Source organism: Melospiza melodia, chromosome 1 (genome assembly GCF_035770615.1).
Source record: "Melospiza melodia melodia isolate bMelMel2 chromosome 1, bMelMel2.pri, whole genome shotgun sequence".
NCBI lineage: Eukaryota > Metazoa > Chordata > Aves > Passeriformes > Passerellidae > Melospiza > Melospiza melodia.
This window is the reverse complement of record NC_086194.1, coordinates 160,331,028-160,907,743: the sequence shown is the minus strand read 5'-3', so window position 1 is coordinate 160,907,743 and position 576,716 is coordinate 160,331,028. Positions and strand designations below refer to the sequence as shown.

Genomic DNA, 576,716 nt, shown 5'->3' with positions numbered 1-576,716 from the left:
GCCCAAACCCCATCAGCACACACTGAAGGTTTAGTTCTGTATAGTTAGGTTTGTATCGTAACCACACCTAACCAAGAATTCAGCTTTCCATTAAATCAGGTGTTAGAAGCCCAAACAGGAGTTGGAAACCTGAATGCTTTTCTGGATCTGAGCCAAGAACCTTCCAGTATTAACATTAAATAACACGATTAACATCTGTCCTCCAGAGAAGGCAGCAGCACACAGCACTTTTCTGAATGTTGGCCTGAAATAGCAGCAACTGTCAGAGATTTCTTTTCATCAGGTTTCCATTGGTGGTAGCCAGTTTATTTTTAAGGTGAAAGGATATAAACCCATTTCTTCTACGCTACCACATGGAAGAAGCAGAATGATAGAGAGAGCAGCAAAAACTATTGGATTTTATGATCTTTAGGGTCTTTTCAGATCTAGATGATCCTGTTCGAGAAAGAAGGATCAAAGACACCAAACATTTTTGATAGAATGAGCGGCTGTAGACTTAAGGAATCCTAAATCTTGGAAAACTTACTAAAAAGTGTTGTGACAGAAGACTGAAAAATCAATTATAATTAGAATGGAAAAGGTGAATAGGAAATAAGGAATTACATACCACTGTTCCTCCCAATAGAAGATTGAGAAGGAGGGCATATGCTGCTAATAATAGGTCATAAATTCAAAATAAACAAAGGAGCAGGTACTAGGTTGTTTTTTGGGAGTTTTTTTCACAGCCAGCTGTTAAACTGTGAAGCCTCTTGCCACAGGAGAGGGACTGTGGTATATACAAGGTCAAAACACAGCTGGACATCTGCCTGGAAGAATTGGAAAGATGTTGGTGGCCCAGGCAGCTTTGCTGTTGCCAGCCCCTGGAAATGGGACCCTGTGCCAGGAAGGTATCACTGCATTCCTGCTCTGTTTGGACACTCTTCCAAAAATGACCACTACTGGCAGTGTTGGAGGCAGAATGTTTAGGTACATGGACAATTTTGCTGTTTGATGTGGTACAGCTAGTATTCTTTTTCCTAATATGCATGTCTGAAAATCACCAGAAATGTTGATGGAAACTTCCTAATCTCATCAAAAGATTTTATCTGGCATATTTGTAGCCTCTTTTTTCTTTCCCTAAGTGTCTGCTCAAAGCCATCATTTATTTCTCCAACAGACTTTACAAGTGTCTCAATGTTTTAATATCTCTTTGTGCAAAACTTTTGCCCTTTTCTTTATGAATAGGTCATTAATGTTTACAAAAAGCTGGAAAAGGCTTCTTTTCGAGGGCCAGATCTGCCCACTTTTCATTTCTGAGGTGCAAAGCTGTGACTGGTCTATTGTGGAAAACAGCTTGCAAAGGCTTTGAAAATGCAAATGAAATAGAGTAAATCTGTGCCTTTTTTGTTGATAAGGGCAGAGGAATAATATAAATTTGCAATTTTAAAAATTAAAAGGATTATTTGATAATTTTTATGGCCAGGGCAGCTTCCAGGGGGAAACGGAGCCAAAGGAGAAATTTTAAAACATAATATAACTAAATCAAGGAAACAAAAAAGTTCCTTTTCAGTTACACAGAAGCCTTGTTGAAAGAGAAATACTTGTGGGACATGAGGAATGAAAAAAGTCAGCATGCAACTGCCCAGGCTTGCCCAATTTGTAGCTCCCACCTCATGGCAATTGCTAAGAGTGTTGTAAAAGAGCTTCTTTGTCTCTGGAGAAAGTATTGCTTTCAAAGACAAGAAAAATCCACAAGCAACCTCTCACTTTGACACACAGGTCATGACATTAAAAGAATAATGTGAAGAATCACAAACCACCGGTTTCAGTTAGGAAAGCAAACGGCTTGGTAGGAGGGAGGGAGAGATGTTTATGTTATGATCTGCTAACTTTCTGTTTATATGTGGTTCTGTGTATATCTAGTTCCTTCCTAAAATAAAAACATCCCCAAAACAGGCACCTAGAAAAGTCCTTCAGAATGACCCAAAAGAGGTAAAAGTCTTTAACTTTGTGAACAGTGTCATCAGTTTGCAAAGGGACAATTATTGCTGAGACAATATAACTTCTAAAAAGACGTGGGGTTATTTTGCCATCTCGTTGCAACACTTTGGTGCAGAAGGGAGATGCCAGCAGGACAAGTCAGTGCTGCACAGCCCAGACTGGAATGAGCAATTTCCTGGCAGGCGCTCACTCAGGGAAGCTGGGGATGTGCACAGAGCCTGCCAGGGGAAGGGGCAGAGGCAGGAGGGCACCGTGCCAGCAGGGCTGCCACACGGTCCCACCTCTGACACGGGCACAGCTGACAGCTTTATGGATTTCATCGTTTTGCCAGAATCAACTTTAGCAACTGGTTTTGCTTGAAATGCTGAGAAAATTGTGGTTCTGGCAAGACAAAAGAGTGCAGGATTTCATTGTAGCAGAGCAAAGAGGTGGCAAACTTACCATGATGGGCAGAGCCTTTAAGAAAACTTTCTGAGCTACATCCCTTCCCTCTGCTGACCCTGGAGATGGCAGCAATAACACCAGGGTTGTTTCCTCTATTCCCAGTTTACTACACTGCAATCAGAGAACACTGCTGAAAGTGATGATCAGCAGCAACTTCACTCTGAAAGAAGCTGGAGGAAGCAGAAGTGAGGCCCTTCAACCAGTAACACCCTCTATGCAAACCAGAAGTGGTTTTTGTTTTTAAGGAAAGGGGGAATCTGGCTTTTTCAAAGTCCTTGAATATGTGAATGTCTCAGTTTGGCTTGTGAGCTGTGTCTGAGACTCACACTCATGAGTAAATGCACAGGTGTGGATATACAGTTATGACTAAAATGCACCCTTGGGGGCACTTCTCTCTGGAACTCCCCTATTACATGGGAACCCTGGCTCCAAATGACTGTACCATAAAAAAGACATGAAGATATCTTTGGAGTGATGAGCAACTGGGTATTTCCAGAGCAGAAACCCCAAATGCATCCAGCTTGCAAAAGTTTGGTAAACTCTCAAGTTCTTCAGGAAAAGCAAAAGGGGTGATGCTGACTAAAGAGGACCAGAGGAAACAGTTGAAAAGCAGTTGTTCTGAGATATTTTGGGAGCAGCAGTAGCATATGACATTGACATAATGCAAAGATTTTCTTGTTGTTGTTGTTGCTGTTACTATTATGATTTGTAGGAATTAAATTCACCTCCTGGCAGGTAATCTGTAAAAAAAGGCTGTGAAACCACTTTGTCCTAGTCCTGACCCCTTTGAAAGACACAATCAGAGAGCTCCATCCTGCAGATGAAATTCACCATATGCAGCCAGAGCTCCAATAGCTGGCTCCAGCCAACAGATATTTCTCAGTCAGAGCTGATTTTCCCAGCTGTGAATCTGAAGCATGAGAAGAAAAAGAAGTGCCATTGTTCTTGCTACCCACTGTAAAATTAATTTAAAATGCCAACAAAGACTGTCACATTCTCCAGGCAATCAGCAGAAGACCTCTGGACATTTCAAATTTAATGTCAGGGGAAATTATTTGATTTATCACCTATTAAATGGCTACCTAATTTATATGGCTGTCTGGAATAGAAATTAAGTTCTTTGTTTCAGAAAATGATACAATAAAAGTTTGATAAGTAGATATATTTGAGGATTATGGAATCTTCAGATCAATGTGAAATCCAGATTTGATGCCAAACCAGATATCTGTGCATTCCTGGAAGTGTTGTAGGACAGGAAGTGAGGTGCAGTCAGGAAGCCATAGATTACTGAATCTGATCTTTGCAGCAGGAAAGATCTTTCTGAAGTTAATAAAAAATGATATCCCAAAAGATCTGGAAAATTTTTGGGGTATTTTTTTTTGGTTGGTTTGGGGGATTTTGTCTTTATTTTAAAGAAGAAAAAGAGTAAGTGGAAAAGAAAAAAAGGAACTTGGTTACCATGGATTCAGAAAAGGGAATGGCTGAGAAATTTGGTGTGATTTTTTGAGTGACAAGAAAGGACTCAAAAGGGAAATTTTAAAATATTGGAATCCTAAAAATAATTCAAACCTTCCAGTAGAGTTGCCCGAGAGTTCCAGCAGAAAAGAAAGTATGTAGTAAACACAATGTTATCTAAGTATACTGTAAAACCCAGAGAGCAGAGAGAGATTTCCAGCCTTCAGTCAAGGAGACCAAACCTTGCTCACTGTAGCTGGAATCTATGAGGTATCTTAGCCAGTACACAGGGTCTCTCATGCTGTGACAAGCAGGCAAAAGTAAAATATAAAACATTGCCATAAATTTCCATTGAATAAAAAAAGAAGCAGTCCCAGATTTCTTGCTAACCCATAGTAAAGGCCATCTCCCTTTCATAGTGACAGGCGAGCCAGATGGTATCATTCAACTGTTTCCCACTTTTTCCTCATAGTAACTTAATAAATAGAAATACAATAATGATTTTAGAGAATTAAAGTGACTTCCAGTTGGAAACTCCAGTTAGAAGCTGATTTGTTTGTTAGTTTTATGAGTACATCAGTATGGCCTGGCCATAGCATCAAGACCTGCTTTCTCTCCATGTTCATCTTTATGTTTGCTAATCACTGCCATTTTTCAGCATTTCTGGTTTCCCATATGTATTGCAGTGTTGGATGATTACTCCCCAAATCAATCTGAAAACTACAGGTGACAAACAGGATTCAGCTTCCCCAGGGATGTGGTAAAATGCTCACCCCTTGAGTTTTTCAAGTTAGGGGTGTGCAGGCTGCTACATAACCTCCTCCAGGCTCCCTTTCACACAACAGCTTGGACCAGACTGTACTCCAAAGTCCCTTCCAACCTGGGCTGTTGTATGATTCTATGATAATAACCACTGGAAACTGAAAGTAGTATCTAGCAGAAAAGGCCTAAAAGGAGAATTTAAAACAATGTTTATTCTTTCTGTCGTGTAAGGAAAAATATCCAGTTTTGTTATGTTATCTCTGGTAGCTCGTGTATTTCATCCATTTGTCTTCATCCAATATTGCTGCACATTATTTATTGTTACCTGCTGGGAGTGTGTCTCCATCACAGTTGTAGTCAGGGTTATAGGTGCCTTCAAAGCAAATTACCCAATAGTTCCCATTTTCTGTGCTTTGGTTCACAGAGGAGCAGTCTGGATGACCTGAACCCCTTTTGGATGAAACTGAATCCTATTCATCCTGTAAATGGGGTGCAACTGAACCATATAAATCAGTGCAAAAGAAGGAAATCAAAGGGAGGGTGACACACCAGGCTGTGAGGCACAGAGTTAACTGCTGCTGCTTAGCCAAAGGGGCCGGCAACATCTGGCAAAGTGATGGGGCAGTAACCCTGACTCATAACATCCAAAATCACTCCAGCACAATTCCCACAGTTTTCCTGTCAGCACCCATAATTCCCTTGTTCTTTGTAAATCAAAATAAATGATCAATGTCAAACATAAACAGAATATTGGAGTCTTTCAGCTGGCTGAAGAAGTTACGTTTGCTGGGGGGAGAGAGTCAGCATGATTTATCCTGCTCTTCGTATGTTCTCTTTAAAGTTGCACCACTGTATTAAATCCTGTTTTCTGAAAATGGAAAACAATGAGAAGAGACTTGCAAGAACACCACCAGCTTCCATCTGTGAACAATTTGATACTTGCTTTCAGCAAATTTCTAAGCATTCCAGTTTTAAATAGACTTTGCACCAGTATTCCCTTTTGCCTGCTTGTCACTGCAATGCTGCAGTGTTGAAATATTCACAGAACTGAGTACAAAATATCACAAATACACTTGGACTGAGAAGTGGGGTTTTATGTGTGATTTTTATATGTGGTTATGCCCACTGTTCTCCTGCTTATAAGAAGGTTGTTGGAAATACAAAACTCTAACAAAAAAATCTGGCAAAACCAGGTGGTTTATTGCTTTGAAAACTCAAACTCAGTAGTCAGAAAAGCTTTTCTTCATCTAAGTACTCAAGAAAACATCAGTTGTTCTCATCTGCAGTGGGGGCTGACTCCAATGGGTCAGGATTCAGTCAATCATGATAGAAATAACATTAAAAATACTGTCTTCACTTGCTTCTTACTTTCTCATATATAAAGTTTATTACAATTTTATATATGATGCAAAGGTCCTTCTAATAGGCCAGTGAGTCCAGTATGGATTTTGATATCAAAGCTTTGGAAATTTTTCTTTACAATGATAAAAGAAGACACAAATTTCTCTACAGTTTTAAACAAAAATCAAAGGTGAGCAGTAACTCAGAGCAGGAGCTAGAAGCTATTGAGTATTCTTAGATAAAGCATGTCCTTCAACCCTCTGTAACATATTTTCCTAGCTTGGACACGTCAAGCTCTTTCTGTCTTGTTTCATGAAAGATAAAAAGAAGTTAAATGTATTGCAACAGCCAAATAATCAACTATTTCCAGAGCAGATATGGATTTTATCCAAAGGGAATACATTTCAGAAGCAAGGCTACACCAGCTGATGATATTTAAACAACAATGAAGCAGCTAAGTCTGCCTCCAACTTGCTAACAAGGCTGTTCTGAGTTATGCTCTGTGCCTTAGCAACTGTCAGATAAATAATCTTGCTCCTTTGTAAGAAAATGAACAGGCTGGTTAACTTTAATCCCCTGCCATCCAAATATATTTAAACAGTAAAGTGATTAGGATAAGAATACACTGCAATATGAGTTGGAAAAGTGCTAAGGCTTCGGAAGCATGCACTATAAATCAAGCATTTAATGATTTAAATCAAAAACTTCAAGCAGCTGTCCCTGGGAAACATCGGGAGAACAGACTGTGCAATGAAGCCTGATGAAAATTAATTTAGTAGGCAAACATTTTTTATATCACAGTCTTTATGGACATTATAAAAATAAGGTGCTGAATTGTATAATGTATTTTTATGTTCTTATGCTAAGAATGCTTTTTACAAGCCCTACTTTTATTTAATAAGTAGTGTGCAAACCCTGTTATCTTAGGCAACAGTTAATTTGGGATTTTTTTTCTAAGTTGGGTGATTAAGTTATGCCTTTCTGTCATTGCCATAGGTCTGTGGAAAAGGTCCTGACACCTGCAGGAGCCACGAGCCTATGCAGCCCCCAGGGCTGCTCTGCAGAACAATCAGCCTCAGTTTTAGGAAAGGAAGCAGCACTCCAGTCCAGCTGAGGAACTGTCCCCTCAAAATTCTTCTTGAGCACCACAGAAGCACAAGCAGTGTAAACCCATGGAGGCAGACACTGCCATCCAGATCCTCTCCTGCCATCCTGCAGCTCCCTCCATGTCCCAGCACAAACACTGAGCTAGCTACATGAGGAAGATCAGAGCAATAATCCCTGTTATAAACTCACCAGTTATCTGCCAGTTTAGTGTTAATGGGCCAGCTTCCTGTAGGGTTGGGGCAGGAACAGGACAAGGCAATTGGGGCTGGTAGAGCAGCATGGCTGAGTTATAGTGAATTAAATGCTCATGACACTACAGCCTTAGTCTGGAAAGTGGAATGACTCAACAAAACATTTTAAACTGATTTCTAGATCTCTGCATGTAGAGTGGTATTATGCACACATTACCCCCCAAAACCTAGAAAAAAGCAGCAAACAGTGAGTAAGCACATACTTCCCCACCAGATGTTGGAAGGTTGGGAGTGGTAAAAGGAATCACTTGTCAGCCTGAGCTCATACAGGGCAGTGATCTGCCCTACATGAAATGGATCTCAGATCATAGTGTGGCCTGGACAGGGCAGGGGTTGCACCCCAAAATCCATCCTGAAGCTAAAGTTAGCTTCTCTGGGCCTCTCCACTAGGATTAATAAACCAGCTAAAACTCCTTAAAACATACCATATTGAGGAAAACAAAACCCCCAAAACCCACACATTAGAAAGCAGGTACGTTATATGTGTCTATGTTTACTGCACATCAGACATTGTCAAACCCACAACAGTTTCACCAGACAAGAATTATCTGATAATGCACTTTATTTTACTTGGAGAATTAGGATTTAGAAGTGGGTTAATTTAATCACTAAAAGATATATGATGATAAAGTTCCCAATACTTTGTGGTTTAACAGCAAAGAAGTTTACTTTTCTGTAAGTGTTCTCATAATGGCAGATATTCTGCAGCTTACACTTGTTTTTGTGATCAGTATAAGTGTTGTCTTGCATCCATTAAAAAGAGAGGAAAGAAAATAGAAAAGAAGTGATTGGTTGAAAAGTATGTGGTTGTGCACATCTAGGAGGGAGGGAGGGAGGAAGGAACTTTAAGAAGAGACAAATAGCCCAGTCTGCACATGGGTAGGATATTAGTATAGCTATTTTTACTCTGCCTTTACCAAGAGCTTCCTACATAACAAAATGTTGTTGTATTTGAAACATGTAGAGGTGTTATTCTGTTATACCTGTGTGCATACTCAGAATGGGAGAAATAAGACCTGGGTTCATCCACCTGCAACCCTCACTGACTCCTGGAGCTCACAGGTGTAGGTAAATGCTGACTTCCACACTGAGAAAATAAGTGCTGTAGGCAGTGATTGAGACTGTAGTTAGAAAACTCCTGTCTTAATTGAAAATAGTCCTGCACGACTTTAAATAAATTTCCTAAGCACTGTGTGTAAATTCATCAATTCATCCTTGGGTGATTGTATCCTCCTACCAACATATTTGTATATATATATATATATAGTAATTTTCTTTTCATTAGTAGATTTTAAGTGTTCCATTCAAAAATATTTGCTGTGGATGCTAAAAGCTTTGTAGTTTTGCAAGCAAGAACCATCAAGAATGAGAGAAAGTGATAAAAGATCCAAAGCCAAGAGAAAACAAAACCTACAACTTACAAACCTTTGTTCCAATTGAGCCTTTTTGTTTTCCCTCCAAAGCTGTAGAGAAACATAAAGATTATAGCTTTCATAATTTATGTAATAAAACTGTTATATCCTAAATGTTATAGAACAATAGCAGAATCTAATTTATGTTAAAAATATTTTAGAGGTCAAATTACAGCCAGCAAAGCTCCCTAAGATGTCTGTAACACCAACAGAAAATATTTTACTGACTCTTTATTCACAAAAGCATGTATTCTACATTTGTGTGACTCATAGTCATGCTATCAGAGATTCAAGGCCAAAGTTCTAAAACAAAAGTGCATTTTGCTGTTTTTTTGTTTATCTGATATGAACATTTCAAGAATATTTAAAGGAAAAGCAGAAGGTGAAAGGAATTACTGAACTGCAGAGTCTACTATCCCTGCATTTGCCTGGATACACATTGTCAAAGAGCAACATAAATCAAGCAGAAGTAATGGCAGCTTTGTTAACATTGCCTTACAAGATTCTACATTTTCATTATGACACTGTCAAGCTTAAACTCTTAGTTAATTTAAATTTTCTATGACACTAATCCAGTGAAGCCCAGGCTGAGCAGTTTTAGAAAAATTTCAGCCAAGAAAAGTGGGGTTTTTTCCTGAGCTGGAGGCTGAGGATACAGATACACAGTCTGCTGTCTTTAGATGAGTTTCTGTGCATCAGCTGCAGCTTCATGGCTGGGCGAAGCCAAAGCATTTCACTTCTCCTTTTGGGGCTTAAGCAATCCAGCACACTTAAACACCACTGCTTTGTAAACACATGATATTGCTGAACACAGCAAATTGTGGCAACTCAGGCAGGACCTCTTCCATTAACAAGAATTTTGTGGTAACTGTGATATTTTGCAATATAGGTGTCTGTGAAAAGGGAGGAATTTTCCTTCATGCCTGCTGGGGATAGATTCAAAGTTGTGGACTAAAATAATGCAATGGAAGTTTGGGTTAGATGCTAGAAAAATATTTTCAATAGTAGGGATGGTGAGGCCTGGAGCAGGTTGTTTTGGAAGCCATGGAATCTCATTTACTGGAGGATTGTAGGAAGGGATTACACAAACATTTCCCATGAGTGATTCAGGACTGGCTGCATCTGCCTGGAGGAGGGTTATGAACTACAAGATCAACCAAAGTCTGTTCAGTCCTGCTTTCCAATTCCATATCAATCTTGATAGAAGTTTCTGCCGAATTTGGTAAAAGTACTTCAATCTCTCTCCTGAGACTGAAACTGACTTTTTGATAGAACCTTGTGCTTCTTGACACCATTGAAATAGCTACTGGGCACCTTTTCCCCTCTTGGTAATATTTCAATTACCCAGGTTTCTTAAACCTTGAACAGTGAACCCCTGACAGAGCTTAAGGTGATAAAAAAAGAACACTCACAAAAATCTCATTAGAAAAGTCATACAAGCCAAGGACATATTTAGCCATTTAGTCATAAGTGGTTCTCCTGAAAGAATACTGGCTTCTTCAAAGATTTCATAGGTTTGATTTTTTTGGTGATGATATAATTTTAATTGCTCAGATTCTCAATGTGTTAGTTGGGATAAATTGGTTGCATATACCAGGTAGATGGACACCTTCTAAAGCCCTTTGCCTTACACAGGGGCATGATGCAGACTGACCCAAAGGTATAGTTTCAAAACAATTTTTCTCCGTTAAATTGGAAGCGCAAAGATACTGAACGGCCTGCTCTGCCTTGGAACTTGTTTGGTAAGAATTTGTGCTTCAGAGCATGGAACAAGATGTTCTCCCTAGATATTCTGCTGCAAATATTGAGGTGATTGCTGCTAACAGGAGCAAGTGAGGTCTCACAAGGGTAAAAAGAGTGCCAGAGTTGCCAGCCAGTCTAAAAGAAAAATCCACTGTACTAGGAACCCACACAGGAAAAAAATAATCTCTAAGGGAAAAAATGTTTCAGATCTTGAGGACTAAGAATTGTTCGCATTATAGCCAGCTCACATCAAACCCTTTAAAAACGGGGTAATTTTAAGAAACACCCAGACATTTAGGGCAAATGCTCAGAATTTAGAACATTTATAGAATCGCACAAAGTTTCATACAAGTGAAGCCTTTAGCCTCCGCTTCTTGAGCAGTTCAGGAATTGGCTTCCTTTCCTCTCCCAGGATCTACACGAGCACTTTTAGTTCCCTTCTAGGTATCAATAATCCTATTTTAATGATGGAAGGCTAGAGGACAGGAAGAGGAAGAGATCATAACCACATTTCATGGGGCAAATCTGTGGCACACCAAGGAACAGATGTAGAGTAGGCTTAAAGTGACAAGATTTTTCAAGAATAAAATCACTTAAATAACTTTCTTAATTATTTTCTCTGTTTGTTTTTTTTTTTTTTTCTTTAAATGTTCAGTTCTTTCCAAACTGCTATGCTTCATTTCCAGTTACAATTATTGATTAAAACTATCAGCAATTAGCAACAGCACTCATTGCCTGGATTTTATTTCACCTGAAGGGACAGTCATGTGAGATGCAGTACATGAACCTACAGGGAGAGCTAATTCCTGAGAATTCTCCTGTGAGAACTTGAATGTCTAATTACACAGAAATGATGAAAGATTAATCATCTTGAGCAGGGTCCCACAGATAATCTGCAGCAGAGTGAGGAATCCATTAAAGACCCACTGGATCCCCACCCAGTGCTCTCATCAAGAGCACATTTCTCCCTCCATGTTTACCTTCTGCTAAGCAGAGCCAAGGATCACATGGACTGCTAAGAAATTTTTGACTGCTTCAGATATTGCAATACAGTTCAAATATATGCTATGCAATCTTACCTGGAAGTATTGAGAGTCAGTCTTCATTTTTCAGCAATCTCCACAGGAGGCTTGAAAAAGAAGCAAAGTCTCTGTATGATCTGTGCAGGTTCAAAACAGCCTGGCACAATTTGGACAAAAACTTTTGCCTTTAGGGCATAAAAGAAAAAAAAGGAGAGAGGGCAATAAGTTTTACTGAACAAATCTGTCTACAAAATCTGTCTGGCCACCCAAATTTGGTGGCTTGAAGGGCTGAAAGGCAGATCTAAAACCATCATCATGCAGAAGGAAAAGCACATTGATATACTGTCAATGAAACTGGAGGGAAGAATTGCATTGCACCCACTTGTGAAGCTCCTCTAAGAGCTCTGCAAGGTGGTGTGAGGAATAAAGCTAAACTGCCACATGAATACAAGCAAAGGGAATTTAGGTGGAGTAGCGATGATTCACATTGCTACAAAAACTGTCAGTGTGAGACAGATTTTTCTTATTCTGCAGATTGCAAGATTTTGGGACAAAGACTGTTAAAAATATAACAGCTTGCAAATCTCAATACCTGTGGTGTAAAGCTTATTTATTAAGAAATCTGAAATAGAGGGAAATTTGTGAAACTGACTTTCTGCAATCAGTGACTGTTGAGGTAAGACTGGGCCTGTTTCTGTTTTTAGTGTTTTCATGAAATCTCATTGAAGGGAAAAAGGAAAAAATACCTCAAGAATGAGTTCCAAAACTCTAGCCAGTTCTGATTCAGTCCTTTCCTTTCATTTTTTGGCCTGGATATATCCCCAAGCACAAGTGTTATGATATGAACAGAAATGCTACAGTTCTTGAACACAGCATTTTCAATAGATTAACAAAAAAAAAAAAAAAAAAAAAAAAAAAAAAACCAAACAAAAAGCCAAAACAAAGAGTTTTTTCTGAAGAGTCAAGTTATCTGTCACCATCATAATTATTTCTGGAAAAATTCCCTTGCCCAGGACTCTTCTCCTGGGAAGCTGAGAAGCCTCAGAGAAAAAGGAGAACAATATTATCTCATTTGCTTCTCCTGTGTTTTGCTGCTCTGGCATGTGTTTGGAGGTTGTTTATCCAACAGGTGATTGTTTCATTGGTTTCTGGTGTGAATTGTTTTCACTCATCGGCCAATCAGGGCCAAGCTGTGTTGGGGCTCTGGAAAAAGTCATGAGTTTTCATTAGTATCTTTCTAGCCTTCTGTCTGTATTCTTTCTATATTCTTTAGTATAGTTTAGTTTAGTATTCTTTAATATAGTCTAGTATCATAAAATAATAAATTAGCCTTCTGAGAACATGGAGTCAGATTCATCATTTCCTTCCTTTGTCTGGGAGCCCGTGAATACAAGAGTTATCCTTAATAGTCAACACAGAAAACAAAACAGAAATTTAGCTCTGTGAAACTGATAATACTGACTTTTGCTCCATCACAGTCAGGAATGCCATGCTCAGAAATGAAACTCTGCCTCTCCCAGCGCACAGCTCAGGAAGGGCACAGATGTGCTCCACTTGCCCTGTGTGGCAACAACAGGGTGCTGCTGCTGCTGCTGCTGAGGGGAGCAGGGAGGGCTCAGCCAGGGCTTCTCACTTGGGCTATCTCCCAGTGCTTTCTGTGCACCCATCAAAATAACTCTGGGACACATGCAGCTCTGTGCACTCTTTATTGACCTTGTATCATCCACACAGAAAATATTCAGTTCCTGATTCACACCAGCTCTCCATCAATATTTTTGGCCTCATGTGAATTTCTTTCAGTGACAAAAACGGCTTAGTCAGCTCTGTTTCCTCCTGCTCCTTCATCCCGTTGCCAAAGCCTGACTGCTCATCCTTCTTCTATGGCTCCCTTAGCAGAGCCCATTCAGTCATTTATTTGGCCACTCAGGGAACAAGGTCAGGGAGCTGATCAGGGTTAAAAACCAAAAAAAACCCACAAAACCTGCTGGCTTGTTTCTTACCCAGATCAATTGCCCAGTGAGTTCACAGTGCAGCACACAATACCAGAACATCTGTGCTGGATCAGAGCACTGGTCCATTTGGTCTGGTGTCCTGCCCCAGCAGCAGAGCAGACACAGCAGATGTTACCAGGGCCAGCATCCAGGAATGCTCTCCCAGCCTCCTGTGACTTGTGACTCAGGGATGTCTTGAGTGAAAGTCTATGGTTTTGTATTTCATATTCATTGATGCATTTTTATTTCATGTATATTTCTGGCTGTTTTAGATTTTTTTTAAATCACAGGAAATGTATGCAACCCATATTGACTATGGAACATAGTAGAACTGCATTCCATGCAGTCATTGAAGTGAGTCTTGTTGTTTGCCCTGGGAGTAGTACCCAGTAATTTAATTTTGTGCTCTTTGATTTTTATACTGGAAGAAGCAAAGAACAGCTGTATGCCCTGTTCACCTTTCTTGTTCCACTACCTCTTTTATATATTAATGTTGTAGCTATCTCATTCAGCTCTTTCCCAGCTTCCAGAGGTCTTAAAATACCCTGAAGGGTGTTGCTTCATATCAATAGACAGCAGAGACAGTAATGTAATGCAGGTATAGATGTGCACAGCCAGGGATCCTGGTAGCTTAAACTGGGGACAGAAATGGACATGTAAAAAGCCTTTCATTAATAAGAAATGTGCATCTGGATAGACATAGATAGACTAGATAGACAGTCTTGTCTGGTGAACATAATTTCTGCTTCCTCTACCACTGCCTGCCAAGGTCAACCAATGCCTTCAGCAGCTTTCCAGTTTTGTAAGTAAATAAAGACTTCAAATGAATGATTTAATACATTTCCTTTCATTCTCCCATTGCTCAGTCCTCAATTTCCTTCTCTTTAATCTTCCCTCATTTGCAAAATGCAAATATTTTTTGATGACTCTATTGTGGCTGGTTAAAATGTTTACTAAAATTCAATGTTCAGTGTTGCTTTTTGTTGCTCTGAATATAAAATCTCCTCCACCTTCCTTTGTCTTGTTTTCTGTAGATCTCCCAGTACTTCTTGCTTCCCATTTGTTTATATTTCCTAAAAGCCTCAAAGCTGCTCTGTATGATCTAACATGCCCTTTGTCACTCTGTGCCTCTGCTTACAATAGGATTTAGCCTGCAGGCTCTTGCCAAATGTGTTTCTTAGACAAATTTTCCCATGTCAGGGAGTCAGAGGCAACATTATGCTACTCATTACCTGCTCTCTTAAATACATGTCCTCCAATACTTGTATTTTCTTGAGTCCTTCAGCTGACAAACTCCAAAATCCACAAGAAAGCAAACATTTCTTGCTGCCCTGCCTGCCCCACGCTCACCTGTGTGTGGGCTGAGCTGAGCCCTGCTTGCCTTCAGCCCCAGCCCTGCCCAGAGGAGCAGGAGCAGCTCGTAGTGCTGGGCTGGCCAGCAGTGCCTCCACAGACCACCCTCATGGTCTGCTGTCTCTTTAGGCTCAGTCATTTCCAGGGATCCAGGCAGAATTCAGGCATTCAAGGATTGTCTCATTTCGAGTCTCATCAGGCTGGTATTTACCTGTGCATCAGTCTGGAGATGCCAAACACAGGTTGTGTGCCAGGAACAAGCGCAGTTATACAAGATTCTGCAGCTTCTCAGAGCACTTTTGAGGCAGGGAAAGCAGTGCTGTCCCCCAGGGAAAATGCTTCCAGTAGGGCTTTCCTGGTGCACAGCATCACCAAAGGGTCAGGACTGACATGGATTGATTTGAAATGCATCTTCTCTTCCCTGAGTGGAGAAGAAACATAGAAGGTGCTTCTTAAAATGGCCTTTCCTGCACTCTTTAGGGGATCCTTGTCTTATTCAAACTGTTAGTGGGAGAAAGAAGGATGAGAATTTCTAAACAATTCTCTGAACAAGCTGATTTCTATTTTGTTCCATTGTGTCAGATGCAAGCAGTATGCAAGCCTGGATCACTTATGGAGTATGGCACAGAAATAGTTTCCAGCTTCTTGCAGCTGTCTCTGTTCCTAACAGAGTACACCAGATGGTAGAGGAATACACAGAGAGAAATTTTCAATGTGGAAAAAAAAAAAAAAAGAAGAAGGTTTTTTAATTAGAATTTTTTATGACAATTACTCTCTTTTTTTTGTTTTTTTCAAGCTCCATTTTGGAATGATTTGTGGAACCAGTCACACGTTGGTGTGCAAATTAAGGTTTTATCACAGTGCATTGGGACAGAGAGCATACAAGCAGAGCATGCAGCCTAGCCTCTCTCAGCTTTGGAAGGTTGTGAATGCAGCTTGCCTTTGAGATGTTTTCTTTTGCAGGATGGCTTTTTCCATCTTCCTTGGATTATGTGCTGTGATCACATCACATCATCAGTTTAAATTATGACACATTGTGACTCCAAAGGAGGGCCAGAAGAGCCCTGAACCAGGCCTCACTGGAAGGGAAGCTTCAGTGGCATCTCACTCCATCCCCTTCCCCCACCACCTTGAGCCCATCTTCTTTCTTTATTTATTGTGAAAAGGGGGAAGAGTGCTCTTTTTCTGCATGAAAATAGGGGATCTAAATGCATTTTACCACACATGCATGGCTACTTCCAATAGGTGGGACAAATACATCCTGTCTTCATTTCTCCAAGAGTCTGTGTAAACATCTCACAGTCACCTGAGCCACCCACATTCCTTTTGTTGCCCTTAGCTTCTATTAAATGGCCTTTACTGTAGCAGGCAAAATATTTACACTATTTCTTTCTGCAGGCTCAATTGCTGCCTTTCTCCTGCTCTGTCCCCAGGACCGGAGCCTTGCATGACAGCGCTGCCTTCTGCTTCCCTTACTTTGAGCACTACCAGCTGAGCTTCAAAAGTGGGCAATTCAAATTATCAGTCAGACAAAACAGGCTCCTTTTAGTTCTTTTAAAAGCTTTTTAGCTCTTGTCTCGGAGCTTTTCTTGCTTTTCCTTCACATTGCCTTTAAAAGCAAGACTGACAGAAAAGATTAAGTTGCTTCTGGCTGCACAGGATAGCAGCAGATTAACGCAGCTGGATCCAACCCTGGGAAGCCCAGCCTGGGTATGTATGTTAGCACAACCCCAGCAATGTATAAGCAAGAGTCGTTTGTGTTGATCTTTTTCAGGATGATGAGTTTGTGATTAACTCTTTTGTGTGGAGCTTGCCTGTGTAGGAAGCTGGTACACAGCAGAATGCTGATGGAAAATCTCCCGAGGTGTCAGCCCTCCCTCTCAGCATGCACAGCTCTGCAGACACTCTGCTGGCTACAGCAGGGATTTTATTTGCCCTCCATCACCTTTGAGATATTTTTTTTTCTGGGAGCAGGATGGCTGGGGAAGAAAGGAAATCTTCCATCTGAGCAAAGTTTAGTGCAGCCTTCTTAGCTGATGCTAAGGAGTAGGTCCAATCCTGCATGGTGGATGTGCTCATCCAAGCTGCAGGAAAGTAATTAAACTCCACAACAAATGCAAAAGGGGTGTTTTACTGGGCAAATGGTAGGCTGTTTTCTTGTTCATTTATTTGTCTTTAGGGCTGAAAATTTGTGTTTTCAGCATGGGTTTAATAATCTAAAATTATTGAATAAATAGCTAAATATCGAATAAAAATGCATCTTTTTTGGGGGACAGCTATGAATTACAATGTTCAAGAGGAATCTGGGAGACTCAAAGTTCAGCAAACTATCTTAGTCAAGCTGGTATCATCTTTCATGCTTTAATAAAGAAAAGCACAGTGGATCCTGCAGTGTGCCCATTCTCCCTTGCAAGGGAATGGCTGCAGGAGCTGCAGCAAAGGGCAGGAGAGGGCAGCAGATGCATCAGTTCCACGTGTGCTACGTGTGCTCCCTGCCTGTGTTCCCGTTCAAGATTCCCGAGGGTGGGAGGACTGACCCTCCAACCCTTCCGTGCCCCCAGTCTGCCATTAGCTGACTTGCGATAACATTATTTGCCAGCCTCAAAGTGTGGTGAGGATAAAAGCCCTTGAAGGGGCTCGACCCTGCGCTGCTGAGAGCAGTGAGAAGTTTCCTTCCTGCTTAGAATGGGGCACTCAGAGCAAACCTTTGCTAACGAGGTGTATCTGCTGGATGAGCTCCAAGGCAGAGAGAAATAACATCAACAGAGCTATTCCAGGGTTCACATCTGAATCCCAACCAATATATTAAGATGCCCTTTTTTTTTTTTTTTTCCTTTTACATGGCATTAATCCAGGACATATTTACACATAACAGTTTTGAAATCACACACACCCCTAGGCTGCATGAAATATTTCTATACAGCATAATTTTTCAGAGACAGTAAATCAGACCATCTCAGATATATACCTATAAATTTTAATGAATGCACAATATCCCTGTCACTTCTGCCTCCCTTGTCTAATGACACTCTTTCTCTATTTCCATCACATCTAGTTCCATGTCAAGGTGAAGGAATGAAGCTGAACACTGTTGGCTTAACAGTAAATTGAGCAGGAAAGAGTCCACACTGGACTGGGGAAAACAATTATTCATTTTGCAGGCTTGGTGCCAACAGCACTACCTTGCAGCTCCAATTATCTGGTATTTTAGTGATTGCACTCAGTTAAGCAGGGATAATTGAAGCAATTTTCAGCATCTTCACCAGACAAGCCAGAGGCATGACCTTATCTTAGATAACAGAAAATGAGATTCAAATGAGCTTTTTTTTCCTTTCCCCCAACAGTGAGCAGGCTTAATTACAGGAGAAAATTAGCGAAGGCAGTGGTGTCTCTTCCAACCTTCAGATGGTGCCTGCTGACTGACTGGGGGACAGATCTTAGCTAAGCACAAATTTAGGAACTTCATACAATTGTCTTGGACCTCAGTGATCATATCATTATATGATTTTGAATGAGGGAATTCTGGAACTTAAGGAAGACTGAATATCTGATTATAATTGTTAGTTTTTTAACTTTTGCTGACTAGAGAATGTTCTACTCGGTATCATCATCATGATGAACTGAATGTCCATACAAATGCTGAGGCTGATTCCATCAGACCACCTGCAGGGGAATGGGGGAACCCATGGGGTTTATCTGCCTGAACCTGAGATGCCCCAGGGTGAGATGCTGGCACCATCAGCTGTTCAAGGGCAACTGAGTGCTCTGTAGCTCTGAAAAACAGAGTGTTTCATATGACCCCAGAGATCTACACTCTGTCAGCCAAATCAGGGCTCTGCATGGTGCTCAGAGAAACTCATGCCTTCCTGGCTCAGAGGACAGGCAGGAAAATATCAGTGGAGTTCCTCATTTGCAATGGACACTGTCTTATTTCTGCTCAGCACAGGAGCTGTGAGGAGATCACTCCAGGACTGCTCACAAGTGTGGCTGTTGCCACAATAATCACACTTAGGAAATAAGCTACTCTGTGAGTTCACCCCCTACCTCTGGCAAATCAGCAACTTACACTGTTAGTTATATTTTGTATTGCTTTGACCATTTGGCTATAGCTCCCACACAGCAGTTATTTGGTCTGGGCTTTTCCCCTTAAGCCCATAATATCAAAAACAAAGCCACTAGGATGGAAAAGATGTTTTGTTTTGTTTTGTTTTGTTTTGAGGGGCTTTTAGGTGATTTTGTTGTTGGGGCTTTTTTTGGGGGGGGGGTTTGTTTTGTTGGGTTTTTTTTTTTTTTTTTGTGGTTTTGTGGGTTTTTGTTGTTGTTCTGTGAGAACATTCCCTAGGAAAATGAACAATTTCTAGAAACACTATTTTTACTTGTGTTACACATTCCTACGCATGCAGGAAAAAAGATCTGTTAGTTGATTCCTCTTAGACTAATGCATCAATTTTTTATTTTCAGTGTGAAGCAGAGCACAGGAGTTCATAAAATATATCCAAGAACATACATGTGTTAATTTAGAAGTAGTATACATGTATTAATTTAGAAGTAGTTCAGGTTTTGGCCTTGAGAGGTTTAGTTTTCTGCGACCAGATGAAAAAAATATTAGTTGCTTACATCTATTTTCTCACTTTAAATGAAACCTTCAGCATTTTACTGTCAGCATTTGAAAACACTATTGTTTTGGTCGACATGTCACATATCTAATCGTTCTATGGGGAGAAGCAATAGACTGCTTTAGTTAAAAATATGCATGAAATAAAATTACTTCCAGCCCAAAAGAATGCAGTGTTGGGCATAGAGTGTCAGATTGGTCTGTGTGGGTAGGATAGCCTGGCTGTTTATTTCCTGACAGTTCACAAATCTGTTCCCACACACAGAGGCTGCAAAGGCAGCTCAGCACATGGGAGGCAGTGGGTGCACAGCCCAGCCCAGTGCCAGTGGGAAAAGGGGCAAGGGAAGAGGATTTCCTCAACAGACAGGGAAACAAACCCAGATGAGGCCATAGTTATCCCTGGCAGAAGTCAGGAGATTGGTGCCATGTCCATAAATCCAAGAAGAAATGTTCCCACAGCTACAATTCAAGAACTCCTGTGCCAGATCCTTGTGGCTTCATCTTCCCTTTATTTAGACTCAAGGTGTTCAAATCAGTGGGAGGGATTTGGATGACAGAGGCCTTGTAGGCCTCCGTCTCTCTAACCACCAAACATGAAACCTCCGTGGCCATGTGTCCCCACAGAAGCAAAGCAATTTTTTCAAGGGTAAAGCTGAAGGGACTAAATGTAAAATATCTTAGGTCATGTAGAGAAACTGGGAGAGCCCAAGCACGTGCAGGGAGTACATGTGAGAGCAGAGTGCCTCTAGTGCTTGCTGTAATGCCTGTGGGCTGGTTTCCAGCTCTGATATATTGCATCACTCAGCATGAGGGCCTGTCTGGCTTTCCCCGTAGATCCAGATTCACACATGTCTCCTTCTGTAAACAAGGGGTGATCCCCATATTGTTTGGTATGGGCAACATGAGAATGTGGTCCTTAAGACTCCTCATCATGCAGAGTTAATGAAATAACCTGTGTCCCATAGGTTTTAAATGCCAGCTATTTTAAATGTGGCAACCTTTTCATTTCTGCTGACTTCTGCTTATCAACATCTTTCCGACCTCTTCCCACTGTACTGAACTGGAGGAGACAAAACATCCTTTTGGACCCATCCCAACTACAGACCTCATTTAAAGTTCAAGTCTAGCCACAGCTGAAGGTGTTTCAGGAAAATACCACAGGTCACTAATCTTAGTGTGGAAACCTTTCCAGATTTTCTTTCTCTGAAATCCCAAAAGGATTCCCGATTTACCTAAATTAACCTTCCCTATAAATTTCCCAAAATAGAACATCTCAAATACTCTTTGTCACTTGTTTCCACATAGAGATCAAAGTGTAAACTAGCAAAGACTGAGACAAAGATATTTTTCATGGTCAGCATACAGTGAGACTCTCACAGAAAAAGATATTTGCTCATTTCCAAGACTTTTTAATGGCATTTATTTAGAAGCTCTTATTTATTGAGAAGCTTTGAGGCCTTATTTAATTTATAGATATTGCACAGGACAATGGCAGTGGCTCAGGCTGTGAAATGCCACTTTGTTGCTTTTTCCCGCTGCTGCCCAGAGCACGAATGCTCCTGATGGTGCCTGTTTGGCTTGAGCGTGTCAGACACGGAGCAGACAGGATGCTGAAGAAAGAAACTGGTGTCCTTCATTTTCAAGGCCTGGCTCATTACACAGGGTGATGAATTGGCCCTGTTATAAATTCTGCAGCTACCACTCACAGCCATACCTGACATGAGCTTGAGGGGATGTGAGCACAGCTAAAGTGATCTTCCAGGCAGTTGATGTTTCAGGAAAAACATTGCACAGAAAACTTAGAAGCCCAGATTATGCATACAAGTAAATGGCACAAGTGCAAACAACATCCTGCTTGTTAAGCTCTTTTACACACTGGAGCCACTTGGACCAGTTAAAATATCAGGCAAAGGCTGTGCCAAGGGAGGAGCAGGTCAGATGTGAGTATTGATCTCTGTCTGAGGCAGCACATTCCCCAGTGTGGCACTGTGCAGCCTCTGTGATGGGCTCCAGTGCACTGCATGCACTGATTTCTGCCAGAGCAGCTTCTCTGAAAGCCTCATCTGCAGCTGGTGGGAGGCAGAGATGTGGTACAAGAAGGAGCAGCCCAGATATTCACAGGTAAAACTGGAAACACTTCTGCCAATTAGGCACTTCATTATTTGCACATCTGTAAACACCTCTGTTGGAAATGAATCACTGCCTCACCTGCTCTCATAATTGACCACTTAGAGGTCACTAAAGCAAGATTACCTTCAAAAAGGCAGTTCTCTTTCCAGGGCTCTATGCCTGAAATGGCTGAAAGCTGGCTAGGACCAAGACACATATCAGAATGTTGACACTAGTGACCACTGTGATGGCTGGCCCTCTGCAGAGAGCAGTGAGGGTCTTCAGAGCTAACAGAAATAAGGCACAACTCACTGGTACTCACAATACCTGGATTATGAATCAAGCATGACTGAATATTCATATCAGAGAACTAGCCTGGTGAAAGCCAAGAAAAGCCAGGTTGCTCATTAGCAGGGTTTACTCCCTCATGAGAAAGCATTTACATGCAGCTAGGGCAGCTTTGCCTTCCTAGGTTTTGCCAAATGCCAGAGACAGCTGCCTGTGCTGGCCCCATAGCATCCCATGGTGCTGCATCTGGAGCCATTCAGGGCTCCCAGGCAAACACCACCCTTGGGTTCAGCTCCAGTGCAGCACCAGATCCACCTTTCCCTCCCCAGGAAGGTGCATGGCTCCCTCCCTCCCTGCTCCCTCCTCCCCCCACAGCCACAGGAAGCATTTGTGCTTTGCACACCCTGAGGGAACATAACAAGGATTGCTTAGGAAATGCTGGCCACTGTGCTCTCTGTCCTCATACCTTCATCAGCTGGCATGCCATGGCTAAACCTTTGGGTCTGGACAAGCTGAACCCTTCACCTTTGAACTCCTGTGATGTTCAGGTTGTGGGCCCAGATTCACTCCTGCTGTGAACTACAATAATCTCATTTCCCTTACCTAATGGCGTGCTCCATGCCATTAGGAAACAAGCTCCACCTGCACCTTCCCTGACCCTGGTCTGTGTGTGCTGCTGAGGAGTGGGACACAGACTCTGGATCATCAGTCTGAGTCTCCTCCATCCCAGTGATCCTCCTGCAGAGCAGGTCCTGGCTCTCTTGTGAGATCAGATTCTGCAGAATATAAGGGCTGGATATCCCATGTGAACTATCCTGTTTTCCATTTCTGCTGCCTTTTTGCACTGATACACTTTGCAGCTATCCTGCAGAGTTTGAATAGACTACCCTTCAAAAGAATTACTATTGCTATTAAAGAAAGAGCATCTGAGGGAATACAGGTCAAGGTTTAAACCACAGACAGACACAGCCTGTGGATTTCCCCAGTACTCAGGTGGAGGCCCAAAACTGGAATGGATTATACATTTATCCAGACAGCAGCAGCTCTTACTCAGTTGGTCTCTGGTTTTTGGCACTACAGAGCTCAGCTGAATTCAGCTGTGCTTTTCTCCCTCTGAGATGTACTGCCTGTTTTAAACACAACCCTGCAGATATTTTATTTCCTTCCCTTGCACCTCACAAATGAAGTGTTTTTCTTTCAGTTGGTGGAGAGAAAATTCTGCTGTGTGAAGGCACATGGGACCCTTGTGTCTGCTCTGGACATGGTGGCCAAATGCCATTTACATTATTTTACATAACTTTTTAAGGAGTTTTCCAGAAGGTAAATAAAACAGGATATTTTGTGTGGCTATCTATTGTCCTGTAATATTAGGGGGTTTTCTCAGGGTTCCTGATCTGCTGTCTGCATTGGTCCACTCTCATGCATTGAAGATAGAGTTTGAGTACAAATTCCCTTTTCCATAGAAAAGTCTGTTCCTCACCTTAGGGTGTGTCTCTAATGGTTTGCCTCTCTCCTAGCCTGGAATATCATAGAATATCATACTGGTAATGCCATTTCTGTTGCCATTAGTAGTTTATCTTTCTGCTCCTCTTGGCCTTCAAAGTGACCCAGCCTTCTGAAGGTAGGAGGCAGATTCCAGTCTCAGGATCTCTATTCCCTTGTGAAAGAGACACCTAGAAATGTAATCAGCTCTATAGGAAGGCATAGCAAGCTTCTCTCAGAAGAGACAACTTCTCACTGACAGGAATGGACTCTACTGCAGACAGCCAGCATCCTCATCATCATCATCATCAGGGGCTGTGTCTGTGCCTGCCAGAGTCAGCACAAACACTGAGCACCACTTTACAATAAATCACAAAGATGGTTGAGCCCATAGACTGCACATGCACACACTTCATCTTCCCCTGGCTGAGGGTCACTCACATGAGGAGCTGCTGGATGTTCCATGGGAGTCTGGGACCACATCCTCTGTGCTGAAGATCTGACATCCAACGGCAGACTTCATCAAACCAAATTTTCCTGCAGCTTTTGCAATTAGGTTTTCCAGATGAAGAAGCCTCACAGGCATCATAGTTTGGAGATAAGGAAAGAAGAGTGGGAGGCTGAGCTGCCATCACAGGAAATGCTTCCAACTGGGCTCAAACAATTCATCTAGGCCACTCTTCTGCGCAAATGTAACTTCAAAGATGCACTTTCTCACATATATTCCTCCTCTCTGGTAGTGATCCCCTCCTGTTTTCCCTAAATTATCCTCACTGCTAGAAAACCACTCCTGCTGTCAAGTTGAATGTTTGGTTTCATAGCTTCCTATCAGCTCACATGTTTCTGGAAAAAAGACAATTTCTTTAGTTCATCTCTTTAGTAGGTACACTGCCATTATGTCTGTACCAGGAACATCACTCAACATGGTTATTCATAATTCACATGAACAGTGCAAGTTGCTGCATATTATTATATAGCAAAATAACTGATAAGCACATTATATTGACTGTCTATGACATTTTTTATTGTTCTGATAAAAATTAATTGATTTTGCAATTCAGGCTTTCTCTGTCGTTTTTTGTTATTGAATAGAGGTTTTATTATAATTAAATCATCACTTGTACCAACTCTACTAGTTCTTCACCTGGGAACTAATAGTTTAATGGAAAAACACATTTCAGGGACTGTCTGGGAGAACCCCAACTATGGGGGAAACCTTCCTTTGATTCTACCTTCATTTCTCATAAGCTCTGAAAAGTCATAACAGGAAATAAATGTAAAGGCATTTCAGGAAGCCCTTTAATCCATCCTTCTGCTTCAGGGCTGAATTTAAACTGAGAATTTATAAGAAATAATGGAAGGCAGCATAGGGAATTACTTTCTTCCTGAGTCACCTAAATTTCCATTTTCTAAAGTATTCCAGTACTTTGGTCCAGTTTACCTTACAAAAGCCATTTTTCTGTCTAGAAACACTAAAATTGTGTTCTTCCTTCTGTTGAAGGAGTTCTTTGTTACTGCAAACCTCATTGTACAACTAATATTCTGTCAAGATAATTAAAACATTCAGGTCATACATAGCAACATCCTAAACTGTGAGTGACACCACCATGCTGTTAGGAGAGCAGAGATCTTCAGAAAATTTCATGTAAGGGGTCTCCAGCTCATGTTGATGAATTTACACATCAACCACTTCTGTCCAATACAACTGATAGGAGTATTATACACTTTGCCTGAATCAATGTATTGACCCAAAAAAAAAAAAAAAAAAAAAAAAAAAAAAAAAAAGAAGAGGGGAGCTAGGCAGACGTAAGAATGCCTTTTGAAGTAAGATAATAATAAAAGTCACTGAAACCCAGTATCCAGGAGTAACCTGGAAAAATGGAAAAGATTAAGTGAGGTCAAGAAACTTGATTAAGGATGTGATTTGACCCTGTGTGAGGAAAAGTGATGTGCAGTAAAAAGCCTGACCTGTGAAGGAGATGATTTAGGGTGTCAGCCTTCATAGCCACAGTGAAGCATCTTCTTTAGGGTGTGTCAGGTAACTCTACATCTCCTGATTACACTGACTGGCTGTACTGGGGCTGAGTGTGGTTCTGTGAGGTGCAGGTGTTCAAACTGTAGTCACAGGAAACTCAGTTATGTTCACATACAGAACTGTACCTATCAACAATAGGTTTCCTTAGGTTCCATTTCTTCAAAATGGCCATGTGAAATAGAGAGAGAAACAAATCCCCTACAACAGATTTTGCAACCTAGGAGAGATTGCTGATTGCCAGGAGGCTCAGAGCACCTCTCATCATAAACAGGGAAAAAGTTCCTCCTGTTTCCAGCCCTTGTCCACAGATCATCCAAGGCTGATTTCCTTAGGCCCCTCTGTGGCTCACAGGGTCCCTGTCCCCAGCCACTTTCCACCAAACCTCTCACATGCAGGGCAGAGGAAACACACCCAATTCTGGGATGCAGACAGGGTCCTACAAGGACTTCAGTCCTTTTCCTGATCATTTCATGTCCCTGCTTGAGATTTTAGAGGGAACAAACAAAAGATTCTGTGCTTCCAGAAGAAGGGAAAAGGACAAGATATGGTACAAAGGTGTGAGACAGAAAACTTCTCTGTTGTTTGCAAGTGTACCAGTTAATCTGGTAAAAAAATGTTTCTCCTTACTAACCTTATCTCTCATCACAAATAATTGACCTGTCATTATTACCCTACTGTAATTTATAACACCCTTTAAATTTTTTTTAATCCATCTGTTCCTGTAGGGATTATAAGGCAAGCAAACTGATTATCACCTTGCCAACACTTATCATCAGGTGGCTGTGACTGTTTAGATTGCTGTCCAAAGACAACAAGAAGTACATTAAGAGAGAACAAAAGGTACTGTTTTAAAAAACAACAGTTACCATTAAGCCCTCATGATATAGATCAGATAAACTCGCTGATAATGTAGAGATCATGACCTCTGGGTTTCCCACCAGGCTCACTGCAATTTTATCTTATCATCACTGTATAACCTAATAAATCAGTGTGTGCACAAAAACACACCAGTCAGCATTGCCTTTCCAAAGGCTGCTTTGCAGTGTTGATTGTTTTAACTGCACATTCCCTAATTGGTTTTGATTGGTTTAATTGGACATTCAGAGGCTGGGATTTTAAAGAACCCTGGGATGAAGTGGGTTCCTGCATATGAGTTTCACCAGCTGTGTTAACAAACAGGAGGCAAAACAGATGGGTGGCAAAAACATCGAGGGCTCAAAGCACTGCAGGCTATCAATTAACACCTCAAAACTTATGAATGCTTAAATGAAGTGAACTTTAACATCTCCCTAAGAGCAGAAGGAGATCATGACCATCGTGACACACCAAGCTGTACAAGAGAAAATCTGTATTGCAGGGCATAGATTTGTGTGTCCAATCTCTGTGGGTTTTGCAGGATATTCTGCCTGCATGGCTATGGCCCCCAAACTCAGGAATTTGATGTGGATTTGCCAGACACTGATCTTTGTTGGTTGTAGTGAAAGGATTTCAGTCGGAGTTATTGACAGCATCCACTGAGGAGGCAACTAAAGAGACACAGGGAAAGCTTTCTAACTGGAGCTAAACAAAGCTAAGATCAGACAGCTTTACAGGGCTTTTTGGGAATATTTTTATCCTCTCCTAGCATTTCAAGTAATTTAGAGATGGTGCTTATCTTGTTTTTTGGTCAGTGGAAAATTTTGGTGATGAAATATCAAGGAGTACATTTGGGGTTATCTGATCTTGCTGTAAGCAGTAGCAAAGTAGAAACTACAATATTAAATTTAGGCATAAGGCTGTCAGAGACTAAACTTGAAGAGACCATGGAAGAGGTAAGGAACAGGTTAACAAATCTGTCTACTGCAATTTGAGTCCTCCACTCTACTTCATTCCTGGAATTAACAACCCATTCCTGTGACAGAAAGGTATATTCAAATAAATAAAACAATTTTCACTGAAATGGCTGAGGCCTGAGAAGACACTGTTTTTCCAGCTTTGCTTTGTTCATTAATGTTCATTTGCATTTGTTCATTTGTTCTTAGTGGAGGAGCAGTAGTAACAGAGAACCATAACACCTTAAACCATTTCCCTTGAACACATCTTCGGTGCCCTTCAGTACAGAGACACTTCAGCAGAGTGAGGTTCTGTATATCTATATGTCTATCTATATGTATTGAGTATGAAACACTCTGCAAAATGCAGGATTGGGTTCTCAACCCTTTCTAGAAATCAAGGCTGTCCTCTGAACCAGCTCAGGTGGTTCTTTCACCAAGTCTGAAGGGTTGTGACAAGGAAATTTCCACCCTTGGCATTATATCTACCTTTTGTATCACAGTTGTGTCAATGGGCCACTGACACATTAAGTAGTTTAGGTTGAAGGGACTCAGATTCATGGCTGTGCCTATAAGAAAGTACCCAAACCATCTGGCCAGGTCAGGTTTCCTATGCTTTTCAGTGGGATCTGTGGCCTGATGCAAACACAAACACAGAATTTGGAGGCCTACAAAGAGTGGAAGTTCTTTCCCAGAGTATTTGGGATTAAATATTCCACATTCAAACCAAACAGGGAAGTCTTAGTGTTGCCATGCATTAAGTGACCACTGAAATGTACATTCTTAGACTTGGCTTTTTAGAACTTTCTAAGATCTAATCATTCTGACCTTTTTGCTTTCCCCAAAATTATCAAGAAGACTGGGGTTTCTTACTGTAATTAAGTCATCAACAAATATTTATTTTATTTGCTTAAATCAAATTCCTGAAATCTACAGTGTGGGCAGAATATCAGGAAGAAACTTAGACTAAATAAATGTGAAGGCAATGAATATCAGGGTTATTAAGAGAAGCAGATGGATAGGAATTGAATTGATTTGAATTACTTATCTAAAAATAATTTTTAAAAAAGAAATAGAAATCTCTAGAGGACTGGGATTTTTAGGGAGTTTTGACATCCCATGTTCCCAGTCAGACAACTGGCAGCCCAGCTGGTGCTTTTCTCACAATGTCCTGGATTGTCTTCTTCTGTCTGGCTGGGAAAACCAATACTTGTGGATCCTACAGAGAGGATGTTGATGCTTTTGCAGATCCTCTGGCTGCACTATGTTCAGACTAATTTGGTTCAATCAGATTATATGAGGGGATGGTTAGCTATGTTTATCAGTGCATTTGGTCCCTCAGTTATCATGTTAACACATCCACCCAGTGCTCACTCCCACCAGTCAGATCAGAAAACAGCTGTGTGCTGTGTCTGAAGACTCACAATCTGAATTCTCCTGTATCAGACATTTTTATTACCCCCCTCTTTCTAGGCTTGATGAAAAGTCTCACCTACTTCTGCATGTTACTGTGCCCAATAATGTGTCATCTTTGCTGTTTTCTTGCATTTAACACAAGAGAAGACCTGACTTCTGGATAAATGAGGGCGAATTAGTGCTGTGAACAGGGGAAAAGGGAGTAGAATAATGGGAGAATGTTGGAATTGGATCCAAAGAAAAGTTGCAGCCCTAGACTTAGAATAGTCAGCTTATTTTTGCTTCCTTCTTAGCACAATGACTTTCTTTGGATTTCTTTTGAATTCAAGGTCTAGATAAATTCATTTAGTGAACAGACGATGTAGCTCAAGATATTATTCCACTCTCCCCCAGAGCTCATTCAACCCTGAGAGCTCAGTTTGAACTTCTGCAGGAGGTGGTTTGGAGCCAAGCCATCAGATGCTCTGCTGAAGCAGCTGAGGACTCTCCTCAAGGCAGCAGCATCTGGCAGGAGAGCAGAGCTGAACAAAAAGGAGCTGCAATACCCTGACCCACCACCACAGTTAATGGAAGCTAATGGAAAATTTGTGTCCAAGTATGTTCTCTTACAATTCTTTTCTACTTGATTGTTTGTAGGTAAGGAGACCTCTATTATTAGTGAAAAGTGCCTGCAGAAATACACCTGGCCCTAATTTAGTGCATTTGCCTATGTCAAGAGGCACTAAGAGCCCAGTGTGGATAAGCCCAGCTATAAATAGCCACTCACACATCCAGTTTAAATTTAGATATTTACTTGTAGAACATCCCAGAATCTGATAAAATTCAGCTCAGTTGCACCCAAGCTGGAAGCATTCTGAAGACAGGGCAGAACTCAGGAGTATTCCCAGACACTGGTGCATCAACAGGAATGTGAGGACTGTATTTTAAAAGAGTAACACAAACAGAAGCATTTGCAGATATTATTCATGTACTTAACAGGTATAAGCAAAAAGTAGATGAAACCTACTAATATTGCTGAGTTTGGGAATTTCCCTTCATAGATGGTGGATACAGCCATCGCTGATGGATTAAGTTGAGTCCTGAACCAGAAATGCTGAGGCTGGAGGCATTCCTTCTGGGCACTGTGGAAGGGGCTGGCCCTGCTGTTTGCAAAGGTTGGACACACATCCCTCCTGTTGCAGAGACAGGAGCACAAGGCAGGAGGGATTCCCTCACCTGGCTGCAGGGACAGCAGCAGCTCTGCAGGTGCTGCACTCAGAGGCACTGCAGGACTCTTCAGAGCCAGGTGATGCAATGAGAGATTTTGGCATCAGTTTCGTTAAAGTTCCTCCTTTACACATCAAAACAAGCTTGCCAGATACAGTACTGCATATCTGAGTGACTAAAAATGCAGATGTATGATTTACAGTGCTTTCATTACAGTCTTGTAAGTCAATTCATGCTCATGATTAGCCTTCCTACAGATGGTTAAAGACTGGCTACTAGTCAGGGGACAAAAGCAAGGTCAGCATCCCTGAGAGCAGTTTCCCTTGTACAATCAGTGTGTTTTATCTCTGCACAGGAGGTACCAGTTCATCACCAGCCCCTCTGTGGGGGCTGCCCACACAGAGGCTAATCAGTCCCAAATCCTGTGGCTTCCTGGAGCAGACACACGACACTGAGGCTCAGACCACCAGCTCTCTTCTCACAAGCCACAGAATGTGCATCAGAGGGGTATGATGTTCTGTTCATAAGACAGAGGTGAATGGCTCCATATCCTATTAGACATCCCCTGGGCCAGCCAGTCTCCTTGTTTACATTTTTTTCAGGAAAAAATCAAGGATGTTTTTACATTTGTGAATGGAAAGGCAGCAACAGGAGTGCATGTGAAGTGGTATTTCTTAGTCCCATCTGACTCAGTGCTGGCTAGCAGCCAAGGAAGGAAGGCAATTGCCAACTCTCCAGCTGTGAGAACGGGGACATGCTAAACCAGGGATTTCTCTGGCACCCGACAGAAACAATGAGGAATCTCTGTGTTCCTGAAGCCACCTTCTAAGCTGCTGCTGCTCCTGGTGACTGTGCAGGTCTAGGCTACCACACACAGATCCAGGAGCATGTGCCTCCTGGTGGCTTCAATAAAGAGCATGTCTGTGGGCTCTGCAGCCTTGGGCTCTGCAAAGGGGTCCAGGTTTGGAGAACTGGACTCATCAAATTCCCTCCAAGGCATTTGGAAATACGCTTGTTTTTCACACTGTGGTGTGGGATCACATCCTGAGGTGCAAAAAGAGGCCCAGACTCCTATTGCTACTGAAGTTACAAATACTTAAAATAACCTGTGAAGGATTCTTCTCAGAGTAATCAATATGAGTAACTCACAGAGAAACAGCATTATTCTATAATGCTGAGTTAAACACACAAACAGTGTTCACAGTCTCAGTGATCCCCCCCATCTGTGCTGTTCAGTCAGTAGACTAGTTTCTGGCAAGATTTTGACCTAATTAGCTTTTTCCAAGATGAGAAACAATCAGAGGAACTAGCACATGTCTGGGAGCACTGCTGACCAAGTCTGGGTGCAGATTTGTCTTTGCTTTGGGAGTCAGGAGAATCTCTTTGTCTGTCTTTGACAAGCTCATCTGTAGGTTTGGAAGATAGAAAAGTACAAGGGCAAGTCATTGCACACCAGCTGGCCTCAATGCCCAAGGACAGTCCCAGGTGTGTGTGGCTCAATGGGACAGTCACAACCTAAAAGTCTGACCTCAAAGACGAGTGCAGTGCTGTGGTATTTGCTGCTGCTGCAGGAAGTGTCACAGCAGCATGCAGAGAACCATGTCTCCTCTCATATGGTCAGAGATCATCTATTCCACACACTGCGTGCAGGTGCTCTTTCTTACAGAATTTTGGGCCCTCAGCTCCACTCTTCTCTCACCTCTTTGTATGAGAAGCCAACATTTTGGTACAGGACATGATGGACCATGTGTCACAGGCTGTGGTGTCCTAAGGAAAGAGACCCTCAGACACTGTCCTATAGATTGCACTTTTCTGTTCAATTGCTTCATGGTTCAACCCCAGTCCCTCAGTGAGAGTTATGAAGGAAAGAGTTCCTTGGGAGCAAGCCAGAGGTGGGATGAACTGTTCTGGCAGGCCTGATTTGAACCTAAATACAATGTAAGGTCTTTTATGCCTATTGTCTGTCTGAAGACTTTTAACCCTCTCAGTTCACCCATCACACCACAGTCATTTCCTTGAAGGAACCAATTTAAAATACACTCCCTTCTTTGATCTGAAAACCAACTCCACTTATTTCAGTTCCACTCTCAATTTTCCACACCCCTGCCTCTTCTCACAGCTGTCCTGTTGCCTCTGCTCCATGCTCTGCCTCCTCCCTTTCTTTAGCTCTTTTGCCTCTTCATCCTCATTGCTGTCACTTGTCTTCCACCACCCTACAGAAATCCTCTCCAGCTCATTCCTCTCCATGTCTCAATAGCCAAAGTATTTTTCTGCTTTGTTGTTGTAACTGCCTGTGGGCAGATCACAGCACAAAGACTTCACTCTGCTGAAGCATGCAGGAGTTTTGCCACTGACTGCTGACCCTCCCAGCAGAGCCAGATTTCTCCTGAAGTTTTGATCATTTCTTTACTTTTCTGCAAGGACAAAAGACATGCATGTAAACCAGCTCCTCCATTGGATTAATCAAAAGCCAGCAGGAGCTGATAAGTGAAATGTAATTAAGATGTGATTATAGAATGAAACTTACAATTTAGTCCATTTCCTCTAAATCTTTCTGAGTTCTCCAGTTAACTTTGTTCATGTGTAAGTAGTTTGATGTGGATCCCAGACCACCTCAGCTGTTGCAGTTAGCTCATGTGCAGTTCTAGAAAAGGAGGCTGCAATCTGCTGCTTTGGCCCAAACATAATCTGCACCAGATTGCCCAAGATTCTGAACTTCACAGTATCATAAATCTGTGCAATTATAAATGTAGAGGCAAGAAGTATGTAGGTTCAATGAAAACATTTGAATTTACGTCATGTAATGATAAATAAATTCCCATAAATCTACAAGAAATCTCCAGAGAATAGCTCTTAAACAATGACCTGAAAAAAATGTACCCCATACACTAAAAGTTTTCTATGCTGTATCAGGATGTTTCTCCCTTTTAAGTTATATACATTGGATTATGACTGTGAGATCTTTGGAAAATTGTGAGTGGAACTGTTTAATGCAAAGTGTCCAAAGTCCACCTGAGAACAAATGTAGCCCTGAGACTCCTAAAAATGAGGACTGTAAGGTCTCTTTCTCTATATTGGCACTGGAAGACATAGTCAAATCAACTAGAAAAAAGCTGAGCTATTAAAATATCCTTTTGCTTATAGAAAACATTCATCTCCCTGGCTCTTTAGCCACTGCTAGGTAAAGAACTTCATCTGCTCCAGTTTAAGTGGATGGCTAGGTCCTGATTGACTTAAATGGGGAAATGGCTGGGCCACAAATACAGAACAGGAGGAAGCTGATTGAAAATGGCTTCATATTTCTCTCAGAGCAAAGGAAAATATCTGTAAACAATTTCCTTCTAAGGCCTTTCAGAACTAAAGTCATTAATGGAAAGCAACTGGCAGAAAAGCAACAACCAACCCACTGACTGGAGAAAAATAAACAGAACATTTACACAACCATCTTCCAGGGCAGCCAGTGTCTTTCTCACACCTATATTTACTTTTTATTATAACTAAATCTGAATACATTGAACAAATGTAATTTTTTGGCTTATTTTTATGCCATCACCTTTTCTACCTTCTTTTCCAGCATCACTAAGGCTGCACAACATATAATGAGGCACTTAGTAAGCTTTGGCTGTTTTGACAATTTTTTAATCTTTTATCGTTCTCTTGTGTCTATTAAAGAATTGAGGCACAATGAGTGTGTAAATATAAATATTAATTGCAAACACATTCTGTTTTTCCTGCAATGTGTAAATGAATGAAGAAAAGATAGTGCTTAAAAGGAAAGCAGTCCTTTCTTCTGTAAAAAAAAAAAGTCCTAATGTTCTTATCTTTCCTGTTCTTATCTGGTACAGAGCACTTTCAATCCATCAAGACAGTACTCTTCTTGTCTAATCGAACTGCTGAGAGATAAGAGGTTTTAGGGCTTCCTGACCATTGTTTGAACCTTTTTCTTCCTTGCTCAAAGAGGAAAGTCTTGAAAGTCTCTAAAGCTCCAACTGTAACTAATTAGGGAATCTGAGGAATATTCAGTTCAATGCAGAGGTTAACTGAAAAGGAAAACTTCAAACCATACAGAGATGACCTTAATGGGAGATTCAGATTTGAATTAAAGCTATAGTAAGCTAGTCACTAGAGATTCAAGCTTCCTTTCTTCTTACTTGGAAAAGTTCAAAAGCCCATTCTTAAGCATGTAAAGAAAGAAACCTCCAAACCTTAAAAGGGTTGCCCATTTGTTATCTATTTTTATCTAAGTATTGAGCCATTTTAATGGAGATGAGCAAATGGCTGGGCAATTAGCTGAGTTAGTTGTGTAGACTTATAACTTGGACCAAAATGGGGGAAGAGTCTGAGTGCAAAGGAAAAATTAATTCTGTTTTTTAAATAACTGTAACTCGCTCTTAGATTTTAAATTAAATGCCTCTTATGGCATGATATGACATTCCAGAAAGAGAACATTACATTTGCTGACTTTATTCCTTTCTGTTATAATATTATTTGGTTATGTGAGAAGTAATTTTAAGCAAAAGCATGCTTGGCAAAGACCAAAAGACAGTGAAAAACAGATTCCAGAGAGTTGCATGGTATTGTTTTATCCCTGACTGGCTCTCAGTTCCTTGTAGTATTGACTCAATAGACTAGCATTTAATTAGGGAACCTTTTAAAATTATCACTTCTCCCTGGATTTAATGGAAAATTAAAGAGGGAACGCTTCTCAGAATTTAGTTTCCTGCTTTTAAAATGAAATTTTTTCTCGTCCTGTAGAATTTTAAAATGTCATCAGGCTTTTACTGTCTGCAATTTGTTATGAATCACATAAAACTCATTAAATAGGGCATTTTTCATCATGTCATGTATATTAGTGAAATCATTACAAATGTGTTTCAATAAATCACCAGATCAACTGCCATAGAAAAGCCAACAGGAAAGTTAAAAATAACCTTTCTTTCATGGTTTCCCACAGTAATGCGACTGTCTCAAACTCTAGGCAATTTATTTATAGTCCTTTTTTAATAGTAGCTACTTAGTTGAATTTCCGCCTTCATATTTGGGTTGTTTCATCTAGACATGAGTATCAGTCCCAGCCTGATTGTTTGGACTCAACTCTAATTTCTCCCAGATTGTCCAAGGAGAGTGCACATTACAGAACTTTGCAGCTAAAAAGAAACACTCACCAAAAACTGCAGCCCAATAACCTGCATTGAGGCAGGATCAAACACACTAAATCCTCCTCAGCAGAGGGTCATCTGCCTGTTCTTGAAAACATTCAGTGAAAGGTTTTTCACACATAACTTTCAGTGTTTCAGAGCCCTTATATAAGTAAAATTGTTTTTTTTTTTTTCTTTTCCAATATAAAGCCTTTGATTATGAACAGACTTATTCTCTCCCCTAGTGAACATGGGACACAATGGTTTCCTGTCCTCCCTGTGGCAATATTAACATAAAAGAAGCATGCCATGTTCTCCTCAATCTTCTTTTTTTAGGTACCCAGTTCCTTCAGACTTTCCATATATGCGCTTTTCATCCCTTATCACTGAGGCACCAGGCCTGACCTTCACCAGCTTAGCTGCACTATCTGAGCCTTGCTCTGACACTCCCAACAGTCCTGAAATACATCCCTGATGAAGAAATGCTGAGGGATGTGGGTTGCTCAGCCAGGAGAAGAGCGGGCTCTGGGGAGACCTCATTGCAAACTTTCAATTTATAAAGGGGAAGATTTAAATGCAGAGAGAAGTATTTACCAAGGCCTGTTGTGACATGGCAAAGGGTAAAGGTTTTAAAATGAAAGGGGGTAGGTTTAGGTTAGACATGAAGAAATGCTTTGCTGTGAGGTTGGTGAGGCACTGAAAGAGGTTGTTCAGGGAACTTGTAGATGCCCTGTCCTTGGAAGTGCTGTAGACCAGGCTGCATGGGGCTCTGAGCAACCTGGTCTAGTGTAAGATGTCCCTGCCCATGGCAGGGTGGGGATACACTAGATGACCTTTAGCAGTCTCTTCCAACTCAAAACATCCTGAGAAATATCTAGAAAATAGTGGTGTTGGTTCACAAGCAAATGACATTTTATATTTTTATTTTATTTTAGCTCTGTCATAATCTCCAAATTCACTTTGCTGTACTGCTTTCACTGCCGGATACTCCAGCCCTGCATTTGTGGGTTTGATCTTCACTTCAAATGGTTCCCATTACACTTGTTCTTGGAGAATTTCCACCCATCTCTTTTGAGTCATCTACCCAATTTGACAGACTTTATATCCCCACAAAGGGGTCCACTCATGCTGACAAACCATGGTTCAAAGTCACTGGTGCATCCCACTGGGACTGCAGGAGTTCAGCTTGTTGCAGTATTGGTCACTTATTTGTGTGCTGCTCCCTTTCACCTGTACCAGGAGGAGTATTCTTTCTTCTACAGCACGGGAAACACTCCATAGCCTCAATTTTGCTGATCCAGCATAACACATACAAGCTGATGCTGCATATTTTAAGGATCAGGAAATGAAGACCTTATTACATTAAGTGTACAAGGCTTCTAGACCTTTAGAAAATATTTAGAAAAACATTTTGACTGCAGAAGCTGGTTATAGGCACTAAAGGACTTTAGCTGGAAAAAGATTGAAACATAAAAGGAAAGAGACTTGGTTTTACTAAGTGCATTTAAACTGTCCTTTTAATAATAAAAAACAGTTGTCTTCAAGATGGGATAACTTTTAAATATAAAAAAATAACACACCACAGGGAGCTGAAAGGAAAAACAAATTTAATTATGTATTCAAGACCATCCAAACCACCCACCCACATAATAAGTGTTTGCTGGCTACACAGACACTCTCGTTGCCATGGCTTAGCCAATGGTCTTTGTTTGAAAAGTAAACACCTTTGTTTAAAAATAAAAATATTACTTGAAGTGAATAATCAAACTTTGGCAACATCCTGCTCCCTCTGAAATCAGCGGGCTACTTTCAGCAGGATGGGTGTTAAATTTTTGCCTGTCTGATGAACAAAAGCTGGGGTGGCTGCAGGGAGGGTGTGGGAGCTGGGCTGAGCCGGCGCTGGTGAGGAGCAGCCAGGGCTGAGGAAGGGGCTGGGGCAGGAACAGGAGAGGTGAAGCCAGAGGGGCAGGACCCTCTGACAGGGGTGGGCTGTCAGAGCCACTGTATTCCTCTTGGTGAATTAAATTAAATGAATTTAGTTTTAAAGACTGTCAGCCTCAATGCCTGGGAGTTTTTGCTGTCATTCCTTGGTTTTTTAACATAGATGCAGCTCTTAAGGGCCAATTGTCATTGTCATTGTCATAAGCCATTTTATCAATGGGCTTAAAAGCAAACTGCCTCCAGTGCAGTGTGGCAGATGCACATGGCAAAGCAGCCATAAATCACTGTGGCCTGAGCAAAATGCTGATTAATATTCAGTCTGTATGTCATCATACGTGGCTGAGCCTGCTGGTACTTCAAAATTACAGACACTGAGAGGCTTAAGGTTTCAATGAGCAGAAAAATGAATCTAACAGGGCTGTGCATAAAAAGCCTTTCCAAATACCCCAAAGTGAGGGTTCTCACCCTTCTGCAGAAAGAAAAGTTTGAGAATGATAAGGGAGAGCTTCGTTAAATGGGAAAGGACAGGTCAATGCTGCAAGAGAGAGGAAATATTGCCTTTTTATGTACATATGATTTATCTATTAAGGTATATATTTTTAGTAGCATGTTTTTAATAACTGAAAACTAGAGCTGATGGCAACTGATACTAGTTTGATTCTCAAAAAGTCGGGTGTTTTGTTATGGTACACGCAGACTAAAGCTTGTGGAGCAGGCAGTCAAAGGGACCAATGCCAAGGGCCAATATCTGCAACAATTCCTGAGAGAATGCTGATTTCAATTTGTCATAGCCATTCCTTGGTCGTTGAAATATTCCTGTAGACAAGAAAATATCAAAAGTGACAAAAACCATTTTGGAAACTGCCATTTATAGAGTCATGATTTGCAAAAGCAAGAAACACAAGAGTGTTGGGATTTGGGGAGTGTGAGATTTTGGAGGTTTGTGAGGATGCTGCACAGGATGAAAGGCAAAAGTAGTAACAACAACAACAACAACAACAACAAAAATCTTGCAATGGCAGGCATTCAAAAGCCCTCATGCTGAGAGAAAGAGACATCAAGTCCATCTGAAAACTAGTGAAGGGTGATGGGTGCCAGCAAAAATAATTACTTTGCAGAGATAGAGACAAATTTCTGGAAACAAACTGACAGGCTACTGGAGGTATCATCCATTTTAACTTGCCATGGCAACAGAGTCCAAAATAAATGTCAATGCAAACAAAATGAATAAATTAAAAATAAAAAGCTCTTTACAAATCTAATTGCTTGAGAGGAGCCAGGGCAAGGGAAAGCACGTACTAGAAACAGCACCCTTGCAGCCCTGCATTCCTAAAGGTGCAGGGGGCAAACTCCAGATCAACACAGCAGTGCCATTCTGAAAATGCATGGTAATTCATTAGGGTGTAGGGATTTCAGTGAGAAAGAAACATTGAGAAATGTGGAATGGAGTGAAGTTCACTAAGGTGAATTGGTAGCTCTATATGCCTGTCTCGGGAAATCATTCAAATGGCCACTTCAGAAGAACCTAGAAGAATTAAGAGTGTTGAAAAACATATTGAAATAAGTGAAAGCCATTAGGCACTGCAGCACAGCTTTTCAAATGACACAATGCCATGCTGATATAGCAATGACTGAGCTAAGAGAAATATTGGAGAATAAATGTGTCCAGGACGGTCAAATGTGTTCCAGAAGCCTAAGCCAAGTCAAATGGAGGGATATACCTTCTTTTCTTTCTCTTTTCCATTCAGGCACATGTGCTCTGTTTTCAGCAGTTTTAAGTTTCCATGTTGCCATAGCTCCTGATAGAAGTGAGGAGCTGAAGAGTGAGGAGCACTTTCAGGGAAAGACCTTTTTGCCTTTGCCTGAATGAATTTAAAGAGGTCTTGGGAGCACTGCTCAAGCCCTCTCCTACAGGAAGCCCCTGTTCCACTGACCTCCAGAGAGCTCAGTTTACATTACCAAGGGATTTTCTTCAATTCAGTTGCTTGTTTGAAAGATTTCAATTACTTGCCAAAATCCTTCAGAGGTTTATGCATGGTTTGTTTTACCAGGAAACCAGGGTTTAATCTACAGCCCTAAAATCAGAGATTTACTTGTTTGAGAGAAAGAGGGACATTTCATATGAGAGATCTGAACAAATATCTTAAGAGCCTGCTGTCATGGTCCATACACAATTAGACAAAGATTCCCGGAGGGATCAGGGAACATCAGTCTGACCCTGTTAAACTCAACTTTTGCATTCATTCAGTATATGCAATGAAGATGTGAGTATCTTGGTCAAAAGTGAATTAAAGTGCTTTGAAAGCTGGGCTCATCTGGTACTTTACCAGGCATTCAACCTTGTATAGAAACAGGAGAGTAATGCTAAATTTTTTGTAGGTTATTTTTTAAGTCCTTGTAAATACTGTTTTACAATTATCTCAGAAAACAAATTCAACACAAACAAAAGCTCATACAACAGACTACAATAAAGATTTCTGGTTTTCTATTTAGGTATTAAAATAAATTGATATTAATATCAATTGCAAACATACCTCCTGGATATTTCCTAAAATCTTTGTGAACCTGGAGAGAAATTTTTATGCCTTGATAGCATAATATCCTTTTATTTTTTTTCTTGTAATTCATAAGTGAGTCTGAGCAGGAAAAAATGCCATCTCACGGCACAGCACTGGAGAACTGATCAGATTGTTTAATCCACAGACTATTTTTGCAGTAATTTTCCATATGATGTTTCCTTCTGGGAACATCTGATAGTAACTGTATGCTTTTCATACCGGGAAACCCTAAATGAAGAAGGCATTTGGCCAGACTGTTATGTATTATGATAAGTAATAGTCAGAATGTGCCTTGCATTCATATGAACACGGTGTATCAGGGATGTTGACACAAAACATCAGATTTGCCCTCTGTGTATCTGAAATGGACCCTCACAAATGAATGCAGAACCATAAGGTTTTGAAGACAAAAAGACTTCTCAAACATTCTAATTTCTCTCCATGCCAATACAGGATTGCTTTTCCATATACACTCACATGTGGGTCGTTGGTTTCTCCCTGCCTCCTTTTATCTTACTTCACATGTATGTTAAATATTTAATTAGCAGCAAGAAGCCCGTGTAACACAGCACTGTGGTACTGGAATGCAGCAGAAGCAACTCCAAATTTCCTGACTGTGCTGAAAGGAGCCCAGCTGGTCAGTCCCTCCTGTCCCCTTCCTCCCCCTTCTCAAATCCAACCAGAAGATTCAGTCTTCATGCGCCAAGATTTCTGTCTGTGAGCACACGCAGGTTTCCAAGGAAAGCAGTGCCAAGCAGAGACCGCTGCAATTAATACAATTAACAGAAATCCAGCAGAATGCTGACTCCCAGCCTGACTCAAAGCCAATCTGTCCTTTCAGGAAAGGTCACCCCAGCTGCAGATGCAGCCGAGCAGTCTGCGTGCTCCTGGGGTTTGCCCTGCACAGACAGCGAGGTTCACATTTCTGGGTGCTGAGTGTCATGAGCAGGCTCAAGCTGGGAAATTGCACAGAGCAATCCATATCCTCCAGGCCCCTGAGCACAGCTCTTCTGGCAGCTCCGGTGGCAGTGGCAATGATCCTGTGTGTGAATGGGGAGTTTGGTCTTGCCGGGAAGCAGGAACCACCATGGGAATTGCAAGGAGGGGCAGCATATCTCAACAGGAAAGTCATCCAGGAAGTCTCATTTCCAAGAACCAGCTGGTAAACAGTTTAGAGCACCCTGTTCACATCTGTAACACTCAGCAATTAATGAGGCACTCATGTACCTATAAAATAACCAATTCAGTCCCGCTTATTTATATCACTGATTGAGCCCTTTGTCACTGGTTTTGAAGAGGGAAAACTAGACTGAGCCCCAGATACGCAACTGGGAAGTGTTGGCACTGTAAAGTGGCCTATCTCCCCTTTTTTAACAAGGAGTGGTTATGGTTTTAATTTAATGTCAAAGGTGTTGGGAGTGGCCATTAACAGGTAATTAATAGCCTGAAATACCCTAATCTTTAGGACTGCTCAGGATTATCCTGTAAAGCTAGTCTAGAGCTGCCAAAATATTTGTCAGATAAGCAATACAGAACCTCAGAAACCTTCCCCAGCAGCTCTCCCGGGCACAGAGGTGAGCGCAGCTCCCACCCAAAGCACAGCCCTGCACTGGGAAACCCTGATCAGACTTGACTTCACTTCAGACAGAAATGAAGTTTGCTTTTCCGCGCTGACCCGAAACTCTCGCAGGGTAGCGACAGGCAACCTTCGGCGGGGTCCACGTAAGAAGAATACAGCTGCTCTTTTCTAACGGGAGGAAGAAGGAGGCTTTTATGGCTGTCCCTGAAGAGAGCCCTCTCACAATGCTTCGCAGTGTCTAAACAGACCTACGTGCTCTGATCCCACTTGGCAATAATGAAGGACTTGTATTCCTCCGGCTCCGGGGACCAGCTCGCCCGCCGGGCTGCAGATGCCGGCTCCGGTTACAGCGGCGGCGCGTTACAAACCTGTGACATTTAAGCGAGGATGAAAATTAAAATTGTCTTTAGCCATTGTCCGTATATTTACCCTTTGCTTTGCTCCGTTTCTATGGCAATGAAGAAAAAAGGATCACATGCGTTCCTCTCGGAGGGGGCGGGCGGGGGAGGGACGAGCTCCGTTCTGCGGGCAACCGCGCCCCGCCGTGGCTCCGCACAGAGCGCGGCCCCGCACACCGCACCCTGCACCCTCCGTTCCCCCATCCCCGCACACCGCACCCTGCACCCTCCGTTCCCCATCCCCGCACACCGCACCCTGCGCCCTCCGTTCCCCATCCCCGCACACCGCACCCTGCGCCCTCCGTTCCCCCATCCCCGCACACCGCCCCCTGCACCCTCCGTTCCCCATCCCCGCACACCGCACCCTGCACCCTCCGTTCCCCATCCCCGCACACCGCCCCCTGCACCCTCCGTTCCCCATCCCCGCACACCGCACCCTGCACCCTCCGTTCCCCATCCCCGCACACCGCACCCTGCACCCTCCGTTCCCCATCCCCGCACACCGCACCCTGCACTCCCCGTTCCTCCCTCCCCGCGCCCCGCACCCTGCACCCCCATTCCGCCATCCTCGCACACCGCTCCCTGTGTTCCGAGAGCGGCCCCGCGCCCCGCACACGGCACCCGCCGTTCCCCCATCCCCGCACACCGCACCTCCCGTTCCCCCATCCCCGCACACCGCACCCCCCGTTCCCCCATCCCCGCAATCCCCTGTTCTCCAATCCCGACACTCCGCTCCCTCCTCTCCCTCCGCATTCCCGCACTCCTCAGCCGGGCCCCGGGAGCGGCCCCGCGCCGTGCCCGGCACAGACGATTCATCCTGAGCAAAGGGGTCAAAGGAATTTGCTCCGAGTACTGCCAGACAGCTAGGGGGTTTGTGTTGCACCATCACATCAGAGAATCGTGGAATGGTTTGGGTTGAAAGGCACCTTCAAAGGTCATCCAGTTCCAATCTCCCCTGCCACAGGCAATGACATATTCCACTAGACCAGGCTGCTCATATCTCTGTCCCACCTGACCATGAACACTTCCACGGATGGGACACCCACAACTTCTCTGGCAACCTGTTGCACTGTATCATCACCCTCTGAGTCAAGAATTTCTTCATATTATCTAATCTAAACTTATCTTCATTCTATTTAAAGTAATTAGCTTTTGTCCTATTACCACATGTGCTTGGTACTTGGTATTTGGTCCCTATGATCTCCCTGGAGACGTGTTCCAACCATCTGACCATATTTGTAGCCCTCCTCTGCACTCCCTCCAACAGGTCCTTGCAGTCCTTATGCTGGGAGCCCCAGAGCTGGGTGTGGTACCCCAGCTGGGTCTCACAAGGGAGAGCAGAGGGGTGGAAATCCCCTCTCAGCCTGCTGGCCACAAGGCTTTTGATGCAGCCCAGGACACAGTTGGCTTTCTGGGCTTCCAAGAGCACATTGCCAGGTCATGTTGAGCTTCACCCACCAGCACCCCCAAGTCCTTCTCCTCAGGGCTGCTCTCAATCCATTTTCTGCCCAGCCTGTATCTGCACTTGGGATTGCCCTGACCCAGGGACAGCACTTTGCACTTGGCCTTTATAACTTCATGGGGTTCCCACAGGCCCACCTCTCAAGGGTTTCTCTTTTCCCCTGGGGGGTTTCTGTGAGATTTAGCAGTTTTATACCTAGTGATCATTTACTGTTATTTTTCGTCTCTTGCTGTTTCGCTTGTTAGTAAACAGGGTATTTTTTCACTTACATGCACCCATATTTAATTTCTCCTTGTTGGTGGAAAAGGGTTGGTTATAACTATAAGAAGAGGTAGCTCATTTCATAGTGTCTGCCTCTTGAATTGTTTTAAATATAGATACTCCAGTGGGCCAAATGAAAGAAAAACTCTTTCCTGACTGTTAGATCTGTCATCAGTCTTTGCCCTGAATATTTGATGAACTCCAGGGAATTTCCACCTGTCTGAGGACAAACACAGCAGCTACTCAAGACCAACAGAGCATGGCAGCTGCTCCCCCATTATCTGTCTACATCCTATCAGGTGTTTTATTGTAGCATCATAAAGGAAAATATGTGGTTCCTATGACTTAGAAGTTAAACTTAGTAGAGATGTTAGAAAAAGGACTGTGAAACAAAGAAAAAACCTCCCCTCAAAGTAGGAATTGCAATTTTCAGAACTTTTGAAATTACTAATTAAGCTAATTTTACAACTTTGTTATTATAAATTCTTCACAAAATTTAGTTGGAAGAGACCTCAGGAGATCATGTAGGCCGGTACCCTCTCCAAGGCAGAGCTAACTTCCAGGCTCTGTCACATTGTCCAGGACATGTTATCCAGCTCACATCTGCAAACTCCAAGGGTGGGACTCCCAGGGCACCTGCTCCAGTGGTGAACCAGGCCCTTGTTGAGGGCCTTGTTGGGTAGAGAGTAATCTAGGTTTGGAGCATGTTCAAGAAATATTTTGTTTTAGAAGATACTCTTTGCTACAAAATAAAAGTACTCTTCTAGAGCATTGTTCTCTGGTTTCAGATGCATTTCATCTGAACATCTTGTCAGCACGTGTTTTAGTGGAGGAAAACAGTGTAAGGGTATGAGGAACAGGGTATTTTTCACTATTATTTTTCAAGTGGGGATCCAATAGAGGTATATTTGATAGTTGTGGATAGATTCAGAGCCCTTTATTAGCCAGAAGTCTTGCACAACTTAGAAGTGCCAGCAGTCATTTATTATGTGTATATTTAAGCCATTTTAAATCATAAGAGATTCAAATTGCATAAAAAGCCTTTGACCTTCCTTTAAATAAATAAGTTTTCTTTTTTCCTCAAACAGCAAGAAATTTTGCTGCAGAACATGTTAGAGGAGGGAGTAAAGTTTATTGAAGCTAAAAATAAGTTTTATTAGTTGATCCAGTGTCTCTTTCTAAGCATTGAGAAAAAAAAGCACATGGCATTCATAGCTCTGTGATTTAGATGGTCACACGTGAATGTTGACATCCTGAGGACCACACAAACTTTTGCCAAATTATGATCCCATTTTGCTTCTGCAGTCATATCTGATGCATGTGCTGGTATCTCACATCAAGCTTATTGACTTGCTGCGCATGTCCTTTCAGGGAAATTGTTCTGGTGACAGTATTTGAGATCTATATATAGGTCTTCTCTACAGAGATGAGGGAAAACTCTTGAATTTCATAAAACACCAACCCTACATCCAGAGCTCAAAGAGAGATTGATGGAAAAAGCAACACAACTTCAGAAAAAACCAATGCAGGACCAGGGCAGGGATTGTCCCCCTGTGCTGAGCACTGGTGAGGCCACACCTTGAATCCCATCGTCCAGTTCTGGGTCCCTCACTAGAAGAAGGATATTGAGGGGCTTTGGCAAGTCCAGAGAATAGAAACAAAACTGGTGAAGGGTCTGGAGCACAAGTCCTACAAAGAGTGACTGAGGGAGCTGGGAGTGTTTGTCCTGGAGAAAGGGAGGCTCAAGGGAGACCTTATCACTCTCTACAGCTCCCTGAAAGGAGGCTGCAGCCAGGTGGGAGTCGGTCTCTTCTGCCAGGTACCAAGTGACAGGACAAGAGAAAATGTTTTCAAGTTGTGCCAGGGCAGGTTTAGATTAGATATTGGGAATAATGTCTTCACTGATGGCCAGGCACTGGGACAGGCTGCCCGAGGCAGTGGCAGAATCAACATCCCTGGAGCTGTTTGAAAAACATGTAGATGTGGCACTAGTGGACATGATTTAGTGGTGGACTTGGCGGTGCTGGGTTAGGAGTTGGAATGATCTTTAAGGTCTTTTGAACCCTAAGCAATGCTATAATTCTATATTTTGAAGATGGTCAGTAAGTCTTAGTTTTGGGACAGGGTAACCTCCACTATTGTCATGCATACCCTGTGAAAATTTACATTGGGAGGAAAAGACAGAAATAGTCAGACACACCAGGGTAGTCCAAAAAGTCTTTCGGATCTCATGTTCAGAAGAAGGGAGAAGAACCTCAGCATTTCCTGCCACTTTTCCAGTCAGGAAATATCTAGTCAAGTTATTTCTGATCCATGCAAGACTGCACTCCCCATGACAGGGGCTAAACATACCTCTGTTTAGACACTGCTGGCAATCACAGGCAAGGGCACTGTGAGAACAGGCTGCCAGGAGTATTTCAGGGTAGAATTCCCTAGAGAAAAGGTGTTTCCTCAATGAACAAAGCAGAAAGAAAGCAAGACAAATAAGCCAGACAGCACATCCAGCACTGTGGCCCACGTGAGCAACTGGCCAGACATGCAGCTGGATGCACTTTGATAATGTGGCCTGTCTGTCTGTCTGTGTGCCTCCAGACCAGAGCACCCGTTCCTGAATAGGGCTTCAAGTTTTTTATTTTTTTGACATTTTTGTTCCTTAGGTCTCCTGCCATTTGTCTGAGGCTGAAAGGCTCCTCTGCCTTGTCTGTGTATGGGATGGAAACAGATGAGTCCCAAGGGAGAGCAGAGTGACCTTTGCACTTCAGCAGCTTGGCTGAAGAGCAGCAGAGCCCTTCAGATCCTCATCCAGAGTCTGGAGGAACCCTAGGATGTTGACAAGGTTCACAGGGGTTTCCTTTCCAATTCTGCTTTCTGCAAAAAGGAAGTGCTGGTGATCAAATAAAAAAAAAAAATTAATAATTACACTCCCCATTCACTGGCAACATGCAATAGACAAATTAATAACTCACTGGCTCATTTTTCCTTCTTTATTTTTTTCCTTTCTGCTTATTCCTCAAACTTTGACACAATAGTAGAATGGAAGGGAGATGAAAAAATTATCTGACTGTATTTCATTACAAATAACATGTTAAAAAGCAAGATGTTTCTTGAAAAATCCCAAAGATGATGCAGAAGTCCACAGCTGGTTAGGAAATTGGAGGGAAGTTGCAGTAAATTCACTATAGTTTTATTCCACATGGGGTTCTTTTCCTCTTGGGTATCAAATATATATATATATATATATATATATACGCTTCTGAAAAACTCCTGTTTCTTTAAGCTTGTGGTCATTCCTGAAAATTTAGGGCCATGTTTTTAAAACTGAAGACCAAAATTTCAGAAATACATCAGTAGAGTTAACAAAAGTTACCCCAAAAGCTCACTGTTCACATCCTATCTATTTTGTCATGAAGCATAATAAATGCACTAACTTATACATGGAATAATTTTGGAAGTTGTGAGGGACTTGATTCAATGGACATAGTAATGATTTTCATGGAGAGTTGATCACATCTCTTCCTCAAATGTTTAATGAAAAAAACCAAAGCAGAGGGTTTAGGAGAGTTCAGGGCTATCAGGAGGTGGTCAATGTAACAAAAATGTTGAAGTGGAGATAGAACAGAGCTCAGATTATTCCTTAGTTGGAAGAAGTCATGGCTGAACCCAAGATGCTCCTGTATAGCTCCTCAAGTATTTGTGGGAACTGAAAGAAGTCAGTCATACAAATAGGAGAATGTGTTTAATCATCTTTGACTCTCTTGGAGTTAAGGTCTCCTAAAACAGATTCTCCAATCCTGATCCTCACAGTAGAGACCCCTATGACAAGAAGCCTTGAAATAACATATAAAGCTGAACTTCATGGCCATTCATTGGTGAACTACCAGCAGAGGGATGAATGGTGATGGAGAAAGTTCTCACATTAGTGGTAATGCAGGTCAGGATTATCTTCTGTATTTGCAGCCTCTCTCTAATCCTTGTGCGAACCAACAGGATATTTATCCAATACATTAAAGTGTGGCTACTGTATCATGCACTGATAAGCATTTCCAGTTTTTCCTCCTCTTGGTCTTCTGCACTAGACGGGGAGGGGAAGGAGACAGGCTCTGAGTGAATATGAGCAAAGTCTTTGGCAGGTAAGAATCCAAGAGCACAGGAGGAGACAACACAGGAGTAGCAGCTGCAATGAAGAATTACCATGCGAAGCCTCAATCTGTACTGATTCTAGCTGGCATCCAGGCCACACAGACACAGACAGCTCAGAGAAGCCCTTCAGCTCCCCCAGAAATTGCAGTGGGCAGATCTTGTCAACAGCTTCATAGGAAATCCTGCCTGGAGTGGAAATTCACTTTGCATTTGTTGGGAAGTCTGACAGAGCAGAGATAAGATGTTTTTACCACGGGGCAGTAGCTAGGACAAGGCTAGACAAAAGAAATGTTCCTGTTTCTGCAACAAAGAGATCTTTAGGACACTTTGGAGGACACTTCCTCTGATATCAATGAAAGTCAATACAACTTTCCTTATTTAAAAACCAGACATCTCCATTGAGCTTTAGGAAGCCCAAAGTAGCTGTAACAGCCAGGGTCACAAAAAGAAGGTTCTTTTTCCAGTTGCTAAGCAGTTATGGGCTTTGTCTCAGCATCACCCATCTCTTGGTCCTGCTCCACCTGAATTCATGCCAAAAAAAAGAATCAAAAATAACTATCTGATGAGAACTTACTGTACAGAAAAGAGGTCAAAGGGACTTGGATTTCTGCATTTCTAATCCAATTTCTGCTAAGCCACACAATGGAGCTGCCCTTCAGTTGCAGCCAAGTGATGACAGATGCTGTACAAATGGAACGAAAAGGACAATCCCTAACCAGTGCCACCACTACCCTTCCCAAAGTAAAACTGAATAAAGGGCAAGAGAGACACCTGGGTACAGGCAAATGGCAATGAAAGCAAGACCTTCACACGACTCTGCTGAATGTGACACAGCCACCTTCTCCTATCTGTGCACCTACATTCAGGATTTAGGGAGTTTGCTGGTTTGGGTTTGCAGAAGGGCTGCCTGACTTCAAGAGATGAGATTGAGACCAAGCTGTCTGCAATTTATAAATTCAAGCTAAACAAACATAGTATGGGATTTTTTTTGGAAACAGGAGCAGTATTAAGTAATTTTAGAAACTTAGACTTCAACAGCTTTGCTGGCAATTCTTGTCACCTTATTTTGGAGAAAAGGCACAAAATTATGAGAGAGAGAAAATTATAACCTTAGAGGTGGGCAGTGAAAGATCTTTGTTTTCACTTATGCAATGAATAAATAGAAATAAAAATGTCCTGTGAGAGGAGAGATGAAGTGATGTGCTAGGAAGCCTAGGCTCTCTTTTGTCTAGTCCTGGGTGGTAGAAAAGTGATTTGCAAAGGCACAAACCATTGGTTTATTCTGGACAATTGGTTTATTCTATGTTTATTTTAGCTGTCTAGATAGGCAGCTGGTTTACTCTCAAGGAACAGCTGTTCCCTATAAAATGTTATGAATTATGTCCTCTGGAAAAGGTCGGCAACCTTTGGAAAAGGCAGACAAGTGGCATGGAGAGACCTCTGAGGTTGTGGCAGAGAGCTACTGGGGTACCACATGGAACAAAAGAGGGTAGATAGTGAAGGGAAGGGAAATGAGAGAGTGTGGGGAACACAGAGACATGAACCCTAATTTTGATGAACCAAACACAGTAATAAATAATCCCACTGACAGGAGCTGGGACCTTTAGTCTGTGCTTCTGGGAGTGTTTGGAAATTTCTCACAGTGTTTCAGAACACAACAGATATCAGATCACAAAACTGTATATAACAGATTCAGTTGAAGCTTGAGGGAAAAGAAACAGACTCTTCAGAAAAATAAGAAGAAAATCTAAACCATTACAGTAGTTTGAAAGTATTTGGAACAAATGAACCATTGGACCAGAGCTGAGGTATTAAAAAGTGCATGGTAAATACATTCAAAAGACACTATGCTGGTGCTGCCTTGTATCAAACATATCTAATATCTGGCATATATTTAAGACACTACACAGCTATGACAGAGAATTGCTCGGATGAGCAGCTGAAAAACTGAGAACTCCAACATGGGGTGCTGTTACAGCAACATAGCAGAGAGATCTGGTGTAACTTAACACTGGCCTTTTTTTACACCTTCTTACTTTGAAGAATCCAACATAAAATACCACAAAATGTCAAAAGATTGTTTGGCAAGTTGGCTTCAAGATGAAGAAAACAGCTTGGTTTGACTGAAGCTTGTCAAATATTTCAGCAGTCCTTTTCAGAGAAGGCGGAGACAGTGTTTTCTGTGCAGTTTATCAGTCGTCAGTGCATAACAACATACGGAGAGTTAAGCCAAGATCAGTTTTGACACACTAATTCCTGCTTTTAAGATGATATTATTGGCCATTGGTGGTGGTTTGGAGAGAAACAACAAAGCAGCACTGAGGCAATACCCCTAATTTTCCTACTAGGAGAAAAACGACTGGACCACATGACTCAGTTTCTTTCTCTTTTAAACCCCCATTTGTCTCACAAACAGAAAGGAATTTTTCATGGTTATAACATGGTCCCTACTGGCCATGTGTCTGCATTACATAATCAGCAAGGAGTTCAACATGTGAACTTTGTTACCTGAGGACAGCTCTTCACCTCCGGAGGCTGTGAGAGATTCCCAGTGAAGCCAATGGGTCCAGATTTCATCTCAACACATATCTGCCTATCTCCAGCCATTGGAGAGACACAGATGAGTCTGACTGCTCTGAAAATGTGCCACTGCCTGCTCTTAGTGCTACTTCTTTCTCTCAGGACAAGTGACTCTCCTGGAAGTATTTATTTACTGACTATAGAATGAACAATGATTACCTTGGATTAGAAGCCTAACTTTTAAACAGAATTGAAACAGGTGATGTAGTTTCTAAGACTCATTAAATCTTCGGGTGTGAAATGGCCTGGAGACCTCTTGTGACAAGCTTGAGTGAAAATTGCCTTTCTTTTGACCACAGACACTTGAAACTGGTAGAATGGACCTATTGCACAGACAAACAGCAACTAGACCAAACATTATTGGGAGATTCCATGTTGTATTGCATAAAGTGCTCCCTCCACTTGGCTTTGTTGCTAATGGCTGGGTGCAGATATCTTGAATGGTCCTGGCTCAGGATAGCTGATCCCATGCAGGAAGAAGGATGAGTGCGTAGCATACTGAGATGCCATTTTAGTCCAGTCTTCCAAGACAACAAGTCCTGTTTGATCATATTCTGTGTGTATCTGTCCCCACAGCTAATTTTTGAATGACTGGCCAATTTAAGAAAACATGGCAGAGGAGTACTAGTTCAAAGAAAATAGACAGGTTGGTAGGGTAATTCTAGGTGCAGAAAGGCCTCAGCAGCACTTCAGCCCTCATTAGCGATCAGCAGATCCAGAGAGAAAGCACTCATTTTGTAGCATACATGAACAGCTCAACTGTGAGAAAACTGTAAAATATTTTCACTTCACTGGAGGAATGGAATAAACCAGGCATGAAACCTGTTACATGTATATGGACTAACTGGACAGGAATATAGGGCTCACTATGAAAATATTCATGCCTTGAAGCTTGAAGGCACAGATAGCTCTTTACTGCATTGACAGTTATGGTGGGAGTACCAAAGACAAGGCCTTCATTGGACTTGTGCAGAGGAAGCTGTTAAGGTTGATAGCTGCCAAATGCTTGCTGGTCAGGCAGAGCCTGCAGCACACATCCTACATGATGCACACACATGCTTGCCTGCATAGAGTGGCTTCTCACAACTCCACTGCAGAACCAACAAGGGAATGGTGTGAGTGGTTATTCGAGATAAAGCACTCCTACCACCAGGCCTGAAAATTGCACTGGGGTTTGGAAGTCCGAGTGTATACTCGCACTATCCCAGGTTCCTGCTGTTGTACCACTTCCAGCAATGAAAAATAAAAGAGGGTTGGAGACAATTTCTAACTTCTGCAAGTCTTGCTTTGCTTACTTGTGTTTTGATCCGATCCCAAGAAAATTTCAGTCCTTGCAGGGGGCCAAGTCAGAAAAGTATTTGGCCTTGCACCTACAGCTCACTTAACAGTTATTTGAACAACAAATGTGCCAAACCCACAATTTTCTTTTCTATAGTGTTATAAAGAGAGCTCTGAGGACTTCACTCATGAGTACTGATTTCATGAGCAGAGCTGAGGAAATGCACATGCAGAGGAATACACATTTTACTTGGAAGGGTAACATTTCAAACCACATTTTCCTTTAAACTCAATTGTGTCCACAAAGACCTTCAAGAATCTGCAGAAAGCAAGGCTGAACAGGAAAACTACAGTTTTCCCTACTTTACAGTAACAAAAGGAAATGTCATTATTAACTTTGCCTTATTTCTTATTTTGTACTAAAGACTAACTGTTCATCTTGGCCAACACTCAGAAAATTACAAATTATCCAGGAGTGAATTTTCTGTTGTAAACTCTTCAGTGTAGAAATCACCTATAATTTATTTTTGTCTAAGCTTTCAATAGAAGTAAGAACAACAACAAAATAAAAATCTCAGGTTTTACTTCAGTCTCTCTTACATCATAACATTCCTTCAGAGACACCTTTAGCATTCTAGGTCAATTGAACAGGGGAGCATGAAGAAATGAGAGAGGTAAATCAAGGTCTGTTGCTTCAGACAAATTCAGTATCTGGTTTGACTGAGGCCCTGGGGACAAATCCAGCTGAAGATGTTTAAGTTAGGTCCCACATTTAAGGTACTTTAAAAAAAAAATAATATTGATAATGATGATTATGATAATGTGTAGAAGCAAAAATCCACTTTTCCAACAGCACCTTCTTTTTTTTTTTTTTTCTTTTAAAGAAGGATGGAACCTACTGCTGCTTTGTTGCTTGTTACTTTGTTGGTTTGTTTGGGGTATTTTTTTGTTGTTGCTGTTTTACAAGTCAATGCCATAAACCCAACATCTGTTTCAGTTTCTCCAGGCCAGCAATCTACACCAGTCCACGTGTGCTGATGGTTCCAGACATTCATCAGGCTGCCTGGGACTGACTCAGGCTTTCTGTGGGTTGGAGAGGACTGGGCTGAGGTGCAGCTCACCTGAACCTCCCCACAGCCTTGCTCTGACTTTTCAACTCCTTTGATGAGCACACAATGTCAAAATGGTCTTACAAGAAAAAAATGGCCAGCACATCACAGGCTGGAGGCTGCTGCTTTATATGAAAGTTGACCTGATTATCTAGTTTTAACTTCTCCAATAAGGGATTTTGTTGTATACAAATTCTCTCTCTATATTCTTTCACTTTGCCTATCATGTTTACAGAAATCAAATAGATACAGAAGCTGTCTATGAAAACACACAGGCTTCAACATTGAAAGTAACTCCTTTGGTGGCATTTCAGTTTGGAGTCTTAACCAGAATATGACATATTTTCATTCAAGCATTCCCTCAGATTTTTTTCTATAACTTCATCATTGTTAAACATTTTTACAAGGGACCAAGACAGTATTTTGCAGAAATACTATGGCAATTTTTGGACAGGTTTTCTGAGTTGATCTGAGATATTTTTTATTATATCAGATTAATTGTCTCTAGATTCAGCTCTTCGATATTTAAATATTTCAATTCTAATGAGTTTGTCAGCCATGAAGGTCATAAAATAAAAGCAAAATCAGGAAAACCACAGGCATTTCTACCAATATTGTCAGAAAAATTGTTTCTAATACTGTGGTTCTAGCTATCTACTTCAAGATAACTGTTCTCTCCACAGTCCTTTTTCTTCTGTGGAAAATTATTTTAAAATGGAATTCACTGTTTTTGCTGTCCTTTACATACTGACATTTAACAGGTGACACAGATTACCAGAACCTTTTACCTTTGGTGGAATGTTAGCTGGTATATACACAAATTTTCATTTGAAGGCAAGTTTTGCAACATGTTCCCAGCATTACTAAGTATTTAGTGAGACCTGCAACAAAGGGTGTGATTCCTTCCTAAAACATCACCTTCCCAAAACAGGAGATTAAACAGGAATTCCAGCATTCATTTACAAAAGAAATAAAAATCTATTTACATATCTAGATACTACAGTCACAGAAGAAAGCTGAAAATCTTGGCTGAAGGCAAGAAGCCAGACAAGCACAACACTTGCTAATTAGTTCTTTTGTGTTGGCAATGCATTGGAGAGCAAACTCATAATTTTTAAGTAGCTGGGGCTGACAATACCAATTTTGGGATACAGTATAAATACAGCAAGTGTAAGAGCTGCCTGCACCATCATGTTCTGGTTATGCTCATAGCAGGATAGGCAAAGGAAGGGGAAAGTATTTCAGTGTTGAGAGTTTTTGCATCATAGACTGAAACACATTTGGGTGTGAATGATTGCAGTTGGAGGCACGAGCAGCCAGGGTAACAACCCAGAGCCCTGCTGGGTTAAACCAGGGACATGCACAAACCATCTGCTGTGCAGATGGGAGCAAGGATGGGCCCATGCCCTGATCTTCCACAAATGTAAGACTATCCCTGGTCATTGAAAAACAGATGAAAGGATGTGCCTGTAGGTCTGAAACCCACTCTGCTCATAACCCACAATAAATCTTATATATAAAGCACAGGTAAGTTATGCTTCTCAAAGACACCTGTCTCCAAAAAGTGTAGAAGGGAGAGAGAGCAATCCAGCACAAGGTCATATGCCCATTAGCCTGAAGACCTGCACTTCTAGCTCTACTTTACACCAGCAGAGAAACCAAGATGCCATTCCAAAGCCTTCTGTACGTACTCTGGAGCAAGCAGCAAATTTCTCCGACTCTGCAGACCTGAGTTTCCTGATGCAAAATGAAGACTGTGATAGTGATATAACTTTTTGAGCCTCATCAGAGGTGAAAGGTGCTAAACACATACATAAGACAATCTAAATAACAGGGAAAACGCTGATGAGAGAGCATGGCTGAAAGCAAGGCAGAAAAGTTACAACTGAGGATAATGCAGTAGGGAAGTCTACTGCTGTGAGGGGGAGGGGGGTGTGTGAAGAGAAGATAGCTTTTATTTGAAACACATGTGTGCTGCTTAATCATGGCTGGAACCTGGGATGGGGTGTGACTCTGCAGCAGAGAGAGGGTGGCAGACACAGGGAAATTATTTTTTATTTCAAACAGATGTATTAACAATGGCCTTATGCTGATGAAACTCAATAAAGAGGAGATTTAAAATGGGGTATACCGTGATGGGAATTTGTAGCTGGGAGGCAGAGGAGGAAATGATCATTTGCAATGGACATGTGTCATCACCGTGTGCTCTCGGTGCGGGAGCAGCATGGAGCTGCAGCTGCCACAGCAAGCGAAAGGAAAAGCCTGACTGCAGAAAATGGCACGGAGGGATAGGCTGCTCCAGCAGGAAGGGAGGAGGAAACATGTACTACAGGAGGTACATATGTATTTACAAGTGATTCCTCACAAGGCTAAAATTCTTACTTTAATTTGCCACGGTAAAGAAATGTTCTGCTCACTCCTGTAACTGTTTTCTTTCTAATTGTGGGGTGTCTTATGCCTTAGCATTTTTGTATGAAGATTATTCTTGTGTTTTCATAAATTCAGGATCTTTGTCACTCATCATCAAGTTAGAATTTAGCTTCCTCTTCACATTATTTTTATTTGCTTCCTTTTTTTTTTGTTTTTTAACACTGTGTTAGAAACTTATGCTCCTAATTTGGTTAAAGGTGAATGCTGTTATCAATTTTGCCTCCCTGGAGAATCTTCAATCAAAAAGCAGCAAGAGATTTTACTTAAAAACATAAACACATATTACCATGAGCAAATGAAATTCAAGTTCAGTACAGGCAAGGCCTGAATGATACGCCCATGACTGCAGCAGAAATTGGTAAAAAACAGAGTTATATGGGTAACACATTGGAAACTAAATAAATAATAATATGGGTAACACATCAGAAACTAAATAAACAGCTAATTTAAATTTTAACTTTGAGAATGCCAGCAGACAAAACAAAGCTGAAAATATCTTCCCCAAGTTCAGAGAGCACCCAGAAGTGTCCAGATGAGTGCGAGGAGTCTCAGCCTTCATGGCCATCAGCGCAGGTCTCCTCAGCAATGTCGCTGCAGATTAGGGTGGGATGCCAGGCCATCAGTAGGGGTTTAGGTTAGGGTGAAATGAATCCCACTACGTGCCCTTCACCACATTAACTTTAGCTTTCTCACAAAGCTGTATTTTGTAGGGTAGGAAGTCACACAACACTGGCAGCCAAGGTCTCAGTACACGGTCAAGTTTCAATAACAAAGATCACATGCTCAGCTACTGTGGCTTGAGGTATATGATGACTTTTTAGACCTAGAAAAGTCATTGCATCCCCAACCCTGTCATAAAAATAGCTGAATTTTCAAAAAACCTCCAGATAGGCCTTAGAGCTGCACAAAAATAAACCTGTGGTCCAATTAATGCTGCTTTATTCTCATCCAGGGGTGAAAAGTGCATTTTTCCTAGGACTCGCCACTGACTCAGTAAACAGAAGGAGCTGGAGGTGCATGATGCTGGGCTGCCCTGGAGCAGGAAATAGCTGCTCTGGCCCTCTAGGGTGCAGACTCCCACTTTGGGGGCCCTTTTGCTCCATGCTCTAAAGAAAGATCTCTGAAAGCTTTTTTTTTGCCATGCTTTTGGATATCAGAGAGAAAATACAGCTTACAAAAAGAAATTAGTATTTAAAGGAGATTTCTAATTTGATTGTTTCCCTGTCTTAAATAGTGCTGCCAGCTCACAGCAGAAGGCAAAGTAGAAAGCCACGGGAAAGCAAACCAAAATTATATTTAAGAAAAGACTGTTTGCTATCAGCTTCTGCTGGTTTCAATCCACTGCAGGACTAGAACAAGGCCATTTTATGCTCTAGGTTTTCCTTTCAAAATCCTGACACAAGGGAAGTGCTTGTCAAAAATTATTAACATCTTAAACAGGATTTACTATAGACAAAGACATTAAGATACATTTGAAAATGCCCATATATGTTACCAAAGTTGGTGAAATGTGATTTTCCCAGTGTTCTTTTAGGACAGAAATGAGAAGTGTGTATTGCATGTTTCTCTTGGGACAGATTCACCAGCAGTGATTTGAACCAAAAGAAATCTCCTTCACTTCTGCAATCTATAATGAGGGAAAACTGAGCTGTTAGTTAAAGATGAAGGTAAAAGCCTGACCCCAATGAAATTAATGGGAATTCTGCCATTGATTTCAAAGTGGCCAGTGTTTCAACCAAGATATAAACTTTGTTTTGTTCTGCCTCATTCTGGGAATTACTCAGGAGCAGTGCTATGTAGGAAATAAATGATTTTTTTTTTTCTTGATGCTCTGCCCAAACTGAAAAAAATCAAAAGAAAATAATCTTCAGTCAACCAAAACCCATTGTTTATTTTGCTAAACCAACAGAAACTCAGAATACATTTTTTGTCAGCAGAGGTATTTCTTTAAACACAAAATGTATTGTTTGTGCAACTCAAATCTCTCAGTCTTCTATCTTCATTTATTATCAAAAACAGTTTTTCAAGCAAAACCAAATAAATGCCTTTGTTTAAAGATGTCAAAACAAATTGTTCAGGATTTTCTAAATCTTTTATCACCCAATGCTTTTGTCCAAAACCACTTACTAATATCAAAAGAGACTCCTTTGAGTTCTTCAGGAACATCACATTTTTTGAATAAACCCCTTTTCTGGGAACAAACCAAAATAAAACAAAACAAAAAAAAAAAATCTCTTCAGGATTACGACATGGTCAGGTCTGCAAAGAGAATTTAAATCAGCTTTGAAAGAATGACCATATTAAAACTACTTACCTGATAATTAATTGCAAATAATATTTTCAATGTCAAAATTAACATTTATTTTTCATGTGAGTCCCAAATAAGACTCCCATTTTATTCAGTTATGGACTTGAAGGACCAATGTCCCAGTAGCAGATGGACATGCACAGGGTCACAGACTCACTACATAACCCAACTGCAGATATGTGAACTGGCATGGGTTCAGGGTTTGGGACTGACAGGGATTTTTGACCTTCTTTTTTTTTTTTTTTTTTTTTTTTTTGTTATTATGTCAGTATAATGTAAGTTTGAGCAGTTCAGACTTTACACAGCTCTAGTAGAAATGGAAAGTCCTAACCACAGATTAAATCATCTGTATTGTATTATGAACAGTCAGCTCTGTTGAGAAAGGACATTTGACTTTGCAATGTGGTAGATATTAGCAAACACTTAAGAGAAACCACAAAACTTCATGTATTTGCCTGGAGTAAGCCTGCAACATCTGCTTGAACCCTTCTGGGTCTACACTGCTAAGAACATAAGTCAGCTTGTTGGTCATTCCTCTGAACTTGAAGCCAGATGAGCAAATCCAAGCCATTTCATGGTACAATCACTAATCATTTCAGCATGGTAACCAGGGTTTTCTGCACAGGACATGAGCTTCACAAAAATATTAGGCAGCATTTGCAACACTTCCCTCCCTTACAAAGATTAAGTTGTGTGATTTGCAGAGCTCTGAGAAAAAAGCCCTTCTTATCTGTCTGTCTGGTTTATGATTGGTTTATTAGGTCACATTCCCAGGCCTCACAGTTCAGTTTCATGTATTTAGCACCACTGACCTTCTCCTTCATGACCTGAAATTGCCCATTTTGCATTTTCACTCGAAGGACTTGCTATTATACGTACATATGAATTACAATTTATAAGGATACTTTCTTATAGTATATTTCCATAGCTGCTCTGGGTCTACAAACATCTCTGCAGGGTGGAACTGGATTTGTCCAGCTGGCAAGGTGAATGAGAAAAGTTTTCCTCAGCTGTTGGTGTTTGTTGGATGCTGTTTCTAAAGTCACAAGGTATTCACAGAAGCCAGAGACCACCACCCATCACAACTGTGAATGCAGAGGCAGCCATGATCACATGGCCATATTTGTACAGAATTACTGATATCCATGTCAGCCTGCAGAAATTTAAAGACAGGCTCCAGTCCTACACACCTCGCAATCCAAAAGGGACCCAGAGTGGGAAGGGATGATCATAGCCAATGATGTATGGCATGAATGAGAGAGATTTACAGGAGATAAAAACTGGATTTGTTTTATATGGTTTCAGCTGTCTTTTTAGCTATTGTTCAAATCTTCCCTTTTATTCTGCTTTGTTTTGGAACATTTATGTTTCTTCCTCACACAAGTATAAATTAATGGTAATTTGTTGTCCACTAAAGACAAAAAAAGAAATTCTCTGAGTGAAGAATGATAAATTTTTCCAGTTCTGTGTCATTTTGGAAACAATATTTTCCATGTGTCTGCACACAACTTTCTGGTTTGAAGTAAGGTAGGCAAAGTGATGCTATGTTTCTTGAAACCTGAGTATTGATGAATTAAAGGTATATTCTTGGGAGAAATTTTAAAATCTGATCCAGACACTTTATACGGGAATTTAGTCAAGGTTTTCACAGATGCTGAGGTCAAATTAAAATTTGGTTTGTCAAGAAAAATCTTTCTGTATGAAGTAAAAATTCCTAATCCTCCTTAAGTTTTCTTCTAGTATAGAAAAATAAAGAAAATTGAAAAAAATTAAAAATATCTTTATTTCTTCCAAAAAGGAAAAATTGTGTGAGGAAAAGGAGGGAAAAAAACCCCTGGAAACTACAATATGTTTTAAATATTCTCTTATAACTAAAAGAATTAATTTATGTTTCAAGAAATACTTTTCCTCATAATGACCACTTTTAGAGCTCTGCAAGCAAGTGGGTGTCTCATACAAACAAGAGCAATGACTGGATATGAATGAAGTTGAATAAAAATTGTCTCTTCAATGTTCATCAAAATCAAAAGGAGTTCTTAAAAAGAGTTGGATACCTTTCAGTAAAGTAAGAAATATTTTCCAATTGTCCTTTGTCAAAAGGAGGCAGCTAGGACCATTTCTTTTCCATTTCTTTTCTTTTCATTTATTTTTTTTTCCAGAAAAAAATAGTTTGGGCCCAAGTCTAAACAAAGGGATTTTGCTGAAAAGAAATTCAGAGAAGCTGTGGTTAAATGAATATAAATTTGAGTTAAAAAAAAGAGATCTGGCAAACAATTAGAGACAAAAGTTGAAAATCTCAACAAGTGCAAACTAATTATCAGTATGATGAAAAGGGAAGGTACAGAAAGACAGCAAAGTTCCAAATGCTGGCAGTGTTTGCTTGTGCTGTAAAGAAACAGCAGCAGAACCATGTGCTGAACCCGTGGAGTTGAGTGACACCCTGCCAAGCACAAACCTTCAAGAGAACTTGCACATTTTGGAGATTAAAATGGAGGGCTGGGTGCCTTCTGTGCTGCAGCTGCCCTGGGCATGCCCAAGAGAAGCCCTGAGGAGGTGAGGGTGCAGTCTGTCCTTCTGTCCTTCCGCACCATCGCTGGGGAGCGACAGCCAGGCTGTGCCAGAGACGGGACAGGTCACCTCCTCCCCTGGGCTTTCATGAAATGGCAGGAATGGAGAGAACTCGGACTTAATCTGTCAATCCTGTTGGTTTTACAAGAGTCTTGCATGATTTTCCCAGAGGAACATCTGAAGAACTGAACACAAACATACACACACATTCTGGTTGATTTTGAGTTCGGTTGGATGTTTCATTTTTTCACATCTCATGCCCCATTTCTGCCAACTGAAGGAGCAAATTCCAGGTATTACAATTGTTCCTTGACCCTTCACAACTGCAGGAGGAGAAGAGGAGGCCATTTGATCCCCACATCATTCCCTGCAGAAGGTAATTCACCTGGAACATGCAGAAAAGTCTATTCCAGATCCTTTTGATAGTTTGGGAGACCTACACTGTTAACTTGTTTTTCTTCTGCACAGGAAAAAGATACAAAAATGTAAGTACAGTGAATCAAATGAGCAGCTGTTTACTGTCCAGTTCTGAAGGCACCTCCCTGTTTATTGCTCATCGTTTCTGGACCATTTTATCTGTTCTTATCACCCCTTCACCACCACAAGGGATTCATTGCAGACAGCATCCACAGCCCGTACTCTCCATATTCCTCTCACAGCTCCAAATAAAGCCAATTCCTCACAGCTTATAAAGAAACCTTATAAAGAAACATCTTCCTCTGGTGAAATGTTGCTAAATGCAGGTATTAGAGCTGAAGGTCTAAAACAGAAAGAAATGAAAACTGTCCTCAGGAGGCAATGCAGAACCAATGCTTGATGATAAAGCAGGGTGCATTAGCAGTCTCAGGATTAGTGATTGGATCTGCTCATTGATTTCAGATAGCTACAATATGATGTGATGCTGTGCTTGAGTGAGCAGCCCAGAGCACAGCAGGTTATGAGGGAACATTGTGCACGCGTGTTTCATGGTGCAGGAGTGAGTTACAGGCCATCTAAGCATCACACAATTGCTCTGAAATTAATGGCCCTCCTGGTCTCCTAGGGGCTCCTTCACTTTGGTTGCCAGCCACCACCTCACTCAAGAGCAGTTCCTTTAGCTGCAGGAGGGGTTTAAAGGGTACAGTCCCCTTGCAGTTCAACGTGATTATCTCAGCAGGTCTCAGTTTAATTTGGCAGATCTGCTCTTTTTCAAAGAAAATAAGAAAGTTAACCACCAATGAACTGCTTTTCACAAAGCAGGCTATTCACTTAGAAAAAGTACTGGAAACAGACCTTCCATGCATGAGGATCAGGCACCACCTTCAGCACAGGTCTCTCTCAAATATAGGACAAAATTCTGTAAGTGCTCAGAGTCAATATAAGAAATTAATTGCATGTTCAGTTAATGCATTTTCAGTTCTTCTTTTTGTTATTTTTCATTTTAAAAAAGAGTCAATAAAAATCAATAATTCAAACAACCAAACAAAAACCTAAACAAAAACAAAACCACAATTTTGTTCTTCTTCCCCTCCTTCAGAATGAAGTTTGCAATGCCTGGTTACCAGTGCCCTGAGGATTCCTACCTATGAGGCCAGGAATACAAATCCCCACTTAAGGTTTTTCCCATTGACATATTATCCTGCAAATGCTCTTTTGTAGAGTTGGAATTGCCTGTTACAGGAAATATAGACAGAACATGTTTTATCCCATGGATATTTCTATATACTTTTCCTTGTTTTCAGAACAAAATATAATTGGGAAGTCATAAAGACATTGCCTGAAAGGTTTCAAGGTCTATTGCTGTAAATTAACCAGAAATCTGCTTCTCTCAGATATTTGAAAGATAAGTCTGAAGTGAATGCCTGTGTGACCTTCTTAGCCAGTGCCCAGAGGGAGGACAAATGCCAAACTTTGGACAGATGCCAAACTCATAGATTAAGGCCAGATCCCACCCTAGATTTTCAGCTTGATTTTGGCCCAGCCCAGAGAGTTCATACATTTTCCTAAAAGTGTATGTATTTCCTACAATTATAATCAGAATTTATCCCTCTTTTTGCTTCATGACCCATGTATTTTACCTTGCTGTAAAAGACCATTAATGGATGCATCAGCTTCCATTTAAACAGCATTAAAAGCCACCAGATTCTCAAAAAACGTAATGAACTTAAGCTTTAAAAGAAAAGGAAAAAACTTGTCTGAGGGACACCGAGAAATTGTAACCACTGAAAGTCTCGGTAACTTCATCCCTAAATTTACATGTCTTACAGAAAAGAATCAGAGTCTTGTTAATAGTCCAGTTCTATGAATAATTCATGATAAGAAACTTGTCTGAACCCAAACTACTGTTTTGAACACACCCTAACTTTGGCTGATTTTGCAGTCTAGCTGATCTCAATATCTTTTGTCCTAATTCCAGTGGAATAAATCCAAATTTCCTTTTCCAAAAGGTTCTAGGTTACATTCTGAGGTTTGGGCTGCCTTTTACTTCTAATGCCTATGGTAGACTGAAAAATTCCAGAGTACAAATCAGATTTCTTTATGGGCAGACACGATGTAACCCAACGTTTAAAGAAATTGTTACATGAGCCCGCAGCCTGGGTTTCACTTAGACATTGCAGTTTGCTTCCAAACATAAAAGAAATTTAGGAAAAGGTCTGAAGTGGGATTAGAATGTCTAAAGCAGAAGCCAGGTAGACATTTTAGGTGCAAAAGGCCAAACTGTTTACAAATGCCCTTCCCAGCTGGTTCTGTGGTAGCTGCTGCCTTTGGCTGGCCTGAGAGCATCAGCTCTGGGCTGCTCTGCTCCTCCTCATTCTCTGGGTCCTCTCTGAGGGCTGCCCCCAGGCTGGGGAGGCAGAGGGAAAGCACCTAAAAACCAGATTCCTCCAAACCAACCATCATACAGGTTTGGTCTCTCTCCAAGTGAGAGGCAGAAAAAGCAGAAGATAGCAATTTCTGCAATCGAGGCAGTATTCTGCATTTGGCCGGGAAAAGAGGGAATTCTCTCTCCTGCAATGTAGTGCAGTGAGCAGGCAAAGCATTTCAACCCTTTACATGCGCCCTGATCATAAGCACTGTCTGTAAGTGCTGGTGCTGGCCAGGGCTGAGACTCAGCTTTTGAGATACCATTCATCTCCCAAATACAAAAGTCTCCAACCATTATTGGTAAGTCCTTTGCCAGCAATTGAATTGGAGACACCTCTGTGCCCTGGGAGCTGCAGCCAAAGGGGCAGCCAGGCCAGGCCTTTGCACCTGAAAAGAGTTTCATTAGGAATTGAATTACTCTTGGACACATTTACTTGCTTTGACTAAACAGTCATGTTGTGCAATTTCTCATTCCAAATGCAATTTCCATGCCCAGCCTGTTATCAGAGAAGTGCTGACACAATTTCTGTTATCACAGAGTCAGAGGAGGATTCAGTGTTGCAGATGCATAAAAGCAGTGAGCAAATTTCCAACTGGATTGGTTGGACTTTCATGTAACAGTTAATATTTAAAAAGTGGTTCTCTTCACCCAGTCACTGTAAATATCATAAGGGTCTTCCTGATGAGTTTCATTATTTTAGATAGCCCTTTTCAGAAAGTAATTGCGTTACAAGCCCTGGGAGTATGGCAAGTACTTGGCATGTGTTCATTTAAAGGTTTTATGCTTGCTTTAGAAGAACCAAGAGAATGTCCACACATGAACCTCCTTGAGAAAGTTACTTTTTTCCCCTCAGGCTAATGAAAATCTACAAATGTTCTGACATGTTTTTTGTGCAAGAGATTATTTGTTGAGATCCAGGCAAAGATAAAATATTTATGTATTGGGTCCAGTACCTCCAGTTTTGATAACCATAATGATCATTACAAGGCTTAACAAATTTTCTGCTTTAGGGCTTAAATTGAGTGGCTCAGTGAAACCATCTTGTAATTCATTGAAAATATTTCCAGTAGCTTCAGGTGGAGTTGTTTAAGTTCCAAGACTGGCAAAGACTTTCCTCCCAAACTAAATGATTGCTGAGAGAGCAGCTTTACCACAAGATAATGCTTCTTCATTTACAATTACCACTGCAGATTACTTGGTAAGTGTCACAGGATGAGACAATGGCTTTATTCAATGAAATATGTTTTCTAAATCAGAATAAAAAGATTTTATCTAAGGTAAGCTATGAAAATATGTCATGAAATAAAGCCATTTTCTATTTCATGGCTTAACTTTTTTTGGTAAAATATTTGTTTCCCATATATTCAGAAGAAATAATAAGTAAACAAGAAAATTGCAACAAATTTTGAATAATTTCTAGGGAAATCCAAAATTATAACCTTGCAAAAAAATTGACTACATTTTTTCACAGTATTTGGACAATATCATTGGAATAATAAATAATAGTATTTACTGGTCAAATGAAATCAAATAATTTCATTAGTGGTCTGTATTTTTTCCAACTACACTCTTAGCTCTGTTAATAGCAATGGACCATAGAAAGATGCCAAGAGTGTTGTTCATGAGAATCCAGGAGTTGCTGTGGATAAACTGTGAGGTTACAGAAGAAATAAAAGCTCTTCAACACAGAGTTGGGTTCTGGCAGTGTAAGTGTCTGGCTTATCTCTGTTTCAAGCTGATGTAAAATTTCTGTGATTGTAGCACATGTTAATAATCCAAGCACTGCTGATGTGTTTCCTGCCAAAACAGGAAAATGCTGCCTCTGCCAGGCGTCAGAAGACCAGATCCTACCAGAACACAGGAGGCAGGACCCAGGCCACCAGCCCCAGGCAACTCATGCTTCTACATAGCTCTGTAATACTAAAACTAACCTTTGGAAGACATTAAAAAGGGTTTTTTCCCCCTGGTTTTGCGTCTACATTCAATACAGCAATTTTTTTTGTCTTTGCCAGATTAGAATCTGAATTCTTGATTAGCTTAAATAGACATTTAATTTCCTTACAGGCCACAGTATGTTATTTAAAAAAAAAAAAAAAATAAAACAAAACAAAAAAAACCCAAAGGAAATGGAAAACAAAAGTTGCAGATGAAACTTTTCACATTAATTAAGATTCATGTTCAATTGCCCTGTAAAAATAAGTTAATCATCATGGAATCTTAGATTTGTCAAAGTTGGAAGAGACCTACAAGACCATCCAATCCAGCCATTCACTCAGCACTACCTCTGTAACCCCTAAACCTCTAAAGCATCACCCAGCACCAGATCCAGACACCTTTTAAACCCCTCCAGGGATGGCACCTCAACCACCTCCCTGGGCAACCTATTCTAATGCCTGATCATGTTACTTTTTCCACAGAATGACAGAGTGTGCTGCAGGGGCTGTACAGTCCTCCTGATAGAGGAGTTTGTCATTGATACTTGACCAACTTTTTTTTTCTGGATTCTTTTAAGCAGAATATAAGATGAAATGAGTAGCATAAACTACAGGAAGCAATTTATGTTTTAAAGTTTTTCTCCATAACTTAAGCCAGAGTAGCAAAAGAAATTCAGGATTTCCCATGACAGTGTTTGCAGGAGCATCAGAAGCCAAAATAATCTGGGTGAATCTGTGCACATATACAACTGATAATCCAGAATGACTTCTGAAATTACAGTTTTTATAATCCCACAGTTTCCACCACAATGGTATGTGAGCACCTCCTAAAGTAGTTGTACATCCAGAGAGGTGAAAAAAGACAATCTTCATTCCCTGTGGGGAAACTGCAGAACAAACAGCTACTTTCTGAAAGATTCACCAAGCTGAAGCCGCTTTTTAAAATTTACATAATTTTAGGGCAATCACCTGAATATTTCCAAGAATACAGTGTGTGATATGGACCAGGAACCATATGTTTTAATTCTTGACCCTTTCCCTAGAAATTATCTTTATGAGGTGAGTCAAACCATGCTCTATTAACATCTCCTAACTGTTACATGAAGTTACTGATTCAACAAGATGTCTTTAGACTGTAAAATTATTAATTACATTTATGATCCCAGATGATGGTATTTCCAGCCCAAACAAGTATGATTTCTATCAGCACTTATACCTTAAGAAGTCCATGCCTGAACAAGATGAGCAGGAAACAGGCATGTTCTCAGGAGTTGCTGTTCCAAACAACCTTCCCCAACACAGACCCTGCTGCCTCTGGCTTCTTCTCCCTCCAGCCAGAAGGACACTTATAATGAATTCTGAGGTCCTAAATATAAAGAATATAACATTATTAAGAATTTCATTACTATAGAAATTACTGACACCTTAAATATTAAGTATAATTCATAGGAAATCTTCAATATCAAAATTGAAGTAAATTCAATGATGCTGATGCACTGGGGACATTGGTCTCTGCATTTGAGTGCCCCAGACAGTTTGAGAAGAAACATCTCCAAATAGGTACATGAACATATTTCAGTGCCTGACAGAGATTTGTGGTGCTGCTGCCCAGGGTCAGACCCAGAGCAAAGCATTCACAGAACCTGAATTTGGTCCCAAAACTCTCTCAAGCCCACTTAAAAAAATTGTGCAGCAGTTTACTAAAACACAATCAACAAAAAAAAAAAAAAAAAAAAAAAAAAAAAAAAAAAAAAAACAGAAAACCACAACTCTCAACCCTGTAACTAATCAAATCAAATAGAAATTCAAGAAGATTAATTACTTGCAGATTTAAAGAAAATGCAGGCAGACAAAAATCCAGACTCTCTAGCCTGAAGACAGGGGGTTATTCATCCTCTGCATTTAATGATAATTTCAATGAAAACCTAAGGAAATTATTGGTTTTTTCATTGGTACTTCTATAGTACTTTGCAAAATGAGTATAGGTTTTAGAAATCTTTTAATAAAAATCCTGCCTGCCACAGTAACAGCCACTTTAATAGACTCACAGTAAGCCTGGTTACTGTCAATTTAACCACTTGGAAAAACAGTCATCTAATATTAACTATGAATCACCCTCAAATCTTTGTGGTGTGAAACACACTTATAGTCTGTACTTGCTAATATCTGATTTTATGTACAGAGAAAAAAGAGTCAAGAGAGTTCACCTTGTCCCTGCTCTCAAAAAAGGGAATAAACTGCACCACAACAGGACAATTATGTGATATTTTTTTCACTTTTAATTGAACTGTGACATTTACCTGGATAGAGTCTGTGGAGATATTTTTGCAAAGAAAATGTCTCACCTGGTGAGAGTTTTCAAGAGGGAAATCTCCTGTGTTGTTCTGCTTCTGGTGCACTTGTCTGTGCTAAAATTCTAATTTTGTTTCAATTTTATACCATGGTGTAAACCCTCATCAGTTTCCTGCATGAGTAGAATACCCAGTCATTTGGGGTTTTACAGAAATAATTATCCACAGAGAGGATTGCCCAGACATTCTAAGGGTCACACCCTGAAAATTTTTTTGAGAAAAACTTTTCCTTTTACATCTATGCTATTCCAGTTTCCAAGCTGTGGTGTTGCAACCTGTGGCTGATACCATGGGAAAGAAAATTACATATTTTGTCAGAGCAGATGGAAGTGATATTTGTCTGATTTAATATAATGTGGACTCTCTCCATCACCTTAAAATAACTAGATAATAATTTCCTGCCACAGAAAATATCTCTCAGTTGACCTTTTCCCTTCTCCTTCCAGGCTGCCTATTAAAACCCCATTATTTGGAGTAATTAAGGTGTGTTTTCATCCCCCTTGGCCACCAGCATATATTCCTACCCATTTTGGGTGCTAAGAAGATCTTGGAACACCACTGTAAAGAAGTGGAGATGATGGAGATGACAACATGGGGAGCTCCTCAGGTCACTGAAGAGGAAATCTTGACATACCAAAGTGTGTAGAGAAAGTGCAGTGCAGGGGACCTTCAGAGATACCAAATACAAGTATTAAAACCTTGATTTTAACTGCTCTAACTGCTTAAGAACCACAGTTTCCTCTAGCAGGCACAGCCAACTTGAGCTCAGGTGTTTCAGCATTGCAGTTTGGATTGTGCCATGTAGATACAGCCAAGAAAAGGCTTGGAGATGGATTTTGAACCAGGGCCAAAGCAAATGTAAGTCTTAATTTCATGATTCACAGTAAAACTTCTGCATGAATTTGTCCAAAATTGCTGCTGGACTTGGGGAAATGGACACCACCTAACTTGTAGCACGAGTCAGCTGCTCTGTAGGCACTGGCTGTTGCTCCTCCTGGTTGCAGCTGTAACTTAGGGAGCCTTTACAAGGCCCAAGACATTCCCATGCTTGATTGCATTCAGAACAGAAATACCTTCACCCAGCTGCACTGTGGGAACTGTCCTGCAGTTCAGGGAAACCCTTTTCACTGCTTTTTGAAGGTTTTGAGCAATCCAATAATAGTCATCACTATGTATTTTCTTTTTCAAGCAAGATGCAACTCCTCTGCTCCAGTTTTTTTTCAGCTTTGATCATCCCTCCCACTATTCAGTCCTTTTTCCACAGGTTCAGCTAGTGAATTACATTAGACATAAAACTTTTTACTCTTCTCTCAGCAGATCATTTCAGGGTTTTGTCCTTTCCTGTATCCTCAGTCACAGAAGCAGTAAAAGTCTTATTTTTGAGGCACATTAACACAAAAAAACCCCAAAAGGTGCCTTAAAACCATCATGGTTCTGAGAATTGCAGAAAAAGCAGAAAGTAGGCAATTGACATAATAATAATGAAGCAGAACATGTTAAATCTTGCTTGTTTTACACAAGTATTGGTATTGAACAGCTGAGTATCTGTAAGAAACCTTCCCAGACATGCTGAGGCAGCTGAACACTGAGAGCATTGCACAATGCTCTTTACTTGTCAGTAAACCCAACAAATGTGTAACATTCAATATGGAAAGGCAGGTCTCATCTTAACCAGCTGGCAAGCCAAAGCAGAAAAAGTCTGTTATTGCCCCAGGACACAAGCTCAGCTTTCCCCCAAAACCATGCTGAAGTCAGGGAAGCATTTGAGAAACCCCCTACACCCACCCACAGTCAGTGTACTGCGATCTCTGCAGTCCATGACACAGCTGAGATCTCTTTTAACCACCCTGTTGTGTAGAAGCCATGGACTTTCATTCCAACAGAGAGAAAATACAGTCATCACAGCATTAAGCTCACATGAAATTTCCATTTCCTTACAGGAAAGGCTGTATGGGATCTGAACACTGTCCAAACCATGCAGCCGTTCTGGAGTCACACTTGAACATTTGAGCTCAGACCTTTCTGTCCTTGTTGAATATTTTATGTTGACACAAACCACATATGTTATGTATCTGCCTCCTTTTTCCCTTTCAAATTGGTTTCTCTGATCAGTGGAACAAAGATACAAAAGGAAATTAATCTGCTGCACATGAATGTCCTTCATGGTATTTAAAGTCTTTCCCAGATCTTACTCTGAAAGGGCATGGAGATAAGCCCAACATGAATTGCAGCATACAGATTTGAGAGGATAAATTTTGAAAAAAGGAAAACATTAATTTTTTTCCTTATTTGCTGAAAATGAAAGTCATGATCTCAGTTTCTGTTTCTTAGGACATATTCTTCACAATATCAATTATAGTCACAAATCTCAAATTAGAGGTAACATTTATTTTGTTGAGAAATAAAAAATTCTGAACTGCCTTTTATTTACAGTAACTTAGTTCGGTTAATATTGCTTTACTCATTTCATATTTGTTAGGCTTTGAAACTTTTTTGCTTAAGGTCTATTTTCACAATAATTTTCAATTCCAAATCCAGAATGAAAAATAAATTCTGTTTTTCCCCAGGTATTTGTGAAACTGAGGGTCAAAATAATTATTTAAAAAATTGAATTATTAAACAGAAATTACTAAAAATACCAGAAATTTAAAATAATCCATTTTTAAAGCATAGTTTAGGAATGACAGATGAAGAACTGAAGCTGATATTGAAGAGTTTCAAGAACTGTTTTGATGATTCTTTTCTTAGAGCAAACATGGAGTTAAACACAGGAATGTGCATACATGATACACACATGAACACTGGTTTGAGCAATTATTGAAGGATTTGTTAAAATGTCTGCAGGTAACACCTAAAATGCTTAGAGGTTGTTGAAATTTAGATGGAAGTGTTGCAGAGAACTTATAAATATGTGGAGTCATTAAATAAGCCAAAGCAATGTTCCATTATTACAGATACACATCAGTGACTGGAAAGAAGGGCTTTTCCTGTAGTTTCTGAAGCAATAATTTATTTGGAGACATTTCTCTTGTGGCAGTCTGCAACTGCTTTGCTGCTAATTCATCTTTCCTATTTGTGAAAAGTGAAGGATAAAATCAGATAATAAAGGTAGAAAAGCATCACGTGTGTGATGAAATACCTGTTCTGTAATTTTCCACTGTTGTGGGAAAAAGCAAAGCTCCAGTCTTTGGCAAGGGAGCTACAAATCACAGCACATAACTTTTATTCTAATGTATTAATTGTAGAATCAGAGAATCATTATCTTTAAAAACAACCTCCAAGATCAGCATGTCCAGCCCTTGAGCACCACCATGCCAACCAAACCCAAGTGCATGTCCAGTCATTTCTAAGCACTTCCAGGGATGGTGGCTCCACCACCTTCCTGGACAGCTGTTTGAATGCTTCATAACCCTTCCAGTGGAGAAATTCTTCCTGATCTCCAATCTGAACGTCCCCTGTCACAGCTCTGAGACCATTTCTTCTTGACCTGTTGCTAGTTGCCTGGGAGAGGAGGTTATTTGCCTAGGAGAAGGCATGGAGAACGCAGGGGGTACTTTGATTCATTTATTTATTATACACAGGATGATGCTCATTGCACCCTGCAATTTCCCCCTGTAGACAATAATTCAGTACCTGCACATAGATCTCTAGCTCCTGACTATCACGAGTGGATTTATGGAGATCCTGCAACTTTGGTCAAGTTACAGAAACAGGTTTTCAGGTAAACCACAAGCCTGGAAAATGTCTTCCAGCTTCTGATTTGTGACCACTAGATAATGAATACTGCAGCCCTTGCTGAAACATTGTGGCTCTTTTTGACCAAGATGGGGCAAACCAGGTCAAAATGTCCAGAAAATGGAAGTGATGGCGGTTGCTAACACATTATCTGAAATGTCTTCAGAAAGTGATATTGAATATTCTAAAGAAAGCATAAAGGCTGTTCCAAAGCTGACTTCATGGGCCATGAAATAATGAGTAAAGGGTATTAGAAGAATATAAATAGGCATATAAAGACCCCTCTGAGGTGAAAATGACAAGTATAGAGGCCTCAAAAATGTGGACTGATAACTAGACCTGTAAATGTAACCATTCTCTGTGGTTGGTTTTCTTGGCACATCTTCTAGAATCTGTGTTTTTCACATTTATTACTTAACACATTGCAGATAATTCATCAGCATCAGCTATTTTTCCCCTTCAGAGGCCCTACTAAATGAACATGTTTGAAGTCAATAAAAAGCAATCTCTCTAGAACACGGAAAAATCAGTTTCTTGGTTATGAGGAACAAAACTATTTTTTACATTCCAAGTAGTCTGGTAGTCTGTTTGCCATTTTCAAATTGGCATGCATGAATCTGAAATCGTATTTACATTAGTTATGTTCAACTGCAGGAGTTTGGAGGTATTTTGTCAGGGAAAAGAAGACCAAAGCCAATAAAAAAATTATCAAACAGACATTTTCCTTGTCTACAACAGTTAAATTTGAGACAAGTGTGAAATAAATATCTGATTTGTAAATGAGCTCATAGTCATATAGTGGGTTAAAAACCCACATGATAGCTCAGGCTATGAGCTTTGCTCTTTTCAGCTTTTCTTATTCTTGCCTTACAAGCTCTACTCACCTTTGTGAGTAGAAAAAAAAAGTGTCTGTATTAAAACTTAAGCAAGGAGTAGCCCTGCAAAAAATAACTTGGCATCACTTCTTAAAGGAAGGGTTTTTACAGTTTTACACTAAGAATGGTGAACTCACTGTGGCTAGATCACTGGGTGCATAGAGTTATTTATATTGGAAAACATCTGTAAGATCATCCAGTCTGATCTTGAGCCCATCACTGCCAAATCCAGCACTAAACCTTGTCCCTAAGTGCCACATCTACATGTCTTTTGACCATTTGAAGGACTCTTCCATTTCCTCGGGTGGCCTGTTCCAGTGCCTGACCACCCTAACAATGAAGTAATTTTCCCTAATACTGAAACTAAACCATCCTGGCACAACTGGAGGCCATTTCCTCTTGTCCCAGTAGGCTTTACCTGGGAGAAGAGACCAACCCCATCTTGGCCTCAGCCTCCTTTTGGGGAGTTGTGGAGTGCAAGAGGGTCCCTCTGAGCCTCCTTTTCTCCAGGCTAAACATCCCAGTTCCCTGAGCTGCTCCTCACCTGAGTTGTGCTCCAGATTCTTCACCAGCCCCACTGCCTTTCTCTGGATTCACTCCAGCACCTACCTTTCAGTGAGGGGCCCAGAACTGAACTCAGGATTTGAGGTGTGGCCTCATCAGTGCAGAGTACAGGGGGGGATCCCTGTCCTGGTCCTGCTGGCCACGCTATTGCTGGTACAGGCCAGGATGGCATTGGCCTTCTTGGCCATCTGGGCACACAAACAGCTTGTTCTCAGGTCCTTTTCTGACAGGAACTTTCCTGGGAAACTGTGCATTTCTAGATGCTGCATAGCTGAGTAAATTTGCATGTTGTATAGGCAAATAGTGACAGGACAAGGGGCAATGGTTTTAAACTGAAAGAGAGCAGGTTTAGATTAAGTGTTAGAAAGAAATTCTTTACTCCAAGGGTGATGAAGTCCTGGAACAAGCTCCCTGGGGAGGTTGTGAATGCCCCATCCCTGGAAGTGTTCAAGGCCAGGTTGGATGGGGCTCTGAATAACCTGATATAGTGGAAGGGGCTCCTGCCCATGGCAGGGGTGTTGAAAATAGATGAACTTTAAGGTCCCTTTCAAACCAAACCATTCTATGACTCAATGGGGTTATTGTGACCCAATTGCAGGACTGGAATTAGCCCCATAAAATTGACCTCAGCCCATTAATCCAGACTGTCCAGATTCCTCCATGGAGCCTTTCTACCCTCCAGCTGCTTAGCTTGGTGCTGGCTGCAAATTCACTGAGGGTGTCCTTCATCTCCTCATGCAGATTGTTGATAAAGACATTATTTAAAACTGTCCCCAATACTGAGACCTGGGAGACACCACTTGTGACCAGTTGCCAACTGGATTTAACTCCTCTCACCACCATTCTCTGGGCTGGGCCATCCAGACAGGTTTTTACCCAGAAAACAGTGCGCCCATCCAAGCTGTGAGCCGCCAGTTTCTCCTGGAAAATGCTATGGGAAACAATGAAACACTACCAAGCAACATAAGCAGCTAAAACAACCTCTGCAGATCTTGGGTTAGATGAATATCATATCCTTTATCTGATTATTTGTAAACAGCAATTAATTTTCTTATTAGTCTTCCAACATATTCATGTTCTCTTTGACATTTACAATCTTTTGTGTGTCCAGGAAATGCCCATAAAGTGTGCATTTATAGAAACTGGATAGATGAGTATATTTCCATGCTATGCAGCTTTCCCTGCAATATGAACAATTGCCATCAAGTAAAAGAACAATTGTTAAACATTAACAGTGGGATTTGTCTGGCCAAAAATTGATGGATTACATTTGCATTACTCTAGCAGATTGATTTTATTTGATACCAATAATATCCAACCCTAAGTAAGGGATAGTGGTTTTAAAGACAGTCAATTAAGGCTAGATATAGGGAAGAATTTTTTACTGTGAGAATGGTGAAACACTGCAACAGATTTCCCAGAGAGGTGGTAGATGTCCCACCCCTGGAAACATTCATGGGACAGGGCTCTGAGCAATCTAATCTTGCTGAGGATTTTCCTGCCCTTGCAAGATTTCCTTTGCAGAGTGTTGGACTAGATGAACTTTAAGGTTCTTTTGAACTCAAACTCTTACTGGAGTCCATAATTCTACAGCAGACACTACAGTAGGTCAGAAGAAGTGTTCCCTAGGAGAGTGTTGTCCCTATATGGACAGCACAGATCCCACCAGTGACAAGCCAAATGTGGAAAGGTGCTTTGTGGGTAACAAAAGTGAAGTGAGATTAATTCTGTACTGATGAAAGTTGTGCATCTCAAGTCAAGATTTGCATTAACAGAACTGTAAAATAAAAGTTTTGGACAATTATAGGTGCCAGAAAATCCAGTCTGTGTCCTTCTGAGAAATCTAGCCAGTGTTACTAGACACTCTTTAACTTATCAAGGGTTCAATACAGCCAGTTCCTCCTATAAAGACCACAATGGGTTCTTAATCTCTTGTGCACACAAAAAAAAAAAAAGACAGTAATCTTTGTTAAACCTGAACATGTTCTTAGCTCAAGGTCTTTCAGGAAGTGATCCAGAGGACAACTCAAAATGTGGCAATATGACAATTACCTGTTCCCTACCAGTATCCATGTCCAGAAATTCACAGTGGCACCAGACTTATGTGCTGGTAAAGATCAGCATGAAGGACTGAGATGGAATTAAAAACTGTGTGAATATGGTTGAGACTGCAAAATAAGATAAATGCTTATTTACATATTTAGAAGTAGATCTTTTGCAGTTTACAGTTCTGATAGAAGAGAAAAATCAGGAATTGTGGCAGTGATACAATTTTCCTGGAGCAGAGGGGTCAAAGACAAGAGAACTTTGGTCTCAGCAGGGAAAAGGACTTTCCACAACTACATTCTCCATTATCCATTTTTAACTCATATCAATGGACAGAAGTTGGCCCTTAGGTCAACTGAAAAATTGTCATGAGCACAGGCAAAATTAATGCATGTTCTTTTAAGGAAGAGACCCCAGAGGTGACTGATCCTGCCCCAGGAAAGGGACCACAGCACAGGGGAGTCCCAAGGGGGACAGCTTGCCCCTCTGGGGAGGGTGAAGACAACAACTGTACTTCATGGCGATGTCCCCTTCCACTGCAAAATCCAGATATAAAGACAAAATGAGCTAAAAACACAGCAGACTGACACAGCTTTACTGATGCATTTTTGTGCCGCATGGTTTTGTCCTGCCCCACTGAACTTGCCAGCTCATGTTCCTTCAGTTTAAAACACTTCACGGTTATTTTATACGGTACTTTTCATCAAAGTATCATGAGTTACTTTGCAAACACTAATTATGCCTTTCAACCTTAATGAAAAATAATCCTAGTCCAAAGTCATGAATTAGTCAATAAGAGAGAGAGAGAAATGTTGCCTTGGTTCCCAGCTTAATGCATTAGACACTATTTAAGATCATAATTTTGCATATTCATCATTTAGATCTGAAGGAGGTGATAAGAAAAAGTATTCTCGAACACAGCAAAGACTAATCAAGGCTGACACTAGATAATAGGAAAATATTTTTCAAAAGAACAAAAGCTGACTTATTAAAAGTCAAAATAATACCCTATTGCAACATGTCCAATAAAGACAAATGAAACAAAGAAATGCATCTTAGTGGTTTTGTTATTGTAGCCATAGATACATTACATATCAGAAGCTGAAAAGAACAAGTATGATTTGTAAAAGTAGATTAAAGATTAGGGATTTTGCTAATGTGCCACAGGAATAATTGGTACTATCAATATAGAACTCAATGCATGTCAAGTATCTACCCTGTTTTGGCAATAAAAATTATGTCTAAATTAATGTATTTTAAACATATTCGTATTACTATTAAAGATTTTTATTCTAAAAAGAATTATGAGCATGCATACTTGGTGTGATTTATATAATTTCTGCTTTTCTAGAAGAAAAAATCTGTTACATATTGCCTTGAGTGGAAGTCATTTTTCCCTTAAAAGAATTAGAGGAAAGTAGGCCATCACTAGAAAATGTAAAGATTTCCATCTGAACCCCAGCAGACTTTTCATTCCTCAACTTCTGCTCTATAAATGAATCAAGCGTAATGTGTACCATGTCTCTAATCCCTCAATTTTAGCTTCTTAAATTCACAGGGCAGTCATTCCCCTTCAGCTTACAACAGAAAAACTTTTCATCACCACCAGGACTGCCTCTTGCAAGAAGTGGAATGGAGTTATTCATAAAACTAAAACTGAATTTTGCCCACCTTTCTATCAAAAATATCCCTTCCTTATCACATGCCACACAATGAGCCCAATCTTTTGGGCAAGCAGCTCCCACGCTGCCCAAACTCTGTCAAAATTTGCAGTCATGATGCCAGTAGGGCAGATTCCAGCTGTGTGTGCCTCATGGCCAGATGTGGACTTTTGTATGTCCCCTTTTGCATGCCCATGATTATCTGAGAATGCGTCCTCTGAATGCCCTTGGAACACAGCTGAGGTGAGACAACTGATGAAGCAGCATGTTTGTGTTTTCCCACTATGTTGCTAAGGAATGTCAGAACTAGGACTGTTATCTAAGCACTCACTATATTTACAAGGAGAAGAACAAAATGATTGAGGTCTTTCTTCCAGGTATCCTAAAAAGACACGATAAGAAATAACAATGCCATTGTTTGCTTTCAGTACATTAATCTCTGTAACATTACATAGACATTAAAAAGTTTATCTTTGCTGAAATTTACCATTTCAGTTCCAACATTATGGACTTGGTGAAAATTCAGTAATGAAATTGCCATTTTCTTTCAGTTACAGATACTAATTTAAAGCAAATTAAAGTCTGCAACACATCTTTTTCAAATGCAGATACTTCAAAAAGATATATTGATTTTCAACCTGAAACATGATGGTCTGACGTCAGTATTCAGGCACTTTGCATTCCAAAGCACTCCCTTTTGTGTTTGGAGACCTCATGATGTTATCCCAGGCCACAGACTAAAGACCCAATTTGAGATTTAAAAAATAATAACACATCAATTAATTTGGCAATTTTAACATATAAATCTACACATACAATCTGTAGTCCATAATGGAACAATAATCTTGTGATCTTTTGGCCTAATTCCTAAAGGCAAAGGTTTTAGTTACAAATGAGAACAATAGAGGACACAGTTCAGAAGGATTAATGAATTTATTGTTTTGTACAGATGTGAAATCTATGAAAATCTTCGTTACATGCCAAAATATCAATTAGTGACTTTCCTTTTCACCGTCTCCTCTTTTCCTTCCCTTCATTGTACATAATGCTTTCCCATGTTCTCGCTAAGTTTTTGTCCTGGCAGAGCTAGAGAGGGGGTGGAGCACCCTGTGCAAGGAAACATCCAAACTGCAGTACTGTGTGTGCAGCTCACTAACCAGCTGGTAGCACAGAAACATTTGAGGTCACATCCAGTCCGTGCATACACAACCCCAGAGCATTATCCAAAGCCTTCTCACTGACCCCAGGGCACTGCCTGGTGAACTAAAGCATGAAACATAAACTTTTGCCACCCACCCTTTGGCAGATTTGACTCCTCGAGGCATATTCTCTCACCCAAAAGTCTGGAAGCCAAGTGAAGAAACGATGTAATTAAACTCACATCACACAAAGCTGATTCAGGTAATTTTCACTTGGATTTTCAGGAGGGAAAAATCAAGAGTTGTATTTGCTAACTACCTTGCTCTGTGTACTTTACAAACAAAACCTCAACCAAACGGGTCATTTCGTAGAACAATAGATAACACTGGCCAACAGGGCTCCTCTCTTGAGAAAAGAAGCACTGCCTAGATCAATCTTTTCTTACACTGGAGACACAGGGTAGAGAGGGAACACGTGAGATCTTTAACCTTCCCTCCTGGACAACCACTGAAAAAAGGCACCAGGGACCTCAATTTATAATAAACAACTGCATCTTACATTGCATCTAACAATACACCACACACACACTGCTGCTGCTGCTCTGAAATGTCATTATTGGTTGCAAACCCAAATCCCTCTGTGGGACCTGGCCATCTGTTACAGAGAGCAGGACACAGTTTGGGGCACAGTGTTACCTGCAGACAGGAAACCAAGACCAGAAACAGCAGGAGGAGGTGCTGCATTAACCATGCAGTGCCTACAAAGCAGGGATCTGCCACCTTCTTTCATTTCATCACCTTTTAACTGCAAAGGGGAGATTCTTGCCCATATCCTCAAAAGGAGCCTGTGACATCTTCCAACATTTGCACCCAAGCAATGTCAGATATCCATATGTCCAAGTTTTTCACTTTCCCAGCAGTTTTCCAAATCTTTTGATGTACAGCTGGTATTTTGAGAGGGCACATCCTTTTCCAGAGCTACCATAAAACATGAAGCCAAGCGAGGTAGAAGAACACCTACACAAGTTTCAGGCAAAATTCATAACTATTTCCTTTGGATCTTTGGGGAGGATGGAAAGGAGGCAATGGTACAGCGAAGCTTGTTGAGTTACTGAGTTGTTTTCTATAGCTTAAATTGTGAATTTTAGAAGTGACTTTTTAACAGGCATCTGTAACAATCTGGCAGCTTTTGAAGACAAATAGGTAATATTAGAATAATGTTAGGATAATTTACAAGATAATTGCTGTCTTGGAAGAAGAAATATTGACTTGCAAAGCCAAGATAACGGGATGTGGAATTGCACCCAAATTTTGTCATGATCATGACATAGTAAATGTCAAATATGATGAAGTTTTGCCATCACTAATTTGTGTCACACAACATGAAAATAAAATATACAGCTGATTCATGTGGAACAAAGAAAGAGCATTTACCCCTCATTTTTATTTCATCAGGTTTAAAATAATTCTGCTTTGTTCTTGGTTCATAACTGGGCTGAACTCTGTTTTCAGCTGATTTGGGTTTTTAAATTCATTATTTTAATTGGACATTAACATGTTAGTGTTCATTTCTCACCTAGATATGTATGTAAAAGCCATCACAGACTCTTTGATGAGGTATTTCTGAATAGACCTTCCCTAAGCAGGCTGCAAATGTTTATCAGCCCTCCAAAGGCTATCTACTAGAAAACAAAATTCATTGGCCTGCTTTAGACATGCTGTGCATGGGTTTTGAAATATCTTTACTTCCTCTGTTTCAAATTTGCCCTTTATAACCTTGCCCTTTCCTATAGTAAATGGCAGAAATGTTGAGGGTCCCTGCTCGCCAGGGAACCTCCCCTGGCTTCCGCCACCGCTGCGGGGCTCCAGCCTGTCACCTGCCCCAGGAAACACTTGTGGGGTTAAAAACACAATCCACATCCCCCTGGCCACGCCACAGGACTCATTCACAGTCTGGCAGGGAAAGGGGGGTGGGGTTGAGCTGATAGAAACAGCAAAGTATTGCTCACAGCACGTGTGCACTTTATTCATACAGGCTGTCACAGAAGGGAAAGAATCCTTGCTTGATCGCAGTTCTGCTCACCTTACTTTTTTTTTCTTTATTCTGTTTCTTTCTTCATATCCACTCAATCAAATCATTAAAATATAAAATTGCAGACAAATCAGGCAACAGTGCTGGGTGAATGCTTTCCTTCCAACATGATGTATTCAATTCAAATAGCAGACATCAGAGGGGAATGACAAGTTTATTATCATTGCATTACCTCGCTGAGCACTTCAGAGTCTCCAAATTTATTTAGTCATCTGATGTCTGTCACCTGTGTGATATCCACCTTTTATTCAAGTAGGTTAGTTCTTATCAATCTTCATTTTTAATTCATAGAATCACAGAATCATAGAATCACTTATATTGGAAAAGGCTTCTAAGATCACCAAGTCCAAACATAAACCTAGCACTGCTCCACTAAACCATGTCCCTAAGTGCCACATCTATATATGTTTTAAATGCTTTCAGGGCTGGTGGCTCCATCACTTTCCTGGGCAGCCTATTCTAATGCCTGACCACCCATTCAGCGAAGAATTTTTTCCTAATATCCAACTTAAATTTCCCCTGGTGCAACTTGAGGGAATTTCATCTGGTCCTGTTGCATGTTACTTGGAGGAAGGGTTTTAAAACGAGGTCAAGATCAAAATAAACTGTTTATATATTAATGGCAGAAAGCAGCAATCATTTGAGAGAAATATCGATTAAGACTCAAGAGAGAAATCACAGCCCTGCACGGCTCACCGCGGCTGTTAACAACCTGCACACTGCTAACCATGAGCAAGCAATCGATGGCACAAACACACACACACCCACCTTTGCACACACACCCACCTTTGCACACACACCCACCCCTGCACACACACCCACCCCTGCTCACACACTAACCCCTGCACACACACCCACCTCTGAAAACACACCCATCCCTGCTCACACACTCACCCCTGCACACACACCCACCCCTGCACACACACCCACCCCTGCACACACACCCACCTTTGCACACACACCCACCTTTGCACAAACACCCACCCCTGCACACACACCCACCCCGGCACACACACCAACCCCTGCACACACACCCACCCCTGCACACACACCAACCCCTGCACACACACTAACCCCTGCACACACACCCACCCCTGCAAACACACCCACCCCTGCTCACACACTGACCCCGGCACACACACCCACCCCTGCACACACACCAACCCCTGCACACACACCCACCCCTGCTCACACACTAACCCCTGCACACACACCCACCCCTGCACACACACCCACCCCTGCACACACACCCACCCCTGCACACCCACTAACCCCTGCACACACACCCACTAACCCCTGCACACCCACCAACCCCTGCACACACACACCCACCCCTGCACACACACCCATCCCTGCTCACACACCCACCTTTGCACACACACCCACCTTTGCACACACACTAACCCCTGCACACACACTAACCCCTGCTCACACACCCACCCCTGCACACACACCCACCCCTGCACACACACCCACCCCTGCACACACACCAACCCCTGCACACACACCCACCTTTGCACACACACCCACCCCTGCACACACACCCACCCCTGCTCACACACTAACCCCTGCACACACACCCACCTCTGAAAACACACCCATCCCTGCTCACACACTCACCCCTGCACACACACCCACCCCTGCACACACACCCACCCCTGCACACACACCCACCTTTGCACACACACCCACCTTTGCACAAACACCCACCCCTGCACACACACCCACCCCGGCACACACACCAACCCCTGCACACACACCCACCCCTGCACACACACCAACCCCTGCACACACACTAACCCCTGCACACACACCCACCCCTGCAAACACACCCACCCCTGCTCACACACTGACCCCGGCACACACACCCACCCCTGCACACACACCCACCCCTGCACACACACCCACCCCTGCACACCCACTAACCCCTGCACACACACCCACTAACCCCTGCACACACACACCCACCCCTGCACACACACCCATCCCTGCTCACACACCCACCTTTGCACACACACCCACCTTTGCACACACACTAACCCCTGCACACACACCCACCCCTGCACACACACCAACCCCTGCACACACACCCACCCCTGCACACACACCCACCCCTGCACACACACCCACCTTTGCACACACACCCACCCCTGCACACACCCACCCCTGCACACACACCCACCCCTGCTCACACACCCACCCCTGCACACACACCCACCCCTGCACACACACCCATCCCTGCTCACACACCCACCCCTGCACACACACTAACCCCTGCACACACACCCACCCCTGCACACACACCCACCCCTGCACACACACCCACCTTTGCACACACACCCACCCCTGCACACACACCCACCCCTGCACACACACCCACCCCTGCACACACACCCACCCCTGCACACACACCCACTAACCCCTGCACACACACCCACCCCTGCACACACACTCACCCCTGCACACACACCCACTAACCCCTGCACACCCACTAACCCCTGCACACACACCCACCCCTGCTCACACACCCACCTTTGCACACACACCCATCCCTGCTCACACACTAACCCCTGCACACACACCCACCCCTGCACACACACCCACCTTTGCACACACACTAACCCCTGCACACACACCCACCTTTGCACACACACCCACCTTTGCACACACACTAACCCCTGCACACACACCCACCCCTGCACACACACTCACCCCTGCACACACACCCACCCCTGCACACACACCCACCTTTGCACACACACTAACCCCTGCACACACACCCACCTTTGCACACACACCCACCTTTCCACACACACCAACCCCTGCAAACACACCCACCTTTGCACACACACCCACCCCTGCACACACACCCACCTTTGCACACACACTAACCCCTGCACACACACCCACCTTTGCACACACACCCACCTTTCCACACACACTAACCCCTGCACACACACCAACCCCTGCACACAGCCCCTGTGGCCGTGGGGCAGCAGGAGGAGTGAGTGCTCCTGCTCTGTGTGCCCACACCGACCCCACAACCCGGCAGGACAGCCCCACGAGGTCATGCAGGCGGGTCCCCCTGTGCAGCCCCGTGCCACCATCCCGTCAGCTGGGTGCACAGACCCCTGGCAGGGTCTCACAGGAGGGTGCTGTGTCTGGGCGGGGCAGCACCGTGACACTGGTACCCCACAGCAGCATCAAACCAGCTGCTGCTGCTGTTTCCTTTACGAGGACATTCTCCATACAAAAAAAAAAATCATCCTTATTTATTTTTTTAAAAAAACTCAAAATCTAAAAAGTCTTTTTGTACTTTTCTGGCTAATATTTTGTTCACCAGACAATCAGCTTCCTCTTGAGCATTATTGGGATTGCAAGTTAAGGTTTTGGTGACAGGAGGCTACAGGGGAGGCTTACATGAGGAGCTGCTAGAAGCTTCACGTGTCCCATAGAGCACATGCCAGCAGGCTCCAAGATGGATCTGCCACTGGCCAAGGCCAAGTGCATCAGCAGCAGTGGTAGCACCTCTGGGAAAAGATGTTTAAGAAGGGGGGAAAAAATCCCTGTACAATTGCAGCCAAAGAGTGGAGGACATGTGAGAGAAACAATTCTGCAGACACCAAGGTCAGTGAGGAGGAAGCAGGAGGTGCTCCAGGTGCCAGAGCAGAGATTCCCCTGCAGCCCATGGGGAGGCAGCTGTGCCCCTGCAGCCCATGGAGGATCACAGGGATGCAGAGACCCACCTGCAGCTCATGGAGAACCCACAGTGCAGGGGGATGCCCAAAGGAGGCTCTGATCCACTGGAAACCTGTCCTGGATCGGGCTCCTGGCAGGAGCTGTGATGCTGTGGAAAGTGGAGTCATGTTGGAGCAGGTTTGCTGGCAGGACTTGTGACCCTGTGGGGGTACCCATGCTGGAGCAGTTTGTGGAGAGCTGCTGCCCATGGAAAGGACTCGCACTGGAGAAGTTTGTGGAGAGCTGTCTCCCATGGGGGAAACTCCAAATTGGAGTTTGGAATAAGGAAAGAAATTATAAGTCCTTACACTGAGGAGGAAGGAGCTGCAGAGACAACATGTGATAAATTGACCATTGTTCCCATTGCCCATCCCTCTGCAGCACTGGAAAGAAGGTAGAGAAAATCATGAGCAAAGTGGATCCTGGGAAGATGTGAGGTGGGGAGAAAGGATTTTTAAGATTTGACTTTATTTTCTCAATACCCTACTCTGATTTGCTTGGCAAAAATTCAGTTAAATTCCCCAAGTCTGTTTTGCCCATGATGGTAATTGCTGAGTGATCTGTCCTTGCCTTTATGTCAACTCGTGAGCCCTTTGTTACATTTCCTGTCCCCTGTGCAGTGGAGGACAGGGGAGATAGAGGAGCTTCAGTGGGCACTGGGTCAATCCACCACATCAGCTTGGACAGTTGTGGGTGTCCCATTCACCTGTCACATCTCCAAGCCCTTCTGCCTTGACAGACACTGTTATCGAGGCTATTTTGCCAGTGGCAGACCATAAAGCCATCCCTACCAGAATACCTAAATTCAGGAGGAGTATATTGTATTAAACATGCTCTTCCCAGAGCACTGCTCAGGGTAAGAGCAGTGCTGTCATCCTCTAAAACAGTCAGAAAGCATTTTCTGTCACTTGGTCTCCAGCATAAGCTCAGCTAGTGGGAACAAAAGACAATTACCATGAGATTTAATGCAACAGATGCAGTTTCTGAAGTATAGGAATATTTTTAACAAGAATAACCATTGGAACAGCTTACAAACTGGTTGTGCATTATCCATCTGCTCATATTAAGACAAGCTGCTATTCTTAGAAGACACACTGTAGGTCAAACTGAAATTATAACGTAGGAAACTGAATTTTGTTGATCTTTGTTGCAGAAGCCAAATTAAAGGAGACTAAATACAATTATCATATGTTTACACTTTCCAAATATGTGCTATTTTCCACCTGTGATTTAAGTTAAATCATATTTGTAATGAAAGGATCTGTGCCTTTTTTCTACATTGCTGCACATGCAGAAGACTGATAACTTGAGCATGTAACATAAACCCAAAAGACCCCATTGAAGTCTGACTACACAGCCCCAGGTCAGCAATACTTTTTTTATACAGCCCTTCCCAGATGTGTCATGTTCACAAGTGCTGTAGAATGCATATTTCTGCCCAGGAAATCCCAGCTCAAGTTATGGGAATGCTGATCATAACAGCTATTTCCATGCTTGGGTAACTGAGATTTTTAAATTCAGTCCTAGCCTTTGAAGAGAAACTTCTCTGAGACTTCAGAAAGTGCTGTCAGCCATAGGTGAGGGACTAAAAAGCAGTACTTTGTGAACTAAATAGAAATTTTGAGGACAGCATGATGTCATTTATATAAGCATAAACCTGAGAGGTAAGATAGCACTCAACAGTTAAAAAAAACCCCCACAAATGGAGTCACATTCCTTTCCAGCCCCTTGCCCAGCAGACTACATTTCTCTTAATCTGCTTATTGGTGAATCTTTAACCTGGTTCCATTTCCTCCCAGCTGGTCCCGGTCAGGAGAGCGCAGAGCTCAGAGGAATAGGTGAGGGTACCCACACAGCTCTGCTTCTCCACAATAAGCAGACATGGCTGCCTGAGTGGGACTTCTTGTTTGCTTTTTTGTGGGTCTTATTTATGCTTTCAAGTTCTTCATTCCAGATGTGCCTGAAAGTGGAGGGGACAGTTTAGTCCCATTTAAGCCAAGTTCATGTGTGGTATCCGCTCCTACTTTCTCTTCTCAAAATGGGAAGACAGCCAAGGGACATCCAATCAGTAGGAAAATGATCTTCAGGGATGCTTAACTGAGGACCCATCAAAGCAGAGAGCCAACACAGCTGGAAAAAATAGGAGACAGCAAGACCTCACTGAAAGCCAGATGTTCAGTGCACATTTTCCTTTCTAATTTTTTTAATCAGAAGTTTTTAACAACAACAGAAATACATCCTACTTTTTCTTAAAATACAGTCAGGAAAGGAGACTGCTTATGAGTTTAAGTTCATATGTTTTATTGCTCTAATTCCTTTGAAAAAAAGTTTAGACATAAAATTAATTGGAGAAGAAACATATGCTTCTTGGCTCGGCAATGCTCAGTGCAGTCAGTGTTGGATTTTTTTCTTTCTGTGTACTTTCACAAGATGTCTGTTGGTTTTGAATTAGTTACATTGTAGAGTTAAATTTATATGATGGGATTTAGCAGACAAAACAAAGACCCTTTACAAAAAAATGTTTTCAGGGAGATTTTGATGGAAGAAGAGATATAAAATAATGGGAAAGAGTGTAACTGAAGAATAAGAAGTCTGTAGGGAATGTTTCCCTGCACAGCTTAAAAGCTTGGTAAATCCAGCACTGAACTAGTTTACAGGGGACTATGACTGAAGCAATGCCAAGAGAAAGAAGAAGGGAGGATCAAATGTCAAAAATCCCCAAGTCCTGTTGAAGAAGTCAGTTTAGGGGTAGAGTGGTAAAAGAGCTTGGAATCAGAGATGCCTCGTTTGGGCCAGATGTCTCAGTGTCTCTGTACAGGTGTGACTAATATTCCCCCTGATGCACAACAAACTTGAGAAGAGAGACCACTCGGCAGGGATTTGAGAGTTCAGCTCTTGGCTTTGTTGTTAACCTTTTCTGTGTGTACATCAAGTCCTGATCCTCCCTCTTTGCGTGAGCTCTCCTGGAAAGAGGCTGTGTCCTGTCGAGTTTTCAGGTACTCAGGCATTGTGTTGATAAGAAATGTTTTCAGGAACATGGCTAAACAGTTGTATTCAGAAATAAAATTAAAAATTTCACAGTTTTTCAGTCAAGATGCAGACACGTGCTGGCACAAAACTGGACATTTCTCATCTACATGGATGCCAGTAAAATGCTTTTAATGAGAAATTACTAGTGGTCGTAGTAACTGGGGATTGTAGAGGAAAGAGCTGAGGGAAAGTAAGAGACAGATTTAAAAGCTGGGAAACATAATCTGAAATAGGCATGTTTTGAATTCAGCTACAAGTTTGCTTAATCTCAGAATGAATTAATATTTTTAAAAAATGCCAATTAGGAAATTTTTATAAAATCTGCTGGTGCAACTGCAAAATTTTATATAAACGGTCATAACAAAGATCACACAAAAAAGCTGGTTGAGAGTAAGTATTACAGATAAGGACTGAAATCAAATTAGGCAGCACAAACTGCATCATTTAGAAAGAGTTAAAGATGAGGAAATATGTACAATTTTTTATCAGTGGATGACAGTGAGGTGGTGGGCCACTGCTGTGGAAAGGAGATGCAGCCCTAGAACAAATGGAGGAACTATTTTAGTCACACATAAGGGAATATGAACAAAACTAAACTGCTGGAGACGTCACCATTAGGATACTAGAGGTATGGAATCATTGAGGTTGGAAGAGACCTTTGAGGCCATCCAGTCCAGCCATCAGCCCAGCACCACCACTAAAGCCCCTAATTACTAAACCACATCACCCAGAACCAGATCCAGATTCCTCTTAAACACCTCCAGGGATGGTAACTCCACCATGCCCCTGGGCAGCCAATTCCAGTGCCTGACCACCCTAAAAATGAGCATTTCTTTTATAACATCTAATCTGAATTTCCTCTCTCTTGCCTTAAGGCCATTTCCTCTGCTCCTCTCACTGCAGGCACGGCAGAAGTGACCAGCTCCCATCTCACTGCAATCTCCTTTCAGGTGGTTGTAGGGAGTGATGAGGTTCCTCCCAAGCCTCCTCTTCTCAAGACTGCTCAAGCCCAGCTCCCTCAGCCCTAAGACTTATTTTCTAAACCTCCCACAAGCCTTGTTACCCTTTCCTGGACATGCTGGGATAGTTTCCTAAACTATCATCCACCTGTTTAGAGAGAGATTCAGGCAAAAACAAAAGGAAGCAGGAAATTTAGGGGTATAAGGAATATACAGCTTGGACACCAAATGGCAGCTAAAGAGTTTAAGAAATTTGCCCTTGTAAATGAAAAGCCCAATTAACCAAATAGCCCAATTAACACACACCACACACACAGAGTAGCTGTAAAGACCTACTGTATTAAAAGCAGTGTCATTTTAGGAACATAAATACTGGTGGAGAACTGGCAGCCAGAAATTAGAAATCAGAAGAAATAAAAGTTAGAAGGTTCCCAACTGTTAGGAAAAGGAATTTCTAGCAAGCAATTAGGTCATGGTAAAAATAAAAATTAAAAAGTTCTGATACATCTGCTTTTAAGATAGAATTCATTGCATTTATCAAATGGAATTAAGATGTCAGGGCCCAGAGAAAAGAACCCAGGGGGCCCCACCCCAGACTGTGTTTCAGCTTCCCTCCACAGCTTCTTTTGTCTTTGAGGAAATGTTCCACTATCTTTTTATCTTCAAATCATATCCAGCTCTTAAATTATCATTGGCTTCCTTTCAGTATTTTATAGTCCTTTCCTCAAGCTGTACAATTACCATTCCAGTTTGTCCACCTTGAGTTCCTCGTAGTTCTACTCTGGCTGAACATTTCCAGCTTCAACCCCACCACCTTTAACCCCTTCACCAACAAGAATGAGCCTCTCAGCCCTTCCCCTGAGATCTGTGTCCTGGCTGAGGCTTTTCCCCTCTCAGCAACACTCAGACTAAGCTCAGATTTCCCTGAAGAGTCACTCACCCATTCAACAATTCCAATCTGTCTCAGGTGATCTAGCTCCTATAAAAGGTTGGGGTTTTTTTCTGTAAGGACTTTTTAAAGGCTTGAAGTCCTGAAGGTTTCTTCTACTTCTAAAACCTATCTTTTCTTCAGGAATAAATTCTTCTTTTCCAAGACTGCATTTTTTTTTCTCCAAAGACACTCCCAAAATAAGAAGTTTTGGATTTTCATGTTTCCTTCCATAACACAGGGAATGGGAATCATTGGTGTGGGACTCCTCCACTAACTTCAGAGAATCAGTATCTTTTTATGATACATTAACTAGGTCATTTTATGTGAATGCTTGATTTAATGTTTACTGAACAACATTTTTTTTTGTTTCAGCCTCTGAAAATGAAAATTTGAGGTATATTTGATACAGAATCACAAAAAATATTTTATCCCTCATCTCTTGATAAACATTCCTGGCAGATTATAAGTGGCTATCCTGCCAGAAAGAGTGATGTGGTTGTCCTGCTAGAAAGAGTAATATGGTTATCCTTAGAGTTTGGATTGTAATTATTTTGATTAAGTTATTTGTAGTAACTCTAGTTCTGTTTTCTAGGGTAACACAGGTTTACAGAGCTTCTTATATATATGTACTAAGCTGTGTACAGTGTTACAAGAATTCTGAGATCATTCTGAACCAAGTGGTCCATTTTACCTCCCAAAAAGCATTGTACATGGTGGGTACTGTGAGATTCCAGGCAACAAAAAAAAAAAAAAAAAAGAAGAAGAAAAGACATGAAAAAATAAAAATTATGGTGGAAAAAAATCTGAGTAAGAGCAATGGTTCTGCTGTGTCCTGCCTTGAGAAATAACCAGACTGTCCAAGGACTGATTGCAGATCCAACAGCAATGGAGAAAGTTTGCACAGATCATGGTTTTACATGCTCTGTACCACACGTATTTTTGTAGATATTTGTCAGAAGTCTTCAGCATCTCCTTTCTAGCTCAGCCCTCTAGACAGACATTTTATGATATGAAAAGAATTGCCATCTTTACAAAGACTGATTTTGGTCTCAGAATCAATGTTTCCAGCCAATTTCTCCAAACCTAATTTTTTGAAAACCTCCCAATCTTAGTGCTCCTGCCTTTTCATTACACTTGGGTCACTAGAGCTGTGATTTTATGTAGTGCTGTTATTTCTTTGTGCTGTTTTTAAACTTTGTGTTTTAGTGAAAAGCATGTGCCTCACTCACTGAAAAGCTAAGCGTTCATTCCCTGGAATAAGAGAAAGGATGGAAAAGAAGGAACAAGATAAAGCATCAGGTCCACAGCAGTAAGCAGGGTCTGGGACAGGGACCCTTTGTGCCATCCCAGGTAGGCTGGAACTTTGGGAAAGCCACCTCATCTCTCTGGAGATCAGTGTTTCTAGGCCAGAAAACAAACATAATGTTACTCATAATGAAACTACATTTTCATGACCCATTAGAGGAAGTGTTGTATAAGAGATTATGATGTACAGGTGTAAAAACTGAAAAAAATTTCATATTTTATTGGTATAACCAATGTAAAACCAACCATCCTTACACTACTCTGTAAAATATGGGACACAAAGGACTTTATCAAGGACTTTATCTCTTGCTTATGTAGCAGGTATAAGGACTAGACTTGCTGTTTTAAGGAGAAAATAAATCTTCCCCTCAAGGGGATAGGATAAAAAGGGGGATGAGGAGGGAAGGGAATCAGTGGAGCCTTTAGCAAATATAACAGCTTTTCTAGAGATAAGTAGATTATGCAGGTGAAAGAGAGATAAACAAACCATCTGTTCCACCGAGCATAAGTGTTTTCTAGAGTGTCTGCCATTTTTCCTCACTGGAATATATGAAAAATGATAAATCTCTGCTGATAAATCCCTCTTGTGCCGAGTGGGTTCCAACCCTTGCAGCATTTGAAATTTCAGGGTTGTGTAATTCAAGCACTTTACCAGACATAGTCTCAACTATATAGCTCATGTAAATTATTGTCAAATATAAGGCCCCATGGAAGATATCAATAATTCTGTGCAATAAATGCACACACCTGACTTTCCTGTGTAATATCATTTTTCATGACCAGGGCAGTCCTAGCACCTCCTACTATCCTGTGTAACTCTGAAAGCTCAGAATGGCTTTTCCTACACCTCAGTTGGCTTCTAAACCTCTTTTCCTTTTTCCTTTTCTTTCTTAATTAAAAAACAAGCAAGCAAACAAACTAAAAAATGAAAAAACAACTAAACTAAAAAAAAAAGCACCAAAACCAAAAACAACAAAAAAAAAAAAAAAAAAAAGAAGAAAAAAAAGAGAAAAAAACCAAAAAGCCCCAAAACCAAAGCAAACAAACAGATTTTTTATGTTTTCACAAATCCCAATGCTCTGTGATGACTAATTCCCACATTAGCAGGTCTAGTGTTGCTGTCTTGGCTGTTTTTATGACCTGGAAAGGCTCGGGGTGGCCTTGGGCAGCCCGTGCTCCAAAGGATGAGAAGAGTCTTCAGGTTTTTTCTCGGTCTTCAGTGTTTATTAGTTTTTATCTACAAGATTTTCTCTCGGCCCGACAGAGGTCTGCACAGCAAGCCAGCCATGAGCACACTGAGAGCCCCCGGGGCGGTCACTTATCTTTATACCCAAAACTACGTATACAATATTTACCTATTTCCCCCAATACCTTTCACCCTTATTGACCAGTGCACTTTTAGTAAGGACCAATCCCAAAGTGCCACCACCACCACAGAAGATGGAGGCCAAGAAGAAGAAGAAGGACAGGACACGCCCCAATTCCTCCATCTTACTTCTCCAGACCCCCCTGTACAGAAATCCTAAACTCTGTGTTTCACACCCTAATTAACCTATCCCTTCACCCTTTACCCCAGTGAAATCCTCCCATCCTCATACAGGTGTTGTCTCCCGTGCAGGATCAAAGTCCAGCCACCAGACACTTCTGGCAACATTCCAGGACCTCCGAGCCCCCCAAGGGTTATCTCGGTGACTCGGCACATCAGTCCTGAGGTGCTGAGATCCCACAGTCTAGCACTGAACCATTTCTTCAATAATCCAATATACTCATACACCAGCATCCTAATAATCAGGCCAGCTGGGCACTAAGGGATCACAAGATAGCTCCAAATAGATTCCAAATGGTTTAGAGATTTTTTACTGTGGAGAATATTTCAGTGGTGTCCTTTCAATGATAAAATATTTTAGTGTTGAAAAGATAAATGTTTTCATCCTTCTAAAGCTACATGTAGTGCAATGCAGCATATGTGGGTATTGCAGTGTTTCCAAAGTGCAAAATCCTGAGTCACTGCATGAAGCACATCCCCATGGATTGGCTCACTCCTCCTGATATAAAAGTCTCCCTTCCAGCGCTGAAAGTTGTCACTTACCATACAGATTTGGCTCTCTTCAGTGTGATCACACAAATGTCATCTGAGTCATCACTTGATTGCCTGGAATCTCTGGCAAGAACTGCTGGTGATTCCCTTAGAAACCTCTCCTTGGATGGATGGGTGAGTGCCCAAAATGGTGAAAGAGAGGGCAAAGACAGCTTTTCCTTTCAGCAGCAGTGCTTCCTGGCACATGTTTGAACATGATAACTTACTGTAAGCAGAGACTGCACTGCTCTGCTGGAGCTGGGGCTTTAAAGAATGGGAAGAAATTGCTCAGGCAAACACCATGCTTAGTACTTGAATATCAGTTTCTTCCATACCCTGAGTTCAGCAAACCTGTACAAGACCCAAGGTGCTTTGCTGCCCAGGATGGAGCGGAAGCACAACTGAACTGCAAGGACCATTTCACAGAACTCCTGCCCAACAGCTAGAACCTTAACCCTTCCCTGGAAAACTTTATTGTGCTGAAATTATACTGTGGCACATTCCCAAAGATGCCATTATCTTGGTGAAGAGACCACGAGACCCCCAAATCCCTGTATTTTTCAGACTTTGCATCCTGCCCACCAGGGTGTTCATCTGTGCACACAAGAGGTGTCAGGAAATCCTGCACAATGTTTTACCACATTGCCACATGGATCTGTGTTCCTATTCTCGCAAGACAGCCGCAGTTCTTTCACCATAAGAGTGTAAAAATCAACAATTATTGTCTGCAAGTGCCCATGCTGCCAAGCAATGACTAATTAGCTTTAACTGCCAGCAGCAGCCCAGCTGAGGCTGGGGGTGTCACCAAAATTTACATTAAGAGTTAATCATTGTAGCTGAGTTTTGCCCTCTGCTACACTGGAGAAGCCAAGGTCTTCCAGTAATTATAGTTGACCTGAGCTGTTTTTTAATTTAAACATGCAGATGTGGGGAAAATTGTATGAAGATACATGAGCCAAAAGAGGGTAACACTTTCAAAATCTGGAAAGAAAACTTGTGCCTTTGGTGCAGGACTGTAAAGTCCATTGCCAAAGCAACCGTGATGTAGCAGTGCTGAGGTTGTCATGCGCAAATCCCTTTATGAATCTGGATTTTTGTGCCTAAGAATTGTCCATAAACAGAAAATTCCTCTGTAAACGCTAGAGAAGTCTGAGATTTCACCTTATTCTATGCAAATTATGCTCTGGTCCTCATAAAAAGGGTAACTCCTTCAGGCAGTCTGGTGTCAATGACCAAAATGTTTCATCATCCAAAGAAGAAAACCATATGTGGATCATAATTAGGTAAAAATAGTAATTTACTGAATTAGATCAATTCAGAGGTTACCACTTATAATTTTAAACTACAATTATCAATATATAATGGAAAGTGAAGTATGTCTAAGTTACCACATGAGAGTATCTCTTTCACAGAGGACCCATTTTTATAATTATTTTAATGTGCAATAATGAAACATGACTGTAAAGTAAAAGATTCACATAATAGAATATATATGCACAGAACTTTACAAATGGCATTTTAACTCCATAATTTTCCTTGTTCTTCTTGATGTTCATTGTATCATATGCCGGGGACAATTTTGAATAAAATTGTTAATGAGGAAATAAAGATGCAGTGGGAGTTATTTTTGGCTAATATTTGAACAGAGCCATAAGGATATGTTTGCCCTTATTTCCTAAGGAAAGTTTTAGTGGGTCATAATAATGAGGTTCATTACTACAGGATTCATTTGTGCACAGGGGGTCTTACATGCCCCAAATCTAGCTGAGATCCTAATTGGACTACGTGCATATATCAAGTTTCAGAAATCTCCACAAAAAAGGGAATTTTCTTTACCCTTGAATTTTCTTTCCTCTACAGCCTGCTCAGACTTCCAGTCCTCCAGGCTCCTTGACTTTTGGCCTGGACTCACTTAACTCCCTGCCTGCCTCTGTTTCCAAATTTAAAAGCTGTAGGTATGATTTTCAGCTACTGCCTGTGTTGAATGTCACTACCCTTTCCCCCACCCCTTGTCTGTAAAAGATTCTATATTTTCTGGGTTTGACCTCTACATTTTCTCTCAGGAGAGTTTCTATCCCAGCAGGAGTGCTGGTGCAGAAATAACCTAACTTTGCTAACACTGGTGTTTAGCTCTGTATTTGACTAAACAACTCTGTGATGATTATTTCTGTCAGCATGAAATCACTTTGGAAAAGCCCATTAATACTAGTAAACACTTTCTGTAGATTCAGCAGCCCATGATATAATTACTGCAATTAAAGGGCATGAAATCTCTTATTCAGACTTAAAGCTAAACTAGAAACCAGGAAATTTTCTAAATAATAACTTATTCTCCCTCAAATCTGATGGGGACAGGGGAGATTTATCAAGTATTCATTGTTAGATATTTTTCCTGTGTTTGGAGTCTAACTGCAAGTTCTCTTCTATTTTTTTCTATGGAATACTGTGCAATTAACTAGTCTTGACATAGAATGAAGCAGTGAATTGCACTGTGCTATGAAACATGCCAGTGATAATTGCACTCCATGTTGTGTTTTCAATGAAATTCACCCTTTCAAATGCTTTTCTGAAAAAAACCAAAACAAAACAAAACAACCAAAAACGCAATAAATACTCATTTGGAAAAGGGATGCAAACAACTGTGGTCACTTAAGTTTCTTTATTATCCCAAGCTAATTCCCCTGTGGCATTTTCACAAAACAGTCAACAGACAGAATTCATGAATGTGCAACCACAGAACCTCAACTGTATCAGAACTTTGAGAGCATCAATCTCTCTGAGTCAGGACCAAGCAGGCCTGGAGGAGCACCAAGAACACAACCTTTATTCATGACCAGAGATCACTTTTCTCCTCTTTCCTTGATTTTTCTTCTTTCAATGGAAAAAGCTGTAAAAACTCCATGCTTAAGCAGAATTTTGAGAAAAGCTGCTTTTACCTTTTTTTAAATTATTGTTTCTGTGCTTATTTTTCCACTATTAAAGGTAAAACAAATACATAAATCAGTTAAAAAATAATTGTAAACCAGTCTTACGAACTTGGAAATCTTTTGCCCTTCAAAACATAACTCTCTCCATCAAGCAGAAATGCTGATTAGCTATTTATACATATCTAGGCTGAAAAAGAGGTAACAGTAGTTACTTTTCCCATTATTTTGCAACATATACAGAAAATTATGTCATATTTGCCACTTCCCAAACAATTATGTTTTCTGCTTTTTGTAAATAATTCTATTATTATTTCTGGTTTTCTAAGATTTTATGTTTAGCCAATGCTCTCAGAAACAGGCAGCTAATATAACTTGCAATATTGTTTCTCCCCATGAAGCAGATGACCTCAGAGGGCATCAGTAATTCCTATTACAGAACACATAATATTATGATGTATCTTTAGGAAGCATCTGGTAATTAAACTTGAGTAATTTTTTTTAATGCTATGTCTTTAAAAAGTCAGTCAACTTTTGTCACACATCATGATAGGGCAAGTTTGTGTCATGGTTACAAGGCCAATAAATAACAATAGTATACAATACATGCCATGGATATATGTGCTTAAAAAAACTGTAGGTTCCAGTTTAGGGACTCTCTTCCTGCTTGTTACTGCTTTTCTTTCTGAATGTTTGTAGGGATCATTAGTAACACTTCAAATGGCTGATGGATCAACTGCTGCACTGAACTTCCCTATTTTATATTCTGTAGCTCTCCTGAGCACCTTTGTTGGGTTTGGATGCATATTACTAAGATTAATTTGGCTCAGATAATTTGGATCCTCTCCTCTGTGCTGTTGTGTTAAAGAACTATCTCAAAAGCATGTAATGTGTGTGGTTAAACTCATATATAGAATATACAAGGAAATGTTGAAATTTGTGCACTTTCTGAGAAATGTACTTTTGTCAACCAGCCAACACCCAAATAATGGAAGAATAAAGTTTAATAGAATTGAATGTGTATATACAGTAGTTTAAACACATTGTTAGGTTTTGTCCTTCTGAAATGATTAACCAAGAGCCAGTTCATTAAATGCAATTTAGTGCTAGTCATAATTTTGGTTAGCCATAACATCTGAAATATTTTCCTCTCAATACTTTGAAACAAACACATCAAATTCCCTGCTCTTACCTTATTAAAACAATTTTTGTCTGGAAAACTGAGGAGGCAAGTAAATAATGAACACACAGACCAAATGGTTGCAGCATGCTGAGTTATCATGGGGCACCTTGGGTTATTATCACAGCCAAAGGAGAATCTACCTGCTGAAGAACATGAAGTATGTTGTAAAGAGGATCTGGGCACCAACGCCTACAAGCATAATGAACAAAGGCCTCACTTATAGGTAATTCAAAAAGGAAAATGCATCTGAAATTTTGCCTCAAAAATTATGGAGATTGCAGTGGGTTTCCTGTATCGTCTCTGTGCTCACAATGCTCAGTGCAAATACTTTGGAAAAACTCCCCATGACACACACTGATGTTTGTGGATCTTGTCAGAAGGGATTTTACCCAGATAGCTTCATTTCTATGAATTAATCTTTGATATGTTTTCCTGTCTGCCAGAGGAACTTCCAAATACATGTGATCCCGTAGGCAGCCTGCAAAGCCAGGCCAGGCACAGAGGACACCGTGTGTCTCAGGGCCACAGGCACCTATTTGTGGAACAGTATAGACAAAAGAGAGGGGAAGGATTCTTTGAGGAGGTTCTGCCATGAAAGGTAGTAACTGAAGAAATAGGACAGAGAACAAACCTGTCCCAGACAGTGCTAAAGAACAATAATGCCTAAATTATCATTAACTCAATCTGGTCTTCTTGACATGAAAACTGGTCTGAAACAAGAGACAATAAAATTCTGCATACTGTCATCACAATTATATCATTTCACAAAGCATGATTAGCAAATTCTGCTTTTATATGCAATCTACACTTTGCTCTGACTGAAAAAAATGCTACCTTGGGATTTTAAGTTGCCCCACCTAAGAGACATTGACCTCACAACTAATCAACAAGCAGTTTAGATTGCAGCCAAAGAAGCAAAGCTTAGCCAAAAGGACATTGCATTTCCAGCATGAAGGTGGGAGAAACAGTGCTTCAGGCCATTGTTAATTTGAGTTGGTAATAAATAGAGGCTGAATAAGGAGGAGGAAATAAATTCTGATTCTGAAGAGATGTGCAACCATGATACTTAAAGTAAAGCATGATTCCAAGGTGACATCATCTTCTAAAAAAGCAAAGATGAAGGAGTTAGCTGAGAGGTAACTCCATGTATAGAAAGCTAAATAGAATCCTAATGCTTTTCAGCTGCAATTTCTAAGGTACTCGAGGTGTTAGGGTGGGTAGGATACATAGTTTTCTCTTCATTCACTTTCACTCCTCCCAAGACGTTCACAACAATGTCATTTCTATTTCAATTTGTAAATACTTTCCTTATTTTATTTTACTCCATGTTGCCTTGGGTTAAGGGTGCTTTTATAGTAATAGGGAAGTTGGGATAATGGAAATTCCTCACAACTAGTCAGGAAAAAATCCCCTTAGGCAGTATGTGAAGAAAAAAAGCTGTTAAAAAGAAAGGGGCAAAACATGAAATAGAAATGGCAAGGTGGGTCTGATAAGATCTAAGGGAGAATTAGGATTTCTGGAATTAAATAGACAAATTCAGTGAATCTCATTCTAGCAGTCAATTAGGCAAAAGGAAATAAGGACAGTAGGAACGTTAAATGCAATTAGAGAATTAATTAAAAATTAATGACTATAATAATTATCAGTAATTATCAGGATACAGTCAGCTAGATATTCACCCATCTATACTCTGGTTCTTTTTCTCATGAGCAACTCTTTTTTCTTGCACATATACTTTTCCCACTAGTGTATTTCTGTAATTTTGACTGAAAAGCCTTTGGGACAGAAGCCATCTTCCTCCACATTTTGACTGAAAACCCTGGGCTATGTTAGAGTAACATATTGAATAATCTCACCAAATTAAATATGAAAACCCCATTCCATCCTAGAAACAATATTTAAAAAGGCATTAAAATTATAAAAGGGAAGAAATTATTTTATTCTGATTCCTTAGCTGTCAAGACAAAAAGTACCTTGCCTTTCTAAAACCAGAAATTCACTTCATTTACCTGAGAAGTAACTAGCTCTGGATCCACACCTTTTCATAAAGTAATACAACTGGGAAGCCTAGAAATTAGGTCACAAATCTCCTGTGTTTGTTTTCAGCAGACAGAAGGGCTGGATGAGGTTGCAGAGACCCCTCAGGGTATCCTTGCAGAAATGTGGAAGGTGCTGGGGCAAGGGGCTGCGATCACTGAGCAGAGACATCGGAGTCTGGCATCTGCCCTGCTTCCAGGCTCCCAAATCAGCGTGAACTGCCAGGAAGTTTCACAAGGGAGGGAATAGAAGTAGGATAATTTGGCCAACATAACTGTGATCTTTCTGTATTCATGTTCTAAATTACATTTTTAAGTGCGTGAAAAGACAGAAAGGAATTACTGCTCCAGCAGTAAAAGTAACCTAGCTGGGTAACTTTTTTGTAACCCAGTCTTTTCCATCCAAGATTTTACAAAAGTTGCTCCAAAATTTTGGAATAAAAATGAGAAGTCAAAGTCCTAATGAATTGAAGAACAGTAAAGACTAAAATATTAAAAGTAATAATCCCCTAGCATAACCTCCTCCACCAGCTCACTTCTGATTTGCTGGCAGTCACCAATGCAGTAGAGACTGGTTGCAGAATGGTGATTTTCCAGCTACCTGAACAAGTTCCATTTGACATTACAGTCAGTTGTGAGCCATGAACACATCCAAAAAATCAGGATAATTTTTCTTCATGACTAAATTGGTCATGATTTTTTCCTTGTTCTCAATACTCAGACAGTTTCCAGATCTATAAAACAAAAGGACATCATCAGTGAATTTCCCAGTTTAGCTGATTGTGGAAGAGATCCCAACAGACCATTTTGCTCATTCCTCACTGGAATAAATGCATCAGTTGTCTCTTTGACTTTCCTGACACATCTGTCTGAGAATACTTAAAATCCTTGCATGATGGAAACTCCACTATCTCTTTTGGCAAGTAATCTCAATGTGTATCTCAGGAGTTGGAACTTTCCTTTCCTTGCTCCTCCTTAATCCTTTTTTCTTCATGCTTAATAGCATTTCCCCCGTTCCTCTCATAAATTATATTGTTTAGAACATTAATATCTCTGAACTTACTAAAGTGAGGAGCTTCAAACTGAGCGCAACATTCCAGCTGAGTTTTACCAGTGCTGAGTACAGCAGAAGGATTACTTCATGAGTCCACAGGCTGTTCATGCTCTTTTTACAGCCCAAGGTAGTGTTTAATGTGCTTGGCAATAGCATGAAATTTTTTGATTGTAGAAGGTATGTGACCTTCTATAGCTTCAGATCCTTTTCCTAAGAGCCACCAGCTAATGGGTTATTGCCATCAGCTTTTTATATGCAATAGACCATTTCAACAGAAATATACCACATGGAAATTGCCCCTCAGTTTTTCATTATTTGGAGTTTTTTTGATCATTGAAGTATCATGTCTTCTGCAGATTTATTAAGTTTATTCTTTGTTTTGTCACCTCTTTCATGAATGAAAATATTGAATTGAAATAGATACAGAACAGACTCCTGCAGGTACCATTTCATAGCAGCCTTGTATCCTAAAAGTGAACAATTTGCAATATTTTCTATTTTATAACCAGTTTGCCATGCACTCTGTAGCTGTTTCACAAAGAACATTTTTTTAATGTGGCTTTTGAAATAGTCAAAACTTTATTGAAGTCAACTAGGCCTGTCTGCTGAGGAAACAAAAGTGAAATATTGTATCTAAAATCTCTAGTTCCCACTGAATTTGTGTAGTTGTCAATCATTCTTATTTAATATTTCTAAGTTTTTACAAATTATTGAATCATTTTCCTCCAGAATTTTTCTAGGACATCAAGTTCAGTTGAATGGGCCATCATTTCTTGGTCTATTTTCTTTTCTGTTTTAAAGACAAGTCCTATATTTGGCTACATGGTTTGGGTTTGGGATTTTCTCTGTGTTTTCCTTACCACTGTGATACAACTTCCAATCTTCTCCAGGCCTAGAATTTTCTCTCCTCCTCCTGCTTTGCTATAGGCTACAACATTTGCTATTATTTGCTGTTCTCTGTTTCAGCTCTCCTCTCAGTGGTGACCATGTTTATACCTCCCACTGCAGGATAGAGGAATTACCCTTGCTTTTCTTTCCTCTGCTCCCAAAGGGCAGGTGGAATGATTCTTCATGCCTCTTGCTAGTTAAATCTCAGTTTTGTGCCTTTCTGGTTCTGTCCCTCCTTTCCCTTTTATGTTTTGTTTTGTATCTTTTGCCTGATAAAGTTTTTAGGTTTTATATGCTTTTGTTTTGTAACTGACATCAACAAAGCACTCAAGAGTGAGCAAAACTGGTCACATAAGATGATTTTGGTCCTCCCTTCAATTTGGAATGGTTTCTGTTTATGTCCTTTGCTTGAGGGATTACTGTCAATAATTGGAAAAGATTAAAAGTCTCTTGCTTCTATTTAAATTTCATGTTTGATGCAGTTTGTCTTACAAATGCAGCCTCTCCTCCTGATCCTTCATTATGGCAGATCCAGTTAGTTTTATTCTTCTAATGTATCCCTTTCCATACATGTATTTCTGTAAGGGTTGGTTAACTAGGCAACTGTCAGCCTGTTGATTTCCCCTCTCCCATTTATCCTTTAATTTCTTGAGGAACTATTTCCATTGTCCCTTTTTTAATTAGGCAGTTAAATACCCAGTGTTCCTTCTCCCTCTGAAAAGTTGGTTTCGAGACACAGAAATGCATCCTGCTGGTGTCTGGTGTTGTCTTTGAACACTCAGCAAGGCAGGCACAAACCACAGTAATATTTTTAGATGTCCACAGGGTGTGACTCTGGTTCACTGTGACAGACTTGCTAATAATTTGGTTTCCCATGATCCAAGGGCAGCAGAAGGTGCAGTCACCCACAGCCTGCCAGGTGGCACATGCAGTGGAAGAACTACACCATAGCTATTTATTGGCTGGAACCACCCAAAATCAGTCTCACCCTCTTCCACACAGGGCCTGAACTTCTCAGGAACAGAACATTGTCCTGCTTTGCTGAGGGATGGACATGGAGCCTCCTTCCTGTGACAAGCTGAGCACTGAAATGGGCACAGATCTGGGTGCAAGGCCAAGAACCTAGAAAGTATGGAAAAAAACCATCTAGAAGACATGAGGTTATAAAATTAGCATATTCTGTGAGACACAAACACACTGTTTTTAAAAGAGAAAACTTACAGGGCTCATGAATTAGTAGGTGTATTTCTAGCTGCAGATTAAAAACAGCTTTTACTAAAACTGTAAGCATAGAAATAAATACAACAATCTCGATATTTTTGTTTTTAGGATAAAAACAGTGGAACTGACATTTGGACAGTACATTTCATTTGGATTTGAGAACAGCGTTGGACCCTTATGTCCCTAGGAAAGACACCAAGCCCATAAAATGTCCAGTCATCTTCTCCTTTCTTTGCTTCCACAGATTTTAAAGAGTGACCAATTCCCACAGTCTTGAACTGCCTGTGTCAGGACTCTCCCACAAAAATTCTTATTGGTATAGTCATAACAAATGAGCTCATTGATTGCAGTTATACATTGGTCAGTCCAGCAGAGACTTTAGGGGGAGTTTTCAGTATTTCAACATCTTCTCACAAAGAATTTCTGTAAAACGAATTATTACAGGAATATACTTTTAAAACTGTTGAGGGAGCTCTGCTAATCCTATCTAAACATCCAGTTCTTAAAACCCCTACCTTTGTGTTGCTAAAATTGTTGCCAGCTTTATTACAAGCAATGTCATAGAACTGTCTTTCCTGGAAAAGATAACATTTTCTGGTCAGGTATTTTTAGAGTGCCTCTTACTTTATTTAAGTATTACTTACATGGCAAGCTGTGAAACCATAGAATTTGTGAGTTAGGTTTCCATTGCCATCTTCTGCATTTGTGTCTTAATCAATGCACAGCCTGCTCATATTTGCCCAATAATACTCTGTATATTGAACATATAAAAGACTCTTGCTATGTCCACATTGAGTACAATATGAAATTTGACATTCTTCCTTGTATTTTCATGAGTTAAACTACTCCCATACTGCCCTTTAAAAGCAATAGCTAAAATGGTGAATTTTCACTTTCCTTTTCCCCGAGCAGTTAACCAAAAGACATTTCCCAGCAAGTGAGAGTGCAGTATTTGCAAAGTTAAACTGCAGCTGTTTCTCATATGGGTGAGCTCCAGAGATGTTATGAGGGATTCAAACCCTGGGAGGAGTCAGGCACAGAAGGAGAAAGCTCTATCTCAAGTAATTTCCTGCCTTCCTAATTATTATAAAATCATATGAAAAACTATAAAAAAATTCTTCAAGATTTCTTTGCGTTTTTTGTCTGTGCTCTCATATTTTTCAATTGAAGAATTTTAAATACATGTTATTTTTTGGATTTTAAAAAAGGAAAGAAAATGTCACAGAAATATGTTAGCATATAATTTTGTTTACCATATAAATGATATGTACTTCATAAAATAAAAGACTTTTCAAATAATATGCAGCAATTGCCATCTGTTTGCAACATAACAAGCACTAGGAAGAAAACAAATTAGATTACTTCTTTCTTGTTCTGCTGTTTATGTTTTTCTAAGAGCAGTTTCCTGAGAGAGAAAGGCTGATATTATAGTACTCCTCATCTCTCTCCTTGATTTTGAACCCATTGCCAACTTCAAATAAATTTAATAGAAACAAGAGAAGTTTCAAATGTATCCAAGTTCCTCCAGGTTGAACTGAAGACTACAGTGAAAGAAACCATGAAATGTGTATAAAAATTGTGATAAGCTTTGCCACTGCCCTAGATTCCACTTTTCCTTGTATTGAACACAGTGAGGAAAGTTGCAAATCTGGACTCAGAGGAGTGAAAAATAGCCAGAAGTTGGAGTGTCAAGGGCCCTTATTCCTTGGGTTACAGGGAGGAAGGAAAAGGTTTCCAGGCAGGGAGATGGGGTGGGAGTTGTCTCTTTTGGCTTATGCCTCATTTCCAGCATGGAAAGGAAACATCCCTGGGTGGCACATCCAGCTTTCATCCTATAGCAATGAAACATTGGTTGAATTCTAACACAAAGCCGTCAAGAACAGGACAGAGAGATCACCCCTTTGAGAGAGCATCACTTGGAATGGCTGGTTTTGTGAATTTTTATTGTAAAATATTTGTCATCATACAAAGCCATGATGGAAAAAAAGGTCTTTTCCACCTTCTCCCTCTCCCATGACAGAAAGTAGAATTCTTTAATGAACACTTTACACACTTTGTAACAGGACCAAAAATGTGATCTCCCTGAAGTACCAGTGACACCACTCACCCCTACTGAAGCAAATGTTGCACTGTTTTCACCCTTCTTCCCTTATTTATCCCCATGTATGTATGACAAATGTCTCCTTTCCCATAACTTCAATACACCCCAAGGAATTAATTTGAGGAAAATAGTGTGGAATAAGTGCTAATGACCTCAGAATCAGATTTTTTTAAAAAAATATTTATTTAATATAGAACATAATTTATGCATGGAAGACTCATAGGTGACTGTCAGAACCTGGAGGTTACTGATCTGTGAGACATCCCAGCAGAGCCCTGTTGAGGTCTGTTATTCTCTCAGTACTTGCTGACCTATGAGGTTATGCTCTGTTGTTGCTACAACCTACTTGGCATATCTCATATGTAAGCCCAAAGAACATCAGAAGAATATTAATTTTTTCACCAGCTTTAGAGTGGAGACAAATCAGATCCATGATCTATGTATTCAGCAGTTCATGCCCTTATCCCGAATATAGGAGTCAGGAAAGCAAAAATATGTGCTCTGATGAAAAAAAAAAAATTATGTAAATGGCTGTAGGAACTTCATGTAGGACTTTTCTCTGCCCAGGCTATTCCACTTGAATGGTTATTTGCTGGGGACTAAATATGCATCTAAGAGTAAGCTCATAGAGTGTTGCATTTGGCCTATTTACCAAGTGCTGTGGAAACAGTTTAGTCCCTGCTCCAGTGACTGGGTATGATATTGCAAAATTTGTGCATGAACAGTCACCTTCCAGATGACTTCATGGATGATTCAGGAAAAAATAAGCAGAATTTTTAGGAAAAATGCAAAATCACAAAACCTCACCTTCTGGTTTCCAAAATAGCTAATACAATCCATATAAGGCTGGAACAACTTTACCAGGATTATATGGGTGTCTGTAATCTCATATTTATTGAGTATTTCAGAAAGATAGGAGTAAGTTGGTTGGACAAAAGAAGGAGGAGGGAGACATTTCTACATCTAATAATTATTTAAGAAACCTGATCCTCTTCCCAGTTGTCTGAATGCTTACAGAAGCAGAGATTACCTTAATAAGTCAGGTGGTCCACTTCCAGACATGAGGGGACATCAGTGTTTTCCTTCCTGTAAGAAAGGATTGTTTGAGCTGATGGTTTGTGGCAGGATTTGGCTGCTCATTCTTTACTCCCTGTAAGGAAGAGGCCCCAGTGCTGGACTGAGGAGGCAGTAGAGAGCAAGCAAGGTGGAATTGTGTCAATGAGCTCAATGTGTTACATGCTAGCCATTCTAGCATTCTTCCAAAATCAATTAGGCTTCTGTACTCTCAGTTTTGGTCTTGGAATTTTTCTGATGCATATGTAGAAATCCCTGACATTGCTTTTACTGCGTGTTGCTCACTTTAAATATATTGGGATACCTAAAATTAAATGCTGTTGAGTTGCAATGCTTAAATCCTCTTTAGAGTCCAGCTCTATCTCTTTGAAACTTCTGCTCCCAAATAATGAAGGCACAAAACTGCACCTCTCAAGGCAGACTGGTACTCCATCAATTTTTCAGCCTTTTGCCAGCATGAAAAGCCCACAGGGAGAAGGTTTTTTATCAACTATTGCAGAAGCCTGAACAAAAAGCAACATATAACAGCAAAAAGTTTAAAAAAAGAAAAAAAAAACCAGAAACCAAGCCAAAATATCTATGTAATTTAGATATTATCTAAGACAAGGAGCGATTAAGTAGAAGAAAACAGATATTATGAGGGAAGAGAATAATACATGATGGGACCAAAGAGACAAAGGAGGGTGTCTTTGGGAGGGCAGAATTTTCCAGGATGCAAAGTTGAACGACATTGGATTACTGGGTAACCACTGTCATTCCTGCCAACAGCATAAAGCATCCTTGGGAGAGAAAAATAAAATGGGAGCACTAACAGACAACAGGATTGAGAAGATTCCATTATCAATGAATTTGTAACCCATTTTCATAAAGTTTGCCACTGCCACACTCTCCTGGAGAGAGTTTGTACCTCTGAGCTCATGGCAGCACATGGAGGGGACACAGCAGAATCCCCCACAGCAGAATTGCCTCCCAGCCAGCACTGCAGCTGTTTGCTGCTTAACAGCTGTCTGTGCAGCAATATGGTTGTTATTATTAATTAACTACAAACTCAGTAGATGGCTCCCAAACAGAGTACAATAGTCTAAGAAAATCCTGAATAGTCCCAGATCCACAACAGACAAAAGTCTGGAGCCTCACTGATGCACATTGACAGCAAGCTGTTGCCAATAATTTTCTCAGCACAGATTTTTATCTAAAAACATACTATGGTTTTGCCCAGATTAAATTTCTGCAGCTTGCTTGGCAGTATAAAATACAGGGGAGCTGTCTTTAAAAAACAAAATGCTTAATATTCATTTCTTGTTTTTTTCCCATCAAGCCTGATATCAAAGCAATCTTAATTCATGTGGAACAGTTTGACAAATCCATATGGAAAGAAAGTATCTCTTCCCTTCTTCTTTCAGATAAGCACTGTGTTTCAGACAGCTTGAAACAGATGTGTACTCAGAATTATTTGTGCTATCAATCACTGCTGAAAATGCTCTGGTTTAGGTCCTGGTGGGGCTGTTTTGTGATGAGTGCCTTATACTCACCTTCACCTTGACAATGGCTTAGCATTTTGAGCCAAGGAAGGTTTCAGAAAAAAGTCACCTTTGTACTTGAGATAAATTTTTTAACCTAGACAATGAATAAAACGGATGACAAATTGACAAATTTCCCAGTAAATTAGAGCCCAGAGAGCTTCAGTGCAGAAGTGCAGGATAAAACTAACAAAATAATTATTCCTTCATCTTTGGAGTACTTGCTTTGTGCAGATCAAAAGAGGAAGTGCTCTCATAAGGTTGCCACATTTGAAAGGGCTCTGCCAGGGACACTTTAGGCATCTTCACTCTGAGGCTACATAGAAGAAGCTACATGGAAGAGGCCCCTTAGACAGGAACAAATATAAATAAGTACTGGGAGATGTCAGTCAGTTTATGCCCCCAGCTGTCCTGTGCAGGCATATGTGTCTTACAGGGAGTAGAAGGTCCCAGTGTAAAATTAAACCAGTACCACTTGCATTGAACCAGGTGGATAAAGAAAGAGAAAAGAGCCCAGCTGGCTGATTTCTTAAATGCTTTGGGATCATTTGGTCAATTTTCAGTTTCAAAGGTGTTTACATTCAACTTGACATTTTTTTCAAGTATCCCTTTATGGCTATGTGAATACACCTTCAGGTCAAAAATAAATGCAAGTAGTTTAGAGGAAACTTCAAAATTTAAAGATCCATCTAGCAAACCCATCTATTTCTTCCATTGGGTGATACTGCCCCTGTAATTCTGACCTTTGAAAGTTGCATTTCTTGTCTGGCTGGGATGCCATTAGCCGTGCACATACAATAGAGAGCATTGTACGGCCTAAGTTATCTTTGAAATTGTGCTCCTGAGACCTGCAGGGAATATAGAAGATATGATATTTATCTGTGCCTGGGAAGAGAGAAAGAATCAATAAGATTTTGCCATGTCTCATCATTTTGCCATGTCACCATTTTGCACTTCCTTGCAGCTGCAATCTGGAGCAGCCCCCTCTTCCTTGCGTAGTGTCAGCTTCTGCTGCATCCTCTGGAAGAAAAAGTGTTATTGGTAGAGAAATACAGTCCAAATCAGGGAGGCAGAGACACCATAACTTCTGTTGTGATTTAATTCATGATGAGTTACTACTTCACGTTACAAAACAGATTATTTGGCAGGAGCTTTGTAAGGGAGCAGGTGGGAGGATGTACAGGGTCAAATGTGATCATCATAATTCTCTGTCCGAAAAGGAAAAAAAAAATAGAGAAAGAAAAAGGGAAGAAGAAAATTAACAGGAAATAGAAAAATTCCTCTTCTTAAGGTAGTTTAATTTGCTTCTTCTAAAAGAAGAGGGGGAACAAAAAGAAAAGAGCCCAGAGCAAATAGCCTACCATAGACTTGAAATGACAGCAAATGACCTCCATGCAGATACAGTATCACATAATGGCTGGGGCAACAATTAACGATTCTTTATGCAATACTTAAAACCTCTTTTTAATTAAAACCATTTTTTTTTTGTGCAAGTTATTTTGCTTTTCCCTTTCAAATGATTTGGCTTCTCTGTGGCTCTTAGTGAGAGACGTGAATCCAATTTGTCTTTATCTGGTAACAAAGAGGAGCTGAAAAAAAGAAATACTTTCTTCTGTGAGGGGATAGGAAGGTTGCTCCTGGATAAGTGCTGACACAGAGAAGTAAACCAAATGCTTTAAAAATCTCAAAATACAGCAAAGATTACCATTTATTCCAACGGGGTTTAGTTCAGGATCCCAATGCTGTTGAAGCGTGCTAACCTGGGGTTTGGAGCTCCTACCCAAACCCCAACGAGGGCTCCATTCACATGGTCTGTGAATGCTGTGAATGCGAATTCCTGTCACTGCTCTCTCCCATCTGTGCCGTGCTCCTGCCTCCTGGGGGCACACCAGCCTGCCTCCAGGAGCTGCAGCAGGTTCATTGGTAATCAGAGACATCCCCCAGCACCACTTACAAAGCCCTCCAAGACCTAAACTCCTATGATACAGGGAGATCTCCATGCTGGGAAAAGTGTGTTAGAGAGGTCCAGAAGGATGTATGTCATCCCATACAGGCTAGATTGTGCTCTGACCTGCTCAAGAGCATCATTATATTCACGGGTGAAATGGGCATGAAGTGAGTGAAACTGCTTGCAGCTGGTCAGAACAGTGTCTGTATGGGAATATGGGGGTTTCAGCATCAGAAGGCACAGTGTCCTGGTCATGAACAGCACTGTGCAGTCCTCCCATTTGGGTAGGGATGAATCCACAGTTTGTGATTCCAAAAGTGCCAGTTACAGAAGGAAGAGAAAAAACAGTACATCCAGGTGACCCAAACACTGCAGCACTGGGACACATTACAGAGGAACCTGCAGATGGCTGCTTACCTGGGTACCTGTGGTCTCAAATCTGAAGAGCCAAAATCTTCCTGCTTTTGAAAATCTCCTGCCCTTTCCAAGGTGTAGAGAAAGACAGTGATTATACTCGTTATTGTGAAAAGACTTCAATAAATAGAAAAATGTCTTAGCTCATCCTTACATTGTTTTTCCTTGATTGTCCTATATTAATTTCAGTGGTAAAAAGCATGGCATGGTGAGCAGTTAGAGCCTTGCAAGCACCAGCAAACCACCAATGGCTTTGTCAAGGACTATATGAGAACAACTGGAACAGCCTGCCAGCTGCTCTGAATTGCATTTAGGCACAAATATCCCTAGGAAAAAAAAAGGAGTAATTTCTTTTGCTGACCTTAGAGAGGTGTTAAAGATGGAAAAGAATACGGCTTTTAATTCTTAGCATAACTTAATAGTATATAGGATATGAACAAGCACAAAATCAAGGTGATACTACCCTGAAATACATTGCTTAGACATTTCAGCTGTTTTCGTGGTGTATGATCAGCAGGCCAAGCCAGTTTTCATTTAAACTGTGTTGGAATGCAGCTTTGTGGACAAGGACCCTGGGTCCTGGTGGATAGTAAGGTGTCCATGAGCTAGCATTGTGCTCAAGAAGGCCAAGAAGGTCAGTGGTGTCCTGGGGTGCATCAGGAAAAACACTGCCAGCAGATCGAGGCTGCCCCTCTACTCTGCCCTGGTGAGGCCACACCTGGAGTGCAGCATCCACTGGTGGGCTCTTCAGCACAAGAGAAACATGGAGCTCCTGGAGCAGGTCCAGCAGAGGCTGTGGAGATTATTAAAGGGCAGGACCATCTCTTTTACAGGGGTAGGCTGAGAGAGGTGGGCCTGTTCAGCCTTGAGAAGAGACAACCAAAAGAGGACCTTATCAATGTCTGTCAGTATCTGAAGGGAGGGTATGAAGAGGACAGAGCCAGGTTCTGCTTGGTTGTGTCAGACAAGAGGAACAGGCAAAAACTGATGCAGAGAAAGTTCCAGCTGAATACATGGAAGAATTCTCCTTTGTGCAAGTCACCACACACTGGAGCAGATTGCCCAGAGAGGTCACAGTCTCTCTCTCACGGGAGATATTCAAGAGTTGCGACCATAACTGAAGTGTGGCTATTGATGGCTGCAGGCTGTTCAGGAAAAACCAAAGAGGAAGTGGGGGGAGGGAACACCTACATCAAGACGTGGATTAATTGTGGAGAGTTGTCTCTGAAGAACAGCCAAAGGTCAAAAGCCTGTGGGTAAGAATCAGAAACCAAAGCAGTAAAGGGAATCTAGTGGTTGGTGTCTGCTGCATGCCGCCTGGTCAAGAGGAGCCGACTGACAAATGCTTCTTGCTCCATCTGCAGGGCTGCAGTGATCTTGCATTTGTGGGGTTTGCATCCTGAGGGATGTGGTGCAGGTAAGGAGTAAAGTTAACCACTTAACCTTAGGAAAGGAAACTTCCAGCTCTTCAAGGACATAGTCGATGGGATCCCCTGGGACACTGCCCTCAGGGACAAGGGAGTGGAACAGAGCTGGGAGATCTTTAAGAAAGGCTTCCATCACAAGAGCTGGCAATCCCCTGGAGCAAGAAATCAGGCAAGAAAGGCAAGAGATGGAATGTCTGAATAGGGAACTGCTGGTCAGACTAAAGGGAAAGAAGCAAAGGCACAGGCAGTAACAACGTGGACAGGTAACCTGGGAAGCGTACAGGGATGAAATTCCATTGTGTAGGGATACAGTCAGGAAGGTGAAGGCAAAGCTCGAACTGAACTTGGCAAGGGATGCTGAAGAAGGCCTTATACAGGCATGTTAACCAGAAAAGGAAGGTTAAAGAAGGTGTATCCCCCTCTGACAAAAAATGCTGGAAAACTGGGAGCAACCCATGAGGAGAAGGCTGAGGTTCTCAAAAACCTTTTGGCCTCGGTCTTCAATGGCTACCTCTCTTTCCACCTCTCAAGTGGATGGACAACAGGATGGACACTAGAGGAGAAAAGAGCTTCCCACTGTAAGAAAAGATCAGTTTTGTCACCACCTGAGGAACCTGAATGTACATAAGTCTATGGGACGCAACAAGATGCATGCCAGAGTCCTGAGGGAATTAGCTGATGTAGCTGCCAAGCCACTCTCTGAGATATCCAAAAAGTCATGGCAGTCAGGTAAAGTCCCATATGGCTGGAAAAGGGGGAATATTGTTACACCTTTTAAAATGGTGGAAAGGAGGAGCCTGGGAGCTACCAACCTGTCAGTCTCACCTCTGTTCCTGGGAATATCATGGAGCAGATCTTTCTACAAGCTGTGCTAAAGCATGTGGAGAACAGGGAGATGATTCAGGACAGGCAGAACAGCTTCACCAAGGACAAGTCCTGCCTGACCAACCCAGTAGCCAGAAGGTAGAGGGAGGTGATTCTGCCCCTCTACTTCATTCTGATGGGACCACATCTGAAGCCCTGTGTCCAACTCTGGGGTCTCCAGCACAAAAGGACATGGCTCTGTTGGAGTGAATCCAGAGGAGGACACCAAGTTGATTGGAGGGATGGAGTACCTCTCCTATGAGTAAAGGTTGAGAGAATTGGGATTGTTCTGTCTGGAAAAAAGAAAGCACTGGGATGACCTAATTGTGGCTTTCCAGCACCCTTTACAAGGGTTTGTAGTGACTGGACAAGGGGGTATGGGTTTAACCTGAAAAAGAGTGAGTTTAATTAGATATTAGGAAGAAAACCTTTACTATGAGGGTGGTGAGGCACAGGAACAGGCTGCCCAGAGAGGTTGTGGTTGTTCCTTCCCTGGAAGCCTTCAAGGCTTGGTTGGATGGGGCTCTGAGCAACCTAATCTAGGGGAAGGTGTCCTTGCCTATGGCCTAGGTATTGGAACTAGGTGGTCTTTAAGGTCCCTTCCAACCCAAAACAGTCCATGATTATCCACTGTGGTCCCTTCCAACTTTACCCAATCTGTGATTGTGTATTTTAATCCCTTTGGATTCTGTATCATTGTGTCCCAAATACATTTTTCTCCAATTTGGGAAAAGCACAGCATTTTCCACCAGAGGTAAGAGGATTTCTGGTACTCTTCCATGGACTCTAGAGTCTTTGAAAGTATAAAAAAGACAGACATCATAGTGAAAAATGAGTGGAAAGATACAACACTGAATATCCACAAGGTTAGGGTAATTAAAGCAAGACTTTTAAATCATGCCAGGTGTTCAGTCACACCTGTGTATTCAGAGCTTTGAGGGAGAGCAATAGGGAGTTAAGCACAAGACATATAAATGGAATCCCTTATGTGGACATACTCCAGGTTTAGATATTTTGGAAGCATAAAGAAGAGAATTGAGATTAAAGAGTATATGCAGAAGAGTCACATTGAAACTCAGCAGCCTCCTTATAAATTTTACATCAGAAATACAAACTTGTGTTGAGAGAAATGTTTGTCTGAGGTGTTGTTTGGACAGGATCTGAATAATCACAGGCTGTGATGTATGAACAAAGAAACAGATTACAGAGTCACAACACTAATTGCCAAAGCCTCCGGTTACCATTCCCCATGTTTTGATGTATTCTGTAGATTTATAATGGCCAAGGGCCTGATTCCCATTTGCATCACCTGACAGTATAAAGTGAAATAACAACGGAATAAAAGGATGTGAACGCAAGCAAGAATCTGGCCAAATACCTATATCTTTTGAAGTTTTGGCTGGCACCCAGAAATAATCTGGAGACTGAATCTTCCTGGTTATTATCCAGTTGTTGCAACCCAGATGTGCTCAAAGAAGGGCACAAGTCTCCAGCTGGGGAAGGACAGCCTTCAGAGGGGTGACAAATCTGGCAGGAATGTGTTGATTATGCTGGTGCTCAGCTGGTGAGATGGGGAGATCAGAAACAGCATGGTGCTCTGCACCGTGGGTGGGTCTGCATCTCCCTCACAAAAATCAGAGGTGAGTAGAAAAACTGATCACCACATTTCCCCCGAGGATGACTGGCCTTCTGAAAGTACTGGAATCAAGCTGTATCACATAACAAATTTATCAAAATCACAAAAGCCAGTCTACAGAGTAAAGTTAAGCTTTCTCCGCATCTGTGAAATGCTTCCAAGCCAAATTGCTGCATACTATCCTATGCAACAGTCTTTACAATAATTGCCTGTCCAAAAGTTGCTTTTTTTCCCCGTCCCTCCTGATGAATTCAAAGATTGAATCTTCCAATCTCAAATAGTAGCTGCATATTCATAGTCCTGACTGCTTATCTCAGGAAAGCAGAATATTTTCTTCAAGGAAAAGTTTTCTGGGCTAAATACAAGTCTGAGCTCATAGCTCTAATTGATAAGGTTCACATTACTCTTCTGCATGACCAGACAAATGCAGAAGACTTATATGCTCTACCTGGCTTGTGTTTTATATCTGAAGAATGGCCCACATATATAAAAAAGTATTTTTGAGTTATGTCCAATGTGGTGATAAAAGATCCTAGCTTTTTGTGTAAACTTTAATTTGAATTCTTAGATCACCACAGCAAAGTGGGGATTGAGGGCACTCTCAGTAAACTCTGGCTAATAAAGCATTTTTTCCTCTTCTTGCATCCTCTCCTGCGAGTGTTTACTGCTGTTATCATTTGCCATGGTGACACATGCTATAATGTGAAGCACTTCTTGTTGAGAACTGTGTTTCCAATTTGTCTATTTACTCATTTCCCAACTTTGGGCCCAGATGACCCTACTAATGATGAATTAATCTCAGCAGTCCCTGTAGGGAAGCAAGTATATAAATGTCTATGGACTGTATCAATCCTAATTGAATAAAAAAAGTGTCAGAACCTTCATACAGTGCCAGTGACTATAAAATTCTTTAATCTCATGTGGAAGGAGAGCATATGGTGGCCACAATGCTTAGCTTTGTTTTAAGTAAGGGAAAAAAATAATATGTGTTTATGGGAGATAATAAGACATTGATAGGAATTCTCAGCACAAGTGGTAGTGACTCCTAATGCTGAGAAAAACTAAGTCATAGCTTTTGATCAGCAAAAGGCAGCTGCAGTCCCTTAAACTGGTGAGTTTCGGAGACACTTTCCATAGGCTGCACTGAAAAAACACTGTCTTGAAGGGAATGCTGCCAAATTTTTAGGAAACTAGCCTGACACTCAGCAGACCTAACATAATGGAAGACCTGGAAAGAAATCCTCTTATAGTTCAGCAGGAGAAGGTATTGGGGGTAGTATTTTGTGATTGCTGTTAGAGCATGACACATAATGCCAAACGCTTGCCCACACTCTACAGTAGGATGGCTGTGATTTCAAGTGTCCTACACTGCAGAGAGGGAACTGCTGGGATCCTACAGGCCATGTTACACTTGCTCCAGAGGAGAAGAAACGCATTCTGTTATTGCTGCACTTGTCCTAGTTAAAATTTATAAAGGGAAAGCAGATAACAATTGTATTGTCAGTTCAACAGCACAACTAAACAAACATTAATAAGGTAAATATGCATAGATGGTATTTTTAAAAACTCTCTATTCATTTACATTAAAAATTATTCTTGGTCTGGAAACACATGGAGTATATGAAACAGGATTTCTGTTTTGAAAATCCTGAGGATCTGAATGAAAGCCTTCTTTAGTCTGTGACAATCTCCTGACTGACAGCTTTTTTTACTCTAATAGATTTTATTTTGGGGGTTATTTTTGCATGAATTTCTGGTTTGACCAGCTATACCTTATAAAAGATGATGAATTGATTGAATACCATTGGGGTGGTAGACGAGTTAGTGTATACTCATATTTTTATGAGTCAGGGACCTTTTGCAAAATTCAAACATTCATAAATAAAAGAGAAGTTCAGATCTTGGGTTTTGACCAGAGCCCAAGTGTTATTTACATGGAGCTATCACATGCAGAGAGCTGGACTCTGATCTCATGATCAGAGGGGATAAAGAGCAGGACTCATTTTTGCTCTAAGGTAGGATCCATATTCCCAACAAGAGTTGCAGCTTAGCCTTGGCAGGAGGTGGGGCACCTTGAGTTCTATGTCCAGTTCTGGGCCCCTCCATTGAGGAAGGATGTTGAGATTTGGAATGTGTCCAGAGAAGGGCAAAAAGGCTGGTGAAGGGTCTGGAGCATATGTCCTATGAGGAGCAGTGGCGGGAACTGGAGTTGTTTAGCCTGGAGAGAAGGAGACTCAGGGGAAATCTTATCACTCTCTATGATTCCCAGAAAGGAGGCTGCAGCCACTTGAGGATTGGTCTCTTTTCCCAGGCAACAGTCACAGGACAAGAAGACACAGTCTTAAGCTACACCAGGGGGGATTTAGGTTGGACATCAGGAAGTTTTTCACAGAAAGGATGATTGGGTGTTGGATTGGGCTGCCCACGGGAGTGGCGGAGTCATTGTCTCTGGAGGTGTTTAAGAAAGGCTGGATGTGGCACTCAGTGCCATGATCGGGTTGACAAGGTGGTTGATGTTGGGTCATAGGTTGGGCTCGATGACCTCACAGGTCTTTTCCAACCTGGCTGATTCTGTGATTCTGTGAACACCAGTCAGTTGCTGGCACTGAAGAAAGGTCTCCCCTGTCACAGCTGAATCCCAGCCACTGAACATCAGCACACTTATCACCACACTTTTTTTTGTCCTTTATTAAAAGTGAGGTCCCCTCATCTATCAATAAGTAGATTTGAACAAAAAAATGTGGGCTAGGATGTACAGATAGGGAGAGGCATGAGCTATTCAGGATGCTTCAAATCCAGCAAAGAAGGAGGAATTGGATCCTTGTCCTTGTCCTTTGTCTCCCTGTAAACATCAGGTCTTTGTATGGGCTGCACCATGTTTTGTGGGTCACACTTAGAGGCCCCACACATACACACTGTATCCAGACATAGCTCCAGATTTTCCCATTGCAACTAGATGCTTAAAATTTGGTGTAATCAAACTCAGAGAAGAAGTATGTTCACAACACAACAACAAAAAAATGCTTTCAGCCTGGAGGTCAGCATTTCACATTTTCTTTTCGACTTCTCTGGTTCCCTCTGTTTCTGTCTTGAAATAAACTTTTACTTATGGTTAACCTGGCTCTCCGTTCTGCTGCACCATCCATCTCATTTTTTCTCCATAACAGAAAGTAAAATCATGTTCAGTGTTCTCTCAGTGTTTATTAGCAGACCTCCCAGTGCTGTCTTTGACTCACATTCCCTGATAGAAAAGCTTTTCCTAGCAGCCTTGCCCTGCACACATAGCGCTATTTTATTATTCCTGATGGGTTTGCTCTTTTCTTTCTCCTTGTAAATGTCATAACATCCCTGTGCTCATTTCTTTCATGTGTGGACTGGGGCCAAGGCTGGCTCAGGTGCAGCTCTCTCACAGGGCTTGCCCTTCCTCCTCCTCCAGCCTGATTCATTCAGATGTCACAATCCAATGTTTGTGAAACATTGCCATGGCAGTGAGTCAAACGTCACTGACACTGCATCATGGAGTGAATCAGGCAGAAGGATATAAAAAGGGAGAGCTGCTATTTATACACAGGCATTATAGGAATCAGCAAAGATGAGAACACACATGAAAGTGCTCACTAGACGTCTTTTGCATCACCTTTGGGTATTCTCCAGTGGGTACTGAGAGCAGCAGGAGAGCTCCCCTCCTGCTCACCAGACTCCCCCCACACCCCTTTTTAGGGAGTTTTTGAAAGAGTGAAAGAACAACTGATTCAAATAAACACAAAAGCCACCAAGAATGACTGAGTCCAGGGAGCAGCTCAGATGGAGGCAGGGTGTGGGAGCAAGAGGGAAGAGTCCCACTGGACTCGTGGCTGTCTTCTCTCAAGGTATCTGGCTCTGAGAGGTTTGTTTCAATGTGGAGTGCTCACTGGTTGTGACAGAGGGACTTTCCTCTCTTTTGTCATCAACATTGATGGTTAAAACATGTAAGTCTGTGGAGGAAGAGGGAAACAGACATCCCTTTCAGAATTTGCTTTTCTCACTTTAACTGGTGTCATACTGGAGCAATGACACCTGACTCCAGGAAATCATTGCTGAATTATACCAGGACAAGCCAGAACCAGGACAGCTGCCCGTAAAAAGTGTTGTTTCAAATTTCACCCTTCATCTGTGATACAAAATATGTTTCTCTCAGTGTTTGTATGGACAGGATTTGACAACCCAGAGGTCCACCCTAGTTCCAGGTTCCCACGCTTGTTACCAGGATTATTGATAAAGGAAAGGAGAAATTAAAGAGAAGAAACAACAGTCAACATCCCATGTAGCCAGTCTCATGTGCTCCTTTTGGGAACATCTTTAAGCTCAGAACAGTCTCTCCTTCAAAGCAACTTTGAAAGGGGTGATAAGTCATGCTTATCAAAGAAGAGTTGCCACTAATAAAAATATCAGTTAAATAGATAAAAGTTAACATTTGTAAAAAATTTAAATAGATGGAGACTTAGACAGCTTTTTTTTGGATGATTTTTCCTGATACAGACACTAAAGGAACCGGATTAAAATGAAGGTTTGACTTTATAATATCTTAAATCAGAAAAGAATACACTATGTAATTGTTCTTTGATTTAAAATATAAACCACACATAACCACGAAAAAGCAAGAATAGTTTAGAGCTTGAAAGCAAATAATATTTTGACTCTTACATGTGCCAGTGAGGATAGGAGTGGTCTGTTCTAAATTCAAATCTTGTATTTATTTAAACAAAATCTTTTTGGATAAGTAATGCAACATTCATGTGTTCAGGCAAACAACCTTTGTACTGAATTCCAGGCAGAAGACTTCATTGAGATACAGCACAAGCTAGGATTTTCTTGAATAGAGTTTTCTTTGTTTAGAATAGGAGTATAATGTCTGCCCCCTCAAATTATATTAAATTATTTTAGGAAAAATAAGTCTGTTGGAATACAAAGTCCTTCCTCATCAAAGATGATAGAATTAGGCCTGCTATCTTTAATGTCATTGGTTTCCCCCCTGCCCAGCCCCAACTGTAATAAACGTGCATTAGTCATCCCAAAGAGGTACAGCAGGACAGATGCCAAATGGAAAGAAATCTGCCAGCAGGCAATCAAGTGCAAATGAAAGTGCCACAGATAGCTCCAAACCCCCAGCTACACCTCCTGCTGTGAGCAGAGCAGGAGCAAAGCCATGCTGGTTACCTTTGAAAGCGCAGCACTAAAAAGCCACAAGGCACAGGCCAGCCCTGGCCCCTCTGCAGAGGATGTGGGACATTCCCACCTGCACTCCCCAAGCACCCCAGACTGCACAGCCAGCAACACTCTGGGGAGGGATCCTGAGGAGCCAAACAGTGCCTGCCCATGGGCAGGGTCTGGACTTTCACCTTCACAGCCACCCAGCGGAGCTGCCGAGGATCCTGCCAAGGTGTGCTCTGCCAGAGGGCAGGAACTGCATGAAAGCAGGCATCATGCTGCTTTTCATTCTATTCCTGACTCATGTAAGGCAGAGTGATGCTTCTATGAGCAGGTTGAGGATATATCCAATGGAGGTTTGCTCTGTAGGTGAGTATGAGCCCTGACATGGAAGCCATGGGCACAGCACTAAGCCAGGCCAGCCCTACACACACGTGAGCTGGGGAGCATCACGGCTCTGCTGCTGTTGGTAAAGCTGCCACAGCATGCCAGGGCATGGGAACTCCCACTGTGCTGTTGGTGGGACTGGTTTTTGTCTCAGTTCTTTAGGTTTTTTCCCCCTAACAGAAGACAGGGATGTGCAGAACAAGTGGACAGGCAGCCAGAGAGACTGAACCTGAGTCCATCCAGATATGGTTGAACATGCCCTTACAGTGAGTCCTTTTACCACCAGTATGCATCAGCCAGGTCTCCAGCCCAGAAAGGGACATCAGTGGAATTCATGTCCCCCTTCTGCCACTGCAGCCTGTGGGTGTTTCCATGCACACACAAGAGCTTTCCTGTTTGCTGAGCAGCACAAGGAATGCATCTGGAGAGACATCCTTCCTGGGAACACTTCAGTGAAGGACATCCTACTTGAGAACAGAGGCTTGCAAACACTGCAGAGATCTTGATCTTGAAGGAGGACTTGCAAGGTCAGCTCCAGAGAAGGAAATGAACTAACTCTCAAGCACTCAGGAGATAAGGGACTTCAGAGTACTTAAAGAAAAGTGAAAAGTGCACTCCAAAATAAGTAGATAAGGATATTTAGATGTGTACGGTTCTTGTTCAGTGCTTGCCTTAATAAGGAAATTCCTACTGATATCAAACAACCAGAGACAAGAAATTTTATCAGTAAAAATAAATCTATTTTAAAATATTTACAAAGGAGTTTCAACTTTTTACAATAAAACATCAAATGTTTCAGTAGGAAATTAATCCCTCTCAGAAGCCAACAACAAAGTGTAAAAGTTTTTCTCAACTTCTGAGACTTGGTCACAGCTGCAGAATATCTTCTGCAGCACCTCTGTCTTTCCACAAATTATCTTGCTCCACAAACAGAAACCCAGTCTGTCATTTAGATCTCTGAAGGAAGATAACAATGAAGATTTTACTCAGAGTTATACTACTATTTTACCTGGGTGCTTTTCTACAGTGTTGATTTCTATTTTTCAGGCTTTTTTCTGCACCCCATTCTAGGATTTTATACATTGTTCAGTTTCATCAGTTCAGAGACTGTTCAGGTACATCAGTTGAATCATCAGCACTTCCTTTGGTACTGGCTTTCCACTTTTCAGCATCCAGACAGAGGGAAGCTACTGTTTTTCACTATGTGTTTGTATTTCAGGAGATCAGTTTCAAGACTCACTTGATCTTCTCTAGCTGTCCTACCCCTGATTCTAGAGTGAATCCTCCGAGTTACCAGAAGGTCTTACTTCTTCTACACCTGTTTCAAACCTAAGCTTTTTGGTTTTGGGGCTTTTTATAATGTGCTTTACATATAATTTTATGTCATCTTCCTTTTATTAACCTGGAATAGTTTTTCTCAGATGTTGAAGAGAGATGCAACTCTGAACCATTTATGCTAATTGTATAGGTTTTTCCCTTTCTTTCTCGTGTAATAAAAACTGTGATGGTTTCAATGAGAAACCATTAAAGCATTCATCACCAAGTTAGTCAATAAGTTATTATAATACAAAGACAGTGAATATTTTGCCTTACTCAATTTCTCACTAAAATTCAGAATTTTTAAGGACTTTTATGAGAACCAGAGTCATTATCCCTTTTCTAAGCTGAAGATTTCATCTGCTTCCTATTTCAATTCTCCCAGTGTGGAAAACAGTCTGCACATCTGAATGTCTGTTGCTACTTTTCTTAGTACCTTTTCAACATCTATGTCTTTCCTGGGGACAGAATAATTACAACCATTCTCTAAATCCCAAATTCCGATCTATTTTAGACTTTCAAACAATTTCAGGTATTTTTCCCATCAATGCTTTTGTCTTAAATGCTTTTGAAGCCTATTTGTCTTTAAAATTACTTATGCTTTCAGAAAATGATCAACATTCTCTTTTTAAGTTCTTTGCCAAGCAATATTTGATGATCTCATGTTTGAATATCAGTGGTGTTTTTCTAAATGTGGCTTACTTTGTTTTGACATTTCCTCTGCTTGCAGACAATTATAATTGTAAGATTATTCTGCATCTTTTGACGCTTTGCTTTGACTGTCCAAACCCACTTCCTAAAGTGTTTGTGTAATCATAAAACTGAAAATTGGTGCAATGATCGCCATGCTACTTGAGATAAGAAGGTCTCAGAATTCACAGAGAATGAGCACAACTGAGACATAAAAATCATCTAAAAGCCAAGCCATCAGCTTAAATTGCTGCATAATAGATATTATTTAAATCTATTTTGCTATACCTGATGTTTCTTAATTTGTTTATTTTATATAGTTGCTCTTCCTTTCTCTTTCATATAATTACTTTTGACTGCTTTTTGTTCCATTAAATGCTTAACAGGTGTTATGTTATTATGAATATTACTTTCTATTAAAGATTAAATTGTAACTGTTCCACTGAAATAGTAGTGTATACAAGCAATTGAAAGGAAGAAGGAAGTTTACATTTAAGGAAACAAAACAAAAGTATTATATTCTCCTCATATGTAGCAGGTCAGAACTGTACCCAGACAGCCCAATGTTTCAGTCAGAAGATGTTTATGCATATGGAGCATTGTATTCTCCTGAGAGTATTTTCACATAAACATGGTTCAGTGGATATCCACTGCCAAATTGCACACAGTATGTAAAATATTGTCCCCATAATTTGGTGATCAGATAGACTCAGAATTTCTCAGAATTTCTCCTACAGAGAAGCTCAGAAAAGCAACGGCTGCAACAGCAAAAACCATCTCGGTCTGTCATAAAGCACCAGAGATTCTCTTGAAATTTGTCCTTTTGCATGTTTTTCTCATTCTAAGGAACATATGTAACAAGCAAACTATGGACATCTTCTCTCCATGTCTGATGAAGGTGACCTTTGTCTCCCTGCATTGTAACTTCAGTTTAGTCCAGTGATAAAGAATTTCTGAGAACTGCAGGTTCAGAGTCAATTGGTGAAGCTGATATAGTCTGTTGTGCTTAATTTCTGCAAGATTGGAGACATTTCCCAGACTACCAACCTTTTCTTTACTTGTTCACTGAGCCATCACTCCCTTCAGTGCTGAAGGATTCAGAAAAAGCTGAATCTTTTTTCTGTGCAAATCTGCACACAAATTGTATCCCTACAGGATCGGGGTGGGGAATATCCAGCACACAGAGTGTGCTTCACAATGAACATGGACTGGCATGCACTTTTCTTGAACCCCACTTGGAGAAAGGAAGAATTTCAAAGCTCAGTTAACAACTCAGAGGAGGTGATGTAATTTGTTTTGGTGATATTTCTCAGTTACCACCTATTTAAGGCTGGCAGTTTTAGATGATTTGTGGTGAACAAATGGGCTTTAATCAAACTTCCTTTTTAAAAAATAACAGAATCAGGTACAGCAATTTGACAGGGAAAATATATAAGTTTAATTCTCTGTGTATAATGCTGGCTGGAACACTAATTTACTTCTAAGCAAAAAACTATCATTTGTGCACAATGGTTCAGCACATAGAAAAGCTGCCAGAAAAAGCACATTTGAAAACATTCATTATGGGGAAAAAACGACACAAATGTCCAAATCATTCAGCATTTACAAAACATAACTGATTTTTTTTTGAAAGTTCAGAACCCACAAGGAACACCAGCTGGTGGACTCAGAGCCCCAGCTGTGCCATCTCCATATTTTAGTCAACTGTGAGTAAGACAAGCTTATGAAAAACTGGTTGATGAAGTCAACACCATTCCTGAACCAGTTGCTGAAAATCAGGGTGGTGGTCTGGAGCTCTCTGCCGTCTCCCCAGGGAGCTGCAGTGCTGGGTTCAGCTCAAAGGAAAGCTCCCTGCACACTTCCTCACCTGCCCCCGCCTTGCTCCCTGTTGGCCATTGCTCTCCATGCTTGCCTGGGGTCAGGTCATTGTGGAACCCCACCACTGCCTTGTCCCCACACTGTCCCTTGCCACCTTCCATCCTGGGCCCTCCTTGGAATGCTTCTCAGTCTTTTGGCAGGACACATCTGACCACAGAAGAGGAACACTTCTAACTGAAGAACTCATGACCTCCTCACGACTTTTCAAGTCTCTGAAGAGGTGTATTCACCTCACAAAAGGACCTCTGTATTCTTTTATTTAAGACACAGTTGTGCAACATTTAGATCTTCAGCCTCCCGCTTTCCTTCCTCAACATCTCCTCAATTCTGGAATTGCCTAAAATTTCAGATGATTCTCCCAGTAAAATTCCCCAGATACTAAACTATCTCTTGCCAGTCACACCCAGAATTGCTTAATTCTTGACAGTGCTGAGAAGCCAGGCACTGAATTCAAGCCTGAATTTTCTCAGAATTTATAATCTAAGCTTATCCCCCATGTGTAGCTGCAGAGCACTGCATTTTCTGGGTGCACACTGCCAGACAGGGCCTAACACAACACAGAAAGGTAGGAAGGCTCTCCATCCCTTCCTTGCCTGGCCCCAGCAGTCAGGTCACTCAGCTAAGACATGGGAAGGTTTCTCAGCAGACTAAAGGAGCTGTGATTTCTCCTACTCCGCACAAAAATCCCCAGAGCTGCAGCACCACCCAGCCCAGCACAACAGCTGCTGTGAGAGGTGAGGCTGCCAGGGCCGGGCAGCCACCCCAGCCACGCAGGCCGTGTCTGACTCAGGGCTGCAACGGGAACCCTCAACCCCAGAGAAGTCACAAACTTCCCAAGTAACTGCACTGGGAATTCTCCCACTGCCTTTCACTCTTTCCCACTCAGCCTTTCCTGCCCAGACGCTCCTAGCACAGCTCCCTGCCCTCATGCCTGATGGCCACAAGGTTCTGGACTACTTGTCACACTTGTGCTGTTCTTCTCTCTCAATACATATTTCATGGTTTTCTCTAAAATTAAAACTGTGCAGTTATAAGACAGTACTCTGACTTTAGCAGGGCAAGAGGTGCCTGGGAGCTGGGTTCTCCAAAGTCTGTCCCCTTTCATGGATCTAGGCCTCCATTCCAGTGCATTTGTGTGTTTTGAAAAGGATGTTCCTGTCTACACAGCTGCAGTTTAGAATTGGGAAATGGGGCTTAATCTCCTTAGTTCTTTTTGGACAGCTGATTAAGCAGTCATTTGGACTTTTTTCTTTGCATTTTCACTCAGATTCTTTCAGGATGTGGCTAAGGGGCGTTTTTGAACATGTTATCCATGCAAATTTTTCATCCTATGGACCAATTCTCAAGCATGGTGTGACAATAAAAAGGTGCTCTTGTCTACCTAAGCGACTTAAAGTGCATAAAGATTGCACTGGCTGGCTTTAGCAAGAAACCTCTGCTTTCTGACACCATTATCTTACCAAGAAAGATATCCCACAGACATCTTGCTGTTTCCTGCCTGTTTCAGAGAGATGTAAGGTTTCAACTTTGAGCCTCAAAAGCAGTAAGTCTTCCATTCTGTTATGCAGATTTATGTGAAGACAGATTCATTAAATGCCAAATTAACACACAGAATTTTATACGAAGGTGTGAAAATGGAGGTGTTCAATTTTCACATCCAGGGCTGCTGTGCGAGCTAACATGTGGAGCTTCACAAGAGAAACATTTCCTGCAATGATACTGATGTTCTTGATTAACTGATTTATTGGAATGTAAATTCTTCCTCTGCCTTGTGTTTTACCTTCTTTAATCTGGGTTTCTCAAGATTTCTCATCAGTGTCCAGAGGGTACATTTGTTTGCAGTATGAATGAAATTCCAGTGTTAGATTTATCTGTCTCTGTACTGCTGTGTATTTGGTCTGATTGTTTCTGAGTTTTAATATGTTTTTAGTTTGGTTTTATTATCCAGCGTTTTATTATCCAGTGTTATGATATCTGTAGTCATCACATAATCATAGGAGTGTTGTTTAGAAGAAATGTCTGAAGTTCATGGTTTGAGTTTCCACTTGCAGCAGGAGTATCACCAATCTGATGAGATTGTAGCTTTGCCTAACACAGCATTGAAGCACTCCTAGCACAGACTTCACAACCTCCTGGGTACCCTGTTCCACCTCTGCTCTACCCACACAGCAGAAGAGGACAGTAGCCCCCCTTGATCTGCTAACCAAGATCCTCATGTTGTATCTCAATATGAAATTTGCTCTGTCTGCAATCACAGTGCAGCCATGGCTCATGTTCAACCTGGCATCTGCCTCCTCAATCTGTCATTGAGCCAGAGCTACAGCTGAGCAGGGGTTATTCCTCTGTGCTGAGCCTCACAGGGGCTTTGCTGGTGCAGCCACCTCTACTGAGGTGCCTGGGCTGAGGGGCTGTGTCCATCATCCCCTCAGCTGAGCGCCAGCGCAGGTTTGCTGTGGGTGCGCTGCTCTCCAGGCTGTTGGGGACGGTCTCCATCATCCCCTCAGCTGAGTGCCAGCGCAGGTTTGCTGTGGGTGTGCTGCTGTGCAGGCTGCTGGGGACACTGAACAGCCATGAGCCTCAGCAGCACCCCTGGCGTGCTGTCCCCTTTCTGACACAAGATCTGCTGTGAGACTTCACCACAGTAACCCAATGAATGATCCAAAGCCGAGCGAAGTAAGAGGGAATATTTTCAATGGTTCTGCCAATTTTCCAGCATTTGGGATCCCCAGATATAATTAAGCTTTGTCTTGTAGTTCCAAGCTTCCTGAGCACAAGCAGAAGCAGTTTCAAACTATTATTCTCATGACTGAGCCACAGACAACAATGAATAACATGTTGGGCCAGAAATTTTACTTCTCTGGGCTAAGGGCCAGGTATTTAGTGGCTAGAGGCACCTTGTGCCAAAACACATCTCCACCTATTATGCAAGGTGATAGAATGAATGTTACACTAGAGCTTTGCTATTCCTGACTGAAGTGTGGAATACTGAAAGATTACATTTTGTTCATTACCAGATGAAGTTACAATCACCAGCATGCATAAGAGTTTTTTCTACTCAATTAAAAGAGAGAGCAAGATAACATCATAAATGAATAAAGCAACAGTTTTGCTGTTGCTATTATATTTTAAACTGTCCTACTTTATTTTTTCTGACAAGTTCATTTAGATTCTTCATATGTATAGATAAATCTGAACTAGCATATTTTGCTTGAAGTGATAAAATTTTGCTATGAGGACTTCATTTAGACATTCCTTTAACTTTTCCTAAAAAGAAAATGTTTTCATGTTGTGAATAACTTCATGCAGTAGGAGCAGCTCCATGCTATGCTAGAGATTATGAGTTAGTTGTTACTCTTCAATATTCCCTACACTTAAGCTCATATGCTTTGACAAGATGTCCAAGTTTAAAAGAACAGGGATCTGCCATCCTATACATGAAATAAATATTTTTCTGTTACTCATTTGCCATTAAACAGAGCATGAGGTAGAGTGCAGCAACTCAGCACAAAATTGTACCTGCCTGCTTGCATTGTGAACCCCATTTTCTGTGGCAATTGCTTGATCTCAGTAAAAACAACTTTTCCTGTTCCCCTACAGGGGGAAAGAGGGGCACAGCTGATAGTGGATTCACAACATGAGTCCTATCAGGGCCACCTTGAAACCAGGCTGGTTCTGAGGGCAGTGATTTGTTGGGATGGGTCCATCTGGTGGCTGAAATTCAGCTGTTTGAAAGTTCTGGAAAAAGATCAGCAAAACAGAGTTAAATTCAACAAGGGAATCTGCCTGATAAAGGAGAGCAACCAGGCCACATGCCAGAGGACCAACCTGGAGGAAGAAAAAAGAGAAGCAAACCTGCCAAGCCTCGGGTGCTCTCCAACGAAAGACTCAGAGGAAGAATGAGGTCAGAATTGGAGCAGGGAGTGCAGAGTCTAGGAAAGGGGTCTGCAACTTTTCTAGCCCTTTAAAAAATATTAATGACAGTGAATGTGTTTCAGTAACTACCTGGTAGTATTGTCTGCCTCATACATCTGGCACACAACCCCTGCTGATCAAGAACCAGGAGATAAGGAACAAATCCCTGGCCTTAGAGTTTTAGAGTCACATTCCAAAAACACCTTAGAAACCTGGACTAAGCAGAACTGACCTGGCTTTTCCCAGGCTCACTTGGCTTACAAGTGCATGGGATTCAGCAATGATTCAGAGCTAATATTCATCCAGAGCCAAGCTGCAACTTCTGCACATCATGTTCCTTGGATGGACACACGATCTGCTCCAGTCAGTTAACAAACTGAAAGCATCATTCAGCTCATTGTAACACCACAGCAAAGCTGGGTGAGGCTGCATGGACCCATGCCCGGTCACAGCCAATGCATTCTGGCCCCTCTACGTTCACAAGGGTGGAAAACTTTATTCTATTGCTTCAAATCAGCTAAATGTTTATTATTGTCTTATTAGAAGTACTAATTACTGTGAACATGGGACTGAAGCTAAAAAATCTTTAAAATGTAACTAAACCAGAATATTTCAAACTGATACATCAGAATCACAGACAAGATTGTATGCAAAGGGGAAGAAAAATATTTTCTTCAAGTTAAATATTATTTTCTTTTCTTTTCAGATACTTAATTTCTCTTTGTTTTTGTCAGAAAAGAACTGTTAATGTCTTTGCAAGATCCTATACAGGCCATTTAGAGCTTACCAGAGATTTGCAGTGGTGAAACCAAGCAGAGCAGCACCAATTTTAACATGCAGTTGCTCAGGGTCTGACACCTCTCTGGCCCATTGTTGCAACCTGGCAGGAGGTCCAGGAATCCCTGAAAGCCCCAAGCCCCAGGTGATGGGAGCAGGGCCAGAAATTCAGGCACTGATGAGACCAGAAAAGCAGCTGGCAGAAATCAGACCCTTAGGGGAACCTCAATTTGTTCTTCACATACCATGTTATGGGTTTGACAAACCCAAAAACCTCCAGGGAGAAAAAATGGGTTTATTTTCCTAGACTTATTACAATTGAACAGCGCTTTAAACTATGGCAAAGACACTTCTGCCACAAACAGAGAGAAGCAAAGAGAAGTCTGCTGCCTCTCTTCTGCTGCATTTTTGTGCTATGATTTTCAGCTTTCGGGGTTTTTATTACTAGGAGGTTTTCCCCACCCTGGTGGGAATGTATAATACTTATCCCAAAAGACTGAATGCAAATAAAACAGAAGATTACATTCATCAGTGATGTTCAAAACAAATTGAAGATTCATGTCTGATACTTATAGCTTGACAATATTTTTCAGTGAATCCTCAGAATAATTTAAAAAGAGGAGACTCCTGACAAGGTTTTCTTGCTGAATGGATTCAACAGCAATGCCAACTTAAGGAATTTCATTTTGCCTCTTACAAAGTTTCTCCCAAATCTTCTGATTTCAAAATAGTTTTGGAAGACATGGAAATGTCAGAAATAGATTTCATTGCTAATTGTACCCCAAATACCTTTTAAAAGTGATGAATTTATATCACTTATATATCCAGCCATATGCAGTGCTGGATACTATTCCATTATATATTCATGAATGAAGCCAGTTTCATTTTGGAAAACTATTTTTCTCACAGTACTAACTGGTCAGTCAGCCACAGGGCTTGGGTAAGGAGCTCTTTAATGTCTTTAAACATGTAAATAAAATTAAATGTAGACTAACTCAATTTAAAACAGAAAAGAGAAGAAAGAAGAATAGGGATTTGCCACCAATGCCTGAAAGCTTTTGTTTTGTGCAACCTCGTTGAAGTTATTGTTACTCTGTTTTCATCAAGTTGCCTGACAGGGCTCTCTGCAGTGTGGAGCTGGCTTTTAAACAGGCTGTGTGACACAGTTTGACAGAATTCTAAATGCCATGGCTATCATTAGTGCAATTGTGGGTGGGTGAGGTGGTGGTTATGAACTCACAGCCCTTCCACACTCTTGCAACTTTATACCTATCTGAGCAGACAGAAGTGAGCTCTTTCTTTTAGCTTTTTAGTGCTGTTATACTGGCCAAAACATAAGGTATCTTTTTGTTTTTAAAATAGAATGAAAAAAATGGACAGAATATATAGAAAATAAAATAAACTTTGCATGACAGTACTCAGACTGCTTCCATCCCCTCATAATTCCTGAACCACACTGACTTCTTCCAGTCCAAACGCTCACACCCAAAAATCTGCAGAGCTCAGTGAGGCTTGAGGCAGGTGTGGTTGTGACGTCTCCAACTGCTCCAGGAGAGCCCAAGATGACTCCAACCATGGAAGATCATGACAAAGTTAACCTATGCCTTGGAATTAAAAGCAAATTTGTAGTTTCCATTGGTTTTGGGGTTTGTTTTTGGTTTGTGGTGGGGTGTTTTTGGGTTTTTTGGTTTTTTTAGGATTTAGGGTCTACAGAAAAAAAAACCCTGCATTTAGGAATGTATGGGAGGTTATTACATGGCTGTTTCCTACTGAGAACTTAATCTGATTGAAAAAGTGAAGCAATAAAAAAATAGCATGCATCTATGGAAAAATTACAGAATCATGGAATTCATTACTTTTCTGCTCATCTGGTTGTGGCCACTGAAAGGCAGTGGTACAAAAATGTCTTACTAGAAAAACATGGCTATGACCACAGTGTTCCTATAGAACATGGAATCATTTAAGTTGGAAAAGACCCTGAATCTCATCAAGCAGAACTGTTAACCCAGCACTGCCAAATCCACCACTAAACCACGTCCACAAGCGCCACATCTGCACGGTTCTTAATCACCTCCAGGGATGTGATTCCACTATTCGACTGAGCAGCCTGTTCCAGTCCTTGACAATGTTCCAGTGAAGACATTTTCCCTAATATCCAAACTAAACCTCCTCTGGTGCAACCTGAGGACATTTCCTCTCATCCTGTCGCATGTTCTTGGGAGAAGACCAACCCCGCCTGGCTGCAGCCTCCTTTCAGGGAGCTGTAGGGAGTGACGAGGTCTCCCCTGAGCCTCCTTTTCTCCAGGCTAAACCAGTACCCTCAGCTCTCCTCATCAGACTTGTGCTCCAGCCCCTTCCCCAGCTCCATTGTCCTCCTCTGGGCACACTCCAACCTCTCAAAACAGCTGAGGCAGCCAAGTCAGCTGGGCAGGTCCCCTCAGGCACAACAGTTTCCTCCCATAGAGCCTTTGCACCTTTGCTTGTAGAGGTTCAAATATATTTCAAATTTTAACATGAGATCCTAAAATTTGATGTGTTGTGACTTATGAGCACCAGAAAAAAATACAAAAAAGTTACATTTTAAGGGAATTAAAAAAAAAACACTTTATGTAACAGGAAGAAAGAACTACCAGAAGATCTGTACAAAGGAAGTTTGTATTCTCTAGTCCTGAGAACTCTGGGGAAATGTCAGAAACTGTGAGCACATTTATGGGCTCTTTTCTTGCATAATTTGGTTACATCTCCCCTCTGCTTGCAAAGTCTTGACTCCCTCTGTCCCCCACACTGTGCTCTCACCCCTCCTGCAGCACCCACGTGCTGATGGGCCCTTTCTACCCTGGGGTCTGCACTGAGCACTGAGCAGAGCTGTGCTGTCTCACACTGCCATGCACAGTCACCCTCAGAGCAGCCTGCTCCCTGCTCCTGAGTCAGCTCCATGCACAGAAAATGGTGAGTCAAGTAGGCAGAATGGTTCTCACAGCTGCTCCAGGGTCAACATCTGTGCAGGAGATGGTTGACTGCCATAACATTGTGCTCCACAAGCACAGGAGAAAATATTGGTGAAGCTCTCTAGCATGATATTGCTTATACATATAGGAGGAGACAGAGTCACAAGCATCTTCTCACTTTTCAATGGGCATCTGAGAGCCTTTTGGGTTAAATTTGCAGTAATTTCATGTTCTTAGTGGACTTCCCACAGCTGTAAAAATGTTTATCTAAGGTTATATAAAAACTTCCATCTGCATGAACTTGATGCTCAGTATCTTTCACTGGCGGGATACACTTTGGAATTTCAAGGTGTGATTTATGCTCTGCAAAAGTTGTAGGGGTATTCACTAGTCAACAACAATTTATTGTACTCCCATATGGAAAAATAAAATTTGGAAAGAGAAAAGAGAAGGATGATCTCAGAATGGAGGCTATTAGAAGATAAGGATCATGATTTGCCATCATCCTCCTGAGAGATTTCATTTAGACCTGCATTTTGTACATAAGTCACAGAATAATCATGAAATTAGGGCCAGTCCCATTGAGGAGAGGAAGAGGGAATTGGAGTTATATCCTTGGAGTAAAATTCAGTCACTCTGGGTTTATATAGCTACACTGTACACAGCAGTCCCAGCCATCATTGATCCCAGCAGGAAGGGGAGGATGAGTATTTCAGAGCAAAAGGGGAAAGAAATCAAATCCAGATAGAACAAGATCACACATTTCAATTTGCATCTGTATCATCTTTGAAGTTGTGGTTGCAATTATTGAACGGAGATGACTGGAAATGTCTTTCATACCAAAATGTCTTGGTTGCACTGGTTTTCTCTTTTAGCATGTCAAATCAATTAGCTGGTGTTTGGACAATGCTTTGAAAAGAGGAAGTGAGATATTACATACACACATATGCACATGTGTAGCCCCACAACCTTCTGTGCAATTAGTATTTGTAAGAAATGGAAATTGATATTTTAACTAGAAAAAGAAAGATGCAAAACAGATATTTAAATCTTAAGTTACTTTGCAGATCTTATTAAACTTAACATAACAAAGAAATCTTGTCACTTGAGGAAAAAAAAACCACAACAAAAGGAATGAGAGCAATATTCTGAAAAGTAAAGGATTTTAGAAGTTTTCATTTTAAGCCAAATTTAAGATTGAATAGATACCAAACTAAATCTGCAGCTCACTACAGCATTACAGGCACTGGAAAATAATGTTTCCATTAATGTAAGTAATCTTATTTCATCACTCCATTGTGTTCTACCAATTTCCTAGTCTGGTAGTTCTAAGGCAAAGGCAGCATTTTCCTTCAATTACCATATCATAATAAAAAAGTTAATGGCGATGTGAATAGCTATTAATCAATATGCCAGCAGAAGTCAAATAACAAAATAAGACCTATGTAACAGTTCTTGATGACACCTATGTAGTACCTCCTTTTTTCCCTTTCTGTTCTCCCCAGTTTCATTCCCATTCATGGCTGGCTATGTAAGAATCAGAAGTGAGCTAGGTGAAAGCTATGGTGAAAATTTAAGATAATTAGATGTTGTATTTCCAGATTGCTACAAAATAACCTATGATTCAAGAAGACTAGGCAAATCTTTGAAATCTGTTGCATTCAAGGTGTTCTTGGTTGGCACACTTTAATGCCTTCTACTGTAGGTTTAAACTAAACCTCTGACCCAAGTGTTGTTCTATCAGTTTTCCATAATTCACTGGACTCTACGAAGCTAACCCCTGTCAGTGGGGTGTACAGAAGGAAATAATTTGTCTCTTCTGACAAATCTCTCCAGACTGATAAACATAAATTTATAATTTATGTTTATAATCATCTTAATCAAAAAAACATATTACCTTGTAGTAATATTTATACATTTTGATCATTTGATGTGATAATGAAAAAAGTGTGCTAAAGATACTCTGAAAATGAGGGTGTGCCTACACACACATTTTGATGATGCACTTTGGTTTAGCTCAGGGGGACACATCTGATGTTAACATACCAATGCTCCCCCAGCACCACTTGTGTTTCACCTCACAGAGCACTCTCAGAGCACACGCTGTGTTCCCTCAATGAAACAAAACCAGACTGGGAGCCCCAGCTGCTAATGAGCATCCAGAGAGTGGGGCCAGGCTAGAGATATCTGGGACTGGCCCCCAGCTGATAGATACTTCATGCAGCAGATCCACAGCACCAATTCTCTGCTTATCAGCTCCTGCTAGGCATCACTAACAGTTAATGTGGAAAGCCCCAGGGTATTGCCTTAATTCCTCTCCCTTCCTCATCCTTCTGCATAAGAATTTATTTCCTAATTCATATTTTATTAATTTGTATTTTCTAAGAGCCTGGGATCCCCAGTGGACTCCAGTGCATAACTGCATTGACTGCCAACAGAGAAACAAGAGCTTCTCCCTGGAGAGCTCCTAATAAACTAAATACAGGACATGGGATTAGATGGAGATGGATAGACCAGTGACTGTGAAGTGACATTGCAAGAACATGAGTCAAACTGGTCTGATCAGAGAAAGAAGACACCTTCTCAGCACTGAAAATCAGATGAGTGATGGAGATTAGGCCAAGAAAAACTCTGAGAACAAAGAAAAAATTGCATTTGATGTGACAGGCAAGTTGCAGCAGAGAGGACAGAAAGAGGGGTCAAAGCTGTGCTTTAGAAAAATGTGTTTCACAGCACTAGTCCACATGGATATAAATGGTCCAAAGCTAAAAAAATTCCAACACTATACCCAAAATGCTATCCAAGTCCTGCATGAACCGAACTAAGACACCAACCTTCAGCACGTGATAACAATTCTTTCTTCTATCCAGAATCACTTCAGAGATGGAAACATCCCCTTTAACACTTCCATTACCACATATATTCCATTTTAACAGCGGAAACATAGTCTTAAAATAAAAATAGAAATTTCCCTTTTCACTTGAAATACTTGGACAGTGGTGCTTTCAGCTGGAGAACTCTTGTGACAAAAAGGGACCTGTGAGTACTAAAACAAAAAGACTATGTAGCAGACAAGTGAAAGGGGATATTGATAGTGCTGTTATCACCACAGTGAAGTGATTTAGAAGGCATGAATTTAAAGTACCAGCTGTTCCATTTACTCTTCCTGCTTTCAACACAGCACACATTAGTGAGGACACTGGGGAGCTGTCTTCTCCTGCCCAGAACAGGAACATGTCCTGATCTATGGGCAAAGGAAAACAGAACTCCGAAGACACTGAGCTAACTTGGGCTTCTTGTGGTGACTGAGCCTCCTTTTAGCTCGCAGCTATTCAGCCAAGGAGATCTCCAGCAGAATGAGCACTTGCTTCAAGTGCTCAGTATACTTCGAGACTCACACAAAAGAGCTTTAGTACAAACAAGAATCAGGACTGTAAGTATATAGCACTTCACTTTGTGGAGTATTCCTTATTTTCAGTGCACATCAACGAAGAACCATATTATACTATGCACATTCAGCACAAGAAACATTTTTCAGCTGGCCAGACAGCTGCCAAAAGGAAGTCACATCATTCCCCATTTTGTATCCAGACAATATATATGGTCTATTTTTTCACATCTGCAGAAAAAGATCATCAGGTTTATCAAATTGGGTTTATTGCTTTGGTTTTTGATTAGCACTTTGTGGCAAGAACTATGGAATTTAATTTATGAGTTAAGGATGAAATTCAAGTTTGTCCTGTAGTGACAGTTGTGCTGCAGCTGTTGTCAGGATGCACACTTTAGCATTAGTTCCCTGGATGGTCACAGAACTTGTTTCTGCAGAGGTGACATAAGGGACTGAACTGAGACACAAAGATTGATCTCTCTGCCAGACTTGAAGCAAAGCCTTTGCCTGATTTCTGCAGGACGTGTCCAGGTGGAAATTTTGGACACTCACAGAGATTTCAGCAGACAGTCCCTGCTGTTTTTAGACCATTTGATGTGTACTACTCATGTGCTGCAATGTTTTAGCATCCAGGATGGAGGATCTCATCAGGCTGAATGACTTCTCCAGGCAAATCCTGCTGCAGAATTAAGAAAAGCATACACAGATATTTTTAAATAGTCAATAGAAACCATTTCTGTAGATGCAGAAAGACTCCTCAGGGAAGTGATCACAGCACCAAGCCTGACAGAGTTCAAGATAAGTTTGGGCAATGCTCTCAGACACGTGGTGGGATTCTTGGGGCTGTCCTCTGCAGGGCTGGGATTTGGGCTGCAATTATCCTTGTCAGGATATCCAACTGAGGATATTCCATGTTCCTCTGTAGCCCAGCATGGTTACATGAGCAGAGCAAAAGAGGAGCAGAGAATCTCACTCTCTAGCTGAAGAGACCCTTCCAAGGACCCTCCCAGCAGAGACTTTCATCATCATCTTGGCAGGGACTGGCCTCCCTGTTCAACAGATCTGACTTTTTGGGTGAATGTTACCCTGTGCAAAGATCCCAGTAAACTAATTTAGCAAATGCTTTGCCCATGGGTGCCTGTGGAGCAACTTAGTCTCTCTGGCTGTGCCCCCTCTCATCCTGGCAGCTCCAGTGATCCACAGGAAGGGCTGCTTTCCCTGGCCTTCAACTTTACACAGACAGGCTCTACAAGACATCTCTGGAACATGGCAAAAAAGCAGATATCTTTCTTTTGATATCCGGATGCACAGACGAATTTTTAATTCTTTTGTATGTACACAAAGTGTGCTACCTGATCAACTTGCTGACCCTAAATTCACATTGATAACCACAGAAAGACATACATAGCCTGCAACTGAACTTTTTGCTCTAGTTTTGTGTTTTGGACACAGATTGCTCTTACTGATATTTGATGAAGGTGTTTATCTACTTGAGGTTGTCATGCTGAATGAACAGGTACAGGACTACTAAGCAAGTTTCACCCAGTTCTATCACACAAATTCAATGAAAAATCCAGTAGAAAATTTCTTGATCAAAGTCTAATTAACATTATGCTGGTTTACACCACTGTATTATTATAACTGACAAAAGGATAATGGATCAAGTTTAAAAATTAATGAGTAATCCTGACTTTCTTTGGCAGCTTTACCCGGAACATACCAAAGGTGTTTGTTGTAAACATTAGAATCATTACGGATTGTTACTCAGGTTAGGTACAGAGTAATTCATTGACTCTATTTTACAGGATATGATTGTCCAAAGCAGCATTTTAGCTAAACTTATGCAGTAAGAGCCAGTTTGCCTGTGGGGTTTGCTGTAAAGCAATAGGGTAAAAGGAATTATTTTGTGAAATTCTATGGGACGATTATATTCACTGCTCCCATCTCTGCCACAAAGTAAAGGCTCCCTGTACAAAAATCTATCCCTTTCCAAAGCTCCTACCAGCCCTCAGAGTCTGAAGAACATGAAGCTTTCCCAGAAATGTCTTTTTGCTGCCACCCTTGTTAATTCCAGCAGCAGTATCACAGTAGCAGTTCCACAGTTCATAGCTGTGTGTCCATTGTCCTGGCAGCTCTCACCAGCAGAAGAGGTTCTGATTTCATGTTACACTGTCCAGCATGAGAAATCACCAATTTCAAATGCCAGTGTCATTAAAAACAAAACAAAACAAAAAAACAATTCACAAGTTTCTCTAATATTAAGTCTTAAAGCACAAGTATTTAAAAACACAGTATGCAAACATGATACAAGAAGCACAGAAATTCTACACCAATGGCTGAATTCCTTCTGAAATGAGTTTCACAAAACTTTTATTTACCATCTGATATAAAATTTACAGACTTGATTTTTCTTTTGGAAGACATCTAATTTGCTACTCTGTTATTTTACATTTTAGAGGGCATTCACACAAAAAAACTGTCAATTAATAAGATGTAACATAAGCTTTTCCTGATATCTCTATACAGCATATGTAACTCATCATTCTGAGCACTGTGCATTTATTATAGGAGGTGAAAATCCATATGTCTGCAGAAGATCCATTCCTATGTCAGTGTAAAGTTGCAATCTATTCCAAAAGGAAAGTAGAAAGAATGGGGATCTGGTACAAAAACAGGGACCAAAGCAGACCTTAAGCTCTGTCCTGTGAAAAAGGCAGGATTGATATCAGCACAACTGCCACCACCACCCACGTACTAAGGGAGTGTTCATACTTTTGTAACAATGCCACTAATCTCTGGAACAGCCAGTTGACCAACAATACTGTAATTAATAACAGATGATCACACAAAACAGCTATCACAAACAAACAAAAACTCCAGGGTGCTTGATACATGCAGCTTTAAAAAAAAAAAGCTTTAGAATAACTACTAACATGTCACAGTTTGTTTACCATTGAATGTTTAACCCTTCAGAGACACCAAGCAAAATAAAATCTAGGAGCCATCTGATTTTTCTTATTACATTTCTGTAAGAAGTAATTTTAAAACTTTGGAAAACTAGTGAATTTTTTAATAAAAATGTATGCCATTCTGCAATGTGATAAAACTAGGATATTTTACAGTGATTAATGAGAACATAAATATCTGCCTAAATAGCAGGTTACAAAGGAATTCACATTGGATTTAAATTAGCAACAAATTCAAAACATGAACTTTCTTCAATTTCTCATAATTTCCCCAAGGGTCCTATCTTCACTGGACCATGTTCTGTCCTATTGTCCTCATGTTACAGTCATCTCTGGTTTGGACCAGAAATTTCATCCTGAAAACAAGCACCTTTTCTCCCAAAATCACATCTACATATTGGTCTATTCCCACACACAGCGGGCCAAAAAAGGGAAAAAGTATTGACTTTATTGATTTCACATTGCAAAGCAATTTCCTCAGAAAAATCTGACTAGTTCCTAGAATTAGTTCACAGCAGGTGATAAAATAGCGTCATCATCATTAACTCAGGGTCTTCCTCTGGGCTTAGCAAGCAGTCTGGCAGAAGTACACCCTTTTATAACTAAGCTATAAATCATCAAGGCAGGCAGCTTAGTAATTGTTTACAGCTGGTCATAGAAACTAGCTGTTGCTCTGAAGAAATAGTATTTTGCATTACTAGAGAAACAAGGAAAATGGATTTTTTTGTACATGTAAGACACATGGCGTGATCCTCTGTGACTTTATAACAGTTTCATATTGGCCTGTTTATGTCAGCCAGCTGACAGTGGTATAAAACTGGTGCGCTCAGACAAGGAATGGCTTGATGGAAAGGTCAACACCAAATATGGGAGAAATTATATTTCTGATAATATAAATCAGCAATATAAACAGTGGCATATGATAGGTAAGGGAGCTGATGTGGGCTTTACCTTCACTCTATAACTAATTTCCAACCAGAAATCACATGATTATTTACTACAGTCAGATTTTATTATGGATACAGAGGGAGAAGGAGGGAAATGAGGACCTCCTTCACTTTGTACACCAGGGTACAATGTGTTCTTGTCCCTGATGGTCACATCCAGACTAGAGAGTTGGTGCTGTCATTCTGTCCATTGTAGCAGAGGGTGGCAGCACAGTGATGAGCTTGAAGCACAGCAATGGTGCAACTCCAATCCTCACTCAGGCCCTAATGGCCAGGTGCCCCTGCATGGTCCTCATCTTCCTGTTTCTCCAGGCCAGAGGTCTGCATCTCCTCCTTAAAGGTGCTTTCCATACCTTTGTGCTCCACCACTGTTCTTTGTAAGTGAAGGTTCTGAAGTGTCTGTCTGGGAAGTGCTCAGATGCGCCTGAGTGTGGATCCTTGGAGTCCATTTCTCAGCTATCACATTCCTTCACCACGTGGGAAGCATAAAACAAACAGCTCTCAGGAGCCAAAAAAAAAATTAAGAGCTCATCAGCCACTCCACCAAATCTTATCTTCTTTCCAATACAGGCCAAGGTGACAAAAGTTGTGTTTGTTTGCAGTGCAATCTCATTTAAGTAAGAGGGAATGCAGGGATATCTACACTATGAATGTATGTTGCTGAAGAAAATGTGTTAGATTAACTCACTGAAGATTCAAACATTCCCAGTCTCCAATTGCTAGTACAAAGAAAATTTAAATTGGTAAGGCTCAGAAGTTCTAGATAATTTGTCAAATAAAGAATGTGAAAGACAATCTTTCTTGCTCATCATGTCCCTGCATGGTAGAACTTTTACTCATCTTTGCTCTGCACCCCATCATTTTTGCTGTTATTTTAGCTTGGATAAGAGTCACATAATCCTCTTTGTGTCCCTAAGAAAATTTCCTCCTCACAATCCATTTGCCTCAGAAGGTTCTGGGCCCTTTTCCTGAAGGGTTTCCACCGCTCTAGGCAATCTAAGCAAACAGGTAAAGGAAAACCCCACCAATACATCTTTATTAGAGCATCCAGAACAGGGTACCTGCACAGCAGGCTGCAAAACAACACATAAAACAGCTACAGCAAACCTTCTGTCTAATGGCTCCTTCATGTCATTACAGCCAAATACTTCAGTGGACCCACTTTCCTGGGTCCAGTCCAGAAACTGAGATAATCTTACATTTTACACAAAGATGAAGCTCAGGTTTGTTGCCCATTTGCAGTGATTTAGAGGTCATCAATGGAAACCACTTCAATGTGCATGTCCAGGCTTGTCGTATACAAAACAATTTGATAAAAGCTTTTATCTAAATCATGTAACTTGATAGTAATTTGTGCTACATATGCAAGAATTTTGACTCCTCAGCTGACCTGTAGTAACTTGTTTAGACCTGGTAACTTGATCATGTGTCTAAGTTCCTACACAGCATAAGAAATCTGCAGAGGCTTGATAAAAATGTGAGGAAAAACTACAGAAATCACTAATACAAACATTCAGGAGACATCCTGAAATTTTACTCACTCTCCCATTGTTCTCCAAGCAGAAGCATTGTAATGACTACATCAGGATGAAATTAGGAATTTGGAATTCATACAGTAAGTTTTCAGGGTAAAAATGAGATGACGAGAGAGATGGATAAGATCCAGTGCTATTAGACAGTAAAATAAGATCTGCAAACATATAGCTCTGTAAAATAAACATTAAGAGTGTCTGCAAATATATGTAGCCAAATTAGACCCATTGGCTAAGCACTGGAGGAAGTTTAATACACATAAATTATTCTTTTAGAAGACAGGCTTTAGTAAACATATATTTACAATGAGTTCAAAATTCATTCATTTCTCACACAAGAGAAAAAAACCAAATTAAGGCCTCCCCACACACATACTATTCACTAAGGCAGGATTTGCAGTGCTGAGAAAATGTCCATTTTGGAGACTATCTGAATGCTGTCAGTGTAAGCAGTGTCTGAGATCCTCCTCAGTTCCTCCTGCTTTCCAGATGTTTTCCTGACTGCTCCTTCTCTGCTCCCTGGCAGGCTCCAAGGCAGCACCCCCTCTCTGCACTCTGTCTCGTGTGCAGCACCCCAGGTACCCCTCACAGCTTCCTGCCCACTCCCCAGCGACCCAGCCAGGGGCCAGGGGCTGTAATTCACCTTCCCTAGAGGGAACTCCGGGCAGGAGGCTCAGGGGAGCAGCACTGGGCTAGCAGAATAATATTGTTCCTGGTAAAGAGGTTGGGGGGTAATTCAGAGTTGCCTGGGGTATTTATGTGTGATATTGCACTCAGGGGTCACAGCATGCCTCTGGGTGCAGGTTCATCCCCATCTCTAAAGAGCTGTTTTCCTGAGCAAGGCTAAATGAAACTGGTAATGTCCAAGCAGAAAAGTTGACACGGCTGTAGAAAAGTGGCTACCTTTTCAGTTTACTCTGTTCTTCAACTTTGAACCAAAAATGAAAATATGTACTTGTGGCAGGTTGGAAACCACTTACAGACAAGTTTTCAAATGGAATGGATAGATTTTAACAGCAGGAAGAACTAACACCTGCTACAACATAACAAGACTGCTGGTGCAATTACACCACATGTGTAATCATTTAAAATCTAGGTTTTGGTGAAGGCAGAGAAAAATTCAAAGAAGGATTCATTCAGAACAGCCTGGACCCTACTGTCCTTCCTTGTCTTTGTGAGGTGTCCTGGCCATCAAATCCAAGATGCTGCTTCACATACTTCACGCAGAAGCTTCAAGGCTGTGGCTTGAGTGGGTGCCAGAGGAGAGGGAGAGCAGTTTAGGAGAGGACAATGTGGAGTTTTCAAGCAAGAAAGGCAGATGGGTTCAGGCTGACAGGGGGAGTGGCATTTCTTTGACCCCCAAAACTCCACACAAAAGTTCAAGCCTTTAATCCTTCCAGCAACTCACATCACTCTGGCATTTGAGATACAGCTTTTTCTTTTCTAGGGATGTTACAAAGTTAACCTTCTCCCCTCCTTTCCTAGTTTTTGCTCTCTCTTTCTCTTTTTTTTTTAAATTAAAAGTTCAACTTTGAAATTTTCTTTTCTCCAGGACCACAGTCCAGTCCATCTGGCTGTGCCTTTTGACTACACTTCAAAATGAAGCATACTAGGCTGAAAATTACTTCCAGGCTCCCCAAGATTCAGGTGGCCCGAGTGCATTCAGGGGACTCTGGCTAGGACTGAGTCAGCAGAAGCACCCACATGTCTTCCTGGGGGGAATGCAGCTGCAAAGCAGAACACAAAAACAAAAACACCAACAAATGAGAGCTTCCATGTCAGCCAGCTGAGTAATAGGAACATTTCCACAGCACACAGGACACTCTGCTCTTATTCACGGTGTCCAAGAAACACAATATTCAGCAGGTCTCCGTAATTACCGTGTAGTATTTTTGCTGCTTGATGCCATTTTAAAGACAAAGTGGAAAGTTTCTGCTGTTAGAATTAAAAGGAGTTCCTTAAAATATAGGGGAAATGGTATCTTTTTCTTTAGCATGTTAAGATCCTGAAAGCCAGCCTCTGAAAGTTACATGCAGCTCCTTTTTTAGTTAACTCCGATACCTTGATAAGTGTTTAAGGAACTTCTCAGTCTCTGAGGGGAATAATGTGATGGAGAGCACTGAGAGCAGCATTTGGGCCTTGAGCTTGGGAAGCCGATGTAAGACTTCTTTCTTGCCTCTGAGCCCTGCCACTCTTGCCAGCAGAAGCATTACTTCCAGACTTGCCACAGGACAGCTCCTGCCTCCAGAGACATCAGATGACACCCAGAAGTTCCTCCAAACTAAATCCATACTGACGTGTGAATAGACTGATATTTTTTTACAAAGACTGATTTTTTTTTTTTTTTTTTGCTTCTTTGTCTTTACTTTTTTTTTTTTTGCCTTTCTTTTCTTGAGGAATTCTGGGCGAAATGTGTATGCCGAGCTGTTTGTTTCTTTCCAGAGGCAGAGTAACTCCCCTAAGGCATCCCCATTTCCTTCTTCCTTCTTCATCTTCACAAACCTGGCTAGACTGCCAATCTCCAAGTACACAGATTCACCTGGGACCACCACCCCAGCATTTCACTCTCCAATGACAGTAGTCAGTAAATACTCATATGAATCCAATTACTTTTCTTCTAAAGCATCTGAAGTCCCATGACTTATTCATCAGACTAAAATTTCATATACATTTCATTATTTCTACCATGAGAAAAAAAAAATTGTTATCATGTCCTTTAATTCCCAGTGAAGATCATCAGCAAGTCAGTGAAACTTTAGAAAAATTACCTAATTAATAAGATCATTTTTATGACCAGGCTGTCAGCTCATTCTGCTTAGATAAAAAAAGATTTCTGTGTCTGTCTTCTCACAAAAGAAGTTTGGTTCATCTGCTAACATAAAGTACAAGGTAAAGATACTATGGTGATGAGAATAAAAACCATTATATCAAAAGGACTTAAAACAGCAAATATTTTGGCTGCCTTGTGTATTGCTAAAAACAAAGGAATTTCTGAAAATGTTAGTTCTTTTATTGTGTCATTATCAAAACACATATTTATTAACTGTCATAGGAGTATCTGCTATTCTGCATGTTCTGTGCAATAGAACTGAAATTAGTTAAGAACAAATGTATGTGGATTATATTCCTTGTAAAGCATTTGAACAAGAATATCAAAACATTTACTGTTTGTACTATATTCTTTATGTTGTTGGCAGAATAATGGCACACGTTCAGGCTCTCCTGAGCTACATGCATCCCTAAACTCCATCCTGACATCCCTGTGTGTTCTCTGGTGACAGAATAAATTGCCTGGTTGTAGAAATGAAGCAAGATAGCCTTTAGTGTAAGTTTGAAGTGCCTGAGAAAAAACAAGACTGCAGCGCAAATGTTTGTTCAGCTCCCATGGTTTTCCAAAACATTGACCTAAAACCGAGGCGTTTTTGCTGGGAGCAGCAGCCAAGCCCCACGGCACTCACAGCGGCCGGGCTGCGCTGCCTTTGCATAACTGCGGATGGGGAAGCCAACATCGGTGATGCAAGAGAGAGCCCTGCAAACACAGACGGTTCGGGCATCTTTTAGGAAGAGGGAGACATCTCCTGGACGAACGGTGAATTTGCTACTCAGTCTATGCTTAATAACACATGAAAAAAAAGTTACAACTACGTGCAAAACAGTTACATAGCAGAGTAGAGGAGTTCTCCTGGTTCCATATTTTTTGATTTCAAATGGATTTCAGAGAACTTGTATTTGATATCAAGGGGAAAATAGCAGCATGTCCACAAAGAAAACGTAAATGGGTTTTAGACTCCCATATGGATCTTGGGAAAGAAACACTAGGTCCATGCCTGAATTACCTTGTCTTGAGGCCAGCATTACTGCAGAACATGAGGCAAACATTAATATTGGGTCTGGAGTCAACTAAAGAGCAACTACGAGAAGTTACTCTGCTGCACGTGGCAATTCCTGCAGAATTTCCAGAGATTTCCAATGAAAAAAATGAACAGGCCAAGACACATGAACAATGAATTCAGAGTCATTGCTGACTGATTGTGGATATCAAGGACTTGCACACAGATCCCTCCCATCAGGGTTTACCAGAATTAAGTTACTGCACTTTAGGACCCTCAAAATTCAAGCTATGAAGGGAGGCAGAGAGGCACATCAGCCTGCCTCTGTACCAGCTTGTTTCCCTGAGGTGCAGCAGCATCCTCCACTGACACCATCTCATTGTCGCTAAAACTGTGGCCTGGGAATCCTCCCTCTGCATTAAGATATTTAATTTTTAAGCATTTAAATAATAGCATGGAAAATATCAGCTTTTGCTGAGATTCTGTCCAGAAACAAATGCATACAAAATGCTGCAGACAGCACGTTATTGCACTTTCTTTGATCTTTAGGTTTATAATAATGTTTCTTTATATTCCCTAAATACAATGATTAGATAAAAACACAGTAAGACTAATGCAGTGGTATTCACAGCACTCATCTGACTCAAGTGAATCTGGAGTGTAGATGAAATTGTTTGCAGGAAGTTCAGAATATTAGAGTGGGAATAATTTATTAAGTAACAGATTATTTTTCTGAGGGCTTTCAAATTCATGTGCTCTCTCAAGATTGCTTTGTAATTCTCTGTCCCTCATCAAACTTCCAAGCAGGTATCACAGCCTTGCTTTATTACAATGTTTTTCAATGAGTTTCCAAGATACATGATGGGGTCAGTGTGTTGGATATCAGTTGTCTACTTGTGCTCAAATCTCTCCAGTTTAGTCACCCACTATGCTTTGATCTTGGCACTCACTGACACTTGTCAAAAGACTATTAAAAAGTCACACATGTATAATCTGCAGAAGATGCCTTTCTGGTATCTCTTGCCACAAAATGACATGACAGCATCAAGGCTGCAGCCTCTGAAAATTATGTCTGTGTGTTGTCAAGCTATAACCTTACCTGTATCAGCATCCTTGAAAATTCTGTTCCTGGATAAGTTGGTGCACTCAAGCCAGGGACTCTGGCCAGACCCTGCTGCCTGGTTGTGACCCAGAATCATGAAAATCCCATTTCTTACAGCCTTATATGCAAAACTATGCTATGCTGGGGAACACAAATGAAACAATCTTTTTCAGAATCAGTCACAGTGTGGAACACTGGAACAGTTTCCCCAGGGAACAGGTCACAGCACCAAGTCTGACAAAGCTCCAGAAGTGTTTGGACAATATTCTTGGACACGTGGTGTGTCTCTTGGGGATGGTTCTTGGTACAAGGCCAGGAGTAGAACTTGATGATCCTTGTGGGTCATTTCAAACTCAGCATATTCTGCAATTCTTCAATTCTGTGATGGACAGTGAGGGACAGCTATGTGGGCAGAGAAAAAAAATTTAAAAAAATCTCGCCTTCCACTTTAGCATACCTCCAACCCTTCCCAAAGCCAAGATTCATAGCTCTGCAGTGCTCATTTTCCTCCTGCAGTAAAGGTCCCCATTCCTAATATTGGTTGCACAAATATTCCTGGACCTTTCTTGTTGCTGTTATTTATCAGCCAACAAAGAAAAATAAAGGTCTCACAAGGTCTCACTCCTTACCCCTCTCCCTAGGACTTCAGTCCTTTTAGGTCTGTTTAATAGTAACAGCAGTTTTGCTAACTGAAGTAATTGTCAGTTTGGGGTTCTTTTGCTAGAAGAATAGAAGGATATTGTAGTAATGCCTGTGGTTTGCTTTCTTGCATAACCATTTATCATTTGCATTTTATGATCTTTTTGATTAGTGATTTATTCTATTTTGCTTGTAAAAAGTTGCAGCAGTTTCCAGATTTCATTCTCTATGTGCCATTAAATGTCATTCTGGCTTTCCATTTCTCTGCCTGATAATGATGGATTATTGTAGCAAAGCCTCACAGTGAATTGATGCATTGGCCATATTGGCTTGTAATCCTTAACAGGCCTGTAAATGGAACAATCTTGGGTTTCAAGATTTTATGAGTGACAGGATATTTTTAAACATCATGTAGTCTATGAGATAGTATGTATATGATTTTAATAAAGATATTATACTGGACTGCAACATTTTCTTGATGGGTCCTTTCCAACTCACTAAATTCTGTAATTCTATGATCCTGATTCTGACTAGTCAATTCCATTTCTTCTCTCTGGGAACATACAATAAAAATTCATGTTCTGAAGATTTCAAAGTCAGTCCTCAATAGCAGAGGAACTGTTACTTTTGGTGATCAAGAAGAATATTTGCCATTGCACAGAATGGAAACAATCAAGCAGATCTCTTTCCTCAAAGTGCTGTCAGATCTCAGTCAGATGTGATAGAAGTTCAGCTATCTGGAAGCCACCTATGAACAATAATGGCCTCATAACATTTTTCTGCAAGGAAATACATTAATTTTGCTGTGTGGCTGTGACCCCAGTCTTTCACTCAGCTCTGCACACTGGGCTGACTGGTTTCCTGAGTGCAGCTCAGCTCACCAGGTACAGCACCAAGCACCAGGGTCAGGCATTCTCAACACTTACGTATTTTAATCCATTTCCCACATGAACCTTCTCATCCTGGTGTCCTCTCAGAGAGCAGGTAGAGTGCTAGCTACCTTTAAACTCGGAGTTTTGGGTTCCCACTGGCTCTCCCATGAACACTCACTGTATGTCACCTGGAGCCCTCTGTCCCTAGTCTGGCAGAGCAGGACAAGAGCAGCCACCAAGAGCCACGGGCTGGACGGGGGGGCTGGGTTGGCACCTACAGGCAGGTGACATCAGAGGCACTGCTGTAATTCCTGTCATCCCCCCAGCAGCAGCAGGAACAGCAATGCTGTTGGACCCTCTGTCTCCCTGGCAGGAGAGGCTGGCCCCAGCCCTTCATCCTTGTTAAACTCAGAGTCTGAAGCCAGCTCCATTCTCCCCATAGGCAAGCCATGACTCATTATGTAAAATTGAAACCATTCTAAGAACTATAGAGTTGCCGTGAGAAGAAGCCTAAAATATTTTACCAGTCACAGTAAATGCACTTTTTTGAAGTGGTCCACCCAGTAATTTTGAAATGGTGTTTGCTGTAACCAAACTGATTCTTGGGAGACAGGTTGTTCTGAAGGCTTGCCTCAATAATATAATTTCATGGGAAAAAAATGGCATATCACATTTCATACAAAAAGAAAATGGCTTTCAAATCTACTTTTGAACCTATTGCTTAACTAAGGAAATATCTGTGGGAAAACATTTCTTGAGACCTAGCACTTTGCCTCTAGGCCCAGCAAAATCCCATCAGAGCTGATGTCACTCTGAATTGATAAAGTGCCTGTTCAGTCACGCAGTCACAGACCCATCACTGAAGCGTTCCTATCGCTGGGTAGATCTCTGCACCATCTTCTTTAATCCTGCCTCATTGGAGTGGAATCTGCTTTCCAGGCAGCACTTCATCTCTAATAGCTCTTTTTTTCCTTGGTGTTAGATACAAAGGATAAACAACAAGGGACACCATGAAGGAATACTGCCCAAATCCTCCTCTGGCCAAGCATGAATGGAGAATTTGACAGGTTTTCTGGTAGATGTTAATTACTCCTATTCATTGCAAACTCAAAGAAACTGAAATAAGAGTCTTCTACTCTTAAAATGCTCTCGGGGGACAGTGAAGAACAGTGTCCATATCTGTGTGTCAGTCAGTGGCTCTCTGTAACGCCTCTCCAATGTCACAATCAATGGGCTATTTCAGAGCTGCAGAGCCATGCTCATGCAACAGCCCAGATGTGGGCTCACATTTCCCCAGCTACTGTGCCAAGGCAATCTTGAATTTCAGGCACAATGTATCAAGAGCTTATTCCTGGAGTTGAAAATCATAGTTATTTTTATAACTTAACATCACCTTGGAGCAGGAGTTTCTGAATACCCTTGACAAAATCTAAATAAAACGTGATGAAATATAGAGGAACAAATGTGATAGAAAGAAAAAGAGAAATTACTGCAACCTTGAATTTGATACACAGAAAAAATGCCAGACAACACTTAATACAACACCAGGAGTAGAAAATAAGAAGATATTTATTGATGTATTTGACATGTTTCCATATGTATTTGTCTCTATATTATACATAAAAGGTTCCAAGATGACCAAGTCATGGAATAAGCAAGCATACAGTAGTTACAAAAACATACACAGAGAATCATATTGCAGAGCTGTATTTGTTTCTATTCTGTGCTCCCCAGTGCTCCAGGCTTTTGACTGCATTCTAGTTCAGTTGAATGCTATATCCACACACAGCCAAAGCAAATAAATCAAGCTGGGCCCAAGCTGCCTGTACAGAACCATCTGGAAGTTTCCTGAAGGTGTTCCCTTGTGGTCCTTTTCTGCTCTGGCTGTGTGCCAGGATGTAAAGGATTACTGGGCAGCTCACCTGCACTTCATGACATGGCACCTGAGTACATAACTCCTGCAGACCACACCTGACCCTGCACAAAGCCAATTTATGTTTTCTCACCTGCAGAAAATTGAGCTGAAGACTGGATATAATGTGTGTTAGTAATAATATCTGAACTGCATGACAAAATACAATTACATCTTCTCTGTTGATAGCCACCAGAGGCAGAGATGGAGCTATTTAGAGGGTTTAGGTTTCAAAAATGTTGGTACTTGCTAATAACAATTCTATTGCTTACTTTCCTATGCTTGTCTCTGTCGACACAAAAGTCAAAAAATAACCTTGAACTCCTGGTAGCCTGTCTTTCTCAAGGATATTGAATAGAAAGAAGCACATACTAAATCTCAGAAGTAATGTAGCTCTAGCCCCGGTCCTAATCTTCTGAAGAATCAAATAGTTTTGAGATGAGAAATGCCACTTTCTAACTGAGCATGAAACTGCAGGTTTGAGTCCTTGATAAAATGTGACTATCCAGGTGTGTCAACATCTCCCCTCTGCCTGAGGCAGGACCTATCAGTTCACAGCATCACAGCTGCCTCGCTCGCTTGCCTAGACAATAATATGTGTCATATCTGATTTAGTTGACATTCACAGTCACGTTTCTGCTTCACTGCTTTGGACAGGAAACAGGATACCTTTGAATAGAAATTATGACTTGTAGTAATACATCTTTGCAGTTATTTGGCAATTTTAATGCACAGTGTCAACAAAATCCTGTAGTGTACAGGACAGAAAAAATAATTTCTTGTTTTCTCAAAGTTTGAACTACATGAAATGAATCTTTCATAAGAGTTTCTAAGGTATCTCTCATCATGGTGTGTCAGCATAATTTAGGAATTATGACATAGGAATGAACTAAACTAAAATAATCTCACAAACTGACAACTAATGCCTTCACATTGGCAATACCAGCACCATCAGACATGTCAGACATTTAATATCACCAGAACAATCTCAACCAAGTTTACCAGAAATGTTGCAAACTCTCCATCCTGCCATCTGAAGTTTCTCAAATAAAAAAAAAAAAAAAAAAACTGAGCATGCAATAATTGAATAGGGTGAATTTACATCTCATTATGAGTCAACTCTGGGTGTATTTTAGCAGTTTTCTTTAAGGGACGCACTAGTATTAATGCCCAGACCATGAAAGACTTGCTCCCTCTGTCTCTTATAGAAAGAATGATGTCCACAGGATATTAGGAGCTCTGACCACTACAGAAACCTGTTAAATTATCTTATTTACAAAATTATAAAGATAGCAAAGACTTTCTTTTTCAGGTGAACACAAATCTGGGAGCACAGGAATACTCAGAGAAGATTGATCTCAAGACACCTCAGAGCACTTGGTTTAGAAATTTTATTTATCATAGAATGGTTTGGATTGGAAAAGACCTTAAGGAGCACCAAGCTCCAACTCCCCTGCCATGAGCAGGGACATCTTCCACTAGACCAGGTTGCTCAAAGGCCCATCCAATCTGATCTTGAACAGTGAGAGGGATGGGACATTCACAACTTCACTAGGTAACTTGTTGCAGTGACTCATTACCCTCAATGTAAAGAATTTCTTCCTAATATCTAATGTAAACCTACTTTTTTTCAGTATGAAGGCATTCATCCTTAATGAATGCTACCTGTCCCTTAAGAAAGTCCCTCTCCATCTTCCTTGTTGGTCTCTTTAGGTACAGTGCTCAAAGGAGTCCCTGGAGCCTTCTCTGCTCCAGGCTGAACAGTCCCAAGTTTCTCAGCCTGCCCACCTGTCCTCATAGGAGAGGTGCTCCAGCCTTCTGATCACCTTCAGGACTCCCTCTGGACTCACTCCAACGGGTCCATGTCCTTCCTGTGCCAGGGATCCCACAGCTGGACACAGCACTGGGCTCTCACAGGGGCAGAGCAGAGGGGCAGAATCCCCTCCCCTGACCTGCTGCTCATGCTGCTTTGATGCAGGGCAGGTTTGGCTGCCAGGACTGCAGGAGCACTCTGCCAGCCCATATTGTGCTTCTAATCCACCAACACTCCAAGTCCTTCTCTTCTTTCAATCCCATCCCACCTATATTCGTACTTGGGGCTGCCCCAGCCCAGGTGCAGGACCCTGCTCTTGGCCTTTTTGAGTTCCTGGAGTTTGCACAGCCTCTCAGGTGGTGGTGGCTTGGTGTCAAAGGCAAATCTGCTGCAGATGGACTGGGTCCCTCCCACTGTCCATGCCACCCACAAAGATGTTGAACAGTGCCAGTCCCAACCCAATTGCTGAGAAAAGCACTTGCCACCACCTCCTCTTGGACATTGAGTAGCTTCTATCTTGTTTTTAATGTTAAGTGAATAAAACAGTCTGAGGAGAAAGGATTGGAATGAAAGTCTCCTTGACATGAACCTGATGTTGTTGGCAGTATTTCAGCATGACTTAAGCAAGATTGAATATCTAAGATGCTCATTTGAATTCAGATGATATCTGCATATTTAAACTTCTAAAGGTTGAACAAAGAATAGAAGACAAGTCTTCCTCCTCTGGGGTGTGCACCATTAGGTCAGTGCATCAGTGTCAGGCACAAGCCAGCATTTTAAAAACAGTGAGTCATTCATCTAAATCCAAATCCCTTATTTTGACCTCAAAGTTCAGGAAATGCATTGGATTTACCAGTGACAGTCTCATTGAGACACCTAATCTATAATCCAGGGGACTGATGGATAACATCTTTTGTGTCCCTAGGTCAGTTCTGCCCACCAACTGAATCTGCTGAGACTGTTTTAGACAATTAATTTCCCAGCTAAGATATCAACATAGATGCTTGGCACTGGAAAATTCTGCTGTGAAAGTGGGACAGATACAATTCAGGGAGATCTTAGTTAAGCTAACAAACATTAGCAGAAAAAAAAATGAAGGCTGCTTGGCTACTATACAGACCTTAATGCTAAGGTTCCTTCAACCAGAAGTCACACTTATGCTCCTGGAAACACACCTCTCAAACTTACTGTCAAAATATAAGTGGGCTTTTTTATTCTCCCTAAACTTCTGCTCAGCATCCAAACTTGGATGCAGATGTGTTTTCATTATGTTGGACTCCTTTCCATTTGCTTTCCAGCCTTTGTCTTCTTCTCTCCATTGAGTTCAGCCAAAATCCACCATAAATTACAGTGTTATCAGCTGGGAAAAGTCGTATGGTGTAAATTTGTTGATGGTTCTGGTGACTGTATCACATTACAAATCAATTTGCTTCACTCATGGAGTTGAAAAATTACAGCATCAAGTCTAAAACCACTACTGTCAAACACATCCTTGAGAGGCACATAAATTTCCTATGCACTTTTACAATGTTCTTAGCCACAAAATTATTTCAAACAATGGTAAGCACATTTTGCATCTTACATGGCACTTCAGTAAGAAGCTAATTATTTGTCACAAACTCAGTCTTCAGACTTTTGTACCATTTTTTGTTCACAACTGCAAACCTGAGCACAGCAGTGGGGCTGTGGCAGAGAATGTCACTGCAGTAAATTCATTATTTTGTATTTTCTTTCAGTCTCTGTGAGGTACTTACCCACCATCTCCCACTGTAATCCATACCCTGTCTACAAAAGCAAGGAACTCTCTGCTTTGGGATCATCCTTTTGGTTTTATTACTTTGTATTTCTTCACAGTGCCTACATTTGCTCTTGGTTGTAGACTAGGTCCTGCTCATTTTCCCACATTCTACCCAAGTTTCAGTGTCAGAAACAAATGCATACAGTGCTTTTTCTGGTTCTTTGAATTCAAGCACGTTCTAAACAAAAATATTCATACTGTGCCTTAGAAAATTTTGTACCTGGCATTTACAGCTGGCTTCCTCTACAAATTTCAGTGGCACCAAGGGCTGCTGGGGCTGCAGAACCAGGAAAGGGCAACATGCATTTAGCCTGGTGTGGCTACAGTGCTAAGTAGGAGAGGTAAACAAGCTGTTAACATAGCTGCCACTACAATTGAATAAATGGAACCCCCTGAAGGCAATTATCTTTGCTAAAACTGTGCCTGTGTTTCCCTACCACCCTACTGTTTCTAAGTCTTTCCTTGCACCCCCATGGTAAATGAGGGATGTGGAATTATTATAACAGATGTAATTGTTTTACCAAAATCTCTTACATGCTTTAGAAATTCTCTTTCCACCATGGACAATATGACAAATTGACTGAAGTTTCCTTCTCCCTGTTCCTATTTCTCTGCCAAATGTCAGCTCTGTGATATGCACTAAGGACATCTGAGAAATGCTTAGCAGTATTCTCATATGTTTGCATTATCCCTTAGGAAAAAACTGAAATGTATGTTATAATGTAGTACTTTACCATTTCAGCATATCCTCTGGGGGAAATACACATCAGTATGTTCACTCATTTCACTTTTTTTATTCCTATACCATTTAACACAGTTAAAAGCACCACTGCTTTTGCAGCAACTCCATTAGGATATGTGTACAAACTAATCCCCAGTGTTTCCCCACAAGTGGTGAAACAGCCCTAACAAAACTTTGTTCCCTTTCCAGCTCTGTCTATAAAGGTTCTCTACAGACAGCATTAACAGAACTGACTCAAGTTCTCCCACTTCAATTTGCCCTTTGTGCTTTGGCATACACTTACAGTTTGGGTCTGGGTTTGTCAGACTAAGGGGTTGTACACATTCTGGCCCTTTATGTGAACCTGGTATGCCCAAACAGGAGGGGAAAATGGGAAATTTTGGGAAATTAAAGTCTATATTCTTATGAAGAAATTGTGAAATTGTAGGCAAAGTTTTTCTCCCTTCCTGGCTTGTCAGTTTATTTGGTATAACCAAATGAAGAACAACTGCATAAATAAGCTTGTGTAACTTTCCAAATGAGGGGGGAATCTCAGACTCCAGGATGAATTTGGAACATCTGCAACAATCCAAACAGGTCAGGCATAAGCTGAAAGGAAGGCCATGGAATGATTTACACTCACGTTGCTGCTGCAGAGGACAAAGAAAGCATGTCCCAGCAGCTGGCATTGGGAAGAGACAAGGTCACAGACTTCTGATGGCGTTCTGGTGGACTCCAGGAGGGGACTCTGCTGACAGTCCATGTCAAACAGGAGATCCCAGGCAGGTCACATGAGCCTGAAATGGAAGCCTAGCAGCACTCCTGCACTATCAGGGATCACAATAAAAGCACAGCTTTTTACAAAAGCTCTGCCCCAGCCTGGCAGTGAGCTGGCTGGACTCAGAATTTGTTATTCCTGCTGACAGCAGCCATTCTCCAAGCAGCAGTGGGCGGCCTGTGGGAGTTCACTCATGCCTCCTAGGTGGCCCTCTGAGCTCTTTGTGGTGCAGCAGTGAAGCACCAGAAAATCTTCAAGCTATGGCACTTCCCACTGGTGGAGCGTCAGGTAGGGACTGTTTTGAGGGATTCAGCAAACCATTTGCTAACTGCATTCATCAGGAATTTCTGGGGTGTAAATTTCCCCTGAGACACGCTTTTTAGAAATCCCACAATTTTACAAGAAGTGATAAAGTTATCATCAAAGAGAATCCAGCTGCAACAGTATGCCCAGAGGTGTAGCACAGCATGGGCTGCAGGCACCAAACACAAGCAAAATACTTGGACCTGCATACTATTATAACAGTACAGTAAATAGTATAAATTAATTTAAATTAACAGCTGCAGCCGTTTGTCCTAAACAAACGGATATTCCACTGAATTATTATCTGTTCAAGTGGAAAAGCTAGAGCAGCTTTATGAGAATGATATTAAAAAATAGGCTGGAAGAAGAAGACTATCAGGATGTGGATTTTACCCTTTCCTTTATAAACATGGGTGTGTTAGAGCAGGAAAAATGAGAATGACACCTTCATACACAGAGTCCCACTTAGTATATGTGAGATGGGAGTGATGTTTTTTATAGCAGTACTGCAAGGCAAAAATTTAATTTGGTGGGAAAATTACAGGAAATTACTAAAAGCTTTCATTCTTCATAGGTAATTATGTTTTAGTTCTAACTTCATGATTTGGAGTAGATTTTACTTTTCACTGGAAACTCTGTGGTTAATGTTCCCACTCTGATTAAAAAAATTACATTGGAAAGTAAATAAATAACTGGAGTCTTGTTTAACTATACACTGAAGTATCACAGGGAGACTGTTCCCTGTGATTAATGAGTTTTGGCCTGCTCAATAATTCCATTAAACCACTTATCAGCACAATTTGCTGTCACTTTTCTCAGCACTGGCTTCAGATGCGTATGCAAAGTAATTGCCATGTAGAACAACAGCTTGTGGTGCAGAAACTGAGACTGCCTAACCCAATTCAGAAATTTCCATCTAGTTTTTACATCTAATTTTTAAAAGAAAATCTCACTGTCATGAAAACCTTCAGGTCCTATGGGAAATGTGTTTCAAAAACTATAAGGCACTTCTTAACCCATTTTTTGGACAAGAAATAAAAAAAGTTTAAAAAGTATCCTGTACTCACTATATGGAAAGCAGGAAATTAAATATTGGCCACAAGATATTTTTTACAGTTTTATTGAAGTAAGAGTTTTAACAATGTGTTTAACTATGTAACACGTTCAGCAATTGTTAGCATGAAGCTCCTGCTTTTCTGCAGAGCATTTGCTACCCCCACTTTAGAGGTCTCCACATCACAGGGGGTGCAAATGTTCTTTTTAGATTTAAATTACGCTTATTAAAAGCTTCAGAATTGCCAGGAGAGCCACTATGATGAAAATCCTCTTATATATTTTTCCAAGAAGATTTACAACCTGCATTAGACACAGCACTCAGCCATAAAATCAAGAGAAACATGCAGACCTGACACACTTCCTCTGTGCAAGAGAAATTAAAATATATATCCCATGGATGTTGTCATAGTAACATGTGGGAAACATTAAAAGAAGTTAACATGACGAACAGGTATAATTTATATTTCTCTAAAATCATACCCCACACATCGCTCATAAATCATCCTGTGTGAGTCTGTTACAGAGCTGTTCAACTTTCCATCCTCCAGTTATATTGTTCCAACTCACAAAATAAACTGCTGGAAAAAACAGCTCAGCATCTACTGTGTATTACAATCTGCTCAGTAAGAGAGACATACAAACTTAAAAGCAAAACAAAAAAGCTTGATATCAGTTTTATGGTATTCACAAGTATCTGCAAGGGAACTCCTGCAAGAGGGGAACCCAAAACCTGCAAGCTCTTGAAGCCTAGGAGAGCTAATATTTCCCAAATTACTTAGCTAAAAGATTGGTTCCTCTAGAAAGCCTTGGTCTAATTAGCTGTTCTAGACTTTCCTATTTCATGAAAGCCCTGTGGTTTATCCATCTGGAAAATGAAAATAAAAAATTAGTCAAATGACCTGTAGCCTCACCTTATAGGGAGTTCCATATGGTCCTATGAGTTCAAAATCAGTACACTGACAGGATCAAGCTGGGGTCTGTAATGGTACCCCTTGAAAATAAAAGTCTACTTCCTATTTTTTTGCCCAAAATCATTTAGTCCAATTTAATTTCAATGTATTTTATAGTCTATATTGACAGTAAAATAACTTTATACAGTTCGTAGACTATCAAGTGAATAAAATATTTAAAAATACCCAGCCATTATTTCCCAGGGTGTAACAGTTCTAAAAAATAGTCAAGCATTTGACACATATACAGAAGTATTTAAACTACTTTGTAGCGGATATTTTGCCTATTATGGGATGTACAATAATAGCTATGATAGAGGGGTTTTTTTTTCAGTTTTTAAATCACTATGAAGCTAAAAAATGAAGAAAATAACACCACCAGAGATGCAGGGAAGTATTATAAAAGGTCTTCCTTAATCCAGCTGAAGTCTGGCTGTTCAAAGCTGAGCATGAGAATCCAAATTCAACTCCACCAGTCTGAGTTAAGGTCATTTTTCAGAAACAGAAGGGATGTGGGCAGTGGGAAAAGCTCTGGGCCACCCTCCGTTGGAGGGAATGGCACAGCTGTGGAATATCTGCAACAGGGAAATGTTGTGGAGCTGCTGACCAAGCACCAGCCCAAGGGAAGGGGAGGACAGCCCGGGCAGATACGGGGTCAGGAGAGGTTGGTAGTGGAGTCCAGTGGTTGGCCCAGTGGTATTTGGGGGATTTACAGCAAGCTGTGCAGTGAGCTCAGGTATGATTTTGCAAGGAAAGGAGACACCCCTGAATTTTCTATAAAATAGGAGAGGACAGGGCAGTCCTACAAATTCATCCAGAGAAACACAGGTCATGCTGCTGCTCGCCTGTGGTGCCTGCGGGATGCAGTGTGTCCTGAATGCACAGACACCCCAAAAACCATCCCAGGGTTTTCTGAGGATTTATGAATTGGGGGGCAATATAAACACTGACCTCAGCAGGACCAGGAGGTCTCTTGAGCAAAAATCCACAATGGTCAGATCAAGACCTGTTTCATGTAATGTCCTTTCTACAATAGTGGCCAACAGCAAATATTAAGAAATGTTTATGAATATAAGAGTATTAGGAGTATAAGAAGGGTGGTCATAAAGATACTCCTTATATTGCAGTGATTAATTTCCTGAGTAAAACCTTAGTATTCTTGAAGACATTTCGTAATATTTAATGTGACAGAATATCTTCGGATTACCTTAAAAGCCATTTTCTCATAAAATATAAGGATTGCAAGAAGTCAAAGAATATTTTTGAAAAAATCCTGAGAAAGGTATCTCAGGCTTTTAAACATAAGTTTAACATAACTTTGGTCTTTCCAAACAAAGTGTATATACTAAAATAATGTGTTAAGTAATTTTGTCATTAAATTGGTACACTTCTCAACAGAGAGACCTGTATTTCTCTTCACTATCTTCCTTTGAAGTTTACAATACAAATTACTTCTACTGGCTCAGTGTATTAAAAAAATATAAAGTAACTATGAGCCTTCTTCATACTTTTCAGTAGCATCTAATATGACTTTAATTTTGTGGAAAGTCTTTCACAAAGGATTACTTGTGCTGTGGGAGCACACAGTTCTTCTGGGTTTCTGTCTTTTGTTTTTCATGAGTTCTTTATGCAAATGCCTCTGAAGAATATAGAACTAAACATAATGTTTCATACAAAAGTACAAGCTTTAAATGTGCTGCTTGATCTATGTTCTCCAAAAGACCCATCTTTTCCTGGCAATCCATACTGAAATAAAATTATTTCCTGTGAATTTAATTATGTTGAAAGCAATTAGCCACAGCACTTTTCTACCTATAAAGATGAAAATCCTTGAAGACCACATCACATATACATGATGCAAACCATTAAGCTATACCGATTTGTATCATTTAAAACTGCTTTGCTCTGTTTTGAATGCTTGTGTCCATTTTCAACAGGTTTAAATTTTTTTTTTTTTTCCATCATAAAGAAACAGAATTATGAAATTCTAATTTTCATTCAACTGGATATGTTAGAAAAAAATAGTGAAATGTAAGCCATCTAATCACTGGGATCTTACTCCTTCTTGCAAAGAAACCACAGAGTTTGGAGAATGTCCAGCCTTAAAATTAATGACTGAGTGTGATCCACAGAGAAATAACTTTAACCACAATTTGGCTAGACCTTAAAGTCTGCACTTTTATTGGTTTTGGCATCTGGAACCTTATTTCTAATGGATTCACATCCCTTGAGATGAGCAGTGAAAGAAAGGTGGCTAGTCCTAAGCTTGAATGTTTTGTGCTTTCTCTGCTTTCTTTTCTGAGATTTCAATAGCATTAATTACAGTGTAAGCAGAAAAGTCAATTGTCTTACACTCTGACAGGACTTGGGTTTGTTCCCAAGATGTGAGTCCTTGTGCTAAGAAGAAATGATATTCAAATGGGACTCATTCCAGCACTGACAACAGTAATGGCTTTTGGCTCTGCCTTCCCTTGAACATGGCTTGGGGAAGCTCAAAGGTCCTGTTGAGCACAAGACAATCAGGACCTTCAGCAGCCATGGAAATTAATCAGATGTAAATTAAGAAATCAGAGTAGTGGAGAACAAGTAATCTGGTGAAGCCTTGCCCTTCTCTTCCAGATGGACAGCAGTGCTGAGAAGGTGATAACTGCAGGTAACCACCATGCTTTGTTTTCCACATCATTTTACACAGCAACATGACCATGAAAGGTCAAGGAGACCTTTGAGACCAGTACCTGACCCCTGAGAAATGGACTGCAACCACTGAAACAACACACAGGGAGATCAGAGGACCTCTTCAGCAAACCTGGAACTGGATAGATTAAGTTATTTCTTTCCCTACAGCAAACAGAGACATGCAAAACAAAAGGCTTGGTGCTAACGAGACACTCTCCCAGACATGTGTGTGTCATTCCCACTCTTGAGGTGGAATTCCTAAGATTCCTAGAAGTTTTCAAAGTTTTATGAGTAAATTATATACTTGGCATGGAAATTGGTATGTCAGTCCCTTATCTCCTAAAATAAAGAAATAATATAATGAACTAGCAACCCATGTCTTGCCTTATACTTTAAGAGAAACAGGCACTTTTAGGGCATCATTCATTGATTCAGATGCCAGTTTAGGATGAGATGCAAAAAAAAAATTACTATTTACAAGTGCTGCTTACTACAAATTCCTATTTAGTACTGCATTTAACACATAAATACATAAAGAAAATCAGACTGTGATCTGTACTTACATTCATCTGACATACTCACATACATCTCTGTTGGGTTTGAAGAAGCTCCCCCAGATTTCCCAGCAGTTGTTGTCGGTAATTTTTAGAAAATACATCTGGAAAATACATACAGGCTCTTTTAGATCTGCTTTTTACCATCAGGGAAGTCATGAAAGTTGTAGGCAGGGGCTTAGAGGGGCTAGGAATGGTTAGGGGGTCTCGTGTAGAAGATATACAGAATAAAATCCTTCAAGAAAAATCAGCAGAATTAATTCAGTAAGCTGGCAGTTAGCATTCTATAGAAATACCTGTAAAGGAAAGAAAAAATTAGAAGCATTAGAATAAAGTATCCTGAAGAAAAGACAAAAGCAGAAAAAGCAAAGGAAACAAAAGAGGCACTCAGCTGAATCAGTTCTCAATAATGTGAGGTATAAAGAGGAATCAAACAGCAAAGCATAGTTCAAACAGCTAAAGACAAGGACAAAGCACAAGCACACAAAGATGTGAAAATAAACACAGATGCAGCTAGGGTAAGAAGAAATACATATCTACTAGATAGCCCAAGGAAGGTCATGGAAATGGTATTTCTGCCCTCAGTAAAAAGAAAAAGACAGAAACAGAAGGCATTACAAAACAACATCTGTATATGGCCTGACCTGCACAGCTGGCTCTCAACAGACTGCAAGCCCATGGTAAACCACTGCAACCCACCTGGTGACAGATTAGAGAAAGAGAAAATCAGAGAGAACTCAGGTAACTCCGGTAACATCAAGATTACCTAGATGAATAAGGGTCACATAAGTTATGAGTGACTAGGGAGGAACACATCTGTGCCTCATCCATGCTCTGAGCTGACCCATCACACAGAAACTGTACCCTCAGAGGCTCCATGGGTTGATCAGCTTGAGCTGTGAGCCCAAAACTTCAGAAACCTAACCTGAGAAACACACCATCCCTCCTGCTTCTTCTTATCAAATACCCAAGTGAAAATGTATGTTAGTTTTGGTTCTTCTGGTTAGTTTTACCTTGATTCAAAAATTCAAAGTCAAGTGCTTAGAAATACAAAACATCTCTAAATAGCTTTAATTTCTAGAAAGCTAATAAACTATTTATATCATCATATACATTCTAGAAAAGCTGTCTTCAAGACATTTGTGTTAGCTATCCATTTCAATATTGTTTATTGTTCAGAAATGCTTGGTCCTTTGAATGTTGTCATTAAACAGGAAGTATTTTATTGCCTTAACCAGTTCCTACTAAAAAACACTCGAAACAAATACTTCACCCATGTTAACTTGGTACAGCGGGGTTTTTAAAAATCATATTATTTTCTTTTATTCTAGAATGTATTTTCTGAGTCTGCACTAACTTGCTATCACATGCCCTTGCTAGAACAGGTCAGAAAAGTTTTGTTGAAATTCATTTAAAAAGCTGTGTAGGGCTGTGAATGTGGCTGCTGACAACCAGGGAATCCTGACTCCAGTCACAGGTCTCCACGTTCCACGTTCCAATTGCAGAACCAGGGTGCTGGAACTGGAAGTAGGTGCACTCTGTTGGTGCATTCCAGGAAAGAAAATAAATTTCTTGATCTTTAAAGCTTCACAGCCTACAATACCAGCCCTAAAATCAGAAGCTGGTGATCCAGGAACCAAGGAGTTTTTTATCCTGCTCAGGGAATTTGGAGGACAGTCAATCTGGAGACCTCTGGAGCCTGAACATTCAACCAACACTCCTCTCTTGGCAGCTGGAAAAGAAGCAGAAACGTCACTTTCTTTCACACCACAGGACCTCTGTGAGCAATTCTTGGTTTCAAAGTTCCAGCTCATTTGATACTTTCAAGCAACGATTATTATTTTCTGCCAACTTGAATTTCTGTACTTTGTCCAACTCTGAATAAACCCGAGTACCTGATGACTGAGGATATGTAAGTGCCACAATATATCCAGACTGGCAATGTTGGAATCATTGTGAAGGCAATGGATGCTGTGTATGGTGACAATCACGGCTACTAACTTTCTTAAAGCAATGGATGGCTGGTTACAATAAATTGGGGTCTTCAAAGGGCACTGAAATTATCTAGATTACTTTTTTCCACCCCTCTTCCACTTTTAACATCTATTCACAATATTAAGTGTCTAAATGGAAGCAGAAACCAAATTATGTGCCAGAGTTCATCTACAGCACAAGCAGCAGGCAATTTAGATTATTACTAACAGTGCAAAATTACTGTAAATGAGGCAAAGTAAAAATACTCTCACAGACTTTCCCATTTTATTCCATTTCCTGCATTTATTTTGGAGATGAATTCTGCTGTGCTTATAGCTGAATCTTATGGATAATTGTACACTGCCAGCATTTAGTTTCATTATTTAGGCACAAATCCTGCCAGCACTTATGCATAAGCATAACTTTATTCATTTTGAAGTTCTGTGGGATAATCCATTGTACATGAAAGCAAGCATATGAATAAATCTTCATAGGACCAGAGCCTTAAGTTGTACAAGAAGAATTAGATGTTAGAGTAATCTATTGCTGGTTCAGTGAATGCTAAGTTCTTCCCAAAATACCAGATGTGAGGAAGAATGCCCAAAGAACAAAGCAGACATGACATCACCTAATTGCCATTGTAGAAATAACACCATGCATGGAACATAATCCAAAATGTGGGAGATATGGACAATTTGTTTTAATCTTTCTGCAAAATCAAAGTAAAATGAATGTAAACTGTAGCTAAATAGACAACTCATTAGCCAGTGCACCAAGTCCATTCTTAAACAATGGCAGATTGTTTACAACCAAAATTTGTTCTCTAAAAATGAGTTTCAATTTTCCAAGTAAAACCAGTTTATTTCAAACCAGAATGCTGACCTTGTCCAGAGAAGGTCACACATGTTTAGTGAACCAGCAGCCCACTTACCCCCAGACAGCACCACTTCACCCTCCTGACTAGGAGCAAAGAAAAATGTTCTTATTTAGAAGTCATGGGGCCACCTTGATTCCCTCTACAACCAACCTCAAGTTCATCTTTATAATTTTTCCCCATCTAGTAATCATTGGAAGCATCAACATTTCCAGGAGACCAAGCTGAGCTCACCATAGGGGCTGAGTCCTGGGTGCCTAAGGGAGTCAGCCATGCGGCAAGTCTATCTCTCTGAACAAACAGGACTGAAAAATGCTTCATCTGTTTCTAAATCTTAATTGAAATGAAACTATTTTTATTTGACATTAGCCTTATCTGAGGATTTCAGAGGAGCCTGAGCAGGTTTCATCCTATTTGCTCTGAACAAATGGCAAAGTTGCCACTGAATTCATGAGTGCAAGACCTGGCCTGAGGAACATCTGTGCTGTGAATTACAAAGGAACAATGTAGCTATTACCCCTTTTTTTTTTTTTTTTCAAATGGTTTTTTTTCCTATTTTAATTAAGGAGTTGACCAACCTGTCTGGTGCACTTTTCTTAAATCCATTATTTAGTCACTTGATTATATAGCAAAGAGCTGAATAGTAAACTTGGTATTTCCCAGATGAGATTTCAGGTCAACTTTCTTCTTATTAAATTTTGCATAATTTGGCAATATTTCAGAGCATTTTGGAGTTGAGAAATAGAAAAGACTATATTGTTGTGATAAGGAAAATATCTGTTGAAGACTTACACGTATCCAAAGTTGTTTGTAGCTCTTTTAGGATTTAAAAACACGCCACAGTTAAAGTAGAGATTTAAATTATTCATACAATTAAGGCACCAAGGGTTTAGCAATAGTCAGAATACATTTCCCCAATAAATTGTGAGCAATGCAAAACAGGTTTAAAGCTTTTATTTAAAAGATGCATTTAAAAATATTCATTTATACCTGAAAGTTTAACCTCTATCATATTGATGTTGTTAATTTTTTTCACTTTGGAAAAACATTTATGCACTGCAATAAATATGTATATGTATGTGATTACACTGAGGGCAAAGCAAAGGTGGCTGGAGCTGGAATTACAGTTCCAGCCCATAACCTGCTGGGCAGATATGCAGTGAGTTTGTGGTGGAAGTTTATTGTAATTCTGGCTGGGGGATTGCACCTGTATTAAGAGAAATATTTCTTCCCAGAGGTAAAGATAACCACAGACACCATCCCAAAACCTGGTCCCAGTTTGCACCCTCCTTGGACACTTGGGTGTCTGATCCCCCAGTCCTGATGGTCTTTCCTGCAAAACCACAACTGAGTCTCAGGGAAACTTCTACTCAATGTGAAAGTCAACTTTTGTCCATTTTTTTCATTCTTTAACTTTATGTCCTCCCAGATGAATATTTTGCTGTCCGGCAGTGCCTCTGAGCACACACCTGGCCATAGGCGAGAGGGTGCAGTGCACACATCTGAGTTCACATCCCCACAAAAAAGTGTTGCAGTAAACAGTTTTTACAGAGCTCCTGGGCTGTCTGTCCTGGTCAAGGGCTGTCCAAAACAGCAGCCTCCCATTCTGAGAATCATCTTCATTTCTTTTTGACGTACTTTTTAATTTCCAAAAGTTTGCAGAGGCGTTCCTGTTCTCTGGGGAGGAGGCCTGTGCACATGCAGCTACTGAGAACCCATCACACCTGCAAAGGATTTGCTACCTCTATTTAAATGAGCAATTTGGTTCTTTTGAGGACTCTCTGAAGTTAATGGGTGATTTATTAGTTACTTCAACAGCAGCAGGATCAGGCTCTTGTTTTCACCAGGTATGTCATCCATCTTCACATGAAGAGGCTGACAAGACAGGAATTGAAATTTCACAGTCTGTGATATATTTAGAGATTGTTTAGATTGCATTAGGCTATGGAAAATACTGTGCTGACCAAGATAATCATCCTTCAGATATTGATCTAACCCCTGTCTGCTCAAATTTGTTCTTCCAAATCACACTGCCTGCAGCTACCTACCATTATCTTAAAGTAATACTGCAGTGACACTGCTGGGATCCTTGGACACTGAAACACAAGCTAATTTCAACAGTGAAGGGTTGCATCTTCTAAGATGAAATGCTGAAAAATAGAATCAGAAATATCCCACCTTAGCCCAATAATACACAGTTTAGGTTTAGGGTGTAGGAAGAAGAATACATCCCCAGAAATCATACCTACAAGGCTATATGGCACTACCTAGACTAGCTCTGAACAAATCAGTGGGAATGATCAGGGAATGTGCCAATTCCAAAAACATTGTAAGAAGGGTAACATACATGTCCCCAACAGAGCTAAGATGTCCCCAGGAAACAAGGTATTACCACGGCTGTCCTGCCTCCAGCACAGCACTCACTCATTCCAAGGCAGCTCCAGAACCTCTGGGTGGTGCTGCCTAGCCATGTTTTGATTTAGACACACTTTTAGACTTTTACTGTGCTGGCTCTAAATATACACAAATATATGGAACAGCTCCATAACTTGGATCTTCATTACAACCACGGATTTGGAATGCAACTCTAAACACTTGGGATGGCTGAAAAGGGCACACAAAGTGAATGACTATCAGCAGCCTGGAAAACTGGGGATTTTGCCAGCAAGGCATAAGGTGGAAGAAGACCAACAGGACTCTTAAAGCTTTGCCTTTTAGGTGTAAAGCAGGCCTAGTGAAGAACTAATTGCAGAAAGAAATAACAAAATATTTTGTCAGCTTTGTGAGTGCACTTCTTTCAGCAACAGAGATAAAGATCACAAGACCTGGAGCAAACACAGGACCTCAGTGAACAGTTCAAAGGATGATGCAAAAATTACATTGTGTTTCTTTTCCACAAATGTGCCTTGACTAAAATGTTATGTAAATTCAAAGCAGCCTTTGTCCTGAATTGAGAGAATGGAATTAAGGTGAACCGAGATTTTTCTTATACCTTACGCATCGCACAAAATAAATGTAAGACTCTGTGAAAACTATAATTATTTGGAATTTTGCAGTATTTTAAATTATTGCCCCCAGAGCAATAAGCTGCCTGATCCTTCTTCCTACAGTTTTCTGCTAATTCAAATAGCACTAGTCTTCTAAGTCATGTTACTGTTTTTAGAAACCAAGATTTTATGTTTAGCAGACCACATAAAAAACTAAGGATTCTTTTTTAAATTTTTATTTAGTTTGTGGTCATCTCACAAGCAAGACAATTCAGAGAGGCAGCCAGGCAGCAACAGGTTTTGGTGTAATATTACTAAGTTTTTACTGAGGTCCTGTGCTAGCTCTAGATCTTGTGATCTGTATTTCTTTGTTGCTGGAGGTGACAAAGCCTTTGCTGCCTTTTGGCCTCTTGTTCCAGTTTGTGAGGTTCAGGGTCCACATCAGCAGCACACACAGTGCAGTTCAGTGCTCCAGGGTCAACAGGCTTCATCAACAGATCATCAGTACCTTTTGTTCCAAAAGCAGCAATATTCCCCCCAAAACTCTCAGCATACTCCTACCCAGCATAACTTGTAACTATAAAACCATGTGTTCACAGTTTCTGTTTTCATGGATTCCATGGATAATATATTCTTCCAAATCCATACAAAGCTACCAAATTGTCTTATAAAACATAACATTCTCCCTTGAACAATTCCTCTCCAGATTATCAATGGCTAGCCAATTTTCATCAATTTTTTTAAGAGACATCATTTTAGCTTCTACATCTTCACAAAACAGTGGCAAGGAGGGAATATTCAGATAATCCTTCATCTAGAAAAAGCAGCAAACTGTGTTAGCATGAAGTAAATTTTAGAACACATTAATAACATTTTAAAGAAATCTAATAAAGATCTAACTACAATACTGGCCCACATTAATTTTTGACTTTTATGCATGAAAAATTAATCCAAATCATTCATTTTGACATCAGAAAAAAAATTAAATAGAAGCCCAGAAAGTAATCTTAGAAGGATAAAACCTCATATCAATGATTCTGAAATTGGGGTTTAATTATATGTTCCAAGTATACTAATTTCTGATACTTTTGATCAGAATATCAGATACTTCTGATACTGGTTCTTAGATTTTGCAGTAATGTAACTAATTCCAAGATTTTTCTTCATTGGTTTATGTATTATTAAGTTACATACTTGAGATAACTGTAGCATAAAGTTTTAATTGCATGTATTAAAGAAAGTGTGTTATTGGAATGTGATTTAGGAGTTTGCTACTGCTAAATAGATGGGATGCCTGAGGTCCTAAAGCTGTGACAGGAGAGGCAGATACAGACTGAGATGAGAAGAGAAGCTGAAAATATGCAAATACCTACCAATTTAGCAATAAAGATGAAATAAGAATGACAATTATCTTTCTCCTAACTTGAGCTTTAGATGGGTTGGTTATTGTTTTGCTTTGTTCTTGTATCATTCAGCTGTCAGAGTGCAGAATTGCAAACAGGCATCATCCTTCCTCAAAGACTGTTTGATGTCAGAAATGGATCTTGGTCTGTAGGAAAAGGTCCAGAGCCTCTGGATGTGATTAAGAGAGTCAGAGTAAGATACTCAAATACTCTTGGGATGATCAGCATGAAAGTTTTGTGCTGGGGAGCTCTGCAAGGCTTGGGTCCAAGATTTTGGAATTGCTGTCCTGCCCTGCCTGTCCCCACTCCACTGGCTGCCTTCATGTGGTTCTGTACAAAGGATCCAGCATCCAGCTCCTGCCACTGCCTGCCCAGAGTAAAACCAGACCCAGCCTCTCACTGACTCTTCAGGCACGCTCAGGATCTAAAATCTGTCATCTCCTGTCCCCAGATCTGACAGAAAGCAGGTGCCAGCCTAATTCTGCCTCCCCGTAGGCCCCAGCTGCAGCATCCTTCACTGCTCACAGCCAGCTCACAGCTCCTCCAAACACACAGATAACACTCCGGGCCATGGCGAGGCCTCCCTGCCCTTGAAGCAAGCACAAAGATCCAAAAAGTGTTTAAAGCCTTCAGGAAGTCACACCAGAGTCTTTCTGAGCCATGACCTAAGTGGCAGAGAGGAGTTGCAAGTAGGTGAGGCACAGAGCCAGCTTGTCCTTGGTGGGAGCGCAGCTTGGGGGTTGAGGAACTGTGAGCAGAAGCTGGAAGAGAGAAGGGGATGTGGCAGGTCCCCAGATCTTGTCATGACCATGTCATAGACTCAACCCATCCACATGTGGGTAAAGTGCCACCCCACAAGGCCTCTCTGAATGGAGAATGGGTTTAGGAGTCGGCATCCTTGGTTAGTATAAAGAAAAATGTACTCTGAAAAATGAGGGGCAGAGCTGAAGAGGCCAGCAGCCATGGGCTGAAGTTTAGAAATACAACCTTCTCCCGTTCCCAGGCTGGCAGGCAGGAGGCACACTGGAGCACTGACGAAGTTGCTGGTGCTGTCTGTCCCTCACGGCGTGTCCCAGCAGTGTCCCAGCATCGCTCTCCAAAAGGCACACGGCAGCACAGACGCGGAACAGCCGCGCTCCAAGCATCAGGAATGCTGCTCTGCTCCCACCAGAGGGCCCTACAGCCTTTCTGTCCAGATCCAACCTGTGGATTCTGGGATGTCTAAGGCTGGGGCATCACTAGTCCCACTCTGCCCGTGAGAGGCCACCACGGGCTCTGCATTGTCATACCCTCAGCATGAAACCAGTCCTGCTGCTGTGAATGTGTAAGTCACCGCTGTGACTCCTTCTAAGACACAGGAGCTGTATTTAAGCCACAGCAGGAAAGTAAGCTGTTGGAATTCAGGACGTTCCTCTGGCTGTCCTGGAGCGCCAGGATCCCTGCCAGGGGGCTCAGAGACCCTGGCACTGAGCCCAGGACACTTGGGGTTTTGATTATGACCCGTGGAACAAATTACCAACCTTATATGAAGATCTGCAAGCCACAACAGTTTAAGTAGACTGATAGTGAATTTATCACGGGGTGAAAAATAGATTTTTGGGGTTTTTAGAATGGGGGTTCAGGAGGCTAGATGGAGGAATCTGGGCATGTCCAGCCTTTCTCCTTCTTCTTCCTGGTCTCCATCTTCTGCTGTGATGTTGGTATTTTTAGATTTGCTAAGAGTAGAAGCTTACTGTCTATCACAGGTGATAGGTAATGGAAAGTAATTGTAAATATTGTACACATAGTTTTTAGTATAAAAAGATAACACCGCCCTGGGGCAGGCAGAGTGCCTCTGATTGTCCTGCTGAGTGACCTTGTCTGGACAGGAGAAATAATTTTATAGATAAGAAACAATAAACAACCTTGAGACCGAGAAATGAAGAGTTCTGACTCCTTCTTCGACTGCCAGGCTGGGAAAAGAGACTTTCTAATGTATCTTGGGGTCACTCTGACCAGCTAAAGTCCCTTGAGTAAGCCTTGAGTAAAGATACAGAATTGTTTTCAGGGACCCCCATTAGAGTTAAGAGTGCAATTACACAGCACCCATTCCCCAGGTGTGAAAGGGATCTGTCCCAGCTTGTTTTGTACAGTTACAAACACAAGCAACCACAAGCTGGAGATAAAACACACAGCATAGGCAGCATTAATTTCAGCAAGGTGTGACACAGAAATGCACCCACTGGTGGGATGAGGAGCATCAATGTCAGCCTTGTGGAACAGGTGGAGGCAGCCAGGCTCAGGGGCAGCCTTCCTCAGCCAGCAAGGAATGAAAAGCACTGGAAGAAGCTCAGACTCGCTGGTCCCTCAGCCCTGTCACTATAGTACACGAAACAGCACAACGTGAACTTGCTGCTCTTTCTAAGATAAAAAAGGGGATTTTTATTTTTCTGACTCCAACATTTATATTTATATATATATATATATATATATATATATATATATATAGTGATAGTGGATTGGAGGGTGAAAGTGCCACCTCTCCAATGACACTGGACAAATCAACAGTCTATTAAATTTCTCCTCTTCCATAAAAGAATGCAAAACAATACATTATTTACATAAAGTGTGTGAGAAAGTTCGTTACAAGAATGTAAACATCAGAAGGCTTAGAAAATGTTAAAAAATCAGGGAGACATGGCCTCACAGGGCTCCCTTTGTCTCACAGGGACACCTTGGTGGTGAGGGCTCCTGACAAGGATAACAGAGAAGAGCAGCCAGGCAGGGTGAGAACCCAGAAGAGATACCAGCCCCCTAGGAGAACTCAGTCCCAGGTCTCTGCATATTACTGACACAAAACCTGGCTGCTGTGCAGATCCTAAGGAATCCACATAGGAGCAATGTCTTAAGCAGTGTAATGCTGGTAAAAGCTTTCCATTTCCCCAAGTGTTTCTTGAAACCAAGAGCTGGGTCCAGGCCTTCCCACAGCGAGCTGTAAGTGAAAAACAGCATGATGTATTTTCGCCCTGATAATTCTTCTCAGTGGTGTGTTCTGGTCTTGGTTTATCTAAAAGGAAGCAGGATCAAACTTCAAAAATAAGTTTGAAACGTAAATGTAAATATGTAAATACATGTAAATACAGTTATTTTTTTCCATGTAAATACATTTATTTTTTTTCTCCCCAAGTGCACTATTTGTACTACTTTTAATACCAACCAAGTGATTCTCCTACAACTACTTTTTTCTCTGCTGGACAGAAATATTTTTTTACAGAAAATGTATCCAAAACATATTTTGTACTTTTTATGTCAGATTTTTCAGCTACATTCTATTTTTTTTTTCCCTTAACTTCAGTAAATCATTAAAAATAATTTTAAGGATGACTGCCACAATTGGAGTCATATGCAATCACCTGGCATAAACCACCAAACCCAGTCACACCACTAAGTTCCTGAACCCTCTTGAACCTCAGTAACTCCTTTTCAGAAAACCAATGGCATGGCACAGCCTCAGTCACGCTGTTAAATTTCTTTTGTTGCCTAATAGTTACAAAGAAGATATAAAGGGAGCAAGAACTGTGCAATGGAGAGCTTTGGGGAGTTGCAGCAACTCTTAGGAGCACAGATCAGAACAGATACTTAAGAGTGTTTGCACAACAGATGAACAAGAGACTCTTGAGGAGTAAAACAAGCAAGAGAGCAGAACAGTCAGCCACGTTCAATACACATCAGACCCTGGAAAAATAAATGTTTGTACAGAGCTGCACAACCAGCATGGTCAGTGAGAGTTTTTTTCATCAAATGTTTCGATTATTGACTAATTTCAAATATATTTTTCTTGGGTTCACTTCCTGGTGCAAGAATGAACATTAACTTACCTCAAAAACAACCAAGGGCTCACCTAGGCATGGTTGAAAATGGTTCCAATTATTGGCTTGTTCAAAGATTGCTGAAGTAACATTGTTGCCAGACTATTTGTGTGGTGCATTTGCCAACCATCTTCTGCTGCATTTCTGCATATCAAGTATTTATTTTGATTCTAAATATTTTTTATTTATGAATCACTGAAATGTTATTGTGGACACACACTCTGGAAAGAAGTAGGCTAACAACAGCTCATAATGAAGTTATTTTAATGCACCATTTGCTTCAGTCTCAGGTTCCTGTTTCTGTATAGTTCCTTTTACATCAGCTACCCTCACTTTGCCAAAGGCAAATGAAAAAAAAAAGCTGCAATTTCCTCTTTGCATTGTAGTCCAAATTTAGGAAGCCATGTCTGAACTACCTCTGGCCAGAAATGAATTTAAGACAGCATTTGATTCTAAATGCTTGTTAATGTCCCAGTGAAAGAAAAATGTAACAGATTGTTATCCACTGAAGTGGATCATCTATATGGCTATGGAGGGATTTAGCCATTTAAAATATAATATTGACTTTAAATTAGAGATTTCCTCAGCCATGAGGGGAGAGGCATCAAACAGCTCCATTGACCAGACCACTCCTCTGATCCCCCTGCATCAGGCAGGCTGAGGGCTCCCTGGTGTCCCTGCATGTCCCTGGGAGCAGCAAGCCAAGGCTGTCTCCAGTGTGGGGCTATGCAGGGGCACACAGCTCTGCCCAATGCCTGCACATGCATTCATTCTGCTCAAGACACTGCTTCTCTTAAAAAGCAGAGCAGCCACAGTAGAAGAAGAACAGAAGCAGCAGCTTGTTCAGTGAAAATGTCAAAGTGATTGCTATGCCAAGTTGTGCAATTCTTTGTGTCCTCTGGAATTTGGGCATGGGGTCATTCCCACATGGGCAGTGCCTGCCATAGCCCTTCCAGCTCTCCTTCATTAGCTTCTCATAGAAATAACATGGTACAGATGATACTATATTTGTTAGTACCAAACTGAACATATAAAGGGTCAGTTTTAAGGCCACAATTTTACTTCAAAGTCTTCTTCCACTCCCAATTTTGTCTTCAGCTCATACTGCTTTGACTAAGATTCAGAATTCTACTGGAATAAATGTGTTGTAAAGAGAGATTTCCCTGGCCCATGCTGATAGATTCAGAAGGTTATTAGGAGAGGTAGAATTGATTGGTATTTAGAGTAAGATTGCAAGGATTTCTGCCTTCTTTGTTACCCCTAGACACTTTCTCTCTACTTTAAGGTTCACTCTTGGTTATTTAGGTGTTTAGCTACTCTCATTTCATACTTATCTTAAGCATCCTGTGAATTCTGTGCAGGATTCAATTTGTTAAAGATTTATGAGTCCTTCCCATTCCAGAGTCATATACATCATATGGAAATATTGTGCAATGGAGAGCTTAGAGTAAGACTCTCCCTGGCTGTCTTCAGAAAGGTGTTCCAAACTAATAGCTTTTGAAAAGAACCACCATAACATTACCATAGCCTTTTTTCTTGTGGTTTATTAAAAATTGAATTTAGGCCCATTTTGTCTTTGTATCTGAATGTTTTCTAACCCAGTCCTTGAACATTAACAGGGAAGGAAGAGAGGGGAAAAAAGATAGAAACTGTTCCTTGGCTTCAGCACTGGCTCCCAGTTAGAGTAAATGGACTGAAATGCCCAGAAATTGAACCTCCTGAGGTGATAGTCAGAATATTGGGATGTGTGTATTCTAGCACATTGTGTCTTTGAACAGGCACAGCACCAACATGGCTTTTCAATTATCTACCTTCTTGTAACCAGGTTGTTACCTCGTCTGTAAGGAATATAGAGTGCAAAGAAAGCAGCAGATGAACTGAATTCAAGTGGAGTTTTCCCAGCACAGAGCAGTGGAACATCCCTGTACTCAGACAGACCCACTTGGCTCAGCAGCCAGCAGTGATCACAAGCAGAAAGCACATCAGAAACAGGACAATATAAAGTGGTTATTGCCTGCTCTGCATCACAGCTTAAAGCATTCAAAAGGGTCATACTCAAACCATTCTTTTTAGTAACTGCAGACTAGTGTGTTATAACAGTGTTTAAGCCTCCTTTAATTTGCCTTTACCCATCTTCAGCTTACACAAACATCTGACCTAAAGAAATACATTTTCAAAACACAGTAAAATGTACATAAAATTCTGTAGTAAGTTACATCTAAAAGGCTGAAATGTTAATTTTTCACAAGATCTGAGTTATTTTGTGTATTAGAGTACAAATATGACCCGTGTAGGGTTTGATTTTTTTCTGAAGCACAACAATACCTCCTCGCAATATTTTACCAAAATATTTCAGAAACTATTTTAAAAGCAGAATTAAACCTTGTGAAATCACTGCAATTTTTTATGTAGATAAAATTGTTTTTTATCATTGTCATCTATTCAAAGGTAAAGCAATGACTCATGCAAGAGCAGAAGAGTCAGTGTCAGAGCCAGGAATAAATATAGACATCCCATCACTGAGACCTTGCACTTTCCCAATTTATTACACTGCAAGATTGCAAAAAATAGAAGGCCTTTAAATGCATCCCTGTTTTACAACACAATGTCTTATGAACCCTTCCTTCTATTCATGGCTGTGATCATGCTAACTACACAAAAAACCCCCAACTACTTTAATTTCTTGTGCACAAGACAGTCTTAATGAAATGAGCCCCCATCTAGAAATTGCTTTCTTTCCTAATACCTAACACTTTTTAGTTAGGCTGACTAAAGTTTACCTCCAGTGATATCCTGACATATGGTTAATACTTTCAGTAAAGTTGTTTTTTAACTGAGACGAAGTATAAGCTTTTTTTGTCCCAGAGAAAAGAAGATATGTGCCTAACCTGAAAAGTCTGGGACAAACGGGAGACTCCCTGAGAACTAATAAATGGACAAGCAGCTCTGATTCTAATCTTGGTGCAAGAAGGGTTCTGATTAATCTCTCTCTTAGCCTGGTCAGAAATGTGTTCTTACATGTGTTAAATGTACAAAGCTTATAGCAAGAATTCTGTATTTGCTGAACAAGGATATTTGGCATTCTCTTGGTAATGGTGCAGAACACGTGGAACAATAAGTGAATCAGACTGTGCATTTCTTATTGGATTCTTTTCAATTTGACATCTATGAACTATCTACAAAATTTCCTTTGGCTTTCTTCATTTGTAATTTACCCTGGAATTTCCAGATGCTCTCTGTTTTGTGACAGAAAGCTGCAGGTCTCTGCCGAGTGCTCGGTTCTTTTTACCAAGCAGCAGTAAGTATTTACAACCACAGTCAAAATGGAAGTGTCATGGTAACTTCATACCAGCATTTCCAATTTAACACGCTGGCCCTTTGCCAAATGGTGCAGCAGAACAGATACATTTCATATCAGATTTATGGTTAGCCCACTTTTTACATTATTAACTGTGACGGTGTTCACAGGGGTCTCAGGCTGAGGGAAGAGACGAGGATCTGACTCCATGTTTCAGAAGGCTTGATTTATTATTTTATTATATATTACATTAAAACTATACTAAAAGAATAGAAGAAAGGATTTCTTCAGAAGGCTAGCTAAGAACAGAATAATAAGGAATGATAACAAAGGCTTCTGTCTCGGCCTCTCTGTCTGAGCCAGCTGACTGTGATTGGCCATTAATTAAAAACATCCAAGATGGGCCAATCACAGATGCACCTGTTGCATTCCACAGCAGCAGATAACCATTGTTTACACTTTGTTCCTGAGGCCTCTCAGCTTCTCAGGAGGAAAAATCCTAAGGAAAGGATTTTTCATAAAAGATGTCTACAACAATTAACTGTCAAAATATTTTTGCCAGGAGTAAGAGACAGAAGTAGCACTTGTGTAAGCTTTCACATGTGCTAACTTGATCCACACAGTACTCTGTATGGGTTTGGGTATTTTCTTAATGTTCAGAGTACCAGAGGAGCTGTTGCTTCCCCAATTATCGCTACAGAAAGCCTTTCTCACCAAGAGAAGTGAGGCAAAGGTGGGCAAGAGCACAGAAAGGGAAATTATTATTAAAATAGCTCTGCCTGTGTACATGCTGTACACTGCTCCTAAAGGCTCATATTTGAAGGTCAAGAGCTGGTATGTCAAAATCTTTTGGCTTTTTCAATTTTTTGTAAACACTGCTCTGGTATCCCTGTAATATATACAAGCAAAGGTTGCCAATTTTGCAATTCTATACCCAGTCTCATGATATTTCTGTAATTTCCTGCCCAAAGGCCCCAGTGGTAAAACAGAGATCTTCCCCAAAGCTTCAATTTTCATTATGAAGGTAAATTTCCATCCCCCATGACTAGAGATAAAACCTTTAATTGGAGAAAGAAGAGCCACAAAAGAATGGGGAGACATTGGCAACTAAACTAAAGAATTCTGAATATGCGAATAGAAAATAATTGTGTGATTCTGCCAGGCTGGGTTTGCTCATGCCCACCTGCAGAGCCCACTTGGCATGTCTCAGTCAGAGAGCATGCCTCAAAATGTGAACAAGTCCAGATGTGTCCATATTGTCCTTTTCACCAAAGAACATCTATCTCTCCACTTATGGGGAGATAAACAGATTATCTAAAATACCATATAAGTTCAGTCAAAATTTGAAGAGCATTCAAGTTAATGGAGATAGGTAAGGAGCTACCTTCAAATGACCCGTCTTAATTTAGGATTTTGGTTCATGCTTATCATGTAGTTGTAAAGCAAACTTTTCAGTCACTCCTGTTTACTGCCTGTTGGCTCAGTTGTTTTGGTGCACATGAATTAGATTCCTTCCAGGAGAGATTAAACCACTCATGCACCAGAGTTCTCCAGCCCCTCGTGGAGGTGGGATGTGTGACCAGCTCTGCAGGCAGACCAGCTCTGCTCTCCAGTCAGGCCAGACCACAAGGCTGAGCCCAGTTCCAAACAAAAGCCCAGAACTACAGGAAGTGCAGATAAAATCCACTGCTTTACACACTGAACCTCTCTCACTGCTCTCAATCATTCTCCACCACTAAGAATTACTGATTTAAAAATCCATCGTATTTTTCCATTGACCATTTAACTCAAGGAAGTCAAATAAGCCAACCAATAAACCCACAGAACCATGCTGATCCCAGTCAAGTTTGTTCCCTTTCCCACCTGCTCCAGCCCTAGGGTCAGCAGCCTGGCAAGGGCAACACTGGGGCACTTTCAGAAAATTATCCAAGAAACACAAATTCATCACTTGGAACCTCCAACTACTTTAGACATCTGTCTTTAGATAACTAACTCCAGCCCGGCCTGACTGCTGTGACATTACAGCCAACTGAGTTCTTTCTTCCTCACTTAGGACTATTAAAAGAGTGGATAATGTTTTGCTACAAAGCTCTTACAGCATGAGGAGTCATCTGTCCCTCTGTGCTGGGTGTCCCCAACAGTCCCACTCTGCCCTCCTGCTCTTTATCCCTGCTCTGTGCAGGTGCACCTGCTGCAAGGCGGGGGGTATTAGAGATCCAGGCAGGAGAGCATCTGAGCCATTAACTCAGATTTTCTCTTCCATTGTCAGAAGATTCAGCCAAATAATTACACCACACAGCTGGTGCCTGCTAATACACTTTAAATTTGATAATCTGTCCAGAAGCAAAAAACATTTTCATTCAGCACAGGCTGAAAAGACAAGGCAAGAGAATTGAATGAGACAAGGTGTTTTCAACGGGATCTTTTTCATTACTGTGCTTCAGCTCTTTTCACTTTAAAACTAGAGCACCAACTAGGCAAACAAAAGACTTCTCTTTCTTCTTCAGAAGTTACATAATTTAGCAATACTTTTTTTTCTCCAGACTAGTAGAGTCTTAGCAACTCCTCTTTGTCAAAACAGTGTCTGCTCTCAACACCAAATTTTCATAATTGCCCCACCTGAAGCAGAAATGTGCCAATTACATTCTTGTTCTGATTATCAGACAACTCACTGGAATTTGTTGTACCAAGAGAAACTAACTTCTGAAGTCAAGCCTGTGTGATGAACATTTTAAAGATATACAGATATAGATAGATATACAGATATAAGAAAAAGTGTAAAATCAACATTCATAGGAGAAGCTGGGAAAGAGAAGACAGAGCAGCTCTGTTGTGGTATGGAGCTTGGTGCTCAAGGAGGGTGTATGGGCCTCCCTGCCCTTCTCACCAGATCCATACTCTGCCCTCACAGCCACCAAAGACTTCAGCCCTTAGAGAAGACACATGAACTAGAGATCCAAAAAACCTTTGTACAAATGTTTATCCAGCGTCCTGGCATTGCTGAGAGAAACAAATGGGTGCCCACTGTACTGATGGGTAAGCAGCAGTCAGAGAAACAGAACCAAGAAACAGAAAAGGCAGCACTTCCCATGAAAGAAAAGGCTCACACCTGTCACACCTGTGTGACACACCCCTCAGGATGGAGGTGCCCAGTGCTGAGAACTCCTGGTGGTGCTGAGAGGGATCTCCTCATCCTGAGTTTTCACATTTTCACAGGTTTCAAATCAATTGGCCAACTTTAAAATTCTTTGGTAAACTGTGTGAATAAAGCTTCTGGGACCCCTTTCCTTATAAAATCAGCCATCATCTAGCTGTAGTTGCATGCATGGAGCATGAACTATGTGTAGAGAGAGCAGAAAATACTATCCCATTATTAAGGCAGTGCTGCTAAACAACATAGTCCATATGAGAACACTGGTCTAAAACTTTGGAGAAGAACTAATCTTCATTTAGACATCCAGATGCAAATTAAATGTATTAATATCTCCACTTTATATGAATTGTCATGGGGTCATGTTGGGAACAGCTCAGTGCAGATTCAGTCTCATGGGAGGAACATGAACTGATAGCAAACCAACACTGCCTGATGCTGATCCTCCCCAGACTGACCTGCCACATCTTCAGCTGCTCCTGCTCAAAAAGCTACAGGGTGAGATGAAGCTGGGGTGAAGGCACCCCCAGAAGGCTGGGCAAGGAGTGCCAGTGTGGCACCTGAGGCATCTGAGGGTCCAGCAAACACACACAGGCTCCAGGCAGCTCTGACAGTGAGCAGAGGATGATTCTGAGCGTGTCTCTCACTCAGTGAGCATCTGGTGATTCTGAGCATTGCCTGTGAGCGTTGCCTTGCTTGCCTGGAAAGGTGTTCATTCACTGGGAACAGTGCAGGAGCACTGTAAAGTATTATCCTTTGTGTTCAGGCTTAGGAAATGTTTTAAAATAGATCAAGAGGATATTAAATGAAAGTAGAAAAGCCTACTAAAATACATATAATAAAATTGAATCTTTGCATGAGAAAAAGATTTGCCAAGTTGCAGTTATTTAAAAATAGGCAATTTTATAGCTGCATGAAAATGCTTAAATCTACTAAGGAAAATAAAGATCTTTTACTTCATTATATGATGTATTTAAAGGCTGATTATTGAACAGTTATTTTAACTAGCCATGCAAAAGCACAGCATATCAGATGTCACCAGGTACAGGCAATCTGTAGAGGGGTAAAAGACATCTTGAAGCTCCCTGGGTTTTGCTGTAATTGTTCAAGCCTCAGAACTGCTCCCAGCTCTAGAGAACTGCTAACCAACCCAGTGTTTCCCATTGTTGGAAGGTGGGTCCCTCCTTAGATGGGACAATTTTTTTCCAAACACTTTTTATAATTCTTCTCTGTAGCACCTGTATTCTAAAGCCCATTTGCCAGAGACAGCCCATGTAAGGGGACACAAACCAGCTGAGAATGTTTGTGGCACAAACCAGCTGAGATGTGAAGCAGTTCAAGCTTCTGTTGCTCTGATCAGGGATAGAAAGCTCAGTGTAGCACAAACACTCCCTGTCCTTCCTATGGCATTTCTGCACTCCAGCCCAGAACCTGCCCTGCTCTTTTTGCCATTTATCTCCCCCACCATACAAGCCCCCAAACACACACAGAGTCCTCATTCCTCTTGCACTACAGAACTTCCATTAAAAACAGGAGCCTAGAGAGAAAATAAAAGAAAGTTTACAATAGCAAACACATGTACACAAAAAAGGGACAAGCAGATGATGGCTTGGAAAAATATTTTCCACGAAGGAGTGGTGAGACCATTTGAAACCTGAGGTAATAAAGTAGTCAAAATCATGTGAAGCAAAATTGGGGAAGTCATCTTTGCAAGGAAGTAGAAGTCAGGGTAACTTCTCTGATCTACATGGCATGCAGAGACTAGCAAACCCCAGAAGGAATAAACATATTATATTTTAAAACCAACTTATTTCAGATCCCCTTTTCCTTTGCTTATCTGTCATGATCAGAGAATGGACCAAAGGCTATCTATCACAGAACATAATATCTTTGTTAATGTCTGAAGTAGCTCCACAGGCTCTGGAGGAGAGTGCTGCCCTGCTTTAAGTGTTAGTGATGGGCACAACACAGATCTTGGCAACTAACAAAAATTTTAGTTTGCTTTCAAGACGTGCTTAGAAGTGAAGTCAAATGCCATTTATCCAGCTAAACAGGCTTCAGCTCTCTTGATGGTTTCTCTGCTCCACTTTCATTATTTATTAGTGTATATTACTGGGATATAGGAATGCTTAACAGCTTGAACCAAGAAGGAATTCTCATTATAAGAGGTGTTGTACAAGCACACAGCAACAGACAGCTCCTGCTCAGACAGTTCCTGATCTGACCAGAAAAAACTGGCACGTGCTGGGAAAGGCAAATTGACACAGGGGTGGAAAGAAGTTTGTTTTGCAGCAAAGCCAGGAAAGGTGACTGAGCAGTAAACATTATTTTTACATTTAGGGACAGGGTTTTCAAGTATTTTCTGCCTTTCTGAGGCAATTTTCTTGCAAAAGATCCCGCCTTTGTTTTCCCACCTGGGACCAACCACGATTATGAACATCATTAGTGAGTTGGCTAAGTGTTTCAACATTCCTCAATGCATTTTTGGGCCATTATCCAGCTGAATTATGTCATTAATTTGTGTTTGTCAAACAGTCGGCTCCTCCCAAATATTTTCTGAATCTTTTGGCTCACAGCAGTCAAATTTAGTCGAGGGATAAAGGTCTCAACATTGCTAAACTTCTGATGAGTTCTGTAAAAGCACTAAGTAATCAGATAGAGGGGAGAGACATCATTAATACCCCCATCAACACAAAGATAATACTGTGACCTCAGCTACTTTCAGAAACTGTAATTCCCAAAGAAGTTCAGCCTCAGAAGACAAACCCTTAGAAAATGCTTTGCCATTAGTTCTGCTGGTCTTGGGGCAATCTGGCTGTGCAAATGCTGATATTTGGATGATTGGGCTGACAAAAGCAAAAGAAACGGAAAAACCATGTCATGCTTGTTCCAAAGATGTCATTTTGCCTTCTCTTCTAAGGGTACCACCCCTTCTCAAAGAAGATACCATAAAAAAAATCCTTCTTCTGGCTGCACAGGGGCAATCAGAGCTTTTCAGCCATGTATCAATAGTTGATTTTTTTCCCAGCCATAAGAATAAATATATACAGTCTGTATCCTCAAGAAAACCCTCTAATTCCCAGGCTGTCAAGGGAAAGGGTGACTACAGAGAAGGGTATTGCAGAGCTGGAGTGGTTTAGGGTTTCCATCCTTCCCTGCTCCCCAGTAAGCTCTTCCTGACCCAGCCCCTCCATCTGCAGCCAGCCCCCACTGCCCCACATGCCTCCCACCAAAGCTGGCCCTCTTTGCCTGCTCTGCAGAGGTGCTGGTGGGACAGCTCTGCCTTCCCACATTGCTTGTCTCATGTCTGCCACCCCTTCTCTCAGCAGGGCTGGCTTTGCTGAACACTGAACTGGTCCTGGGTGCAACCTCTGTGGGAACCATTCAGAGTATTTCAAAGCTAAATACAGCCCCATGTGGAATACCTGCTCACATGGAGTTATGGCCTGAATTTTGATTATTCAATGCCTTGCTGCCCTGCAGAGCACCCCAAAACACTTTCTCCAGAGTGGCAGTGGATGCCTCCATCCAAAGAATGATGCAAACACCACGTGCAAACCACCTGCCTCCTCCTCCACAGCCAGAAGCGTGGATACTGGAATCCAGGCTGAGGAACATCTGCTCAGTGCTTCCACTATTTTCTCAGATGCTTCATGTGCAGTGGAGAAACAGAAGAGGAATGTTTTAAAGATGAGCCAGCTACAGATGGAAACTCCTGAGGGTCACAGAGTTTTCAGCATTTCTTCTCACGGATGACTGCAGAAAGCATTTGGTGTAGGAAAGCAACAGCTCATCTCAGCCAGAAAAAGTCATGCCTTGTGGGTGAGGTACAGAAAAACTTTTATATAGGAAACTTTGGGAGGGAAACTGAAGGGTTGGTGTGGCTCAGCAGAGCAATAGAGACAAACAACATGATTAAAATATGCTGATTTGATTAAAGTTACAGCCTTAATGATAAATGAAATTTCAGAATAGAGGCACCTTCTTGTTGCTTCACTGCCCTACAATGCTCATTCCTCTCCCATCTGTGCAACTGGGAACCTGAAGTCTCTGTGACACTAGGAAGATTTTGTGCCTGTTTTTCAGGAAAGTGGGACATATTCTGCACAATTCTGAGAGCAAAATTCAGTACACAGCATCACCTTTTCAGCTCAGTTGACTTTCCTCAGCAAAGTATTGTCCTCAGCAAGCAAACAACAAGTTTCATTTCTGAGGAATAATGGATTACACATAAGGAAAGGATTATGAAAAAATGAAAGGTAGATGGATTTACTACTACAAAAGCTGCTCAGATGGGTATTATTTTTGGTCCTGTTTTGTCGTGGGTCTTTTTTTTTTTTTTTTTTTTTTTTTTTGACAGATTTTACTTTAGCTCCAGCATTTGGGCCAATCAGAGGGGCACTCTGGTAACTGAGGGATTTCAAGTGAGAAGTTCCAGCACTGACCTTTCTCCCAAAGGCAGCCAACAGCAAGTGAATCAGCCACTCTACCAACAAAAATGACCAAGAATAGCAAGTAGATTTCCAGCCTTCCTGCTTTGCAGCAGTTTTGTTTTTCCTTGCAGCGGCAGTGGTGATTACCTTATCTGTACATACCAGCCAGCCACACAATACAGGAAAGCCACCATCCAAGAAATACCCATTTAATAAGCCTTGGCATCTTACATGCAGACCTGGGAAGGCAGGATGCTGCACAAGAGTATCTCCCTTTAGACAGGCTCCACAGTGACAAGTACAAATCTGCAGATATGAGGTAAACCACATTACCAGGAAGGGCACATAGTGTAGGAAATCTATCCTCTCTGGGAGAGCTCTTCAAAACCCTCATTCCTTCAGTGGTGGAAGTTCCTTTCCAGTTCCTGTCATAGGATTTTTGCCTCCAAAACCACATCCCAAGGTTGTGGCATATTTTTGAGCACCCATGGAGGTTCAGTAGATGGGTGTGTGAGGTATATCCTCCTTTCCATGTCCCAGCTCATCAGGTGTTCCCATGGTATGGCTATAAGAGCACTGAGTGATTTCTTCCCCTATAGGACTTTCAACTATTTTTGTGTTTGGTAAGCAAAATTTAGCAGTACCAAGGGACCTAGAAAAGCTTGGCCAAATAGAGACAGATATCACATGATTGTGCTGTAAAAATACATCAGCAAGTTAATTGCCAGTGGAGGGAAAAACCTATTTAATGAAAAGAATATGTTGGTAGGAGAAGAAAAGGTTATGAACATGAATAGTTTCAGGCTGGAAATTAGACGAAGGATTCCACTGATTAAGGAACTATGGATCTGAAACAACCCCAAAAAAGGAAGACCAAGATGAGAATCCCAAGACAGTACTTGATCCATTAATGAGGGGATTACCTAAAATGAAATCCTGAAAAGGACTTGACCCAAAGGCACACAAGGTCCCTTCCTTTCCTATGCTATTATGCTCTTGATTCCATTTTGCAGGGAAAAACATACACTCCTAACTTTCTAATCTCAGTGCCATGGATATTCCCTGAAATGCACCGACAGGACTTGCATCTCAGCAAGGAAAGCAGAGAAACACAGAAGAGTCACAGTCTAAGGATGCGCTGAACCTTCTCCTCTTGCTGGTTGCATCCCAAATGCACTTTGTAGTGATCCAAGACCACTGTAAAAATGCAATAGAATAAGCACTCTGATTGCTGACTACTCTGCTGTACAAGTGACTACCTATTTATTGAGCTAAAATGCCTGTATTTCACAGGGGGCTATTATCATATCATTGAAGTAGTCATTTTCCTTCATCACTGTTAATTTTGGTAGGACATTGCTCTTCTATTACTTACCATTTATATTGCAGTGGTATCTAAATATCTCCATTATGTCAGAATCCCCTGTGCTGAGCTCTATATAAACACAAGTAAGAATTTTCCCTTTCCCCACAAATGTCTAAAGCCTCTAGGATTTCCCATTCCTAACATTGTACCAGTCAGAGCTCAATCCTTGCAAACAGCTCTGCCTCTGTGAAAACAGAAATATATCTATTTCTATTTTACAGAACAGTAGAATGGCTTGGGTTGGAAGGGACCTTAATCTAATGCATTTCATGGTGGTATGGCCAAGCAGTCACTTCTGCTCAGACAGTGCAGTGCTGAACAGCTCTGGGGCTTCCCATCTTTGGAGCTGCTGGTCCCAGCAAAGCCTTCAGCAAAGCCACTTTATTCTGCAGTGGCTGAGTAGTATGATGTTGTCTCTCAGCAGAGCACAGCTCATGGGCAGGACCATCACATGTTTCCAAACTGTTCACTGACTTCACCACTGGAGCTGGATCCCTGCTGAACTAAGGCACCAAGTACCTGAGAGCTCAGTGCATGCACAGGGCTCCCACCTGTGCATTTATGTTAGCATTAATTAGAGCTGAACTAGCACGACTTTAATTTCTGGTCAGATCAGAACAGGCAGAATCAACAAATGCACAAATGCTGAGGGAACAGTGTGAAGGTACTGCTGGAAGTGAGGTTCTCTGTCACCTTGTACCTTGCTGAGAGTCTCAGGTGAAGAATGTCTGTTTCCCATCAGGCAGTGTTATGTGCAGAGCTTTGCCCTGAAGAAAATGCCTGCATGAGTGGAAATCTGAAGCCACAATGCTATGGCCTGGCAGAGTGTGCCTGGAGCCTTTAATAAAGCCACCTAATCCCACCTGCTATCTCCCAGCAGCAGGTTTCCTCCCCACTTACTGCAGAGGTAAACTTTAAATCCAAGCTAAAGCTTCATTGTATTTTTACCAGTGGTGATTATACCAGGAGCCACTGTCATCAGAAATTGGCTGCCTAAAGAGAGCATCTTTGAGGAACAGTGTCTGGGACTGAAACAAAAAGCACAGATTTCTTAGTGAGAAAAAGCCTTAATGCAGCTCGTCAGGGAGACAGATGGCAGCTTCCCTCCCAACAGGCACCGTGGGGGCTGAGTTTGCTCAACTCCCTCTTGCTGCACTTTGATGTATTCCAGCAGCTGTATGAAATTAATTCCAATAAATTAAACCTCTTTCAGGAACAAATGATCTGGATGAAAACTATAGTGCTAGGGGCAATCAGCCATTTGAAACTTGGTGATCTTGGAGACAGGGAAGCAGCACCCTTGTCTGTATCACAGGCATTTGCTGAGGCAGCCACAAAAGGCTCTTTCAGCAAAAGAAACCAAATCAGCATCCATAGCTCCTTCTCTAGAACCACAGTAGAGCCAAGCCAATCATTTATGGTGATAAAAATGAGCCCAGCTCCCAGCACCCTGAGAGCTGACCTTCCCTAAGCGCCTTGGGAAGGCTCCATGCCATAAACCCAGTCCTTCAAAAGCCACTCCAAGACAAACTTCTGCAGCAGGAAGAGGAGTTCAACCTATTGGAAACACACATGTCTAAGGCTGATATTCAGCTTAATTATTGCTAATTTAACTTGAAGCCCACCATTGTCTTTCCTGGGCTTATCCAGCTGGTAATGTTAGCTGTTTGCTTTATTTTAAGACCACTCCAATGAACATGACAAGGTACAAAGGCTCTGGGTGTTGAACAACGAAAGAAGAGCATCTGGAGCAGGTACCCATGTGCTGCAATTTCTGTGCTGTCAGCAGCAATCTTTCCTAAGCCATGCAACAGGTAACCCTTACACTCTACAGGGATATTGCTGGATGGCTTTTCTCCTAAATTTTTGGAGTAGGACAATTTTTCAAGAATCTTGTGCCCACTAACTTCAAACTTGTTTTTTTTGTGAACATCACAGTAATGTGCCCAAGGATACCAAATCTTCAAAACAAGCAGAAATTTCTATAGATTTTTTTCCTGGTATTACGTAATATCAATCTTCATATTTAAACATCCCTTCATTTTTCATCTAGGTGACCTTTACAACGATGGAATTTTTTATATTGCATTAAATGCCTCAAATGAAGAATATAATAATTTCTCAGAGCAAAACCACTAATATAGTGATAGAGCACAAGGATTGGAAAACTTGAGTACTGGTTGTGTTTCACCCCAGCTCTGCTTCAGTTTGCCTGGCTATTAACTGGGAGCAAAAACCTTGAGCATCTGCTGATGGTATGTTCTGTTCCTGGTTATGTGATATCCTAAGGCTCCTGGACTGGTACTGAGAACTTATCACTCTTTCCTGTTCCTTTCCAGGAAGAGTGAGTCAAACATGCAAATTACTTCTCCTTATATACTCTTCTATACCGAGGGGATTTTAACTCTTTCCTTTCCTGTAAGAACTAAAACACAGAGTTGCTGGGAAAGCATGAGGGATGTGCATCTCAGAGCCAAATGACCAAATAAAGTAACCTGCCAGAGACAAATTTAGCCTAACAGACCCTTATGGAAGCACCTAAATATAAACTCATGGGCTATTTTTGTTATAATTTATCACCAACAACCATGGCAGGAATCATAAACACAAACCTTTAAGAGATAGAAAAAGGGAGTTTGTGTATGTTAATGTGAGACAGCATTTGAACCCAAGACCCTGATGGGATCTATCTCTTCTTATGGTACTGTGGCCCACACTTTTCCAAAAGTCTAGACTGCACATCACCAAAGTTGTAAATGGGTCATAATTTTAAGTACTGAAGTCTAGGTTTTCTATATGGATAAGAATTTTGTGCTTTTAATCATCTGCCTCTGTAAACTCACTCATCTACTGATGGAAGATTTTATTCATTGGTATAAAGTGGACATGGCAGTCTTGTTCTCATTCAAGTGGTCAGAGATGTCACCCTGAAATGATCATCTGAACAAGTATCAGAATAGTCTAACTGTGTGAGAAATGAGGCCCCTGGATTTTGAAGCCTGTTTATAATCCATTTGAAGCTCTCCAGGCCAATAATTCAGCCTGGCTGCTCACTGGAGTGGATTCCTGTGATACCAAAGGAAATGACCACTCCTGGTGTGCAGAGTCACCCGGTGGATGCAGCCACAGCAGAGAAATATGAGTCAGAGGGGCAGCAAAGATGACATGTGATGGGAAATAGTCCCATCCAATGACCCCATCTACAAATGAGTGCGCAGACATCAGTGGGTAGAGTATACTTGTGCAAACAGCCACAAATTACACAACTAATTGGCAGACAGGAAAGCTCCTGGCAGCACCAAGTCCTGTTCTGCAACTTGTCCCCTGCCCAGCAGGGCAGTGGCATGGAGCTGCAGGGGATCACATGCCTGTGTCCCAGGAGCAATGAGCTGTGGGCAAGTCTTCCTTTCAAACCTCACCTATCAACTCACCATTCCTCTGCAAAAAGGACAGGAAAAGATTTAACTCTCCTTTTTGCTTTCCATTCTGTTTCTTTATTTTACCCCAGGAGCCACTAGAAAGGCACCACCCCAGCAGTGTGAGATTTGCTTACTGTGGGACAGATGTTTAGGGAAATATTATTTCTGATAGGCAAATCTGAAATTTGAAGCTCTCCTCATGTCCTTTCTCTGAGAGTATGAGTGCCTCCCAGAAGTTATTTGACAGCACTTATTTCCTAGCAATGCTGAGATACATTAAAAATCCAGCTATTTAATATCCTTGACAAGGAATGGGATCACCTGGTGTGCCAATCTGAGCAGCATTTGAGCCTAAGTCTTAAAGGATTTGCTATTCCACCAAATCTTTACCCAGTCAGGGCCTTTTAATGTTGTCACTAACACCTACTTGTGTATGGACAATAAATCAACCCAGAATACTGATGTTCATTTTTCCATCGGTTCAAACACCACTGATGTGATGCACTTTCCCATAAATGTTCACAAAATCTTAACAAAGTAATTTTTTATTGCTTTTACTAATTATCCATCTTCCCAGGAATCTGCTAGGACCAAGTTCAATAACTGAGTCTACAGGAGGGAGATGTGAGGAGAAACTCAGAGATGGGATCCAGAACACTAGTCCCAAAGGCCCAGCTGATACCTCCTCTTAATTCTGCCAGTGGATGGGATTTCACTGTCCTGGCCAGCCTGCTCTCACCACCAACCAGGAATTTCTCCTAGAAGGCACCACTGGTGCTGTTGTGCCATTTCTCAGTCTGAATGCATACAAAGCTGGCAGTCACTGCACCCTTCTCACAGCTGGACCCTGGTGTCCCCTGTGACTCACAGCAGCCACGTGGGCAGAGGGCTCACCAGAAAAACAGGATGTCACACAATGGTCATGCTACCCATGAAACCTATCTGCGTCTTGGTTTTCAGATAAACCCCAACACGAGACCTCAATTATTTCATGAACGGTGAGATTTGAATTAAGGTACTGTGAAGAGTCTGGCACCCACACTGGTGTAATTCATCCTCTGAAAAACTTCACCCTCTGCTACCAATAATTCCAGCTCAGTCTGAGGGGAGAGGTCTGAGAAAGAAATTGAAATGTTTGATAGGTTAATCACACATGAAAACAGGGAGATAGGTGGATACTGAGCAAGAAAAATTAAATCTGTAATTGCCTTTATTCCATTTAATTACTTTTGGTGTGCAGGGCTATGAATGTCCTTAATTTGGTCTCAATTTGCTGAATTAAGTTAAACATTGAATAGCCACTCAGAGAGGTACAGTGAATGATGAAGAAGGGAGAGAAAGACAGGGGAAGGGAGGAGAAAAAAAGTCAGTTTTAAAAAGCTTACAAGGGTTCTGTAAATCTATTATTAATCTTCCTGCCTCTTTCTTGTGTTTTGGTACCCAAATTTACCAAACCCTTAGCACTGACACTGGGTGGGATTTAGGGCTAAGCAAGCCCCAGTGATGGATGTGGGGGAGGCAGAGAGTAGAATAAGACAGAATAAGACAGAATAAGTACAGAAAAGTAGAATGCAGTGATCTTTAAAAGGCAAGTGAAGTACAAACAGGAAACTTTAGTCAAATATTTGACAACAAGATATTTGATACAAGATTCCAGGATCTACCATTGAGATGCAGGGGGAAAATACAGAATTCATCAAATTCAGTACTAAAGAAATTTAATAATAACCATTAGGATTTTGGAACAAAAAATGTTTTGGTTTAGGTCAAGGGTTTATAAATGAACCCAAATTCAAGATTCTTTTATTTCTAACAGTTCATCATTGACCCTGTGAAAATTGAAAAATATGATTCAATTTACCAGCCTCTCAAATAATTTTTTACTCATGCCTCCTTTCTCTACCTATATTATTTTGTCCCCCCTACTAGAAATACTACAACGTTCAACTTACTGATGCAATCACAGAAAATATAGTGCAAATTCTACTGGAATAAAATCCTCAGGATTTAGACATTTTGACAGCCTGACTATGGCATAATAAGTTTGACATAAAAGCTAAAATTATGTGGATGTAAACCATATAAATGATGTAATAACAGATGCAGTGAAAATCAAGGCAGAAGAAGAAACAAAAAAATCTCTGGGCTGTTCTCCAAGAGAATTCACTGTGGATGAAGCCATTACAGGAATATAAAATTATATGTGACAAATACATACTTTAAAACACGAGGAAACAGGAAGAACAGAAATGTCAAGAAAAATAACCATGAAAAGACAACATAGAGAAGGACCTGATAAAACTGCCTGTGCTCTGCTGCAAGACCTCTTTGGTCTTCCTACACCTATTGCAACACGGAAGATAATGTTTGCTCCCTGGATGGGAGGTGCAGAAGACAGGCATGTGTGGAATTCCCAGGCCATCCTCAGGGCATCAGCCTGCCTCACTGCTGCTTTTTATTTTTTGTAGACAAAGTGTGGATTAGCAACTTTGCATGCTTGAAATTGCCAAATTTAATCCACAGGGCTCTAAATCCATACACATTACACAGCATTACAAAGCCCTTCTTCTTTACAAGAGTATCATGGTGTTTTCATTCCAGAATGACTTACAGCAAGTAATTAAAGGGATCATTAGCAAGAAGTGTACAAAAATCCTTAAGCCTCTCATCAGCAGTCTGCTTTCTCTGTAAGTGGAATTGATGCTTCAACTGCCCCATTTAATGTAGGTAGTTTTGAGCATGTGCCATATTTTCTTCCTAGACTCAAAACCAAAACATTTGATTAGATCTGAGTGTCTCCACCTTGCTTGAGTAATGAGTCTGTCCTTAAAAAAATTGACAGCTCCATCAAGGACTTCCTGAGTTACAACTTTGGGTAAACTACGCTTTTTGTCATTGTTGCAGTGAAGTATGATCAGCTTTGTCTGTTTAGAAGCTCTTCCAGGCAGGGACAATCTCCCTAAAAGTATGTCCAGTACATGGCAAATGGGAGTTTTGACAGAGTTGGGGCCTCAGGATGCTTCTGCAGTGCAAACAGTAATAACTGAATGATCTGCTGATGTGATAATAGCAGTGTCTGCCATTTGCCTTAAAATAGAAAATTATGGCCTTGTCCTGTGTTGGTGAGAAAGGAATGAATACTCACACTATCCTTGTCCTGCAACAGTGCTGCCAAGAGTCCCCATGCAACATTTCTCAGCAACTTCCCTGACTCCTAAGGAGCTCAAAACAAATAACCTGAGTCTACTGAAGCTATAAACCCCCTGCTATTTTAGTACTTTCTTCAGAGTAGTCTCTTCCAAGTGGTTGAACTGTGGAAACAGCCCTACCACATCTCTCCACCACTCTTCACCCCCTTGGCTGGTGACAATCACAGTGTCACCAAAGCCACCAAGGAGGGGCCATGGTCAGGCATGATCAAGAACCAGGCTCTTGAAGGCTTTCTGGACACAGTCCTGACCATAGCAAGGTGCCTGTTCAGGATTTATCCCTCTCTTTGAGCCAGAGCACCCCTAGCCTTGCTCTTGTTCCTGCCCTCTGCTCTAGGATCACCTCCAGTGAGCCTCTCTCACCCCCTCCACCCTTCAAACCTAATTTAAAGCCTCTCAACCAGCCATGTCAAGCCATGGGACTAGAATCATTTTGCCCCAATTAGACAGGTGAACCTCATCCTGCATGCCTTATGCCATATAAACCACCCTATGACTGAAAACCCCAAAATTCCACAGTGGCACCACTTGGGTTTTCCAGTTCCTTTTGGTATTCATCCCTGGAATCAAGAAGAACACCACCTGTGCTCCCATCTGTCCAAGCAGGCAACCTAGTGCCTGCAAGTTGCTTTTGGCTATCCTGGTATTTCTCTCATCAGCCTCATCCCTGCCAACCTGGATAGCCCATAGTGGGTAATAAACAGAACAGGGGAGCTGAAAGTCAAACCCCTTTTCCAAGCTGGACTCTCCTACACTGAGGGAATCTTCACTGGAGATGGTGAAAAGGCAGGAAGGTCTGTTGCTGACTGCACAAGGGACATTTTGCCCATGGAAATTGCCCTGTATGGTTATAATCCAGTGCTCTTTTGGACAATGTCAATGGCCACACTGAAAAATCTCCCTGCAGCAGCAGCAAGGTCTGACAAATGGGATTTTGTACAGAGTTGAGGCGAAGTGGAAACTCTGAACCATGACAAAATGCACTTACTTCTTAACTCAGGCAAAACACCCACCTGCTTCCACTTGACCCTCTCTGCTAAAGTCCATGTTGTCCTCACTGAGGGTTTCAGCTGAGTAAAGACTCCCTGTAAGTTTTAGCTCACAAACAGAGAGGAATTAATGACAGGCACTTTTCAATGATTAACTCACACAGTTAATACAGTTGATAATAATCTCCCATTCCTGTAATTAAAGAGATAAAGGTGATATGGTTAATGAGTGCTTTAGCATGAGCTTAATTGCAAATCCTCTCATCAATGAAGTGATTTATTGAAACATTTGTGGAGCAGTGAATAACTTGTCTTCCCTTTGGAAGTGAGAACTCTGAGACATAAAAGAGTTTGGAAAATTCACAACCACTGTCAATATGCAGCCACTCCATATCATAGATCTTGCACAGCTACCCGTTGACTACTAAATATATTTCTGCAATTTTCAGACTTTGTATAATGAGGTGAAGGAAAAGAACAAAATAACTAATATTAAATTACTAGTGTCTCATTCCTATTACTGTATTTCTACTCTTCAGTCTGAAAAAACATGGTTCAAACAAATTCAGAACAAACCTTTGAAAAATCAGTATCAGCCATGTATAAGCCTTTGGGAGAAGAACTGATTTTTTTTCCTAGTTTTCACAGAACACATGAGCTTCCTTAGCTGTCATATTATATCTTCAGACTGTCTTCTAGAAGTCTTAAAAGGTCATTTGGATGGTCTCCAGTCTAAGGTACTTTTGAAGTAACCAATAAAGTATACATTTCTCATAAAGAAAATCTGAAAATTAAGGAAAAGTGTCTCCTGATGACCACCTCACAATAAAAAACTAACCAGGAAAGTTTGGACACATTTCTTTTCTGCAAATAGGCAGCAGTGTTTATATTTGTTGTCTAGCAAGGACTATTTAAATAGCTGGTCTAAGAAAATATGTTTGAGACATTCAAGTCTGTGAGCTGCTTGCAAACTGAACATTTATTTCTGGTATTCAGGCTCTGTCCTTGGTCACCTAAGATACATGATATTGATTATTTTCCTGACTGGAAAACATAAAATCCATGAACTCTTACTATTTCTATTCAAAATAGGTTTGATTTTTGTCAGCAGAGTGAATAAGTACCATGATTAAACAAGTCCTGTCTGGGAGCTCAGGCTGCAGGCTTTCTCATGCACCCATCCACACAAAAGCCTCTTCACAGAAATGGCCATGAAAAGTACATGGTCTGAGTGATAAGAGCCACCTGGAGCCTCCCATTAATCCTGGCCAAAGACAGGCTTCCAAAGGCCTACTGAGAAATCACAAAAATGCCAGTGATTAAACTTGTATCCCTTGTATGAGAAATCAGGATGGCACTTACACGGAGGAATTCAACTCAGTGCAGACTGGAATTTCTGAGAAAAAACTGAGAATATATTCAGCACAGACACTGGAGCAGTTTAAGGCTGGTGCAGCATAAACTGCAATACAAAACTCTGTACAAAACTCCAACTGAGGCAATATCCTTAACCCCTGAAATCATTATAGAAGGTATATGTGCTCAATGCCTTTTTTCTAAAGCGAAAGAGAAGGCAATATTACTGAACTGAGCAGTGGATGCCGATTTGAAATTGAAGAAAAAAAAAGAAAGAGTTTTAATACAAAGCAAAGGGAAGTTTCACCAAAAAGTTTCCTCTATTGCAAACAGCAGAAGCAGAGCCTACTGCCTTCAGCACCAGGAGGTGGGGCTGGCCTTGACCAGACTGAACACTGAGCACAGCACAGCAGCTGCAAACCAGGCTCAGAGCTGGGGCTGCAGGTGGAGTCTGGGGTCACCAACACCAGCCCAGCACCTCCATTTTCCCTCAGGACATTTGCTTGTGGAGGGCCACCAGCAACCTTCCCTGTCCCATCTTTGTCTGTCTCTTCTCTTCAACTTCTTGGGAAAGCTAGAGCCTCTCCTGGTTTAATGGAAGAAACAACCTCTCCAAAGCATTTAATTAAATGTTTTCAATCACTTGGAGGTTGCAGGATTTTCTGGCCTGTAAAAGTATGAAAAAGGGGGAAAGAAGCCTGTGACTGTCCTTTGACTAACATACACAGTAATCCGGGATAGATGTCTCAGCAAAAGGTCAAGGAGTGATATTCCTTTCACTTCACTAAAAGGCATTTCGCTAACCAAGGCATCCACCACTGCAAAATGTCACCAGCCACTGCCCAGGGCTGAGCTGCCAGGTACAGCATAATCTGTAAGAATAACCAGAAAATAATAACCAGGGGGAAAAAGCCCTCTAGTTTTTTCTCTGGAGCCCATGGTTCCAGCCAGAAGTTGCTTGTTATAGAAACAGCAGCTGGCAGCTTCTACTTCTTGATCCTGCCTCCACAGATGCTTGCTTAGCAAGCTGCTCAGCCTTTCTGCACCTGCCATTTTTCTTCATCTCTTAAATTATAATTTTATTTTGTGCCCATGCTTCCCACTGCAAAAGCCCTGCACTACCCTGCTCATCCTCATCAGAATGCCCCTCCGTGGCAGATGAATATCCTGTGTTCCTGTTTCAATAAGATGGAGAAATTGAAGCATGGAAATTAAATTACTACTCCATGGTCTCAGACCTCTCTGAATCAAAGCAATATCTTTTTGGTTTGTAGAGATGTCCTCTCCCTACAAGATAATTTCTTTCCATCTAGTTCAGAGATAATAATATCTCTGTAACTAATCCTTATGGTTGTTGTGAGAATCCTCTGTTCATTGTGTTGAAAATGCAAAGCAATATAAAATATATTCCTGATTAAAGATGTATTACTGATTAAAGTCACAGTGAAAGTAGAAAATCAAAGTTATTCCTCTTAATTTTTAGGTTTTCATCTACAGAAACATGACATGCCTCCTGGAGTCTTGCTCTCCATTCTGTTATTGCTATAATGCTTTTCCAGAGGAACTGCACAGGTGGACAATGCTCAAGGAGAGGACATTAAAAAACAAAGTGTTATTCAGAACAGGAGTGGACCATCACAATTAGGTAAATTTTTAAGATACAGACAGAAGAAATGCATGTCAGCAACTGGAAAGCATAGTTGTAAGTTTCCATTGATTTGAAGTAATTCAAGAACAGTGTTTCCATAGTCAAGAAAATCCATTCTAAACTTTCCTGTCCTTCCCTGCTGAATCCTTCAAAGGTTAAACACCAGAACAGCTCTGCCAACAGGACCAAATTCCAGGGAGCTTATGTAAAACCCTGGGGACCCAAAATATTAGAAGCAATGGTTTCAAACCATGGAGGGCTGGGCTGTAACAAAATGAAGGAGTGAGAGGAGGGACTGGAGCTCTGGCTGTTAATTTTTAGATCCCAGACTAGAAATGACCCAGAGTTTCTCCAGATGTCAGCCAGCACCTGGACCTGCTTACAGCAGCATGCTGTCCCCATGGACAGGGAGGGACCAATTTTTAGCACAAAATGTGCAGAAAATCAGGCAGCTTGGTGTACAGACAGCAAGCAAGCAAACACACAGAATGCACAGAAGTAATGTGAATTTACTTTTCTAGCCAAATAATGTAAAAATTGGCCTTTAAGACAGACAGGTGGTGTTAAACTTGGCTCAGCATTCAAGACAGAGGTTTGTAATGTTTATCGCTAAAGTTTTTACTGGCAAGAACTATGTTGTCTAAAAGCATGAAGAATTCATACCACTAAACAGCACATATTTGTATAAAAGTCCTTTAATAACAGAAGTAATAAGTTATTTCACAGGAGATTGGACTTTTTTTATTTTCCTCCTCACTCCTCTCCCTTAATTCCCAAGCAGTTCATTATGGCCAATTACTTTCTTAGAATAAGAAAGTTTACAGGGACCTTGTATGCACCAGGGGAAGTTTGCCAATCAGTTGAACCATGTAGACACACAAATCCTCTTAGTGGAGACACAGTTTATAAAGGCAAAGAAGATGTATATCTAAATGGCCTGCTCAAAACGGCAAACTCCTTCTAAAGTAGACAAAACTACTGTTTATTTTGTTATTCTGATAAGCACTAGTGATAAAATACTGAAGTATTAAACTTCAAGGTAATAAAGTTTGGCCTCTGGTTGCTCTGCCACTTGAGAGAGCAAATCTAAGAGATGTCAATTAGGAGGGAAAAAAATCGGGCACCAAAATGAGTTAGATTCCAAACAGTTCCATCATGGATGAGATACAGCCTTTCATCATTTTTGGAAACTTCTCTTCCCAATTAGAGAATACAGCTGCTCGAATAGTGTCATGTCTGTTCAGCAAGTAGCAGGCACGATGTGTAAGCACTTGTAGCATCAATAGGGACCATTGTTCGGAAAATATTGCCATTGAAATCTTGTAAATGTGAATAGAATTAACGTCCCATTCATTTCTCGCTGTCACACTCTGTTTATTTTACTGCATTGTCTGAATGAACGTGCAGCCTCTCATATCCTCATAGGTCCCATTTCACCTAACAAACGTCTGATTGTATTCACTGCTCTTCCCTTCCTCCCCGCTGGGTTTCCTGCAGAGATCAGGGCATTAATGAAACCCCTCCCCAAATTGTCCTTTCCCTGCCGAGAATGTTATATAAGGCCTAATTCTTCTTTATGTTACTCTGTGCAAAACCCTTTATGTTACTCTTCTACTCAAGGAACAAAAGGCAATTGTTCATCCACAGCAGAGGAGAATCAAAAGATCAAATACTTTCAGGTAATGACATATTTCTGCTGATTGGTTACTTGGTTCTTGCTACAAAAGAAAGTAACATGTCAGATCCCAGAAGCAGTTAATCACACCTGAATAACTACACTCTGTCCTGAATTAGGACTATCATGAAAAAACACAGGTTGATGAAACATATTCTTTGCTCACTTCATATCTTTTATAGCCTCAACCTTCCCGCTTTCCTACAGTGTTCTTGAAGATTTAAAACATTTTTATGTGTAATGAACAGTCTCATTCTCTTTTTGAGAGTAGATATGCATCTCTCTTTTAATTAATTTTAGCACTGTAGGATTTACAGTACAGAACTCCAGATACCACAGAGGAGGTTGCATGTGTGTGGGAATGAGTGTGTGTGTATCTCATGGGGCACTGGGAAAGGCCAGGGGAAAGTTCTGTATGACTTCTGCCTCTAATGCTGCAGGTCTTTTAAATCCTACTGTTTTTATGGGGCCTTTATCAAATTCCATTATATGGGTGGGAATCTTACAATAAACTTCAGTGGGAGGTCAATTAGATTCACGTCACTAAACAGTGTTGATGGGCAGTCAGTGTGGTTGCATCTATCCCTTACTCATTTTCCAGCATTTGCTAAAAATAGGAGAGACCCAGGTGATGTGCAGTGGAGTGTGCTCTGCTGTCCTGCAGCCTGCAGAGAACAAGCTGACAGGGCTAGGAAAGCACAGGTCTCTCCTGGCTCTACCTTCCCTTCAGCTCACGCAGTCACAAAATGACAACTGCTGGAGGTTCTGCTCAGAGCAGGGTTAGCGCCAGTGCAGCTCACTCAGGGCTCCGTCCAGTTGATATCTGCAATATCTACTAGGATGGAGATTCAAGATTTTTCTGGGTCACTGTTTAAATATTTGACCATCCTTGCTGGGTTTCCACCCTTCCCCTTTGGAGTCCTTATATAAATTTCCCACATTTCAAGTTGTGCCCATCACTTCCCTGGGCACCCCAAGAAGAGTCTGTATGTGTCTGCTCCCCACCCTCCTATCAGGGGGACCCTCTGAGCCTCCTCCAGGCTGAACAAGCCCAACTCTCTCATTCTCTACTTTATAGCATATGCTTCAGCCCCTGAATCTTCGTGAATCTCTGTGGGACTTACTCTGGTTTGTTAATGTTTCGCTTGCTCCAGGGAGCCCAAAACTGGTCACACTGCTCCAGATGCAGTCTTAAAGATGCTAATTAAAGGGGCTAGAAATCACTTCCCTCCTGCTAGGTACTGTTTTGGTAACACATGATGACATTGTTACAAGGACACATTCCACACTCCAGCCGGACTCCCTGGCCTTTTCTGCAGAGCTGCTTCCATGTCAGTCAGCCCCCAGCCTGTGCTGGTGCAGGGGGTTATTCTGGTCCAGGTGCAGGAAAGTGCACTGACATTTGCTGAACTTCACAAGTACCTGTCAGCTCACCTCTCCAGCCTGTCCAGGGCCCTCTGAAAAGCAGCCCTGCCCTCCTGGTTATTGATTGCTTGTCCACAAACTCACTGACCGTGCACTTTATCACCACGTGCCATTGATAAAGACATTAAACAACACTGGCTCCAACATCCATCCCTAAGATACACCACTAGTAACTGGCTGACAGTTATTCCAGGTCATGGATCACTAACAATCTAATTTTCCACCCCCCTTTCATCTGCTCATCCAGTCTGTATCTCAGCACTTGAGTAATTTTAGTAATAAGCTGATCATGGGCAACACAGGGAAACCTGCTGTATGAAAAGATGTATAGGGGAAAAAAATATGAGTGTTGTAGGCCAGGAAAGCACAGGAAGGGAATTTGCCTTATTTATGATTTTATACTCCCTTCTGCAACACTCATCTGTTGAACAGCAGTGTTCCCTTCAAAGCCCCTCAGAAGTCAAAGTAGTGTTTCAAGGAAATTAATATGAACCTTGAATTTTCTTTTTCTGCTGGGGAAAACCTTCTGAGAATAATTCTAAGGATCAGAAGAAAAGCATAAATCCTCCATATTTCTCAATAAGTGAGTTTCAACAAAAGCTGACACATTTCTTACCTAAATGTTTCAATGCACTGGGCCCAGATGCAATGGCAGTTCACCACAACCAAAGCTGGATTTCAAACACAATTGAAAAGTGCTACAATGACCACAACAGATACATTTATAGTCTCCCTGCTTTTCCTAACTCATTCTTAAACACACTAAATTGGCTGTCTTAGAAACAATTCCCAAGAAACTCTTGCAGCAACATGATGGAAACAGAAAGTTTGGTCTTGAGTTTGCCACTAAAACTGACCTAAAAGAGAGTGCAGAGACAGAGTCCCACTTCCAGAATCTTTGGTTCTTGTCCCAGGGTTTCATTTGGGATTTAGAAGCAGTTTAAAATGCCAAGATTTCCAGACCTCCTGGTGTGGAGCCAGAAGCCTTGTGTGCTTGTGAGCAATGGAATTTAAGTTACAGACATTCAGGTGTGTCTGGGAGTTGCATCCATGGTGTTGCTGGCGTCAGGGCTGCACCTGGGTGTACACCCTGCACATTTAGACATTGGTTCCCTGGGTGGTCCCTGAGCTTTCAGCTGGTCCCTGCAGGGCTGACACAAGGGACAGGGGTGACACAAGGGACTGATCTGGGACAAGGTGATTGCCTGAGCTCACAAACACCCTCACACTGAAGTCCTTGTCTAATTCCCTCAGGAGGAATTAGGCAGGAATACATATGGGAATTTTGAACAGACCCAGAGATTCTCCCAGGCAGTTCCTGCTGTACCTAGAACATTTTATAGACAGTATTGTATGTGTCGGTGTGCTTGTATATGGGATGGCAAATCTGGCTGTGCTGTGCCCCAGGCCATACCTTCTGCAGAACTGACAAACTTACACATCGATGAGCTACTTCTAACTACTCAGTAGAAATTGTTCCTGCAGTAGCAAAAATGGTCATGCAGAACAGCCTTCTGCACACAGCAAAGATAAATAGGGGATATTTTGCTCAAGGTTTAAGAAAATCTACAGCAGATCATGAAGGACTGCAACACAGCTTTACTATAGGAACTGAGCAGAATGGTGGTTCAGGAAGTGTCACCTGGTCCAGCAGAAGACACTGTTTCAGGGACCCTGATAAGAACCACTTCATTTGCCATGTGGATATTGAGCCAAACATTCCATCCAAGAGACGTGATTTCCCACGCGAGCATTACCCTAAGCCAAGACCCCGATAAGTTAGGGATTTTCTTAAGGAAACAAACACTCTTCATAAGACAACAGATGTTTCACATTTGTTGTGCAGATGTGCAAGGCTTGAAGCCTTAGAGCTCTACAGTTATCCCCCTGCAGACCTTCTGGTCCATCACTGCCCCAGGGGTCGTGGGAGCCCTGCAAATGTCAGTGAGGCACGAACACTCAGAGCTGCTGCACTGTCTGCAGAAGGGCACACAAAATTCTGTGAGTCTCAGGTCTTTTGGGGCTAGAGGTGTCTTGTTTGTAAGAGAACAACAGCAGCTGTTTATATCTATAAATGTTCACACTGATTTCACAACTGCTGCCACAACAGTGGGCTCCTGGTAGCGAACGGAACTGGAATGCAGTACCGTATGAACAAAATGTTAAAAAGGAAAAAAAGATTCTGCCACCAAAAAATGTTGGTTTCCAGTCAGCTACAGCTGCTACCCTCAGACAGGGCAGGGCAGAGCTGTGAAAGACCAGGAGGAGTCAGACACTTGACTGCTGAGCAACAAGTGGATCTTCATTCTGCAGCATGGGGGGCATGTCCCCGTTCAAGCTTTTACACTGTGCTTCAGGGCTCACCCTCCCCTGCCTTGGATTGCTGGTACTGATCACCACATGGGCTCCTCCATCAGGCTGGAGTTTTTTTCCTACACTGCTCCCAGCTCTGCTGGTTGCACTTCCCTACATTAATTCGAACCCAGCCTTAAAACAACATTAAAGAGTCTGGAATAAAAAAATAAATTCATTCCCATAGGCTCAAAACAGCACTATCATTAGGATTTTTGTGTTCTCTGGCCAAGTATACACTACAATTATACAAGCTTATCACTGTTATCATGAATGCATTTTTACTTTTATAGTAAATGTACAATAATCTTGCTTTTATTGTTAGGTTTTAATAATGGATTGCCACCCAGAAAAAATCAGAGTTGCTGTAGGCAACTGGGAAGCAGTCCAGAGTTACCCTCCTGTGTGTTCTGGGTGCCGGATTTCAGAGGCTCATGCTTATTTGTCTCAGTTCAAATCTAGTGAGAAAGTTATTCTGTATTTGCATTAGCATAAAAAAACATATTTTGCTAAAATCACCTCCTTCTCCCCACTGTTTTTTGCCTAATTATATGTGGTAGAACCAGATTCTCAGAGGAATACTTGGGAAGAGTACACTTGGCTAAATAACTGTGCTGACAATCTGACCAATTTTTAAATGCATAGTGCAATTTCTATTACTACCTTCAACAACCTATTTTTATTTTATACTATATAAATACTAAATAAAACCCCAATATTTCAGAAACCACCCAATCTTTGAAAATATGTTTTCCATTAAGTGTATTTCAGCATAGTCTAACTGAAATTACCTACCAAAAGACCAAACTTCTTATAAAAAGATGCAAAAAATTCACTTTCACTATAATAACATTTTAAAAAAAGGATTCAGTCTATTCCACCCCGCCAGAAGATTAGTCAATATGTTTCAAACTAAACCTGGTTTTCAATTCTGGAGTAGATATTAGTTCTGGGTTAAATATACAAAAATAAATCTGGTTAATGTCACGTCTATTAGTCATGTACCAAAAAGCTCCAAACAGCAAGAGCTTTCCATCTAGGCAGAGTCTGGGCAGAAGCAGTGGCAGTGCCCACAGTGACAGGAACATGGAATGGACAGGGCAGGGCAGGGCAGGACAGGGCAGGGTGGGGCAGGGTGGGGCAGCCTGTTCACTTATCACACAACCAAGAGTGTGCACAGTGTGGAAGAGCTAAAGGGGATGTGGTTTGGCAGTACTGGGTGGTGAAAAAGAGGTTACATCTAGAGGTTCCTGCATCCTCTGTGACTTTTTCACCTTTTAATTTCATCTTGAATACTGAGAAATGTCATGGTGTAGCTCACATGATAATTTCCATTAAAGAAAGTAAAGGTACTTTAAAAAGAAATGAAGTATTATTGTATCCCTTAAGGGATAGAGAACCAGGACACAAAATAAGGGTTTGTCCATCAACAGAGGCTGTCAGAGCTTGCAGGCCAGGCCTTATACACAGAAAAACATTGAGGCAACATAAAGGCAATCCACAGCCAAACAACCAAAGACTCTGCTTGAAGAATCTGTCAGACAGGTGGAAAAAGGGTTTAAACATCTGTCCTAGAATGCATTGTGCAGGTGGGATTAACAAAGAATGCTTAAATGTCATATAAGCAGTGCCACCTAGATTTCAGTGTCAAATACCTTCACAGTTTCTTAAAATGAAGAAATTGTTCATCAATTAATGAATTAACAAGTTTCTTCATGAATTAATGATTTTCTTTAAATTCTTAAAGGAATTTGAAGCAAGTTTGTCGGTGATTTGTATATATGGTGGGTTTACCTCCAACAGAAGTATCTGGTTTAACAAAGAACTGTGGTCCATTGGACAATCCTAGCAGTGAATGGATTTATTGTGTGTAAAGGATCTGCTCCTGCCCTGCCTTGCTTGAGTGTGCCCCTACATTCTTTCAGGTGATTACTGACAATGGAAAACTAACTCAGAGAGATTGCAGTAGAGGTTCCTGCATCTTCTGTGACTTTTTCACCTTTCAGTTTCTCTGTGACTTTTTCACCTTTCAATTTCATCTTGTTTTTTCATCAAGAACACACTTTCAACATTTTCTTCCCAGACCTGCCTCATAATTTGGTCTATCATTATAACCCCAAATATGATGGTTTCCATTTGAATGAATTGTAAACCCTTTGTGTCTTATTTCTAGACCACAAGAGAACCACCCACGAATAAAAAATATAGCGAGGCTGATTCTCATTTCTCTGACATCAGTGTCCCCTTGCCCTCCCTAGACTTACACCTGATTTACAAAGCTGTCAAAGACAACCAGCACAGATATCACCTGAAGCAAGAGATGCAACTCAGCCAGAGTTGCAGAGCTCAAAAGTGAAACAAAGGCAATGCCACACACACATGCAAAAGAATATAATAGTGTTATGGAAGACCTGGAGGTGAGAATTCCAGTGACAGTTCCATACTCTCTCCTCCCTTGGTGGAGCAGGCTTTCTGTGCAGCACAAGGAATTTCTCAGGAAATCCACTACTTCCCCTCTGAACAGGTCCTGCCCTGCCGTGGGGGGGAGCAAATCTCAGTCTCTGGTTTGCAGCTGTCATTTACTGCACAGCCCAAAGGGGCTGCCTGAGCTCCTTGCCCTCTCTGGTGATGGCAGTGAGAAAGTAAAGCACTTCTGAAGCACTGAGAACCTCTCCTACCTGGAGTATCAAGCTGCTACTCCAAGCAAGGACAGGCAGCAAAGGGAGCCTTGCTCAGGCTCTGGAGGGCTCCTAGAGAGATCTTCTTTGGTGACCAGGAGGAACATGGCACCTTCCTCTCTTGGGCTTGGGGATGCTCTTGGGAGACAAACTTGTGCTGAAGTCACAGTATGAGTGAGCTCAGGATCATCTCTGCAGGACCAGTCTTGGAGAACAGCCTGTCTCCAGATTGCAGACTCCTCTCTTCATTTCCCTTCTGTCCAAACAAACAATCTCTGCTCCTCACCACTGTAATAGGTTGGTTTACAGCCTTGGAAGTTGCATGGAAAGAGGGACAATGACCTTATTTCACCTGTGAGAGGGTACAACTGGAGAGAACTAGCTTTTCTAGCTGAACTACTTTGCACAGAGGAAACAAACACTTCTGGCACCTGCACAGCAGCCAGCTTCTCTCCTTCTGTGGGCAGCAGGCTGCAGGCACAGATGTCTGGTGAATACCCCAGGAGAAGTGAACACCACAGGGGATTCCAGGGCAGGAGAAGTCCAAAGACCCTGAGGACAGTGTGTTTCACAGGCACCATGGCAGGAGAGGAGTGGAAGGTGGGGCACCTCCAAGTGAGACTTGCCAGAAGGTGGAGGGTTTGACAGGTTGATGACATGGGCATGAAGCCACGGGGTTGTCGGGTCAAAGTCACATGGTTGTAACACACGACACATTTCATCTCTACAACATTAAAAAAGGTTTAGACCAAGGTTAAGACCAAGAGGAAAGAAAAAGATGGTAAAAAATGCTTTTGTTGTTTTGACACCCAACCAGATCAATGTGTTTCTGATGAAAATGAAAACCAGAGCTGAAAGATGTTGGATGATATCTGGAGTTCCACTACCTTTTTCATTATTTATTATATGTTCAAGAATTACTGCAATGCAAACCTCTGATCTTGGCATTTAAAACATGCTGGGCTTAGCTTTTGGAGTGGAGGGAGATCGGTATGCAAGAGATAAAAAACTAATTCAAGAAACTGCAGGATCAAAGTAACTTGGAATGAAAAAGTTAAGAAGCTAACACACTGAGAGAGATCTGGAAAGCAAGCGAAGGACCCAAAACCAGGAAAAACTCTACTATTGTGTAAACAGTGTAGCTATGAAACTTTATTTTCAGTCTTTTGAATTTAGCTATTTCATAAAATTTCTTGAAGTCAAGGCAAACATTTCTAGAGTCCTGAGCTTGATCCTGTGTATTTTAAAGTAATTTTAATGGTAGAAAGAACTAGACTCAGATCTGTGTGCACAAGAAACCTGAACACTTTTGGCACCCACTTCTGCATTAACTTGTGCCAGAATTGTATTTGCAGCAGGGAGATGTTCATTTGCATCCTGGCCCATACTCCATGGCTGTGGGAATATTTGCTCAGTTTGCCTGGTTAACATGTGACTCAGGTAGGTGCACATACGGATTTCACACACATACTTCTTTCATGTACACACAAGTAGGTTCCTGCTTTGAAAAACTGAATGCATAAAGCATCTGCTGGCAAGAAGTTATGCATTCATTTTATTTTCAAATGCCATGATGTGTGGAAAAACCTGGACAACTTCAAATTAGGAAAAGAAAAACAAATGCTTTTGTAATTTGGAAAACAAACCATAATGCAGCCTCCAGGTTATAAAGACCTTTAGCTGCTCTTGACATCTTCATAAACCCCACCAGCACCAATGAGCAATGATTACTGAATGCTGACTTTAAAGCCAACAGGGTCCTTCAGCACTGAGGAGAGGAAGATTACCCCTGGGGATTAGGTGGGCTGCCTGCATCAGCAATGCCTGTTGGAAGGCAAGACACAGGACACGTGTGACATCCCCCCACGTGTTGGAAGGCATGACACAGGACACGTGTGACATCCCCCCACGTGTTGGAAGGCATGACACAGGACATGCGTGACATCCCTCCATGTGTTGGAAGGCATGACACAGGACACGTGTGACATCCCCCCACGTGTTGGAAGGCATGACACAGGACACGTGTGACATCCCCCCACGTGTTGGAAGGCATGACACAGGACACGTGTGACATCCCTCCACGGTGCAACAGGGACATCTGCATCAGCTCTGGAGCTTGCCCTGCTGCATCCCAGCAGGCATAGACACAGGAGGGGCTGCCATGGGGAAACGAGTAGTGCAGGCATGTTCCTCACAAAGGAACTTACACTTGGCTGCTGCAGTGTTTGGGATCACTGAAGGAGCTGAACTCCCTTCCAGCTTTCTCATTACTTGTCGTTTTTCCAGCACTGGCCTTCCGACACTGGACTTCCTTCCTACCCAGATCCGTCTGCTGAGCTGGTCGGTGTCAGGGTAACAAGATGGGAACGTCATTATCCAGACATGATTCTGTTCAACCTCCGTCATCTGAAACATGTTCAAGGATCACAACCCGTTTTTTTCCAATTTAAAGCAGTTTTGGCTGAGCTGGCTTTGAGCTGTTGTAACACTGATAATGAAAAAGGAAGAAAAATAAGATATGAGAAGGGTTTGAGCATGTCCCAGAAGTCCTTCAAAAATTACACCTCTGCTATAGAAAAGCACAGACAGTCATAAAGAAGCCATAGCTATAGAAAGGCTCCCTTGTGTCCTTACCCTCTCTGCCTGTGAGGGGAATGGGAGCTATGTTCCCTGCACCACTGAGTGGTGAGCTTGCATATGTGGCCTTGCAGTGATTTTGCTATCAGGAAGACAGATTATGTACACAAGATGTGAACACTGACCTCTTTGCCTGAAAAGAGAGGGAAAAGTCCCCATTAACAGGCAGTGTCCTCATTCTGTCTCCAGCAGCCTCTATAGTACAGCTGAGTGCCATACCCACAACCCTTTCTGCAAAGTTTTTATTGTGTTTTTGTTCTTGCACGCACACACAGACCCCAAATCCCTTGATCTTGCTTGGACACCCAGGCAGTTCCTCAGACTCCACTGCTGCACTTCGTGACCTGGACGTGCTTTGGTGCTCCTTGTCCTGGGAAGCAGCTCCTGTGTTTTTCAATGCCCTGACTTCTTCCAGTTCACTGAACTGCTTCTTCCATTTAGGCCCTTGACTCTGGCTGAGCCCATAGGCCCCTGCAGGTCAACAGCAGCTATTAGCATTATCTTGCCTAACAATTTGTTTATGCAGCAGGAGTGAAAGGGACGCTAATCTAGTTGAGGCATTTTAGCACTTCTAAAATACAAAAATCAAAAAAATTATTTGGCTTGTTTGAAAGACTCCATTCTTCACAGCAAACCCTTTCAGAAGGAAAACTGATGGAGAGTTTTGCTAAGCCTTGTCTGTGCTGAGCAGCATTCTAGTGATTAGAGATGGAAGTTTGGAAGTACTGAGTGCTTTGCCCATCCCACCACACATCCTGGCTTCCTTGCAGAGAGTCACACTGAACACTGCACTTGCAGTGTGAGTAATTACAGATGCTGCCAGAAACAACACTGTCAGGAAAAGTTTGTAGTTGAAATTAGGAATTTGCTTTCTGCTATTCTCTGGGAAACTTTGGAGCAGCTGACTTTGGAATTTTATAACAATTTTATCTGTGGCAAACCTGGGCATCCAATAGCTGAACGCCCAATTAAACATCTGGTTTTATCTTCTGTTTCTGCTCCTACTGCATAAACCTAAATTTCAGAAATCACACTGCAGGTGTTACTGGCAGACCTGAGGCAAGACTGAGGTCAGTAATGCTGGCAGGGGCAGAGAACTCTCAAGACTCCTTTTCTTTCTCACCCTCAGTTCAGCAGCCCAAAGTTGCTCTTGGTGTACACAAAGACTCAGGATACACAAACACAATTACGAGGCTGCACTCCCAGGACAGGGAACATACACATCAGGTATCAATTGCAGCGTCTCCAGGAAGAAAGACAATCTGGGACACTGTTTGCCTTGAGCCTGTCCCTTAGCATCTCTTACACTATCTTTATTTTCAAGACTAAAACATCATCTCTGTTTTCTTTACAGATCCAAGCTGGGCAGAAAGGGGGAGGAGGAAGCAGTGAAGATTGCTATAAAGTCTTTTCTGTACTGGGGATCCATATCTCAGATGACGGCCTTGGGAAACTCTGTTATTTACCTCTGTTGGAATGGGGAAGGGAAGTACCTGGAATAAGCACAGCTCTTAGATACACACAGTGCAATTGTCTACAGGAGCATTGCATGGGGATCCCTCTGGAGCACCAGACACACTCAGCAAACACAGCCCAAACACAAAGTGTGTGTGAGGCATTAAACATTTCCTTTCCTTTCTCTATTACCTTTGCAAAACAGCACAGAAACCACCTAAATATCTCTTCATTGTAAATTTTCTGAAACTACTTTAAAAATACACTTTTCCATTAGCAGCAGCACTGATCCTTTATCAATTAATTAAGAAAAACCATAAAATAATTCATAAGACCTGATCACTTGGAAACAGATGTCTGATTTTATAACTTGGTCTGGACACTTGGCCTTGAAGCTGCACAGGAATGTGAGTGCTATGACAACTGGCACTGTAACACCTGATTTTTTGCAAGCCTGTCCTTTTCCTCTCTTTTTTACGTACCTAAAGCCGCTGTAACCAAAGGAGCACATTCATTAACTAAGCTTTGCACCTCAGAATGGGATCTACAAGAACCCACCAACCCAAACATTCAGGGTATTGTACATGAGCTACCTAAATGAGCAAGGGAGGAATCAGCTGGAGAAAAGGGTGTGCTGCAGCCCCCTCCTGCATAGGGATTAGGTGCCTTGTTCAGGTTTAGTGGGACATGCTTCTTTTCACTCTGGATTCACAGCCCTGAAAGCTTAATTATAGCTTTTCACCTTGCATTGATTAACATGAGAAATGAAGAGACCTCTCTTCCATCTGCTTTTTCTCCACCCACTCATTATCCTTGAATAACACATCGCCAGTGGATTCTCACTCTCCATAGGTGCAGGGTTGCATTCCTGCTGGGGAGAAGGGACCCGAGTGTAACCCGGCTGAGGCTGCAGATGAACCAGGGCAGAGGCCTCCTTTGGGAGGGCAGGGAAAGTGTCTTGTGTAGCTTAGTGCGAGTAGCATGGTCTGAGAGACCCTACTAAACCAAGACAAGCTTGTCTGAGGATGATCCCATTTTTAGATCCCATCACACACTGAGGAGGTGAATCCCAAGCTGCCCAGCCCACATTACCCTGGGGCACGTGTGTGTACCTGGAAGCAAACCCCCAGTGTCAGAAATGAATGGCATCACTTAAGAAAAGGGCAAGATGAGGAGCCACAGGACTCACATGGCTGAAATGATTGGGACGAATAACTTCTCTGGCTATCCCGACCTCCATAAAGTGTTGTCAATACATTCACCAAACAGTCCAGAACCACTGGAGTTTTCATTCCAGCTTAGGAAGGAGGCAGAGCTGCTCTGCAAGGAGCAGAAACAAAGGCAGTCCTGGAGGTGCTTCCTGTCGGTAGCTGCTGTGGGGGAGCCCCTCCAGGCCTGCTGAGGACATTTCCGAACGGCAACGTGAAAGCGATGCCTTCTCTGATGCCTGAGCAGGAGCTTCAGCCCCTTGTCAGGGGCCCATTGTTTCCTAGGAGGGAAGGGAGTATGGGAAAAACTGCAAAACGGCACATGTAGCCCCCACGAGTCTTTAACATTCGTAATCAAAGGGCATATAAACATCAACTAAATGTGCAAAACTATCGGTCACAAGCACTTAATACCTCCATCCTACACAGCTGTGAAATAACTCATATTGTACTTCCACAGAGGCAAATTTTGAGTACCTTGGGGCCACCCGTTAGTTTTAATTCACTTTATACAAAAGTCCCTGGGAATAAAACAGAGTTGGGTTTTCCTTATCCCTTCCCTGCCGTTGGTTTCCTTCAGCTCCCCGCTACACCCCGCTGCAGACGGCAGCTGCCGGGGCTGGTCCCGCCAGATGCCATCGCAGCCCGGGCTCGGAGGCACCGCGGCTGAGGGAGGGTGTCCCGGCCGTGTCCCGGGAGGGGCGGGTTGTCCCCGGGAGGGGCGGGTTGTCCCGGTCCCACTCCGCCCGCGGGCGGTGCCGCCAGGTGCGCCCGCCCCGGCGCGGCCCCGGGGGGGCGGCCGCGGCTCCTCGCCCCTCCCCGCCGCGCCGGGAGCTGCCGCCCCCCGGCTGAAGTCCGGTGCCGCCGCGCTGTGCCGAGCGGAGCCGTGCCGAGCCGGGGGTGCCGTCACTCGGCGCTTCCAGCATGCTCCTAAGATGGCGGTAGCGGCGGCGGGCGGCGGCGGGGGCGGCCGGGCGCAGCGCAGCGGCTGGCTGGAAGTTTTGGTGCGGGAGCGCTGGCACAAAGTGCTGGCCAACTTGGGCGGCGAGGCGCTGGTGCTGAGCGGCGAGGAGCGCCCCGACGGCGCGGCCCACAACGGGCTGGGCGGCGATGGGACGGCGTGCCGCGGGGCCGAGGGCGGCGGGGGGCCGGCGGCGGTGCGCACCGCATTCACCGACCCCCCCGAGCAGGTGCCCGAGGCCATCTCCAACAAGAAGCGGTGCGTGAAGGTGCTGAAGCAGGAGATGGGCGGACTGGGCATCAGCATCAAGGGGGGCAAGGAGAATAAGATGCCCATCCTCATCAGCAAGATCTTCAAGGGGCTGGCGGCCGACCAGACCCAGGCTCTCTACGTGGGCGATGCCATCCTGGCCGTGAACGGCACGGACCTGCGGGATGCCACTCACGACGAGGCGGTGCAGGCGCTCAAACGGGCCGGCAAGGAGGTGCTGCTGGAAGGTAGGGGAGCGGGGCGCTCCGGCCGTGTGTGCCCGGCGGCGGGGGGCTGTGGGGCGGGCCGGCTCGGCTGCCCGAGGGGATGACCCCGCGCATCCCGTGCTGCTCCTCCGGGCGTCTTTCCAGCGCGGAGAGTTCGCACTCTGTGCCCCGCGCCGGGACTCTCGACGGCGTGTTATGGCCACAGCCCCTCGGCAAGGGACGAGCGGGATGCCGAGGAGCCGGCTTCAACTTCCCGCCCTTGTATCCGCCGGCACAGTCCCCGCAGCCCCGTCCGTGCGCGGTCGGTGGAGGCTCCGCAGCCCCGTCTGGTCGCGTCGATGGGTCTGAGCCCTGAGCCCTCCTGGGCTGAGGCTGCCGGTGGGAGCCTGATCCCTGCAGGGTGAGGGATCTTCTGGACGTTTTCACATCTTTTCAGCCCAAGAAAGGTGGTGAGAGTTGGGTACTGTGAGAGGAGGGGTTAAAGAAGTAAAGGAACCCCCCCTCCTCCCCTGCCATTAAGGGAATGACTTGGTGACTTTGCCCTAAGTCATCTCGAAACGCCCGACACCACCCTCTTCTCCAGTTCCTCCTTTCCCCTCCCTACTCCCGTTCCGGGATGGGGGTGGGGGCAATGCGGTGTAAATGAGGCTGGGGGTGCTTCACGGGCTCATCAGCCATCCCTGCAAAGCAGCGCCTCTTCCTTTCTCAAGGGTGACTGAAAGAGTTTTGTAAAAAGCAGCCTTAGAAATTGGCCTCGAAGAAAGGAGCAGACGCTTTTGTGCGTGGAGAACACGTGGAGGGAGGGTGTCCCCCCAGAACGGGACGGAATTTGGGGGGAGCAAGTAGAAAAGCAGAGCCAGGCTCCCTCAGACCGCGAGTTCATGAGGAGAGAGGCGTGCACAAACGTCTAATCCCTGTCTTTTCACAAGGACTAATTTGCTTACTCCACCTGAGAGAATGAACAGCTTCAGAACTGCCCTTGGCGTGTGTGTGATAAAGTGATTACATATTTGCCCACAAGTTCATTTAACCGGAGGTCAATGGCATCTGAGGCATGCTGCAGTCTGCCTTCCCCTGTGCCATCGCTTTCCTGCGGGCACTCCCACCTCGCTGGACCTGTAGCCCTTTCGGTACCGCAGATTTCTTCACGTGTGGTTTTTTTGGTGGTTATTTTGAGGAGGAAAGGAGGGGCTGCTGCTGCTGCTGCTGCCTGGGAGGTGCAGCTGAGCATCAGCTATGAGCAGCCAACTACGGCATAAAGTTATAGAAAAAGTTTGAAAGGGAGAGAAGGTGAGAAATGTATTCCATAGTAGTGTGTGTTGAGAAACTCTTTTGTTGTCCCTGTGACAGCAAAAACTGGAGGAGTTCATGCTCCATGAGGATTTAAGAAGCTGAGGGCAACTGTGTCTCCTCTCCCTCTGTGCCCTGCAATACCTGCAGGACCAAAGTGCATCTTGTCTTTGCTTGCTGCAGCTGAGTTGATTACAGATATACCTCTGAAGTATTAACATGAACTTCTCTGGGTGCTCTGAAGTGGGGCTGTTGCATCGAAATTTTATCACTGATTTGTTTATGCAGTGTAAGGGCTTTCTGGGGTGCAGCCAGGTAGTGGCTGACCTTTGCTGTGGCCTAATGAGTAATGTATACAGTGCCTGCAAGTCTCCCTCCCTCTGTGTGGTGCCTGCAGCATCAGCACCTGAGCACGGTGCTGCTGGGTGAGCCTTAAAAACCCCTCAGTTTTCTTCTGGGCTGGGAGTGAAGCATTTTCACCCTCCTTCACTCCTCCTTTTGACATCACAGCTATCTTGCATTCCTTTGCTCCATGCTGAGGTGCCTCAGTAGTTGTTTCTGCAATTGAATGTAATTAGCAATTTGTATGTTTCAGTAGTGATCTCTGTGTAGAGTTAAAATATTCTGACACTGGGCTCTGTATTTTGTCCTGCCTGTCTCTTGGTATTTCAGCAGCATTGTTGGCTCCAGTATTGCCTGGGAGGGCTTCTCCCTTCAGTGGGGACCCACTCCACATGAATGGCTTGTGAAAACAGGCAGCTTAGAACAATTCTCTGTGATTCTATTGCCCACTTTGAAGCGCATTCTCCAGCAGCAGTGTCTAAAATGCTATTTTTATTACTAAAGGAAGGAAAATGCAAAAGTTCTTTTTAATCTTTAAAGTATAGAAGGGCAACACTTGATTTTCCTTTCCTTACAGATAACAGGATTTTGCCATTTCCTGACTTCTTAGAGAGTTATATATGGCAAAAAGCAGCCTGTGATGGGGCAGGACGAGACCCTTGTGCAGCTCCTCTCTAGACTCTTTCTCCAATTCACAGAGCAAAGCCAGCAGGGTCAAAATGTAAGATTTACATTTTATTGAGATTTTGAGATTTGTTTGTGACTTCCAGCCCAGGAAAGCCGAATTTTTAAAGGCATGGCAAGGTGTAAAGCACAAGAAGCACATTTCATGGTGCAGCAGGGCTCTGAGTATTGCCCAATGCATTGTGCATTCCTGGAAAGGGTCTTACCACTGAGTATTTCCTAGAGGTTATGGCAGGGAGGATGTGTCACAATACACCCAATATCAGAGTGCTGGAGCCTGCCTGTTATATAGTGTCCTGCCTAAAACTGCTTGCTCAGTGGAATGAGGCATTTACCAGCTCAGCACTAAACTGTAGTCTCTCCTGCATTCCTGTGCAGGGAGGATGGGAGTGGAAAATCCCTCCCCAGGCCTCTGCACCCTGTGTGGGAGGCAGGGCTGGCACCCGGGTAGGTGGCAGGAGGGGAAGATCTGTGAAGAGAAGGAATCAGGCAATGCTTCCTTTTAACACATGCCCCTTTTCCTGCATTGATCACTGTCTCTGGGCTGGTGGAAAGAGAGATTTGCTGCAGGGTCAGGGGTGGTGTCGCTGCAGCAGCTGTGCTGGTGTGAGGGGAAGCACAGCTGTAAAGCCTGGTAGGAGAGCCCCTACTCTAACAAATTCACTATCCATGCTGGGTTGTTCTGCCTTCTCATTTTCCATCCCCGACACTTGTAGAATTCCCCTACTAAGCTAAAGTTCCTTCTTATAGGTGTGGTCTGTGTAGTTGGCTAGGGTGCCTTAAATCCAGTAGAATTTGGTAAATGGAAGGGAAATAAGGCAACAGGTGATACTGCCTTGGGAGGAGCTGTAAGGCAGAAGGTTCAAGAGGAGAGGGAGGTGATGAGGAGGAAGGACATGAGCCCTTAGAAATCATTCTGTCTCCTCATCTGCAGGGATGGAGCGCTTCTGCCTGCAGGGTTTAATTTCCTGTGAGCTTTTCATCACAGCCTGGGTGTGGGGAGCGAAGCAGGCAGAGGGAGCAGGGGTGGGGGTAGCCCTGATGTTGGGCTTGTCAGCCCTGGGTGGCTTCCCAGGGGTTCAGAACAGCAGGATGGAGCTTCTCACCAGAATTCAGGAGCAGAGAAAATTTCCCTACATGAGAGACAAGGCACCCTCATTGTACAATACATATTTGCAGGTGCAGAAGGAAGTTAAAATTATCCTGACAGCTTTGTACATATAATTTGTATAAATAATTATATGTACAGTTTGTACATATAATTTCCTTGTGGTTCTGTTAAATTTGGGGTTCTTTGGAAAATCAGGCACATTGAAAAATCAAGCAGCCCCTCTCGTGCTGTGTGAAGCACATTACAATCAAGTACTCTCAAGACACCAAAGGTGTTTGTTTTTATCAAAGCATCCTGGGTAAGAGCAGTCCCTTGGCATGCTCTGTAACCAAACTGGTTGTGCTTTACTTGTATTCTCTATGTGTTCAGTGAAAATAATGAAAACTTGAAGTAGACTATGGTTATGTCAAACAGGACCCCTCTGCATGATGCTGCAGAAAGAAAAAGAGAGAAGGAAAAAAAACTGCATTAGTGAATTTTGCTATCTTTCTGCTAGCTTTTCCCTAAATTGTTTAATGTGTGTGGGTGAGCTAGTGATGGTAGTGGAAGGTACCTGGTGGGAAAAGGAGCATTTTCTTAGTGTTGTTAGAATTTTAGTGGTTTTGAATGATTCTCAGTTAACTCAATTGCAAGGTCCATGGAGAAGTGCTTTTGGCAGCCTACCTGGGCTTGCATAAATTTCCCACAGAGAGCCATCCACCTGCACAGTGACTTTTAGCATGTAGCCTGTACTCCTTTTCTGTGGCATTCTTGGGAATAGGGCACAGCTTTGAAGCAAAGAATAAGCATGATGCAGTTTGTACTGTAGTAACATGTATTATTTTCCAAACAATATTTCTGTAAGAATTGTAAGGATTCTCCTCTTCCTACCCTTTTTTAATTTTCTCTAGGTGAAGCAAAGCAATCACATCTGTGTGAACTACATGCTGAAATAGTGTAAAATAGGTATGGGCTTCTTGTTGGCTGTAGCTTTCAATCTTACCTGGTTTTGTGTTTCTCTCAGTAAGGTAGTGACAACAGGAGATTTCTGAGGGATAGCAAAATACAGTATTTATCCAGAAAGTGAGTCTTCTGTGAGTATAGAGGAAAAATGAGGCACAGGGCACTTAATAAGTGCTTATGTGACACAACTAGTTACTACAGTCAGGTCAGGGCTGTAAAGCTCAGTGATTGCTAATTGTATGCATAGTTTTCTAGTATAAGTATGGACAAAACACTTTTTTTGGGGGGAGGGGGGGAAGGGGTGTTTAAACCAGCAAATATGCAGTTAGGGAAATGCCTTATTTCTGTACATTTCATGACTCATGTAGCTACCCTTGGCACACATCAGTTTGAAAGTGAAATTGAAAGGGAAAGGAGCAGGGAATCTTACTCTAAAAGTCCCAGGTCCAAGCAGTTCCTGAGAATCTCAGTTTTGGTCGTTTCAGTTGCCTGCAGCTGATGGGGAAGGTTGAGTGGCAATGCTTGATGTGTTTTTCATTGATTAGATTAGATTACAGGCTAATTTAGCAGTCCAGACAGCCTGTATCACCTTTCACAGATAAAAATCAGTACATCCTCTTTGCAGTAATTCTTGTATGAGTCTTCTGTCTCGGTTACTCTAAAGAAAACAAGGCACTTGTGGGCAACACATTACTGGATTTATTTGGACCAAGTGCAGGGTGCCCTGTCAACCCACCCTGGGAATTCTGTACTAAGCCCTATAGAAGCAACTTACCACCATCTCCTTAAGGGTGCTTAAAAGAGTAAAGATGTCTAGAGACCCGAGATTCAATTGCACATGCAGATTAAACGTGTTAAGTATCATTAGAAAAGAAAAAAGCATGTTTTAAAATCCTGGTTGTAATTTCTTCATGAAAATTAAATTGAAATCTTGGTATTACTCTTAAAGAATCTTTAAACCATGAGAGTAAAATTGAAAACTGAAGGCTTCTGCTATAGTTAATAAAACAATGTTTGTATCTTAATTTTGCTTGGGCAGGTGCCTTTTCTCTGAAGGCCATTTCCACCCTCTCAGGACAGCATTTTCACACAGATAATGCCTGGGGCACTGACCTCTTCCCACCCCTGCTGCCCACTGGGTTGGGTCAGAGATGCTCACTGCATGTCTGTCCTAAGGGAGCTGATGTGGAGTGTCCAGAATTCAAACCAGTTTGGATTTGGGACAGCCCAGCTCAGGTGCTCATCACAATACATTGATGGTTTCAGATGTTAGCTGGGAATGAGTTTTAACTTTCTTTTATTCTCTTAATCTCACTGTTTCTATAATATATGGTATGGAACTTGCCCTGCTGGTAATGTAATGTAAAATTTGGCTGTAAGTATAGCATCTGTTTGTGTTTATTTAGAGTTCATAAGTATTGGAGAGTTTGCTCTATTTGTAATCTGTATCAGTAGTCAGTCTGCTTCCAGGCTTTAAAAACACAATATTTCCATTCCATTTTTCTAATTTAGATTTCTGATCATAGGATTATTTTGTACTTTATTCTGCAAGATTACGTTGCCATGACTACTTGTTAGAATTGGTACAGCCACTTCAGTAGAAGGGAAATTGGAGGAAACAGTAGTTCAAGAGAGCAATAGCAAAAGTGAACAAAATGTGATGAGAACAAAGCTGTCCCAATACAGCATGGAAGACTCTGGCTTTCCAAGTCTGAAACAGATCCTCAAGCATGTCAGAAAAATAGTTGGTGAAGAAGGGATGGTAGCAGTATTTCTAGAATGTGCAGAAAACCCTTTAGCTACTTACCATACAGAGTTTGTGAGTAGCCCATAGAGCACAGCTTTGCTGGCCTTGACGTGGTGGGTGGAGGTGAGCCAGGTTCTTCTTCCAGCCCCACACTGGTGTCACTACAGCAGCTGTAGCAGGTGGGAAGTGACTTCACTTGGCTCCACTATGTCATCTCTCCAAACCTTAAACTCTCAAGCAGAGAAAAACACTTCTGCCAGCATAAGGTGTGCCTGTGCTAAGGGGTTTTAACAGGACATCTGCTCTTAGAGCAATCAGGGAGAGCATTGCACTGTTATGGCAGATTGGGAAAGAGTAAGGACTTGGAATAGTTGGAATAAATTGAGTTGTTTTGGCAGAGGCACATCGTTGTAAAGATGAGAAGGAACATCAGGGGAGTGGCAGCATTTGGTACATGCCCTGAGGAGTCTCATTGCAAGCAGGGAGGCAGTTTGGAGATGTTCAAGGTGAGGCTGATTTGGGCTAGAGAAGTCTGTGAGGAACTACAAAGGATGTGTAAAGCATGGAGTGCTGCTTGTCATTGATGCTACATGTAGGAAGGTGTGTTGTGAGCCTCCTTCATGCTCTTAAATGAGTGTGTCAGCTGCTATTTTGCAGGACTAGGAAAGCTGCTCTATAAGACCATATCTCTCTCTGTGCTTTAAAAGATGGGTAATAGCACAGTCTTCTTTACCTTGCACTTCTGGGAGACAGGATTAATTGAAATTATGACATCCAGCATCTTGCAACATCTCAGAGTCCAGCAACACTGAGTAATGAACAGGGACACACAAGTTTTCTTGTGGGGGAAGTTGGGAAAAGATGGAATTGGTTTGTTCATCATCTCATTAGCAATCAAAACATAATTTTTTCCAGAATATAAGTTAATAAACTTGCTTAAAAAAGGTTTAATCAGCTGTGACTTGTTCATCAGATTGCTTCAACACTAGATATTGCCTTGCAGTTAGGTTAAGTTTGTTCCTTAACATAAATTCAATTAAGGGACATAATTTCCATGTAACTCTGACAGATTTCTGACTGCTGCTTCTGCATACTTCTGTTACAGTCTGGCTTTAATTTTGTCTGTCTAGAACTTGAACTACTGAACTGGTTACAGCTTTGTGCACATATGCTAAGGGCACAACAAAGTAGGTCACTGCCAAAGAGGCACATCTGTACTGTACTGTTGGGTAAAATGGAGTTTTTAATTGTAAGGAAATGAGCCAGAAAAGTAGATGTGGAAAAACTGCCTCTGATTAGAAATGATTAACATACAGCACATTCCTTCTAAAAATGATGCACAGGTTTTTGCTGAACTGTTGGAGTTGTGCTTGTTGGCACAGCTCTAGAAGTCAGCAGCACTAAAGCTGTGGCCGTTTATTCCTCTCTGCTCTGGGATATTTCCTTCTGAAGATGACATGTATTTCAGCAGTGAGGCAGCTTCAAGGCAGCATACAGGTCAGTAACCTGTGTGTGTGCATCTATATGAACAACTTCTGTTCACTTTAAATTGGTAAATTCTGGGTATGGTGTAAGTACCTGAGAAACAGAACTTTTTTTCTCAAGTATCAGAAAACTAGAAATATATCCTAAGATAAAAATTAAATGTAAAAAGTCAGTATCAGAATATAAATTCTTTTCTGGCAAAGGATACACAACTTACCTGATTTGCTTCAACAGGTAATATGACCTCTTGGGAATATTTGTCAGCCTCATGTGCCCTTTCAGGGAAATGGGACCATTAGTTAAACGTTATGTTCCATTTGCCATGGGCATGTACAGCTGGTGCAGTGCCTATTTTGGCTTTTAACATAATCAAGAAGTTATGAGAGAGCATGGAAAAGCTACACCATGGAAATAATGTATCTCCACTTTAGTCTGAATTATTTCAATAATAGCTATTTCCAGGATGATTTGCTATACTGACATGTGTTTAAACTGCCATTGGCTCTGATTCTGCAAGGGGAGCAAGAGACAGCTGTGTGAAGGTGCTGGAGAGGTTTAGAGTTATCCAGCATGTATCTTATAAGGCTTCTTTAAGCTATTAGTTTTAACTCAGACAGTGAAAGTTTAATCTGTTTATCCTGGATTTTGGGCTTTAGTCCCCATTAAACAGCCTGGAAAGACAAAGCTAGCAGAGGGACTAGCAGATGTGGGGCAGATGTGATTCCCTTATAGCAGGCAGCTTCCCTTTGGTCTTACTCTTCCCAGGTAGAAGCCAGAAGGATCCTTGTCTTGCTGATGTGAAGCCAAAGGAGTTATTTAAGTATTGGATGTTCAGAAGTATTTTCCAGGAATAAGGTGAGCAGGATTTGCTTTGAGTACTTGTGGCTTGATTTCTTTGTGAGGGTTTTTGTTTGATTGATTTTTTTCTGGTTTGGGGGGGATACTTATTTGGGTTTTTTGTTTGTTTATGTGGGGTTTTTGGGTTTTTATTTGGTTGGGGCTTTTTTTGTGGAGGACGCTGTGAATAGAAAAAAAGGTCTTCAAGTTATAATTATTTTCCAAAGAACACATTATTCTTGGTAACTACCTGTCCCTTTTAACCTACTTGTCCTGTCTCATTCAGTGATAGCCTTCCCTGTTGCCCAGTCTCCTCCTCCATCAGTGATGGGTGGCTGGGATGAAGTGTCTGCAGAGACCCAGCAGGATTCCTACCACATAAATACATACTTGGGCAGAGACACAGACCATAAGATGTGTTTACACCATACATACTTGTGTAATGAACAGTCCCTTCCACAGGTATTCCTTGTTTGGTGCTTGACCTTCACACGTGCTTAGGGCCAGCGTGGCAGCTTCAGGCTGCTGGGGCTTTGCCAGCTCTGGAGAGGCTGAGCTGATGCCTGTTGCCCATTGGGTCTCTCTGTCATGGTGGGGTGTTCCAGCTCAACACTGCAGAGGTTGTGGGGTCTCCCTTGCTGGGGATATTCAGGAAGAGTCTGGATGTAGCCCTGTGCAATGTGCTTTGAGGAGAACCTGCTTAAGGAGGAAGGTTGGACCGGATACCCCACCTGTGGTCCCTTCCAGTCTTAACTGTTCTGTGATTCTTTCTCTGTATCTCAACTCTGGGAAGCCTTTTCCAGAGCTGGGGATGTGGCTGTTTGTGAGCTCTGTTGAATTAGAGCCAGGAAGATGTGCTTATGCAAGAGAAGAGAAGCAAGCTTCAAGCTGGAATGACTTAGATGATGACAACAGGCTTTTCATTTAGAGCTCCAGGTCTTATTACTGTGTTTTGCCCAAATTAAACTCTTCTAGATTTCAGAAGTTTAGATAAATGGCCACTTAAACAGTTAACATAGCCCAGATTTTTGAAGTCCTGAGCACAATGGTGAGGAGTGACACAAGCAATGCTTAAACCAGATGAAAGACCTAAAGGTGCTGCAGATGTCTCAGCTAATGAGCTTGAAGCCACCATTGCTGTTGCTCTCGTGGCTTTTTTTACCTTTTCTTTGCAGGAATAGTGGATGGGTTGCAGGCTGATGCTATAGGGATATTTGTAAGATAGAGCTCTCCTCTAGCTCTGGGGGCAAAATCTCTGTTCCAGCCTTGAAAGAGGTAAAAAAACTTCATGGTAACTTCAGTCTTGTTTGTTTGTGAAATGCTGGAGAAGTGTCAGGCCAAAAGCAGCCATAAAAGCAAATTACATTTCAATATGGGAAGAATGCAAATGAAAGCAACTAGTTTTAAGAAGCTCCCTGTTGTTCAGTGAACGGCTGTCTGTATAAATAAGCCAGACCTAGGTGATGTGTGAGAACAGGTCATAAAGAAAGCATTGAAGTAACAAACCAGTGGAATTTCCACTTCATATGTTAAAATCAACCCTGAAAGTCTCCATTAAGGAGAGTCATAAATTGAAGTTCTAAGAGATGGCATATAAAATATCCCTGAAACTAAAAATTATAATCTGACAGTTTTGTGTTTCCCTTTCACTCTGTTATATCTGTTTTAACAAACATGTGGGATAGATTATCAAAAGAGCAGCACTTTTTTTATTAAGTCTTGAGGAAATAAATAGTGAGTATGGGCATATTATAAATTACACCCAATAAAAATAAACTGAAATTGATTCTGGGCTTTGCCTGTGTTCGGACTGCGTTGCTAGAATCATTCTGTGTTGATCTTGTTTTATATATGTATTGAACTTTTCTGCTAGGCATACCATGAAATGTTAGTATTTAATACTTGAGTTTTTGTTTGGCTACTGCAAGAGCTTTTTGTCTATGTGCATAAATAGTATTAAGACCTTAGAGAGGTTTCAGAGTTCACTGTTTTTACAAAAGACTGGGGAACAAATACCTTTTGGTTTTTGAGGGAGGAAAGGAAGGGCTGGCTTGAAAACATGCAGGTTTCTGTGGGAAATTTTATGATGTTTGAATTTGAGATAGTATTTTGTATCTAAAAGTTAATAAATTTTTTTGAAAGGCTGATTAGAACTTGCATTTGAAACCTTTTATAAGTAGAATTTTCTGTGTAGAAGAGCAGAGAATTATCCAATGTACCATCTCCTCATAGAAAATCTTTGCAGTCACATCACATTTATCACAGAAAATTCTCATAGCCAAAAAGTTTTTTACCAACTCAGTGACCAACTTTGTTCGCATTTTGTTAAAATACAGTTAGTTTCAATAAGTGCAGGTATTTATTCAGTTCTTGGAAAATTTAGATATGCTGTTCTCCTTAATCACTTTGTTTTGTTACTTTTCCATCAATATGCACACTGTATGAAGTGGATAAGGATGTATATTTGGTATGAGCCAAGACAAATACACTTCCAGTAGAGCAGTCACAAGTGATACATTATATGAATTCCTGTAAGACATTTACATTTGATCTTTTCAGTTAGTCATACTTTTGGGGGAATGCTTCCTTGTTTCTCTGAAACTCCCAGTGGAAACCTTGAATGCAGGAGGAAATGAGGAAAAGACTTCTCGGTCTCTAAAACTTGCATAAAAAAGCTCTTTTAGGTATAATTTTAATATCTTCTAAATGCAGCTGTAAGTTAAGTTGGTCTCACTTCCCTTTTAGCTTTTGCTGTATTAAAAACCTCATGTAGAACTCTGTATATGAAGGAATCAAGTTCATGAAACCATAAAGGCTGGAAAATTATTTCTGCGGGGGAATATGCAATATATTATTTAGGGGTATTTTTTCTTTTTGCTTTCTTTCTGTTCACTATTGCATTGGCTGATGTTGTTTTAGGAATGCCTTAAAGTGTAGCTGTTAAACTCCAGAGCTGACCTAGCGTTGGTGTGGGCACAGCTGTAAATGTCTGTCAGCAGTATTACATAGGCGCAAGGTGCACACAGTTTGTGTTGTTCATGCATTTGCTCATATCCAAGACAGAATTTGTTTGTAGATTAAGTTAATTGTTCTTTGAAAACAGAAATAAATAGAGTCTTGGGGTGATTCATTTGCTGAAATGTGTTACAGGAGGCTGCACCTGCAGTTGTGGTTTCTCTCAGGGTCTGTTCCCCACGCAGACCCTGCTGTCCCTGTCCATTGGTCTGTGGCTGAGCTCTGGTGGTGACACAGTGATGGCCAGGCTGGTGGGGACACCCTGCCCTCTGCTAGAGAGTGCCAGGATGGGGAGTGAACATGGAGCAGGAGGTGGGAGAGTGAAAGCCGCCTTGTCTTCAAGCTGGCATGAACTTTCCCATTGATTTCCATGGGATTAGGATATTTTTTAGCAAGCAATAATGGCATAAATCACTGATGGGGAAATAAAGATGCTGATGCAGCATTATCTTTTCCCCAATACCTACTGTATCAATTCCCCTTTAAAATGGTTGGACAGCTCTTTGATCCTGGCTGGGTGGCTCACCTGGCTGGCTCTCTGCTCCAGGCTGTCCATGGAGTCCCTGTTTCCCTGGTGCTTCTCTGTGCCCGGCAAACCTGGCTCCATACTCTGCCTCCCTGACCTTGTCGGGCTGTCCCTCCTCCCTTCCCACTACTTCAAACACTGATGAGCAAAAGCTTTGTAAAATACATGTGGCAGCAGTTCAGTCTCCAAGTTCAGCCATTTTGTGCAATAATAATTGATTAAACAATTGTTGTTTCTTTATTTACAGTTCTGTGCTAATCACAAAGGTTGAATAGCTCTGCAGTCACACATGTGCCTCAGTTGTGGGTACTTGTATCAAATTAGAAAGTATCAAAGTGTTTCTTCTACAAACCTCCCTGCTTTCTCTTGAATTCCCGGGTGACAGATCAAGAGCTTTTCAAAGGATGTTTCAGGTCTTCTGTCTCGTTCAGAGCTAAGCCCTGACCTCTTCAGGAGCAGAAGCACACTAAAAATAATGTTTCAGTGGAGCAGAAAGTGGTCACTGTTTGTGGAGACAACAAAACTGTAGTTTCAGGTGGAGGCTGGTTTATGAAGTTTTTTTTCTTTTCTAAAAAGCTGCACCCAGCAGAGATTTGACCCCTTTCCATTTGAACAGGAGGTTTGTAAGTGCCCTCATGCCATCTCTATAGAACTGTCCATGCATTGATGGTTTTCCAGGAGAAATTTGAGTTTGTAATTGCCTTGGTGCCATTTCAGTATGTAGTGTCGGACTGTGACAGTCATCAGAGGTGTTCTGGGTTTGCAGAGTACACCAAGGCCAGAATCTCTGCATGGCTTGCCCCTAACCCAACCACACAATGTCCCTCTGCCCACTGGGTTTTCTGGGTATCATTTGCCTTCTTTCTGACTTCTGACTGCATCATTTAGGATGCGAGGCAACACCAGAAAAAATTTGATATTTATCGGCCTGATTATGCAGGAAAACCTGCAGTTGTAGCTGAACAAGTAATTGCATAATCAAAACCTTGGCTTGCTGACTTTTTCCAGGCTTCTGCTTTGTGTCTGGGCGCTGGCAGAGCCCTGCTGGGATGAGCAGCGCTTCCGGGCAGGCTCCAGCAGCTGCTGATGGCACCTGGCCAACAGCCAGACCTGAGGCTTCCCTGTCTCCAGGGAGGTGCAAATTTGTGACCACAGTTCAAGAGTGAGTGAAGAGTGACAGAATTGGTATCATCACAAGAAAGTTGAAGCTGCAAGTCTGTATTTTGTGCCTGAGATCTCAGGGGAATTGGGTTAGCTCAAATGCCCTGAGGTCTCCAGGCCTGGAATGAAACACGATTACCTTGTGGGTTTTTTTCTTTTAAATATAGGCATCATTAGAAAACATGGGGATTTGAAGCTAAGCCGTAATGTTAAACATGTAATCATAGCTTTGGAGGGTGCTGCAAAGAAATCTCTTACAGTATTATGTGAGAATACCCAGTTAAAATATAGTAACTGATTCTGAAAAGTCACATGAGACACAGCTCTGGAATAATAATGCCATGTATTTTAAATGTTATTTCCTTTATAAATGATAGAATAACAAAAACTAAATCTGATTCAACAGCACCTCAGCTCTAATACCCCTGGCATTGACTCCTCTGGGGATCAGTTCTGGTGGAAGGACCCCTATGGCACAGCTTGAGCCCTCTGAATAGCCCTGCTGAAGGACATCTGTGTGTGAGCCACAGTGGCCAAGGAGGCTGGAGAAAAGAAGGGCTGTTAGTCTGCTTGCTCTGGGGATGGGACTGGTTTACAGTCACTGAACTGTTCAGGTCAGAAAACACTCTAATTGAGTCCAACTGTTCACCCAGTGATGCCAAATTCACCACTAAACCATCCCTACATTTCACACCCATACATCTTTAAATATATTCAGGGATGGTGAATCCACCACTTGCCTGGGCAGCCTGTTCCAGTGCTTGATAACCCCCTCTGTGAAGAAATTTTCCATACTATCCAAACTAAACTTCTCCTGGCACAACCTCAGGCCATCTCTTCTTGTCCTGTTACGTGGGATAAGAGATTGGCCCCCGTCTTGCTACAAACTCCTTTTAAGGAGTTGTAGAGAGAAATAAGATATCCCTTGAACCTCCTTTTTCTCCAGGCTACGTACCCTCAGCTCTCTCAATCACTCATCATAAAGCTCCTGCTCCAGACCCCTTCCCAGCTCCTTTGCCTTTCTTTGGACATGCTTCAGTCCCAGAACCACCTGCCACCATGTCCCTGTTCAGCACAGTCGGTGGTGAAGGGGATGGAGCCTGGCAGGCACTGTCAGCCCCCCTCAGACCAGCTTTCCTTCCAGCTGCCTCGTGCTGTGGCTGGATCCATGGTTCCTATGCACTGGTACTTCCTGACAGTAAGTAAGGGAGGCCCTACAAATAAAAATAGTCCCCTCTGTAGGCTGAACAGGGTGGGCAGGCAGCAAGGCCAGGCAGAATGCCCCAACCTGCTCTGCAGTGTGTGTGGAGGCTGGGGTTTGATGTGTACAGGCTCCTCTGTCCACGACCTGATCCTGTAACTACATAGATGAGGATGACCTTTGCATATATAATGTCTTTCATGTTGATTTCATTAAGGCTAAGTTAAGGTAAGAAGAAGAGTCATGACTTTGTTTTCTTTCTCCTGTGGGCACATGAGTGCTGATTGTACTATATAAAGCTGCTTGCTGTTGAGCCTGTCCCGGTTCAAGGTGAAGAGAAAAAGTGTTCATGTTTTTATTATCATTCTTCCTTCCCTGCCTCCCTATGCTGCACCAAAACAAACAAGCAAATGGTAGCAATAGCCAAGGAGAGAAGCAGCTTTTTGCAGATCATGGCTTTTTCTGATAGGAAACATGTAGCCATGTTTAACTTCTTTAAAAAGAGTGGAAATGTTGAATATACAAATTAAAATCCAATTTACACAGTTGAGATTTCCATGAGTACTTCACACAAGTATTCTCAAAGTGCAATGTTTGAAATAATGACATTTGCTAGGAACAGTCTTTGGGGAAGTGGGACAAGCCCTGTGTTTGTACCCTGCCCCCTTGACGCCAGCCTGTGTCAGCCAGCACTGCAGCCAGCTCTGAACAGATCAGCCTTTGTGTCCCCAGCACAAACATCCCTCTTCTTTCTGAGGGAACGGGCAAAATGGGTTCTGAGCAGCACAACCAGCTGTTTGCAGCTTGTTGGGCAGCAGAAGAGAGACAAGTGGCTCCTCTGTGTCCCTGTGAAAATGCTGCTGCAGAGCGAGCTGTCGAGCAGGCAGTGAAACCACTGAAGTCTTTGCAAGCCAAGGTTTAATATTCCCTGTGAGGTACTTCAGCTGTGTCACAGGACTCCCCAGCTTGCTCTGCACAAGTTTTCTGCTCTGGTTGGAGTTTTGGAGCTGCTTCACTGCCCTAGTGCTCTGAGTGGTGCAGGGCTGCCCAGCAAACCTGCTGCTGGTCATTTCTTTCCTTGGCAACTTAAATCTTCAAGTGTTTAGTGGGAATGCCTCTTGTGGGAACAATTTAAAACTTACAAAAGCCAGTAACAACATCTACTATTGTTACTTCAGAAGGTGTGCCCTTGTGAAATTGTGGAGGAGATCTGGAATGATGTAAAAAGTCTCATTCTGCTGTTTTCATTTATATGATGCCTTACAGTGATACTATTCAAGTGCTTGGTATTTTTACTACTCTTAAGTAAACTCAGACTTGAGTTACTTCCCCTGGCCCAAGACTTATTCACCGGTTTTCCTGAGTGTGGTGTAGCTTGCAACACATTTTGCCATCAGCAGCAGAGAGGTGGGATGTCTGGGATTGTAGTTCCAGCTTTGCCAGTGTTGTTTGCATGGCTCCTTTGACTTTATCTCAATAATGCATCAGAGGAAGGTGCTTAAAAGCCATGGCTGGCCATAGCACAGTTCAAATGCTGCACAGGTTGGATCCTTGCTGCTGCCTGTCCTTGCCACTGAGCCTGGCACTTTGTGAGCTGCTGAGGTTGGTGGGGTGAGCCTCTGTAGCCAAGTGTGGAGTGCTCCCACCACCAGGGCAAATGCTTTTCACACCCTGCCTGTCATGCAGGCAGCGTGGTCTGACTTCTGTGCACACCAGTTGTGCTCCATTTCCTTCTAACAGAGTTAATGATGTGGAGCCAGCCTGGGACGTGGGCAGCCATGAAGCTGGATCCTACAGAAAATGTGTACATAAATGCCTGTCTCTATTTGCAGCAGTGGTGATGGACTGTGAGAGGTAGGCCCAAGCATTTGGCTCCCAGGGTAGGCACTATTATTAATGTCCAGTAACACTAATTAAAGGCTGAGTGCTGAGAAAGCTTTGTTCTGGAGCCAAAGTCCATTCTTTGTTCCTCTAGCTCCCTTGTGCTGATCCTTCTCTGCTTCTCTGTGGTTTTGGGCTGGGCTGGGCTTCAGCAAATAAAGCCAAGTGAAACCTGTCTTTTTAGGCCTGGTGTAGCACGTTTGCTTTTGGGTCATGGTTTTTATTGTTCATGCAGTAGAGGTAACAACAGATCTTGATGCCTTGGTGTGTGGGGTCCTGCCAGGTCTTCCCTCTGGGGCAGAGGATCACTGAGCCAGCACAGTATGGGCTGGATTGTGGCTGGGATGCTGTCCTCATTTTATCCCTGATGTTTTTATATCCTGTGGGGCAGGAGGGAAATGCCCCACTGTTACTGTCCCTGTACCACAACTAGCCAAGAATTCTGTCTGCTGGTATCTTCTGTCCTTGTTGGGCAGCCAGACTGCAGCCCAGGCTTCTGGGTAGACTTTAATTTGAGGGGTAATGTCTGGAATACACCCTTTGCTCTTAAAGGAGTGTTAAGTAGTTGCTTTAGGCTTTTGGTTGAAAGGACAAATCATTCTCCCTTTTTCCTCTTTTTGATTATCCCTTTTATAAATAAAAGTATTTTATAAATAAATTGTTTGTATCTTTGAGTGTTGCCTTTATACTGTAATTTTTTACTCATTGTGTAGTGACCTTTGTGACCTCCAAAGTCTTAATTTCTAATTTTGAGCATTAGAGGTAATAGGCAGAGAAAGGTGCTTGTGATTTTGGTTTTGTTTTCCCCTTTCTCAGGTATGTTCAGACCTTTATAGAGGATTCTTCTTTCTGTAGGCATTTAGGCTATGCTGGACATCTCTCAGGATCAGCAGCAGAGAGAAACAAACCGAGTGATTTTTGGGAGGTGCCACTCTCCTTCTTTACTATGGGATACTAGCTTGGTGTCCAGTTTCACATTTTAGGTGATGAAAGCTATGTGACATATATTCCCTCTCTTACAGTGTTTTTCAAGTTTTTCCTTTGCAACCCAAGGACAATTCTGCGTCTCTCTGTTCTCATTCAGTTACATGGTTCTCCAGAACTGGAATTTTGTGTCAGGCAGGATATAGTCCAAAGAGCAGAAAGTGCTATATATCTTTGTTACACTAATAATATGAAAAAGACATATATACTTTTTGAAAATGTTAGCATGTAATTGTGTTGTGTGTTGGCCTTGGCAAGAGACTTCCATGAGCATCCCTGTGCTGCACTGCATCTCTTTGGGGTTGCAGTGAATTGTGTGATGCCATGCCAGAAGCAGATTATTTAAACTTACATGGGTTAAATGTGTGCTCCAGAAAAGATGTCATCTCAAATGCTCCCTTTCTCCATGATGGAGCTTAGAGAGCAGACTGGACAGCAGTTGTGTCTGCAGAAGGGAGTTGTGGACTCCAGCACAAGACAGAAGTGCTGAGGCTGGAGGAAGAACCCAGCAAGATGGTTTTGTCACTGAAGCCAGTGTGTTGTGAAACTGCAGCTGAGGTGATCAGAACTTTCCTGCCATCCTCCTGCCCTTGGCAGCTCATTCCTGCTCCTCCACCTGAGCTCTGCCAGCTCCTTCCCTGTGGCCGTGCTGTCTGTTGTGTGTTCCAGTTCCCTGGGTTGGCTCTCTGGGTGGCAGCAAGGCCATGAGAAGCTTGAGTCATTGGAGGTGCCTTTTGTGGGACAGCTCATGTGTAAGATCCATGTAAAGCCATTGTGAAACTGCGCTCATCATGCTGAGGCTTGTCTTGCTGCTGTCAACATGCAGTGGATGAAATCTGTCCCTGGTGAAACCAACTTCAAACACCCATTGATGGAGCAGGGCCAGGATCTCTCTTAGTGTTGCAAGTTGTGTCACAGTTGAGAAAAAAGCCACCTTTTCTCCTTTTTTCTTTTTTTTTTTTTTAAGTGCTAGACTTCTGAGTGATAATCTTGAATTTTCAGTGTTAATTGTGTCACCTACAAGTTAAAGTGTGCTTCTCACCTGCTTTGTATTCTGCATATCCCAGCTTTTATATAACCTTGTGTTGCTGCACAAAGGATGGATATAAATCTTTTATACAGAATGTCGCCTGGATTGTGTGGGGGAGTGGGAAATTCTGCAGAATTTAAAAGTGCCTGTCCTGAACAAAGGCTGGGTTGATTTGGCAGCAAGAGCAATGACCTGAAAGTTGATATGAGGAGCAAGATGTAGAAAATTAGACACTCCCCAGGACCTTCAATGGGCAAGAAGAGAGAGAAGTGAGCCTTGTGCCAGGGAGCAAAGCACGGACTCAGCTGAGCCTCTGGAGCTGGGCATGTTTAACTGTTGATTTGCATCAACACAGGGGGGAGACTGAAGTGCAGCAGCTTTGCTTGTATACACCTTGCTTAGAGAAAAAATACCTCTTATTCTTGAATGGGTTTCTGTGCCAGCAGTGCCCTAGTTTCATGTTCTTGCTAGCCATACATAGACATGTCTTAAAAAACTTCAAATTCACTGTGGTCCTGGGCATGCTAAATTTGGTCCACAGTTTGCAGTGGCCACACTTGAAATGTGGGAATCCTGTGATATTTATTTTTTAGTGTTTTCATGAATCTCAGTTCTGGATGACTTGTCCTGTGCTATACCCAGTCAAGCTGTGTTTACTGTGCCTGCAGGCCATTTAGATACTTTGGCTTTTCTACCCATTTCATAGCTGTTTGGGTTGTTTTTTGAGGTCTGCAGCCTTTCCAAATGCTCTGTTTTATTTATGTAAGGTTTTTTTACAACACTATTTCCTTCTGTATTCAATCTCTGTTGTATTAGTAACAAATTTGATTTTTAAAACTTGTTGCTTGTCATTTCTGTTGTGTCTGCTTTCTTATTTCTGAGTTTTGGTGACTCCAGCCTGAATGTTCTGGTTCTTTGCACCTTCACCAGTAGTGCGTTCCACTGCATCCTCTTCATACTAAATTAATCTGGCAACACTATCCAGAATACAGGTGCTTGAATATTTAAAGGCTTCCTTTCTTGAAAAAATATTTTTTTAAAAACCATAAAAATCAGGAAACACCTCCAGATTTGTAAGAAGCTTTTCTTTAGTAGCTAAATTAGAAAATTGTGAATGTTCCAAAGATCTGCAAAAAAAACCCCAAACCCACAAAGCACTAAAAACCCCCAAAGAAAACACCAATAACAAGAACAACAACAAACCAAACCAAAACAAAAAAAAAAAATGGAAAAAAAGGTGGCATTAGTAGGTTTGGAATGCTCTGAAATGATCTTGAGAACTTTACTCACTTCTTGGACTGTGCAAAAGGTGTGGTGACCCTTAGGTTTGGTTGCAAGACTGGCTGCCTCATGCCTGCAGGATGGATTTGCATTTCCTTATTCAGACAACAACTTACTTCTTATTATTATTTTTTTATGTTACAAGTTATTTCTTAGCACGAGGCTTCTTTCCTGGTCCTTGACATGGCTCTTCCAGAAGATTGAGTGCTGCTATGTGGAAATACAATTTTGCATGATCCAACAACTTTAGCGTATTGATCTGGTGTGAGTTAGTGCACATGTGAGAACTTGGAGTGTTGGTTGCCTTGCACGTAAAACTTCTCGAGTGGTTGTCACTGTGACACCGGTCTCCTTCCACCCTCAGCTGTGTGTTCTTGGCTCTTCATGGTTCAGGCCGTTGTCTGAGTTTCTAGGGCCTGGCTCAGAGAGTTAAAGCAGCAATACTTTGGGGCTGTTGCACTGGCCATGCAGGCCTGAGCTGTCCCTCATGTGGTGTTTTTGCAATCAGGCAGGGGTTGGTTCACACAGCTGAACATGAGGAGTGTTTGTGTTGTTTCGTCAACAGGCTGAAATGATTCCCTACCGGAATATCTTTTCTGATTCCTTCACTGTCTTTGGCCCTGCTCCAGTTTTTCACCCAGGGCTCTGTTTTCAGCCCAGTAGAGGGGGTGGCAAACAGCAGTTTGTGGATAGGACCGAGAATTTGGCATGGCACTTCTTGAACCTGCTGGAGAAGTCACTATTACATGCTGACTTGTTTCAGTTTTCTGGAGAGCATGTTTTTTGAGCATTGCTAAATGCAGTGCTTTTGGAAGCAGCAGCCTTCTTTACATCCTTTTGCATTGTTCTTACTTGTTGGGGTTTTCATTTCCCCTTAACTGATACGTTTTAGCATAGTACCAGTTTGTCTGAAAGTTTCAAATTCTGTGAAAGTATGAGAATTAGAACCATTGTGTCTGAAACAGTGATTATCTCCTTTTTGGAGCGTTACTTGAATTAATCAACCTGACTAAAAAGCACTAGAATGGGGAGGCCATGGAAACCCCTTGCTGTGAATAGCCCAGATGACATCTCTCCAAACTCACAGCTTGGGCATACAGACTGAAATACCTCACATGTCCCTCTTCATGCTGTTCTATATTGGGTTTTGGGAAATATGCACGAAGTTTACCCTTTGTAGTGTACTGCATCAGCCTTTTACTGAGGTTTGTGTGAAGGCATGGTCAGCAGTGAAGGCTGGAGATCAACACAGCTACATGGGTTTCTGGGCTCAGATTACCTTTCAAATATCCCTAAACATTGTTAGGTCCAGTGCCCACAAGGAAGTACACAGTGGAGGCAGTCAGAAAACCTTCAGGGACTTTTGCCTGTAGAGCAGATGAATAGTGGCAGTGTCAGCTTGTCTCAGCAATTGACATGGTAGAATCTCCTGGTTTTCCCCTCCTTTCCTTGTCCTCTCTTCCCCTCCTGGGTCGCTGCTGTGAGCTGCCAGTGTCCCTTTTGTTCAGAGGTGCTGTGGGGTGGTGACAGTGACACATGGCAGATGGTGAAGTAGAGGACCAGACTATTATAGCTCTGCTTGGTGCACCCATGATGGTTTCCTTTCCTTTTCTTCTGTATATGAACATCATTCTTATACACCACATCTCTGCATGTATTCCTGTAGTTGTTCTTGCTCTTTCAAGCTCTTTCACATGGCTCTGCAGGTTAATTTTTCTAGACCTCACAAAGTCTCTCATCTCTTCTTCTCCCTTTACCTTTTTCTTTCTTTTATTTTTCCCTTTACGCTAACACCAAAGTGTCTAAGCAGCAGTTTTCAATAAAATATTTGTATCTTTGCTTTCTTGAAGTTGCAGCCTTCCTGTGGCTTGTATTGATGGAGGTCTCTGCCCTTTCCTGGAGGGGGTAAACACAGGTCTCAGCTTTAGGGAGGTAAAACCCAGGCCTAGCTGCACATTTCTCACCTCTGTGGAGAGAACAATGCTATTGAAAGTTCAGTGGTTCAGAGCCTGTCAGTTTTGCACAGGACAGAGGAGGTAGGAGGATTTGGTATCTTTCTTGCAACACCAAAGGCAGCAAGAGGTGCAAGATGTAAGGTTGACCCAAATTTTTTTACTTTATATTGAAATTAAGCATGCTCAATCTGGAAAGGAGCTAAAATATTAGTCTGCCTTAGGTTATTTTGGCAAACGTGTGAGCCCTCTTGACACTAGTAATGGTCCTTGAGGAGCAGGATGGACGTTAGAAAGTATAGTTTCATTGCTGTAACAATTTGAACATTTTAAATTTCGGGTGAGCAAACTTAGCTAAGAAATGCTAAGAAATGATAATAAATGTGCTCCATATTGAAATCTTTGTAAGTACTGATGTTTACTTCTGCTGATAAGGCTACAAATCTCCTGAAATGGAGGTGCAAAGTAGAGAGCTGGTAAATGTATCCTTCATATAAAGAAGCATTTCTGTGAAACTAAAAAGCACATCTCCAAATCCAATAAAAATTAGAAATGAAAAGTAATCTGTCATCTAATCCCAAGGACCTGCCACAGCAGTGAAGCTAACAGCCCTCACTTCACTTCAGGATTCCTGATGATGTACCTTGAAAATGCCATTCTTCATTTCCATGACAGAAAACTACTGAGTTTCACATATGTTTCCAGTTCACACATAAAAATAGATAGATGGAAATTTTTACCATCTATTAAAGTTTGATAGGAAGTAGTTATGTTTAGTTAATTAGCTTTGCTGTTTGAATACCTACAGTCCATCCTTTACTGGCATGTAGATTTAGTACAGAATCCATTACAGCAGTGAGAGCCTGGGGGAGTGTGTCTGTCCTGTAAACCCTCTTAGCTGATGGGAATTATGAATGTGTGTGAAATGTCAGCTTTGTTCGAATGCAGGAATAAAGAATGCTTTTGTAATATGCCTTTTTTTTTTTAAATCTGGTGCTTGATCAGAGGTTTTGGCTTCACAAACCAAAGTAGTAGAGAGAGTGAAAAGGAAATAGTGTAGAAAACAAAGAGGAACCAAAGCATTTGCAAATCTTTGCAGAATGTTTGAGGCTGCTGTGTGGATGGCTTTGAGGGCGTGTGGTCAGCTTAGCACGCTGTTATCTTCATGTGGTCTGTCTGTGCCTGAAGTATAGAACACTTAGACATATTCTGTGAAGTGAACCTTCATCCACGTCAGCAAGGAGCCCAACAATTCTCTGTTTGCCTTTTCTCTCTGTTTTTGTGTCTTCTGGGTCACCATTCCTTGTATATTTTTCCTGGTTCCCACTGCGGTGTGTCCCCCGTGTCCCCACTGCCGCCAGCCCTCGTCGCCTCCTCCACGCTCAGGTGGGATTCCACAGCCACTGGAGCAGGGGGAAGCTGCTTGCACAAAGGCACTGCAGCTCTTGGCTTTGGGTTTTTTACTCAATTTAAGCTGTGAATTTTCTTGCTATTCAATTTAAAGGCCCTTCAATTTAAGTTATGAATCTTCTTGCTATTTCTGTTCTATGTTTGCTTCCCAGTAAATATGTACTTATCTCTGCCTTTCACAAACCTACAGAAAGTGCAATTTCCAGACTGTGTTTAAGGATTGGGTCTTTTGCAGGCTGGCTAAGAAAACTCTCCTCTTATGCAAGGTAATGGTATTTTTCTTCCCCCAAGTGTCTCACCTGCTGAAAAAATTGGAGAGAATGCCTCCATCAAAGCAGCGTATGACAAAGTCAGTATTAATTCAAGGCTGAAATTGTACATACATGTGTTTGTGCATTTCTGTGCACAGTTTAATGTCTTTGAAGCTGAGCAACAGAAATTTTCCCAATTTTAAAAACAGCAGTCACTTTCCAAAATGTCCAATTTTAATGGAACTGAAGCGCATTGGGGAGAAAAAATAATAAAAAATGAAAGCAAGAAAAAAAACAGAAGTTGTTATGGCAAAGCCTTGCATCCACTGTGTTTTTAATAATGAAACTATTCTTTCTTAAATGGCAAGGGAACAAATATTATGGTTCATTTCAGCAGGATCTTTAAATATGGTTAGTGTTAATGTACTTTATTTGCTGTAAGAATGATTTTTTTATTGCATCATTAGCAGATCAATTACATTCGTTTGAATGTGCTATGTCTGTAGGAGATTAAAAATGAAAGAGACCATGTGTGTTTTCTTGAGTCTCAATCACATATTGGAACCTAATCCAAGGCCTTTTTAAGTTGCTAAGTAGAAAGAAATATTTTCACTGACTTCTGGTTTCTTTGGACAAGTCTTCAGAAGAAAAATTCATTTGTACAATTTCATTCTTGTTACAAAATGCAAATATAAGTAGTGTATGAAATTGGATTTGTGCCTACATGTTTTTTTAAAAAAATGGTTGTTTGGATGATTAGGATATGAATGAGATTTTACATGTGCAAAACATGTATGTTCATCAGGTAGGTACCTTTGCTGGTGAATAGGATTTGGTACATTTATTTTTGAAGCCACCTAATAGACTGTTGGAATGGGGCACCCCATTTCCTTGGCAGGTTCAGAGCTCTGAACTTTAACTGAAAGACCTAGTGAGACTGTTCCCTTTTTTGTGCAGCTCTTAAACTGAAGCAAGTTTTGAACAGTTGCAAACTTCCTCTTTACTCTAGAGAATGATGTTTGAAAGTAGCCCATCTTTATGTGGGACTACTAAGGGTATTGGTATTTCAATCACTATTATGGTGGCCTGGAGGATACTACTAGCAGGGCAAATTTGATTGATTTTGTCAGTACTTTTTTACTACTTGAAGTAACAGAGGCTTATTTAGAGCTGTAGGGGAACTAAGAGAAAAATGTTCTGCCTTGCAGAAGTTTCCAATGCTTCTGGGAGATGCAAAGTGTTTTGTTGACCCCCCCAGCAGGCAGACCAGAGATGTATTTTGTCTTGATCTTGTTATTGTGAAGGTATGAGATTACCTTCGAGAGGAGGAGAGCTAGAGAGAAAATTAGAGCTAGAGAGAAAATCTTGGGGTTTTCTCAGAGTCATTTATATTTGTCAGTACAGTGTTGCCTTGGGGATTTTTTTTTGCACTTGTTAAAAATAAAGACAAACCTCAGGGGGGGTGGGGAGCCTGGACAGCCTCTGATCAGGGTGTGGGAACAGCGTGGGCATTTGACTCCTTGCGACATCCTGTTTCCCCAAGTTATCACAGCAAGTCTTTACTCTTTTTCCAGCCAGGCTTCATGAGTCCCTCCTCTCACCCTGCCCTCCCATCTTTAACTCTTTTTCTTCCTGCCTTGGCTCAGAAGGAGGAGGACTTGACTGTAAGGATGTTTTTGCCACTGTTCTTTGTGGAGATGGATGATGGAGGTTGAGGAACTTTCCTGTGTGAATCCAGAAAATGTTGGCTGGGTGAGGACACTACCAAAGTGTGGGTTGCTGGCAGAAGAGAGATCTGCAGCTTTGCTGGCTGTTGGAATCACATCTTCCTAGAGGGACAGAGCTGGTGAGCATCCCTGGAGTGCCTCTGAGGGAGGGCTTCCCCCCTGGCCTGGGATGGGGTGGTGAGCACACCTCCAGCTGCTGGAATGCTCTCTCAAGGGTTTCTATTGGCAGTGTGCAGGAAGCACACAGGGCTGCTGCTCACGAGCAAGGTACTGTCCAAAGCTGTGGTGAAGATCATCCCACAGCTCCCTCTGGGCTGGGACCACCCTTAGATATGAAGCTTTGATCTTGTGTGTGTACATAAACACCCATACAGATATGGCTGGATGCCTGCCACCCCAGGATTCTCTCTTATACTGGCCAGTAACCTGGTATTTGGGGGTGTCATGGTTTAATCCCAGCCAGCAACTCATCCCCACACAGTGCTCACTCACTTATCCCTGTGGGATGGGGGAGAGAACCAGAAAAGTAAGACTGAGAAAACTCATGGGTTGAGATAAGGACAGTTTAATAGGTAAAGCAAAAGCCACACATGCAAGCAAAGCAAACCAAAACAAGGAATTAATTCACCACTTCTCACGGACAGCTGTTCCTCCATCCCAAGGAAAGCAAGTCTCCATCATGCAGTGTGGGTGACTTGGGACGACAAATGCCATCACTCTGAATGTCTCCCTGTTCCTCTTTCTCCCCCAGCTGTATGTACTGGGTGTGATGCTGCATGGTACAGAATGTCCCTTGGGTTGGTTGGGGTCCTGGCTGTGTCCCCTCCCAGCTCCCTGTGCACCCCCAGCCTCCTCACTGGTGGAGAGGCAGAAAAGGCCTTGGCTCTGTGTAAGCACTGCTCAGCAATGGCAAAAACGTCCCTGTGTCATCAACACTGTTTTCAGCAAAAACCTAAAATACAGACCTCACATCTCCTCTGGAGAAAATTGACTCTATCCAACCCAAAACCACCATGGTGGGGAATGTATAAAAATATACCTGAGTGTGAGGTGAGCCCTTCCTTCCCTTCATATCCTCTACTGCTCTGGACTGCTGCATTGTGCTCCAGCCCCTGCACATCACAGCCACCACTGGCCTTACCCCCATAAATCTGTTTGAAGTTTTTTTAAGCTCTGGAATACCCGAAGCTATGCCTGCAGTATCTTGCAGCAAGCAAATGTAGAAGAAGAAATACTTTTCTTTTAAGCTGTCTAGCTGATAATTTCACAGCATGATCATTAGTTCTCTGGCAGGAGAAAAATGATGAATAGTTGTTGTTTTCTCTGTCATTTCTATCATCAAACACATTTTTTGAACATGTTCTGATATCCTCAGTCTACTGATATGTCTGGAAACTGGCACTTACAGCCATTCTTTTAATCCTCTCTGCCTTTTCTTGTTTTTCTAAATCCTTTTTGAGATGGGGTGACCAGCAGAGAAGTCTGTGCTGGGGATGTGAGTGTATTGTCAATGTATTTCTCTTTCTTGCAGTCCCTCGTTCTGATGTTCCCTGAGCCTTTTCCACTGTCACCTTTAGATTTCTTCACTGATTTGTAATAGCTAATGTTAATCTCATCAGTAATGCCTTATGGGAGTATCCTGATGACTGTCCAGATTGGCTTAAAGTAACCTTGGAACACTTCTTGTCTGGTGTAGGATTGGGAGACAGATAGCATCTCCACAGAGAACTGAAACCCAGAGTCCCCAGCAGAGTGAAAGCAGAGGGATTAAGGTTGATGAGTGAACTTTACTGTCTTGTGAAGAATTGCTGCCAGCTCTGTTTGACAGACAAGCTACAAAAAATACATTTTGGCACTTCAACCCTGCAATAACTTCAGTGGGCATGGCATAAGGCACATGGGGAGGTTTTATGAGTTCTTTGTGACTCTGTGATGTACTTCAAGTGTCAGTGATTGCCCAGCTCAGCCCTTCTGCCTCTGACCAGATCCTTAAACCATGACATGGACCCTTTCCCTGGTGACGTGGCAACACTTGTGTCCTTCAGCCGTATTTGAACAGCTAAATTGCACCAAGAAGGAAATGCTTGGATTTGTTGACTTGCATGGCACAATTTCACCTTCTGGGTCAGAATTTCTTTGGGAACAAGGATGGAGTCAGATCTGAGATGAGGTCCTTCAGCAGACAAATGGAAACCCTCTGAGCTGGAGGCCAGGTTGTGAGGGCTGCTGTCTGCTTTAACCTTGCAGCTGATTTCCAGCTACAACCCCAAGTCCGGTGGGGTTGAGTGTTTTTAAGACTGTTTACTTCAAACCTCCAATAATTTAAGTTTTTAAATTAATCAATTAATCTAACTGAGGGGGTTGTAGGGGAGAAGCAGGACAGCCTCTGTGGAGGCTCAGGTAAAACTGCTGTTTAATTGGAATAGGAGTTTTTTCCTGTCTCTGGATCCTCAATGTCATCCAAGCCAAAAGTAATATTACAAATAATTAATTTTAGTAATTAGAATATTTGTGCTGTATCTATTTATCTGGTGACAAAGAGGAATACACCAAATATCACAGTATATAGCTGCATGTCAATTTTGATAATTCAATGCTCAATTAGATAACTTTCTTTTAAGAAAGAAAGTTATAAATTTAAGATTTAACTTTATAAAAAATGCAAATTAGGATAAAAAATGTTATGTTTATTTAAATCAAGGCTTCCCACTGCCTTCATTGCACCAGCCAACCTCTTCCTATCTTTTCAGCCAGTTGAGTGTAATAGTCTTAAAGCTTGTGAACAAACTGTACTTATTTATTTGCAAGCTCTCACTGGCTTGTACTGTTTTATTTTGTAATATCTCTTAATTAACGAGTAAACCCTTTGGAGAGTCTCACTGGCTTATCCATTGACAAATCCTGACCCTGTTTAGCAGCACAGCCTGCCCTGATTCTGGTGCGTGGTGAAATTTGGGGTGTCAGCATCCAAATATAGGGAGGAGTTCAGGGTGCCCATGGTCTAAATAAACAATAACTATGAGGCAGAGGGAGAAGGAGAACTGAATCAGCATGTGCTAACATGCTGTGTGTTAGCTCCACAGGTTTTATTTTTTATTCTTAAGTCCTCATTTTATGGCTTTGCCCTTGGAGTAGCAGACATGGGGGACCCACGTAGCAGCTGGTGCTGCAGCTGCAGCTTTTCCTGGAGCAGGTAGGGCCACAGATGGTGCAGTGCTGCAAGCTGGGAGGCAGTCACCCTTCTCTTCAGGCTGATGCGTGCAGCACATCTCTGCTTGCATTGCCTCTGCTTGCAGGAGAGCCAGATACTTCCCTTTCTGTTCAAGGCATGTGAGTTTATTGCTGGGCAGACTGAATGCCAGTGATGGAATTATCTCTGGTTTATTTTTTTCTCCCCTCTTTTCCCTTTCTAGCGATTTCAAAGTAATGATTTGAAAATTGCATCTCCTTAGAACAGCCCTTTTCCTTGTAGCAATACTGTTGAGAAAAACTTGAAAATAAGCACTCAAATCCTTGCTCCCAGACTTTCTGCAGTTGCAGCAGGTAAATGCACTCTTTACATGCATCTTAGGCACTGTAAGGTAAAACTCACAGCTCCATTCCACTTACATTTCTGTCTGCACTAATCCATCTAATCTTGCTTTTACTCACAACTGGCAATCAGATTTTTCTTCGTGGGAGTTCTACTGTGCTGATGATCGTGGCTGTTTTGGGAGGGTCTATCAAAATAAAAGTATCTGGGTGTTCTGAGGATGGTGCATTTCCTCAGACTCATTCCCAGAAGACTTTTGATGATGCATGCGAAGCCTGGTTGAGCAGAGGACTTGGACTAAAAGGTTCTTGAGCGTCTGTGCTAGCAGTGCTGATTTGGCTGTCCAAAAAGGTGAAGACTTTCACCCCAAAACATTCACCCTGACATGGTACAGTCTTTGGGTTTTTTCCTTTAGTGTACTGCAGACTTCTTGTTCCCTAACCTGTCTCCCTGTTCAGTTCCTGGTGCACCAGCAGCCTTGATAGCATTTGGTGGTTTGCCTCACAAATTTGAGAAAACAAAACTGAGGCCTTCCACGGCTGTTTGAAATTCAGTTCATGTCAGTAGTGATTGAATCCTGTTATCTGATGGTTGTTCAGTGACCTTTGCAAATTAATAGCTTGTTTGCTCTCCTTGTAGTTCTCAGTAGATAAGTATTTATGTTACAGGACATGCTCATTGATGATACTTTTCTGATTTGTCTTGGGGTTTGGGGTTTTCTTTCTTCTCTCTGAAGGATTTCTTCTCTTTTGCACTTCTAGAGAGAAATGATGATTGAATCAAGTTTTAGGAATGGCTTATCTGTGCGTGCTGAGCCGTAGTGAGGGCTTGCTGAAGTGCTGGTTACTTTAGTAGGGAGAGGTGGGGATTTGTTAAGGATGTGAAAGCTAAAGCAAAAATATCATCCTGCTGAGCACAGAAGGGATGTGGGACAGTACCAAAACTCAAGTCTTAGACTAAGGAGTGCTTAAAGTTATGGTGAAATATGCTGTGCTGGCTTAGAGGCAGCTGGAGACTGTCACACATTGGGATTTTTTTGTTTCTTGGGGTTTTTTGGAGATGACTGCCCTGTGGGTTTGAATCTCATGCCTTTTTTCCTGCCAGTTGCAGATGTGCAGCTTTTTTCCTGTCTTTTAAATTCAGGAGGCAGCCAGATACTGAGATCTTCTTCCAGTCCTGTTTGCAGCCTGTCTACTGCTTATACCAGCTCCTAGACTGCTTGCTAGACTATTTAGAGCAGAAAAAAGCCCTGTTGTCAAAGTGTTACAGGTTACATAAGCATTGGAAAGCATTCCCTCTGGCACTTAAAAGTCTTTCAAGTGTCTTAGAAAAAAAATAAAATAAGTTACAGGCTTGCTGCCTTTTCTACCCCAGCCTTTTGTACGTGTGAAGGTAGGATCCTTGGTAACATTTTGTTCTGCCCTCCCAAAAGGTAAATAGCCATGCTCTTTCTGCTGCATTCATCAGTGACTTTATATAGAAAAAAACAGAGATGAGGTGAACCACTTAGAGTTGGAGTGGGTTGACAGATTGTAGGCTTTTTAGCATTTCCTTTTTGAAGACAGAACTGGAAATATGAAAATTAATAAGAACTAAGTATTCTTTCCTTTTGCCTGTGAAGTTTTGTAGGAAGTTTTTACCTGAATAGAATTTAGAGTATAGAATTTAAAATGTAGTTTAATTCAGCCTTGCAGCATAAGAACTGCACGTTGTATTTCCAACTGAGACACACAAGTTTAGGAGCAGACAGAGTACTTTGGTACCACCTGCCAAAAATAATAATAATAATACTAATAAAAAAAGCCCTTCAAAACTGCTTTAGTCATTTGATTGCCTGCTGTGTATTAATATTTTGTTCATTTTTTTATGCACTGTCTTCCTGTCTAAAGTACCAGACGATTCTGCTTGTTGGGTGCAGGTAAAACTGTGTTGGATTTTGGGGTCTTTATCAGGGTTTTTGGTTAACTGAGCTGTTAATATTAAGAGAGCATCAAGTTTATCTGGTCTAATTCCTGCAAACTGCATTACAGGCATTGTTTTCTTAGCAGTGTGAGGCCAGAAGGGCATGATGAACAGTAATCACAAAGTCAAAGTGTCTGCGGTGGCCATGGGTTTTCAAAATCCCAACTGTGCCCTGCAAATTTGTAGATCTCAGTGGATGGCAAAATGCAGTTGTCAATGTGACTGAAAAACAAAGAAATGTCACATGGAGGTAATGTTTTCCCTGTATCACTTGGGCATGCTTCCTTCTCCCACTTTGCTGCTTTTCCATTCATGCTAATGAAATGTAGGTTCACAGAAGAACCTCATCTGAATAGATTCACCACATGTTCTGGCAATTTAATCTTTATTCAATTTAGTACTTTTGTCATACTACCACCTAATGGTTGTTCTATACCTACTGTAACTTTTTTGTACCTTAAGTACCTCAATAATCTGATACCCCAAGGTTTATTTCTCATAGGATTAGAGCAACAAGTCCCAAATCCATGGTTCCCATCCCCTAACAGTCTTGACCCCAAAATATTCAGTTGACCTCCTGTAATCTACTTTGTGAATTTGTCTTGAGGTAAATTCAAGATGACTGTAATTAAGTTGATATCAAGAAGAACAATTCAGGAGATGTCAAGAATTAGACCACCAAAAGCCAACATTTTGCATGCTTTTTATCCTAAAGAATGTGTTTTGCTGTTCATATTTGCCTTATATCAAAAACCTAAGAAGTTTTCTGAAGACTTTCTTGTCACTTTCATGTCTTGGTTGTAGAAGTTTCAAGGAAGGTCTTTTGTGTGTTAATTTATTTTGCACATTCTTCTGTGCTTCAGTTTCACCTGGGGGATGAATGGTTGACTTGTTGACATTTAAAATTACATTTTTTTACAGACACATCTTAACCAGAAGAAGAATCTAGACTAAGAGAGTGATGCCTTTGCAGGCCAAAACCAGCTTGATAGTGTTGTGCTAGAATTGTTGGAGTCTCCTTACGAAACAAATGGCAGGATGTGCATAAACCAGCAGGTGACTTTCCTGTGGAAGAGGAAGCATCCCTATGCTGTAATGGAAAGGAGGCTGTGGCTACCGCTGAACTGAGTAAGAACTGGAGAGGCAGCTTTTGGCCTTTAATTTTCTGTTTTCTAGGTGAATGTAGTTGTCATTTTTGTTTCAGTAGGCACATGGGATGACAGAGCTGACTGATCAGTTTAAAGGTTATTCATAAAATGACTCTCTGGTCTGACTGATCGCTAACAGAGACAACTGAAAGAGAAAAAAAAGGTCCTATCACGTGCAACCTAAATGTGTGATACACAGCTTGGTGCTAGAACTTCCTGATGAAAATAAGGAGAAGGACCAACTGTCTACATCTGGTTTATACAAATTGGAATGTACAGTTTGTATAGCTGACATTTTCCTGCTTTGGGATATAGCTTCTATATCTCTTGTTTGTCTCTTAATAATTGTTTTCTTGCTTGGTTTTGTGCTTATTGCAATAAAGACAAAATCTTCTTTCTTTTTTTTTTTTTGTTGGAAATATTGTTGTCAACTGGCACTGTCTTGAGATTAAAATATACTCACATATTTTATTTGGGTCAATATTAAATCAGAAATTACCATGAAGCTGTATTTTCTGATATACACGTTTGCAGCCTGCATAATTCAACAAAACTTTTGAACATGTTCAGACCAACTCAAACATTTGTTCCATCTGTTGTACTCTTGACCAGAGTTTATTTGCTTTCTTTTTATGTCTGACTTAAAAAAAAAGAAATAGTTCCACAGATGAAAAGAGAAACATCAGGGACAAATTTAATGGTGCCAGCAATTCAGAAGCGTTTCCTGAGCTATTTCACTGCATCTGGTAATTCTTCGCATAATCTTCTCTTCAGAAATCTTATCTAACCAATTGTATCCAGGTGACATATTTTGAGCATTTAATCTTCAAAATCCACAATGTGTGAAACTTGAAAATTTCCTAAAGAGTTGATTAGTGTTAGAATTGGATACAAATACAAACAAAACAGCCGCTCCTCATGGCACTGACCCAGGGTCCAGGTTGGAGCCACAATCAAAAGCACCCTGGGCCCTTGGCCAAAATACCTGGATAAGCTCTGGGAAGAGAGAGAATTGACCATATGTGTGTGTCTCTAAAAAACTTAGTTGATGTAGACTTTTTTCCTTCCGCTTTCCCATCTCGGTGCTGAGGAGTTGGGATGTGCCAACACTTGCCGTTCTTAAGGCTTCAAATAGCCATCGTTGATATTTTCTTAATCTTGCAGGTTGAAACAAGGGAAATTCCAGTTCAATATAAAGCAGAAATTCTTCAGAATGTGAGGTCAAACCCTGGGACAAGTTGCCCTGAAAGTCTGTGTAATCACCGTCCCCAGAGGAATTCAGAACTTGCCTGGGCAGGGCCATGAGCAGCTGGATCTTGGCTGGAGGTTGGTCCTGCTCTGAGCAGGGGCTGGACCAGGCAACCTCCAGAGGTCCCTTCCAACCTCTACAGCTCTGTAGCTTTTGTTCAGTGGTTAATTAAATTCTTCTGAAGGCTTTCAAAATGAGTCCAAGGTAAGGAAGGTAAACACAGATTCTTTGGATTAATTTATCATTACTTTCATCAAAAATTGAGCATCTGACTGCCAGTCAGAGATGTTTGCGAAGAAATATGCATGAAACAGGAAAAGGGAGGAAATTGGTAGGAGGCAAAGTTTTTCTTTCAGTAATCTGCTGGTAACCACAGAATATTAGTGCAAATATTTAAAAGGGAAAAGAGTACTTTGTCCTCTTAGAGGAAATTGTATTTGCTGGCTTTATTCAGCCTTTTCTTGCAATTAGAAGCATTTCTGTAAATAGATTGTGTATGTCCAGACTGTTCTTTATGTCTCCGATTTTGGTAAGCAAACCTGTGCCTGGCAGCAGCCTACCCGCAGTATATGTTAGCAAAGCCTGTATCAAGAGGATATTCAAAGTCTTTAATCTTGTAATGAAGTAGCTTACAAGCATTTCCCTGCAGGCTTGTTTGTTGGTGGCAGCTAAGCTGAATTCTCCTTTCAGCTCTGGCTGTGACAAAGTTCTTCATATTAGAAATGGATATGGGTATTTTTTGACCTTCTCTGGGATTAGTGGTTTTTTTTCCTCTGCATACACCAGTTTCATGTTATTGCCTTTCAGAATTACAGAATCATCAGGGTTGGCAGACACTTTCAAGGTTTGTCTACTCCAACCATCAATCCAGCACCATCATAATCACCCCTAAACCTGGCTCCTCAAGTGCCACATCCAAATGCCTCTTAAACAATTCCAGAAGTGGTTATTCCACCACCTCCCTCAGTGGAGTAATTCCAATGCCTGACTCTTCTTTCAGTGGAAAAAAAAAGATAAATTCTAATATCTAATCTAAACCTCTCCACATGCAGCTTAAGGCCATTTCCAACTGACCCCTATCTCATTACAACCTCCTTATTAAATCACAGAGATTTTGATTCTTGCTGAAGTAAGGAAGGGGGTCAACAAGACCTCTGCCTTGGACTTCCAGAGGGTGGACTTTGGCCTGTCCAGGACACTGGTTCAGGGAGTGCCTTGGGAAAGAATGCTAAATAGTGAAGGAGTCCAGAAAGGCTGGACATCCTTTAAGAATGAAATCTTAAAGGTGTGGGAACTGGCTGCCTGTGTGCTAAAAGATGAGCTGGAAGGGAAGAAGACCAGCCTGGCTGAGTAGAGAGCTTTCTCTAGAACTCAGGGGAAAGAAAGCAAGTTTATAACCTTTTAAAGAAGGGTCAGTCAGTTCAGGAGGAGTACAAGGATTTTGTTAGGTCATGTAGAGAGAAATTAAAAAGGCAAAACTCAATTGGAACTCAGTCTTGCCACTGCTGTAGAAGATAACAAAAAGTGTTTTTATAAATACATTAATGACAAGAAGAGGGCCAAAGAAAACCTCCATTCTTTACTGAGCATGGGGTGGTAAACATGGTCACCAAGATGAGAAAAAGACTGAGGTACTTAATGCTTTCTTTGCCTCAGTTATGCCCAGGGAAACCATCAAACCAACCCCCTGAGCAGGTAGACATAGATGGGGAGCAGAGCAGACTCCCTGCAATCCAGGAGGAAGTAGTGACTTTCTGTGCCACTTCGATACCCACTAATCTAGGGCTGGATTGGATTCACCTGAGGGTACTGAGGGAGCTGGTGGAAAAACTTGTCAAGGAACTCTCCATCATTTATCTTTAGTCCTGGTTAAGCTGGAAGGCTTTGGATGACTGAAGGTTGGCCTGTAATGCCCATCTTGCACAAAGGGTTGGGAGGAGGATCCAGGGAACTACAGGCCTGTCAGCCAGGGAAGGACAGATCATCTTGAGTGTGATCACAGCACACCTACAGGCCCACCAGGGGATCAGGCCCATCCAGCATGGATTGGAAAAGGAAAATCCTGATCTGCTATGGCCAGGTGACTCGCCTGCTGGATGAGGGAAAGGATGTGGATGTTGTCTACCTGGACTTTAGTAAAACCTTCACTCTTGTCTCCCTCAGCATTTTCCTTAGAGGCTGGCAGCCCATGGCTTGGACAGGTGCACACTTTGCTGGGTTAAAACCTGGCCAAATAGCCAGGCCCAGAGTGGGGTGGTGAAGGCTCTAGAGGGTCAGTCATAGGAGGAGCAGCTGAGGGAGCTGGGAGTGTTTATCCTGAAGAAAAGGAGGCTCAAGGGAGACCTTATCACTCTCTACAGCTACCAGACAGGAGTGTGTAGCCAGGTGGGGATTGGTCCCTTCTCCTAGATAACAAGCAATAGGACAAGAGAAAATGGCCTCAGGCTCTGCCAGGGAGATTCAGGTTTGGAATCAGGAAGAATTTCTTCACTGAAAGTTTGGCCAAGCACAAGAAGAGGTTCAAGAAATGACTGGACATGGCTCTTAGTGCTGTGATTCAGGTAACAGGATTGTGTTTAGTCAAAGCTTGGACTCGATGATCTTGAAAGGTCTTTTCCAACTTTAATTATTCTATCTGGTTTGCATCCATGGGCAAAAAGGTGGAAAAGCCCAGAGGGGATAAATTAGTTTTGATTGAAACAGCAGCCATACTGGGTCCTCCTGATTAATGCTTGGTCAGCTCTGATTCTGTCAGCAGCACCAGGAAGGGCTACAGGTTGTGGTCCAGCCAAGGCGTGCAGCTCTCTGCTGGAGATTAACTGTGATCTTGTTTCTATTGTAACCATAGACTGCCTCAATGGAAGGGCTGTCTGGGCACAGAGAGGATTTACTTCATTGTTGGAATAACTTTTGGCCCCTGAATGTCTCCAAATACAGCTACCAAATAACTTCCTTAGAGCTCTGTTTCTGACCATTATTTTTACCACCCATCCTTGACTGAGACTGTGGCAGAGAGAGTTCAGTGTCCTGTTTTAGCTGCCAGGAAATAAAAAATATTTTCCATGCAAACTAAAATATGTTTCTCCATGTTGTAGTCAGCTTAGACCTCTATATGTTTTTGAGTATGGACTTGGAAAACTTTGGATTTTCTTTTGGTTTTATTTCTACCTTGCCTGGTTTGAGGTTGATTTCTTATGTATTTTTTTTTTTCCCATAGCTTTGAATTTCTTACTTGTTATACACCTATGTAACTCTGGCATTTCAAAAAGTCAAGTCCTGTACTCTCTCCTTTCTACGTACACTTTTTAGCATTTGGAAATGAGGATCCCCAAAATAACTCTTGGTCAACGATACATATTAATGTGCAGAAAACAAGTTCTGAAAGACCTCCATATATAGCTTTACTTTTAACTTGTACCTTGAAATTGTGCATATGAGATTGGAAAGCATGAAGTAATGTGAGCCTGGAGAATTGATGTGATGAAAACCTTGGGCATTGGGGCCAGTTGTTTAAAGTTGTTGTTCAGAACAAGGTTCCCATGTGGACACTAGTTTTTCAGAGGGTGAGAGAATTGACCATGATTTGAGGGTACTAGTCATTATGCTTGAATATAAATGCAGTCTAAGTTCCTAAATAATTGTGTTCCAGATTACTGCTTGCATTAGAGAAAAGTAATTTATGATTGCTGAAATATTTTGGAATATGGAATAAAGTGGTTTTTTTTCTCCTGTCCAGTTAAGACTAATTGTTATAATTTTACCATAAAAACGGAATAAAGTAGGAGTTGATTCAGTGATGGGAGAGGGTTTAGAGTGCAGTTCAGATTTTAGTTGTATAAATAAAATGATGGTTATTCTTTTAAAAGAAGAAAACATCAATTAAAACAGAGGCAATATGTTGTCTAATTCCTGCAACCTTTTTTCCCTTTGGCAGTACTATATTCTGAATTTAATTCTTCCCTGCAGACAGTCCCCTCTGTTCAATGCAAATGCATGAGTTCGTTGGCTTCAAAGTAAAAATCTTCACAATAAATACTGGTGGTAATAGTAAGAGAAATTAACAGTCAAATTTGCAGGGTTGTGTGTAACTGCATCGTGTTCTGACAGCTTGGCCTTTAGTTTTAATTCTTGTTCATGTCATTGGGAGCCATCACTGAGCAGAGCAGTGGAGTGAAGGCAGTCAGGGGCTGAAAATCTGGCATCGCCCCAGGGACTGGGGAGAATACTCAGCAGCGGAGTTTTACTGTTCAGCTCAGATACTATTAGGTGTAAATAGTACATTTCTGGTTCCTCACTTGTGATCTTGGATTTATGGAGACAGAAAGCAGGACATTTGAGAACCCTCAGGCTTCCACGAGAGACTTCCAAGGAGAAGTGAGCAGCGCTGCAGGGGCTGTGTGTGACAGGTGGTTCCAGAACTGTCAAGGTGAATATTGAGTTGTGTAAATGTATTTCTTGGTGGCAGGGATGTGTAGTTGTGTAGCTATATTAAAAAGGACAATACATTTATTTATTTGTTCTTCGATTGTCATGATCTTTTAAATTTATATTTCTGCTTAGTTTTGCCTCACACAGATAGTTACTTTAAGAGATTATTCAATTTCACACCTGCTGAGAAAAGTCTTTTTCTATCATCCATTCCTCGCTGTCTATGCAAGATGCCATCCAAATAAACCTGCACAGAGGAATTCCTGAATGTCTGTCCTATCTCTGCCTATCTAAGCTTTGTATTGGCAACAGGATAATCCATACTTTTGACTTGGAATAGGTTTCACAAGGAATGGGGAAAGGAGGGATGGATGGGTTTGAGCTTCCTTTTTTTTTCAAGATCCATTAGTTGGGACTTGCAAAACTTAATGAACTGCCTTGCCACTTCTGATTATGGTGTGCAGTCAAAAGAATAATGTATATGCATGTGATTTGGGTATGGTAATGTAATCAAAAAAACCTTATGGAAACTCCAGAGCATTTAATTTACTCTTATTTTCCTGTCTCCCAAGTCTTTGCAGTAGCGCTTTGGCATTCACAAATTATAATTGGATGATACGACCTTGGATTTAAAATACTGAATTCGATGCAAGATCAAATACAGGTTGATCAAGTGGAGTCTCTTGGTCTTCTGGGGGAATTTCATTCCTCTGAACTTTAGCTAAGTGCTTGACAGCTAACTAAAATGAGATACTGACTCTTCATGCTTGTTAACAAAGAAAAGGAGAAAACCTGGCAGCTCCAAAAGCTGATTTCTTCCCACTTTACAATAACTGCTGCATGAATTGCCCTCTTGAGAGGACTATTTATCTTTGTGAATTATAGAGATTGCCAGTTTCTAACATAGTAATTTTAACTCAGTGAATTCCTCCTATTATGCCACATTGTTGGCTGTCTTCATTTTAGATTTTAAGTTGTGTTAGATCACATTAAAGGCCTCCTTCTCTTCACAGTCTTCTTATTTTTAGTCATTTGATTTTGCTAACTTGATCACCAAGGGAATAGCAGCAGCATGTGTCTACCAAAAGCTAACTGTGCCGAAGCAGCAGAGACAATTAAATCATCTCCTGAAGTCTTGGGAGCTCAGCCAGGCCTGTTTTCTGTTCTACAAGATTTCCTGGTCTTTTTCATCTTAAAAAACCAATGTCACCATGCTTGGTTAAGCAGGGGGATTGGTGGCTTTGGCTGCTGCTCTGGATGCTGGTGGTGCCCAGGCAGTGCCATGTCTCTGAGCATGTGTAGGAAGAAGAAGGTTTATGGCTCTTCAGGCCTCAGTTCTCCACTCAGCTTCCATCAAGGATTCCATCTGGCCCAGTATGGAGCATTGCTAAGTGGGGATGACTCTTTGCTCATGGGTACTTTTGGCAAAGACTTGACACAAGCCGAAGGCAGCTGCGTGTCTTCTGTTCAGGCTCTTTCTATTGCAAGGCAACAGGTTCCTGCTCAGACAGAGTGTTATTTTGGGCTTGGGCTCTCTCTGTAAATTCTTTGAGGAATGTAATGTTCTGGGTATTTTGCTGTGCATGTAATTGGACTTCCTGGTTATTTGCAGAAAAACATGAAGTCTGACAGCCCCAGAATTAATAGAGCCTGGTTTTCGGTGAATCCTGTTTCACAGTTGATTTATTTCTTAATCTAATTAATCAACTAGAAATATTATAAGACTGTGGTGGGAACTGATGTCTTTTAAACATCAGAGTCCAGTGTCAAGAGTGAGAGTTATAATGTCCTAATGCAGGAGACATTTTGCTGTGCTTTTATATCTCTTTACCAAAGAATCTGCAAGGGAATAAAATATTTCATAACCACTTTCCTTCTGTAGATCTTCTGGTGTCTAAGAAGGGTTTGCCTCTGGTTATTTCCTTTAGCAGCCTGCTGATAATACTCTGCTGTTTGATCAGTGTTTCCAAGGAGGTACAGTATATTGTCTGAGGTTTGAGGTGTGTTTTCCTTCCTCCTGCCTCTCCAGCTTTTGGCGGGACTGCTGGGTGTCTGTAGTGGTAGCAACCCAAAAGCAAGACAGACTTTTTTTCATTCTAGTGAATGTCAGGATCATATCCCTGCAGTGCTGGGCAATGCAGAAGGAAGGCAGAGGAGACAGTGCATTGATTTAAGAGTTCAGCATTTAAGGATAAGGTGTGACAAGTGTGTGTAACTGCTGATGAGAATAAAATAGGGATGAAAGGTGAGAATAATAGTGAAGGATGATGAGCTATTACATATTCTTAGTTTTGTGGAATTACTCAGGCCTGACCTGCCTGAATGATTGATTGTATGAAACAAATCAGATGGTGTAATAGAGCTGATCTCTTTTCTTCTCCGTAGTGGTTACCAGTTGGGAAAGCCCTATAGGTTTTTTGTCAGAAACAGAGCACAAGCACAAAGGGGTATCCATAAAAAGGAATGTAGTGAGGATATCAAAAGCAGAAGATGGTAGGGAAAGGTAATTTAAATTGAATGCCTGTTCGAGGCTGCAGAAGGACTGTAGAGTAGTAAACAGAGAATATGTAAGAAGCAGAGAATGTGTAAGAGAATATGTAGGGGAAAAGGCAGTGTGTGTGCCTTTGCTTCTGCTGATATTTCTGTGTCTGATGGATGCCAGAACATGCAGGGTTGTGTGAGCAGCTGGGGCTTTGCTTCATGCAGGATGGCCTAGATGGCAGCAGGGCTGCCTGTGCACACTTCCTTTCCTCCCACTGGAGGAGCAACTGTTGAGTTTAAAGAAAAACAATGGTTCTTCTAAAAGTGACAGCCCTTGCAAAGGAGCCTGCATTTCGTCACAGCACGAGTCAGAGGCTTGGTTTAGACAGCTGTAGTTACAGCAGAGCTCTGCTCCAGCACAGGGGTGAGGGACAATGGACACAGCAGAAGGGACTGCCTGGTCACTGTGTGCTTGGACCTGCTTTCCTCACCTCTTCCCTGGGGAATGAAGAGGCCCTGCTGCTACATGTACACTGTAGGAGATTGGGGAAATGGTTTTAAGTAAGTGTTGGACCAACGCAATAGCACAGCCTATCATCTTTTCCACAGCTATGTTGTTCAAAAGAGTCTCATCTACTACAAAAGCCCTGATCACAAATTTTGAGGTAAATATATGAGGCTCCTTCTTGAGTCTCATGGGTACATATCACCCACTCACTCCTCAGTGTGTATTTAAAATGATAATTATTTCTGTTCCCAAGTAGGAATAGGAAGATCTGGGGTGCAGTAGGACTGGTTGCAAGTCTGGGAGAGAAGCTGTTGGTAGCCCATTGGGTTAGTCTTGCTGGAAGGTGGAACATGACTTGATTGGCTGTGGTTTTCTCTTGGTGTTTTACTTCTGAAGAATTTTTTGAGCTTTCCATCTCCTGAGCACAGCAGGCATCTGCACAATTACTGCGGCATGATGCAAAGAGAAGGGGGAAGAAAGTGTTGAATGTGGGATCCTGACAAACATTATTTAAACCATTGGAGAAGTGCAGCAGATTGACTCCCTGGCCGTCACTGCTGATAATGCTGCTCATAGAGCTTGTCAGCATTCCAGCTCCACGTTTTTATAACCATTTAATTACTGCCTGTATTGAATGTAGCTGGAATTCGCCATTGCAGCTAATGCTCTGGAAATGCACTGTAGACTATAAGAAAGTGAAGAATTTCAAGGAGATAGGCAGTAATGAGTTTGCTCATCCTGTTAGGTAACATCTCTTTAACAACCCCAATAAACAGTCTGTTTGTTTTGTGTTTGCGTGGTTTGTGGGTTTTGGTTTTGTTGGGGTTTTTTGTTTTGTTTTTAGGATACAGTGTCCTTGATTTGATAAAGTTTTCTTTTACTTAAAATCACAATCCCTTTCTTAAAACTTAATTTGACTTTATATTATTAAATATATTTTGTCTTTTATTTTCTTCTAACTCCCCATGCCTGCCAGAAGGTGGTGGTGGCCATACCGTGGTCCAGCCTGGATACCTCATTCCTGCTTTATCCAAGGTCCAAGGCATCCATTTGCAGAGAGCACTAAAACTCCACTGCCAGAAATTGATCTGACTGGTGGGTGCTGAGCTGCTGTGAAGTGACCTGAAAATACTGGTTAGAGAGTGCTATCAATGTTGTAAAGATATTTTGTCAGGGAGACAATATTTCTGTGTAATGGTAGATAGAATTCCTGACATGAACATGTTCTCATCATTCACCAGAGCACAACATGTATCTCATGGGACATTCTGCAAGCACAGCCTGGGAGCTTCTTGCAGCACCTGTCCCATCACAGGGCGCTGCCAGGGTGGGAGAGGAGCTGGGGTCCAGCAGCAGCTGCTGCTCCCTGTGTGCAGCCTCTGCACGAGCAAAGGGGGAGAGGCAAGGGCAGCCTGGCTCAGCAGCACTGGCTGTCTGTGCCCCCTCTCTTTCCTCCTTCCCTTCCTTAGCAGGAGAGTTTAGAGGCTGCTGCTGTGGGAAGGAAAGGGTAAAAGGGAGGGTGAGGTGTTCTGGGCAGCGAGGGAAGAGACTGGCACTCAGTGGGGTGGTGAGAGGGGTGTGCAGTGTGTGCCCATGGCAGGGAGGCAGCAGAGGGGCTGGGGCACACCCTGCCTGAAGGGGAGCCTGCTGCTCCCTTCCTGACAGAGGAACAAATGTAGGATTGGTTCCAGGGGTTGAGGGGTAGAATCCCTGTGATCAGGTAACAGCTGCTGGAGGAATGGGGAGCCAGAAATTTCTAACAGTACCCTAGGACATGGCATGTGTTGAAAAGATGCATGTACATCTGTGTACATTTATAAATGTCCATGTGTTACTGAACTGGCTTGTGTCTGTATAGTTGCTCTGTTGTATATCTGCTGCCACTGAATTATCTCATTAACACTTTTGTTGAAGAGGGTTTTCTGGTCATTGATCATTAGTGTCACTGCATGCTAAGTACAAATCCTATAAACCTCAGAGTATGTGCCAGGTCTAGTGTTTGTAAGCTAAACTGAGATCCAGGGATTGTGCTGTCAATCTGCAAGAATCCTACGAGTCTCCTAGTCCTGCTCTGAAGGTGATGATGATTTGTCCCTTCAGTGGGCTAAGACAAGGAGGCAGTGCAATACAAATAGTGTGAAAAAAAGTCTGGAGGAAGCTGATGTGACCTAGAAGTAGTCTGTTTACTGGCACAAACTTCAGAACTGGTCTGCCCTCTTTCACAATTGACAGGCTTGTACATTCTCTAATCTATCATGCATTTAATGAAACAACTACAGAATAATCCTTGGTTGAGCAAAGAGTGTATACAGCACTCCAGTATTCTCAGCTCTTAACGTGGGATAACTAGTGGGCCATTTTTTATCCACCAGAATAAGTTTCTAACACGCTCTGTGCTGGAAGAGATGTAGATGTCACAGACATACCTCTGCCACCAGCTAGCTTAAAATCCTCTCCCAGATCCTCATGTTTTTTTCTTAAATTCAATAACCAATCAGGCAGATTCCTCAAAGGTTTTGCTTTAGGCTCTCCATCTGCCACCAACTTCATTTCAGCCTCTTACAGTCTCTAAAAGGGAGGCAGTTGCAGAATTGGTCTTTAAAGAGTTGTAGATGAGTATTGAATTATAGATAAATATTGAATTGTAGATAAATACTGAATTATCAGTTTCTGATATTTGCTGAAATCTAGAGTTTCAGACTTGTCCTTTACAAACAGGAGCACAAACCTACAATAGCAATAAGTCCAAAGGTCTGCTTATTTATGAGTGATCTCTTTAGAAATTCATGTTGATATGATTCTCATGGTCTTTGGTGTGCAAGATGACAGAAGAGTCACCCTGACTGTAGGGATACAGGCAGGCTGGTGTTTGCAGTCTGCACTGAGGTATGGTGTCAGCACTAAAGCTGACCAAGCTCTTTTTCAGTGGTTCCATTTGGGATATCTCTTGTTGAACTGGAGTTCAACAGCTACTCATGCTGCTACATAACCTGCCAGTGTTAGTTTTCCTCCCACTTCCCATTCTTTGCTTCTTTATAGACTATTCATATCTTCAGCTGTGACCATTTGACCTGAGCTAATTCCCACTGATAATGAACCCAGTGACTTTGGCAGAAATTGTAAGTGACCTTGAGATCAGAAGCTCTTTGAGGCAGAAATTATTCTTGATACATTCTTTCTCCCTCTGTGCCCATCGGAGCTGCTGCTGTTAAAAAAAAAAAAAAAAAAGAAAAAAAAAAGGCAGCAGCACTGATATAATCTGATTGTGCTCTCTGCAAGTAGCAGAGAGACCTGCCCTTGAGCTAAATAAAGCAAACAAGCCTCAAACAGATAGTTATCCCTGTTGTGTATCCCCAAGCCTGTGTAAAAGCACAGATGATGTGGCTGAGAAAGCTGTGCTTTCAGCTCCTCATTTCAAAGGTGCTTCCACACCAGAGCATAAAGAAAACCAGTTGCACTAATGAAACATGCACATGTATTATCCTTTGCTTTCACTCTGCAAGCCTTGCAAGCTTATTTACTTTTGCAACAGGATTATCCCCAGGTCTCACCGGACAGACATACAAGCAGGGTATTTTTCCCCCTTTTTTGTGCATTGGCCTGAACTTGTGAAGCCAAGACAGAGATTGGGAGGTTCAGCAGAGCTGCTGTCAGTCTGCCCATGTATTGAGGACTTTTCATTCTGTGTGCCTCGAGGCCACTCTGCCTGCCCATACAGGCTCTGCTGGGCATCCTCATGTGCCCAGCTACTCCCAGTCACTTCAGCTGTCCTTGCTTCAGACAAATGCTTTTATATCTATATTCAGGCTACAGCTCCAGTGTGAAAACCCTTTATGCCCGAGGTGGTGCTGAAAGTTTATGTCTTGATGGAATCCCTTCTTCGGAAGTAGCAGTGAGAACAACGGGAAATTCTTGCCACTATTCATTGTGAAAGCATCCTAGCAACTGTGTCACCCCAGTCAGGTTTTTTCAGTGTTTTTACAAACAGCACCTGCTACTGCTGTCTCTGTTACAGGGAATGCAGTGCAGCTGTAACAACATGGGGAGATATGTGCATGATTTTTACTGTGGGCTCTTCTGCCTGCTTATTTTCTTGTCGTGTCCCTATTGTCCTTTAACTTGTTCTCGATTTCTAAGATCTTTGGGAGGGGACCAGCTTTTTGTTCTGTGCTTGAACAGCATCTGAGGCTGTCATGCCCTGGTTCCTCACTAATCCTGGTTAAGTGGTCCAGTAATACAAATGGCAAATAAATTTGAGATACAGACAAATTACCATTCCTCTCACTGATTAAACAAATGGTTTTCTGTGTGATAATTTGAACCGGTTGCATTTTATTACAGCCCTTTGAAGCTCAGTTTCTTTTCCAGCCTCTGTTATCAGCCTCCTGTACGAGCTGACAGAAAAGTACTTGGCAGGCAGTTTGCAGACTTCGAAAAACAATAGATTGTACTATTTTAACCTGGCTTTGACCTAACCTGAAACAGTCAAAACCGGTGTTTAGCAAATGTGTTTTGATGTGCCGAGTGGACTTCACTTGCTGGCAGCAGCTGCTGAGAGCAGCCTGTGCCCTACAGGAGATGGGGGACTGTGCTGGCCTCAGCATCAGCACAGGGCCAGGGCAGCCTCAGTAGCTCTCTATAGTAGCGCTGGAATGAAGCAGGGAATTACTTTACCCTTAAATTGAAGATTAATGTGATTTTTTTTTCTGGGACAGAAAACACTGCTTGTTTTCTGTAAGGATCAAGTGCCCACTGAAACGGGATTATATTTACATTATTATTGCAAGGCGATCTGTGAAATAGGCTTTCTGTGCCTCAGTAAAGAGCCATGACCCCTCACAGAGTTATCTTTTAAGCTGCATGCTAAACCCAGGGGGGCTTATGGCTCAAAGCTAATGGGGATTTAACTTCTCACTGAAAGGAATTTGCAGCCTAACCCTGTTTAGATGCTCTTTGCTCTCATTGATTAAATGCCCAGTCCACTGCAAGAAACCTAATAGAATCATAACTGTATAAATTTTCCAGTTGACAAAATGGATGCTGGGAAACTCTATGCAATATTTATTAGAAAAGGAGTTTGATCTTAAAAAGTCATTTTAAATCAAAATGTCAATTCGCAGTTCTGTTTTGTTTGTAGAGAAAGAAAAGAATTTGAATGAAGATGTATTTTTAAAGCACTTCACAAAACCATTTCATGGAAAAAAACAGTTTCTGAAATCAGTATTTTTGTGAGGATTCACTGTGTTTTGTGAGTTCACTGTGTTCACTAATTAGTTTTTGAGATCCTGTCTGTAGAATAGTTTAGATGAGGCTATTTAAATGTAATAAACCTGCCCCTCCTCCCAAGTATTTCTCACCCCAAATTGCATTATGCACTGAAGTTCCAGGAGGACCATATTCCATCACAGATCATTGGCATTTTTTAAGACACAGTAACTGTAGCTCCTCAGGGATGAGACAGAGGAGCTGTGGTCTTGGTAAGAGACTTTGAGATGCAAAGAGCAGCACACGATGCCATCCACAGTCCTGTGGCAGCCTAGTTGGGTTTCAGTCTCAGTCTCTTTCTGTGTCAGTTCTGAGAATTTCCCATGCCTGCTCCAAGTGCAGGTGGTTTCTGAAAACCTTTTAGCTGATGCTAATGACTGGTGTGCTTATTCTTTAATTGTTGATTGTTGTAGTTTGTTGATAGGATTTCAGTGGCTTATTCCTAGAGAAAACCATAATCCCTTGTAGAAAAGAGCTCCATTCACTTGGGAGCCAAAGAACTGAGGCACAAGGATGTGGTTTAATGTTTCATTGTCCAACTCTTTTCATCACCCTTCCTGCATATACAGTCCTGTTTCCTTTACCCCTTGCAATACAAGGGGTGGTGTCATGTGAGCTCTTCCCTCCCTTCCAGTGCCTCAGTGAGCAATCTGTCTGCTTCAGGTGGTTTTCTTTTGCCTGTAGATGAGCCAGGAAATAGGTGTACAGCCAAGCCTCATCCCAGGTCTGCCACTCTCCTGCTGAGTAGTCTTGCAAATGACTTTAGGTAGAGTGAGGCAGTGTGAGGCTGAGCTTGGGCTTTGAAACCAGGCATTCTGGATATGGCCATTGGCCTGTCCCATTGGTAAGGTTGCAAACTAAAGGATTCCCCAAAACAAAGACTTTTATAATGATCTGATGCCTTTTGGTGTACAGCCCAGCCACAGGAGTTACAGCAAGTTCTAAGCTGAATGCTTGCCTGAGTTTGTTCATTTTGAAAGCTCTTGGTATTGTCCAGTGAAGAATGAAAAGGGTGAACTGAAACTTTGCAAGTGATTGCAGCTCTGCTCTTCAAGATAAATCCTGGAGATCTTAGAAGATCCTCAAAGGTCTTCTCTTAGGGAGAAAACAGTAGGCATTGCAAATCCAGTTTTCACTGGCACTAGGATCTCTGTGACTTGTTCAAAGAGAAAAAGTAATATAGGTAGAAATCGAGTGCAATGCTGAGAACTGTCTGTGACTTACTGCATGACTTTGAGGAAGGCAGTTTAACTTGCCTGTGTCAGTTTAGCCATCTGTAAAAGAGGTACAATCATACACAGCATAATAATTTCCCTCTCAGTGAGTGCCATTTTCAGTCTACCCTGTACTTCTTAATGATTTGTGTGCCTGCTGAAATAACAGCATCCTCTAAAACCGTAATACCCTTATGTATTTTTCACATAATCACTAGCGGCTGAAATATTTGTTCTGACACTTGAGATTACTCATGTAAATAGAAAAATTATAACAGGCTGGCAATGCCAGACACCTTGAATTCCATCTGAGTGTGTGGGTGATGGGAGAGGGATCTATAAATACTGACAGAGGCAGGGAAACAAGCATGAGCAGCACACAAGAAATTCTGAATCAACTTATTCCTGACATATAGGTAAAAGATTTTAAAGTGTAATATCAGTTTTGGGTAGGAGAAGGCCCTTAGGAATCTAAGTGTTACAGTTCCATTGAAGAAATGTATTTTGCTCCATTTCTCTGCTTTACATGAAGTTACATTTTTCTGTTGTACCTTTGAGTGGGGTTACGTACTCCATTTGACTAAACTACATAATTTTTCCTTTTTCAATTTTTTTCTTTCCTTTTTTTTTTTTTTTTTTTGGGTTAAACTTAGAACACATTCAGCTTTGGGGACAAGCAGAAGCTCCAGTTTGGTTATCAGTGAGTGACTCACAGGTCCTACAATGCTTTTTCTCAAAATGTGACTGCTAATTTCCATGTTCAGCTCCCAAATTGCCAGTTTCAGATGTTTTCCACTTCCATTGTGAAAGATCTGCGTAGTTCTAATTGCAGAGTTCAGTGTCACATAACAATGTAGCAAATGAGCTGTGTCACATTTTACTTAAAAATGTAGTAGGTTAGGCAGCTACAGTCTTTAGGTTTTGGCAGTAGTTTTTTTCAGTTTGCAGTTTATTTGATATGAGATATTTGTGCAATGTAGCTGCTTCTTGTTCTTCATTGAGTCCTGTTTCTTTTGAGTACAAGCTCTTCAAGATAGCATCAGTGTCTCCTAGATAAAGCTATAAGCATCTTCTTTTTAACCAAACTTGTACTTCTGGGATTTACAAGCTAAAATTTGTTTTTCAGATTATGAAGAGATGTATATGCCTTTATTTTGCTGCAGTACGTAAAGTTTTTGAAAGATAGATTAATAGCTTATGGGACCTTGACTCTAGAATTCATGCAGTTATTGTTAGTGACATATCAAAACTCTGAACTGAATACATCCAATTGATTGAAACAGAAACTTTGAAATTTAAAATAAACTAAATTACTTGAAGGAAACTGTAGGACATTCAGCATAGTAGGTATGTAATGGACATTCTAATGGAAAGTATTGAGAAACACCCAATGGAAACAGTCTGCCATTATTATTATTATTATTATTATTATTACTACTACTACTACTACTACTACTGCTACTGCTACTGCTACTACTTTTACCAGTTTGAAAATTTTGTGTACCAGGTTACTGACAACCTGTGACTGCTTGTAATCAATTTATCTGCTTAAGTGCTGGTGTCACATATTCAGCCTCCAGTTCCATTGTTGATTCCATTGTGTGCATGACATAAATTTGTGTCTGATTAATTTCTGTTAATCTTTTTTGAACAGAAATACAGAAAATCTCACCCCAGCACTGAAATTCATCCTGCATTCCTCAAGCATGCATGCTGTTAACTTCAAACGTGAACTTTATTATCAGACCATGGAAGTTGAGCTCACAAAGGAGCTGAAGGGGGATGGTCAGCAGTGACCAGCTCCAGGTGACCGCAGAGAGAAGTGACTGCAGGTGAAGCTTTCAGGCTGTCTGCTGCAGGCTGGTGGGGCCTGAGCTGTGTTCTCTGCTCGTGCTGCTCCATGTGCCGTACAAAATCATAGCTCGTGGAGGAATGAAAAGGAATTATTATTTAGAGGCTTTACAGCTGACAAAATTGATACACTGCATAAGATAAAAAGACATATAAAGCCTTCCCTCCCTAGAAAACATTTATGTTGAGGAAACTCAGAAACTGTTGAAGAAGTGTTTGGTGAAGGGAGATGTCAGGCCTAGGGAATCAGTGGCTGAATCAGCCCACACCACAGGCAAAGTCTCAGGAAAAGAAACGGAGGATAAGTAAGGGAGGAGTTTTTGGTGTTACACAGAAGCAGGGGATAGCCTGGGAATGTAATCTCCATTATGAGTGTAAGCTTCACAAGTGCTGAAACCAGAGTGGAGGCCCCTGGTGCGGATGGGAAGGAGGAAGTGGCCACAGGGGCTGCTCCAGCCAAGACCTGTGCTGGGTTTTCCCCTGCCATTTCTTAACTTCTAAGACATTTTTAGTGGTCAGTTACGTTTTTTGAAGTCTGATGTAGATAACACAGTGTGGCTAATCACTGTGACCTATTCAAGTGGTCAAACCCATGAGGTTTCACAAACTGCATGCTTGCATGTCTTCCTGAGAAGAGCTTATTTAGTCCCATTTTCTCCTGTTTGATGGGGCCAGGACTGCAAATCTCTTGCCTTGTTGACAAAAAAAATTCTCTTAACTACATAAAATTGCTTATTGCAAGGTACTTTGAAGGTACTGCCTTCATTTGTTGAGTGCAAGTGTGTGATGCTGCTTATATCCCTACTTAACATAGCTTCACCTTTCCAATAAAAGCAGCTGCAAATTTAAAAGCACACTATGAAGTATTCTTTATATTTTTAAAATGCAGTTGTTGATCTTTTAAATCCAGCCTATTTGTACCCGACTGAAAACTCAAACTTGAAGCCTGATTGCTTACTAGCTACACTTAGGGCCAATTGCTAAGGTGCTCCTTTCAGGTAAACTTTATCTTAAAGATGTCTTTGTCTTCTGGATCCTTCTGAAGTTATTCTTTTGAAATATTCTTTCTTGTATTCCACATAAGAAGTATAATAAGTGCAATATATTTTAAAAAGGATTTAAAACAGTCCCTTATGATTTAAATCCAAGCCTGTCTCTTTAAGAGATGAATAGACAATTCAGTGAATTCAATGGAATTGTTTTAAAAACAGTAGAAAAGCACAGTCTTACTACAGTGTGAGAAATGGCAAAAGCATTAAGGAGATTTTTACTCTTACAAGGTGTTTATTTTAACTAATTTCTGTCTTCTCCCGGAGGTGGAAATCTGATGCTTTTGGCAGATCAAGAGGTTTACTATTTCACATCCATTTCAGCATGGGGGAAAGCAGATGATGTTAATGGATAATACTTGTCCGAGCGTAGTAACAGATGTTTCTGTAGGAAATGTAGTGAAAACACTGACAAGCAGGATTGTTGACTGCTTTTTGGTTTATGCCCAGATTAAAGCTGCTGAGGGGATCATGTGATGTGTCTTCATAGATGGTCTGATTCATAAATTCTTTTCTTTGGGTCGTAGTTTTGATGATGGCAGCAGCAGCTCATCTCATTTTTATACAGTGCTTCACTGTAAGGCATGCACTTGGCTTGAGTTTAGAGGAAGTTTGATCTCTCACATAAAGCCTAGCAGGCAAATGCTGGTATTATGTTGGAGGACACTCTGCTTTTCTCCTGCAAAGGGGAATTCCTTGATCAAGTGTCTTCAATCAGATTTGGGTATGTTGCTCCCTTTACTTTCGTATTGTAAACCTACACATCCTGTCCTCATTCCTGTAGTAACAAAAGAGCTTTCCTCAGGCTTGCTGGCTTCCCCTCAGTGGTCTTTGTCCTCCCTCCTAGGAAACAGTTTGAGTGTGTCAGAAGAGTCCCAGTTCCTCAGAAAGGCGTCTGGCCAAGAACCTGACCAAGTTGGGCTGTAGTATTTCTCTCATTAAAAGCCTGCTTCTTCCCCCCAAAAAGTCATCTGTGAACAGTAACAAAGCATTCATTGTGGAGTCCTTGGACTTGGCAGAAGCACAAATAAATGAAGTGCTTTTTTGGAAGCTACATTCCCTGTCTTGCAGATCAAAAAATAAATCCAAACTGTTTCAATGTGTATCAGTGGATTAATTCATTTGATTGCCACTTCCCTTCCTCTTCTCTTTGTGGGGAGGGGCACTCCGGAGATTGGAATTTTAATTGCTTGACCACAGTTTCTTATTAGTGGTGCAGCGAAAGGGTATGGATCATTAATTGGTACTGAATATAAGGATCTCTGAAGTTGAGCTATAGCATCAAACAAATGAGTTTAGACAACTCCTGACTAAACTTACAGTCTATAAGTAAATTAAGTTAAAATAATGAAGCTATTAGATTTTTTTCCTGAGTCCCTGCATGTTGTTTTCTGTGTTTGCAGTATTCTTAGGGTCTTAAAGATTGTGGCATTTTAATATAAATACATATTTAATATTTGTATATATGTTAGACATATGTACATACTCCAAAGATATATTTGTTAGACATATGTATATACTCCAAAGATATATATGTGTATATGTGCCAATAAAATAGTTATTCATAATTTAAAATTGTTATGCAATGGCATGCTTTATTTATTTTTATTAATATTTTGAGGTTTTAATTCATTAGGTAGTTTCATCGGCAATATATAAACCCAGTGGTTTTGACAGTCGCTTTCTTTTTCAGTCAGTACTTGAATTTGTGCCACTAGATCCAAAAGAAATCCAGCTCTTGAGTGTAATGCTCTGAAAACAAAGTATTATTCACTTTATTACTTTAAAGTCCAATAGACTGTATAATCTTTTTTTCTGGTTTTAAAACTTGATGATGGAAGTGAATTGTATAACTGCAGTTTAACTTTGCTCTATCCATGATTCTCAGATAGTGCAGTGTGGAATAGGAATATGCCTATAATAGATACTGGTATCAACTTGTTTTCTGCTATGAGCATTAAGAAGTGGCTAGTGAACAGGCTGCAGAATGTAAAAGGGTAGGGTCATCCTAAATTGCTATGTATGTAGTAGGGTTGCTGGTGCATCGTTATAAAACAGCATGTTCTGCAGTATTTGCACCCAGAATTTAGAGGTAAATAGGAAATAGTTGCTGATAAAACTTATGAGTCATCTGAACAATGTGTGCCTGATCTCAGCTAAATTCATAAATTGGGCTTTGGTTATGGACATGTAATTACAGATGTTGGTGAAATAAATGGAAAGCAGTGGCTTTGAAGTTTAAGTAACAGCAAAAAATTATATAAATGGATCAAGTTATGCCACCTGTTCCACTCCCATATTATATTTGTGTTTTTATATGTATCCATTTTGGGGCTTTTAAAATATGAATCACACCTGAATTGCAACAGCCATAAAGTCTGGGCTGTAAAACCCAGCAGAATTCAGCCATGAATCCAGAGACCTGTGCTTGTGTTTAGTAGGAAGTGGGATGCTATTAGTAGAGGCTAGAAAAATGTGGGGGTTTTTGTTTGTTTTTTGGGGTTTTTTTGGGTTTTTTTTTACAGAAAGCATATATTTACTTCATTTTTTCATTCTACTGTGGAATTTCATGTGAAGATGGTGTTAGCAGTTTATTAGTGCATTAGGAGCTCTTTGTTCATATCCCTGGGGCTGAGCAACCATCTTCTGTTGAGATGTAGTAGAAGCTAGATGTCTGTAAGTTCAGAAGTTGGAAGGAATTTTCATAGGATGTACTTCCTCAAGGTAGTTTCTTGGCTTTTGCTGTGTTTGAGGCTCAGTTTCTGGAAAGAGGATGGTGTTTCTGCTCTCCCCCTATTCGTGCTTCCTTTTTCATGGAACTTTATGAAGGACTGCAGCTGTCTGCCATGAATTCACCGGTACATCCCATGGAAACTTGGCTTTTGGGACATGGAAAGGCTGCCTCTTTTCTTCTGTCCTGTCTCTGGGGAATTAAATTCACATTTTGTGTTCTGCTTAAGGTTCCAGCCAAAGTTTTTACTTCAGCTTCCTTCCTCTCCCTGCCCCTCTCTCCTCCTCTTAATTAAAATATGCCAGGGTTGAATGGATATAACTGCAACTGGAAGGACAAAAATAGCACAGAAGAAATAAAGATTCAGTTGAGACCTGGACCTTTATTTGGAATCACATTTGCTGGAATGTCATTGTACCAGTGTTCAAAAACTGACTGGATTACTTTTTTCAACAGAGCAATCATTAATCTCTAATTTTAAAGGGAACAAAATTTTGTTTGAAGTTGAACGTGATTTTCACAGCTTCAGCTGTTCTGCCCATGGAAATTAATGACAAGGTCGTGTTCAGTGTTAACAGGAATAGATACACACATCTGTATCTGTTCTGTTCTTGGCTTCCCTAAGGCTGTGAGTACATCCAAACTGAGATGGCAGCTGCTGAAACCAATATCTCTATGACACTGGCAACAGCTGCTTATTTTCAGCACCTTTGAAAATCATGTAATTTTTGGAGTCCTCAAAAGATGAGCACTGGTTTGAGGAGTTAGGTGACACCGCTTTTTAGATAATGGACTTTAGGTAGATATCTAAAAAGTTTTTAAAAATCAATCTCAACTCTTTTTGCCTGAAATAGTTTCTGGAAGCCTGGCAGAGTTCTTTGCCAACTCTTCCTAAGAAGGGAATGAATTAATTTAAGAATATACTCAGAATATGGTCGGACAAGGAACTAAAAACAACAGTGTTCAGTGGACTGCCTTTCTGATAAATCACAAATGGTCCTTCCCAAAAAGGAATATCCTAAACAGAGAAATCCTTGTGATTGAAGTTAACGTATTTTTTTTAAAAGGATAAAATGAACAATGGCAACATGGGCACTAAGGTGTTTTAGAGAAAAAGAGCAATAGGTGCTCACAGAGCCTGGACTCTAGATTTGTACTGGTTTCTCTCTTGGTAATTTTTTTATGAAATGCCTTGAAATAGTGCTGCTGAAGCTAATCAGCTGATCTGTAGTTTTGATAATAGGAACACTGTTGTTCTTCTCCACTCTTCTGAATACTTCTCTTGCTTTCATTTTGAACTGAAAAACTTCCGTTGACTTTCCCTAATTTAACGTGGTTCACCGCAATGCCCTTTTGTAATTTACCCACCTTTTTGTTATTCAGTCATTCCCAGCTTCTTCAGCTGAGCTGACATGATGATCTGCACCATTTCCTTGAAATGTTCTCCCACAGCATTTTAATAACTCCCCCAAGCAAGTTCACAATGCCCAGGCCCTTTCAGATGGTGTCACTGCTGTTTGAGTTGTGGGGACAATCGAGTGGCGGCAGCCAGTGATGCAGCCACAGCTGTGTGCTGGGGGAATATTGGCTTAACCAGGGCACTTAAATGGGGTGTCTTGTCTGAGTTCCATCAGGTTTATGAAGGGGAAGGAGGCTTTGACTGGCAGACTTGTCAAGTCCATCAATAGCAAAAGCAACCATGAGCTTAAACTATGAAAATGATTAAAAAACAAGAGAAAAATGTTGCAGTATTTGCCTGCATAAAGAGGGGAATATGAAGCATATGTGTAAAAAAGGTATAATGCAGTAAGATAATTTAATATAGTAAGATAATTTCAGAATCCTACATTCACTTTTCTTATCCATTCTGGAAAAAAGCCTGTAACAGGCTGAGATCTAATCTGACACCTTCACTCTCACAAAAGGCTCAAATTCCATTTAATTTCCCCAAGAGAAGGCTAAGAAGTGATTGGTTTTTGTTTGCTCCATATATATATATATATATATATATATATATATATATATATATATATATATATATATATATATATATATATATATATATATATATATATATATATATATATATATATATATATGTCCAAGTAGATTAGACAAAACTGCTTCCCAGCAAGCGGAAATAATTGTTGAGATTAGTGGTGGAACACTGACAAGTGTGAACCAGAAGCGCAGAAGCGAGATGTGAGTTGGAATCACTGGAAGTATTGCTGGGACATTTTAGATAGGGGAATAACAGGGTCACTGTCACTTGGTGGAATGTCTTTCTTTAAACATCCCTGTACCTCAGACTGCTCATGGCTTCTGTGTGAAGCAATTGTTGCATGACTGATTACCCACTGTCACAGAAAGGTGGGATGGCTCTCCTGGCCCTGCACTGTATGGCTCTATGTTCTTACTTCGCTAATTCTGTTTTTCTCCCTCATTTTACTCATAGCACCATACTGATACTGGCAGCAGGCACATCTGCATCTTCTGTATTTGCACAGCTTCCCATGCTGGGATGCTTGGTGAGCAGAATTAATGGACAGCATCGAGGGTTAACACCAGTCCAGAGAGCTCACACGAGCATGCAACTCCAGAATATTCATTTATTTACTGTTTTCCATCACTTTTTCTCTCTTCCACAGTGAAATACATGAGAGAAGCAACCCCCTATGTGAAGAAAGGCTCCCCCGTGTCAGAGATCGGCTGGGAGACGCCTCCGCCCGAGTCCCCGCGCCTGGGCTGCGCCTCGGCTGAGCCCACGGCGCAGCTCTCGCTCTCCATCCACAGGGACAGGAAGACAATTCCCCTCAAGATGTGCTACGTGACACGCAACCTGACTGTGCCAGACCCCGAAAACAGGTGAGTGGGGATTGCCTGGGGCTGGGATTTCACTTGCACCTTGAATGGTTGCTGCCATTTGCTGCACTGGGGTTGGTGAGCAGCACCGGGGCTCTGGCCACACAATCTAGCAAGGGGAGCCAGCAGCTTTGGGAAGGGTGGGTGGTGTTGACAGAGCCACATGAGGTGTGGCTCAGCTTTTGGGTTATGCTAGAGGAACCTCAATGCAGCAATCCAGCACTTTTGTTGGAAATAAAATCTCGGGGGGTTGTTTTCATCATGATCAAGTGTCTGCTTTTGAAGGAAAAGACACTGTACACACTAATTGGTTACATCCTCCAGGCTGCCTAAATCTGATTCCACTAAATTGCATTTTCTTTCCTTTTTTAAATGAATATTGTTTTAAGAATGGTCTGGTTTGAGTATTCGGTTCTGGACATTAAAGTCAAGAAGAGGAGAAAAGTTCCACTTACACGGCATTAATGGGGAGTTTTTGTGACTTGTTTTTTTTCTTAATGTTAAAAATAGGATGAGGTTTTACCAGCCCTTATTTATAACATATGTGGAACAGCTGCACTGCACCAGCACACTCCCTGATCCCTTCTCTAACAGCTGCTAATAAAAAAGGGAGCAGTCAAGTCAGTGATACAGACTAATTCTCCATCCAAATAATGGCCTTTTCATTTTTCTGCAGTGCTCAGAAGCTGGTGTAATGCCTTTGATTCTCAGCATTTACATATAGGCATAAACAAAAGTTACATTTTCATTTGCAGAAAAGGATAAGGAGAAGTGGGAAGAGAAGAAAGTGGCTTGGGAAGGATGTAATCTCTGTAATCGCTTGCACTGCAATTTAGAAACTTTATTAGTATCTGTATTGTTTTCCATCTTTCCTTTTTATGTTTGTCTGACCTTTTAATTTTCCCCCTCTATACTTTATTGTTTAGTATGACTTTACATTGCCTTGGCTCTTCATCCCACGTAGTGGTTGCCACCATAGTCAGCGTAACTGACTGCTACAGAAGTGCAATCGTAAAAATAACGCTAGCAGTCCTTCTCAGCTTAGATCTAGATGTTTATTGATATTGGCCACTCTTTTTCCACATATGTCTGCATAGTTTAAGGTTTGACAGCCGTATCACCTGTCTGAGAGTTTGTCTTTCTCTCTGCCATGGTGTGTATTTTAAAAATATTCATACAGGTTGCATTTTTGGAATCAGTACAATGTATCGATACTTTGCCTGCATTGACTTTATTTTCTCACATTTTTCCCCTTTCTTTTTTGATTTTATTGTAGTTTTCACCTTCTGTCGCTCTCCTGGCTCTCAGTTGGTTTGAGAGCCAGGACTGACTCAGAGGGACACACACTCATTGCTCATGATACCTCTGCAATGGAGCTGACTTTTTTGAAGTATGCTACATGTGTGTGTTTTCTTCAGTGTTACTAGGAAGTAATGTGTGGGAGACTCGTATTGCTTGTTATCATGGTTTTCATTTTGTGTTGCTGTCATTTCCTGTGGAAAGAGTGACTTCTGATTTTTACTGTAGTCCAGCACAGTGCAGTCTGAGATGGATTTTTCCATCCAAGCATGCAGTACCTCAACGTCGTGGTAGCTGCTGTGTCGTAGTAGCACCCCATGGATTAGCATCTTTACTGGTTTCAGTGTTTTTTAACAATTCTGAACACTGGAACTCATATTTCCCAGTATTAATGCTATTACAATGTAGTGACCCTTTCTTACTGGAATGCCTTCCAAGATAGTAATCCGATTCCAGAACAATAATTTTGTCTTTGCTCACAGCAGAGCCTAAGCCACGTCCTTAAATGCTTACAACACTTCTGTTTCATAACCCAGTGACCTGACACACATAGATTTTGTAACTGATGGTGTCACTTTGCTGGATGGTCTTAAGAGAGCTCTGCTGGCAGGATGCCAAAGCATATGTTGGCCATTAAAGGGCTCCTTTGGACTATAACTGAGCTAATTTTCGTTTAAGAGCAAGTGTGGACATGGAAAGCCTGAGTTTTCCAGTGCAGTGATTTCTTCACTGCAGGCTGGGGATAATGTCAGCAGCCTTCTGGGACCAGGATGAACTGATTTGATGGCCAGCATGAGAAGATACCTATGTTAAGGGACCCAAAAGGAAATACTTGCTTGTTGGCACTGAATTATCTCAAATTCTTAGAAAGCTGCAGTGAAATGTGGATTTAATGGGCATGGAGGATTGTTTTTCCCATTAGAGCTGGTAGCCCTGCATAGGACTTTTTTCTTCTCATGGACGACTGACCTCAGTTCAGAGATTCTCAAGTCTGTGTCTACTCTCAGATGTTTTGGTGAACTTGTTATTTTGGAGCAGAAGTGATGTCTGTTGCTTTTACAGCCAGCAGTTCTCAGATGTCTCCTTCACCTGATCTGCCTGTGGGTTCATTCTGGAGGAGATCTTTTCTGTTACCTGATAAAAAAAGTTGTAAGATGCCAAGGAGAAGATCCTTAATACAAATCAATACCAAAATTAGTGTGTAGGATTTTTTTTTATGATAAAAGCATGGCAAGAGGAGAAAAGATGTAGAGCATCTATGCCATTTTTCTCTTGTTGCAGGGCTTGTTATATTTTAGACTGGAAGAAACTGGTTAAAATAACTGCTACTAAAATCAGTTGTTTGCTGTGTTTTCACTGATAAGTGATCTTTTTGGTGGCAGCAGTAAAGGTTAATGTCAGGCCTCACTGAGGAGCATCCCCTCCTAATGAAGGAATGTGGAAATGATCATGGCTAGTAATGCCAATAAAGAGAAAATCTTCTGCAGTGTAGAAAGCTTTTCATCAATTTCTGGTGATGATAGTAAGGAACAGGAGAAAAAAAATGTCTTCCAGGTGAAATTTTTTCTGTTGGTGCTTTTAAAATCTTGGGATATAATACAAAGGTACTTCTGTACACAGCACAAGAGACACAACATTCCCTGGAGAAATGAGACAATGCTATGTGGGTAGCAAAGGTTTTCTCATCTGCTCTTGAAGTCACCCTAAAATTCTGCTTGCACATCTTTCAGCCAAACCCAGCAGGTGTGGGCCTGGTCCTGTCAGCACACATCATGTTCTTCCAGTGTCAGGAGTCCAGAGCAGTGTGAATCTCACAGGGAACTTCAGCAGGGTCCAGCCTTAATGACTGGGTTATTCATTGGCATGATTTGGCCCTCTGATGGGAAAGGTTTGCTTTGGTCTGGAAGCTAGGAAAAATGGACTGAGATGGATTCCCAACAGTGAACTTTTCCTATCACTGTCCATTTCAGGATTGGACTAATTGCAATCAGAAGATAAAATTGATCATGTACATTCTGTAGGTGTGTGTTGGGTTTGCATGGCCAGGTTCTGGTAGCAGAGAAGCTACAGAGGTGGCCTCTGTGAGAAGCTGTCAGGAACTTCCTCCGTGTCCTACAGTGCCAATGACAGCCAGCTCCAAGGTGGGCCCACTGCTGGTCAAAGCTGTTGGGAATTGTAGTAACACCTCTGTGATAACAGATTTAAAAAGGAAAATAAGAAAGTTGCTTTGCAGATGTAATTGTGGCCAGATAAGATTAGAGTGAGAATATGTGAAAGAAACAGCCCTGCAGCCACCAAGGTCGGTGAGGAAGGAGGGGCATGAGGTGTTCCAGGTGCCAGAGCAGAGATTCCCCTGCAGCCCATGGGGAGGCAGCTGTGCCCCTGCAGCCCATGGAGGATCACAGGGATGCAGAGACCCACCTGCAGCTCAGGGAGGATCACAGGGATGCAGAGATTCGCCTGCAGCCCGTGGAGGAGCCAATGCCAGAGCAGGTGGATGCCCAAAATAGTCTGTGATGGGAAATCTGTTGTGTGGGAAATCTGTGCTGAAGCAGGTTCCTGGCAGGGACGTGTGGAGAGAGGAGCCCAGGCTGGAGCAGGTTTGGTGGCAGGGACCTGCAGAGCTATGGAGAGAGGAGTCACACTGGAGCTGGTTTGGTGCCAGGACTTGTGACCCCGTAGGGGATCCATGCAGGAACAGCCTGATCCTGAAGGACTGCACCCTGTGGAAAGGGAGCCACACTGGAGCAGTTCATGAAGATCTGCAGCCCATGGGATGGACTCACATTGGAGAAGTTCATGAAGGACTGCATGAGAGGAGCCCCACACTGGAGCAAGGGGAGGACTCCTGTCCCTGAGCAGCAGCAGCAGAAACAACCTGTGATGAACTGTGATCCCCATTCCCTGTCTCCTTGTGCCACAGGAGGGGAGTAGGTAGAGCCTGGGAAGGAAGGGGGTGGGGGGGAGAAGGTGTTTTTAAGATTTATTTTCTCAGTAATCTCAGTTATTTTGTAAGTAATGCATTCAATTAATTTCTTGAAGTTGGAGCCTGTTTTGTCTGTGATGGTATTTGGTGAGTGATTGCTCCTGGTCTTTATCTCAGCTTAGGAACTTGTTATATTTTCTGTCCCCTCTCCACTAGTGGAGGGGAGTGATAGAGTAACTTTGCTGAGTGCCTGGGATTCAGGGTTGACCTACTACAAGATGGCAGAGGAACTGGCTGGTATCTATTCATTCTGGACTCTGCACAGTGAGCTGCATTTGGGAATTGCCTGAGCTTCCCAAGACATCAAGCAAGTGCAGAACAGGACAGACTGAGACATTTACTCCAAGGGCAGCAATAGATTCAAGCAGCTTCACTACTTCGAGGTGTTTTTGTTTGAGTTTTTTTTTTTTTTTTTTTTTTTGCATTGGGAAATACTGATTCATTGAATGAAGTATTCCCAATATCTGTTGTGAAGCCATTGCTCCCCAAACTTCCTTTTGCACACATTTTTAAATAATAATTTCTTCTTACATTATTTAATAACAACAATGTCAGTAAAGCACAGTAATAGTGTCAGTGAGATTTAACATTTTGAACTGTAGTTGGTGTATAAGTAACTTATGCAGCATGAAATAGCAGTAAGATTCTAAAATGACGTTTCAAAATCTTAAATATAAAACAAATTCTAGTGACTTTGCATGTATTTACTTTTGTTACAATAAGACATGAAAACAACAGTTTAAGCTTTTTTAAAGAAAAAACTGAATTTCAAACAGATTTAATATGACATAGTAGAAACAAGTCCTTGCATCAAAAAAACTTGAGTCATGAATGCTCACAACAAATATTAGGCATAAGCAGAAGATTGTAAAAATGCAGTAAAAAGACAAACATCTTGAAGTAGGTGAGGGAATGAAAGACCAAGCAGCTCCTGTACCTCTTTGAGTTCCTGCTTATATAATTTAAGGGGAACTGAGGGGATAGGGAGGCAAGTATTAGGCAGTAGAGAAGGTTCTGGATATCTCCTTGATGAAAACATGGTCTGGCTCATGCCCCCAGCCTGCCTCTCTCCTGTTTGGTGAACAGGACCATGCCTTGGTTCTGCCAGCTATCAGCAGGCTCTGATGTGCAGATTCTCCTCCAAGAGCAGTGTGCCTTAGGGGTGCACCTTTGCAGCCTGGGGTTTTCTCTGCTGTTGGGGGAATGGTTTCCCTGAGTCACTTAAGTTTGGGGCTCACAGAGGGCAGGGCTGTGCCACAGAGGGCAGGGCTGTGCCACAGAGTGACCAGAGATGAGTTACAGCCACTCTTGGAGAGCACAGGTCACACATCCCTTGTTTTCTGCCTCTTAGGAGGTGGCTTGACAGCCCTGAGCATAGTCAGTGGCACTGGCAGCAGCAAGCCCAGGTGGGGTTAGTGCTGGGCAAAGGCTGAGCCCTGCACCAAGGAGGAAGGAGGCGATGCCCATTTCCAGCACTGTGCTGGCAATGCTGACACGCTGGAGCTGTGTCACTCCTGGGTGGACATCCACAGCTCTGTGGGGCTTCCTGGGGAGGTGGGAATTTATTTCCCTAGTGCACAGTACAGATTTAGCTGGACTGGGCTCTGGTTTAGGAAACTGGGGCCTTTTTTCTGTTCCTGTATGTTGTAGGTAGGCAAGGAAGGACAAAGAATTTATGTCTGCATGGGGGATAGAGCATGGATAAAGATACAGAATGGGTGCATTACCAGTATTAAAAGTTGTCCTCCACATCTCCTCAAGGAATTTGTGCTTTGCTCCCTGTGTTGTTATTGAGCTGCTCTCTGGCTGTAGAGCCTCTGTGAAATGCACAGACCATACTTAATTCATAGTGTTGTTGTGAGCTACAGCTTGAGCTCCTTGGATGAAAGGCACATAGCAGTTAATTATCATTATTGGTACAGACATGTTGTACTGTATGAATATCAATAAGTCCTTTGAAGAAGTCATTGAGCATGCTTGAGTCAGTCTGATTTATATCAAGAATTTTTGTTAGCATTTGGGGTTTTTTTCCTGGTGGGCTGTGTTTGTTATCTCCTTAGATTACTATATCAACAATCCAACATTAAAGTAAAGCAACTTGAAAGAGTATAATTCAAATCCGGAAAAGAACAAAAGTGCCGATAATCAGGGTGAAACTCTGGTTGACTCTCCCCTCATCCTCAAATCACCCTGTTGTGCTATTACAGTGTGCTTGGTCTGTTACAGCCTGGCCCACAAAAGGCTGTGAATTTAAAGTCATGATGAACATGTGTTTTTAACCTTAGCTTCCAACTGTTTTACTGTAATGGATCCAAATCCAGCTTTTGTGTGAAGCTGGATGTCTCTTGTTGTGTTCCTGTTCTGTAACTGCTGATCTGCTTACAAAACCTGCTCTTCATGGGAAGAGATGAACAAGTAAGCAGCACCTGAGGTTTGTCTACTGTTGCCTCTTTCAAGCTGAGAGAACTTAGGTAATTCAGTTAAAAAGGCATTGGCTGCATCCTCTTTAGTACTCTGAGAGTAGGAGAGGGAAGAATTTGGGGTATGGACAGCAGGAGTGGAGTTGTGGGGTGGGTCATTGGGAAGGCCTCCTCTTCCTCATCGATACCCTGCATGGCTGTGGCCCTTCTCAGTAGCCAGGGTCACTGCATTCAGGGCTAGGGTTGTCTCATGAGGCACTGTAACTTTGCATTTTTTCTCTCATAACAGTGTTTTGGGGGCAAGTCATTAACTGCTGCAATTAATAATCCATTAACTGCTAGATTTGATAATTAATGGTTCTATAATTTGTTGTCTGACAGTTCTCTGCCATCTACATATCTGCTTTTTGGGCAGCCCTGCAATTGCTGGTGCATTTTGTAAGCTGCAGTCATCTATCTTGATCAGGGGAAGTTTTCTAAACCTGTAGGAGCTGGAGCTTTGAAGCTTCTAGACAGAAATAGTGATTTCTAAATTTGTTTTTCATTATGTGAAATAGTTGTTTTCTATAATTTGTGAAACTCCCCACAAGCCAAACAGTTTTAGTCTGGGTCATACCAGTTTTTCTGTTAGCCACAGTTTTTTTCTCATCTTCCTTGAAAGGCCACTGAGATAATACACTTCTGTAGGACTATCCCTCCCATAAAGATGAGCATTTTTGCCTTTTCAAGACAAATCATGAAACTAAAATGAACTTCATTACTTTCTTTTTCATTATTAAATTCTTGTTCTGTTAAGTCCTGTTAAAATAGGTTTCTAATGTCCTAAAGACTGCTGTAGTCTCTGGATAATGGTTTGAGAGCTGAATTACTGGGAGATGCACCAGGATCTGGGGACACAGTGGAAACCCCTGAGTTTTCCTGCAGGGTGCTTGTGATACCAGTGTAGAACTGGATTGTTGCAGGATGTTGTGTCTGATCTCTGCAGGTCCTGGTGAATTTGGGACTAGGCATGTCTCATTTTCTTGAAAAAAAAAAAAAAAGAATCTTTTCTCCCTTCCCCATCCTTCTGGGCCATACAGGTGAGCTCCTGGTGTCCTTCCCATCTCCAGTATAAATCTAATAGGAATGGGTAAATCTCTTGCACGTGTGTCTGTGCATGCATGCATATATGTGACTGTAAATAAAATTTTATGGATATCTGTGTGTATGTGTGAGCTGGACTGAACATGACCTGACAGGAATAAAATGTGTCCCTGTGAGTTGGGTGGTGAGGAAGGATGTGAGTGATGAGGAGGTGGCAGTAACTAAGGCTGGAAGAAAGCTTTTAGCTGGATATTTGATTAACAAGTTTTTAATCAAAGTCTTTATTTCCTGTGAAAATATTTAAATAATGAAAAATAACCACCGTATGCTGGTGGGGTTTTGTGTTGCATTTTGGGTTTTTTGCAGCCGTTGCTTCAGTTAGGGGAATTTTGAAAAAGTCAAAGAATTTGGATTTTTCCAATCAGCCTCAGGTGTAGAGGGATGAGCTGAGAAATGGAAAAAAAGAGCAAAGGAACTGGAAAATAATCAGGTGAAGGGAAACAGGAAAAAAAGGAACTGCCTTGGGAAATGGATGGAGGGAAGAGAGGAGCACAAATTAAGAAAATGTGATTAAAGAAGAAGCCAACCAGCAAGGCAGAGCAACAAGCCCAGAGAGTGAAGACTGCAGCAGACTTTACTTAACAAAAACTTTTGTAATAAAGAAAAAAACCAAAGCTCTGAAGAGGTGTAGAAAGAGAGATGCTCCAAGAAATGTGTCACAGAGTAAAGGGAAAGGAAGAGCAGTGGGAGTGCTGCAGGGAAGAGGAGAACAAATAGTTAAACATGTTTTTATGTGCATCTGTATGTAAAGGTATATAAGTGCTGACACCCAGGCTTCTGCTAAATAATGTTGAAGAGCAATTTAAAGACCCTGAGATGTCCCAAAGAAATAATGTTGATGTGCAAGGGTTTCAGTTTCCTGCTATGCTCCCAGTCCCCACAGTCCTTGTGTTATGGCTTGGAGACAGTGACAGCCTCAAGGCTCTTTTTCCTGCCTGGCTGTTGTCCTGTGCTCAGTGCTGGCCTTTCCCTCCCCTACCATCCCATCTGCAAATTGGATTTCAGTCTCACAGCTCTGGTCTGGCCTGATCTGCCATTGATTAAGGAGCAGGATTTTCAGCTGGTGTATTTACATCTGCTTTCTCTTGCACCTCGTGTAGCCAGGGGAATGGCAGCAAATGGCAATCACGGTGTGAGCCCTGGTGCTGGGCTGCCATCAGAGGTGCCCCAGCTCAGGGTTGGTACATCCTGAGGCTGGTCCTTAGTGCTTAGGTTGTGTGTGAATACTTTGCTATTTTAATAATACCTTCTGCTCACTTCTAGCTTGCTTGCTCCTGTGTTTCTGCTGATGGAAATTCCTCTTTTACTGTAGTAACAGTTTTGCTGAAGTTGCTACTTCTTCTCATCACATACACACAGCTTTTCCATCAGACTCCATGTCTATTCAATGGGAAGATGGGTCTACTGCCAGTTGTGAAAGTGTCAGGAGGTGACCCATGCACACTGTCCCCAAAGAAGCTGGCAGTATCTCTGGGACACTGGCTCCCAGGTGGGGCCTCTTCCTGCAGCTCTCAGAGGCCAGTAATTGATCCAGAAGGAATTTGTGGCTTTGTAGTCATGGTTGTTTGTCTTTGGTTTTGCTTCACTTGGCAAGTAAGCAGTGATCCCTGGGATTCTTGATCATGGAAGTCAAAAAGTAGATCTATAACATAATGAGACATTGAGACATACCCTGCTAGATAAGGCACACCTGCCATTTCTCTCTTCCAGCAAGACTTCCTTCTGTGACAACTCATCCACAAGACAGAGCTGGTCTGTCAACAGCCCTACTAATTTTCCCTGTTTCCATATCAGTTTTCACCTGCACTTGTGGATCACATCCTCTTCTTTCCCCTGGGTCCTACTACAGCATTTCCTACCAACAAGAGTGGCATTCCTTTCACAAGACATTAATCCATCTCCAAACCTGTGAACTTACGCAGCAGCATGAGACCCTCCACCCTCTTCTCAATTTGAAGGGGGCATTTCCCACTGTTACCAGCTGCAGCTATATGCTCTTTGCCAAGCCCAGATGCAGCTCCAGCTGCTGAAGGTTTGCTTTGCTGCTGCTGCCTTGAGTTTGCTTCAGGGAGCTCTGGTCAGTGCATTGAATATACCAATCACATCTTCTGTTCTCAAAATTTCAGCATCTTCTAAAGTTAAATTAAATTCCTGACGTCTCTATGAAATAATGCTGTTTATGGGTTTTTTCCCCAAATAATTTACCCCAACTGCTCCTTGCAACAGCACTTTTGCCATTGTTTCATGCTGATTCTGCTGTGAAGAAGGCTGAACTCTTTATTCCTGGATTACCAATATTCAGTAATTAAAACCAGAATATAAAAGAATAAATCAAGAAAATAAAATAGAAGAGATTTTTTTGGGCACTGTGGTGTAAGAGTCCTGCTCCTTAATATTCATATACATTTAAAAACTATTCAATTACTTTTGTGGTTGCTCTGGGTGGAGAAGGCAGTCTGTGATGTCTCTGCAGGTTGGTCAGCCTCTGCATGCAGTGGTGTGAGCAAGTCCCTTGCAGAACCAAATCCTTTTTTTACTTGCATGTGGCACAACTCCTCTGATATCCCTTGTATTAAGGCCCAGCTGGTGGCAAATGGAAATGAAATCAACTGTGACAGCTCATTAGTGATATATACACCCTCTGGTTGGACATCAGTCTAGTCCAGCTCCCAGGAAAGTATCTACATCATTTGTAGCACTGTAAGCTGAAAGTCACCAAGTAACTGTTAATACAGCAAGTACTCTTCTTACAGCAAGGGGACTGAGAGCCTTTCACATAGAAAAATTCCACTTGGTTACCAAGCAGTGCTTGCTTGGTAAAATTGCTTTCACTTCCATTTAGGTTCATCAAATGAAGATGCTTCTTCAGAGAGTATGCTGGGCAATTCACTGCAAGCCTAACAGTCTCTCTCTGGAATATTTTCCTTGCAGACTAAGTCCAAAGTTTCCATTGTTTAATTTTAATGTATTCTGTTCCTGGTTCATCTCCTGATGCAGCACATAGAATTCAAAAGAACCTTAACAGTTTTTCAAAATTTATTTTATAACAAAACCTACAACTTTTCAAATATAAATCAGGTTGTGTTCTTCTAAATCCCCCTGTTTCCTGGAAAGGTTCCTATGTTTGTGTACTCAGAAAAACCAAAATTATTTACTGTGGTTTCATGTGCAGACAGTGATGGAGGAGAAGTGCAGAGTGAACAGTTTGGCCTTTGATTCATCTTTAAGTTTGCAAAGTCAGTGACAGACTGTTTTGTTCCTCTCTGTGCCAGTGCAAAATCAAAGTAGTGTGATGGACTTGAATAACTCTGGCTCCAGCTTATCATTAACTTCAAGGGATTTACTCCACACTTTAATCAGTTACTGAGTACATAATCTGACCCAGGAAGAGTCATGAAGTGTAACTCAGTGCCTGATTTGGTCCTGAGCCAGTGCTGGTGGCAGAAGTACTTTCAAGAGTTTTGATAAAAGGTATTTCTTAGATAATGAACACTCCTACAGAAAGAAGCTTTATCAAAAGTGGAATGAGTATGGTCTACCAAACATTTGCTTTCAACTCCTTCTGATCCTCTGTGAAGTAGAAAATCTGATGAGGAGAGGAAGGGAGTTTTCCTCTTACGTGCCAGGCTGCAGCATTTGGAAGCACTGGGTTTTGTGTCACCCCCGTGTTCTGCGGGTGGAGAAGGGGATGCTGGAAACACTCCTCAGCTCACTGAGGGTCTTTGAGAAGGAGAGAGAAAATTACTCTTTTATTATAAGGTTTGCCAAATGATCTCTGAGAAAATGTGATATCATTCATATGCATTGCCAAGCTGGAGAGATGCCGCGGATCTTGGCAGGCATCTAGAGCTAACATATAATTCCTTTGGGTTGGTATGGGCTTTATCAGAAACAGCTCCATATGCAGTATTTACATAACTGTGGTGGAGTGTGAGAATAAACACAGCTGTGGCATTGCCCTAAATATTTCAATTCAGTGGGGAATTAAGGGAACTTTATCACTGAACTGCAGATAAACAGAAGTCAGTAAGAGGTGGTCAGTTTAGCCAAGGAACAAATCAAAACTATAATGGCTAGACTGCTGGAAGCATTTAAGTGCCTTAGTCTTGGAGTTTACTAAGGTCACTGGTATTTTCTTCTTTTCAGAAAGTATGGAAATGCCATCAGTCAGCTGCTGTACAGAAAGCATCATCCATTTGGACTGGTGAATCAAAGCAGTGTGGGCTGAAAGGCAGAAAAGGAAAGAGTTTATAGGGATGCAGCACTTTCAGCATCTGATTGCAGTCAGAGCCCATGGGCTTCCGGGAAGATTGGAAGTTTATTTTATTATCTCCATCCCAGTTGACTGTGGAGACAGGAGTTCTGGGTTTTTGATGGAAATCTGCAAGCTTGATTTCCTAAGGTTTTCTAGTCTAGATCTTACAGCAATCACCCGTAGCAGAATTGAGGCAGTTGAGGATTTAGACTTAGGGGTGTTGCTGAGGAATGATGCCTGCAGATGTATTTCTGGGAGTGGAAAAGTGCTGTGGATAAATAATAATTTAAGAATAATTTTCAGCATGGTCAAAGCAGCATCCTGTATTGAACTGAGTTTTGAGAAGTGTCAGTAGTATTGTCCAGTCATCTTGTTACTCAGCTTATGGAACAAGGAAGACTTTCTGCAATTGTGGTGCATCAGCATCACACTTTGGTGACTTTGGACAAGCATTCCCAAACTAGCTCCATTACAAGTCACTGAGGGATGAGTATTTTTGCAAGCATGGCTCAGTATGTGTGTATGCATATGTATACTAGAATTTAGACTTTGGTATCACATTTGAATATGTAGATATTAGAAAGAATATGCATGGTTTAGAACCCCTTATACACAACTGTTGACAACTGTCTAAATGTTCATTATTTTAGGGGATAGAACTCTTGTAGAAATACTTAAATAGTCCCATCAAGGCAAATGCATTTTAATGAAGGCCAGAGTACTAAAATACCTGCTTGTATGTTAATCCACTTGTTTGAAGGAAGAATTTACAAACTAGAGGTAAATAAGTTGCCATTTGCAAGCTCTTTCAGCTCTCAATAATTTAAAGTCAAAACCTGCTACAACTCTAACTTATAAAGAAATCACACAAATTTTCTGCTGTTCCTTTGCAGCAGAAAAGCAGCACTTTCTTCTGAGCCTTCAGAGTCTGTGTTCAGCACTTTGTTTACTGCATGATGTGCAGCGAGTTTGTAGGTGGAAGTCCCCTGTAGAAACCACAGGCTTTGTAAAGAGCATTGTTTCACACAATCTGTAGGGTGTGTTAACATTTTTCAAATGCAGCACAGTACTGCTATGTTGTCCAAATAATTTATGTTTTTAAAAGAAGTATTAAAATGGGAGACAGAGGACTGAAAATTCTGATTGCTGCTCCTGGCCTGTTCCCTGCCTTGTCTGGGTTCTTCACTTTTCCTTTTTTTTGTTGTTGAAATGAGGATGCTGTCACTGACCTCATTTGTGAAATACTGTAAGATCTCCTGCCAAAAACTGTTCTGTAAGTAATAAGCAACATTTCACTGATTACCACAATGTATTTTGAAAATCCAAGCCTGTCTAGCTTGTTTTTGGTGGTGGCTGCCTACAAGAACACACTCCAGCTGCAGTTCAGAGTCACAGTGGGACTCAGCAGTGGGAGAGCTGTGTTTGTGATGGAAAGACAGACTGGAGTATGGTGGCTGTGCATGATTGTAATGATCTGTGGACACAAATGGCTAAATCCTAACCATGAAGGAGATGGCTGTTTCTAGCAGTTCAGAAAAAATGGGAGTGTGATTTGGAACATGCCTGTCTATAAATACAGTTTTCTAGTTCACAAGACTGCCATCATGTATCAAGGAATTTTACTTTGGTACTTGAAACTGAAAATTTGGTGCATCCTGGGGTGGCTAAATAAGAACATTAATTTTCAGATAGTGCTGAACTGCAGCAGCTTTACTGAGGAAACATGCATTACTGTGTTGGCTCAGTGCTTCCTGAAAAATCAAGCCACTTCTTAAGCTATCCAGTGATTTAGGACCCTGAACAGTTCAGTTGCTGAGTTTGGAAAATCATGACCTTTTCTATATTTAGAACAGTGTCTACGTGGAAACCTCCCCTTCTCAAAATGGACAGGCATGAAACCAGGGATCCTTCCTCTCTGAGCCCCAGAGAGCTGTGCAGATCCAGTCACCCTCTGTTCTGGATTCTGCTCTGGTTTAACCAAATAATTAAAACCTCTTAATTGTTAGTTAAGCTCCCGATTGCTGGATTTTGTAATTGCACAACAAATATTTGCATTACAGTCTGTTTTGAACTTCAACCTGAATAAATTCCACTGAACTAATTAATTTTCTGCTGCAGAAAGGAGTCATTGTGTGTCCCAGAGCCTGGGCAGGCATACACAGGACAGAAGTACATGTTTAGGCTCAGATCCCAGGTTGAATTTGGGAGGGTAGCGTTTGGGGCTGTCACTGTACTTTTATAATAAAAAAGCACAAATGTGATACAGAGTTGAGTGATGGGCAATGACCAGGGCTTTGTTTTATAGTTGCTACATAAAGATAAAACAGGCTATTACTTTGTGGGTTATTTACCAGGTGTTCAAGTAAAATGGCCCACAAAGCTATAAAGAGCACACAAAGCCCCATTAATAACTAATAACTTCACTAAGAACAGAGCTGAAATAGCTGCAGCTGCCTGTCAAAGCACTTTTGTTGTTGTTGTTAGCAAAGGTGTTGGCACGGGTCCCATTACCACAATGAACAGGATTCATTTTCCTGAAAACTGTGTTCAGTTGTAATTTTCAAACCGCAGTGGAAACCACAGGATAGTCCAGTAGGAATGTTTTCTTTGAAACAGAACTCATTTCCTTCTACAGGAGTTTGAAAATCTGTGAAAGGTGCCTGCCAGCAGCAATCATATGATTGTTGTTAGCACTTTCTTGTAGCCACTGTTAGCAGGCTCTAAATGGAGCACTGAGGATGCTGGTAGATCCTGGAGAAAGCCAGTTGTGCCAGGCCTGTGTTAATGTGTAGTGGTATCACTGAAACCACAGAGCAATCCTAGGAAAATCCCTCTCTTTGGGATGGGGATGATTTTCATTTATCTCTGCATGGATAAAATAAACATACTGTAAAACTCTGGTTGTGCCATGATAACCAGCTAAGGAAAGCAGCAGCTTATCCCTGGCTTCTCCACAGTCACCTTCCATGCAGTCTGTGGTTCTGGGCAGTGTCCGTGTCAGTGAATTTATATTCTAAACTCTATGGACATGCTGTATGAGGGGTTGCATCAGCACTGGCAAATCCCATTCTCAAGGATGTTATCATAATGCCAGTAGAGACCTGGCTTCAGTTAAGATGAACCTACTCTGTTCAGGTGTTTTAAAGGTAAGTTTTTAGTGCTACGTCTCAATATTAGTATCCAATTTAACTCATTGCATTCACTAAATGAGGTAATAAATGTAGCTGCCTGTTAGTATATGAATGAACATAATGTTTTTCCCCCCATTTTTCTAGAATTATTGAAGTTCATTCACCTGATGCCAAGCACACCGTGGTGCTCAGGAGTAAGGATTCAGCCACAGCCCAGGCCTGGTTCAATGCCATCCACTCCAGTGTCAATGAGCTCATCCCCAGGGTGATTGCAGAGGTCAGAGACCAGCTGGGTAAAACAGGGATTGCTGGAAGTCGAGAGATTAGGCATCTAGGCTGGCTTGCAGAAAAGGTAATGGAAACACTCTTATTTTCATTTCTAAGCTCTCTATATCTTATTCTCTGTTCCTGAATTCAGCCTTGTCTGGAAATAGAGAGACTAAATGAGATTCTGGGGTTTGATTTACCTTTTCTTGAAGACCTTTCTTTTCTTAACGTGCCAATTTTTGTGCTTTAAAAAATTAAGCAGAAAACTGTTATGTCCCCAGAAGTCTTTGCTTCTACATGCCAATTAACAAAGACTTTCCTGGAAGATCAAAAAGTCTCGTATCAAGTTCAAGGATGGGACATGAGTCACAAAAAGTGACACCAGCCCTTGAGTTCACCTGCTTTTACAGCTCCCATTATGTATATGAGTTGTCACCTTTGACTCCCAGCTTGGGAAGTACTTACTTGGTCTATGGATCAACCCCTCTGCTGTGCCTGGCCTCTGGAGCTGGGCATGATCTGGAGCTTCCCATAAAGCCTGGGAGATTGTTGAATTGTAAGCCTGCATTTGAGCTGAGCATCCTATCAGCCTGGGCTTGCAATTGCAACTCTTGCCCATCTTTCAAAGTTTGAGTCTTAAAATGTTTCATGCCCAGAGAAAAGCTGGTGTTCTGTTCGAGAATAGTTTGGGATCTGTTGACCTGTGGAGAGACAACCCATGAAAGCACAGGGGTGGTACCAGCATTAGATTATCTGATTTTAAATCAGTAGTCTCAGAATTCGTTTTAGGCATTGATAACTGGTGAGTGTGGATTTGCTATGGTAGCAGTGTTAGAATTGTGCCTAGAAACAATTCCCTTCCATCTGCTGCCTGGGCAGCCATTCAGAGCATCTCTGCCCCTCCAGCTGGGGGTGTGGAAAGATGTCGCTGTGTGCTCACTGCCCTTTCCACCTGTGCATCCAGCACACACGTGCAAAACTGACTGTAACTGCCCTGAAAAAAATACTGTATGTTTGATCTCTTTTTGGGATTTTGTAGATGAAAATATGGAATCCACAGGCACAGGTGCTGTATTTCTATCTAGTGCCCTTTAAAAAGGCACGCTATTAATTTTTAGCAAAACATGGGTCACTCTACACCACTTGCAGTGACACAAAGATTGCCAAGCCTTTCAGGCAGATTTTGTAGCTTTTCCTGTCCCTCCCTTCAAGCTCACTGAGTGGGGACAACAGCAAAACTCTTTTGCTTAGTGCTGTAGAAAATGTAAAAGTTTGGGGGAATAATTTGGGATTAAAACACCAAAGGATTGGTAAGTAAATTTTAGCAGTATTAAACTGTACAGCCATGGGATCTTTAATTTTGTTTTCCTTTTTGTATTTCTTACTTATAAAAAGCTGAACATAAGGGGCTTTTCCTGTTGCAAAATGCTTTCCTCTGAAAGGGTGACTGTTCTGTAGTAGGTCATAGAGATCTTGTAAGTATAATATCCACAGATCATCTTAAGTGGACACATGGCTCCTGGTTTATGAATTTCCTCTTCTTACAGTTAATACACAATATCCCAATCAAATGCTTCTCTCTTCTCTCTTTTTCCTTTTTTCTTTTCTTTTTTTTTTTTTTTTTCTTCTTTTCTCTTTCCCCTTATGGGCTGAAATCTTATTTTGTATTACTCAATATGGACCATTTTGAGGTCTTTCTAAATTTAGTGGTAGAACTTGTTTTGCCTTTGTTAGGGTCATGCTTGGCTCTGTGCGTGTTCCAGTGTATTTATGGTGGCTGTTACCAAGAGTTAGCCTTGAGAGATTTGCAGTGACATTGTTACTGAAAAGGCAACTTGCTTTTTTCATTAAAAACCATCCAGAACTGTGCAGTGGTAACAGAGTGATGTCAAAAGTTCCCACCTTTCTCTCATGTTGGAGACCTGTTGAAAAGTAGAGAAAATCCCTACATGTGGCAAAATGTGATGTGAAATCCTCTTTATTCTTTCTGGACTGTGGGCTGCACAGCCTGGATGAGAGAGATAACCTGCATATAATGTGTATATGCCAGCTGTTTGTGCATTGTTTCAGAGGAGGTGGTCAAGGCAGCTGAGGGACACACAGACCAGAGATGCTCCTTGTGAAAAAACTTGGGTTTGTTAGTGGGAAGAGATTGAACCCTGCAGTGATTTGAGGAAGTCCCTGTGAATACCAGTGTGGTTCTTTGACTCTGCCTGGATGCCAGGTGCCCACCAAAGCTGCTGTATCACTCCCCCTCTTCAGCTGGACTGGAGAGAGAAAACAAAAGGCTTGTGACTTGAGATAAGGGTAGGGAAATATAATTCACCAAATACCATCATGGACTAAACAGACTCAACTTGGGGAAAAATTAATTGAATTTATAACCAAACAACCAGAGTAAAGTAATAAGAAAATAAAACCAAATCTTAAAAAACCTTTTCCCCTGCCCCTCCCTTCTTCCCTTGTGGTTTTCTCTACCTTTCTCCCCTCCCTGTGGCACAAGTGGACCAGAATGGGGCTGTGTCAGTTCATCACATCTTGTCGCTGCTGCTCCTTCCTCCTCAGGGGAGGACTCCTCACTCTGCCCCCCTGTTCCAGGGTGGGGTCCCTCCCACAGGAGAGGAGCCAGTCCTCCAGGAACTTCTCCAACAGGAGTCCTTCCCACGGGAGCAGTTCCTCACAAGCTGCTCCATGGGGGTCCCCAGCAGCATCACAGGTCCTGCCTGCTCCAGGGGGGGCTCCTCTCTCCACAGGGCCACCAGTCCAGCATGGGCTTCCCACAGGGTCACAAAAACATCTTAGACTGTAACTTTGGAGACAGCTTTTATTATGTTACTTACATAGCAAATCCTTAAAGTGAATTCTCAGCAAATTGGGAAGACTGTGAGCTGAATTCCTCTGCTTGTTTGGGGAATGCAAAATGTAATCCCATGGAAATTTCACTGTAATTTGCTGTGATTACTCTGAGCTTCAATTAAGCTATTTCCTGGTTTGATATTTTTTATATGACTCTGCTCTAAACTTAGCTCTAAACTTCAACTTACATGACATTACAAAAATAGATTCATTAGGGGAGCCTCCCTCAGGTGGGTAACATTAAAATAAATAGTAGGTTGTCTAAGATATTAAGCCATTGCATGCTAACAGGATTCTACCACCTTAACTGAACTTCCCTGTGAGGAAAGCACTAAACTTGTGGTTTTCAACCTGAAACTTCCATTTTGCAATTCCACCTTCAGGTTCCTGGTGGGCAGTGAGGGTCTGTCTGCTGGGAAATAGAGAGCTCTGCATCACTTTAAGAAAGCAAATGTTCTCTGTGGCCTTCTTACAGGCAAGGAGAAAAACAGCCAGAAGCAATCATTAGAGATGCCATCTTCCCTCTGTTATTGAGGAAGTAGCCTTGTCCTGACCTTGGCCTTATGAGGAAGGTTTCTAAAGCTGACCAAGGATTAGGGAGTTGTATTAGTCACCAGCCTCCTTAAACTTCTCTGTAACTAAGAGAAATACCAAGCGCTGGTTTGTGATGAGGTGTGTGCACTCCTCATCACTTTGTGTTTCCTGTATTTGTCTTTTCCCTTCAGCAAGACCTGTGCATTTAACAGCCATGCAAAGCATGAGGGAATAGTTACATGTGGGTATTAATCTTTCCAGGTCTTGTCTTTTAATAATGTTCCCTGTAAAGATACTTTTAGCAACCAAATAAAAAAAAGAAGTTAGTAATGTCATCTATATTGAGGAGCTTTTCCAAATTTGTACTGTTTCTGCTCCTCCAGAAACACTTTCAATCCTTGTAAAAATGTCTTCCCCACCTTTCCTCCCCCCCTCTTTTTAATACTTCTGCACATCCCATGACTTACAGAGGAGCTGAAATAGGCATGGTTGCTCTTCTCCTTACACTTACCCATCCACCGAGTTTCTTCATGAGGAGCAAATTCTGCTCTGAACTGAGGAGCTGAAACACTGAGGAAATGGTGGTTTATTTTATCAGTCTGTAACATTTGCTGCAATAGAAAAAAAATATTGCTGGCAAAAGCTTTATCTAAATTTCTTTCTTCTTCAGTGCAAACACAAAAGGTGTTCTGGCAAAAGGGGCTTTGTGAAGGTAGCTTTTGCCAATTCAGCTGTCAGCCACACAAGCAAAAGCATGACTGGCTCCAGGGGCAGCTGGAACTGTAGCCAGGCGCCAGCATCAAGCTGGGTCAGTTAAGAAAAACCCAAAACTAAATAAAACCCTGAGCTGTGCATCTCTCTCTGTCCTCACTGTGCCAGTGGTGCTTTTCATGTAGGCTTGGAAGAGAGAAAAAGCACTTCTGCAGCCAGAGACTGTTCTCCTTTCCGGATGTCAAATGTCTTACAGGCAGTGGACTTCTTAAAATTATCTGAAAGCTCCTTTGAGAAACCTAAAAATAGGAATTCCTGCAAGTTGCCTTTCAGAATGTTAATTTTTGAAGCTGCAGAAAAAGTGACCTTATGGGCTTTTCTCACCAGATCTTAACCCCAGCACTTGGTTCCTGTTCATGTTGCTCTGCCTGTGCAGGGTGAGAGTGTTGCTGCTTCCCCAAATCTTGTGTGGGTTTCAGAGGGGAGAAAAGACCTGAGGGGAAATAACCAAAGCATGGTGAACCAGAGTTGTTTTTCAGTTCCTGACACTATCTCTGAAATGAAAAGTGTGTTAATATATTACAGGCTGTTCAGTCTCCTCAAACCTTAGATAACCATATCATTGTGTTAGTGCTGGAGTGCAAGGCTTGTCACAGCAGAGTGATCTTCAGTATCGAGCTGTATATTGCAGTATTACATTTATCTCCCTGCTCTCACTCTAATTCACAGGAGCTAGTGATAACAGGAAAATTGTGAGACGTGCAAGCTGTCCAAACAAGATTTAGGCAGATGACATGAGTGTGTATTTGAGGTTATTTTTCTTCCCCAGTATGAAATGAAAATGTTACCATTTCCTTAGGAAGCATGTTCACAGGTTAGCAAAATAAGTAGACAGCAACAGAGCCATATTGTTGTTCTCATCACAGACAAACGAGTTTTCAAAGAAATGGAGATCTTTAGTTAAAAAAAATTATCTGATTTCCAAATTGTAAAAGTGAGGTTAGGATGTCTTTGCATGAGAAATCCACCCGCCCACCACAAAGTTAAAACATTTTGCCATTATTTAACATGTGTTCAATGTTATCTGATTTTATTCATTTGTAACCAACTTTTAACCACCTTCCTATGAAGCACAGCATCTGCTAGGCAGCATTTTAAAAAATGTGGCATGGCTGTGTCTGTGGTTGCAGCTGCCACTGTTCCCCTTAGCACTCCCAGCTCTTCCATCATGGTGGTGGCAGTTCTGGTAGAAAAGTCATTACTTTTGGAGGGATACCATTAATTTTCTGCAGGCTTTGTGACAGAGGCAAATCCCAGTGCAAGACCAGTAATGAGAACCTGTGGCAAGGAAGAGGGGATTGGGAAGCTGCTGCTTCATTAGGCAGTGTGTCCCTGTTTCTCTGGGGTGGCTGCCTCATCAGGCTGCACAGTCTGAATCAGCAGCATTTTCAGGAATAAAATCCAGGTTCTACTAATCCCCAGGTCTCTCTTCTGTGCCTGGAAAGTACCTGTGCAAGTTTAGGCTGAGCCTACAGCAAGCTTTGGGTGGTATTGTGTGTTAACTCAGTACAAATAAATATGTTATTTAATCAGATAAATTGAAAAATGGTTGTTTGCTAAAAATACTGTTACTATTACTGAAATGCCTAACTTGGAAGGGATTTACAGACAAGTTTGGAAATACTACCCTCCTATAATATACAGGAAGAAGAGCAAGGCAGCTTGGTCCTGCTCTCCTGTTTTTTGTGGTTAAGGAAGGATCGATAATATATATCTGGTCATAATCTTAAAATTGACCTGACCTTTTAGAGATTACACATACCTCAAATGGAAAACCTTCTCTGTGTCCTAAATTAGAAATTGCACTTTTAAGTACCAGCTAATGACTTGCTGAGGAACACTTATATCCAAATGAAGAATTCTGGTTTTGCCCTGTGTCACTTAACCTTGCAGCTTATTAATTCCGGAACTTATTGTTATTTGTTTGCTTTGTAAAACAGCAGAACAGAGTTCTTAATTACATTAACAGTCTTCATTATCTGGGGTAACGATCAGCCTGTTCTTAGGAAAGACGTAAACCTGAAATAGCATGAAGAGCAATTTCCTCTCCAAGCTTCAGTGAGGTTCCTCCACAGGCCGTTTTTACCAGCAGTGCCTTCGTTCTCTCCTTGCTTTCAGTGCATTCAGTAAAAGGCTGTAGTAAGGAAAACTCAGGCTGAAAACAGCCTTTTTATTCACTGTGCTGTTTTAAAGGCTTTGCCTTTATCTATAACACCCATGTTATTTCTTCCCAGATGAGCAAATAATAAAATTAAGTGAAGTGCTCATTGCAAGGGGACTGGAAAGAAGAACAGGTATAAGCAAATAATGAAAAATTATAGGAATATGTTGCTAAATGCATGAAGGACCTGAAATCAAAAGTCTGTATTTCTGCAGTACAGTTGGTTGTTGTAGTGAAGGAAAACCCCTCAGATAATTACAGAGCACAGTTAAATAGTGAATGAGCACTGTTGTTCCTGTGGTAGCCTTCAGGTACTAAATTATTCTTGCAGAAGTTGAGCTGCAGTGTGAACTGGGCCCTGCATATCCCCTTGCCCTTCCCATGAGGGCTGGATTAGTTCTGGTCAGATCCCAGCAGAGGTAATCACATCCTTCCTGCTCTCCCTCTGCCTCAGCCTTGATCTGACTGTCCTTGCAGATGAGTTAGCTTTCTCCAAAAAATACAGCATATGTCTATCAGTGTTCCAGGAATGATGAGAAAAAAGTTCCTTTTTATAATCATTCCTCTCCACAGAGTTTAATTAACTTCTCCCTCCCTGCATCAGGAAGAATTCTGAGCCCGAGGTGTGGCTGCTGCTCTGTCAGCTCTGCCTGCACAGGCAGGGGACAGCAGCCCCAGGCAGGACCCACACGGCTCTGCGGGCACAGAGAGCTCTGCACATCTCTGCTCAGCAAACCAGGTGGGGCTTGACAGGGGAAATGCTGGGCTCTAGCTTGAAAGGAGGGAGAGGATGGAAAAGGAAATGGGGGGTTCAGTGCCTGCCTGAGGTGTGGGAGCTGTTTCTCTTGGATTCTCCAACAGAACAGGGTGGTAGCTGTGGTACCATGTCCTAGTGTGGTCTGGAGCACATCCTGATGTGGTTCTGAGCACTGGCTTCTTTGCACAGTGTGTCTGCCACGGCATGAATACTTAACTCTTTGTTCTAGATAACCCAAACTGAAACTGCTGTTTGGCTAGGTTGGGTTTTGCTAGACAAGGAGCTCTAGATTTTGGTGGTTGAGGTATTTTCTTCCTAAATTTTGCTAAATTTTCAGGTTATTGGGCCTTTTCATCTTTTGCCTTCACAGTTGCTGTTGATCTGTCCAAAAGTGTCCAGCTCCCCTTGTGCAGGTGCTGGGTCATGTTACCTTTTGGGGCTGTACAGGTTTGAAAGTCTCTGTTTGAATATATTTGCAGTACAGTTCATTTGAAAAAAAAAAAAAAAAACAAAAAAAAAAACAAAAAACCAGCAAAGATACAGGTGTGATGTGAAGGAAGACTTTGATCCCCTTTATTCAGAAGCTGGGGAAAAGGTTCCTTTTTTCTCTCAGCTTGTGACAGAAAATAGTGCAAGAAAGATAGTGAAGGAATTGGAGGCAGTGATGCTCTTTGGTATTCAAATGTGATTTAAATGCAACATGAACCTCCTTTACAAAACACATTGCATAGGGAGCAGAGACCTCTTCTGAACCCATATCCAGCCCTGCTGTCAGTGGGGAGTGGAGGGTGGCCTTCTTAATTAAGTGCTTAAGTGCCAAAACAACTGATCTGCTTCTGCCCCAGTGTGTTTCTGCCTCCTCTCACTGGTGCACATTGGAGTGGGGTGCAGGGTGCCAGCAGTGGTGGGTTAGGAAAGGGGAGAGCCTGTTCTTGCCCAGCTGTAGGATGCAGGGTGGGAGAAACCAGAGCAGCACAATGGCTGAGGAAGGTGTGGAGCCCATCCTGGGCATTAGGAGATGCTGTGGAGTGGTTATTCAGGATGAGGAAGCTGCCGTTAGGGCAATAGTTTGGGGCAAACTCAGCTGAAACAGAGCAAGGCAAAGGCATCTGAGCAACAGGAAAGCCCTGAGCACTGACCCCACTGACGGCAGCCTGAGCAGCGCTGGGGAACTGGGGACACCCTTCAGCCCCTCCTGGATGCCACTTCAGTGCCAGGGGACAGGCAGACATGCTTACATCTCAGGGCTGGGCCCCCCTGAGCACACAGCCCTGCAGGGTGGGGGTGCTGGCAAACACTGTTTTGCAAGAGCTGTGCCCTTGCACTCTGTCTGTTTGCTCATTTCTCTGCATTTTTCTGCTTACAGGCTGCGTGTTAGGAGCATAAAAAGAAAGGGATTGTCTGTCTTAGAGAATCCTGGATTTCTCAGGCATTAAGTTCCCATCAAGCTGCATTTTCTCTGTTCAAAGTTACCTGATTCTCATTTGCTGGTTTTGTCTCCTGAAGTTAAAAATCACCTTCAGGGGAATGGAGGGGCCCATTGGGGGAGTGTTGACCTTCAGGCTTTGCCCAGTGTGAATTCCTCTCACCCCAGTCATCGTTTCTTTGGGGTTTTTTTCTACCATAACAATACTCCTATTTCAGCTTTTTGATTAATGACATGAATAAATAGATCAGAAAGCAGCAGAACTGGCCATAAAAAAGCCTCTTTGCTTTGCAGCCCTTCTTCTCCCCCCAGGCCCCTCAGCTGATCCCCAGAGAAAACTTCTGGCAAAAGTAGAGCTATTCTTAGTAAAAATACCCTAATTTAGAGGGAAACATTTGGATTTTTTCCTCTCTTTTTGCATGTTATTGCCCCACCACACTGACCCACTCAGCTTGCAGTCAGAGCAGCCCTATCTCCCCCTACAAGTGCTTTTAGGACAGGTGAGCTGGTTAATGTTGCAGGGCTGCTGTGGAAGAGCAGAGTGGCACTGCTGGTACAAGCAGGAGCCATGTATGCCTTGAAAGCTGCTTTGCCAAACTACTGTTAACAGAGAGAAATTAACAGATTTTCCAACTATATCTTGAGGAGAAGTTGTGTTCTCTGTTGGAAAGAGGGATTGACCTTTAGAAGAATTAAGAGAGTTTTGATAGAAGGAGTGAAGCAGGAAAAGTTACATGCATTACAATTTTTGGTGTGGCAAGACATTAACTCAGTGCCTACTCTACAAATCCAGTTCAATTTCAATGCTCAACCTCTGGTTATGTAACAAATTCCTAAGACTGTTAATACCAGCCTTTTACCTTATTATCAAATCCTGTAAAAATAAAATTATACTTCATAATACCATGAGAACCCTTACAAAAATGTGCCATTAGACAATTATATTGCAACATAGCAACTCTGTAGACTGCAGGGAAATATTTCTCATGCAGTCTAGTTGTTGTATCAATAATATTTTCAACACCCTTTGTTACTGAGGAAGAAAGAACGTCCTGATACCATATGTAAAATTGCATATTTTGAAGTTCTGATTTCAGGGCTTGACTGTGGCAAAAGTGCTTGAGTATTGGTGAAATCCTTGTAAGAAGTGTACTTGAAACAAAGCCACAATTGAAAAGGTTTCATGTATCATTCCTCTTCTCTCTCCCACTCTTAAATTAATGATTGTTTTATTTTAGTTATTTTAAGATGGGAAATGTTATGACAACGGAGTTTTAACATAAAAAAATATTGGTGTTAAAAAAAAAATCCTTTTATTCCCTTTACTCCAGATTCTTCACTTCCAAAGATTTATTTCTGCCTGCAGAATTACCCTCTCTTCTTAAGTGGACAGTAATTGATAGTGCACATCACGATAATTAGTCTAACGAGTCTCCTAAACCCCAAGCCCCACAGCTATCTTTAAGCTCCACATTGTCTTTACTGTAATGTAAATAAAAGCTTCAGTAAAAGACTGAAAAGAAATTTGATATTGAGGGAGCCTTGTCCTCTCCAAGGGGTTTCCTCTACTCATTTTTAATGAGGCCCATATTAGTTGTCATTTGTACCTTCCCTGATGAATAGTTTGGAAGAAAAGCTTTCTCTGTGCACAGCGAAATTTGTGCCAAGTTGCTGACCTTTGCTTTTGGTGAGACCTCATTTGAGTCTGAGTCTCAAGCCCAAACATATTGTTGGATCAATCACGTTGATTTTTGGCTCAGATAGTGATGCAGGGCTAATGAGTTGTGCTGTGTACACATTAACCTCAGACCCGGAGCGCCGGCGGCGGCCTCGGAGCAGAACGCGCCGGGGCTGCAGGAGAGACATTCCATGCTGGCATCTTAATAGAGGGAGACAGGAACAACAGTAGGGCAGTATCACAGGTTCACTGCTTGTGGGATGTAGGATTTAATCAAAGCTGGAAAAACAAACTGCCTTCTGTTCTGTTTGGGGGGGAAAAAAAATCACCTCAGTACCATAAAGGTGCTTTATGAAGTGTGAAATAGAGAGGAAAGCCTGAATGTTTAAACAGTAAGACAATGATTCTACTACCAAAAGGGAATCTGCTTCAGGGAACAGCCTTTGAATAACATTAGATTTAACCTTGTTGTCAGATTTTACCATCCAATGATTACAATGGCATTGCGAGGAATTTGGGAGCATTCAGGTATATTTTTTTTATTAGTAGATACCGTATTTAGCAATACTTAGCAAATTTCTTCTTTATTCATAAGTAAAATTCTTAAGACCGATTGTTGAATTACCGCAAACAGCTAGCATCCCTTGTGTTTCTGGAAGGTGTTTCTGGTCATTTCCAAAAGCAACACTTCCCTCAAAGAACAAGATCTTGACCTCATTTTACAATTATAGATCTAGGGAGAGACAGTATTTCACGAATTATCTTTATGGAGAGATAGACAAAAATCCCAACATGCACAATATCCTTGTACTGACTGCTTTCCTCACTTGAGGGATTAGGAAGGGAAGAAAGGATTACTCAATGACTAGGACAAAAGCAGCATTTTCAATTTTAATTTCAATGTAAGTTCCAAACAATCACATTTAAGGGACAGAGAAATAGAGACCGAATAAATTTGATTTCTGCAGATCACACACAGTTTTCTGTCCTCCTCTTTGTGCAATGAAAACTGATCAATAAGGCTGAAAGACCATTACTGCTTCAAATAGAAAATCCAGTGAAATCAAATGGAAAAACCCAAAGTCCGCAGAGATCCAGTCTTTGGTGTTACTTTGGAAGCAAGATGGGAAACAGCTGGAAGGGACAGGGTGAGAAGGGGGCAGAAGTATCCAAAACAGGACCTGTTAGAAGAGCAAAGCCCTCTTCAGGTGTGAGAGGCTGCCCCATTGCTGTGGCACTGCTGGGAGGGCATTCTGGCTTGTACAGTGAGCCTGTTCAATAGCCAGGGTGCAAAAAGGGGATCTGGAGCCAAAGTGCATTATGTCTAAAGGACATTTGTCTGGGGGTTTTGACCTTCTGCTCTCAATGAAGTCACATTGAAGACAAATGGACTTGCCAAAGGTTTTCTCAGACTTTTCTGGATTCCCTGAGTTTCAGGTGTTCCTGCAGTACCAATAGCCCTGCTGGAAGGAAGCACCTGGGTTTTAATTACTAATGACTATTAGCAGCAGTGAAGATTCCTGAAACTGTGTGAACACATTGTGTTATTCTTGGAGCTTTTTTTGTTTATACATTTCTGCTGAGCAAATGCTGCTCTGCAAACATTCATTTGTTGATCTTGTGCTGAAAATAGTTGCAGACATTGGCCAGAGTAGCTGCCAAAGTGTAGTGTGGCTATAGCTGCTTTTTTGTACTTCATGCTGGAAATGCCAGTGATGTTTATGGAAATGGCTCTAAAAGGTTCACTTTGAAGAGAGAAGCCTGCTATGGGAACAGAAGCTCACCTATTCATATGTGGAAGGAAAAGCTTGTACATTATTATGAAATAAATAGTTTATGGTGTTGTCTCTGGCTTCTGTCACCCTGGGAAATTTAATACAGGGCTCTTCAGGTTGGGGAATACGTTAAAACTTCATGTTTAAACATGTACATGTATTCATTCCACATAAGAAATCCTTTTTATTGCTATGTTCTTTGGATCCCTGAATCACAGAGCTACAGCATACAGTAATACTCTCTCACCTAAATTTTCAAAACCGAGGTTTAAATCTGCTTGCTCAAAACTGTAGGCATGTGTTGACAAAGCAAAGGCAACTGGAAGAAATGTAAGAAGCTGGAAGTGTTGGAATGAGTACCAGATTGGAAAAGGGTTGCACAGCTTAAATGGGGCAGTGTGAGAACCTTTTATGTGATGTTTTTGTTTGGTTTTGTGGGTTTTGGGAAGACTGGCTATTGAGGATGAGCTGACTTGCTGTTGGATTCTTCCTTTGCTGTTGCAAGAGTTTGAAATGAGAAAGAGAGCAGCTCAGGTTCTGGGGGTTGTTGTTGTGGCTAATAAAAAAAAAAATTATTATTATTATTATTATTATTATTATTATTATTATTATTATTATTATTATTATTATTATTATTATTATTATTATTATTATTATTATTATCATTATTATTATTATTATTATTATTATTATTATTATTATTTTAGAATGAAAGTGCCCAGGGTATAGCCAAAGCTGGAATGCCATGGTGTGAGATTGCAGCAGAAGTAGTACCAATAGGAGCAGACCCTGCTCCAAACTCTAACTCTTGTGAGTGTGCAAGAAGAGGGAGACATGGGACAAAACATCTGGTATGTCTCTGCTGTGATTTTTGTTCCTCTGGGACATAAGCCAGATGAATGCATGCAGAAAAACAATTAGAGCTGGGGGAAAGGGAAGAGTGGGACAGCACTGGAAGAGCTTGGAAGATTGTGAGCTAAGGGGGCCTGGAGGAAGTGACAGTGGAGGGAGCAGATAATGAATAGATGAACTGCAGAGAGCTCTGGGTACAGACAGGTGTACAAAATGTTGAGTGGCTTGGAAGGTATGGAAGTCTTCTCTACTGGCAAGAATAAGACCAGCCTTCTCTAAACCTTTCATAATCACATAAGATTAACTCTTCACAGCTGCACGAAGACTTCAAAGAGAGGAATTTTAGCTCCTCTCTCTTACTTTCCTTTGGATTGGACTCAGTTTGCACTCAGCAAAGGTCATGTGCATCATCAGTTTCCGTTAGCCTGGGTACATCAAGTAAAACTGCAGTCTCTGCCCTCTTCAAATAACTTGAAACAGCTGCTTGGATATTTGCAAGTGCAAGCAGAAGGAATGGGTTGTGGTTACAGGATTACATTCAAGTGAGTGAACAGTTCTGAAAAACAGTGACAAGGAGGCAACCACTAACTGATAATGGTTACACACCTGTAGCCCTGTGTGGACCTGCAGAGTGGTTCACAGTTTTGGAAACAATAGCATTACAGGGTGTTGTGCTAAAAAATGAATTATAAGAATACCAGTCTCACAGGTAACAGAGATCTCAGACTACTTTTCTTCCAGGGAAGCAAACAGGCACCATGTTGCCTTGTGTCAGCCCCAGACATTATCAGCTTAGTGCCCAGGATTCAGCAGCAGCAGCAGCAAAGGTTATGTGCATGTGCAGATAACAGCAAATGAAGTTTGCTCCAGATCTCCTCTTTCTCTTCCCCTTCTATGACTCTGCAGCTCAGCCTCACCATGCCCAGCACTGACTGTCCCTGCCTCTGATGCTGGCTGGGCTATCTGAACATGCCTTCTGCCTCAGGATGTACTTTTGAATAAATGGTACATTTAAAGGGGTACTAGTTATATGCATGAAAATGTTGTAATAGCTAGCCTGATTTCCATCTGGCATAGTTTGGGAGTAAATCCATTGACGTCAGTAGAACTGAAAGGATATAAATATCATTGAAGTCAGACCCTATATTTTTAAGGTTAAGCCTAAAAAACCCTGTAACTTACTCTCCCTCCTCCCCCCTCAAATCTTTTCTCTTTCAAGCTCTGTCACAAATTTAAATGTCTTAATTAGGATTTCATCTGTTTCTGTCCAGTTAAATCAAGGATCTGTCAGTAAAGAATTTTAGGAGATGCAGAGGTGAAGCTCTCCTGACCCCCTGCCTATCTTTAGAACATCTCAATGGCTGCTGGTTCTGAAAAACCGTGGCAGCAGTTGCTCTCTTCTGCCGTGGTCAGTTGTGTCAAGCTGTGTATCTGCAGCTATGTTTAGTTCAGAGCACAAACATGAGGCAGAAATGGAAGCTTTTTGGCAAGCAAAGAACGTGATTTTCAGCCCATTCACACAGAATCGTGTTAATTAATAGATTTTTTTCTGACAAATAGTTAATTGTGCCTTGCTTTTTTCCATATGGCTAAGGAAATAAAAAAGCCAAAGAGGACAGGGTATTTAAAAATCCAGAAATTTTGTTATGAAACTGCTGACATGATAGCCAGTGCAATCCCATTTGCTCTACTTCTAAAATTGGTTATGTGAATATTATCAATACATAGTTCCCAATTTTCATTTTGCAGTGTTACTCAACTAAATTACTTAAGATTTTTTTTCTACCAATATATGAGGCCAGTACAGACTACAAAATAAATCTCAACAAATAGACAAATATTTATCTCTGTTGTAGGAATAAAAACAAAGAGAAATAATTTGTAAAATTTCCTAGTAGAAATAATTTGTAAAATTTTCCTTTAGGGCAAGTATTTTTCTAACCCCAAGGGTGGAATTAGGTGTAGTCACTTGGTAATATACACACTTGTTTGTCTTCTTGGAGTTTCCACTTTCTTGTAGTTGCAGAAGTTGCAGCAGCTCTGTGATGTTCAAGTTATCCTCAGCCAGCTCATACTGTAAATGGCTGGCACTTGCTGGCTCGGGTGATTTGTTACCCACAGCAGGAAAGGAACTTCCATTGATCAAATCAGTTGGGTCGTGAGATCGTATGTATCTTGTGCCAAAAATAATTTCTCTTTGGATAGGTGATATGTTTGTTAAGAGAGCTGAAAGTCTAATGCTGTTACCAGGAAGTTCTTTATTTTATTAAATTATGTATCCCAGGGTTATTTCTTAAATCTGAAATCTTAATTTCTCATCCTGGCTCCACAGGTAGATAACCTGTAGCATGCAATCTGGTTATACTAACTTTGGAGATTAACTTTATTCATCCCAAGTTTTTCTTTTAGAAGGATGTTCAGTTCTCAGTACAATTTTCTGAAAGTAGTTTAATGCTGTAATTATTTTAAAACTATGAAACACTGACAATTAGAACAGATAGTATTAGCTTTAAAAATTACATAGTTTACAGTATGTAATTTGCTGATATTTGTGGGATTTAGTTCTGTAGATTGATGGCCCTAATTGTGTATTTTAAAGTAATCTAGATGAAATAACATGGCTCAGCACTAAAGCCATTTGTCCTGTGTGGCCAGTTTAAAGCTCAGCATAGGTAACTGCCAAGTAGAATATTCTTTATTTTTCTTCCTTCTGTTGAATATTCATAATTTCTATTAACACATGGCCTTCAATATTTGCTTTTTTTTTTTTTTTTTTTTTTTTTTTTTTTTAAGATAGATAAATTAAAAGAGTTGTTGCTGTAAATGCCTGGGCTGTGATCTTGCCTGGTCTTGTAATATAAACAGTGTCAGATGTGGGAAAGTCATGCCTCTTGGGAAGTGGCAGCTCACATCCTGGCTATAGGTGGCAACCTCATAGCTTGAATACTTTTACTTTAGGGATATTTCTTTGACTGCATCTTCTGAGATAAATAGGGTTTATGAAAGCTGAGCTCTCGTTTTTATTGTATGTTCCTGGCCACGGAGAAAAGCTTGAAACTATGGAATGTCAGCAAAGCAAAAAGGCTTGATGTATCAGCAAGAACTAAAAATGTATTTTAAATACCAGGCAAACCTCAGACTGATTTTCGAGCCCCAGTTGACATCCCCAAGGGAAATTTGGCTGACTACAGTTGATAACAGTGGTTTCCTATTAAAGCTGCCTTGCCAGTTATTTTTGCATCATTAGGGATGTGTGTGTTTCTTCATGTGCCACACAGCTAGTGGTGACAGCTGTCCAGCAAATCAGAGACCAGTGACAAACTGCAGTTATCCTCTAGCTCTGAACTTCCTCTCCTGCATTCTTCCCACTGCCCATTTCCTCTGTGACCATTGCTCTCCTGGAATTACTTTGGCAGGGTTACAGTAAAGACCATCTTAAAACTACTTTTAGCTAAAAAAGCAAATTCAAGTTTTCTGTTAGTTTCCCAAGCATGTAAAGATACCTGAACTCACAGTAACCCCAGGACCACAGTGGATGTTCTCCAGTATGGGCAAAGATTTCCTAATGGTGGAACTGGCCTAGGACTACAGTAGAGTAGCTGAGGATTTTTGTCAGGGACATTTTTAAAGAGAAGGCTAGACAAATCTTGGGAACCAAGGTTGTCCTCCTCTGAGCAGTGTTCATTGTTCAAGTCATCCAGGAGGTTCTGGAGTGACACAGCTGGTGAGGGAGCCAACTCAGGAAGGCATCTGACTGGACCTGTTGTTTGGGAATGGAGAAGGACTGGTGTGATGATGTGATGTGATGGTGTGATGTAATGTGATTGCTATGATGATGTGATGTGATGTGATGGCTGGAGGCTGTCTTGGGCACAGTGATCACACGATGAGTTTTCAGTTTCTGGAGAAATAAGGAGGGGGTCAGCAAAACCACTAGTGTGGGCTTTTGGAGGGCAGACTTCATCCACCTGGAAGACTGGTTCAGAGAATCCCTTGGGAAGCAGCCCTGGAGGGCAGAGGAGTCCAGGAAGGCTGGACAGTGTTCAGGAAGGAAATCCTAAAGGCACAGGAGCAGACCCTCTCTGTGTGCTGAAAGATGAGCTGGTGGGGATGAAGACAAGCCTGTCTGAATGGGGAGTTTTGGCTGGAACTCGGGACAAAATGTAGATTTTATGACCTTAGGAAGATGGGATGGGGAACTCAGGAAGACTAAAGGATGTTGTAAGGTTATGCAGAGAGAAGACTACAAGGGTGAAAGCCCATGCAGAACCTAACTTGGCTGCTGTGGTAAAAGACAATAAAAATGTTCCTATAAATACATCAGCAAAAAAAGGAAGACTAAGGAGAATCTCCAGCCCTTATTGGAGGTGGGGGGACAGAGTAACAAAGAATGAGGAAACAGCTGAGGTATCTAAAGCCTTCTTTGTCTCAGTCTTTAATGGCAAGACCTGTTGTTCTTTGAGTACCAAGCCCCCTGAACTGGGTTAATGGTTGGAATTGATGCTTTTAGAGGTCTTTTTCAACTAAAACAATTCTATGTTTCTATGGTTCTATCTTCAGCTCTCTTTCTATGAATCTAAGCACTCATATTTCTGAACCAGTGACTGGCTTGGATTGATTTCTGCCTTCCTTCTGGAAGACAGAAAAATTCCATGCTCAGTTTTTCAGTGGGGAAAGTGGCACTTTTGGTTAGATACCATTTGTCTTCTGTACAGATTCCTTAGAAAATTAACAAATCACAAATCAAACAGAACTCTCTGAAAGGGCAAAGATTTTAAATTCAGTTTTGTCTTCATTAAGTAGTGCAGGAAAGTGAATTAGATATTAAATGGAATAGCTGTTCATTCCTTACTGGCACCCTGGAATCCACTCATGCCAAGATCCACCAGGAAGACCTGCTGGATGTTCTCCCAGCTCTCCATAGTGTCTGCCAAGGTGCAGCAAACTGAATACCCCTTTGGTGAACAGAGGTCTCTCAGAGCCAGCTCAGCTGGCTTTCTGGGGAAAAAAAAATAATCCTGCCCATCATAAAATGTTGGATATGAAAAATCAAAATGAAAAGTCCATGTTTAAGTTTCTCCCCCTCCCTCCCCCTCCACAAAAAAAAGCCCCAAAACCAGATATGTTGCTTGAGTTTCTTAGATAGCTTGTGGAGGTCTGTCCTGATGATGGAGGTGGAGAATTTGTAACCATTTTTGAAAAAGGTTTCAAATAATCAAATGGCTTTGAGGCTGACAACTAGGTAAATAAACAGATCAGAAAAAAAGACAAGTAGAATTTTTTTTTGTGATAAATCTTAATAAGTAAATCTGGATTCCAAATTGTGACTAATTTTCACCAAATTTTTCAGACATCTGTGGCTGCTCTACATTCTTTCAAAATGAAGTGAAATTTTTAAGAATTCTATTTGAATTTTTGTTTTTTTTAATAAGGCTTCCAAATATTTCTCAGCATGCTCAAAATTCCAGTTGATGAAGTACAGCATACAGATTTTAATTGTTTTTTGAATTCACTCATTTACTCGAGGTCATTAGTTGCAGCCTATCAGTATTAGTGATTATTGATCAATGACACACAGACTGAAATGACACAGTAGTCTGGATTGCCCTCCAGACAACATAATAACAATGAGAACAAAACATGTTGTTCTCTCTCTATTGCTCCCCTACTATTTTTTCTTCCAGCACTTGTGATTTATTATGACCCTTGAGTAAAGTAGTCAGATCTGTCAGTCTTCAAAAGGTACCAATCATGATGGGCCATTATTTCTGAGACTGAATATTAGGGAAGACAGTGTGGTAGACAAAGACACAGAGCATCTCCTGGGACAGATTTCAGTCACTATAGTTTTAATGTAGACATTGACAATTACCTGTCCTTTGCCAAACAGACACTGTAATAATTTCAAATTGCATTTTTCATGTTTCAGCCATTGTTAAAAACTGCAAGCTGCTTTCAAATCAAAAGTCCACCTCCAGCATTCACACTTGATTGGAGGCTGTTCAAAAGTGTTCTTGAGCTGATATTTAGAAATCCACACACTTTCACTGGATTGAAAGATGACAGCTTGTGTCTTTTGAGGCAATGGGTATTATTACTCATTTGTCTTAATGTGGAACCCATTTGATCAGCAGAGGTCAGATTCAATTGCAAATTATAGACCCTTCAGGGACAGTGAGTTGAAACTATCGTGTCTGCACATGGATTCTGCACTTGTACAATTACCATTATGTCCCCCTGATGATGATGTACTCCCTCAAAAAGTGCTTCACCTTGGCTTGAACAGAGCCCTCTGCTCACAGCACAGCTCCAGCACACTGCAGGGCACGGCAGGGATCAGTGGCTGTTCCTGGTATCCTGGAGCATTCCTGTTTCCCCCACCACTAAGTAACAATATCTGCTCTTGGGCAGTGGCACAGGAGAGGTGGCCGAGCTTCCACAGCCTCCTACACAAAGTACAATCCCTTTCCTTCTGTGGCTGACCCTGATGTGAAAATAGTTCCATGGACTGAAGCCGAAGATGCACAGCTGTTCTGAGCTCCTTCCTGGTTTTTCACAGGACAAGCCTGGCTTACTGGAGGAAGGAGACTGCTCCATTTTAAAGAGAAGTACAGGCTTTTCTCCCAGCACTAGACTTTTAGTGCTTTGGGGTCCAGTGATTATTTTGGAGACAATACAGCTGCTCACCTCTCCCAAAACTAAGCTGCATCTTAGAAGTACAGTTTCTACCACATTTTAATTCTGTGATTTTTATTTAAATATTTATTAAACTTCAAATAGCTGCTTCAGCAGCTTTTTGGTGATCATGAGAAATGTTTCAGAAAGCAAGTTTACAGCCACTCTCACGTGCAGTCTGAAGAGCCCACAGATAAGACACTTCACAAATAAGTTATGCATGCACACACAACAGATTGAAAGGTGTCTATTCTAATAGCATCCTCACTTCTATCCTGAATGTGTGCTTTTGAGCATGCTGGAAGAGAGATAGGTTGCTGTGTGAAACTGGCAGATCAAACAGTTGCTGACAGGTCATGGAGGTAAGTACTTGTTAGTGCCTCCACTTTTACTGAGTTTCTTGCTTATAAATAGCAGGTTTGTGCTCACCCCCACTCTTCAAGCTTTCCATTCATTTGTTCAATCAGTATAACTGATTAGAAAAGCCTGGGGTTAATGGTCTTTCCCTCCCTTTAGTCCTCCCTTCCCTGTGCCTCTTTTACAAGCAGTACTAAAAACGTGACCTCTTCCAGTCCAGGTTTGTTCCCAGCCAAGCTGTCTTTGAAGGGCAGTTGAACTGTGGCTGTCCACTATCTCCTGATGAGCCTCAGTGGCCAGTGGAGCTGTGCTGACCTTTCTGTGTGTCTGATTTGCATCTGTCTCTGTCCTTGTGACTTACAGGTTGGCCACTGCCCTTGAGCAATGAAATGTCTTCTTACCTTTCCTGCTCTCCCCTGGCAATTTCTGAGAAGCAATAAAAATGAAAACAAGAAAAGATAGAAAAGCATAGGTTTTTCTACAGAAGTAATTTGGTTCAACACTATCATTTCAGGAGTGGACCTTTGCTATTTGCAAAGCTTTGCTATCATAAATGACTGCTATTCTAATTTCACACAGCGCTGTCATGGTCTGAAGTCACTGCTGTAGAAGAAAATGTGTTTTACCCAGGAAGCACCAGCATATTTCTTAAATCACAATGGTCAGCTTAACTAAGATGAAAAGCAATCAGTGTCCAAACAAATGGTGTGGGACATTTGCCATGTCCTATGCATACTGCCTGTTTGGTTTTCCCTGGAAAGATTCCTGACATTATCAGGAAGTTAGAATCTTCTGTCTCACTGAAGAATAGCTCTTATTTATGGACCTTCAAATCCCAACTTCATGCATAGCAGAAGGATTGTGGGTCATGGTTGAGATTTCAAAAATATATGTATTTTTTTCCTTTTTGAGTCCCCTGGACTTGGATTTCTGTGTTTTTAGTTAATCAGTTTCTGTGGATGTCAAGACAACACATCCGGATTTTAAAATTTTCTCATATTGTTGTGTAATATATTTTTACTTCAGGTAAAGTGAATAAAGTTTATGTGATGCTGGGATTTTAACTCCCTTATGTTTCTTATCTTTAATCTGCTGCAATGGAAATGCAGAGTGTTAGACTCCATCAAGATAGAAGGATCAAGGATGCACTTCTTATACAGCTCTAGAGGATTTAAGGCTCAAGGCAAATCATCCTGCAAACCCTTTAGGAGTGATAACTATTTTGTATTACTACTGCATTCATATTGGTGCAACATTCATGGAACACATGTATGAAAAACTGTATGTGAACAGATTAATTATACAACCAACTTTACCTCAGGGGAAATCTGTATGATGACTCTCTGATCCAAACCTGGACTTCTTCAGTTTTTTCTGGTATTTCACAGACTCACTCATAGAAGAAAAAACTTCTTCAGTTTTTTCTGGTATTTCATATAGGTTGCAAGGATTTCAACCCCCCTGCTCTAAGTAGACCCAACTAGACCAGCTTGCTCAGGCCCTTGCATAGTCATGCTGTAACTTGAGGGGTGGCCATTCATGGTCTCTCCCAGTATTTGACCACCATGACACACAGAAGAGGTTTTCCTGAGTATCAAATCAAAATTCCCCTTGCTCCAGTTTGTGTGTATTGAATGCCATCCTCTTCCAGTGCACCTCCAGGAAGAATTTGGCACCATTTTCTCTGCACTGTGGAAGACATGGAGCCCTCCAGGCTTATTTCCCAAGGGCATGGTCTAAAGAGTTATTAGGAAAATCCCAGCTGACTTCACCAAACTCTGAAACAAACTTCTATTGCAAAATGGGGATCAGGCATTCCTGTTTGGCTGTAGGAAAGGTCTCAGATCACCTACCATTCTTGCATGGGTGAGTTCACAGCACTTAGGTACATTTCTTGCATTTAGAGGTCTTTGGATATGAGCCAGAGCTGTTTGAAAATCCCATTAGTCTAGAGAGTAAGGACATTGTTTGAAATATTGCTGTGTTGATGTGTTTGTGTTCATTTTGGCAAATGTTGGCTTGTGTCCTTTCATTTTAAATGATAATGAGAAGAAGTTCAGACTTGAACAGACCTGTCTTGAGAATGAATGTCTTGTCCATGCTCAGCAGTGCCTGTAACTGAGGCTGTCAGTGTATTCCTGGGCTCTGGGGTTGGATCAGTGCAAGGCTTGGATGAGTGAGGTCCCTGCTGTGGCTCCCACCTGACCCGCGTGGCTCTGGCTGCTTGCACCGCACTGGTGCCCACGTGTGCATCGCTCACTCGCTGCTCTCTGCTCACAGGAGCCAATATTGTGCCCTTTGGGGGATTTTCATCTCTGCATTGACTTTAATCCAGATCTGATAACAGCACAAGCCACCTTTGAGCCACCGCTGAGGTCAGAAAAAGAGAAAAACAAAACCAGGCACGTTTACATTAGCTTTTTTTTTAAATCCCAAAGAAGATGCACATTATTTCCTGTCTAAAACAACAAAGTTTAGCAGCACAGCACATCTGATCCGCATGTGGTAAGGGAGATGTTGCTGTCCCCTGCCTGGGCTGTCACTCACACCCACTCCCGCGTCGCAGTGTGCCTCCCGTCAGATGAGCTCGCGCAAAGATCGGCGTTGTTGCATATGCTGGGGTGTGCAGGATGTATTTCTGCATCCCTGCTGTTCATCTTGCAAAAACCCTTTCAGTCCCAGCTGTTATTTTCAGGAACTGACAAGTGTGTTTCTGTAAATGAATCAAATTTATTCTGAACATGGATGTCAAAAGACAATGAAATGGCAAGAAATACGTAGCAGAACATATCCCAGCCTGTGTCAAATCTGCCTTGTCAGCACAGAGAGATTTTAAGGAAGAGGTAAAATAGCAAGAAAATTCTTTCCTGATTGCTCCTCCTGTGCTCAGTGTAAGAGGATAGTGTAGGTTTGGGATTTGGGAGGAGGTGTTGGAAAAGGGGGTTAAAAAAATCACTTAGTGTAAACATACACTTGCTAACTTCACAGTGGTCTCTGAAAATACACATTTTGGATACTTGCTGCAGTGGAGTCTGCTAGCAGTTTATAGTTTGTTTGCTAAACAGGGAATATAACTGAAATGTTTCTTTTGAGGCAACAAAAATATAAAACAGCTTCTCAGAGTAGACCAAGGCCTCTAATTTAATTATCTGTAAGCCTCACAGATTAAAAGTATTTTTTCATTCATTCCTGACAGCCTGAAGTGGATAAATAACCAAAATTTAAAGAAAAACCTTTTGAAAAGGAGACCTGGCAGATGAAAGAGCAAAGGTCCAAACAGTTGTAGAACGATTTATCTCCACTGAGATCCCCACTGTCTTTATGGCAACTAACTATATGTGAAAACTTTTAAAGGTTTGGAAGCTGTGACACCCATTGGAGGGGACAGGGATCCCCAGCACTTCAGGCACGACAAGCTGGCTCCTTTGAAACACTGCTGTGTGCCAGGAGAGTTACTCCTTAAGGGTGCATTGTGAGCAGTGGCCAGAGAAGCAGCAGGAGCAGCCATACAGGTAGTGTTGGGCTTGTGTCACCACTTGCACTCAGTCCTTGACACCACAGATCTGGTCCCAAGCACAGCCTGGCACTGCAAAGGCACCCAAAGGCAGCCAGAGCTCAGGCATGTCCTGGGTGTGTCCCAGCCCTGTGTGTTCCACCTGTGTCCTGCCCTGGAGCGTGGTTGTGTCAGCCAAGGGCTGATGGCCAAGGCTAGCTACTGGTGTAGCTGCTGGATTTCAGCAGCTGTTCTTGCACACCTTCTGCCTGCCCCCACATTCCTGTCTGTTCCCACTGTGTGTGCCACAGGAGCGTTTGCCACCCCAGCAGAGACTGCAGTGTCCGTGTGGGGCAGAATGCTTAACCTGACTGCAGGGGAGTCTGTGTCTGAGCAAGCTGTGAACACAGGTTTCCTCTGGTGTCATCCCAAGCCCAGCCGTCATGTAATCATACACAAAAAAAATTAAATTTCATCATGTTAATGCAGTACATTAAATATTTTCTGAATTTGGAAGGTAAAGCAAAGAAATGCTTAGGGGAAAAAGTGGTGTTTCCACATAATGGGGTGAGTAAATGAGGAGCAAAGAGGTTTGGAGTAGCAAAAACTGTTCTTCACAGCACTTATTTTCTTAGAAAATTGTTCTCCCTTTTCAAGTTTGTGGTTTGAGACTTTGATCTAGGGGCATAGTTTGTCTAGGACACAAAAAAAGAGTCAAGTTTGCTTCTGGTATAAACATTTACAGCTTCATTGACTTGAGGTGGAATTTCACCTGGGAATATAAGTGGTGACCCCAGTGACACATAGAGGGAACACTGGTACCTGCTGCTTGGAGGTACTTGAGCAGTGGCCAGAACACCAGAAAAATATTTGCTGATTCATTTTTCTGTGGAGTACTTACTTTTCTGTAGTTCATCTAGAGTTGATCTAACAGTTTTGACTTTGAAAAAAGGTTGAGTTTGAAAAGTTTTTTAGAGTGGATGGTGATTTTATTTATCTGCAACACAGATCGATGCACTTTGAATTGTACATGTGCAAGTGGGAACTGGAGCGAAGAAACTGTAGTGCAAGTGCCAGAACTCTGCAAAATTCTGGCTAAGGAGTTAACCCTAATCATTATCTAAAACCATGCCTCTAAAATGTATCTCAAATTATATTTAAATTTACTGTTACACAGACATTTCATGTTATCTTTATGGTATGTCAGATATTAAAACCTTTAAAACTTGAATAAATCCTTCACTTAGCTGCCCATAAGCAGCATGTTTTTTGCTTTTGTTTTGTAATTTGCTATTTTATCAATGCTTGGTATGACACTTGTAGATCTGGATTAATTTCCCATGCTGATTTGTGATGAGTGTGCCCTGTAGGCTAATGGTATCTGTTCAGCCTCTCTTCCTCCTTTGTAAAATTTGCTATTACCATTTACAGGACAGCATGTTCTCTTTGACACCCTCCAGAAGTGCCAACTGCCTGTTGAACAGCATGGCATCAGCTGTTACAGCCTGATCCAAACCCTACAAAATAAGGGAACAGTGATGCAATTCAAGGTTTTTAAGGAAAGGCAGTATCTTTTATTAGATCAGCTGTTACAGTTGGGAAAAAACAGGCAGGCTTTCAGGCACACAAATCCTTCTTCAGGTCTGAAATAGCAGCAGTGCTGCTTACACCAGCATTCCTCATCAGTGAGGCAGCTATGGTCCCTGTAAGGTTTAAAAGCTGTGTTTAGGAGTGTGTGCATTGCGTGGCCGTGCTCACTGGGGAGGGCCTCAGAGCAGAGCACAGCAAACATCATTCCCCTCCCCACCTCTTCCCAGTGCACACCCCACAAACCAGGGGTACATCCCACAAGGACAGGTAGTGCAAGGTCACTTGTTCTTGAGAAAAGTCTTCAATACCTCATGACCAAGCCACATCTTCCCCACAGTCGCCCTGCTGTTGGGAAGGACTGAGGCAAAGCTGTGGGCTTCGCAGTGCAGGTCATTAACTTCAGGATTCCTGCTGGAGATTCTGTCTCCTAATATTTACAGTTCTCCAGCAAAGAGTTGTGGGACCAGCTGGCAAAATCAGTTTTATTCTCTTTCTTGTAATTGCTTTACAGGGAACAGTGTTTCCCAGAGTTTCTGAAGTCACTGTTGACTGACCAGCCACCTGATAGCAAAACATGTGATTGGAAATGCTCCACAGGCAGGATCGTTCTGCAGAAAAGCTGTGAACAGCTTCCCATAGTCTTTAAATTTCATATTTATCTTCCTTTGTCTTTTCTAGAAATCTTCAAAAGTATGTACTAAAGTCTTTCTAGTTAAAGAACAGAGGTGAGGTGGTCCAAAATTAAATATTAACACTAACATTTACTGAATGTTAACATTACCTGTGACACTCATTTCTGTATTGCCACACTAGGACCTGGGGTGTGAAGAGTAGTTAACAGCTGTGGTATTAAGAAGCTGAGGATGGTTTTTGCTCATGTGAATATTTTCATGGTATGTGGACTGTGAGAAATACGGATTTTGCATTCTTTCCTGAGTGTAGTAACAGGTGTGTTAATTATGTGGCTTCTCTATTCAGCCCTATTCAAAAATGAATGATTGTGTTTCTAGAAACTGTCACCACAAAAAAATGTGAATAAGTATTAATGCTTCTGTAAAAACTCAAAGGATGAACTGTTTATGACTTCCAAGAGACACGAAAAACCAATGAGCAAGTAATGCTGTAAACAGGAATATGATTATTGGAAAAGCATAGTTCAGAGGGAGAAATACATACTAAAAATCTTAGTTTAAGATCTGGTTTTGGACATTGTGTTCTGAGATAAAAGTGTGTTACATTGCTCTTGAAAGCCCTTAAAAGTTTAGAAATTTGTGGGAGCCTGTCTTTGTATAAAATTCAAGTGTTTCAAATGTGGTTCTGAATTACCATACCTGGGTGTGTCTTTCCCAGCCTGGCCAAACTTTGATCCCTTTTATGTTTCTCCACCCAGCAATGTGCCCAGTGACACATGCCCATGGCAAATAGGCTGGCATCAACCACAGAACAGCACAGGCAGCTGCTTCTTTATCCCAGAAGAGGTTTTAGTGGAGGAGTCATAAAGACAAGCAGATTCTCTGGTGAATTTCAGAATTTGTTTCATTCCTTTTAGTACCCAGCCAAGATGTGTGTGTTTGAAAGCATGGCTGTGAGTGTTAGTGTGGACCAGTGTTTCTTTTTCATTATGTGCACCAAAAGGAAAATGATTAGTTTCTCCATGAAAGAGCTTCATTCTTACTTGAAATAAAAGTCCTTACATATTCCCAACTATTTAAAGACACTTCTATGCTGCCAGAGTAGAAGAAGTAAAAACCAGGATCCATACTTGGTCCCCATAACAATAATTGTCTTGCCATGTGGACATCACACATCTAACTTGCAAAATATAATTCCAGATCTGGATTCTGCAGCCAGTAAAAGGCTCTGATGCTCTGGTCTTTGGACATCTTTGACAGAAAGGTTTGAAATGTGAAGGCAGATCCATTACCAAGTCAATGCTTGAGATGAACCCCACATTTATGTTGGATCTCCTTATAAAGGCATTTCTAAAACTGGAAGAATAGTATGAAGGAAGGAGAAGCAAAAAAAAAAAAAAAAAAAAAAAAAAGCCACAAAAAAACCCCACAAAAAAACTGCTGAAGGAAAAAACTATTTAAGGTCTTTTCATGCATACCACAGCTAACTAACAGCCAGCTCCACCTCAGTGTTCTTCCAATACTGCATTTATGGAGTAGCCTGTAGTGAAGGGAGGCTGGAAATGGCAGTGCTAATGGTAGCAGCAGATGACTTTGCACATTATTCCATTTCTGCTGCATCTGATTATAAATTCAGGTGGGTGATGTCAAAAAGCCAGGGAAATAAAAGTCTCGTGTGTTCATTTTGTCACCCAGTACTCAACATGTTTGTCTCATCTGGCTTTGCATGCTGGCAGCTTTGTCTCTTGGTGTTTCACTGAGACTTTGCTCTTTTCCAGGTGCCAGGAGACAACGAGAAGCACTGGAAGCCAGTGTTGGTGGTTTTGACAGAGAAAGACCTTTTAATATATGAGAGCATGCCTCGGATAAAGGAAGCCTGGTTCAGCCCTGTGCATACCTACCCCCTGCTTGCCACCAGGTACCTTTGCTTTTCAGTCATGACAGCTTTCAGGAGCAGAGGGAACAGCTGAGTCAGCCAGGAGCAGGTATAGCTGATACACAGCTGGTATAGCTGATACACAGCTGCAGTCACACCTGAAATACTGTGGTTGGAGAAGCAGGTTCTTCTTCAGCCGAGCTTAACTCCTCTCTTCTCCTCCATTTCAAGTTCTGGCTGACGCTGACAACCAGAAACTCACTGGGATTTTGGATGTGGCAACTTAGCTTGGATACAGAGGCAGGAGTGATGAAAAAGCTGAAAGCTCAGTCTCCTGAGATTCCTTTCTCAGTGTGCAGACCTGTGAGCTAGGCAGAAACACCCTGACCTCCAGCTGCTCCTCCAGGCTGAAAAAAGTGAACTTGCTGCCCTGAGTTGAATGTTGTGGTGTGGCAGTTCTGCACCACCAATCTGGCCTTTTGGAGGGTACCACATGTGATAGAGATACTTTCAGCACAGCTTCTGTTCCTGCTCTAGCAAATTAATTCCTGGCTTTTTTTAGCTTAAAATTGTAAGCTTGGAAGACACATTCTTGAATCTAGGTTAGCAATAAGCATTTGCATTATTTTGAAGGTATCCATTAACACTAATTCAGAGTGAGCTTTCCCATGGTTGCCTTTATGCAGTGGAAACTGTTTGTGCTTCTTGATGTGAATCTTAATCATGTTTCTCTGCCAGTATGGTCAAAAGGCTTGAGAAAGAGCTGTTGTTCCTTGTTTCAGCCTTGCTACAGGCCTCTATTATACCATTTTCAATGAGTTCTCATTCAGAAGGGCTGGTTGCCCTGGCCAGAAGCAGTGGGGCTCTTACTGCACTCTCATTAGTTAATTTTTGTTCTCTGTGTCTCCCCAAATGAACTGGCGCTTTGCTGCTAAGTCATTATGTTAAAAAAATAAAAATTGAACTCACTGATTTATATTGACGGTGTGTTCCATCAGTGGGAAGCCACCTTCTGACTCCCCCTTTGTTACCCTAACATGGGTGAGAGACACCAGCTTTGCAGCCTGCTGCATAGTATGGTGCTGGATGCCATTGACAATTCTAGGTAACAAGTCCCAGTGAGAGCTGGGTGAGGTATTGCAGCCTGTGTGCAGCTGTGTCTCTGTGCCTTAGAGACTGAGAAGCAATAGCCCCCCAGCAGAAAGTGATGCATTTCCTCCCCTTTTTTTCAGGGTTTCATTTTCACATGAGCTCAAATCCTCCCTAAAGTGACTGGGTGTCCTGTAGTACATCCTGCCCCTTCCTGGCCACACGTTGTCATGTGTAAAGACAACTCCTTGCTGAGTGTCACCAGCTCCCATCATCAGTGAGACCAGTTTACTGCATCAAATAATCTAAGTCCACATCTTGGCCCTGTTACTTACTTACTTTTTCTCAAGAGGCCACATTGGATAGCAGACAGCCTTGCCTTGGGTGGGGATGGTCATCTCCTTGTCTGATGGGGTACTTTCCTGAGTAGAAAAACATTGGCCTTCATGCTGGAGGGGGATGAGAAGTTACACAGCACATGTGTCAGGCTGCTGAAGGGTCTTTACAGACTGGGAAGAAAGCAAGCCAGGATGGTCTGTAAGAAAGCCAAGGTGCAGTTCAGAAAAGACAGGTGCCAAGTTCAGTGCTGGGGAATAATCACCTTTGCTGTTTTGGGGTGGAAATGAGCAACAAAGTAGTTGCTTTGCCAGGAAGCACCCGAGCACTGTGATAAAATTGCTTCAGTCTAACGTGTTGTGTTTTTCAGAGGGGAAAATGAAGACAATCATCTTGAGTTATAGCGGAAGTGTTGCATTTTGGGCAGATATAGTAATCATAACTACAGAGAAGGAGTAAAGCCTTGGATGATACTCCATGTTCATGAGAGGCATTGCACTTCCAAAAAGATGCCAGTTAACTGTGGAAGGTCTAGAAGACAGCAATACAAATATGTAACATAGAAACACTACCAGGAGGGAAATACTCACTCACTTAGTAGCTTGATCTAGAGAAGTCCATGGAAAACATGTAAATAGTTTTCAGATATGAAGACACAAGGAGGACAGGGGAGTACCTTTTCCAGATCCCCTCTGAACACAATAGGACATAGTTGACTGCACTTGTGGCAGGGAATTGGTGAGGTACTGGTTTAGATTCTCTGGGAAAGGTGTGTGATCCTCATCACAGGGGACATTGAAGGATGGGTGACACACAGCACAGCTAGCCCCACTCTGTGAAGGGGGGTCTGCTGGGTGACCTCTTGACAGCCATTCCAGCCCTATTTCTGTGATTTCTTACTACTATCACTGAATGTAACACCTAGAGAAAAAGACAGCAGCTACACAGAATTTGGAGTTGAGAACGGAGTCACAATGTGATAAGTACACATATACAGCAGATTCCATAAATTGTCAGATTCCCTAAATTATTACACCTCCTGTTTTGGATGATTTTGATTAAAACTCTGCAGGGTCCTGCTTTTATGATACGCTACATTGAGTACAGTTATAGCAAAAAAGTAGAGCAGGTTTTCTGTTGGTATTGACTGCTGTGTTCATTCTCGGTCAGTGATTCCCCTCCTCGTGACGAGTTTTTTAATCCCCTCTGTGCATTGATCAGTGCAATTTAGAATTTTTCACCTGGAAAGTTTGCAGAGCACATGTTGTAATCTTAGCTGCTCCCATCTTTCAGATTTTTATGAGTCCTTGGGAAAACATTTTTGCTTAGCTAATGCATATTTGAAAAGCTTCTGAAACTGGAAAACTTCAGTGCCAGATACTGTACAGAGTCATGCTTAATCTACCCATACATAATGAGCAGAGAAAATTGGAAATTGGTAGAAGGATTACAATCTTCTCACAGTCCTTTAACAGCAAAATTTCTACATGCCCTTCTTGTTTGTTGATAAGTTTGCCTACAACCTATGGAAGCCATTAAGACCTAAAAATATTTTCCAGTCAGTCTTTTCTAGCTTTGCATGGAATATAAATAATAGCTCAAATAAAACTGAGATCAGATTTAAGTTGTTCATTTAAATCTCTGCATGGGGAGGCACAGCAGCTGGCACACAGCCCTGACTCCAAGGACCTTTTTGTCATAATCTCTGTTTCAGTGTTTCCTTATGCCTGAATAACAGTGTCTCCCTCTAGCATGGGAATGGGGCTTAAGTAATTACATCTTATATGTTTGCAATCAAATTCCATTATCTGTCATAGCCAGATATGAAAGGAAAGTGAAAAAAAAAGCAGCCCATGTTGGGCTCTGATTAAAGATCAGGTAAGAAGCTTTTGTGTACAGCTGAAGTCTGTAACCAGAAAGTATTAAAGCAGTTTGATAGCTAATGACATAGAAAAAATGGGGAAGGAATTTGGGCACTGATTACTCATCCGGGCCAGTGGATGGAGGGACAGGCAGAGAGCACTGGGTGCCCTGAGAGCCCCAAGAAGTGTATGGGGTGCAATGCAAGTTCCCTGCTTGTCTTCCCAAGGCAGTGAGGCGGGCTCTGAGTGCCTCCGTGGAGATGAACTGAGGGAATGTGCACAGGTTTCCGAGGAGCACGGCCATTCCAGGGCAGGTTTCAGTGCTCACTCAGGGTGCCATAGGAAAGGTCAGATGGCAGTGGGATTCTAACCACAGTGTTGATGCACTTGTACAGGGTCTCTTCTGAGCTAAATCTCAAGTGAGCAGCTGAAGGCTTCCTTTGAATGCCAGCTCTGGTTTCACTGTCCTTTCTGCAGAGACCATTAGATCTGGCTGTTGCAGTAAATTGTTGAAACTCTTCCCATAGCATTAGGATGAGACGCAGGTCCCAGTGCTTCTCACCCTGCACCAGCACCCCATGTCAGAACACATCGATCTTGCTGTCACACGTTCGCAAACCATAAGGTTAGAAAGGTCCCCGAAATACAGAGAGAGAAGGGAGAAATGAGAGAAGATCAGAAGTGGCTCCCTGGCCCCGGGGTTGGTTTTCAGCCGCTGCGCTCCGAGCGCTCCGTGAGGGGTGAGGGACTCCGGGCCGTGCCCGGCCTTCTCCCGCCCTCTGGCGGCGCTGCCTGAGCCGGGAGGAGCCCTCGGCTCTCGGGCTCCGGTGCTCACAGATTCCCCCAGAAACCTCCACAGAGCACAGGAACCTCCAAGGGCTTGTGTGAATATTACCAGAGCCGGGCCTGGGGTGCTTCTTCAGCTCTGGGGTGCAGCACACACCACACAGTCCCCCTCCCCTGCTGTCACGGTGATGGGAGGCAGGAGCGAGGGGAAGCCTTCTGTGAGGTTTCTAAGGCTTTTTTTTTTTTTGCCTTTTAAGGTATCTCTGTGGTCTTTAGCATGACATACCTTCTATGTAAATGAAATGGACCACATTAATGCAACTTTATTAAAGCATTCTTTTACCTGTACCCAAATACATGAGTACTGATAGCTGGTACATAAATACTATCAAATGTTGTCCTGCATGTTTGTCTTGTTCATGTTTAAGGGCATGACTTTCCAAAGCATCATCTGGAGTTGCCTGATAGAAAAGCATTTTTAAATTGGATTTTTAATAATCAGGATAGATAATAAGAAAAGGCAGGCAAGAATCAATGTTAATGTTGGATGTGTTCACATACTTTAATTTGTAAAGTACATCTTCATTCTATCCATATGCTGAAAAACCTACAATACAGTACTATGGATACAGCATGAAGGTGTGGGGGAGTGGGTGGTGGTGCTGTGTGTTTTGGAAGGAAATCAAACATTTGAACCATCTGTTTATTATGTATTCAATAACATAAGTGATAGAAAATGATTTTTAGTTCAGCTGATGAGCACTGCATAAAGGAGATGACTCAGGAAAAAAGGTGGAATAGTTTTATTTCTAAAGACAAACTTGATGTGATTTTCCAGGCTGCTTTTCCACAGCCCAGCAGCCGAAGGCAACATGAGAGCAGTGCCTGGATGACCACCCAGGGACAGACAGCAGCAGATGTCACTGGAGATTTCAGCTTCCTGATTCCTGCCTTAATTATCAAGATGTAGCTTCCCCTCAGAGTTTGCACCCTCTTATACCAAGTGAAAGAGAATTAAAGTTTTTGGGCTGTTTGTTTGCCACTCAGTCCCTGATTGCAAAATCTGCCAATAGTAGAGATAGGAGGCCCTGAGTATCAAAGCTGAGTGGGGCATTAACTCAGCTTTTGCAGAGGGGAAAAAGCCCTTCTTGTCCTGGCCATACACAGGGCAGGGCATCTCTGACCAGGATATTCTGTGTCTCACCTCCCAGGAGCTCTTGGGAACATAAAGTTTCCATGAACTTGAGTGTGAACAAATCTTGCAAACCTTCTCGTGGGGTATGAAAGAGGGGTGCATTTGTTTGCCACAGTGTGCATCCCAAATGTCAGCACAGACTGTCAGGGAATTGGGGGAAATTTCAGATGCCTTGTGGCTGGTGTTTCAATAATTGAAAAGCTGAAGTTGTGCTTTTTCTTTCCTTTCTGCTTTTTTCTTTTCTACTAAAACATCTCTGTTTGGTGGCATACCCATACAGTGTCAGCTAACAGGTAACTGTTCTTGCTGATGCCAAACAATAATTTGAGGGTAAATTAGTATTCAGTAGATTAGTTTAATCTAATGTTTTCTCCTTTAGCACAAGTGTTCTACTACGATGCCACATGCTTTATAGACTACTATGAACTATATTGTTTGGCTATAGAAAGAAAAACAGAATGCACGAGACAGAAGTTTTTCAGACAAATTTCCTTTTGTGATTGTCTCTGAGGGTTGGTCTCTTAATCTCAAAGAGTGATGAGCTCCCCTAGATGATTTTTTTCACATGTAAGAGTGTTGTGTCCCTAAGTGAATCCTGTGTTGAGTGTCCATACTTTTACAGGTAAAAAAACAACATAAAAGGGCAGATTTAAAGAAGAATTAATTTTTATGAGATATTGATTTTCTCACTCAAAAATATTCCCTGCTATTTCTATTTGCCCAGATGAACAAATCTTTCCTGGCCACAGGAGATCAGCTGTTGATGCTGGGCAAAAAAATGTTAATTGCAGACAAATGTGAGAGAATTTCAGATTACAAGTAGCTGCAACATTTTGCATTTTACAGGTTTCTTATGGGAAAACTAAGTACAAGACAGTACTTTGGCATCTACATATTTTACAGAGCTTCATACTTTATTCAACACTATTTATCATTGAATTTGACAGCAGATGTTTAAACTTTAGAGCAAATGCTGCTTTACCATGGAATTTGGATTCAGCTGCCTCATCTGTGCCAGCACTTATATCTGTGAACCAGATTCCATCACCACAGACCAGTCAGGGATTTCTCTCTGCTCCTCATCCAAAGGGATGTTTTGTACATTTCATTAAGTAATTTTGGGACATCCATGTCATTACCTGTGTGTCCAGCTGTTCCTGTGCTCACTGCCTTGGACCTTCACTCTTCTGAGACAGAACACAGAGGAGATGCGAGTTCTCATGCTCCCAACCATGTGTGTTAGGAACATGCAGAGCAGAGCTGTGCTCAGGTGGGCATTTTGGGGCAGTGCACTGTTGTTGGAATTTCCTGATGTGTTTTCAAATCCAATTGCAGGTTGGTTCATTCTGGCCCAGGAAAAGGCTCACCCAAGTCAGGGGTGGATTTGTCTTTTGCAACCCGTACCGGTACAAGACAAGGGATTGAGACTCACCTGTTCAGGACTGAGACCAGTCGAGACCTCTCACTGTGGACGAGGAGTGTAGTGCAGGGCTGCCACAATTCTGCAGAGCTCATCACAGAAATCACCACATGTGAGTAACACCTGCAGTGCTGCCATTTCCACACCTCACACCCTTCCTGTGACACTCGTGGCAGTTCAGGTTCCTGCTGCTGGAGGTGATTTACTTTAAAAATGTGCATGTTTAGGGATTCTACTTGTTTAAAATGCTGTCAGGTTCTGAGCCAGTCTCAGCTGCTGTGGTTCCTGTGTCCAGTGACACACTCACTGTCATGCTGACTTTTGGGTTTGTTTTCAGCATGTTGTTTCATGTAGGCCTGCATGTCACAGAGGAGTGATTGTCAGAGGTTGGTCCAGAAACACACAGAAAAGAGCATTTTTCTGAGATTCAGGAAACTCCTGTGAGCCTAGCAAGAGTTTCTCCTGCAGAGGGAGGAGACAGAAGAGGACTGGCACATTCACAAGAATGAATTGGTCATTTATTGACCCAGCTCTACGCAATAGAGAGTAAAAAACCACAAACCAGTCTAATAACCACATTTTGATGGGCAGTAATTTCCTTCCCTGAACATCAAGGTGTCACTTCTCATCACTTCTGTACATGCAAAATCAATTGGAATAGAAGTACTTGGCTCAGATGCTCTGGAGTGATGCCCTGTTTGGCCAGGTAGCTGCAGCCCTGGTGTGGCTCTGGGGTTTGAGGCTGGGCCTTTCTCTTGGGTGCCTCCAGGCTTTGCAGTCCTTCCCCTGCTAGTCCTACAGCTGGCAGGGCTGTTAATGTTGAATTTTATCTCCACTCATTTCCTGAAAATGTGAGAGCAGGAGCCAAAGCAGAAATCCAGCCATGCCAAAGGGCAGTTCTTGTTTCTCAAAGCTCAGGTAGAGCCACGTGGCTGCTTGTCAGCTGCTGGGCCCCAGCCCCACAGGGAGCTCAGGATGCTCTGTGAGGCCTCTGATGTGCAAACCAGCCAGAGAGCTCAGGGGGAGCCAGTTCAGAACAGCTCCATCTCCTCAGCACCCTGACACAGATGCCATTCTTTCCAAAAGAAGAAGAGCATCAGCCCCTTCTTTTATCACAGTGCTTTTGTCCCACTGCTAAGGATCCTTCTTGATAGAATTGCTCCAAGAAGGTGATGGAATAGTGAATTTGGGATGTGAACTCCAAAACTCTTCATCCTTTAATTTGGATCATGGCCTCTGTTTCAGGGCTGAGAGGAAGATGCAGACTTTCTGCTGCAGTAGCTGTTATATACAATTATCTGGGCCCTTTTTCAATTACCATGACACTAATGAGGACTCAGGAGTGTCTTCATCTTTGTCAAAATACTTTAGGGAAACCCTTTACAGCTCCTAATTTTCTCCTGCATTGTGTGTTGTGTTTATTGATTCTGGCTGTGTCTGTCAGATGCAAGAAGAGCAGTTGTGACTTTGTCAAGGTTTGGAAGGAGGAAACAAGGTTTGGAAGTCTGAGCCTTCTTAAACTTCAGTACACCGGTTTTTGTCAGCATGTAGATCTATGATGGAACATGAAGAACTGCTTTTAAGAATGTGAGAGACTAAATCTTGATTTCTTCTCCAGCTTGCACATACAAAAGCCAGGAGTGCCGCTTGACCATCCATTATGAACATGGATTCTCTCTTACAACTGAACCACAAGATGGTGCCTTCTCCAAGATAATTGCACAATATCCCTATGAAAAACTGAAAATGTCCTCAGATGATGGGATAAGGATGCTTTATTTAGACTTTGGAGAAAAAGATGGAGAAATTGTAAGTACTGTGTTGAGCAAAGGGATGCATGTTACAATCTCTTTGGTTGTCCTACAGGTTATGAGGGTGGAGAAGCACTAATGGAAGTTAAACTAGATGAGCACTGTAGGCCCCTTCCAACTGAAATACTTTATTTCATTCTGTTCCATTCCAACAGCTGGCCAGTGCCAGTTCCAGTACCAGTATATAGACTCTGTGTTTTCTAGCACAGCACAATGGTCAGGCTTTAGGAGGAGATAAACTAAAAGGACAGCTAAAATTGTAAAACCATACAGAAATTAAAGATTTGTCATATTTTAGAACAAACTGTACCTCTAAATAGCCAGATGTTAACATTTTTGCACTTATCCATTTCACTTTTTTAAATTACTGAGCGTGAAAGAACTTAGGAATGAGACCTTATTAATTCCAATGTACACATAGGGACTTCATGTTATGACAAGAAGTTATGTTTTAGGTGGTTTTGAACATGTAGTTGCTGAAAAAAAAAGCTACAGATGTTGTGCAAACTGTCTGCATAGGCCTCGAAGCTGTCACAATGCATATTCCAATGAGCAGTTTAAATCCATTAATTATGAATGTAAACATCGTTTTTCCTGACATATTTTCCAGCGGTTCCAAAACATGGTGGGTACTTAATTCTAAACATCATCTTTGTTAACATATACTCTGCAAACTGCTTATTGTCAGGCTTTGAAGGGAATTTCTTACTAGCTGTCAATAAAGTTGATTCATGACTGCTGGAAAGGTGTTACAAATGAGTGTTTGAGATTGCTTAAAAAATCACCAGCAAGGGTATCAGCAAAAATCAGATTTAATACTTAGCAACAGCGTGACAGAGTTTGTTGGCAAGATTCACTTTACTGCCTACAGGACAATTAAGGCACACCAAGGAAACAAAGCAGCAACAAAACCAGGCAATCAAAATCCTGGCAATCAAAATCCAAGCAATCAAAACAGAAATGAACTGAGAACCATCCAGGGGGCTTGTGTGTGTTAAGGTGTGCATATCAAAAGGATAGTGAAGGCAAGGATAAAAAGGAACATGGTCTAAAAACTTTATAGCACTCAAACTTTACAGTACTTTAACTTAACTTATACCTTAAACCTGACAAGTTTAAAAAGGAACAACACTTAACTTATACCTAACTTAACTTATAACTTAACAATTTAACAGAGGAATAACAGCATTTAACCCAACTTATTACTTCAAAGTTGAACTTGCTCAATAGAAGAATAACATTCAGCAGCTTTTAACTTAGCTTACAACTTATGACTTAACCTTACTTACAGGCCTAACTTACTGAGATATTGAAGGTCCTTAAACATCTAAGAAAACAGCATGTCTCCTGGATTTGATAAAGCATATACACAGGTGCATGCACACAGACAGAAGGAGTCAGTGCAAGAAAGGTACCTGTGAAAAATTCCCCTCAGATGTCAGGGAGCTCTGAGAGGTCCCACTCAGAGGGAGATGCTGGTCACAGCCTGCTGCAGTTCAGGAGAGCTCAAAGGGTCTCATTTTGGACAGCTGTTTATAGGGGCACTAAAGAGTCAGCTTTAGTCATAACAATGTTTTGTCCTGGCCACAGTTTGGGTCGGCACTTTCTTTGAAAGTGTGAGAACAGCAATGTTTTGCCATCCAGGCAAGGAAAACAGTTTCCAAGGTTGTTCATAAAGAAAACAGGAACTCCTTAGACAGCAGTATTCCTGGGAGCAGGCACTGTTTCTGATAAGCTCTAGAAGGGATGAGCCCAGGTGCTGCTTTTCAAGGCCAAGGCCTAACAAGCATTTCTCAGATTGCAGTGCAGCCTGGAAAAGGGAGGGAGCAGGGCAGAACGCACCATCACAAAAGGCAAACGTGGTTTGTTTTGATGTGACCCTGTTGTTGGGCCTCTGCACACTGACAAGCCTGTCATGCTTAGCAAGGATGTGGTGAGATCAGCTGAACTATGGCTATGGAAAACAAAGTCTGAGTTCAGTCTCACTGCTGGCTGGGAGAACAGAGAAGCAGCTGTGCAGCACTGGCTGAAGGTACTTCAGCTGCACCAACAGCAGATGCACTGGGCATCAGAGCAGTCCCACTACCATCCCAGGCAGAAATGGCCAAAAAAGATTGGGTTGAGCCTCTTCAAAAAGTGCTTGCAGAATCTGACTCAGTTTTCTGCTGCTCACCCAGGTGATACCAAGCCAGAGGCATCAAGATCTCACCTGCTTCCAAGATGCTTATTAGTTTTAGTAGCCCAAATATTTACAGCTGAATGCAAAGGAAAAACAATATGGTGTAGAGAAGAGCTGTTGTTAATAAAAGCCTGTTCAAAATACCAGACAGCAGTTTGAGTACTCAGTAAGTGATTTCTTGTTTGAGCTATAATTCTCAGCTTGATTTTTTTTTTTTCTGTACTTTCAGCAACTGGATCTTCATTCCTGTCCAAAACCAATTGTTTTCATCATTCATTCCTTCCTGTCAGCAAAGATCACGAGACTGGGCTTGGTGGCATAAGTGGGATCCATCTGTTTCTTCAAAGAGAGATGGGGTAACCACACTAACCTGAAGTACAGACAACAGCAGCAACCTGTCCTAGCTGGCAGCAGACACCAGCCTGGGACTCAGCACTGGCCATTGGTCGTTTCTGCAGCCCTCCCAGGCCCAGGTTTCATTTTGACCAGCTAAAGAGATGGCATGACAAGGAAGATGGGGGATTTCATTGTAAATAATGGGATTTTAAAATCCCATATGAGACCGTAAAAGCGTGTAGTACCATACATGTAAATGTTTCAGAAGCAGAAATTGTGCCTATTTCAATGTACTTGTCTATGTAAAGTAAAGGGCTATGCAGTCAAGCACTTGTTGGTTGTGATGCAAGCCAAGGTTGGTTGGGGAGAAATCTTTTAAAATTGTCCCATCACCTGGAAGCAAAATGTTCTTTCAGTTATAATCTGTGCACCTCTTACAGATTTTTCTTTTGGAGCACTGCCAGAACTTGTTGCATGAATACCCAGCAGAGCCTGCAAATACAAACCTTTAAGGTGGACACTCTGAAGCAATCCAGCTGTGGGCAGCTAACAGCTGGAGGCCCCCCCAGGGGCAGTTTCACATTAAGCAGTAACCACATGTCACCCACATTCCCAGTGATGGAGCCAAAGCAGGGCCAGCCACAGGGATGGTACTGAGAGCCAGCTCAGGGGGCACAGGCAGGAGGTCCCTTTGTTAATGAACACAGAATGCATTTTTATAGTGACTTCCCACCACAGCTTAATGAGTTTCAGCTATCTGGGAGCCCCAACTCAGGTAAAAACTGCCTGAATCCATTCTGAGGCAGGGTGATGCTCCTGCCAGGTTGTCTCCAGGGCAGTTTTCCAGTAGACAGCCATATTAAGATTCTGTCCTCCTATCCCTACTGAGTCCCCCCCTTTGCTCAGACAAGGCTGGTTGTGTGGTCTTCATAGAATAACAAACATAGGGAAGGAGGAAGACTTGATTTTATGAGTTTGTGAAAAATTTATTGAAGCAGCTCCACAACAGTGAGGAACATAAACCAGGGCAGGAACATGAGCTGCAGTCCTTGACATGGAACTGCTCCTATGGACATGACTTGGCAAGACCAGGTTTCTTGCTGGGGAAATACAAGATGTTCATCTCCATGCCCACACCTTTCTGGTGACTGTTTTGCAGCAGAGCTTATTGTTGTGACTCAAAACATGATTCAGTGAGTTTCAGCCTTGTTCACAGCTACTTGAGCAGCAAAAAACAGACAGGAACTGACTTTCAGCACCAGAGATGACACATACAGCCCATACCAGGAAATAATAAACAGGCATGACATGATCTGGTGGGAATAGGAAGAAGCAAAACAGAGATGCCATTTATGTTGTTCTTCCTTTTCTAAAAGAACAGCTTCACACAGGGGTGGGGTTTTGTCTGTTTTTAGAGTTTTGCCCTAAATTCACACTTTGAAGGACAGGAAGTAATATATTCAGTGTTTTTGGATGTTCAGTTTTCATATTGCAACATTTCTTTTATTCCTGAGAAAGCACATAGATTTCAATTCAGCATCACTTGACTGGCAAAAGAGAAAATTAAAAAGACATTTTGGTTCCATGTTGTTTTTGAGCTAAGTTTGAGAGTTAAGCATAAGTCATGTTGTCTATTCAAAGCATAAAAACATGGTGATTTCCATAGGTATCTTAATCATCAAAACAAATTAAAATAGTAGGATGATGGGCTGAATTCATAAACACAGAAAATAATCACTGAAGAACAGCTCAGTGCCCCACTGGAAGAGCAGCCCCACTCCCAGGACCTCTCACCAGTCAAAGCCATGCCAGGGAGAGATCCACCCAGCTCTGCACTTTTATTGTCATGGTACTTGCACTTAAAAATTAATTCCTCATGTAAATGAACAAGGAGGTAACGTGTTACCTAACCTAGCAGTAATTTCCAGATGGACATTGCCCATTTAGTGACCACTGCCAGTCACACAACTTTCTGTGGCAGTTCCTTGGGGCTCCTGGGGCTCGGGAGCTTCTGGGAGAGCCCTGAGAAGCTGAGAGCAGCCGGTACGCAGGGGGACAGGGCTCTGAGAGGAGCTCCCGTCACCTCACCAAGGAAACTCTCGTGTCAAGTCTTTAAAAACCAGTTCAGGACATTTTTATTGCTGTTCCAAAGTACAACCTAAAAATTTGGAGATAGGCTCCTATAAAAGTGCTGGAGGAGTAGGTTAAATCCATATGTAAACTATACTGCAATATTTCCTTATTCCTTTTAACACAAATCACTGGAATGTTATACCTAATATGTATGTGCATTGTAAATATTACAAATTCCTATATTAGTGCCAACAAATTAAATTACACAAAATGTAATCTAAGGTGCTCAGTACTATATGAAGTCTAAGTGAATAACTAAGCAGTTTGCAAAGAAAATTCATATTATATATATTTATAGAAAAAAATTAATGATGATTACAGATGCTATTTCTTCATTTTCAGATTTTGGACTGATTCATATTTGGATGGGATAGACAAATGAAATATGAACCTACTCCACATTTATAAGAGTATAGTGAATATTTATATTTTAGAGGAAAAGAATATATTTAATAAAGTCATCTATTGGATTTTTGTGACGTGAGCTTACTTTGTATCCAGACAAACTATCTGGAAGGCTGACCTTTGGTTTTGGGCTGGGAGAAATACATTTAAACTTCAGTGCTTCTGTTAAGAATTCTGTTACTGGAGGGAACTGTTAATTGCATTGGTGGAATGACTTAAAAATTTAAAATTAAAAAAAAACCCCTGAAATCCCACAGGGATGTTTCAGGGCAAGTCATTCAGTCATCACTGCTGAAGTTGCAATGCCTTTTCTTGTTGCTTATACCGGACTAGGTGGTAACAGAAGACTTACAAAAAATTAAGAAAAAGCAGAAATTTCCGCTCAATCTTCTGCATTCAAGGACTGAGGCCAACATGTGCCTTTTTTCTCTTATGAATGGTTATGGGAAAACAATTTTTTTATTTTTCCTTTGATTTAATTCTTAACTTAGTGGCCCAAATAGAAAAGCTAACTGTGGGAATTTAAGCCTTTTCTTTCAGTCTGACCCAAGTTATGACAGAACAGCCTTGTGGAAAGCCTAAAAAGGGACATTCCAGAATTTCACTCTTTTCACAAAATAATTACTATAAATGGAATGGTCTTATCAGAAAGTTTGTATAGCAGCTTCACCATGAGAAAGACTGGGATACATATTGGAGCAAAAATGTTATTGGAAAAATGTGATGTAAAGTGTTTGTTAAAAAAAATAAAGCTGCTCTGATTGTGTTCAGGGAATCATCCTGGTGTTTCTGACAGTCCTGCCCTTCAAATGGAACCAGCATCCCTCTTAAGGTACTTTAGAAATCAAAACAAGACTCTTGACAAAGCAAATCAGCACCACAAACACCACTAGAATTAATCCTTTGCAAATAACAAAACAAGTGTTTTCCTTCTGCAGAGTGTTAGAATTTCTTCCTCCCACAGGACATGGCATCACCCTCCTCCACCCAGCTCATTGCATTGGGAAGCTCAGCTGATTGGAAGGGAGACTGATCTGATTTCCAGCTGAGAGCATTCTCAGTGTGCTTTTACCCATGCTTAAAAGTTAATTGGAGCTTCTTTGGTTTCAGTAAAAGCAGAATCAGAGCCTAAAGAAATTATGTGCTCCAGATCATTATACTACCTTTGATTTCTAAATTTATGTTATTTTCCATAAAAGTCAAACTGGCAGATTGGTAACTAGCTAGTTACTGAATCTATTTACTATATAGAGAGACCATTAATACAGTATATATTACATAATTTTATATATTATGGACACTTTTGAATTCAGCGGTGACCTCAATTTTAAAGAACAGATATTAATAATATGCTTGCAGAATTTTGAGAAACAGCCTGCTTGCTTAAAGTGAATCCCCAGACTAACCAGTACAAAATTTTTATTTAAAAGAATGAGAGGAACAACATTTTAAATATTTAACAGAGATGACAACCTCCTGTTGAACATCATCACCTGCTTTTCCCACATGGGATTAGCTATTCTTTTTTTTTCCTTCATCAGAATTTCTATGCTTGTGTAAATAATTAGAGGCATTAGGAAACAAATTCAGAAAACAAATTCCAAGGGAGAATTGTGAGCTGGGACAAAGAAGTGGATTTGGACAATTGTTAGTACCCAAGCTAAATTCTGTGGTAGCCCAGTGATACTCATCATGTAATTAAAATTAATTGCTGTAATATTACAAGTAATCATATCACCAAGTAATTGCATCTACATCAGTGCTGTCTTACCCTAGTCCTGTGGGGAATATAGCACATAACATGGATGGATAATGTGCTTTTACATATATTGCATAATGTTATTATGCTATGTTATGTGCTTGTTATATAGATGGATAGATTATGGGTAAAGCAGAAATGTGTACTGGTGAATTTGATTTATATCCTGATTTGCAAAAACATGAAAGCAAGCACCCAAAATATGCATAGGGCAGACTGGATTTGGGGGGTTCAGGAGCCACAAACAAGAAAATACTTTGAAGTTCAGATTCACAGGGTGATGTTACATTCTGCATCACTTAAGTTACAGGGTATCAGCCAAGCTGCAGGAACTCTCAGTGTGGGGTTTTGGAACTATGACAGATGTAAAATAATTCGGTTAAATGCTGTTGCAGTGGACCATATCAAATTATTGTGCCTACATTTTGTAGGTTAAGAGCATGGACAGGGACAGTTATCACAGCTCAAATGGGGCACAGTGTTATTAAGCCATAATAATAAACCAGCTACCACTTGTCCTAAAAAGCCACTAACACAAAGAGCAAATGAGACATGGGTAGCAGTGTATTAGTTCTGCACTGGGAACTGTGCAGAAAACCAATACATCAAAATGCTTATGCTTCCCTAACTGCTTTCCTGCTGATTATTTCAGGCCAGTCTTTGAGTCTACAGAATTAATTAAACCAATAAGCATGGGGTTCTACTTGAAGTACAAGAAAACCAGTTCAAAGTATTAATTACTTTCCTGAAGGTATTTTCTTTGCTCATGGCAGCTAGCCTCAAGGATTTATGAAATGTAGAGCTTCTGTACTTTTACTTATCAACTTAGGTATTATTATTAACTACAAAGTTTTTCAAATTACAAATATATAAACTTCCCAAAATTAAGTAGAAAATACAACTCTCAGTGGCTTGCTTTAGTATTCAGACAAAAGTATCAGCATTCAGGCTGAAGAGATAAGGCTACAGCTTACAGCTTTTCTCTCTCTGGATGTAGAGCCTTTCCTGATTCACTATAAGACGTTAAGAAAGGTTAATGTCTTCATTACTTTCTTGTTTTATATTGAATGCAAAGAAATGTGAGCCATACACAGTAATCATTACATTGGAGCAATTCTGTGCATGCACTTATTAGATGATTATATAAATAACTCTCTTCATTTCATTTCTATTTCACCAAATCACTAAAACTGGGATGCTGTGGATGCATGGCATTCTGCAGACAAATGAAATCCATCTGACAAGTAGTTATGTTTGTCCTGGGCTTAGATGCACACAGTACTCACTAGAGCCCACTGTCACAGCAGAACAACTGCAGAGCTCTCCTCTTGCAGCTCAGTTAAACCAAGTACACACCCAGCCAGGAAAGGTCTTGTAGAGTTCAGCACTGGTAAACTTGGGAACAAAGCAACAGAACAGATGAACTCAAGATCCTGTTAAGACATGAAGAACCTCCTTAGGGCTTAGCTTTACACCAGATAGAATTAAGCAAAGAATAATGTCCCAAAATCAGGAAGGCTCTTTAGAGAAAGCACAGATTTTACAGTATTAAGTCTAACGTCCACATGGTTTAGTTCGATTATTTTTTCACAATATTACATTTCATTTATATTTGTATTGCTTAATCTGTTTTCCTATTGAGATAATATAGCAAACAATAGCCCTGCATCTCTATCAGTTTTAATCCTTTTAGTTTATATGATAAATAGGATATCCTTAATACAGAAAGCTTAGTACAAACTCCACATCTCAACAAAATACTAACTTGAATAATTACATTAGTCCCAGCCAGATACATGCCAGAGATTAAACAAAGAGGCCAAATTTAGTATTTTACTGGGTTTGCAACACAGCCAGAAACTCTTTTTTTCCTTACATTTCAGCATAGCACACCAGCTCTTTTCCAGTTCTCACCATCCTCATTACCAGTATTGCTTTGATTTTCTCCTCTTCCAGGAAAAGAAATCTCAGACCTCTCCTTAGATATTTTTCTAAGGAGTGTTACAAAGAGCATGCAGGAAATTATACTGAAAAGTCAGCTTGTAAAACAAAGAAACTTTCTTTAATGGGACCTTGCACCATGTTTCAAGCCATGCTTTTTTCTTCTTTATATTACAACACAGAGATAATTATGGTTCAAATTCTGATTGTGTTTGTTTTCACCTGCAGAATAGGAACTGTTCTTAATTAGTATATAAACTGTCAATGGCTGATGCTGTAAACAGCTTTTATACAAAAGCTAGCTGAAGTAGAATAGAGATCTTCACACAAAAAGGAAAAACAAAGTAGTAGTTATCAAAATTAAATATGTGGGAGTATTTATTCATATAAAAACCAAATACACTGGTTGAAAAATATACAAAGCTTTATAAATCAAGTCAAGCTATATTAGTTTTAACAAACATAATAAATACACATATAAAATACAACCTCTTTTCATTTGAATTTAAAAAAAACATTAAAAACTTTCAGTATAAAAAGTTTCCAACCTTGCTCCAGTGCTTGAAGAATGAGTCTATATAACTCCACTGACCACAGTCCTCCCAGTGTGCAGATCTGTGTGTGCATTGGGCAGCATAATGCTTCTCAAGTCAGAAGTGCTCTGTCTCCACAGCTCCTGGGAAGGTGTGAATAGAATCCACACAGTGCCTCTACTTGCTAGTCTTCTCCAAAACCCATTCAATCACCTGGGCAAATAAATGAGAAAGCAAACAATTTACATACCTCCTGGTCTTGAAAGCAAATTAAGAACAGCTCATAGTTATCAATTCTTTCTTTAGTCCTTTGTCACCATTTGTGTATTATTTATTAAACAGGATTTAAAAGCAAACTACTCAGGACAAGAAGGTATTGTTAATAATCTGAGAGGATACAGCATTACCCTGGAATTGTATTTAATCTTACAGACTGCTTTGTCTTTAGGAAAAGGCATTTTTAGAACCCCTGAATTGAAATACTTCACCCCATTCTCTCCATATACCAGCAAGAAGGTGCACATAATGCCAAACAGCTCATGCTTCCGGCAGTAAAAGTTCCTAATGCCAGAGAAGAAAGAATGAAGGATAATTTGTGCACTGCTGTCTCGACCTCCATTATCACTGCTGCTTTCCAAACAGGGCATTGTTCAGACCACTGACTAAATACTCTCTAATACAGAGACATAAGCAGTTTAGGAGAACACCAATTTTAATGCCTTTTGCCAACAGCAAATATACAAAAACTGACCAATTTTCTACCCAAAGATGGAGGTGAGAAGCAGTGTATCAGCACAATAGCCCAGTTCAACACCAAACATCACAACCCAATAGATTTTGAACCTTATCATTGATACAAAGCAATCCACAAAGGAATACAGCACAGAACACAGCAAATACTGCTCTCATACAATAAGTTCTCTGGGGATCTAGCAGCTTTCTTTCTATTACTTACCCACCTCAGTTCAAATTCTTCCATATAATTTATAATTATGAAAACTGCACTGTAATTCTGCATTATGCTTTTTTCCCTTTTTTTTCCCCAAATCATGGAGTCACTTCAGTGTATGGCTCAGAACTTAGTACCAGAGTTACTTAATTTCTGGAGGAATATTTACTTCTGTCATTTGCTCTGTGCTGCTGTGCATGTAAGTCCCACATTATGCACAAATGACCCCACCTGATGTCCCTTGTGCTTACAGTTACTCATAAGCCTAAAATTACTCATTTTAATTGCTTCTTTTAAAAAATTTATTTCCTTTCATAGACCTGCTTATCACTTCCTAACCTTTGAAATGTTATTTTCTTCAACACAAGAAAAGAACAACTCCCTAATGATCCTAATTAAAGAAAAATTTCATCTCTTTTTTTTTCCTGTTTGTTTGTTTCAGTGATGTAGAAACATTTATTGTCTTCATTTCTGTTTCTCACTGTGGCACTTCATCTTGGCAGCTGTAACTAAAATATCATCCAATACCTGGAAATTTTCCCTTGGAACTACTGCCTGAGAGTGAGATCAGAGTGAAATGAGACCCACATGCACCTTTCATCTCTTAAAGCTGTGGACTAAACCATCATGTAGTTATGTACAGGAATAAGTAAACACATGGTCTTACCTGCTTAGCATTGCTATTTGCTGTTTTCTTCATTTCATCAAGAAGTCCTCTAGAAGTTTTTAAGTCCTAAATATGAAACAAAAAGCCACAGAAGTCAGCATACAGTCACTCTAATTTGGGTTATATGAGCCCTGATAATCAGGACAGTGTAACACTTTTACCACCTTGTTCAGAACAAAACAATATTTATTTGCCTTTGTTTTTTTAATAAAATAAAGACAGTCATTTAAATCTCTTCCAATGGGTTATAGGTTTCCTTACAACAGTCCAAACCTAGTACTCAATTATGATTGAGTCTTCCTAAATTTCTGCATATATCTGCACAATTTCCAGTATTTTTTCTTCAATGATATTCAAAGTTCTTACAGTCTTGACTGAAATACCGTTTCTATATAAACATGGAAATCAGCTGTGAGCTTACCCTGTAATACTGAGTTGTGGCAAAGAACAGAGAAGCAGACATCAGAAAGGAAAACCAGTGCAGAAAAGGGAAAAAATCTAGAATGGCTTTTCTGTTTTGCAGTCCATTTAATGAGTCCAACCTCATCTACTCTTTTAAACAAAGCAAGAACAAAACCTTGCCTGGAGAGAAAGAAAATGCATTTACTACTTGTCTCCAGAGGAAATTGATACCTATGTTACCATGCTTTTGAATTATGCAGCACACAAAAGATTCAAAGGACTCCCACAGACTTGGAGCTGTAAGACAGCTCAGGAGAAGACAATCCTGTGACACCTCTCCCTAGAAAGGACAGGATCACTGCCACATTCTTCCTTTTCCTTTTCTACTTGAAATGGAACTACAAACCCTGATTTGCTCTACTTACACATCCCTACCTGCAGCCCTTTCTGATTTTGGATTAGGAGATCTTCCTTCAGGGCATATTTCAGGGAGATGTTGGGAGCACTTAGAGAATGACTGCACAACTGTGTTCCAATTATTTAAAAAATTGATGCTTATCAGCAAGATGTTCTGATTGTGTGAGCATCCAGCCCTGCTCAACTTTCTTTTAGCTTAAAGCACCATTACTGGAGTTGACTAAACTGAGGTGGTTCACCCACAGTGATAGGTTAAACACATGCAAATGAACAGAACAGCAGCTCAGCTGGTGAGCAATAGCTTTTAATCACTCCATACTGTAATTAACTTGATTTTGTGCTCAGACCAAGTAATATGGGCTTCAGCATTGACTCACAGTCTCCTAGGTATTGTGGAAAGAATTGTCATCTCCCCCTAAACATGAGGTTGATGCAATTCTACAGGATGCTGCTGAGCCAGTATGTGTTAGATAACAGAGAACATCATGTCAGGGAACTGCAGTTTCTGAGTCAGTTCTGTAAGATTCTTATTGAGCCAACAACCTTAGAACAAAGGAGAAAGCTGAGCTGTCACAGCTACAGCTGGGAGATACTCTATTGCCTCCTCAGCTGCTGCAGCTCTGAGGAGTGACCTAACCTAACAGACCCATGCTTTAGCATATTATTTCACTATGTATAAAAGGCTACTGCTTTAGAAGGTTTTAAAACAAGCAAAACCCCACCAAATTATATTGCAAAACTACCTTCTCCATTTGACAACAAGTCCAAAGGTCTCTCCACACAACCTACACATGACTAACACACCACTGGGAAATATTAGCTTAATCAACTCTGAATATCCCACATGCTATCTCAAGTTTTATTTAGGTGGTTTCACTTAACTAAGAATAAAGAGCTGTAAGAGTGTGTCTTCTAGTTACCTTTAAGTAGAATTTTGATATCTCAAATAGACGCTGGCTGCATGATGCAAAGCACTTATGATCTTCTGCAATTCCATGTTTTTGAAGAGTCTTAGCAACCACCTCCTTCAGCATCTTGGAAACAGAAGAAAACATACTCAGAAGTTCATCCCAACTATTGACATGGAAAATTATCCATGGGAAGCAAAAAAGCCCAACACAGAAAACCTGATCTTTTGGGATCTTGCCTGCCTTCAATCTATTGCCAAACGTGATCAGCTCACTGCCTGAATCTGAGCAGTTATTTAACAGTCTATCTCCATTTCCTTCATTTTAAAATATAAAAAAAATGCTTACATGTCAAAGATCAGTGAACAGTCACATGGAGCTTGGAAGATAAAAAGGAAGTCAATATTATCTTGGGTTTTTTTTTTCTTCAAAATAATATATATATAAAATTATCACTTTTTGCTGTATTTGTTTGATACATGCATATTAAATACACTTACACATACACATTCCCTTGTTTGATACATGCATATTAAAAAAAAATTTAAAATCTGACACTAAAGTCTCATTAGATAATTTCCTGACATTCTTTACATCAGAGATGTTTAAACTCTGCTGTAAGTCTGAATGAGTCACACCAATTTATGCTTCCTTGGACCATTCCAACTTGCCTTTGACAGTACCTTAAGATTCTTGCAGTGTTCTTCTTGTACCCTGGGATTAATTTAAAATTTGTATCATCAAGTCAGAAATAGTTTTGTACATCGTATTTTAGAAGAGGCATTCCTAACATACACAGCTAATAATTAAACATTATTCCACCAAATTATTTAACTGCTATCTCAATTAATGGATTTATAAAACTACAGAAATGTCTTTATTCTCAGACTAGTCTGTTCCTCCATGATGCCTTTGACCCTTCCAGAACATGTATGTCTTTGGTGCCTTTAGGTTTTACATTAATCATCTATATTTCATAACTCTTATTAATTGCTATTCATTTCCACCTTTTTTATTCCTCATTGTTATCTCTCTCAGCCTTAATTTTCTGGGCATGACAAAATTATCTTTGCACACTTTTTCATTCTTTGCTTCTGCAGCACCCTCCTCAGTGATTCACTTACACAAGTGAACAGAATGAAATTCAGTAACAAACACAGATGAAGATAATTCACCTTGAGTTAAAAAATGTTTACAAATCAAGTCCCATGGAAGGAAGTTAAAGAGCTCTTCTTCCCTAAGAGAACAAGGCAGATTTTTACCCTGGTGTGTTTCTGGGATCTCGACTCCTTCTCCGGCCTGGCAGGCTGGGGCTGTGCGGCCGGGCCGGCGCTGGCGGCAGCTCGGTGCCCGTGGCCGGGCGGGTTCGGTGGCGCTGCAGCCGCACCAGGGCACCTGTCCCTGTCCCTGTCCCAGCGCTTCCTCGGCACTGCCACTGCTCGGTGACTCCTGCTGCTGCTCCCCCCTGCCTGCCACAGCAGCGACTCTGTGCTCTCACATCTGCTCAGCCTACAAAGAACAGGAAAAAACCCTATAAAAGTCACTCTCAGGTTTTCTACCGACTCTTTTAGTGCCATTGTTTCTGCTACAGAAGCTGCTGCTTCAGAGCAGTAAGGACTGAGCATTCCTGCAAACAACAACTGAAAACAGCAGACAGGAAGACAGGATTCTATTCTGTAAGATATTTTGTATTAGAAGAGCGCTCTGCTGACTGGATTAGGCTGTGATATGTAGACCCATTGCACCTCTGATTAAAAAGGTCTAGAAACAAATTGAAGAAATCAGGTAACTAAGATAATAAAACTCTTGGGAAGACAATTTGTCTCCAGTATTCGGATGAGACAAAACTTCTTCAAACTATCTCATTTCTTTTGGCCCTACAGGAATGTCACAACTCATCTTAACTACAGAAAGTTGAGCATCATAATTCTATGGGAACATTGTAATCCTTGATCTTTCAACTGTAAGAGCATTAGTAATTCCAAATGCCAATTTACAAAATGTTAAGTATAATCACATCTTCTTTTCTAACTATTCAGTAAGCTGCAAAAGATATACTTATTTCTAAAATCAGACTTCTGTTAAAGGCTTATGGTGATTGGAATGCAAAGGCTATCAACCTGGAAATAAGGAAGAAGTGACGTATTACAGTAAAAAAGTGAATTTGGAAATATTGTTACCTAGCAGCTATTATTCAGTGATAGAGTTTGCATCTTCTGAATGAGGACAAGATAGAGAGGGAAATCTTTAAAACTAAACTTCCAGAAAAGACTTTAATAAACAAGGCTGACAATAAGATTGGATTTTGGTAGGTCATCTTATGCCAGCAGTCCTTTGGATGAGAAATTCAATTATTCTGTTTGTACAATCCTTGGCTTTCTAAACCTTTAGCTGTTTATTCGTAGTTCAGGACCCCTGACTGTTTCAATCCTAGATGAAGCTGTCATCTTTTCAAAGGCACTTGAGATGGCAGGATATAACCCCAAATCTGTTAAACAAAGTGTGCCTGTGCTGCATGGTTTTGATTAATCTAATGCCATTGATCAGAGATCACACTTGAGGAAAAAAAAAACCTACAGAAGAGGATTAAACAACTAGAACATTTGCCTAGATAGCTTCACTAAAACATTTTGAAATGAAAAGATGCAGCTCACAAGAGACCACTGAAACATTTCATGCTAAAGATTCATTTTATTCAGTGCATTACCTTTTCTTGGGATAAAAGTAATCCAGGTCGTTTGATCTGCGTTTTAGCCTTGATGTCTCTGTTTTGAATTCACTTTGCAAAGTCTCTCCATCAGGGACACTTCCAGGCTCTGACAAGACTGCAGGAGATGGGAGAGGACTCAGGACAAGAGGCACAGGGCAGCACTCTTTGGTGCAAGTAGTCTGAGTTTCATAGCGAATAAGGCGAGTTTGAAGTTCAGCATATCCCACATCTCTCTCCAAGGCTCTTCTGTCATCAAGACAGTATCTAAAATTGAAATTGGGTGAGAAACCTGTGAGAGAAAGTCTCTGTTTTATTACAATCAAAAAACTTACTTTTGACAGTCATGTGAACTCCAAAGCCTTTTTTTGTTTGAACTGCTATACTCTTCTGAAATACAACTTTTAACAGCCCAGTAAATTAATATTTGCCTGGATTTTGCTCTACTTAAGTCCAACTCCAACAAAGAAGCTGAATTATATACTATTTGTAACTCTTTACCCTGTTCTTGTAAGATTCAAACTCTTTGAAATGCAACTTTTAGCTTTGTCTGAGATAAACACTGCTGTATGAGAGATTCACATCTTTTAAGTACTAAAAATACAAAAAAGTATCACAGAAGAAGCACAAGCTTCCTATTGACTACAATGAATAAGTGGTTTGATCAACCAAATCAACAGAACAAACTGTAATAACTACAGTGGGGCTGAAAGATAACAAATGAACAAGTGCTAACTCAGTGAAATACACATGAGGTAACACAAAATGCATCCTAACTAACTTTTCTCTGGTATAAATGATTTCCAGGATTACTTGCAAGAGAACAGTGTTTCATCACCCAGTAACTTACTGTAGTGCAGGGAAAGGTAACAGTAAACCCTGTCTCATTCCAGCCTCTGTTACAAATTGTTTTAAGCAGTGTGAGCTCTTGCTCTGCCCACCCATCAAACTGCTCAGCAATGTTTCCTACTCTCAGGAATGCAAGACACATTCTTAACTTTCATCTCTTGGCATGGAGTCATGTTAAATTGCTAGTTCTGATGTTTCCATTTTCTTCGGAGTATTTTCATATTCAGGGAGAAAATAACTGGCTGATGAATCAAATTTCTACAGTTGAGGAAGACTTTCTACTAGAAATAAATTCATTATCTGATAAGAGAGTAAGCTGTCTGAACTTCAAAATTTCAAGGTATTTAATTTTTCTTATTTATATTCTCAGTACCCTGAGTAGTCACATACCCTACAAAGATAAAAAAATCCATTTAGCTTTAGAAGTTAAATTGCTATTTTACTCACTGCTTTAATGGCAATTGCTTTCTCTGTGCAAAACAGCATTCAAGTGTCTGGCACATGTTCATTACACCAAAAATTTGACTTAATCATAAATAGGAACAGCCTGATGTTCACAAGTCCTGGTCTTCATGGGGGACTTCAGCCATCCAAATAATCTGTTGGAGGGCCAATATGTAGGAGAGAGGCAATCCAGGAGGCTCTTGGACTGCACTGGTAACTTCCTTCTCTGAGTGAGGTGAGGGGCTATGCTGGATCTTGTGCCCACCAAGAAGGAGGGGGTGGTGTGGAATGTGAAGCTCAAGGGCAGCCCTGGCTGCAGTGACCATTAAATAGTGGAGTTTGGGATCCTCAGGGCAGCGAGGAGAGCACACAGGAAGCTCCCCCCTGGACTTCAGGAAAGCAGTCTGCCATTGACACAGAGCTCTGTGGCATTGTCAACACTAGAGGGAAGGGGTCCCATCCGAGGCTTGAGAGGTGGCCCTGTGCAAACCTGATGAGGTTCAACAAGGCCAAGTGCAAGGTCCTGCACCTGTGTAAGGGCAATGCCAGCAATAATACAGGCTGAGTGAAAAATTAATTAAGAGCAGCTCTGGGGAAAAAATTGTGAGATGTTGGTGTCCCTGCCCATGGCATGGAGGCTGCAATTAGATGATATTTAAGGTCCCTTCCAACTCAGACCATTCTATGATAACTGCTGCTCCTTGGTATTTTGACAAGACTTTACCTCCAAATATAAATCCAGCAGCTGGGCAGATGAAAACTGCATAGTACCAAACACATCTGAATTCTCTTGTTACAATATGTTCTGCTCCTACACTACCTCCCACTCTACTGCTTCCCTCCCACTCTGCGAAGCACATTGCCCTTGCAATATTAATATGCCAGGATCTTCCTCCTCTCCACAACACCCTGCAGTCTATATCTGTCCCATTTTGCTAGAAGGGGCAGCACAAGCTGTGCTGTCCTAATTTGGAATCTCAGGCACACTCCTTGCTGAGGTCAGGCAGGGCAGCAAGATATCACATAGCAACAGACAACAGACAAGTGGTTTCTTCCCACACCCACCATATGCATTTCTCTTTTCTACCCAGTTGCCTCTCTGTGCCACTTATCACAAATCTAAAAAGGCTAACAGGCTCATGAATTACTGCTGAGAGAAAGAGATAACTAAAGAGATAGGAGTGCTCCATTGCCCTATAAAACTTGGCTAAAATCAGCAGATACTAAATACGGACTTAATCAAACTATTTGTACAATGAATAGGGAAAAAATACCAGCAGCATTGTCAGTCAATTCTGATAATCTGAAAATGTGATTTTAGGAGGCAGCAGAAGCTTGCACAAAAACTGAACTAACTATGCTTGGTATCCACTGCATTTCTTAATATATGCTGCATTAAGACTGTCTCTATGGAAGAGTTATGCTTAATTATCTACTCCAGCATTTCTGTAGCCTTTTTCCTTTTCTTCTCAATGTCAATATTTGTACTTTTCTAGACTATTTTTATACAGCTACATTATGTGACAGTTTGCCCATTTGTCTGCTTTGACAAATAACTATTGCTGGCTGGCTGAGATGAACTAACAGTCCTAGCCATATGGATCCTTTAAACATCCTCACCACTAACACTTGCCTGCTGGTGTTTTCAGGCTCCCCGAACATACAGGTAGCAGCATCACAGCAGCTCTCACTAAACCTTCTGACTATCAGTCTTAAAGTGTCAACAATTAAATATCAAAGCAGAAACTATGCATGTACTTAAAACATGTGCTTCACTAGGAACTTGATATGTACTAATTCCCTTGCCATTTGTAGCTCTGAATTAAAATTTTCAGAGACACTGAGGAGAGACATAGCAGTACAACTGAGAAAAAAAGACCTTCAATGTTTCTATATTACCATCAAGGCAGCAATGTTGCAATTGAAACCAGTGACATTTAATCCATAATTAACATTTAATCCATGTTGCTTGAAACATTTCTAATTACACTTAGACTGGAAACTAAAGAGTAAATCTGAGAAAAGAAGGAAACTTACTCAAGTCCATGGTAATGGCATCCAGCTGCTTTTTCAAAAGGCAAACCTCTGAGTTTTCGAGGTGTGAGGTCTGGTGTCAAAAGAAATGCATTTTCACTGAAAGGAGGAAAATAAAGATCTATTTTAACCAGTTACCTTCAGGATAAATTATACTTCCAAAAATCAGAAACAAATGCCTTCACATATGAAGAACAAAACAGCATGTCTTGCAGCTAAGCCCCGAGGATAAAGCATCAATGGAAAATTAAATCTGTACTGAAGTGAGAATTTAAGTGCAACTAATTCCTACTGAGCTATTATTGTTGCAGAAGCTCTTAGACATTTCTCAGATGGCTAGGTCACTGCTCCAAACAAGTTATCAATAAAACTAGGCAATATCACAATGGGACACCTGAGTGGTAGAATAAACTGAGAGGAACTGGGAAGTGACCTCCCATTTCTCAATCACACACTGTAAGTAGTGAATTCCTTCCCTTCAAATTGTTGCCTCACCTAACAGTCATCTTTCCCAGCCTTCAGAACTAATGGCTTGTTTCCTGGGATATTTCAATTCCAGCTAGCAACTCTCTACAGCTAAAGCATAAGAGTGAGTGTATTTGTTTGAGGGTATTTCAAGGGAATAAGCCATAGCAAGGCAGACAGAAAGATCCTGCTGCCAGATCTCAACATACCCTGACATTTACCTCTAAAGAAGGGAAGACAAAAAGGCAAGATGTAACATAATCTGAAACTTACACATTGCTTCAGATTTTATTCATATAGACTGCCTCTACACCATTTCCACTGGAATAATCTGAGAAAAACATCCAGGAAAGAGGTGATACTGAATCTAGCAAAATTTGGAAAGACTGTCAGCCAAAACTGTAATCTATCAAACTTCTATCTAAGCTCAAACACAGAAAACAAGTGAACATGCCTTTAATTCTCTCTCAAAATCTCTTCAATCCTTCTGTTGGTCAGGAAGATCCTTAGGTCCATATTCACTGTTCTTGATCACCTACTGTGCAAAGCTCCTCATAATTCCAGAGAATTTAGTCAAAGCAATTGCTAGGGGAGTGAGCAGCTCGGAGTACAGTGTTCTGCTGGACTCAATTCAAATTCAGAGCTCACTCATCTGTAGCTCAAAGCAAATCATTCAAGACACTCAAGGTATTCCATGCTATAGTGCATCTCTGGAGGCTTTGAAAAAAATCAAAGACTAAAAAAAGGTTTTTAGTGAAAAATTATTCACTTCTTTCCCACACAACTAGTTGGAAGGAAAATATTTTAGCCAAAATTCTAAATCTTCTCGACTCATTAAAAACCCAGTAGGAGATTCTAAATCTTTACTGCATATTTTCTAATTTGCTTGAATTGTCTGCTCAGAACATATTCAGTTTAGTTTCAAAACTTCAGTAACTATTTTACACAAGTCTCAAAAATCCTACAGAAAATCCAAAATACTACAGAACCTTTCCCTTGCACAAGCACTCTTATTACATATAATGAAGTCTGAAAAATGATCAAGGGCTGTATCAAATAATTGAATCATAGTTTTATTATTCAGTATTAAAAAGGTCAACAAATATAATTGTAGTGACTGCAAAGACTGTCTTGCCTACCTAGCACTCTGTGACACACTGCATAAATAGTACAAGTTCTGCTTCTACAAACACCATCTGACTCTTACAGAGTCTGGCCTTAACTCTAATAGATGTACAGATCCTGAAAATTATACCAGTAACTCCATGAATCTATAAAAAGCATGACAGGAGACAAACACAGTTAAATAGGCTCAGATATTTTCTTATTTTGCCTTCCCACCTAGACTCCCCTCCACTGAAAGACATCACACCCAAAAAATTAAAGCTCTACCACAGTAGCTTCTGCTTTACTAGAAATACTCTTTTGGAAATGGACATATAGGGCAGGAGCAGTTTGGCAGGGCTCTACCAGTAACCAGTTTGTGCTTCAGGTGATGATTTTGTTATTTAAATGCCTAGGACCAAGATCATCATCTCCAGCCATTTCTGAAAGAACTAAATAGCAATACTGACTGGAGACCAAAACAGTTCATTTCACTGGCAGGCATGTGACATAAGGATGTTGCAAGTTATAAAGTCAAATCCAGTTAGGCCATTCTGTGACTCCCACTCCACCCCTTTTACACCCCCTACACCAGCTGTGAGTTTGGTGTTAGTGGCTCTAAGATGCTCATACCGCTTGGGAACTTGCAGGGGCTGGAGCTCCCCCACGGGCAGCCCCTCTGGGGTGAAGAACTTGAGCAGCTCTTTGGCATCCAGCAAGGTCAGGGACTCCCTCTGGCTGTCCTTGTGTCCCAGCAGCTGCTCAGGTGAATGTGCAAACAGAGGAACTCTGCAAAAAAGGCAGAAAGCAAAGACCAATCTAAGGGGTTTTTTTATAAACTAATAAACTCATTTAATATTAAAAAAATATTAAATCATTGCTACCTAGCGCAATTAAACTAGTACCAAAGTAAAATGAATGAAGTTGCTCCTTGAGAACATTAACACAGATGTTCATGATAAAGAACGTGATAATTGGTGCAAATTCTCTAACATTTGACTGAAGAAAGTAGTTTCTTCAAGAATTTAGAGTGTGGTTATAAAATACAACATGGGAAGATGATTATTCACCCCTTTTTTCTTTTTTTTGAACAAAAATTGGTTCCCATAAAAACAAAATTACACAATATACAGGAAAGGAACTATACAGTCACTACTGCATGCAACCCTCCACTCTTTTTTAGTGTTTTCAATCAAGTACATCAAAATTCTCCCTCTTCTCACTTTTTAAGCAACACATTGTATCCTGACACAGGGTAAGAAAGATACTCAGTTCAGATGATGAACAATAAAATTAACACTGACTATGTAAGAGAAAGGTCCTTTAGGAAGCTTTTTGACAGCTAATTAAAAGGAAGAACTTTACCTGTTTGAGAAACAAAAGCCAATAATAATAACAATAACGATGATGATGATGATGATAGTAATACCACCATGAGAAAGCTAATGTGAGAATTTACCATGTGCAGAACTCCAATCTAAGCCATGGCCACCTATGGTACTTGAGAGAAATGGGATGGAAGTGACTCAGAAAAGGACAGCTGGACATTTGCCTCTACAGGTCTGTCAGCAAGAACATTAACATTACCAAAGACCATTAAGCCACAGAATCCCAGCATTGGCTGAGCAGGAAAGGACCACAAGGATCACCGAGTCACCTCCTGGCCCTGCACAGCACCGTCCCCAAGAGTCACACCCTGTGCCTGAGAGCATTGCCCAAACTCCCCTTGAGCTCTGCCAGTGCTGTGACCACTGCCCTGGGGAGCCTGTTCAGTGCCCAAGCACAGCCTGGGTAAAGAACCTTTTTCTAATTCACAACCTAAACATTCCTTGACAAGTCTTATATAAAGTGAGAACTCAACTGTAATCAACAGGCTGTCTTAAGTGACACAAAGACCTATGGGTTTCATGTGAACAGTATTGAAGGTAAAACATAACTAAATATAAATTTAAACATAAAACCAATATGCTCTTTGACTTCAAAATTACTTGATATATGGTATCAACTATTGACTATCAACTACTGATATATGTTATCAACTGACTAGGAAATATGAGATCAGAACACGCTGCACATGTTGACAAATACAGCTAAATTATTTATATTTATTAGGGTATGTTGTGAGAAAGAAAAGCTTTTGTATGTTTTCCTACCATAGCTACTATTTTCTAGAAGTGCCATTTTGGTAATTTAGTTTTAGAACTATTATACTTTTAGCTAGCTTCCAGTTGCATTTAGTCAATAAAAATCAAAACAATACTTCTTTAAACACCAATAAATTACACCTTTGGAAATTGACAGAAAAATAGTTTTAGCCTCTTTGAAAGATTATCAGTAAGTGTAAACAGTTTACAGTATGGTTATCAACACATAAAGTTCCTCTATAGTAAAGTTTAATGGCTGCTCCAAAGAAAATCACCAGTATTTCATTATTACCTCATTTTTTGCTTGTTTTTTTCAAAGTTTTCCAAATTCTGAAGAACATGTCTTTCTGGCCACTCCAGTGGATTTGGCTCTATTAAATCAGACTCTGCAAGAAATACATGTTGAACAATCCTAAATAAAGAATCTTATTCCTTAATGAGACAGATATACAGTCCTTTATCTATAGATATTCCTCGATGCCACTCTCTAAAAGTATGTAAGCAAAATACAATATTGGTGATGCAATCAGAAATGTTTTCTGGACATTTTTTTGTCAAGGAAGAAAAAAGAAATGCAAGGGTAATTTCAGTTTGCAAAATAAGCCTAGAAAGCTGCTTTACTTTTTCTTTCCCCTTTTGTTAAAAATTACTCCTTTTAGTAAAAGATTGACAACGAGTATGAGAAAACATCCAAGGAAAATAAGTAGCAAATTTTGTAAATAAAAATACTTACCACAAGTCTCAGTGCATGACCTGGTTTTATTGCAGACCTTCTGTAGAACAGGTTTAGGAAGATTAGTGCTGCACAGGTCCAAAAAACATTCTCTTGTGAGTTTTAATAAGCTTTTAAACTCATTGGTAGAAATAACTAGAGGCTGCTTGGTCAATTCCTTTCTCTCTAGAAAAGAAAAAATAAAAGGTACTGCATCTGCTTAGTAACAAAGAACAACAAGAGCCTGCTAAAATACAATTACACAAGAAAATCCCCACCCAGAACCCATAACAAAAGTAAGTTAACTCGACACTTACTATTGCACCAATAAGACATGGGTGGTTTATTCCAAAGACAAGTGAAAAAACAGCAGTGAGAATAGCTGAAGTCACACATGATTCATGATTTTATTGTCCTTTAACTTCTGGGTGTATGCATTTCTGAGTATATCCAGGTTTGAATCCCCCAGAGACAAACACCTGGACTTGCTGAGTCACTGATAGCCTGTTCTGGTCTCTTTGGTCATAATACCAAGGATCAGCTAATTTTGGTATGATTTAGGACAATCAGTGAATCCCAACTGCTCCTACTCAGCCTCTTAATGGAAATGGGTGACCCACTCAAAAGAAACTAAAACACAAGCTCTAAAGCAGGCCCAGCCTCAGGGCTGAAGCAGACAGGAATCTGAGAATGACTAAGTTAGCTGGGGGTGTGGGGTGGGAGACAAGACTACTTACAGAAATCTTATTTTCTTTAAGCTGCTATTCTGTTAATGATAATACACTTAAATTACCTCTACAGCATGCCATTTTCAATAAGCCAGACAATCACTCTGAAGCATTTTTTCTTTTAATTGAGTCTCTTTAAGCAATGGACTTAAGATGGAAAAAAAATCAGGACACTCAAATGGACTTCTCTGCAATGTCAAAAATCTAAGGAGGACGATCCTTCAAGTTTTTATTATGGATGATGCATCATGATAAATCTAACAAGTCTCCAATGCATGGTTTTCCTCTGCTGCTTAAGACTTTTCAAAGAAAGAGTAAAATTTTAAAAGCTGAAAAACCTAAACCAGAATTCTTATTTCTGTAGAAGGCATATCCAGCAGTAAAGGGGAAATCATCATAGAATTGCATCGAATTATTTCAACGCTATGCTCAAAAATTCAGAGTATTCATGTAACAACCACCAGCACTAATACAGTGTTCTCTTTTCCATTATCTGACAGATAAACACGGATGTACTTCCAAGTTTAAAAAGAAACTTCTGCTATTTCTTCACAAAGTGATTCACACACTTTGGCTGTCAAACAAATCCAGTTTTGTAAGGTGAGCCATCCCATCCAATGTGAAATAAAGACCTTTTAAATACCAGTTTGAGAATTACCAGAGCTTTCCCATTACTCACTGAGATACTCCTTCAAGGCAAAGACTTGGAGACGTGACAGTTTTGTTTCTCTCTGTACAATATCCTCTCCATAATAGCATGGCAGAGACTTGATAAAGTCAGAAATATGAAAGCCTGTACAGATTAGAAGAAATTTTTATTACAAATCTCTCTTTGGAGTCATTACTTAACAAAAGATATTAACATAGGAAACATAAAAATCTCATATTCAAAAGAAACAACCAGACTTTCAAATATGGCTAATCATTGAAAAACCAAACTAATTAATTCCAATTTAACATCAGGAGGATCATTTCAAAGAGATGCTGACTATTTTTGAATTTCTGTACAAAACCTGTATAATGCCAACACAACGTGACAAACATTTAAAGAAGATAAAAAGATCCTAGGTTTGATACCACGGAAGAAAAGTTTTCTCCCAACATATGGTCAAGGACTTTCAATCCTCTGACACTGTACTAATGGGATTTTAATTAGGATAAATGGCTGAGTAGTCAGTCCTACCACACACAGATTTATTTCAATAATAAGGAATTAAGTAGCTAAGATGCAGGTCACTGTGCTCCTTTTCTCTGCCAGTGTTATTGAAACAGATACAGGAGTTAGTAGAGTTATCTGGTAGGTGTAGTTGTAACATGACAACTACTCCATGATAAATGGCTGCACACCTGCTCTTCCCTAGTGGAGCAGTTAGGATAGGAGTGCCAGCTCATACCTTACACACTCTGCAGTAACATCAGCAAAGGGACTGAAGGTTATAACAAAACTCAACTTGTCTACGGGCCTTGCAGTTTTTATTTTAAATCATCAGTGAAACAGGACTTTCAGGAGATATTTACACAGATTTTTGGCATGGGCTGGTCAGTCTTTACATCAACAAAACACACTTCCTGAACTTTAAGCTTCACAAATTTGTTTTGCATTAATATTACCTGTACATCCTTTACAATAAACAAATTTCAACTTATCTCGATTATGAGAAATAAATGACAATAACTTTGCATAGTCAATTGTAAAAATATTGTAGCAGTAAATTCTGTGAACAAAAAAGCTCTTAGTATATTTTCTTATGGATCTGGAAAAGTATACTTAAAAGACACTTTCATAAAAGATGTAATATTTCTCCTTGTTTTCCTTCTTTTAATACTGACTGGAGTGAATAAAAGGAACTTACGAATTTTAGAACTTACCATTTCCTGCATTCAGACACTCACTAATAAATAAGTGATCACTCTTACCTGACTCTGTTTCTTCTGCTTTTGCCTTTAGCTTTCCATTTACTGCAGCAAGAGTGGCCATCCCATTGATCTGGCCAGCTGAATGAATCAAGGTTGCTTTACATCCTCCAGAGCCATTGCCTTGTAGCAAGAAATAATATCGGCAAGATTCTCCTTTCAGTTCAATTTCTGGAACTTAACAAATATCAAGACATAACTGTGAAACACCCTCAGGAAAACATCTTTAAAACAAACTATAATCCACCATCAAATTTCTTTCATTTGCTTTCTTCTGTTCTGTGAGAAATCTTACTAATCACCAACCAAGAGTTCTTTAACTGGGCTAAGTAACAGGCAAGCCTTTAACTGGCAAAGTTACATTTTCACAGGAAATAACAAAGAGAAGTTTCTGTTCTGCTGGGTAAAACCAGGCCTTTCTGCATATGTGCGTCAAAATAATGTAAGTGTTCAATGGACAAACATACAACCCTAGAAGAAAAGGAAGTATTATACACACTCTTCCCAAGGACACTGCATTATTCATTAATAAAAGCTTCACTCCCTGCTTTACCCTTGTGCCTGGATGAAAGATAAAAACATTCTATTTTTGAACACTGGCATATAGAATGCAGTTGTGAAAGTAAATTAATGTGGGACCTGACAGTAACACTGAAAGGATGGGTTTGCTATCTTTCCACACAGAAAACATTTTATAGCACCTTGGAAGACATAGCGATCAAGATAATGAATACTTCTTGATGTACTAAATTTCAAAAATCAAATATTTTAATTTCATAAGATATCTGCAGTACTGTTTCAATAATTAACTTTATGGGAACTTAACATTTATTAGTATCATACATTTTTGTTAGCAAGAAATAACATATTCCTGTGTTTGTTGAAAATTTATAGTTAGACATGGGAAAAGAGGGTAAACCTCACTACCTCAATACATAAATTCAGAGTAAGAAAAAAGAACAATAAGGAAAAAAATGTTCCAGAAACATTGTCATATTGTCCTGCTTCCCATGTCATTTGAAATATATTCCTTTTCCAGTTTATCATGGACTCTCAAAGCTGATTCCTGATGAATAAACTTTTATTTCACGTTTTAATCTTAGCATTCAAGAACTATCGATACCAAGAATCATACCTTCCCCACAGATGGGAGAGATTAAGGATTCACAAATCCTTAGTACAGTGAGATTAGTGTTAGCCACTAAAAAATAAACAGTTTTCAACTAAACAAAAGATACATTTAAAAAGCAATATTTCTCCTCCTATTGTAAATTTTACTCAAGAGGCTTAATTAGAACCTATTGTGTATTACTGATCACACAATAATTAATAGTTGTACAAAACCCTTCCACTGGAGCACAGGACAAATATCCTGCAAACACTGGGGATCTTGTGCTCATTTGAACTGCATCAGCAGTATCTCTCTAACAAATACAAATTCTGCTGCTGTGACCAGCTCCACACCCTCCATACACTACCACTTTCAAACATGCAGAGATAACTTTACATCTATATAATGCTGATGCTGTTTGGGTTTTGCCTTTTTGCTTTTATATGTTCTCTGTATTTGTCACACATATATTTCTAACTCTGTCACCTATTGTATTAGTAGCTAGTTTTCCCAATACTTTTCCACGGCCTTTCCCTAAAGAGAAAGACAAAAATTCCAGAGCTCCAAGCGCCAGGAGGCACAAGGCCCCGTGCTATCTTGGCTCTTCCTGGGAACCAAGGCTCAGAACAACTCTTTAAGATACATCCTCATGGACAAAGTACAACTAGTGCTGAAGGAGGGCTCCAGAGAAGGGGCTTGACCTGGGGGGAACTACATTACCACTCGTCTTCCTAAGTGTTTTATGAATTATGCTAATTTCCTAAAACCTATAAATGTACTCATCCTCAGGGGAAGTGGGCTTTATGGACATCTTTCCATAACTGCCTCGGAAGGCCTTCATTAAAGATTCTCTTTTATATCACCTCCTCACTAAAATTATCTCAAGTTTCATTTCCAGGTTGGGAAAAAGGCAACACTGCCAGCACCCATTCCATAATTCCTCTCCATTTTTTCCTGCCCCTAAACCTGAAAAAAAAAAATCAGTCACAAATATGAGACATCCTGATCTGCATAGTTGTTTAAAAAAATTGTCCTAAGTTGGCAACAGAAATAGTCACTGTTCCTTGGAATCTACATTAATTACGTATTAGACCACGTATAAATGACGAGATTATGAAAGAAGGCAGAATCCAGCACTTCACTGTATCCCAGGTAAGTACTTTAAGCACTGGGTTACCACCAAGTTCCTTTGAGCCTGATGTTTCCATGTGCCTACAAACCTCAGTCACTGCTTGTACAGTGCCTCCACTTGCAGGGCACATTTACTGGCTGACTGAGAAACTTCTCCCAGCCTTGGTCTGCACTGATTCTCTTCTCCCACCTTCTGAATCAGGTTTCTAAGCCCTGGCACAGGGTGTGAGAGTCAGCTGCCATCACTGCAGCCCTACAGGAAGCACATTCTCAACCACAGGTTTAGCACACTGACTCCCAGGTGAATGGAGGCATTTAGCATTTCTTAATAGTCTGTATTTTCCCAGGAAGAGATTAAAATTAAATGCAAGTGCACTGGAGAACCTCTGGAAATGCTTAAACAAGAAGGAAAGCACCTCAGTGAAGCAGACTGGAATTCCATCTGCAGAAGTAAACCTCTCCACCATGGATTTTACAATCACCTTACAAAGATGTGTCGAAATTGGATCTTAACTGACAGACAGGACACAAAAATGGTTCTTTTCCCAAAGCCATTTTTCTTCCTACAAGTCTGTATAGCTGAACTTGCATTGACCAAATCTTCTTGTGTCAATGAAGATTACAGTCACTGATTTAATTTCATTGAAGTTAGAAAGAGAAACCCAAATGTACAGAAAAAACTCACCAAGTATACACACACACACACAACCAAACAAAATACACATACCAGAGATGACCTTGGGTTTCTTAGCCATGTATTCCTTCCATTTCTTGGAGCTCAGCTGGGCAGGAGATGGGATCACTACACTGCTTACATTGCATGGCAATGTAAATAAAGCTCCCACCTAAATAAGGAGAGCAAATATAACACATGCAATATTAGTGAAACCTGTTTTACACTTCATTCTTGAGCTACTGTTTTGACATTATTTCAAATCTAGTTGAACTGAAGAAAAACGTCTCCACTAAACATACCTGTCATTCACATCAATCAAAATGGAACTGCATTTGACACAAAAGCTGTAAAAATTGTTTACTTTTTGGTCCAGTTGAGGGATTGTTAACTGCTGAATTTCCATTTCATACATAACAAAGTATTTATTATATATTGCAAGTGTCTCCATAGCCTGGCTACAAACATTTTGGAAGAGCAGTACAATGAAAAGAGAATTCAAGGATAATAGTTGGCATCAGTGACTCTGCATTCCTATGAAAAAAATTTCTTTTTTTATTTTCCTTCCAACATATTACCCTTGTCTCTTAACCAGATACTGGACTATGCCTATGTTTCTACATAGACTTCAGACCAATAAGCACTAACACAAAAATTGCAGACATATTTGAATACTCAAGTAATAAAGCAATGCTATTACAGCTATTAGAAAAGCCTACAAATGTGCAGTATTTCCAGTAGGAGACTGAAAAAAATCCCTATGAGAAACTGTTATTTTCAAAATATTTTCAATTCAGCATGTGCAGACTCTAAAAAGTAACCTGAGAATGTGTTTTCACTGTTTGGGCACCTTCTTTAGAAACACTAGAAGAAATGTGAGCCCTATAATTGTAAAAGATGTATGACCAAGTGTTCAGTGTTCTTAAGTAAAATGAAGATTACCTGGGATATTTACCAATCTAAAACCATTTAAAAAGATATTTTTGGTACAGCATTAGAAAAAGGACCTTTTTCTGGCTAAGCTAATGGAGAATGCAGTAGCAGGGGAGAGAAAGAGTTACTAAACCCAAATTACAAACTGAAAATGGAACATACAGCCTGACAATGGGATACCATCTCCACAGTAAACAAAAAACATATGTTATTCATAATAAGTGTATCACCATTTTCAAAGATGCAGGTTTTGTTTTGAATGGCATAGATTTATGTTATAAACACTAGAACACTTTCCTAAACAAGATGTATTACCTTGTATGTAAAGGTGATAGAATGTTCAGGAAAAACATCTTCAAACTAATACTCTGGCTATGAATAATCTCACTATCATTCCGAGGCAGAGGAAGGAGGGAAAAAGTAGGACTGTGAATGTTTCATGAACTCTTTTTAACCAAAATCAGAATATGCACATATGAAATAAAAAAGCCTACTATTTCACAGTAGCTAGATACATTTTGTGGGCTGCACACACGCCTGCCTTTTGCTAAAAAAATCAATAGCTCAATTACCAAAGCACAGAAATTATCTATCAGGATAGGATTAGAAAATGTTTTAGGAGACTGAAACTTAGCTGAGATAAAGAGAAAACTATTCAATGGGTATGTATAGCATGCACCTTTGAAATCCATGTTTGCTTTAGAACTAAATATTGAAGAAGCTTAGACAGAGACCAAGTTTAAAAATATTATTCACATATCTCTTACAGACAATATAGATACCTTCATTTTTCTGCTATACATATATAAAAAGATTTTACCTTCCCAGAGAGAAAAGAAATCTGGTCCAAAAGCAGTGTAGATGTCTTCTTGTTATTCTTTCTTGACAGGCTCCTGAACAGAACAGTTTAAGGAACCTCATCTTCACAAAGAACTATGCGCTTCTATTTTACAAATCAGATTATCATAATATTTAAAAGAAGCACTGCAAGCATCTAATTTTTGATACTACAGTATCACAGAACATAAAAAACTCACCTTTACAGGTAAAGTGATACACTTGAAAATGCTGTATGACAAAATACTCCACTGACATCTCTATCATAGGCTGACAGAAACAGATATTTATATATCCAAAATCATAGCAGGCTTATTCATCCTAAGGTATTATTGGTACACCAAGACTAGAAACAAAAGTACATACTTTTAAAAACTAATAGTAATAAATCTTGAGATCTCTGCAGCACATACACTCAAGAGAGAACTCCTCTGCTAAACCTTGCCACAGATTTTGCTGCTGCACAATAAAAACACAGTTTGTAAACAAATGTTCCTATATTGTGAAGCATTCATTCATTAGAAAGGTTTGAGGCTTTTTTTAAACTTACACAGAATAAACATTTCTCTATTCTTTTCCCACAAAGAAGATGCACATCAACAGACAAATTATGTGTGCAATAGTATCAACAATACCTGGTTACTGCTAATGTAACTTAAATTCCAAAATTAAAAAATCCAGTTGTGAAGAATCACTATGACTATTTCAGCAGACTAGAATAGAATGAGCCCTTGCCTATCCTCATCTGCCTGTTGCTTGCATCAGTAGATGCTGATCTTTTTCTTTCTGCTACAATTATCAATAGTAGTTCAGATCCTTAAAAAAAGGATACAGCTCAAACTCCAGATCTGATATGAAAATGGAAGGTAGATCAGAGAGCATCACCATCTGCAAAAATTCCAGCGCAGGACCATAGTAATGAAAAACCTGAAAAGAGATCAAATAAAAACCTATATATAGAACACTATATATGATGTATCACCACAACTTCCTCAAGTGTTTTGCTGAAGGTATTAGCCTTGCAGATAACATCTGAAAGGGGTATAAAGGAATACAAAAACATTTCACAACATCATACTAAATTATATTAAAAAAGGAAGGTATTTATTTTTTTTTAAATAAATCTGACTTTATAGAACATCAACAATGTGCATCAAATGAGTTCTCTTCCCAAAATAAAATATGATCTACCAGGAAGAGACAAATGCAATACAAAATGCACATGTTTTAACATGTGAAAATAACAAACTCCAAACCGATACCAATTTTCATAATGCTCATTTTTGTTTTCATCAACACATGTGATGATGAAAACAAAAACACTATGATTCTGGAGTTCCCACCACTTATCTACTTCCAATAGAAAACATGAAACACCAAGAGTGTAAAAAGAAAGAAAGCCAAACTCTTAAAATTAAGTGGGAAGGGTTAGATAAACACAGAATTCATAATTTAACTTTTTATTAAACACAACAAAGTCTCAATTTCTACTTGAAAAAAATCTGATGATGTATTTCTAAGAACAAACAGATGAAGTTTTAAGGACCTGTTTTGACATCAGAGGTGTACAAAAGAAGTAGTCCTCAATTTTATCCAATAATTACTTCTTTACATAACTCAGTTCTGACTAAGGTTTCCCCAATTACTAATTTTCTCTAGAAAGTAAAACAGATGAACTCTAAAACTCAAAGAAAGATCAAGAATAATACTTGCTTCTGGCAAAGTATCAGTATTCCTCAATTGGCACTCTTTTTTAGCAGCAAAGCAAGAACTTAAATTTGCACTCCTGAATGTCTTGGCTGAAGTGCTCTTTATACAAAATTTCGGAAAATCTACTCCTGATCCAAACTAGAAAAAACAAAAAAGATTATAAATATTTCAAAATGAGATAAAAATTATTTCTCTTCAGCTAGTTAGATGTGCTATTTTAAACAATTAATATTATTTTTTATCAGGTCTGTAAAATAAGAAAAAGACTAGACTTAGATAACCAACTATTAAATCCAAAATCACAATACTGAAAATGTAGACAACGTCAAAAAGGTTTTTGCAGAAACATTAGGTATATGCTTGCAACAATGACTCAGAGTTACATGACAATGACTTGCGAGAGATGCAAAACAATCTAATTTTGAACAGTAAGTTTAAAAAAAAATTTCAGAGGGAAGCATCTGAATTTCTGAAGTTCAGATCTTGATGCATTGACCTGATTTATCATTTCATCCTGCCACCCACCCAGACACGTTGCACATTACCTTTGAATTACATAGTTGAAACCAAATTTGGCTTAAAGCATAAAATGCACTGCATAATAAATGCTTTAAATGAGGTATACAGAGGCTTTAAAAAATAACCACCACAATAATAAAAGTTATTTTACCTTTCTTTCCCATATCTGAATCTTTCCCCTCCAGAGTTCATTTAAATCAATAATATTCATTATATCATCTGAAGATACCAAGTCTGCTGACAGATAGTCCGCAATCTTTTGCCAGCTACTGTAAAAATATCAAAGAATTAATCTCACTGAATTTAACATTACAATAAATATGCAGTGCAGTTTGGCTGAATTTACCTATGACCTCTTAGCACAGAACAATCTTGTGTATGTCAACACAGACAACAAAGCTTTATAAAAGCTCTACATTCCAAAAAGTAAAAAATATTGTAATATTGCTCATTCAGGGCTTGTAAAGGAAGTAGTTCATATGCTCCATGAAAGGGACAGCAAAGAACTTTGACATCAAATAAGGCTGGCAGTGGCAAGCTGCAAGCATAGTAATGTTGGCTGCTAGAAGCTGCAGCAAAGCCTGGCAGCCATCAGTGGGGCCATCACTGTCTGTCCAGATGGTTTGTAGTTAACCCTCTAAATGGAGATATGACTGCAGCACAAGCATAATCTAAATTCAACAAGAGAGAACAGCCAGTAGCTGTGGGTTCTGCTGGCAGTCTGTCTCCCAAGGGAAATCAGCACCATCAACAGAACAGGAAGAATAAGTGAAATAACTAATCAGAGATCTTCTACACTCAAATAATCTCACTTTATATAAAAGGCAGCAGAAAAATGTATTCGGTCAGAAGCTGATTCCACAGGATATCAATGAGCACTGAGATCAAGCACTCATGGAAGTCACTGAGTAACTTCCTTGTCCTCCACACACCTCAGGAGATACTGTATAGTAGGTATATTGCTTATTTTATCCAAGGACTGAACAGTAACCTTTTTAAACAGTTTTATTAATTTAGGATTAAGTTTAACCATGTATTCCATGAAGCAAATTTCAATCTTTTGGGCGTGGAGGGGAAGGAAAGTGGAGACCTTGCAAAGTTGTTCAGTATCTGCACAATCGTCCACTTAACAGGATACAAACCCCAAATCACTGTGGTTTATATGGTGAGATATATCATGGCCTTTACATGTCAAATAGAGGACCGTAAGTAAATTACTGGAATCAATTTCAACTTGAATTAATAGTCTCAGTAACTCTTCATACTAACAAAAATTGAAAAACATATAGGAAGTAAAATAGAGTGTTTATATTCCTTTTTCAAAAGGGACAAATGAAGCACTCTACTTTTCCTCCCTGAAATGTAATACCAATAGTAATATAAAATTTGAAGTAAAATGACCAGTAGTATGGATTCATTTTAAAAAACCTGGAAAACTACAATAAATATACAAGTTATCCCATAGCATAATACAACATGAAAACATTGTAGGCACACTGAACCCATGGAAAGGGAAGAGAAAATATTTTACTTTTTGCTCCCACAGAAAACAAGAAGTGCAGAGGACTGGCTTTTTTGTCTGCTTCTGTGGTTTGCATTTACAATGAATCAGAATGAGTAATTCCTTCCTTCATACAACAGACAATTAATTTATGCATTTTCAAAGTACACATGTAAAGTACCCCACAAGCTGTTTTTATTTCAACTCCCTGATCTATGCTAGCACAAAGCAGAAGTGACCTTGTTTTAGCCCTGAATAAATGCCATACCCTTTAGCATCACTTGCAGCAATAGTGATCTGTGCAGAGTGCCACTCTCTCAGGTGTTTCAGGGCACCAATAGCAGGTAAGCAGTCCTTTAACTTGGGTCCATCACATTCAACAGCCTGCAGGATTACATCAACCATTGCTCTGCCTACAAAATAGTTGTGTATGACTCAAATATCATGATTCAGTAAATTTTTCAGTCATTTAAAGATAGAATAGTATTGGTTATCATCGATTGCACTAAAACCAGCAAAAAGAGCAAGTAACTACAGGATTTAAAACACTTCTCACACATTTTAGCTCATCACTTGCTGCTCCTCTTTGATGAGCACAAAATATTTCACCATTGCCTCAGTGACAATGAAAAGTTCTGTCCCTTTCTCCTCTCTCACTCAGCACGGATAGATGAGATTTCTCTCCTGTGCAACTAAGCCATGTCCTTTTCCTGCTTTTAACACTCTAAGCTGCTATTTTTCATTCTTCTTGAATTCCTTTGTTATCCCAAATCAACTTCTACATCATTATATAACCCAAACATGCAAGGTCATATGTATCTCCAGTTTACAAAATCCCAATCCAACAGCTGTGATGTATTTTCCTCCTCATCTTCTTGGCTCACAAGCTGTTAAATCAGATGTAAGCCTGATATCAACATCTTCCTTTTTTTAATAAGAAATTTCCTGTGTTGAGTTTTGTATTGCTTACTGTCTATGATTACTTTGGTGTCATTTCATATGGATAAATTTATTATATAACTATTTTAAACTCTACTGAACCTACCAAAGAAACAAGCAGCAAACTAGTCCTCAAGCTGATCTGCAATGCCAACCATGCTCAAGTTCCTAAACTACCTTCAAGAGCTACATTAAGTTAATTCAGCACCCAACTAAGGTCCTCTGAACTTTTCCATTCACTATCCTTTTACCAAACAAGATAAACTCTAATGAAATTGGTTTTTAAAGACAGATTACCTGGGGCAGGCAATTTATCAGCTAATTGATGTAGACTTTCAGCAGCTTCATCATAGATACTAAAAATGAAGAACAACATGTTTGGAACCAAAATATAAACAAAGTCATTTAGAAACAAAACATTAAAACAAATGAATGGTACCTGATGTATCTTACATCTTTAAAACTCTGCACAAACACACCTAGCCTATAAGAAATCATCTCCTCTTTTACTAAGACAGAAGTAGGCCTAATGACATCAAAACAATCTGAAGTAAAACTGGAATTATGTTCAAAAGGAATTAGCAAGAAATTTTTGTATATATAACATTGGCTGTTAGGAAACTATTCAGTTATCCTATAAAAATCATCTGTAAAAAAAATTAAAGCTATGCTAAACAAAATAAAAGTATTTTCAGTTCTAGCAGGGAATTGTTCATAGTTAACTCTTGCTTTAGTACTAACTCTCACTTGTTAAACTTTCTTGATCCCCTTGGGTCATTGCTGATAGATGTCAGATCACTGTTCTTGAAATAAAAACAACAACATACATACTCAGCCAGAGACAGTGATTCCTGACTGTTACTGTCATCCTCCTCAAAACTTTGTGTGGTTCCTAGCTTCTCATCAATGCTTGCTTGGTAAGAGTCTTCATTTTTCTGTGTGTCAACATTTATTTCCTCCCAGTCAGAACTGCAGAACTAATCAAACAAAAAGGCTTTAATAAGCAAAAAGAGTTTTGAACATCACAGTTTTAGCTTGTTCTACAATCAGGCAGATGGTTGAGGAACTTATACTCTGAAAAAGTTTGTCTTACCTGATAATAACCACAGATGACATGACTTGCAAAATACCATTTCTTTGCACCGGGAATACCAGCCACTGAGCAAGCTGCAAAGAGATAAAGCAATTATTTAAATTAATCAATTCACTAGAATCTATTCTTCCTATTATAATGAACATCTCTGCTGAAAGACTTGGTAAGTCATTTAATTTGCAACAATTACCTGAGTTCTATTTTTCTTTGGCACTGTAATTAAGCTCTAAACTTATGAAAGTGTAGGTAAGTGTCCTGGCAAGTGTCTATTACTGACCTTTTGACTGCTAGTAAGTAAGAAAACATTTGACCTCTTCTCTGCTCTGGGTAATATTGCTTTCTCTTTGCACCACCTGTATCAGACCTGAACTAAGTAACACCTTTCGTAAATATGATTTAGAGTTCACAAAATGAGATGCTCTATCAATATTTCTATGCAATAAAAAGCACAGAACTTGAAAACAGCTTAACATTCCCATCTCCATGAATTTTAAGAGCTTACAGTGGTTTTCCCACATAAATCCCAATTATATGACATCTGTGACAAGATGAGCTTATAACAGTAGATATCCAAACCAAGTAAAGAACTAAGGAAGCATTTTTTGATTAAAAAACCCCAAAACAACAAAACACAAACATGCAGCCCCTAAAAGTACTAAAGTAGACCTTAAGACATCTATTCTAAGGTAAAAAAAATATTTAATATTAATGGATTAAGGTTCTGAATTGTTACCCAACAGACAAGTATTCTTTCTAGTGAAAAAATCAGAAGGCATTATAGGAGTAACTAAAGTATCACCCTTCCCACTGACTTGGGAACCAAGCCCTTTCCTACTCTTCCTTGCTCAACTGGACTGAAATTTGTCAACTCTTCAAAACCCTTCCCTTTCACTTCTCACAGCCAATCAATGTAATCATCTCCTAACACCTTAGCTGCCAAAATGATGTCAGGTTCTCTGCAGAAACAGGAGCAGCAGGAACAGGCCCACACCACAGCAATTGGATTTACATAAATTTCTGACTTGTCTCCCCCAACAGAACACTCATAGGCCAATTCCTAGATAGCATTTGCCCCACCTCACTGTGCACTGCCATACTTACCTGGGAATGTGCTCACATCTGCATTTATATATGCATTACAACTTTCTTTCAGGAACTGATACATGTCTGCAGCAGTCCCAGCTGGAAAACGAAAAAAAAAATCTTAAAACGACTTAATTATGGAAGCTAAACCTTACTTTCTTGCAAATACAGTATAAAGTTCAGTGTGATATTATAAAGAGAATTTAGGGAAGAAGGGGGAAAGGGGTTGGTTGGGGTTTTTAACATAACTGTCACCTGCAGATATACAATTTAAAAAAACAAATTTTTTAAAATTCTCCTTAAAATCACGTTCAGGAACGCATTACGGAGTTATAAAGCAGGAACCCCCCCCTGAAGTTTCTGCAGGTTAAAGGCACCAAAGACTTTCAGTCCGAAAGCGAAGGGGTGTCTGGGGGTGCAGGAAGAGGAGAGCCCCGCGGACACCAGAGCAGTGCCCGCCCCGGCCCAGCGCTGTCCGCGGCCCCAGCGCTGTCCGCGGCCGTATCTCCGGCGGTACCTGCGGCGGTGGCTGCGGCGGGCCCGCCCGGGGCCCTGCGCTCGGCCCAGCTCAGCAGCAGCACGTAGCGCTCCATGGCCGGCCGGGCCGCGGCGGGCGCCGCTCCGAAGGTCCCGCGCTGCCGCCCGGCACCGCCCTCCGCAGGGCAGCGCTTCCGCTTCCCGCGGCCGCGGCCGGCGCTCCCTGCGCGCCCTGCGCGGCATGGCGAGCTACAGCCGGGCGGCCCAGGTGAGCGCGGCCTCCCCGCGGGCCTGCGGCGCCTTCGCGGCCGCCGGGACGGGGCCTGGGGCCGCGAGGGAGCGGGCGGGCACCGAGGATCCCCCTGGAGCGCCCCAGGGTTGCCCCCGGTGTCACCTGAGGGTGCCGCTGGCACGAACCGCCGTGTGCGGCGCGGCTGGGGACGGGGAGGCTCAGGCTGTGCGCGGTCCGAAAGCTGCGTGTGGGGGAGCTGTGCCCTTCACCTTGGGCGTTCAGTGTCCTGCAGCGATGTTACGGCTCATGTAGCCATGATGGAAGCTTGCAGCAGGAGATATGCGGTTTTGAAACAAAGGTTAACTCGGTGCCGGTAACCTGTCAATGGTGTTACCCATGTACATCCCCTGCGTTGGGTGCATCGCCGTGCTCCTTCCCTTTAAAGGTTATTTGAAGGGGGTGGTGCTGCATGTCAATATTCCTTCTAGTGTTATTTGAATGTAAAAGAAGTGTTGATTTAATTGAGGAAGATAGATTATGCTAATGTGAGTTTTCCCTATGATAAGTACTGACCCTCTTTCTTTTCAGCAATGGGCTACTTTTGGTAGAGCCTGGTACCTCCTCGATGCGAAGATGCAGCCCCCAGGAAAACTAGCAGCTGCCACTGTCATCAGACTCGAAGGCAGACATAAACCTATTTATCATGCACTAAGTGAGTATTGCAGTGGATGAAAGCAAATTTGCTTTTCTTCAACATGCATGTTTCTTCCAATTTCAGTTTTAACATCAAGCCTGATACACAAGATTATGTTTCTCAATTGTTTATAGACTACAAACTAGTTGGTTTTCTTTCTCAACTTTTTCCATCATATCCATCCACAACCTGATGTTGTTTCTTTGCCAATACATATGAAGGTAATACATTTCTTTACCAATACATACTTGTAATTCATTTTGAGTAACTGAATTACAGCGGGTTCTTCTTTCTTTTTTTATAAAAACTCACAACATGTTTTGTTGATCTTAAATGTAAAGATTTAGCTCAAAGTGCACATAAATAAGTATCTGAGTACTTCCTTTCAGTAGGTGCCCAGGACCACAATCTTGGAGTGCTTCATTCTGAATAAGGTGCCAAGCAGTCCTGTTTTCATGAGGCAGTGGGTACAGACTGAAACACAGGATACTCTGAACATCAGATATTTTTTTACTCTGAGAGTAATGGGAAGTTGTTGCCCAGGAGGTGGTGAAGTCTCCATCTGTGGAGATTTTCAGGAGCTGGTCCTGCTTTGAGCACTGGGTGTAGATGACATGACTTTCAAAGGCCCCTTCCTGCCTCACACATTCTGTGATGAGGAGGCTGGGACCTGTCTTTAAATGGGGAACAATCATTGTTGAAAGTTATCTTGTTTAAAAAAAAACATTTTGTTTTTCTTCAAATTAGAGATTCAGCTATAAAGATGCATCTGTAATCCTGTTCATTACCTGTAATGCTGTAGTGCCTCTCTCGTGGGGATAAGCATTTTATAAATAGTAAAGAGTTGATCTTTCACACCGCTGGTACAATGTTTCCTGTAGTACCCATGCAAATTTTTCCAGAGATGTTACTGTAACATAAAGGAAGCCTTGAAGTTGGCTCATGCATGTTGAAGGGTATGTAGTAAAGTTGTACTCAATCTATTTCACAGTAGGAGGTAGGATTTGTAGTGTTGTTAAGACCTTTAAATGTCACAGTTCTGCTGTTGCAAATTTTGTTGTATCCACAAGATGTCACTGGAGGCTTAAGGCTGTCTTGAGAAATAAAGCAGATGCTGAGAGGAACATGTTTTGGTTACCCTGTGCAGAAGAACTTTGATACTTTTATGTCTGTGAAGTTATAAAGTATTTCAATGATAATTTCATTTTGTTTAAAATGTGTAAATCAGTGCTAGTTGCTTTACACATGTTGACACCAATTGCTTGGTTACTGATACTGAGACATTTAGGAGAGCAAAGTATGCAGGAATTTGTGCTTTATGTATTTGATGTTGCTTTTGCTTCTTTTTTTGAACTAACAAATATTTAGTGTCTGTGAGATAACAGCTCCCTGGACAGAGTAACATCAGGAAGATTTTGTTATTGTTTAGTTTTTAATTTGGTATTTGTTAATTCAGTGTTCTTGCAAGTGGAAAACTGTTGGCAGAAATTTCCTTAAGATGAGCTTATTGTGTCATCTTCCCAACCAAAAGACCAAAAAGTCACAAAGTGGCAGTTCCCTGACATTTATGAAGTCATACAGTGTTTGTAGAACTGAACTGTCAGCAGTGAAAGGCTGCAGCAGTGCAGCAGCAAGGCTGTGTAAATTACATTTGCACTTCAGCTGTAATTGAAAGTGGAGCATTAAAAGCATACAAGATTAAAAATTAATAGAACCCTTAAGGTGTGAAACTTACTTTGATTTATTATGTGCTCCTATAAAAATGAATGGTCAATTTAAACCTTGCTTTGTTACCTACTCAAAAATGTTTTAATCATGTGAGTCTCTTCAAATACTTGTGTTCTGATATGGTGATGCAAATGAGACTGAACTTTGGAGAAATCATTCTCACTTCAGTTGAATGGCTGATTGCAGCTTATACAGCTGATCAGGATCATTACTTCTAAAATTAAAAACTAAATCTTTTCTCCTATTTATGTGATATTTTTGAGATAATAGAGGTTCTGTTAGCACTTCATTACTACAGAAACCTTATTAAATCAACTGTTTCTGGCAGGGTGTTGTTAATACATTATAAACCTTACACTTAAAGAATTTTTGATGTGAAAGTTGCTGGTGTAACTCTAAATGTGTGTATGCTGTAACATTTACTTCTGTTGGATAGATGAAATTGTAGGGTTTTTCCCAACAGAGCTGTTTGGGTGGTGTTTTCAGGGCTTTTTCTCTCTGTCACTTCCCTCGATGAAATACTTTTGTTTTATATATTTTGCCTGAGAATGTAACTACTTAATAGAAGTATTTTACTTACCCAAAGTGTTCAGACATTCAGCAAACACAGACACTGTTTTTATGAGAAAGTAAAGAAATACTTAGTATCATCTGGAACTAACCTTTGTTAGTTTTTTTGTTTGTTTTTTGTTTGGTTTGGTTTTTTTTTTTTTAATAAAGGCGCATATGCAGCATAATGTGTTAAATAGAATAGAAATTTGCCTGTAAGCCAGATTTCCAAATCTTAGCTGAATATTTGCAATGGTTTAGGCATCTGGCCTAATGGTATTTTACCTGCTTACCTGCCTTCTAACTTGGTAGCACTAGAAATAGTCATTAAGGTTGGTATTTAAATGCTGATTTGGGTGATGTGACTCAAAAAGCTGAGATCTTTAAATTTCAGTTTTATGGAAGGTGTATTTATATGCTGCTATGTATGTATTGCACACATAATAGTTGTTACTTTGACTGATTCCCTCTGTGGTTTTCTTTAATATCTTCCACTTACTTCCACCTTGCAGATGACTGTGGAGACCATGTTGTCATAATAAATACAAGACATATTGCCTTCTCTGGCAACAAATGGGAACAGAAAGTATATTCTTCACATACTGGGTAAGCTTTATAGTAAATAAAGCTTGTGGCAATGAGCTTGTAATTTTTATGTCATATTTTCTTAATAATTGAAGTCTTTTATAGCATATTGCTTTAATAGGGAATTCCTGCTTTAACTTTTGGGGGGTGGGGTTTGTTTGTTTGCATGTGTTATGATGTTTAAAACGGTGTAAACCTTTTTCCTCCTTTCTTTTTCTTTGCTTTCTTTTTGTGGTTTTTTTTTTTTTTTTTTTTTTTTTTTATACCCAGTGTATGTTGCTAGGGAAATAATTGACTCAAAAATAGTCAGATCAATTGAATAAGTTAACAGATTTGGTGAGTGAGGTTGGGTCTTGTGTTAACCTCTGGACCCAATGATATGGACTATTCTGCTTACTGTGTAATAGAAGATACTTCCATTGACACATCTGAGACATACACACATATATATATATATATATATATGTGTGTGTGTGTGTGTGTGTGTGTGTATATACATGTATATATATATATATATGTATATGTATATGTATACATATATATGTATGTATCTATATATATATATATATATATATATTTAGAGAGAGAGAGTTACCAGCTTTAATTATTTTATCCTACTGGGACCTACTTACCTAAAAATAAATATTGAATCAGAGGATGAAAAACAATTTGGAAAAACAATTTAAAAATGAAATGCTCTCAAGCTGTGGTGATGTACAGTAAATTGTTATACACAGTAGTGTAAAATATATTTCTGGTAGACATAACTTGTTTACAGTAGAAAGTTCAATAATCTACTGCAGACAGGTGTTCATGATCAGTTCAGTGCTCCTATTTTATGCAGTGATACTAATTCATAATAATCTCTGAGTGTCACAATGTATCCAATTGAGGGATGAATAAATTACACTGCGAAAGCTGATTTGGTAGTGCTAATGGTGCAATCCTGAAATTGCTGAATTGCTGAGAAATTCTTGTTCAAAGGTGTTGGAAATTATTGTGTGCTTTTTTTGGCTCCATCTCCCCTATGATATAAAATTTTCTCTAAAAACTGAACATACATGTTAAATCACTTGCTTAAGTACCTAAGTTGGTTTTGAATAAATAAAAGAACTGTACACTTAAAACTAATAATTAAGTCCATGCAGCTCAGTGGACATGTCTTCATGATGCTGGGACTATTTTCATTTCACTTAGGCTGATTCCTAATAATGTAATTCAATCAAAATGGAACACAGCATTACCTGATTTCCATGTAATTCTTACTCCGTGCTATCATTCATTTTAAGCTTATGCAGAGATCTGAATTAGTGCAGCTTCAACATGTCATATAGGCTTTAGAAAGATGGATCCATTGCAGTAAAATTAAAATCTTATTACTGTAGATATGCCAAGTCTTGCTATGATTTATTTAGAGTAGCAAGAAAATAAACACAGTTCAAAGTGAATGTCTCTTATGTCAGCCACAAACTGGTTGTGAGTCTTGATCATCTGGAAATACTTCAGAGTTCTGCATATCTTATTTCTCTTGTATTCTATGGCTGTTATGGCGTATTTAATAAGTAGTTTTAGAAGCATATCCATCTGCTTGTGAAGCACAAGGTTTATCATATTCAAGTGAATAAACAAGAAAGCACAAATGGTGTGGAATTAAATAGTTGACAAGATAAATAAAATACAGGTTTTGGGCCCATGAGAACAACTTCCTTTTTGAGGGCCTGTAATACCATGACACCATTGTTCAAGATGCAGTGATACTTTTGTTAACATCATGCTTCAGCATGTAGAATTTACCTTGTATGTTTGTTTCATTTTTCTAGTTATCCTGGTGGTTTCAAGCAAGTCACAGCAACTCAGCTCCATTTGAAGGATCCAACTGCTGTAAGTGTTTTTCCCTTCTTCAATTTTTATTTGTGAAACTAGTTAGTTTCCAGTTATTTAGTTCCTCTTAACAAATGGGATCAATTACCTGCATATCTAAAGTTAAATTACAACTACTAGTGGTTCATTCTACTGGTAGTTCACAGAAGCTTGGCTTGTGACACCATTTTTGCAAACAATTTTTTCAGGGTTAGAGTGTAAGTTGTGTATTTTTGTCATTCTTCCATGCTGTCCAAAGGAGCAAATCAAACTTGTTTACTTCACTAATTTTTCTCTTATTTACTTCCTTTTAGTTTCAGGGGTCTGACCTTTCTCATAAGTGAACTGCCTCCAGTTTGACTGAGCTAAGCTGTATTTGAGCTTAATGACCCTACTGCTTTTTTAAGAGTCAGCAAGAATAATGCTAACCTTAAAAAAGTTAGAAAGTGCATCTGCCTCTTTTTCCCAGTGAAACTCAGTGGTAGGTTTTAAGTGATATTTTTTTAAATCTTTTCTGAAATACTGTGTGTTCATGGTCTGTGAAAGAAATGGAAAAGTTGATTATGTTGAACATAAGCCTATTTACTGTCTGTGTTAGATTACTGTATATTCTAAAATGCAGTGTTCATGTGTTTGTACTGAGTAAAAAAATAGGGAGCCAGATATGAACATTTTGACTTACACAGTTATGAAGTAACTTCTACTAGAGGTTTGAATGGACAACATTGGAGGACTGAATTATTAAAGTAGTAATGTTTCAGGGCATAATACAAGACCCACAGGGATCAATAGGCATTTATGTTTTGTTTTGAATTTGAAATACTTTCATTTGGGTTACTTCATAGAAAAAATATTAAAGTTTTTTTCCTTTACCTAGAGAAATTTTGTCTGCTGTAAAATTCATGGGTTTTATCAATTATTTGGAAATCCTGGTTTGTCCCAAGTCTGCCTTATACAAGTGCAAGTACTCAATGAAAAAGTAATCCACCATATGAATTTGCCTGGTTTCTGTTTTTAATGTCACAACTTCTTTAAATAAAATGAAACTAAATCCTACATTTCCATATAATGTTCTGTCTAGAATTTTTCAAAACAAATGCTTTTGCAAACAGCCTCTAAGATAGTTGGGAATTACTGATAGTTCCATGTCTAAAATGGATTCTTCAATCTATTTCATTTGAGCTTCAGGCAGATGCTGAGCACTGGGAGGCAGTATAACACAACTTGATAAGGGCATGAGGCTTGGATGTTCTCTAAATTACCTTCTGGCATTCGTTCTGAAATACCTCTTTTATTGCCAGACTCATAGATGAATTTCTCTGCAAACAGAAGAGGATTCAAATGCACTGCCAAAAACCAAAGCATGTTGCACAAAGGCTCAGTAAATGGTGATGTGGCTCAAGTCTTGGTCTAATTTAGCAGCAGACACTGTTTTTTTAACACAATGGTGGAGAATCTTCAGCAATTAACTTTGTCATTCTATTGAAGATGAAGCATTCAGTTGCCTCTCTCATGAAAATATCTCAGACATGTTTTTGTCATAATTAGTAGTAGTGGGTGGTAATTTGGCACGATATATTCTGTATGTGTGGCTGTAATGGGTTTTTGTGGCTGGAAACATTTGTTTACTAGTTAAATTGTGTTGTTGTGAAATGCATTGGGATATGACAAAAATGGAAATCATGATGATGCTTTATTAGCAGGTTTTATTTTTAGAACCAGCTTTTAAAACCTGAAAAAGTAGTACTACATCAGCCTAAGTAACATATGCATCTTCAAATCATAATCTAAATGACACATAATTATTATGGAGACTTGTTAAATCACTTTATTTCACTTCCTTTCTGTTTAATCATATTAAATTCACTTCCTGTGAAGCCAGTGGAATTAGGAAGATTGTAGGAAGCAGGCTGTATCTTCCTGTGGCATCTGAATCTTCATTTCTAAAGTGTTACTTTCATCCTGGAGGCTACTGCTCTTACTCTGCCCTTGGACTTTCTGCCTCCTGCTAATTCATCCTGGTAGTGTTCATTAGGATGAGTCATCATTGCTTTTGGAAATAGTGCTGTTACAGAAATTAAGGCAGTAAATTAATGTAAGAGACTATTTCCAAGGAAAAGATGTTGTAAACTTCCATGGTGCTACATAGAGATTTTGCCATGGATTTGACTATTTTCAGTTTATATAAGACTTCTTGAGTGTGTGTGTATGTAGTAGGACTGCAGGAATGCTTAGCACTGTCTTTATTTACATATATCTCAATTCTAACATGCAAATCCCCAAGATAAATATTTTTCTGTTAGTTTTGCTTCTAGTATACAGAGTGTTTTAGGAAAACCTGCTTCACAGCTAATGGCTGGTTATAAAGATTGTAATGAGTAATTTGATGCAAAATGCTGTAGTTTATGCTTACATGGGAGGCTGAAAGCTGTAAGTATAGTTGTCAGAATTCAGATAAGGATACTGTGGTATCATCCCTGAACATTTCTAGCTCCTTCCTAAGGTGCCACCAAGTGATATTCTCACTTTGTGGGGGCTGACCTCATTGTATCTATCTTACTAATTTTGGAGCTTTACATTCCTTGCAGGTGGTAGTTAGTGCTTCAGAGGGTTTGTGCTGAATTTGAATTTACATGTGCCTTTTTTCAGAGGGCCATAGGATGATTCAGACTGAAGAGAACCCGAGGAAATCTCTAGTCCAACTTCCTTCTCGAAGCAGTGTTAACTTCTAGGTCAGATAAAGCTGCTGGGGTTTTATCCAGACAGGTCCTGAAAACTTCCTATGGCAGCTGTTTGTATCCAGGACTTCTTTTCTTTGTTGAAAGGAATAAAAAACCTCACCTGTCCAATCACATGTGTCTGATCTCTGAGGTATGATTCTGTACCTGAGATTAGAAAAAGACTACTTTTTTTTCCCATTGCTAAGTATCTTCCATGTTAATATGGGGCAGTGAATGCAGAAAGAAGTCTGTGTAGTTGGTGTTTCGTGTAGAGCTTAACTTAACATTCCTTGTTCATTTTGCCAAGGTTTTCAGCACTTAAGAAAAATTTGTGCTTATGCAAGGGTGAAAATGAGTATGTTAACAAAAAGATAGCAAAAGTACATAGTCCAGCACATTTTTACCTTAAAAAGTACAAAAGTACATAGTCTAGCACATTTTTACCTTAAATACTTGTGAGTTCATTTGGGAGACATGAGGAGGGGAGTGTCTCTGAATCTGTCTAAAATTTCTACTGTTTTCAGTTGTCTGCTCTTCTTCAAAATAGCAGAGAATAGAACTCATCTAATGAACTTGGCTGGGCTACTCTAAGAAGTGCTTATTGAAGAAAACTAACCAGCTTGTTCACATTTCTCTGACTTAGATTGAATGTAAATTCTTGGACTATTAAATATGTTCTTTAGGTGCACCATGAAACTTTGTTGCTGTAGTTCAAAACAGCCACTCTGTTCTTCAGGTTAATATAATGTTGGTATTCTGTATGGCAGCAATAATCTCTTAGGATATAAGTGGGCAGGCAGCATTAGTTTCCATTGGAGGTTGCAAAAAAAAAAAATCTGATTGAAGGATTTGGGGTGTTTTCTTTGCCAGGAAAATCTTTTGGAAATAAAGGAAATGGGTAAACCTTGGGATTTGAGGTGTAGTTGTTTGGAATGCATAGAGCACTTTAAAAAAAAAAACTTGAAGTTTTATTTAGCTGCAAAACTGCTAATTGGCATGAGATCTGCACTTTCAAAATTAGATTTCCAGGTACTTGATACAGAAAGATTAAAAGATGTAGTTTTAAATCTCAGATTTGAGAGGAAGCAAAGATTACCTGAAAAAAATCCTGGGAAAATCTTAAGACTTTTCATTTAAATGCCTGCAAAATAATGTTGTCAGATCTAATCTGCAGAAGTATATAGTAATCATGTGAGGACAGAGTTTTCAATCAGTTTTTCTCTGACTTGTGATTTGAAAGGTAGGCAAAACTCAGCTTAATTTTTTTTTCTGGCTGCATCAGAAACTTGACCCCAGAAAAGAAAAAGAAGAAATTGCTTTTGGTTAAGACCAAATGCTCAGTGAGAGGATTGACCTTTGCAGTATTCAGAGGCTGTATTGCCTGTGACAGAGAAATAATGGGCAATAATTTTTCAGAGTGAATGTTACCTGCTAGGGAAGATTATTAAGTGAAGCAGGGTGGCTCAGTGGAAATGTGCTGGGAGGGAGCTCCAGGGGTGTCCAGGTTTTGGTTTGTTCAGCTGCTGGCACTGATGTGAAGGGGTTTAAAATGTTCTAATTCTCCTTTTGAATGCCCTTTAGCAACTGCTTGCATGTAAAGACTTGCCATTATATCTGGCTAGTAATGGGCTTTTGAAGAAAAGCTCAGACAGAAAGCACAGTTAAATCTTGCTGTTGCTATTTGAGAACTTATTTTCTTTCCATTAGTAAGGGATAGTTGCTAGAATAATATGTACATGCTAGAAGTCAGTTACTGAAACACTAGAAGGAGTAGCATTTTCTTCTATTACAAGGGAGTAATGTGTTTTAATTAAGTAGAACAAAACTTCAAAGACTGGATTAGTAGGCACACAAGTTAGTTTTGCATGGGGAGGAGAACATTCTATCTCAAAACCTCTAGGTCATCTGAGTAAGTCTTGGAACTGACTTGGTCATTCTCTTCATAGTACACAAAAATAAATGCTTGTATTAAAAAGTCTTAATCCATTCCTTATTTTTGAGTCAAGTTAATAATTTAAAGAAAACATTAAGCTTCCACATTTTTGTTAAGTGGAAGCAGCAGTGGAAAGCCAAATTACATCCATGTGCATGAAGTTTAATTTGTCTGTGACCAAATGATTTTTATGGTAGTATTGAGTAAATTCACTCTTGCTTGTACAAGTTGTACTACTTGCACAACTGTCAGAGGTAGAAAGTTCTTTGTGTTGTATTTTATAATGTGTGGGTGAAAACAATATTGTATACAGAACTGAAAACCATGGACTGGTAGAAGGAAGATGTGCCAAACTGTACCTCCAAGTAACTGCTGTATATCTTGAAATTCTTCTAGGGTTATTTTGGTATGCCCTGTAATTAATCACTTTGTTTTCTCTGGAGCACTGTGTCCTTCCCATGTTCTAGAGTTGCTTCCTCTTGATTATTGGACTTAATTCAGCTGTTAGGGTAGACTTTCTTCTGGAAATTCAGCCAATTATTGTGTGCTTCTCAGTACTAGGAGTGGTATTGCTCTGTTGATTTCCATCTTTACAGTATGTTTTATCTGGCAAAGAATCTTTCTCAGAACTTGTCTCCACCAGACATAGTGTACTAGTAGCACATAAGCCAAAGTTTGTCACAAAAATTATAATGTTTGGGACTCACGGTGTTTCAAATAAATGCATTTTAATTTATTTGTACTCATAAAATGTATTAATAGTTGTAAGGGACTGAAAGTGCAATGGTTTTAATACAGCTGCCTTCTGATTCATTTCCTTCTAATTAGCCCTTTAAATTGGAAACTAAAAGAATAGTGTCATATAACTGTGTTACTAAGACCATGTCTATGCTGTAAGTGTATAAATTAGCCAAACTGAAAAAAAGGTATTGCAATATTCAAGATGACAATTGCAATTAGAGCCAGTGCGAACTTTGTAATTCAAAAAAAAACCAGGGCAAACAGCATCCCTGTAGTGTAAAAATCCCCAAATACTAACACTGGGGAGGCTGTGTGCTTCTGATGGTGGATGTCTTTACCTGATGGAGAAAGTGTTATGGTCTTTAGGAATAAGTATTTATGAGGATATGGAATTTTATGTATTTATGAGGATGTGGAATTTTACACATTGCCAGTACTAAAGATAAAGTAGTGGGGGAGGAGGCAGTGAGAGTCCATGAATAACTGAATAAACTCTTAAGCTGTGCTAATCAATTTCAAAATAAGATCAAGGTTGCAGTGAGACCTGTGTGTGGGTAGAGCTCTCTGCCAGTCTGAGATTCCACAGAAAACACTAGCTTTTTAAACTTTCATGTAAAATTAAACTCTTGCTATTTTAATAGCTCAAAGTAAGCATAATGACATAGAAAGCTGTAAGGTTTTTCATTTATTAGAAGTGTATTACAAGCATGTAAAAAAAGGGTTTTTTATTGTTAATTCCTGAAAGAAACAACATGTTCTAATGTGTGTTTTCAGGGAGCATGGAATCTGGGTTTGGGTTTTGTGTGAGTTCAGTAGCAGATTTGAAGTTCCATACTTTTTTATTTAGGGTTGGTTTACTTTTAGTAAAACTTGAGCATGTTCAGGTAACAGAAGAGCCCTTACTTAACACCTTGCAGGTATTGTTGGTTGGATCTGCCTTTTCTGTGACACAGCCTTACTCAAGGTGCAAAAGCAATCTGTACAACTTCACTTAAGCCTGTGCTTTACTGATTTTTTTGACTTGACACCACACAGTGAAAGTGGAGTTGTGGCTGTAGGCAGAATTTTGGGCAAGAAGTTGGATATAAACTTGGTCTTTCCAGTAGCTGGGTTTGGATTTATTTTGGCTTGTTGAAGAGTCTTTGAGGCAGAAGTTAAGATGAAGGAATTTTTCCAGCACTACCTTCTGTGTCCTGGCTCCCTGTTTAGCCTTCTGCTCTGTAGCTGGACTAATGACCTTGCAGTAAATCAGAATCCTGGGGTGCTGTCAAAGCAGCGTGGCCAGCAGGGTGGGGGAGGTGATGCTCCCCCTGTGCTCCACTCTGCTGAGGCCCCACCTGGAGCACCATGTCCAGCTCTGGGGCCCCAGCACAGGAACGGCATGGATGTGTTGGAGCAGCTGCAGAGGAGGGCCACAGAAATGGTGGGAGGGATGGAGCACCTCTCCTAGGAGGAGAAATTGAAAAAGTTGAAGTTGTTCAACCTAGGGAGGAAAGGACTCTGGGGAGAGCTTATTGTGGGCCTTCCAAGTATATAAAGGGGGCTTACAGAAAAGATGGGACAGACCTTTTATCAAGACCTGTAGTCACAGAACACATAGTATACTGACCTAAATGAATTATAGTTTGTTCTACAAGCATGAATAACTTTTATCCCTAAAAAGCATTAGTTTTCATCTTTGATTTTTAATACATGCTTATTAATTTTTATTAGAGAAGGTATCAAAACTGTATATTAATCTGCATGGCCTGCTATATTTCTCCTGTCATCTTGATTCATTGCATTTGTCCACAGATTTATGGTACTGGCTGCATAACACCTGAAAATCTTAAGTTCCACCTGAGAACTTGGTGATTGTCTCTAAAATTTCAATTGAACCCTTTAGTTAATTTTATAAAAATAAGTTATTTTGCTCAATACACTTTGGAAAATATCCAGGTGCCTGCGAATTTTGTGCTTAGTGCCCTGCATTTCAGTGTGGTTTATTGGCTTGAGCTTGGTGCTGCCCTAAGCATGCCTGGGTACTTTTTGATTTGGAGCTAGTTTGTATCCAGGTGTCCTGGAGCAAACATTTTACTTACAAAATTGCACGTAGGTCTAGTTCTAAGTGCTTTGCTGTCCTTCATGAAACCTTTTCTCTCTCCTGCAGTTGTGTTGTAAATGTAAAATTATTTTACATTTACAAATGTTCCCCCTCTGGATGAAGTCCATAACAATGTGGTTTGTATTTAAATAAAAGGCATCTTTGCTAGAGTTCAAGAGAAAATCCTGTTGAAATTTGTTTACTTTACAATGAGCATCATCTAGAGTAGATGTACAAATTCTATTTGTTCCTGATGTTTAGAAGTGAGATTGTTCATCTGGAACTAATAGCAAGGGTTATAAATATAAATAGTAAGTTTGTAATGCTGTGTTTTGGTATGTCAGCTTTGCTGAAGGTACAAAGCATTAATTATAAAAGTGTTTTAAACACATCAAATTACACTGTTAAACTAGTTGCTGGGAGCACTTGGGAAATTTGCTTAAGCACTTCTTTTTTTCCTAAACAATGTGTGTATATAAATATGAAATAAAATACAGAGTTACCACAAGCTTTTCAATTCTTTGAAGATCATGCACAGTCATCCACAAAAAATGCTAAATATAGCTCTTAACTTTCTAAACTGAAATTTTCTACATGGGTCTTAAAATAAGTGTATATATGACGAGGAGTAAGTATTTCTTTTTTTAAAATTTAAGTCTAGAGCTCCTTCTGAATGTGATGCCAGAATTGCTCAGGCTGAAGGATGACTAAGAGCTTCAATGATGAACAGTGTGGAAGATGGAAACACTATTAACCTATTTCATGTTATGGGTAACCTCCCTGATTATTTGTTACTATGTTACCTTTCCTCAGATTGTTAAACTGGCTGTTTATAGAATGCTTCCAAAAAACCTTCAGAGAAGAACTCTGATGCAGAGGCTACACCTGTTCCCCGAAGATGTGAGTAGCCATGCAGTTACATTTTCATCCTTGTGTTGTATAGAGGTGAAGAGGGAGTGTTTACAATAGCACCCGTGTCATAAGCAAGTAAATGAAAAGAAAAATCCCACTTCTTTTATATATATATATATTTATATGTAGTTGGGGTGTTTTCCATATTATTTCACAGAGATTCAAGATGTATGAGATTGGTGTATTTAAGTCAAACACTTATCATGAAGAATGCAGTACTATTGACAAATTTTGGTCTGGCTTTGTGGGCAGGGGTGTTGTTTGTAAAACAGTCATGTAGTTAAGACTATTCTCACCTGTCTCAGGTTATTCCAGAAGATATAGAGAAGAACCTTCTACAAGAGATTCCTCAGCCACGTGCAGTCCCCAAGAGGTTGGATGAATATACACCAGAAGAAATTGCTGCCTTTCCGAAGGTTTGGACTCCGTAAGTATCTTACATTTTTTAAGAGGACACATTGACTGAATATGTGTTATGTAAGCTCCCACATTATTAGTAAGAAAAAGTAGTCATTCTTCTCTTTAGGAAATTTTTTTTGAGAGATGAGGTCATTAAAGCAAAGAGCAATGGTTGCTAAAATTTTCTATTTCTGGTTTGGCTTTTTTTTTATAAGAAAAGTTTTACTTAAAATGTTATGTTTTCAACTCCCTGCTTCATCAAAATGAAGAAAGTAGAAAATCTTCATTACCTGTTTGAGTTGGATGTGCTCTATAATGCATAACTGTTAGCCATAGCCAAAGGAAATGCCACTCAGGTCTGTAAACTTTCAAAAGCATATTAAAAATCACTTCCTCACCTCAGATAATACTAAAATATGTCTGCATCCATTCTGTGTAATGGAAGCACCTCTGTGTTACAGTGTCTGTTAAAAGGAACAGAATCCAGCAAATACATTGCACCTTTTTCTGAGCTGAAACGGGGAGATCAGTTTTGACTTCTAACCTATGTCAGTGGTAAAACTTGGTATATTTGCTTTTATCCTCAATACTGAATGGAGCTGAAATTCCTGAGACCTCCTGGTTTCTGAGATTTCTGTGGATTAGCCCTGAAGAAGTTTAGATTCTGCACCATTGACCAGAATTCTGCAGTACACTACAGTAAAGCTGATAAGCCTGTTCCTGTTATATGGTGTGCTATAGTCTTCTGTAACTGTCTTTAGGATGAAAACTGATACAGGTTCTCCACAATAATTTAGCTTGAATGAGGAGCTGGCACTTAGTTTTAGCTCACTAATTGGGAATGTCTGTATTGTCAAAGGAAATAGAGTTGTGCTGACATAGCTTTTAAAATGCATTTCTTTGTCCCCACACACTACCATAGTTCATCTTCTTAGGACTGGGCCACCTTAACTGTGTTGATTTGCAGGTGTGTGTGGCAGAGGACAGATAAACTTGATGCCATCTAATTTAGTCATTGCTGTCAAACTAAGTTTTGTAATATCTTCATGTCAGCATATTAACTTTGGGGAAAATCTGCAGGTAAGAACACTCCTGCAGTTAGAATTCCCCTCCCATAATTTCTTGGAACAATCCCTCTGGAAGAATCCAAACCACAGAGAAAATAAGCATCCTCTTTTTTGTATCTTTCTCTCCTCTGTAGTCTCATCTGGATTGATTGCTGGTAACTGCACTCTGTATATACAATCTTACTCCTTGCCAATTATGGGGGCTGGGGAGTGCAACTGCCTTGGAAATCATCTAGCAAATTTGGAGGCTTTCAGCTCAGTGCTTCTCCTGTGGGAGAGCTAGGGAGCTCAAGTGGGTATTATGGTGAGAAAAACCAGGGAATAGGTGGGCCTGAGAGGAACAGAATACTGGGTGTAAAATGAGTGAGAGAATGTTAAAGAGAAGTGGAGGTGGTGGGTTCTGGGTGGGGTAGGGAAAAACAAATGGGAGTTTGGGAGAATTTTAATGCTCTGAGTGTAGAGACTGGGGCAGAAGTTTCCCTTCAACCAACTGCTCCATCTAGAGCCACATTTAAAGGCTTGGAGACACACCTAACCCTTGCTGTGTCAGACTTTTGTCCCACCTGCTTTTATGCTCCCAGGAGCTGGTAAGATCTAGCAGAGGGAGAAGAATGAAGATGGTTGTCTTCCATCTCTCTGCTAACTGCAGGGATCATCACTGGTGTGATTTTGGCTTCTTGTCCTGGCCTGCAACCAGGCTATTGTTGGTGTCACATAAATTTTAATTTAACCTTCAGCTCAATTTTTTACCAGTTTTGATCTTGGGAAGAGTTTCCAATATGAAGTAATGGGAAAAATAGTAATATTTTTCCTGTCTGAATGAGAAAGTGTATTTTGATTCTCTGGCATTCAGATTTCAGGGCTGGGGAGGGAGGAGGGCTTAGTTGGCAAATAAAAGATGAAGAATTGAGCAAATTTGATAAAATAACTTTCTGATGTGAAATATCTTTATATTTTTATATATATTTAAAATAATGTAAATATCTTTATATTTTATATATATAAAGTGAAATATCTTTATATTTTATATTAAGAGGTCTGTAAAAGGGGACTTAAAATGAACCACAGCCATGTGCCCACACTGTTCTGATTAAAATGCCAGCTGGAGTGTCTGAGAATAGACAGCTTTGCACCAAACACATTAAAAGAAAGGGTGTATGAATATGCAGAGGTAATAGAATCTCTGTTCTGAGTTTTTTCAGTGTGTGAAGCCATGGAAGAAGTAGTGTTGGCATTTTTACAGTATTCCTGTGAAAGACTGGAGAAGGAACAAAAATATAAGTATTTACATAGTCTTCTTTTTAGAAGCATATAGACAAATATGCTATATGCTTCTAAAAAGAAGACTATGTAAATACTTATATTTTATACTAGAAATATATAATATTTCTAAATACTAGAAAATGTACAGCTTTGTTTAAAAAACCAAAGAGAAGTTAGGTTAAAATATTGTTACATAAATTTGATAATTTGAGATGTACTAGAAAACAACTATGTGACATGAAAATTACTTGAGAAGAGAAAACTTAAAGGGAATGTGTGTTGTTTTGTAGAAATCCAAATATTGCAGAGATATATTTGCATCTCAGAACACCAAACTGACTTTGGATTTTGGGTTTGGGTTCCTTGTCATTTCAATCTTGTCACCTGCCAGGCTGCCCAGGGAGGCTGTGGAATCTTCAGCCCTGGAGATGCTCAGAACTCCCTGCACAGTTCCCTGAGCAAGCTGATGTAATGTTGAACTTAGTTCCTCTCTGAGTGGAGTCCTTTCAGATGCAAATTATTCTGTGGTTCTTTATATGTGGGGAAAGTAAACAAACATAGTAAAATAGATTAATATTTTAATAAACTGTGTTTAAAAGACCCAGTGCTTAGGTTGCTAATCTTATTAGTCCTGTTTGGCTTTTCCTTGGGCTGTTGTTTGTTACTCTGTACTAGGATCTCAGAAATCAAGGTGAGAACACACAATGCTAAAATGAGTACCTTGTTCTTGTCCCCTTCATTCTGCATTTGTGATGTAAAAAGCCTTGTTATGGACTTGGATCTGTGAGTTCTGTAGAACCTGTAGATAGCTTCCATGCAGTATGAGCAGTCCTTACAATAAAGCAGAAAATGCAGGACACAGAAAAGCTTTAAACTCCTCTTTTTATTTTCTTCTTCAGATGGTTTTAGTAATTCTTCCTGCCTTATGTGACTTTTGGTTTTAATTATTATTTATCTTCCATGAAGTTTTGAGCCTGGTGACCTACCTAATTACCAAAGAGAAGATGCTCAAAATGAAATGAAATATCTCTGAGAATGATTAGAAAAGGGAGGAGTGACAGGGAGGCAGGGTTAATGGTTCAGCTTCTTTCTACAGAAAAAAAAATAGTTGATATTAGCCCTTTAAGATACCTGTATGCTTTAAGGGAAAAGATCAAATGAAAAGCAGAGCTTAATTAAAGGTATGTAAGTCTGTAAATACAGATTGTAAGTCTATAAATACAGATAAACACAATTATGAGTAAAAAATTAATCTTTGAGGTTTTACATTAAAACTTATACTCAAGAAATGTACCTTACTGTATATAAGCCAGACATAAGATAGATAAATAGGGAATGAATGTAAATAGCTGAATTTATGTGAAAATTTACGAATATTGGGGGGAAAATACCCTTTTTCTTTTTAATTTGAAATAATAATGTAAATTTTCATTTGGAATGTGAAGAATGTGCTCAGTGCTGCTAATGTTATTGGAAATTTTTGCTATATTTTGTGTTAAAATGTCTTGCTAGAGAGGGTTCTTTAAAGGGTGTTGTGCTGGTAGTTGGAGACTGACCCACCACAGAGAAAGACACAGTGTGCAAGTGGGACACTAAAATAGAGAAATAGTTTTAAGGAAATCGCAGGTGTGGAAACCCAGCACATCGTTAGGTTTTCAGTGGTAAGCATTCCCATCACCTCTCCTTCCACCACGACAGGACATCAAGAGGGATCCTGCTCCATGAAAGGGGAGAATTCAAAGTCAGGATATTCCTGGTCAGAGAAGCTTTCCTTGAGCATTCTTTCCTTTTATTCCTAATTGGAGCCAACTGGCTTTCCAACTTGTGCAGAAGTTCTGACTTAGATCCTCCGTGGAGAGGTCTGAAGTAAGTGGGATGGAAAACCATATAGATACAGGAAAGTAAATTATGTCTGTTCCAGACATATTTCAAGGTGAAAAAGATCAAAAACAAGTTCATTTGACAGAGTTTGATCTTGTACTGTGAATGAAACTTTTATTTCAAGTGTGTTTGAAATTTCAGATTGTATGTCTTTTAAATGAGTTTTAAACAGAAATCATCACAGAATTCACCAAGTACATATGACTAAGCAAACAATTCTGTTCCTTGAAAGCAAGGATACATCAGATTCATGGGCACATTTTCCTGTTATATACCATTTGAAAGTTGTTTAACTGTCTGGGTATATATGTGTTTTGAGACAATTTTAAAGGCAGGAAATTGTACTTCAAGAAGTATTTAAATAAGAATGTTACCAGAAACAGCAGCCCTGTGTTGTTCCAGTGAGATGGATGCATTCCTGGGAGTTTCCCTTAAGAAAGCAGAGCTGTCTGATTGCATAGAGTGTGCTTGGGCTGGTGCTGGTGTGCAGACTGAGTGCCTGGTCCACTGCCAGCCCTCCTAGGAGCTCCCCTCGGGCCAGACAGCTGCTTGCTTGGCCTTGGGGGAACAAGTTCTTCCACACTTCTGAAGTTTTCAAAACTTGATATATTGTAAACTCTGCAATTTGCTTTTTGAAAACCAAACACCTTCTTAATGTTTATATTTCTGAGTAACTTTCCTGATTTCTGCCCCATCTGTACATCCTGCTTTGAGGCAGGGAGTTGCAGAGCCTGGTCTGAAGCCATGGTTTTGTTCCAGCCAAGCAGCATGGCTTAGGCAGGGTCCCAGTACTGACACTGCTTGTCATCTCCGTGCCATGGCACACAGATTCCTGGAAGTTCGTCAGCAGCACTCTGTGGCTTTGAAAGCAGAAAATCACAGTGTTCTCAGACAGAAGTTTGTAGGTGGTGAAACACAAGCATATTGGATGCCTGTGAACTGCAGATGGCTCTGGTAATCCTCTTACATATTCTGTCACTCCAGTTCCTCCCCAGTTTTGTCTTGCCAGACTCAAGCAACCAGAAGCCACCTGTGATGTTCCCAGCAGATAAATGGGCACTGGTAAACAGAAAAGCTTTTGGGTTAAAAATCCTTTCAGCCACCACTTCCTTTTCTGTTTTCTTAGAAAAACTGCAGCAGTAATTATCTTGCACTATTTTACAATTTCTAGTGCAAGTTTCTTGTTTTAGTTACATGTATTATTTCTGGAATGTAGTAATTGAGCAGAAAAAGAAGCCAGAGATATCCTGATTATGTGCCTGAAAGGATGTTCTAAACAGTACTTTTATATGTGCAAGGTACTAACAGGTTTTATTAGGATTTTTGTCTCTTAATTTCTTCAGATAACTTCATGAGGAGCAGACACTAAAAGACACTCCACATTATATTGCATAGAGAAATTACCTTTGGAGTATTTCCAGTAATTTGCTGTGTTACAAATTATAACTTGCAGTTTTTACTAAGTTTATAATATTTTTTTTCTCCCTACAATGACGTATGAGGTAAAATAAAGGAAAAGAGTGATCACTCTAGTTACCTTGAGAAGAGCAGAGGGAAAGCCATAAAGCCATCTCTAAAGATGGTGAGGTCTTGAGCCATTTTTGTAAGAACCATCTCAAGTTTATTTATTAGCCTTTAAAAATTTGGTACCAAATTAAATTTCTCCAGTCATTTTCTTAGAGTGTGTCATTTTCTTAGAGTGTGTCTGCAGCTTCTTAGGATTTGTATTGTGTTTTATATTATGCCTCACTAGGTAATATTTGGTTTTTATCTTGGGCTAAGTATTCCCCCTCCAACTTGAGTGCTCATCTTCTCTCACAAAGCAGGCCTAGCATGTAGCAGTGTTGAGAGAAGACTTGGCCCACACAAACTTCTGTAAAAGACTGCAGCCAGTCTTACTTTTTCCTAAAGAACAAACTGTATAAACTAGGAAAAAGCTATCCTGCCAATCCAGCCCAGTTCTGTTCCCATGTACTCTTTGAGGAGTCCCTCTGGCAGTTCATTTTCTGTGGCCTTTTTGCCTCTTGGTAGAAATTACATTAACTAACTGGAGATCATTAATCCCCAATCAAATCTAGTAACTATCACTGGTAAATTTTGGGGGGTTTTTTTATTAGTGAGGGTATAAAATGTCTCAGAATTTTGTGTAGCAGATTTGTGTTCATTTAAGAGGAGATTTGGAGGTAAGCAAGTCCCACATTTCAGACTACCAGAACTGGATCTAAATTCCTGTGCAAAAAGCCACACAGGTACTTAAGAAGAAAATTGCTCTCCTCTTCATTAGGTTTTAGCTGCAGGCAGCACCTGGACACTAATCAAGAAGGGTCAGTAACTCAGTCATCTTAACAATCCAATACATCCATGTTCAGATTGTTTAGCCTATTGAATTCAATTACTGGCTTTTCTCTGGCATGCCTAAAACAGATCAGTGCTCCTGATTCTCATACTCTTTACCTGGGGGCAGCTTAGGTTGTTTCTAAAACAAGAGTTGAAGGTAAGAGATAACAAATGGGTAACTGGGCCCTTTTATTGGTACTTTCTGAAGAGGCTCTCAAAAATAAAGTTCCAAAGCAACTTTCCCTTTCCTTTAAAACCTGTTTATCTCATATGTGAGAATAGAAACTAAATGAATGGAAATTTGACAAGGAATAGGAGAGTGGTTGTATATGATACTGTTGAACTGCTTGCCCAGTTGAAATTAGAGTTAGATTAATTTTTAATCACTTTTATAAATGTCTAGATTTCCTTTTTTCACTTCTGTGGCTGACAGTAAGTCTGGAAAATATTTCACTATTCCTTCACCCACTTCTCTGTTTATTTGAAGAATAACGTAATTCTTTGTCCAAAGCCAAGTGTACAGTGCTGCTCTGTATGCAGCCCTATAGTTTTTAGCAGAATATATCACTATAAAAGTAACCTTCTGTTTTCAAAAAGCATCATCTTAACAAGATGAAGCTTACAAGTATATTCCATTGATTTATCTTTAATATTTTTCCAGACAGAATTCATATAAGCAAGGCCAAATTCAGGGAATTACAGTAAGTTTAAAGAAGCTTAGATCAATTTTTCTTAACTGAGGTTGTAACTACTTTATTTTAAATTTTAATAAGCCATTCTTCATTTCACTCAGAGTACCTAAATGCATATCAGATAACTTGATTTAAGGACCATTTTTAAAAATTACAACAAGTGCTACTTTTATGCAGAAAAAAGCAAACAAGTTGCACCTGAAAACCACAAAATATATATCTTAAGTTTTGTTTCTGCATAAAAGGATAAGTCACTATAGCTGCACTGTCATAGCAGTATCACCTTTTGTTACTCTTGTTACAAAATGCAGCTTCTGTTACTGTTGTTTGTTCTCCAGGCAAAATAAGTTATGCTTGTAGAAGTGCTTTTTAGGCAAGACAACAGTCTGCATGAGAACAACACTAACATGGAAACAGTTCTTGTGCTCCAAGCAGAGGAATTGAGGGTTGATAATAGGCCACAGTGTGAATTGGAAATTTAGTGATAGTTGAAATATCATTAGCTATTTCACTGATTATTTTACCAGAGGCATAGAGCTAACATGGTGCATCTTGAGTAAGAAGAATGATTCTTGATTCTTCTCCCCCCCACCACCCCAGCACCAAACTGTTGGTGTTTGAGTATAACCACATAATGTGGTTTTCCAGGGAATGATAGCAATGTCTGATCCTTGAGTTTTGATTTACTAGTGTGGTTAGTGAAAAAGATGAAATGTGTTCAGAAACCCCCTCTAGCTATAGTCCCCTTACCTAATAGCATTGACTTTGGCACAACTTGCAGTGTTCCTGAAAAATACATACATTCCTCTTGTTTCAGAATTTACAGTAAATTTTGTCTGTGTGTTGAAGTTTTTCTATTAAAAAAAAAACCTTAAATACTCAAAATTTTATAGTTTATTAATAAAATAACTTTAAAATATGTGCCAGATAGACAACAGATTTTATGTTGTGTGTATTGTGTGCTAATTTTAAACAAAACCAAATTATTTGGAACCTTTTGTTTTAAGAAAAGGCTAAAAGCCACCTATTGCCCTTAATAAGCAGATATGAAAGATGAGCCACAGAACCATTCTGTGTAAGCAGACTTCTGTCATCAGTTAGCAATAATTCCACATTCCTGTGATGGTAATTTCCAGAATTATGGAGAAGAGCATCACAGTAATGCAGATTGAGTGTGCCTGCCAGCACAGAGTAATGGGTTCAGAGTGGCTGAGGGCTAGTAACTGGCATGATCAGCCCACAAAATCTTTTCACTAATTGGTCTTCCCCAATCTGTCATCCATTCAAAACTGTGTTGTTTATAAACTCCCCTAAATGAGACCTTTATGAGCTAGTGGATATTTGTTAAATACTTTAAAAATTAGGGTAGGTTAGAAGTGCTTTAATACCAATTATTTCTTTGTTCTAATTTTTCGGCCAAGTTTGGAGAGATTTTATCCTTGTTGTTTCTTAAAATTCTTGAAACTTGTCTAAGAAAGTCAGGGAGAACTGTAAAACTACACAGTCATGCTGAAGTCTCCTTCAGCTTTTTGAGGAACACTACACTGTTCAGGAAACAGGATGGGGAAAAGGGAAAAAAAGGCTGCTGGTTAAAAAAGCTAACATAGCAGCCACAGACCTAAAACCCTCTGGGGTGAGTTACTCTTAAAACATATTGAAAACTGTGAGTTAAGACCAGTACTTTTTTGGTTTTGTTTTTGTTGAATAACCTATGCAAATGGGAATCCTACCAGACATTAAATTTTTCAGGTCATACAAAGTGTTGTACAGACTGTGAGTAGAAGAGATGGATGTGCCTTTCCTACATGATGGTTATCCATTTTAAGGTGGTTTTCATGCATCTGGTGTGCTTTCTGTCATTCATGGAAGCAGTAAAATCTTAACAGAATTCCAAGCATATACTCTTCAAATTTTGCTCTTGTACCATGTCTCTCATCTCAGTCACTGTGTTAACCTGTGGCATTAGTTAGCCTCAAGGCACCAACCTTTTGCAGTGCTGATGCAAAATGTTTTCTGAACATTCCTTATTACTGCTGCTGAGAGTGCAGAATTTCCAGGGAACTCTGGGTCATGTGCTCCAATGATTGCCCGCAGGTGAAGAGAAAATTGCAATTTGAGACAGAGCTTCCACAGCAGGTGTGCATTGCTGAGTCAAGAGCAGGTATTGACAGGTCACTTACTGTGCAGCCCTGCCTGACTCCTCAGCAGAGGCAGGTTTGAAACCATTAGCAGTCATTAACACAGGCTTGCAAGCACACAAATGACTGCAACAATTCCATGAGATCTGACTTCATAAAACTTGTTTTGAAAAGTCCTAGACAATGCAGTGTAACAGCAAAGCCCTGTGAGTAGGGATTGTTTGTGGAGAGATGGCTATCCAAGGTTTTTGAGCTTGAAAGAAGATAAGGTCATGTTATCAATGCTGTTTATCAGCAGCATGCAATAGAAGAATCTAGGGAGGTGTGACACTTCTTTTGGAAGAAGGAAGGGCAATGTTGACTACAAATTATATTGTGATAGCTAATCCCAGTGCATTTAGAAGTTCTAAGAAACAAAGTCATTTGGATTAAAATACATAGTTTTGAAGAGGTATGCTGAGTAATTAAAAGTGAAGAGATTTATTTTTTAAATATTGTCTGCATTGTAAAATAACTGCTGTATGTCTAGAATAGACAGTATATATAACTCAGCTGCCTTACCTTTATTATTTCTTTGAGGTTAGTAATGCTAACCTGTCTGCTGTAAGATGCTACAAGGTTTTAGCTTGTTTGCCTAGAAATAAGATGGTGAAGTTGTCCTGTATATTTTTGAAATCAAGTTAGTTGCACTATAACACAGACTAGTGATTACTTAGATTTGGCCTTCATAGAGTAACACACACCCCCCTTATTTTATTTTTTCTGAGGCTGTTTTACCTCCACAAAGCATTGCTAGGCAAAGGGAAACATCATTGCTGGAATGTGCTGACAAGAATTTAATAAAGATGGAGCTGTGCAGCAGGTCTATTCAGAACTGATTGAAATAAATATTCACTCCAGGAGTTGAGAGTTGAACACATTAAACTATTGCAGAGGGTCTCTGTCCTGTCCTTCCCCACAGGAAAAATACCCTTGAAAGAGGATATTTCACATCACACTGAAAAAGAATATTGAATGTGCTGTAAAGTGGGGGGTCCCATGATAGTTGCAGATATGCAAGTAGGTCTTTTTGTGCTGATAGTTTCTGTTTGCCATCTGAGATGTTCAAAGGCTGAGGTCATAGCTTAGTGAGCATTTTTTCTGGCAGTAGGGCTCAGTTTTAAGAATCATCCATCAATTTTCCTGCCTCTCCATTCTGCTTGTGTGGCAACAGAATGGAGAATCGGAGAGCTGACCTAGGTTAAAGACAACCTTGTTTTATGCAGCTGCACAAAGGGGCGTGTGTGTGCTGGAGTTGGTTGGAGTTGCTGGGAATCACATGTGTGTTCACCAGATTTCAGTATTAATTAATGACACAGATGCCAGCACTACACTCTGCAGTGCTTTTCAAAACATAACTGTAACTCCAAAATCTGCAGAGACACTGAAGAGAGAACTTACAATGGCAAGTTTTTGCCCAAGGACACAAGCCTCTTAAAGTCATCTTTAAAGTCCATAAAGAAGGGCAGAACTTCTTCATGTTCTAGGGTTTAGTTTGACCTCAGTCTTATTTCATGAGGTGGAGTACAGACTGTTTTGCTCTAAATGAGAAAACTCTCACAGTCCATTGGTTTTTTTTCAACACTGCAGAGTGTAGGGCTGGCATCATTATCAAAAGACAACATTTATATGAAATACATTAATTCTGCTGAGTTTGGGGAATTCTCTACCAGTTACAGAGGGGACCACTAAGACCTTTTTGTTTTCCATCACAAAGGCTGATCCTAGGAGGTGGACAAAGGTGCAGGTTTATCTGTTCTGTAAGTTTCAGTGGCTGTGAATTGTCAGCATTTTACATCAGCTGTATTTCTCTTTTGATAGCTGTGAGTATGGATAAAAATTGGGAAAATTTATGGAATCACAGAATTGTGAGGTTTGGCAGGGACCTATGGTGGTGATCCAGTCCAACCCTCCTGCCAAGGCAGGTCCCCTAGAGCAGGTTACAAGGGAATGCCTCCAGGTGGGTTTTGAGTGTCTTCAGAGAGAATCCATGATCTCCCTGGGCAGCTTTAACAGATTGAAAAGCTGTAATCAGAGTTCAGGACCAGCTCTTCAGCGCCTCTTGCTCAGTGGTAAATTATTTGTTGAGAGAAGCACTGAGAGGCCTCCTGTAACAAATGGATTACTGATTTAATTTGCTGAGTATTTTGCCTAGAACTCACAGAACTGTCTTAACACTTTTTATGTGGAGTATAAAAATGTTAGTGAGACAAATATTTTTTACATATTTTGGTGGCAGACATCTGCTGCACAGACTAATATTGCATATTTTCAGTGAACCCATAATAGTTTGTGTTTCAGCATAGATTGCAGAGACATTGGTTCCCACATTCCCCCATTTCCCTTTGTCTTGGAGTCTCCTGTCACTATACAGCAAAGCTTTTTTTCCCCAAGAAGGTTACTTTAAAAATAAAAAGCAGAGGAGAAGCAGCTATGTGAAGTCTTGCCTTTGGGTGAATTTCTGAACTGTCTGTTCTAGGAGATAGCATTTCCTTTGTTTCAAGAGCATAAACTCTGGCCTTTGCTGAGGAAAGGCAAAAGCACTGCCATCAAAGAAGAAAACTCTCACATGGATTTGTGTCACTTATCAATGAGCAGTTACCCATTGATGCTCACAAGTGGTTCATAATTCTCTCTGAGTAGACAGCATTTTTGTGGCTTCATATTCTTCATCTGACAAAATGCCTATAACACTCCTGCCAAAGGCAGTGTTTTCCAAGGCTTAGCTTTCCTGGTGCCAAGAATTCTTCAAAAGCAGTCCAAAAGCCAAGTACTAGTGGGCATAAAAAGCCTACTGTGGCAATAGAAAAGGCTTTAAAAACTTTTGTATTTGTTCACACAAGTGTTTCAGTGTGGAAAATCCTGTCTTTAAGCTTCATTAACTTCAGAAGACTGCAAACTAAGAGTCCAGTGTTTGATGCATTTTTATACATTTAAATTTTAAGACAATAAGCATTAAAGTTGAAATGCAGATTACAAGCAAGCAAGAAAAAAGATTTTCACACCAGAACAAAGTGCTGTGAGACCTGTAGTTCTGCAGCACTCCAGCATAACCCTAGATGGAACTTTTAAGGGAGCCATTCATAGAAAAATGCAAAATCCTTTGAGCAATGTACAGGAGAATGGATTGGTCTCTCTAAAGACAGAGTAATAACTGTAAGCTGCAAGACAAGGATGTCTTTGCCATGCTGTGTTGCCTGAAATCTTCCAGCACTGTCCACCTGTCCAGGATGGATGTAGTGATAAAACTTCTAAGTCACTGCTGAGAATTTTTCAACATCCCCTACTCTTACCACTCTACAAACAGTTTGATATAATGAAATACCTATTCTGGCATGCAGTGAGATCAGAGTAACAAAATGTGGAATGGCAGAGAGGCTGGAGCCAGAGGATGTTTAAGGCCCCTTCTGACCCAAAGCATTCTCTGATTCTGTGAATATCTCCAAGTACTGAAGTCTGGGATTCTAGGAAATGTGATTTGGCTTCCCAGCACACACCAACCATCAAACAAGTCCAGCATTAAGCAAGTATGTAAACAGCATATATGGTGCTTGCAGCAGTTCTGTCATGCACAAAAGATACAAGTCCAAATATTAATACAGAATATGCTGTTTAAATGGGGCACAGAGCAGCTTTGTGATTCATCACAGTATGAAGACTAGCTCTTCTTTATAGTTGTTCTGTAAAATTCACACAGTTTTATATGCTACTCTTGAAATAACACAAACTGAATTCCAGACTTGCTTCATGTGAGAACCTATGGGCTCATACAAGAGTTGTGTGGATGATTTCACTTTGCAGTGCTATTGCTTGGCAAAATCTGAAACTGCAACATAGGACTAAACAAGTATTGGATTTCTGTGAGGCATCTCAGCAGCCATTTGAACTCTCAGTCTTTAAAGTAAGCTGTCTGCTTCCATTGCTGTCTGCTTTTCATTTCCATTATTGAGCTGAATTACAGATAAAATGTACCGCCTTTGGAAATTCAACATGGTGACTGTAGTGGTTTGCAGGTTATCCTGTATACCAGAATTTTTCATTCAACTTCATGGCAAATCTCGCCTGTATTCCTTTAGATGTCTCTAAAACCTTTGTTAATACCTGTCTTATTGAGTCCTGTGAGTTCCCCAAGCTACTTTGATTCTCAGATGAGAGGAGCAGTGAGGAGCATTGTGTTCCTGCAGGCTGCAGCTCTGTGTGGGATGGGGGCTGTGAGGGGCGGCTGCTCCATGCTGGGCAAACACCAGGCCTGTCCTGGGCACCTCAGGGACCCTGACCTGCACTGGGTGACACCAGAGATGTTCTGGGCACCTCAGAGACCCTGACCTGCACTGGGTGACACCAGGCCTGTCCTGGGCACCTCAGGGACCCTGACCTGCACTGGGTGACACCAGGCCTGTCCTGGGCACCTCAGGGACCCTGACCTGTGCTGGGAGTTTGGGAGTGACTGGGCAGAGTCCAGGATGTGCAGCTTCTCTGTAGGACATGGTAGGGACGTAGATGTGCATCCAGTCCGCAAACTCAGCATTTTAAAAGCCATAAGCTGCTCTGAGCTGTGCAGTTTCAGGCAGAATGTGGTTCCTGCAGCCTGTGGATGAATGGCAGGCAGGCAGGGAGAGAGATGTGCCTGAATAGGAGATCACAGAGGGTTGCAAACAGCAGTCAGCTTCTTTCTGTTTTCCACATCTGTCATCCAAGCAAAGGGGATTGCAGAACTTCTAAGATTCAAGTTAGGGGTTTTTTTTAAATCATTGGTTTTAACTATTTTAGTAGTGTTGTGTTGGACTTCGCTGTTAAGTAAAACTTGCCATCTTATCCATGGATTATTCAGTTGTTAAAAGTGGAGCCAAATCAGTGTCTGGGTTTAAAGCCCTGTGAGACTGCATTCAGTTCAAGGTGCTTTTTTGTTTTGCTTAGGAAAGTAGGAGTGACCAACTAGTCCTGATGTCTGTAAATTCTTAGAGATCTTAGTAAATATCTTTAATTTGTTCTGTCTTGTTTGTGTAATCCAGAAAATATTCTTAGTCAAAAAGAACTTCACCAGAGTGAGGAAATAAAACTAGATGAGGCTGCTACTACAGCCTTAAAGCAAAACCACTGCAGTGAACATGCATTTCTTAAAATACATTGTTTTTCCCCACAGACCTAAAGATTTTCGAAGGAAGTAATAAGAATGAAAGAAGTGCCATCAAGAGTGTCTCTCCTCCTTCAAAGAAAATTCTTCTAATATGGAAGCATCTGTGTGGCTCAGTCAGCCCTTCTATACTGAATGTTTCTGACAGCTGTTAGTAAATTTGGCTTGGTAAGATTATAGAAATCACTGTATTTGAAACAGCTAAGATTAGGTATTATCTTGTCAATGCCATCTGTACTCTGTATTGTATGATCTGGTATTTTTTCATGACATTTGATTTAATACTGTTATTAAAGAATTAATACCTTTGTAATGAGTACTTGCATTTCACAGAAACAATACACTGACTACTGCTATGAAGTAGCTCAGTGCTGACAACCCAGTGTAGAACAGATTTCCTCAAAGAGCTTGTTGAAATAACAGGTATTAAAGGCAGATCAACAGAGAGATACTTCTCCTTTTTTCCCTCCTTCAGCCTCAATCTGATTTTCATTCAAGTCACAGGAACATGTCTTACCTACTTTAAAGAATATATTGCAGAACAGAGAAGCATTTTTATCATGGAAACTAAATGAGGAAACCAAACTTAAGTGTTGAATGGTGCAAAAGAAGTCTTAAAATTCACTTCACTTCTGCAAGCTACTTTCCTGAAATTCCTGTCTGCTTTCCTGCTCTGAAAACCCTCAAGCCAAAGATGTTCTGGAGATAAGTAAAGCACCTGTTGTTTTCTGTGTAGTAGGAAATGCTGGTACATTGTGTGCCAAATTTTACAATGTCTAGTGAGGAGAATTTGAGTGTTCTACATCTGTTTCATACAAGCATCATACAGGAAGAAAACCAGTTGTTTATTTATAACCATATTTCATTACATGAAATAAAGGTTTGGTATTGGGCCTTTCTTTGACATTCAAATGGGCTTATCCCAGGAAAAATTCCCACCTAGTGAATGTGCAGCCTTCGCTTCCAATTTAATTAGTACACTGCATTAACTAGTGAAAGTATTTTTGAAGGGCCTAGGTTGCAGCAAATGCTCTTTTCTGTATAAGTACACAGTTTATTGGTAAGATCTCTGTGGCATCAACTGTTCATCATGTGCTGAATCCTTCAGTCAGCAGCTTCACTTTCTTAGGTGGTCTGGAAAAAAGACACTCTTGATTATTCTGAGACTGGATTTTGGAGAAAATCCTGACAGAATGAGTCTTCTTTTGGCACACATACAATTCCTGAATAGTATATTTATAATTGGGTAGAGCACAGAGTAACTAGTTACTTACTCTATTACTCTATTACTCTAATAAAGAGTAACTACTACCCTAATAAAGAGTACTCTAATAAAGAGTAACTCTAATAAAGAGTGACTATATATGATTAATGATACCAGCAGCATTCTGGTCAGCATGGTGCCAGTAAATGGCACAGTAAATAGAAAGTTAAAATAAATTACCTACTGCAATTGAATCTTGTGCTTTAGTATATAAATTGTTATAAAATTTGAATGAGTATGGCCACTTTATTTTCCCCAAGTAATTTGTTTAATTGACTCCATGTACATCCTATGGTGTGAGGAGGAGGTGGCAGTGGCAGCCTGTTGTGCAGGTGTGCAGCACAGGGGATCCCTCAGGCCCAGAGCACCAAACTCCTGCTTCCAGCTGCTCCCCCAGCCCAGGAGACTGGTGTGGGAGCTGTTGGACTGGCACACCACAAGCACCCTCAGGGGTTTGGTCAGGCTGTTCATGGAGTAGATGTCAACAATTGCCTTATTTTGATCAGTGTGATTATGCTGTATCCCTACGTCCCTGGTGTTGCCCTGTGGTCTCATCAGTCTCTGCAGTCCCAAAAGAACCTGAGATTTGGATATAGTGTTGCAGGCCAGCCAGTCATGACTAATGTATTGTGCACTGTTAGCAGGAGACTCAAAGTCTTCCAAAGACAAAACAGGCAGAATTGCTGGAAAAAAAAGCTGATTTTTTCCATCAGTGACCTTCTCTGTCCCTACCACAGGACCTGCAGGTCAGCATATCTCAAGCAGAACTCTGAGCTGTCAGTAGAACATGGATGGGAGTGGGCTAACCAGGGAGGGGCAGAGGGAACTTGCAGCTGGGGTAAATTACCATGGGTGTTCACAGCCAGTGCCAGCAGGGAAATTAAAATTAACCCTGTGACCCCAGGCATTAGTGTATTTAGTTTTAATAATACTTCTGAGTATCAGTTGCATGTGCCAGGCTGTGGTACCTGCTTGGGGCCAAGACAGCCATGGGGCCTCAGTGTTCTGTCAAGTGGGGTTAAGCTGCTAAAAAATAAAGTCCATAAACTACATTATACTTTTCTACCTTCTATTTTAAATGCAAGTGCAGGTAATGAAATGACATTAAACTCATATTCTATCAGCTTTTATCACCTTTCCCCAGGAAAATGAGTGGAGTCAGAGGTGAAAGAAGTAATGGGAAAAGAGAAAGAACCTAGGAAGGTATCCAGCCCCCAGCCAGAGCCTACTAGTTACATGTGCAAATCGTGTGCTACTAATGAGGCTGAATTCCAGATGAGACAATTGGAGATTACACAGTAAAGGTACCCACTCATCTTCTTCCTGGTGAGCTAAGGGAGCTGCTGGCAGCAGTCAATACCTGACAGGCTTTTCTTTACTGTAGAATATGACTAGACCTGCTTCCAGTCAGGGATGAGCAGGAGGATGGTCCTGAGATGTGCAGGACAGCCTCTCCATGTCTGTATAGGGCTGTGAAAAAGTCTTCCAAACCGATGCTTTCATAAATGGCCATTATTGAGCTAAATCTTGCTCAGTCTCCAGTGCTGTTCAGAGGTGTTTATTGAGTCTCTTTCTAACTTACCTTGTTTGTAGATGATGAATTGCTCTGTGCTCAAGTGGTTGGGTTGGTGGTTTGCCTTCCTCTCCTCGTTAGCTGATCCAAGTTGCCATCCCAGTTACACCTCCCAGTCTTTTGACTTGGGCATGTTGACATGAGGAATCTCACATCTACAGTTGGTACAACTACCTCAGCTGAGTTACTCTCTGCACTTGTCCATATACAAGTTAAAAATAAGGCTAAGTAATGTTTATACTACATCATTTAAAATAAAACTGTTGCCTCAAAGTGTTGAAAACAGAAAATGTATTTCCTTCTCGTTACATTCTGTCCCCTGAAGATCTAATGCAATTGTTTTGAGTTAAAAATCAAATGAATACAGAATTACCATACAAAAGCTTGCAACTTTTATTTGCATACAAAACAGAAATGAAAGAGGTTCACAATAAATTATCAGTGTGCTCCCACAGAACATTCTTGCTTATTTATTTTAGGTGAGTTAAGAAAACAGTGGTCTGTAATGTAAGAAATCTTTACAAAAGGATGATAACTGGGGTGCAAGGACACCTGATACATTTTTCTCCAGTGGATTTAGTCAGGTTACTCTGCTAGTAAAGCAATTAATCCAAAACAAAGAGAAAGTAATCAACTGAGAAAAACTGGATAACAAAACATTAACTTTTGTGAATGGTTCTACACACACCACCTAGCCAGATGCATTTTTCAGATGCAGTTTGAAGAGTGAACGGAACAGTACTCCAGAGAAAGATCTACAAGTGACCTTTCATCATCAGCTAGCACCAACCCACTAACATACTAAACTTCTGGCATGCAAGATAATTACCATTATTTCTTGTGTCAACTGGCCACGTACACTTTTTTCTCCTTTAACATAAGAGCCTGTAAACATCTTCAGTGACAGGTGAGGAGGCACTGGGGCAAAAGGCCAAACACGGGTGTGCATAAAATGTTTCCCTTTTTTAAGCAGTTCATTGAGAGGGGCTTTTTCCGTTTGCCTTTGTGCGTTCTGGGGTCGTGGCACTCCTTTTGGCTATCCTCCTTGCGAAGCGACTGATTCCCGGGGACCTCAGCTCAACGGCTTCCATCTCTTCTTGGACAGGAGTGAACTCTGGTTGAGCAAGATGAGGTGATGGATAGGACTGGGAGTATGGGGACGGTAAGGGGTAGGACCCGTGAACTACGTACGGCTGTTGCTCACCATCATAAAGGTCCTCAGGGTCATAGATTTGGTAGGAGTTATGTGGCAACTGCACTACTGGGATGTCTTGATCAGTTGGCTCACCGTATCCACCTTAACCCACCACCACCAAGAGTATTCATACGGTTAACACAGGAGAAGGGGAGTAGAAAATTAAAGCATTCATTAGGAAATTGACATTTTATATATAGATATATTTCTATATCATGTGTGTGAGTATATATATAATCTTTAAATACACATCTTTTATTCACATGAAGGAACAATGAAAACATTTAACAAAATTAATAAGCTGGAGCAATTGGAAACCCACCAACAGACAGCCAAGTTAGTTGGAAACCACCACCACAATTTGTCAAATGTCCAATTGTAATACTGTGCTCATTATACACTGCACACTCTGCCTGCTATAGCTTATTCCAATTATGAGCTAGAATACATGAGCAGCCGGCAAAAATGGGTCAGGCAATAATTTTTTAGCAGTGCCAGGAAGCCAAGTGCATGTACAGCAGCTGTAAGTTCATTAGTGGTAGTCATTATCATTGCTGGAAAGCACAGAGCAGTTCAGCATCCATCTCTGACCTTCAGCCCAATGAGACCTGAACCAGAATGAGCCTTTCACCTTCTGGATTCGTAGCCATTGTAAGGGATTGGGCCTTAAAACAGGAAATGAACAATGGGGAGGGGAAGTGAGGAGAAAAGGATAGGAAGAGACGACAACAAAAACATTCAGGTAAGTAAAACATACAAATAGCTCAGGGGCAGATTAAACTGTAAACATCAAACAAATATGCCTTATGCATAACATTTGTAGTTTAGCACTCTCCTAATTAATTTTGATTTTAGATTGGGTGATTTAAGTTTTGGTAATTTTGTTAACTTCTTCCCATGGCCTCTCCATGCTACAACAAGATGGGAAAGGAGGATACAGAGAAGATATAGAAGGAATAATTTTTTCCGGGTGGCTTCACTGGTTAATGATGGACACGTGCATCCCTGTGCCAGGTTACACTACTACAGGTTTAGTAAGGGTCATGCTCTCATGCCACTCAGAGGCACATGGAAGGGGAGGTTGAGCAACACGTTTGAGAAACTACAAGTGTAAAAACTCTGCTGTCACAAACATGAGTTGGTAGGGCTTCAACACAGAATCTGGAGATGGAGCAGGCTCATACAGCTACACAAACACATACAGGACAAAACCCACTAGGCAGGATCAGTTTTACAGGCTGGGATCAGATGGAGGTCACTTCCTTTGGTCACTATGCTGGGTCACCTTCTCTTCTTGCTGCAGTCCCACAAAGTAGAGCCACACTGGACACGCAGGTTTAAGGAGCCACCACCTTATAGTGCAAGTTTCACTGGTAGCCTCCATCTCACTTGGGCTGTTAGAAAGTGCCACCCACACCTCTGCCAGGGGCAGCAGTCCCGACTCCTCGCTACTCACCTCCCATGCCGTAGCCAGCGCAGGAGGACGGGTCACAGTACCCGGGAGGCCCAGCAGGGCCCGCTGAGCCCGGGGACCCCGTGTGACCAGCAGGACCTCGTGGGCCTGGAGACCCTGGTGGGCCCGGGCTGCCAGTCCGACTTTCTCCTGGAGGTCCTGCATAGAACAGGGAGATGAAACATCTGCATAGTGTCGTTCATGAAAGCAGGGACATGAGGCCATCTTTCCTGGCCTGGAAAACATGGACTGAGTGTGCTATAAACACTTCCAGGAGACAGCCTGAGAGGAGGAACAAGGCATCCTGGCTCTGACTCCTCTGGGCAAGCTGAGGGAAGACTTCAGCCTCTGGCAAGGAAGAGAGAGCAGCAGCCTGAGAGGAGACCCACTTCCAATGAGCTTCCTCTCTGGCTGCTGCTTCATTTTCCTTGCCAGAGACAGCTTCTAGGCAGAACTGGAGCAAATGTTTCACCAAACATCAGACTTCTGGAAAGGGATTTTCATGGGGAAAGGACAGCCCTGGATGCCAGCACAGCTCTTGATTCCTCCCACTCCCTTTCAATACAGATTCTGGGTAATGCTGTGACTTGATACCAGTGCCTAACAGCCAGGATATCCTCCTGAGGTCAATGCAATTTCACTCCTGTTTCTACAGGACCTGGTTATCACTCTTTCTGCTTTTCCAGGACCTAAATATAAATCCATGTGATATAATGTGCTTAATTACTGTACATTTCTCTGTCAGCCCCTGTTTAGATATGACATTAAGTCAATGAGAAAACAAATGTAATTAGTCCAGACTAATTTTTCCCCTTCTAGAACCCATGTCTGGAAAAAAAAAATACATGAAACATTTTAAAAAGGTGGGCTGGGGAAGCAGTTTATCATAGGGAAAATGAAAGTACTTGTGTGATGGGTGACACCATCATGTGGCACATCCCAACATGATATTACATAGTAAGAGCATTGTAACAGTTAAGGTGCCTGAACTGCTACTCTTCTGCTATTCTCCTTAAGGAGAAAGACAGAGCTATTGTAAGCTTCCTCACACATGGGTCAGAATGGTGTAATCCAGATGCCTCAAATGTAAATTTACCTGTGGATCCTGGTGGGCCTCGGGGTCCTTGTGTTCCAACACCTGGATTGCCTTTCTCTCCTTTCTCACCTGGTAAACCTAAGGAAATAGTATTCAGTCACATTTTGATCAAAAGTGTGAGCAGTGTTTATTATTTAACCAGGATTATAGTTCCATATGTTATTTTTCATCTAAAAACAGATGGCAAAGAAGGAAGAAGGTAAAAAATGAAAATTATTTGGTTCTTTTTCCATTCCCTCCCCTGATGGGAAGGGGGGGAAGCCTCTGAAGGGAAATGTCATTCTTGGGGTCTTAAACATTCCTGCTGCCATGGTGGTTTCATCAGGATGGCATGCAGAGGCATCAGCCAGTTTCCAGCTGCACTTCCTGTGGAAAGCTCTCTCTGGACTGCCCCAACGTGCAACCATTGTACGTCAGAAGAGTCTTCCACGCCTCGTAGCTATAAATTACTGTGGGGCCCATAAAAGTCAAATTTCAGTGCTACAGCAAATTTTCCTTCAAACATTCACCCACTAAAGAGTGGTACAGCACAAAATTATTAATGGAGAGAATTGTTAGCAGTTACGGCAGATTCTTGCTAAAACATGAAAAAGGAGTTTCATCGCAGTCAAAATCTGACTCCCAAGTAAAGCCCAATCCAAGTGTTTCCCAGTCTTGAAACTCTGATATTCCAAGAGGCAGACCCAGTGAGTTGTGCTCCTGCACTCGCTCATGGCACTAAATTTCTCTCCCTGTGTCTGATCCAGGGAGATCACAAATCTAGTAATTCAGAGAAAGCACTGCTTACTTCCAGCTTTCCATCTCCTTCTGCACTACCACTATGGCATCTTATAAAAACACTTTCTATATGCAGCCATCACAATAAGCAGTGTTGAACTATAGTAGGTGTCAAAACTATAAATTCCAGACCCCGAGTTTCCACTGGTGACTTGGAAATTCTCATAAAGTCTGTGTTTGATTTGGATGGTTCAAAGACACCAAATCCTGGCTGGTTTGTAGGACTTCCCCCCCATTTTCCAGACCTCCCTCCCAGCACTGGTAATTGCTCTCCCGGCTTCACAGTTTCCCTGCTTTCAGAATCAAAGTCTATACATGGCACCTTCATCAACACAGAGCAGAAAGAAAACAGCTGCTGCCCTGGATGGGGCAATATCCACAGTTCAACTGACTGGGCTCCTTCCCTCAGGTAACTGCTCAGGTAACTGCTGCCTCTTAGGGCAAAACAGCTGGAGAACACCTCATTTTTGCAAGGAATCATAGAATCACAGAATATGCTGAGTTGGAAGACACCACAAAGATCATCGAGGCTGGTTCCCAGGACATCACGAGAGTCACACCCTGAGCCTGAGAGCATTGTCCGAATGCTTCTTGAGCTCTGTCAGGCTTGGTGCTGTGACCACTGCCCTGGGGAGCTGTTCCTGTGCCCAACCACCCTCTGGGTAAAGAACCTTTTCCTGATATCCAACCTATGGCCATGCACTTCAGGCCATTCCCTTGGGTTCTGTCACTGTCACCACAGAGAACAGATCAGTGCCTACCCCTCCTCTTCTCCTCATGAGGAAGTTGTAACTGAGCAAACCAAGTGGCCTCAGCCCCTCCTCATCAGTTTTCCCCTCAGGGAGTCACAGAAGATCTTTTACCTTCTTAAGCTAATTTGCAATGGAAGCAAATAAGTAAATAAAAAGTCTAAGTGTGAGAAAAATTGTAATTAAAACCCATCAGTGGCAAAGAATTGCTCACATCAAGTTTATAAAATATTAGTCTGCTGAACTGAAGTGGATTCAGTATCTGTGGATGAGTTCTGGGTTTTCTGCAGGAACAAGAGTCTTCTAGGGCAACTTACTGTCTGACCTAACCACATGGAAAACACAGGCCACACCACTGCAACCAGTAAACCCACAGTGAGCACATAATTTTTAACCAAAGCATGGATGACCTCTTTACCTTACCTCAGCAAGGTTCTCTGCCACTGTCCTGGCATAGTTAAGGCATTGCCTGTTTCCCTTCTTTGCCTTTTATTTCATTCAGTTGCATAATTTTGAGGGAAGAGTGGTGGTGGCTTTTTCCACATGCTTGAAATTTTGCTTAGCCCTGGCTTGCTTCAAACATATGCAGAAACTCATCTATTGCAATTCTCTGTGCGGCAGGCCTTGTAACAAGGTAACTGTGTCCAAATTATCTCTTACCCCACAGGACCTGCAGGGAAAGGTTTGCCCTTTGCAAAAGGCAAAGTCTGTTTGAATTGCTTTTAACCTGAGAAGACTGACCCACCACAACCATCTGCAATCTGCCCAGCTGTTTAGCACAAGGACCATTGCTTATCCTCCTGCATGGTAACATTACTTGGTGACTTCAAAGGCAGCAGCCACAATGTTTTGAAATCACAGCCTGCCATGCACTCAATTGTAATTATTAACACACACCAAACTACACACTTGTATGTGATGTTCACAGGATAAAATGTCAGTAAGAAATGCTAAACATGGAACAAATCTACTCAGGCTAAGAAGAAAACATTCATTCTAGAATAAATGATGAATCTCTTGTGCAGGACAAAACTTCTTTAAAAGCAAACACGGAAGGCCAAGATAAAAGTCTGCATCAGGTTTCTTTTAGTCTGATTTCCAGTAAAGTTCATCCAAGTTAAAGAGAACATAAACACTGATGCAAAAATATCCTACTCCTAAGGCAAAATGGTCAAAGCCATGGGTTAAAGCCATGGGTTTCCCTAAGGGACTTAAGAGACTCACAGACCTCTTGGCTCACTTCTTATAAATGGCAGAATATTCAAAATTCACCCAAGTCATCTTTGGTGCCAGCAGAGCATGGCTTACAGAAAGCCAACCAGACAAGCCATCACTAGTGGGTTACTGCATTGCAGGTTACTGCAATGGGTAATTGCCCTCAGAATGAAAGTCTGCATATCAAAACTTGCCATTTGAGTAAAAAATGCCTACAGGTCCCAGGAACTGCTTTCATGTTTGTGCTCTGGACATGCTTCAGAAATACCATCAAACTGTCTCTCCCCTTCATGCTAACAATGGGTTTATGTCTATCCCCATCCAAAATAAGCAATGTCTTCATTTCAGCCCCATGGAGATCACAAGCAACTGAAATCAATGATTTCCAACCCTTCACTAAAGATAACTCTGATTGCATCAGTTATTGAAAACAACACCAAGGTCATGAACACATTCTCTAGCAAAGAAAAATAAATTTCCATGGTATCTGCACAAATGGAAATCTCAGGTGTTCTTTAGCTAATTTTGTCTTTAAAGGAATACTGTCCTGTGAGGAGAACTATGTATTGCACTTAAGAAAAATTAAACTACTACCAAAAATATCCTCTTTTCAAGATGTTCAGCTGTGAGCATAGTGTAAAATAACACACAGTTGTGATTTTTTTCTTTCTTTATCCAGATGAAGCTAAAACTGGAAATAAAAATATTTAATTGACAAAACTGGCAAAAGTTCCATTTAATTCCACTGAAATTTTGCCATCACAGCTGTAAATGTGTCTTTTGATAACACATGTTTAACTGGGGCTCTTTCATATGAAGCCAGGAAGCAAATAAAGATGAAGCTGTGCTTGAGAACAGAAACTTTCCCAGTGACAGTTTAGGTATTTATTGTACTTTAATCATAGTGGGATGGGCTGAGTAGCTGTAAGTTTTATTCAGCACTTCAGAACACATAAGAGTTGAAGTCCATTCAGTAGTAGAACTGCACTTCCACAGCATCTGAAGGTTAGCAGTGCCTCAGAATAATTTTACTATGGCTTTTCCATTTTTCCACAATGTTGAGAAAACAACCCATGTATTATAAAAATAACTGGAAACCAAAGAGAAGAAAAGAACGTGTTGATTCTTTTGGTTTCTATACTATTTTGCAGAGGTGCAACTATTTCCTGGGCACTTAGAAGCCATACACTAGTTGTTTAAGTCCCAGATCATAAACAAAACCAAAACAAAATATGTTCAAACTAGCTGAAAGGAGAATAGAAACCAATGGTGTGAGCTAGTTAAAATTAAAATAGAGATGAGGGCTGTAAATAATCAGTGTTTGGTTTTTTTCCAAACTCCTATACTTATGCAAATAAGCAAAGGGCAAAATTCTAGTAACTTATCTGGGATTATGTACTACAGGGGCTGGGTAATACAACGTGGCCTCTCAGCTGGCAGCAGACACTGAGAACTGGATCTGTCAGAGAATGGCTTGTCCTTTCTCACTGAGGTGGTCTTTCCTGGAAGGACCAGCTCAGTCTGTTACCAGTGAGAGGAATCCCACCCAGGAATGGGACACCATGGACCTAGAAGTTCAAGTGGAGGTTTCTAGCAGAACTCCATACACTCATCCATGTCTCCTTCCAAAGCCTCTGATTAATGCTTGGCAGAGTGACAAGGAAAACAAGGGAAAAGAAGCTGTTGGCCAGGCAAGTTAGCAGGGAAGTTCACTGGTGTCTCTCACTGCTGACATTTCCAGTACAGCTCTCTTTGGTGCACCATTTCTAACCAGTTCCACACCTGCTTTCTGAAGTGTTCCCTCCTTACAGGCTGGGATTGAGGAGGTGATAGGCAAGAGAGGTGAGGTGAAAAACACCTGGCCTCCTCACCTTTTCTTCTTCCTGCTCTACCAGAACCTTGCCCCTCAGCTCAGAGCCAGGAACAGGCTCCTGCAGCAATTCCTACAGTTTGAGGGAGAATAAGAAACACTGCTAGATAAGCAAACAGGTGGTTTTTCCTTCTAATGACTATTACTGCTCAGCACACTCTGTTGCAGGACATTTTCTGAACTTAAACGTGGAGCCTGACTTTCAGAGTTGCTAATCAGGCATTGGGCTTGAACATTAAATTGGCTTCATATATAACCAAAATGCTGATGACATCAGTGAAAAGAAACACATTCTGCATAAAGACTTCCAGGTGGCTGGCGGGAGATCTTCAGGACAGGATGATACGTTGTGTTTGCTGAACAAGTTAAATGCAAACAGTGTTTCAGAACACAGCAAGGGATGGGGTCTGACTCCATTTACCCTCCTCTCTGTTGTCACTGGAAACTTTAAAACCCTTCCTTCCATCCAGAAGCTGAGCAATTTTAGTCTGCTGCTTCTGTGTAGGATATGCATTAGGAATAAAGTGAGAATTGGGAATCCATGAAAAATTTCCAACCATTCTCCATAAGCATGAGGCTGGTTAAATAATTTCTAATCTTCATTTTTGCATTTTGAGGTTAGCTTCGAGAAATGGATTCAGAAATACCCCAAGAGTCTGCAGCAAAAGGTATCTTCCTGCTCAGTAAAGTGCTACAGCATCAAACACACATCAGTCTGAAAGTTCAGTTGCTTCTGAAGAAATCAAATCCTCAAGGAGTAATAAATTATTATATACTTTTGCCTAGTTTCTGAAGGAGCTCCTTCATCTTTCTTCCAGATTCTGTTCAAGGCTCCAGTTACATGAATGTCCTAAAATCCATTTCAACTCCAAATAAACCAGCCAATTATTTTGTCCTAAAGTTTACACATGCATTCTTGAAACAACCTCATTTTTGAAACAACCTCAACCTCATGAAAATATCGTAGAACACTACCAACATTTGGTATCACATTTTATGAAAATCTGACTGCAGTTCTGAGGGATGCTTGATTAGAGCTTTCTCTCTACCAAGTATAAGACTCCCCACAAGCACTACCTGCCAAAATCAGTCCCTTCTAACACCGTTATTCATATGGAGAGGAAAGGGTAATAGAGAGGGAAGGGGCAATATTCTTTCTAATGTCTTTTTACCTTTTCTGTACTCTGCTGCCAATGCTGCTTCCCAAACACTAATATTGTCTGCAGTGGGCCAACCCATATCATATTTCATTTAAATTACTGTATCTAATCACTCTGTGATCCCACAATGTGTGTCTGGACATCAGCACAACAAATACAATGGAAAGTACAGAAAATGTTGGACATATTCCTTTTTTGTAGCCTGGTGTTTTGTTTGTCCCTTTTCTGAAGTCCTAGCTTGAAAAACCTCTTCCCAAAAAGAAGGGAAAGATTTAAAATATGCTGGTGTGGAATCAAATATCCTGAAATCTGCATTCAGTATCTCCAAACCACCCTTTTAAAAGTCAGTTCCTCGATTGCTGTCTCTTCCAATCTTCTTTTCTACTTGTCTCACACTCCCTCATTCCTCCTCCTTCCTGGACAGTGCCTGGTTTTTGCTCAGCTGGAGCAGGCAACAGCAGGACTGAAGGGTCAGTACCTGGAACCTTGCCTCTTTTTTCAAAATGGTGATGGAATTTACAGTCTTGAGGGCAAGATTCACAGGTTCACTCAAAGATTTTCTATTAAAAACAATGTTATAACTATGGTCATAATGGCTACTGTGAACTGGAACTATTAAGCTCCTGAACAGTCTACAGAGCAATTAATTTTTAAAACCCCATTAGCAGATTTTGTAACAGCAACACCAATTCACTGCTTGTAAATATCACATTTGTCTCTTGGGTTTTGGGTCACCTCCTCATGTGATGTTCTTCAAAGCACTTTCACAATTATAGCTCTACTCAGTATTGTGTCCTGAGGTTAGTGCTACTCTGGGACACAAAAGATAGCCCAGGCTGCACAGAAAGAGAGTAAATGAAACATGGAACTTGTTTTGTTATAAGACAATGCTCATGGAGGAAAGGAGAATGGGATCTAGCCTTCATATGAGAATACAGAAGAGAATTCTTGTAAATATTAAGTGTATTACTTCTCTCTGACCTCACCATTTCTTCTTCTTGATTCCCTCAACACCTCAAACTAGGAATTTTTCCCTCTTCTTATCAATCTTGCTCCTTTCAGGTGGCCATTACTCAGAAATTCCTAGACTGACATATTTGAAGTTATCAGAAAAGCTCAGCATTTCCCCACATCAGTTTTGCATCTGACTTTTTTCAATTGCTCTTTTGCTTATACATTTAGGGATTCTGCTCATTTTGAGGCCTTACTAAGAAGAAACACGATGTGATGGGATCTGCACTATTAAATTCCACCAGTCTTCGGCAGTTAAACATTAAATCTCTGTCTGGTCCTACCAAAACACACTTGGCAAAGCCTGCATGACTTTCATGACAGAGTCTCCAGAGCCTTCATAATGGTCTGTATTAAGCTCAATAATTAATTAGTGAGAAAATGTTGCTTTCTGTAGACAGGAGACAAAAGCTGTTAGAATGTATCAGGAAAGGGAGGTATTTGTGAAGTATGAAGCCTACCTCTTTCTCCTGGTCTTCCTGGCTGACCAGGGCTTCCTGGAAACCCTTGCATGCCTGGAGATCCTTGCTCACCCTGTGGCCCTGGAGCCCCTGGCCGACCTGGCTCGCCAGGAGGCCCCGCAATGGTTCGAGTTGAGACAGACTGGCTGGGGATCTGGTTCAGAATCGAGTTATATCTTGCCATATGACCTGTCAGGAAAAAAAAGTAGCAGTGGAAAATCTTGTTCAGCAAAGTTTCAGCAGAGTACTGGCAGGTTCTCAACGCTGTGGTCTGTCATGGTTTGGTATTATGAAGTCGTGCACTTGTTGGAGGAGAAAGGTAACAGAGTGCACAGAAAATGGAAGAACTGTTATGCAGGATTTTATTTTCTTACTTTGGCAAGGGTTTGGGAGGCTTTTGTATTTTATGTCTATAAAAATTTAAAACTGGTACAGCAGAAGCTTCTGTAAACTGTAATAGCTTGGAGACAATTCCAGTTTTTTTTTCAGCAGGCTGATGCTAATCAGCTCTAGTTGGACACAAATCCAGTTGAACATAAATCTAGTTGAAACATAAATCTCAACTGTCTAGTTTAAAACAAACAGATCCCCTTGGATATTTTGCAAAGTGTCATATTTGTAAGTAGCTGTGGCAGGAAAAGATCCATTCCAGAGAGAGAAGCACGTGGACTGTCCGTGTACTTGCCTTGGATGAGCTGCTCACACACTTGACGAGCAACAGCCCGGACCATAGCCTGGGACTGGAGATCACCCTGGAAAACAACAGCACAGAGTCATGAAACAGCCCTGAGCTGACAGCACTTGGAGCAAAGAAGGATATTTATTATTGCTGAGACATCATATCCTCACAGATGAGAAAGGAAAGCCAAAGAAATTTTGTGATTTCACTGGTTCCCATTTCTCTTTTTGGCCAGCAATCAGAGGTCTGAGAAGATAACCCTAATGAGAGATTTGGAGGCATGCTTACTGCCACATACTTCCCACCTTGAAAACATCAATGTAGCTATATAAAAGACATGTCTGGAAAAGAAGGAAAGTTTGCTTAATTGCAAAGAGAAAATTAGTGTTCCTGTAAACACAGAGAAACATAATTTTTTTGGAAAAGTTCTTTATGAGAAAGAAGGCCACGCAGGAAAAAATCCCACAGCTAACATGAACATAGACTTACCCTTTCACCTCTTTCCCCCTTAGCTCCAGGAGGACCCTATGAAAAGATTATTACAAAATTAATTCTCATTTTGTTCTGTTCAAAATTTTAACACCTGAACTTTGTCTGCCTTGCAGATTCATAGTAAAGGGAGAAGAAATAGACAATAAGCCAGCTTTCAGGAGGTTATGTGACAGTGACAAATACACTTCTATCATTTCAGTACTGAACAAAATGTTCACCTTTGGCAATTACATGGGAACAATGACTTTCACAAGTGTTTGCCACACACTGAATTCACTTATTCAAAGTCATAGCAAGGTCAGGCCACCACATGATGCATTTCATATGGCTGAAACAGGTCTAACTTTTGCAAAATAGCAGCCTGAAATTTGCTGTCCTGGGACTCTGCATCCCTTATGAGCAGAGCAAGCAATGGGATTAAACTGCACAGAAAATTACATTTGACATTAAGGATAATGTAATACTGTAATGATGGTGAGGAGGATTATGGACTGAAACAGGTTGTCTGGGGCACTTGCACCTTCACCAGTGTCATTTTTTAGGCTACACATTTCTCAGGAACTCCTGAAGCAAGGAAAGGGGTTGGTCAGAGCCTGTTGCTGATAACACCAAGGCCATGGGTTTGATGCCTGTATGGGCCAAACCCTTGACAGCTGGACCTGATGATCCTTGTGGTTCCCTCCCCACTCAGACTGTTCTGTGCTTCTGCGTAGGTAACCAGCTGACAGATACATGGTTAAGCACAGTTTATTCTGTCCTTGGAGAGAGGAAACTCCTACAAAGACTAAAAGACTATTTCAAAGGACTCTCTTCTATAACTCTATGTTTTGGAATAGAAAGCTAAGTGATTTTTCAGCCACCTGTTTATTTCTGCACAGCTAGAGCCTAACCATGCACAGCAGAGCTATGGCATAACTCTATGGAATATCTACACTCTAGAAAATTTTGTTCAGTATCTGGAACATGTGTTTGGACAGGAACTGCATAGTCAACATGTTATATATTTATAGTAAAGGTTCCAAAGCTCATCAAATCTCCTTTATAGATTCCATGATTAGACTTAGAAACTATGCAGAACTGGGCATTTAGATTATTATGTTTGCTTATAAATTATCAATCAATTTAATTTCATTTCCACTTAACCAAATGAAAATGCTTGCATTGGCCTAAATCTCCAAACCAAACTGAATTTTGGAAAAAAAAAATCTATTCTGAAAATAGAATTTACAAAAATACACACTGTTCCACTTTGATGTCATTAAAAACTAAATAGGATGTTTACTGTAATAGATGGGAAAAAGCTGAGCAGGCTTTATAATTAAACAAGTAGTCAAATGTTAAAATATTAATACATAATATTGTCTGAACTCTTACAGAGACAAAAAAGTCCACTATATATATTCTCTTTTATATCAAATACACATTGATTTCATTGTTGTATTCCTTTCTTCTAGTCATTTTTTGTGAGGTTGTTAAAATAATTAATAAAAAAATAGCAGTTGAGAGATAAACTTAGTATTGGAGGTTCCTAATACTAATTTTAGATATAGAGGATATAATTTTCCAAAAATTACATAAATTATATAAAAAGCCCTAGTCATTAGTCAGTTTTTCTAATTTAAACACAGAGTAACCTCAAGAGCCAGGTTTTTATTCATATATTATTTTCACAGTTTGGAAATCAGGATAATATTTTGGAAATAATCAGGTTAACAAAGACTTAACTTTCCAGAGAGTCGCTGGAAGGGCAAAGGGAAAAAAAAAGAAGAATGTAATTACACAAAGACTTCAAATTCACATAGTTGTGTTTTCAACTTCTGTGTTTGAGTCTTGTGTTTTGACTTTAATCCCCATATTCCAAACATTGTATGTAAGATCAACAAATATATTTAATTACAAAGAACGAACAAAGGAAGGTCAATATGATGTTTAACTTAGCCACTAACTGCAAACAGATCATAGGCAATAAATATTGAGGAGTTCTGTCAAACAGTGAAGCCAGGCTCAGAAACCAACCAAAGCTCAACAGCAGACAGTGAAATATTAATGAGTTTTACTTACAGGAGCTCCAACATCACCTTGTGGCCCCTGACTTCCAGTAACACCTGGAACACCTGGAGCACCAGGTATGCCCTATGTGGAAAAAGAAGAGGAAAATAGTGGTGATGACAACCAACATCCATGAGTCCTGATGAGGAGAAATGCACAGACAGTCCTGTCAGTCAAAGATTGAAGACTCCCAGAGAGAAAATTAAGAAATGCAATTTGTAGGAAAAGGAGCACCATAAGCAAAGCTCTGAGAAAAGCACTTGAGAAAAATAACTTGGGTTGCTTTCTGGAACAGCAGAAATTGCTGAACCACTGGACTAAATCCTGTGATGTCAATACTGTGTTCAGGGGGGATGACTCAGAATGTTTTTCCAAAAAACATCAACATGGCTTGGAGAATACTGTGTACAACCAGCAGCTTCTTCCAATCTTTTAAATCTCTTAAGAAGGCATTAACTTTGCCTAGCTGCTCCAGCTGAGAAGGCTGAGACTGATTCTGAAGAACACATATATCCTGCATTGGAGGCTGGATGTAGCCTCTGCTGTCTTCCTTGATTACTCTGTGGAGCACCTGTGCTCACCTCCAGCCTCTAAACCAAGTTAAACTTGATGGTTCACTTCAGCTAACAGTCCTATGGAATTTTTGACAAAAAAAAAAGTCTTGTTTCAAATGTTCAAAGCAGTAATTCCCTCTTTATAGTGCAGTTGCTTGACTAAGAACAAGCTATCAATCTATTGACAGAACAATTCTCTCCCCTCCCCATGGGAGACATTTTCTTCTTAAGCTAAGTAGAAGTGGAAAGAAATTAGACTGGACAGGAGCTCTCTGCCAATTCAGTGCATCATGAGAATTCTAACTTCCCTTGGCCTTGCTCTATCCACTGTAGCATAGATAACAGTGTGATCTGTAATCCCCCCAAATCCTGCTGACTTTTGCAGTAAGAAATTCCATGGGCAATACTCACCATTGGGCCAGGAGGTCCTTGTGGGCCTGTGGGTCCATCCTTGCCAGGAAAGCCCTATAAAATATAAATAAATGCAATTTCACCAGCTTTTTATATGTACTTCATGAATCTGTTCTGTTTAATCTAGAAAAACTTTTTTACTTTTGTTCTTTGGTTTTGTTTTACTTTGTTGTTGTGTTTTTTGTTTTTTTCTAAATTAATACCTGTTGGTAGTGGTCTCTTACAAACAAATTTCCTTCTTTGCCCTGGGGAGGGTTTATTTCTGAAAAAGAGGCTTACCAAGATTAAAACAAAAAAACCCCAAACAAACAAACAAAAAACAGCTAGTCACACAAAATTTTTTTCAGAAAAAACAATACAAAATTCTTCATACTGGCAATTTTCACTTCTGAGTGAATTTCACTTAGAACACTTCTGTAGGGAAACGAGGGTTTTTGCTGTCAAACCTCTCTACCACAAGGTCACATTTCTACATCTGTTCTCAGTGGCTGCAAGCATTCCCAGCGCCACTGATGAGGTGCTGAAAGATGGCAAAGGAGAGAGGATCTCTGTGCCCAGCAGTGCTGCTCATGGGCTCCAGCCATCCCCGAGCCCTGCCTCGGGAAGCAGCGGGAATGCTCATGTGGTTTCCATCAGGAACGTGCCTCAGAGCTTCCAGAAACAACAGCCAAAAACTAAAGATAACTTGGAAACTGGAAAGCAAGTACATCACAGAAAAAAAGACTGACCAGATGTAGAGGAAAATACACTATTAATAAAGTATTCTTTACTTCACATAAGATAATTTGATTAATGCAAATTAACCAATATGTGCATTTTGTATCCACATGCTAAAAAGCTTGGGTTTCTGACCAGCCTGATGATTAAACAATTCTTTAATTACCATACAGCCTGAACAGGTTTTCCCTGAATATGGTTTTCCCTGAATATGGTTTTCCCTTTGGCTCAAGACCAATTTGAAAGGTGGTTTATGCTAGAAAGTATTTGGTTTATTGCTGAAATGTTTGAAAATGTTTATGGTGACACACACAGTAAAGAACATTCCAGGCCTCAGAATCTCATGGAGCTTCAGAAGAAAAATGTACAACTTTTTTGGTTTGTATTTTTTTTTCCAAATCATTGTTTCTGACATGGTTTTAGTAATGAATATAACATATACTACTAGTTTTATGCTTTGCACAGTTTGGAAACTATTATTCAAATCTGCAATCATATGGCATAAAACATGGCTGGGGAATAATATTATCTGCCATATACCTGGAAAGGTTTTTTAAAAGCTCTAGTGGATAGGTGTTTTGATGATAAAATAAGCCACACAGTCAACTCCTATTATGTTATCTAGGTATCCTTAGACTTGATAAGGAAGCGCATTCATATTCCACAGTGTAGCCAGATGAAGCTGACACCTTCATATTTATGTTTCACTTTTTAAAGCAAAGATGTAAAACCTCTATTTTTGCTCAGTTTCAAAGCAGGATGAAAACTCATTTGACCCTTTTAAGGGCTTAATTTAACTAGGAGGAGGGAAATATAGTGCTTTCCACTGACTTCTAGGGTCTAGTGTGGAGTCACACAAGCTTCTGAAGAAAAAGAAAATCGTATGTCTTTCTCTTCTCCCACCCCAGACAAAGAGCAGAGTTAACAGTATGATCATCAGTACATTTTCTTGGAATATATTTCACAATTTCCTTCTTCGGAGCAGTGCCCTTACTCCTGGCTGCTCAGTAATCACCTCTTGTCTGTTCTCCTAGGGTTTATTTCTCTTGGCATTGTGTCTGTATTGCCCACAAAAGATCACCTCCTACTTCATTTGCTAGATGTGAAAATTGCTGTATATAAATCAAATAGAAGCCTGGTTCAAGAAAGAGTATGGCAATACCGATTCTCTCACGCTGGCAAAAGACTAAAGATATTTGTTTGTGCTGCCAGCAGCATTTGAAGATGATGTTACTCAGACCACCTGATGGCCAGAATGGATCTGACACTCATTCTGAACTTTTGAGCTGAGAGCAGAGATTAGAAGTACCAGGAAATTGGCAGGAAGAGTGGGAATTTATTTCTTCTGGCTCTTTCTCCCATAATTTTTAGTGTATGTAATGTAGAAGAAAATAGAGCACAGTGAGAATTCACAAAGTTGTATTCTGAGTACTGAAGCCTTGTAGATTCTATTTAATCTCCCATTTATTGAATTCTCCTCTTTGCCTAACCACCTCTAATCCAAGGGGAATGACTGGAGGAATAACATAGCTCTGTCACATCCAGAACAGAAATGACTCTGCACAAAGCCACTGATTCTCTCCCATGGAACTGCATGTCCAAGAACAGGATAGGACAGATTTTGATGTGTGACGTAGAATGTAGGTCTTAAAATCAAGGTTTATATCACTTTGGAAAGTTTAATTAAGACATATTTTGCTAATGGCATGAAAAAAATTTCTAGAGAAAGAGACAGAAATTTTAGAAGGGATTTTATTTGCCAAAATACAAATGGCATCACTGGTAAAATCTCAAGGGTGCTGAAATCAGTACTGCTGCTGACCTCATTATAAACTCTCGAGCTTTCTGTAGCCTGGGATTTGTTTGAGGTAACTTGTGGAGAGGTGACTTTTCAAGCAGGGCTAGATACCAGCAAAAACTTAACTGAAGCTGCTGAGCCAGGCTTGAAAAACTTTCATGTAGATCCTTTTAAAAACCCCTGCAGCCTGGGACACATGACTGCCAATTCAAGATCTGTCTGTCAACATGAAATGCTTGGGACTGCTGGTGGAGAAACAGGATCTGCTCTCTTTACTAAAATTGCCCTATATTGTTAGCTGCAAATATGGGACAACAAGAAAGGACACCAAACAACCACAGCTACAGCCACACAACAAAAATAAGTCATTTTACATTTATAAAATCTTTTCTGACACTCTGGAAGCAGATGAGAGAGGAGGGGACTGTTCCTCATGTGGAGTCTGAGATGAAGATTTAAACAAGTTACCAGACAGGTATAAAATATTGTCATGCATATTCTGAATATTTGCTTTATTATCAGAAAAAAACATTTTTACTCTCATTTAACTTTCCCAAAGTATTTTTATTACATCTCATTCTTCTTCATAGGGAGGGTATGTCATTATGAAAATGACCTTTTTATGAATTCACATAACTGACAGGGAAGACGTTCTATTTCTTTCTAAAACCCAAGAAAAAGCAAATGAATCAAGGACTAAAAACCAAATTCAGAAATACAAAAAAGAAATTTTACAGATTAAATTATGAATCACAACATAAGAAAGGAAAATCAAACCCTTTCCTCAACTGATTTCAAAAAGAAAATCAGAAAGCATGAACACTAGAAATCCAAACAAAAAGAAGGGGAAACAAACTGTAAAAGTGAAGGGATTCCAATTTCAAGATACTGAAGGAAAAAGAATCTCCATTCATTCACTTCATTAATCTAATATCACATGCCCAGTTCAAAGTTCTCAGAGATCTCCCAATAAATATCACCCCTATGCTTACCACCATTAAAATCAGTGTGATTTAACAACCTGCCTAAGTACTCCACAGCACTACTACCACTATAATTAAAATACTTAGAGATCAATAAATACTAAAGGGGAAGGGATGACTAAGCTAAGAAAAACACAGAAAATCTCAGTTCTAGTAGTATAATACTTGCAAAACAGTTTGGCATCTTGGCTAACAGGAGGAAACCCAACAAAAGGAACATGGTACAAAAAAGCAATTTACTTCTCAGGAATTTTCCAGTTCCCCTTTGCTGATGCAGTTATGCCCTTCAGAATTATCTCTTTTTTAAGTGCTGGGTCTTCAAAGAGACTGCGGTGAAATAATTGGTTTGGATCTTTGCCCATTAAAAGCAATTTCATGTTGTCATAACTTCACAGGAATCAAATGAGTTACAACACCATAAAATCAGTATAGCATAATTATTTGTTGCCAGAGAAATAATTACAGCTGGACAACATTGCATAAGGGTCTCACAGAGACAATACCAGGCTAACAGAACTAATTTTATGAGCTCTGGGCTGTTTATTCAGCTCCCGTGATTAATAGCAGAGAAGAAAGAGAACACACAAATAGAGCATTATTACTCTATCTATAAAAACAGGCAATTTATGTAATTGCTCTACCTTTTTATAGACAACAGTGGGGTATTCTACAGAATAAACAGCATATGACTGTTCCAGGCTGTATCAAAAGCCTTTGCTGCACTAATCTTCCTCAGCTTTCCTCTGGAATACCATCCTGGCAACAACCTGGCGACTCCCACATGTGGGGGGACTAGAGCACTTCTGAACTGGTGGCTGGATCAAGGCATGGCTGAGGGCATCCTCTGCTAAATATGAGGTCAGCTACAGAATAACATCAAAGCACGGAGTTCTTTTCTCCTTGAACTGCAGGCACCTCGACGTCCCTCATGATGAGGAATGCAGGGGGAGGACGCACGCAGAGCTCACTTGGACAATGTTTAGCACCATCTCAACTTGTCCAGGACCAAGACCAGACAGAACATGGCAAAAACCCAAATGTTCACCAGGGTCCAGGTCTCTATTAACCTGGCAGGAAAGCTGGGCAATTTACAGCAAAATATTCCAATGCAGCCAAAAAGAAGACATAAAAACATGTAAAACCATAATGCATCACAATATTATAAAGTAGGGGAAAAAATGCATTTACTTACACATTTCAATACAATTTAATTGAATATTAGAAGGCTATTCCTCCAATTAGATTATTCATTTGATGATAATATTGCATAAATCTTTATTTTAATAAAATGCCTTTCTGTTCTTGATTTTTAGAGGAAAAAAACCCATTTATCTATTTCCCAAATTCTACAGTAACAACAGTGAAATTACTTCTAGACATATGTTTATGCCAATGTTTAAATTCATAATAGTGAGTTCAGATACATGTTTTGCTACAGGGTTTGTGTTTTTTTTATAACAAGGTCAGAAAATCAAAGAATTCCCAGATTTCTCTGAAGTTCAAGTTACATTAACGTTTCCAAAAAAAGGATCATGAATATGTAAATCTTGCTCAAATGAAACTGAAAAGTTATATTTCATAATGAACTTCTGCTGTAGACAGAAATCTAGTACTATGCTAACAATAACTTTCCAGAGTCTGACTAATAATGAAACAGAAGTCTCCCCAAGGAGACAAGGAAGAGGAGTTATAGGCTTAACTGAACAAATAAAAATTAATTTTCTTTTACTGGCTCCTAGACAGACTGTAAGTATCTGCAGTTGTTTCACCAGGAGCAGAATAAGGTTGACAAAATTTTGGTATTATATTTTTCACCTTTTTTTCATGTCAACTGTTTCTGCAGGTATCATTCTACATTCAATGTTAAATTTCCTTGTAGTTGTCTCTGTTTCATTACTTAGCTAGAAAGCAAATTTAGATCATTGCCTTGGATTGCATACCAATTATACACCATTTAACAACCATTTAATTTTAAATATATAAGCCAAGAGATTAATTGGCAATGCTGAACACAAGTGAAATCTACTTCTACCAAACGCACAAAGCACTGGCATCGTGCAGGGGTCCCATTACACATCTGAACCCTCAGCAGCAGACAGAAGGACATCCACCCTCCTGTGCCTATTGGCACAGAGAGATGATCTCCAGAAAGGACAGAGGTGGCATTCATTATAATAAATCAGCCAGGTTGGGAAACATTTCCATTATGGAATGGGAAAAAAACACATGTAAAACATTCTCATTTTGGCTTACCCTTTGACCTTGAGCTCCATCTCTTCCTGGTGAACCTGAGGCTCCTGGGACTCCCTAAGCATTATAAAAGGAGAGAAAATTATGAGATCAAATTAACAGAATCCAACTAATTTTTGAGTGAAACTGTATGACACGTTTTGGATAAATGGAACTAGGAAGCTCAATAATGGGTGGCACCATAGAAGAGATTCAGTAAAGAAGGTATTTCTGTGAAATGAGAGATGAGTAAACACACATCATTAAAATACAGAGGTGTTGAGTCTACAGAGACAAAATTTCGGCATTAAACAAGAAAGCAACCAGCTCTTCAGGCCCAAGTGAATCAGCTGCTGCACAACAACATGCCCTGGATTCCTCCTCTTTCTAAATCCCTGCTCAAATTCACCCCAACAATACATTTCTCAGCAGTTTGTAAAATGTGCCCTAAACTCACAATCATGTCAATTCAACATTCAAACTTAGTCAGTGACAGGGTACACAATAGAGAATACCTGCAGCCCAGGGAAACCAAGATCTCCCTTCTCTCCCTTTTCACCTGGTGGCCCCTGCAAATAAACAATCACACATAGTAAACAAAATACATGGTTACTTTTCTGTTTTTAATAGTTCCCTTCAGCTTCTTAAAAAAAGCAAAAAACAACAAAGGAAACCAGTGAGAAAACAAACTATGTTTCTTTCTGAAAGCAAACATACAGACTCTTATTTGCAAAAATGCAAATGTAGAAGTTATAAACATTTTTTAAAAACTCTAATTTTAAAAGGTTTCATAAGTAACCTGATAAAACTATAGCCATTTTGCTACAAAAAAAAGGTAGCGATTTTCTTTTTCCCTTTAAAGGAACTGACTTCACTTCAGGCCTCAGTAGTATCTCAAATAATGGTGAAAAAATGGGTTTACTGTGGAAACTGGGCATGTTTCTATGGTACATATGCATGAGAAGAATATACTTTTCTAAATAATAAATAAATGTTACTTTTTATAAAAAATCAATTTCTCTATGAAGTAACTGCTCTTATTATTAAAGTATTCTTATTATTCTGTAAGACAACACAATCAAGAATATACAGATTTGGTTAACCATTATATTTTTCATTAGTATCATATAGGCTGGAAAAGGATGAAATTTTATTATAATGTAGTAGATTTGGAAAAAAAACTAGCAGAAAGTAATATATGGATTATTACTTTTCTAGACTTGTCTGTACCCATCCACTGGAGAGGTGTATGAAACAAGATAAGTGCTACTGATTCATTATTCTAACTATGTTTATTTATTATGAAATTCTGTGATTTATTTCACAACAGCCTTGCAAATCCAGGCTTAATCACTTCCTCTGATGATAGATTTCATTGTGTAATGAATAGTATTGCTTAATTTTGGCAGAGAATATGGTGTTCTTGCTTGGGTACACCTTTCAAGTCAGAACTGATCTGCAATGAGCACTACAGCCAGAAAAAGAGGAAATATTAACATTTTGGTCAACTGCCATGTCACAACCCCCACTGCAATTTATTTTCCCTTGACTCCAGGCCTGGATGCTAATACCCAGGTCATATTCAACCTGCAATCAAATACTTTCAGATGACTAAAAATTCTGTTCAAAATAGAAAACCAGAAATTCTGGCATTGAGCCCACATTCACTGGAGGTCATACCCACATCTGTGATTTCACCTCAAATACTGAAATTCAGATTCTGATCACAACACCAAAAGCTATTTCAGTCTAGTCTAAGCTATTTGCTGTTTAAAAGATCATAGAAAAATGCCTATTGATTTTTTAAGTCTCACTGGAAGCCCTTGAATAGAAAGTCCACTGGGTCCTTGTGGTCCGGGAGGTCCCTGCGGTCCAGGAACACCAATTTCACCTCGAGGTCCATCTGGTCCCTAAAGTAGCACAGGACATAAGTTAAACTCTTATCATATGGACAAAGGCAGCTTCTGTTTGAAGAACTAAATGCCAATAGACTCAAAGACATTTGAAATATGAGTTAAGATATTTGAGCAGTTAGGGTTTAATTTAAAACTGTCTGGTTTCTTTATAAACACACACACAAAAAAGAATTATTTATTCCATGAAAATAGCATTCTGAATTTTATATCTTTTATCAAGGATCAAATAGGACAAGTAATTGTTTTGGAAAGAGCTACAGTAAATGCCAGTGACATTTCACTATGCTTTTTCCTCGAAAAAGCCAGAGACAACCTGGAATTAATTTCAAGGTTTCCATGCAGCAGAAATAAACCAAGAACCCATGCATTTGTCAATTGTAGAGTGCTTTAAAAAGTACCTTTGGACCTGGATCACCACGATGACCTTTGGCACCTCTGACACCTGGACCACCCTGTAAAGCACAAGCACAGCACTCACTGAAAACCAAAACTCTCAAACAGAAATGAAATCCAGAGAAGCCCAAACAGATTCTTCCTGTTCCTGAATCAGCATTCAAGAATCAGTAAATATCCTGTCGATATCCTTCCACTGGAGTAATTAAACTGGGAACATGCTGAAGTGTGGCCACGCACAGGAACAGATTTAAACACAGATGTGACTTCTTAGAGCCAAGAATGCACACTACGTAAGAATGAAAATAACACTGAAAGCTATGATATGGATGGAAATGTGGTCATGGGTTCCCTTCCAGTTGCTGAAACCTCCTGCACATCTGTCTGTTCTCACCAAAATCACATAGTTAAAGGCTGAGTTCCCAGAAAGGCCAAGAGCATTCTGGCCTTTATCAGATACAGTGTGGCCAGCAGGACCACGGCCCCTGTACTCAGCACTGGTGAGGGGACAGCTCAAATCCTGTGTCCAGTTCTGGGCCCCTCACTACCAGAATGACATTGAGGGGCTGGAGCACATCCAGAGAAGGGCAACAGAGCTGGGGAAGGGTCTGGAGCACAAGTCTGATGAGGAACAGCTGAGGGAGCTGGGGGTGTTTAGCCTGGGGAAAAGGAGGCTCACGGGGGACCTCATCACTTTTACAACCCCCTGAAGGAGGCTGTAGCCAGGTCAGGCTCTACTGCCAGGTAACAGCCACAGGATGAGAGGAAATGGCCTCAAGTTGAACTGTGGGAGGTTTCCATTGGATATTATAAAAAATTTATTCACAGAAAGGGTTGCCAAGCTTTAGAACAGGCTGCCTAGGGACATGATGGAGTCACCATCCCCAGAGCTGTTAAAAAAACATGTAGATGTGGCACTTGGGGACGTGGTTTAGTGACAGACTTGGCAGTACTGCATTAATGGCTGGACTCAATCATCTTGAAGGTCTTTTCCAACATAAACAGTTATATAATTCTGTCATTCTAATGTCTTAGGGACAGTTTTCAGCAAGGACAACTCCAGACCCTACTAGATCTACACCATGGTTTAATTTAGAGCTATTGCTAGATAAAATGCTCTTATGGACATTCTTCTCTTTTTGCTTTCTTCAGCAATACCTACATCTGCTCATCATTTATTTACCAACTTTTGCCTTCTTTATTAGTATCATCTGAGACACTGGAGTACCATATATCTGTGGATGGCTGCCATGAATGTGTTTTGCAACAGCATCTACATGTGCTTTCTGTTCTAGGACAGCATAAATAACTTCTTTTTCACATCAGTTTCCCTCTTCCCCCATATGAGTATATTGCCTAATCTTTTGGAATATGAGCTTTACAGGTATTCTGCCTATCATTGTACTCATAAAGGACCTTGTACAATCAGACACCACAGCTGAATAGAACTCTTTAGGGGCTACAGTAAGTACTTACAACAACAACAGCAGTTAAAGTGATAAGAATAGAAAATATGCCTATATGCAGTATCTATGAGACTTTAAATAGGAGAAATAACAGAAATGTCTGGAAATCCCAGAGTACTGTTGCCCTTCAATGAAGGTGTCATGGCATGGTCTTCACATATGATCACAGAACAATTTTCCATTACCTCTCCTAGCTCCCTCGGGCTTCTTTCTTCCATCCCTCATCTCCATGGCCACAACTCATTCCACCATGACCAGCTCTGACCCTAAAACCTCATCCCATGCTCTCCATGGAACCAAGTGCCAGTTGCAAAATTCCAGATACTCCTATTTCTGCATTCCAATCTGCTCTCCTTTCTCCTTCCACTGCCTTACTCTGAGATTAAAAATTCTTCAGCACAATGACTGCAACTTTTTAACATAAACACAATCACAGTTTTCTCCCATTGTGTTCTCATAAATTGATTGTATTTTTACTAAGAATATATGCTTAAAAATAGCCTGATGCTGAGCTATTAAATGATGTGCTTTTGAATTCATGCTGAAGTTGGCACACTTGTCCATGTTGGACAAGTGTTGGTATACTTGTTCATGTCCAACCCAGTAACCTTGCTTTGTAAAAGCACAATTTCCAGAAGAGCATTTATTTAAGATGAAAACATCAGAAGAGGCCCCCTCATTTTTTTCATAGACTTATTTTGGTGGTTATTCCCCAGCACTACTAAGCCTGTGTGATCAGTTTCAGGTTTTTGGGGTTTTTGGGCTTTTTTTCTGGCCAAAAATTCTTGTTATGCCTTCCCTTCTTTTGAATGACTTCTTATTAGCCAGTGCTTTCTCAATTATGTCTTGATAATCTACTGTTATCAAGACATCTCCTTGTCACTGTCATATTTTCTGGAAAAATCCCCTTGCCCAGGATCCTTCTCCTGGGAAGCTGCGAAGCCTCAGAGAAAAAGGAAAACAATATTATCTCATTTGATTCTCCTGTGCTTTGCTGCTTTGGAATGTAGTTGGAGATGGTTTACCAACAGGTGATTGTTTCATTGGTTTCATGTGAATTGTTTTCACTTAATGGCCAATCACAGCCAAGCTCTATGGAGGCTCTGGAAGAGTCACGAGTTTGTTATTAGTGTGCTTTAGCAGACTTACTTCTGTAAGTATCCTTTCCCTACTCTTTAGTATAGTTTAGTATAGAATTCTTTAATATAATATAGCATCTTAAAATATTAAATTAGCTTTCTAAGAGCATGGAGCCAGATGCATCATTCCTTCCTTCATCTGGGAACCCCACAAATACAAGACCTCCTAATTTCTTTTTAACAGCACTGAAAGCTTTTGTTTTTGGCAATTAAACTTGTCCAATTCTTCAACAATTCTGTCTCCTTCACCTTCTTCAATTCTGCAGCATTCCTTTCAAATGCAGGCATTAGTTTTACATGATATCTCATTTTTACTTTGTGTGAGGAACTTCAGACAGCAGGATCAAATTCTGCCAAAAATGAAGCCATGAAAACAGTATCCCATGATGAAAATTGCCAGATAATCCTAACTCTAAACAACACTTTGTCTTACCTGAAGTGATGTATTTTCTAAAAAGTTAAAAATTCTTTCTAGAGTTACTGTCCCAAACAAATGGAAGCATTTTATTTGGAGTGTTTTTAGCCTAATGTCTAAAACTGGCTACATGGTTGGATCCTGATCTCTTAAACAGAAGAATCCTTGGCTTGGAGAAAAGTCACATGACATTTTAATGACTTGGAGCTCTCCTGACCAGACATAGCACATATGACTTTCTGACTTTTGGTTGGCGCAGAGATGAACAGTGACTTTATTCTTTTTGCTCTGCTTTTTTTCATAGGCCCTGAAATATTTTTTCTTTTTTTTTTTTTTTTTCTTTTTTTTTGCAGAGCTCTACCATCTAACTGTCTGGCAAAAAAGCATCACTTATAACAGGCTGAGCTCCAGAATCACATATTTCCCTGCCTTGGCAGTGATTTTTCTGCTTGATTTTAAGCTTCCTCTTGCCTGGCACTATGCTATTCAAAACATGGTTAATTCTAAATGTAATATATAGAAGCACATTATTTTACTACTGGGTTAAGCCTTAGCAATTCCTGATCCATATATCTTTTGAACTATAATAATAGACATCTAGTCTAATAATTTTCAAACATTTTTTATTTTACTGTGAAATGTGGTCAAACTACTCAATTTAAATGACATTTTTATGTGATTTATCCCATTTTTTACAGAACAAAAACCAGATGCTAAAATGTGGAAATTAAAACTTTCATCCGTATTTGTTTAATAACCTATATTCAAATAGGAGAACAGAATAATTTCTCCTTGTTCAAGATGTAGCTCTTAAGTGAATTTCCTCTTGAATTTCTTTCCAGCTTTTTGTAGAGCTTGAAGAACAGTTCTTGCAGAAAGACTACGCTCTGAGTTGTCAGGAGGATTAATGTCTGCTGGGACCTACTATCTGAAGGCCTTATGTGCAAGTCAATTTTGTTGTTAAACATGCATCTCATGTAATTTGTGCACTTTAACATCAAAAACATTTTCCCTCACTTTCTTCCCTGGCTCTTTAATTTAAAAACATGCCCTTGGTGCATCTGGGACAAAGCATGAGCCAAGAAATATGCAGTTCAAACTTTTCACAAGAGAGCCTCATCTCAGACTCACTCAGCAAGCAGCCCTAAGATACCAATCATATTTATCTAGTTGTAACAGAAAAAAATCCATGACCATTCAGCAGATCTCCAAGTCAGGATTCTTGTTAAACCAAATCAATTATGGACCATCACAGAGCCTTTCTAAATTGATAAAAATCAGCCTTGGGATGCAAGATTGAGTTCTCAAAACTTAGTGGGCCTGAATCTCTAATGTCTGGTCTGATTGTCTGAGTTTCCACAAGTCAATAAAGAGAAAGGAGATTTATTCCATCTAATATATTACACTGACACAGAGGGAAAGTTAAATAACTGTCTTCTGCAATAGGCTATCTAGTTCCACACAAGGAACTTAGACACACACTTACTTAACACCTACACAGCAAACTCTTAATGATTGCCATCAAAATGACACCACTAAGCATATGTAAAAGTCGTAACAATGTACATTTCATCATTCACTGGAAAGTTTAAACAAAAATTAAATTCAGCTTTCCACGAAAGCAGATTATTTCATTATTTCTTCCCTTCACAGCTCTTGGATACCTCTCCGCCTTTAAGAACTCTCAGAAGAACCTGTACTTCCAGTTCTACTTTCCAATAAATATTTTACTTAGGTAGGGTTTTTAAGACAGAAAAGTCTTCTTTCATCACATACTACACAAGTGGCATTGTCATGTTCCATATCTTTAATTGATAAGAATTCTGTAAACTGTGCATTTCAGAAATCTTAATTCCAAACTATATTTAATACACATCTGCTAGAGCAGACAGAGGTGATTAAAAATTGGAAAATAAATGGCACTACCTATGAGGTATCTAATGCTACAGACAGATAAAAGGGTTCCAGGTCTAAAGAATACACCCACTGCTTCAGCATAATCCTTCTTTATATAATTCATAGCATCTTCATTATAAACTGAATAGAATTTTATCTCTTTACCAGTACTTGTAAGTGTAATTTAACCTTATTAGTTATACAATGGCAGTATATTCACAGTATAAAACAATAAAGGTGGCCAGTGGACTACTTGGTACAGCTCACTACAAAGCTGAATAAAACCTTACCGGTGGTCCAGGAGGTCCAAGGGGACCCTTGTTGGCTTCTGAACAGGAACAAGCATGAGGAAGGGCAGGGCAATTTTCCTCATCTCTCTGTGAAAAGGTTAAGATAGGAGAAGAATGATGTGCAGAACTTCAAATGCTAGGTGTTTTATCAGTCTAAGACATAGTATTTAGTACAGTTTAAGACAGTACTCAAAAGCACCTACTTGATTTAGAAAAATACATCTAATTGACTTTCAATAGGACAAGTAAACCAAGCAGAGATGGGCTTTTACGAAAACTTTTAAGCATCCATTCCCAAAAAAACATTTGTCTCAACAAAGTAGAAAATAAAAGGTAAATTCCACACTTATTGAAAGAGGTTTCTTACCAGGCCAGGGAGTTCACAGCATTTGTCTCGATTGGCCCATGAGGTAGCACAAATAATGTCAAACATCTGTAACTGCAGCTGTTTTAAAACAAAGGTGGTGTACAATATGACTGTTAGATCAGTGCAAAATGGAGCCACCAGCAAGCAAAGCCAACTTGATTCAAGCACTCAGATTAGACAAAGGATTTTGACTTTGAGCAGCAAGCCACAAATACCACATTTAAATGGCAAATCCACTGCTTTGACCAAATGTGTGTCCAACCAACTCATCTGAACTACCAGACACTACATGCATTGAGCAAAGCTGTTCAAGGTTAGATGCTGCATGCATTCGTTGAATTTTCCTCCAGTCCTTGCTTAAATTCTTTATTTTGCCCAGTGGTGTCTTCCAGTATCTTTTTATAGCAAAAAAGACATCAAGAGTCAGGCAAATAGAGTCTAGATTCTCTGAATAACTCCTCTTAACCCTCTGGTCTGCTCTTCAGATTTTATCTGGGACAAGGTCTTCTGTAGACTATTACTTACACTGGAGTTGAGCCACAAATAATATTTCTCATTTTTCCAGTTTAATTTTACTTTAGAATATGGCCTCTCTTATCCGTATTATCCCCAGGCAATGATAGCTTAAGAATGGGGAAAAGCTTGCTCACCACGTGACAATATTGGGCAAAAAAAAAAATTCCCATCACAGGTCTGGGAACATGGTTTGGACAAGAATTTAATCTGCAAAAACACACACACACATGCTAAAAATAGTGGCTGCTTGATACTCAGAAACAATATACTAAATAGGACTCAATGGTAAAACCAATTATGTCCTTTACAGCCCTCGCTGAACAAAGGGGTCTACAGAGATGAAGCTTTCTTCTGTTGCTATTTCTATTCTTTTTCCATGCCTTGTTTATGTGCATACTGAATAGGGAATGGTATGGAACAGAACATCCCATTAAATTAACCCCACATGTTAAAAAATTTGAGGAACTGCTAGAGACAGAATGCTGGGTTTGTTCCCATTATTTTCAGTGGCATTATTTTAAGATCAGAACAGAGGGATGAATTTTAAAATTTTCTTATGACTGCATTGCTTCTAAAGCTGTTAAAATTAACTGCATATGTGCACCTTTGGTTTTGCCTCATTTTTTTTCCTTTTAAAAGTCAAATACTATATTTTAAATAAAGGCATACTTTCATATAAATAGACATTCTCCTCACCTGCCAGCAGATTAGCTGGTGTGTGGATTTGCTGTACTACAGATGCAGACACAATGAGCTGGCACCACACAAAACACCTCAGACAGCTGAAGTGCAGCATGGAGGCAGCATCTGGACTCTGAGTTTGGCTCCATGGAGATCCACCCTGGGTCCAGCAAGTCTGTGCCCATGTCTGTGTCAAATGGAAGCTGGGGCTGCACAGGGAGCCACTTAGTGTCCCTCTTTGCTGCTCATCCCTAAGCTCCTGTCTCCAGGAGGCCTCATAGTGCAGCAGCAGACAAAAGTGCAAGCACACACTGCTCTGGGACACAGAACACATGAGCATTTGCATGATATTGCTCTTAAGCAAATCACACATCCCAGAAATGGGGTGCAGCCACACCAGAGCTGGTTCTGTAGAGAGCACCTTAGGTTCAGAGGTTGTATTGCCATTTTTTTCCACAACTCATTCCATCCCTATTCTGTTGTCCTGATCAATGGTAGGACAAAATTTATAGATAGGTATGTACATGTATTCATTTTGTCTGGACTAGGCAAGCTGGACAATAAGAATAAAGTCTGTTGGTGTAAATTAAAGAGCAAACAGACATTTTCTGAAATGCTGTATTCACCAACCAAATGTTGGACGACTCAGTATTCTTTTTAAAAACCATTATGTGGGTTGCTCTGACTCAAGCAAAAACCCAAAACAAAGCTTTCTTTGCTACTCTTAAACATTTATTCATAAGTCTATGCATTTATAGTGATTTTGCTTTCTAAATATCCAGCCCCACAAGCTGAATCAGTAAGGTGGAAAAATCCTCATCTAACCAGGCTACAGCTCTGCAAATTTCTCAACAGACCACGTTAGACAATACTATTAACAGTACATATACATGCAAGCAAACAAGGTTCAAAAAGGAGGAAACATCAATAAAGAGGAGATCTGTGAATTGTAGATAATGTTTTAAAGTTGGACTTTTCATTAAATCCCACTGAAGGAATAGAAAACATTACTTGCTGCTGGTCCCAGTCAGGTTTCATTGCTCTGGCTACAATACAATCCTGAGATGACTCATTCAGGAGTGTTAAAAGGGTTTGGCACCTTGAGCCTAATCCCCTCTTTGATCAATGTCTGTCTGTCTGTCTGTCTATCTATCTATCTATCGCTGCCTGTTCATTTTACCATTGCACACTGTATATATTGATGGGAAAAAAAAACTCTGGTACAATTATATTTCCTCAAAATTGAAATGTCTGGCAAAATTCAAATGACTGCTCTGTATTGATTTATCTTTAAAATACACCAAAAATATTCCAAGAATGTTAAACTGTTCCATGTGAATACAATTAGAACAAAACATCCACAATTTTGTTCCAAACTGTCCGCTTATTTTTACTCTATGTAATAAGCATGTCTAAAACTAGGAGATCTACTAATCTAGTAGCTGTTCTGAGAACCTCTATCCTGCCTCCTACTAGATTCCTTTGATGTCTTTTAGAGTAGGAAACCATCTCATCTGTGTCTTAAATGTGACTATTTAAAGAAGTACTGCTCAATATTAATAAATTGTGCAGAATGGAGACTTCCGAGGATGGCATTTGGGTGCTTTCTTGGTTTGTTTCTAATTTGATATATATGGTAATACCAGAAGACAGCTTTACCCTACTAAAGAATTTTCATCTTCATCTACACATTTCTAATCTTACATCAGCTTTACAGTTCATTTGAACAAAATCAAATTTTTCAGTGAGTGGGCAGTCTGATTTTTTTTTTATAGATTACTAGGTTCTAACAAAAGACACATTTCTTTCCACTTCTTTACAAAGGCTTCTCTAATTCCAAGATTTCCTAAGTCTGCCTTTTTCTGTTTCTCTTGGAATGTGCCTACAAAGGTTTCTCTGTGTAATTGTCTTTCCAGGCTTCATATAATTATTATCCATCAATTTGGGCCCTAAAAGCTCTTTCTTTTCATTCAGAGACATATTCTGAGGGCTTATTTTTTACTAAACAAGAGTATTTTCATATATTAACAAGTAAATACACATTTGAAACCTCATTCCTATTCAAGTCAATCCTTGGTTCAAGGTTCACATTCTCTGCTAAACTCATTCTAGGGTCAAGAAAGTTCAAGGAAAATTAGCAAACACTACCATGCACAAAAGCTCAAAATCTCCCAAACAAAACAAAACAAAACTGAAAGACATGCATTGGTTGTCAAGCAGAAAGAATAATCAATTACTGCTTCTAGGAGAATAATTTCAGAGGAATGAATGAGCACTTAAACTGGGGGAGAGGGGAGACTTTTCTCTCTTAAAATATCCTGTATTATAAAAGAGCTAAGTAAGTCAGGTATACTTGGATGGGAGCTTTTGGGGACAGTCTGTGCCAAACCAGCTCAATTTTTTTAGTGAACAGACAGTGAATTAAGGGGCAGACAAAGAATCAGAGGAATAACAGACATGGGGAGTAGTTACAAAAAAATTTAAAAACCAAAGTTTAAATAATTCCAGGCAAAGGAGTTATGCATGACATGACTCTATGTAATTATTTTTGGAACATAAGTAATTTCTGAATGTATCAACTGTGTTTACATATGTTTTTGAGAATAAAATTTCAACAATATTGAGAATAAAATTTCAACAATTATTTCATTTATTAAAATAATAAAAAACAGATTTTGCCCATGCTGACAACTACTACAGGCTTTTGCAGAATTTCTGAAATGCTGGGTCTTTACTATTTAAAATGAATTCACTTGGCTTCAAGTTAAAACCAACTGCAAAGTTCCAAACCATTTGATTTTTAGAATATTTTAAGTGTTGGAAAGAGTTGTTCTGTTCCACTCACCGGTGCAGAATTGTCCCTTGGTCCCCTGGATCTCACCATCCTCCCCAGCACTTCTATGCCATCAGAACTAATATTCCCTGCTGCATTAATGGTCTTCTCACCAACTTCCTTGCAGTCAATAATTATCTTGGCCGTGGTCTTGCTGATAACAACATGCAACTGAGCAAAAGAGAAGATGCTTTAAGACACAAAGGAGCCCATGAGATAAATGTGTTCTTTCCTTGGGAAAAGGGGGGCATTTTTGAATTGATCTTCTAACTCCGTGTTTGCTAATGAAACTCAAAGAACACTCCAAAGCAAATAATCTAGATTACCTCTAGAGGTCCCTTCCAACCGGAATTATTCTATGATTGTAAACTGTTGAATGAATTTAGTTTATTTTACTACTTCTGGAACATCTGCAAAGAAATTGGCAACTTAAATAATTTAGTCAATAAATAAATAATTTGTCCCAACAGAAGATCTACACAATGTTCATTTACTACTCAGATCCCACAGAACCTTTGATTTATGTGGCCATTCGTTGTATAGAGCATTGAATTTCACCATTACAGACATTATAGCCAGCCACATGCAGAAGCCAAAATTTAGTTTGTAAATTATACATTGACAGCAAAACTTGCCATAGTGAAGTATTTACACTGAAAAAATCAAATCACATCAAGTGCAGTACGGAAAGCAGAGCACAACAACCAAATTCTTTCCTTCTGCCTTGATCACACTCTGTTGTCCCTCACTGTGCAGCAGAGACACTCCCAGTAGGAAGGACTAACTACAAATATCCTGTCATGAGCAAACTCTCAGGGCTTTTGTTTGTTTGTTTTGTTTAGGAAAGATCCAAACATCAGGAAAAAAGTCAATGACAAAATTACCCCCTACAACAAATAGGTGCTACAATCCCAGGGCTGCTTCACCTGCTTTCAGAAAGAATGCTAAAAGTTCTCAAATAACAAAAGAAAGTTCAACATGGCATAGCTCTCAAAATGTATTTTAAAATTACAACTGATGAAAAAATTATTTTTTTCCTGGAAATTTTATTTTGAATGACACTGCCAATCCAAATCTAAAAAGGAAAAGCTGATTTATTTCTAAATTATTTCTCAAGATATGTATTTTTAAATGAACTCTAAAATACTGGCAAAAAGTATGAGATGAAAATCTAACACATCAGTTTCATGATAAAAACTATGATTTGCTTAATGTTAATCTAATTCTACAAAGAGATGTATGACAGTAAAGTAGGTGATGAGAAATACACTTTTTTTGGCAGTAATTGACCTCATGAAACAAGATTTTGAAACACGAAAAAGTCACAAGTTTTTATTCAGAGTACTTTCTCCCTATTGTCATTACTAACCTTATGAAAACTCCCATAAAATATCTTCCTTATTTCAGGACCTTCAAAAGTTACAGTCTGAAAATCTCCTTTGTAGTCATAGTTAAAGAAAGTCAGAGTTTTTCCACCATCTGTGTGAGATCAAAATTAAGGGCTCTGTGTTAAAGAAAAGTCCTGATACAATATTTGAAAAAGTCAATTTGCATTTGACAAAGAACACCAAAGATGACAGCTCAAATGTTAGTAAAACACATCCATAAACAACACACTGACCTGCAAGTAACAAGTTATATCAGTGAAATAGTCTTTCCTGGTTTGACAGGAAGGATGGACTAGCAGTTCTGAGTCTACCTCACCCATGTCTAACTGGTTCTGCTCTCTCATTCATTCTCTGTGAGAGTTGGATGAGAAAAACCCTTCTTCAAGCTGGCTAAATGCCCAATTCCCACCTATTTCAAGGTGACAAACTGGCAGCTATCAAGAAGAGGTATCACAGTAGCTTCATCTTCTCAACAGTAAAACCTTGTAAATTATAATCCCTGTTTCACAATTGTGAACGTAAAACCGAGAAGAAATGAAGAGCCACTAAAAGTTCATGTCTGTGGTCCTTACTCTGCTTTTTCACCAGACTGCATTTCCTCTACATATTCTCCCAGTACCACTCGCTTATATCAAGACAGATTTTATCAGAATCAGACTCAAAGCACTGGAAATCTTAAAAGCAGATGAGTACCTCACATCAAATTGCATCTAGTATAGATCCTTGGAATCCAGTTTAAAGCAGTTAACTCAAAATTTGACTCTAACTCCAAATTAAGCTCAGTCAAATTGAATCTAAAAGCCATGCATTAGCGATTCTCCCTGCCAGATTCAGGTGGTTGTTCTGGCAGCAGACTGAAACACTGGCAATAATAAAATTAGACACAGAATTAATCATTTGTACAGTTAAAATCACTGATAAAACAGAAAACACATACTATCTAAAATTACTCCAACCAGTGGTTCATATGCTTCATTCAAAATCTCCCACAGAGCAAACGGCTCCTGCGGCGTGTCCGGCAGTACCCGAAAGAGAAACGTGATGGTGTAATCAGAAGGCAGACCTTCAGGATGCAAATACCTGTGAAAGAAATAATCAGTCTTTAAAACTGGAACAACACTAAATCTGGTGATTTACTCATCAGAATTTTGCAGAGCATGCTTTCTATTACTCTGTATATTCCCTTATAAATCAAGACTGAGAAGCGTTATAAGTGTCTATAAAATCTACTCACTTGATAACTCTGAAAGAATGCTTATGAAGAAAGTAGAAGTTATTGTCTCCCTTGAAATTTACAAAATTGACTGTAAAATTTAACTTTTTTTTTTTATAATTTGAAGATCAAATCGGAGGTCAGGAAGCAAAGCTGAAATGAATTATATTTAAAGCTTTTAACTCTCAAAACCTTTGAAATTGTTCAATTTAGGAGACAATGGAAATTGCTTGGAAGACCAGTCTCAATAGACATGTCCTTTGTCATTAAACCACTATAAATGGATTAAAATTAGGAGTGACAAAACTGTTATAGGAAGTTTTATAAAATATAGAGAATGGAGTTTATACATTTCAAAGCCAATACAAAAGAAAGTGAAGTCAGAACAAATCACATACTGAAATACAATCTGGTTCCTAGAATTTATGCAGAAGAGAGAGGAAGTTTATGATATAGAAGTACTTTATTTTATGTCATTTCCAAAAATCCATTATTTCTTGAAGTTGAATTTAATGTTTTGTTGTCAAATCCCAAAGTGAAACATTTGGTAAGTGTCTAAGACGATTGACTGTATGTTAAATGTTAATTAGTCTGATTCCTTAAAACCATAGTAAGGGAATCTGAAAGAAGTCTCAAGAGTTATTAAAACAATTTATTTTGAAGTGTTTCTGGCACATAGTATGAATCCTGTTGAAAAGAGATTTAACATGATATATCATCCATATATTCTGCACACTGTCAATAGATTATCAGATGTGATGTTACCGTGCCCACAGAGAAAGAGGGGGAACTCAATAGATAAAAGAAAAAAGCCTTTACAGTGTCTCCATTGTACAGAATGAAAGCCAATTCAATAAGCAGAGTGGGTTAAATGCAAGGTTTGGGAACACAGAACTCAAAAAGGAGAATAAATTTAATGGCATTCAGTGCACAGATGAAGTGACAAAGCCAAGTGGTATTTTTTAGACATACCTGTGGATCATCAAGAGAAAGGTGTTCTCTGAACCATGAAAAGGAGTGAAAGTCTAATGAAGCAGTAAGACTGGGCTGGGGTGGCAGCTAGAGAATAGCATATAAAGGCAGCAGATCAAATTAGAAAGAAGCAGAAAGGGAAAAAAGTGAGAAATATTAATCCCTTGGCATTTCAGTCCATCAAGGCCCAGGAGGAAACAAAACAAGGAGAATGGGAAACAGCACCAAGAAGTACAGCTCCAACTGGGATACAACAGGATAATCACACACTCTGATGATACCCAATATAAACCTTCAATTTCCCACTGTTTATCTCTGTTATTTATCTTAGATAAATAATATTTTTCATTAACCTTCCCACGTGTAATTCATCAGAGCCACTGCTTCTCTCTGGTGCTACTTAAAATGGAGTGGGGGTCTGGACTGAGAGGAACCCGACACAATACAGACACTGTTTATAATAGAAACGGGGTTTCCATCATTTCCTCTCTGAGGAATGACAGTAAAAGTTCAGTCAGGGGATTCTTCATGGCCTCCTCCATAGCCCTCCCGAGACACAGTCCCTGTGAGTGAAAGATGTCCTGCCTCCCTCCCAGGCAGGTCCTGGATGGGGCTCACACAGACTCACTTCCACATAAGGGTGTTAATCTTCCCTTGCAACCAGTGGCTGGACACAGACTGCAGTAGAAATGGCTGAGGAACAGCTGAAGCAGGTTCTCCTCCTGACCCTTGTTTCAAGGACATGCTGAACTCTCTGAGACTTCAACCTGCATTCCAGAGGCACCCTTCACAAAGTGCTGCAGACTGGAATCTGCCCAGACATGGGCCTGCATGAAATTGCCAGGTGTTACACAGACACCAGCCTGAAACAGGCTTGTGGGAAAACCAAAACAGCCAGTGGGCTTACCTACTTTTACCTACAATTGCTATTTTTGAATTAAACTGATTGAAGGGTCAGAGCACCAAACAGTTTTCCTATTCATCAGTATATCACAGATCATTAGCACCTCTGCTGTTCTGACTTAAAAATATGAGTCCCTAAAATGAATAATTGCCTGCACTAGAAAATCATCTTCACGTGGTTTTTGAGTATTTATATGCGAATACATACTTGGTAGGCTGGGATACCAAGGCATCCTTGTGTAGTCTGTAACATGGGAAAACATTAAATGTACCAGGTTCCATGGAAACCCCTTCCACAGATGAAAACTCCTTTTCAACCAAACCAAACATTTCCATCATTTTAAATCCTGGAAGATATCAAAAGGCATGTTTTATTAATTTAAATTAATACTGCATCAGAGGATATAAAAAAAGACATTGCCAATTATATCTAAGAGTTTCATTGCCTGTTAGCATGAAGGGAAATGTATTGTCTAATACTGCGAAAATAATCTAATGAAAATTATTCCATAAATCAGAAACAAAAACGAACACAAAAATACTGTACCTGCAAAATTATTGCCATCTTTAACTACAAGTGGGCAGGCTGGAAAGGAAAAAAAGATATATTTAAGAATACAAGAGATGTCCCACTGAGTCAGAACAATCATGCAATTAGACTTTAACTCAGCACTCTACCCCAAGAGCAGCAAAAGGAGGCTGGGTAGGGAGGACAGGCAAACCTGGGCACTTCATACTCCATTCTGTCGATGCTCCTCAGGATCCCCAAGGGTTGTAGCAAAGATACTAAGGGGTGCTCCCTGTGTGCTCTATATAATATATTTGTATGGATTTCTTGTCTATTAATTTGTCTAATTCTCCTTATAAACCTGCCTTCACACCCTCTTCAGCAATTTCAAATTTGTTGGGAAAAAAAGCAACAAACTCATTGCCTGTTGCATAGAATAAAGTATGTCTTATATGGGAATTTAACCAAGTGTTCCCTAATTCTCTGTGAGCTTTTCCAGCCTAACCCATCTCAAGTTCAAGTACTGCAGCTGACATTCTCTGTGCCTTTTCAAACTCCACAATAGTTTCCATGAGGAAGAGAAACCAGAACAATCCCTAAGATGTGTACTCACATTTTTAATAGCTGCAAATCTGATTTATACATTTCTTTTGGCAGGGAAGAAAGGTCACTAATATATTTCAGGAAAGTTGCCCTGGGAAATCAACAAGCCTAAAGCAGCATATCAACCAAGTATGGCACCCCAGGATACTCACATTTGAAGATCACTTTTAGAAAACAAGCACAAGTGACCCATAAAGGATACTGTTGAGAATTGTCAGTGTTTAACATTCTCTCTACCATTGAAAGTAGAGCTCATGGTCAAAATCTCAGAATTGGTGGCTCACAAGCAACATCCTTTTAGCTTATCAGTTCTGACAATTCAGAGTCTCATGATAACTCTGAATAACACAGGGACAGCCCTGTGCACAAGGACTCCTTACAATCACAAATAGTTCACATCAGTCGCACAGTGCCTGCTTCCTGGCTTATACACAAGGAAATACATTGTGGGCACACACCTAACAGCATTACTGACCAATTACTGACCAATAATCATTAAGTGTTGCTCCGGAATGCCTATTCTTTAATTTTCATTAAGAGACGGAAGTGTGACTTTCTCACAGATTTCAGAATTTGAGTGTGTTTTATGCTTTTCCTTAGGCTGCAACTCATCTACTTTCATAACAAAAATGTTAATGATTGGATCTCTATTAATAAATTAACCATGTGACTTGAATAAGAAAGAATGCAGCCAGCAGTATTCTTACAGAGGGTTAAAGTAGGCTAGAAAATAATATATAATTATCTTTTATGATTCTGAAATGTCAACAACATCTGAAATGAGTTTTTGACAACCAGTGGCTGTATTCTGGCTTTATAGAAACAACCATTAATTATTTTGAAGTCATAAAACCTTCATTTCCCTTATCTTCTGTGGAAATACATTAGAATTATAAAGTCAGCAGTAAATTATACTAAAAAGATCAAGAATTTGTCTTAATAGGAAATTAATAGTTACAATCTCCCCAGTATTTACAGTGATTTTAGAAACAAACATAAATCAAAATGGCTAACTTGCTGATGCAGTTTCACAAACAAAAGTGATCAGCTCATCTTCAATCTTTGTAAAGGCATCAAAGTCATCCACGAAGAAGACATGTCTTTCACTGGGCTTGCTGCCAATATTAACTAACTCTGAATAGTCAGCATCAGCCACTCCAATAGCAAAAAATGTAAACCCTGTAAAACAAAAAAGAACACTCCTGTGAGTCATTCATTTTGAGAGAGGAAGTACAATATGAACACAACTGTATTTGCACTGACTCCTTTCCTGATTAAACACCAACTTGGACATTTAATTATTACCCTATAGCACGAGAAAATTCACTTATGTAATCTAAAATAGAAGTAAAACATTCTCTGTGAAATATTTCTTCTGGCTATTTATGTTTAATTAGTTAAACCTTAAGTGTTTTCTTGAAGATATATGACCACTCAATAATTCAAAGTTTTAGCATACATTTAAATACTTTTAAAATTTAATGCTATACTCTATTACATAAGAATATCCATGTATCAAGTACAGAACAAATAAAAAGTAGAGAAATTAATTTCCTGCAGGTTCTTTACAGATTTTTTCTGTGCCACGTGTTAGTACATGTATTATTTCAAGGCACTGCTGCCTCATGAGAGAACACTGAAATAAATGCATTCTCATTTCATCAGCAATTTAACTGCATTGGTTGCATCTGTTCTATATATTTAGCATTAATATTTTTCAAAATATGAGCCTGACTTAAAGGATTTAAATCAAACGGAAACTGTACCCTACATGTTTCAGGAGCAACAACAGCCATAAGGTTTTCAACGTTTTCCTTTCCATAAGAGATGAAGGAAAAACCTCTCTACATCAGGCTGAATATAGTTAATGGATATATTGTTCTAGCATGGCTCAGTCACAAATTTATTCCAGTCAAGCAATATTATCTTTAATAAGTTTGAATAAGGACCAGGGGCATTCATCACCTTCTGCTGAGCTTTAAGCATAACAAAATTTTGACTTAATACATTATAGCAAAATCTTCATGCCTCATCCCAAATCAGCAGCTCTTTGTGCCTCTCCATCACAGATGCCCATCAGTGCCTGCTCCAGCCCATCTGCAGCCTCACTGCAGCACATTCCAGGGGAAATGGGAGAGGGGAATTTGTGTGCCACATCCCAGCAACTGAACCCTCACAGAGTCCCCTCTTCTCTGGAGGCCATTCCCAGTCCAGCAGCTAATAATTCAAGACTTACCTGAGAGATGAATATTTTCTGTTCAGTTTAGATAAAAACTCCAATTTATTAAAAAATACATAGTTTTCTTAACTGCTACTTAAAACAGGTCATGCAAGCCCACTGTTTCGTCATCTGCTTTATTGATGAAGCCCCTACACTCAGCATCTAGCAACAAAACAAGGAGGCAGCCAAGGTGGACAATTACATGTGGTTTCAGAAATCAGTGAACTACACTGGGAACTTCATGGCTGTCAAAGCTAAAAGCAAATAAAAGGCATAAATGCAATTTCTCTTCAGGTCACCTCACATTAAAAGGAAGACAGCTTTTTTCTTCCATCCCTTGGTTTTGTGCCAAGTGGCACACTGTGCCCTTTTGGATTTGGTACAAACGTCTACAACAATTAATCCACTTCTTAGGCTTAGACTCACAACATGGTGTGGCTGCTTAAAGCTCTAAAATTGAAGCTTTAAAGAAATTCCTAGAGGCAATTTGTGTAACATGAGAGCAGGTCAGAAACAGTATAAGAATTTTCAATGGACCTTTTGTGTAGAAAACAAAATAGTTCAATTTGCTCATAACCACTAGACTACACTTTATAGATGATAATCCAGATTCTCAGGATCATATTCCCCAACTTCTTCATTCTGGGAGCAATTCCATTAAGTAATACATAATTTTAGCACTGTTGTCAAAATGAAAAATAATTCAATTAATCACTCAAAATACCCAGAATCTAATCATATCCTAGTGGTATTCTGTGTTTCTCAGCAATTGCCATTTTCTTTAAAACTGGAGCAAAGGCTATCCTTACCTCATGCCCACATTTAGATGCAATTAATGAAAAAAAAAAGAAAATGTGAGTTGTTTTTAAAACCACACAATTTACCATCTAGTTGCATTTCTCTGGAGACTTTGTTCACATCATCCTGTGATCGTCCATCAGTGATGACAACCAAGACCTTTGGAATGCCCCTTCTCATGCCTGCATCTCCTGTAAATAAGATTTCTCGTGCATGTTTAATGGCTTTGCCTGCAACACAAAAATTGACATTGACTGTGATATAAATCCCATCTCTATTGGCTTCTCATATCACATGTTACACATACATAAAAAGAAAAATCTGTCGTGTCCTCAGTAGTCTGTCAATTTATTCATTCTGTATTTGTTAAAATCAAGATTTAGAAAAGTTTGATTTTGATCATAATGTTTCAAGTTCCGACAGCTTTGGCCCTCTGTTTTTCAATCCAGAAGAGGAAGATCATGAACATGATTTGTGTGGGTGTCCTGGCTTCAGCTGGGATAGGCTCAATTTCCCTCTTTATTGCTGGTACAGTGCTGAGTTTTGGACTCCATTTGAGGCTAATGTTGATAATGATGTTTTGGTTGTTGCTAAGCTGTGCTTACCCTGAGTCAAGCACTTTTCAGTGTCTCACTCTCTGCCCCTGAGCAGCTGCACAAGAGGACTGGAGGAGAGTGGACACAGGACAGCTGACCCAAACTGGCCAAAGGGATACTCCATGCTGTAGAACATCCTGCCCAGGGTATAAACTTGGGCAGTTGGCCAGGAGGGGACAATCCCCCCGGAATGGGCTGGCCATCAGTGGTGAACAACCATAAGAGCATCATCTCTTATTCTTGGGGTTTCTCTCCCTCTATTTGTTATACCCCTTTTTATTACTATTACTATCATTGTATTTTACTTTATTTCAATCATGAAACTGTTGTCTCAGACCACAGGCTTTACCCTTTTCTGATTCCCCTCCCCATCCCAGCAGGGCTAGGGGTAGGCAGTCAGTGAGCACTGTGTGGTATTTAGCTGCTGGCTGGGTTAGAGATAGCAAAACTTTCCTGTTCTGGATTGTAGAGCACTTTCTACATTAACAACTGAGAATGTCATTGTAGTAAATGGAAAATTATTTTGATAATGCTGAAAGGGGATACAATGCAACAGCTGCAAGAAATTTCTGTGAAGTCTGAAAATAATAAAACATACGGTTTCCAACTAAAACAGATTTTAACCCTTTCAACCCTCATCTATAATTTCTTTATATCAGCAAACTATTTTAAGGGATAAATTAAAACGCAACCTTAACAAACATCCTTCCCCATCCCAGTCTTAAACATCCCACAGAGGCTTAACTGTCCTGGCTTATACCCAAACAGACACTCCACTCTCTCCAGTTTTCTACATGCCCTGCAAGCTGCCTCCCACCCTCTGCCCTTTATCACTTTTCTGCTCACTTGCCAAGCTGATTTCATATTACTCCCCATTCCACCTTCCACTACCCCCAAATTAATTTGCTTTACCCCTCCTGCCCCTCTCCCTGCCCCCCTGATCCTTGTTATCACTGTTGATCAGTGGGGTGAATATGCAGCAGGAGGGGCTGAAGTATGTAAACTACAGATTACAAAGACTTTCTAATTTCAGAGCCCAACCCTTCATCCCCAGTGTGGAGACAGCATGCTATTACTGGTTTTGCAGTGATTAATTAAGCCATTTAGCAAATGAGAAAGAAATACCACTTAGAGAAGCAGGGGAAAAATCTGCATTACAATCTCATCCTTTCTCACCTGTTTTTGTATTTCCTCCTTTGTAGGCTATTTGCTGAATAGCTTCAAGAAGAGTCTCTTTTGTTTTGTATGCATTCAATTTAAATTCTGTCCTAGGATCATCACTAAACTGAATTATTGCCACCTGTGCACATAGAAGATGTTGATTACAAAAGCACCACCCACTGTGTGAGCAAAAAGTAAGTGAATTTGACCATTTAAAACAAGGATTTATCTTGTAATTTAGCTTAATCTTTAAATTGAAGCCAGACTTTTTTCTCTTTAAAAAAGCTTTCAGTAAATAAAGTTCAATTTTACTCTGCAACTTTGGCAACCATCTAACACTTTCTGGTTTCATTTTGCAGCAAACAGGATGAGAACAGTAATACCCATTTTGGCAGAAGCCCTCTCAGTTGAGCCCAAAAGCAAAATCCTGGTTACAGCTGCTCACATGTGTACAGTTACTTACTCAGAACTGCTGGGACTTAATTCAGTCTCCATGAATTAATAACTGCACACAAGTAACTTAAGCTAGGGAGCAAGAAAGATTCAGGAATATATTTTGAAATATTGCCACTGTCAAATATGACACTACTGAGTTAAGACCCTGTATTACAATACTGTACACTAAGCCCTGACAACTCACAAAGCATATATTGATCTTCATATTCCATAAGTGGTGCCCCTGATTTAAAAGGAGCTATTATGTTTAAACTTGTGACAAAGTTTCTGAAGCACCATTAATTCCATTCTGGAAAAATATCTGTATAGCAAGAAACAGTAAAAACTAAGTATCCTTCAGGGTTTGGACAAGTTAAAACTAATTTCCAATGAGATCCTAAACCCCATATTATACAGGTAACATTTAAAGCAGTAACTTATTTGCCAATAATATGTTCTGGAGCACCTCTCTAAACAAATACATGAATGGAACGATCATTGCAAATTTTATTTGAAGCACTGTAGATTCTGTAGAGTGTATGATTCAAAATAACAGAACCTTTAGTTTTCCTTATCAATGCCATTTTTAGCTTATTTATGAATAAACACTACAATGAGTACCAAAAGCATGAACAAACTTAAATCTCATTTGAATTAGAAGAGACTGAAATGATACTTAGCCTTCATGCTACAAAAATTTATACTGAGAATTTTAACATATGGTGTGCATAAAAAGATATTGAAAAAAGATACTGACATGGAGCATATTTTATATTTTCACTGAACTGTGAAATGATGTCAGTTACTTCTTGATTCATTTCACTTCTGGTCTAGTCTAAAATACCCTGTCAAGTCCATGCACCCTCCGTCTCTGCACACATTGATTACCTGTGTTCCATCAGGACCAATCTTATCCAAAGCTCCAACAGTGCTATAAAGGAAGTTAATTATCTTATTGAAATTGTCATCTCCAATACTCCATGACCCATCCACCAGGAATGCCAGATCAGCTTTGGCTGCTTTGCACACTGAGGAAGAAAGCAAGAATTTTGGAATTAGAGCAATGCCTCAACTCAAAAATCTCAAAAATCACTTTAAAAAATGCAACCATCATGAAAAGCCCTTATTTAATATTAGCTAATACATGTTAGCTCAATGTTAGCTTCAGTCAACAGACCTGCTGGCATTGACCTCAGTGCAGGTGTAGAACCAGCTGGGCTCTGCAAGGGAGAATTGTCTGCACCAACAGATCCTATCACAGAACACACTTCAATGGTCCTTTAAAGTCTGGCTTATCATTTCTATTATCATTTAGGTTTTTAAGTAAAGTGACACATGAGCTTATACAATGCCAACTCCTAGCATGACACAGTAAGCAAGATGACAGAATTTCAACTGTGGAGGTTCCCACTGGGAAAATCCATTCATAAAGTTACACTAAGGTCTGCAGTGTCTAATGCACTTCAACTGCACTGTGCAGGGGCAATGCAGGTTTCACCCATCTCATCTGATTCCAGCATGTTCTTATGCAAAATGGCCTGCAAGAGCCGAACATTGCCCACACAAGTTGCTCACTCTTTCATGGGAACTGGGAACCTTCAACACTTCACAGAAATCCAAGTTTATTGCTTGGGGTCAGAAGTAAACTGTCTCAAAGCAAAGTTATGTTTTTCAACATATTTCATCTTCAAATTTCATCTAAATCCAGAGAATAGGTCAAGAAGATACAAACCTGTATTTTTATTTTCTGTTGATTACTCCTTGGATAACAAAAACCCCTCATTATCTGCCCCTGTGCAGTTCTAAACACACCCACATACAAGGTCTTTTTTCCCTGTGCTTGTGGGTTAAATTCTCAATTTATACATGTCAGTTTGGTCTACAGACTTCACGCAGATGTATTTGATCCTCAGCCTCCACCAATAATGCTCCTCTCACAGAAATATTATAAGCCTCTGTACAAAATATGATGCGTTCAAATAATAATAAAAGGAAGTCTGCATTTAAAGGGAGTCTGAATATGGCCCATACTTTTCACATTACCTAAAGTAGGCATACTTAAAAATAATGCTGCTTTTCAAGTTTAATTATCCTAGTTGCAAAACGTGTATGGTTTAGGAGGTTTGGAAAAAGGAAGTGTCACATATATTAACTACCCTTTCAGCAAATTTTAAAAGTACAACAATGATGTCAGATTTTTGGCTCATTAAATTTAGGCCAGCTGCCTTAACAGTGTTTCCACAGCAAATGCCTTGTGAGATCTGCTCCCCACAGGTCTAAAATACCATCAGAAGCAGAAAAACATTGCATCAATACTTTAAAATTACTAGAAACTCACACGTGTAGCACTTACCCTCTTTTGCAGGTGGGATCGTAGGTGGTGGAGGTGGTGTTGAAGGTGTTGTTGGTGGTTGAGTAGGAAATGGTACTGGAGAATAAAAGAAGGAATATTCAAACATACTTAAAAGCCCAATATTTTTAATAAACAGTATTTTCTACTCATCTCTACATGAAAAAAATTCATTATCCCTAATCCACTAGTTATGCAACTGGAGATAAATGTGGTGAGTGCACAAAAGAAATGTGCACTGAAAGAGAATATTACTAATGCAGAACAATTAATGGCTGTATGTGCAGTATGAATGATAAAATAATACAACTGAACTACTATTGGAACTGCCCCTTTTTGAGATCCTCCAGTGCAGCAGACCATGTGCCAACATTATTCTTGACCTAAAATCCATTACTTGTTTTGAAAAAGGTCTGTGTCCTTTTCTTTTCTCAACAAAAGTCCTCAGTAACAGAAAGTAGGTCTTTAGTCACCCTGGAAGGAAGATGATCTTAGTCCAAAATGCAAAGACAGAGAGGAAAAGCAAGCCAGTGCCTGCACTCAAAGCAGATCACAGTCTTCCCTGATCAAGACTTTTCTGAATTTTGTCAAAGATCTTGTTATGCTTCCAGACAGAAACACAGCTCTGATCCCAGCTCTAACAGGACTGTGGCTCTGTTGCCTGCAGCAACTTCTACTCAAGTTGTTTAATAGTTTTTGAAAGTGTCCCTCACTCTTCTCCCGAAAACTGACATTGGAATTTCAACCTTGCAGACACCTAGGTGAATACCCAATTAAAGCTTTTCTGAATGCAACAGCTTTATTTTGCACCTTTCAATACAGCCCAGCTACCTCTCAGAGATAAAATACACATGCATTGACTTCCACAACTCTGTGGGAGGAAAAGTTTCCACATTCATTCAAGGGTTTTTTCCCCATTTTTATTCAATGCATTTAGCATAAGAAGCCACAGGTTACAGAACATCAGTCCTCCAAGTCTAAACTTATTTGCTGTAACATCTAAGTTACATTTGTAGGCAATGGAGAGTGTTAGATTTGGCAACCTGAGAAAAGGAGCCTACATTTGGGAAAGATCAGTGCAAACAGGATTCACTACATGTCCACATCCCACTGTAGCTGATGGGGGTTTTCCCAGTGTCTTCAGCAATAGAAAGGGCTGGGACTCTGAAACACCTACACAGAAGTATTGCCCAGGACTTCCATGGCCACAGCAACCCAGGACCAGAGCCATTAAGAAAGGGTCACAGCTCCTGTGAGGTGACTTGAAAGGCTGCTCTCAGCACCCAAGAGATGCAGGTCACCCTGAAGACTGTTTCCCTTTTTAAAGTGAGACAATAGTTTACACAAATTATCATAAATCATCATTCTCAAATGGACATATAGGCCAAGGTGTGCTCTTCCTCGTGTCTCCTAGCTCCCTGACCTGCAGAGCACACTAAACACAACTCCTCAAAAAGCAGAAGAAGCTTGGCTTTATGCTAGCTGCTCAGAGAATGAGCCCGGAACCAGGGAGAATTGGAGTCATGCAACTGTGCAAGTTTTCCCTATGTGAAACCATAAATGTTTCACATAGGGAGGAAAAGAAGAAAATTAGAAACACTTTCTACCCTGAGAGAAAGGGAACAGTATTGTGGTGTATAGCAATATACTGTGAGAAAACAGGAAATGCTGAGATTGGAAATGGGCTCAAAGAAAGATAAAATATTCATTCTAGTAGTCCCATGTTTTACTTCACAGTATTTTGAGTTCATGAGAGCAGGATCTTGCCTTCATAAACAGCTGTGAGGTTTTTTTCCTTTTTGCCTGTCTTGTAGTACTACTAACAATAATTAAAAAGTCTGATTGGTTGGTTTGTTTCAAAATACTTAAATAAATTGGGTTTTGAGGTCCCATTTAACTGTAAATTATTCAAACACTAGTTAATTTTACTAAATAACAAGAGCTGCAGGAACTAAACTTTCTCTGCTTGCCCATTTTTCTGTATTTTTTTCTCCAAAGTAATAGATATTCAGAGTATCCCATAGTGGGACTTTCTATGAAGAAAACTAAACCATCCTCCCTGTGTTTTTCTCATTAGAAGTCCAATAGAGTTGCTGAATGTGACTTAACAATTACTTCACAGCAGTGGTGTAAGAACCATGCACACCAGTGGAGGAGTCACAATGTACCTGAAAAATCAATAGCTCAGCTAAAGAAAACTGTGCAGGAATAGCACATGTGTGGGCAAAGGGCAGAACACAAGAAATACAATTGAGCAATATTGCTGCTGGCTGAACTCTCCCTCCTCTGTTTTACTCACACGTTGTCTCCGTGATGCTCACAGCAGGGCCCTCCAGCTCCTGAAGCTGGGTATGAACACTGACTTTATACTTGGTTCCAGGCATCAGCTCAAAGAAACAATGTCTAGGTGTCCCTCCACCAAGATTTACTTCTTGCTTTTTTCCATCTGGAATTACAAAAGGAACTATGAAAACGTTTTTGTTTTTTTACTGTTTTATTGAATAATGTGATTTAAATCATAAATAAGAAGAGTACATGACAGCACATGAAGGGTAAGAGGTTGGCATAAGTTAATAAACTGCCTGCTGCCTTACTTTTGGAAATTGACCTCTGTGCAGAGGTCTCTAACATTTCATTATTCTTACTAAGTAGGAGCTGAGGAATGTGTCAAACATCTTCAGGAAAAAAAGATTAATTTTGCCCCATGCACTGAAGGCAATAAAAATCACTAACACTGTCATGAACAGGTTTTGGATGCAGTCCTAAATTATGAGAGTCTAACTAGGAATTGTTGCATTATGTAATTCCATGGCATCCTTTGTCTGTGCCTCTGGTTCTCAGCATACGTAATGTGCTTGGTCACAACAAAGGAGACTGAACTAAATATCATATTCCAGCTTTCACTAGCAGCCACTTGGCAAGATGGTTAAGTAATAGCATTTACAGGGTTCCAAAACTGATTCTGCTAAATTCTGAATTGGAAGATACATTGACAATAGAAAAGGCTGGGTACTGGAAATAGCATAAAGCATGTTTTAATAACAAGAAAAAATTTATCACGATTTAAAATCTGCATCAGGAAGAAGTGAAATACAAGCCACTGATCTCATACTTTACAGAGTATATAAAAAATGGCAAACAATCATTCAATGCTTATCAGGTGTTACACTAGTATAAAAATATTTGATCACTGCCTGAACCAGACACACACCAGATTTGACAATCAAGTCCCTTCAGGATAAATATTAATAAGAAACATTTGTTCACACTCTGGGTTATTCTGCTTGCATTTAGGTGCTTTCAGCTCAGTTAAAACAATTCTGGCAGTTCTATATGAAGAAAGTAGGATGTTGGCTAGCTCCCAGATGAGAGGAATGTCTGTGCTGTCTCAGGCAAGCCAAGATCTCTGCTATCTGAACAGCTTGTCTGTATTTTATGGCTTCAAATAAACCTTATCACCATCCACTTGCCATTCCACAGAAAGGTCATGCCTTTTTTGCCACGTGATCAGGGTTACTGTCCCTGACACCTTTAACACAGCCCATTAACTGCACTTCTCTCAAGTTATCCAAGGTTTTCATTTGCCGCCAGTCAGAAGACCACTGATGTCTGCTTGGATAAGAGAACTGGTCTGCACAAACAGTGACAAAATGTTCTTCTGGCCACACCTGAGAACCAGTGAGGCTGAAGAGGCTGTAATTTACCCTCTATATATACTGTGCTAAAAGCATCAAGACTCCTTGTGTGACTGCATAGCATGGTGTCATGTTTATCCATATGAATAACATTACTACTATAAGCTACAAAGAAGCATCAATAGAATGAGAACAAACAAAACTGGGCATTGTTCTGATTCTGTGGGCATGGTCTGGATTCCTTCAGAGCTTTTCTGCCTTTCTGCCCTCTTCTCCTGTCTATCCTAATCATACAGAGCTACTGCTGGCAGTGTATTTAGAAACTTTGATGTATTCAGTTCATCCTTATCCATCTTCTGCTCCTCACAGCAATGAAAATCTCAGGTAATCACCTTTCTTCTACCAATAGATTGAAGTCTCTGACATAAAATGCACAAGCTATCAATGTGTTTGACATAAAAGGACAGGGATGCTACTTCATTCTGAAACTGTCAGGGGTGCACACACCTCTCTTCTGTCCATCATTTCCAGTATTTCAGGAGCCAGACTACAGGTCTAACTGCATGCAATTTCTATGCAATTCCGTTCTCTGGATGGGGCTGTAGCTGCATACCAAATTATTCAGTAACTTACCCTCGAGTGACTCTATGACCACCCTGTAAGCAGTGGCATGTCTGTGGAGCTGCCACTGAGCACACAGACTTGTCATGCGGACTTGGTAGGAGTCCAAATTCGGCACACCCAAATACACTGAAAATCAAATTAAAAAAAAAAAATCAGTTTTATACCTCTAATAAGACATACAAGAAAAAAAAGACAAAATTATTACAGTTAAACCAGTCCCAATTAATTTTTAACAAATAATGTCCATAGCTGCTTTAAAAAAATCAAGAAAATCTAAAAGAAGAATTTTTAAAAGTAGTGAGATTTAAAAACAGAAGTTTAGAACTTTAGGCAATTTACTTAAAACTAAATAATGAACATTGTTAAAAAGTTCAGTTATTACAAGTAAGTATAAAAGTATCATAATAATAGCAGAATTTCTGTCAAAATCTAATTTTAAAATGAGCTTTATCTATATAAAGAGCAAATAATCTTATATATGGATCTAGAAAAAATATACTAAACAGATTTTCATGAAGGAAATTTACATCTACTACTAGGCACATATATTTTTGGCTAATAAATGGTATCTGCTTTATGATTCCTGTCTTGCTAACATCCAGCAGAGCACTGAAAAGCCTGGTAGAGTCTCACAGAAAGAGAGACTTTCATTTCAGGAAAACAAAGTAAAGTCTTCCACGTGAAAATTTATTCAGGGAGCTGCAGAAAGCCACAGTTGTAAGGAAAATCAGCTTGTAGAGATCTGAGCAGCATGAAATCATTCTTACAGGTTTTGGCCACGCCTGTCAGGGCATCACTGAAGCCTGTTGAGTATGAAGCAAATACTTTAACACTGTACTCCGTTCCACTGAGGAGATTCAGAATGAGAATAGTATTAATATCATCCCCTACAAAGGTCTCCAATGCAGGACCAGGAGCTGCAAAATATGAAATAAATTAGAAAATCATTTGCTCATTCACTATATTAGAAAAAATTACAATTGTTCATAAAGTTACTATTTTATGCCTTATTTTTTTAACCGTACACAAATACAAAGACATTCTCCTCAATCCTTGCATGGAAAGAAGACACAAAAAACACACTGGGGAAGTTCAGCAGTGGGATTCATTAAGGCAGAGCTAGACACTGGCATCTGTTAAAACCCTTTCGTTCTGCTTCAGTGACTTACTACTGCTCTAAAGAGGCAGCCAAATATCTCCCCAGTTTGATTGTGTGCCAGGACCAACAGGGGGGACAGAAGATGCCAGCCAGCACTACACTCACTCAGGGCTTCTTATACAACAGCATCATTTAATACTGTGCAAAAATTATAATGAAAATAGAAAATAATGAAACTTCCCCAATCAGAATCACAAACAGCTCCTTCGTCACCTCCCCCAGCTGTTCTGGATACACTTCAGAAACCGGGCAGCAGTATTGTCTTTGGACAGTATTTTAGTCTCTCAATGGTCACATATCTGTGATTTGCTGTCAATAGAGGACCCTGTTTTTCTAAAGAAATTTGAAGGATTCAGGATGTCTTGTCTAACTGCAAAGTACAGGCAGGTAAAGGATGCAGCACACACAAAATGGACAAGGAATAAAATGTCAAGTGTCTGAGAAGAAATAAAAACCTTTTATTGAGAGGGGAGGGAAGCTGAAGAACAGGAGAATACAGAAGAGAGGGACAGGAAAAAGCAGACAGTCTCTGAAAGATAGTCATGATAAAATGAAAAAGCACAGACTGAGAGAGCTGGGATTAATCAGCCTTAGGATTGGAAGTCTAAGGGGAAATCTACTGCTGCCAACACCTACCTCATGCAAGGTGGCAGAGAAGATACAGACAGAATGTCTTCAGAGGCAAACAGGAAAATGTAGGAGAAAAAAGACAAATTTTGCAACATAGGAAATTTTTATCATATATTAGCAAAGACACTGCCAGTGACAGTCATCAAAAACTGGGAGAGATGCTTAGAGCAGTTTTAAAATCTCCGTTCTTGGGGAGATTATAAATTCAACTGGCCAGGGTCCACTGAAACCTGTTCCAAGCTGGCCCTGTTTTGTTCAGGGAGGAAGACCAGATGATCTCCAGAGATCCTCTCCAACCTGCATCATTCTGTGATTATTAAACTTTCATATTGAAAAATACAAGGCACCAAAGTTAATAACACTTTCAAGGCTGTAGCTGCAACTGATAGATTTAAGAACAAAATTGAGTGAAAGATGGTGTTCAGTCAGAAATAACCCAAACAAAATCAGTTTAAAAACTCACTGTTGACAGGCTTGTAGACAACTCTGTAACCCATTGTTGCTGAAGGTGGGGCATCCCAGCTGATACGTAACCTGTTGTACCACTCCTCTGAGACACGTAAATTCCTGGGAGCAGACAGGGGTACTGAAAAGAAACCAAACTGGGATTTTACAAGTTTATCTCATACAAGCTTATACAGAAAAATCAAGAGATGCAAATAAAAAGAGTGTGATACCCATTAGTCTCAGATTTACATGTGAAATTATCAGGATGAAACTCTTAATCAAATTAATCCTTTGTATTACTCAGTGGATTAGCCACGAACTTTGATCAACAAACAAATGAATTTTTGAATTAATTCCAAAATTTGTCCCTACATTTCTTTAAAAAAAATCTTACTTTTGTTTCCTAAAAATGTAAGGTAATTTAGAGATAATTATACATTAAATAGTTTCTTCCGATCCAAGTGCACTAATGTATAAATCATGCTCTTTTGAACAATTAATTCTGTAGAATGGAATAAAAGGACTTATTTACAAGTGATTTAAGGCTCTGCATAAATAGCACTTCAATTAAAACAAATTATGTAAATTAGGAGAACACTTCAATAAAATTATACTATCATGACTACAAGGGCATAATGAAAGGATTTTTTACAATATACAGTGGAGAGGAAGTTTAAGCGACAGCTGAGTAATCTTTTGGTACTTGGTCAGAAATCTGGAGATAATGCAATCACTTTTTATAAAAAGTTCAGCAGCATTTCTACTGACCCTTAGAAAGCAGTGATCTCACACAAAAGAAGATCGAACAGTACAATGGTTGGTTTGATACCATCTCAGCAGGCTTTGTTTACTTTTTTTTCTGTATTAGTTGGCTTGCCCTTGGTGGGCTGGTTATCAAGCATTTGCCAGTTCTATTACTGAACAAGTTTCTGCAAACTCAGAGTATTTGAAAATAAAATACAGCTTGTCTTTCAGAAGAAACCCATTGTTTATAAATCAATCAACTGAGATTAATTTAAAGTTCAAGTCATATAAATCATGCAAAATAAGCCCACATTTATACTAAAATACATTCCTACAGCCAAGGAAAAAAAGCCAGAAAGAGTAAGTCTTTATTCATGCACATCCTGGCCAAAGGCAGGTGGAAAGTTTGTACTTACAAGTTTTGCCAGGAGCTGAGACACTGACTCCCTCCCCATCAGAATAGACTGGGGTTACAGTGACTTTGTATTCTGTATCAGGCAGCAGAGGGTGAAGCAGGAGAGTGTTTTGTCTGCTGGGCACCATTACCTGCAGGGTCAGAACATGCAGAAACAATCAAGCTTTATGACTAGAGACAAACCACTTTATCTTACATGGTCTCTGACAACATACTCCACTAGGATTGCTAAATAGCTTGCATTTTCAAATATTATTGATGTTCTACAGTAAAATAAAATCACTACACTATCCACCCTTTTAACAGATCCATTATACCATTATAACAAAACAAAATAAAGGAAATGTTCCTATGAGATGACACTGTTTTATATTAAACCTATGAGACACTACAGGTCCATAACCCACTGGTATTGTTTGGATCAGAAATACTTAAACTATTTCACTGCATAGACAAAATACATCCTCTTGATGTATTTATTCTGGACATATTTAGATTTTCTGAAGCTCAGTGATAAAGGCTGATCGCTTTGTTCTCTGGAGACAAAAAATCCTCCCTCCCTAGGAGGAAGGGAAATCAGGTTATGAGATCTGGAAGCATTGAACTGAGCAAGCAGGAATAAAAAATGTTTTTCTTGTCTGCATCTGATCTGGAGACAAGCAAATGAAGGTGGCTATTTAGGAGAGGAAGTAGGATGGCATCCCACAAATACCCAAATTGCCATGAAACCTGGAAGATCTGTCAGAAAAATCCAACCAATCCAATCCAAACATGGTAGTAGAGCAGCTGTAGAAATTCCTCTGGGCAGTTTTTGGTTCTAGAGTACATGTTTCAGCCTGCTGATTTAAACACAGGGAAAGATTTCCCTGTAAGCAGCTAGCTCCAAAACTCTTCAATAGATTGTTGTATTTTAGCCAGAGCCTCAAAAACCAGCATCACAATAATGGTGGCAGGAGTGCCAAGCAAAGCCTTGCAATTGCTTGACTCACCAGTAAAATTTAATCTCAGAGAGCCTCCAAAGCCTGTATGGGAGGCACTTACATCACATGGTATGGGCATGGTAAAAAATAAAAACTAGTCCTATGTTTCCTGTGCAGAGATCTGTGCTCTGAAGTGATGCTGTTGGAAGCAAGTCCCAAGGTCCATCGTCACATTTTGGACATTCCCTGGCCCATGGCCATTGTGTGAATCCGTCACCTGAGCCAGCAACTACATGGATTTGGCAAGGAGTTGAGAGAAGCATAAGCCCTTTAAATTCATGGGGGGGAAAGCAGAAAGTAGGTCTTTAAAAGGGTTTTGTTGTTTCAAAGAAGACTGATGCACGTGATGATGGCAAAGGTTTGAAGCATGAGCTCAAGGAAGGTCTCACCACTTTCACACTCCAGGATACATTCAAACTACTTCTAGTTTTGGCAAGTGATACAAAGAGGGAAATTTATCTAGTGCGCCCAGGTGTTGAGACTCATCAAAGTGCTTCATTCTTTGATCAAAACTGAACTTAATCCATTAATAAATGTTCTTGAAAGATTTCCACATTCCTCTTCCGTACACATGCATTCAAAACACACAAACTAAATTTCTGAAAAAATCCAATCCAACAAATTTTTTAGTTTTTAGAGTAGTGGATGCAAGCATTGAGAATTCTCCTCTCCACATGTGCATAATCTTCCACAGATCAATATAGCGCTCAGCAGTGAGAAACAATTTTGGCTTTAAAGAAAAAATGAAAATTGATCTTTCCAGTATGTACAGCACACCCAAGAACACACATGCAATTTAGAGCTTGACCCCTCTGTATTCTATTACATTTTCTAGTCCCTGATTTTCAGCCAATTGCATCAAGAATTATAAAGCTTATTAGTATTTTTATGGAAAGGGAGGAGTAACTGAAACTTATATCACTGAAATCAGAGCCAAAAACCTTAAGTACTCACCACAGAGCTGTCACGCTATAGTACATGTAAGCCCAAATTCCACAAAAACTTTGGTTTCTGCCTAAAAAATGTACTAAGCATAAAAACTCTCCCCTAAAATTGAACATCTGTGTTGTTTTATTGACATCTGTTGTGCACCTCTCAGGTGCTTGAACATGGTAAAATACACTCCTTCAATTAAAATGTGCCTAATTCTAAGCATAATCTTACATAAATCCTTTTTCAGTAAATTATTTATGCACATGATAAATTTCAAAGATGAAATGTGGTTAATCTGTTTGCTGAATTGTGACCAAAGATAATAAGGCTTGAGAGTGTACTTAAAATTAAATAATTTGTGAGAATAGAGCCAAGATACCTACCTAATCATACAGTTTTATAATTTTATTCAATTAACTTTTGAGTTAGCTGTAACGTCATTTTAATAGTCACAATTTTAATACCTTTCCTACAGTTTTAATTTCATTTTAACATAGTAGTCATTGAATACTAAAGCAGAATGACATTTATACCCCCAACTGAACTAGAAAGGTGAAACAGTGAATTTGGGATCAGAATTTCAGAAAATCTGAGTTAATCTCAAAAGAATAGTACAATTTGTGTGATTATACTGTGCAAGTTTTCCCCTTTATTATATGGTATAATAACATATAGTTGACATAATACCATAGAGCATGTTTCCTAGTCCAAAAGGATGCCACTACATTGAAAATTCGTTTTCAGGTCGTAGTTGAATTTGGTGGTTAAAAAGTACATTTCCAGCAGGGTCACATAAAAGATGAATAAAACTGAAATGGGAAAAGACAAATTCATATTTTCCTAGAAAAAAGTATACTCTACTCATTTTAATATCTTTATTGAAATATCCTGATATAGGGCTAAAAATGTCAGCTACTAAATATCAAAAGAGTAAAATAAATTTTAACTGCCCTATGAAAAGAAGTGACTCAAGTGGCAGACACAGAGGGAGAATGCTAGGGAATATTTTTTAAATATACTTACTTAGAGCCATCCACAAATTTTATAACAGATTTTGTGGAACACTAATACTACTACACTACAATACTGCACTACTATACTGCACTACAATACTAAGTTTTCCCAATTTAAAAATAAATTTTTTCAAAGTCACTTAGCCTAGCTGAGTTCTGAAAGTATCTCAGAAATTGTGGAGTGTTAAAATAATGGAGCTCAGGTTTCTTTTTTTTGCAGGGGAGGGTGTGTGTTTTGGTTTGTTTGCTCCAAAGGGTACATGCAGTGCTCTTCATTCTTTCAATTATTTTCCAAAGTCTTAATGACCAGAAATTTTTCAGTGTAGGACATGTTTAATCTTGATCATCACATGGTATTGGAAAAATAAAAAATATTCTCAGGAACTTAGATTTAAAAAGTGCTGTCCTTATTGTGACATGTTCAGGTGTTCAGGTTCATGAGAAGTATGAAAACTCTGCATTTGAACTTTAATGGAGAGGAGAGGAGAGGAGAGGAGAGGAGAGGAGAGGAGAGGAGAGGAGAGGAGAGGAGAGGAGAGGAGAGGAGAGGAGAGGAGAGGAGAGGAGAGGAGAGGAGAGGAGAGGAGAGGAGAGGAGAGGAGAGGAGAGGAGAGGAGAGGAGAGGAGAGGAGAGGAGAGGAGAGGAGAGGAGAGGAGAGGAGAGGAGAGGAGAGGAGAGGAGAGTAAAATTGCTGAAGGAAAAAAAAATTGCTTAATACTGTAAAAACATTTAAGTGTCATTAAAACACAATCTCAGGAGAGAAGAATGCCTAAAAGTAAAAACAAAATTAAAAGTAAAAAACCCAACTTGGATGAATTTAAAAAAGGACAGGAAACAAAAGACAGCCAGCTCCTCTTGAACTGTGATCTCATTAAACGTTTGTGTGACTGGGCCTTGATCTGACATTTGACTGCTCTTGCCTGCAGTGCAGCACGCGCTGTACAATTAGAACTTTGAGGTTCAAGCTCACAGTAACATCAAACACAGATCCTTTACTAATTGCAACAAAATTGTCATATTAGAAGATACAATTTCTTAGCAATTATTAAAGAAGCTTGTGAAGCCAATAACAAAACTCATACAGACCATTCTTACTGCTTCCTCAGCACGGTCCCCTTCTGCAGTGAGATAGGTCACCCTGAACTGCTGAGCGCTGTAGTCAGAGATGTCCCATGTCACCCTCAGGCTTGAGGTTGTTTCATCATCTATAACAAGGTTTCTGACTCCTGTTCGAAAAACTAAGTCCAAGAAATATTAATTAATATTTTCTCAATTATATTTTTAGATTTAATATAATTTTTACTCTGTGCTGGTTATCACCAAGTAGTGCAAGCTCTCCTGAAGTTATGGTGGCTCTGAAGATCCACAGTGGGGCAAAACCATGTAGCTCAGTCATATTTGGGCTTAATAATACATTGACTGTAAGCACTTATTAAAATAATAGTTATCCTATGCTTCTATTAACACATAATATCCCATCTGCTTTGTTTTTCTTACTCAGTTCATGGGGCTTTAAAATAATCCAAGCTAGAATGTTACAGAAGAAAAATAACCCAGAAATCTTGTTCCTTAAAAGACAATTGTCTAATTACAAGGAAAAGAAAGAGAACACTCAAAACTAAACAAAATTCTGAAGAGTTCCCAAGCTCATGTTTATAAAGGGAAAGAGAAATTCTAGGTGAATTTTCCCAATCAGTCTCTGTGCTCCTACCACAGGTACCATTCAGAGTCCCCAGCCCGAGTCAGGGGCTGGCTCCTCATCCGTGCCAGGCCTGTGCAGGAGGCTGGGCACACACAGAAGGGGGTGCAGAGCAGCAGAGTGTGCCCCTCTCAGCAGGGACCTGCCTTCCCCTCAGGAGCATCCTCAGCAGGATCCCAGCTCTGCCCCCAGCGCCGGGGGTGCCCCAGTGCTCTGCACTCCTCATTTGAGCTGCTGGCATTTGCTCTGCTCACCTGCTGTGCTGGGCTCGGGGCTGGTGGCACTGGTGGTGCTCACAGGGCTGGGCACGGTGGTAGCACTTGCAGCTGAAAGACAGGGCTCAGTCACTGACAGCTCAACAAAACATGGAAATCACAGCATTCCTCCTGTATGCCTAATTGTGACAATGAAACTGTGTGCTCACACCTACAAGGATCCCACACACTTCAGACATTTCAGAGACTACAAGGGAATTATTCAGTTAGATTACTTTAGGCACATATATTTGCAGGATTAGCATTTAGATCTGCAGATAAGACATAATCATAAACTGTATAATCAGATAAGAATGCATATATTTTCACAAATTTCTGGCTGAACTATGCACAATAGACTTCCACTTTGACCATTTGTTAAGGTTGTCAAATTAATTAAATTGAAAGTTTCTTAAGGGTGTTTTACTACTGTCCAAGTAAAAAACAGAAAGTACACTTAGCAACACAGGGATGTATCAGCATCATTTGGATGGGTGTGGGCTTCTTGTCTTAACAGAAGATTTAGAATTAAGCCTGCAGTAAATTACTAAAAACAAATAAATTTTAGAATTTACACATAAGAAATATAGTCATTTACTTATCCAAATAATTATCAATAAAAAAATAATAGAGCAATCTTCCTGAAATACGGGCCACTGTTTTGATAATAAACTATAAAATAAGCTGGACATGATTATCAAGTTTTATCTTTGTTACTTTCATGTCAATGTCACAGGAGGCCTGTGTAAGCTTTTTGGACAATTATTTCAGCCAAGAGTGAATTCATCTGTAGTGACTATAAATTAATCAATAAGAAAAGATTATATTGAAAATGCCAAACATCTTAAATTAAATTCCTGTAAATTTTTTCTTTAAAACATTTAAGACACATCCCTTCCAAAATCTGATGTACCTTCTCAGAAGGAACCTTGTTCAAAGACTAAATACTAAAGTGTAGGATGGGAGAATATCTTCCCAGATCCAAAGGTTATTAATACCACAGCTCAGAAAAGGAGCCAAACCATTATTTTGATTCAATGCCATCTATCACATAAAATTAAATAGGAAATACAAAAGCTGGTCAGCAAAGCCTTGGTGCTAAATCACCACATTCTTCAATATTATAGCTACCCAATCTGAACCAGATTTTATATATAAGGTAGATGCCTCAAATTTAAACCACTTAAACATTTTTTTTTAATTACAATCAAGAGTTTGTCTTACATGTAGCTCCAAGAATAGCAACGACTTCGCTTTCACTTTCATCATCAAAAACTGCCAGCAGAGAAACTTCATATTCTGTGTCAGGCAACAGACCCTCTATAACATGACTGTCTGCATCTCCATTTATGACCACCTAAGTTACACAGCAAGATTGAAGAATATCAGTTCAGCATCTGATTATTTTACAGTAATTGACTGAAATGAAAGAATGAAAATAGATTTTCCTTTAAAATAAATAAAATCTATACTCAGTTCTGCCAAAAATGCATTAGTACCACAGAGCACATCTGGAAAAAACACTTAAGAATATTTTAAATGTAGAGTATTATGCTTTCACCAGAAGCTATTTAATTGCTAAAGCTGACCAAATGCTTTTTTTTTAATCACTACAATTCAAAACATTTATCAATAAAAACAACATAGCAGGATAGATTAACTTTCATTCATATTTCTACCATTCAAACATTGTTATGACAAATGCATTCAGTATCTGCCCTGCCTTTAAAAAGGCTGTTTCAATGCCAGAACTGTAATCTCAGTTATGGTTCCACACTTCTGAATGGAACTTGAAAGAACATGTGCTTCAGACTTGGGGATTAGGAGAGATGTGCTGATGATTAGTTTGCTATATGGTGTGGAGTTTTAAATAGCCATTTTCCTCACTTCTAGCTATGACAGCAGGAGAAGATTGACATGCAATGTAAACTGTAAGCAAGTTTCACTTCAGATTTTTGTGTGTTTCATTTATTTTATTGGAAAAGATAACCAGATGGGGAGGAGCTGGAACAAAAGGGACAATAAAACAGAAGGTACAGGAGCCTGAGCAGTAATTCTGGTGAAATGGACTGGCCAGTTTTGGGAATAGTTTTCCGGTTACACCAACTACAACGAAACAACCTTTCTCTGGGTTAACACTGACAAGCTTTTAAAGGTGGTCCCTGTAATACTCAACATCAAAGGAGGACTTAGAATGGAAATCAAAGAAGAGACATGTCCTGTGTAAAATCTGCCACAGAGCTTTGCAGAAACAGTGAATCACACTTCCTTCTTTAACTACCACAGGAGATTTCCTGAGATGGTCCTGGGGAAAAAGGACCATAACACAATCACAGACCTTCTGAACTCAAATAAAAAAGAAAAACAGAAAGAAATAAATTGGGGCCATGCCCTCTACTATTATAAACTGATGAATCAGGCATCCCATGCTGCACACTTTCTGGCACAGATTTTCTTGGAAAATTTCAGGAATAAGCTTTGAGTCAATCTAGCTGTATACTAAGTAGGTGCATGTAATGCTTTTCTTTTCAACTCCCCAGTGCCTCTAGTTGTGTATCAATTAATTATAAAATATCAATGCATAATTACTCTGTCACAAGTAACTTTGGCATAGTTTCTGAAGCATCACTTCCTTCACCCTCCCCTCCTAGCAACGAAAAAACAACACAAAGTTCTGAACTTTCAAATGGGCAGGACAAATAGCAGCAACAAGCACACGAGTACAACAGCATGCATTCTCTACTGTAAGCCAGAAATAAAAGGTTCCCCTAAAATTTATTCTGTTTTTTTAGTGCTAACACTCGACTGCACGCTCCTCACCCTTCAGCAGAGTGGGATGAGAGGTGTGTGATTAACCACTGTCCCCTGACCCCTCTCAGCTAATTGGCAAGTTGGGTCTTGGGACAAAGAAGGAGGGAGTGCATGTCCTTTATCTGCATGACTGATCACTTAGCTGGGAAAGGAGCTGAAAGAGGCAACAGCCTGGAGGTATTGTGCTACCCTAGGCCTGACCCCATTAGAGAGGTCACGCAAGGAGACCAGAAAGCAGCTCGGGCATCTTTAATATTTCAGCATTCTAAAGTGTTAGAGCCTCCAGCAGTTCTTTGAATACAGTGAACAAGTAGAACCTTAGCAGTTCAAATAGTTCTTGATAATTTATTCTCACACTGGAAGAATACAGATACCTCAAATCTCATTTAAAAATGTGACTTGAGGGCTTTCCCTGGCAGCTACTCACTGGAACTGAAATAGAAACAAATGAGTTCATCTACTGCGGAAGAAACTGCTAGTGGATGACCTGTGTCCACTCACTCATCTGCCAACTCCTTCTTTCCCTGCTCACGCCTCTAATTTCTCTCTTTCTTGCATGACTACCTCTAACTAGGTGAAGGAGAGGAAAGGAATCAGGCTAAGCTAAATTTGCAGAAAAAATGACACATAACCTAAGCTGTAATGACTGCTTTCTGCACTAATGGATGACAAAATATTGCATGAAATCTAGGGCCAGGTGGGAAATGTCATTTTCCCCCTGAGTTCTGTACCCAGATAAACAGTTTGCAGATGTGGCCTCTGCACACACTGCTGATGCCAAGAGAGAAAGATGCTTGAGAGTCACTAAAGACTGAGAAGTACAAAAGAAGTCAAAATAATGAGTTAATAAATAAAGAAAAAGAGGAAATGAGACAGACAATGAAAATTTGGGAAAGGAGAGAAAGTGTCTATCTTTGTACTTTGAAAAAGAAAATTGAAAAGGAAAAGCTAAAGGTATGAAAATAATTTTAAAATTTAGACTGATGAAAAGGGTACTGTGGAAAAGGTGTACAAGGGCTTAATGCAAAAAATACAGCATTAGAGGGAAAAAAGATAAAACAAAGAGGAATAGATGAACAATCTAATAAATTAACTATGTGTACACTTTCCCTTTGTAATGTTACCTACTAAGGCTTCAGAGGTAATTTTACTGTGGCCAGCACATTAGACAAACTTGGAGCTTTATCTGAGGATATCACTACTCTGCCTCAGCTACCATCACCATCTTCACATCAAAGTGAAGAACATGAACCTCTAAAAACTGAAGTGGCCCCAAACAACAATGCTAGTTCTAAGGCTGTTGGCACATAACAGATTAGATTGACTATTCACAAAATATCTCTTTTTTCCTTACTTCCTCTTCAAAACAAAACAGGAATATTGGTTTGATTTTTGTTTACAGAGCTTTGCAGTGGGGCAGATTTTTCTGTAAGTCAATTTGCCATATTTAATTAGCAAATGTTACTGCATAGTTGTCCTCAGAATGGAATTCTCCCTCCTTTTCACCCCTCAGGATGTCAAGGCAACTTACCTCCTCAGACTCCCCTCCATCCAAAGGAATCCATGCCAATCTGTAAAAAGCAATATCTGATGAGGTGGGCTTCCAGCTGACCCTGAAACTATCTGTGGATACTTCATCAATTTCCAAATGCTGGGGAGCTGGAACTCTTTCTGGAAAATATTACACACAAGAAAAGTGAGAGTGAATTATTCCCTGACACTTCCATAGATGGCAACATCAGGCACACACTATTTTACTTGCAGTTTCTTTAAAGAATATAACATGGGAGGTAGATACCAAAGGCACTACAGAATTCTTTGCCCACTTATTTGTTCTTAGAGAAGTAGTTCTGTAGTTCAAGTAAGGGAATAGACTCTTTATTCTAACTGGACAGGCCTCCTTGTCCTTTCTACACTGAAGGAGCTGCATGAAACTCCAAGTCCATCTCCTTTGCTCAGAGCTCTGTGCACAAGGATCTTTTCTTGTACTAAAGCCAAGTCCCAGTCTCTGCCCTTTCCAGACTATGTGTACATTTCTATTTGCACTTTCCATGTGTCAACATCTTGCTCCATACATGTATGCTCTCCCTTCCTCTTCCACCTTATCTTTCTCTTTCCTCTCCTTCCTCCTTTCTCTTCCCATTGTTGTCGGAAAGCATTGATATGTGTCATCAGCCATTTGTTTAATGCAGAACTACAGTTACAGAAACTATAACTGTGTTAAACTGCAGGAACTTTGAATGTCCTATATTTTCTCCTTTTAATGTAGTTCCTCTGTGTCTATATAAAGTTCTACCCCCTAGTGCCTGGATAATTTAGTGGTTCAATGTATGATTCAAAACTCATCACACTTCATCTGGAGGTACAAATGCCATCGCACTGAATAATGTTTCACAAAGCTGTGGAGATGTTTGCATGATGTCAAGAGATTACTCATGTGAGTAAAGAGGCAACTGGACCCATACTAAGGGAGCAAAGAAGCCAAGAGCAGCAATGAAAATAACAGAAAGCATTCCATATATTTGAATTCACAGCCAGAGACCTTTGCTGTAACTAATCTTACTTTCCAGTAACATAAGAAAGTATAAAATTTCTTCTTGGAAAGCCTTCAGAAGTTCAGCAGTACTTACTTGTGGTAAAGCTGCCAGTAAGTGGTTCAGATTGTCCCTCATCATACTGGGAGAAAAGAGCAACAGTATACTCTGTAAGGGGTGCCAAATTTTTCAGAGTATGCGTTGAAACACGACCAACTTCCACCTAGAGAAAGCACAATTTTCAATAGATATTGACCATACAACACATTATCAGTGTGTAACATTCTTCTGGGAAATAATGATACACAAGGAGAATGTCATGCAACTAGTAGAGAAATTCAGTGAAACTACGAACAACTATAAACTCAGGCCCATCAAAGCTGACAAAACCAGTTATAATAGAAAAATTGCAAAAAATGGGAATTTTGCATTCATGGCAAACCATGAAAAAAGAGAATTCAGCCTTGGTAAGCCCAGCTGTTCAGCTAACATCAGCACTGCATGTTCAGGAACCCAGAAGGCAAAGGAGCTTTTTGTGCCACTAAACCTAACCTTTTATCATGGACAATCACTGCATAAAACCCTCATGTTTAACATTTGTCAAGAGACAGAAGAGAGTTTTGTCTGGTCTCTCTCCAGGCTGCAGTTAAGTGACTTTGCCAGGGACATCAAACTCAAAGCTGTGTAAACAGTTTATCAGTCCAACTACTGAGTGCCACATTAGCTCAGCACCACAGGGAAAATGCTACCAGTGCAGAGCAAACAAGGACATGCCACCTGTTCTTTAACAAAGGAAAAGTGAACTGAACATTCACTCACTTTACAAAGTATACTACAATGAGCCTGAGATGATCAAATACCACAGTCACCAGTACAGTCAGGCATATTATCTGTATTAAGGGTAATCAATGGGAAGAAGTCAAATGATTCCTAATTTAAATTTTAAGGGACCTAGCAGAGAGAAAAGAAATAAAACATTGCATAGGTGTGCTCCTCTCTAAAGCGGAGAGCAGTTTCTTCAGGTTCAATACAAATATTCCACTTTACACAGATGAAAGGCCAGATATGTCCCAGAAGAAACATAATTACAGATAACTACCATTAAAGACTTCTTTTCTTGAGGGCCAAATTCTCCATGACAACTTATTTCCTAAGGGACTTGGACTCTTTTAATAACCCCCTGGACTGTTTTCAAACCCACTTTAATAATCAAACTAAATCATACCCATTTTTAAATGTGTATTTTAAAAAAATTAATATTTCAGTATGAATTATTCCATCCCATTTTGCATTCAATCACAGAAACCATGCTGCTAAAAGGTATTATAAAGCACCCTTGGTAACAAGGCAGAAATAAATATTGCAAATTATTAAATGTAAGAGTCTAAGTTAAAACAACTTGGTATTGCCTTAGCACTCTGTTAAAGATAAATCCTTTTTCTAGAGAGTCTCAATATAGAATTAAAGCAATAAATTTTGAGAAAATGTGGCAAAGCCTTCAGATGATCTTTTTGAATGAGCTTGAGTCCATGATATGTGATCCATCAAAAGTCTTATTATCTGAACTGAATCAAGAATAAATATTTCCATACTACACATTTAGTCAGGATCCTGTTCCTAGCAAACCACTGTCCCCTGGTCTCCCTCAGTTTATGTGCCCCCAGCTGCTCAGAGTACTCTCCCCCAGACATATGTACATCCAACATTAAGCAAACTCTTATTTACACCAAGTTTCTAAATTCTTTTGCAAATTTTTTTTTAGAGTTTGCATGGTAGCTTTTGTTTATAAACATCATCCCTAATAATTACAGAAGTTTAGGAAGGTTTGAGACTGGTTAAGGGAAAAGTGTTGCTAAAATTTACCTCATTGGTTTCTGTCCCATCTGTTTTAACGTACATGATGCGATAGCCATTTACGTTTTTGGAAGCAGGATCCCATGAGAGCTTAGCACTGTTGTGTCCAACATCAGAAAATTTCAAGTTTGCTGGTGGACTTAGAGGCACTTAAAAAGAAAAGAGGTAAAACCATGAAAGTGATACCAGGTTTTAGCTGTGAAATTTTTCATGTCTTAATAATAAAGAGCATGTTTTCCATCCAAAATTTTATATCAACAGTATTTCTATTTAAAGGCCTACATCAAAAGGGCTTTGCTTTTTAATGAAACAGAACTTCCAGATTTCCTAAATGTATCTCAACTGTTATTAAAAAATGAATAAGTTATGATGTTGTTCACTGCAGATATCACAGCAAGATCTAGCCTACAGAACACTTGCAATAGATTTGGGGTTGTATTTGTGAATTAATTTAAACCAGCTAGTACTTCATCCTATACACATTTGGTTTTCATGTGTATCCCAGCAAAAATACTTCATGACAGTAGAATCTGGGCAAAAACCCTTCTGAATCCTGAAACACCTTGATATAAGGAAAAGTTTTTTCCAAAAAGTATAACCAGCTGAGAAGATCTCCAAAGATGCTACTTTTACGTCTGCCTATCCTTTCTGTTAGGAAACCTTAGCTGTTTCCCAAAACCAATCCTAGTTAAAGTCTTACTGTTATTCTATATATTCCTTGACTGTCACGAGCTGAAGGAAAATGAGGTCATGCAAGAGACAGTCTCAGATTACACCCACTTCTCTGTCACACCACAGAAAGCAATTTGTGCTGTTACTCTCAGCAGCAGGTTCTGTATTCGTCCAACATCTGCTACTTTCCTCTGAATGTTAAAACCTTTCTCCATCCATCCTGCCTTCACACACACACTCCTCACAGTCCACGTGGACAGATAAATATCAGCACTTCAGAAGCTGCTTCCCCCACACAATAGCACCTGGGAAAAGGCAAAGACTTTAAAGGCCTCGTATATTCTGTGAGATCTCTAGCCAGGCCATTTATCAAGGCAGAATCTGCAACCAGCTTAGGAACAGTGAAGTCAGCTTGGCTCTCAGAAGAGAGAAGACGGGAACACACTGGAACTGCAGTAGATGGCTTTGCCACACATTCTGGCATTCAGCATATTCCTCTGAGTCTGGTCAAGGGAGGTTCACGTGCTGGCTTTCCTTTCCACTTTCTGTCAGTCATGAAATGCACTTCATTCCACCAGCCAGGTCACACAACAAACTGCGTCAGTCTCAGCTCCTTCCTCTTGGAGCCAACTCCTGACAGCACTGCTCTCAACCAGGCAGGCCTGGTGCCAGACTTACGGGATATTTACAGCGAGCCTTGGACGAATCCCGGCCCCAGAATGAAACTACACCCTAGAATGAACTTGCTGAGCCTGTCTCTGGCATAGGAAAGGTTTTGCTACAGTAACCAAGATGATACAATGAGTAGAATATTATTTACTAAACATAGATTATTAGAAAATGAACCTAATACTACAGCAAATTTGGCAGATCACCCTTCAGGCAGATATATGCTCCAGGAAGAAAATACAGGTAGCCTATTCATTAATTGTAAGCCAGAAATAATCACACTGAAAGAAAAAATAAAAAGAAAAAAAAAAGAAGAAAAAAAAAGAAGAAAAAAAAGCAGCTTAAATCAGATTCTGGATGGGCAAGGCATTACTGCCAAACACCAACAACAAACAATGTAGGACAGGCATGATCACCAGGAGCTTTCTGCCTCCCAGATTACCCCACTGCTTGATTCATCTAAGCCTGCTAGCAGAGGGCTTATTTGAATAGCTGCATGACAGGAATCCATCTTCTTTCAGTCCTATAGACCAGAGATGGCTGCATTGTCTCATCCTAAAAAGAAATGAAGGCTGCAGAGAAGTGAGGGTTTCTTTTTTATTCTGGTCTAGTAGCAGCAGTAGTGATAATGGGCTGACTAACACATGTTAGAAGTTTCTGTGGTCAGACAATGGTCATGAAAGCTCAGCTTGTGCTAATGTATCTGGAATTTGTATGTAATCTTCTATCCAATGTGTTAGCCAGCTTTAGAGCTCTGCATTCTCCAAGATTCTCCATATGGTATGAAGTGAATAGAAGCTGGCACAGTCAAAAACTGCATAAACTACTGTTTAGGAGAAATGAAAATCTGATACTGGGTAGATATTGGCCAAAGGCCAGAGTGAGAGATACAGGTGGAGGGGGGCTTTGCAAGATGAGGAATGAGGCATAAAGAGACACAGAAAGGTAGGAAGGGATAAGGAGCCAAAGAGTTGATTCTCTTTGTTGGGAATCTTCCACACTCATTTCAAGTTGACAAACATACCCCAGTTGCAGTAGTTTGCTATTGGAACTTGTCTGTCCACAACTGTCCTCCTAGAGGAGACCCAACAAACACCATTCCTAGAGTTTCTTCCCCTCTTGCTTGCTGACCTTACAAGGAATTGCTCTGGGGTTTATTTTTCCTAGCATTCGCATGCCTGAACTCCTCTCACTTATTAAATGTAAGTCACTTTCACCCTGACTGGAGCCAGGAGCACAAAATAAGAGGATTCACTCACTCCCCTGCTGGGAGCAATAGAGATGTCACTGAATGCAGTCCCAGAAATGTCCCAGAAGCAAAATTACTTATTTTCAATTCCTTTGTCTTCCAAAGGCTGGAGCTATTTAGAGAGCTGACATGCAGTCTGTGTAGTTTGCAGAGGACAGAATTTAGCTGGCAAAACTCTTGCAGCTTATTAAAAACACACCATCTATCATGAGTGCACAGCCTTTCCAACCCTCCATTTACCAGATGTTAGGCAGCAGGGGTTGGACAGAAATCTTCTCTTTGCTTCTTTTCTGTCTGTACTGCTACTGAGCCAGAGGAATGACTTTCTCCACATGAGCAGGCTCACACACACACACACAGACCCCTGGTTTTCTAGCTAGAGGAGGCTACACAGAGCATGTTTCTGCTTTCATCAGAATGGTCCACGTGGTGACCTTCATTCACCTTCAGCAAGTTTAGAAAACTGTCAGGAATTTAGCCAAGATCAATGGGGGCATCCATAGCACCACTACCAATGAGAGAGACTTGTTCACAACCCTGTTGCAAAAACAATCTGGTTTGTAGAAATCCTCATTCTCTGTAGATTGAGTATCCACAGTGAGAAACTTATGTAAAGACCTTACCCAACTGTTCAAACCAGATAATCAGATGTTTGCTCTAATATGTGCTAAGACCATTCTGAAGTTTTGTTAACACTGAAGTGAATATAGATTTGAGCTACCTACATGTAGTTTCTTGTCCTGTGAGGGGATCACTAGCTTCTTCTCCAAACATGGCATAAACTGTGACGGTATATTCTGTATTTGGCAACAGTCCATCCAGTTCAAGATCTGTTGAGGTCTCCCCAATTTTTATCTAAAAACACCACGAATCAAAAAAGATACATTATTTCTGAATTAGTTTACAATGAGGAATAATACCAGTTAAACACTTGAAATTAGATATATGATCAAATTTTCTACTGAGCATTTGTCTGACACTGCCTGCAGTGCTTTGCCCAAGGTTTTGGGATTTTGCACAATAATAAAAACTTTCAAAAAGCCATAAACCAGCATACAGGTAAAAGGACTTTAAAAGTGACTAAACATTAGCAATTATAAAATATGCCTCTCCAGAATGAGCAGCTACCAAGGCCTTTTCCCATCTCCTTTTTCTTATTCCCACTCCCATCTATACTTTGGTTCATCTTCAGTCACAAATCTGAAAATCACATCACTCATTGGAGGAGTTGATTTCTATGCACACTGAGGCTCAGGTTTGTTGCTATTTGTATAATTTTCCTTTTCCACCTATTTGTGGAATAATATACCCACACTAACTGTACTTTTTTCTTTGGGGTAAAGCTCAGTCCTCCTGAAGCAGCCAGTTCCCAGGGAGGCCCCACTTTTAACAGAATTATGTGCTCACAGGCACTGCTTTGGCAGTGAGCACAAGTCTGTGCTGGCTCTCAGCAGCTTCATGCCCTCTTCACAAGCTCACATGCCCCTGCATGCTTTATAGTGTTCTTGCTTGAACACTGATAATGTACATAACCTTTATTATACATATATAAACTTGAGTGTAGAAATTTTAAAATCCTAGACCAAAGTTCCATTGGTTTTATATGTTAGTGACAGAACACTAGACTTTACCTCATCCCCCCCTTCTTTTCCTTTGAAAGAATGTCTTCTAAAATCACTTTTGATGAAAGATGTTATCTTTACATTTAAAGATAAAGGCTGAACAGAATGAAAAGAAAACCAATGACGGTTTTCTTTCAGACCTACAAATTTTACTTAAAGGTCCTGATGAGGACTTTAATAAACTTCATATTTTTCTGCTGACACACTTAGGAGATATCTTAGTTTTACTTGATTTTTTTCTTTGCGTGTTAGTTCTATAGGATGATACAATATCATTCTATAAAATTACAAAAGAGTCACTTAAATTCAGTTAAATTTGTTGCATTTTTATGACAATGACATAGAAATAACCAACTGGCACTTGCACTTTATTCATAGCCTGTGACACACACAATACTCAATCAAGTCATGGAAAAAACCCAAGTATTTGCGGATCATATTGGAAGTTAAAAATATCTACTAGTTTGTTCTTTAAAATACTGATTTTTAATTTTTTTTTTTTTTTATTAAATGCTATTCAAATGAAAGCACAATACATCACCTCCTTCTCATCTGCTGCCAGTCCTTCTGTGAGGGGAGCATAGAGGATCATGTACCCTGTGGCACCCAGGACCCCATTCCACCTCACCCTCATGCTGCTCTGGGACACATCATACAGCTGCAGATCTGAGGCCATGGGCAAGGCAACTGCAGTGGAACAAGAGACAGACACTTCAGTTCTCTCACTTGAACAACCAGCTATTCTTCAAACACTTTGGTTTACCACAGGAAACACACAGGAATATAGCTGGGTCCAGGCATGGAAGTGGAGTATCCTACAAATAAGATCTAATTGGTGCACAAAAGAACTCAGAATCAGATAAACAAGGAAATGCTAACCCAAACCAATTCCAATGCCAGGGCAGATTTATGCCTCACAAAGCATTTCAGCACAGTTTCTATTAGGAACCAGTAGGAGTTTTAAGGGATGGCTCTTTCAGGGTCTAATTCCCAAACTGGAGTGTGGCTGTGACAGGCATGAGGTACAATAGCCTAGAAAAAGCCTGGATGAGCACACTGCACAGATCAAAAGATTTTGGCTGTAAACTGCTGCCTGTTTAAAGCCTGGACTCTCCAAACTGGCACCAAGGCCTGTATCAGTGGGATTATATGGGTAAGGTCATCCATTGCAAATCATGGCAAATGCCATCCTGATGAGGGAGAGCAGGTTGAGTGAAATTCAAACAATATCAGGAGATTTACTTGGGGATTTTAGGCATGGATACTAGAACACAGTATCAATCTGAGTTTCCAAATTCTTCTTTGCATATTTATAACTCTTTAGAGTAGTATTTTGCACTTTCCTGGTTGTCCTCACTTTATTCTTCTCACAGAATAACATCCCAAGGCCTTTCCACTGCTGGTACACCACTGAAGAATCCCACCAAAATATTCAGGCATGAATATGGAGAAATATGAAGAAACTTTGACTATTCCTTTGTAATTTATACATTGAGAATAGTCCCTAGAATGACTGAAATGGTCTTAAAGAACAGAAGACAATTGCTAACTAATACAAAACCTTTTCTATTTGAAATTCTGAAGAATCTGACCTGCACACAAATATTCAGGACCAAATTCTAATTTCAGTCACAGAGCTTCTCTGGACTCCTTGCCCAAGCTAACGCTTGGAGATACCCTGTCAAGTTGTTATCTCCAAGTACATCTCTTACATTATCTTCAACAAGCTCTAACAGAGCTCTAACAGAACCATGGCAGCCTCATTCTTTCTTGTTCATTGAGGCTGTTCACTCAGTTTGTCATTCCTGGCTGTAAACAGTGGCAAAACCTCAACCCAGGTTTCTCTTGAGGTTTCCACTTCCAGGTTACTCCACCTACCCCTCCAAACCTTTCTCAACATACCTCCATCCTACTCAAACCCTTGTTTTTGTATTGATTGATAGTCCCATGAATTATCACAATTTCTCTAATTACAGGGAGAAACTACCCATGAACATTTTCAAATGTACTTCATTCTCCTTGCTTAGAGCTCCACTCACACTTCTGATACCCACAGCAACAAATTACATGTTGAGATGTCCTGAAGCCACCTTGCACCATATTGTCTCATTCCTATTCAAACTTCCCCAGGGTCATAGAGTATCCATCACCTCTTCTTCCCCTTATTTTGATTCTAAAAAAACTATAGGAAAAGTGTCCTCCAACTGTAACTTTTGACTTGCATTTTCACTCTCAACAAGAACCGGTAGATACTCCAACAATATATATTAAACCTGACAAAGAGGTGACTGGAAATAAAATGCGGTGTTTTGTGGTGGAATTTTCAGCCAAAGAGCTCAGAATCTCAAATATAAATATCTAGCAGATAATGCTGGTTTGCATCTTGGACAGTTACCTGACTATCCTAATATTCATAGGGATAAATTAAACATAGTGATAAGTTCATAGGGATAAATTAAACCAACTAAAACCAGCTGGAATAAACTAAACCAGCTGGAATAGACTAAACCAGGTAAAAATATATTTCTAGCAAATTAATATGTGAATGAATTTCATATTTATTTCAATTTAAAAGTGACGATGAAATCACAAAACTTTCTACTTATCTCTACATTATGCATCTATCTGTTTAGATTTCACATACCTGTAAACTATTTTCAATGTTCTAGATAAACAAATGCAATTGGTGACTATTTTAATACTGCAGTCAGTATTTCTCACACAGGCAGGAATGTAAACTACAATTTTCCATAATTTTCCATTAGAATAGTTTAAAAATATTTTAAAATTGCAGGTATTTTTAGCATGTGGATTGATTAATTCTTGCACATGTCAGGCTATTACTTCCAACCCACTATCAAAGACAGCTGCATAAAATACTTGATGCTGCAGGACCCAGGGGTATGATCTGATCAAATCTCTGAAAGCCAGCCGGGCTGGGCTCTGTCAGAACTTGACTGGGTGACTTCAAAGGAATACCAGGTGCAATACAGAACAATCCTGTTGGCTCAGTATGCGACTGTTCTGTAAGCTTCAATAAATTAAACAGGTCCTAACACTGCCTCGTGGGGTATAGCATGGCAGGAGATGACATTTTAGGGGACTGAGACTAAAAGAAAATTCTAAAATAATCTTATATGATTCAATTTTGTTTTCAGATTGAGAACATTAACACTGACACAGAATCAAAGAACCACTGAGGATGAAAGGCATCTCTTGAGGTCATCTGGTCTAATTAACTTCCCTGTTCAATCAGGTTCAGATAAAGCAGGTTGCTTAGAACCTTGTTCAGTTGGGCTTGAAATATGTCCAGAGATGCAGACTTCACAACCTCTCTGGACAATTTATTCTAGTGTCTGACCACCATTACAATAAAACTGTCTCCTCTTCAGTTTAAATTTAATTTCATGGGCTTTTAATTTGTGTCTGTTGCTTTTGTCCTGCTAATAAGCACCACTGAGAAAAGTCTGGCTCACCCCTCTTCTGCACTTCCTCACATCAGGGATTTGACACATTGACAAGTTAACCTGAACCTTCTCTTCTCCAGGCTGAGCAGTCCAGTTGTCTCAGATTCTTGGGAAAGATGTGCCAAGCCCTTAATCATCTTTACAGCCCTTCACTGAAGTCACTACATGAAGTTCACATCGGTCTTGTGTTGGGGGAACCCAGCACAAGACCAGGCACCCAGGTGTGGCCTCATCAGTGCTGAGCAGAGGGCAAGAATCATCAGCTCCATAAATCTGCTGGCAATTATTTTCTAATGCAATCCAGGAGGCTCTTGGCCTTCTTTGTGACAAGGGTGCTCTGCTGGCTCACAGTCGGCTTGCAGTTTGCCAGGGCCCCCCTTCTCTGCAGAGCTCCCTTCCAGCTGGGCACCCTCAGTGTGTAGTGACACATGGGGCTGGCACTCACAAGGGTCAGGACTCTGCACTTCCCTTTTTTGAAATGCATAAGGTTAAACTTGTTTTCCTCTTCACATTCCTTGCCAGATTCAGCTCTAGGTTAGTCTTGGCTTTCTAAACTTACCCCTGCAAGATTAGACAACAGCTTTATACTTCTCCTGCGTCATTTGTCTCTTCTTATACATCACTTATACATTTCTTTTTAATGTCTGAGTTCTGTTACAAGCTTCTTGATTATCCATGCAAGCCTCCAGCCAGCTGGTGACCAATTGGTCAGTAGGGACCTTTCCTGAGCTTGTAGGATGTGATCTCCTCCTCCACCATCAGCTCTTCCTTGTTTCTGTGTATGAGCTGCAGCAGAGCACTGGCTCCTTGATCACTTGGGTCAGGAAGGTGATAAAGCACTATAGAAATCCTATAGTTTTCTTGAGCCCTGCCGGTCTGTTCTTTCAGCAGATATCAGCTATTGATATACCACATATGGACTTCTTGTCTCCTAGTCTGAGCTATACAGTTACTCTTTACTTCCATTCCTAATGTTTTCATATTTACTAAAAAAAACCCCCTGCACTTTGTATAGAAATACATTAAACTGTAAATATATTAAATCTTACAATATCCCAAGGCATCATTTTACAGACAGAAAATAATTAAACCATTGAGAAAGAAACTTACAGAGTTACCTTGCAATCTTTGGCACTGGTGGGAATCACATGCAGGTATTCCAGGTCCCACCTAAATCTCCACTCATCAGATCATCTCCAGCTACAAATCTAGTTTTTAAAACTTGGCTCCACACCCAAAACACAGGAATGTTCTAATTTAGGGTTCAATGCAACCAACTTCAAAGTTCAGCCCAGAGATAAAACCTTTCTCAGTGTTTAAATATCCACAGAGCATTTGGACTTAGGAGTTCAGCCCAGAATCATAAAAACAAAATTTAATTTAAGGCAAATGCACTAAAATAAGGTAAGTTGAAAAAGACTGCCTTCTGTGTTTATTTCTCACAAAGACTAATGCCTGCACAGTCTGACTAGTCAAATCTGACTAGTCAAATCTGCAGCAAGCACACTAAGGATACCCACGTGTGGTTTCTGTTCCACGGAGGCCCTCACTGGCAGCATTGGAGTAGATAGCAAATACAGCTATTTGGTACTCAGTTAAAGACATCAGGTTTTTCAGAACTGCTGTTGATTCACTTCCATCTACCACGACCTGTTTAAAAGAAAATTTAACTAAATATGCATAAAGTAAACAAACTATATTACCATAAAATCAATCAATTCCTCTTTTAGGCAATTTTTGCAATGCACTAAAGTTCAGTTCATGCTGCATTTATATACAGTAAAGTGTCTGAAAAAACAGCAACCATATACATAGTCAAAATGCTTATCTAATATGAATAGCCATTCAGAACAAAGGAAGAGCTTAGCTGAATAAAGTGTATGGGATACAGTTTAAGGATGCATACATGGCACTTTTTGATATAATATCATCATAAATATTCCCTTAGTACACACACAAAGAGTACTTCAAACTTCCATCAATATATATCCCTCCTAAGCTAGTTTCTAGTGCAAAAAGAAACAAAATATAACCTTAGTTAAATCCTTTTGCTCTTCTACATTTCCATTCAATTTGATAAGTTGTCAGCCGGAGTCAAAAGCTTGTTCCACTGCATTTTTTCCATCTCCAAAATGTTGAAGTCCCATTCAAACAAACAATTCCCTCCAAATCTTCAATGACCAATTGTAGATGTCCCAAATGTAGATGTCCCAAAAGATATTTTATGAATATCTTTTTCTTAGAACTTACCATCACCTCCTACCTCTTCTGCTCTTGTAAAAAGAGTGGTGCAGGGGGTGTCAGTAGAATTGCTTCAAGTAACCATATATGGTAAGGAAAAATGCAGGCACCTCACCCCACCCCCTGAAAGTAATTATTATTATAGCATTTAATTTACTTTTAATTGTATGACAGACATGTAGCCTGGTGGCTACCTAACCTTTGTCACCATCCAGTGTGACCAACCTCCTTTCTGGAGCCCTCATGGGGAAATTCAGAATGCATTTAAAAGAGAACCACAGATTTCCTGTCTCGTTAGTTGCCCCTCCTGCATTAAAACCTCCTGGGCATCTTCTGCTCCTATTACCTCTTCTGGCTGTCCTCCTCGAGTGGGGTAGTACACCACCCTGTACTTTTCCACTTTGCCTGGTGCATGGGCCCAGCTGACCCGGAAGCCTCTTGCTGTGACCTCCGATGTGACCAAATCCGAGGGAGTCCCAAGAGAAGCAATTGTTCCTAGGTTGGGGACAACATAAATTTTATACCCTTCTGCACAATAATTGCTTGGTTTGTTATATTTTCTAAAGCTCTAAATATTGTCCCCCATCAGAAAATCAAATAATTGGCTATTGCTCACTTATTTAAGTTATTTTCAATAGAAACAAAGAAGTAATAATGAGTACTGGACAAGGAGTTTCTCTGGGACAAAACCTCCCTGGCCTTTTATAAATCTTTATATGAAAAAGACAAAAATAAAACACTAAGCCTTCCTGACCTTCTTCCCATCACTATTTCCAGACCATTCTGCTGAGGTTTTTTCCAGGTTGCTTTCCCCCCAGTCATGAAAAACACACAAGTACATATACAGCTGTGATCTCCTGTGCTCCTCAGCAGGTTGGAAACTGATACTGCCTGTCAGCCTGCTGAAGAGACACAGTCAACAGTGATCTTCTCTGGCAATCATTCTTTTCCACAAAGATGTCTCATCTATCCATGGTTTTTCCATTTTTTCTGCTCAAGAGAGCCTTCTTTATTGATATATATTACATATATCTATATATTATATTGAATATATATATTATATTCAATGTGTATATATATATATATTATATTCCATATATCCATATATATTATGAGAAAGAGAGAGAGAAAGAAAATAACTCAGCATTTCTGTGCTATTAAGGAATCACAAACCAATAAATAGCAACAAAATCCACTGAAATCTTTCAGAAAGAAAGGGCTCAGGTAGAACTGTATTTCTGGCAAATTGCAACACTTTTTCATAGGCATTTCTTTTCTTCAGAAAAGCCAAAATAGTTGTAGTCAGAGGAGGCTTTTTAAGATAAGAAAAATTTTCTTTGCTGTTATCGTTTCTTATGAACCAAAATATATTTTTTGTGTATTAAATCAGAAAGAGGAAAATCCATCAAGAGAAGGGACAAAGTAATCTAAATAGTTGAAACTCCTGAGTACTTATGAGACAGTAAAAACATTAAGTTAGGAGATGGAAAGCACAGCATGAACATAACAATTCCATGTGCAGCTGTTAAACTAATTCATCCCCAAAACTCTGTATTACAGAAAGATTTCCTTACCTGCCACTTGGAAATACTTACAGCAGAATGAATGCACTTTTTTTTTTTTTTTGTACTACCAAATACCATAATATTTACCTCTACTAAAAACAGAGAGCAAAAGATCAAAGTTATCTAAGCAAGAATAAAACATAGCTAGGAAGATAACTTCCCTGACAGCGGAAGCAAAAGAATATATAGCGTGAGTCTAGTGCCAAAAGCCAGCTTAGGACTGCAGGTATTTGATTTGCAGCTCTAAGTTCATCATAAGTTACAATAAATTTTGTTTCTCTTTACCTTTGATTTCCTTTTCCTGCTCCTCTACTCGTGAGCACACTGTTCTGGTAAGACCTTCCACAATGGTATGCATGAAGTTAAAGTCAGCCACGTTGTAGACATGTGTGCTGTCAGGCTCAGAGGCAATCTCTTTGAGTTCATTGATATCTGCATTCTTTACACCTTTTATTGGAAAGGAGAATAACAAAAATATTTGCAATGAAAAAGAAAAAATCTTGTATACACAGGGTTTGATAAAAAACTAATGATATAAAACTCTGTTTTAATGACCAACTACAAATTGCTCTGTTTTGAAGATGTCAATGCAAGATGTTAATTTCTGCCACTGTAAGTGGCGTCTTTTCAGCTGTCTCATGAAAATGTAGTATCCATGTATACTGCTAAATTCCAGTTATAACAGCAATGTTATAAGCAATTCTTATAAAAGATACAAATTAATGATGACATGATTAATGATGAATAAGGCAGAAAAGAACACTTCCTTAGTACAGCCAGCAACAGATACAAATACACCTGAGGACAATGGGACATGTACATGGATATGGCAGAATACTCACCAATAGCAAACAGCTCAATGCCAGCATCTCGTAGGTTTTTAGCAGGAGGGATTACATCATCTTGGGACTTCCCATCAGTAATCAGTATCCCAATTTTAGATACCCCAGGTCTTGCACCTGCTTCAGGCTTAAAGCTGTTTTCCAAAATGTAAGTTAAGGCGAGACCTAAAAAAGAAAACATTTTAAAAGACTTTTACAGATGAAACATCTATTAGCTTTGCCAATATCACAGTGTTTGTTTTTCTACTCAATGTAAAAATTCTGATGAAGAATAAGCATAAAAGAAGAATTTATTTACTGAAAAATTAAATTCCAACAGCAGCCTAAACCACAGAGAAGATGAAATTTATTTTTAGCAGCCTTTTGATCAATCAATGTATTTTAAACTGGCTATGAAAACCTAAATTGATATTTCTGTAAATACATAATCTTTTCTTTCTTACTCTACCAAGTTCTACCAAGTTAGAACAGGAAGTTTCCTCTCCCTATATTGCTTATATGAAAGCACATGCTCTGGATAGTTTAGTAAATCCTCATGCTACATATAATCTTACTTTTGTTTGTTTTTTTATTTTTTTCCAACTTACAAGTTGAAAAAAAAGCTTTGTTTACTCTAAGGGAAATCTGATTTTAATAAATGTTAATTATTTGAAAGGAAAGAAGAACAACAGCTTCAGGACAAACTTACACATCACCATGAGATCTTATCTGAAAACTCTTTTAAATCTGTACAGCTAATGTTTCTAACTCATTTTCATCTAGTGTCCATATAAAATAATCATGATAATTTACTACTTCCTACCACCCTGTAATCTCACTCCTAGAATCATACTAGAGTTTTCTGTCCTTTGTCCCACTGCAATCACTCCTTCTACCAAAATAAAGACTGTTGCTTATTGTTTCTTCTACTCCTTACCCTTCAGGGAAAAAAAAAAAAGCAACAATTTACTTAAAGCCATGTCTGGGTCTTTGGGTATAACATTCCAACATTACTAACTGCTGCTTTGATGACACTGGAATTGTATTCAGAGACTGTACTTTTCCCAGATTGTCAGGCATCTCCCCTTTATCCATCACTAAGTGTCTCTGAGGCTTCAGTGCTTTAACTACTAAAAGGTCAATGGAAACCTAAAAGCCCAGGGTGGTCATTTGTAAAGTTAGTGTTACCAGTTGTCAAATATTGAAACAACATTCTTTCCTTCTCCAGAATAAAGCTCTGTGCATGAACATTATAAATGGATTTTGCATTTTCTTCCCAGCAGGTCAAAGATTTTACTTCCAGCACAGAGAGTTAGATACCTTTGTGTTATGAGACCCTGTCCTGATTCCCAGTGAAGCCAATGGACAAGCGCTTCAGAAAAGGCTTAACTGACACAGGATAAAGTCCTTGGCAAGCTGCAAAACCCCTGTCCCTTCTACCCTTCATAACAAGCACTGGCACTTGTTGGGCTGTGCAGCAGAATGTGTTTTTTAATAAAAGGCAAAAGGCAGAGCATCCCCAGTACCTGTCAGCGTATTCCCTCCCTTGTAGGGCAGGTTACGGACTGCATCCAGAACAGCCTCCTTCGTGCCGTAGGCGTTCAGGTGCCACTCAATGCGGGGATCCCCGCTGTACTGTGCGAGGCCTAAAGAGCCACAAAGGAAGGCAATCCGTCAGAAGACAAATCAGGTTTTTTCAAGTATATAGACTTTATGTACTTGGTTTCCAGTACCTTACCAATTAGCTTACTGCAAGGAGCTTTGCTACCATACTAGAAAAACTGCATTGGTTGACAACAAAAAGTAGCATGAAATTGTTCAAGGTGACAACTCCACAATTCACTTTCAAGGCCTTTTACTCAAGCGCTAATTAAATGAAAAGCAAAGAAATACAAAACTTTTTCAGTTACTAACACTGCAAAAATTCTTTAGAAGAACAATTTTACTTAATGTACTTTTGAATGGTAGCAGATCAGAAATATAACATTTCAGCCAGTTTAAAGCACAGAAAAAGCCATCCATTGGCACATTCTGCCTGAAAAAATTAAACTGCAAGTGTTTGAGACTAATGCTGATTGAAGTCAGTAAGACTGTTTCCACTGTTTTCATTTTTCACTAACATTGCATTAGAGTTAAGTGGAGGATCACAGTAAACAGTGAAGAATTAATACTACAAACATTCCAGCAGCATTACTCTGATGATAGAAGTGCTAGTGCTAGATGAGGATGAATCTTGCAAAAAAGAGTAGCATTACGCTGTTAACTATCCTGAAATGATAACATTTTTACACTGCTGGAGAAATATTATGAAAAAAGTGTGGCACCTTACCTACTCTTGTTTTCTCAGATCCCACATTGAAAGCAGAAACCAGGTTTTCCAGGAACAGTCGAACAAGCCTGAAATTGAATCTGCCAATACTCCAAGAACCATCTACTAGTATCACAATATCTGCAATTGCTGGAGTTTTACAGGTAAACAGGCTTCCTGTAAATCATTAAAATTAAATCAATATTATTAATTAAACAATAAAATTGTAATCCAATAAATATATGCCTTCCTCCTCCCACTAAGCTTGGTAATTAAAGCTTTCTTCCATAGAAAAAAGCAAAATGACTAAACGTGCCTGTTCTAACTTCAGTTATAGAATAGTCTGGCCATTATCCACTTCAGTTCTTTTATTAAAATGTTCAAAATTACTTTTGGGAGCCCTATGAAAAGAAATCCTCCTTCTAGAAATACTTTAGAAAGAAAATACTAACTGCCACATAGCACAACCAAACCAAGAGTTGGTTTTCACTCCCAAAGCACGTACACAATTTCAGTCCCCATACACAGTGAATGACACATAGCCTTAGGCACAGACAGTGCAGAGAGAGCTACCTAGAGATGCAGACATATAAAACAATTATCAAGGCCCTTTCCACAGGCAATAGAGAAAACCAGGTGTTTCTATAGAACTCAAAAGCCCTATAGAAAACCACTAGGCACCACTGTAGACTTGTAAATCCAGAAGTGAATCTCACTCCTGCTCCTGGGAGTTGAGCAGAACTGAAGGCCAATTGAATATGCTGTATTAAACCTAAGTAGGAGGCACTTAATACAGCAGAGGTAAAATGCAAAGACCTCAGATTCAAATTCACAGTCTCTATGAGAACAGGCATGAGAATGAAGCTTTAGTCTTACAGATATACAGAAAAATACAAGAGAGTTAAAAAATTTTTAACAAAAAACCAAAAAACCAAAATAAACTACAGAAAAGATCTGATCACAATTAGCAGAAGTACACATTAATGGTCTCTAAGGCTTAACTAACCAGTGGGAAAATCAAAGAAAGAGAAGTAGAGATTAGACACAAATTGCACTATGAGCCAACTGAGAACATAAACTGAAGTGCCACATTCAGTTTGAGAAAACGCCAGGAAGAGAAGAAAGGGAATGGAAAAGGTTTTCAGAACCTCAGACAGAATTGCCATATTCTACAGAAGTGGACCTGTGACTGTAAAATTAAGGTAGCTGAAACAGTGGACTCGTAGGGAGGGAAACAAAGGAATGGTGCTACACAGGTATAAGAAATTAGAGCTTATGTTTGAAATACAAAAATACAAACTCCACACCGGATTTGCTATGGAATAAAAGGGGAAGTAGGAAAGACAAACTAAAGCAGGTTTAGTAGAATAGATATGATGCATCACAAACCATTTAGGGATGAAAATCATGACCCTCAATACAGTAAAAAACAAACATAGATTAGTGAAGTAAGCTGCAGCCCAGCTTTTATCATTTTTGTCAGGATCCACTGTATAAGTTAGTTCACAAAGAATACTAACAGTTCAACATGGTGCTAACAGGAATCAGCAAGTACACTGCCAGAAATAAACTGATTTGAGCAGAGATGTTCAGCAAATAAAAGAAGTAAGTCAGTGAGAAATTATCTAAAAGATGTTTGCATTAGCTCCCAAGAAATTCTCCTGATACACAGAGAAAATAAAACATATGGTTAGCAACTTTAAACTTTCACAACAAATTATTAATGACAATCTTTTCATTAAATACATAACCATAGTCTCCCAGGCAAAACCAATCTGATGTGCAGAGGGAGTTCCATTGGTAATAATTAAGGGTTAGATTCATACTGTAGTGTAAATCCACTGAGCATTAAACCCGATCCATAAAGTTACAGTTAATGTCTTAAACGTGCACTACAAATATTTTTAGAAGAACAGGGAACATTTCCTACGTGCAGCTAGCAGTGCAAAGTAAGTTCTAAACACATGACAAAAATTCCACTTACAATGATGCCAAAGCAAATATTTTATTTTAGCTTTTACTGTACAAGACAACACTATTTGAATTGGCAACACATTTTAATGTATTGACACTGGGGGACATTTAGTAAGCATCAGAAAAATGATCTTACATTGGAACACAATTCCAAAAGAGGTCCAAATCTTTATGTCACTGAAGTCAACAGAAAAACTTCCCTTGATTTCAGTGGGACTGGAATCTGTTTTGTGATTTAATAGGAATCTACTAGTCATGGCAAAATTCGTATTTCAAATATCTTTGGCAAATAAACTTCCTGTTCATCAGTCTGCAATGATTGCAGTATCTGTCTTCCATTAACAATTGTGCCATTCTCACACTGGCCATGACTAGCATTGCAAGCTTCAATAGAGCTACTGGCAAAGTAAAATGCTACTCAACACCAGTTAGAATGAAAGCACAGGGCTCCTGATTCACATCCAAACAGCTGTACAATAGCACAGATGTACCTTTCAGTACTATCCCAGAAGTTTAATCATATAGCCCAATGAGGATAACAGGATTTGTGTGGTTGTATTTTCCTTCTCTACTTCTAAAATCTTGTGCTGAGTATGAAACCCAGTTATTACCTTTGGTAATATTTCATATAATTTCATATCAACAAGTTTTGCCTATAAGGCTTCTTTAATCCTGTAGTGATGGCTTTGTAGTGAAAGATTTTATCAGTTTTAGTAAATCCATGCAGTGAAGCAAAATTCAAAGAATAAAGAAAACAATAACGACATTCCTTTCCATGTTTTATTTCCACATCATCAGATCAATGCAAATAGTATAATCCAATTATTTTTTGTTAAAGAAACTTGTGAGGTTTGATCCAAGACTGCAAGGTCACAGTGTGAATATTTGTTTCATTCTTCGTAGGTAGGAGATACTTGTTGCATCTTTTCTGCATTAAATATTTAGGTTTTGTTACTTCTGTACACCCACTATTTTGCTTATGTTTTCTCCTTGTTGTACTTAATAGAACTGTAGAAAGTTCCCTAAAAGGGAATAAACAACAGTGAGACATTAAACAGAATAATGCGGTGATAGAATCTTTAAAACCTGATAGGAACACAAACACCATGACATCCTAGTTAATGAATTTAGTCTAAAAGACACAGTGTGTAGCAAATAATTTCTGCACCCCACTGTGCTTAGCCAGTTTCCATTGCCAGTTCTTGCAAATGTCTTTTTCAATAATCTTTCCATACAGTCATACATGGTCATGAATTCCTGTAGGGTTTGAGGGTGATTTTGAACATTTCAAGAATCTACACAATTTTAATTGGCAATTTTCCCAACAACATTTCTTAAAGGAGGATGACAGCATATCATTCAACAGAATAAAGCTCTCAACACTCAGTGTTTTAGTCTACTACAAGGTTCAGCAGTGTGATCAGGTTCAATAGTGTGCTTATTTCCCTTTTATTCAGTCATCAAGAAAAGAGTAGAGAGAAGGCCCCACTTCCCTCTGAAGCATACAATACTCACCACTTTCAAAAGTAGGACAGTATGGAAGAGACCAGTTACCAAATTTTATATCATTTTTCCTAATGTCATATAGAAACCATAATTCTGATTCAAGTGCTGCATTCCACAACAAACAATAAGAGAGCCTGTGATCTTTAGGTAAGCAAAAATAGCAAAATTGCACAAATTGTAAAGTCAGAATAACAACCTGTATATTTTGCACCAGCAACTGTCTTCAGTTGCTTCACTTACAATTGGAGGAGAATTTTTATGGGGGAGAAAGTAAAATATTAATGCACCATCTTCCTAGCACTACTTGGCAGAAGGAACTTGCCACTCTGCCAGAAAGCTGAGGAGGAAGGGACTCTGCCTGCTCATTTCTGCTTTTCACAGAAGAAGGCACAGGCTCAAAATTTCACCTTCAAAGGCACCAACATAGAGCAAAGGGCTACCAACAGTGTTTTAGGGTGAATTATTTGCCCAAAACCTGCTTCAGTACCACCAAAAATCAAATCACCAGGAAGAATTTTGGTTCCTTGGTTTCAGGGAAATTTTTCAAAGAGCCAGCACTGAAAGAGCTTTGCATCTGCCAGATGACGTTTTCTGAATTTGATTCCTTAAGCCCCTAGACACTGAAGGTGATTTGCTGGCACTTCCAATATGCAAGTGTTACACCGCTCAAAACCATGCCAAAACTGTCTGAGAGTGAAGCCAGTGATGGCAATGCTGAAAGAAAGATCCAGACAGAATTTTCTGGGATAGAGGGAGTGTTATTGGAGCCTGCAAAACAGGACCCTTGAGCCACCCCACTGAAGGGAATGGAGTGTAGAGAGAGGCCTGAGAGGAGCTCTGACAGTGTGGGGGCTGCACAGAGCACAGCAGGCTTGACAAGCTCCTGGAAACACTGACCACCTCTCCAGGGCTGCGTCCCCTACCTGCGGCCATTCTTCCACACACGTGCTGTGAGCAAGTGAGCAATGGTAAAGACAGGATCTCAACCAAAAACACCTGCAAGCCTTACTCACAGAGAAATACAAAACTATAATTTTTAATTTTGACTCCTGTAGTTAATACTCTTTGAAAGTTCCTTGACAGGCAAAGGGAGAAGCTGCAAATACAGGCACTGTCACATGGGAGGACTCAAGGCTTTAGACAAACCTGTTCAATTTGCATGCAGTTATGATATGTTTTACAGAAACACATTTGATATTTTGCCTCCCCTTGGTATGAAACTCTGTTCTCATTTTCAAGAGCCAAAACACACACTTCTCCTGCTAGAAGTTAAGACTATAATTCTTTCTGAGTCTGCAATATGTCGTTTCCTTTCTTACTCTCTGTCACAGTGGAAAGTCAAATAATATATATGGAAGGAGAGGAAGAAAGTTCAAGTAGAGGTGAATAATAATAATACAGTATGACCAGAAGACTCGTTCATGGGATAACAAAGCACAAAAGGCAAGAAGATTGATGCCAGCAATGAGTGAAAAATACCTTGTGAATAAAGCATGAATGACAGAGAACAGCCAGTCCTCCACAGCAACTGACAGCACCACGCTGAGCAGAAGCACCACTGAGGACAAGGACAGTGTAAATCTACATTAGCAAAATGTCACATCTTTTATTAAAAAGGGTTAAAAAAATTAAGGGACATGAGGCAGTGTCCAGCTCCAAAATTCAGCAACTCACTAGTCCACACTTCTGACATTGATGTTATTGTTCTGTACTGGTGATATCATCCTTGCACTTGGACCTCAGTTTAACACATCCCATATGTCAGGCCTATGGACCAGACAAATGCATATAACATAACTGCTGCTCTTTAAACTAGATCCAACCACAGCTTGAATTTGAAGAACCCAAATGTTGGAACATTAGGTTTAATAAGCAGCCCCACAAGGTTAGAAGTTTGTCCCTGGTCCCTAGGAAAAAAAGACAAAGCAGCCAGCCCTTTTCCATGTGCCTTATTCCTCTCCAGGAAACTAATAGAGCCCAACTGCAAGCCTACAAATTAGTTATTTGGTGGAGTTGGAATATTAAGATTTACAGAATGTGTTGTGTCTACTCACATCACATTTGACTGTGAATACTGTAGTTTAAAAGTTTTCTGCTTCCAAAACACAGCATTTGCTAAATACTATTTATAGCATACTTTCTGAATTTAAGGCCACAAAACTAATCAAAGCACTAGTTGATAACAATGAATTACCTATATATACTGGTGATAATTCTTAAGTATGAGAAAAGGAAGCATAGAGCCATTTTCTGTGCACTTTTTCATACACACTCAATGACAGTTGTACTTCTACAGTAAGTAGTCACTAGTTTATAAAAACTTCTAGAACTTTCTTTCTAAATCTGAACATTTTATTTTGAGGGACAAAAAAGTAACTGTGAAAGAAAGTGCTGATGTCTCCTTGCAGGCCATTGTTGATTGATAGCACTGAAGAACACAATGTCTGCAGCAGCTTACCAAACAGCAATACTAAACACTCCTGATCTGTGTAACTAGACAGAAAAATATGGCTTTAAATCCCCCTAAATTTAGAGTTTAAAACATTTGTTATAATTTCTCTTCCAACAGACAGCATGTCGACACAGAACAAAGCAGCCTGCTGAAGTCTTTCCTGAACCTGAAGCCCAGCCTGGCAATACACTCTGTCCATTTAGCCACAACTTACACTGTGGATGATCAGTAATCCTCCTGTAAAGTACATGAAACCTAAGAAACTCTTCTGCAGATTATAGTGATAACTCTCTGCTTCTCTTTCCTCTCAGTTCTGCATCTGAGTGCATGAATGTTTTAAATGAAACAGCTGTCTCAAGGTCTAAATTACTTTTCAAGACAGAAAACAGTATATTTTATTAATATGGTCATACTTATCTACCATTCCTATATAACAAATATGCCAGGATTTAAAAGGCTTATTTCTCCTATTTCTTTAGTAAGGTATGAAATCTCTGACAGTTTTCTTTGGCTGTCTAGAAGACAGTTAATCAGGGCACTTCAGACAAAAGTGGTACTCAGAAATCCTCAACATTAATTAAGGTGTATGTCCAAATCCCTCTAAACCATGATAGAGAACTGGCCTGTGCCTGAGCTCATAACACAACAGGTAAAGTAACAGAGAAGAGCCTGCTGAGAGAACAGTCTGCATACTTATGAAAGTAGTTAACACAGAAATAATGAAAAACTAGTTGAAACAAACTGCAACAGCACAGTTAAACTACAGCTCAGCATTACAGATCTAAGTACATATGGTATTATGGGCAGTGTATCTAGAAACAAAAAGGAGAGTGCAGTACAAATGCAGTGCAAAAGGCTTCCAAATTCAAGGCCCTATATTAACTTCATGCAGTTCTTGAAATAATATTCTCATGATGTAACCAGTATATATGCTTGTATAAATACAAATATGCAGTGATCTTTAGAAGCATCAATAATTTAGGATGTCACGTGTCAACCTAGAAAGCCTCAGGATGAAATTTGTGCGCTCTTGAATGTAGCAATTCTTCCATTCTCTAACTAGCAGAGATGCCTGAGTAAATACCTAACTGTGAGAAACCTCAACTCCCAGAACCACAGGGTACTGGAGGTGGGAAGGGACCTCTTGAGTTTGGTCAAACTGCCCTAATCAAAGCAGGGGCAACAGCAGCAGATTGCTCTGGGCCACGTCCAGTCAGGTTAAAGAGTCTCCAAGGCTCCACAACCTGAGTAACCTGCTCCAGTGTTTTATCATCCTCATAGCAAAATAATTTTCTTTGATTAAATGTAATTTACAGTAACTTTAGTTTGTGTCTACTGCCTCTTGTCCTTTGCCTGGACACCACTGAGAAGAATCCCTGCCTTCTTTACTTATTCCAGAGTGTATTTTTACACAGTGGAAAGATATCTCTCAAACTTGCTGTCCTCCAAGCTGAACACTCCAACTGTCTCAACCTCTCCATTTATGAAAGATGCTCCAAACCTTCAACCATCTCCATGACCTTTCAATGGACTCTTTTCAGTAAGTCCATATCTTTCTTCTACTAGGGAGCCAGCCCAGCAACAGACACAGAATTCCCCATGTGCCTTCACCAAGGCTGGGCTGATGGAAAAAATCACCTCCATCAATCTGCTAACAGCTTCCTTCCAGTGCAGCCCAGGAAGCTCCTTTATGACCTGTGTCTGTGTTTGTCTCCCTTGTGCCATGTGTCTGTGCTGGCTCAGGGTCTCCTGACTCCCAGGGCTTTTCCTGCCATGCTCCACACCAGCCAGTTGGCCACCAGCCCTGCTGGTGCCTGGGGTTATTCCTGCCTGGGGTAAGACTCTGCTTCCCCTTGCTGATCTGGCACTGTTTGACACCATTGCCTGCCTATGCACTGAGCAAAATTTGGATGTTGAGTTTGAAAGGTCTTGAGAGTACAGAGAAGAGATGAGATATGAGAGGTATTTCACAGGCCACAGGAGCACAATCTCTGTGCTCAAAATTTACAGTTTTCCCTTCCTTTACCATACTAGAAAGATCAATGCAAGAGACCAGAAATTTTAGCCCACATTTCTAACCACAAGCAAATCAAATCCAAGCAAAGCCTCTGCTGACATGAATTTCATTTCTGAAATAGCTGTCTGCACCACTATGCAGCCCTAATTCTGCTAACTTTCCTGCATAAATGGAAATTAAATATACTCAGGCACCAAGCTGGTGCTGGTGTTCCACAGAAGGTCCTTTGAGTATTCCAGAAGGGCAGAGTACAAGAATACCACAGCTCTGGAGAATAATGAGCCAAAGACACACACACCAAACTCAGCAGTCAGAGAAGGAAACAGGACTCCCTCATTACATGCAGAGTAAGAGTAGTATTATCAGCACAGCCAACCACACAGGTGAGAACACCTCTGAGGGAGAAAATGTGTCCCCACAGCCAGGTAAGTTCCATTTTAGCTACAACCTGGCACCTTTTAACCAAGGGACATAACTCAGCTGGAACACCAAGGCTTACTCAGCACAGGGCACCAGGAAAAGGGCGCTGACCATGAGACAGCCCAGAACCAGAGTCCTGCACCAACAGACCCAGAAGGGACATGAAGATCTCAGACCATGCAGTGAGGGTGGAAATGACCCCGAAATCATCTCTCCTCAGTACAAGCTCATGCTTGCTGTTTAACAACAGATGAATGAGATAGACTGTGAAACAAGACTCTCCTCAAATGAGAAACAGTAAAGAGCAGCCTTGAAAGAGAACTTGTATGGCAGACAACTTAAAACCCAAAAATTGGGTGTCTTATAGTTGTATTCAAGACAAGGCCATCTCACAGACTCTGAAAACAGATACCAAAACTTTAACCTTTCTCTCCCATTTTACTGAGCATAGCATAAAGCAAAGAAGATTCTTCAGGGTGTGCAAATCCATGATGAGTTTGCTGATGAATGCATCAATCCTTTATGAGTACACATTCCTGCAAGAGGTTCCTGGTCTTGCACTTCAGTCTTTAATAATATATCTGTCTGCTACCACCTCCAGAAAGCTTTTTTTGGTTCTTCCAAGATTGCCACACAAGTTTTAAAAAGCGGCCCAGAGTTTCAACTTGTTACTATGTGTCTTCCCTGTTATATCAAAGACAAGCATCACTCATGACATACCAAGACGTTTACCTAGAATATACACAGTCCTGAGCAAGTCTACAGACTTCAGACTGTGTGAATCCATGCTGCCAGAGGATGAAGAACTGTTAAGGAATGCCTCAGCTGGGTAGTAATTAAAGTGTTTCAATTATGAAACATGTCAACATGGACCCTGAATCTGACTTATGGGAACATCTCTTGCTGCCAGCAGAATCCAGCCATGCCAGTTGATTGGATGGATACTCAAGAGCTAATGACTTGAAGAGATGAAAATCAGTCTGAAGATAATGAAAGACCATTCATTCAGCTGAGCTTCTATTAATCCATCATTCAAGAATGTGAATAGCAGCCTCCCACTTCAACTACGAATAAATTGCACAAAAAAAGGTCAATGCCTGAGGGGAAAGCTACCAAGGGAAAAAAAGAGGCCAGACAAGTTTTCAGTTGGTAATAGTTCCAATTTATGAAGCATTATACATATTTACTGTGCAGAGATATGACAAGAAACACAACTCAAGGGTTATGGATATGAGGATAAGCATCTTTTAACTCAGGTTGTCAATCTGAGTGGTCCTAATATCAAGAGCTGGATCACTTTATTAATAAAATGAAACTTTCATTGAGGTTCAAGATAGGCTAAGTCACTTTGTCTACTCAGAGAGTAGAAAGAGAGCTAGAAAATTGTTCTTTTTCCAAACTGCAGATTCTCTAGATATTGGTACTGTCAACACAGCGTCTACACTTCAATAAAGTGGATGCATTCAAGGAGAGTTCCTAGGGAGGGACATTTTGGATGACAGAAAGTGAATCTCTCCAATCTCCAGCTTCTATTTGAGCAGGAATATTTATGAGAGGTAGTACCTAACCTTAATCAGAATTAATACACTGACAGGAAGAAATGCATTCCCTCCTACAGAAAAGCAGAGTAAGGAGTTAAGCAAGTGGAATTCCTGGGAAAGAATGAGGACTGGTCATCCTTCCTAATGCCAAGCTTTCTATTTCCAGAATAAAGCAAGGGTTTATTCTGAAATAATGTCAGAATATCATCTGGAATATACAAATTGAAGAAGATATCCAGCAACCTCCAAATTAATACTCACTCTCAACCTAGGCCAATGCAAATAAATAAAATTTTACACCTATCCAGAACAGACAAGGCCATTACAAACACATAAGAGAGACTTCTTTAGGTAAAAATCAACCTCTTGCTCCCAATTTCTCTTTCTCTCTCTTCCTCTCTCTTCCCCGGGATTTCTTCTGTCAGGATCAAAGTGTACAACTCAAGATGAACTCTTTCCCAGTTCCAGGCTTCACAGTAATTTCCAGGTGTTCAGTTTCAAGCTAACTGTCTCTCAAAAGTATATTTTTAACTTATTCAGATTATGTGAACACACTTGCGTGTTATTTAATTTGGCCAGATGGCAGATGTAAATGCTGCAATCTCTAAATGTAGCTTGCTTTGTTTTCTCCAAAGCAACTACCAAATTATGGCAAAGGAAAAGCACTTAAGAATTCTGTCATGTCAGTGCTGATACTTCCCATCATGTTTTTCAGTCATGAGAGCCGGGAAGGAGTCTTCCAAATTACCCTAGCCAGATCCATAGAAGTACTGCCATTGCAGAACAAAATCCAAGTTGCAAGTAGTACTCAAAGGATGCAATAGCTATTTCCTCCAGAGAAATCCTCAGGATGAATTCCTGGAATAAGCATTGATCATCCACAGCACAATGAGCTAAACGTTCTGGACAGTAAAGACGAGTTTACCCAAGAGTTTCCTTGCGTCAGAGTCTTCCTGTAAGTCCTCCAGTGTTTAACAAGGAAATTCTAATATACAAAGCTCTGCAAGGCAGCTCACAGGTTTATAGTCTAGCTTGGAAGCCTAATGGATGCCTCTCATCAAATTCTACCTTCTGAAAAGTACAGAAACCAAGATGGCCTGGATGGAGCATCCAAAGTTCACATATCAGAGAGAGCAATGGTATATTCTGACAAGTCTACTTCATCTCCTTATTATAACAAACATTTTCATCACCCAAAGTTGAGGGAGAAAAGAAGGAGTTCCAGAGAAGAATGGAAAGCCATGACATTTGGCACAAATTAAAAAACAATCACTGCCAAAAAACCCCATGCTCTGATGACCTAACATGGATGGGGACAGGATTGCTGGGCAGGTTCTACATGGAGTCTAGTGCAGACATCTTTTAGCACATATCAGTATGGTGATCTAACCACCACTGAAACCACTGGCTGTAGGCATTTTAATGAGAGCCCTATTGGCGAAGTTCAGATGGTCAGGTGCTGCTTTCACTAGAGAAAGCTGAGAGAGGAGACATCACGCACTCTCTGTTTGGGCTAAGGTTGGGCAGAACAAAGCCAACTGAGTCCAAAGCCAAGGTGATTGAGTCAGAAACCAAAATCAGGTCTACAAAATTATGTCTGGGCTAAGCAACCTCAGAATGATCAGAGTAGCATGGTGAGGGGAGCACAATAATAAATGCTTGCCAAAGCTTTGTGGTGATACAAAATGTTCTAATGACGTTGAAGCATGGTCCAAGCATTACCCTGACTTCTCAAGGGAGGTGTAGGGATCTGAGACCATTCCCATTGAAGATGCATAGAAAATAGATTCATTTCTACGTTCATATTATTTTAGTTGATTAGTAAGTGCTAGAACAAGCAGGTATACATCACACACACAAGAGCTATTGACAATCAGGTCAAAGGATTGCACGTCACTGCACAGAACTGAAAGGTAAATTAAAAAAAATCCTGAAGTAACAGCCTACACAGAGCACAAGTCCTCAGGGGTGAGGCAGCTAATGACAGAAGAAGTGCGTCCTGTTTCATCCATGACAAAGTAATGCATCCCCACACTCCCTACAGACACTGCAAAGGTGAAATGTTAGCCTCAGCATTATTCATAGACATCTTTTAGGGAAATGTAAGCAGTAGCCTAGAATTTAGACAAATGCCATCAATAGTTCTGAAATTCATTATATTTTCTGATGCAGACTTTCATTTACAAATGTCAAAAACTGAAAACTATCATATGGAAGTACTCCACAATGTTTAAATAACCTATCTACAAAGTAGGCAATGTTCCCATTTTTGCAGCATCAAGAAACTGATGCTTAAGACTAATGGCCAGGGTTATCTCTACACTTTGGAATGGGGATAAGGTAGAAGATGTTGAGCTAGTTAGTTCTGAGCAGGGAATTGCATTCACCAGGGAGTGTGCTGTACTGAACAGGATTGCTGCACTGCTATTGGTTTTGGAGTGAAATAGGTTGCATCTAGGTCAAACAACCCTTCAACATTGTATTGCACTGCACTGGAACAGAAGAAAACAAAAGGTGTGCAGAAACTTCGTTTTTACCGCTTGCATAATTCCAGCATAGACCCAGAAACTAAACAATAAATACAGAGGTTTCATCCTGCTTGTATCTTCTGAGATCAGCAACACATTTGGATAACTTGATCTTACTTCATAACGTGGCTCAGACTGGTGGGTCACAGCTTAGGGGGCCATGAGACAGGGGATACAGGAACAAGTACCTGGGGACTGTGCAAGATCTAATAGGATATGTTTAGGAGAGGAACTAAAAACATTGAAAGGTAGTTTGGGGAAGAACACATATGGGAAAATAGAACAATGAAGGCATCAAGGGGACCAGTTCCATCTGCACAAATGGCTGATTAGTACTTGCTTGGCCAAGCCCTGTGCTTGATCACCCCAGACCTATTGGGACTACGTGCTCAGCCCTGATACTGGCTGGAGCTGGGGCGCTGGGCTAAAGGATTCAGTCATCCCCAAAGCAAGACAAAAAATAGTATTTAAAGTGGAAAAGCTAAGTACTTTCCAACAAACTTTGCTTTTACCCTCAGACTGCAAAAGCAGAAAAACCTGCAAGAGCCGAAAAAAGATAAAGATTGCTTAGGAAAAACATAATACACTGGGGGGAAATACCCACACAGCATAGTTATCATTTCTTTCTTTTGCTGCTCATAATCAAGACCCAAAGTGTCCTCCAGAAAGCTCAAGGAAACCCTGCTAGTAAATCAAATAATCATTTGTGTAAAGACATAGTTAATGAGTTCCATAGCCCATGAGTTCAGTAAGTTATAAAAAAAGTCATGACTAAAACCAACATTTGCAGTTACATTAGCCAGGATGAAGTGAGTAAAACTATGAAATGCTGCCAATGAAGCAGAAGTTCAGAAGGTATTCATTTCTGTGGCTTAGTCAAATACCTCACAGCACTCATTTCACACTGTCTAGTAATACTTACTGAAGCATCTGACATTAACTAAACAGACAAGTTAATAAATTAGATAATTAATGTCTTCTGAATAGTACCTTAATATACCTCTCTGTGGATTTTTCCTAACCTACTTAAATAGTGCCATTCAACAGCTATAAAACTGCAAATGTCAAAGCTCATTTGCATCAAATGTATAGGAATGTTGAAAGAAGAATGCAAATCAGTAAATTTTCTAAGCTTACCACACCTCTCATTTTTATCACTGTCAGAAGACTGATTCCACCTCACTCCAAGAGCTATTAAAACAGAAATCTCAGACAAGTATACCATGAGAAAGGTTATGCCTTCTGCATTGACTGACAGAATAAAAAACACATTATGAAAAAAATAATAATTCAGAAACATTTACATTGAAAGACTGTAGAAGTAATGTAAATAATATTATCACTTATAATGCATAACACATCAGGAAGTTCAAAAATATTATCAAAAACTAAGCCACCACAAAACAAAATAACTTTGGATTTGTCTACACAGTTTTTACAGGCAACTGAGCCCTGGCAGATCATATTCACCCAAAAGACACTGCAGGCATACTTATTACTACTTAGCAGGTAGATATCACATGACAGATGGCTTCAGGCTTTCCGGAACACTTTATGATACTAAACCCTGAAAGTACTAAAGCCTCAAAATGTAGTACAATAGAACTAAAAGCTCTTCTCCATGCATCACTGAGTAGTGAAGAAAAAAAGAAAAAAAGAGGAAAGTGGAAACAGCATGTGTCAGAGGTAGCTAAATGAGCAGCTATTCTTCATGGTATTTATAACTTGTATATGTGTATACCTGTGCAAATAATCACAATCATAATAATATCAGAAACAAGGTTAGATTCATTAAAGATCATTAATAATGTTAAATTCTTTCAAAGCAAACCTTTGTTTCTCTTGACAGGTAATTTTTATCTCTTCCTCAAATACTTTTTAATTTAAATTAATATGCAGTGCAGGACTATTGATCAAGGCACATGAAGTCACTAGCTGCTGTTTTTAACATTAGTTTAGATTATATTACTTACATACAAATAATGTAACCTGACATATGCACCTAATGCCAAGGCATGGCATTACACAGCTCATTTTACAGAGCTTCTGCTTTTCTATCTCTAAAGCCCACTATGATTTCTATGCTGTTTTTCACTCACTCACTACTTAAATTTTCCATTGCCACGTTGTCCATGTCTATTCATTGACAATAGATTAGTTATAAATTCCCTGTCCTAAATTTCCACCTGCTTGTCCTAGTCTTCCACAATGTGGAACTCATATCTAGCCTTTATTGTCAACCAATTTCTCCTAGAGCTTCCTCTGTTTTTCATTTGGGCAGGGAACTGGGTGGCATCACCCATTTTCTCAGAGCTTTCAGTTGGCTCCCCACCAGCCCAGAGAACTCAGCTAATGTTCCAGTTCCAGTTTTGCTCCTGGCATATGGTAAAGGTGACTCCCATCAGAAAGAGGCACTTCAGGGATTGAAAAAGCTGCAGTTCCCCCAGATATTTTAACTCAGCACCATATCACTGGATTTTCACAGAAAGCGGTGAAAAATCCACTCCTGCCCCTAGTGGGCTTACTGTGGGGTGAAACACAATTTTGATTCTGGAAGGCTGAACAAACCTCCGTATTCTGTGCTGGGCACTGAAGATCCCTGACCTCCCTAACCAGTCATACTTACTGTATGACTCTATTACATGCACTTTACAATGAGAAAGTAATTAACATTGTGATACACAAGTCACAGTCTTTTGTGGGAGTTTTCTTTCTCATTGTTTCAAAGTCTACAGACTGTGTAAGGCTTATCCTGCACCACCTGATTCAGAAGAGAAATCTGACCCATACATGCTCTATGCATCTAAATCATCTTGGTGTGAGATCTGCATAAGGGAAATTCCAAACAGGACAGGTTAAAGACTGTGTAAATTCTTTACTCTAGTAAAGCACTAATGGAGCACCTTTGGTATTGGGTGTTTGTGGACAGGTTTGGCAGGAGGGAGGCTGCAGGAGGCCTCTGAAAAGAGGCCAAGTGTCCAGGGACAGATAGTGGCACTTATGGGAAAACATATTTAAGAAAGGAACAAAAATGCCCAGCAAAGAGTGAAGGAAAGTTAGAAATGGTGAGAAACAGCAGAGAGAAGCCCAAGGTCAGAGGACAGCGTGCTCCACTGCAGAGCAGATATTCTCTGCAGCCTGCAGATGACATACATGGAGAAGAAAGGTATGAGAAGAAAGGAATGGAAGAGGGAGACCACTACACCCTGATAACAATCTCTCAACACCCCTTTTACATCACTTGCTTCCTCTCTGTAGGGAATTGGACTGCGTGTAACTTGCAGTGATAACAAGGGAGGAGGAGAGGAGTCTGGGAGGAGGTCAAGCTGAGCCTGGGAAAATGGAAAGGAAAGCTGTTGTTTTAATGTTTGTCTCTTTTGTTTCCCACTACCCACATTAGCAAATTTTTTAACTGGCAATAAATTACGTAAATCTTCCCCCACTTGACTCTGTTTGCCTACCATGGTAACTGGTAAGCAGTTTCCCTGTCTTTATCTCAGCCTATGAACTCTTTCATTCCTGTTGTTCCTTTTTTCTCTCCCATCCTGCGGGGGAGAGGAATGAGCAAGCAGCTAGGTGGGAGTTTGGCTGCTAGCCTACACTAAGGCACCACACCTCTCAACTAAAAATCCCTAATCAAATCAACATGAATGCAGATAAAATTGGCCTCAGTGTTTTGTTGTTTATATTGAAATGGGTAGTTAAGCCCAATTCAGATACATGGAGAAATATTCTGCAGAAAAAGATATAGTCATATATTTGCCAGACAATATAGTCAAACCACTGATTCTCCCCTCCCCAAAGGGATTTGATTAGAGAATCAGTCATAGAAGCTCTCTGAGAAACTGTAAAACATCTGAGAAGGCACAGAATGTATTAACCCCTGTCACTGTACAGAAAAGAGCATTGTACATGAGGGAGCTGGAGAGGAGCCAGGGTACAAGCACTCAAATATCAGTGCGTGCTGAAAGAAGCTGCATCTGTGAGCTTTTTCTCAACAGACAGAAAGAGAAAAGGCTTCTGACATTATTAATATGAGTGTGCACAGCAGTGATAAATCACTAAGCTGAAAAATGACAGGTTCTCAAAAATATAGAAAGGAGATTCAAAAGTTGAAAGTGGTCATGCAGAAGAATTACAGAAAGTTTCTGGAAATCAAATATAAAGTGAACATTTGATGGAGGACTGCTAGACATTAAGCCTGACTTAATTTGGCACCATGACATTACTGGATATACACTGGAGCTTTGCTTGTGATAAGAGCACAATACAGCAGAAAAGTAGGGAATCTTTTTCAACTACTTGAATGAATAGTACAGAATAGATGGAAAATTTTAATCTAGGTTGCTGAAGCTGCTTCACTAGCAAGCCATACAAGCTGTTGACAGACTTTCATAAAGATAGAGGAAAATCCTAATAACAATTTAATTTAAGGACAGAAGAAGAAAGTAAATTTTGGAGTTCAGGAGAAGGCATTTAGAACTCCCAGCACTGCTCAGAGCCTTAGACAGTTAGTAATTAAATAATGGACAGTACTACATAAACAGTCCTCCCAACCACACATGAAAATAAAAGTGAAATGCTCTGGAACTACCTAGAATCATGAGTACAGGTATTTATATGTTGCATTTCATAGCCAAGACCTGGTTTCTAGGAGTAGAAAGGTTATAGTGAAATCTTTGTCCCATTGAAATGGAAAGAGAAATTTCTGGGGTTTATTGTGTGACCCTGAAGAAGGTAAATTAGCTAAGTATTTATCAACAACAAGTTCATACAATTATGTAGTGCCTTTCAGGAAAATCAGCAGGATACATGACTTATCATAATGCACAAACCAGAGCTTGTAACATTGAAAGAGTTCTTAATCTTTTTTCATACTCACTGACAAGTACATTGATGTGCTTTATTAGTTCTGCCCCTGAAAATGATTTTAGATTTTCTGGTTTACTAATGCCAGTAAGCATCATTCTGTAACAAGAGGTGCAGATTCTCACAGAAGGCACCTCTTTATATCAAAACTTGGCACTATTAACTGGGGCATTGTGCTCCTCCTTCACTCAAGAGAAGAACAGAAGCCACAACCACTGACAATAGTAGCCCGGACAATGGTTGTTTTCAATTTGTGTTATAGGCAAAGATTGCTCTTGTTCTCAGGTAAGATATTATTACATCTAACTCAACCTAGCTGTCAGCATAAAAGATTTTTAAAAGGTTATACAAACAGATTAATAACACTTTCAATAAGGTCACAGACAACACCAAGCCGGGCATGACTCTCCATCTGCTGGAGGGTAGGAGAGGGTAGGATCTAGATCCAGCCTGTGGCCCAAGGCCAGTGGTGTGAGGTTCAACAAGGCCAAGGGCTGGGTCCTGCACTTGGGTCAAAAACAACCCCAAGCAGCACTGCAGGCTGGGGAACTGTGGCTGGAAAGCTGCCCTTGGGAAAGGACCTGGGGGGGCTGGTCAGCAGTGACTGAACATGAGCCAGTGTGTGCTCAGGTGGCCAGGAAAGCCAATGGCATCCTGGCCTGGATCAGAAACAGTGTGATCAGCAGGACCAGGGCTGGGATTGTCTCCTAGTACATTGTCCCTGTACTTGGGAATGATGAGGACATCCCTCAAATGCTGCGTCCAGTTCTGGGCCTCTCACTACAAGAAGGACATTGAGGGGCTGGAGTGTGTCCAGAGAAGGGCAATGGAGCTGAGGAAGGGTATGGAGCGCAAGTCTGATGAGGAGAGCTGAGGGCGTTTAGCCTGGAGAAAAGGAGACTCAGGGGAGACTTTTGTCACTCTCTCCAACTCCCTGAAAGGAGGCTGCAGCCAGGTGGGGATCGGCCTCTTCTGCCACGTAACAGTGACAGGACAAAGAGAAGTGGCCTCATGTTAATCCAGGGGAGATTCAGATCGGATATTATGAAAAATTTTATGTTGAGAGAGGATAAACATTGGAACAGGCTGCCCAGGGAATTGGTGCCATCACCATCCATGGAAGCGTTCAACAACTGAATGGATGGCACTTCATGAGATGTTTTTGTGGACATGGTGGTACTAGGTCAAAATCAATGATGCACATTTTTTCCAACCCTAATGATTTTATGATTCTAATAATTTCTTCTGTAGTGTTAACTCCCAAGGTGTAGCCAACTTGACCAAAGATAAAAATACAGACACAGAATGTATCAGGGTTGCTATTAAATCCATCAAATTTAGCCATACACTAAATGGTTATGAAACCAATTAACTGCTGGCCTGAATTAATTTGGTTGTACTCAAATAATTTCCTGTCAAACATCTGCAGAGGATCAAGTTATTATTCATGGATTTGCTGTAAAATTTTGCACTTATTTATTTAATCCATTTCTTTCAGACTTTTCCTTATTTCTTTGATTCTATTTCAATTTGAGGTGGAACAGTCTTTATATATTAAACTAGGAAAGTTTTGATACCATTCCTTTCTGTATATCCATTCTGAATTCACTTCTACCCCAGCTACATATTTTTTGCTGATGCTGTTATTTTTGCCCAATGTTTTCACTTGGAATCTCACCCTACTCTTATTGAAGTCATTCAGTTGTAATCTTCATCACTTTGAATAATCATTATACTGTGCAAAGCAGAGAAATATGCAATAGTTAGACTAGAGGAAAAAGTTCTGTTACTGTACAACAATATATAGCTGAGTTGGAAATAGGGCTAAACAAATTCAAGAATTCATAAAAATTAGCATTTTATTTTTTTCTTTATGATCAGGTTTGCTGATCAAGAAGTTTCTAAATTTTACTTTAGTTTTAAATGTGCACCCCAGTTTTCTAGTAAAACCTGTTACAGTAAGTATAAGGCAATATCTTTCCAGAAGTGCTGGATGCAGATGTACTTAGTCCATTTACAAATTGCCCTGATACAACTGAAAAAATTCAGATGAGTAAAAAGTGGTGTAGGGATGAGGAAGGTGACTAAACTAATGACTTCAAAAGTAAACATGAATCCTAAAAGGGGAGAGACTGCAGACCCAAGCTCCTCTCGCCAATTGCAGTTTTGCCCTTACTCCATGAAAAAGCATAAATGCTCTCCTGCAGTCTGGCAGACACTTTCCTCTGTCTGTATTTAATCAACATTTTCCAAGTACAGACCCAGTTTTCCCTCCTTCAACTTTTATCAATTGTCCTTCATTAAGAAAGCAAATCACATTTTCCCTCTCAGTTCTGTAATTTCTTCCAGCTCAGTCTTCCTCCAGACATGATGTAGGAAAATCACCCATCCACTACCCTGTCATGCACTAGCAGGTACAACTTGTCTCTTTAGTGTGGCACACACTAGCTAATATTCTTCCAATGCACCCAATGGAATTCAAGGGTGCTTTGGTTTGAGAAATGCTGTATGGAAACAAACTTGCATAGTGTTAATAAATACAACATGACATAAAAATGTGGTAGGAATAAAAACCCACAAAAGAAAAATTTGTGTGGGCTTCAAGGAGCTTTGGGTGAGGTCTTCGACACTTTCATTACTGGAGACAGATTTATATGGAAGGGGAAAATGGGGTCCTTGAAACGGTCCAGTTTATTCACAGAGAGACTATTTAAGGTCATACCAAGCTCTTCTTGTTCTATATACCATAAATAACCACTGAAGGGAATAATTATTGTTGGGGTTACTTCATAAAGAAGATGCTATTTGAATTTTAAAATAACAGGAAATAGAGATGCATATTAGGCTTGAAATAGATTTTCATCCAAACTAGACAAACTTCTCATGGCAAACAGTATCACATTTCACCAGAAGACTGGCTCCTTGCAACAGGACAAAATTAACTCCATTTTTTTCCCCTCCCTCAAAATGTTTCAAATGTTTTCATATATACAACCTACACAAGGACAGACTTATCAAGTTATTATGTGACTAATTACACAATATTATTAATTTGGTGGGAATTAATACTGCCAGTCTGTCTGACAGCCAAGACAAGAAGTTGTTATTACGTGCACACACACCTGCATGATTCTTCTACTACTCAAAGTGCACCCAGTGGTGCAGCTTTTAATATTATCTAAAAGCAGCTTTTAATATTATCTAAAATTATTTAATATTTTTTATCTATTCATGATGACATTTAGGACTTTATAAAAAAGAGAAGCAAAACACAGAAATAAAAGCAATACCCCTGTAGCAACTCTCCAATATTTCTGAAAATACTGTTTCTTCCCCCTCTATTTAATTTAACCCTGGGAACCAGATTTAAAGTAATGACTTACAGAAAATCTCTACAGTGGCCAAGTTAAATAAAGAAGCTGATTATATTCAGAATATCACATAAGTCATATGTGTTATGATCTGACCTTCCGGAGCTGGTTTACTCGCATTTGTTTTTTCTGGATCCTTCACCTTGGATTTACTTGTGTCTTTTCTTCTTTCTATGTCTTTAACTGTAAAGTAAGGGGGAAAATCAATTAAACAAAAACAAGGCAGTTAGAAGCATGTAATTTTCTTCTTCCTGGTAAAGTAGCTGCACAGAGCATCTGAAGATATGTTTAGGTAATGAGTTACTGTTTCTGTGTTTTCCCTCCCTCCCTTTGCATTTATTATTTTCATGGCTCTTTCCCCATTCTATCATCATTAAAGCTCTCAAAACTGACTCTCTTCACACACGAGATTCCAAATAGTGACATCAGCACCTAAGCCCATGCAGACAAGATCCCACACTGGAAATACAGTCCAGCAAATTGGCAAAGCTAGCTGGGGAAAGTCCAGCATTGCAAAGTTTCCCTCCAAGTCAGTCAACACAAAAGCACACAAGCCAGCTGTTACACTGTCCTCTTTACAGAATCAGCTTAGATCACATGCCCAAATCTGTAGTCAGGGCACCAAATACTTCCAGGAGTGCAAGGCTGCTCCAGAGCTGAGGCTTTGACAGTTTCCCATTCCACAAGTGGGTGGGATACATCCCTTACTATATCTCCACTCTCTCACAACAGCCAAGCAGAACTCCATTTGATTAGCAATTCCTAACATTACATTAGTAGCCAGTAGTGCTCTACTAATGGTCTGAAAGATTCTGACAAAGTCACTGCTAAAGTCACATATTGGGAAGAAAAAACCCTTCCAGAATTTTCTTGGAATGCTCATTGGTATCCATACTCCAGCTGTCTGCAACAGCCAGGAAAAGCTTAAAACAACGAAGCTGAGAATATCTTCCACAGAAAAATAAAATTCTACTCCAATTACACTTCTTAGTTTATGTAAAATTGGATTATGACTGACATTCATCCAAGCAGGCACTGATCCTCAGCCAGGACCAAAGTCTCTCTGTGCTACATCTTTCAAAAAAACACTGTAAGGGCATGAAAGGAGGTTATCTGTCTCTTGACTATGTAAGAGAGACAGCGCAAATATTCTGTTGCACATTAGTGGAACCAAAGTCAAACGGACTTCAATAATCTACCCAATAGTACGTGGAATATCTGAATCAACCAGGAGTGTTCCAAGTTCCAATCCAAAATATAATCACAAGACTAAGTTCTAAGGAAGACAACGAGCTGACAAACATCTGAAGGTGATTTTCTCAGTATGACAACCCTTTGCAGAACCTACAGTGCTCACACTCCTAACAGAGGTGAGAACAAAAAAACTGAAACTTTGACTCCTCTCCTTCCTAAGATAACATGCGTGACTGTGTATCACCTCTGCCTTTAGCAAACAATTGTGTAACTGATTTAGGAGCAAATTCAAGTTCACAAGTTTGCTGAGGAGCCAGCTTTTACCAAGGCAGATCTTTGTTATTAGCTGAGTTACAGAATGCCACAACAGCACCAGGTCTTAGTCAGAAGTCTGTGTTTAATCCTTAACTGAACAAGACTGATTAAAACGAGAGGTGAAATACCAGAATAATATCGGCCAAAAAGGATGCTGCTGCTTATCCTTCTGGGAGCATTCCTTTGAAAAAAGCCCAAGAGCAAAGCCAACTAGCTGGCCTCCTCTAATGCTAGAGCTATTGAGGGGCAAGTCTCCAGAGGAAATGGTACAAAAGTCTGAAAATGTCCAAAGGAGGCAGGTCGGTCACATCCTGACAGATTTCTGGACTTGGGAACTGTCATAATTCCAACCACACAGGAAGACTCAAGACAGCAGTTTTACTCCAACATTTACACAGACAAAGATTTTATCTAGTACATGATCTTAGTTCATTAAACACTATGTATTAGAATAAGAATGCATCCCTCGCTATATAAAGAGAAATACTCTTTTACAATAAAATTTTATTGTAAGTTTGAGAATTCTTAGTACATCAGTTACAACTCCAGAGCATTAAAACCATACTTCCAATGCACTAAGCCAGAGTATTCTCAAAATTCTTTATATATTTGACCTTTTTTCATCTCAAGAATTAGTGGCCACATGTCAGACTACAAGGTTAAAAAATCCCTATAACACAGGAGAGCAAAAAAAGGATTTGTATATATGCTGTTTCTGCATTCTTTACTCATTAAAGGCATCATGCTTTTAAATGAAACTCCAGCCTTAAGTGCAGCAAAGAGAGTATACTAAATAGAACATAATCCCCATATCCCTAAATTGTGTTGCCAGCTCTACTTTTCCTAAATGCCATTTCAAAAACAGCTACACCTAATATTATAGAATTTGCTGTTGCCTTCTGTAGGCTTCTTTTTAATGCTAAAGTAATCTGTGGTTTTGTGGGTTTCCTAACCAGGACAGAGCTTAAGGTAGTAAATACACAGTTGTAGTGGTGAAAAGCTAAAAGGACTTGGATACATGCCACATCAAGTACTCAGCATATTTTATCTTGTGCTGGTTTTAAGAGAAAGGTAGCTTGGCAAAGACAGTGAGGAAAATGTAGCATCAGAGAATTCATTAGGCTTTCAACTATACTGCACTGCCACATTATTAACCAAATCTCCACTAAGCATATTTAAAACATTTAACATGAAGATCAAGATAAATCAGATAAGATGTGTATATACCACTATGATATAGATAGTAAAAGCATGTCTTGATCATATAAAAAATTAAGTTTGTAAACATATTTGACAGGTGAAGACGATTAAGAAATCAGTCTTTCATACTACTGAACTAGCATCTATTAGCCAGTTGGAACAGCTATAACACTGTTTTAATAAAAAGGAAATTTTTAAAGTATCAGAATATAGCACTTTATTTCTACTCATTGAAGATTCTTTCCATGAAATACCAGCTAATTTCCTAATGAAACAAGGAAGAAAGGGATGTCAATCCAATGGAAACAAAGACCCCAATGCAAGAACATGCAATGCAATTAATTCATGCCTCCACCTATTCTTACACCAGTTAAAATACAAGGATTTGATTTTCCTTCCACCACAAAAAACCCTGTTTTTCCATCATTCCACTTTGTGTAAGACTTGTTACCATTTCAGAAGTTGCATTAAATATCTGATACATTCTGTATGTCAGCCATAGAGAGACACTTACTTCTGAACTGGCCTTGTGCTGGCTTACTCTCCTTGTCTTCACTGAATGCAATGATCTGAAGGGCATAATTTTGATCTGGAATGAGACCTTGAATAATTGCTTTGGTTGCAGTATTTTGAAGAATTAATTGATTTGTTTTTCCACCTATAGGAGAAAAGACAAAAACCAACAAATACATAACTTTGTTTGCTTTTCTTATAGTACAGTAAATGTAATGACTTAAAAATACCTCAAGCTCTACCATGACTTAAGCATTCCCACTTTACCCAGTTTTGGACTATCCATACAGCCAGGCCAGAGAACATCCCAGAAAAGCAACAAAATAGGCAGTCTAACCAGTTTTCTTAAACACAAAGGCTCTTAAGATCAGCATTTATATCTAGGCCTCATGAAACAGCCATGGTGTCCAGCAAAATCATTAAGAAAAAGAGAAACAATTTACAAAATCTGCCAAGTTTGGTAACATCATACCAACAGGCTTTCCCTCTGTGATTGGTTGCCAGTTCGGACCCTGCCATACCCACATCACCTCTGAATACTTGCTTTGCCAACTTTCTTTGTGCTAGGAAACTGTCATGTATAAATACAAATATTGAACAAATAAATACTTGTTATTGAACAGGTAAATATAAATATTTATATGTCCGTTTACATATTAAGATTGCATGACAATATATATAAAAAGATGTATTTTAACCATATTTTAAAACAGTTTCTGTTCTAAATTTAATTTTAAATGTAGAGATGTAGGACCTTTATAGCTCTATACATCCACTTGGTATCTGCCTTTCCAAGTCTTCATTCAAAAAACTTTTAAAGATTACTTGTTTTCTTAGTTCTTTTCCTGACAGCTCACTAAGGGATAAAGGACAAGGAGATCCACCTTGAAGGCTGACTAAATTAGGATTCCAATACTTTCCACTGAACAATTCCTAGAATTCCTTACACCCCACTGGAAGAAAGGTAGAGACAGATGATCAATGACAATTCCCAAAGACTACACATGAAGCATAACAAGCATTGACCCACCTCTGCTACCTCAAGCACTTGATTCCCATTTTCTGTGCCTGACCACCCTCTAGTGAAATCAATCTCTCTTCTGTTGACCAGCCAGTACTCCATTACCCAAAGCTTGCTCACAATTTCTTCACTGTGAAGGATGACACTAAACAATGAAAACCTTTTATGCTTTGAGAACACAGTTTTTTCACCTCAAAAGAGAACATAGAGACTTTTACCTGAACTTGGAGTGACAAGAAGTTTATATCCAGTGAATTGCCCTTTGGGGGCTTTCCAAGAGATCTGTACACTGTCAGGACCCACTACATTATATCTTAGTCGTGTTGGTGGGGACACTGAAAATTTGGAAAGAAAACAACATTTTAAATTCAAATAAAGACTAACTAATTTTAAACAAAAATAGACACATATAGGAAGACAACACAAAATTTTAATGGTAAAGGATGCAAGTTATTTAAAATGTCACATACATCAGTTTATTAGTTTGTAAAATGACATCCCCAAGTGTACTACTTCCCTCAGACAGACCTTTTATGTCTTTACAAAACAAACTAAACAACCTAACAGCAGTGGACAGAAAGACAAAAAGTGTTAGATGTTAAGACACTAGTTTAGCAGGCAAAGCTGGTAATAAAAATGCTCTTTGTTAATATATGGGAATTAAAATTGCTCTCTTGCTTACACTGACAATATGCATAACCTACACTCCTTTACCTCTCATTATTGTGGGCATTTCCCCACATTTAATGTCACCCAGGGCCAAATTTTCAAATCCTTGTGAGGAGAGAATAACCAAGAGAAAAGACAGGTGTGCACAAGGCAAAGGGAACATCAGCTGCCCAATTTGGAAACCTGGCTGAAGCAGCACAAAGCTTTGCAGCTGCAAACACTGCTTCAGTCTCATCAAGACTAGCAGGCATGCACAGGCCAGTCAAGACTTAGGGGCAATCTGGATGGTAAGTAAAATTTGGCTTCTATTTATATTGTGATGACACCCAGGATTCAAACTGAAGCAGCAGGTGAAATGAAGAAAAGCATGAAATGACTGAAAAAGAGGCAAATATCAATGAAGCAACGCACATAAGAACAAATGGAGAAACTGCCCCATGTTGTTGCCAGACTATTAGCAACTTTGTGTCTCTGCACATAAATGAGTTTTTCACAGGTTTACATCCCACTGCTCAGTCAAGCTCCACTGATGCTGGACCACACTCTACAAAACCTTTCCACTCTGCTTTGGGGAGGCACGTCCCCTTTTCACTGAAGAGCTGCAGCAGAGCACCTGGCAGGGCAGCCTGGCTGTCAACAATGGGAAATCTTCATACAGTCGAATAGAATTTGGCTCACAGAAAACAAACTGATCTACAGGGAAAGGCAGCCAGGGAAGCTATTTACAGGCTGAATGACAGAAGGGCTACAAAACCTTTAACACCTCCAACCTTATTCCTCCTCTTCCCATTGTCTCCACAGTGCCCTGAACAGTCTCCATCATTTTCCAAACCCTTGGTGCCTTTGCCACTACATCTTAAAGTTTCTGTTAGTAAGTCTAAGAAATCAGGGAAATTAATCTGAAGCAGGCAAGTGGCAATTTCTTTTCCCCAGGGCTAAATTGCTCTTAATTGACTAGGCTCACGCCCACAGTTTGTTGGTCCTTTAGATAAAATAAACCAACAGTATCATGATATGTCTGAGATTTAGGGATTACAGCACATGGAGTGTCTGAGTCAACAGGCAGAATGTGCTGGCCAACAATTTCTGGCCTCTCCATTTGACCTGCTACAGCCAATGCAGCTCTGGCACCAGTAGCAGCCAAAGACCTGTCCTGAACCAATAACTTTTTCCTACATGCTACTTTTTCCAGGAGCTTGGGGGAAGAAAGAAAGAAAGAAAAAGGCATGCTGTAGTTTTTTGAGATTTGGGGGTGCATGTTTTTCCAGGTCATCCACTATTAAATACATTTTGGATCTTAGAAGTAAGAATTTGGAGGTTCAATGCAAAGGATACATTCCCTTGCATCCAGTCTCTCATTCCCTAAGCGGCAGTTTTGTCAGACCAAGGGCAGGTTGTGCAGTTCTCCTCCTTGAGGCACTTGACACCAGAACAGAAAAGTACATAAGTACCAAGAAGAGCTTATCAACACCTGTGCATTCTCAAAGACCTCAGAGAACAAGCTCAAGAAGAGAAGCAAGGGGACAGAAACAGCAAGGAGCACATGAGCTCCTCACACTCAAAGCTGCTCTGATTGGCAGCACTGGGCTCACACCCAACCCAAGCATTTCCTTAGTTGCTGGGCTCAATCTTGTCAGACCTCATCTTCAGTTCTGCCTGTCACCTCCCCGAAGTTTAGAAAGAAAGAGGCTGCGAGCAAGATTGTGTGCAGGAATCACTGCAAATACAACATCAGTTCTTTGAAAATTTGGCCCCGATATTGCAAAATGTTTTGCTAGGCAGGTTTCTGCAAGAATATTCAGCATGCTATAATTGTAAAAACATGACAGAGACTATGGCAAAAAGTTTTCAAAGCCAAGCAGACTGTAATTATGGATTACAGTGTTTAATTCATTCTCAAGATTCATTGTGTCTTTAAGCTATACATAAATCACAATAAATTGGGGCTGAATGAACATGAGTGACAAATCATACCTAGAAGTTTGCAAAAATACAATTCCTTTTATTATTTTGCCTCAGGAATAGAAAATAAAATTTTAAATAATGGCTGCATGCAAGCGTGAAAATGCTGCAGATTTTACTGGGATTAAGTGGTAAATTCATATGGGGATTAAGAAGCAGAGCAGAGAGCAACAAAGTAACATCAAAGATTGACCAAAAAACCCCAATCATGTCTTAGAATTTCAGAGCTCACTTTGTCTGCCATCTTCCTTTCCCATCATTTCTTTCCATCCTGCTTTCAGCTTGGCTATTTATGAAAGCATCTTCTAACAAAGAAGCATAGTTCCGGCCTAACTGCTATTAGCCATCACCAAAACAGGTAAATGTATGAGCCCATAAAAAACAATCACAGACCTTACAAGCAAAGAAGGACACAATCACCAGTTTTTCTGTATACTACAGAGTTACAATGTGAAAGACTAGAAAAGGGGTGCCAGAATAGTCTTTACATAACTGGTCAATTTTCACTGGGTTGTTTTTGTATTAAAGGCAGCAGTGCAGTGGAAGGAACATTCCCACACAGCAATAACCCATAAGAAAGAAAATAATTATTCAGTAGGCAGATAATCAACTGTGTCTTAGTTGTGCAAAGACTAATGTTCTGGCATAGAAAAGTACATATAGCTAAGGAAGTTAAAAATCTAGCACTCAAACAGACAACAAAATATTGATGGGAATTACTACTCATTCACCAACCTGAAGAGGATATCTTTATTTCTTTGAGTCTTTATTGTCTGTGGAACAAAATCTCACTTCTTGCAGAAAGGGAAAAAAATCAATCCAAGCTGAGTCAGTTAACTGATAAAAAATCAGTAGCTAGATCTCGTTAAGTGGTTTTACAGGAATGCAAAAGAGAATGGCTGTCAGCAACATTAGAGCAGTCACCCAAAAGAAAACTGACAAGTTCAAGGTTTTGGTTTATGCCACCAGGTAAATTAGCACTCCAAACACATAACTCTTTCAGACAACTAGGGAAGGAATGTTTTCAACTCTTACTGGAAAGGAAAAATACAATAAATTGCTTATGGACAATTCTCCAAAACATCCAATAGTCTAAGTTTGGATACTAACTAAATATTGTGGCTTTCTATTTACTGTTGTCATAAGAATTGAATAAGGTAATATGCACTGCAGATACTTAGCAATTACAGTAGTAACACATGAAAATTATTGCTACACAAAGAAAATCCATCTTTAAATAGAGAAAAACACTCAAACTAGTTACTTTATGGATAAATGAGAAATTCTCAACTGGTTTTCTTGCCCAGCACTAATCATGTACTATATAAGAACATAAGTAGACAAAATGTGTTATTTATACACTAAATTGAATGGGGAAGAAACAGCAGAGCTGAAAAAATAATTGTTGTTGAGTCAAAACCAAACAGTGCTATGTGACACAGTGAGATACAACCACATAGCTCCTCTGAAGGGATAATTTGTAGCTTCAGGCACTTTGGCTTCAGTCTCAAACATATTCTCCTTTCCAAGAAGTCACATTACACACCTTTACCTGAGCATCTTTGCCAAAGGAAGGAAACACAAGCTGGAACAAATGCCAGCTCTTCCTACTTGTTGGCAGAGTGTACAGTTGATTAAAACAGATAAACAAATGGTATAAAATTGTAAATAGTTTGCCAGCTGCATGAAGAGCTTACTTCAAGAGGTGGCAAACTTGACAAAAAGAATTTGAGAAACACCTTATTACTTTTAGTATACCAAGAGATTTTTTTCTGGGAACATGGAATAGAGACTTCATATCACCTAACTCAAAAGAATAACAGTCGTGTTGGGCTAAGGCAATGGTCTACTTAGCTTAATATCACACTGCTGACAGCATTCCATAGCTGATGCTTGCTGAAAGAGTCTAAGAACAAGGCAAGTATTGTTCTTTATTCCAAGTACACCAACTCTAGCTTCTGTTAGGGTGAATACTGTGGAAAAAAAAAATCCCTGACCTTCATTTCATTGTATTGGTATTAAAGGGAGAACACTCTCCGACTATAACTGATGGAATCAAAGGTTTTTAAAAGTGGAGAAGAATATAGTTTTCCAAGACCAAGGAATTTTGCAAAATTTTCTGGAGGTGGATCTCAAACCCCAGACCTGTTTTGCAAATCTTAACCATATGTATTAGGACTGAAAAACAGAGAAAAGACTAACCATATGCTTTGCTTTATTGGCTCATTAAGTCACAAACATTCTGGAACTAATTTCTGACCAGAATGATGCACTGAACATTGGGAACATACATTTGTTGATTCACCTCGCATCGCCGACATCATACATTACAGCTTACACGTGTCCCTCAGTTCTGGGAGAGGTTTGTAAAATGCTCACAGATTTCCAAACATCCAAGAGTGCATCCTTCCCCAGCACTCGAGTGCCACGCAGACTGGATAACACTGCTAGCTGCATTGTCAGGATTTTGAAAGCCTCACGTTGCCAATAGTTTCCAAATGTCCTCATGAATAATACATTACACAAATCACTTTAAAAGACCCCAGGATCCAATTCTGCTCCTGGTTATGCCCATGCAATCTCATATCAAAGGGATTACATAAAACTAAAGTTGAGAGAAATGCCTTTCTTTAGAAATCATAAAAACTCATTGGTATTCTTCCTCCCTCCTTCCCCAAGCAATAGGATACATTTTCTCTAGCAGTCAAGTCACTGTCAATACAATCCAACAAGTATGTAACAATCCCAGCAGTATCCTTTAATATTCACAAAGGAGATTTGCATTTTAAAAACTGCAGAAGTAGTCTGTGACATTTAACAGATCTGTGCAATATGGAATGATATAAGCACTACAACAGCTACTGTTCCAAAACATACATATTCCATACAAGATAAAAAACATGCATATTCCATGCAAGCTTTACATCACAGCTGATCCTTCAAACTTGCTTGATTACATAGATGACAATAAGAGCAATTTCTGTTAAGTACTTTCATGTAAATAGGAGTAAAAACGTGTATAATCTTGAGACACATGATTTTGCACAAATATTTATGCTATTTGAGATACTAGGTTCAAAGAGCACACATGAAGATGTAATTCTACTCCCACCTGCTCCCTGAGCTCAGCAGCAAAATTCTTGCTTCATTTCAGTATTATTGGATTCACATCCTATTAAGCAGGAAGTAACACTTGCATTTGGAATAAAAAGTCTATTTCTGCACATCAGAGTGAAAAACTCCATCTTCTTGTTTGTGACTCACCTTGACCCTGGACGTCACTGATGAAAAAAGGTGTGACAGCTAAGAAAGCCAAGAGAAAACAGCTCTGTATCTTGTATCGACACAGCATCTTCCTCCCCTCAATACACACAGTATCAGCAGGTCTGAAAACACATGGAACAAAAAGACTTACTAAACAGGAAAAGAGAAACCATCCACTTTAATGAAAATTGTGGGGAAAATCTGGATTTGATTAAAACAAGCAAACAAAACAAACAAACAACAAGGAATTTACCACAGACATCAGTGGAGATAAATTTTCCTGGCAGCAGTTTTATGACCAAAGCACATTTTACCTGAAAGGGACAAAGAACCTCACTTGGGCTACGCAACAGTTTGGAAAACTTGGCCCACATAAAAAGGAACTGTAAATTCTTTGCTGATCAGACACAAGCATTGGAAAAAGAGTAAGCTATAGATAATAACAAAGTACAACATGTACTTCTACACAATCCAGTTTTGTAAGAACCTTATCAAGGTATCTGTGGCAAAGAATTCTGAAGCTTTTTTTAAAAGGCATAACTTTGTTCTGAAGGAACTCACATCCTCTTCCCATTGTCCATTTTCCTTTTTCTACTTTATTCAGCTTATCCTGTGCTTTCTGTTGTAGTGTCTGCACCTACAGTCATGGTCAAAACCATTTACACTAACTTGACCAGTTAGGAGAAATCAACACTTTAGAATGCAGTAGTATATGAACACTAAAGGTAGTCCTAGGTGAACTAGCTGGGTTACAGGAAACAATTCTGGCTCCAAAGAGCAAGTTTCAGAATGAGCAATTTACCTGACCACAGAAGTTACCTTAAAAACAGTACCAATCTCAAGATACAGCCTAGCACCATACTTATAAAGATTTCTCTTTCACTCAACTTGACTGCACTAGTTTTAGTCAATTTTCTGGGCCAAGAAGACAATTTTTTGCTGTCCTCACCTGTTAAAATTCTACAGGATAAACAAATTAAGATAATTAATAGTCGATTTCTTGCAGGCAGCAAAGAGAATTTGAAGGTTTACCTGGGTAAATTTTGGTTTATGTATTTCTGTTTTGTAGGTTTCTCACATTTACCTCCTCTGTCATTTTCTTGAATAGTCCTGACATACCATCACTGTATTTGCCTTACATGTTTTCCTTGTCTTGAAGGCACATGGCAAGTGGTTCATCCACTATCTAATATAAAACCAGACTGAAATACCTCAATCATTATTAAACAGAAGAGGATAAGACCTACATCCTCTTCTCCCTCTGAGCATTTGCAACCTGCTATAGCTGTACCAGTAGGACAACTATAGTCCTATAGTTGGTAGGTCTACTGTCACAAAACCAGTCACGAATGCTTGATACAACTTCTAGAAATATATACATTATAAATTCCATCTCCAAAGGAGGTTATCGGTTTTAACCATACTATCAACAAATTTCACATTACTTAAACATATATTTTAAATCCATTTCTCATAGTATAAATCTCTCAAGACAGAGGAAAATACCTAGAACCCACATCAAAGATGTGCACCAAGAACTTATATATTGCTATGCAGAGTTCTTAGACCCATCCTCCAGACAGAATTCAGAAACCTGTGCAAAGTTCCCAGGTTTCCTACTACACGAACCAAAGTGTCAAACACCCAAGGACCAGAGTCAGCAGACAGCTGCCTAATGACAGGCAATAGGAAGACCCAAGAGTATCTCAAAACAGGCTGAAATCCATCTCTTGTGTATCTCATGTTGTGTACTGATGCCTCTCACTCAGGAATACAATCTGGATCAAGTAAACACAGACTCTCCAAGCAACTTATTCTTCCAGGCAGTTACCACTGATGATGTGTGGATTGCCTCCCATAATAACCCAGACATTAAAATATTCACTCACAGGGGTGGCTGAATTCCCCATCTGCTACATTTAATATAAACCTTCCTCCAAAGCAAGAGCTATAAATACTAACTGACCGATAATCCTGTGTTAGAAACATTGTCTACTGCTGCTTTAATAGAAAAGCCAGAGAAATGAGATTTATTGGAATAGACATAACTGGTGCTGGATCAACTACACACAAGTTCATCTCTGCAATGATCCGAACGTCAGGGTTCACTTAACCAGGAAAGGAAACCCACGTCTGCAGCCACCTTGCGGCTGACATTGTGTGGTACTAAAAACAAATATCGTATTCCTTCTGGTCTTTATGTATTTCACCTTTTAGTAAGTATGTGGTAAATGAGTTATCTGCCAGACTAGCGCTAGGATAGACACCAAGCAAGCCAAGAACCCTGCCATGAGGTGAGCCCCGCTCCTCGGAGCATCTCTCCCAGCTGGGCTCCAGGATTCCTGGCACGGACATGGCCACAGGGCACCTTCTCCTGAGGGAAGGACGTACCCTCTAGAGCAGGGGGACAAACGCGGCACACACCTTCGTGCTGGGCCCTGCCCCGGCTCCGCGCACCCAGCCCAGGGGAGGAGGCTGAGCGCAGCCCCCAGGACGGGCAGGTCACTCGGGGTTTGCCCTGTCTCGGTGTCTCGTTGCGGAGCAGCGCTCACGTTCGACGTCCCGCTGGGCCAAGCCGGAGTTCGACCAGCCCCGGCCCCGCAGAGGGAGGCGGCGGAGGGCACCGGGACCGCGCTCTCCCGCTCGCCTCTCCACAGCCCCGCAGCGTGGGGCCCGGGGGCCGCGGCTCACAGGCTCCGCTCCCGACTCCCGACTCCTCTCGGGGGCTCCCCACCAGCAGCACCCCGCCGTGTGAAAGCGAGAGCCCCCGCCCCGGGCTAAGGGAGGGACCGCGGGGAGCTCGCTGCCTCCGCCGAGCTGAGGCGGGGAACGGAGCCCGTGAGCGCCAGGGGCTGCCGGCAGCGAGCGGGGACCAGGCGGGGACGCGCTCGCCAGCCCGGGCAGCTCCGCACAGAAAGCGCCGTGCGGGGCCGGGGCGGAGCGACTGCCGCGACACCGCGCGGCGCGGAGCGAGGGAGCGAGGGAGGGAGGCAGGGAGGAGGCAGCCGCGGCGGGACCCGGGCTGCAGCCAGGGTCTCTGCCACAGCAACAGTGAGACTGATGGGGTTATAATTACTATCAGCCATCAAAGTAAGGCCTTTGCAGGGGGTTTCCTAAAGTGGTTTCCTAAAGGGGTTTTCCCGTCCGAGCCTGAGCTCGCCCCCTTCCATTTCTCCATCTCCTCCTCCCTCGCCCATCCTCCCTCCGGCGCTCCCGTCCTGCCGCCCCGGAGGTGTCCGGGCAGGTTGATGGGAAGCTCTGCGGTCCTGCCTGTACCCCCCGCGCGCCTGGCCCCTGCCGTGGAGGGGGACGAAGCGCAGCGCACACCGACCTGTGCGGGCATCAGCCGGGGAGCGGCCGGCGGGGAGCGGCCGCTCCTTTTCACGCGTGGCTGAGGGCGCTGAGCCGGCTGCGGGAGAGCCGCTTCCCTCCACGCTGGCCGCTCCGCATCTGATAAGGCGAAAGGGGAGAGAAAGGAGGCGGGCAATTATAAAGCAGAAGGTGGAAAGAAGGGGGGAGGGAAGAGGCACAGGCGATGCCTGAGATCCCACCCTCCGCCCCCGAGCCCGATCCCCGCGGCGGGGGCGCGGCCAGGTGCGCGGGAGGCAGGGCCGGGGAGCGCGGGCAGCGTTCCACGGGCAGGTGCTGGGCTTGCCAGTGCCCTCGGTATTCTGGGTTTGCTATCTGTTAACTCATTTTCCTCTCTCCAAAGTTCCTTATTCACTTAGTTTATAAATTATTTCGAAGCTGCCTCCTTTGCAGTACGGCTTGGAATGCAAGTGTTCCCCACGCCAGCTATTGAGATGTGTGGATTAGTGACTCATTGGGGAAATATTTATATAAAAGTGTTCCAACACTTTTCTGGCTTAGTATAAACCTTGATTAAAAGTGTTGTAGTACATACCTACATTTTTTGCCATATGGATACACACTGCAATAGTACGTGGAATTGCAGAATCTATATTCTATACTTCCATAGAAATATAAGTTGCTCTGCGGTATATCCTACTGAATTTACAATTGAAGCTACTATTCACAAAGTCTGTAAGTCCTGAGAATTTAAGAGGTGAATGAAAATATTCATTACAACATGCCTGGTCATCTGTATAAAATTACAAATGAAATCACTGAAGAAGTTAAGAATCAGTCACAGGTGATACAGAGATACTTTCTTAATGTAAGTAGGGGCCCCTTCTAGGGAAGGAGAAGGCAGTGAGTCACAGGGAGATGACTGTGACTAAGTGTAAAGCAGGACCTTCTGTTGCTGAGGATTCCCAGTCCTGCAGATTCTTGTCCAAATTCATAGTGCATGGATGTCTTTCCAGTTAAACTGCAGAAGTGTTTGAGCTTTAAAGGAACTCTTTAAGTTTAATTATTTTCTATAGCAAAGGTTCAAAAGCATTCCTAGATCTAAAATGCATCTATGAGATTCCTAGATTTTGGTACCTGCAGTTATTCTACTTCACTGCCACCTGTGTGCAACAGCCAACACACATACCAGTCAAGAAGAGCAGCTTGCAAGAAAAAAATTCCTCTGAAAGAAAAAGGTGTTCAGGTTATTGATGTTAAATACGGTACAGTTTGTACCTCTTTCCGTCTCTAAATTATGTATTTAGCTAAAAAGTAATAAATTTATGTATTTAGCTAAACAGTAATAGCCAGAAGAACAACAAACTGCTCATAGAATCATAGAATTATAGATTATGCTGAGTTGGAAGGGGGCCATCAGGATCATCAAGTCCATCTCCTGGCCCTGTGCAGGACTCCTCAAGACTCACACCATGTGCCCAAGAGCATTGTCCAAATGCTTCTTGAATTCCATCAGACTTAGTGTTGTGACGACTTCCTTGGGGAGCCTGTTCCAGTGCCCAACCATCCTAAAAGGTAAAAAAACCTTTTCCTGATATCCAACTTAAACCTCTCCTAACTCAACTCCAGGCCATTCCCTTGGGCCCCGTCACTGGTCACAAGAGTGAAAACATCATGACCTTGCACTGATCTTCAGAATTGTAAGGAAATTGTAACTGCAGTGAGGTTCCCCTCCCCCCCCCCAATCTCCTTTTCTCCAGACAGAACAAACCAAGTGACCTCAGCTGTTCCTCATATGCCTTCCCTGCCAGACCCTTCATCATCCTCATGGCCCTCTTTTATTACACTCTAATGGCTTAATGTCTTTTTTACGTTGTGGCACCCAAAACTGCCCCAGCATTCGAGGTGAAGCTGCCCCAGAGCAGAGCAGGACAATCCCCTCCCTTGCCCAGCTGGTGATGCTGTGCCTGAGGCTGCCAGGGCAACTGCTGGCTCATGTTCAACTTGCCATTGACCAGGACCCCCAGGTCCTTTTCCACAGCTCTGTTCTCCAGCCTCTCATTCCCCAGTCTGTACACACAGCCCCATCCCAGGCACAGAATCTGGCACTTACCCTTGTTAAACTTCACAGTTGGTGGTTGCCCAACCCTTTAATTTGTGGAGATCTCTGCAGGGCCTCTCTGCCCTCTAGGGAGTTGACAGCTCCTCCCAATTCAGCGTCTTCAGCAAACTTATTTAGTACTCCCTTGAGACCTGCATCCAGGGCATTAATGAAGATGTTGAAGAGAACTGGGTCAAGAATGGAACCCCACGGGACACCACTAGTGACAGTCACCAGTCTGATGTCACCCCATTCACTACAACTCCTTTTGCCTCACCTGTGAGGCAGTAGCTTACCTATCACATAACTCAGTTATCCAGCTGTGTGCTGGACAATCCAGAAGGATTCGGTGAGAGACAGTATCAAAGCTTTGATGAAGTCCAAAAGAAACACATTTAGTGACTTCCCTTGATGGATCAGTCTATTTGCAGTGCTCCTGAAGATTCAGTAAATCTAGAGAGGTAAATCAATGCAATCCACAATTGCTTGCTGGCTCAGGTATCTCAGGGTAGGACAAGGAAGAGCCTGCCAAGAGGAGAGTCTGGTTCCCTCTCCTTCTCCTTTTTTTTTTTCCTCCTCCCAGATTTGTAATGTAGTATCCAAAGCCCATGAGCACCACCCTGTGGCTGCAGCTAGTTGGAGTTTTGTGATTCAAACAAGACAGGTCTTGAGGATCCCACTGATGGGTAAATAGATTCTGTAACTCCTTGTAGCCTTCAAATGTCTTTATACTTCAATTTTTGTCTGTTTGCATCAGAATTGAAATTAATATTTTAAGATTATGCAAAGTGTGTGCTTTCAGGTGTAACTTGGGTTGTTTTATTATTGTCATATTCTTTTCCTCATTTATAACTATATTTTAACATAATTTGACCACTTTTAGAGCTGGTGATGTTTATTACCATTAAGTTTACTCAGTTTTCTCTGGAAGGCACAATAGATCTCTTTGCATTATTCCAAGGAAGAACTATTGTTCACAAGTTCAAGGTAAAAATTAAAATGTAAGGTTCCTTGAAAGAGTTTGTATAATGTGCGCATCTGGAAATAAAGTAAGAACACACTATGCTTAATATTAATGTACAAATTATTTACCAATGTTTCCTTCTTGTCTTCCATTAAAAGCAAGCAAACAAACAAACAAAAAACCTTTCAATTTTAAGAATTAATTTAATGATTGTGAATTTGCCCCATAAATTTACTTTCCACTATATTGAATTGGCCAAGCCTCAGTGATTTCAAAAGAACAAGTATTTAAAGCCACCACGTTTTAAAAGTATTCACATCAGCTATCACGTGGACCATCTTTTGCTTGGCTAGTGTAGATTACACAAATTTCTATAAATAGGATTACATGGCAATGATATAGGAAATACAGCTGGAAACAATTAATCCATCACAAGAACAGAGTAAGTGCAGGCTCACGACCTAAGAGTGACCTGGCTGAATATCTCATGGTCTGATTAAACCAAGCAAGGGATCACCAGCAGCAGTACTTGTGCAAACTGAACAGAAACCAAAATAATGGATGGTTTTGGTCATTGTGGGGCAGAATTGCACTGTAATTATAAATCCTTTTATTTTCCCATATCTCTTGGTTTTTAAGATATACTTAGAATATTTCTCTTTTTTCATATACTAATGAATGCAATGTATATAATTTTTCACAAGATTTTAGAAATGAGAATGTCAAGTTTGGGGGATATTTTCAAATGGCAAATAATCAAAAACTAATCAGGTCTTGTATGTTTTTATTAAAATGATTATTGTATTCTTTTATTAAAATTATGTTTTTAAAGCTAACTAGCTTTTTTAACTCCTAAACTATGGTTTCCTTTCCTTTCCTTCCAAAAAAAATTATAATTTTAAATGCCCTTTCTCCTCCAACATCCAAAAGTTCCCATCACATCTAAAGATCTTGACTATGACACACCTATTTGAATGACTCAAACTAGTCCCCAGGCCTAAAAACCATTCATAGATTTTTCTCTTTTTTTGCTATTAAAAGAACTCCACAACACAGAGACAGAGATAATACCTGAGGTGAAGTATGACAGACTTTTGCTTTACATTTTGTTAAATATAATGGAACATGTAATACTCTCTGAAAAGTGGTTTGCCAAGATCAGTCTGTCAACACTTGCAGTCATCAGCTGATCATTACTATGAAGTAAGCCATGCACTGAGAGAGCAAAGAAGGCCTTAGGACTGTATTCTGCCCAAATTTAAAGAGATAAAAAATATTTTAATTATGAAGCACCTTCTTTAACATATTAGCCATGCATGCTTACTTTTTAATTTTTCTCTTCATTAGTTAAGAAAAATAGTTAAGACAATTGTTTTGAGATATGAATATACAGTGAAATAACTTTTGAGCAGGACAGCTATCTTTTGTGAAGTATTTTTTTTTTTGTGGCTTCCTTTGTGCTACAACTATTTCTCTGATATCAACACTACAAGTGGGGCTTCCTACATCTCTGTTTTTAGGCAGGAACAAAGTAGTCCAGCTTTGCTTCTTTATTTGTTGACATGTCTGATGAGTAATTTTCATTTTCCTTGTTACTTTCAGAGCTGCCAGCACTTTATTGAGCTGCTAGGTCCATTCCTCTGAAGCTTATTACACATAATGAGGTAAGTGAAAGGGATGCAGAAGAAACCAGATTGATGCTATGGCCATCAAAGTGAAAAAATTCATGTTCAGAATTGGTCCTGCTCCTCCAAATACACAGGAAAGAGAGCAAAACTGGGCAAAAGGACCATAGGGAAATGGAAAAAAAGCCCCAGATATTATTCAATAATGCATTTTTCTGTTCTCTTCTCAGTATAAAGAAGGTAATGACAAGAATGACAAGGTTAGCATTTTGTAAAGTTGGCTTTTTATTCTGCAGTCAAATTAGATCTCTTCATATTTCAGAGGTGAGGTTATCTGCTGTCTGTTTACACTTCCACATCTCAGCCAGTTTCTGAGCCTTTCTCTGGCCAGGTCTGAGGAATAAATGTAGCTGTATTAGCCTGGAAACATGGTTAGGAGCTACTTGCACCCTTCTGAGCCTCTGACAAGTGCATCTTGTCAGATCCATTAGGGAGGGACCTCAGCCACTTGTTAAAGTCCATGAGCAGCAGGGAGGCTGAGTTCAGCTTACTGAGATCCTGAAGGTGCAAATTCCTGCACCCACAGCCTCCTCACAGCTGCAGTGAAAGGGCAGAGCATCAGAGAAGTGATGTTATCCTGTCTGACATGCTCACAGGGCAGGAGCCCATCTTAGCTCACTGGACAGGGAGGGCTCCTGTGTGCTCTTTCTCCCTCAGGCTGCAACAGGAAGGAGGGGTTTCTTTGTCTCTTGCTGGCAATGTTCTGGACTCAGCAGCATTATGCAGGATCACAGAGTCTTTGCAAGGCACCTGTGGAGAACATCAAGTCCAACTCCACCTGTTAAATGAGGGTCACCTAGAGTGGATTCCCAAGGTCATGTCAGGTTGAGTTATGAGTATCTCCAAGAATGGAGACTCCACATCAACCCTGGGTGACCTACTCCAATGTTTGACCACCTTCACAATGAAGGGAAAAAAACTTGCCGCAACACAAATATTTCCTTATGTTCAGATGGAATCAGTTTGGTGCCTCCCACTCTAGGGCCTTTTCTGCAAAGTCAGTCAGCCACCAGTGTGTACTGGGGTCTGAGGTTATTCCTCCTGAAGGGCAGGAGCTTGCACATCCTTTTGCTGTACTTCATAATAGGAATATTATGGTGAGCCTGGTGAGGGTGCAACATATGGCAGCAGAACCATCTTATGGTTACTCACTCCTCCCAGCTTTTTTTGCTATCTGTGAACTTGTTCAAGGTGCACTTTCCACCATTGACCAGTCCAGTTATGAAAGGTCAAAGCAGTATTGGCTCTGGTATCAACTCCTGAGGTTCGTCTCTGGTGACTGAGCTCCAGCTGGACTTCACGCTCCTAATCAGAACCCCTTGAGCCCAGAAATGCAGCCAATTTTCAGTTCATCTACTGTCCACTCATCTGGTCCAGTAGTGTGTCCCTGCCTCAGCAGTGTGTCTATGAGGAAGTTATGGGAGAAAGCATTACTAAAGTTAAGATAAATACACTGCAGTCATTTGCTCCCAGACTACATGCTGAGACTTCATCAATCCTCCCAAGAGAGCTCTGCATCTGGTGGGTAGGGACACTGGGACACTGCCAGCACGGAGGAAGGCTGCCCTCAGTAAAGAGGAACCACCAGACTTTGTAAAGTTGGATCTACCAGCAGCTGGAAATGGGTAGGTACAAATACATTAGCCTGGCAAAAGGTTTCACTGGATTGAGCTGCAGTGTGGATTGATTTGCAGCCCATCAATGGCACAGCTCAACGTGGTGAGGGAAGGATTCCCCCATATTTTACTGAATAAGCATAAGAGTTTCAGATTCTGGCTGTCTGTGCAAGAAATAATTTTTTTTGGAATGAAACTGTGGCTGAAATGTATATTTAAACCAGTAAGAGCTGGAAGCAAGACTGTGGTGGTCTCTGTAATAAATACCCTAAGTAATGAATGCAAGGGATGTATGGAACAAGAAAGAATTCCTTTCCAAATAGCACATATCTTGAGCTATTACCTAAAAGAAAGAGTTTCTTGTCTTTCCCCTACCAAGCTTCTGCACTGAGTTCCTACACAGAACACCCTTGAACACTGTAATTATGCACCTCTGCCTCACTCTAAGCACTTTTCTTGGAGACAAGTTTTACATGAGGAACAAGATTTATAAAATATTGTATACATGATGGTCTGGTTTTGCATTTTGTAGATTACTGAAAAACTGAATTTTCAGTTTTTCCAATTTGCAATTTTAAGAAAAACATCTGTTCATTAGACTCTAAAAATAATTGTAGTTGTCTCCTAGAATAATATCACATAGCATTTTTTATGCCACTGAATAAACACACAAAACAAACTCGTCTTTAAGACAGTATTTTACTTTTCTCCAAATTTTTATTCATTAAACTGTTTTATTTGTAGAGTTTTCAACAGCCTGGTTGTCTTTGCTGCATTTTAGGGGTTTGAAGTGGATGTTGAGAATCAGATGGGGGTACTTTGTATCTCTACTCATTTTTAAGCATTACAGTTGGAATTTTCAGGAATAGACTTAGTTTTCCAATATTTATTTAAGCATAGGTTAGACATATAAAGTTATATTTCCATGAATAAAATACTGGATTTGCCTTAGCAGAAACTTTATGAAAGAGAAATGGTCCTGATATTTGTATTTGCCAAAGAAAAAGCAAAAGAAAAATTTGTAAAATTTTTTTGTAAAAAAATCCTACCTTGTATTTTAGAGTAATTTTATACAAAAATGTGAACAGAGAAAAACCAAGAGAAATATTGATTTTTAAATTTGCTGCAAACAGCTCAATAAAATCACCCCTACTCAAACACTCACTGAAGAAATTCAGTATGCTTTCCATATTTATAGTCCAGGAGTATTTAACTTTTTATTTATGTTTTATTTTATTTACATTTTATTTTTCCACTAAATACTGATACTAAAAATCAATATACTGGAAATCTCATTTTATCAGGTGTGAGAAGAATTTACAGCAGTTTGAAATATTTTTCTTTATTTAGCTGTGAAGCAATAACAGAGGGGGGCAGTCTTGGATAAACATCTCTTCTGTGTGTTCAAACCCTCTGTCTTTTGTGCTTCTGCAGATCCAAATTCAAGTCTGTTAGAACACAACTCTTTGATCTACATTACAAGAGTCAAGAAATTATCAGTTGTACAGACCTGGATTACTTTCCTCCTGTGCAGAAAGGTTCCACTGAAGCAAAGCCAACCCATTGAAGCTCCTCGTGCAGGAAAAGCTGTTGCCGTGGGATGGACTGTGGTGCTGCTCAGGGTGATGGCTGAGGTCAGTGGTACCTGCACTGCAAGAGTTCTTGTGCCTGTGGTCTTTGAGTGTGGAGGGATAAAATGTAAGAAAATAGTGCAGAAGGTTGTCTCACACCTGAGGAGTTGCAACTGCACTAATCACCAAAGATAGGAACAGGCCTGCCCTTAATAGGCCACAGCTGTGTTCAATAAGAAGATGAGTGGTACAAAAGAGTGGGTTAGATGGACGAGGAGGGAGCTGGAGTTTGTTGGCTGTACTGTTAAGAAGAAGGGTTCAGTGCTGTGAGGAGTTGACCATGAGGAATCACTGAGAAGATATGGAACTTTGCAATAAGATGGCAACATTTGAGCTCTCCCTGAGACTGAGATGATAATTTGGTTTACCAAGACCTGCTGTGATAAAGAGGAGGCTGTTTTGTTTCTGCTCTGCATCTGTTGCAGAATCAGCTGTCTGTTGTGTGTGCACCCACGAAGTGCATACGCTTCCCACTGAACATGATTAAGCACCTAAAATATAAAGTCAAAAATAACAGGAAATTACACAGGAGGAAAGCGAGTGTATACTCTAGCCTTAAAGAGCCAGCAGAAACTGTGCTTCAAAGTGATCTGACGATTTAAAGAATTATAGGGTATTGTGACAAAGAATGAGAAAGCGGAAAAAAGGAGAGGCAAGAGTCTACAACCACAAAAAGCGGATAACATCTCAAAAGCTTTTGGGTTAGTCTCTTTTTTTTTTTTCTTTCTTTAGCTCGCAACAATTAGAGACTGTATTTTATGCGGTTGTAAAAACTTTTTTGAGTATATGGCTCTTGCCCTGAACGTAACCTCAATCCATGTTCTCCACAAAAATAGGTAACAATAGGATATTTGACAACGCTCCATCCATGACTCTACATCATTTTCTAGTATTTGTTAAACTGTAGTGACAGACTTCTCACCTCAGACTTCTTGCCCAAGTACCATAATCCCCATATCATCACTTTTTTGCTCTTTTGTTTTCGTTATCACTGTTTGGACCCTTTTGTAATCTTTAATTTATTGGTAGCATGTTTCAGAAAGGACAGTTTAAATGTTCTTGTAATATTGGCACTGGCCACAGTAATGTTATTTGTCTTTCAGTGCACAGAAAAAGTTTATCTGTGGCCTGTTTAACACAGTGTTTGAGGTCAGACAGGTTACAAAATACTAATAAAAATAATGTTTCTTACACAGCGCTTCTTAGACCATAATCTTCAGAGATAATGGTGGGATAGTAGATGTTCTTCACTGTCTTGCACAATCTGTCCTGATGTTTGCAGTCTTGGAAGAACAGTCAAAACACCTACTTCGGGCCACTGGGTATTTCACAATGTTGTTTTTTGTAGTAATAAAAATAGCAGATTATTATTATTTATTATTATTATTATTATTATTAAGCACATGGGAAGGAGTTACTGCTGTTTGACCCATCAGCCAATTCGTCCCTTCAGATAGCAAGGTTTAACCTGACAAATTAGTCCTTAAAATCTGAGAACTCGGAATGCTTTTGCACTGGGAAGTGAGTGTGTGAGTCCTTGTAGTAACAGACTCTATGTTCACATTGCCTTTGCATATGCTGGCTTGCTGGAGCTAATATTAGCCTGTGTAAGAGACTGAGTACACAGGCAATTAGACAGCAGTTCAACTACATTGAGATGCACCACAACCCTATTTCATACTGATCAATTATTTTCTGATTTTTTATTATTCCCAAACACAGCCAAAGGAATAACTTGCCTTCCTGTCTCCCATGTAGCAGAGGTCACTCTCCAGGGAGGAATCAGATTGTTACTTGACTGATATTAGCCTCTGGAGGACTCCCCCTCTTGGCTTCCCGGTGCTCTGTCCCTCTTTAGACTGCCAGCCTGGGAAGTCTGGAAAGCTGAACAGGAGAATGTGGATTTGGACAATGAGACTTCCTCAGTAAAATGATTATGCACTGGACCTAAAATATGCAAACTGTAGGAGTCTACAATAGGGATTTGAATCTGTGCACCGATAAAAGAAACTTGGTTGGGGTTTGATTGTGTTCCATTAAAATGAAGAGCAAAACTCACTGGAAAGGGAAGAGGGAGGATAGGATCAGCTTATTTCAAAGCAAGCTATAAGCACCTTTGAAATTCTGTAATCTTCAGGTTCAGCTCACACCCAGAAGCTCTCCTTCAGCAGTTCTCCTCCAGATGATGCAGAACCATCCCAATGTCTGTCCTTTAGCTGCTTCTGTATGGTATCAGAGAAAGGAACAGGCAGTAATGAGGCATTTTGTTACTGACATCTACTGTGAGTGCATAAAGATTTCCTAAAATCTCTACAGTCTGAACTGCATTTTCATTGCAATATATCTGCTGATATTTTTAAAAGCTTGGGTATTTTTTGCCTGCACACTAATGAAAAAAGAAATAACTGGAATGAAGAACAGCTTTGTTTCTCCAATATAGTGCATTCTTAGGATGTTATCTTTTTATAAAAACTTCCACACGGCCATTTGCCACGTCCAGAAAGTATACTTATAAGACAAATTCAGATTGCTATGTATATTCTGTTAATATTCCAAACTTTTCATCATAAAACTCAGGGCATGTGCAGTCTCCTCAGCAGAGGAACACAGTAAGAATGCAGTGGCTTGTTTGTGTGTTCACAGGATTAGGTGAGAGCTTAGTGTGCCACACTGGAAGTGGCCCATTAACACAAGACCCTGAATGACAGACACCCAGTGCCTTAGTGAGGCTGAAACAGTACCCTGAATATCAGTGGAACAGGTCAGTTCTTTACTGACACAAGGAGCATACAGTTTCCTTTTCGTTGGCTTTTTTTTTTTAAGATGTTAGTTTAGAGAATCATAACAGTCAAATCTGTACTTCTCATGTTGAGTAGTATTTATTTTTAAACCAAGGCTGCACTTGGTGGTGAAGTCCAGTGCAAATTTAAAACATAACTTCCTAAATATGAGCTGTCTTATGTTTCTGCTGTTAAAATCAGACTTCCAGTAAGAGGTCAGACTGTGATTCTTCTTCTAATCTTATAGTCAGGTGGCATTTTTGTATACTTAATGGAATTATTTCTGATTTTCCAGTAGATAAATAAAACAGAAGGTCACCATAAATATTTATGATCACTATTGTCATTTGCCTAACTGCATTCTTGAAGAATTTTCAGCACTATTTGTTAAACTAGCATTAATTTTCTTCACTTGCTAAGTGAGTGTATAAGATTTATAGAGCTTTCAGTGTGTGATTATTGTCAGTAACAAAATCAGAATCATTAATGGAGGTAAAATTAAACATCTGAACTCTTCACAATTCTCCCTCTTTTTACAGGAATGAAACTGACATTTTGCAGCTGTCATAGTTCAAAAGATGTTAAGCTGTCATATTTACTTACAAATTCCCACTTATGCTATTGTACTGTGCAAAGCATAGCAATGCTCTTTTTTTGGCTATGAAGTTATTCCTTTGGAAATCCTGTGGGCTTGCCTTTAGCAACAGGCAGGAATATGCTGGAAAATCCTGAGCTGCACACGCTGCTGTCGCAGACATCTTTTCATTAAAAATACTTTCTTAGGAGTTTTCTTCCTGAGAAGCTGAGAGGCTTCAGGAGCAAATGTAAACAATGGTTATCTGCTGCTGTGGAATGCAACAGGTGCATCTGTGATTGGCCCATCTTGGATGTTTACAATTAATGGCCAACCACAGCCCAGTTAGCTTGGACTCTCTGTCTGAGACACAAATCTTTATTATTCATTCCTTTCTATTCTTAGCTTAGCTGGCCTTCTGAGATGAAACTTTTCTTTCTATTCTTTTTAGTATAGTTTTAGTGTAATGTATATGATAAAATAATAAATCAAGCCTTCTGAACATGGAGTCAACATTCTCGTCTCTTCCCTCACCTGAAAACCCCTGTGAACACCGTCACATGCTGCTGAGTGCTTTGTCCTTGGCCCAGCTCCTGCAGAGCTCAGCCTGTTCCTGTGGCCTTCCTGGGTAAACACGGCTGTGGTCGCGCAAGGGACGCTTGGCCTCCATGTGTAGCCCCACATTTCTCTTCACAGAGAAAAGTAAGGCACAATTCTTCCCAAGAATATTTCTGGGATTCACATTCTCTGAACCTCAGAGAAAGAAAACACAATTCTTATCATTTGCCGTGCCTCTGTTTGTGCAAAAGTAGAATATAACATGGAGATTGTTTACCCAAAGTCATGGTGTTTTGTTTCCTTGGCCTAGCAGGGCCTATTGTGGGTGTGTGTCACGACTGTCGGCTGACAGTCACGAGGTTCAGTGCAGTGTGTGCAGGGTTGAGTGCTTGGCAGATTCAGTTTCAGATGTATAGAATAATTTAGTATAATAAAGTAATTAATTAGCCTTCTGATATCCATGGAGTCCTCCTCATCATTCTCTCCCCTTGTCGGGATATCACAGCATTGCTATAGCTGCGTCCTCCCACGTGCTGCACCAGGGCCTGGGCCAGCCCTCAGCAGCTCAGCCAGCTCAGGGACTGGCACTGGGGCTGGCTGCAGACAGAGCCTCTCCCAGGAGAGCCTGCCAGGAAGAGGAGCTTGGAGAGCAGCTGGAAGGTGACTGTGGAGCTGAGGAGGTCATAGGTTGAGTGCACATGGCGGGTTGAGGCGACTCTGGCATTTCGGGATCTCCCGACCCTGGCTGCCGTGGGTATCTGAGACAGAGAAGTCCAATCAAGCATGACCTGTGCAGGCCCCTCAGGCAGGTTCCAGAGCTGCAGGCTACCTTATCAAGCTCAGCTCTTAGTGACATCAGCTCTTTAGATTTCAGCCCTTTGCTTGCTAAGTGCCTTGGGCAGACACAGGGAGAGAGAGGAGAAGGCTGTATAAGGTTCCACAGGGATGTCTTTATTGAAATGAAGGTATCAGGGACAGCTTTTCTGAACTGGGCAAAAGTAGCTCTTTATATAGGGTACACGAGTTTTGGGAATTGTCCAATAGCAAGGGTCCGAAGGAAAGTGACCTATAATCTTACAGAGAGATAAGCCAGGGTCTGAAGGCAGGAGAGGAACTTCTAAGGTCCAGTCATCATGACTTGGCATTTCCCATCTTAGGCTGCGGACCACTAGGAAGGCCTTGCAGGCCCTGCGCCTGCTACAGCGGGTACCTGGCAGGCTGGTGACAAGAGTCTGACAAAACTGAAATACCAAGTTACAAACAACTCATTCAAGGCTACAGAAGATTCAAAATACATAAAGGGAAATATTTTTCCACAGCCATGGAGCCTATGGGGTGCAGTCAATGTGGGGCACTGCTGTCTTTGCAGCAGCACATGCCTTGCTTGCTCACTGAACACTGTCCTGCAGGCCAGTGGCCAAGGTTTCAACGAATTTCAGCTCCGCTCCTCTGTTTCTTTGATGGGCTTAGGTATCCAGGACATGGTTTGTATATTGTGTACATTGGATCCAGGAGCTCATGTGAGAGCTCTTGGAGAGTGGTGGATGAGGGAGCAGGGGATTCTGAGGGTGTCCTGTAAAACCATGAAGAACAAGGTGAAGAGGTAAAAGCCAGCTTGTAAGGCAACAGTCACATGCTATAGAACTAGTAGTGAAATCTTCAGTCCCAGTAGCCTTCTAAACACACAAGTTGTGTCTTCCTCCTTGATTTTTTCCCCTGATTTTGCAGCATCTGGGAGCTTAGTTTTGGTGTCTTTTGGTCCTTTGCACTGCACCAGATGTAATCCTGGTCCATTTTCTTGTAGCCACTAAATTTCCCAAATTTCTTTTATTTCTCCTCCAATTGCAATTCTTTTGATGGTATCTCCATTCCAGAGTGTTTTTAAGTCCTTCTTATCTGTGTTGGCCTTCAGCGGGGATCAATTTTGGGAAGCTTTGCTGGATGTGCCTGCACTTGATGGCATATGGCCTGCCTTTGATGGCTTTGACTTTGGGGAAGATTTTTTTCTTTTTTTCTTTTTTTTTAAGTCTCCATGCCATGTCCCTCATATCTTCCCCTCCAAGTTATATCTTCCTCCTTGACTTTTTCCCCTGCTTTTGCAAAATCCGTGAGCTTACTTTTGGCCTCTTTTGGTCCTTTGCACTGCACCTGAAATAATCCCAGTCCATTTTCTTGTAGTCACAAAGTCTTGATTTTCTGGATTTTTGTTTTTTTTTTTTTTCAATTGCATTCCATTTGATCCTATCTCCTTTCCAGAATGTTTGTAAGGCTTTCTTTTCAGTTTTGTAAGATTTCGCTTCCTGTCCTAAAAGGAAATCAAATTTCCTTTCTTTTTTCATAAGAAAGGAAATGTTAAAATTCTCCCTTCTCATTTTGTTATATTCCCTTCTTAATATATATTTTGTAATGGCATAACCAGTATGTGTTCTGGAAGGAATTGTAACTGGCTACTTTTACAGCCTGACCTTTCCCAGCGTTTCATGCTTTTCAATTTGCTTTTCTGATTTAATGTAGATGAAGGTTTTCTTTCAGTTTCTGCTTAGGTAGAAAGTTATACTGAAAGGTATACCTCAGCTACACTAATACTTTCGAAATGGTTTTGATGTTAAAGCCAGCATTGCATATATGTTTCTCTTATTGAAGCTGGGTTCTGCAGGCATAAGGGTGTCAATCCCCACCTCAACATAATAGAACCGCTTCCCCTAAGCTTGGCCACAATCATGTCCTGACTTGCTATGCTCTCTACCGATCTTGGACCAGTGCAGACTCACTGGCTTGTCCTTAGATCTGCCTCATCACCACAACCTGCCTGCTAGTCTGGACTCTGAGCTGCCCCCAGATCACCCCTCCTGTGTCCTGTGTGGCAGAGTCCTTGCCCCATGGTCAGATCATGTTTTTCTCCTTGTCCCTCTGGGACCTGTTTCTTGATGAAGAGTTGTGGAAATGCAGTCATGGTGTCTGTTAGGGCATGGGAAAAGGGAAATGAAGGAACTCTATCTGATACCAGTGCCTCGTCACAAGAGCCATCATCCTTCATCCATCTCCTCACTGCTCGACACACACAGGGAACACAGCAGCTGAGTAAATCCCGTGGCAGGAAGTCTTTATTGGAAGATATTTTAAAACCACACAAAGAACTGAGTGCTACAGCTTGGAGTTGAGTTGAAAGGAGTGCTTTATTAGTGCTGCTCTAGAACTGACTAGATTTCCATGGGAGAAAGAGACAAACATCCCCCTTACCTCACCTACCGAGTGTAACACAACTGGAGGTTTACACAGAGCTCTGGAATGCCTTAACATTAACCTTAACACCACTTAAGCAGCCATTAAAATGGACAAGCAGTTGGTGAACAAACTGGGACACTGGGGTAGCACCTGTCAGAAGCGATTTCAAACCATGTTTGTTTTTTAGTAACATCCAAGTTTACAGCTCAGCATCCTATCGACCACAGAGGCACCTTTACTGCCACGTGTGCAGCAATCCGACGCGGTTGCAGTCCAACGCCTTCTTCTCGCAGTTCCCCGGAAGGGCAAAGAGCCGGCTCAGACCTCCCCCAGTCCCTGTGGGGGCGGGAGGAATGCGGACGGGGGAGGTCGCGGGCCGCGGGCAGCTCGGCACGGCGGTGCCCCAGCCGCTGCCCCAGGCGCTCGGACGGCCCGAGGTGCCCGCGGCCCGAGCGGCGCTGCCGGAGCGGAGCGCACGGGGGGCGGCGCGGCCGGAAGGGGCGGGCGTGTCTCCCGGGTGACGGGGCCGAGATGGCGGCGCGCGAGGCGGCGGCGGAGCGGCGCGGGCCCGGCTCTGGATGAGGGGCGGCCGCAGGCTGCGGGAGCGGCCGCCTCGGCCCCTGGAGCCCCGCGACCCCCGGCGAGGCCTCCCCGCCGGGGCAGGTGAGCGGGAGGTGTCGGTTCCTACGCTGCCGAGTGCCGCTTCCGCCTTGCTGGGCAGGGGCCCGGTCCCGGCGCCTTTTCTCCCGGGGCAGAGCTGCCCGCGCGGTTCTCCCGCAGCAGCGCCGCCGCCCTGCTCTGCCCCGTGCTCGGGGCGCCCCGGCCCCGCGGCCCTCGCCCAGCGGCGCGGCTGCTTGGCCGGCCCGGGAGCGCCAGGCCCGCGGCCTCTGCCCGACCGCTCGGGGCCTCTTCCGGGGCGAAGTGGGGGGGATCTCGTGGACTGCGAAGAACACGATGTGGCAGACAGGCAGCGTTTGGGGACAGAGGGGCTTCGCACCCTGTGGGAAAGGGCGAGGGTACACGCCTGTCAGAACTCGTGGTGGGACGGCATTGCTTGGGGTTACCTACTGTTTACGCTGACGAGCAAATTTCATAATACATAGAGTAAAAATTCCTTAGCATGGTTTTAAATACTTCAGAATCTCTAACAGCTCACAGAAAAATTAAGTGCTACTATTTGGTTTCAGTGCTGTCTCTAATAATATTCAAGACTCGACTGGTCAGTAGCCGAGGTAGGGCACTGCTATTTGGTCCTGAATTCACAGTGTAAGTGTCTAAGTTGCATCTCTAGTGAAAAATGGCACAGCTTGCTGCTTTATAGCTCTGTGGAGCTGTATTTCTGTGGAGCTTTATTTCTGTGGAAATACACATGTGCACTGCAGAAACTTCTTTAGGCCGTCTTGTAGTGTTGTTGTTTGTAAATAGCTGGTGCTCGTCAAGACAGGCATTGCAAGATGATTTTGCAGTAGTAACAACGAGTGTGTTAATTTGTTGTCTCTGGCATTGCACATAGTTACAGAAAACTTAGGTCCGGGATGGCAAATAAGGAGTGGAACAGAACTGGGGTCTCTTAAACTCTGGTTCTATGTCTGAGAACTTCAGTTTTGTGAAGTGAGTTACATGAATTAGGGCATTATGTAAAAGACTTGTTGCAAAGTTATGAAGTGAATGAAGTTAAAATGTAGTCTCACAAGATTGTGTTACCTCAAGCTGTATTCTGTATGCTGGTTTTCACAAGACAGTGGCATATACAGGTAAGGAATTGTCAAAGAATAATGGTAGACATAAACTTTCTATTTTAACTAATATTGCATTGAAGAGTATAATTTATTGTAATTCAAGACATAAAGCTTCAGGAGTTCACATTAGTGAGGTTGTAGCTATATTCAGTTTCTTGGAGAGGACCTTTCAAAAAATTCTATCCTTACCACTGAAACTTTGCTAGGGTATTGTCACCAACTGTTCTGGTGACAACACAAAAGCACTACTGAACCAGTATGGATTTTTGGTGCTGACAAATGTAAACACTCAAGGCCATGTTAGTCTTAAGTCCTAGGAAATGAACTGCTTGTTTTGCTTTAGGAGGGTGTTTTGCTTTAGGAGGGCATTTCTCATGTCTCCTTATGTAAATTGGAGGGGAGCCTTTCAGTTTCCGACAAATTATTTTAAGCATCATCGTCTGGTTATTTATCTAGCTGTGTTTAATATGGGCTGAAATCACTGATTCCAAGGTGTGTTTGTGTTTACAGTCCAGAGTTACAAGTGAGCTGATCTGAAAGAAAGCTGATGTGGCAGTAGAATACGAGTTCACTAGGATGAAAGAAGTTTCTAAAATAATTTTAGTGTCCCAAAGTGACTTTATTTTAGAATTGACTCTGTCTGTAGAGATCCTGTTTAAGTGGTATTTGTGTGTAGAGTTAGATATGAAAGAGGAAGTGTTTCTCCAGGTGCCAGTGTGCTTGTTGTACAGTGATAAACAGTGAGAGTCTTGCTTATTGCACCATAGTTGGTGAACCAGTCCTCCTGAGGTGGACTATGCTGGCTACGTTCAGTGAAGTCAGAGGTGCCAGGAGTTCTAATGAGGCTGCTGTTGCAAGCTGTAAAAATGTTCAATAAAATTCTGAACTTTGCCTCCCTTAATTCTGTTTCCTTTATGGGTCCCTATAATGTTTAGTTTCCTCATTCTTCTGACTAGGTTCTAAAGTGTATAACTTCTCATGGCTGTTGTCTTTTAGTCCTTTCTGGGCTCGTGTTCCATGTGAATACCTGTTGTGACTTTTTACCAGTGGAAGACAGTATGAGATGCACAAGTCAAACTCCAGCTAAATTTGGTGTCTGTTACAGAATTGCTGAGTTGACCATGAGTATTAAATTGATTAGGATTCATGTCTTGGTTTATTTGCTTGTTTATATCTGTTGTAATGGAAATTCAGTTGACCCTAAGTCTCATAAATGTAACAAAGCAATTCCAGTAGTGGGAGAAGGAAATCTATCCTGTTTTATAGATGGGAAGTTGAGGCATGAGGTGTGATACGCAGAAGGATGTATCAGGCTGGCAGACAACCCTTACCAGATTTTCTGAATTTTAATTCAGTATTTCACATTTGCCTCTATCTGTTAAGAAATGTTGTAGGATTCTTGATGTAGCACTGCAACTTTGCATTATGTGTCTGTCATCCTGTGTTATAATTGACTGCTAATACAGTTGTGGTTCCTTTTGGGAATGTTTATCAAGGAAAGGCTTAAGAAAACAAGGACGGTTGTGGCCTGCCATGTAGCATTACACTGTCAGTATTTTTCCCAGGAGAAAGAGAAGGTACATGGCTGTGCTTCTTTCCAATGTCTGAGAAAGATGGACAAGAAGAGGATGAAAAAGTTGTTTCAGTTCAGTTTAGTATAATGGTATCATGTGAATTAAGTTTGCAGTGAACTGAGGAAAATTTGGGTTCTGTGTACATCTATATTCATACAATTGCTTCCGAATATAAAATGGTTTAGCTTGAGAAATTTAATTAACATTAAAAAACTTCCAAGCACAAAAGAACCCAACCCAGAAGGCACCAAACAAAACTCAAAACCTTTAGCAACCCTTTAACTTTTCAGGTAGTGCTGTTCTTAGAGCAACAATGCTCACATTTCAAGTGCTGTTTCAGACAAAGGGGAAAATGCTTGGCTTTTCCTTACCTTGAGAAAATAATTGGTTCAAGATTTTGTTTTAAATTAATTTATAAAAAATAATATTAATTGAATAAATACATATATATATGGCTTCATATCATAAATAGCAGAATAAAAAGCAGGTACATAGAGGAAAGTTCTTTTTAAAGGTAAATTATTGCTAACACTACTATGGCTGGCTGATAGCATATTGTTGACAAAACTGGCTGTGCATCTGACAGTTTATAGTGTAGGGAGCTTAACTGGGAAGACTGCAGTCAATGCTCAGAAAAGAGGTGGGCAAAACAGTACTTACTATCTTAAATCACAAACAAAACAAACTTACTATCTTAAATCACAAATGGTTGGAAGAGGCCTCCAAGGTCATCAAGTCCAGCCTTTGAAGGGCCTAGTTCTAGCTCAGCTGAAATGAAATCTCTATCACAAATATGTGAACTGGCCATGTGTCTCATTGTAACTCTGAAATCTTTGCCTGACACATGGAAGGTGGAGAGGTGCAAGTTATCTGATTGTCATGGGCATAATGATAGATGTTGAGCTCTGCCAGATGGGCATACTGGTGGTACTGGAAATATAGTCACTCTTACCTGGGAATGGCCTGGAAATGGATTAACTTTTGGTGATTAGTTCTTATGGACTTCACAAGTCCACTGACTCTGCAAGCCAGAGTTCTTGTGGATTGTGCTTTTTTTCAATTGTTTAACTTTATATTGAAAACTCAATACAGGATACAATTCGATATATGAAAAAATGGTGAGTTGAAAATATATGTATTGGTAAGTGACACACTTGAACACTGTTCTGGTTTTAGTTTTTTGTTCTAGTTTTAGTTTTAGTAATCTTCCTAGTTCCTTGACTTTAGGCACAAATAATATTGAGTCTGCAAAGGTTTTTGGTGGCTTCCTAAAACAGCCATCTCAGTCAGTAGTTAGGAGTTTTTTAAATTTAGGGTCTGTGTGTACTGTCCAGTGTAGCAGTTAGCCTGAATGAGGGAAAAGAGCTTTTACTCTTGCTCGTACTGAGTACTGTTCTGCTGCTTCCCTCCTGCCCCCCAAGCTGATAAAAGAGTGAATTCTGGTAGAGTGGAGTGAGCTTCCAAACAGGCTTTCTTTCAGAAAAGATGTACCTTTATAATAATTTCAGCAGTCACATGCTCTTCATGCCTCACATCCTAGGCAGATAACTTCTAGCTGCCTTTCATAAAAATAACATTTTCTTTCACCAATTCAGTGTTAGTTTGCAGTAATTTCTACCTTTAGGATAGAGAACTTTCCATCTTACTACTGTTCACTCTTTCACTAACTTCCATTATTTCCTAATCATTTAAATTCTTGACTGATGCATTTTTCTGTAATCTACATATTGTTAACATTGCTCATTCTAAAAGGTAAGGAAGTGCTTGAGCATAATATGAAATAATGGTCCAGTCTTTTAAACTAAAAGCTAAATATGTCTGACAATGTCTGTTCTTGCTTCTTTGTGGGAACTGACTGCTTGCTAATTCTGTTAGATAAAGAGCCAATCCAACCCTGTATAAAGTTCTCTACATTTTTAAGTCTCCCATGAAATGAAATGTGATAACACAAATATTGAAGTAGAGGTGAAACGTGTCCTGTAAAGCCTTTCTCCTGAGCTACAGCTTGGTAGTGCAGTCTGTAATTTGGTGGTTACTGCTAGCTTAAGCCTTTCATTTTGTAGTAAAAGGGCCTGTTTATCAGCTCCCATATGATTTTTCAGTAGCAGAAAGTCCTGTCCTGAACTACATGTAAAGCACTATTTCCAGTACTATATTACTATGGTGTTTAATAACAGTTATGTTATCTAGCAAATGAGCACCAATAAAAATACATCTATGCTCCTTGAAGCTCACAAATCCCATTGTGTACCTTTTTAATAAAATCCTCAGGACAGTATTGGAGCAGCCTACCTAATGATCCACCTTCCTGACTCTTCCTAACTTAAAGCCTGGAATATAAAAAGTGATTTAAATGCCATAGCATATTTGAAATCAAGCTGTCCTTCCATGGAATACTCATGGCCTGAGGAAAATGTCACAGGGCTGCCTTCTCTTCTCACCAGAAGGTATGTTAAACTTGCAACAGTGTATGTTGTTACAAGTGTAGATGTTTATAATGCAAAGCTATTTCTGAAGCCTAACCTCTTACTCTTTACTCTGAAATGTTCACCTATAGGAGAGAAAAGAGATCCTTGAATTCCAGCTGGTTTTTCTGAGTCAGTCTGTAGTTATTCAAGGTGGTATGTTGGAATGATGTGATGTGATAAATATAAATTCTCTAGATTATCAAATTGTCACTGAAAAAATAGCTACAAACAGAAGTGGCATCAGCCAAACATGAATTTTTTCTTTTCTGTGTTTGCTATCATGATCCGGTCAGGCAGAGAAATATCAGTAGTTCTGTGGGTTAGCTGGTGCAGTAGTTCACACAGGATGAACACTCTTTTTTTGATGATGATTTTTCAGTGAGACTAGTTCTAAAATAAGCAGTGTTCTCATCATACATTTCCATCAAAATGGAAGGCAAATTTAAACAGCTAATTTTGGAATTTCACCTAATGACTAAATCTATAATTTGTATATGCATGATATGCTCGAGCAAGCAAGAGCTTCTCTCTGATGAGTACTCTGTTTTGCACTGCCACTGTTCAGTGGAGTGTCTGGAACAGATCAGCTGCACAGGCACTGCAGATGGTTGCCTACACTTCCCCTTTAGGAGTGTCTTTAACTGTGACTCTACCTGTGATTTTGTGCTGTTTCTTTAAAGGTCATATATAGTAGATATTGTATTACATCAGTGAAAGATCCTGATAGTGGGCAGGTAGCGTCGTTGCTCCAAGTACTGCTCTCTTTCCCTGCAATAAGTTTCACTGACTGCTCCTTGCTTAGTAGCAACTAAGGCAATTGGCTTTAGGTACTGTATAAAGTTGTATAATCCTCTGCATCTTTTTTCTTTTGCAGGAAGGGTTTCTTACCATGGCCATAACACAGTTTCGACTCTTTAAAGTCTGTACTTGCCTGGCAGCAGTGCTTTCGTTCATTAAAAAGTTAATATGCAGGTAAGCAAGTCTTACTTAATTTGGTTGCCTTTTTTTTTTTTCAATTTTTCAATTACAGATTCTTGCACTTCTGCCCTTCCCCCAGCACTAGCCACCACTTTTACCAGCTCTGATTTTACTAATTGCAAAACAGTCAACACAGATGAAAACTAAATTGAGTGAATTCTTTAATTTGCTATTTGTTCAGAGTTCCAAAAGTCTGTGTAGTGTATTTGTGAGTGTATTTTGTTGTATGGTGGCTGAATAAGGTTTTATAAACAGCTATGACAGGGTTTTAAAATGGCTTTTAAAACTATTCCATGTCAAACTTGAAGAAAAGCTGTGCTGCACAGTTTTGAAAAGTACTTAGCAAGTGATACTTTGTGTTTCAAGAGATTCAGTTAATGGGAGCATCCACTCTGTCATCAGTCAGTAGGCTGTCATTACAAATGTAGGCAGTTCTCATCCTGTTTGTCAAAAACAGTTGCCTGAGACTTCAGATTCTTCTGCCTATTGAAGATTCTTTCAGAAGTTTGGAGGACCGTGATTAAAGTTCAAGGAATGGCTTTTTTTTTCTTTTTAATGATGAAGAATGGTTTATTTTTTACACTCTTTTAAGTCATATGTGGTGTTCTTTTGAGTTGTAGACTCATGAATGCTGCAGTGTAGTACTTTGAAGCAATCTAAAAATCCTCAAGAGTGAATGTGGAGTAGTAGAGTTCAGTGATACAGTAGTAGAGTACCTGAGGCAATTCTTGGCACTGTGCTGTCATATGAACTGCTGTGCTTCCTGCCACTTCTGCAGCATGTTGTTTACGTAAACAAATACCAATCTAGAGAAATGTATTCTCTTTTTCTGTATGATGACAATTACTTTCCCAGTGAGGATTAAAGTGTATGCAGAATATGTGGTAGACACAAAATAACTGCTTATTTCCTCTTCACCTTTACTTATTCCAAGAATAAGGGGAAGCTCTTGAGTTGTTGGTAACAACTCACTTACAGATCTAGTGAAGCATTAAAAGGATACATTTTAATGCTGCATACAGTGATATAGATGTCAACCTTAGTTCTGTGATTTGAATTCCAAATTAAATTAAGAAAACTTGCTGTTCAAGTTCTGAAAGAAGTCAAAACAGAGTTGATCATAACTTCTGTATTATGTGGATCCTTAATTTCTCAAATTATATTTTTTATAAGCAGATAATTGTTTTCTAAGTGTAGTGACAATATTTTCATTCGTTTTTCCAACTTCTAAATGACATATCATCTTGAAATGAACAGCTGAGAAACTGTTTCAGAGTACATTAAGTACTCTGAAACAGTACTTTATTTAATAACAATTAGATAAAGAAATGAAAATTAAGTCTTTCACATAAGCACATAAGCACTGGATCACATTAATTCAGACCACTAACTACAGATGTTTCTTCTGGTCACTGTCATCTGCAAAGTGTAGTTTGATAAATTTTGTTTTCCTGTAATGCACCCCTCGATATAACTATGACTAATTTTCAGCAAATGTGATTTAATTAAACGTGCATTTTAATTCAATGGATATGAGCTTAGTACTTACTTAGATTACATAGTTTACATTAGATTTTCATTTGAGCAAGTGCCTGTAGAGATTGTGCAACTTTTTAGGCAGCATAGAGCTTACAAATAGTACTAGTCCTTTCTTTAGTTAAATCTCTTCTTGATAAATAACAGACTGCCTGAATCCATCTTTCAGGAAATAAAATGTGTAAGTATAAGAAGAGATGACACTTCCTTCCATTTAAAATATCTAATTATCTCCAACTGAGAAATCTGAATACTACTTATTACTAAGGAGAAACAAATCCAATCATTTTTGAGGCATTTGGCATTCAGAGCAGTGATCAGTATCTAATGGTGGCTGTGGAGCAGCTGTTCCTCTAAGCATCTTGTTCCCTTCCTAGAGGAAGTGGAGATCTGTAGCCTGCCTTGGTGCTGCTCTGTGTACTATATTCTTTCTGATGTTGTGTGACAAAAGCTCTTTCCTCCTACCTCCAGCCCTGTTACCATTTTGACTTGATTAATGTTGTTACAAGCTGCTTGCTTGTCTCATAGCTCATATAGAGAAAGTCAGTGCAGAAGTGATGGCCTGTAATAGTATTAAATGTAAATAGTATTAAGGGTGTCTGTGTTGTAGAGGTCTGAAGGAAGTTGTTTCCAGGCTTGGATTTCCTTTAGAGATGTCCAGTAAATCTTGTCAACCAGAAGTCTCTAATGTGTTTGAGGGAACAGTGTTCTCACTTTCCTTTACCCCTAAAATCTGTTGCTTTTCAGACTTGAAGGAACAGTTTATAAAGCGAGTAGAGTTAATTATATAAAACTTGAAAATTTGATTATAGCACCTGACCTTGTCTAAGGAGGAATATTGGTCTAGAGTAGAAAAAATATATCTAGTCACTCACCAGCCTATAGTAGAGGTCATATGACAAGCAATTCAGCTAGTCAGTTGGTAGTATGTTCTCTAATACTAAAACTAATGGATAGAAACTAGAAATTGAAGTTTCCCGGTTTATTCTCATCAGTTGTAAGAAAAAAACATTCAATTTCCCAAGCTACATAAGGTCAATTTCATGACTGCTTTGCTGTAGGACCTTACATTCTTTGTGGAAAACATAAATGTGAGTCTGAATTGCACTCTGTTGTGTTGTAAGGTGAATGTCAGCTAAGAATATTTTAATTATTCTGATCTTTGTATGTCATGAAGTAGATATCTAGATAATTTATTTGCAATGCATTAGTGTTGTTTTAAATTAAAATTATTTTATATGGTTGCTGAAATGCATTGAAATGGTATTCTTTACGTAGAAGCGTGAATTGAAGCTATTAACTTGCATAATCTTGTATTACCTCTGTTTAGAATTTGAAGAAAAAAGAGCTTCAGAGGGGCTTTCAAATCAAGCAGCTTAGAAAGATATTTGTTAGACACAGCTTAAAGTTTAAGACAAATAGAAAAATTTCTCATTTTACAGTAGAAATGGCTCTTTTGCAAGTATAGATTGTTAGTGCTTGCTTCATAAGCACTGACAGTCTAAAAATTGTGACTGAATTATGCAGATGAGTTAGCCCATTTTCATGTTTCTTAGAAGTATTTCTCTATTTCACTGCAATTAGAAAAGTAAATTGCACTTTGATATTCTTGTGAAAACAACTTTCAATTCATGATGAAATTCCTTTGCTTAGCTGACTTTTAGTGACAGTAGTTAATACAAAGGTAATGGAAGCACTGAATGTTTTAGCCATGACTATTTTCAGTAGTGCTGTTCTCAGACTTCCTTTTTTGTTTTTTTTAAACTTAGTGCTCATATTTTCAGAGCTTGGAGGAATCCTACATTTTTTTTTCAGGTCTGGAAGAGGGCGAAAGTTAAGTGGAGACCAAATAACTTTGCCAACCACAGTGGATTATTCATCTGTTCCTAAGCAGGTAAATGTTAAAGTGGTAGGTGACTTAATCCCATAACAGGATGATTATAGAAGTCCTACAATATTGAATTGGTATATATCCAAGAAATATATCATATAATGTGATATATGTGATACAGTATTAAGTATATATCTTAGCAAGTTATAAAAAGACAAGATTTTACCTGCAGATAATATTAATTTGTACCATATTCTTATATTCAGCCTGAAGTAGAAGACTGGTCTTCATGGGATGAAGATGCACCTACAAGTGTGAAGATTGAAGGTGGCAATGGTAATGTGGCTGCTCCACAAAATTCTTTGGAACAAATCGAACCTGATTATTTCAAAGATATGGCACCAACTATAAGAAAAACTCAAAAAGTAAGTATTACATTTTCAACTATATTTATGGAGGGTCTTCCTTGCTTTAAAATAAAAGCAAGTAAATTGGCAACTTACAGAAGGTGCTGTTGGTAAATGAGAATAGATGTTTGTGTGTAGTTTATCATGTTTAATTTTAAGACCTTTGAGATCTTAACAATTGTGATGCTTTCAGATGTTTACATACTTAGTCTTAATGTTATTGGAAACTTATGAATAGTTTCATACTCTAAAAGTTCTTGGAAGTATAATGGGAGAATCCTCTAGTCATTTGTGCTCATATCCTTATTTGAACAAAGACATTCAATGTCTTGCTCTATTGAAGTCTGAGGGAGCAGCCCTGCTGTTTCAGAAAACAATGGTTAATTGTTTCACCAAGTTATATTGGGGAGGCTGGAATTAAAGAACTGGTTTCAAAACAGCTTGTTCTTCAGATATCCATTTTAACTGGAGACAAGACAGGAGGGCATCTCTACAGGAGCATCAAGGTTGTAAATAAATGTTGATTAAAATCTGGTGATTGCAGGTTTTTATTCTATTTGTGAATCTTTCAGCTGGGTACTTGCAGATCTTTGAGTCAATTGGAGAAACCTCACAAGTACTGGAATAGGTTACCAGAGTTGTGCAGCCTCCATCTCTAGAAGCTTTTAAGCCCCACGTGGAAAAGCCCTAAGTACTTTCATCAGCTTTAAAGTGACAGTGGTTTGAGGAGGAGATTGGATTACAAACCTCCTGAGGCCCCTTCAAACCTGAATCTTCCTGTGGTCCTGTGAACTGGAGGTGATCCTGGTGTCAGCTTTCTGTACATTCAGAATCTTCTAAGAATTTTGCTGTTCCAAAATCTGAGGAGTAGAAGAGGGCTAGGGAGAGGTAGATTTCTTCTTTATATCTACTGACATTTTTTGCCTCATAGAATGCACTTCAGGTTCAGAACAAAACTGAGGAAGAGTCCATGCTAAACACTGGGTTTCTATTAAATATCTCTCTAGGGATTACTGCAGGCACTGTAAAAAACATCCCTGTTAACTTGGCCAAATTACCACCATTCAGTATGAATTTATGTTTATTTCCACTGAATGTCTCAATACAAACCCTGAGATTTGAGGTACAGTCTACTCATGCCGTCACTCATCTATACTGATCTATTTGGAAATAGAACCTCAGTCAAATAACAGTCTGTCATTGCTCAATAAGACAATAAGATTGTCTAGTCCTCTTTCCTTTCTTGGATTGGTACAAGCATATAGGCAGTGGAACTGTGGATCTGCCTCATTGGGAAGCAGAAGAGGCTCGAAGTAGGCTAAACAGAGTTTCTGCCTTGTGCTCAAGACAAGTGAAAAGGTTATGTGATCTTGGCAACTGTTTTGGGAAAAGCACTGCTTTTCAGCCAAATCAGTACAGAGCTTACTAGTAAATGTTGACAGCAAATTTGCAGCTATTGAAACTGCACAGATAGTGGAGTAGTTGAGAGAGCTGACATTACAGTGCAGTACAACTGTGCAGACAGCACTGTCCTCAAAAGTAGTAGCTTAAAGTGACCTGTCACTGAAGCAGGATTTCTCCAAGCAATTTGTCACATAATTGGTAGCTTTTATGAGTACTGGAGATGTGACTGTTTGAATTGTGATTCTTTGTTCCCATTCTCTGTCTTGATACAGTCACAGGTTTCTATGTGACTAAAGAAAGTGCTAGTGGGGGGAGGAGGAGTTCTTGTCTTTTGTATTTATCTTTCACTTACAAGTTCATTTTGCTGTGCAGCTTTAAGAACCTGGCCAGGTTTAAGACACAGTGAGGTGTTGTGTAGCTGAACCTTCATGGACAGAGAGTTATATGACCAAGGAATCTCTGCAGTGCTTTAATCTACCACTTTTTTGTTCCTTTTTTTTTAATATTTTCAGATAGTTATTAAAAAACGAGAGCCTTTAAATTTTGGAATTCCAGAGGGAAACACAGGATTCTCTAGCAGATTAGCAGCCACACAAGATATTCCTTTTATTCACCAATCTGTAAGTATGCTTTAAGTATTGATCTTGTATTTGTCAGTTAAATTATATTCTCTATGGGAAGGAATAGTCTGCCTAAGGTGTGCATTGTGGGAAGTAATTGGAATAGTTGGGGATGTTTATTTTCTTTTAAATTGAGTGAAGAATGAAGTAGTCCAATATGTTCTGCTGAGAAACTTGACAGATCAGTGATAAAAAGGTAGGAAGCTTCCATATACTTATGGGCTTGCAAATCTGCTAAAGCAATGAACTGGAAGTTTTGGATTTTACTCAGTAAGTTACTAACAAAAGAGTAGAAGGCTTTTTAGAAAACCTCTAAGTTACCTTTGCTTTATTGCTTTGGACCCATTTTTAACCTTCTGCTTCTCCCTTTTTGTGTAGGAATTGTAGTGTGGCAGTCTCCTAATTTTTACTCCTTAGCCTTTGAAAAATTTGTCTAGTTGCCTAATGACCTGGCCAGTTAGCAGGAGATGCTCTCCCTCCCTTGCCCTTTGCCTTTTTTAACAGTGTTTCTCTTTTGATAAACGTTGTGCACAAAAGGGTGCAGGCAGGAAGCAGTACAGAATGGTCATACCACCTCCTTGCACTGTCTTTTATGAAAATAATTCAGGAAAGGACTTCTAGTGAGTAAAAGTGTCACTCAGCTGATACTGGACATAAAAACAAGTGGATGTACGTGTTGGTTTGTCCATGCAACTGCCAGAAATCTTTTACATTATCTGCTCATTTAATCTGCTCAATCTGTCTTCCTCTTGCTAAAAATGCACTCCACTACTTCCTTCCTGTCTTTGTCCAAAAAAACCCTTTGACAACTGAAAAAGCTCAGTATTATAGCAGAAAGAAAAGCATGGACAGTAAGATGAGAAGCACTGCCATACATCAAATATTTCTGTGAGTCTGAAGCATTAAGGTTAAAAATATGTTAAGGAAACTTTGCTGTCATCCAGGAGCCACTCTGGCAGTCACACACCAGTGTTTTATTTAATTTTCCATGAGCTTAGAACTTCTCTTTGTTTCAGCCTGAACTGGGAGACCTGGATACTTGGCAAGAAAATACAAATGCCTGGGAAGAAGAGGAAGATGCTGCTTGGCAGGCAGAAGAAGTTCTTAGGTAACTGAAATTAATATAACACTATGTAAAGGTTTTACATGTAAAAGAATCACATTTGTTTATTTGACACCTTCCTGGTGAGTGCCAAGAATTCTTAAACTCCTCTTAAGACAAGTTATTTTTATGCATCTAATCTCTGTGTAACTGGTACTCACCAGAAGACATTTTGGATCTAATTAATTTAATAAATGAGATAGTAGAGGACATCTGAAAATCACTGGAACAACACATTAACACATGCACATGCAGGTGCTAAAAAAATGGCCCTCCACCAATCCCAACAATTTATTATGTTCAGATGACATTACTTGATTAGGTAAAATACCACTTGATGTCCTTCTAAAAAGTATCACAACCATGTGCTTAAGGTAAAAATAGTTCAGGATAGAAGGTGAAGTGATAACTATGTTCTTGGAATCCCTGTAGGAGCTAGGCTTTTGTAATTTAACTAAACTAGCTGAACATAAAATCAAAGTCTTGCACAAAGTTAGTGTGAATGCTTCAGCTGTGCAGTTTGTGTTCTTCTTTCCTTTAAGGGGTATGGAGAGTAAAGGGATGCAAATTAAGTTTAAGTTAATCATACTCAATATTTGAACTGGTAGTGACTTACAGTTGTATCAAACTTTACTGCTTGCTACATAGTCAGGTAACCAGCCTCAGACAGCTTTAGCTTCCTAGGCTGTTGTAATTCTACTCATTTAATTACAAGCACATGGCTTCTGTGGTCCACTAGTGAAATAAAGACATGATATAGTCAAAAATCATTCTAAGGAAAATAGGGATTGTGGGGAAAAGAAAAGAGGAATCTGATCAAGTGTTTATTTTAATGTTTTGAAAAATTTACATTTTCAATCTGTGGAATAAGACAACAGGGAAGTTACCAGCTCATTTTCAATGTGCTAATCATAATTAGAATTTATTCAATTTATTATCTCTGTCAGTCTTGCTTTGCAGCAGCTTAACATGTGAAAATAGAGTTGTAATGCAAATATTTTTGTAAACTTTATCTGGTATCAGTGTGTACATTCTGATCAATATCTTGCTGGTCTTCTTTTTTTTCCTTTTTTTTTTTTAAACTTCATTACTGTTTCAGGTTTTGTACTGAAGTACGAGCTTTGTGATGTGAAAGATGCGCTTTTGGGCTGTTTTGGTTCCACAGTACTTTTCCATAGTACTTTTTCCTGTAAAGAATATCAATAGACTCAGTAAGATCTTCAATAGCTGTGGTGTAGTGAAAAAACTTTTTTTGTTTGTTTTTTTATGGAGAAATGAAACAGCTACTTCTGCTACTGCAGAGACTGCACTGTATTTACTTAACCCTTGCCACATTCTATTACAGATGGTTTGTCATACATGAATTAGCTATTAAAAATTACCTGGTGTATGTATATGCCAGTTTATTCTTGGAGTGTAAAATTTGTGCAGTGAATATTTCCAGGATGGGCTAAGTTATATTGTTTGCCAACTGTCAGGTTCATGCTCTAGAATACTTAGGAAGAGCAATCTCTTACATGGTGATAGCAGTGGGGTTTCCCAAAGGCTTTAATTTTTCATAGTGTCATAATATTTGGTTGAACCTATCCTAAAGATTTCAGCCTACCATCTTTACTGTTAAAAGGGTTCAACTCAAATGGTTACTTCTCATAGGGTTTCTTTTTGGCCTCACTAAAAAGTATCAAACTGCAGTTGTTATAGAAGGGATGTGTGTCTAAATACTTGCAGCAGATAAAATATGATTAGAACTCCAGATGTCTGTGGCTTACTGCTTGTCCAGCTATGGCTGGCTACCTCTATACAGCTGGTCATTATGTAAGCTGTACCCCAGCTGGGTGAAGTAAAACCTTTGTTTTATTCATGACACAAAAATAACAATGTTTATCTGTAAATGAGTCAAGTCCTGGCTGATTTTTAGCAACATGGATAAAGAAATCCCGACTGGGTTTAGTTTCTCTTGCAGTAGACATCACCGGTGTTTTTAACATCTGACATTTAACATAAAACTTAAGCAAAATATTTAACATAAAACTGGACAGGCCTGACTCTGTTTTCAACAGAGTGTAGTAAGGAAGTGCAATGGAGTCTCTTCTTAATGATAGAAGTCTGCATCTTGATCTGCAAAATGATCTGAAGATCCTGTGGTCACTATGGTGACTTAATGCCTAAGTGTAACACTTGAAAGAAGCTTGTATAATATTTCAGACTGCCAAATAGAGGACAGTCCTGTAATGTTCCAGAGTGTTAATGCTGACTGTACTCCAGTGGTGCTTTTGGAGAACGAAATGAGTGTGCAGAAAAAGTGAGGGTCTCCCTTAGCCTGCTGTGTCTGGTACCTGTGGGTGCTTAGTAAGACCAGAATAATTTTTGTGTAGTAATGGAGTGCTGATCACTTAGGCAGAAGTGGGCTGTGTCCTGCTAACTAGCAGTGAAGACTGTCCTGGTGAGTTTATGTATAAGCATAACAGTTGAAATGAGCACATATAGTAAGTCAAATGCTCCCTGGAATTAAGGCATGCAGAAAGTGCTGAAGAGTAGGCTATCAGAGCATGAGAAGTTCCTGTAGTCTCTTTTTTCCCCATTTTCCACAGGTTCTAGGCTGGGATACACTGAAATTTTCCAGTCAGTGGTGAATTGGTATAGTGGATGACAAACTGCATTTTCAGTTAACTTGAGTTAGTTGGAACTGAGTTTCTTCTGCAAATTTTAGATACCTATCTACAATTCAGACTTTATATTACCAACGAAGTTTTTATCCCAGTGGAAGCAATTGAACTCACACATTTTTAGTTTATAACAGCTACTTGTATTTTTGTTGGCCAGTTGCTGTGTCTGAGGCGAGTTGAAGGTCTGTCTCTGGTAGAACTGAGTGCAGGTTCCCAGACAGTAGAGGGCGTGAAACCACTGCTGTGCACAGGAGCTCTGTGTCCTGTGGGTCACCCTGGGGAGAGAAACAGGAGCTGCCATGATCCCTCCCTTCAGAACGGCTCGTGAACAGCAGCATTAACTACATGGGGCTTTTTGGAACTTTACTGTCTCTGTGTATTGGCTGGTGAAGAAGCACAGTGCCTCTTCCCTTCTGCATCACTTCAGATACGTGGGAAATATAAAAATCTGCCACTGTAATGTGGCAAATATTATTACTCTGCCTATTGCTGCACTGACAGCTCTGTCAGCTGTCAGGTAGAATGTAGAGTAATGGGTGACAAACTCAAAAATATCCCTAAACCAGCAAAAACTCAAAACTTTTGAGCTGCTGCTGAAAGTATTAGATAGATTTGTAGTTTTTCCTCTAGGCCTTGCAACTGTCTTTACTCTCACTGATTCATTTACTCTGAATCTTTGAGAAGCTAGTGGCTTTTAAATTGCTGAATAATTGAACAAATATTACTGCCTAAAGCTAGGTTGGATTGGGTTGGATATGAAAAAGTTATGAAAAGTTATGAAAAAGTTCTTTACCTGGAGTGTGATCATGAACAGGCTCATCAGGGAAGTGGTCACAGCCCCAAGCCCACCAGAATTGTTTGAAGAATGCTCTGAGGCATATGGTGTGATTCATGGGGATGGTCCTGTGTAGGCCAGGAGTTGGACTTTGATGATCCTTGTGGGTTCCAACTCAGAAGATTCTACAATCCTAGATTAATCTGAAAAAAGGACTTCAGCACAGTAAAAGGACTTTTCTGAGCCTAATGACAATAGGCTGATGCTCTGTTTTTATTAGTTATAATAACCTGTGTATTGACAGGAACTTAAAGTATGAGCATGCTGAAAATTGCATGTGTGTTATTTAGCAATTTATGTTTTCTTTAATTACAGACAACAGAAGATAGCAGAAAGGGAAAAAAGAGCAGCAGAGCAACAGCGAAAGAAAATGGAGAAAGAGGCACAAAGGCTAATGAAAAAGGAACAAAACAAAATTGGTGTAAAACTGTCCTAACAGAAGCCACACAGCAATGGCAGTGCCAGTGAAAAGAGAATTTCAGCTCCAAAAGATACATATTGGTATTGATTTAACTATTTATAGGACTTCAACACACTGCTTGGTTTCAGTGCATTCTTCAGGTCATCTTGGAAGCCAGGATTTTCCCAAAACATCTTGAACTACTAGTATGTAGTTCTTAAAGAAGAAAAGCCCTACAGAAAATCATGCCTTGATGGAATGTTTCCTGCAATAGTTCTTTTCCAGCACCCTTCTTTGCAGCAAGTGATTGACAAGGATGTTAATTGAAAAACACTCTAAATGAACAGCTCAAGCCTAGGGAAAAGAATGTAAATATTGAGTGGTGGGAAATCTACCTGTATTGTCTGTGCTTACCTGAAACATGTAATTAAACAGTTTTAAAGAACCTTTTGTTTCCTGCCTGATAAAAAGTCTGCTTTTGCTCTTTTATGAAAGTATTTGTAAACACTTGAAAGTTCTCCATGGGAGATCATACTGTGTAGAAGAAAATAATTTATTATGGATGACCTGCAAGTCAAAATGTGCTCCTGGTGGGTTATGCAGCTGAACACTGAAATTGGATTTCTTGTCACTTTGTCACTTGCAGCTTCCTATGCTCCCATTTACACTTGACACTGCATTGACTGCCAGCAGTGGCATCACTACACAGGAGTGGTGCAGCCTACAAAGGGTTGATGCAAATGTAAGGGAGCATTTTAGTAATTTACTTGTATTGGTAAATTTGTATTTCTAGCAGAAATTCTTAAACTTTCTAGAGATAGGAATCCTCACACCTTATAGTTGTTGCATAGTTAGCGTAATTGAGAAGAAAAATTGTGTCTTCTGCTAATAAAGCTAGTGTGAAAATTGTCAGTTCAGTTACAAGCACTTTTCCAACTCCATTTTTTGCACACTTTCTGTATGTGTTTACTTTGTAATTCTCCTGGTGAAGCATGAATGGTGTATGTGCAGTAGAAGGCAACAGTGCTTTAATGAAAATGTTCAGTGTCTGCTGGAAGGAGATAGATGGGAGGGGTTGGGGTCTATGTGCTTCATCCAGCCCAGTGCTTCAGTGAATGCTTTTCCCAGGTTCTGTTGTGTGGCTGCTATTACCCTTGATTTGTGGGTTGTATGGATTTCTTGCCTTATGACAGGTGGGTGACATCGGCACATTTTGCACTCAAGACTTGTTTCCTGTTCATCCAGGGACAGCACAGGAAGTGTCAGTTGTAAGAGAATGGGAAGGGGAGGAGGGGGCATGTGACTAGATCTTTCCTGCCTACAAAAATAGAATTTGTAACTAAGTTCTAGTAAGTTCTGGCACAAATTTTGCTTAGAGTGTAAGTAATTTAGAAAACAACACAGTAAGAATTAATTTTAATGGCTTTACTCCCAGAGAAGTTTTTAAAAGTTTTTAAAAAAATGTTTAGTATACTTGTCACATAGGTTCAAATCTTGCAGAGGTTAACTGATGTGACAGTAATTTTCAGATGTTAAATTTTGAAATATATTTTGAAGCCAACAATGCCATGCATGATTTCTGCACAAGTCTTCTGGCTGGAGTAGAAGAGATTATGAAGTGCAGACTTCACTGCAGCAGTATGGCAAGCAAATTGCTCCTGCTACATCTCCAAAGTATTTGGCAAGGGATGGAAGATGAGAAAGTTTATGAATAAGCTTTAATAACAATCTGTGTTTGTTCTTTTAACAGCACTCAAGAAGCAAGGAGGTACCAGTCACAATTCTTTAACTATTGCTGACACAGGGCAAGGAAACTGGCTATCTACTGCCTATTAAACCTGAAATCATTAGAAGCTATGTCTCATTTTTTAGAAAATTAGTCATTACTGTTGCTATTTTTGAGACAGTATAAAGTAGATGTAAATCAATACTATTTATTAAAAATAACAGCAGGTGGGTGAGTTAGTTGCAAATAAAGCCCCTTAAGTACATAATGAAAGCACATTTGATCATTGAGCCTTCATTCATTTTAAAAACCCTTGAGTTCTGCCACCTTCTGTGTGGGACTCCTGCACTGCTTTTCCCTCCTCTCCTGCTGTGTACTGCTTTGCTGTTCTTCCATCTACCTGCTAAATTTGAGCACGGCTGTTCTAGAGATTCCTCCCATCTCTGCCCTGTGTTGACATGGTGCCAGTAGGGAGGACTCTGCTCTTGAAGGAAGTCTCTTGCATGGTGATAACTCATGCATTAGTATCAGTTTTGTCTTTCTCCTGTGGTCTCTTCTTTCCTCCTTCCTAAATACTGATTTTTTATCCTTGATAAATATGAAAACACTTTTGCTAAGCTTACTGAGGCTGCTGCTGATACCGTTTTTTCGATTGGTTTGAGTTTTCTGAAGATCCTGTACAGCCCTTTATGTATTTCTTGTCTTTCCCTTCTACTGCCATATGCTCCTCCTTTTCTCATTCATATTTTAGTTGTTGGCCATGTGTTTTTTTTTTTCTTTCTTGGCTGAAAGCTGGACTTGATTGCTTTCACTGATATTCTTGACTGTGGAGGATTGACCTGCCAGGATGACTGAAAAATCCTTTCCTTGACTGTGCTGTAGTTGTTTGTGCTTGCCAGGTCCTGTGCTCATTTGTCTGAAGGGATTTGGAGTGAAATATTCACTTATATAGGGCATATGTAAAACAGCTAAATAAGTTTCAGGAGTTTGGGATTAAGAGAGAGTTGATTTGCAGGGAAAGGAAGGAGAAATGTGTAATTGCAAGTTGGAAACAGCCTTGTGAAAAGGACATAAGGAAGGGTGAAAAGAGTCAACAAGCAGAAACTGATGCACAGCAAGTTCCACCTCAACACGAGGAACTTCCTTACTTGAGTAAGCACTGGAACAGATTGCCCAGAGGGGTTGTAGTCTCCCCACCCCTAAAGATACTCAAGAAGTGCCTGGTTGCAATTCTGTGCCATGTGCTCCCTGCTTGAGAAAGGAGGTCTGACTGGATGACCAGTTGTGGTGCCTTCCAACCTGATGCATTCTGTGATTCTGTGAAGGATAGAGATTAATCTCTAGTGGAAAGGGAGTCAAATGCCTGAGCCTCAACATTTTCAGCAGCAGGGCATGTTGGGTACCTCTTAAACTGAATATGAAAGAAAGGCTTTTTTTGTCCCTGGATTATAAATAAAATGTATAATGGGATTATGAACATGCATCCCCTCAGCCCAGGAAGAAGCTGATTTGGTTGCTATGCCCTAAGCCCGAATTCAAGTGTTCACTCTTTTATCTATAGTGTATGAGCTGCATGTCCTCCTCACCTGCCTGTTTTGAGATAAGACTTCCCAGTGAGGTAGAGGTGTGGGTATGAGCATTTTCTAAATTTAGAAAAAAAAGGATGAGAGTTTCTGTTGAACTGTTTGGAGGCTGATGTGTACATCACCAATGAGATATGACTAAGACTTAAGTGTAATATTAGAGGGAAAAAAGTGAACTTGGTATGTTTGGAGCAACAACTGGCATATCCTCTACGAATTGTGAAACAATGACCAAAGTCTGGGACTGGTGCATTATAGTAATTCAGGTGTGGTCTTACAAAGGGTACCTTGAGCTATGTCCTTGCAGTGTGGAGGAGGAAAGGTGGAGGCTTAGAAGTGAGCTGAATTTCAGACAGAGATCACAGCAAAGGCTTTTATCAGGAGTGTGACTGGAATGCTGTCACCTCTCGATGAGCACAGTAGTTAAATGTCATAGGAGAATTGAACTGACTGAAGAATCTTAAAGGCAGAAAGAAACTTTGACATTGTTCTGGTTATGAGATCTGCCTATTGGCATCTTTAATGTAAGTGTAGTTTTTTGCCGCTTTGTTGCCTCTTGCTGCAAAAACTCCCCACAAAGTCAACAGTGAATGCATCTAGAACTGAAGATCACTTTTTCTTCTAAATTATGGTGCATTTCAGTGTCACTCAAAGATCACTTAGACAATAATGGCTGTGAAAGAAAAATCCAACATTGTAATGAAGTTGGTAACATCAGGTATAAAATACTGCTGTCCTGGCTCTGCACAGACATTCTGATGTAGGAATAAAATTCTCTGTAATGTGTTTCAGTCCCAAGAAGAGATATTCAGGAATTATGGAAGTCCATGGTTGTGTAAAATTTATATTGATAATATCTCCAACTGGTAATGTTGGCCCTAGTGTCCCTGTAATGTAAAATCTTTTGAAAGTGACGTTTGAGTAATATGTCACAAGGCAAGCCAGATGGCTGCAGGCACCTAAGAAGGTGGGAGAGCACGGAAGACAAAGTTATGGCAATGTAAGCAAAATGCTCCCCTGTCCATCTCTGTTAGATGGGGTTTATATTACTTCAAATGATATGTTAGAGTTCTCTTCCTTAATGTAATGCTTAATGAAGCCTCTAGAATCTCTGCTGCAAACAAAAAATAATTCACCACTCAGGCACCACAGGGACATGAAAGGTGTGCAAGTCACCTCTGTAAGCATCAGTATCACCCTGTTGAGTGTTGCAAAAGCTTCCCACACATGGCCAATTATACTCCTTTGTGGAGTACTCATAACTTCCTTCCCAAAAGCTGCACAGCAATACATGGCACTGTCAGGTTTCCCTGGATTCCTTCTTCTCTGGGTCACACAAGGAAATACTACACTTGTTTTCCTGAAGGGGAAAACAGTGAGGTTTAAATGGCCAGAGGTGGGGTTGAAAGCTTGGGTGGAGCCAGACAAACCCCACTGTTTTGTCTATTGGGTAGTATTGGGTTTTGGACATGGAGAATTAATGTTTTGATGGTCACAGTGTGCATGCACACTGAGACCACATGACTGTCAGATGGGTGAAATGCCAGAAAGACTGGTATTGTTCTGGGGTTGCAGTGCTGAGGAGTTCCAGGTTTCCAGATGATTGCACTGGGTTAAAGATTGGGTCACTTGCATCTGTGAAGCCAGCGTGAGGCAGCAGAGTAGGTTGTGTGTGCAACTGCAGCCCTGCTGGAGCCTTTAATCAGCCTGGTGACTGCTTACATTTGCAACTGTAGTCAGGTTTTCTCAGTCTAATTCTGATCTCCTTGAATAGTACCTCCCCTAGCTCAGCCTGTACTGACAGCTCAGCTAGAATGGGGTACTTTTTTATACCTTTCTACAGTAAAACACTCACACGTTTGACATATCTATCATGCTTTACTGAACTTGTGATTATAAAGGTAATTTACAATAAAGCAATTAAATAAACAATAAGTTAAAACACAATACATTTATACATAGTATTTCAAAGGGCTCAAAAGACTATCTGGTTCCAATACATAAAGACTTTAAAACAACATTAAGAACCAAAGTGTATCCACGCCTATACTTATCATTGTAACAAGCGTTAAGACTCCCAACGATGTACATTTTTGGTTACAGTCCCTGTATACGCACAAGACCAGTGAAATGCTCAAGCAATTGCACAATTGAGAAGAGCACTACGAGACAGGCACAAACAATGTGCTGGAAGCTGCCTGGGGAACACGGGTTTTATCTCTAAATTGAATTGACACTTGGGACAACAAATGGAAAGCGCTAGCATGCTTTCTGGAGCACAGGTGTGATACCCTAAGGGAAGGTTAGTGCTGCCTAGAGAAATACCCCACCTTTCTCCAGCCACTTGTTCCTTGTGCATCTCACACTACCCTTGAGCCAGTGCCAAGTACTTGTACATTTGCTCAGTGAACCATCCAGGGAGAGTGACTGAACTTAATCCTGGCTCAGCAGTGGAACATGAAAGAGCACTAGGCTTGAATTCCTATTTCTCTGGTTAGGTTCACTGTGCAGATGTGCTGGCACCAGAAAGTCACCAGCACAGGGGAGGGACATGATGCCTGGGAGCAGGGGGACTATTTCTGTAAACAGCAGTATTGTTAAAAACATCTTGTGGAAGTAAGAGGTTCAGCTTATTTTTTTTATTTTGAAACAAGGAACATGTTTTTAACTGATTTATAGTGCAAATTAAATAGTCAAAAGCAAAGGATGGACTCTGCCAGAATATACAGTAATCTTTTATAATCCATCTCATCCCTCTTTCTCTCTGCCTCAGCCAGTTGGTGCCAGAGTAGACTTTAGGTTTTGATATTGAAGGGTGTTCGGCGTAAAGAGTGCAGGGCCACCAGGCAGCAACCACGAAGCAATGCTCCAATATTGTAAATAGGATCTGTTCCTCCTCTCTGAGTACTCAAAGCCCACAAAATAGTTGGTACAACAGGGGCTGCTACAGCCAGAAGATCCCCAAGGAGACTGCTGCTCCAGTATCTCCTCTTTATTCCTGTATTAACATACTCAAAGGCTTCATCATCATGAGTTTCTGTAAAATCAAGTTCTTTCATGAAACGGTTTTCATTAACTCTGTGCTCCACCTTCCTGCATGGAGACTCCATAGGAGACAAAAGGATGGCAGAATTGGGATCACTTGGGGTTAAGTCCACTATGATACCAGAATCACTGAAGCTTCCAAGAGAAAATTCACCCAGATCCTTCAGTGAAGAAGGTGGGCTTAGAGGACAGGTGTCTTGAGCTCTGAAGATGTTTTGAATGAGCTGCTCTACATCCAAGCTATATGGCACCACATCAGTCTGGATGGCCTGTTCCACCATCATACTGCTTTTTGCTTCTTCCTGGCAATAAGTTAGCTTTCCATCCAGAATGATTTCAAGCATCTCTTCATTTACAGCAGCACTGAAGGGAGCTGGATCACTCAACTCAGAGGTTGTGGTGGTCAAACTCTCTCCAGATGAGTCAGTCCCGGTAGCTCTGTCCTCACCAAGAAGCAGATCACTGTCTGCCACCTCCTCCAGACCTTGGTCCTCCGTGATGGGGCTGTCGGGCAGGGTGGCACACAATGATAACAGCTTCCCCTCTGAGTCGCTCGCATACTCCAGGCACTGCTCATCCCTCACAGAGTGGTTCTGAGCCATCTCCATGCTTTGCAGCAAAGATTCCAGTTTCTTGTTTTGAATGTTTATGTCTGTGAAGTATTTCTGAATTTTTTTGTCTTTCTCAGCCAAGCTATTTTTCATGCTTTCAATAACCTGCTTAAGTTGTTTAATTTCACTTCTTGCTTCCTTTAAGGCTAGCTCTGCCTCCACACGATTGCACTCTTCTTCAATCCAGTCTTCCCTCATCCGTCCCAGCTGAGCTTTAAGCTCTTCTATTTCTGTTTCCCTGTAGCAAAATAAAAATGATGTAACACTTCTGCTGACTGCTCACCTAAAGTCAGTATGAGGCCCCCACCACACAGTGATCGTTCTGCTGCTGAGATGCTCCAAGAAGGAAGCAAATTTCTCCAGGTGCCATTTGTGACCCCCTCTGAGAAAGCCAAGATATGCCAGCGGATTGCTAATGGGAGTGACTGACCTCCCCACAAAACCAGTGGCCTTGTGGGCTGTGCCATGACCCTGGACAATTTGAGGCACCAGTGGTGACCTCTAGGTCACATCTAACCACTGTAGTGCTTAAAATCTCCCCGACTGCCTCACCCTGGAGCAAATGGGAAACAGTTGCCTGGATGCATCCCTGCTCCTGCCAGCAGCTTGTCACATACTGTCACATACCTCAGACAGCCACGGAGCTGAGGTCTGCAGGCACATGGCTGGCTTGCCCCAGCAGGGAGCCAGAGGCTGCTGCAAGGACATGGGGAGCACGTGGGAGAGAGGGGACTCCTATGTCAGTTCCAGGCCTTGCTGATGCAGAAGAAGAGCACAAGGTCCCTGGAACTCTGTCTTGGGCTCCATTCAAACAGCCTTTTGTGACCCTTTGGATTGTCTGTGCTGGAGACCCAGCTCTCAGAGGGCAGTTTTAGTAAGAGACATCTGCTGCTGTGTAATGCATGTTGTCACTTTGCTCAGCATCCACACAAAGGGCTATTGCGAAAAATTCAGCATGTAAGTGACAAAAACACAAATAGGCACGGTGGTTTGGGTATGAACTATTCTTTCACTGGGGAAAAGGAGGATATTTGCAGTTCTACTTCACTGAGAGAGGTAGAACAGGACACTAAGGTAACACATGCTGGCAGGTAGAAACCATTTTATGTATAAAAGGTCTCAATCTAAATAAGACTTGTAAAAATTTGTCCTTTAAAAGCATTTTATTGTGAAAGTTCCAAGAAGGAAAAAGAGCTATATTTATAAATAATTCATTGTTTTGCATCCCCTTAGTACACTCTGAAACCTGAAATACTGAAAACAACCTAACCAGACTAATTGTATTTCAATTTTCTTAATGGAAACTTCATTGATCAAGAAATGAGTAAAACCACTCAGGATTTTAAATGTTCCCAAATAAAATCTTTCTGACTGATTTCTGAAGTGAGGTTTACCTTTCTTTGAGTTTGCTTTCAGATTCCTTCAGCTTGGTTTTCAAATGTCGCACTGCCACTTCTTTCTGCTGCAGAGGAGTCAAATACTGCTCTGGGTTTTGTGGCTTAATGCTGTGATTGTCACCACAAGAATTGTATCTCCCTGACCGCCTGAAAAAACCCAAAACAAACCATCACATAACATCACTCTTACAGTTCTTAAATCCTGGCAGAATGAAAAACATCCTGTTGACGGATAAATGCAAAACTTGACTCATCTGGGGCTCCTTGGTGTCCACACAAGTTACTTCACCTTGCAAATCAAAGTACTTGAGGAAACAGCTGATTTGTAGCTATAGTGCAAGATTTACTATTTATTGTACTTGGCTTCAGTGTCATTACGTCAAATGAGGCTTTTAACTTTATTTTGACTTTACAATACCTGGCCATTCCCTCACCCCAAATGGGTGGTGTGCCCAAGAACAGGCAGGGCAAGGGCACCAATCTACAGACAGCCAGGCGAGGCAGCCCAAGGAACAAGTTCAGCTCCACACAGGATTTATAAAGCTGAGCACACTGAAATCCACACTCATCCTGTCTAGCTTTGGGTGTGTATATTACATGCTCAGTCAGCCAATACACATGTATAGTGGCTGCTCAGTCGTCTGGGAGCGTGGACAACAGCAGCAGCATGGCAGCCATTTCTTCTCTGCAACACATGTCACATGCTCTGGCAGGTGTCTGTATGCTTTCCTTACAGGAAACTGCACTCCTTAGGGAGGTGCCTAAGGCTAGGTGGGGTGAATTTTCGCCCAAGTGCATCATGTTTCCTACGCTACCCCACCCAATTCTCTTTGAAGTGAAAAGAACCCTACAACAAACAAACCAGTAAATCCTCATAAGAACTGATGGCATGAAATAGCCTGCCTTGGAGAGAAAACCAACTGCAAAGGACTTTGACTTAAAGTAAACTTGAATTTTACAGTGCTGAAACAATAAAGCTTTTACATGGTATGGAGAACCTTCCTGACTGTTAAGTCACCTATATAAGGCATCATAACTATGGTGAGGAGCAAGATGACCTGCATGGCAACTCCTACAGCTGATCCCACACTACAGTGCAGAGAGAGTGTCAATGTACCCAACACCAGGAGGCTGAAACACAGACTTGCCTCATCACTGGACTGCTATCACTTCCTTTGTACGAGCCTGAGTTGCTGCTGCTGGCTGAAGAAGCCCTGTAACTCTGATGGATGTTAGCAGGACTCAGATGGTTTTTGCACAGTGTTGATGAAGTATCCTTTCCATGTGAAGAAGGTGGACTGGCTCCAGACTTGTAGGATGAGGATCCATTATTCCGACCATAAGGACCACGACTGGAGAAGAACCAAAACGGTGAAAGCATTATTCTCATCACACAACCCATTATATGTCTTATTTTATACACAAAGCTTTCTAAACAATAAAGCAGAGAGATAACTGTGAGTGGCTGGAAAGAAATAAAATTCTGACATGATCAGCAACTGCATGTTCTTTCACTGGCAGGGGGCTCTCAGTCTGAATTATGTGTTCTAAGGAAATCTCAGCCATTTTACATCTCTCTGTGGACAGCACAGTTCTCAGTGACTCCATCAGATCATCCATGTTCCCTGAAACTTTGACTCGGTTAAGTAAGGAGAAGCCTGTGGTCTGGACTAATGCCAAAAGAACCACACTGCAGCTTTCCCTGGCCAGGCCTGCACAGTGGTGCCTGTGCACGGAGGGTTGCTGTAAGAATGCTTTCATGCTCCTCGGCAAGCAGCCTGAGGGATCACAGTGTGCAATGAAAACAGATTTTGTTTGGGCCACTGTTCTTTTCTGCCTTAGGCATACTGGGTGCTTCATCTGTCATGGTCAGCTATTCATTCACTTCGATATAGCTTGAGCCCCATGGAGAGCAGGCTGAAATAGTATTAAAAGAGACAAAGGAAAACACAGTATTTTATTTTTTTCTTCCAGTTTTTCTCATACATATTTACCTTTCTTTTTCCATTCTTTATAAAAGAATCTGTCAACTGTGTGTGCTTGAAAGCAATTGGTATCCTCCCTGCCTGACAGCTGCCCAAGGGCTGGAGTGCTCTGAGGCCAGCTTCTCAAGATGTGTCCCTTTCCTCTTCACTTGGTTTGTCATCCTACACTACTACACTGCCACCTCACTCTCCCACTGAAGTTGTTCTTCTAAATGGTAATGAAAGGGAGGTTTAAAAAAAAATAAAATAAAAAAAAAGTCCAAACAAAAAATACCAGAAAAAGGCAAACCCAGCCAGCAAAAGAGAAGGCATGAATATAAAAAATCAAATACCACAGAATTATGAAGCAACATCTCTTTAAATTGTTTCAATTGGTTTTTTCCCTTCTCAGCAAATGGAACAGTTTATAAGGAACAGATGGTTGAGTGGCTGCTGCGAACCTTCATCACACTGCTGTGGTTTGGGTGATTTTGTAATTATTTTACAATGAACTACAGGACTGTGGTTTGTGACAACATGGAACTGTTTCATAGCAAGAACAGTTAAAAAAGAACATATTGCAAAGGAGATATCTCTTTCCACTTCATACAATGTATCATCAACTCTGGTGTGTGGCAGAACTCGCAGAGACTGTGCTTAACATAGCAGGGCACCAGAAGGAGCCTTATTACAGAGGACTTCTGTTCAATACAGGATGTCAGTATGCTCTAGTTTAAAGTTATTAAAATGCCCAGTAGTATATGAAATGACACAGAAGCTTACTGAAATTAAGGTGACTTTAGGGCTTCATATTACACTTAGTACCATTTCTTCCCACAGCCAGTAACTTTACTTGTTGAATGTAATCTAGAGGGAACTCAAGTAGTGTTTATTTTTCCCAGAGTCTCACGATACAGACATGAAAGCGCTCTCAAAGCCTCACTCTGACAGCCCCTGTGTTCCAGGGCACACCACGACCTCCAGGATGCCGGTGTGACTCAGGCACATGGGTACCCTGCTGCCACCCCAGCCTGCCTGCCAGCTCCTCCAGCACGGGCAGGAAACCACTCCTGTCCCTGAGAACTCCCTCCTCCTGCTCCACAAAATGTAACCAGCAGGGATTGCGTGGGCAGAACACAACGTGTGCTGCTCCATCCCAATGCCCCTGTCTTCTCAATCTGCCTGAATTTGCAATTCACAGATGACAGGGAGAAATCTTACAAAAATCTTTCATGAAAGGTTCACTTAGACAGATGACTATGATATAATTTTTTTTTAAACTGCCTATAGGCTAGGCAAGGGTGTTTCAGAAAAAAAAAATCCAACATCAAAGGCAATACTGTCTACTTCTTACAACAAAAAATAAGATAATGATCTGGAAGGGTGTAAGCTCAGCTGACAATTTATGACAGAGATAAAACAAATTAAGACCAAAAGGTTTAGGTTAACTGGTTAGAAATACAGTTGTTAACTAACACACCCAGCTCTCTCTCCACTCCAGCCAATGCCTTTGCTGCCTTACCTGATTCTATTTCCTGTACTTGCCATGAAAAAAAACAAAAAAAACCCCAACAGCTAGCTGATCTGGCACACTGACAATTTCTGTGCACTGAATACAGCATTTTTTCCTTTCTTATACTGCAGTTCTCACCAGTGTGCTACTCAAGAGCCTTCTGTTAACTCAATTGTTTTAAAATGCAAGACCTTACACAGTAGTCTATCTTTGCACTAGCAATATTCCGGAAAAACTGCTTTGCTTACTTGCGAGAAAAAGAAGATCTCTTGCTTCCAGCAGCCGACATATGGACTTCAGGTGCTGAAATACTGCCTGTGCTGCTTGAAGAGCTAAAATCAGCTTCACTGCCTGGAAAGGAAAAGGAAAGGGTGAAAACATGGAAATTATAACTCAAAGATTGTTTTCAAAATAACAGTGAATCACAAGCATCCTTCCTTTGTCTGTTCTGGGTGAATTTCAGAAGTTGCATGGATTTTCAAACATCCCCGGGGACAGGAGATGGATTTGCTCCAGATTTTCCCTATTTCTTCAGAACTGGCACTTCAACAAGAGCAGAAAAAACACATTTGGACACAAACCCCTCGCACTACAGAAGCCATTTTAGGTCTCAGACAGGAACACTTGTTGTGACAACCTGTTTGCTCCTCACAGACACCGACAGACGAATGAGGCTGCTCACATGGCTCCTTCAGGAGCACAGTAATTAAGAACACACCACTGTAAGTGGGTATTTCTCATGCTTTAAACCATGCAGAAACACTGCTTGCTGCTTATGTTTTCTCAGATAACATAAATGTACATATATATATACGTAAAGGCTAATGTAAATCTATACATTTACCTACACGTGCATGTAGAGTTTCATGTGGTACAGAAGCATAGTGAGGCAGCTGTAATAACCTTAAAATAATCCAGTAATCACATTTAGGTCTCAAGTGCTTCTCAGGTACCAAGTCATCTGATTACTGATTTTCTACGGATCACACCTTTTATTTGACAAGCTCTGGCATACCCAAGGAAAACTGCTCTCATTTTGCTAAGGCAGGTAGATGTACTAAGAAAGTCTTATGTGCTGGAAGAAAAACACACCAAAGCTTTAATTTTTTTTCCAATCTGTCAGTCTAACGGTAAGCATCCTATGCCATACACATGTCTCATGCTGTTGAGCCATAATAGTGAATGGTGACTTTAGCTGAGGGGATGGAAATAACTCTCCAACACTTTATAAGCAGCTGATCAAGAGAGCATTTCTTACCTGGGAATTTCTGGATGTTATCCCATAGATAGACATCCCCAAGCCAGAAGCTGCAAACTTGCCATTTTTGCTATTTTTTCCATACAGGAGAGATGCAGCTGGAGCCACCATCATCCGCTGCAGCTAGACCTTCTAGTCCTCAATCTCTCTTAAATTCTACACAGAGCTCACGGTGAAAGGTGCATCTTTCACCCTGAACACCTGAGACTGGGGAAAGGCTTTGTCAGAGCCTGGCTTCACAGCCTTAAAGAGGTTGAGACAGCCAGCAACCATTCTCACATAGGGCAACACTTAGCAACCGGCCTTAGGATAAGGTGTGAATGGATTTAACCCAGTACTTTCCCTACCTCATGACATCTGAGACCAGCCTCTATTTCTCTGCGCCTCTGCATCAGCCCATCCTCAGCCCAATTTCAAAATGCTCAGACACAAAGCTTAGCTCTTCAAAAGGGGATCCCAGGGACCCAGCTCTAGCACCTCTAACCAGCTCCATACCCAGTACAACGCCCCTGAAAACCAGATCCAAGCCATCACACCCATAACCACAGATCAGAGCTATGTGCAAATTTGCAAGGGGAGGAAGGAAAGCAGCAAAGCCACCTGGTTTCACAGAGTATGTATATCATGTTTACAGATGTAAATGTGAGTGACCTTCTCCTTGGGAAGCAAAATGATCGTGGGGCATGATATTCCAAGACACAACAGTTTTCCTGATGAACAAAATATCCCCATCTACAAGACTAATGTACACTCCAAATAATCTCTTGGTATCACACTACATCCAAAACTACTTTTCTAAAAAAGACCCAAACAGGTAAACACATCACAGAGATGTCATACCTCTGGTGTTCCAGTCCCCAAAACATCTCTGTGCTTGCAGGACACCAGCAGCTTTCCCAAGGCAAGTCCTGGCTGTGGCACAGAGAGCAGGAGCCCTAGCCAAGGTTCATCTCTGGGTAAGCAGATCACATCATAATCAGATCTTGCTATCGAAAGCACTGCCGAGTAGCAAGGCTTTACAGCCGCCTCTCCCTGACCTGCCTGGCTTGGAGCACCAAGAGCTGCAAGGCTGGGCACTGCTGGTAAGAGCCAGCACTGCCTGAAAACACAACCACACACCATCAGCAGAGCTTTCTGAGAGACTGAGCTGCATCTGAGACCAGGAACCGTGTCTGCAAAGCATGAACTAACCTTTCTGGCCCCAGTTCTAATAACAGCTACACACAAGCTTAACACTTCACACAGGAGACTACTTATGTTTAAAATTAGGCATGTGGCTATTTATAGGATCTTTGAGAACATTTTATAAGTTAAAGGGGTCACTGCTAGTAATGGTTCCAAGTGTACAAATGATGTTCAAACCAGTTTTGTGTGTAGCAGAGTTTGACAGCTATGTTATTAGGAGAATTTAAAAAACATCTTTTCCCATTTAGTAGATAATCTCTGAGCAAAATAACATATCATCTATCCATAAAATACCCACTGCAATATTGTCCTGGGTAGGTGTGACTTCTGTCTTAGAAATATCTTAACAAAATATGAAACTCGCTGTCTAGCAGCAGTGCAGGCAAGAGCTGAACACGGCCTCTCGTTCTTCTAATGCCATTCTCCAGGCTGACAGCTTCCTAAGGATGACTCTGGATTATTTTTGTCACTGTGACTATGTAATGCCAAAAAGTCACACATCTAAGCTCCAGAACAGCCCATTAATTTAGGGCTAACAATGAAAGACACTGACGTTTCTCAACACCGCATTCCTTTGTCCTAACTGGCCGTAACTTGTTTAGCTCCAATAAGACACTTTTCTCTTAAAAGGACTCTTACCCCCTCCTGCAAAAGATGCTACACGTTGAGTCACCAGCTTCAGCAGTATGTCATTTGGAGCTCACGCATTCCTACTCCTGCAGGCTGCAGCCATCAGTGTCCCAGCCCATGGAGCCAGCCCGGTGTCCGTGCTGGGCAGCCCGCGCTCCCCGCCCGGCAGCGGGCTCCGAGCAGCACGCCCACGCTGCGGGAGCAGAGCTCTGCACTGCTCCGTGCAACGGCAGGAACAGCTCAGGGATGGCCAACCAAGCACCGTCACATTTTCCAGGGTTGCTCCTTGCCGGGAATGGGTATCTGAGAAGCCAGAGAGCAATCCTGCAGAGCCCAGAGCTCTTTACCGCTCGGGGGGCTGCGGCACCGACCTGAGAGGGCTCTGCAGGCAGCATCACGCTCTGTGCTGCCTTTTCGCCTCCTTGCTGCCCTGACAGCACCGCGACAGCCACTGCTCTGTGCTGCCTTTTCGCCTCCTTGCTGCCCTGACAGCACCGAGCCACTGGGCTCGGCTGACACCGAAGGGCGCCCGTGCCAGCTGCGGTGCTGCCTCTGACGAGCCGTGCGGGCAGCGCCACCCGGGCAGAGGCGCACAGCGGCCACGGTCCGGCAGCGTGTGGCATCTGCCACCACGGCTCGGGAAGCTCACGCTGTACTGTCGCAGCACGGGAATCAACTGGGAGACTCTTACCAATGTCTCAAGGGCGTTTCCCATGCTGCACCCGACGCAGTAAGAGATGTGGGGGCGGGATTGAGGAGCGGGAGAAGGAGCCGCCTGTGCGGAGGCCGCTCCGCCTCCGGCTGGCACGGCCGCGTGTTTATTCCAGCGGCGCAGGGCGGGCACCGCGCCCGCTCCGGGCGGGGAAAAGCCTCACCTCTGACTGTATCCTCTGCCCTGCCCCAGCCACAGCCCGAGGACAGCAGCGGTACCGTTCCTCTTAAAGGGAGTGTCTTACCCCTTCCTGCAAAAGATGCTACACGTTCAGTCCCCAGCTTCAGCAGTACGTCATTTGGTGTTTATACATATACATATACATATACATATACATATACATATACATATACATATACATATACATATACATATACATATACATATACATATACATATACATATACATATACATATACATATACATATACATATACATATACATGTGGTCATGTACATGTACATGTACATATACATGTGGTCATGTTTATGGAGTTAAAAGATACATATTCTACACCAGAAACGACCTAGGAAAGAAAACTACACTGTTCACATGCACTAAAAAATGTAAAAAAAAAAAATCTAGGCTTTTCTTCAAATAACACCCTTAAAAATTACATATCTTTATATGTACATCAGTCTTGAAGTAGGTTTTGTATATAGCCAGTGAAACAGAGCTGTAAAAAAACCCAGTGCTGACAGAAACAGCTTGTCCTCAAATTGTAAAGCATTTAAATTTACTGACTTTTCTTGCCTTCAAAAGCATTTTGTGATACAGCCAAGTGACCAAAATATGCATACATATTAACCATTTTGGTGCAGTTACTTGAGGAATAAGTGGCATGCTGTCTCTCTAGATAGCTTGATTTTGAGACCCCCAGAACTTGGGCCTATGTGAAAAAATATCCAGCAAGGTCATTAAAAGCAGCTGGAAAAGTAGAGAGAATTCTGTTGATATGCCCACTAATGAAAGGACCAGTATTTTTAAGAGATTTGGTTCAATTTATCTTGAGAGCTTTAACTCCCGGCTACATCTCTAGCTCCAATATTTAACAGCATAAGCAGTATATTTCCAGGAAGCACTAATGCTGCTTTTATTTTTCTATTTAATATGGGGTTGTTCCTGCAAGACTCTGTACACCACAAATGACTGAGGAAAGAAAACCACACTGCTTACATGCACTGACAAATGTAAAAAAATAAGCTGCAAAGAAGCAATGAAATTTTGCTTTAACATTTCAGGCTTTTCTTCAGATAACACCCTTAAAAATGACCCATTTTGAAGCAAAGTCTCCTAGTGGGAAATGTGCTGAATTCAAAGTGTCAAGACCTTAGATGACTGCTTTTTGGTTCCGGTCCCTGGCCTTTGACTTATTATTTATTTGACTTAGGATTATCATATGGGAGACTCTTATTTGGGACTTAACTATTACATTTCTCACTGAACAGTAACTGGGTAAAAGCAGATGTAACCTTGAGAGCAAGGAACAGGTCACAGCTCTCCTCCATGTGGACTGCTGTAATCTTTGGGTGACAAAGGATGTTCTCACATGCTCTGCTTCTGCCAGTGTCACTTTCTCCACTACAAAGAGAGGGGAGGAAGCTGAAGATGCCCAGTAGGTTGCAGTGGTTCAGGAACTCTTAGGATTAGCATAGATTTGGGCTCCTTTGGTCTAAAGAGGGCACTGGACTCAGACCTTTTCCTCAAGCTCTCACTGCTCAGGTGTGACACAGCACAGACTGGGAGCACTGGTGCTGCCCATATTTCAGAGGAATGAAACCTGCTGGATGCCTGCACTCACAGAGAAGGTCTGGCTCTGGTATGGAGCTTCACAGGCATGCACATGGGCACACCCAGGACTACAGGCAGGTGACTAAGTCTGGGACATGGGCACTTCTCCCTGGCATTCTCCTGTGGGCATGTCTGGCATGTTCTCTGCTGTGAATCTTGGATTTTAGTACCTAATCACCCCTCTGGTTTTATATAAGGTTTAGTCATTGAACTCACATTTGTGAGTTGTGCTCCACGAATAATGGGAGGAAACTGGGTACAGCAATGTCTGGCATCCTCAGTCCCAAGGCAACAGGCATCCCTTCCCCATCCCACTGCACTGGCCAATGGATGAAACCATCACTCCCACTCCTGGGTGGACATCCACCCAACTGCTCGACAGTGCTCCCTCAGCAGACAGGTCTGCGGTCACACTTCAGCTGAGTGCTTGGCCCAGTAACAGCTGGGACCTTGGGCAGCTGGCAGAGACGCACTTAGAGGGGATGTGGAGAAAAACTTTGGGTGTGGGTCTCCATAAATTGTTCAAATGTGTTGGGCAAGAAGATGTCCAGCTCAAAACCAGACAGACTTTTGGGAAGGACTGCAACACAGATCCTGCTTCCCTGTGTTTGGATCAAAATGCAATTTTACAAATGATTATTTATCTTGATTTCTGCTCATTTTTATTGCTTATTCTTTTTACTTTGAAAGAAGGATTGTTATCAAATAATTAATCTCATTAAGCAGTTTTCTGATCTAAGTACTATAGTTTTAGTAGTAATCTGAACCACACTAATGCAAATTATAAGCATTGCAGATCTCAACATGAATACATAATGTGACTTATGCATTCTGTGAAACCACAATCAATCAAGCTCTTGTCTCAAAACACAGTCACTACAAAATAATTACTGACATTGGCTGAGAGCCATCATGCATATTCTGCATATCACTATGATCTGGGCTTGTGTTTTTCTTAATTGTTTCTAATTCACTGATTTGTAGAGAAGCCAAAAGTGGATGTGGAACAGACAAAGAGCATAATAAGTTGGAGGTTTTTTGCTGCTTTATGCATTTTTAAGGCTGTTTTTCATACAGAAATCAGCCTGACCTAAATTTTTTTTTTCGTGCTTCTGTATGGAACTTGAGCCATTCTAACAACACCTTAAAAATGACTCCCACAGTTTCACTCTTCTGAGCCTGAAGTGACCTTTGTCAGGGGGAACATATGCTCATGGAGCAGAAGGGAACAGTGTGGGGAACTTATCTTCATGTTCAAACAAAAAGGCTCTTTGTTATCAGAGACAGAAGGATGCTACTTTCCTACACCAACCTCAATACAAACATTGAGACTGGAGATTGAAAAAATAAACTGGGAGTTTTATAACATAATGCTAAACCTGCATTTGACAGTTTCATAAATTATATCTTTAATCCACCTATGGACAAGTATATTTTATAAGCAACCATGCAGTATCACCTCAGGGGATTTTTTATGTACCAGGCAGTACTATTTGGTCTGTTTGAAGGGAAAAGGATAGGCTGGTCAGAAGTATTTTTAGGAACTGGAAAATGTCATCTTTGGCAGGGATAACCTAGCAGTACACAGAGAGCAGCAAACTTCATCACAGACTGGGAAGGGATCCCAGCCCTCCTGTCACGTTGGTGGCAGAAGTTGAACAAAGGGCTTTCATAGGCACCTTCAACACAAATCTGCTTCCTGTGTGCAAGGAGGAGGGCACAGTGTATCTGTGAGTGCATGAAATTGCATGCAAAACCTGATTCAAGTGAAAGCTTCTGCACAGTCGCCCTTAATATAAGACATATGGTTTTCATTTTAATGTGCATAAAACATTTTAAATCAGTTTGACATGTTTTCAACAGGCAAGGGAAAAACACTGGAAGGAGAAACATATCTGGGGGGTAACTGATGAAACAACCCTACAATTCCAGGATGAAAAGCAAAATTTGTTGTAAGCTAATAAAATATTTACTGTAACACACATGTTGAAATTATTACAAAAAACTAATGAAGTTCAAGTGCCATCTGTTGAAAAGAACAGCAAAACCTTACGCAACTGGTTGCATAAACTGTATTTTTTACAGTAACAAATCCAAGGTAGATCTGAGGCCAATGCATTTCAAGTTATTACTGCCATCATTTGTTGCTTTTTTAACTCTTACTGCTAAGAAGCAAAAATAACAGACAAGAAGCCTGTGCTTTTTCAGCTTATTAATCCTTGCAGGTTTGTGGTCAAGCTGTATTCCACCAACTCTAGCAAGCAGAACACAGCCTGCCCAGACTTCAAAAGCCAACAACTTCCTATTATTTACAGAATCTAAGAAAGGTGGAACACAGACCTGTAATGAAGTGCCTCAGTAAGGAAGCAAGACAATGTAATACTAATAAAATATGAAACAAACCTGGCAGAATTTTCATTTCTTTAAAATATATTTTATGCAATGGTTTATATAAAATACACTATTATAAAGCAGGTTTGCTTTTTCTTATGCCACATTAAAGGCAGTACATTTCAGAATCCTTGGGGAAGCCATGTCCATCTTGCAGAGGCTGGAGGCTGAATGTACAAAACGAGGCCAGGTCTCCAGCTCCTGGGGGGAGTTATGGCAATTTTGGAACTGGTGCTCTCCTGAACTGCCATCTCAGCAGGTACCACCTCCCACCCATCTCACTCAGCAAAGCTTCTCAGCTCTGCCAAACTCACTTCTGTGCATGCCTGGAAGCAGGTCAGCTAAAAAAGTGGTGAACAGTTTGGTGCCTCTTTCAAAAGACCTGGGTGGGTGTTTCACATTGCACCACATAAATCAGGATCCACACAAAACAAACCCAATGACAGCTCTTTTATGCTGTCTGCTTTTCCTGGGGAAAGAAAGACTCTACCAGGGATTCCTAGGGCCAGGCTTAGCTTTGAACTGGGAGGATGCTGCTCATGATATCCCAGTCACACCCCAGGAACACAGCATCCAGCAATAAGAACTTGATCAAGAGATGAGGCCCCATCCATGCAGCTTATCACACCCTTCTCCAGCTCCTCCATAAAACCACCTAGTAGTTTGGAATGCCTGTCTTCATTAACTCCTGCTAGATGGGTGAAATCCATACAGGCTGGAATTACCCACAGCTCCCACCTCCATCAGAAGACTCCACCCTGCACACAACACAGCTGAGAAAACTGTTCTCTGCATCTAGAGTTTTAGCAAAGTTGGGAAACTCCTATCTAGTTGTTCTGGCTACAACAGAACAACTAGACAGAAGTTATTCTGTTGTACTCAGGGTTTTGTTTCATGAGTACTGTGGTATATTTACTGGAACAGGGACTGGACATGCATTTTTCCTTTCTCTTAGGCTCTTCCCAAGCTCAGAATTCTTTACTTCAAGAGACAAGCAAAACAGAGTGAAGACATCTAAAGCATAGCTTCATTGGGATTTAGATATCTATGTACATAAAAGCCAGTGAAATACCACAGCTTAAATAGGCCAGATGTTTAAAATGACACCACTATCTGCAAAGATCTGGTAAGTTGTTTATGCTTGACCTTCCTTTTCTGAGCCCAGTCACCACTCACTCACCAATGCCTCTGTAGACAGTGAAATCAAGTAAGTGAGATTTGCACGACTAAAATAAAATTTGCGTGACTAAAATAAAGACATTCCTTTAGCTTTCTATCCCTATGTATAAATACAGAGATATAAACACAAGGAATGTATTGATTTATCCACTCAATACTGCTCAAAAGTATTTGAAATAATAACTCTGAGGAAAACAAATGTTTCAGGTAGCAATTTGGTCACCAAAAAAAGAAGAGCAGAGAATACTGATCTCTAAGTCAAACTGATCCTTCAGTCTTGATATTTAAGTCAAACATGGCCAGAAAAATGTAAAATCAGATTTTTCTACTTTCTGTTTGAAATGACACTTCAATTATGAAAATTAATAAATGATATTAATTTGCCTTTTTTCTTTTAAAAATGAGGTAAAACATAAAAATAAATCCCAAAAAATTCAAAATATTTTAGACTGAATAAGGCCTTTGTTCAGTTTGAAACAAAGATTTTCTTTAGTGTTTTGATTTGGCAGCAACCCCCAAATCAATTGTTTGCATAGCTCTGCTTTGAACACAGTAAGATGTCAGACAAAAAAGCAATAGGGGATGAAAAAAAAAAAACAGAAAAGGAAATAATCGATCAATTCCTGAGTAAACACTGCTCAGAAAACACTTTAAATCCCACAATTCTCATTTAAAAAGCATTAATAACCTGGAGAAATTCCAAAAAAGGTCAACCATAATGATAACAGCATGACAGGGTACTGTTTATGAAGGGAGATTAAGGGAATGCAATTTGTTTATTCTAAGATAAAAATGCATACTGACAACACAGTTTATCAGGGGGGAGGGAATATAGCTGGAAAACTGTAAAGAAAACGATGTAACAGCAACACAGGGTTCTGGCTGTGATGCATGTTATTTCATGAAAAATTACTTGAAATAAAAACTCATGGTGAGTGGGAGTTGTGCATAGTAAAATGTATCTGGAGTAGGTTCAAAGTACTTTAACCAGGGAAAGTTAGGAAGCTATTTTAAACATTGGCATAAATAATACAGATTGTACTTTAAAAGCAGAGGACAAAAAAAAATTCCTAAGGGAAGATTCATAGTGGACTCTTTCTCATGCACAGTATTTCATTCTGTGAAGTGGGCCGAAACGCACAGAAAGCAAACACAAGGCACAGAAAACTCACTGCAGTAAATCAGTAAATACACAAATTTCAAGGCATGTTCTATGTTGACCTCACATTTTAAAACAAGAACTTAAGAGTGTGCAGTGTGTGTAGCATCAGTTGCTCCTTTCTGGCTCAAATTCCATTCTGGATTAGCAGAGGAGAAAAAACCCAAACAAACCTGCTTGAATATACAAAAAGAATTTTATTGTTTTTACTAAAGATCACAGCTATTGCCATCTTCAATATCTACCTCTAAACCCCAGGGCCCTTCTTATGCCAGGCCCTCAGCTGCCTTTTCCTGATGCAGGAGCACATCCTGCAAGCCCCAGGAGACCTTCATTTCTATCAAAAGGCATTTGGGTCTAAAAGATGTATTGTGTGGCAGGGATGTCATCGTGTGCAGCATCCCAGGCAGTCCCTGCAGAAGCCCCACACCCAGGTCCCCTCCTCCCGGTGAGCTGCAGTCAGAGCAGTGGCTCTCGCGTGGACCAAGAGCGAGGTTAAGCTGGAGGCTGCGGGCATCCTCGGGCCACGATCGGCCTGTGACAGTGGCTGTCCCACTTTCTGTGTGTCTGGAGCAGCAGCAGGACAATTAATGGGCCAGGGAGAGAGAGACAAAGGAATTACCATGTGCCTGCTGGGAGCTCAGCTCCGAACCCCCAGGAAAAGAGGAACTGAATGAAAGTGGAGCAGCTTCCCTGGGAGCAGCCACCCCGCACGCCCTCAGCCTGCCCGGTGGCTCTGTACTGCGGCACTCCTCTGCTTTGTGCTAAAGTCCATCCCCCAAAGGCACACCAAGACATCTAAATCTAAGTTTACTTTCCATTTACTGAACTAAGCAACAAGGACATCCTTTTATTTATGTATTTATTTATTTATTTGTAAGGAAGGAGGTTTGTAATTGCAGATTTTTGCCCAAGGTCTGAACTGCAGGAGGCCTGTGCCACCAGCCCAGAGCTGGGCAGGTCACTGTGTAGAACAGGTGGGACTCAGGCTTCCAGCTTTTACTTCCAATTTCTCCTTTACAACTTGCTGGCTTCTTTTTTGGAACCTCCATTTTTGCTGTGACATCTGAGCACTTGCTGCAGCCTGAGTATCTTCTGAACAAAGAAATATATTTTGAGAGGCCATGGCCTACCCACTAAATGCCTATGTCTCTACTAAGCAACATCTAAAATAATGTTTTAGAAAGGGCTGGATTATAAAATTTGTGACACAGATGGTTTTAAAAGATGGTTTTTCTACACCACTTTAACAGGAATTTGTAGATCTGTGTTAAATACTATGAAACACTTTGAAGCTGAAGCCCTACTTCAGCTTCTATTTTGCTTATTCATGTTTATAAGAAATGTTTGGGTATTTGAACATGTTCTTCTGCAGCAATTCAAGCAAATTTGTTTAAATTAAAAGTTTAAATCCAAAATACATGTAAATCTAAACTAAAACCCTACTGCTATGCTAATAATTTTTACCTTTGTAAACATGTTTTGCTTAAAATATTTAGATTCTGGTTATATTCCAGTATTATTTTTCAGAAGCTACAGAGCACTTATTTCACTTCAGTGTATTTAGTTAGCTTTAGGACTTTAGTTTAGTCCTAAAAATATTTAATTTCTGTGAATCCATAGCACAAAATGGGATTCAGAATCTTCCTTTGCAATGCTAGGTAGCATGGGCAGCAGTCTTCACAAAATGGGCAAATGGAGAATGCCTAAGCTAATCAGGGATGAATGGAAGATGAAAAAGCATCTAATTAGAACTACTTGAAGGTCCATGTGTGCTCTTCAAGCACAAATCTTCTTCCACAACCGAATGCCTAAGAACTTCCCTTTCCATTAAAAAAAGAAAGAAGCCAAAAAAGAGAAAGAAAAGCCACAGAATACCTGATTGACTTCAATAAGAGCCAACAGCAGAGGCGTCAGAGGCCTGATGAGGACACAGGAGAGGCAGGTAGGATTCATCTGACTAAACGGGGTTGGCTCTGTGTCTGAGCCAACCTTGGTTCCATTCTCAGCCAACATAACAATCCTCCAGTAAATGCCTTAATATTTGGTCAGAAAGATCGCACACCAAATACAGTGGATTCATTTGTTCTACCTACTTTTAAACAAAACAGGACCTTAGTGCACTCATGCAGGCAAAGATAATTAATCCCTACACTACAGATTGGGAATTGAGGTCAGATAAATTAGGGGCCATCTCTGCTCTAATCATCTTGGATGAAGACCATGAATTCACATCCCTCACCTCCAAAACAGCTCCTGTAACCCCTAGAAGGGAAATGGCAGGTTCACCTGTTAAAGCTCCTTTGTGTCCCTTGAGCAATGGAACCAGTCACTAGGACCAGCGACTGTCAGACCCCATGTGCCACTGAAGGTTGTCTAAGGAGGCAATTAAGAGTCCAGCTTCACTTCCTCTGACAAAGGAGCTCCAACCAAGAGAATCTGCTGGCTGTGCTGGGTCTAGAACTAGAAGGAAATGTTCAAAGAGGCCATAAGAATCCAGATATCCTGGCATTTGTGGGGGAGGCTGGGCTTTGCAAATGCCAGACCCTCATCAGTGTCACCTCCACCACCATCCCCCAAACCTCGCAGGCTGGCCACCTTCCAGCCCTTACTGACTGCTACAACCACCAAACTCCTGCAGGGTGATGTCCCTCTGGGCTCAACTGCCCACCACAAGCTCTGAGGAAGGCATGGGCCGGAACCCAGACACGGTGTCCTCACTCCTGGAGGGTGAGATGTGCATCCCCCCAGAGCACACCCTGCTCCTCTGGGACCCATGGAATGGAGGCCTTAGTAACTGCCTGTGCTGGCAAGTGAGGCAAGCAAATCTGCACTGCTCCATAGCAACAGACATGAAATTAAAACAGTAAAATATGCAGGAGGACTCAGCACACAGAATTACTATCCAGAAACGTTTTGTTTTTTTTTTTAGAAAATCAGTAGCAGCTATTTTGTGTGGCAAAATGAAATGTGAAGGGAAAGAAGAAAAGCAAAAGCAACTTAGGAAAATGAATAGGGTCAAAAACTGCCTCAACTGTATTTCCTAGATTCTGTATTAGAAAAGGTCTCAGAAATTTCAGTGTCACAAATGCGATTATGACATACACATAGTAGGAGGGGAGAAGACTGTGACTGAAACCGTACAGGAAACAAATGAGGCATATGGTTGGATTTGAATGTCAGGATGGTTATAATGGCTGCTATCAGGTGTGGGATAGAGGGGAAGCATTCAAAGCATGTGCTTACATCTGAGAAAGATGCTTCCTGCCTTTTTATTGCCAAGGTGATGTTTTAAAAAACTGATCAAAAGCCTTCCAGAAGCACAAGCACTTGACCACTGTGTATCTGCTCTTTGCCAAATATCAAGTGGTTTAAAGATATAATGCTCAAGTTAAAGCCCTCCTTATCTGGTTTCAGTTACTCAGGGAACCTGGACTTTTGCTCTTTCTCTTTTCACCTGCAACCTCCTCTGTACTTGTTAGAGAACCTATGCTCTACACTTATCAATAAACACTGTCAGATCAAGAGATTACTTGTTATTAATTCAGATAATTTAAGAGAAGAACTAATGGTCAGTCATAGGCAAGAAGTTCCATGATATGGTATCAACTCAATTCACTTTGTTTGTTCTATTATTTGTTATTCTATTATTTGTCAATTCTATTATTGTTCTATTATTTAAAGTACACTGAACCTGGAGCAGCCCATTTCCTAATTTCAGCATTCTAACGCATGTGACACCAGCCACATCTAAGTAACTGAATATTACTAGGAAAGGAAGCATGAGTTTCCCAATTTCACCACTCAAGTATGGTTATCACTGGTTGCAGGATGGGAACATGGTGTTCACTGATTAAATACTGCATTTGTAACTGGGTTAAATGTTCTTTGTCATACCCTTGTTCTAAATTACCCCTCCCACAAGAAAAGGGGCAGTCTTGGAATGTAGGTTATGAGGTGCTGTTAAGTAAGTTACAGCAAAAAGACAGACATCAGTCTTCTTATTGCTCTTACCTTTGTGGGATGGAATTAAGAATGCCCATTTGTTTTAGGGATCAGTCAAGGCACTTTTCTATCTCCAAACAGAGGTTTTCCATTGGTTTTGGTGTGGGTTCTTTTGCAACAATCAAACAGTGTGACTTTGTGTTAAAATACACAGTACACCATCAGCATTTTAAGAAGTGTTTCAACATAATAGGTGGATGTCCTAGCAAGTAGTTAAAAAGATTCATTAATTTCTTTGTGTGCCATCGGAATTGTTCAAGTTAACACATTCTGTAACTTGGATTTTGTATTCTGTACTGCTGCTCCTGAGTAACAGGGACAACAGATCTATTATTTTCCAACTGCTTGTAGAAATTTGGTAGAGAGAATAAAGAAAAGTCATGCAAATACCAGATACAATGTTCTTGGATAAATGTGCTGGTACAACATGTCTTTCTAATGTTTTATCAAACTTTCCAAGATAAAAAAAAGTCCTATCATTCCAAAATAGGGAAGTTCTTGACAGTGAAATAAATTTCCAGAATCACCTGTAAGACAATCCTCTCACAGAACTTACACACCAAATCATGTTTTCCAAGTGAAGCACATACCCACACATACATCAGAGTCAGACATTGCTATTCCCCACACTGTCAGACTCAAATAAGGGAATTAGTTGACAAAAGACCTGTAGAACAATACAGCCAGATGTCAGGAATATAACCTAAATCAAAATATTGTTTTGTTTTTAAAATAACCAAAGCAACTGACTTTAGAATACAGACAGATAAGGAGGTAAAGTAGCAATATGAATTAATTTATTTGCTAATTGTATACTAATGGATTAACTAGTCCCTACTCCTTGCTTTCACAGAGGACTCCCAGAAATAAGTTCTTGGACATTCAGTGTCCTGGGAATCTAATCCTCCCACACCAGAAAATTAAAAAAATAATAAAAAACCCCAAAACTTCAGGAAAAGCATTATGTTTTAACAGCGAGACATTGTTAACACATAAAACATGTTCTGCAGCTAACACCTGCATTTCTTCTCTGATCTGTCTGGCTTATTTAAGTTCTAATCTTAGTATTTCCAGTTGTCTAGGGTAATTTTCCTTGCCTCCTTTTTGATCACTATCAGCTCCAACAATGACTAAAAAAGCACCTGCACCTATTGAATACTCACAACCAAGTAAGGGCAATACATTCTGCTCCACCTGTCTCCCCTAAAAGTCCTAATTGTCCTAAAGCCTTCAAAGATTAATCTGTTCAGACTGGGACACCTTATCCCAAGGCTCATATATGGTGGCTTAATAAATTCACTGGGAAAAAGTAGGAAACACATGTTGAATACAAAATTACTTACTTTGCCTTGTACTTACTATTTGTTAAATAACATTTTTAGTTGAATAGTGATTGTCCAAAGATGGTCTTTTTTTTCAATATACCTTCTTTTTTATGAACTTAAGCAGCCAAGCAAGGGCAGGAAAAACACAAATTGTGCCTTGCAACTACTCAACTATAGATCAGGCTGAAGCACTATATAAAGGACAAAAAAAGGTCCAGCAACACAGGATTAGAAAATCGCTGGGAGATAAAAGGGACGTTTTGAAGCCATCCAGCCCAATTCCCCACTCAAGCAAGTCTAGCTGGAACAGGCTGTCCAGGACCATATCCAGCTGAGTTTTGACTATATCAATGGATGGAGACTCCACAGCTTCTCGAGGCAATGTGGGCCAGTGTCTGACCACAGACAAAGAAAGTGTTTTCTTGTGTCCAGATGGAATTTCATGTTTTGCAATTTGTGCTCATTGCCTATTGTCCAACAAATGTAGGTGCTTTGTGTAGTGGAAGCCTCTGAGATTTTCCCATTAATCTGAACAGAAAAAAGTTTTAATGTCCAAATTCCCAGTGATGACCCTTCTTGAAATAGAATCTGTAGCAGTTCAATGACACTGAAATCCAAAATATTGCTGTTTTAGCCAGAATCAGTAATAAATGGCCAGATATTTCATTAGCAGTGAAAAAAACTAAACCCATTTTGCACAGTCCTCTGCTACCTGGAACATTTATTATTGTACCAAGATGTGAAAGACAGCCAGTCCTTACAAGGGCTCCTTTTGTGCCATAGTGTTTACACATCTATTCTGCAGGATTCTGAAGGTGCTAAAAGGTCTGGGACAGCCTTAATGGTTTTTTTTTCTTAGACAGTAATAATTTCATGTGAAACTTCAGCAATTTCATGGGTTCTAAGAAACAGCAAACAGCTCCAACAGCAAACATTCATTCAGTAAACTGTCCCAAGTGTGCCTGTAACACCAAAAGCAAGAAGACCCAAACTTTACAGAAATGCTGAACACAGCTGAACAGATGGCCTTCTCAAATTCTGATGCTCACAGAGATTTAAATGGATGTCTGTGTTAGTTTAAACATGCAAGATTTTCAAAAGTTATTGACACAACTTCTGCTAAAGATTCTTTTCTTTATCCATGTGTTTGAAAGAGGCAGATTGTGAATACTTTCACGAAGCATTCTAATGGAAGTCAAAAAAGCAGATGAGAAAGACTCTCAAAGGAAGCAAAACAATTCCCACAGCTCTCAACAGGATGTGGACATAAACTACAGGAATTCAGGAGGGATCTTTCTAGGAGGACTACACAAGAATGTGAGCATGTAGAAGTGCTTATGGTTCTGTTTATTCAATTACAAAAAGTGTGGGATTCAGTACAGCATCTTGATAGAAAACTAAGACCAATGTTACTTAAGTCTTTTTGTGTCTTTATGTGAGGACATTTTCTGCAACACATTTTGTATTGCTTTTAATATCATGTAAATGAATCACATCTAAAAGAAGGACTAACTTCTAAAATCCAGAAATTAAAAGGCTTGTAGCTATCTCTAAGAGTGGATGTTCTATTATTTTCCTTAATGTTCCTGTTCTCTCCATCCGTCCCTAGGAAAGCAGGCACAGGTTTTAAACCAACTTCACTTCTACACTGCTGTGATTCAGATTTAATGCACAATATAAACCATTTCCATCTCTCTCCAATGAATAATTTCTCCATTATTATAAATATTTTATAGGTCTAGCAAGAGCACTTCAGGATTATATATGGTTCTCTATGCAAACTACATAAAATATGAATGATAGCCTAATCCATTTTGTTAATACTTCAAGAGGTGAAGATGGCTTAGACTCACATAACAAGGCCTTAGGCTGTTTGAGAGGAAGAAAAGGCTATGTGTATTTTGCATTCTGAAGTACAGAAAAGAAAGATGAAGTGATGTTACTAGAGAAGCAGAAAAGTATCAAAGCTTGGGAACAGCGCAAAAACATCCCATGGTTCATTCTCAGTGCTATCCCTTTCTGACATTTCCTGAATTATCTAAATATTTGTGTAAGTGTTTCTTCTGAGATTCAGCATGTTCCAAGAAAACAATACTGGAAGCAGACAGATTTCAGCAAAATGACAGGAATTTTGAAGGTCTACAGAGATGGATGTAATTGTGTAAAAAATGTAGTGCGGGACATGGTAAAAAACAGTGGTAGGCTAGATTTTTGTCTCTCATATGTGACTCCTGCTATGTGGTCATTGTCACGAGCTATTTCAGATTAACATGAAGTAGATATAATCTCTATAAATCAAGAAGGGCTTTTGGTAAAGAGAAAATTACACACAATTTCTTTTATATATGACAAGGACATGTTGCTGTTATTCTCCTCCATATCCCACTTCCCTTCTGCTGATCCCTGGTTACTCTCTGCGTGTTTTACTACATGGTGATGCCTCCTCTTTGCACAATGGCTACATCTTCTTAACTGAGTCACCAGAAATTCATGTGCAAGTAGGTCATGAGGAAGAGACTGGGTCCACCTGAAGCTATGGAAGGAGATAGCAATGGAAGAAAATCACATTAACCCCTGTGGCCAACACTGAGGAAAATGAACCACAGCTGTCCCCTGGCGTCTACGTCTGACATGGTGCATAACTCTTCTCCACGAGCATAGGACTCTTCATAAGAAAAAAAATTTTTGGATTAATTATTCACATTTTGCTAAGTGACATTCATATTCACAAACAAAATGGCTGTGGTAGCCACAGCTGCAGATCTGACTGTCATATACCACATTCACAGCAAATCTTGTACAAAAGTATTACCTATCACCCCTTATGCACAACAGTGGGAGACTGAGAACACTCAAGTAACATGGTGCTAAGAAATGAGCCAGATAACTTGCAGAGATAGTGGTAAAACAGGTTTAATCAACCCTTCCAATGACCAAGCCAGTGAAGCGATTTTGCAACAGACTTCCCACTGTTTCTGGATTAAACATGGTGCTGGCAAATCTGAGCAAGTTTTTCATGGAAGTATCTAAATTGCTTCCAGAGATAAAATGACTCTGGAAACAATATAGCCAGGAGGTACCTGAGCTCATAAACCATGTCAGTTCTGCTGCTGGCTATGTACAGGGCCAACTCTGTCTCCATAATTAATTAAACAGCAGCACAAATATCCTGACCATCGTAATCAAGAGCTGCCTGTATAGAATCAAATTATATTAAATATTTTATATCAACTCACTAAAATTACAGGAACCATTGGCACATCTGATTATTTGGTCTTGGATTTTGTGACAAGCAGGTGGTGATTTAGCTGGGGGTCTGAGGTGGCCCATTAGCCCAAAGCACTGGGAGATACACTCTTGATTCAGCCATTGCAGTACAGGTCCAAACCTGCCCCACTCCCACACACAGGCTGCCTGTCAGACATCTTGTATCCCCAGGGCTGTCAGAGCCTGGCAGCACAAAGTTTAGGCAGGATCTAACAATAAATTTAAGGATATCACAAGACTTTTTTCTTATTTTAAGAGTCATTTCTCTTTGGACACTGAAATATGAGTGCAGTTACTATGAAACAGAATAAAATCCATTTCAGCTATTTGATATCACCATCGAGCCTCATAAAAAAAGAGAAGATGTCAGTTGATTGTATTTCCATGAACAGGACAATAACAATAGTGTTTTCATATCTTTCAGGTGTCTCCACAGAAAGAAGCCACCTATTTTATTTACTATCAGCATTAGTGATATGACAGGTGGCACAACACAGGTGTCTATGTATGTGGGCACCTGTAAATATACCAGTCAATCAGAAAGTGTAATTAAGGAAATGCAAGGAATTTTACTCACCGGGCTTTACAAGGCTTGTCTTTGTCTCCTTCTTGTATCGAGCCAGCTGCGTATTTCCTTCACTCATTGACCCTGGACTGAATTTCTTCCTGGAAAAGTCTCCATCACTACCAGTGCAAAAACTGATTGGACTGTTTCCAGCATCAGAAGGAGTCTTAACTGGAGATACTGACTGGCTACTGGGACAGCCAGTGTCATCTGAAGAGAAAAGTAAAACATCAACATTTCTAACTAGTAAGTATATGAAAGTTAGCAGATTAAAAGAAAGAGTGTTAGCAGAATAAAACAGTGTTTGAACTACAACTCTTTACAGTAAGTGATATGTACAGCCTTGGCTGAAGCCTGGTGAGAAGCTATTTGTTTCACGCATTTTGTGAAGAAATCTTGAATACCTTTTGGCAAGCTGAAAGGCAAATACTTGTACTCAGTCTGAAAAAAATACAAAATCAGGGGCCACATAATGAAAATTCTTAGCAAAGACAAATTCCTTTAGCAAGGTTAAGGAATATTGCAGCATGAAGTTACACATGAGACACAAATGTTGTGTGGTGCACACTGGCTGCAGAGCAAGCATGGGCCACATGCTCTCCTTCAAGAAATGTTCCCATATCTGAACAACAAGACAGCAACCTACAGCCCACATGCACGAAGTCAGGAATTTCATGTAACTGGAATTAATACAGGTTCCTCAAATTTGTCTTTCATTTGAAAGCAATCATGATCATAGAACTCTTCCATTCTTGACAAGTGGCTGTGAGGTACCTGGTTTAGAAAAGAGTGGGTGATACACAGATGGCTTTTGTTTAAAGCTGAATTCCTCTGAGGGCACACCAGCACTCCAGGGCATCAACAAGCCACCCTGGGAACAGACCCAGGTTCCTGACCTCCAGGGATACAAACACTCCAGCCCTTAACAACTGACTGCAAAGTAAGCAGTCTGAATTTAAATGAAATCCACAAATCAAACTCCAACTTCATGTAATCCCGTTCCATGTAATCTAGAGTAATTGCAGTTCCCCTAAAAGTCATGGTGGTTTAATTGATACACAACAAAATCAAACACACTACCCTGACTCTCCTGCGGACATCTAATTGTTCTTTCCCAGGACAAAATGAAAGCTGCCATCTGAATTATGCCATTGCACTCTTCTCCTGAATGCATTATCTTTAGCTAACATGAAACCCAAAGAAGTACCTGCAACTGAGCCAAATAATTTGCATGACTGTTTTGCACTTACCTCTTCCACCGTGTTCATAACGTAGGTCAAAAGTCATTTTGTACTGAGCTTTGCATGGGCATATTGATTTAAAAGTCAGTGCATGACTGCATGTTTATGAGACAGAGGGGACCACCATTTCTAAGACCTTTCTGCCCACCTCCCCTCAGCAGGAAAGAACAGCTTTTGCTTTTTTAAATTATTGCTCCCTCAATACAGTAGAAAAGCTTCTTTTGTGTGATCCAGTTTTCCTTTATGCCTGGGCAGTTTTTCTATCCTCACTCATCTGTCCCAAGGTTCTGCTTCTCATTTCTCCATGTCCTGCCTTCAGTCCCAAGTAAGGTACCCACATCTGATGACTGTCCAGAGCCAGCTGTGTGTATTAGGCTGCAGGAGCAGCCAGCAGCCTGAGGTGTTGCTTCCCAGGCCTCTGCCAAGTGCCAGGCATGATGCCAAGCCAAGGGGCAACCCAGCCTACTGCCAGAAACACCTCCCAGGGCACAAAGGGCAGTAACAGTGCAAAGCACCTCATCCAGTTTAATCATATTTAATTCTTTCAAATAATCCAAATCAAGCCAAAAAGCGTATCTTTTTGCTGTCTTGTTGCTGCTTTCTGTAACTCAGAATTAGTTCCTAGCAAAATAACAGGAAAGAGAGAACTGCTAATAAGCTGTTCAGCCTGTCCTTACATTCATCCTGACTAATTCAGGATTGCTGCCCACATGACTTTAGCTTACTTTTTACCCTTTCCATTACCACTGACATCACAATATAACTCAACACAAGGAAGAGAGAAGGTGGCGATTTCCTCCCAGATCAGCACCTGTTTCTCTTTCTCCAACTCCAGTTTGGAGTCTCTTCTGCAGGCTGGGTGAATATTACCTGCAGGACAGTAGATCAGCACCACTTAGTGAGCTCCTGAATTGCATTTAAGCAGCTGCTTCAGCTGTGTCCAAAGCATCCTCTCTTTAGAGGCACACAAACATTTATAATCAAGTATATTCAGAAATAAGTGACAGCTTGCACAGTTTGTTTTTAATTATGACCTTTCCACTTAGATATTTCTGTATGTGGCATTAGTTTCCAAACTTTGTTAGAACAAAAACCTCCTCAAAACAAAAAGCAAAACCCAAGCAAAGTCCCCTCCCAAAACCATCCACCCAAACCCACAATAAACCATTTACCTCATCTCTCCACCAATACACTTACTGCAGTACCTGCACAGGTTTTTCAGACCTCACAGATCTTTTTTTTTATGGGAGAATTTATGTAGAAGTAACTCTCAAAGCTATAGAGATGCAGCCTGGAAGAGCCACAGGAGCTGAGAAAACTTTATACAATGAAAGAACTAAACTACAGTGTTAAAAACTGGGGCACTAAAACCCTAAAACTAACAAAAACTAACTACAATTAGGAGAAAGGTATCTAAAGAATACATACTAAAATAGCACAAAAATGTTTTCTTTACCACTCCACAACATTGCCTGTGATATCACACTGGTCACACTGTACCATCAGATTATGCCATATCTACATATCCTTGTTTTACTGTTTAGAACTTCAGCTTTCAGTGCAACAGGGTATTTTTAAAAAGAACCAATGAGCCTGGCACAAAGAAGAATAGCTCTTCTCTACTCATACCCCTCATAACCTTTAGATAGACCAATAACAATAATAATCAGGTGAGCACTCCCACTCCAGCTACAGTAAATGAATTATTTTATAGTATTCCCTCTCCTCTGATAATTCATTTTATGTAATGTAAAACTTCTAATCCTTCTACTACTATTATCCAGAAACATGAGCAAAATTATAAATTTTCCAGAACTAGGGCAAGCTGTAGAGAAAGATTTTTCGTGTCAGCCTTTTGAATAATCTGCTACCACAGAATGGAAGAGCTGCCTATGAAACACTGGTGCTCACTGTCAAAGCAAGCAAAGCTCTGCTGTACATTGTGGAGATCCACCCAACCCACAGCTCACCCTCCTGGCACAAGGAAAAGTCCTGGTGAAGAGTGAGATGCTCTCCAGCTGCTTAGTGCCAGTCAATTGCCTGCCTACCTTCATCTTTCCCGCTATTGAAACCTTAACAGGCCATTGATTTGTATTTAATACTGTGGGTGGACTCCCCACAGGAGAGCAGCAGACCTGCCTGGGGACCCTGGGGAGCTGATTCCCCCTCCATCTCCAGACAGCCTGACCACCCTCCCTGCTCACTGCTGCAGGGCCCCTCTGCTCCTCCCCTCAAGCAGAAGGTGACTGTGGCACAGTGTGTTCAGTGCTTCCCCCAGACCTGCAGGCTCCTCCTAAACCCTGCTGGAAACTCTGATGGAAGTAAAGACCTCCACCTGCCCAGAAATGGGCTAAGATAAGGAATCTCTCTCAATAAAGCAGGTAAGGAGTAGATGAGCACACAATGGGATTCACTTTCTGATACGATGTGCATATAGTTTCCAGCAAGGTCAGTTAAGGATTCAACCCTGTAACTCCATAGGAGTTTTGCTCCAGCAAGGACTTCAGATCTTAGACTCCTCAAGAGCAGAGGCAGATCCTATTTACCTTCTCAGGCACATCAGCACCAGGAAGACAAAAAAGAGAAAGCTGGTAAATAGACTGTACTTCTGATCTTGCCTGCATTTACTTGCACAAGAGGTAAAATCACATGAATTTATAACACACGATTTCCATTGCTTTCTTTCACAGTGTCTTTTTTCCCACAGGGGCCTCCTAGGAGCATGCTGGGAGTAGACTTTTCCTTTGAACATCAGCTGGATTTCATCACTTGAAATTCTATGTCCAAGCCCTCTCCCAGATCAGACATGCCTGCCAAATTTCAAAGCCAAGCACAGGATAGTGTCTCCTCAAACAAAACATTAGGAAAGTTGCTCAGAGGACTCTGACATTTGCATGCCCTGACTAATCTTTAAACAGTAAAATCAAAATATAAACAACAGTATTAAAGATAATAATACTGTGAACAATTGACAAAAATACAGTTCTTGTAGACTTTTAGGCTATATGTTAAGATGTGATGATTTTCTCAGCACAGATATCTTAGAAGGTTCACTAGAATATGCCTTAGAACCTTCTTTAAAAAAATACTGCCTTTCCCAAAAGGCTTCAAGAAGCTTTGAATATACAACCTCCTTATATAACACATGTAAATAATTAACGATGCCCTCACTGAGGAAGCACTGACTTCTTTTTACTTTCACTCCTAGCTGCCAGATCGAGTTAGGCACTCCTGTGACACTGAATGGTCCAGTTCCTGCCTGATCCCTATTTCACTGTTCAACATCTGCCTCCTAAGAGTCCCCTGACCAGTGTTCAGGCTGTACATAGTCTGAATTTCCACCAGGAAATGTGGATTCTGGAATTGAACATGTAGCTCTAATGAAATCTGAATATTCAGTGTACCAAGACAAAAGCAATTTCCTGGCTTGTACCTGATGGTTATGATTGCATTCATCCCAGGATCTGTTAGTCTGGGTAGCCACAGCTCTGCCAGGAAGGTGCACTGCAAGCTGGCTATTGGCAGTGAGGGTACCACAAAGGGTAATTTTTCAGTGTAATCTCCCAGTCTGCTTGCCTGCCTCATCTGTTTTAACCCTCACTTTTTGAACTGTTTTGGTCTTCTCTTCATGACCAACCTTGTAGCACAGGGGTGTTTATGCAATTATGGAAGTTGCTGACAGACACCAAAGGGAATACAGCACCTGCCTTCCACCTGTAAGTCTCCTTCTTATTAAACAGAGAGAAACAGGCTCCTCTGGAGGGCGAGTCAAGAAGGACACCCCCTTCAGGCTAAGTCACCCCAGTACTCTGAGTCACTGCCTGCAGGGTCACAGCTCCCACCAAGCACCAACACAGTCACTGCTCTGACCTGGGCAGCTGAACCAGTCAGTGCAAGGGCTCAGTGCCAGGCAGGGAAAACAGATAATGGGAGAGTGACAGTGTCATTCTGGAACAACTGGGAAACACAGTAAAAGCAGCAGAGTATGAAATTAGTAGTACACATAGAAAGGCAGAGGTAGGAGCATATTCACATTCACACCAGCAGGGCATCAACAGGCAGAAATCCTACCTCATACCTCTGGAGATACCCTCACCTTTCCAGCAACCACTGAGGGAGCACAGCCTAAGGTAAGAAGTGGGAATATTTTCCTCAGCTCCTGAATGTACTAAAACTTTTCATTTTTACAGAGGCCATTCCAGTATGTGATTGTATGTACTCTGTAAGTTTAATAATTTGCTAATAGCAATTTGTTGCTTACAAAATCACACAGACTTTAGAAAAATACATTTATTAACTTCACTAAAGGTAGAGTCCTAAAAACGCTATTAGTTTTGGTCCTTCTGATCAATTTAAAAGTAATTTCTTAGCTATTTTGAAGATCTGTCTGGCCTGGTATTTAGGAAGATGCCCCAGAATATGACATACTTGTGAGGCAAGTCTCTTACCAGAAGTCAAACATAGTAAAGCAGAGCTGAAGCACAAGGACAGCTACAGCAGTGCCAGGAAAAGACAGCAGGCCTACTTATGCAAAATCCTACCATGCAAATAATTTCCACATTTAATCTTGGTGTCTCTGCAGGCAAAACTCGAATTAACTATGCTCCATTTTGCTTGTGAACAAAGGCTGGCTAGCAGCTCCACCACTCCCTGAGGTCACCTACAGAGGCTGTGCAAACTCCTGTCCTTGAAGGGTTTCTAGACTCCAACAAATACATGGCTGCTGGAATGTGCTGGGAACAGTCTGGCTTCAAAAAAGAGGCTGGATGAAATGATCTCTACAGGTCCCTCCAACCTACATGCTTTTCTTTTTGTCAGATATTCCGCATCTGGAAAACACCCTGCTATTCACAGTCCATCTTTCAGGCGAGAACTTTTGACTGTAATGTTCTAGTTATAAAATCTAACCCAGTAAAATCACAACTAGACATCTTCAACTGCTTGCTGAGGATCATCAGTGCACAGGCAACTTTCACACTTGTTGCTCACCAGCCCCTTTGAGCTGGCTTCTGTCACACCCACAGGCTGCCCACTAACTGCTGAAAATTTAGTATGAGAGCTGCTCACTGAATTTGGAAAGAGGCCTTGTCTGCTCAGTCACAGCATGGCAGGAATGCTGACAGGCTGAGATTGGAAGTATAAAAGAAGAGAGAGGAAGGTGAAAAAAGATGGACTGACCTGCTCCTAAGCTTGGGCATCTTTTGCAATGCAGGATTTCACATAAACATGTCTTTAAAGCAATCTGCTCTTGATGTCTGAGCTGAGCAATTGCTAAGTCATACTGAAGTAGCTAATTTTAATTTATTTTGGCAGCTAATCTACTAATGTTCCTTGTACTTGAACATTTCACTAACAAACAGGACTGACATGAGCTCTCTCAAAGCATATGAAAAGAAAGAGGACTATGTAATTGTGCTTTACTGGCTTTGTCATTACATTTATAGCCCTACTAATGGTGTATTACAGAAAAGAAGCATAAGGGCTTACTAGTAAAAATATCAATAAAAATAGTACTGTTACTAGGAGAGCTGTGGTCAGGAATAGCACAGCTCCCTGAGTTTCATTATCACATCACAGGAAACATCTGGATAAGGGGTTTAAGGTGATAAAGGACTGAAAAATCTACTTGAAAATTTTATAGAATTTTTTAAACTAAATGTAAGGACAGGAAAGAATCTAAAGAAAAGACAAAGAAGAGTCTTTTCTATTTGATATGGGTTTAAGCAATTTAGTAGATCTCATTAATCTTTCTGAGGACAACAGCTGGAAGTGGAACCACTGCTGCTACCTCTGGTGGGAAAGCATTCACTAAATCCAGTGTAAGAAATACTATGCATTTATTATTAACATTAAGTGAAATATATATGTATATATAGGTGGGTTTCTGTGGGGTTTTGTGTGGTTTATTCCATTATGCAAAAAAGAAAGAAACTAGAAATATTCTTTCCAGTTTTGAAGGCACCATTTTGAGAAATTAAAATTTTCAATAGACCACAAAGAATTTTGTACCCATTCCTCAAATGGTGCAACATGTTATACTCACATCTTCTCATATATCTCTGCCTCCATGGCTAACAGCATACAACTGTGACCCTCACAGCTTCAACATCACTTCATAAGGTTGCTTTGCTTACCTTCTCAGGGAAGGAAATAATATATATTCTGTCCATTGTTGTTTTATACATATTTTTCTTTTATCTTTTAACTATCCTCAAGCCCAGAGTGGCACTGAGCAGCACCACACAATCTAGTCACACACACTTCAAAACATTGCTTGAAAATTTCATGGGTATGTACTAATCCTATAAATGTAGGGCTAAAATATGTTGAATTTCTCTGAAAACATCAAGATTCTCTTTAACAAAAAGTAAATTGAAGACTTCTGATTCAAGTTTCCTTCCTGCTACAAGTTGTGATTTTCTTCAGAGAGCATGACAATATTCAACTTAACAAAAAGTTGCATGAAAAGCACTGTAAAAAAAAAGTATTGGATTATGCATTTGTGGTGAAGAAAATACCAGATAGTGTTTAGAATTCAGCCCATAGTACACAACAAGCTACCACTAAAAGGGCAGTAGAAAGGCTGAGGTGTAGTAGAAAGGGTGACTGTTCTCAGAACACCATGCACAATGTTCCAGGGAGAATGGGAACTGTCCTACTGACCCCAGGAGGCTCTGGGTTGGGTTTTAAAGGTTCACAGTACTGACAGACACATAAAAAGGTAACAAAAAACATCCAAAAGGTCAAATATTTTGGCTTCCAGATGTTGTTGTGTGGCAAAAAGAACAAAAGGATTGTTACTTAGGGGTAAAAAATACTGAAGTTGAAAGGGAAGTAGGGAAAGGCCAAAAACTGGGGAACAAGCAGACTTGCTCTTTAGTACCTAGGCACTGTTCTTATTTCCAGGTTTGGAACAGATCTGTGCCACAGACACAGAACTGGTGGATAATAATATGAACCAATAATAAATTATTACATGTAAGGTGGTCCAGCAGGAAATTCTCTAGGGAAGCAGCAGTGAGAAAAGGAAGCATGTCACCAGTGCCACTCCCATGAAAAAAGGCCAAATGTGTATTTTTGAAAACAGATTTTGTTTCAATGTTTTTGTAAATTAATATCACAGTCATCACTGAACTGCCTTACAAAGTGCTGCAAATGAAAGTGCTAGAAGAGTCCTTCAGAAAGTCTGAAAAAAAGGCAAAATGACTGTGGGAAAGCATAGCAAAAAGGACTGCAAGAAAGAGAATCTAACTTTCAGCATCACATTCTTGAGAACTTTTAAGCATGTTTATGTGAATCAGTAACTTAGAGAAAAAAATCAAACACATAAACCAGTAAGGAACTATTTTAAATTTTTTTTTTCTTATAAAAAGAAACAAGAAGAATGAGAGAGCTCACTGTTTCCATAGTAATACATATATACAACATACATACAAACAAATACATATATACATATTTGTTTGTATACATCTATACAAACAAATAATAGGAGCAATTACTTTCAGTAATTTGAACTAACTGTCTGGCCTCAATCTGTTGACTTGTTAAAATACAAAAAAATTTATTTTCTGTATCTATTTCTATTTAGGAATATATATTTCAGTACACATACTTATTTTGTGTAGTCTCCAAGGCTGCTGCTTTATAATGCAATGTGCTTCAATGCTCTTAACAGAGAAATTATTTACTGGAGTGCAAGAAGGTACAGCTTTTTTCTTCAGTAAGGGTTGTACAACCTCTTCTTGTCTGAGGCAAGCAAAATGGGTTGTGCATTCACATGGACTTAATAAGCCTGCCTAAAGACTACATGCTTTTTTGGACACAAAGTGTGAACTCAGCCCCAGCATCCACCAATAGCTGGGCCAACTGGCAAATAATCTCTGAGATCAAGGGCACAGGAGCAAGTGAGCAAGAAATGGCAACACTGAGATTCCTACTGCAGCACCCACACCCCAGGCTTACAGTGCAGCCGCTGTACATGTGTACATTTATTGTGCCACACATGCAAAGGACAAGATTTAAATAAAATCTCAACCCCAGAAAAGAGCAAGTTATGAAACAGAGATTGAATTTGAATAAGTGTTGAACCAGATCTTGAAATTTTAAAGAAAAAGTAAGAACAAAGCTTCAATTCCTATTTTTGAAGACTGCGTTGGAGTGAGTCACAGCCAGTGATGTACAAAGATGCTGGTTTTCAATAGCACTATTCAGTCTAATTAAAAAGGTGATTTACAGGTAAGCCCAAGAAAAGAGGAACTGTTTGCTACAGCTATAAACCAAGTCCTCTGGCTCAAAATTTCTTTTGCTAAACTAATTATTAAATATACAAGAGCTTCGTGGAAACCTACATCATGGTTACCAAAGCTTCACTGCATTTCCTCATGAAATTCTGGCAAGTTGGCATCCTAGAAAAGGCTGAAAAAGGATTTGGGCAGTGTTGCAAAGGTACTGTGGAACAAGTCATCTTTATACAGAGAAATTTAAAATCTGAGTTATTAAAAAAACAAAAGTAGAAAAGAAATTATATCCCAGACTAAATTCCTTTTTAAAAGAAAAGCTGAATACATTTACTGAGCTTTGCACAGGCTGATTTCAAACCAAGGACTCCAAAACCAAGGACAGTGCTCCGCCCAAAGTATCATATTTCTTACAAAGCAACCACTAACTGGAATGACCAAAGGCCCAGCAGCTGCTCCTCCATGGATCCCTCAGCAGGAGGCTTGTTTGAGATGCTCTGGGTCACATTCTCTGCACAACTGACAAGGTAAGTGCACAAAGCCACCTGAAAGCCAAGTGCAACTCAGGAGAGAAACACGCTTGACATGGGCAAATGCTCAGTGGCAGCTGAGCCACACAAAGCTGCTGGGAAAGTGTTCTTCCATCCTTTGACACTGCATGAGTTCTGTGGCTAACATCCAAGCCAAAGGAGAGAAGTGCTCCCATATCAAATGACAACCAGCACCCCAGATGTTCTAAGGTTTTAAGAAAGGGTTGAGCATGGTGAACTCAGGCACCAAAAGCTCAGCTTGCCTACACAACATCCAGACAGCATCCACATTCACTTGGCAGAAACAAAGAATATTAAAAACACATATAAAAGCATATTAAAATTTTGTCAGGAATTTTCCAGATATGATGAACACTCTCACTGTGTTCATATGGACTTACGAAGCAAAACTGACATAAAGTCAACTGCAAATAATTGACCAACATGACCAAGTGAAGCTTAGATTCACTCAAACAAGACAAAGAGGGAGCTGATCATGCAAATTTAAACCAATCACAGCCAGAACTAACAACTTCTTCAAAAGAAAATAAGCATTACAAAAGCTGTCTCTTTTCTGTTGCCAAGAGATATTTTTTGCTGTTACCACCATTCCTGCAGCACTGCCATGGTTCCCAAAACCAACATTATTAATACCTACAAGATTTACCCTCATTTAAAATGGAGGAACACCAAGCCTTCACTTAGGCACTGACACCAGTGTAAGCACACAAGGAAAATGGACAAGATCAGAAGCTCTAGGGAATGAAGCAAAAAATACATATTTAATGGATGAGGGGAAAAGAGTAATTTCTATTGGGCTAAAAAGAAATCTGCACATCATTACTTGGTGTCAATAATAATGGAAGAAAGGTAGAGAACAATCTGACAAGAGAAGGGTAAAGAGGAATCATTCCAGGGATGAATTCATACTACGTTCTGCTTATCAAAAAAATTTTGGGGCTTAACGCTCAAAAGAAATTACAAAAGAGACATGTATCCAAATGCTCACAAGCTTTCTCATTCTGCTACATTAGTGTTCCCATATGCTCTCATCTTCCAAATGTACTACTTGCTAATTTTAAATAACCTGTTTTGCACATGCTACTTCTAAATTAAGAAGCACCAGGAGAGGCAGGTTAGGGCTGTGGCCCCTCCACTCACCTCTCCACACATCTGTTCACCATCCCCTCCCCTGAAACAGGAATTAGCAGCCCCCTGCTGTCCCTGGGGGATTTCACTCTAAATCAGACAAATGTTGATAAAGAAGGATCATAAGTGGAAGACAGGAGAGAGATGTCAAAGAATGAGGAAATCAAGTCAGTGACTGTTGCCATACCTGCATCCCAGTGAAAAATCCATCAAACCTAGCAACAACTGAACCAGGGTCTAGGATGGAGGACAGTGCCTTGGCTGATCCATGGCTGTGTGAGGTCTGAAGACTCACAGCAGCAAACCACGTAGAATGTACCTGTATGGGTGCTGCACACAGATCTAGGAACACAAAGTGCTTATGTGGAGGAAAAAAATCAAACTAAATCATTGCAGCATGCGCGAAATAATAAAATATGAATCAAATAAATAAAAGAGATGAGTGGTTGTGTTTAAGATGCCAGTTAAGAGACCAGCATTGCATGCTGCAATACCTCTGTGAAAGGTGCCTTAAAACTGTCAAGCCATGAGATCAGACACACCCAGAATAAAAAAAAATGTGCTGCTGGGACTCAAGACAGCCTATACAGTGCAGTGGGACAAGCAAGGGTATATGACAGTGACAGCTACTTGTTGAGTAGATCTGAAGAGCAGGGTACAAAAGATGAAAAAAATGTCAGTGATCAAGATGAAAGGCTTGTCAACTCAGAACGAAAAAATTTAGGATGAAAAGCAGCCATTTGGGAGAGATCATAAAAATAACGTTTTTCTAGAAAGCTTCAAAAGATTTTGTTTCTTTGGAACATGCAAACTCAAGCAGGTAAGGTGGAAGGATTAAAAAGGCATGGGAAAAAGACTCCAGCATTCTTCCAATCCTATGATGTTTGTTTAACGCTCTGCATTGTTCATTAAACAATAACCAAATAGATCATTCCACTGAGCCTGAATTGCAAAATCTGGCAGAGCTAGACTCAAACATGGATATTGTGTTTCTCATCTAAGAAAACTTGCACGCTGTGTTCAATACACTGCTTCTCATGAAAGGAGTTAAAAAAGTAATAACAGTAATCTAATGCACTGTAGTGAAGACCAAGATAAATAACAGCGTTCCTGTCTATTCCCAGGAACACCTCTGATAATTGAAAATTTTTTAGTTTTATAAACTAAAAAAAGAAAGCTTGAGAAGTTGCTGTGGTACTAACTATTGCAAAAAGACTTCTTATAATGCAGATTTTTAAATAGAGAATCACAGAATCATAGAAACACTTAGGTTATAAAGACCTCTAAAGTCATTGAGTCCAACCACTAACCTAGCACTTCCAATTCCACCACTGAAATTGTTATGCTTTCCATAAAACTGACTATTGAAAACAAATTTCTCCACACCAGAAATACCTTTTGAATTACCACAGGCATATAGAGTCCAAGGTGTTCATGATGTGACCCTCAATTTTTTTATTCATGTACATTAATGTCATTTGCAGTGAAGAGTTTCACTGAATTAAAAAATTACTCACCACTAGTAGGCATCTGAGTCTTTCACTGCCAGTTGAGGCATTTAAATTGTGTTAAACTCTACACAGGGCAAATATTCAACATAAAAAAATCTGGTTTTGAGTTGCCCCTTATGTGATATTTTGAAAAGCAAATGACATTTTTTTGGTCTACAGTTGGAGAGGAATAATTTCTGATCAAGCACGGATCCATTTCCCTCTCTGTAGAGAAGCCATCATGCCCAGCTCATATCTGGTGACACACTCATCAGGAGAAGCCTGAATTCTGAAATAAACAAAACTTATTTCAATATGACAGGGAAGACTTCACCTACATATTCTGTTCCAATTCATGGAGATCACTGTCAAAAAACCAAAAGGAATTGCAGTCTGATAGCAACTCCCCTGTTTTACTAACTTTTGATTTAAGGGCTTTTCAAAATGCCTTAATACCACACTGCAGTCGTTAAGGCAAATACATCTCTTTAAAGCAACGCTTCTGCCGCAATAAAACCGCCAACTTTTTTAGCAGTGGATAGCAGAACTCGGAATGGAAACATCTGGTGTCGCTTACAGACACATATTAAAAGAACAGATACTAGATTTCCCTGGAAAAATCAATGGTTGCCCTTTTTCATCGGTAAAACGGGCTGCTCATGCGGGCTCGATGGGAGCCCGGCTCACAGATGCTGCGGCGCGGATGGCAGCGAAGCCTCGGGGGTGGCCGTGCGGGGCACACCGCGCTCCCCAGAGACCCCGAGGCTGGGGGGATCTCTCTGCGGTACCTGAGCAGAAGCTGTTGCTGCTGATAGTCCTGCCGGAGCCCGCGGAGGAGCTGGGCGGGTTGAACTCCCGGCTTTCCTCTTCCGAAAAGGGCGATTCGGAAGCGGGAGATACCTTCTGCTGCGGCCGAAGGACCAAGCGGGGGATGCGGCTGCGGGACACCTCCTTTTCCAGCTGCGTCCTCTGCTCCTGCTCGGGAAGGGACACCCCGTCAGGAACCTCTCGGATGCGCCCTCCTCTTTCCATCATCGAGGCAGGGGCAGGCAAATCCCGGCCCCTCCGCCCCCCCAGGGCGGGGGCAGGACGCGATTTGCCTGCCCCTGCTTCTGCTCGCTCCCCGCCGCGCCGTCCGTCCCCGGCTCCTCACCTTGCCGCTCTCCCGCAGAGGCCCCATCGCTCCTCAGTCACGGCGCAGCCCGGAACAGGCACCTGGCATGGGCGAGAGGGATGCGCTGAGCGGGGCTGCGCTGCCGCTGCCGCTGCCGCTGCCGCTGCGGCGCTGGGGGTGGCGCTGCCCGGCCCGGCCCCGCCGCCGCTCCCCGCCCCGGCACGTGGTGCCGCCGCAGCGCCCGCGCCCGCCCGCGCGCCCCGGGGCCGCGGGCAGGTGTGGGGCTGGGCCGGGCCGGGGCAGCGGGGCTGGGCCGGGGGAGCGGGGCTGGGCCGGGGGAGCGGGGCTGGGCCGGGGGAGCGGGGCTGGGCCGGGCCCGGGCAGGTGTGGGGCTCGGCCGGGCCGGGGCAGCGGGGCTGGGCCGGGCCCGGGCAGGTGTGGGGCTCGGCCGGGCCGGGGCAGCGGGGCTGGGCCGGGCTGGGGCAGGTGCGGAGCTGGGCCGGGCCAGGCCGGGGCAGGTGCGGGGCTGGGCCGGGCCGGGGCAGGTGCAGGGCTGGGCCGGGGGAGCGGGGCTGGGCCGGGCCCGGGCAGGTGTGGGGCTCGGCCGGGGGAGCTGGGCTGGGCCGGGCCGGGCCGGGGCAGGTGCGGGGCTGGGCCGCCCCTCGGCACCGCTGCCAGGCAGCCCCCGCCGTCCGACCGGGCTTGCCGGGCCCTGGCCGCGAAGGGCGAGAGGAGCGCGGGCACAGGAGACAGGGGCAGAGGGCAGATGATGTCGGCACAGATACGGTGGGTGTATGGCCGCACACTTAGCAAAGTGCACCGTCAGACTTCTCTGCTTCTTAGTCATAGAATCATAGACAGTTAAGCGTTTGGGAGGGACCCTAAATATTACCTAGTCCTGTCCTCCCCGGCCATGGGCAGGGACGCTTCCCACTAGACCAGGTTGCTCAAGCCCTTATCCAAGCTGGTTTTGAAGACTACCACTGCCAGGCATCCACAGTTTCCCTGAGCAACCTGTCCCAGTGTCTCACCACCCTCACAGTAAAGAATTTCTTCCTAAAGTAAAGAATTTCTTCCTGTTATTTTTCAGTAACCTGTTTATGGAACATGTAGAAAGACAAAAGCTTACTTGATTCTGACATAAAAACGTACTTGATTCTCAGATGATGCATTGCAATATATTGAATTGTAGCATTTTCTCTCTTACCATTCGTCGTGGTAATTGTTGTTGACCCTCCTATTGATTAATGCACATGTGGTAACCTTGTTAATCTGCTCTCTAGGGAGGATCTATTTAAAAAACAAGCATTAGCAGGACTGCATTCTGGGCTATAAGCTTATGCACATAATGGGTGAAAAGGACTTCTTTTCCACAAGAGGGATGATGAAATTCTCAGTATGAAACTCACCTGATGTTCCACATATATGTCTGCTTATGGGCCGTAATGAGCTTGCAGAGTTTGTACTTTCAGCAATCATATTTTTGGGCAAAGATTCCCTTTACATTTATGCTTCCTGCTGTTCTGCTTTCAGCTGAGATCTAGTTAATTTTCCCATGACACCTATGAATGGCCTCGGTTTTTCACTGGAACTTCTGTTTGCTATTAGACCATAAATATTAAATACTGTCTCAAAAACAATTAAGAGCAAATGTGCCTTTAATGTGTAGTGCAGAGAGCATAGCATCAGTAACAGGAAAGGTGATGCATTCATCTAGACCTCGAGGAGGAAAGAGGACACTGGTAAGTACTGACGCACTGATTGTTGTATATCCAAAGAGTCATAATTATTAATTTATTAACCTGGCATCAGAATTAGATCCATTACTTATGTAGAGCTCCAAGCTATGCTTTGCCAAAAAGATGATACCATCCTTCCCTGGCAGTGACAACACATCTATAATTCAGAGATGTGAGGTAGTTACAGCTGAAAAAAAAGCCTAAAATTCCTGTAATAAAAATTCTGTGCTTATAAGATATCTTCTAAGCACTAGCGCCTACCTTTCTGCCACAAAATATCAGGAAGAATTCTGGAACTTTCCCTACTGCTCCAAGACTGTTTCCATGGAAAATTGCAAATTGCATATTTTAATCACACGGATTTGCTCTTCTGTACAGTAGAGATCAGGGCACCTGAGACCGTGGGCTTCTCCTGAGACCACAGGCACCCGTGGCATGTGTGGGGTGGAAATTTCCCACGTACGTTTGCAAAGCTGCTGTACCAGTAGTAAGAGTAAGAAGAAGCTGTGCAGCAGCACTGCCATTGCCATAGTAACTCAGCTCCAGAGCTGCTGCTGCTGCTTCAATTCTCAGAGCCTGTTTTATCTTTTTCATTTCAAGCTCAAATTTTTGCCTTGCTAAGAAACGAGATATAAGAAGTGAAGTGTGCAGGCTGCCTTAGGACTCATAATGGGATGCGATTCCTTTTGATCTTCTCTCCTCTTGGCATAGAGATTTATAGCCTTATCATAAATCATAAAACAATCATTAACCTTCAAGCAAACATTTTTTCCCCCTTACAGTCATGTATATCTTATAAATATTGAGGAATTAAGTCACTTTTCAGTAATTGATGAATTAATTAACTTTTAAGCCACTTATTAAAATATTTTTAACTTGCACTAGTTAATCATCACTACTGGGAGAAACACATATTTGATATGAACATTTGAACTCTTACTCCTCTCATGTCTTTTACAAACTGCCAAGATCTCTGACAAACTGTATGACCTATAAAACTAATTTCATAACCAGTGTGTAACTGAAGAAATCTGTGTTTGCTGGAAAGAAAAAATGTTACGCATTCATAAGGGCCTCAGAAAACCTACAGAACACAGTATCTTCTTAGCCTTTCCTTGCTTTACTCCCCCCTGAAAAATAGCAGCTCTCCAGGAAGCTGCAGAGGGCTGCAGATTCAGCAGAAGCTCCTGGAGCTGCCAGGGGAAGCTGGGCGCTGCGCCAGGCCCTGGGCTTAGACCTTATGTGCTCCTGAGTGGGGAACAAGTTACATGAAGCAGTTTTTATTCCAGGCTTTTCTACCAAGTTCTTCATTCTGGTAGAGTGCTCTTCCAGAGGTAAGTTGTGGGGGAGAGAAGATGTGGTGAAACACAGAGGATCACAGAGTATGTTTTGCTGCTTCCCCTGAATTTTCTCAGTGGGAGGGGGAATGGGATTCTACTTCAACAGAGTTTTGCTGGCCAGCAGTTACCTGTGTCCATCAGCACAGTCACAAGGATCTCATTGCATTGACACTTCCACTTCTGAACTGCTGAGAAAAAAGCTTCACCTGATGTATTAGCAAAGCTTTCTGTGAAATTTGTTTTTCTAAGTTTATTTGTTCCATCTGATGGCATATTGTTTTGCGACATCCACAAATGCTGTTTTTCAGTTTGCTTTCTTGCAGTGCAGTAGTTTTGCTCGTGAGCTGCCAGAACAACAGCAGGAAAGCAGTACAGTAAAAGTCTCAATATCTTAATTAAGTGTCCAAATACCT

General features: G+C 40.6%; 6 protein-coding genes across 15 annotated transcripts; 3 read left to right on the top strand and 3 right to left on the bottom strand.

Annotated features, from left to right (window-relative positions):
* Positions 1-204,383: 204,383 nt before the first annotated feature.
* On the top strand, positions 204,384-317,298 carry SNTB1 (syntrophin beta 1). The gene is made up of 7 exons (XM_063173553.1): positions 204,384-204,921; positions 259,824-260,040; positions 275,416-275,623; positions 302,874-303,013; positions 309,575-309,771; positions 311,278-311,468; positions 313,879-317,298. The coding sequence occupies exons 1-7, from the start codon at positions 204,399-204,401 to the stop codon at positions 313,969-313,971; spliced, it is 1,569 nt and encodes a 522-aa protein (XP_063029623.1). The 5' UTR covers positions 204,384-204,398; the 3' UTR covers positions 313,972-317,298.
* Positions 317,299-317,849: 551 nt separating this feature from the next.
* Positions 317,850-348,823, bottom strand: MTBP (MDM2 binding protein). 2 transcript variants are annotated; one of them, XM_063173531.1, is made up of 21 exons: positions 348,749-348,823; positions 347,648-347,721; positions 347,386-347,531; positions 346,852-346,910; positions 345,884-346,028; positions 344,266-344,383; positions 343,599-343,733; positions 342,718-342,812; positions 341,869-341,941; positions 340,170-340,287; positions 337,204-337,377; positions 335,966-336,079; positions 334,580-334,744; positions 334,139-334,232; positions 332,336-332,491; positions 330,137-330,232; positions 326,807-327,073; positions 325,362-325,608; positions 324,112-324,225; positions 322,373-322,438; positions 317,850-320,969 (listed from the first exon to the last, which is right to left on the bottom strand). In XM_063173531.1, the coding sequence occupies exons 1-21, from the start codon at positions 348,810-348,812 to the stop codon at positions 320,934-320,936; spliced, it is 2,556 nt and encodes an 851-aa protein (XP_063029601.1). In that variant the 5' UTR covers positions 348,813-348,823; the 3' UTR covers positions 317,850-320,933. The 2 variants fall into 2 exon arrangements, with proteins under 2 accessions (XP_063029601.1, XP_063029611.1); XM_063173541.1 differs by lacking the exon at positions 348,749-348,823 and having other exon boundaries at positions 347,382-347,531; positions 347,648-347,718.
* Positions 348,824-349,396: 573 nt separating this feature from the next.
* Positions 349,397-378,641, top strand: MRPL13 (mitochondrial ribosomal protein L13). Of its 2 annotated transcripts, XM_063173506.1 has the most exons (7): positions 349,397-349,475; positions 350,028-350,151; positions 352,923-353,016; positions 354,816-354,876; positions 363,146-363,232; positions 363,550-363,671; positions 378,204-378,641. In XM_063173506.1, exons 1-7 carry the CDS (start codon positions 349,449-349,451, stop codon positions 378,226-378,228), a joined length of 540 nt encoding a protein of 179 aa, XP_063029576.1. In that variant the 5' UTR covers positions 349,397-349,448; the 3' UTR covers positions 378,229-378,641. The 2 variants fall into 2 exon arrangements, with proteins under 2 accessions (XP_063029576.1, XP_063029586.1); XM_063173516.1 differs by lacking the exon at positions 378,204-378,641 and having other exon boundaries at positions 363,550-363,675.
* A 2,759-nt stretch (positions 378,642-381,400) lies between these two features.
* Positions 381,401-495,616, bottom strand: COL14A1 (collagen type XIV alpha 1 chain). Of its 6 annotated transcripts, XR_010030199.1 has the most exons (50): positions 495,485-495,616; positions 492,154-492,275; positions 486,477-486,593; positions 485,239-485,382; positions 482,112-482,198; positions 461,359-461,514; positions 460,556-460,675; positions 459,051-459,215; positions 458,494-458,655; positions 456,990-457,138; positions 455,923-456,052; positions 451,477-451,622; positions 450,039-450,168; positions 446,733-446,872; positions 444,966-445,092; positions 443,867-444,006; positions 440,749-440,881; positions 439,525-439,596; positions 438,658-438,809; positions 434,646-434,775; positions 433,502-433,624; positions 432,017-432,166; positions 431,259-431,375; positions 429,290-429,436; positions 426,994-427,068; positions 425,529-425,668; positions 424,221-424,344; positions 422,535-422,678; positions 420,444-420,608; positions 418,866-418,904; positions 418,527-418,665; positions 416,168-416,310; positions 415,212-415,321; positions 413,855-414,013; positions 409,813-409,890; positions 409,446-409,532; positions 404,245-404,298; positions 403,745-403,840; positions 402,446-402,499; positions 401,955-402,008; positions 396,204-396,257; positions 395,251-395,322; positions 393,187-393,222; positions 392,704-392,770; positions 392,019-392,207; positions 384,776-384,853; positions 383,683-383,838; positions 382,818-382,891; positions 382,236-382,328; positions 382,103-382,145 (listed from the first exon to the last, which is right to left on the bottom strand). XR_010030199.1 is itself a non-coding variant. In XM_063173472.1 (49 exons), the coding sequence occupies exons 2-49, from the start codon at positions 492,239-492,241 to the stop codon at positions 382,006-382,008; spliced, it is 5,571 nt and encodes a 1,856-aa protein (XP_063029542.1). In that variant the 5' UTR covers positions 492,242-492,275; positions 495,485-495,616; the 3' UTR covers positions 381,401-382,005. The 6 variants fall into 6 exon arrangements, 4 of the variants coding, with proteins under 4 accessions (XP_063029542.1, XP_063029534.1, XP_063029548.1 ...); XM_063173472.1 differs by lacking the exon at positions 382,818-382,891 and having other exon boundaries at positions 381,401-382,145; XR_010030198.1 differs by having other exon boundaries at positions 382,089-382,145; positions 382,236-382,891.
* A 15,535-nt stretch (positions 495,617-511,151) lies between these two features.
* Positions 511,152-528,601, top strand: EBAG9 (estrogen receptor binding site associated antigen 9). 2 transcript variants are annotated; one of them, XM_063173440.1, is made up of 8 exons: positions 511,179-511,259; positions 516,181-516,356; positions 517,252-517,349; positions 520,707-520,785; positions 520,989-521,147; positions 523,046-523,153; positions 524,170-524,261; positions 528,072-528,601. In XM_063173440.1, the coding sequence occupies exons 3-8, from the start codon at positions 517,267-517,269 to the stop codon at positions 528,190-528,192; spliced, it is 642 nt and encodes a 213-aa protein (XP_063029510.1). In that variant the 5' UTR covers positions 511,179-511,259; positions 516,181-516,356; positions 517,252-517,266; the 3' UTR covers positions 528,193-528,601. The 2 variants fall into 2 exon arrangements, with proteins under 2 accessions (XP_063029520.1, XP_063029510.1); XM_063173450.1 differs by lacking the exon at positions 516,181-516,356 and having other exon boundaries at positions 511,152-511,259.
* Positions 528,602-533,323: 4,722 nt separating this feature from the next.
* On the bottom strand, positions 533,324-573,382 carry SYBU (syntabulin). Of its 2 annotated transcripts, XM_063173418.1 has the most exons (7): positions 573,264-573,382; positions 572,899-573,085; positions 559,476-559,673; positions 540,244-540,346; positions 537,667-537,870; positions 536,516-536,665; positions 533,324-535,359 (listed from the first exon to the last, which is right to left on the bottom strand). In XM_063173418.1, the coding sequence occupies exons 1-7, from the start codon at positions 573,288-573,290 to the stop codon at positions 534,261-534,263; spliced, it is 1,968 nt and encodes a 655-aa protein (XP_063029488.1). In that variant the 5' UTR covers positions 573,291-573,382; the 3' UTR covers positions 533,324-534,260. The 2 variants fall into 2 exon arrangements, with proteins under 2 accessions (XP_063029488.1, XP_063029496.1); XM_063173426.1 differs by lacking the exons at positions 559,476-559,673; positions 572,899-573,085; positions 573,264-573,382 and adding an exon at positions 543,760-543,874.
* Positions 573,383-576,716: the final 3,334 nt, after the last annotated feature.

Bases quoted from the DNA above. Each gene is read 5' to 3' on its own strand.
- SNTB1 (XM_063173553.1), top strand. From the start codon at position 204,399: ATGGCGGTAGCGGCGGCGGGCGGCGGCGGGGGCGGCCGGGCGCAGCGC. The intron at 204,922-259,823 runs GTAGGGGAGCGG...TCTCTTCCACAG, and splicing joins CAAGGAGGTGCTGCTGGAAG to TGAAATACATGAGAGAAGCA. The intron at 311,469-313,878 runs GTAAGTACTGTG...CTGTACTTTCAG, and splicing joins GAGAAAAAGATGGAGAAATT to CAACTGGATCTTCATTCCTG.
- MTBP (XM_063173531.1), bottom strand. From the start codon at position 348,812: ATGTATCAGTTCCTGAAAGAAAGTTGTAATGCATATATAAATGCAGAT. The intron at 346,029-346,851 runs GTAATCTGTCTT...ACTATTTTGTAG, and splicing joins TGATAAATTGCCTGCCCCAG to GCAGAGCAATGGTTGATGTA. The intron at 340,288-341,868 runs GTAAAATCTTTT...CTCCTTATTTAG, and splicing joins TTTCTTTTCTCTCTGGGAAG to GTGGGAGCTTTATTTACATT.
- MRPL13 (XM_063173506.1), top strand. From the start codon at position 349,449: ATGGCGAGCTACAGCCGGGCGGCCCAG. The intron at 353,017-354,815 runs GTAAGCTTTATA...TCATTTTTCTAG, and splicing joins GTATATTCTTCACATACTGG to TTATCCTGGTGGTTTCAAGC. The intron at 354,877-363,145 runs GTAAGTGTTTTT...ACCTTTCCTCAG, and splicing joins ATTTGAAGGATCCAACTGCT to ATTGTTAAACTGGCTGTTTA.
- COL14A1 (XM_063173464.1), bottom strand. From the start codon at position 492,241: ATGCTGTGTCGATACAAGATACAGAGCTGTTTTCTCTTGGCTTTCTTA. The intron at 486,594-492,153 runs GTGAGTCACAAA...CCAAATTTTCAG, and splicing joins CAGTGACGTCCAGGGTCAAG to TGTCCCCACCAACACGACTA. The intron at 459,216-460,555 runs GTACTGGGGATG...TTTCTTTTTTAG, and splicing joins GGGAGGGAATACGCTGACAG to GTCTCGCCTTAACTTACATT.
- EBAG9 (XM_063173450.1), top strand. From the start codon at position 517,267: ATGGCCATAACACAGTTTCGACTCTTTAAAGTCTGTACTTGCCTGGCA. The intron at 520,786-520,988 runs GTAAATGTTAAA...TCTTATATTCAG, and splicing joins ATTCATCTGTTCCTAAGCAG to CCTGAAGTAGAAGACTGGTC. The intron at 521,148-523,045 runs GTAAGTATTACA...TAATATTTTCAG, and splicing joins CTATAAGAAAAACTCAAAAA to ATAGTTATTAAAAAACGAGA.
- SYBU (XM_063173418.1), bottom strand. From the start codon at position 573,290: ATGGGGCCTCTGCGGGAGAGCGGCAAG. The intron at 573,086-573,263 runs GTGAGGAGCCGG...CTTCCCGAGCAG, and splicing joins CTCTGCGGGAGAGCGGCAAG to GAGCAGAGGACGCAGCTGGA. The intron at 540,347-559,475 runs GTGAGTAAAATT...TTTCCTTTCCAG, and splicing joins GACAAGCCTTGTAAAGCCCG to GCAGTGAAGCTGATTTTAGC.